Source organism: Natrix helvetica, assembly GCF_964273705.1.
Source record: "Natrix helvetica genome assembly, chromosome: 1".
NCBI lineage: Eukaryota > Metazoa > Chordata > Lepidosauria > Squamata > Natricidae > Natrix > Natrix helvetica.
In genome coordinates, this window is record NC_138548.1 from 54,399,745 (window position 1) to 54,938,468 (window position 538,724).

Genomic DNA, 538,724 nt, shown 5'->3' on the forward strand with positions numbered 1-538,724 from the left:
TTGAAATTTTAGGGCTCCTGGCACCACATTAAGAATCCCTATCTAGTAATGTTGTGATTTGCCTTGCTTTTACCTTAATAAACCTTAATAAAGGAAGGAAGATCAGAGAAATCATAGGCATTTATAGCTAAGGTAGGAAACCTCAAAAATAAACATAGAAGAAAGCTGGCAGAAGCAAATGAGAAAAATGAAAACAATAGTTCACTGAAACACTTTGTAAACAAGTTTATAGAATGGCAGAAACACTTTTAGAGAATGTTTCTGACTTCATTATAAAGTGAGGAATGACACGCAATACGTAACCCCATCAATCAGCAAAGTAGCAGACACACCAATCAATCAGGAAAGCAACAGAGACAAATAAAATATCAATTGAAATGCTCAAACCTTTAGGAAATGAGCCAGTTAAAGTGCTAGCTGCACCATGTTAACAAATATGGAAGAAAATTGTTTGTACTGTATTTGAAAAGATCAGAATATGTACTGGAAAAGACGGATATAAGAGAATTCACAAATTACAACAAGGCTCTGTGACATAAAGACTGGGGAAACATTGGTGACTATGTCAGTATCAGACAGAAATGAACAATTTATTGAACTATTGTAATAATTCCTGACACAAATGATGTTTTGCTTAAAACACACCAAAACATAAATAAAGCCATAAACCAGATGAAAAGGCAGGATTTAGGAAAGTCGGGGGGGATATAAAATTGGAGAAATCATTTCACCATGTAGGTCACATTGGATTGTGGAATACATTAAGACTAATAGATACCTAAATTATTTTTCTGAGCAAACTTTTCAGTGAGCAAGGAACTATCATAAGGCCTAAATTGGGGGAAATAAAGTATTTCAGAATAAAGGAAGAAAGCAAATAAGGATTCATGTGTCTTCCATATCATTTAATATATCCAGCAGATATAAGACTAAAAGGATTGGAAGGAATGACAGCTAGAATCAAAATAAGAGGTAGATTAGACATAATCACTTTATCAGCTGAAAGTAAATACTCTTGTAAGAATTTTACAAACATCATTGATTTATAATCATTATAAAAGTAAAAAGTTTTTTTTAAGAAAAAACCAGAGTCAATGTTAATTATTAAGAAATGTAACATCAACTTTTTCCTTACAGAATTTACAGTTGAATTTGAGGAAATTAAAATAGTAGATAAATTGAAAGCTCATTGGGAAATATAACAGAAATCAATCTTTAAGAGGAAGGCAATGACAAACGTAAAGAGGATCATGAAAATAAGGACATTTCAATGTCAATAAAGATCAAAATGCTTAAAGCAATGGTCATTCCAGTAGTATCCAATAGATACTCAGAAAGGGTGAGAAAATTTAGACAGACACCTTGAAGTTATGGATTTGGTAGATGGTTACTAAGTGTATCGTGAAATGCAATAAGAACCAATCCTTGGATCATATAAAGGCTGATGGCAGGCAGAAACCCATATACTTGGGCATCCGATACAAATAGATAACGAATTAGAAATATACTGTATACTATGCTTAGCAAAGCTAAGGATGGCAGAAAAAGAAGGAAAAGGCAACAGAGAGGTTGAATGATAGGATAAAATAGATTACTATAATATCCTTGGAAGAATTCCAAGATTGTCAACAGAATCAGGAAAAAATGGTGATCATATATTCACCAGGAGTTAAATCCAATTTGATGACACTGACTAAGTAATAACGTACTTCTAATGTTAAATCTGAAAACAATTGCCTGCTTTTTTCTATTGAAAGATGTTCTAAATTTTCAGAATTCTCTAAATTCCTGTTCTATTTTGATCCTATATTTTCCATTGATTGCTTAGGAAATGAATATACTTCTGGGTTTTCCTTACTTTTGTACTGCTTTCTTCTTGCTCAGACAGTGCAGAAAAAAAGCAAAAATATCCACTTTGTCAACACTATTGTCCCCTTGCTGTTTTAATACCCTTCTTGTTGATGCCAGTAGATTGCCGGTAGATTATTGTCTAAGGGCATAAGAGTAAGAAGAGGCAAGGAACAAATGCATCTAAAAATAGTGGGAGATGAGAGAATGAAAGGGTACAAGGAGACAACAAAAAGGCCAATAAATTAGTCATTTTCAACCTCCTGCCAGGTGTGACAGACTACAACACCCATAGTTCAACATATCTAGGGATTAGGTAGAAGACAGTAGCAATAAATCAGTGTCTTTTCCCAGAATATTAATACTGTACTGCAGAACCCATTTTTTCTGTACAAAATGTATTATATATTATGATATGATGGAATGGATTGTCTAAAATATATTTTAGCTTTTGTTTTTATAAATTAATGAGCATATTAATTCCTGCATGCACACACACATGTGGGGGGGAAGAGAGAGATAGAGAGAGAGGGAGGGAGAGAGAGAGAGAGAGAGAGAGAGAACACATCCCTGCCAAATCACCTACAGGTGGTTCCAATGCCTGCTTTTAAACAATCTGAAAATAACATTTCAAAATAAAATCTAACAAATCTAACAGTAAAATAAAATTCCAACTTAAATCCTATAAAATTTAATTCTTAATACTGACCCAGAGCTTAAAGAGAAGATACCAGTTTTGCTTAGAAAAAAAAATGTTGAAGAAATTTTGAAGTATTCCATTATAGAACAGTTTCTGCCCTTAGTGGCAAGCACCTTCCATTCTAAAGGTACTTAGCTCACAGTCTGACTAAATAAACAGGCAATTTTATGAGATCATAAGAACTAAACTAAAATGTTACCTGTTCTCCAAACAAGTTCTAAAACTAGGTAAGAGTTTTACCCAATATGAGGCTTTGGATCATTTGGGATCAATAAATGAACAAGTATAATATTTTGTTGTTAACAGAACACATTTTAGGTAATATTGATGCAGAAATATTCAAAATTTAAAAGGGTTCACAAACCTTTAAGCACTACTGTAGCATTAATCAAATTTGCAATCACCAACAGCTAAATTTTACTAAACAACTGTAACTTTGGGTGATTTGGGAGGAGATTATACATTTCCTATGATTCATTCACTTTGGGCTTGAAGATAGAGTGAATGTAATAAATGTTAAAATTAATTAAAATTATCAATTAGAGGAGGAGGAGGAGGAGGAGGAGGAGGAGGAGGAGGAGGAGGAGGAGGAGGAGGAGGAGGAGGAGGAGGAGGAGGAGGAGGAGGAGGAGGAGGAGGAGGAGGAGGAGGAGGAAGAGGAGGAGGTGGAGGAGAATTATTTATTACGTTTTTCAGGGCTTAATATGTTGGGTCATTCAATGAAAATTCTGGCTGAGAATTCAGGACAAACAAAAAGGAGTACTTCATATAATTTATGGAATACATTGCTACATGTAATGGTTGAGGTCAGGTATTAGATTAGTTTGAACATGGCGCTGACAGAAGAACAGAAGTTGTATTTTGTCTGAACTGTTTATTGTTTGATCCACAAATGCTTTATATATTTCAAGGAACTAAAGTGGAAATCACTACTTTGGACCAACAAAATTTGCCTTATGCTAAACTTTGATGCCAGTTTATTTAACATTCTTGTCTAAACTGATTATTTATAGGGATTTTTTAGTTAGTGCATTGTAAGCATTCTCTTCAAAGCATTTATAATGAGAAGTATGATAAAGATGCCTATGCATGTTACAATTTAAGAATAACATAAAAAGTGTCCTCCGTAACATTTGGCTTTATGAACTTAATTACTCATAATGCTCCAAGCAGGCAAAATAAAAAATAAAAAAGACTTATGACCCTGCAGGGTGGAATAGGAAGTGTAAGCACTTGCTCCCATGATAAAATATAAAAGATTAGATAGAATTATAAAATAGAATGTTCAAATTACTCTTTTTGTAATTCTGAGTTTTCCTAGGGCCACCCTTGATATATGTTAATACTCCAATTCCCTGAAATCCTCTTATAGGGCAGTTTTTTTGCCTAATCAGGCAACAAGGCGGAGAAAGAGAGAGGAAAAAGCAGCTAATTTTAGACTTACACTAAATTTTAATACTATGTGTTTTTTAGATTTTGACTCAACTGAAATCACACATCTCAGAGACGAAAGCAATAATTCAACAGGTCACAATAATTCCAACTAAGAATTACGTGACGTGGCTCTATTAAGCATTCCCATCACCATTATTGATATAAATGTGCTCCAGATATATTAACTTCTAGTATGTCCAGTGAGATAGTTTAGTCCAGAGAATAAAGGAAAGCTGTTGCAGGATCCAGAATCATCCAGCTATCAACTATTCAACTATCAACTATTATCGGATAGTTATGTCTGATCAAAATTGATAGGGAAACCCTACTATGTGGACCTGGAGGCAAGCAAGGGCCACTGACTCATAAGAGTGGAGAAAGCATCAAATCCAATCTTGTGCTCAGTGCGAGAATGAAAATTAAAGACTCTCTGACAGATACTTTTTCACCTTTGCTTCAACACAGCCCAGGAAGGAGATTTCACTACTTCTCTGGATAATTGGTTCCACTATCAAATAGTTAGAAAGTTAGGAACAGTTACAGTTGGGAAGGTTTTTCTAATGTTCAGACAGAATCTGCTTTTCTGTAATTTAAACCACTTATTCCCTGTACTGTACTCTGGAATGATAGTAAATGGGTTGTAACCTTCTTCTATGTGCTAATTTCTCTATAAACATCTAGAAATGCAATGTGCAAAACTGGAAATATAGTAATATTTAATAAAGTATGTTAAATCACGAATACATGAAATCATGCATTGCAGGGAGTATATTTTCTCCTGCCATTATATTAATAGAACTCGGTCATTCAACAAGGCTGAACAGAGGGAGGTTCAGGACAGATTGTGCTTTGCACAGTATATAGTTAATCTGTGGGATTTTCTATCTACAATTTGGTGATGTTTCCAAATTAAACAGTTTTAAGTGAAGATTAGAATTGTTTTTGTAAAACTAATAATGACCATTAGTTATTATTACTAAATTGTATGTCCAGAATGTCATAGTTACTATAGACAACTATTTTTCTTCCATTCCCCTTTGTCAGGTTCCCCAAACAAGAAAAACACACAGTAATTCTTCCATTTAGATTTCTTTACTGTTCCATACCTCTAAACAGAACCTTGGCAAACTAACTGCACTGCTATCTACACCAGAGGTCCTCAAACTATGGCCATTTAGCTACGCCCATCCAGTCACATGACCACTCCCACCCAACCAATCTGGGCCCCCAACAGTCGGAGGAACCGTGAATTGGTCCCCTGATCTACACCATCTATACTCAAAGAGCTACTGGGGCTGTATTGACCCTCTTTCTCTCACACAAACTATCTGAACAGAGCTGTCCCTTAATCCTCTGGAATAGACTCCATCTCTCCTGAAAATTCAAGCCACAGAATCCACCACACCTTGCAAGTTCTGAAAATATAGACTAGAATCACCAGGCAGCCTACCAAAGAGTTCCACATGGTCTTTCTGCCTTTCTCAGAGTTATGAAACAGCAGCCTGAGGCGACCTCTGGTGCTTTGGGTCAGATGCAGATAGAAAAGTGGTGGTGTTTACATTGCTACCTGTGATGAGAAGCCTAACAGATTCCAAGAAAACAGAGGAAGAAATAAGACTGTTGCCAAAGAGATGTCTCAGCTCAAAGGAGGAGAGATACAGTATATGAGAAAAAGAGCAATTTTGTCTTAATTATGCTAATTATAAATTGAGTAGAAGCAGCATTTTCCAGATTCTGTTATACTGCCCTACTAGCAGAGGTGGTATTCAGCAGATTCTGACCAGTTCTGGAGAACCAGTAGCAGAAATTTTGAGTAGTTCGGAGAACCAGTAAATACCACCTCTGACTAGACTCGCCCCCATCTATTCTCTGCCTCCCGAGTCCCAGCTGATCGGGAAGGAATTGAGATTTTACAGTATCCTTCTCCTGCCATGCCCATGCCCACCGAGTCACATCCACCAAGCCATGCCATGCCCACCAAGCCACACCCACAGAACCGGTAGCAAAAAAAAATTGAATCCCACCACTGCCTACTAGCAATAAAAACCCTTTTCAAAAATGCAAGTGGATCTTGTTTCTTGTGAGTCTCACAGGGCTTCATTTTAGTCTTGAAAACCTGTCAAAGCAACTCTCCCACTCAGCTTATACCTGGCATAATTAAGGAAGAGTTTCACTGAGACTCTTTCTGTACACAAGGTGAGAAAAGTTCTGATAAAACTCTCTCTGAGATTTACAATGTGAGGCAGATTAAGGGAATAAAAAGGAAAAGGAGGCATAAATAAGCAAAGGTCGACTGTGTTATTATTTTACAGCTTAGTTACAGTTGGAAAATGCTATTAAGAAATGTTTCAAAAGCTCTCTTAAAAATTACTTTTGATGAAAATTTGAATGGCTTAATTTTTTTAAAAAATGCACTGTCATCAGAAATATGCTAACAAGACTTGCAAGTCATGCTTATTGTTGACATCAGTTGACATAATGTTCTTTGACCAGGAGGAGTTAAGAGAGACAAAATCTAAATAAAATATTCCCTTGAATTTTAACCTTGGAATTCAAAGGCTTGTGCAAATGACATACCTGGAAAGAAATCCCTTGCAAACACGAAGAAATTATTCAAAGACATGGAATAGAAAAAAAGTTAATTTTGATTAGTCTGACTCAAAACCTGAAGTGGACCAAACTTATAGAATCAACCACTTTTTAAATACGTAACTGAAAAATAGAAAATTAGAGATTAATGATCAAAATTACACTTATTTCCATACACTGAGTTAATTTCATATGCAAACAAAACAATTGATAGAGGAATTCTAGTTCAAAAAAATCTTCCTGACATGAAATAAATGTCTAGGAAATATTTCCCTTACGAGAAACGAGCAATGGTTGACTATTTTACTGCTTGTTAGGAATCAACAGACCATTTTAAGGATATGTTCCCTTCTGTCCATTTAGTTCTCCTAGTTTTCCCTACAATATTCCATTCTCCAATTTCCTTCAATGGATTTTCAACATTTAACATACAGAAAACTTTCACTAAATGCTAGATAATAGTTAGAAAAATGGAGCCATATTCTAGACTGAAGTATGGTCTTGCATTCAAAATTTCCCTTGGTCAAGCCCGGTATAGATGATAATCCTTCACGTTTGAAGAAGACACACTGTTGTGCAATTCATCTGTGGGCACGAATGTCTGTTGTGCCAGTCTGGAAGTGCTGATTCTAACACAATGGGAAAACTGCAAGGGTCTATGACAATTCATTATGGCCAACTCGCCACAGGACAATTTCCTGGGGGAGGACTAATATCAAAGAAATGATGGGATAGATAACTAAAGAAAGAATGCAAAAGAAGGGACACAAATAAAATGTGAATGACAAAAATTAAAATATTTATTTATTTTAAATAATTAAATTGAATTGTTAAATTGTCCTATGGCGAGTTGTCCCATGGCAAGTTGTCCCATGGCATGTTGGCCATGGTGAGTTGTCCCATTCCCAACTGGAAGTCCATTGTTGCAGTAATGGAGGGCGTTATTCTTGATCTGCTCATGACGTCTATCAGTTTTTGGCAGCACCTACTTCAAAGCTGGTGGACGCCTCATAATCACAGGGCACATGAAGGGATCAGGTCACACGGGACAGGAAAGGTATCAGCGGGAGACCCTGGAGAACTGGTGAGAGCAAACATAGAAGCAAATAGTCCGACCTTGTGCAAAGCAGCCCCGTAAGCCTTGTATAAGTGATACACTGTTGCATTTTACTCATGAGGACAAAAGGAAAATAAATAATAACTGTGACTGCACATTGTTCTGTTTGGCAAAACAATAAGATCAAGCTGAGCCTGGGGCTGTCCCCGTATACCTTTCGTTTGTACAATGAACAAATAAACAGGAGAGATACTTGGCAATGTACACGATGAACAAAGGATTAATGTTTTGAAGGATTTTATTGAAATTGGCATTATTGTGTAAATAACAGTTTCACATTCCAGCACTTATGAATCAGATATTTTATTCTGGAACTGAGTGAGGAAGGATCCAATGAATGGGCCAATTAAGTGTTAACATATTTTGTTTCACATTTTTGAGAACTAGAAAGATAACTGGTAGTTAATCTGTTAATTAATGTCCCCATGGTTTGTCAAATAAAATGCTGACATTACAATCAGATAGAACTATGCCTAATATTTATATCCAAACAAATAGTGATTAAAATTTGCTCGTGACTTGTACAATTTTGGTATTTGGCATATCACTACTTCTGATCCTATGGAAGATCTCACCAAGAACCTACTGTACATTTTTTTAAAAATATAACAAGAAGCACCCTGTGACATACAGCAAAATAATTAAACATAGATTTCTATGTATACAGTTTTATTTACATTAGTTGGTTGAAAATAATTAATTAAACGGATGTATCCTTATTAATACAGAAAAAGGCCCCTATTCCGTACAATAAAATAATTCTTACTTTCCCATACCACTTTTATAAAAGTTGAGACTTTGCTAATCATTTATGATATTCCATACTTGACATAATACATTAGTGTAAGGCCTGTTATGCAGAGGTTTTTGAGATAATAAGCTCAATGACGATGTTACATTTTATGTCATATTTACTATGTTTTTACATTTATTTATTTTCTCCATAGGAAAAGTGAAATGAATGGACTTATTTGGGCAGGATAGGTAATACTTGGATTCTGTGTTAAGAAATGAGTGAATATTTCCCCTACCAATAAATACATACTGAATATTTGACTTGGAAATGAATTCTTGAAACAATAAGTAACTATTTAATATTACCGTCATTCTCTACATTTCAGACAAAACTCACATTTCTGTGATTATGACAAAAAGAGTATACAAAAATGATCCAAAAGTCAGTTATGAAAAGAGATCTTCAACCCTAGGCTTTCCTTCCCAAAACAAATATGTATTCAATAATAATCCTGGCTATAGTTTCTTATCCATATGATTTCCATTTTGTTTTCACATCTTTCAGGAGAGATGAGAACATATTAACATGGCTATCATGCAGTACAATATTTCAAGAAACCCAAAGGACAGTCTTACTCAACTTGATACCTTCAACATGGTTTGAACTTCAGCTAATATTTGACTATTGGCCAACTGTAGTTATAGTCTAAAACGTAGACTATAAAGTAAAGTAAAACTTCGAGAAGATGATCATAAAGTACTACTAAAACCTCACTGTTCGTTGCAGATTTTAAAGTTGTGTTTCATAATTTAATTATCCTTTCTTTAAAAATGGCTTCTTTTAGTTCTATCTGCCATTTTGTATTTCCTATTTTTACAAAAATGACCCTGCAAAATACAATGACTCTATAGCACCATATACCGTATACATGAAGAAACACCAAAAACACTATAGGAAAAATAAATAAGAAGTGAATGCTACCATTGGGAAAGGCAAGACAAAACCAAGGCCAGCTTTACCAATACTCATTATTCTGCTACTTAGAACAGTGCATCCACTTCAAGAAAGCAATAACCCAGTTTCCCAGCTGGGATATTTTCAGCCATAGAAACAGTTCATACAGGTTGATCTGCCACAAGCTCAAGGCCTCAGAAAGGGATATCTGGGCCTTTCTGAACAGCGAGTTACTGTTGTTCCTTTGATACCTGAGCAAAACACAAAAAGAAATGCATTCACTGCCTTATAAAATAACAATAACAGAGAGAAACAATTTTTAAAATACAAACTATTTTGTAATTTCAGCTGAGTACAATATATGTAGTGTGTACTGATTTGCACAGTGGCTCTTCTCATATGGTAGAGATCTCCAATCTTAGCAACTTTACAACTTGTGGACTTCAACTCCCAGAATTCCTCAGACAGCATAGCTGGGAGTTGAAGTTCACAAGTTGTAAAGTTGCTAAGATTGGAGAACCCTCTCACATAGAACTCGAAGTGTATCTCTTCATCTACCATTGCATTAAGTTTTCCGATTACTCCATGCTTTATAGGAAGAATGAGGGAAATAAAGATATAACAATACAAAGGAGAAGAAGAAAATAAACTATTTAATCGTGTCTAGAAAAACCAATGAGAGGAAGCACAGACTCTTCAGAACTACTTTGAAGGTGGGGATGGAGAGAACAGGTAAGAATGAAAAGGAGAGGAAACAAGACTGAAGATGACAGGTAAAATGGAAATACCTCCACAGAAAGAACCAAACACCCTCAAGCCCCATTTTGTATTCTCCACAAGTGATGAATGGTATGCTATGTCTACAACTCCGTAAGCAATTTTCTCCACTTTAATTGAATTTCCGTACGCTGTTTCAAGACAACAGCAGATAATAAATATCACAAATGGACAAATACTTTGAAAGAGGCATTTCACAACAATATGAAAGATATACAAATTAACCGTTGGAATCAGTGAAGCAGCTGTGCTCTTTTCCAAACTGACACCACTATTTTGTAAGCTGGTCCCAGCTGTTTCCATATGCATGGCATGTCCATTTTGTTTCAATTGGGAAAAAATGGAAGTGAAATAGATACATGTTTGTTTAGATAGATGGGAGTACTGTAGCTTCTTTAATGATTTGGAGAAGTACTTCATAAATGCCTACTCATGTAGCAAAATATCTCTTTGAATGTATTTGCATAAAATGAATAAATGTTTTTTATGACTACTATTGTCTACCGCATGGAAAAATGCACCAAGCTGACTTTTGTAACTTATGCATTTCAAAGTCATTGCAAACAGGAACCACAAAGTCAATTAAGAGTTCAGATTTCTACTTATGGGGGACTGATGGGTAAACAGTTAGAAAAGAAGCACAGAAGATTGTTTTTGTATGTGATGACTGAGATTATTGCATGCACAAAGATGGAAACATTTGGTAATGGAGGAATGGTTGATGAAGCTAATGGAACTTGCTAAAATGGCTAACTTATTTGTTTAGAGAAAAAGACAGTATCTACATTTATCAATGACAGAAAATCCCTTATAGATTTTTTCTATAAAAGGGGGGGAGGGGAATCTTTGCTTATGGGAATGGGGACTTACGTAGCAACAGCTCGTATGCAGCAGCGAGACATATTGAGGAAGGAGCTGGCATTAGCCCGTGTCTGCAAGGCAGATTCAATCCCCCTTAGCAAATCGTTGGTCTTCAGCAGCAGCAGCATCTGACGAGGAACGTTGCTGAGAAGCTTAGTGATCTGAGGTAAGTAAGTAGCAGCATTGGTCCGGATTTCTACATCCTGGAATAATCAGATTAGAAATGTAGGGGAGTCCAGGAAGGAAGAGATTCGCATTCTAAGCACTGCCTATTATGATCAACAGAAGATTTCCAAGGTAGTAGGCAGGGTATTTCCTAGAGAAGCCAAGGTCTTTTCAAACAAAGTGCAAAATCTGAAAACTTCCTGATTACACAAAATATGTTTTGATTTTTGATTTTTAAAAAGATCCTTAAGCGTTTCCCATATGATAGTTTTGAGGGCATTTATTTATTGATTGATTTTAGTGCGCAGCTTATATAGGAGGTCTCTCTTAATTTTATCTGTACAAGGCAATCTCCCGAGGTAAGCTTTCCTCAAAGAGAACAACTGGTCCAATGTCATGTAATGAGCTTCAGGACTGAGTTGAGATTTAGACTCCAATTTCCTTGGTCCAAGCCTGACATCTTAAAGGTAAAGGTTCCCCTCGCACATATGAGCTAGTTGTTTCTGGCTCTAGGGGGCAGTGCTCATTTACGTTTCAAAGCCGAAGAACCAGAACTGTCCAAAGATGTCTCCATGGTCATGTAGCCGGCATGACTAAATGCGGAAGGTGCCCAGAACGCTGTTACCTTCCCACCAAAGGTGGTTCCTATTTTTCTACTTGCATTTTTACATGCTTTCGGACTGCTAGGTAGGCAGAAGCTGGGACAAGTAATGGGAGCTCACTCCGTTATGCGGCCCTAGGGATTCGAACCACCAAATTGCTGACCTTTCTGATTGACAAGCTCAGTATCTTAGCCACTGAGCCACCTCGTCCCAATTGACACTTTAAATACCTACCATATTTTTCGCAGTATAAGACACACCTTTTTCCCTCCTAAAAGAGGGTGAAAATTTGTGTGTGCCTTATACACTGAATGTAGCTCTGCCCACTCACCGGCCCCCACCCTTTGGCCTCTGCCTCCCAGCAATTTACCTTCTTGCAGCAAACAGAGAAAATGGAGCTTGCAGAGGCGGCAATAGGCTATGGCAATCCCTGCAGCCTGAAACAGCTGATCATCGGGAGGCCCGTACTTAAACTGAAAGTGAAACTGCTGGGAGGCAGAGGCAGATTTTTTTTCTTCTAATCAGACTAAACTGAAACAGACTGTTTGCTGTTTGCTGCAAGGAGGTAAGTCAGTAACTATAAATGCCTATAGAATGTTCAAATTATTAGACTTATTTTTTAAAGATTGCTTTATTATTGTTCTAGATAACTTAACAAAAATGAAGACGCTTTTTAAAATAAATGCTTGATTTGAAGAGGCCCCGTGCTATTGTATTTTCTTTTAAATAGCGGAGAATAATGTACAAGTATAGTCTGAAATGTAACACCACAAACAGTGTATACCTTCTATACTGTTTGCTATTTGCTGCAAGGAGGTAAATTACTGGGAGGCAGAGGCAGATTTTTAACACTTGTTTTTCTCCCCAAAAGCTAGGTACGTCTTATACTTCGGAGCATTTTATACTCCGAAAAACATTAAAATATTATTTTAGTCAGCCATCAATACCCTAATCAACAACCAAAAAAAGCCCACATACAACCAGACACCATTTAATACCACACACAGAACAGCCCGAAGCACACACTCTGCTAGAGAGAACTTCCCTGAGGATGAGAACTCCAGCATGAATCTGAAAGATCGAAAGACTAAACTTCTGGTCCCATTGACCGACTCAGATTGATCCTGTAACATTACCCTGGGACACGTATATTCGCTTTCATTCATTAAAATATTATATTAAAACATTTAAAAATATTTTAAAGTATTTATGTACTATATTAAAATATTACATTAAATATATAGCTCAAGATTATATTAGATATTAAATTATTACACTATATATTGTACTTTATTAAGAATATAGCACAAGAGCTGGTTTACACTGGTAACTCAGTGAAAGTCAGAAAATCCCAAGTCCAATTTTGGGAATGGCTGATCCTCAGTTTGAAACTGCTCTTGGCCAATTAGAAGAGAGCAGATTCAGTGCAGTGTAAGCTGCCAGGCTTATTCTATCTGAGATAGCTGTGAATCTTCAGCATGGCCTTTTTGTGTGTAACCTTTTTTTTATCTGTTATCCCAAGAAAATGTACCTCGTTACTTGTGACGGGCAAACGATCAATGCCTTTGTTGACTGATTCCCAGGAACGAGCAGTAAGCATGCAAGCAAATAGGGGGTACAGATCCCCTGCTCCCAGGCGCTGGCTGTATTTTTTTATCTGCTTTATGTCTGCCTTGATCAGGGCTTGCCAAAGTCGGCAGTAATCCAAGCGGAAGCTGTCTGTCAGGACCTTAAGAAAAACAATGGTCCAAAATATTGTTAAACAGTATGTGGACTCGAGAACAGATAGTTCTTGAAAGAATTAAATGGTCTGGGATGCTTGTTTCATACCAACATGGACAGTGGACTTAAATTCTGGAATGTTGGGTGGGCAATGTGTGGCATCTCTTATTTATTTAAAAATGTATTTATTTAAAACATTTATATATATGACAACCTTATATCGAACTCTGGGTAGCTCCCAATCAACAAACCTCTCAGTCAAGAATCTTATATCCTAAATTTGGCTTCGAACTCCAAGTGAAATATTAACACTGCTTTCTTTCCTGGGCAGTCTAGAGCTGTGTTTGCTCAACCTTTAGTGCAGCCCCTCCCTCCAATAGGCTGGTCAGTTACTTTTTGGCTCAGCTGTTCTTGGCATCACTACAATATCTATCTCCTGCAAGTAGAAATGGCACCTCATGGAAATAGCTTGCGGTTTGCTGCCATAATAAAAAAGATTCCTCCCCATGAGTGGTCAAATGTTGCTGCTTAATAACAAAACCGGCCTTCATTATCTCTCCACCTGTTTGACAAGCCAGCTACATACCTGATAGAGTCCATGGTCCAGAAGTATGATGTGTGACTTGCCTGTAGTTGGACACTTCATCACCAAGACATTGCCAGGATGTGGGTCACAATGCACAAAGCCATTCACAAAGATCATTTCACTGTAAATCTTTCCCAGGTTGCGAGAGATCTGAGGAGAGAGAAGGAGATGCAAGGCCCCAAAAAGCAACAATGCCAAGGAGCATAGGATGATAACCTAATTCACAGCAGTACCACCTACTGGAATGGCAGAGAAGTAGCTGGTTAATTCCTTTTTTATACAAGGGAAAATGATATCATCCAACCAACATATGGGTGTACTTAGAGAAAGCATTTACGGTATCTTTCCCTCATCTGGGTAGAACTATAACTATGCTAGCAGAAGTGCAAACATGTTCGTCAAAATTAATCACAAAGAACATTCTTGGTGCCCAGAGTGTAGACAAGCAATATGTGTGGGGGTGAGTGTGTTGCCCAAATATTCCTACCCTGTTTCCCTGAAAATAAGACTTCCCCGGATAATAAACCCAATCGGGCTTTTGAGCACATGGGTTAAAAAAAGCCTCCCTCAAAAATAAGCCCTCCCCGAAAATATTGCAACACAGCAGCAGCCATGAGGTGACCACGCTCGCTGCCTCCTGCACCTCATAAATAATAAGATCTCCCCGAAAATAAGGCCAAGCACTTATTTCAGGGGTAAAAAGAAAATAAGACCCTGTCTTTTTTTCAGAGAAACATGGCATAAATCTCCTTATTTAGTAAGGAGAGAATGCTTGTTTGTGTGTGCACTTAAATAGCTACAAATGAGTGAATTATCAGAGAAAATGAAAAATATAATTGTAAAAAATACCTCATTGAGGAAAGTTGTATGTTGTTTTTGCTCAGATATAATGTTGCATGACCATCCACATACAGTTGTGAATCTGAGTGTGAGCCTATGGGTAAAGTGTTATCTGAAATGAACTGTAAATCGGTACCTGCCAGAGACTGGAAAATAACATTTTCCAGTAAAATATGACTCAAATGTACTTGTCTACATTTACTTCTTCTGAATTCGCCTTCAAGCATGAACAGAATCCAATTGGTTAAAAAAAAAAGGATGCACGTCAAAATATCACAGTTTACTAATGAAAGGATGAATGCTCATTTAATTAGGAAATGACAGATCTAACATTTAATTTTCTGGACCAATTGGCCAATCAGCATGAAGTAAAGGAAGCTGAATTTCACATATACTGAAATGAAAGAAGAAGCTGTGAACTAAGCATAAAGCAATAGAAAAATAAATTGAGTACCTGATTTTTAAAATCTTTTCTACTTCTACTTCACTACAAATATAATATATTTATAAATGCAGTTTAATTAGCAGAGCTTCTACCAAGGAATCTACAGTATGATCAGGATATAATGAGAATTATCTCTGAGCAATCCATCCCACCTACTGCCTCACCCGAAGTTTTGTAAGGAGAAAAAGTGTAACATAGGAATTTGTACCAATGCTAACACATTGACTTCAGAGTATTATTTATTTTATTCTGTATCATTTCAAAATTTATCATATCTTTCCACTGGGCACACAAGGTCGGAAATCACTCATTTTTTACTACAATTATGGCTTATAAAATTGTCATGTACAATCCACAATTAGTAATGACTTTTGTTAAATTTACCATAACTCATCCATTCTAAAGCAATGATCAAAATAGTCAAAATGGGATATGAGGACTTCTACATACATGACTTCAACCTTTCTTCAAACACTGCAATTGTTTTGAGCACATATATAGTTGTTTACTACACCTCCTATATGACTGTGAATCTTTTTAGGTGTTTGTACCTGTTGCCTGTTATAAACATTCCTAAGTTTATAATAATGAAAGATATCTTATCATAATATAATATTATCACTATTTCAGTATTTAAATGAAACAATAAATAAGCTAGTTAAATACATTGAGCCATGGTGGCACAATGGTCAGAATGCAGCATTGCAGGCTAATTCTGCCAATTGCCAGCGGTTTGATTCTCAGCGGCTCAAGGTTGACTCAGCCTTCCATCCTTCCAAGGTCAACCAGATTTTTGGGGGCAACATGCTGATTCTGTAAACTGCTTTGAGAGGCATGTAAAGCACTATGAAGTGGTATAGAAGTCCAAGTGCTATTGCTATAGGGTGTGATATGAACCCAGACCATAAGGCTATTTTGTGGTTCATTGTATAAACACATAAAATTAGATGAAAAACTGAAATATTGTATGACTAAGTATGTTGTGTGAACAAAGCCAATGAAATAAGCTATTAAGTGAATAAGCTGTAAGTCAGTGATGGCGAACCTATGACATGTGTGCAACTTGTCAGGGCACACGAGGCACTGTCCTGTCAGCTGGCCAGCACGCATGTGCGCGCTGGCCAGCTGAGTTCACCCTTTTTTAAAGCCATTATTCGCCCTCCCCAGGCTCCATACCCTTTATAGGAACCTGGGGAGGGCGAAAAGAGCCTCCCTGCCCCCCCCCGGAGGCCCTCCGGAGGCTTCATGAGCTTCCCTGAAGCCTCCGCAGCGCAAAAAACCGGCCCTACGGGCAAACTGGAAGTTCGGGGATGGACTTCCGGTTTGCTGGGAAGTTCTTTTGACTGCTCCGGAGGCTTCAGGGAAGCATCCTGAAGGTCCCTCAAGCCTTCGGAGCGCTCAAAACTACCCTCCGAGCAAACCGGAAGTCACTCTCGGTTTGCTCGGAGGTTCGTTTTGACTGCTCCGGAGGCTTCAGGGAAGCGTCCTGAAGGGCCCTGAAGCCTCCGAAGGGCTTCCGGGGGTCTCAGGTGAGGCTGTTTTCGCCCTCCCCAGGCTCCTGTAAAGCCTCTGGAGCCTGGGGAGGGCAAAAAAAGCATGCAAAAAATGGAGAGTCGCGCCTGTAGTGCGTGCATGCACACTGGGGGGGGTCGCACATTGCATTATTGGTGCGGCACACCCGCACACTACCCCCCTGCGCTCCCCCCACTTATGGCACACGAGCTAAAAAAGGTTCGACATTGCTGCTATAAGTGAATCTTTAAAGTCAGCTAGGATAATATATAAAAATTCTTTCTAGAGAATAATTGCTCAAAAATTATACTAAGTAGTTTGGGATTGCTTTGCATATTGGTTTCTCTTCTCAGGGGCCAAATAGATGACAATACTAATTCATAGGTAACTCCTTGAAAAAGAAAAGTTTAAAAATAGGTAATAGGTCAATTTTAAAATATGTTAATAATATTTCAAAACTCTACAGTGTCCAGATTATTATGGATTTGCATATAGTGCAATCTTTCTGCCCAACTTATCAACACTAAAATTGTCATTAAGGAACTTAAAAGCATGCAGTGCTTTCAGGATGATACCACAGAGATGTACTACAAAATTACTACAATAGCAGTGCATATTGTAATAGTTAAACATCTGTCTGAAGCAGTGCACAAATCTTTTAGGGCATAGAGTATATTGCTTCTGAAGATTACAGGGCAAATCTTTGCAGGGGAAGGATTGTGTTCAGCTTCTTTTAGCCACTACCCATCAATGACTTTTACCATAACGTTTTATATAAGGTTTACACGGTACTACTCCATTCTTTGGCAGAAACCGTATTTTGGGGGGTTTGGGGCAGGGGTGAAATTCAGCAGGTTCTGAAGAACCGGTAGCGGAAATTTTGAGTAGTTTGGAGAACCAGCAAAGACCACATCTGGCTGGCCCCAGATTGGGATGGGAATGGAGATTTTGCAATATCCTTTCCCCAGGAATGAGGAGGGAATGGGGATTTTAGAGTATCCTTCCCCTGCCACGCCCACCAAGCCACGCCCACAGAACTGGTAGTAAAAAAAAATTAATTTCACCACTGGGTTTGGGTTTTTTTCTAAAGGAAATCATGTAAAATATAGATATATGTTCAGTTCTGACCTGGGGGTGTTTATGTTAATATCTCTGGAATCAAATTGATGTTGTAATGATTTAATCTCCCTGCCGACCATGGAACAAGTAGTACAAGATGGGATCCAACATATCTGTTTATTCCTGTCTATTCCAATTTAGAAAACATGCTAACTGTTGGCTCTAATTCAGCCATAATATTTGCCAATTATTTTAAGGGATGGTGACACTAACTTTTATTGATCTTGTTAAAAGTAAAGGTCATGATGTAGCTCATTTCTTAAGGCTTGATATTAACTCCTCAGGCCAAAAGAATAGTGTGGATTTTAAAAACTTAATCAAAGGTTAACTGGATTAGTAAACATGTTGATTTAAAAAAAAATCCACCAGTGCAGGCCCTACTGGTGTGAAATTACCGAAGGCAATGAAGAATGTAGGTGACGGAACATCTCATCTTGCTCCTCATCACAATTGGGCTACACCCAGTATTAATTTTATAGAAAAGTTAGCCAGAAAAAAAAAAAACCTGAGGGTTTACTCTTTAGGGAAGTTACAGTCCAATAGGGTTTGTGAGGAGGGAGTTTGTGCAACATTACATACAGTAAATTTGTTGTGCATTTGCAAAAAAATTTGCCTGAGACCTTAGGATACTTTAGAGCTAATAATTGCCCGCAAATTGGATGGACACTGACAGAGGGAAAAATCCATTTCTAAATTCAAAGCAGCCGAATGTTTGGCGTGGTCAACCCTTTCAGTCAAATGAACTGGAAATATTCTGAAATAGCTAAGTGAAATGTAATATTTCAGATTGCAGGGGATAATAGCATTTATATGTTCTGCTCCAAATAAAATATAAAAAGAAAATTAGGATATCAAGGAGAAAGGCTTTCTGGAAAAATAGCATCTTATTCTTCTGATGAGACACAACATACAGCTAATGGATCTTCCATCTTATTTCTTATTGATACACATAAGATACTTTAATCTGAATCAAAATGGTCTTTTACATTCTTCCCATAAATACGTAAAAAGAACTTTATAGAGCAAACCCAGAAACTAGGCAATCAAGTATTCTGTTACACAGAATGGCCAACCAAAGAATACATGAAGGTAATAGTTTTCCCTCACTATTGCTACCTCGTACCTGGTGTGCCTGAAGACAGAAACAAATACTGTACATAGGGTTTCCTACTATCCTCTAGTAAGTCTATTGGAAACCTGTGGTCACCTGTGAATCTGAGAAAGGTTATCTTTCAATATAATTATATCATTAATATTGCTTAACTCCTTGTCACATGACTGTGCCCTATGTCACCTGCCAAATTTCGTGTCATGGAATGCTGAAAAAGAGATTTATCATTACTAGTTGAGTGGAATAAGCATACTTTAAATGATTTCTGATAATGAAGAATACACTGTATTAATGGGAGTGTCAGATCATTTTTCCTCAATTCCAGGTGTGGCTTTCTAAAGGCCAATGGATAAAAATTCCTCCAAATCTAAAAAGAGGAATCTCACCCAGCTATTTCTGAAAAAAACTATCCAGAGCTACCCTGTGATAAAATGGGGACGGCAAATATATATATGTATGTATATGTCACCGTGAAAGACCGAAATTGGTGAATGTCGACATTCACCGGTGAATGTTGGTGAATGTCGACACATACCAATTTCGGTCTTTCACGGTGACATATATATAACGAGTCAGCGTAACGCTTTACTTTTGCTTTTCAATTCGCGGTCCTGGAAACTACTCGTTCTAACCGCGCAGGATCGCAGGTTTTTAAAAAAAAGAAGTCCGCGAATAGAAGATGCTTAAAAGGAAGCGAGGAGCCGAGGTATTAGGGTAAGGGTATTAGGGTAAGGGTGTCGAGAGGATAAGGGTATTTAGCAAATATTTCGAACATACACCAAGCGACTATGTGAATGTCGACATTCACCAGTGAATGTCGACATTCACCAGATTTCGGACTTTCACAGTAACATGTAACATATACATACATACATACATACATACATACATACATACATACATACGTTTTGGTGTATTCGTGTCTTTTCCCGTGTAAGATTGAGAGTATCTTCCGAATACACCAAAACATGCATACCTGTACCCGTGAAAATCTACGAATACACAGACAGACACACACACACACACACACACATATGTATGTATGTATGTATGTATGTATGTATTTGTGTTACAACCCCTGGTATGACCTAAATATGGGAGGAAGGTCACTACTCCCTCTTTCTGTCCTTCGGCTCATCACAGAAGACCATGCAGGCAGAAAACCATATTTTTATTTTTAATGTTGCCTTTTTATATTTGTGTTGTATTTGTACTGATAAATAAACAAAGGGAGACTAGTATAGATCTATTTCGAGCTAATTAGCTCTCATCAGCTAGCCATACCCTTATTGGGATTTATATATATATATATATATAATAAATAAAATAAAAACTCCATTCATATTTGGAGGGCTGCTGGATTTTAAGAAAGACAGGTAGGCAACCATTTATTAATAGAGAAAACAAACTTGCTTGAAAACATTGCTCTGAAGAATTTATATGCCCAGTTCATAGTCATTACACAAAGCAGGCAAGGGAAAAGAGTATAGTTATAAATGCAGATCACATATGGCTGCGCAAATTCAGTTTACTTTTTTTTACTATTGGTACAATGATTGTTGCTTAGCATGAATAACCCTGAAACCAGAATAAAACATATAAAATTATTTCTAGGATTGTAGAAGCTAACTGATGGCAGCAGAAAATTGTAGGTTCTGGCAACCAAATGGAATTTAACTCATGAGCACTGGAGCTGCCCTAATCAGTAATATTGAATATTTTTCTAAAAGTACAAAACATACACAACAAAATCTAAATGAACAGAGCTACTATCAATGGAGACAGAGATAATGAGGTTATATACAGAACAAGCTAGAATTTTTAGTAATCAGATCAGATAAGCAAGATCCAGAGTGGACTTCTTGCTGCACATATCTTACAACAATAATTTGTTGGCCACATATATGATGGCTGACACAACAAAATTGACAATATATTAAAGTCTGAATTTTTTGCTTTGCTGGCAATGGCAAAGCTTTTGACTGTGGAGATCATGTCAAAGTATGAAATATATTCTGGATAAAGAGCAAACAAAACCCCTTAATTACTTATCTAAGAAATATTTACAATGAACTAGAATTATATTAAGGATATCATTTTGACAAATATTGGTGGTGTCAAACCATGGGCTTACTGTTAATCAATTTACAATTGATGGCAAAGAAGTGAAAATGGTAAATAAGTATGTTTTCCTAAGCTCCAGAATACAGATAGATAAAGGAGGCTAAGGTTGATAAAATCATGAAAATGGAGATGGTTCACTGACAAGATCAAAATAGTTAAAACAATGGTCTGAGAAAGACCAAAGAAAATAACATGAGACGCCTACAACTTATGAATGTGATTGTGAAGTAATGATAGTTATAGTTATAATTATAGAAAGTACCATGTATGCACAATACCAATCAAGCAGAGTTGGGCCACATTCAAATATATCACAAGAATATTCTTGAAAGAGATATGTATTATTACCAGAAACAAGTCAAAATAAAGAGCATAGTTATCATCAAAATTGACTCAATGGCACCCAAATAATCAGCTTAAGTTAAACAATGGATGCTTTTTCTGTAAATGATCAGCAGGAGGAGCCCAATTCAGACAAGGTTCATGATTAAGAGGTTGGGATCCTTAACCTTCGCCTCTTGTTCGTATGTATGTATGTATGTATGTATGTATGTATGTATGTATGTATGTATGTATGTATGTATGTATGTATATTTATTTGTATTTGTGCTGATAAATAAATAAAGGGAGACTAGTATAGATCTATTTCAAGCTATTTAGCTCTCATCAGCTAGCGATACCCTTACTGGGATTCGAACCTGGACTATCTTACATATTAGGCAGATGTATTAGCCAGTACCACAACTGGGAATTTGCTACAGGCAGTATCTCTTCAGAAAATTAAACTTAGAAATCTAGATCTTTTGCACAAACTTCTTCTGTTAACTATAAAACTAGCTGGTAGACCAACAAGTAAACTTGTCTGTTTTATTATGACTCTGTCATTTCCCCCCTTATCATGGTTAAAAACATTACCAATAGTTCCACTCTTTGGAAAAAGGTAAAAACTGTCAAATGTCAAGAAATGGAAACATTTCTGTATTTTACGTTAAGGATCAGCAATTTCTTAGCAACTTAAGCACTTAAAATGTTGACCCAACATTCCCCCAATTTCACCCCAAATCTGGAGAAAAGAAAACCTAGCTACCTTATGATTTTATTACATGAATCATAGATCATCAAAGCAAGTGGCAACAAATAGACAGGCATGGCCCATTTTGAAAAACTAAATATCATTTTATGTATATTACATATAAGGCCATAGACTAGAGTAAGAAAAAGTGTAAGTATATTGGAAGAAGTTAATGGTAAATCATTCCCATATTGATGTCAAGAAAACATGGAGTCCAACTCAATCCAAAGAAAATTTTAACTTTTTGTTCCAACATTGGTTTCTAAAATATTTGACTCCAGACAGTTCCTTTCCTGAAATGTCTCAGTCCCTCATATCCTTGGCCTTCTTTTTCCTTCACTTTCTACATTCAGTCTCTCTACTTTTCTCTTTTTCTTAGTCTTGCAGCTAATTTTCATTCCAGACTGCACTCTTACACAGGACCAAGAAACTGTTCCACAGTCAGATATTTCAATGTTTGCATTTGTCTTTAGAAATCAGAAGCTTTTCTGATTAAATGTTATTACAGTCCAGCACTTGGACGGATCCAAACAGATTAATGTGCTTCTGGGGCAGCTTTAATGATAATCCTGCTACAGATGGCATAAATAAATGTCAGTAACCTGGTTTGAAGGGAGCTTTCACCTCAAGGATCCTTTTCATTTACAAGAGAAAGACTGCTTTTCAAGTATCTGTTGCTTGAAAAAAGCAAAGAGTATACCGCATAACAGAGATCTGTTTACATCTCTCCCAATTAAATGTAACAAAACTTTTCTGAAGAAGAGTAGTATGGTTATAGCAATGGTTGACAGTGACATGTCATGTTTTCTTTGTCTGACTGGATCTGTTCCAGTTATGTTGGACTTAGAATGGTCTAGGACTGCATAGCTCAACACTAGTACACGAGTTCCCAGTTTAATCCTCTGAACACTGAGAATACAAAATTAATCTCAAAGTGGCTGAGGAAAAATTACTGCCAATCACAGCAGATTTTGCTGACTGGATAGAAAGATCAATGCTTTGACTTGATAAAAAAAGCAGCTTCCTGTTTTCTACTAGCAAGACTGTAAAAAATCTCTTAGCATGCATAAAGTTAACCTTTTTAATATTCAGCATTTGTTAATCAATTCTAGAGTATAATCCGCACAATGTGTAATTTTATATTATGTGTTTTATTTATTGTACGCCGCCCCGAGTCCCTTTGTGGAGAGGGAGCGGCTAACAAATTTAATAAATAATAATAAAATAATAATAATAATAATAATTGTACAAGCCACACTGAAGACCTATTACAAAGTAAACTTAAAATACAAATACCGCATATTCTAGTCTAAAGGATTTAAATCAAATGTTAGTTCTAAGAAAAACAACGATGATGTAAACATGCACTAACCATCATTTTTAATAATGGAAGCAATATTTATTATTAATAAAATTGTGCAGCGTTCCGATTCCAAGATGAAAGGACAAAGGTATATGCTGCAAATCCAGAACTTATACAAGGAAGGTATGAAACATCTTATTAAAAGTTCAGAATAGAGGCGGAAATTTGTTGTGATCCAGGTGTCTGACTGCAATTCCAACAATCCCTTAGCACAGAAGAAAGATTCACACCAGTCTTAAATATTAACATATATGTGTTCATACAAAACGGTGTCCTCTGAAATGAAAACTACCATCTCAAAAAAATGGTACAAAGAATCCAATCTGAAAAATTCTTTTTAAATCAGTTCTATCATAGTGTCCTAAAAGCTGCACAGCAATGAACAATCACCACTTATAAGGGATAAAATAAAATAATTAGGCAAGGAAAACACAGAGGTTGTTACTAAATCTGCTCCCTGACACAAGTGGCTTCTGTGTTCCCAAATATTGAGACTCAAAACACAAACACATGCAAGCAATAAAGGCATAGGGAAGCAGTAAAACAGTTATTCTGCATGTCAATTCTCCTTTGTGTTATTGCCAATTAGTGTATTCATGTAGTTTGGGAGTGCTTACTTACCTTTGCAAATAATTCCTTCTAGTGGAAAGAACGAAAAATATACAGATGTAGGTTTTTAATAGATAATGAATGTGTAACTTTGTTTCTCTTCTGAATTTAGGCTGGAATGTATATAAATGAAGTTGAGTGATCTCTGCCACAGCATAAAAAGATGATGGGAAGGGAGCATAGTGGCTTCAGAGACAGACAGATTAAGTACAATTGATTTTATGCTGGAGCACTCTGATAGCTAGTCAGCCAAATGGCATTTTGATGCTCATCAATAGTGCACAGGGGGAAAAGCAGGCAGCACTAATTCAATCAGAATTCACTGACTTGGAGGGCAAGTCTGACAGGCTCAATTTGCCCTATTTTTTGCATATAAAACTAAGCCTCTTCCCTGAAAAATCACATATACTTTAATCCAAAAATAGACAGCATGTGTACCCTATAATCAAGAAATGCATCCAGCTATGAAATATGACTGCATCTGGAACAAAGTGTGACATCTCTTAATTTCTAATTAGGGTAAAGTGCGGGGCATATAGTAGAAATGGTATCTGAACATCAAATTTGTATGTAGAACTATGAGGAGTTGTGCTCTTCGTGTTATAAGCTAAAAACTGAGTCACAGGGACATAGTCCTGCAATAGTTTGTACAACCAATTATACAATTTTCAGTCCCTCTCTTCCTTCAGTTTCTTATTTTTTTTAACCTGCCAGAAAATTTTTTCTGGCTTCTTCCTGAGAATAATTACAGCAATAGTATAGCCAATCAGGAAACAAATATGACAATCTATCTTAATATAGTCAACTGGTTTTGGCAATGTCATAGCATAATTTAAACTTCTTCTATGACTGCTTGTCTCTATCCCATGGACAATTTGCATAAGGACAGTTAAACCACACTATTGCTTTCAATATATATGTGACAATGATTAGAAGTAATAGTTTCTGTGAACGAATACAATTACAGCATTGCACTTAAAAGATTAACTCTGTTGCAGGTTAATCCTTTGAATGTATGTTTTAATTATTTTCAATAATGCAATCTTTAGGTAAGCCTTTGTGTCATTACTCCCCCAAATTTCATTAACTCTTAAGGTGCCAAATTCTGGGAACTTCAACTTTAAAGAGCTCAATTTAATCAAATCTTTTGGATGTCACCATTGTATATATCATAAACAGCACATTTTGGCTCACCTTCACTGGTTGCTGACATAGTCAAAAGGAATATTACCTCACTGACATTGATGCAGTTTCTGTCCATGTAGTCCTTGTCATTCACTTGTCCACCTTCCATGAATTCCATGAAAAGAACACGTCTTGTTGAAAGCTCCCAATAAATTTTTGGAACCTATAATAGAGGACTCTTAAGACTCCGAAGGATATTAAGGGAAGCAAAGGAAGCTAAAACTATACAAGCCATCTTTTTTTTAGCATGAGATGGGATTGAGCAGAAATTAACCTTTCTTCATCCACTGAGGAATAGCTACAGGAAATAGTTAAGAGTTCAGGACTTGAAATATTTCACTAACAGTAATTGTGAAAAAAAACCACCAGTTATAAAATACTGAATATTCCCAGCCAAAGACCATTTCGAAAATATATTGGTAAAGGAAAAACAAAAGCTGGTGTTAAGATTTCAGTAACTTGAATTCCAATTCAGATCTGCCTTGGACAACCTAAGTTCAAGGGTGCAGCATCTGTTCTCCATGTGTAATACCTCACTTCTGCACAAAGCATCCTCGGTACGAAGAATCCAGGACATGAGCTCAAAAACTGGCAAATTTCTTAGTCAAAGAAAGTATTATTGGCCAAGATGGACAGTGACAACTCACTTAAAGGTTGGATTCATATGTCACATTGGGATAACATATAACTGTCTAGTCATAGGCCCACTATATTATAGTTACTTTATAATTTAGTGGTGTAGTAAGATCTGATACAATTGGGTTAATACAGTTCACTTAGCCATAGGAGAGCATCCTTTATGAACACTTCTATCATAATCACTAACATTACTAGTAATTTCTGAGATGGGTGGTTGGAAATGTGAAAAATAAATAAAATATCATATTACATGGAACTATATGTTTGGAAGAGACTATCAAGGGCAACCTCTTGCTCATTGCAAAAATGTAAATTAAAACATTTCTGATAAATGGCTGCCTAGAGAAGGACAGCCTACCTCTTCGTTTACCTGTCAAATTGCTCTTCTAGTTAGAAAGCTTTCCTAACATTCAACTTGAATCTGCTTTTCTGAAACTACATCCTTTATCACATGCCTTGCATTTTGGAAGGAGAGAAAAAATGTTCTTGATTTTCTTCTGAATGTCACTCCTTGAAAAGTGCATCTCCCTGTGTCATTTTTTTCCTCAAGGTTAAACAGGCCTAGTTCTATCACATTCACCAGGCCATGATATTATCACAACCTTATGTTGGTTTATTTACGGCAGCTGTTAATCAGCAGTCATGTCACAGGCATTTGGGGAGTTTAGCTCTTCTATTTGCATCAAAACAGAAGAACTATCTCTCTTTTGCCATCCTTAACATGGTGATCTAAAAAATTAGCCATCATACTTTGCCTTACAGCTCCTTTTATGTGCAGACCAGAGGTGGTATTCAGCCGGTTCTCTCTGGTTTGGGCAAACCAGTAGTGGTGACTGTGGGAGGCTCTGGCCACCCGCCCTTATGTAATGGCCGACTTCTGCATGCGCAGAAGGTGGCACATGCACGCTCACATTTGCGAACCAGTAGGGAAGGTAAGTGAATCCCACTGCTGGTGCAGACACTAGGTAGACATTTTACAATACAATACAATACAATACAATACAATAGTAGAGTTGGAAGGGACCTTGGAGGCCTTCTAGTCCAACCCCCTGCCTAGGCAGGAAACCCTATACCGTTTCAGGCAAATGGCTATCCAACATCTTCTTAAAGACTTCCAGTGTTGGGGCATTCACAACTTCTGGAGGCAAGCTGTTCCACTGTTTAATTGTTCTAACTGTCAGGAAATTTCTCCTCAGTTCTAAGTTGCTTCTCTCCTTGATTAGTTTCCACCCATTGCTTCTTGTTCTACTCTCAGGTGCCTTGGAAAATAGTTTGACTCCCTCTTCTTTGTGGCAACCCCTGAGATATTGGAACACTGCTATCATGTCTCCCCTAGTCCTTCTTTCTATTAAACTAGACATACCCAGTTCCTGCAACTGTTCCTCATATGTTTTTGTCTCCAGTCCCCTAATCATCTTTGTTGCTCTTCCCTGCACTCTTTCTAGAGTCTCCACATCTTTTTTACATCGTGGCGACCAGAACTGAATGCAGTATTCCAAGTGTGGCCTCACCAAGGCATTATAAAGTGGCATCAACACTTCACGTGATCTTGATTCTATCCCTCTGTTGATGCAGCCTAGGACTGCGTTGGCTTTTTTGGCAGCTGCTGCACACTGCTGGCTCATATTTAAATGGTTGTCTACTAGGACTCCAAGATCCCTTTCACAGTTACTACTACTGAGCAAGGTACCACCTATACTGTACCTGTGCATTCCATTTTTGTTGCCTAAATGTAGAACCTTACTCTAGTTCTAGCTTCCAGGCTATTATATTACCATTGGCAGAGAGCAGCAAACAACAACATTTTGCAAATAGGAGGTTTCTTGGGAGACCAATCAGCCCCTCTCTGAAAATACAATGTCTTTTTTAAGTGTTACTGAAACATCTATCAACAATAAAAAAAATCCAACCAATAAAGCAGGCAAAAACATCTCTTCTATCCTACTGACAAACAAAAACCTATTGTCAGAAAGCTGAAAAACTTTCTGTTGAAGTATCTCTTTTAGAATGGGAGAATGAAATACTGTCAAAACGACATTTTCGATTTTAATATATTACTGCTATCATTAGCTCATCATGTGAGCTATCAGAATAAAATGAATTGTAGTAATATTAGCAACATTAGAATTGCTAGAATATGTTTAAATTAGATAGTCAAACAATATTTTTACAGCTTGTTGGTGGAAGTTTTAAATGTTTCCAAATACAAAACATTTTAAAAGGGTTAGGTTGAAACTGTGACTTTGGTATAAATATTTTATGGATCGCAGACTCATAAAGAAAACTTTTTGTTGATAACCTGTATATATGCAATTATCTGAATAACAGTGAGGAATTTGGGTCTTTTATATTTTAGGCATTTTAAATTTCACATGCATACAAAATATAATATGTTATATGGACATTAATACAGAAAATGTGTTCTTTAAAGCACATTGCTTACACATGCCTCTCTGAAATAAATCCTATTGAGAGTTCAGTGGGTTTTACGCAGCCTTAAAGAAATCGGAAATTTAAGGACTGAGAAAGAAGAAAGAACCATATATTTTTCAGTTCAGATGTTGGGTTTTGTGTTGTTAATGATTGGTGATAAAATGTGGCTCCAAAATTCCAGAAATGTTAAATCTGTAAGCTAGAATTTTTCCATTTTAATCTCCAAACTGTTTCACCGAAAATTTCCAGAACCATTACAGCAGGGGCGTCAAACTTGCATCATCACGGTGTCATCACATGACATATCGGGACTTTTTCCTCCTTTCCTAAACCGGGCATGGGTGTGGCCAGCACGTGGCACACCCAGCCCGCAGGCCGCAAGTTTGACAGCCCTGCTCTACAGCAAATCCAATAATGCCACATACATTTAGCACAATGTACGTGGAGCCATGTGGTGCAGTGGTTAGAATGCAGTAGTGCAGGCTAACTCTACCTACTGCCAAGAGTTCGATCCTGACTCAAGGTTGACTCAAGCCATCCATCTTTTCGAGGTCGATAAAATGAAAAGCCAAATTGTCGGGGAAAATATGCCGACATTGTAAACTTCTCAGAGTGTTCTGTAAAGCATTGTATGGAGGTATATAAATCTAAGGGCTATTTCTATTGCTATAATTCAGAGGATATAAAGAAAGGTAAGGACCTTTTTCTTCTAACCTTGCTTAGAATTATCTCTAAATTCCCTTTTCACTTAAAAAAAACCGTACATCCTGATTTCTGATGCTAACAGTTCTTTTTTAAAAATCCTGATGTTACTATACACTAGCCCTTAAATCCACTGATTCAAAAGCCATTGCTTATTTTAATCCTAAATCAACACTTATCCTCATTTCAAAATTGACAACAACAGCCAATGGCTCTTACTAAGCCTTGTAAGTCTCAGGTGCACAGTCTTTGGCAAGCTTAAATTATGCACAGACATTGGGCCCTAATGCCTGTGCATGGAAACAATTTATCTTTGGCTTTACAAGCTTAACTGGGTCCACAGTGAGAAATCTACTTCCCTGCTGTGCCGTAGGGTTCCCCATCCCTCAAGGAAAAAATATATTACACAATACCACAACTCCCTTGCTGTCTTTAGTGTTGATGAAAATGACTTGGAATCGACAAGTTGGACAGGAGAAATCTATTATTAAGCCATTTTTGCAATAATTTGTTATTGTTCCCTGAATCAATACTGCAACGGCTCTTTCACCCAGCAAGGATGTGATTGGTGGTCTCCATGGGGATTTGTTTCACACTCTCCAAGTTGTTACAGCAGCTATGGACATAGGCGCAACATTTGTGATAAACATTCACTTAAAAAGAGCCATCAGCTTTCAGCCCTTTAAAGGCCTCTTTGCTTCAGCATTTGACTTGGAAAAGACTGAGTGGAGCATTCCTAGGCACTGTTCAAGACTGAAAATAGCTGGGTCATATATACAGGTTGAGAAAGATGGGGTAACTCTATCCAGGCTTTTTCAGATGATTACTATCTGGAGCAAATAGTTAGCTATTTTTTTTAATCTGAGTGGTCCTTGGTGCTCTCTAAGCTTGACTGGATTTTTTTGGCAGATGTTTCATTACCACTGCAGACGTTAACCTAGTTTGGATAAAGAAATGCCTGCAAGAAAACAGCCAAGCTCAGAGAGCATCAAGGACCCCTCATTTCAACCCTGAAGTACAAACATTCTTCTCTATTCTTTATCTCTTTGCTGCCAAATAGTGGCAGTCCAGATATATGCAAGTCAGGTATGTGGCCCTAGAGGGGCTCCAACTTGTGTACAATACTAATAGTTCCTGTTCAACCCGATAAGATCAGGTGACTTTGGGTCTGGCTCAGTGCTTTTCAAAGAAATGGACATAGGCAAGTCACACAACATCTTTGTAAACAAACACTTATATTGCCTAATTATGTGAATTTGCAATCCAACTATGTGCCCATGGAACATGGTGGGATACGACCGGTACCCCCCAATACGAGGGTACCAGTGCCTGCTGGGAGCACCAGGTACCATTCCGGTATGGTACTCCGGAGGGCCCACCTACCCTCCTTACGTGCATTTGAGCTGATCGGGCTTCCGCACACGTGCATGGAGCGTACAGTGGCTGCATGATGCTCCGGCGAGCAGCTGGACCATCGTGAAGCGTCACAGGCGGTAAGAACACATGTGCATGCTGCATGCATGCTTGTGGTAGACGCCTGGCCCTGTTGCACCGTACCGGTTGCACCAGGATCCAGAACCCGCCACTGCCATGGAAGTAATGCTCATGGTCATCTGAATGAGTGTTGTAAATATTCAGTACATGCATCTTCGGAAAAAGGACTATTGTGATAGGAAATGTCCATTGCTATCCAAGACATTAGGTTTCTCTCCAGTTGGCTTAAATTACAGGTGGATTGACCGCAGCTGAATGGTAGGAAAACCTGCTTTCCTTGCAGAAGATTTTCAGAGATTTGTGTTTGTTTACAAAGATCTTGTGTGATTTGCCGTTGTCCGTTTCTTTGAAAAGCCCTGAGCCAGGCCCAAAGTCATCTGATCTTATAGGGCTATCTGTAATAGTAAAACACTGTTGTTTACAGGTAGTCCTCAAAGTACAACTACAGTTGAGCCAAAAATTTCTGTTGTTAAATGAGACATCTGTTAAATGAGGCTTGCCCCATTTTAAGGCCTTTCTTTCCACAGTTGTTAAGCGAATCTTTGCAGTTGATATGTTAGTAACCTGGTTAAGTGAATCTGGCTTCCGCATTGACTTTGCTTGTCAGAAGGTTGCAAAAGGTGATCACATGACCTTGGGACACAGCAACGATCATAAATATGAATCAGTTGCCATGCATCTCAATTTTGATCACTTGATCATGAGGAGGCTTCAAAGATCATAACTGTGAAAAATAGTCATGTCACTTTTTTTAGTGCCGTTGTAACTTTGAACAGTTAAATGAACAGCTAAATGAACTGTTATAAGTCGAGGACTACCTGTTCTAATAGTAGTAGTAGTAGTAGTAGTAGTAGTAGTAGTACAGTAGCAATAATATATTACTAATAGAAATAGTATAATGTAGCATAGAAGTACAAGTAATAATATAGCATGTAATATAATAATAGTAGTGAACACAGTATAGTATCAATAGTACTATAGAATAGTAGTAGAACATTGTATAACATCAATAGTAATAAAGTACAAGTAATCCTCAACTTGTGACTGTAATTGAGCCCAGAATTATGTTCATACGTCATGCTGTTCATTAATCAAGTCATGATCAACAAAATTTCATCACATTTTTGTAGTGGTAAAATCAACTGTCTCATCTGAATTTTTCCATTATACTAGAGATATTTCATCTGGCTAGACATTTTGTCCATTACATTCTAAGCCTACTATACGGGGATCCATTAAATCAAAGTTTTACTGTATATATGGGCATCCATACAATCACAAATAGACCATACCTTTAGGAAGTCAAAGCATCTGAGCATGTAGGCTACTTTCTCGGCATTCTTTCCCTCATTAAGGAAATCAAGTTCAAGAGGCAAGTTCTTCTTAGCTTCATCCACCAACCACATAAACTCAAAGTCTGGGAATATTTGCTTCACAACCAAGACGAGGATCTGAAATCATAAATCAATAACCTTGTTGGGTACCATGCCATAGGAAACTAGCACTGGGAGATAACCTACATGCATCAGGAGTGCATCTATATGTTTAAATGCAGAACTGTCTCAGATGCAAAGGAAGGAGAAGGATTCCATTTTTAATGGAAATAAAAGTACACAATCATTTACTCCAGGAACCCCCAACAGTAGCGTGCAAATACACAGTGTCCTGGGAAGCCCCAATAGCACAGGACAAAGCTGCCACATCCCAGAAAACCCTAATGGCATGATACAAAGCCACAGTGTCTCAGGAAGTTCCAGCCATCCCCAGCTCAGTTCCAGGTGCAGTCGCCCTTGCCGTTCTACACTCCAAGGTTCCTGCTATCCTGCACTCCACTGATCCAGCTGACCTTAGCCATATTTTTGCACCCACTACTGACAAGACATGCCTCTTTTGTGAGGCAGCTGCTAACCATCTGAGGCCACCTTCCCTAGGTCTTGTGAGAAAACCACCATGCACAACCTTGGGAAGAAAGCCTCATGTGACCAGCAACTACTTCTTAAGGACAAGGCCGAACATGCTTTGTCAGCAGTAGAAACAAGAAGACACATGAAGACCAGCTAGGGTGACAACGGCTGTGAAGTATGGAGGACCAAAAGGGCATAGATGAGTGGAAATGGTTGGGAGGGAGAGTTAAGCTCCCCTGTGGTCGTAAATGCAGGTACTGTAAGCTGCTAAACATCTGAATTTTCACCATGTGACCACTAGAGTGCTGCAATAGCCATAACTTCAGGAACCAACCATAAGTCCCTTTGTTCAGCACTATAAATTCGAAATGTTGCGGCAGACTGTGGCAGGAAACCTCAGTCAGCCAAACATAGGACGCGAGACCACAAGGTAAAAGAGAAACAGGTTTTTAATGATGCATCAGAGTTCAGAGCGTTTAACACTGCAAAGTCTGAACTGTCCTGGGTAGGCCAGGACAGAACTTTAATACCCCTTCAGACGTTTTGGGGGTTCCATAGGCGTGTTTGTCCAAAGGAAAAAGGAAGGTCAAGGGGAGGTACATTCTAGATTCATCATCATCACAACTTTTACAGTAAAATGTTACAAATATGCTCCTTGACATTTAACAAAAACAGAAGTGAAGTTGTTGACTGCAAGAAAAGAGAAGTTGAAAATACTAACATTATACAGAAAAACAGAAATAATGTGTTAGCCTAGGCGATCTCTACATAAAGGTGATTAAAATGCTAAATGCCACTTCCTTATTTCTTATCTTACAACATCTGTTTTTCTGTGCCCTTCCATAAAGCGTTTCCTGAGCTCTGTGTCACTAAAATGTGTAATTTCCTATGCCAGCTACAGAAGTCCTTTTAATATGCAGACTTAATCCATGTTTTTATCAAGGAGTTTTATCAAGGAGTCTAGGGGCTCCTATACCCTTCAAATGAGGGGGTTATTTACCTGCTGCCTCAAAACAGTCCTGAACAAATAATTACAAGTCAAGGGCTACTTGTAGAGCATAAATGGTTCACGGTACAGTAAAGGATGAAATTGGCACTGAAGATGGAATTATGCAAAGACAGCCACCTGCTCATTAAGCAGGAACTGAAAGTTTAAAATTACAAATTACATATCAGTTCTACCTGAGGAATAACAACCACATTGAGAACTACATGTGGTAAATCTCTGTGACCAGACGCTCCTTGAAACCACACTCGAAGAATGGTTGCTAAAACTACTTTAACTTCAAGCGTCTTTCATGGTTAGGCTATCATTTCACATGACCAATTTCTACACGTGTACAAGGTCATATGATCTTACTGTTCCCATCTTTGGTAAATAGGAAAGGAATGGTTACAGCTGCACTCTTAACATGAATTGGAAGTGATTAATTTAGATCACTGCATCCAACGTTCTGCCTAGTGCAGGGATCCAAATTAAAGCATTTTAGAGAAATGATTGTCTAGCCTTTGAATGAACATATCACACATTTCTGTTCAATTTTTGAGCTGCTCTTGCTGCTAAGAAATGTTTTCTAACATTCAACCATATCTGTCTTCCTATAATTTAAATTATTATTCTGTGTCCTGTACCCTGGGGCAAGAAAGAACATATCTTGTTCTTCTTGTACATGACAGCCTTTCAAGTATTTGAAAAGCGCTATCATATCTCCACTGGGTTGTCTTTTCTCAAGATTAAACACACCTAATTCCTTCACAGGACTTAATTTCTATTCCCCAATCATCCTTGTTACCCTTTCCTGAATCTGCTTCAGTTTCTCTGAAACATTCTTAAAATGTGGACACAGTACTTGAGATGGGATAAAACTGAATATAGAGGAATTCTATTAATTGCAAAATATATTTCTGTTGATGCAGCCTGAAACTGAAATTCTTGTTCTTTGCAGTCAGGCCACCCTGTTGCCTCGTATATGGTTTGCAATCAACTATTTCCAAGGTCTTTTTCACTCTGTTGAAATATCTATTCTAGACTTCCATTGGGGAGCCACCTTTCATCAGCTGAAATGGGGAAATTTGCTACTGCAATCCTTTGACATTTCAGAATTATTATGAGTTAGTGTTTGCTGCAAATATTGTATATACCCGTGATGGCGAACCTATGGCACGCGTGCCCAAAGTGGCAGCACCTGTTCCTCTTCCAGGTTTCTGCAGTGCATGCGCACACAATGATCAGTTGGCCTTTATGCAAGCTGGTCTTGTTTTCCGGCATGAGCATGAATGCCGTCCAGCTGGTAGATGTGTGTACATGTGCGGCAGTAACCAGACTCACTGGATGGGGTGCATATGCATGCCGGAAACCAGAAGTTCATTTTTCGGCGTGTGCATGTCCCTGGGCAGCTCCTCTTCCTGGTTGCAGCTCAGACGAACGTGCACACATGAAGTGCTCCCTTTTCAGCACTCAGTGCCATGCACTCACTCCCCATCACTGGTATATACCATGTTGTTTTCAGGCAGAGAGGCAAACTTGGACCAATGCTCCAGATCGGAATTATAGAATCCTGTCCATTGTCAGCGTTCCAAATATCATGCAGAATTAAATCATTGTCCAAGGCAAAGTAGTCCTTAAAACTCCAATTTAATAAGACAGGCATGTTGGCATTATGCTGTTGAAATTTCAACTCTAAGGTACATCCGGTGAATTCCCCAAGTTAAAAGTTCATCATCTATCCCCACACCCCATAATTCATCACATGGTCCAATCTTCATCTTCCACGCTGGCATGTACACCCCTCTTCTTCCGGCCAGGTGTCGAGGTGCGGAGACAAAAGACGACCTTGAGCTTCTAAAAAATCCATAACAATACATTCCACAATCCTACTCCTTTCTATTCCCCCTCCCAACTACTATACCAATGAAACAGCATAATATATATGTTTTAATTATGTGGCAGGCCAAAGATCCTAAAAGGAACAGAATTACAGGCCTGACATCCATTCATTTTCACTTTTGCTTCTTAAGGTATCCTCAGTGGAAAAAAATGATTGTTTCTGCTTTAATTTTTAGAGTTCAGGTTAGTATAAATTATTTACAGTAGTTAGCAGAGATATTTGTTCTGGATTCCATTTTAAATTGCCACAAAATGTGCCTAACAAACGTCTATTCAAATGTTTTGTGAGCTTTCTCCCTGGAATATGGTTATCTTATATTCTTCTTACAGTCTCTGTTTACTTTCTAGGAAGCATTCATTTAATCAATCTCAAAGGACATTCAGGAGCTCTCAACCTAAAATGGCAGAATTGAAAAGAGACAAACTTACCTTTGGTCAAATTACTTTTTGTTTTTTTATTGAAAAGTTTTAGTAGAATTTACAGACATTTCCCCTTCCCCTTCCCTCCCTCCACCCCAACCCTGCCACCCCTCCAACCCTCCCTTCCCCCAACTTCCCAGAGCAAAATACAGGGTATAAACATTTAACAATCATACACTAACATAAGCTAACTAACTATAACATCTTACCTCCCTCTTATACTTTAACTCCCCTTTTATTAAGCTAAATTTGGATAAGCTAATTGAAGTTCCTTAGTCCAATGTTTATTTGAATATAGTCAATCCATCTTCTCCATTCCAACTTGTGTTTCTCCTCTGAATAGTCTTTCCAATATGCTGAAATTTTAGCCGTCTCTGCTAAATTAACTACTTTTAACGTCCAATCTTGAATAGTAAGCAATTCTTCCTTCTTCCAGCAATCTTGTCGCCATTATCAAATTCAGAATCGAATTAGTCTCTATAATTGTACAGTCTGTAATTATACCTAGCACTGAAGAGTGAACTTTATCCTCTTTTTGAGAATATTTTAAATAATCCACCATATTTTTATCCAAAATGCTTTAGCTTCTTTACAAATCCACCATACATAATAATACATAGCATCAACACAATCACATTTCCAACATTTAAATTATAAATTGGGATACACACAAGCTAACTTTTTAAGATCTAAAGACCGTCTATAAAACATCTTATAAAAACTCTTTATCAAGTTTTAATCTTGCATAATTTTTCATTTCTTACCCAAATCTTTTCCCATATCCCCATCATTATTAGACAAAATTATCAATACCTTTCTACTATTCTTCCATATTTGCATCTTTTTTTTCCTTTTTTAAAAAATCTTGGTATCATTTAAAGAAAAAATAAAAACTAAAAGAAGACTTTCATTTTACTACTATTATCCTTCCCAGCAAAAACTATTGTAAGTTCTCCCATTTATCCATCTCTATCTATATTTTGTGCCATAATGGTCATAACTATACTTATGTAATCTCCCATTTAAAATTGTAATATAGAGTCCTAAGTGGATAACCTTTTTTACTATCTCACATCCTGTTATTTTTCTGATTCTTCTTTTGGATTTATCCTGGGGATGGTGGATATCCAGCCTTTAGTACATTACTGTAAAAATCTTTTGCCTTCCAAACTGAGTTAAGACGATATCTTTCTTCTAAATAATTCACCACCAATCCGGCTGGGGCCTCCCATCTATACTGTATCTGGCGATTTCTAAGTTCATCAACAGGGAATGCATAATCCTTTCTGGATCTCAATATTTTAAAGGAATTTCCTTCAGTACTGCCACCTCTTGTCCTGCTACCTGTAGTTTGCTTTTGTAAGTCGCTTGTAATATTCCATTCCTTGTTTTCCTGGTAACAAAGTAGATTACAATATCTCTTGGTAGTTGCCTCTCTCTGGCAATCCATGAATTAACACGATATTTTTTTTCAATCTGCCAATCATATTCTGCTTTTGGTTCACCAATTAACTGAGCGAAAACTTCTGCAAAGATTTCTTTCAGATTTTCTTGGTTATCTTCTTTCAGGCCTCTTATTCTCAAAGCAAATTCCATCGCTCTGTATTGTATCATTGCCTCTGATTTTTCAATCTCGATTTGAATCTCATCAACTTTATTCTCCAAATTCACATTAGACTGAGCAATTTCTTCCTCCCTGTCATCCAATGATGTTACAAAAGCAACCAAACCCTTAAACGCATCCACTATATCCTCTCTTATTTGTTGATTGCGGGTTTGAATTAAGTCCTTAATTTCAAAAACGAGGCTTGTGCTTTTAAAGCGCCTTGGAGAGTTTCAAATGTCACTGTTTGTGTATCCGCTAAAGATAATAAAGACTGCAATTTAGGTGGCTGGGCCGGGTGACTTCCAGCACTCTTAGAGGCACTTATTTTGATTTGTTTTGAAGGCATTTCCGAATATTCAAATCACACTTTCCAACAACCAAATTACTGAGTCCAAAAAGTCCACTTAATCCCCAAACTTGTTAAATCTTATAGCTCATTAGTAAACCAAAACTGTTTTCTTTAATCTTGAGCTCCTGAGTCTCTTAGCCATGTTAACAAACACTTAACAAATACTTCCCTTTTAAGTTTCGCTTTGATCACATCCTTTGACTTGCAGACGCCATTTTTATTACCCTTTGTTCTCCTCAATCCTCACAGAAGGAAGTGATACTGTGTTGGAGTTAAAGTTTATACTTGAAATTATAATCGCTCCTGTCTTTGCTCTGCCTGCTTCTTATTCAATTGTAGATTAAAACATTGATTGCAGGGGTGGTCGTGGCATTTTGTTTCTGCTGCAGCAGAAGCGTCCGAAGATGCGGAGCCTTGTCGGGCTGCTGGGGGGCTCTCACCCTTCGAGCCCCAGAATTGCTCCTGGGGGTCTATGGGGAGCTCTACCCTTGCCTGACTGCTCTTCTCCCCCTCTTTTCCAGAGGGGAGAGTTTTCAAGCCACTTGACAGCTGATTTACGCTGTTCTAGCAGCTTAAACGCGATCACGAGGCTGGTGTTCCCAAAAGAACGTCCTTCAACGCCTTCGGTGCCACCGGAACGTCGGTCAAATTACTTTTTGGAGATGATTGCATTACATAATAAATACAAACATAGACAGAGAGAAATCTTACAATACTGGGAACCTTTTTTTCCAAACTATCACCCAATAGAAAAAATTCTGGTGTTTTGAATTCAAGAAAGCAACTTAAAGGAGCAAAATTCATATATCACTTTTTCCACAGATTGGTTTATACTGGATGTTTAGTCTGATCTCAAAAATTATCTTAAGTTAACAAGAGTTTCTACATTGAATGAATTTGAAGATGGAGCAAGATAGTTTATGAATCAAACCAAACCAACTAAAAAACAATTCTAATTCTGCCATCTACATTGAATGAATTTGAAGATGGAGCAAGATAGTTTATGAACCAAACCAAAACAACTCAGAGAGGGCCTGCAATGACCAGGGGGGCCTTTTACCAGGTTCACCTGGTACGTCAGTTGCGCCCCTTCCTGGATCAGGATGCTCTGTGCACAGTCACTCATGCCCTCGTCCTTTCTCGCCTGGACTACTGCAACGCTCTCTACATGGGGCTGCCCTTGAAGAACACTCGAAGGCTTCAACTGGTCCAGAATGCGGCCGTGAGGGTTATCATGGGGGTACCTAGGTGCTCCCATGTTACACCCCTTTTAGGCAGCTTGCACTGGTTGCTGGTTGTTTTCTGGGTACGATTCAAGGTACTAATTATGACCTTTAAACTGCTCCATGGCTTAGGCCCAGGGTACCTGCGAGACCATCCACTGCCACCAGTAGCCTCCCACTGTCCAGTGCAATCCCACGGAGTTGGCCTCCTCAGGGTGCCGTCAGCCAATGTTGGCTAGCAACCCCCAGGGGGAGAGCCTTCTCTGTGGGAGCGCCTTCCCTCTGGAATGAGTTGCCCCTGGAGTTTCGCATAATCCCCGACCTCCAGTCCTTCCGACGCGCCCTAAAAAGTTGGCTTTTTCAGCAAGCCGTCCTGGCCTGAACAAAATAAAATAAATACTTGATTTAATTGTTAATTTTAATCCAATTTTTAAAATGTTATTGTTCATACTAATTGGGTTTGTTGGATACTCTATCTAATTTCTTTTTAATTTTTGTAATATGTGTTTTTTAATGTTGTACGCCGCCCTGAGTCCTTTGGGAAAAGGGCAGCATATAAATCCAATAAACATATAAAAACATATTTAAAAAATCTTGTACTTATCCATATTTTTGCACACAGATGTACTGTACATCATATATTTGAGGTACAGGATGTAATAAATATGCAATATTTGATGTACTGGATAGCGTACATGACTAAAGTGGCATCCACAGAAATACCCTTCCTTGCATATGCCCTGTATATACAGCCATGAAATGAATTTTGCCTGGAAATGTCTCAAATCATCTAAGATGTTTATGATATAAATTGTACAGGTCTCTGATTTAAGCAAGATAAAAGAACACATCATTGCTCCACATCAATTTTTTTTTACAATGAATCACTCTGTTGGTTTAATTTAATAGTATGAAAGAGAACAGGCCAATATAAGTTATCCCATCTTTCTATTTTACTTTTCACTGCTGAATCACAACATTGTGAGGTTAAAAATCTCCAGGGCTAGCTTTTTCAATATGGATTAGTTAATTGTTATCAGAGTTTCACTGGGGCAATGTGCCTTTAATTGGAAGTTTCCTCTTGCTTTTACCCTATAATTGTTCACTATGACAGCAGAACCTGCTAAAACAGTCTTTTATTGCTAATTAATTAATCTGCCCCTTTCTGTTTCCTGCACAGTTTTTTTTCCTTATTAATTCTTTCCATGTTTTTTATAAGAACAGCAGCTCTGTTTTATCAGGCTAAAGTCCATTGTAATCAACATTTTTTCCTTGTAATGAGGAACTAGATGGCTCTGAGATGCTTCTAAGCAGGAGATGGAAACATCATCTTTTACCACCACTGTTCCTCCTACAAATGGTATTTGACAATGTACTGCTCCCAAACTACAGGTACTATTGAGTGTGAAAAAAATAATAGCCCTTCATAGACCTGTGTTCCATGAAGTTATCCAATTTCTCTTTTAAAGCGTACAATGAAATCTTAGTCTTTATTGAAAGAAAAGGAGCAAAAAGCAAGAGGAAAACAATGTAGAAAACTGGCTAATTAGTGAGTAAGAAAGTAATAATAACATCTTGCTGAATAAAAAATAGTAACAGAAACTAAGAGAAAGAAGCTACTAATTAATTTTGCGGGGGCCTTTGCAAAACAATCAGAGTAAATGCATCCAGGATCATATTAACTATAACATGGAACTATTGCATGAAATTGCTGGTTTTAAACCCTGATCCTGGAAACTGGAAAAGCAGTACCTCCAGAATGGATGCTTTACTATGGAAACACCCATCTTGGAAAAAGAGAGATGGGATGGGAAATAGATGAGAAGAATGCAGATTTAAAGCACATCTCCTCAAATGTGGTCATATGGTGAAGAAACCACTTTAGTTTGCATTATTGAAATCTAGATAGAGGAACTGGAAGAAACTTAGCTATCCTGTTCACAAACATTCTGATGTATTGACAATGCAGGGCTAAGAAGAACACAATTGTCAAGGTGAATATGTGTACTGTCTACAATCTTGGTCTCTCTCACCAGGATTCCAGTTTGAATATCAAACTGAGGAAAAGAAAGGTCTTTATTCTTAGACTTAACAGTCTCCAGAACTGATTTCTTCAGTCATTGCATAACATATGATATATAACAATGGTGTTAAATAAGTGTCTTGACATAGTCAGATAAATCATCTTTGGTAAGTTGACACAATAGCAATACCACTAAAACCTGTATACCGCTTCATAGTGCTTTACAGCCCTCTCTAAGCGATTTACAGGGTTAGCATATTGCTCCCAACAAACTGGGTCCTCATTTTACCAACCTCAGAAGGATAGATGGCTGAGTCAACCTTGAGCCGGTGAGGATCGAACTCCTGGCTCTGGGCAGAGTTAGTCTGCAATACTGCATCCTAATCGGTGTGTCATCAAGGCACAATAATCAAAACAAAACTTATGACTTGTAAACAAAACTGAACAGGTTCACATACTGAGCCCAATGAAAGAAAACACAAAACAATTTAGTGTGATGCTGCTATTGTGGTAGATATATGTGTTCTGACTGTGTTAAACGTGACCTTCACAACCTTTTCAGCACCAATGCCATAATGTAGAAATAAAAGTCAATAGAAATAGAAGAACATGGGGAGAGTGGGGCTGAAGTCGCTAAGACACGACATACAATCTTGGAGTTCCAGGACTGCTGTCAATATCCCTGCTGCTGGACTGTCCTTTTGGACCTAAACCATCCAATAGAGATGGTGATAGAGAAGGGCACGTCCTGCTGATCTCAGGGACATCGCAAAGTCTCTGATTGAAACAGGAGAAGCTCTTTTTTCTGGCGAAAGAGAAGCAGCCATTGAAGCTGCAGAAGGTTGGGACAGCCCCTGAACGGAAGAAAAGCAGGAAAGAGAGTGTGTCAAAATGGTGAGATAAATTTTACTATTAGAGAAGAGAACACCCAAAAAGACTTAAGAGTAAAATTAAAATTGAAGACAAAAGAGAGCAAACGGCAAATTAAACCTGAATTAAACTTAGTGTGTTATCTTTTTTTAATTTTGCTCTTTTTTATGGATGGAACTTTTACAAGTGCCTCTTACTTTTTAAATTGGATTGGTTTCTTTTTTCCCCTCTTCTTCTATTTTTCCTATTTTTTTCCTATTTGTGGATTATGATTTTCTTTCTTTTCTTTTTACAATGCTCGGCTGGATTGTTTGCTTTTAAATACTTTTTTTTCTTAATTCTGGAATTTAAAGAGAGGGGTAGAGGCAGAGGAAAAAGAAGCAACACTGCCATCTAGAGGCTGGAGGCTTGGAAACATTGCCTTTTTATTTCTTTGAACATCTGACTTATATCTAATACTTCAAAGTTCCTGATTTTGTTTATTGAAAGAGATAGTGGGAAGAGTACGGATTGTTTATGCAGGTGCTCTTCTGGAATACTATCAATAGCTGGACTGGAGTGAAGAGAAAACCTTGACTTGAAAGATTATAGTGAACTTGTTTGAAACTTAACAAAAAGCTTTGGATGTTTTAGTGGCAGTGTTTATAACCTGGAAGAATGCCCCACCACATGAAGAAGAAAAAGAATTACCATTGCAAATGATTATGTTTGAAATTCAAAAAGTAGAAATAAGTACAAAAACATTGAAAAGAGGATGGAGAACATAGAACAAAGAACAGAAAAAATAGAGGGAAGAGTTGAGAATATTTATAAAATGATGATGAAATTTGAGAATAGAGTTCAAAAAATTGAAGAAAAATATGAACAAAGTGATAAGAAAATTGTTGATATTGACAGCAAATCGAGTGTGGTTGGAAACGACAGGAGTAGAATGTTGAAAGGAGAGATTAACGAATTGGAACCCTATCTCAAACCTCAAAACATGGAAGAAGAAAAAAGAAAATTTGGCAGAAACAATGAGAGAAATTTTGGCAGAAACACCAGTGATAACTAAAGGCAAGCAGATGGAAGGAACAGATGGCGGGTTTCAAGTTTTTACAAGATGCGCAAGGAATGACCTCCCCCCGGATATTAGGAATACCTCTGAACTCCGCTCCTTTCGTGTAAAGCTCAAGACCCACCTATTTCAAGTAGCTGGCCTGGCTCAACTTTGATCCCACTATATCGCTCCTGACGGGTTTTTTATTTGGGGTATTTTAATTGTATCTAATTATTTAGGGGTTTTTAAATATTGTGTTTTTAAGTGTTTTTATTCATCAGCTCACCTCCTCCTTGTATATGTATATGTATATGTCTTGGTATACGTTTTTGTTATATATATGTTTGTCTATATATTTATTTCCAATGTTTTATTGTACGCCGCCCCGAGTCCTTCGGGAGAGGGTGCGGCTAAGAAATAAATATTTATTATTATTATTATTAACAACAAGGTGCCAAGAGGAGTCCACATAAGACTTATGTCAGGCCTGTAATTCTGTTCCTTTTAGGATCTTTGGCCTGCCACATAATTAAAACATACATATTATGCTGTTTCATTGGTATAGTAGTTGGGAGGGGGGAATAGAAAGGAGTAGGATTGTGGAATGTATTGTTATGGATTTCTTAGAAGCTCAAGGTCGTCTTTTGTCTCCGCACCTCGACACCTGGCCGGAAGAAGAGGGGTGTACATGCCAGAGTGGAAGATGAAGATTGGACCATGTGATGAATTATGGGGTGTGGGGATAGATGATGAACTTTTAACTTGGGGAATTCACCGGATGTACCTTAGAGTTGAAATTCCACCAGCTTAATGCCAACATGCCTGTCTTATTAAATTGGAGTTTTAAGGACTACTTTGCCTTGGACAATGATTTAATTCTGCATGATATTTGGAACGCTGACATTATTTCAACTCTCCCATAATTTTTTTTTCTTTCATCGGGGTACTGAATCCCAGTTCTGACCCAACCCTGGGCAGGACGAAATTTCAGTGAAGATGGAGGAGGGAAAGAATGCAGCAGAGAAAGCTAAGGATGATGGATCGCTTATTTTTGTCGAGACTATCTATGCACCTTCTAAAGAAATAGTTCAACAGGCAGAGGCGAGGGAAAAGGAACCGAAACCAAGATTTTCCTCACAGACGGAGTTAGACCTGCGAGAGGAAGTTTCGGGATTTATTGCTTCTCAGGAATGCCTGCTGGAAGGAGGGGGCCCCCCCAAGGGAACTCTGACAGACGGCTGGAGCATGGGGAGAAGAGCAAATGAATGGAGATCTCAGTCACTCTCACGCAGCCAGTCTTTGATGGGCCTTCAGGACCAATTCCGACGCCTAAATGTGAGTGAACAAAAACCCCTGGGGCCCCCAGAACCACCCGGGTGGAGGCTAGCAAAGCCCACATTATCCTTCCCCAGCAGAGAAACTGCTGTGCAGTGGAGCGGAGACCTTGGGTCTTTCCACACAGCCATCAGCGAATCAGCACCCTCCCCTCCTGGAGTGAAAAAAAGTTGGGAAGTAAAACTTAACCAGCCGAAAGGGGCCTGGAACATTTTCACCTCCCCCCCTCTGCAAAGCGATGGCTCTGGACCCATCAATCAAGCCAATTCAGGTTGGGCTTTCTTCCCGGGTCATGGATGGGCTCAATGCCAGTGGACGCCTGCCCCTTCCCAACCAATGGTGCCACCCCAAATAGCTGCTCAGAGGCAGAGCCAAAGAATGGGACCACCACAGGGCCCAGCCCCCCCACCAATGCCTCAGCAGGCTTTTGCCCAACCGATGGGTGTGGCCCCACAAAGAAGCTTACCACCCCAAGCAGCAGGCCAACAGGTTGCTCCGGTTCAACCACCAGCACCCCCTCCTCCTCCCACACCCCCAAGGTTCCGTGCAACCTATGATGGCAGCCGAGACAAACTAGCTTACTTTATGAATCGAGTGTTGGCATACGTTGACCAAGTAGGCCCACAATACCTGACGGATCGAGAACTGATCCAAGAAATAGCAGAGGGGATGAATGAAGGAGAGGCAGCACAATGGATAGCGGAACTCCATGAAGAAGCAGCTCCTGAGTTAGATGACATAATGGGGTTCATCCAACTGATGCGGGCCCGATTTTACGATGTGGCCCAACAGGTAGATGCTGAAGACCAGATCCAGGAATTACGACAGGGGGGTCGGCCGGTCAAAGAATTCGTTTGGGAATTCCGGAGAATAGCTGGAAGACTACGTTACTGGCCAGAGAGACTATTGGTCTATACGTTCAAAAAGGCCTTAGATCCCAAACTGAAACAAGCTTGTGCCGTAAGGGGGACCCCAGATCGTATCCAAGAATGGTACACCACTGCAATCATACTGGACCACGAGATTAATACCTATCCAAAGCCTGGTACCAGAACCCCTGAAAAAAAACCGTTAGCCCACCGAACGCAGAAGCAGCAAACTGAAAAGCTCCCGCCAACCCCTCGTTCCTGGGGCCCCAAAATAAAGTGCTACCGTTGTGGTCAGCTTGGCCATCGGGCATCTACATGCTGGGCTCCAGCCCCAGTTCCACAACCACGCCAACCACCTGCCAGCACAGTCAAGAAAACCCCCAGAAAACCCCCAGAAAAAAGTCGTCTGGCACAACAGCCAGCAGGGGCAGAGAGCGGAGCCACTGAAAACGCCCTGGACACTTCAGAGGAGGAAGAGGAAGGAAACCCAGAAGACGACCCAATGGTGAGTGCACCTATCCGGCCCTTCCAAATAAAAGCCAAACTCCAATTACCGAAAACGGGGGTAGAAGGGGAAGTTGGGGTGATTATAGATACCGGCTGCACCCGATGCTTAATCAGCATGTCAATAGTGGAGCAACTAGGTATACGCACCAGACCCCTGAAACAACCCATTCCGTTTGAGCAAGTGGATGGAACCCTAATTGGGGGAGCTCCGGCTACAAAGATCACTGAGTTAGTAAAACTGGTGATAGGCCGCCACTATGAGTTCCTCAGATTCATCGTGGCCCCTGGAATGCAGGAGTCAGTTATCCTAGGGCTTGCATGGTTGGACAAGTGGGAACCTACCATAAAGTGGGAGGATGGCGTTAGAAAGGTGACTATTGGACTTGGCCCGTTACCACCAGTGGAACCAAAAGGCCACCCAGGAACATTGGAACCTAACAGCCCAACCCATCCAGAACCTGCAGCAACCGCAGCAGACACTAAACTTCCGGGAATCCAACGAGTCCCAAAGATCTATTGGGATCTGGCGGAGGTGTTCAGTGAGGAAGACGGAAACTACCTTCCACCTCACCGCGCCACAGATTGTGCCATAGAGTTCAAACCTGGGGTAACCTTACCAAAGCCCAAAATGTACTCTATGACGCCTAAAGAGATGATAGAATTGAGGAAGTACATCGACACCAATTTGAAAAGAGGGTTTATTGAACCAGCAAAATCAAAAGTAGCAGCCCCAGTACTCTTCAGGGAAAAGAAAGATGGGGGGGTTCGCCTCTGTGTGGACTTACGAGCTTTGAATGCGGTATGCGAAAAGAATACCTATCCCCTCCCTCTCATGAAAGATATGTTGAACCACTTGGCTAAGGGCAAGATCTTCACCAAGCTGGATTTGAGAGAGGCGTATTACCGTATACGAATCCGGAAAGGGGATGAGTGGAAGACCGCTTTTAATACTCCCTTAGGCAGCTTCCAATATAAAGTCATGCCTTTCGGACTACAAGGAGCACCCGCAGTATTCATGTAGTACATAAATGAAGTGCTACACGACCACCTGTACCGCGGAGTACTCGTTTATTTAGATGACATCTTGATCTTCTCTGAAACCATGGAAGAACATGTGAAACTGGTACGGCAAGTCCTGAAAAAACTTCTAGCTGCCAAACTTTATGCAAAATTGTCAAAGTGTGAATTCCACAAGACCTCGCTAGATTATCTGGGATATCGTATCTCCAATGAAGGAGTAGAAATGGACCCAGAAAAAGTGAAAGCGGTGTTAGATTGGAAACCTCCAAGCACTCGCAAACAATTACAAAGCTTCCTTGGATTTGCAAACTTTTATAGGCAGTTTATTCCAACCTTTGCTGAAATTGCCCTACCATTGACTGACCTATTAAGAACGGGGCCTTCCCCTACTAAACCAAAAGCAAACCAACCATTAAAATGGACAATCGACTGTCAAAAGGCTTTTGAGAAATTAAAACGGCTCTTTGCCCAAGAACCCATATTGCAACACCCCGATCCAGAGCGACCTTTCATAATCCAAACGGATGCCAGTGATGTCGCGATAGCTGCGGTGCTACTACAAAAGAATAAAGAAGGCCACCTCTTACCATGCGCTTACATCTCCAAGAAACTCACCACTACGGAAAGAAGGTGGCCCATTTGGGAGAAGGAGGCATTCGCGATCAGATGGAGCATGCTCACCTGGAGGCATCTCCTGGAAGGGGGGGATATACCGTTCGAGGTATGGACTGATCATAAAAACCTCGAAACTCTCCTTGCCCATCGAAAGTTATCCCCCAAACAGGTCCGTTGGGCCCAATATTTCCAAAGGTTCAAATTTGAAATTAAACACATCCCCGCAGGGAAGAACTTATTAGCAGATGCACTGTCGAGAAAACCCCAGTTTGACAGTAAGAAGGAAGAAATTTTCCACCCCATCATATCTCCTTCTCACCAAAAGGCAGCTCAAGTCACCAGTCGAAGCCAAGATAAACTGAGAACCGAACTGAAAGCAGCCCTCCAGACAGACCCATGGTTCAACAACAACAAAGACATCCTAACGATTAATGATGGCGTAGCCTGGAAGGGATCCAAACTGTACGTCCCTGCAGAAATGAGATTGCAAGTGCTACAGCGGAGTAATGATGCGAAACTAGGAGGTCATTTCGGATTCCTGAAAACTCTCCACCTCGCTAGACGTCAATTTTGGTGGCCAAAGATGAGGTCGGAGGTGGAAGATTATGTAAAAAGCTGTGCTACTTGTGCAACAATGAAAACCCGTCCGGGAAAGCCCCCTGGACTACTACAACAAGTGGCCAACCCTAGCCGACCATGGGAAGAGATAGCAATGGACTTCATTGTCGAACTTCCAGATAGCAGTGGTAATAAAGTAATCTGGACAGTTATTGATTTGTTTTCCAAGCAAGCACACTTTATCGCTTGTTCAAGCCTACCATCCGCAAAGAAATTAGCGAAAATGTTTGTGAAACACATTTATCGCCTACATGGAGTTCCAAAAAGGATCATTTCAGATTGCGGAGTTCAATTCACCGCCAAGTTCTGGAGAGAATTCCTAAAATCGATCGGGTCCACGCAGGGACTCAGCTCAGCATTTCATCCCAGCACAAATGGGGCAGCAGAGAGGGCCAATGCGATGGTGGAACAGTATATCCGTTGTTATGTGGACTATCAGCAAGACAATTGGTCGGACTTGCTACCTTTCGCTGAAGTAGCATATAATAATACGGTTCACAGCAGTACCGGATTAACTCCTTTCCAGGTTACCAGTGGCATGGAATTCGTTCCCATGCCTGAACTACCTAAGGAACCTCCCTCATCCATGTCCCTGAATGAATGGCTGGAGGCACTAAAGAAGGGATGGGAGAATACCAAAAAGGCGCTAACAGATGCGGCAGAAGCCTACAAGAAGCAAGCTGATAAACATCGTTCCCTACAACCCCCCTTTCGAGTGGGGGACAAAGTTTTTTTGTCTACTAAATACATAAGATTAAAGATGCCTAGTAAGAAATTAGGTCCAAAATTTCTAGGTCCTTTCCCAATAGAAAAGATAATTAACCCAGTTACAGTTCGACTCAGCCTACCCAGACTCTTAGGGAAAATTTACCCGGTATTCCATTGTAGCTTATTGAAGCCGATAAGGGAGTCTAGCACGAGACCATCCACCCAAACTCCACCTCCTCCCGTAGTGGTAGAAGGGGAAACACATTATGAAGTGAAAAAAATATTAGATTCCAGGCTGTATAGAGGTCGTTTACAATATTTAGTGCATTGGAAGGGATACCCTTTGTCAGAAGCTACGTGGGTGAAAAGTTGGGATCTGAAAGCAGATAAATTAGTGAAGCAATTCCATGAGAAATTCCCTGATAAGCCAAAGGGTCCCCCTGGGGGAGGAAGAGGTGGTTAAATTTTGATAGTTAACATTTATGTTATTCTCTTTTCAGGAAATGTTTTTCTCTTGAGGAGAGGCCGCCTGTCAGGCCTGTAATTCTGTTCCTTTTAGGATCTTTGGCCTGCCACATAATTAAAACATACATATTATGCTGTTTCATTGGTATAGTAGTTGGGAGGGGGGAATAGAAAGGAGTAGGATTGTGGAATGTATTGTTATGGATTTCTTAGAAGCTCAAGGTCGTCTTTTGTCTCCGCACCTCGACACCTGGCCGGAAGAAGAGGGGTGTACATGCCAGAGTGGAAGATGAAGATTGGACCATGTGATGAATTATGGGGTGTGGGGATAGATGATGAACTTTTAACTTGGGGAATTCACCGGATGTACCTTAGAGTTGAAATTCCACCAGCTTAATGCCAACATGCCTGTCTTATTAAATTGGAGTTTTAAGGACTACTTTGCCTTGGACAATGATTTAATTCTGCATGATATTTGGAACGCTGACAACTTATCAAGAAAATAATTAGAATACAAATACCACAAATGGCAAGAGATATAGGACTGCATACTACTGGAAGGATACAGAATGAAGAAATGAAATGTTAGAATAAAAACTTAGTTAAATTTAGAGTATTATGTATAAAATAAAGTAATAATAGTTAGAGCTAAATAAATGATTAATAATGATAATAATGCATATATATATACACTAGATTGATAATATGAAATTTTATATAAATTGTAAGTGAGGACTATGGAGAGGATGTTTAAAAGCTTTGTTATAAAAGATAAATAATTCTACATAGAATACAATATAAAGATACTATTGGATGATTTCAGGATGATGTAAATGCCATAATATAAAATTCAGAATACTTTACATAAAAAGGATGTAATAATAGCTATTACTGGGGAAGGATTTTTATTTTGTGTGTGTTTATGTCTGTATGTTTTATGCTTCTCTAAAAATAAAAACTTTTTTATAATAAACAAGAAATAGAAGAACATGGAGAATAGTGAGAGGACCAACAAGTTAGAAGATCAAAGCAAACTGGCATACAGTATTAACATATCAACAAAAGCCAATGGTAGCAGTGATAAATCAGAGGCCATTGTGGAGGGGTTTAAAGGTTTACAGAGTCTCTTAATCTGCTGAATATTGGTTGTCTGGTTATGGTTTAAATAAAATGCTCAGATAAAAGTTATGCAGTCATAAATCTTGAAAATGCAAACCATCTCTATTCTGTATTTCATTACACACATATACTTAGATATAGTATACACTACTTCTCTTTCAGATACCAGTTGAAACATATGCAGTTTATTTTTTGAAACATTTTAAGACGCTAAAGACATCTTCATTGAAATAAAAGAATCATGATAAGAATAACAGAAAGCATAGTTAAGGTGCTCACAGAGAGCTACTGATCTACCTCCATCAGTAGAATATCCTTAGAACTCTGTGCTTGGACCTTAGGATGTTGAACCTTCACGGCAACAGTCCTCCCATCTTGTAGCACAGCCTTGTGGACTTGAGCCAACGATGCTGCCCCCAATGGAACATCTTCAAAACTGGCAAACAATTCATTGATCTGCAAGGAGAAAAGATATATCAGATTTGCTGATGCTTAAGTTGGCCAGTTGTCAGGCGTTCTAAATACCATGCAGAATTAAATCATTGTCCAAGGCAAAGTTATCCTTAAAGTTCCAATGTAATCATACAGGCAAGTTAGCACGTCTATGGAATTTTCACTCTAATGTTCATCCTGGAATTCCACCCAGCTGAAAGTTCATGATCTATCCCCACACCCACAAATCCATCACATGTTCCAATCATTATCTTCCACGCTGGCATCTACACCCCTCTGCTTCCGGTCAGGTGTCGAGGTGCGGAGACAAAAGATGACCTTGGCTTCTATAAAAGAATGTCAACAATACATTCCACAATCCTACTCCTTTCTATTCCCCCCTCCCAACTACTACACTAATGAAACAGCATAGGAAATTAATAAAAAGTGTGGCAGGCCAAAGATCCTAAAAAGAACATAACTACAGGCCTGACGTAGGGGTCTGGATGGGGGACAACAGACACAAGCTCAACCCTCCAAGACTGAGTGGCTGTGGCTACCGGCACCCTGGTTCAGTCAGTTGATTCCATCACTGACCATAGGGGGCGAGCAATTGCCCCCTGTGGAACGGGCGCGCAATTTGGGCGTCCTCCTAGATGCCCGGCTGTCAATGGATGACCATGTGGCAGCCGTGGCAAGGGGGGCGTTCCACCAGGTTCGCCTGGTGCGCCAATTGCGTCCCCTACTGGACCGGGATGCCCTACGCACGGTCACTCATGCACTGGTGACGTCTCGGCTGGACTACTGCAATGCCCTCTACATGGGGCTTCCCTTGGGACGCGCTCGAAGACTGCAGCTAGTCCAGAACGCAGCCGCGCGGGCTATTATGGGGAGTACTAGGTACTCCCACGTAACACCGCTCCTGCGCGAGCTGCACTGGCTGCCTGTGGTCTTTCGGGTGCGTTTCAAGGTGTTAATTACTATCTTTAAAGCGCTCCATGGCTCAGGACCTAGGTACTTGCGGGATCGCATCCTACCACACACTTCCCTGTGACCGATTCGCTCTCACAGGGAAGGACTCCTCCGGGTGCCGTCCACTAAGCAATGCCAACGGGCGGCGCCTAGGAGTAGAGCCTTCTCTGTGATGGGCCCAACCCTCTGGAATGACCTCCCCCCCGATATCAGAACCACCACCGACTTCCGCTCCTTTCGACAAAAACTGAAGACTCACCTGTTCCGTTTAGCAGGCCTGGCCCATTTATAGTTTTATTCTACCTCCTGGCAGATATTTTAATTGGGTATTTTTAGGGTTATTTAAATATTGCTTTTAACTACTTTGCTTCAGATATGTACAGTTTCTTATTGCCTCCTCTTTTGTGTTTGTATTTTCTATGTATTGATGTGTTTTTATCTGACTGTACACCGCCCCGAGTCCCTTTGGGGAGAGGGGGCGCTATAAAAATCTAAATAAAAGTAAAAGTAAAGTAAAGTACTGACACCAGTATTTTAGCCCTTGAAACTCTGCAGTAATCAAGAATAAAATACAACAATATAACATACTATTTTAATATTTAGGGGGGAAAACTATCACTGAGAAAATTGAAGAATTCATGCAGAAAACCTGTCCAAACCATGTAGTTTCTCCATACACTGAACCATAATTAAGAAGCTTGGCTGTTAAGAAACAATAGAGAAATGTATAGAACTGTAAATGAATGTATATAAATATAGAAGCAATATAAGACTGATACCTACAGGCATAATGACACAACAATGTTAATGTGATAATTGTAAGTTGTTATAGATAGAAAAAACAATAAAAATTTGATTAAAAAGAAGCTTGGCTATTTAATTAAATACTTTTTACATTAAACTTTCTCAACAGTAACTGGAAGTAGCTGTACGCTGAAACGTTTTTAGTATGACATACACATTCTAGCAATGGTGAGCTGCACAGCAAAAGTAATATTACAAGCACTTCATCCTTATTTACTCCATGAAAATGAGATTTAACCCGTTAAATTAATTTTACTTTCTACAATACCATTTCTCTGTTGCTCTTTTACTCAGGAAGGTCCACCTTGAGATCAGTCACTTCAGCCATGGAGAATTGAAGTCTTTTCTCACTGTTTTAGAACATTATCGTTTCAGATACCAAATGAACCTTGGCTAGCAAGGATAATCTCTTCCATTAGACAACAACCAACCAGGTTTACTACAAAATGGTCCTTAATCAGCAGGCTGAAAATCATAGTAATAACACTCAGTTTTCTTTGTAATCACACTTTGAGCTGCTAGAATTACTGTTAACACAAATGTCACGTGTTTTTTGCTAGTTAAAATAATGTGCAAACCTCTAAGAGAAAGCTTAAAAAGGAGACAGATTTATAGAGAATGCAACTATCCCAGTGATGAAATTCAAAAAATAAAAATTACTACCAGTTCTGTGGGCGTGGCTTGGTGGGCGTGGCAGGGAAAGGATATTGCAAAATCTCCATTCCCACCACACTATGGGGCCAGCCAAGGGTAATATTTGCCGCTTCTCCGAACTACTCAAAATTTCCGCTACCTGTTCTCCAGAACCTGTTAGAACCTGCTGAATTTCACCTCCTGAACTAGCCACTGTATGCTTCTATGCCTCTGAAAATTGACTAAGTTCTCTGCTTTCTGAAGAAATATAAAAGAGACATTGTTAATTTAAATTTAGAAACATGTAGTGTTTTTTAATGTGGCTAGGATAGATGGTATTGTTTTAATATGTATATTTCTTGTACACTGTCCTGGTAAGACACAGGTGACAAAGCAATTCTAAAAAGGAATAAACAAAATAGATATGACCTGCTTGTGATCTTTCCATGTGTATTTATTTGGTTGTTATAAAAACCAAACACAGGTATGATCCAACAGTGCTGTTCTTACATTAGGAGGGTATTTGTCTTTTCACTAATTGACTGTTCATATATAACCATAAGCCAATATTTTGAAATCATAATTTGTTAAATAAGTGTTAATGGACATAGCAGTTTAACTGGTGGGGCTCATAACCACACTGAGAAAGAACTAAGCAGATCACATGATGGCTTAGTACACATTATGAGACCAGAATATGCCTTATCTGGTTAATGGCTTAACTCACACATTGTGCTAAGTTACTGTGTGGCTGACTTTGAGTAAGTGTACTCTGTGAACCTAACCAATTATGGTTTATTTAGTAATTAAACCAAACATGGTTTAGTTTGATAATTCACCTGACCCTAATTAAGCATAACATTCAACCACTGCATATATTCATAGTTCTGTGTTATCTGCAATTCCATTCAATGAACAATGGAACAGACAGTGAAAAGCTAGATAGATGAAAAGCCAAATATTTGCAGCCCAGACTTGCCAGATCTGGGCTGCAAATATTTGGACAACCATGAAATGGAAGCAAATCTAAACTTTTTCCTGCCGTCTTGCAATTGTCTACATTTTTTGCAGTTCAGTTAGGGGACTCCTAAGAAGAGGATTATCCAGACAAATGCATGTGGGAATTGGACTAATCAGAGAGCATGGAGAGAAAATGCAGGAATTTTCCATTAAAGGTTCAACCTTACAATTGGGATTGGCTTCAAAACTATTTTGAATCCCCTGAGGTTTGGCCAAGCTTGTTTAAAAATCGGGTAGCAGATTTGAAAGAAAGAAAGGTTGTTTTCTTTTCCTCTACTTATCTCATATGCACGCATACATATATGCATATACATAGCCACATTCAAACTCATATAACAGAACCAACAGTCAAGGAGTACATTATATATGCAGAAATTAAAAGAAAACAAATTGAATGCGAGTGCATTTTATAGCCTACTTTTTAGCACAGTAATTAAAGAAGGGAACTGTAGCAAGCCAGCAATTAAATATGAATAAAACACTTTTAAGCAGCCTACATGCAAAGCATCCAACAGAAACCTTTTGTGTTGATGAAAAGGAGGAAAAGAAGCAACCCAGGCCTACATGCAGCTGCTGACAGCAGCTTTCCCTCCCTCCTCCTCCTCCCGGCAAGCACACAGACACACCACTTTTTACTTCGGCCACCCCCTTCTCCATTGCTTCCACAATAAATATTACCAGCAGCTAACTGGCACATTTGCAGCAATTAGATTCCCATGGAGTCTCAGCTGCCTCCAGTAATTCACAGGGAGGGCACCTTTTAATTTTTATTTATTTATTTTAATTTTTCTGCCAGCAAAATCAATTAAATAGAACAACTGCATTTGAAAAGAACTAGTTACATATTTTTTCATAATTACAGTGGATGCATGATTCATCCTTTTGACATCCTTGCTGCAACAAAAATTGTCTTCCTTTTATATATTTCACAAGATATTAAGATTACATTTTTGTTCCCCACTCTATTAAACTCAAGTGAATGTTTAGTCACAGGTCAGATGGCTTGGAGAAATTACTATCACTAAAACAACTATACTTGAATAGAGGTTTATATATCATGCAGAAACATAGCTTGGCATGATAGATACACTAAACCACAAAGTAGTCTACATATTTTAGTCTAACATGGCATCATATTCCACCCACATAGTTAGTGTACACAGTATGGCAGTTCTTCCAAGCCTGGTAGAAATATAGCTCCTAGACCTATAGCAATTACAGTATTTAGAACTAATACAAATCAAATTATGGCTTGGTGAATCCAATCAGTCTCTGAAAATTCTTTTAGGACACCTAAAAGAATATAGTATGTCAGTCAGTCATAAGAAAGGCCATTGCGGAAAGGAAATGCGGTCTTCAAAATCCAATGATCATTACAACTTACTACATGCTAAATGAGATTTATTGCTAAAAGGACTGATTTCACATCCCTCAAACTGCATCTTTAAGCTATGTCACATTCCAACATCCATAGTACATCTGTCTACATGTCACTGCTAAGCCTTATGAGTTTTGGGTCTAAGACTCCATAGCATCACCTTATTATAACTGGCCTTTAGCCACACAACTATTTATCTGCCCCAGTGTAACCTAGGCTATTATATCTGGGGGTCCAAAGATCTACATGACCGCTAGATGGTGGGAAAGAAATGCATTTAAGTCTAAGTCTTTGCTGCTACTTATGGCCATGCAGAAGAGTGCAGCCCAACCATAGAGCCTTATTGTATTGCCAGATTGGTTTTAAGCTGTTGAGATGTGTGGAAACATTTACCTCATTGAATATTGAAATTCAATCTGCACAGCCATATAATTTACATTATAACATTTTTCACTGCTGGGACTGATTTTTAATCAGGCAAATAATATATGTAGAGACAGAAATAATGTTTATAATAATCATGATGAGAGTAGTAATACATATTGGGCTGAAATTTGAATGAGTAAAAAAAACTCTTCGCTTAGGACATGCATATATTTAGACATTTTATGAGGATGAGAAAAGATAGTAAGTCAATGGCACTGATATGCTTTGCCTAAAAAAGATGCAGCTCCAATACCTGTCACCTTTAGTTAAAAAGATCAGGTAGCAGGTGACGGAAAGGAAACTTGGCCAGAAACCAAGCAAGGTCACTGCCAGTGGCAACAGATTGGTCATGAGGCAATTGCTCTAGAGCAGTATTGCTCAACCTTGGCAACTTGAAGATGTCCGGACTTCAACTGGCTGCGGAATTCTGGGAGTTGAAGTCCGGACATCTTCAAGTTGCCAAGGTTGAGCAATACTGCTCTAGAAGGAAAGCTACGTTCGACTCATAGCAAAAACAACAGTCTTGTGGCATATTAAAGTCATAATACAGCAGAACATTTTAAACTGTATTCCACAAAACCCTACATGGAGAAAAATACAGGAATATTTCCCTCAAATACAGGAATGATATTTACAGTGGCAAGGTCAAGACTTGTCAGCTGGCCTTCAGACGCCCCCTCCTCAGATATTTGTGCTCCTGATGACCAACAGTTTTTCAGAGGTGACAGAGGCAGCAAAGTAAAAAGGAAGGACACGATTTTTACCTAATAGAATATTTCCCCCTGGTAGCTCTCTCTGCCTCTTGATCCACAGTTCTTTTTTAGAAATTTAAGGTCCATATCATGACAAAGTTTGAAACTTCTAGTATATAGCATAGGTTTTCGTCTATGTGATGTCTGGTCCACAAAACATGATATTATTAATCGATTTGTTATTTTTTCTGGGGCCAGAAAATTCTTTGCCTTGTCTGACTTGGAGAAAGGAAGCTATATGTCAGTGATGGCAAATCTTTGTGGCACCGAGTGCCCAAACTGGAACGCTTGTGCATGTGCGCACGCCGGGGCGCAGGAAACCCAAAGACCAGCTGGCTGGTGTGTGCATGCTTGTTTTTTGGCCGTTTTTCTGGCTGGAAAAATGGTATAAAAATGGCTTGAAAACAGCCCAAAAACAGCCTAAAAATGGCCTGTTTTTCAGGTTGTTTTCTGGAGCTCCGGCGCGCGAAGATTAAGTGGCAGGGGGGAAAACCCCCCAAAAGAGCAGCTGGAGATGGTGTGCATGCCCACAGAGAGGGCTCTGCATGCCACCTCTGACATGCATGCCATAGGTTCGCCATTATGGCTATATGTTGTTACACCAGCATTCAGAAGGATTCTGAAAAACCCTGTTAAATCAAGTCCATTATACACCACCTTATTGTACCCTGCCCCAACTACTTTTAAAATTAAATAAGATGCTGAATCATTGAAACACAAATCCCATACTTCATTAGCTTTTACTAGACTTAAAAGTCTAAGGTCAATCAAATGTTTAATTCAAAAAAGAGCTACTTTACATTTGGAAAGCAAATACAATTCTTTCTTTCTTACATCAATTTATGCATTCTGTGTTCAGAAATCAAGTGTTGAATTGCTCTAGGAGTTATTAAGACAGCAGAAGATGAAAGATTAGATTTATCATAGCAGATAGTGGATTATGAAGAATAATTCATCAAATGTCAGAACAAACCGTTCACAATTTATAGAGACCAAGTCTATGAAATCTGATTGGACTTCTTCTTGACTAATGAATGCCAAACTTAATTGATGAGACTTAGCTTGGTTGTCAGAGTCCATATTTATTATGTATTCCTCATAATAACTTCTGTGCAATATAGTGCCTTTTACTCCAATCTAAGGCCCAATATCAAACTGTTAATGGAGATGAAGCATGCCCTTATAATGACTGCCAATTATATATTTGGCCTAGTGGATACTTTGCTGTAGTTATTGCAGAGCCTAAGACATACAGCAAAAACAATGGGATGGAAAGGGAAGAGAACTGTTCCCTATTAACTAATGCATTGGTCTCTTCGTATTTATTTTTATACATATCTAGTTAAATTATTTATGAAAATATGATTAGATCACTTCAGCAATCTCTGCTTCTGTCTGAGCACCAGTTGAAGGAAGATCTGCACTGCCATCCCTATCCACAATGCTATGGAACTTGCTTGGATCATTTAAGAATAATTTTGGTAAATTGGTACAGCTTTTGGAAAGGGCCCTTGTGGCGCAATGGCTGGATGCAATACTGCAGGCTAACTTTGCCCATAACTCAATCCTGACCTGCTCAAGGTTGATTTAGCCTGGATTATTTCAACTAAATATTATTTTTAAATACAATGAACACCCCAGAAAATGATTGGCAAGGTTCAATCTTTGTATGCCAATAACTCAGGCCCAAGCCCAGAGACAATGAGATCCAATCGAATTCAATCCTTTTTTTTTTTGCTTACATCTAATAGACAGAATCTTGCCAAACTAAAGCTATAACTTTCAAAGCTACTAGAAATATTAGATATATCCTGAGAGATTCTAGGGTATGGTTCACAGGTGGTATTCAACAAGTTCTGACCAGTTCTGGAGAACTGATAGTGGAAATTTTGAATAGTTTGGAGAACCAGAAGATACCACCTCTGACTGGCCCCACCACATTTATTCTCTGCCTCCCGAGTCCCACCGGATCGTGAGGGAATGGGGATTTTGCAGTATCCTTCCCCTGCCATGCCCACCAAGCCATGCCTACAGAACTGTAGTAAACAAATTTGAATCCCACCACCGGTATGGTTATGCTGAACCTCTCCCCCACACCTCCCACATCTCTTATTCAGCTCAAAACTGCATAGTCAATTAATCTGGGTCTCCTTCTGGGAAAACTCTTAAGTGGGTAAATCCTCCTTTAGTGCAGTAGGTGCACTTTCCATCACAGAAATGCATCAAGTCAGAAGGAATTCTGCCTCCTGTTTGGGGCCTTTTTTATGTTGGTACTATTTGGTTTAATATTCATGTGCAGTGCCAGCTGAAGTATATGCAATAATGACCTTAAGCACACTGCCTGATGGTACCACATTTCACTGATGTTAAGATTTGCATTTTTAGAATGAATTGGAATTCCCCTAAACTTTGGCACCCTAGGTCAGTGCCCACTCAGCCTTAGCCTAAAGCTGGCTGTTTATAGCACTGGAACTTTGAAAAGGAAGAAATTAAAATCAAAGATATATATTTGGGATTTAAGGCTGAAAGATTTGGAATTCCATTCTGAAAATTTGGAATGTATCCAAGAACTTTGTATTTATCATCCACAGGGAGTAACTAAGAAGATTATTTTACTCCTGTTGAAACACTCTAGCATATCTAAATTAAAATTCTGGATGGAAGATATGCTTATCCTACCTATCATGAATTGACTTTCTACCCACACTGGAGGAAAACTGATCAATATAATTTTGTACAGTCAAGGTTTATTCGGATATTTAAGATTTGAGTACTATCATACATTTAATTATTCTAATATATAGCAGTTATGTTTTCCTTTTTTCTCTACATTTTAATTATTTCTGATTTATTATGTTTTGCTTTTTATATGTTTTCTCTTTTTCTGATTGATCTAAAAGCCATACAATTTTCCCAAAAGGAAACAAATGTGGACTTCTCAAAGTTTAGAACCACCCAGGATTTTAAGTAACTTTTTTTTTCTCATAATGTTGCAACACTTTTGACAAGAATTTTAGAAGTAAAGAAAGAAATAGTAAATAACAGACAACTTTCCTTGATTTGTAAAACAATTTTAAGGAGCAAAAATATGGAATTGTCTGAGATTTCTGGCGTTTTGCAAGTGATTCATGAAAAATAAAACTTGAGAATTGCTGGGATAAACAACAGTAGATATAACCTGATTTTAACAGTCAGGAGTCTTATACAGACTCTCCTTATTTTTATGATGAGTGGCAACAGAATTAATTATTCAATAAATTAGACAAATCTTCTACATTTGGGTAAGTTATAAAAAAGAATGTTACTTGGGAAACCATTTCTTTCTTTTAAAGTGTTATCCTCCACTCAACCCAGCTATTAGTATGAGTGTGGTGAATAGTATAATAATGGTCATTTCAACTAATTCTACTTAAAAAAAGAAAAAGAAAGAAATCTGTACAGAGATACTTAAAGGAAAAGCTTTATTATGTCCTAATTTATTCTTGCTTATCATCCACATTCAGACAAATACACAGAACATATTTAATTAAAGTCAAAAGTTTAATGAAAGTAGAACTAGCAATAACATTAATAAACCTGGATTGATCAAGTATTCTAATATATGAATTTCACCACAATAAAAAAGGTGTAACAAAAGTAGATGGCCAGAGACTACAGCAAGATAAGCAACAGTGGAGAAGATTAATGAGACTACAATGGGCAAAATAACAATGCCAAACATTTTGACCACCTCACATACATGTACGATTTAGATTTTCTATTTCTTACTTCTGGATTTGGGAAAATAGTTTTAGAGTTTTCATTTTTTTAAATGCATTTAAGCCAAGTTCAGGATTTATGCAGCAGTTTGTGTGCATATTTTTGCCTCAACATTTTAGGAAATTTCACCACTGCAATTGTCAAAAATCACTGGGGATTGAAAATGGAGATTGTCACATGTTTTCCCATGCTTGATTATGATCTGCATGTAAAAATTCAGCCTAATCCTGGATAAGTAGTTCCCTTCCTAACATGAGTTCAGGACTCTATTTCAATATTCTGATTTGTTTTTCTCTGTTCTTCACTAGCTTATATCTATTTTCTTCTCCTTGCCCTTCCCATGCTACTAACATAAATTACCTTTTGTCAGATTGTTCGCACTTGTGAATGTTCTTCTTAAAATAAAACCAGTTAATTATGTTTCAGTATGTTATTTCTTCATACAGCATATAATTAACCTGTAAAATTAATTGGATTGGTGATGGCTACTAACTTGCATGACTTGAAAGGGAATTGGATAAACTCATGAAAGGTAAATCTTATTTTGAAAGTCAGTGTTATTTTGGGGTTAGGAACATTACACCTCCAAATATCAACTGCAAAGAAAGAGCAGAAAATTCTTCCTTTCAAGTACTCTAGAGACATCTGGTTGATAAATAATTGGGGGGGGGGGGGGGAACCAAACATGCTTTCTAAAAGTTATGGTGAACAGAAAAATAATAAGCAATTTACATGTATTTTATAATACTGATTTGTTCTTTCTTCCCTGTTTTCTATAAAAAATAACATCAAGTCAGCCTAAAACAATAGAATTATCAACAATGTCATGGCTTTAAGAAGGACAAAGATTTTTAAAACTTTAAGGAAGGTAATATGCCAGGGAAATTTATTGAAATTAAAACATATGCAACTGCTTATCTGTGACTGAACAAAAATTGGATCAAGTGTTTTATATTTTATACTTTCAAATTCTGGATATTAAAATCGTAGACGCCTTCTATTCAGTAGCTATCCACTATATTTATTATTTAAACAAACAAATTGTATTTGTTTAAATAATAATACTGTAAATATAGAAAAACACATTCAAATTCAATTGCAATGAAATAATAATGTTATATTTTATTATATTTATTTTAATAAAGTTTTATTTTAAAATGTATATAAATAATTATTCCAAGTCAAGTAGATGATAGATCTATCACATTTGCCTATATTAATTAATCCCGCTTAGCTATCTAACATTAGAGTACATAAACTGTGTTTATTAAACCAATTCCTTTAAAGTTACATTCAGAACTGTTGTTGGAAGCTTGAGAGTTGGGGTATGTGAGGCAGGAATTGGTCCACTACTAAAATTAAAATGCCCTATCCCTGAGGGGGGAGTGTCTCAGCCTTTCTATAAACAGCACATTTTCCCCCCAGTTAACATAATATACACTTAATCACCCACAATTCTTTACAATAATGCAAATTCAGGGCAACTTTTCCTTCTCCAGTGTTACCATTTTAAAGAGACATGAAATTGGTTTTCTTCTCAAACAAAGAAGAGCTGTTCTGTCAGTAATGACTTTTCCTATTAATCGATCAAGGCAGTTATTTTCTCAACTATCAGAAAAACACTAGGCCATGAAGAATAAATCCATTGAAAAAAAACTTTTTTTTAATTCAAAAGTTGCTTTAAATGGCTTGAGATTTATTCAGTGTAACACTTTCTCCGCAAATAAGAGTTTATGTAGTGTTCCAGTTTGGCTTGAAACTCAACATTAAGAAAACCAAGATCATGACATCCGGCCCTGTCAATTCCTGACAAATAGATGGGGAAGTAATGGAGGTAAGTGGCAGATTTTATTTTCCTGGGCTCCAAGATCACCACAGATGGGGACTGCAGCCAAGAAATTAAAAGACGCTTGCTCCTGAGGGGAGGGGGAGAGGAGCTATGGCAAATCTAGGCAGCATACTAAAAAGCAGAGACATCACCCTACCAATAAAAGTGCATATAGTCAAGGTTATGGTTTTTCCAATTGCAATGTACAGCTGTGAAAGTTGGACCATAAGAAAGGCTGAGTGCCAAAGAATTGAGGCCTTTGAACTATGGTGCTGGAGAAGGCTCCTGCGAGTCCCTTGGACTGCAAGGCGATCAAACTGGTCACTCCTAGAAGGCCAGATCCTGAAGACGAAACTTAAATACTCGGCCACCTAATGAAAAGGAAACACTCACTGGAGAAGAGCCTAATGCTGAGAAAGATTGAGGGCAAAAGAAGGGGACGACAGAGAATGAGATGGCCGGATGGAGTCACCGAAGCAGTAGTTGTGAGCTTAAATGGTCTCCAGAGGATGGTAGAAGACAGGAAGGCCTGGAGGAATGTTGTCCATGGGGTCGCGATGGGTCAGATACGACTTCGCAACTAACAACAACAAGTGTTCCAGTTAAAAGACAATCTCGGTTTAAATCCCCATTTAGTATACAGAGGACGCGCTATGGGTGTCATTCTCAGATTTTATTAAACCTCTTTTAGGAGCAACAAATCTGCTGCATTTAATCAAACCAGGAATTCACTTCTATCATGTGGTTGAGGATATTAAAGCAACAGCAACAGCAGATGGAGAACTTCAGGCAAGTAACCCCCTGAGCATATTTCTGATTCCTTTACAATCTAAAAGAAAACTTTGGAGGGCCTGTCAGAATGAAGAATGTGTTTTAAATTCATTTAGAGAAGGGAAGATTTTAAATATATACACGTATTTTGTGCATCTTCTGTGAACATTCTGATCAGAACATTATGTTGTGCCAGTTTATATTAATTCTTGACACCTTGCTCCACCAAATGATCTAGAAAACTCTAGAAAGTCACCTGTATAGACTCCTTCTGTGGACTTTCACTTTGGGAGTGATGGCCGTACCTGGGTTTGATTGAAATTCTAAAGCCAATTCTCAAAAATAACAGGCAGGGATGGACAAAGGAAGACAAAGGGCCCAAATGAAACTACATCTAACTACATCTAAGCTTAATTACGATGTCCCTGAATGTAATTTTTCTCAACTGTTGTCAAAGTCACAATTCATCAATTAATGGAGAGATTCTCTATGTGCATACCTCTGGTATGATCAGCTTACTCCCACCAGGTATTTTCCAAATGCATTAAATTCCAAAGGTGGCAACTTTTTTATAATCAACAACTACAAAATTTTACATAATCAAGGATCCTAGTGTCATGATGAGATAATGGATGGGGCAGAAGTGGAAGCATTTTATATTATTAAGAGAGGTTTTTAATATAAGAATAGAACACAAAATCTATTGGAGGCTTATCTTATCTCAAAAATGCTTTTTTCAAGAGGCAACTGGATAAGAAGAGAAATTGTCCAGTTGTCTCTTGAAAGAGCATCTTTGGGACAACCATTGGTTGACTGAGAATCTCCAGAGGCTTAACTGACTTATATCACTGGATTTTCTGATGAAAAAAGGCAAAAAAGGCATGATTTTGCAATTTACCATTACATTTTTGTGGCACAACGTTTAGGAATCCTGGTAGATGTAAAAAAGGAACTAGGCTACTATCACAGGCTGCCCATTCTAAATACAGCCCAACACATCTGGTAAATGCAAAAAAGGAACTAGGCTACTATCACAGGCTGCCCATTCTAGATACAGCCCAACACATCTGGAAGGCACTACGTTGGGGAAGGTCTTTTTAAGCAGTACTGAAACAGGAGATGAATAAACAGGTTTGGAATAAATTTAGCTTCCTGCGTTGTTATAGTTTAAATGTATACTCAAAACAAATCATCCAACAAATGATAATTATAATTAATGAAATAATAACCCTAAATATATGAAGACATTTTTAATGAATAGAAAATAATTCAAGACAGCATGGAGAAGGGATAAAATGGCACAAAAATCAGCGTTCATTACTTGGGTACAAAAGGCAGAAGGAACTTGAGGTTACGTGCTGGCTGTTCTACATCGAGAAGATATAGAATGCTTCGGATATCCCGTTTTTATTGTTTTGATTATTTTTTAAAGTCACTGCCATTCAGTAAAATCAGTTTATTGCACAATATGAGCAGATTGTTCCTGTTTCACATACTTAAGATTATGCTTGTGCTGCATGGATTTTGCATTTTCAAACTAGATGATGAAGGATTTGCCATGAAAGCAATCAAGAACACACTGTCCAGGGGTGTCAAACTGACGGCCCACAGGTCAGATGCGTCACACACACCCCAGCTCCATGAATGGGGGAAATGCCACAAAACATCATGTGACAGCAACGTGACATGGCGAGTTTGACACATGTGCACTATCCCCCTTCCTCAAATCCATCTGCCTTTGCTTTTTGCATCTCCTCCTTCTTCTTTTTCCCAACTCAGATGCCAGAGGCCTGTTCAATAATGCAGTTCAGCTGATTTTGCAATCTTAAAGCAGTGTCTGCTGGTATGTTAATCATACTTAGAGCCCAGCCTGTAAAATGGGCTTGTTCACTAAACTCTATCAATAGGGAAACAAGCACAGCTGGCCTATTCATAATCAACATAAAAATAGATTTAGCACTTAACATATTAAACATTATCACTTCAACTATTAACATAAATCAGCTACAGTTATGGGCCCAGAGCTGCTGCTACTGCTCTGCAGGGATGTGATCTGCAAGGGAAAGGAAATAATCTCATATTTATGGATGTTACAATAGGTTTATAGGATGGTTAGGGGTATAACAGCTTGTGCACATTTTTCTCCCTTACAGAAAGTCATCAGAAGCTATCTTATATCAAATCAGATTGTCTATTTAATTCAATATTGATTTTCATTTGCTCTTCAAGGTCAGACAAGGCTTATCCAGACCTTCTAGTGATGGTAAGGATTGAACCAATGATCTTCTGTATGCAGCCTTTAAGTTTTCTTACTGTATATTGAAGATATGCCAAGAACAAAAGTTGCTACCAGAACCACTGCTAGCCTCGTTTCCATTCCTATTAAACAACTAAGCATCAAATCAAAACTAGAATTATTCACGGATTCCAGATGGATATATCCAAGTATCCACTAGGACAACATTCTGCCTTTAACCATGACTTCCAAAATTTAAGATACAAAAGCAACAATAAGGTTACAGATATCTGGTCCAAATCATTTGAGAGATTCTGTGTTTGTATACACAGAACAGGATACACAACTAGTACAGAACAATCTAGTTAAGTATGTGATGGCTAAGTATGGACTAATACAGTGATTCAGACTCCATAAGCTGATCAGACATAAGTAAGGATGTCTTGGGTTACAACCTTTCCTCTGCTGTAAATTCAGTCAATGGCTTTATGCAAATCTCTCAATCTCAGTCCTCATTGGTAACAATAATAATCTGACATCTTTTGATGCTAAATGTACTAAATGTACTAATGTACTAAAATGAAGTTATATATAAATGTTAAATATTGTTAGTATGTCTCAGTAGGTGTCAAGATAAGGCAACCTTGTCTGGTCTGCAAATCTATGCAGAGTTGAGTCTTATTTATGCGTGGATGGGAGTATTAGAGTTTATAGACTAGACTTCCGCAGGGAAAGCAAAATGTTGCCTCTCTATATTTGCTCTCATTGAGGCTTCTCGAAAGCATGAAGCAAACTCCTTGCCCCAACAAAAATCCCTTTTATTAATTTACTGTGAATTCTGCTCATTCACATCCAGCAAAGTCTTTCAATGGAGGATTTACAGTCACAGACCTTATCTGGCTAGGAGAGCTGACAGGCTGATATCTGCAAAACTTGGCAAGCAGTCTTGGAGAGTCAGGAACCAATTAAGTGAACTAACTGTCTCCTGCAAACTCTACTCTCCTTTCACTCCTCTGACTCTGATGTCTGACTCTGAAGGAAACTGATAACTAGCATACAGCTCTGGCCCCCTCTCTGTCTCCAACACAGAACCCTCATCAGAGTCTTCCCCAGACTCCAGGACTGGCCCATGTTCCTCCCCAACCTCCTCACTGTCTGAATCTGCTGCCAGCTCCATTGGCCGCTGGCGGGCCATAACAATATTTTAGTAGTTATACTATTAAAACTGACACTACTTTCTTCAAAGACTAGCACTGATGATGTTACCTAATTTGGGTAATGAAACATCTGCAAGAAAACAACCAAACTCAAGGAGCACCAAAGATCCCTCATTTCAGCCCGGAGCTACATACAAATATTCTCCTATATTACTTTCTTCATTCTGATGCCTTCCAGGGATATTTTGGCATCTAAAGATAACATCAAACTGTATTAGGATGTGAGATCTATTTTGATCATACTTCCATCTCACATGGATCAAAAATAACTATTTTAGTAAAAAAAAAAAGTATACAGCCATTAGATAAACCACAGTAGATACTGAGGTCTTCAAGAGATATATATTGATAGCTTTTCTCTAAGCTACTCACCCAGATAACTTCTTATTGGTGCCTTGTAGCTGTGGCCATATCTGAAAGCAAGCCACAGAATTGTTTCTCTATATGTTGGAAGTTCATATTGGAAGTACTTATAAGGCTTTAACTTCAAGGGTTATACCTGTGGTACTAGGTATGTATTGGTTGCTGCATTTACCGAAAACAATTTTAACTCAATGTTCATTGATAGCAATGCCCTCAAATGATCTCTCCTTTTTAAGGTGCAACAGGCTCATCATGCTTAGTGGAAAAAAAATAGGGACATCACTTGAAATCTAGGCGGCAGCAGTGGCAGCACTACTTTTCATTTGACAAATGTAGTCCCATTTGTTATGGCTGACATTAATGCTCTATGCCATCCATCTCCGACTCTTTAAATTACCATTTTATGGCTGAAATCTTTTTCATAATAGATAAAAATCTGCTTTTTATATCTTATGTTATTAAAAAATATGGAGTTTTTCTTTTCATTCATTTTAGTTTTAATATAAATGTAGTTTTTATTGATATGCACTTGAAAAGCTCACTGAGAGAGTAACAAAAAAAGTGAAAACAGTAGCCCTGTCCTACCTGTTTTAAACTTCCATCCTCATCCTCATCATCTTGAGCAGTTAAATTAAATGGCCAGCCACTTCCAGCACAAAGAAAAGATGATCAGTATAAATACACACACACACACTAACACACACTCACACACACACACACACACACAAACACACGTGTGGAATAACAAGATGGATACAGATCTCCAAGTAAGTCAGCCTTCCTAAATATTTCAGTCTACAACTTACCTTATCCTTGTCCATGTTCTTCCTCTATACCCTGAAACTCAGCTGATTTCAAGTGAGAACTCAGAGCATGCATGAGCATCTGTGGTGCTTTCATCAGCATCATAGCTTCAAACCTCAAGCTGTACTCCTTTCAGAGATGTGTGTGACACAATGCATCTACAGAACACATGGGGCTTGCACTGCAACATCAAAGTATCCCTTTCAATATTCTGTGTATGCCCCCAAGGGCATTCTTTTCCTGCAACTTAGCCTTACTCAATATGGGGATCACCAATTACTGCCTGTTGGACTTCACAACCATCATCCCCTGCGCACCACATCAAGATTATTACAGAATATGTTGTTCATATCAGTGGTGGGTTTCAAATTTTTTTAGAACCTCTTCTGTAGGTGTAGCCTGCTTTGTTGCAGTGGCTTGCCGGCCATGTGACTGGGTGGGAGTGGCTTTCTGGCCATGTGACTGGGTGGGCGTGGCCAACTTGTAAAAAGTGGCGAAACTCACTTAACAAAGCTTTTCCTTAGCAACCAAAATGTTGGCATTTGAAGTACGGAAATCTTAAAAGGTGTCAAGTTACAAGACCCTTGCTCCCCAACCTTTTAGAAAAAAAACCCAGGGATGTTCAAACTTGACAGCTTTAAGATTTGTGGACCAACTCCCAGAATTCCTCCTCCAGTCATGTTGGCATTGAAGTGTGCAAGTCTTAAAGCTGTCAAGTTACAAGACCCTTGCACCCCTAACCCTTTAGAAAAAAACCTCAGGGGTGTTCAAACTTGTGGACTTCAACTCCCAGAATACCTCCTCTCACTCTTCATCTTGATGATGTGCGGACGGGTGGGGAGAGGGAACTGGAACTGGTTCTAAACGGCACTGTAGATTTGTGGAACCTCTTCTATAGAAGAGGTTAGAACTGGCAGGAACACACCCCTGGTTCATATCTATAGGAGCGTTTGTGACATCACATGTTTAGCCAGTCAATGCTGTCACGAATGATAGCAAAATTGCAGAACTGCTTTCTATTCTTCCCTCAGAACTCAATAATGCAGAAAAAGAGAGATTGATTGCTTGATCAACTGATTTTCCATATTTTTATCCTTCCACAATCCAGACTTAACAGCAATTAACAGAAATAACAGCAATTTAATACTTTACTTTATACAGGACAGAAAGAGGGAGTAGTGACCTTCCTCCCATATTTAGGCATACCAGGGGTTGTAACGCAAATACATACCTATTTCCCTGGCTCAACTGATAAGGAAGTGAGCCCGTGGCTTAGTGGCTAAAACTCCTGCCTAAGATATATACAGCCCGGGTTCAAATCCCAGTAAGGGTATGGCTAGCTGATGAGAGCTAATTAGCTCGAAATAGATCTATACTAGTCTCCCTTTATTTATTTATCAGTACAAATACAACATATATATATATATATATATATATATATATATATATATATATATATATATATATATATATATATATATATATATATATATATATATATATATATATATATATATATATATATATATATATATATATATATATATATATATATATATATATATGTCACCGTGAAAGACCGAAATTGGTGAATGTTGACATTCACCGGTGAATGGAAAGACCGAAATTGGTGAATGTCGACATTCACCGGTGAATGTCAACACATACCAATTTCGGTCTTTCACGGTGACATATATATAACGAGTCAGCGTAACGCTTTACTTTTGCTTTTCAATTCGCGGTCCTGGAAACTACTCGTTCTAACCGCACAGGATCGCAGGTTTTTAAAAAAAAGAAGTCTGCGAATAGAAGACGCTTAAAAGGAAGCAAGGAGCCGAGGTGTTAAGAGGATAAGGGTATTAGGATAAGGGAATTAGGGTAAGGGTGTCGAGAGGATAAGGGTATAAGGATAAGCAAATATTTCGGACATACACCAAGCGACTATGTGAATGTCGACATTCACCAGATTTCGGACTTTCACACTAATATATATATATATATATATATATATATATATATATATATATATATATATATATATATATATATATAATTTTAAATAACCCACTGGAAATATTGTTTCAAGTCCATTTGGTCTCTTAACTTTCCAAAACCAACATTCTAGTTCTGAATTTGCTGTTACTCAAGAAACATTTTTTTTATTTTTAAATTCACACAAAACTTCTTTCATTAAGCATAGAGGGAAACTCTCCCAGCAGAATAAAACTGAAGGTTGGTTAAGAAAGAAAATGGGCAAACCCAGTGTCTAACTGAAAGAATCTAACCGTAGTTTAGCCAAGATAATTTTAACTCCAGCTCCCAAGTCCTAAAACCTGCTGGAGCTCAATATTTTAGAATTTCTTCACAGTGAACGTCTGTATGAAGCAAACTTGTGGTTAATCCTAGTCTTCTCCTTGTACCAGATAAGAGTTTGGAGAAGCCAATCTATTCACCAGCTCCTCTTTCCACCATGACCATTTTCAGTCCACCATTAATTTCCCAGGAGTGACCATTTTAAGTAGTAAATTGTGCAACAAAATGGAACTGGCCTTATGCTTATGGCTTCTTTGACAAGATCAATTATATCTCCAAATATAATCATGGGTTTTTGGAAAAAGAGATGAATATATTTTGTTTTGGGAAGTTGCCATATGTCCCTAATAGCAGATTGTTTCAACTTGATAAAAAATAATTACTACAGTGCTCCTTAGTTTAGACAGATTCAGAGTATTCCTTAGTTTTAAACTGTAGATGCTACAAACACTTGATCTTCTAAATAGATCTTTAAAACTCCCTTTTTCCTACAGGACAGTATTAACGATACTAATTTAGTGATAAGATAATTGAATTGACTTTCACTGAAGAACAAAGTCTTGATCGAACAAGAAAGATCCATGTGACAGAGGCTTTTACATACCTGATAAGGACACAATAAACATTTATCATAGTCTGTCCCAAACTGACATTCTCTATATGTATTCCACATTAACTCCCATTATCCCCCAACTAGAATATTATACCTATTCATGCTGTACTGAATTGGATAAAGAGAATATTTGATAAGAATGAAGGTTTGCATTCACATCAGAATCAGGAACTGTTTTTATTTTTATGAATAAAAGTTTCAGCCAAGAAGTTGCTCCTTAACATCTACTTCTATATTTGTATAAATGTTTGCTCATTTCAAAAAGCATCCCTAATCTGGCTTTTCTATCTGACCCCACAGAAAGGCTTACTTTGAATGTTGAGATGTATTGGTATACATATGGCTTTATTTATTTTTATCCCTTATTTATTTTTATCCATTAAGGTGCTATTGTCATCATCATCATCATCATGAACCACTTTGGTCTAGTGGTTAAAGCACCAGACATTCAGCCTTTGACATTACTGCATGGAAACACTTCAGCTTTCAGGCGAAATATATATAATAATAATAATAATAATAATAATAATAATAATAATAATAATAATAATAATAATAATAATAATAATAATAATAATAATAATAATAATAAAAAATATTTATTTCTTAGCCGCACCCTCTCCCGGAGGACTCGGGGCGGCGTACAACAAAACATAGGAAATAAATATATAGACAAACATACATATAACAAAAACGTATACCAAGACATATACATATACAAGGAGGAGGTGAGCTGATGAATAAAAAACAATTAAAAACACAATGTTTAAAAACCCCTAAAATAATTGAATACAATTAAAATACCCCAAATAAAAAACCCGTCAGGAGCGATATAGTTGGATCAAAGTTGAGCCAGGCCAGCTACTTGAAATAGGTGGGTCTTGAGCTTTACATGAAAGGAGCGGAGGTCAGAGGTATTCCTAATATCCGGGGGGAGGTCATTCCACAGGGCTGGGCCCGCCACAGAGAAGGCTCTACTCCTAGGCGCCGCCCCCCGGCACTGCCTGGTGGACGGCACCTGGAGGAGACCCTCTCTGTGCAAGCGGATTGGTCGCAGGGATGTATGGGGCAGAATACGATCCCGCAAGGTGTTAAAAACACTGGAAATAATATCAAAACATTAGGAAATATACCCAGTTATTTTCAGGAAACTAAGCTACATCAACAATAGCAAATTTGATACCATGTGCCCAAAAAGGTTTACTTGAAGACTGCTACTACAACAGGTATCAGAATTATATATTTGAAATAGTTTACGATTCAGACGATCCTCCCCCCAAAATTGAAGAGTACTGAAATATTTTATGATCCAGATTATTAAAAAAAACATTATTGATGTGTATTCAATGATCAACAGATAGGAAATACTTTGCATTTCATCTTCCAAACAAAAACTGTCAAGAGAAACACCCAAGTCATCACAGCTTATAACAATTCAAAACCATAATCCATCTCCTTTGTGCCTTGTCTCTTTTTGCTTATTCATTCTTTCTTTTTCCATTTATTCTCTTCTTGATCTTTTATTGTTTTCTTTCCATCTTTTCAAAACTAAATATCTACCTGGCATGGACCCTGAGAGTGAAGGAATGCCAAGAAGAAAATCTATAGCTGAGAAGAGATTCAGACTTCCTCATTGGGAACTAATGAGGCATGGAGGGCTCTTTTTGGTTCTTGAAATGTTGAAAAAGACTGGGGTGACTCACTGGCAGCTGAAAATGTATTCATCCCAGAAGGAAAAGGTCCCTGTTCAGTCAAAGGCCTATGAGCAGAACTAAACAAAACTAAATGCTGCATGCTAATATACCTGCTTTCTTTATGCACATCATAGGTTAAGATGGAAGCCATTTGGTGGGGGAGGGGGCTGAATAATACAAGTTGTTTTTACACAGCATACTCATCTATGATTGACGCATGCGTGGCTATATGGATAAGTCACCTTATCCTATAAGATAACTCTGGCCGGCTTACATAGTCTATGCAAATAACTCAATTTCTTGAACTGCATGACAACTCTGCATAACCAGAAACTAACTACATAGGCTAGGGTTGCCAGCAGGAGGGCTAGAACATAGTTTACTTATTCAAGATGTATATATTATGGGATATAGCTACTGAACGAAGTTTCACTTATATGACAGAGATGCACAGTATGTTTTAATACATGAATTCAGTGCACGCAAATATCTTCTAATTATCACCCAAACTGAATTCCTCCAAATATAGAAAATGCCTCCAAGTTTGGGCACTTACTCTGGTTCTCTTTAGTTATTCCTGCTGCTGGTTTATGTAGACCCTTCCTGTATTAAAGACTTGGGATAGGACCCTCAGTGAAGAGGAAGATAGAGAAAGCAAAAAGTGCTTGAAAGTCATTGTAATTCCCAGTTCCAAAGAGCTAACAATGACACAGCTTTTTTGACACCAAATGGCTTCAGTGTGAAAGGCAGCAACGATTTATGTTGTTATTACAGGGATTTATTTATTTTTCACTTAGGGGTTAATTAAGGAGCGTGCAAATGTAAAGGGCTGACAGTGCTTATCTGGAAATGGTAAAGTGCAGCGAGAAGCAACACAAACTGCCCATGAATAGCTTTCTGCCAACAGCAACTTTTCTGCTGCTTTTAGCTGAAGCTGCTCTTCAAAGGGAAGAAAGCTCAATGGCTCTGTCACAGATAATACATGTTGCCCTACCACTGCTCCTTTCCCCCATATTTTATGAGTCTAGCATTTCATTTGCACTTGCTGTGTTTTCTGATGGGATGCTGAGAAGGTCCTGAAGGAAACAAACCTTCAGTAGGAGTCATTTGGCAAAACTGAGATGAGATTGACCATTGTCTTACCTGAAGGGTCGTTTTCAGGGCGCTGCGAAGGAGAGTTCAAGCAAAGGTTAAATACAGCCAATCTGCCCAGAACTGAATTGAAACTTTAAACCACGCCTCTGGTGCTGATTACCTTCAGATTTTTTCAATGAAGATGTGGAACTGTTGCGCGCTGAAAAGTCCAACAATGAAAACAAACCAACAAGGAACAATCCAACTGGAATCACAAACGTCTGAACTGTCACCAGCGGAACCAGACCCCAGGGTGGGGTGGACTCTCCTTCGCAGCACCCTGAAAATGACCCTTCAGGTAAGACAATGGTCATTTTCCAGGGCGCTGCTCTGGAGAGTCCAAGCAAGGGACATGCCCAAGCTAATTGTCACTAGGGCGGGAAGCAGCAGCATTCAGGGTCTCCCCGCTGGTGTGAATGTCCTGAAGAACTTGCCTCCCGAATGCCCATTCCGCTGACGCAAAGCTGTCCAACTTATAATTCCGGACAAACGGGGACAGATAAGTCCAGGTGGCCGCCTTGCATATTTCCTCAATTGGTGCCTGGGTCGCCCAGGCTGTTGTGGTGGCAGCGCTCCTAGTCGAATGTGCCGTTATGTGGCTAGGCACAGCTTTGGACTGTAGGACATGAGCGAGGGCGATGCAGGCCCTGAGTCACCCACTGATCGTAGAGGAGAACACCTTCCTGCCCTGGGAGGCCGGCTGAAAGGATATGAAGAGCGATTCAGAGCATCGAAAACTCGTCGTGCGCTTGATGTACCTGCAGAGCGTCCTACGCACATCTAGCAAGTGCCAGCGTTTCTCCTTCGGATGTCTAGGGTGCGGACAAAAGTCTGGGAGAACTACCTCCTGTGCGCGGTGGAACCAGGAGTTAATCTTGGGGATGAAAGACGGATCCAGTCTGAGAATTACCCTGTCTTGTCGAATCAAGCATATGTCCTCTCTGACAGACAGGGCAGCCAGCTCCGAAATACGCCGTGCCGAGGCGATGGCAATCAAAAAGGCTGTCTTAAATGTCAAATGTTTAAGACTGGCACTCCTGAGTGGTTCAAACGGAGGACCGATGAGAGCACGCAGAACCACATTGAGGTCCCAAGATGGATATCTGTGAACAACTGGGGGTCTCAGGTTAGTTGCACCCCTGAGAAAACTGCGAATAGTAGGATGCCGGCCGAGCGAGGAATGCACGTTTGGAGCCAGAATGGTGAAAATTGTGGCCACCTGGCGCCGTAGGGTGTTAGGCACCAGGCTCTTGTCCAGACCATCCTGTAGGAAGTCCAGAATGACAGAGATAGAGGCTGAGGATGTGGAAGTCCCACGAGTAGTGCACCAACTTGCAAAGGCCCTCCAGGTAGCGTCGTAGATCCGGGTCGTGGACAGACACCTGGACCCTTGGATGGTGGAGATCACTTTGGCCGAAAGACTGCCTCTGCTCAGGAGATCCCTCTCAAGTGCCAGACAGCTAGTTGCAGCCACTGGGGCTCCAGGTGTTGGCGTGCCCCCTGGCTGAGAGAGATCTCCTGCGGTGGAATCCGCCAAGGTGGTTCAACAGAGAAGCTCACCAGGTCCGCAAACCAGGTTCTCCTGGGCCAGAACAGTGCCACCAGCAGTATCTCTGCTACCTCTGACAGGATCTTTCGGATGACTCTGGGAAGTAGAGGTAATGGTGGGAAGGCATACAGCAGTCCCAGCGGCCAAGGGCAGTGGAAGGCATTGATTCCCTTGGCACGCGGGTCGTGGAACCTCGTGAAGAACCTTGGGAGGTGCGTGTTGGATGCGGTGGCGAACAGGTCCACCTGCGGACAGCCGAACCTCTGGGATAGTTGCTGGAACAGGTGCGGGTGCAGGCATCATTCCAAGTGGTCGACCGTGGCCCTGCTCAGTCAGTCTGCCTGGGTGTTGGTCATGCCCGAAATGTGTTCCGCCTGCAGGGACAGGAGGAGTTTCTCTGCCCACCACCCTAGGACGTCGGCTTCTGACATCAGGGATCTGGAACGAGTGCCACCCTGGTGGTTGATGTGCGCCTTTGACGCAACATTGTCCGTCAGTACCCTTACGTGACGCCCCTGTATACTGGACCGGAAATGAAGGAGGGCCAACCTGACTGCCCTCAGCTCTAGCCAGTTGATGCTGTGAGCGGCCTCGGAAGGGGACCACCTGCCCTGCGCCAGTTGACTGTGGCAATGAGCTCCCCAGCTGTACAGGCTGGTGTCCGTTGTGATGGTGAGATAGACCGGTTCTTTGAAGGGAGAGCCCTTCATCAGGTCAGGGGACAACCACCACCTGAGAGTACCACGTACCTCCAGGGAGACTGGAATTAGCCTTGTCGAACTGCTTTCGTTGGCCCTTTGGAAAGGGAGCAGGAGCCACTGGATTGGGCAGGAATGGAGTCCCTGCATAGGTATCGGCGGTGAGCTTTGCGGATGGGTACGTGGAGGTAGGCCTCCTTGAGGTCTATGGATGTCAATATATCTCCCGGCCTGATGCATCCCAGGATAGACTGGAGGGACTGTATCTTGAACCTCCAATAAGTTACGTGATGGTTTAACCTTTTTAGGTGCAATATTCCCCTCCACCCCTCCGGAATTTTTGGGAACCAGGAACAGGATTGAGTAAAATCCTGTCCCCTCCTGACCCGTCGGATCATTTTCTATGGCCCTGATATCCCTGAGATGCCTGATCTCCTGTTCCATGAGAGCTTGTTTGACTGGGCATGAAGGGACCGGGCATCTGATGAGGTGGCGGGGGAGTAGGGAGAGGAATTCCAAGGTGAGACCCATGCGGATCGTTTGTAGGACCCACTGGTCTGACATGATCTGCTCCCACTTGGTGTGAAATAACTGGAAACGCCCTCCTATGGGAGCTGACCGTTGATGGTCATTTCTATCTTCTGAAGGAATGGGACCCAGACCCTCCCCCCTGAAAGGGGCGTTTGGAGTAGTGTTGTTGGTGACCTCTGTCGCGAAAGGACTGACGGTCCTGGGACCGTTCAGTTTGCTGGGAGTATGCCCGATGGAATGGGGCGGAGCTAGTGGATGGCTCAGTGTTCCAAAAAGGCTGCCTCCTGTAGGAGTTGGGACCCTTCCGATCGGACTTCTTTGTGACCGATGGCACCACTTTCTTTTTGTCCTTATTTTCAACCAGGACTGGGTCCAGGACCTCCCCAAAGAGCTTGTCCCCCTTAAAGGGGGATGTGACAAGCTTCCACTTGGAACGCATATCCAGGTTCCAGTGTCTGAGCCACAAGAGGCGTCTGGTGGTGACATTAGACGCTAGGGCTCGAGAGGCAAACTTGGCAGCGCTCAGGGTGGCATCCACGGTGTACTCTGTGGCTGCCATAATCTTGTTGATATCCTGCCTCAACTTGGTATCCCTGGCCGGGATTTTTGTCAGTAACTGCCTCAATCAAAGCAGGGCTGCCCTGGAAAGGAAAGAAGTTGAGGCGGACGTCTTAATCGCCCATGCTGCCGCCTGGTGAGTTTTGTGGCAGGCATTCTCAGTCCTCTTGTCCTCTGCCTTGAGACCCTCTAGTAAGTCAGGGGGGAGAACAGACGTAGAGGTAAGTGCCGCAACGGGAGGATCAATTGGAGGTAGTTTAAGCAAATCCTCCAGGCTGGCATCTACTGTATACAGCTTCTTATCATTGCTGCTGAGGGTAGCCATGGAGGCTGGTTGAACCCATTGCTTTTGACCCATGTTGAGAAACAGCTTGGGAACTGGAACTATCTCCTGGGCCAACACAGGCTCCTAAAAGAGGTCCCCAGATAGGTTATCTGGGTCAATAGTCGCCTGAGTTGGGGGCGTTGACCCAAGTGGGTCGAAATTTTTGCCTTATCCAGGATGGTCTTAAAATTGGTAAGTTTAAATAGGCCCAAAAACACTGGTTTTTCGGAAGTGCCCTTTTCGTCCTGAAGAACTCAGCTTCCTGCCTAGGGAGTATGTCGTCCTCCTCCTCCCAATCAGAGTCCTCGGTGGCCACCGAGGAATGAGGGGATTTAGGTGGCTGGGTAATGGTTGCCTCTCTGGGAGCTTCCTGGGGCTGTAAATGACGAGTCTTGCATGTGCGCTTACCCCTCTGTTGCATGCCCGCCTCAATGCCCTGGGAGATAGCCCTATTAATGATTTCCTGCATCTCTGCAGAAAGGTTAGGCCCCTGGTCCTCAATGGGATGAGCCCCTGGACCAGGCCTGGGGAGCGGCTGCTGAGGCGCCAAGGGACCCCCAGGAGCTGGCCCCTCCTCCAGGTCAGAAGGACAGGCGAAGAGGTCGGCCTGGCCAGAAATTGAGGGGTCTGGAGACACTGCCATGGCAAAGGAGGTTGTAGGAGAAAATTCCTGGCCCTCCTCCTCACTATCAGAAATAGGGCCTCCCTGAGCTGGAGGAACCTCCCTAGAGGGCTCCTCAGGAGTCACCAATAGGGAGGCTTGGGTCTGTTATTGGGCCTTGGAAAATTGTTTTTCTATAGCCTTCTGGCAGCGTAGGGTGTCCCTATCCGGGTCTGATCCCTGCTTTGGTCCGGGCCTGGAATAGGGCTTGCTGCCTCTGTTGGCCTCCCTGGCAGCTTTGCTGGCCTGCCTTAGGGAGGCCCTGGAAGAGACTGCCATCTGCTCAGGATTCTCAGAAGACTGATCCGCCATGATGATAATTTTGGGCCTAACTGGGACAGGTAGTGACCACCTCCACTCATCACCTCCACAGTAGCCCACCGCAGACCAAGGGTGCTCAGGAGGAGACACAGAAGGTTGCAGGGTCGGATCCAGCCAAGCAGAGGTTTGGCGCGAGCGCTGTCAGCTCCCAGCGCCGGCAGGAGAGGTCAGGAGGCTGCGATCCCTCGCTGCTGCTTCTTCTGAGGAGTTAGGGCCAAGGTCGCTGGCCAGGCCGGGCAAGACTGACTCCGAGCGGCTTCTGCGCTGAGTCAGGCTTCAGGCAGCTGCGGCATGCGGCTGGTAACGAAAACTGGCGGAATTCAAAATGGCGGTAGGAACTCTCTGCCGCCTTTTCGCGCCTTAAAAATAGCCGCCAGCAATAGCAGGGAGCCCTGAGAGGCTGTGTCACACACCGGCTTCAGGAAAGCGCAGACGGCAGCAGCGGGCTCACAGCAGGAAATTCCACCACAGCAGGGGTGCTGCGGCGGCGCTGGCATCATCACTCCGACCCATGCGCCTCCCTCAACAGCTGCCTGTGGCCCCAAGGTGCCTGGTCGAACCCTGGACACCAAGGGAACCGAGGGGGATGAGCAATAGCCAATTTTAAAGAAAGGGGAAAATTTTGTCTCACCAAGCCTGCTCTGTGTAATTCTTTTCCTAACTTCTATGGAGCGTCCAAGCAAACTGCCAGAATTGAAGAGAAACTCGAAGCGCGTCCATTGGGCTAGCTGAATTGAAAAAAACTGAAGATAATCAGCACCAGAGGCGTGGTTTAAAGTTTCAATTCAGTTCTGGGCAGATTGGCTGTATTTAACCCTTGCTTGGACTCTCCAGAGCAGCGCCCTGGAAAAGAGGCTTGTGCAGAAGATGGCAGCCAATTTGATCAGGGTCTAGAACACTTTCTCTGGAAAAAGAGCTAGAAGTTTGAGGAGTTTAAGTTAGAATTGAAATAGGGACATGACTGAGGTATGTAAAATCATGTGTATGCTTAGAATGCATAAATATTGAAAAGTTTTTCTCTCAAATTCTAGGCTGAGATATCATTCAAAATGATTGGAAGTGGGTTTAGAAGAGGCAACAGAAAGAAATTCTTCACACAATATATAATTAATCTGTGGAATTTGTTACCACAAAGTGTAATGATAGCAACTTACTTCACTACTTAAACAGGGATAAGTTTCTGAAGGACAGGCCAATTGAGGACTATTGGGCTGGAAGACCCAATGTTACCTCTTAGTTACAGACAGCATAATACTTTTTGCAAGGAAACAGTGATCGGAGACTGTTGATCACATAAGAAGCAAAAAGTTGGACCATGATAAGTTTGGCCAGAACCAGCAGAGCTATTTCTACAATCTTCTGCTTATAAGTTCTAAGTCAGAGGTACAAAAAAAAATGAAAGAACTTTCCAAAAAGATGAATTTCTCTCTCCAGGAGAACTTTTCCAAACACTGAAAGTCAGGAATCTGAACTGACAGTGACTGAGCAAAATAGGCATGCTTGTCAAATGTCCAAGCCATGACCGTCTCTTAGCTAACAAGTATTTAAAAGAGAGATCACTGCCTTGTTGAAGAGTTTATAAGACAGCAAGGGCTTCACCTGCATTTTCTACTTCCTCTATGAGAAATCTGTCTCTAACTTTATGAGCTGCCAGATATGAAAATCACTTCAGCCAAAGTGTTTTCCCCAATGAGGTGTCTAACATTTTGGAGGCCTGTTCTGTCTGCGCTGTACTAACTTATTTATTTACAACATTTGTAAGGTCTGTCTGATTCCAAAAAGAATCTGTGCAGTTTAGACAATGTCATACACAGAAGTAAAATATAATTAAAAATATAATAAAACATAACTGCCTGGACAACAATAACATTAAAAAAAACATGACTGGGGCTCCACATGCACCTTAACCCCAGCCTGAGAACAGAGCCATGTCTTAAAGGGCTTTTGGGACACTTGGAAAGGGAAGATAACAAGGTGATGATATGATAGGAGTAATAAATGTCAGTGTCTCTGAATCCTGCTTTGTTGCAACTATGCCCCTTTACAAAATAGTTGCTTCTGGGATTTGAACTGCTCTCAGCCAGAATCCTGCTGTAGCAAAATAAAGCTTGGCAGTTCAGTCTTAAAGGGCCACAAGCCATTCTGTGCTAGTTAGGCAGAAGGTCTGCCATGAATAGCCAGGCCAAATCATTTTTTACTACTTTGCAGCCTGCCAGATTGCTTTGCCTACCTTTTGTGTATTTCCCAATGATCCTCCTATGCCTCTATATCTTAGCACTCCTGGGTTTATCTTATTCTGTCTTTATTATTTAAAATAACTCCAGGTGGCAAACGAATCTAGTGCTCCTTCTTCCTCTTTTTTTTTCTCCACAATAAGAGTCCTGTGAGATGAGTTGGGCTGAGAGACAATGATTGACCCAAAGTCACCCAGCCAGCTTTCATGTCTAAGGTGGGACTAGAAATCACAGTGCCTCGGTTTCTAGATCAGCACTTTAACCACTAGACCAGGGATCTCCAAACTTGTTGACTTTAAGGGTGGTGGACTTCAATTCTCAGAATTTCCCAGCCATTCTTAACGTCGCCAAGTTTGGGGACCCCTGCACTAGACTAAGCTGGCTCACTTGTCCCATCATATCTGCATTAAGCACATTTTTCAGCCTATGAACTGTGCTCTCATTCAATTCACCGTGGGACAATTGTTAAAACTGCTGCCAATCAGATCACTTCTTTGGATTCAACTTAAGGACACAATGTGACCCCAAATTGGCATCAGTCTTATCAAGTAATTGGATTCCTGACAGTCTTTCCTTTTTTTTTGTTCTATTTATGCCACTCATCTATTCTACATTCCAGATTCAGCAATTCACTCCTGGATCCTTTTGAACTAACTGGACTTTTACAATAAAGACTTTCATACCACTGCTGCAGTAAATACTGTCGGTCTTGAACAGAAAACTCTTACAGCTAGCCTTAATAAGACATGCCATCCTGACCTCCTGAAATGAATGTTGGGGGAGGGGAACCCCAATAAGTTAATATATACAACATAATGCAGTCAGTTTACCCAGTCGCTGACAATTGTGCAAGCTTTAACAGATTTTCTGTGACAATCACTCACTGAACTCAATACAAAGCAATCAAAACAGACAAGAGAACTAGAAAAAAGAGCCAGCGTTTTAAAAGACACGATAGTTCATTTTGAGCACTGGGGGGAAAAAAACAGAGACAAACACACATACAAAAAAAAAACAATATGGGAGTATTTCTGCAGTGGAAGTATTATTTTGTGTTGAGGAAAATGCTTGTAACCTGCAGGGGGTGAAAAGAAGCAGAAAATGCATAACTCTTATGTATAACTGTGTCTTCTTTAATAGAAAACCACTAAGCAGGCCCCTAAGACTAATCAAACTACATTCTGCTGTCTTGCTTGAATGGCAGCCAACAAAGGCCAATTGCCTGACATACCCCTTTGCCTAGGTCCTCCTGGATCACTTGCTCGATTTCCTGCCTGCTGCTCTGAGGAGCTTGGCTGTGCAAAATCTTGAGGGTGCGGGTGTATTCCTCAGGCAAGAGGTAATCAAGAGCCCCCAGATGCTGTCCTACTTTGATGAAGGTACCTCGGTTGGCACAGCATAAATCTCGGAGACGTTCTGCAGAACGCAGATGCACCTGCAAAGAGAAGAGGGTATTTTTTAAAAAAAAAAAGTCTCAAACTTTGCTTGAAACCTTTTTTCCCAAATTGTATAGTGCATCCTTCCCATATATCCTCTTCCAAGTTGTTGAGATATAATGGTATAATCAGGAAGCTTCCTGAATTGGATCATTAGGATAGAAAGCACATTTCGGACAAAAAAAGCAGGCATCTCTCCCCACTAAAAGAACCCCAGGTCAATGTTCTTCTTTGCAATGTCTGCACTGCACCTGCATTATCTCCAAAAATGAATCAGTAGGTGCTGACACCTACAGCATGTGCAGACTTTAAAATGTTTGATTACTCATGAGTGTTTCCAGGACTCCCTGATGTAGTCCTTAAGGCTATTCAAAAATATGCAGCAAAAAGAAGTGGACGCAAGCCCCACCCCCTCAAAATTTGGTGCTTAACAGCTGTTCAGTTTCTGCTTGGACCCTCTATTTTACATGCCTCTGTGAGCTTTCTTGGTATGGGCATGCCAAAGGGCAAGGTCACCACCAGGAATCTCTCAGAACAAGCTGTAAGCTTTCATCATGAAAAACCCCAACCACCTGTAGTATGATTTAAGGAGGACAAAAAGAACCCATTTTATACATTTTAACTCCTTGAATGGACTGTTTCTCCCTTTCCTCTCACTGAATAGCAGAGGTGCAAAAGGAGAAAGGAAAAAAAGATACCCCCCCCCCAAAAAAATGGAATGGAAAAGGTGCAGATGGAGGTAGAAAAAGGAAGGGATGAAGTCAGAGCAGCTGGGCAGTTTGTCACAGTACAAGGAGTTCAACTCATTACAGGGAAACAGTTTTTATGCAGCTTGGATAATTGTCCTCAACACTGTCTCTAGCAGAGGAGAAGGGAGGGGGGGTGCAATCAGCAGCCAGCCAAAATAGGAGAGGACTATCTATAGCTTTCCAGAGTTAACCTGTATTCTAGGGGAAATGAAAGGCAAGATGGGTGTATTTGAGAAGAAAAGAGGCCATCTTAGCCCCAATTCTTTATATTCTTAATAGCTCATGTTACTAAGCAAAAATATATATTCCTTGTAGCTCTACAAAATATACATGAAGGGGAGGCTGCTCGGAACATGCAGTACTTGCCCTTATACATTTAAACATGCTAATTTGCTTTCTAAAAACGCTGCCTCAAATACATTTTTGATAGCCACTTATTAGGAAATATCAAGGAAATCACAACCCACATCATTGCAAAGACATAGTAAAGTACTACCAGCCAACAGCTCTGTCTAATTAGAGTCAAAGGAATACATGCATACTAATCCTGTAAGTATCCTAGGTTGAACAATAATGGTCAGCAATGTGTTTAGAAGAGGCACATTGATTTCTTAAATGCTGAGACAGAAGGAGAAACCGTAGAACACTTGAGAGATTATTTCAAAAGATGGTGTGTGGAAATGTTTTGGATCCCTGAAGGTCGCTGCATTTGCAAGTGGTGGCTGTAAAAATCAAAATGTGTGCACAATTACAGTGTGCCAATTGTGACCTGCTTCTGATTTCAGCAATGATTATTCACCCCACATCTTGATTACTGCAGTACATTTTTCATGCACTTGGTGCAAACGATGACACCTGGCACGTTCAGAATGCAAGGAATAGGGATCATATGTTGCCTGCTATTGAAAGATCTACATTGGCTGCCATTTGCTTACTGGCCACAGTTTAAAGTGCTTCTGTTGACTTTTGAAGTCCTAAATGGCTTAAAGCCCAATTATCTAAGGAACTGCCTTTACCACTATGAAGCTCCCTAATTCCTCAGATCAGCAGACATCTTTTTGAACACATCTTCTTGAATAGACAGGAGGGTGTCTTCTCTTGTATATCTCCCAGGCTATGGAATATCTCCCCAAGAAAGTAAAGTAACTTGAATTGAGGTTCAACACATGCCAAATAAAATGCACAAAATACAGCGAAAGAGTAGTGAATGGATGTCCTTGTTGAAAATTACCATGAAGATTATTTCAAGGTTGCATGATTTTCCTTGGTATGGCTTACGCTGCTTTCAGAGGGGGGGAATCCTATTGCTCTTCAAAGACTGAACTAACCAGAACAAATTGTATAAAAATAAATGAATGGAACTGTACAATTAAGCCTATTACAACATTGGAAGTATGGAAAAAACAAACATATTAAAGAAGTCAACTGTCAGAAGATATTGAATAAGAAAAAAATCCAAGTATAATAGTTGTTAAAGGCTTGAAGGGATAGCATTATCATCATCATCACCATCAAAACTTCCTTGAAACTGGCCAAAATATAGAATCTTGGTTTGAATGGATGATTTGTCAACTCTTGTATGCAATGAAGAACAAAGCATATTATCATGCAGTGCACGCACTAATATTGCTTAGGGAACATACAGAGGTATCATAGTTAGAGATGAATCATCATGGACCCTACACAGAAATTGAATAGTTATTACATCATTTAAATGATGCTTCCAGGAAAATAGATCAGGTTAACAAAGATTGTTTGTTTGTTTAATATACCACCCATCTCGCTGTTTGTGGTGACATTATATTTGCAGTACAGTAGAAAGCCTGTTATACAATTTAGGTGAAAATAATTAGAACATAGCATTAAAAAACAGAACTCAACTAGGCAGTCCCAAAAAGTTTATTGCAGCAGCTATAAGGATGGGACAAAAGCAGTCCCTGGTCTATTCTGGACCTTGCTACTTGTCCCATGTATCCTAGGTAAAAGCTGTTCTCTGAGTCCAAGGGCTTGGGATTCATCCAATGAACCGGGAGAGTAGCCCTTCACAATTTCCACTCTTCAGAGCTGAGCTCTTATACTACAGACTATAAACCAAACTGATTATTTCAAAATCCTGAAACGGGATTTGTGAGGGTAATCGATTGAAAGAATTTCATTAACTGTTAGTTTTCTCAGTCAAAAGTAAACCACCCAATATTATATGTATTGTGGCAACCCAACTTCACGTTGTAATGTGATTTCTTTTAGCAAAGCATGTCATTTATTTATTTATTCAACTTCTATGCTGCTCATCTCTCCTGAAGATGACTCTAGGCATCTAACAATAATTAAAAACCAATACAAACTTAAAATATTAAAGCCAAAAAATAGTAATATCAAAATAATTTAAAATTGACAAAGATTGGGTGGAAGGGAACAAGATGCACCTGGGAGGAAGATGGGACTTTATTTTGGTCTATTAACCACCTGCAGAATGATGCATCCCCATTGGGACTCCAGGTCAGTTGGCAGAGCCAGGTCTTCAACTCCTTTTGAATGCCAAAAGGGTGGGTGTTGATCTTACCTTGTTCCAAACGGCAGGAATCACAGCAGAAAAGGCTCTTCTCCTGGACCATGGCTGCCTAAATTCCGTGACTGATAGGGTCCTCCATCCATCCGTTCTAAACATTGGAGGGATATCCCCTTTAATGGCCTGTCCTCTGGCTCTCGCAACAACCCATGCCTGTCACCACTTTTATGCATTGTCCCCACCCTCAGTCTCCAGGGGTGATCTTCCTCCTCCCTCCCTGACCTCTCAAGGGAAAGAGCTCTGCCATCCCCCTCCAACCACTCTCCTTCAGACATCCTTGGGAGACAGATGAGGAAGGGAGTCCCCACAGCACCTAAACTCAAGGTCTCAGCACCCACATGGCTCTCACCTCCCCACTCCCCCCACCCCGGACACGCACAGCATCCTCCCTCCTAAACTGGTCCCTCTCACTGGCCCGCTGGAGGACGGCCAACTCATCTAACCCCTCCATTTGACTCTCACTCTGGGTGGAGGACCCCAAGCATCCACCACTGACCCAGTAGCCACTCCCAGGCTCTCAATCAAGGGCTTTCATTCAGTATTTCATTAGCCCAAATTTAGGTTTAAAATATCATGAGAACTTGCAATCATTAGAAAGGGAAACAGTGAACACAAAGGGGTGACAGGCAGGATTGCTTTAGATCAGTGTTTCTCAAACTTGGCGACTTTAAGTCCTGTGGACTTCAACTCCCAGAATCCCCCAGCCAGCATAGCTGGCTGGGGAATTCTGGGAGTTGAAGTCCACAGGACTTAAAGTCGCCAAGTTTGAGAAACACTGCTTTAGATAGTGATCTTAAATAAACATGTGGGGGAGGGGAGGCTTGTTCTCCAAAAGAGATCAGTCTTTTGCAGCAAAAACAACAGTTATAATGGTACTTAAATACCTATTCTTCTCATAGAAAAAAAAGACAGATTCATTTCTTCTGTTCTCACCTCAGGGAATATAATTTTGAATCTTTCCTCTCTTTATACACTGAAACCTCATCATGTTTTCCTCCTGCCTGAAGCTCAGTTTGCTGATCTGAATCCTAAATGGTGGAGGGGAGGTGAATGAGGAATTACTCTCCCCACACAACTTCCTCCGTGCAGGTTGATTCAGTCTGAGAAAATGAAATGCCCAGATTATCTGCACAAACGCATTCCTCTCTATGCCAATCCAGTTGTACCAGCTCCACACTTGGAAGGCCAGCCGGAATACAATTCAGCTGAGCAACAACACTTACAGAAATAATTCTCCCTTTTCTCTCCATCACTATCATCGTAGCCCAAGCCTACAAAGGAGCTACTTCACAGGCTGTAAATATTTACCTATGAAAAATCTATGAATATTTACCTATGAAATTTTAGGCTTGGAAAACTTGGAACTATGCTGCCTGACTTAAGCATAGTACACAAAATTGTCTTCTACAACATACTATCTGCCAACGACTACTTCAGCTTCAACCTCAATAATACCCGAGCAAACAATAGATACAAACTAAAGGTAAACTGTTCCAAACTCAGTTGCAGAAAATACGACTTCAGCAACAAAATGGTCAACGCCTGGAATGTTCTACCTGACTCCATTGTTACATCCTCAAACCCCCACAGCTTCAACCACCAACTGTCTACCGTGGACCTCACCCCATTCCTAAGAGGCCCATAAGGGGGAATGCATAAGTGCACCAGCGTGCCTACCGTCCCTGTCCTAATGTCCCCATTTATTTATACTCATTTCCTTTGTTCATGTCTATGTTTATCTTGTACATTAACTGTGTATTAACTGGTTATTTTAGGGGTATTGTTTTTAACTTATTGTGTGTGTTTTAGGGGTTCAAAATCCTATATTTATATATATTGCTTTGTACAGTTCTTTTAATTCCATTTTTAACCTCCTCCATTCCAACTGTACATATTCAATTTTTATTGTATTTTGATATATTTTGCATGGACTGTACACCGCCCCGAGTCCCTTTTGGGAGAGGGGGCGGTCTAGAAGCATGAATAATAAAATAAATAAATAAATAAATACATGTTTGACAAACCAAATAAAATAAAAAAAATAATAAAATTAAAAATGCTTGGCAAGAAAAATAAGTCCCATTAGATATTTCCCCAGCATTAATGAATACTATACAACTGAGGGTCGGGCTGACAGGAGCAAATCTCAGAAGTTGAGCACACAATAGGCCATGGTCAAAAGTCATAGGCTAGAAGTACAGTATCTACACTTTAAAAAAAATCCAACTCTTTATGCAAATGGATAAAAAGCATTCACTTAGATCAGGAGTAGGCAAGATCAGGCATACCAGATGGTGCTGAATTGCTACTTCTAGCTAATATGGTCAGCGATAAGGGGTTTTAGGAGTTGTACTTCAGCAACATATGGAATGCTGCCAATTGTTTATCCAGACTTAGACAAAATGAATGCCCCTCTTGTCTGTATTGACTCTTAGTTTATTATTCTGCATCTGAGCAGGTCAGATTGAGATAAACTGATTTTAAATTTCGGATGCACCTTAAGAATGTCATACAATACAATACCAGAGTTGGAAGGGACTTTGGAGGTCTTCTAGTCTAATCCCCTGCCTAGGCAGGAAACCTATACCGTTTCAGACAAATGGCTATCCAACATCTTCTTAAAGACTTCCAGTGTTGGGGCATTCACAACTTCTGGAGGCAAGCTGTTCCACTGATTCATTGTTCTAACTGTCAGGAAGTTTCTCCTCAGTTCTAAGTTGCTTCTCTCCTTGATTAGTGTCACGATGTTAAAAAGTTTGCTAGGCCTGAACTGCCTAAACTGACATTCAAGAGTTAAACTAAGAAAGCTTTATTGCGCAGGTCATAAAATAAAATGTTATCTGAAAGTGATTTATTGCGCACGCGTTACACATTCCAAAATTCCTCTCTTCTTTGTTCGGCAGCCAACTTTGGCAAACGTAGCTTTCATTATCAAAATGTAACAATTAGTTATTTTCTGTTTCATTTACTTTTATTATTTTATTATTAAAGTTTGTTTATTAATTAGAATATTTTGAAGACTTTTATTTTTCTCAATATCTCAAAAGATATGCGGAAGGGAATCAGCCACGGTCCATTGATCTCCAACAGGGTGTTTTTCCCCTGACAATTAGTTTCCACCCATTGCTTCTTGTTCTACCCTCAGGTGCCTTGGAGAATAGTTTGACTCCCTCCTCTTTGTGGCAACCCCTGAGATATTGGAACACTGCTATCATGTCTCCCCTAGTCCTTCTTTCTATTAAACTAGACATACCCAGTTCCTGCAACCGTTCTTCATATGTTTTAGTCTCCAGTCCCCTAATCATCTTTGTTGCTCTTCTCTGCACTCTTTCTAGAGTCTCCACATCTTTTCTACATCGTGGTGACCAAAACTGAATGCAGTATTCCAGGTGTGGCCTTACCAAGGCATTATAAAGTGGTATTAATACTTCACGTGGTCTTGATTCTATCCCTCTGTTGATGCAGCCTAGAACGGTGTTGGCTTTTTTGGCAGCTGCTGCACACTGCTGGCTCATATTTAAATGGTTGTCCATTATTTATACCATCTGCTATAAATAATATTTCAATAACCATCCACCTATTAGCAGAAATTGTTTCGTTAGCCATTCATCATATCTAGGCAAAACAAGCCCAAAAATTTAAGTAAGTAAATTTAAGTTTAAAATTTAAGTTCATATATTCAGAATCCTAAGTGTCTAAGGTCAATGTGGCAAATATCTCTTTTTGTATTAGGCTATGCAGTGGCATTTCTTCTGATCTAGCAATTACAAACTAAAGATTCAGTGCCATTAAATGCTGTTACATTAGAATTTGAAGAATTGCTAGAATGAACTTTCGTGCTATAATTCACAAGGGGGGATAATAATGTGGTTCAGATAGATCACCTTTATACATGAGGATAATCCTTGTGCAAATGATTATATCAGATTTCCAACATGAACCCAAAGTGAAAATATCATGACGTTCAGAGAGAGAGAGGGAGGGAGGGAGGGAGGCAGAGAGAGAGAGAGAGAGAGAGAGAGAGAGAGAGAGAGAGAGAGAGAGAGAGAGAGAGAGGGAGGGAGGGAGAGAGGGAGAGAGAGAGAGAGAGAGCTTTGCTCACTTTGGCCTGTACCTTCTTCCATTGAAGCTTAATATATACACAGCTTGTGCCACATGCCATCTTCATTTTGCTCCAAGCTTGGTCATTTGTGCTCTGAGCAATTCTTATTTACCAAATGACCTAGCAATTTTAATCTGCCATTTACTAAAAACATTTTAATTAGCTGACTTGGTTTTGGATAAATAACTAATATAAGTATCTGGGCTGCAAATATTTATTAAGGGAAAGATTTAATATATATAGAAAGAAGCTGGTCTTTAAATACCAGTAAAACACAATAGATTCTTTATAGAAGGCATTTTTTTAAAAAAAAAGTTTTTATTTTTTTATTACCATATTTTTCAGAGTATAAGACGCACCTTTTTACCTCCAAAAAGAGGGTGAAAATATGTGTCTTATACTCCGGTGCGTCTTATACTCTGAAAAATACGGTATATTTAAAAAACAATTTCTTGAGAAATTTTCCAAAGTGGGACTATATTATGGTACCCTTGAGCATTTCCATCATTTCATTCATATATGCAAAATGAGTAATTTTGTGGTCAATGGCTTCCTCGGGCATATGGAGTCCTGGAGCCAATCCAGAAAAAGCCCATCAAATTTGGAATATCTTACTATTTTCGCTTATCATTGTCATTCAATCACTAAAACACTGGACTTGAATTAGAAAATTTCTGATTAAATCCCAGTTGCACAGAAAGAACCCATAACTAAATAAAAAGTATCATACATTTTCTCATCTTTAAATTCATAATGCATATTAAAGCAACCATTTCATTAGTTCAACTAAAAGTTTACAAAATATGTCAGCTTTCAAATTTCCAGAAAACATTTCAACCTGAAATTGCCTTAGTAAAGATTTCTTCTTCCTCCTCCTCCTTCTTGAGCAAAATAGCAAAATATCTCTAAAATTTAACTTGGGATCTCACTCAAAGCACAAATGACCAGACTCAATGTATCATATTCTGGTTATATTATGCACTTCTAGGGAATTGTGTGATGCTAGAACAGGTGGAAGAAAAGAGATGAAGAACACATTCAGAAACAAGATGGATGGACCCAATGAATAGGTGCATGGCTAAAAAGGCCCGAAGGACCAGACTGAGCACAGATCATTCTGGAAAAAGTCTACTGATGAGATTGATAAGAATCAACACCAATTTAATGTTACATAAAAACACTTGATTCCCTTCACGGAGGGCTACTCCAAATAGGCAACAAAAAATGTACAGGGATGTGCCAGTACTTTTACACTTTGTATGTATGGGTCACAACATCTGCATCAGAGATCTATATTAAAGAAATAGAAAGAAAAGATACTACGCGCCATATTTCCAGAATAACCCTATGGTTATTCAAAACTGCAATAATGTTTACAATAAAGCCTAATCACGCCGCTCTTTCATATTATTAAATCAAAAGCATGGGGGATGATATAAAATCAGCATCATCCTCAAATCTGTAAATTTTTGTGACACATACTGTATACATATACTGTACAAAAAAGGAAGAACTTGCATTGCTCATTGTGACAAAAATTTGCATCCTGGTGAATTCGGAGGATTCAGTTCATCTCTCCACCAAAAGGGTGTAAAATTTCAAGAAGCAATTTTCATTAATGGCACCAATTATCCTGAAATTCTGTTATTAATTCTTTTTCAATCTAATTAAAAACCCTTGGTTTTGAAATGTCCTCCAAAGAAAAGAGTAATTCGATAATATTTGTTCAAAATATAAGGATAAAGAAATAACCATTCTTTTTTTTTTTGAACAAAAATTTTATTGGTTTTACAAAATTTTTAGGAAAAACGGTAGTGGAAAAGGGTACAAATTATGGCAGCTACATTGTGCAGAGAATGGCACTCCCCCCGACTCTCATAATTTTCACTTGTTAATACATTACATAAAATACTACTTAACAATTTTTGACAGCATATTTTACCTTATATCTTCCAATATTTTCAATCTATTTTATATCCAACAGAAAAAAATTCCCTGTATCAGCAATTGCAGTGTTTTTCTGGCTCACTTTTGTGATCTAAGTTTTCTCGATGCTGCCTCTTCCTCCCCCCCCCCCCCCAGCAAGGCTCCGGCACCTCCTGTGTCCTGCGTGTCCTGTATAGTGTCAACAGCTTTATCTAGGAGATCATTGTTTTTTTTCCATGAAGGCCTCCGCCTCCATAGTTGTGTTAATTCTAACTAAGAAATAACCATTCTTAAACAGATCTCAAAGAAAGTAAGAGATAAGAGGAGGAAATATTCCTTCTTAGCAAACAAATTATATAATAATGGGGTCTGGTTTAGGTGGCTGTTACCAGAAGGCATGTTGATTTTCTGGGAGGGCAGTAGAATTAGAATTAGAATCAACACAGTTGATCGCGTCCTGCCCCATACATCCCTGCGACCCACTCGCTCACACAGGGAGGGGCTGCTCCGGGTGCCGTCCTCTAGAGAGTGCCAGGGGGCGGTGCCCAGGAGTAGGGCCTTCTCTGTGGTGGGCCCTACCCTTTGGAATGACCTCCCCCCAGACATCCAGACAACAACCGATCTTCGCTCCTTCCGCATGAAGCTGAAGACCTACCTGTTTTGTCAAGCCGGCCTGGCATAAACGTTACAATCTTGCCACCCCAGGTCATTTTATAATGGGAAATTTTGTTTTTAATATTTTTTGGTTTTAAACTTTGTAAGTATGCTTATTTATGGACTTGTTTTTACCTCCTCTGCACGATATATGGTGCTATCTTGATTATTGCTCTGTACGTCGCCCCGAGTCCCTGTGGGGAGAGGGGGCGACTAATAAGTTCAATAAAATAAATAAATAATAAATAATAGTTATGGAAGCGGAGGCTTTCACTAAAAAACATAGTGCTCTCTTAGGTGAAATGGGGGATGTTACACAAGAAACAAGGGAGGGAGGGGCTGAGGCTCTGCCAGTGGACGGGAGGGAGGATGCAGCAATTAGAAGACTCAGATCACAGAAGTGATTTGAAACATTATTGCAATTGTTGTTACAATGTACCTTTATGGAAGTAATACAAAACAAAATGATTGAAACATACTGATGATTTAGTGTTAAACTCAAAACTGCTAATACATATGCAAATGTTGATATATTTTTATTCTTGTTTGTAAAAGTTGTGAGACTTGGGGGGGCTGCTCCCCCCTCGCACGATGTAGCTGTCAAAATGTTCTATAACCTTTTAACCCTTTTTCCCTGTAAAATTTGCAAAATCAATACAATTTGGGGGGGGGGGGAAGTTAGCCATCACTGTAATAGACAATAGTAGTTTACTTTATTAAGACTTCCTGTTCCATAAAGCTGAAGAGAATTCTTTCTCTATCTGACACCTAAAGTGATAGGTATATATTTATAGCCTTGTCCTCAATTGCACCTAGCCCATGTTCTGCCAACATCATTTGCTAGCTGTGTCCTAACAACATTACCTTCATCTCACCCCTGATCCAGAGACGAGACAGACTTAAGTAATTCATAACTGGAGAAATGTTAAAGTAATATTTCCCAACATCATTCAAGGTATATTCACTTTGTAGGGTTTTGTCATCCTTTATCTTGGAGGAAAGTCAGGTGACAGTGATGAGGAATAGCAATAGTAAATGCCATGCCTGTATAGTTTCCTGCCAACTCAAAGTTGAGTGGATAACACTTCTTAGTTGTAAAGAAAGGCCCTATGTTTATAGACGTTCCTCTCCAACCCATGACACTGATGGTTCAACACAGCATTGACACAGACTGGCATTGTTATTCTGTCATTATCCTGAACAAGATACTCTCTATTTACCTGCATTGGGAAAATGAGGTGGGTAAAAATGAGGACTCAGATTGTTGGGGGAAATATGCTGACTCTGTAAAACGCTTAGTGAGGGCTGTAAAGCACTGTGAAGCAGCACGTAAGTCTAAGTGCTATTGCTATTACTATTGCAAGTGAATATTTTGTAAAATCATCATGCCTGGCACGATATACTGGACACTCTGCTGATCATCACCAGAAACAAATTTCTGGTCACCACTGATGACCTTGTTAGTCTCTGGTTTGAAAGGCTGGCTGTGAAAGGCAGGCTTCACAAAAGAATTACCGCATACTTGAGTGCATTTGGTGTTTTTGAATTTATGTAATCCCATCACTACAGCAATTTTTTTGGCCTTACTTACTATGGCAACAGAGAACGTTCCTTTTTTCCCCTTCCCTTTCTTTCCTACTCTTATCATAGCCTTTTAAATATTCTGATCTCCAACAATGCTCCTAAGACTTAGCCAACCTTACAGGTGAATATATGTATCTTGCCTTCAAAACCCATTATCTTTATTGCTGTCCTTGTCCCAGAAAGGCATAAAAGGTTGGAACATTTGACCTCAGCTGCTCACCAAACAGAAATCTGTCCGTCATTATAAAAACTGCCAACTGGTTCAAGCTGGGCTAAAATTAATGGGGCTGAAAGGTTAGAGAGTACAACACTAGATTATTTGCACATTTTTTTCAATTAAGGGCAAACCATGAAAAAATGCCATGAACAAATGAAACAAGGAAGATTTCACCAAAGTGGGATTCCATGATTACATATTAGAAAGGCAGTACCTAATATAGATTGTCAAATTGAGCAAAGAATAACACTGAAAGATGAATAAGTGCATATGACAAGCAACTGCTAAATCAAACTGAACATTTTAGTCAGCTGAATGCTGACTGCAGGATTTGACTCAAGGCAGCTAAAAACAGTAGTAAATGTGATATACTGACCCAACTCAATCGTAGCCAAATAAATAAATACATTTTGAAAAAAGCATTTTTCAACATTTGGGTCAGTATTAAAGGTTGGGGGCGAATGACATTAGCATAGGTCTATATTATAGGCCACCCAACCAAACAGAGGAAGTAGATGAACTTTTTGCTAGTCAGCTAATTAAGGTATGAAGGAAGCACATCACAATAGTAATGGAGGATTTTAACTACCCTGACATCAACTGGGAGACAAATTCTGCACCAAGTGGAAGATCCAACAGTTCCTAACAAACCTAGCAAACAACTTTGTTTCCCAAAAAGTAGAGAAGGGGAATCAGACATATTGGACTTAATTCTCACTAACAGAGAAGAAGTGATAGAAGGTGTTGAAGCTACAGGAACCTTTGGGGCAAGTGATAATGCAATATTGGAATTCAACATTATGCAAGCACATGTACTAGAACAAAGTCAAACTAGAGTCTTGGACTTTAAGAGCTAATTTCAATAAATTTAGAGCTTGGGAAGCTTCCATGGATGAGAATCCTCAAGGGGAAAATAACTCAAAATGCTTGGAAATTTTTGAAAAGTGAGATTATAAACACCCAGCCTTGCACAATACCAAAGAAGAAAAATAACAGCTCTCAAAAGAAATCAACATGACTGCATAAAGAACTCTCTGACAAATTGAAAGACAAAAAAGATAAGTATAAAAAGTGGAAAGAGGGGAACATAACTAAAGCAGAATATCAGCAAATAGCCCGAGCCTATAAAGATGAAGTGAGGAAAGTTAAGGCTCACAATGAGGAAAGGCTTGTGACAAAAGTAAAAAATAACCAAAAAAGCTTCTTCCAACAGGTTAAAAACAAGAAAAAAGTCAAGGAAACAATTGGTCCATTGCTGGGAGAAAGTGGCAAGAGGATGACAAGCAACATGGAGAAAGCAGAACTATTTAACTCATTTTTTGCATCTGTCTTTACACAAAGGGAAAAAACAGTCCAACCTATCAAAAACAGCACCACAAAAAAAATTAGGAACACAAGTTAAAATAGGGGAGGGGGGATGGTAAATGAGCACCTCTCTATCCTAGATGAGTTCAAATCACCAGGACCGGATGGATTAAACCCCAGGGTTCTGAAGGAACTGGCAGATGAGATCTCAGAACCACTGAACTATATCTTTCAGAGATCCTGTAGCACCGGGGAACTGCCAGAGGACTGGAAAAGAGCTGATGTGGTTCCCATCTTCAAAAAAGGGAAAAAATAGATCCAGGAAAGTATAGACCTATCAGCCTGACCTCAATACCAGGGAAGATTCTGGAAAAGATAATCAAGCAACAAATTAGCAAACACCTAGAAGCAAACAAAGTAATAGCCAAAAGCCAACAAGGGTTTGTCAAAAACAGATCATGCCAGACTAATCTTATTGCATTCTTTGACAAAGTGACAAAATTAGTGGACCAGAGGAATGCTGTCGACATAATTTACTTGGACTTCAGCAAGTCATTTGAAAAAGTAGACTACAATCTACTACTAGATAAAGTAGAAAAATGTGGGTTAGACAGCATCACCACCAGATGGAGTCGTAACCGGCTGACCAACTGCACTCAACGTGTAGTCCTCAATGAAACTGCATCTACATGGAGGGAAGTATGCAGTGGAGTACCCTAAGGCTCTGTTTTAGGCCCAGTACTCTTCAACATCTTCATCAATGATTTGGACAAGGGGAAAGATGGGGAACTCATCAAATTTGCAGATGACACCAGACTGGTAGGAATAGCCAACACTCCGGAAGATAGGTTTAAGATATAGTCCTGAAAGACTTGAACATTAGGCACTATCTAACAAAAAAAAAACTCAATGGTGAAAAAGTAAGGTTCTACATTTATATAAGAAAAACAAAATGCACAAGTACAGTATATGTGGTACCTTGCTCAACAGTAGTAAGTGTGAGAGGGATCTTGGAGTCCTAGTTGATAACCATTTAAATATGAGCCAGCAGTGTGCAGCAGTTGCCAAAAAAGCCAACACAGTTTTAGGCTGCATAAATAGAGAGATATAGTTAAGATCATGTGAAGTGTTAATACCACTTTGTAATGCCTTGGTAAGGCCACACTTTGAATACAGTTTTGGTCGCCACGATGTAGAAAGGATGTTGAGACTCTAGAAAGAATGCAGAGAAGAGCAACAAAGATGATTAGGGGACTGGAGGCTAAAACATATGAAGAATGGATGCAGGAACTGGGTATGTCTAGTTTAATGAAAAGAAGGACTAGGGGAGACATGATAGCAGTATTCCAATATCTCAGGGGTTGCCACAAAGAAGAGGGAGTCAAACTATTCTCTAAAGCACCTGAGGGTAGAACAAGAAGGAATTGGTAGAAACTAATCAAGGAGAGAAGCAACTTAGAACTGAGAAATTTCCAGACAGTTAGAACAATTAATCAGTGGAACAATTTGCCTCCAGAAGTTGTGAATGCTCCAACACTGGAAGTTTTTAAGAAGATGTTGGATAACCATTTGTCTGAAGTGGTGTAGAGTTTCCTGCCTAGGCAGAGGTTTTCACTAGAAGACCTCCAAGGGCCCTTCCAACTCTGTTATCCTGTTCTAAAGCAAAAAAAGTATGAAATATGATACTGAGAAGACTCCAAAGAGTGAAAAATGGACACATAGCAAAGCCAGTTTAATAGGAAACAGAATTCTGTCAATGATACAAGCCCTTCAAGGGTTCTTTAGTATTTAGTCTAATAATTCATGTTTGCTCTAGTCCAGGGCTGTCAAACTCGTGGTCCGTGGGCTGGATATGTCACACACTGACCACTCCCACACCTGGCTTGACGAAAGGGGGAAAAAGTCGCAATATGTCACATGAGGATGCCGTGACGATGCAGGTTTGACATCCCTGTTCTAGCGCATAGACCCAACTTCTACAGAAACAGCTGGTTGGAAATTATGCTATTCGTGCAGACCAGTTTTTGTTTCAAGGCATTATTTGATATTGTATCATTCTGTTTCTCAGCATTAAAGTAAATTAATGCTGATGAGCTTGAACATGAGGTCAGTCTGCTCCTCTATCCATCATGTAATTGGGTATTGAAGGGGGAAGTCCCCATTTAGAAATGTACTCAGTTGAGTTTCTGGTGCAGCATCAGTCAACACTTCAGGGCAGGGATAGTAATATAGCCATTATCATTCAGGACACTCTGGAGGCTTCCAGGGTTGCTATTCCAAAGATAAGATAACAGATCTGAAATCCTATTTGTGAACCTGGGCTATAGGGCTCAGATGGAATTGTTGCCTATATATTAATTACACTGTCCTCACCACCTCCCAAACACAGCAATTTAACTACCAGACCTGTTTGACTTTGTCAGCAATCTGGTGGTGGAGTCTCCCAGGCTCATGGACTTCAATCTGCTGTTGATATCATTCAGTGGTTGTCTCAATGTTTTTAGTCCAGTTTTTCCAGTAGTCCTAACTCCCCATAAACAACCACAAGAAGCACGGGGAGTAGCAATTGCCAGGATTCCATAGGATCTGGTTAATGCAATTCAATTTGAATAAAGCAGACCTGGTTACAGTAACTTGGTTCAAACACATTTAACTATATAGATTTGCTAAATAAATATGTAAATACAATAGGGTTAAATTAAGTATACTAGAGTTAGCTGTATATAAAACACCATTGTCCAGGTCACAAAACAATATTATAAATCATATTTAAAAGCCATAGCTAATTGATTAATGTGACAAAGTGAGCCAAAGCCAAATAAAACTAATTACAGCCTCAATGTAATATATAAATCCAGCCAGTGTTTGTGCCCACCAGAACTCTTAGTGTCCCTTGAAATGTTAAGTGCAGCCCTCCAGCACCAAAACCCTCCAATCTTGAAACAGATGAATCTGCTGGGGCCCTAAGATTTGCTTGTGAGCCTGATGTTACAAGCATGAGCTTTTGTAGAGGAATCAAGAAAGGCTTGCAATAGTACAATCAAAGATCTGTTCCTTTCCATATGTTTGTGATATGACACATATGCAAAAAGGGTGGGGCTTTGACTGTGGTATCAAGACTGCCATTTTGTTTCTTTTGATCATATCAGCATGAACAACTGTTATCTGGAGGTCCTTCAAAATCAAACCATGACATGCTTCCACATATCTGTGTTGTGAAGATTAGTCATTGATTGATTGATTGACTTGATTTGGTCTGCTGCCTATTTCATCTAGAAGTAACTTTGATAGTAATATCTAGAAGTCTGCTCTTTAAATAAGTTAAGACCTCCTACGCTCACACCTGATGATTGTCTCATTGATTGCCACACCTGGCTCTTATTTTTTTAAAAATGATAATCCTAGAAGTTCACATACCATCACTCAAATATGTAGCTTGGGATCATTTTCCTCAATAAATAAATAAACTATTTGTCTCTGACTGATTTGTTTATTTGGGTTCTCTTTATCTAGTTTTAGGAGTTTTGTGGATATAGATCATATTTAGGTCATATTAATACAAAATATTGAAAATTCAAGAGAGTTCACAAACTGTCAAGCACTACTGTGTAATTACAGAATCTGTTCATAAACGTGTTTTGTAAAAAGAGGGTGGTATACAAATGCCCTTTTAAAAAAGAACGTAAATAATTTACCTAGAAAAATGTCAGTCCATTTGGATTACTTTAATTCCTATTTGCAGTTTGCCCTTGGCAATAAATTGATATAGATAATATGCATTACATCAGACATATGGGAGAAATTTTATTTGTAGCACATCAACGACTAACACAATGCCTGCCAAAACATGAAGAAAGATGAGAAGAAATAATATCTTCTACCACCTTATTAATTTACCATAACAAGATACTTCTTAATTAATTTGTGCCTAACAGTTTCATATAATAGCAGTAACAACATACTTTAGGATGGCAATTACCTCCAATGTCAAAAAGACGAGGAAAACAAATGTTTAACCATCAACAAAAATATCAACACTTTCCACACTTCCCCTTTTCTATCATGAGTGTCAGAGTTGCACAGGAATTACTGTGCAATTAATTACAGTGCATGTTACGATTGAAACTACATTTTCCATCGAAAGATAAACTAGCCTAGGTAGAAAGATTTGTCTGTCAGTAGATGCGGGAAGGGAAAGAAATTGGTGTAGAGGCGATCAAAACTATGAATTTCTTAATTAGCTACACATATGTTCCACAATTTATAAGCAGTCAGTAATACACTTATATTTGGAACCAATAAAGCTACATGTGTGCCACTATTATTCTACTCCAGGAGTGTCCAAACTTGGGAACTTTAAGACTTGTGGACTTCAACTTCCAGAATTCCCCAGCCAGGGAATTCTGGGAGTTGAAGTCCACAAGTCTTAAAGTTCCCAAGTTTGGACACTCCTGTTCTACTCGAATAAAGCAAAAAAGTTTTTGCTTTAAGAAGAGTGCAATTACTGATCATTTTTAAATCATTTTTATAAATAAATCAAGGCAGCAAATACATTATGCTTCTTCTTCCTCCCACTTTCCCCACAACAACCCTGTAAAGTTGACCCAGATGAGAGAGGAGGGTTAGCCAAAGGTCACCCAGCCAGCTTTCATACCTAAGGCAGGACTAGAACTCATAATCTCCCTGCTTCTAAATTGGTGCCTTAAAAACTAAATCAAAGTGGCTTGAATTAACTAACAATTCTCCTGAAATATTTCCACATGCTTCTATTTGTTCCTGCTGCAATTTAAGTTTATATTTACTGCATACAGTAACAATCCAGCTGTCCAATATGGCCAGCCTGCCCATAACCATAGAAAACACTCTTAGAGGGGCAACTGCTGGAAGAATCGGAAGCCGAGTTCCGGAGTTTGGAGGCCGGAGAAGAGGTTTTATTCAGAGCTCAGCAGCGGCTGAAAGGACAGCTAGCCCAGGGCATGGTGAGGCTGGGAGGCATGCGAGCTAAGGGCAGAGCAGGCGCTCGTGCAATCCCCCTCTCCAACCAGGCAGAGCTCCATGCACTGACCTAGGGTATCCCGAATGTGCCAAGCCGTGGGAGCTGGGGACGGGCAGAGAGCCACATGGCTTGGCGTCTTAGAGATACTCCCTAGGTCAGTGAATGGTGCTCTGTCCAGATGGAGAGGGGGTTTGCCGGGTGGCTGCTAGTGAGCATGGTCACTTCATGGCTGCTTCACTCCTGAGGTTGTACCCGGCTCTTCGGGAGCCCAATCGCAAGGGAGCAGCCGCCCGGCAACTCCCCCCTCCAGCCAGGCAGAACGCCACTCCCCAACCTAGCGGTATCCTGAAGGTGCCAAGCAACGTGAGTGCCTTTCTTCCGCCCCACCCCCTCCGGCTGGGTGCCTTTGGGATGCCACTAGGTTGGTGAATGGTGTTCTGCCTGGTGGGAGGGGGGTTGTCCAGGGAGCTTATTTTCGGAGGGGGCTTATATTTTTGCCCACCTGAAAAATGTGGCAAGGCTTTAATTTCAGGACATGGGGTGTGTGTGTGTGTGTGTGTGTGTGTGTATTCGTAGATTTGAGACAAATCTTACTGACAAAGGAAGCAATACAAAGACACGTTGAAAGCCTCCTTCAAGTTCCTGCAAATTGACACCATCTCCTAGGAAACCCTGGCACAAGATCGATCGACATGGCGCATGCTGATCTACCAAGGCTGCCATATATCTGATGACAGAAGGACAACCATAGCACAAGAGAAGCGAGCACTCCGCAAAGCCAGAGCTGCAAATGCTGTAACAATGGTGCCCACACGTCTGCTCAACATGTGGCAGAACATTTCATGCCCATATAGGCCTTACCAGCCACCTGCGGACACTTTGTGGGCCACCCACAACCTGTCCCGTCGAACACGATGGACGAACATCATCAGTGTGTGTGTGTGTATAAAATGTATATATTTATTTATTATAACCAGCTTTTGCACAGGAGCTCAAAGTAGCACACATGGTATTTCCTCCTCCTATTTCTCCCCACAAGAGTAGCTTTGTGAAGTAAATTGCCTGAGGGGAAACAATTGACCCGACATCGCCTGGTAAACTCCATGGTTAAGGATGAAAAAGAAGGTGGGTCTCCCCACTCCTGGCTGTCTCCTATAATCATAGTCAAAAAAGAAAAAAGGAAATAGATTCTGCTCTTACTTTGCAGATGGAAAACTGCATTTAATGTCTCGCCAGTAATATAATCATGATCGCTAGTCTACTAGATTAGAGCATCCAAGTTAAATACTTAATCATTTTGAGACTATCTACTGTATTATTAAAGCCTTAAAAAGGGAAAATTTTTGGAAAAATAGAAAGGAAGTAATATATTTCGTAATATTTTATTTTCATGAGATATAAAATGATTTTTAAACTACTGATATATTTTTCACTCTTTTCTCCTCTATTTTTTAAAAATACAGTACACAATGTTATAAAATTTACAATATCAGGACATTGCAATATGTATACATACCCAGGTGTGTCAAACTGGCGGCCTGCGGGCCAGATGCTTCATGCACAGGCCATGTCCCCCGCCCAGCTCCGCAAATGGGGAAAATATCATGAAATGTCACATGATGGCAACTTGATGCAGCAAGGTTTGACCCCCATGTACTAGACACACTGCGCAATAGATCTCACAAATCATTCCATCCAATATATCAGAATCCACCGTTCAAAACCACAGATTCTCAAAATCCCAATCTGACTATTAAGCACTCTGGAGATCATCCAGGCACATGTATGCAGGAGACTCTTCCACCAGGATAACCCAATACTGTTGTGGCTGATTTACAAATTAGATCCAAAGATGTGTTTCCCTTGCTGAGCGATTTGCAAGACATGCTACATAGCAGAACTCTAAATTACAAAGAGAAGACATACGTATTGACATATTTTTTTCACAGAAGGAAGAACGCTTCCATCTAAAGCATTTGTATGGGTCGGACACGACTTCACAACTAACAACCGCAACACATCAGGACCTCATAACCTAATGTGACAATGACCTCCAGTGATCTTTATTTCAGCCAACCTCAAACTTGCAATTCAATATGTATATCACAATAATCTACAACAGGGTTTTTAACGTCATAAAATCCTAAAATAAAAACATATAAAACTCATACAAATATAACACATCAACCAATAATAATCACACGATATCGTAGCCTAAAGTATTCATTGTTACTCAATTTCTTCAAAGTTATCAGGGTAAGCACTGGATAGGATCTACTGTGGAAAAAAAAATTCTGGGTGTCAACCTAAAACATCTCTCAGAAAATGTGGAGCTACAAATAATTTTTCCTGGGGAAAATATATGTTAATTACTTGAAGAAGAGACAATTCTGGAGCTATCTACTAGTCAAGCCATATAGGAATTGATAGGCTATAATCAATATTTTGAATTTCATTCAGAAACCTACTGGAAGCCAAGGAGGAATGTGTAACACAGCTTTAGTTCATTAAAACACAGACAAACGTATTTTTGTACCAATTGGAGTTTCTAAGTAATCATCAAAGGCTGCCAGTGTACAGCATGAGAGTTGTCTACTATACTGTATTTTTCCTGTTTCAACAAGCTGCTTAGGGAACACATACAATATTGGTAAGCAGCCATATAAATAGTACATTATAAATAAAGTAAGGTATGTCATGGACATTTATCCCTTTATCTGTTGCCTTGTTTATTTAAGAAAGAAGGGAAAGGTTAGACAAAACTCTAACTTACATATTTTGCTTACTTTGGACTTCTTGGTTTTGTTTTGTTTTTCAAATAAGCTGTTTTAAGCATTTGGAGCCAAAAATTGGTATGCAAATCTTTACAAATAAATATACCAATTGTAACTATATTTTTAAAATGCTTGGGAAGTTGAAGTCTCCATATCTTAAAGTTGCCAAGGCTGAAAAACACTGCATGGCAGAAGACATCAATTTTCATTAAGAATGTTTATATCACAGCACAGCAAAAATTCAAGTTTTCTGGAAATAACATTGATTTCTACTCTAGAATTAGTTTAAGGCAATTTATAATTTAAAATTAAATACAGATTTAATAACTACACAATGCCTAGTGTATTGCATTGTTCCTGTTCTGGCAAACTGTTGTGGGGAACACATATTAGTAAATAACCACATACAAACCTTTATTAATCAATAAATGAAAATATGATTTGAACATTTAATGCTTTCGTGGTTGCTTTGACCACTGAAAAAGCAGGGGAAAGATTGAAGTCCTCTTTTGAAGTTAGTCTTGCAATCGTTATATTACATTATATTACAATTGGAAATGATGATTATATACGACTCCTACTGCCACTTTAGCAAATGTTCCTCAAAATCCAAATTCTAAAATAAGCTTTATGGCTTCTGTCACATGGACTCTTGCCCCAAGCATGTATCCAACTTTTTTTAAAAAAAGGGGGGAGGGAGAGAATGTCACTTCTTCTAGAAAATGAGTGACAGGTGACTATTTTTTTTCCTTCTTTCTCACTCTTGCCTCTTATTGTTGGCTTCTACCATGCTTTTCCCCTTTTCTTCAGAACTATTTATTCAGATTCTTCTTTTTGTATTACCTGCTTTCCATCTCTGCAGACACACACACACACACAAAACACAAGTCCCAACTACCTTCTGTTTTGTTGCCTAGTAACCTGCTTCGTCCCTAACACCACCTTCTAATATATCTGCCTAACCTTTGGGGGTTAGTGGGCAAGTTTGACATTTTCAGAGAGCATTGTAGGCACTCAAAGAAAAACAGCACCACAAAAGAAAAGCCATTCCCATTCAAAAACGACTGTTCCAGAGGGCAATGCCAACACAAAATGTCAATAGCAGAAGGCAAATTGAAGAAGGCAAATCAGATTACTTTCTCTAATTCCTCATGTTAGTGATATTGACTAGTAGCTCACAATCAATCTCTCTCTCTCTCTCTCTCTCTCTCACACACACACACACACACACACACACACACACACCACTGGACTGCATCTACCAATATTTTCATTTATTTTTTTAAGTTTTCTTAACTAAATGTAAAGGCATCTTTGGAATTATAGGAATTGATAATTAAATCTAAAGACAATGGGGGATAAAATTATTTATTTTACAGATAATTCCGGGAAACTCATGCTTCATTCTTGGGCAGCCAATTTTTAAATATTTTGTGTAATGTTTTAATTAAAATCATGTTTAAATTTTACTGAAAATAATAGGTATAGATTTTAAAGTAAAGTGAGTCAGAGGACTTGATGGACACCAAGGAGATCCCTGCAGTCAGATTATCTCTCTCATTGTCATATTGGATCCCTTATGCCTAGATGTTTCATTTTCAGCTTTCTAATAGTGTCTGGGTCATTCAGGCTCATTAAAAAGAGCTGAGGCTTGGTTTGAAATCTAAGAGACATCCTATGACCTCAGAAACATTCTGTGGATCTTTTAAAAAACATTGTCCTGTTTTGATCCCCCTTTATTAATAATCATTGATCTACTTCATCAAGGAGGATCCTGCAAAGTGTTCAAAGAAAGTGAAAAAGACTGTTGCATATGGCAACTCATGATGCAGAAATGAATTTGCATTCCTGCTTTGGAATAATAAACTGTTGTGGCCCAGCAGGAGCCGTTGGAGCTGCCACCAGACTCCGACAGCGAGGGTCCCTATGAGTCGGCTCTGGAGGATGTGGAGGACCCTGGGCAGGGTTCTGACTCCGAGCAGGGATCAGAGAGGCTGGTCGACCACCGACCAGGAGGCGCCTGAGGCATGGAGCAGTGGTGAAAGCCAAAGGAAGGGGGCTCCTGATGTCATACCTTGGAGCAGTGGGGAGGAGTCACGAGACAGTGAGTCAGACATCAGCAGTGAGTTGTTAGATGCTCGTTACCGGCGCGCTAACAGGCTTAAGGAGCAATTGCGCAATTACAGGAGGTAATTGCTCTCAGCTGCTGATAATTAGACTCCTCTCCAGACTATAAAAGGACTGCTTGTGCACACGCCCTTTGCAGAAGTCAACGCAGGAACTATTGTGAAAGTACAGTCTTGTGAGCGTGGCAGGCTGGATAGCTGCTATTGCGTGTCAGTGCCGGAGGGTTCTGAAGGTCGAGTTGTGTTGGATTGCTGCCAAGGATCTGTCTGTCTGTGCAATAAACCTCGTGAAGTATCTTTGGCTCGGAGTGTGTCTGTGATTGCGGGGGAAGAGGGGGGTCAGAACAATAAACCCTATTATCTTTTCACTTAGCACAGAAAAAAATTACCTCAGAATTGCAGGAAGAAATAGTGGGTCAGTGATATAAGTCCTTTCACAGGTTTGTGTAATAAGCACAAATGAGCCAGATTCCAGACCCGCCTTTTTGTATGCAGTCTCCATGCAAAATTTTGTTTGCACATCACTTTGAAAAGGCACACTAATTCTTTAAAAAAACTTTTTCCAAAACAACTCCCCTTCCCCCCCCCAAAAAAAACCCTCATTGACACATGTGCGTCACTGTCTTGTCCACTGCAGCCCTCAGCCCCCTCAAAAAAGTTGGATGCAATTACCAATCATGTAAAAGTTGCTCATCTACCATAGAGGGACTGATGAAACTATAGGATCAATTCTAGCTGGTGCTGTTAAATGTCAGGCTAGGGTATAATAAGACTCCCCCCATCCATGACCTTATTGTGGATGGACCAGCCAACCTAGCAGCCAAAAATGGGTGGGCTCAGAGGGAGTGTCACTTTTTCTGAGGTGTACTCACTTAGCTTTTGGGATTGCTACCAATCCCAAGGCAGGGGAGATTGGCTGGCAGTTGTCATTTGGAAAGCCCTAGTGGCTTTCAAGGGCTCTCTCTCTCTCAGGTAACCAAACACAAAACACTGTAGTTGAAAATAGCTTCTAGAGAGTAATTGGGTTTGTTGTCCCTCTACTGTTCAGTGATTTATCTGTTGGAGCTGCTCAACTGGTGCTGAGCTGGCAGTGATCCACCGAGGTAGATAATTCTGGGAGATTTTAACTTGGCGCATGTGGCACAGAACCTGGGCTTGTCTGTAGCCACTGTGCACATGAGCCAGTTTATTGAGGCCTCAACTCATGGATGTAATCACTTTTCCAATCACAGACAATCAGGATCTATTCAATTTTTTTCTACCCCAGGCAATTAATGGACCTGGATGAGTTTCAAGGAGAGCTTGGTTTTTTTTCTTCTGGATCTGAGAGGCAGTTCAATTGAGACTTTAGTCTCCCCTAAAAATGGAGGCATGATGAGAACTGTGGACAGGAGTCTTCCTATGTGGCCTCTCCCTGTTCATTCAGCCCTTCAAGTTCTCTGGATTTCCAAGGGAAGAATCACTATGTAACAGGGTTCACTATGGTTGACGCACCTGATCTGGCATTTACAAACAAGAATGAGATATAACAAAGATATCTAAAGTGCTGTTAAAGAAAGAACAAATCCAACCAAGGATGTGTAAAAGCTTATATTAGGGATTATATCATGGCCATAAGACTGGCAAAATACAGTTATTTTTCTACTTTTACCAGATCTGCAGAAAAGCCAGTTGACAGCTCTGTTTACAGAAACGTATTCTTATAGACAAAATTGTTCAAATCTGCTCTGGATGTGCAGGTCCTACCAAATACTCCAAGGGCACGGTCTTGTCGTGTTATCCAGGAAATGTTTGATCCTATGACTTCTGAGGAAGTAGGTAAGATTCTCAAAACTATTAATCTGTCCACCTGTTTATTAGACCTATTATGTCCACTGCTCCCAAAAGGTGGCACAAGATTAAATCCACTAATGGCAAAATCATTCATGAAAAAGGGGTTGTGAGCTTCCAAGGGAGAAGTGATGAACTGTAAAAGTAAAGCAGACAACCATGGCAAAAGACCAGAAAACCAATGAATAGACCAGCTCTTCAGAAACTCTCCAGATAAAGAGAGTATAGAAGAGTGAGGTCGAACCTTTTCGGCACCAAGTGCCAAAAAGGGCACACACGCTTGCTCATCTGGGGCGCAACCCAGAAGAGGGACTGCCCAGAGGACATGCATGCCAGAAAATGAACTTCCAGTTTCCGGCATGCGCATGTGCAGTGGCCAGCTGTCTTCGGGTTACTGGCATGCATGTGCACGCAATGATCAGCTTAGCCAGTGCACATGCTCACATTGGAAAACAGTAGACCAGCTCTTCCAGTTTCCGGCACTACCATACCCACAAAGGCCAGCTGATCATCACGAGCGCATGCGCACCAGAAACCCAAAAGAGGAACAGGCGATGCCGTGTGTGCCAGACAACATGGCTCCTTGTGCTACTTCGGGCAAGTCTGCCATAGGTTCACCATCACAGGTATAGGATATCACTCATATGTGCTCTGAACAGCTGTTTCTTGTGAGGAGACCACAGAACAGTAGTCTTCTGCAAGTTTGAGCTCCAATAGACAAGATTAACCATCTTGCTCACAACCACAATGCAGCTTTTTAAAGGACCCTAAGTTACCAAACCTCACTTTTGGAAATTTCCTATTAACTATCTTAAATTTCCTATTAATTATCTTAAAGCTATTAGAGCAAAAACTTTGAAAAGTCACCAATAGAGTTTAACTTCAACTCTGAACAAAAGAAAAGTTAATTACAAGCTTAAAAACATTTAAAAAATGAAATAACAGCAAAATACTAAATAGGTTTTTGATCTAAGAAAATTACAAAATCCAGATAAAATTGAAATATTTGGCTCTAAGATTTTGGATTTAATTCTGGTTGCTCCTCTTGTCATTTCTTTTTTTTAAAAAAAACCTTTTGTTTCTATGCACAGAGGCAAACATTACTATTGATATTATTAATTATGGATAATATTAATTTCTAATTGCATTTTTCAAAAGTATCTTCCAGTATTTCCAATGTTATAATATCAGGATTGCTAGGTAAGGTTTGCATTTTTGCTGATGATACAAAGGTGTGCAATAGAGTTGATATTCCTGGAGGTATTCGTAACATGGAAAACAATTTGGCATTGTTGGAAAATTGGTCAAATATGCAGAGTCTGAAATTCAATGTTTCTAAATGTAACTTGGGAAAAAAGAATCCTCTGGCAGGGTGCAGTATTTGGGGTACAGAATAACAGAAGAAAAAGATTTAGGTGTGCAGGTGATTGCAAAATGAACAAACTGTGGCCAAATAGCTGTCAAGCAGTGGTGGGATTCAAATTTTTTTTACTACCGTTCTGTGGGTGCAGCTCAGCGGGCATGGCATAACGCGGTAGGTGTGGCGGGGGAAAATCTCCATTCCCACCCCACTCCAGGGCAAGGACACTGCAAAATCCCCATTCCCTCCCGATCAGCTGAGACTCGAGAGGCAGAGAATAGATTGGGGCGGGGCCAGTCAGAGGTGGTATTTACCAGTTCTGTGAACTACTCAAAATTTCTGCTACCAATTTCCAGAACTGGTCGGACCCTGCTGAAAACCACTTCTGCTATCAAGGCAAACAAAATTATGGGATGCATCACTAGAGGGATCACCAGCAGGAAAAAGGAGGTCCTGATCACCTTTAGTCAGACCCCATTTGGAATACTGTGCTAAGTTCTGGGGACCTCACTTTAAAAAAAGATATTGATAAAATTGAGCAAGTCCAGAGACAGGCAACAAAAATCGTGCAAGATCTGAGGGACAAAACATATCAAGAGAGATTGAAAGTACTGAATCAGTACAGCATGGAAGATAAAAGAGAAAAGGGTGACATAATTGAAACTTTGAAATATATTAAGTGTATGAATAAGGTTCTAGAAGGCAATATTTTCAATATTAAGTAAACATCTAGAACACAGGGGCATAACCTCAAACTGACAAGAGGGAAGTTCAAAGGTAATGCTAGAAAGTACTGTATTACTTCATAGAAAGAGTAGTGGAAGCTTGGAACCAACTTCCAGCAGAGGTAGTGGGTCAGTCACCACTATGTTTATCTATGTTTCTATGCATTATTCTTTGGTTATTACCATATTTTTTGGAATATAAGACACACCTTTTTCCCTCAAAAAAGAGGCTGAAGATCTGGGTGTGTCTTATACACTGAATACAGCATTTTTTTGCCTCCTGAAACCCCGCCCCATTCACCAAAATAGCCGTGCATAGCCTTTAAGAGGCTTATAGGGTGCTCCTGGGGGCTGGGGGGGCAGAAATGAGCAAAAAATGAGCCGTTTTTTTTCTCAATCCCCCCCCCCAGCTCCCAGGAGCACTCTATAAGCCTCCTAAAGGCTATGCATGCCCTTTTCTTGACAAAAAACGGGCCCGTTTTTGCAAAAAACAGGACATTTTTTGCTAGTTTTGGGGGGCCCTCACCCCCCAGGAGTACTCTACAAGCCCCCTAAAGGCTATTCATGCCCTTTTTTGAAAAAAAACAGGCCCGTTTTTGCACGAAATGGGCCATTTTTTGGAGGTGTGAAGAGTGCAAAAACGTTTTTTAAAATTTGTCTCTTCAAAATCTTGGTGCATCTTATACTCCGGTGCGTCTTATACTCTGAAAAATACGGTAATTCAATTTATGTAATCTCATATTTTACGTTAATTAAAATCTTTAGTGCCCTCTAGTGTCCAATTTTTAAAATTGCGTATCTCTTTTACGTTTTAGAAAAACTTTAACACAAGTCAATTTTCCCACAGGAAGGATTCTTTATAATTAATTCCAAAATCTTATTTCAAATTTATGTGGATCTCTAATCATTTATAACTTTCTATAATCAACATTTTAATTAGCTTTTTGCTGTTCACTTCATTCTTTTAAATTTTAAGTTCTTAACTTGCTGTTAAAATTTTCTTTCATAAAGGATTAAAGACAGACTCATCCAAACATGTTAATCCAAAGATGTCTAATAGCTGAAAAGTGGTTAATAACAATTTCTGAAAGTGATTTTAAAAAGGAAATATGTGAACAGTGTCCTTTTAAAAACACCAATTGCAATTTGAGCAAGATGGCTAATCCTTCATGTCCCATTGCTCAAAACTCACCAGAGATCACTGTCTTAGGGTCTCCTTGCAAGGAGCAATTGTCTGGAGCACTTGTGGGTGATCTGCCATCCTCATTTTGTCCATAGAGGTTCAAAGAAATTGCCTATTCACCATCTCTCTGTTCTTTGCCACATTCATTGGCAAAGAACATCTTCAATCTGCCATTTTTCCACCAAAAGCCAAGGAAACTAAAGATTCTAAGTAAAAATATACAAGCCAGTTTTTAGTGATGGTTAACTAGTACTTACAGAATGACACAAAAGTATCTCAGTGGAAATATTAAAGGAGACATTTGAAGAATGGAGTCAGAAATGAATAGCTACAATATCAACAGTGTCACTAATGATATCTGATTCTATGGATAAAGTCCAAAATATGACAATGAGAGAATGACAGATATGGAGCATATTTTGTCTGATGAGACAGAAAAAATACCAAAAGTAGAACGACAAACAGGAAAAGTGAATCATTTTGAAAAAGATGCTTTACTGGTTATACAAAGGAAACCCACTGGAGTTCTAAAAATTAAAGTGGAAATACAAATAACAAATCAAGAATGACCTAGAAAATGTTTTATAAAAGGGCTTGTTAAAATCCTTGAAGAATCTGAACGGTAGCATAAAGAAGAATTGAAGAGAAATCAAATCCTACAACAATATTTGAATGAACTAAAGATTAAGACTGTTAGAATAAAAGAATGGTATATAAAATTGGTTTATTTGATGAAGGTAAAATAAGATATTTGAAAAATTCTGGCAACCTTTATAAACTTTTTTCTGACCAGAATTGAAAACTTGTTTTGTCAATTTGCTTATAACTAGGGAAGAAATATGGGATGAAGAGATAGCTGTCTGTAACCTTACAGAGGGTGAAAAGTTATTAAATTTGTCTACATTTTGCAATAAAGGTTAGAAGCCATTTCTTTCTATATATTTTCTTTATCATAGTTTTTCTGTTTTTCTTGCACTTTTTATTCTTTATTATTATTCTTTCTTACTTCTTTCAGTTCACATTGTATTAGTTTTTACTATTGTATTAAAAATTCTTAATAAAAAATTATATGAAAAAAGAGAGAAGGGAGTCACCTACCTTAAAAGAGGCAATGGTCTAGCCTTCGTCAAGAAGCCATCATTGAGCCCAACAATTCTGGACAATTTTTGTCCAGTCTCCAAGTTTCCCTTTTCAGTAAGGATGTTGAGAAAGTGATCAGACTATAGTTCCAGAAGACCCTAGAAGAAGTAGATTATCCGTACTCATTTCAATTGTATTTCAAGTTGGAAACAGTATGTGATGGCCTTTGGTGGAGCCCGGCTGGGGCTGGAGTGACTGCTTCTTCTTGATATCTCAGCAAGTTTTGATATCATCAATCTTAGTATCATTTTGGACTGGTAACAGTGTCTAGGAATGGAGGTATAGTATTGCAATAGTTCTCCTTTCTCTGTGGCTGGTTGTTGTTAAGGGGAGGAGGGTTCCAGTTTGGAGCCCTGAGTTTCTAGAGCCCCTTGAGACTCAATGCTTTTCTTGCTCAACATCTATATGAAACCATTGAAATAATCTGTTGTGTGATCAGGTACCATCAGTATACTAATGATACTCATTTGCATACTTACACCTGGTCAACCAAATGATATTGCTGAGAACTTCTCCCAATGCCTGAAGGCTGTTTGATCAGGATGGGAAAATAGAGGCTTAAACTCTGTTCTGTTATTCTATTACTCACCCATGACAAGACAAGTGGATATGTTTTTTTCCACTGACAAAAATGTCAGAAAGTCGCCATTTTTGGTTCTGAATGGGGGGGGATACTTCTCCACTTAGAACTGGTACATAATTTGGAGGTCATTCTGGCAACGGTGGCCAGGAAGAGTTTCAAATTGATGGCCAACTGTACCCTTTGTTGGACCAGAAATCCCTCCTCATGATCATCTCAGGTGTGATTTAATGCAATGCATTCTAGATGGGTCTGCTTAAAGACTGAATGCTGGAAGGCTACTCAAAGCTAGAGCTGGTCCAGAATAAAACAGTACAAGTTGTTATGGCCACATCTTAATATGGCCACGCAACATCTCTTCCACATAAGCAATACAGGTAGTCCTCGACTTACCAACAGTTCTCTTAGTGACTGTTGGAAATTACAATGGCATTGAAAATGACTTTTGACCAATTTCCACACTTATGACTATTGTAGCATCCACAAGGTTACATGATTTACATTTGAATGCTTGACAATTTATGATGGTTGCAGTGTCCCGGGGTCATGTGATCCCCTTTTGCAACCTTCTGATAAGCAAAATCAATAGGGAAATCAGGTTCACTTAACAACTGTATTAATAACTTGACAACTGCAGTGATTCATTTTACAAATGTGGCAAGAAAAGTCGTAAAATGGGGCAAGGCTCAATTGTGGTGGTAAGTTAGGACTATTTCTACTAGTTATCCTTCCTGAGACAATTCAAGGTGCTAGTTATCTCCTATAAACCCCTATAAACTCCATTCATGGCGTAGGCTCTAATTATTTGAAATCTAATTATCTGCTTCTCTCTTATGATTCGTGCCAACCCCATAAAATCTGGCAGAATTTATGCATTTTTGTGTCCCATTCATTAAGTAATGTTGTCTGATGGGACCAAGAAAAAACATTCTGTCATTAACACCTGTCCTTTGGTACATCAACTTCTCCAGAGGAACAAACTGCCCTGACCCTGAAAATATGTTTTGTTTCCCTATTTCTGAGATAGATCAAGCTAGGCCCATCCGGTATGCAAAGTCTATTTTAGATAGGGTAAGACTGCTTTCCCATTCATCCGCATTCCATTATGTTTACTATTATAATACCTTTTGTTTGTGTTAAGGTATTGTGTCTGTTTTTAATATAAATACCAAACAAAGTCAGTGTTGAACTGTGCAGCCTAGATAAATGATGTATACTGAGGACAGCTTACCTACTCAGTGCCTGAATAGCAAGAATAATCCTATTTTGCTTAAAGCAGAATTGCATTTTTGACCAACAATACTGTAGTGTTGGGAATACAGTCTAATAAACCTGCTACATTGTCACAACAGCTGTTAGTGGAGTAAGAATGTTTGAACTTTAATTAAAAATTATCATCAACAACACAGTGACTGGAAAAAACATGTAATCACTGCAAAAACATTTAAGGAGCCTTCACTGACATCTCTTGTAATAGCAGTTTACATTTGCAATTGATTGCATTACCTGGCTAAACTACTAGTACTTCCTCAGATTTAAAATTCTGAGAAACTCTGGTGAAGATAAGAAATAGAGAATAGGGAGGCATTAAGCAATGGCTTTCTGGTTTGAAAAATTGCAGACATTACTTAATGGTCCTTTGATATAGATATAATGCCTGTTATTAGTGTCATCTTCACTCAAAGGTAAAGTCTCCTTTAAGTAGAGTTTCATTCGTGTGTGTGTGTGTGTCAGTGTTGACTCCTGGCAACTACCTGGACAAGTCCTTGCAGTTTTTCCAGAAATGGTTTTTCATTGCCTTCTTTATAGGTCTGAGATTGTTACTTCTCATGATCTCAATATGATACCTCTGTTGATGCAGTCTACGATTATACTGGCTAATTATACTGGCAGCTGTAGCGTACTGTTGACATGCTTAATCTGGGATCCACCAAGACACCCAGGTCGTTCTCATAAATTTCTAGGGTAGTGTCTAAACCACTACCCCTACTGACTTGGTGTTTTATGGAAACAGCCATAAAATTTAGTACAAAGCAGCACGTAGATGGCCCTGGAGAAAATTCATGGAGATCATTGGCAAAATATGATTCCAGACCATTAAAAAAGCATGAGCTAAATTTGGGTGAATAAATATGAGAAAGACATTTAAAATTGCTCTGTCTTCACATGCTTTGATATAAGGGGGAAGAAAGAAGAAATACTCTCAGGCTTTCAATACTGTAATTATTACTTCCATCAATAAAGTTCTAGCATGCCTTGGGGTGCCTGGCCTACCTCTAAGGGTTCAGCAGCAATACTGAAATGATTTGTCAATGCCTTTTTTCCAGGATGTGATTTAACTACTCAGTTTATCTTATAGCCCTGGTATTCCCATCCAAGTATAAACTTAGTCCAACTCTGCTTTGTTTCCCAGCCTATCTTGATTTTAATAAACAGAGAGAGTAACACAGCATTCCCTTACAGCAAACCTTTGAACCTCCCATCTATTATATCTGAATGAGATGAAACAATACTTCAATTGAATTAAAGGGATTAATATGACAAAATATTTTGAAATGGAAGAGAATTTGTTTTGTTTATAATTGACTATAAAAGGGTCAGAATCCTTTAAGCTAATAAATCTATTGGCCTATCTTGGATCCAACAACAAAGGAACAGCCCCACCTGGAGTTGAGAAATGGAAATACATATAAAATCAGGCTAAATAAGGAAAAAGAAGAGGAATGGCATGCAGATTCAAAAATCCTTTTGGAGATCAATATTTTTTGCTTATGAATGTCACATAGCCTAGCTGTCTATTCCAAATTGAATTAAATTTGGAATTTAAAGGTTCTTAATTCTACTAATTTGATGCAAGACAATGACATGTAAGGTGCTAGCTAATACACCAGTTATTTTCCTTACCAGAAGTCATGTTAATGCAAGTCACCAAACAAACCCTTTAAACAACTACAATCACGGGTGTCATGAAATAAATTTGCCTAGTTTGCATAATTCAGAACTTAAAGACCACAAGAGATACAGCCAGAAGGTAAAAATGGATTCCAGAGAGATATAGTGGTAAAACGTCTGGATCAGGGATTGGGGTGAGGGTGGAGGGACAGAACATAGGTTCTAGTCTACCTTTAGACACAGCAGCTCATGGTAGGATTTTGGCACTCTCACTCTCTCTCTCAATCCTACACATCTCACCTGGTGTGATTCCAGGGTAAAATACGAGGGGAGGACATTAAGGCAAGATACACTGTAAATCTAATTTTAAAAAACGCCACTTGATTTTATAAATGGCTATATTCTTCAAGGAAATTATGTATCTCTTCCTTCTGGTTGTGCCTAAGAGATAGTGGTAGCAGAGTCCACAGTTTTAGGAACAGAATGAGGTTTAGTGTCCCCTAATTAGTGATCAAATACAAATCTGATAATGAGGAGAGAGCAGTTCAGCAAGATTAGCTTGGCTCTGGGACACATTTCCAAAACACTGAAAAACAAAACGGAATCATTGCTGCTCCTCATATCACACCAGACCAAATTAATCAGTGATCTTCAATACTTTTAAAAAATGCCTTTCAGGGGCAGATACCATCCAGCCCTCCGAATCAAGAGAAAAAAGGTGATTAAATTCTTTGTTCTTGACAAAGCAGAACTGAAGCCAGCAGTGTTAATAGGAAGAATGATGTTGGTTAGTATTTCTTGAGACTCCATACAAGCAGGATTGTTTCCTTTTTCTTACAGAGAAAAGTAAATAGTCGCCCAATTTGCTGCCCATAAAGAGATGTTAGGAACTGCCTGGCTGTGAGCATTAGCAGCATGAGTAGTTCACATATGAAAGGAAAAATGGAGAGGAACCAGAGATGTTTCCTTGAAGCTTAAGTAGGAGCCTGCCTAGGAGTCCACAGGGAGCCCATTTCCTTCTTAATCTGCTCAGTCTGTAATTGTTTCGTAATGACAATGTCCTTGTTTGGCCCCAGCAGACTCAGGGAAAAGGCTGACACTGACATCTCCCATCTCCTCACAACTATTATGTCTATTCCATTAAGCAGTGCATCTTATTAATTGCTGCACTTTGTCCACATTCACAGCAAAGAATCTTCAGAGGTAAAGCAACAGCTATCTGGGACACCTGTATTTTCTCTTCTAAAGAAGCCTTTAAAATGATGGCTCAGTGATTTTCATATTTCAGAAAGAATTCTGTAAGGAAAATGAAATGCACATAAAGCTTCAATGACAGAAGAGCTAGCTGTAACAAATATGAGGCAGCTACTACACTTTGGTGTCAAATCCTTAAAAATAATATGCCCTGATCACTTCAAATATGGACCACTACAATGTGCTTTATATAGAATTGCCCCAGAAAAATCATTTGGAATCTACAAGTAGTCCAACATGTGGTAGCATGTGAAGTAATGGGCATGCCATAGTATACCTAGGTCACACCATTGTCCATGAGCTGCACTGATTTTCATTTGGCTTCTCTTCCAATTCAAGGTGTTTATTACTATCTGTAAAGCCTTTCAGGGCACCAAGCTTGGTTATCTAAGGGTACACCTGTCTCCAGTAGTTTATGTCTGTACAGTAAGATCTGGCAGAGTGGGTACACTTCAGGTCCCTCAATTAAATAATGTCAGCTATTAAGGCTTTGGAGATGAGTCTTTTCTGCATGGCACCTATCCTTTGGAACAGTCCTCCCCCAGGGATACATACATATGGCTGCTCTACTGGTGATATTCTAGAAGCTGCTGAAAACGTAGCTATTCTTCCAGGAGTTAAGACAGCATGGTGAATGAGTCTTTGTATGACTTTGATGTTGAGATGGAGATGGAGACAGCGACATTCTGGATATATTATATACCTTCTACTTCAATGTTACTGTTCTGATGTTTTAAGATACAATAAATAGAGATGGGTGGATGGATGGATTTGGAGACAGTAAAACACATATATTCCAAAAAACCCTACCTAACCAAGTAGAGAAGATTCCAAAAGGATCAGAACAATACGAAAGAAAAAAATCTGAAAAGCTGATTTTGAAGTCTAACCAAGATTCTAGAACAGGGGTGTCCAAACTTGGGAACTCCCAGCCTGGGGAATTCTGGGAGTTGAAGTCCACAAGTCTTAAAGTTCCCAAGTTTGGACACCCCTGTTCTAGAAGAACAAGTTATAATCCAACCAGGCAGCAACTCCATCTCAATTCTTTGACATCAGAATTCTAGAATAAAAAAAACCACAAAATTCTCCAATTGTTTCAGACAAATTTACTTTCCAAGTCAAGGCAGAGATTAAAAAAAACCTTGATCAGAACAGGTGCCAATCTGATTCATCTTCTCTTTTTATAATGACATTGTTCTTAAAAAAGAGATTATAAATACAGTAGTTGTTCTTCAGTAACTGGGAATGAATGGCAGGCTGATTCTGATTTTGGACACCTATGTACCCATATTGGAATAACAGAAAACATATGTTTTGAAAGGATCTTAGAGGTCTTCTTGTCTAACTTCTGCCCTGAACCCTCAGGCCCTCGTAGACAAATTAACTGTCTGACCATTCAATCAATCAATCAATCAATCAATCAATCAATTTCGATGGCTGCCCATCTCAGACAATGACTTCTTTACTCCATTAATAGACTACCCACAATTTCAAGAGATAATCTATTCCACTGCTTAATAGCTCTCATGGTGAGAAAATTCCTCTTTATTTCAACTTGGGCTCTCCCTCTGTAAATTTCCATTCATTAGTTCTTGTGCTACCTTCAGATACCAGGAAAAATAAATGCATATCCTCTTCCCTGTGAGAGTCCTTTACGTATTGCCCTTGCTTAGCCCTCTCTTTTTAAACCTAAAAGTAAAGGTTCCCCTCACACATATGTGCTAATCGTTCCCAACTCTAGGGGGTGATGCTGATCTCCATTTCAAAGCTGAAGAGCTAATGCTGTCGAAGACGTCTCCATGGTCATGTGGCCAGGATGACTAAATGCTGAAGGTACACGGAACGCTGTTACCTTCCCACCAAAGTATTCCCACCAAAGTCCCTATTTTTCTACTTGCATTTTTTACATGCTTTCGAACTGCTAGGTTGGTAGAAGCTAGGACAAGTAACAGGAGCTCACTCCATTACACGGCACTCCATTACACGGATTTGAATCGCCGAACTGCCAACCTTTCTGATTAACAAGCTCAGCGTCTTAGCCACTGAGCCACTGCATCCCTTTTTAACCTAAACATTTTCAGTTCATTTAATTGATTTTCATTTAGCCGCCAAGCCCCTCACCATCTTCGTTGTTTTTCTTTGCATTCGTTCCAATTCACCCTTCTTGTATTATGGAAATCAAAATTTGACATAGTATTATTCCATATAAAGATTTCCCTGTCCAGTCATGTCCGACTCTAAGGGGTGGTGCTCATCTCTGTTTTTTAACCAAGGGAGCCAGCATTGTCCAAAGACATTTCTGTGGTCATGTGACTATACATTAAGGGTGTCAAACCCAAGGTCCGCGGGCTGCATTCGGACCACAATGTGGACGGATCCAGCCACACGGACTGTTCTCGTCTACCCAATACAAAGAGGAAAGTTGAGGCCAGCATAGCTTTGACCCAGTCTACCCAATGTGATGAGGAAAGATCAGGCCAGCATAGCTTCGGCCCGGTCTACCCAGTGCAAAGAGGAAACATGCCAGCAGTTTGGGTAGTGGCATCAAGCTGGCCACGTCCACCCAGTTGCCACACCCACCCAGTCAGCCACACCCACCCAGTCAGCCATGCCCACTTGCCCCCCCCCCCGGGGTCAACCACAGCCTTTGATACGGTCCTAAATGAAATTGAGTTTGACACCCCTGCTATACATCAAGGAGCACAAAACGCTGTTATCTTCCCAATATTGCATGTACAGTCTGATTAGCACAGCATGTAACAGAATATTATTTTTTCTTGATCTCAACATATCTCTTTTGATTCAGCCTAAGATTGCATTGGCTGTTTACCAACGAAAGCACACTGCTGATATGCTTAATTTCTGGTCCATCAAGATTCCCAGATATTTCTCACAAATGCTACTTTGGAGACAGGCACCTTTCATCTTTTATCTCTACATCTAGTTTTTTTTTCTGCCCTAACACAGAATCTTACATTTAATTGCATAATATTGGATTGGACTAAATATTCAAGTCCATCAAGATTCTTTTGAATTATGAACCTGTCTTCTGAGGTTCAAGGTTCAAAAGAATGTGAGTAGTTTTTCCCAGCTTTGTGCTGTCTGCAAACTGATGAGCCTTCTTTCTACCTCCTCCTCCGATTAAATTTATGAAAATGTTGCAGATCACTGTACCTAAGGCAGAATGCCTACTGCAGACATCTCTCCATGTACGTAAGATCCATGAAGGACGTAGCTTTCAACCAACTGTATGTCCCATTGCTTGCTAACCACCATTTGTGGTGTATTGTCTGGTAGGTGAAAAGTATAATTTTATCCCAACCATTATCACACGAGTTCATTCAAACTATAAAAACCTGTAAGCCAGAAGTGTCAACTCGTGGCCCATGGGCCAGATGTGTATCTCGCTGGCCATGCCGACCCCCATTTTAGCAAAGCGGGGTAAAGTTGCAATATGTCACATGAAGACAATGTGTTGTTGCGAGTTTGACACCAATGCTGTAAGCCAATATGCTGTTTCACCAGCTAAGAGATATATATGAAATATACTGATATGTCCTCAGGATGTGCCAAATTTAATACATCGTCATTCATACTACACATTTACCAGAAAAATGATAAATTTCACAATTTGTAGCTTTTCTCACAAGGAAGAAAATCACAGGAGGTGCTACTGAGAATTTTTAGTTATGTTTTTGGATCCATGTGTGGTAAATATACCAGACCTCAACTTTTATATTATCTTTTTCATTGTTTGATATTTGTACAACCTTGGTTTTAAAAGCCATTATCAATCAGTTAAATAAGACCAGTAATGATGGCAAATACTGTTGCATACCATTATCAAAGACTAGTGGAGTTTGCAATTATTTTAACATTGTGCACTGAATTTTAATCCTGGAAAGTTACGGAAATTCAGGATTGAATCTGTTTGCAACTTCCAGAATCACTGCCCTTGCTAGCTGGAAATTCTGTATATTATGCTGCAATCTTACGGCTACTAGAAAAGGCTAGTTTAGCACTACAGGTGACAACAAAAGCATAAAAAATTGTGTACATCTTGCAGTACAGTAACATACTGAATTAATGAAGGCTTCACCTTGACTAGGTTTTAACGCTGAATCATGACAGCTAGGCTGCCAATTAAAAGGAAGCAAATGGAACAAAGTGGGCTTCCCCCCTTCCCATGCATTAGCTGAAAACTATCAGCCAATGTTTGACAGAGGTTAATGAGGCCATAGAAACATAAGGCCAAGGGTCAAAGTTTTGCAGGGGCTATTGACAACAGCTATCAAGCCACAAAAATGACCACAGTACAAGAACAACCCCAAAATCAGTTCCTAGGTAGACAGAAGATATTAGGGTCACCCTTTCTTCCAGTCAATTTTGATAGGACCAAAGAAGATTCCAGAAAACAATCAATCAGAAAAACAACTTTCAGTCTGAACAAGTTTTGCATTTTGAAACACCTACACTCCTTTCAACAAAGAACTTTCTCTTTTTATCAAGGCTCATGGAATAAGCCAGCTATACTCAACTTCCTGAAGGCAAGAGCTGCCCTCAGCTTTTGAATATAGTGTCAAGTATGGTACCATCCAAAACCGTGATGGCGAACCTATGGCACATGTGCCACAGATGGCACGCAGCGCCCTCTTTGTGAGCATGCAAGCCTTCATCTCAGGTCAGCTCTGCCATGCGTGCACATATACCTCCCACTGGGCAGCTGGTCTTTGGGGCTCTGCTGTGCATGCACAGGGGTGGAGGCATGTGGGGGGGCTGCATATGCATATGTGGGGATGGGGCACATGCAGGAGTCACGCGTGCATGAGTGGGGGCAGGGCACATGAGTGGGCATGTGCCTGCACAGGAGCATGCAGTGGTGCTCATGCACAGGGGGCATGCAGGAGGGGCACGCAGATGCACTGGGGGCATGCATACATTGCATTTGGGGGGTTCAGGCATACCCGTATGCATTTACACCCGCGCGCTTTGGACACTTGGTCTGGAAAAGATTAACCATCACTGCTCTATAAGGTAAGTGGATTCAGGCAGTGAGGTCCAGACAAAAACTAAATCTGATTTTATATAATTAAAATGTAAAACAATTTCAAATTGAATTACTATTAATATGATTACATCCCATAAATGTAATATATTTCCCCCTTTGTTGCATTACTTATAAGCCATCACATAAGCCATTCACACATTGTAGTAAGTCCTATTACAGCAACGTGTACATTACAACTATCTAAGCTGCAAAACACTAGATGGCAACAAAGAGATTCAGAAGATTCTCTTTGCTGCACTCTAGTAATAATAATAATAATAATAATAATAATAATAATAATAATAATAATAATAATAATAATAATAATAATAATAATAATAATAATAATAATAAGTTTGAATTTATTAGCCGCTTCCTTTCCAAGTAGGACTCGGGGCGGCGTACAATGGGGCATATAAAACACAGAAAATATATAAAACACATAGGCGTACATACAGAACATACATACAAATACACGAACACGGACTCGGAGGAGGTAAACAATTTACATCATATAGACGGTTAAAAGACCCGCATTAAAATACCCCAATTGTAAAAACCCAATATAGAATTAAAATTTAACGTTTAAAATACAATTTAAAAACAGTTAGGAGGAATAAGAATAATTACGATTGAGCCAGGCCAGATAATTGAAAGAGGTGGGTCTTCAGCTGTACACGGAAGAAGCGGAGATCGGAAGTAATCCTGATGTCACGGGGGAGGTCATTCCACAGGGCTGGGCCCACCACAGAGAAGGCTCTGCTCCTGGGTGTCGCCCCCCGGCACTGTTTGGCGGACGGCACCCGGAGAAGTCCCTCTCTGTGTGAGCGAATTGGTCGTAGGGATGTGTGGGGCAGGATGCGATCCTGCATATAACTAGGCCCTGTGCCATGAAGCGCTTTAAAGATCATAATCAAAACCTTGAAACGCACTCGGTAGACCACAGGAAGCCAGTGCAGCTCGCGCAGGAGAGGTGTTACAGGGGAGTATCTAGTCCTCCCCATAATCACCCGCGCGGCCGCGTTCTGGACCAACTGTAGTCTCCGAGTGCATCTCAAGGGAAGCCCCATGTAGAGAGCATTGCAGTAATCCAGGCGAGACGTCACTAGCGCATGGGTGACTGTGCGTAGGGCATCCCGGTCCAATAAGGGGCGCAATTGGCGCATCAGGCAGACCTGATGGAACGCCCCCCTTGCCACGGCTGTTACATGGTTATCCATGGACAGCCGGGCATCCAGGAGGACGCCCAAATTGCGCACCTGTTCCATGGGGGCTAGTTGGACGCCCCCGATGGCCAGAGATGGAAGCACCTGGTTGAACCGGGAGGCCGGAAGCCACAGCCACTCCGTCTTGGAAGGGTTGAGTTTTAGTCGGTTGCCATCCATCCAGACCCGTACGGCCTCCAGACACCGGGACATCATTTCGACGGCCTCATTGGGGTGGTTCGGGGTGGAAATGTATAGCTGAGTATCATCAGCATACAGATGATATCCCACCCCAAAACCACGGATGATCTCGCCCAGCGGTTTCATATATGTGTTGAACAGGAGAGGCGAGAGCACCGATCCCTGTGGCACTCCACATGTGAGTGGCCTCCGGGTCGAACTCTGCTCCCCTGTCAACACACGTTGCGTCCGATCAGAGAGGTAGGAGCCAAACCACCGTAAGACGGTGCCCCTGACTCCCAGCCCCTCTAGCCGGTGCAACAGGATACCATGGTCGATGGTATCGAACGCCGCCGAGAGATCTAATAGGACCAGGATAGAGGAACAACCCCTATCTCTGGCCCTCCAGAGATCATCAACCAATGCGACCAAGGCCGTCTCTGTGCTGTGCCCGGGTCGGAAGCCGGACTGGCGCGGGTCTAGATAATCATTTTCCTCCAGGTGACGTGGGAACTGCTGTGCTACCACACTCTCTACAACCTTTGCTAAAAAAGGAAGGTTGGAGACTGGACGATAATTGACTAGGTCCGTTGGGTCCAGGGAAGGCTTCTTGAGCAGGGGCCTCACCACCGCCTCTTTCAAGGCGGCCGGTAGAGACCCCTCACCCAACGAGGCGTTCACCAGGCCCAGGAGCCAGTCGCGCGTAACCTCCCAGGATGCCAGTACAAGCCAGGAGGGACACGGGTCCAATAAACATGTGGTGGGTCGCAGACGTCCACGCAACCTGTCCAAATCCTCGATGGCAACCGAGTCAAACTCCTCCCAAAGCGGTCCCTCAAGACTCGCAACGGGCGTCTCCACTGAACCACTGAAAGGGGTCCATCCCATCCGGATTTGAGCGACTTTGTCCTGTAGATAATTCCCAAACTCCTCTGCTCTGCCCTGTAGTGGGGCTTCCCGTGGTCTCTCAAACAAGAGGGAACGGGTCACCCGAAACAGGGCAGCAGGGCGGTTATCTGCAGACGCAATAAGAGCGGCACAATGTTGACGTTTGGCCGCTCTTAATGCCACAAGGTACGTCTTCAAATATGCTCGTACCTGTGCTCGGTCAAATTCGGAACGGGAGGATCTCCAACGACTCTCTAGGCGTCTCTTGTGGCGTTTCATCACCCTTAGCTCCTCGGTAAACCAAGGTGCCAGGGTGGTTCGTCGCCGCAGGAGAGGCCGCAAAGGCGCCACCCGGTCTAGGGCCCCGGCAGTCGCACTATTCCATGCGTCTACCAGGTCCTCCACTCGGGGGCGGGTCAGGTCCACAGTAGGTGGCCCAAGTTCCGTCTGGAACCTATCCGGTTCCATCAGGCGCTTGGGGCGGAACCATCTAATACCTTCCAGTTCCGCCTCCTCGCGGCGGGGGGTAGCACCAGGGAAGTCCAGCCGGAGAAGTGAGTGATCCGACCATGACAGGGGAATAGTGTCTAGATCCCCTATTCCCAGATCACTCGTCCACTGGCCAGAGACAAAAACAAGGTCCAGGGTGTGGCCTCCCTCGTGAGTAGGGCCCTGAATTAACTGGGTCAGGTCCATGGCTGTCATGGAAGCCATGAACTCCCGAACCCCCTCAGACGCTTCTCCCATCGACGGCAGATTAAAATCCCCCATCACTAAAAGTTTGGGGGTCTCAACCGCCACCGATGAGATCAGCTCAAGGAGTTCGGGCAGGGCCGCTGAAGTATAGCGAGGAGCCAGGTATACTATCAGCAGGCCCAACTGCCTCCCTGGGCCCCATCTCACGACGAGGGACTCACACCCGGATGTCTGCGGCACAGTGAACTCTCTCGGCTCTAAGTCTTCCCGGATAATCACAGCTACCCCACCGCCCCTTCCCTGGGCCCGAGGCTGGTGAAATGCTCGATAACCTGGTGGGCACATTTCCACAAGGGGTAGACCTCCCTCGTGGCCCAACCAGGTCTCGGTTATTCCGGCGAGGTCCGGCTCCCCCTCCAAAATTAGATCGTGGATGAGGGGGGCCTTATTGACAACGGACCTCGCATTGCATAACAGCAGTCTCAGGCCTTGGGTCTGTAGGTCCTGACCACCTAGTATGCAGGGGTTGGTACAAACGACCGGGAATGACCAAAAGCCCCGGTCTCCCAACCGACTACGTGCTCTTAAGTTGTCCTCACACCTGCCCCTCCCCACGACTGTTGGTATTAAGGAGCCCTGAACAGGAATGCTATCTTCCCTCTCCTCCCCCACTCCGCTCCCTCCTCTTTCGACCACACCTAAGTGCCTGGCTCTACCATCCCTCCTAACCGGTTCCCCCCCCCACCCCTAGAACCCCTTACAATTTTTAAAAAAGATTTTATTAAAAAACCCCTCAATGTGCGCTTCCTCCACCTCTCTGGGTTAATAAACCCGTCCTCGAGGTGGGTCCTAGAAAGGGCAGGAGGACATAACTGCGAGAGGGGGGATTCTCGCAATAAAATAAGGTCAGACCTCGCATACATGACAAATAGTAGATAGTAAATACGCCGGGCTACAGAAGGATTCTGGGTGCTGAGATGTTAAATAAGTCTACCCGTAGAAATCATAACGAACGGCAACTAAGATCACAAAATGAGAAAAGAAGGGGAAAGAAATCGGTAGAAGTAGCTAAAAATAAATAGGCCCACCATAGGGGTTAGGCAGTTCTTCAAAGTCCATAAGTTAGGCAGTTCTTCAAAGTCCATAGGGGGGTGAGCAGGTGATTCATAGCGACAGGGGGGGGGGGAATTCAAATAGTTCCCCGTAGTTCTTCCAAGCCCCTGATAGTAAAAATTCTCAGAGACTATACGACGGCAGGTGAACAAGCCCTGATGGGGAGGGGGTGGTGTCAGCGGCTCACCGTGCATCTTTCAAGCGCCAGCGTCGCCACCGCGCCATTTCAGAAGGCCTCTATTATTCATTCCGATGCCCTCCGCAAATCCAACATCCCCGGTGACTCAGATATTTCATAATGGATGTTTCGCGCCCAGCTCCAACCTCCCACGATGTCCACTGGGCTTCTAGAAGGCTCGGGGCACCCGGCGGGTCCAGCGGGTCGGGGGGTTGATGTTTAACGCCCCCCGATGGTCTTCCGGGCCGCCTCTGCCACCAACATCTCCCTCCACCACCTCTCATATGGGACGCCATCGTATCCCCCGTCACTAACCGCTCAGGGCGTCGTTGATCTTGCCTCAGGCTGTCGTAGCTGTCGTGGCTTGTAAAAAATGCCCGCAAACGCCAGCCAGATAGATCGAAGTGTTAGAATCAAAACGACAGCTCCAGCAGCCGACGACGCCTGCAATCCCCCCAGGAGTAAGCCGACGCGCCCAAACGCCAAACGCCAAAACGCCGACCGCCATTTCCCAGCTCACTTCAGGTTTCAAGCTCGATTTACTTTCTTCCGCCTTTCTGTGCCGTCCGGCCACCCTGGGGGACCACTAGGGTCCAGAAATAAGCCAGGGTGGTCATTGAGTAGATTCGTGGTCCTCCAGCTCATCTACGGGCCAGCAGCACCCAGCCCAGGTCAAAAGAGCCCCCGCAAAAACACGGAGCTCAGAGGCTGACCGCCATCCTCCAGGAAGCTCCTCCTCCTTCTCCTAATGATCTGGATATGTGGAAGTCCTGGTTTGGTAGCCCTAGGATGGGTCCTAAGCACCTTGGTGGAAGGGTGAATTTTAACTGCTTGAGTCTGAGATTGCTAAGATTTAGCTTGTCAGTCTTAAGAACTATCAGAGATAAGGGAATTGCCTGGGGAAAAGCCACCAACACATCACTAAATTCATGAATAAGAGACTAGTACTAAATCTCCAGCCTTACCTTTTGTATCGTTTAGCCATTTTCTTCTGTATTACAAACTGGACAAGACTGTGTCATGCAAGTTTCCACAGTATCCTCAGAATCACCCGATATCTACTTACTGCAACTCAGTATTTGGCCTCTCTTTTAATGCCTAAATTATACTAAAGGAGTATATGAATCAATATGAATCTATATTGGCTTCTGCTTATATTATTGTATATTGTCAGAAATTAGTTGTTTTCTAGCCTAGCAAATTGGAATCTTAATACTGGATGGCATTACTGCAAATGTTATTTCACTGCTGTGTCTCGCTTCTATTCTTGGCTTCAAAGCTAGGGACATTCTTGAAAACATAGAAGAAATTGTTACACGGGCCACATAGATAAAGGAACCAAGCTAGTAGAAGAAATTGTTACACGGGAATAGCAGGCCGCATAGATGAAGGAACCAAACTAGGGAGTTTTCCTGGCTCATAAATCCTTAAAGCATTCTGCCCAAAAACAACTTGGCAAAGGGGGGGCAGCCATCCCCTACACAAGGCTATAGGAATGCTCCATAGATAAGGTAGACAGAGACAGGAGCTTGAACAAAAGAACGCTTTAAAGATCACATTGGTAACGAATCTTTGTCTCTGATTGGATAAACTAGCAAATTGGAACAAAGTTTATTGTTTCTTTCTGCCTAAAATGTATATAATACTCTGAGCCACTCTTGCAGGATGTGGCTATTCCTTACATGCATTTGTTTGTATGTTTTGGATATAGTTTTGTCAACCAGCTTTTGCTATGGCCATAAATAAAAGCTGACACTTTTTGCAAGCCTCGTCTCGAGTCTCACTCTTTTTGGCATTTGGGTGGCTCGGAGAAACCTTACAATAGCTCTCAACTTACAACAGTTCATTTAATGACCGTTCAAAGTTACAACAACACTGAAAAAAGGGACTTATGTCCATTTTTCACACTTATGACAACTGCAGCATCCCCATGGTCATGTGATTTATATTCGGATCCTCGACTACTGAGTCACATTTATCACAGTGACAAGCAAAGTCAAGGGAAAAAGAGTGTCATGCCCCCATCAGAGCCTGTACGCGCGGAGGACGATGAGCCAGAGCTGTGGCCTACAGAGAGTGAGGGGGCAGCTTCAGAGGAATGTGGGGAGGAGCAGGACAAGGCAGCCCAGGGCCCCTCTGGCTTGGGACAGCTTGCCAGCAGGGAGGAATGGGGGCAAGAATTTGCTGGCTGACGAACTCTGGGAGTTGAAGGCCACAAGTCTTAAAGTTGCCAAAGTTGGAGACCCCTGATCTAGACCACACCAAGAAGGAAAGATCAGAGAATCATTGGATCTTGTTCCAGAAGAAGATATTCTGCCAGTGTGGGAAATTGCCAGCCAGGTATAATTAAAACACTAATGTCTAAACAGGGAGGAACAAAGTAAACTACACAGAGACAGCAATAAGCTTAAGCTAAGCACATGTCAACTAGAGAAGAGTTAATCTAGAAACACAAGTTTACTAGCACAAGTAATAGTAAATCAGTGTTGCCTCTTATCCCTTTATGACCAAAGAAGAAAAGGAGGATGGATATACACTTGTTTAAATGCGTAATTGAAAACTGCATAATTAGCTTTGCACTCTTGAAATTGAAACTAACAAACTTCCAATTACCTCCTTCCATTTCTTTTCCTGAATTGTTCTGTTTCCTTTGAGAGAACCACACTGCTATATACAGCCCCCAAATGAAACAAGGGCCCCAAGATAAGGCGCTGATTAAGTTCAAATCCTGATTGCACACAGATTACAGTAATAACCTTTGAGTTCCCAATTTCCGTTTTCTATGCTTAGCAGGAACTCTTAGTTTTCAAACCAATAGGGATGCTCAAGCAGGGAATATACAGCATTTGGGAATCTGCTATCAAAAGGCAAGTCAGGAACAATCATACTTTCTGAGTAAGCTTTAATTAGTTTTTCCTACTCTTGGCTTCTTTCCTAAAGCCTCCTTGCTGCTCTCTGGGTATTTTTTCCTGTGAAGTAATCAGAGTCTAAAGAAGCCTGGCTCTCAGTTTTAAATTCTACTTTGAATTCACAACCAAAATGTTGAAAGCAGCATATACACACAGTGAATTTGGAGCTGTTAATATCCCATCCAAAGGAGATGTCCTATGAATTTCATGTACAATAATATCCCTTTATGGTCTAGTTCTTTCTCTCATCCACATCTAACAGCATTGTTTGAAGATCCCTATCTCACCAGTTTAACCAGGGCTCAAACTCTCCCAGCACAAAGATTACCAAATCTCTATTTTGTTTTTATATATTTATTTTGTATAGCCAATCTCACATTTGTGACTTCTTTTTGTAATGCCTCATCCAACTTCTAATGCTGTTTTTTAAATCTGTTGCTGCCTTTCTCTGTCTGTTAGGAATATTAGAAACTGGCATACAATACAGGGATGAAATGCTACCAGTTTGGACCAATTCGCTCGAACCAGTAGTAAAAATGCTAACAGTTCGCCCGAATCGGTGGTAAAAAAAATGCTACTGGTTCAGGCGAACCGGTATTTCCGACGATCAGCTGTGGCACGTGATTTATATTAGCTAGAATCATCAGATTTCTGCTTTCTAGCTAATTTAAATTGTCCGTCAAAGCTGATCGTCAGAATAGAAGGTCCTGTACATGCACGGAGGCGGCGCATGCGCTCACATTGCCCGAACCGGTAGCAAAGGTATGTTGATTTCACCCCTGATACAATACTATACTGTTTAATATTCTAGAAGACTGGTGGTCTTCTAAGCAAGTAGTTTTCTTCTTTTAGAGCATATGTAGGTGTATCAAATGCTGAAAAAATGTCAACATTATAAGTGATTACTTGAGCGATTTCTCTTGGTGCAGAAGAGATAATTGGCACTTTCTTGAATCTGTTGAAAGAACCCCTGTAAGTGTTCCTATAGCCTTTTTCACATATGTTATTTTTGCAAATACATGTACATAATCGAATCAAGAATACACAATACTGACCATGGACATTTCATGATAAAGCCATTCAACACTGAGATCTTTATTATTTATTTACAGGATTTATAGGCTGCCTATATCATTCTATTCCTCTAGGAGGCTCACACTAATCCATGGGTGTCAAACTCACCATCACGTGATGTATTGCAACATTTTCCCCCTTCACAGAGCTGGGATCGGCATGGCCTGGACACATCCGGCTCATGGGCCCCCAGTTTGACACTCCTGCACTAATCTATATGGCATAATTAAAACATATTCTTCCCCACAGATGCCGGACTAAATAGCTCTCATAGTTCACCCCCCATCCTAACCCAATGCTTGGGGGAAGATCTTCACAGCGCTCTGGTGGGCTAAAAGCGTAGGGTGCCTTTGATCTTCAGGACCAGGGCAGCACCAAGAAGGCATGCCTCCTAGGTCTTCTCAGATGGCAACATTTAAGGAATGGCACCCAGAGCACCCACCCTATCTAACCTTGTAGGACAGTCAGACATTCTCAGGGATTCATGACAGGATGAAAGCTCTATTTTAATCCAAGGTTGGCTTTAAATTAGGGATTGGCAATGTCTAATAGCCAAGGGATCACTTATGGAGAGAAAAATGGGAGCTGGGTTATTTTTTACCCCAACTGTTTTTTACTATTTTTCTAATAGATTAACTATCATTGCAAACATAGTTGTTTTCATGGTTTTTCTGCCCCAAATTATGGAAATCTATAACCTGGATCAGACAGGGTTGTAGGGGGCCACAAAAAAGAAAACTGCCTCTTGGGACTCAGATTGCTAATCCATCTTAAATCTTCTGCTTAAATTCAGGCTTAGCTGCATTTTTATTTATCATTCATAAGAACACAAGAGCTCTTCTGGATTAGGTCAATGGTTTCCTTAGCCCCTCATTCTACATCCCACTCGGGTTAGCCCAACACTTCTGGAATATTTAGAAGGATTAATTTACATGAAGACAAAAGCCTACTCTTAAGAGTTTTAACTTCAACATTTAAAAAATACCTTGCCTTTAAATTCAGCTATCACTTTAATGTATGATTGATAAGGATGTGTTAGGTGTTTGGTTCTGAACTGAGAAATGTGCTTTGGATCTTTCATGGATCATTTTGATGTCTTTCTCAGCAGCATCTTAAATCAACTGCATTTTTGTTTGTCTCAAAGAACATGGCTGCTTTCAGATGTTACTGACAAGCTTAGTAAGTACACCCATGCCTGACCTAAAGTATTCTTGCTGCTTCAGATATAATTTTTGCTCTCTTGGGAAAGAGACAATACTAACAGAAAGGCCTGCTTGCCACTTGCCGCTAAATAAATATTTTCATTTCTTCAGATTCGTTAGACTATTAAGGCCTCAGCAGAGGCAGCATCATGGTGACTTTCCTGGTCTCAGTAGAAAAGCAAAGTTCAGCTTGGTGAGTTACTTATATAGAGACTACCAGAAACTACTGTAGGCTAGATAGAGAAGACAAAAAAATCTGAGAACAAATTAATAACAAAACATGTTTGTATTGTTATAAATACAAACCAGGGATAAAATGTTACTGGTTCGGACCAGTTTGCCCAAAATCGGTAGTAAAAAAAAATGTTACCGTTTCGGGCGAACCTGTAGCTCTGACGATCAACTGTGTGACAATCAGCGGTGTGCACGCGCATGAAGTGTGCATTTGGCATGCAAAGGGTGCATGCACGCGCGAAGCAAACCGGTAGCAGACTTCAGAGCATTTCTCTCCTGGTACAAACCCTATAAGTCAGGGGTGTCCAAACTTGGGAACTTTAAGACTTGTGGACTTCAATTCCCAGAATTCCCCAGCCAGCCATGCTGGCTGGGGAATTCTGGGAGTTGAAGTCCACAAGTCTTAAAGTTCCCAAGTTTGGACACCCCTGCTATAAGTAGACTGCATGGAAGGCTCCATGAAATCATCTGGCGTTGAGTTGACCTGAATGAATTAAAAGAGCTGAGGTTTGACCTGAAAAAATTATAAACATAATTTATGGTTGGCCTTTTTTTTTTTTTTAAGCTGGCTTCAAGAATTTAATGCATTTTAATTTTTATATTATTATGATTATTTTGGATTGCAGCTTTCCATTTTATTTTTATGATTGTTCAGATTTAATATCCTCTGGGCAAACATTTTCATTTCCATTACAAATTGGAGTAAAAAGTTTCAGAATCCAGTTCTTTTGCCATTTGACTCTAATGAAATTTTAGCAGTATTATATAGATTCTTGTTTTATTCAAGGATACTTGAATTCAAGATAAATATGGTGATTATTTAGTTAGAAATAATGTTTTATAATATGATATGATAGCAGTGTTCCAATATTTCAGGTGTTGCCCACAAAGAAGGCAGGACAAGAAGCAATTGATGGAAACTAATCAATGAAATAAGCAACCTAGAACTAAGGAGAAATTTCCTGACAGTTAGAACAATTAATCAGTGGAACAACTTGCCTCCAGAGGTTGTGACTGCTTCAACACTGGAAATTTTTAAGAAGAGATTGGACAACCATTTATCTGAAATGGTATAGTATTTCCTGCCTGAGCAGGGAGTTGGACTAGAAGACCTCCAAGGTCCCTTCCAACTCAGTAATTTTATTCTTAATAACATTTTTTTAAAAATAGATATTATTTATATTTATATGGAACAACATAAGCACTGGTGTGAAATTGTTTTAAATACTATGAAAAAATGTATTGCACTTAAAATGTACTTAATTTAGCAACAACAAAATTCACACTTAGTAAACATCTCAGATAATATTTTAAAAAGCTTGGTTGTGTTCTTTTCATTGATAAGACCACTATTCATTAGTTGGAACATCATTCATATTGCCTGTTTTTCTGATGTCTTGGAGTAAAAACTCTAGAATCCTTGACATGATTTTTAATAGCCATTGTGCTTACCAAGCATGTACAGAATGTAGCATATGGAATTTATCTACAATCTAAGTCTATAAATATATCATATATGCAGAAGCAGGTAGCCAAGAGTATTTTAAAACATTGGGAGAACAAAGCTATTATAAACTTGAAGAAATATATTGCATATTTTTGTAAATATCTGAAATGGCTTTTTTTCATAAGGCACGAAAGATTTTTTTCCTAGCAATTTAGTCAAATTTGCTTGATCTGTTTTGCCTAGAGTTATGGGTTTTTTTGTTTTGATTTGTTTAATGTAATTTTTGTATATTATGTATGTTATAATTATGTCAGTTCAGATCATATAAAACAGTAAAAACTGAAATCTAATAAATAAGTTTATATTTTTGTCATTTGTTTTATTTTAATTATTTAAATATTCAGATTTTGGTATATTTGTTGGATTTTATAGAATGCATTGTGTTTTAATTGAAAGGCAATATGTTTAGAAAAAGATAATGAAGAAAACATACTTCGATTTATTACTTTTGGAAAATTTTATATTATAGGTTTTGTCAATCAAGACAATTAAGGAATGCCTATTTGATAAATTCTGATCACTATTAATGATAAATCCAGAGCAAATGAATTAGGCTTGACAGGTTCACTAGAAAAATGTTGTACAACTTGGCATCATTTCAACTTCTGCAAGAGCAGAAGCAAATCTGACTGAGAAATGTCAGTCAGAACAAATACTGAGAATATCTACCCTGATACCATGGCAGATGTTATTTTTAATTGGGCTATTCAGTACTATCCAAAAAGCTACAACAGCTGCTGTTGTTAGTTTGCTGTGTTATTTTTCATTTCTTTAGATACATTAATCATCTAGGCAACTTTTTTTTTACCACCACACCCCCTTTAGGCATATTAATTTGTTCCAACCTTCAACCATTGTTCTCTACTGATCTTTAGCCAATGATATCACGATTATTACTACTAACCCCATCAATAAGTTTTATAATTGCCATAGTTACCATATATGCCATCCGGGCTATCAAAAGTTTCATGAAAGATGGATGTTAAATTGAAATTAGATTGCTAAATTAGAGATTCCATTGATTACTTAAGAATGCCTTGTATTAGTCTCTGTCCCTCCACTATTGACTCTTTACCTGTGATTTGACATATTCATACTCTTCTGTCCCACGTGGAAAATTTCGAAGAGAAGTGAGGTAGTCAAAAGTAATCACTGCTGTCTAGAAAACAACCCAGACACAAAATCATAAACCACACTCTGTTTCCTAGTGTAAAAAGCATTTTGACACTTTTGATTATATATGTAGAAATATAGCCCTTCAGTTAGACCTTTCTACCTTAGAATCATGACAGAACAAAACTAAACTTTGTTGTCCAAACCCTTGAATTTTTCTTCTACCCATCTTTTAGAACTGCATCATAATTCATAATATTGGTGTCATATATGTTCTCACAGTGACTAAATCTTACTTGTTAGTATCGATATGTATCATACATCAGAGCAATGCACTGAGAAAGAGAGAAGAGTCCATAGGATGCAATATCTGGAGCAAATGTCTTTTCTATAGTACTTTTTCTTTTCATTAGACTATCTCACCAACATGATATCCTTCAAATGTGTCAATCTCCATGTCTATCTTTGGGAAGCCTAACACACTTGGAAAATACCAGGCCAAGAAAGGGGATTTAAAAATCAGTAGAGTTATGTAATTAAGAATGTTTTGCAATATGCTTTTATGACAAAGATTTTGGACCTTTAACAATGTCATGACAAGCAGAATCCCCAAACACTGTGCTTTCTCTGCCATGGAAAAAGAGTGATGTAAAAAAAAATGAGCCTGCATTTAAAAGCAAAGACTATTAAGAGAAAAAAAAGAGTAGTATTGTAATCCTAAATTTAAAATAGAATAGAATAGAATAGAATAGAATTCTTTATTGGCCAAGTATGGTTGGACACACAAGGAATTTGTCTTTGGTGCATATGCTCTCAGTGTACATAAAAAGACAAGATACATTCGTCAAGAATCATAAGGTACAGCACTTAATGATAGTCATAGGATATAAATAAGCAATCAGGAAACAATCAATATCAATATAAATGGTAAGGATACAAGCAACTAAGTTACAGTCATGCAGTCATAAGTGGGAGGAGATGAGTAATAGGAAGGTTGGGACTAATAGTAATAGTAATTACTATAGTAATTATTTAGAGGTTGGGCGGGGAGGGCAAACAATGATTTTGTATTTTTTACCAGAGGCCAGCATTGAAAATATGCTTTTCAATGACTGACATCAACTGTGAATCAGAAAAATCCACGTTAAATATATAATGTTAGCAAATATACTCTCAGAAATCAATTTCTCTTTTTAAATGATTCATCATTTTTAACCCTAAATGTTTTGTATTAAGTATGAAACTTACTGTGGCAACAGCTCTGCCTATTCGAACAACTCCAAAATCATTGGGATCCAGATGTTTGTTGCTGTGCATGTATAAACCAGTAGTGGCCCCTACTCCAGTGACAAGTGACACTAGTTTTAAAGCTCTTCTGGCCATGATGGCAAACTGCATGGAAATAAAAATAGGGGAAACATGAACCTGCAGCATAGACGCCACATATGGCAAAAAGGCAAATAGGCCTCGTGTTTCATTAATTAGATCTATGCACTTCCTTTATTTGTCCAAGTAGATTAAAACAACCATAGGCATACTATATAAAGGTACTTTCTCAGGATGACAGGCATTAAGCTCACCAGAAATGTAAACAGGCTTCTTCTAAATAACAGAAATGCAGAGGCAGAGGTATTAGGTGGGGGGGGGGGGGAAAGAACTATATTTTCAAGTACAAATTTTCAAACTCAAATAAATAACATAGATGGCCGCACAATCTTCCAACTGAGTCTTTCTACTCAGCTAAGGGAAGAGATTTCTATATCAGATATTGTTATTTAATTGAAATGACTAATATTTTATGCCTGATTTGTTCTTAGGTTTTCTGTTTGAAAGATTTTTTTTTTCCAGCCGCAATGTAGACACTTCTCTTATTCTCACTTTTTTCCTATATTTCCTTTTGTTGTCATTTTTTAAAAGAATTTGTGCCTTGAAAACTCCATCTGGTATTCTACTTATTCTCACCTGAAGTCAAATGGGCCCATTTGTATTATTGAGGTTCCTAAATTACTGCAATACTTAGCCCAGGATGGTAGCATCAGTGGGGAACCTGAGCTATTGAAAGACACCTGTGAGGGAGGGGGTTGCAATAAAGTGAGAGTTATTAAACTATAAGGTAAAAGGAATCATTAGAATAAATTGCTTTAGCAATTTTCTACGTGGCATTGGTAGAGCTCTAGCATGTCAGAGCTTAGGAAAAGCTTAAAACCTTGTCAGCCTCAGAATATGTTTCCAATATTCAGATGCTAAGCCTGAGAAGAGCCTTGATTTCATGGGAATGACAAGTTAGTTAAGTTTAGCAGACTAGTAGTGTAAGCACAACCTTTTTGAGGTCATTTATAAACAGTTTCTACTTATTTGGATGAGTGTTTGTGATTTCTCTATGTCCAGCTTTTAGTGTTATATTCAAAGTAATGTAGTATTAGGCAGTGAAATGACAACTCTGAAAAAAGCAGGTGTTTTCAAAATTCAATTCAACTGTAGTAAAAATATTTAAGTCACTGTTCTGATTATCCAGGCTATTTACTATTTAAATTGCTCATTAGCAATTCAAGAACAACTTTGCAAAGATATACTGATAGTTTAAATCTTTATTCTCTCTCTCCAAGTTTCCTAAAATTAAAAATAGTTCTTTACAGACATTCAGTAATCTCTTGGGAATAGTCAACCTTAATTAGTAAAATTTGCAAATATTGAAAATGTGTTTTCTACACTGACATTTTAACAAGTACCCATCAAACTAATCCCAATGAAAAGCTTATATAGTGGCAGAAAATACTAAAAAGAAAACTTTGTAGTTAACATAGCCAAAGGAAAATGTCTATGGAGATTCTCAGCCATCCAGGTCATGGTTGTCCCAAAGGTGCTTTTTCAAGAGGCAACTGGACTTTCTGGTCTTCCTTTGAAGACATTTCACTTCTCATCCAAGAAGCTTCTTCAGCTCTGGCTGGATGGTGGGGAATGGAAGGCATTCCACAAATTTCTTCCATTCCCACCATCCAGTCAGAGCTGAAGAAGCTTCTTGGATTCTCTCTTTATGGGGAAAATACATACACATACTGCAATCTAAGAGTGCCTTTCCCCATTTCAAGCTTCTCCCCACTGCTGGGTGCTATCCACTCATCCCCAAGTCAGCAGAAAACTATGACATTTACTGTTCCTACTATTGACAACTAACCCTATATTGCCTTTATTTTGAGTCACTGCTGTCTCCCCTCCAAGATTTTAGGTTACTTGCGGATTCCCTTAGTCTGTTATTAAAGGGGGTTGGGGGAGAAACACTACTTTAACATTGATACAGCTAAGAACCTAAGTCTATTTTACTCTTAGGCAGGGGACAAGAGGAAGATATCATAAGAACCCAACTCAAAAACCCCTATGTTGGTGGAACATTTTGCGGTATGGTTACGTGCAAATGGCAAAAAGCTGTTAATTCCCAGACAAAATGTATCTATTCAATAAGTCATCTGCAAATCTTCAAATTTCACTTTTTTATGTGTATGCTTATTAAGAACGTACATAGAACCCCGTTACTAAGTGTAAGGAAATTGCATTATGACAAAGGTAGACAAAATTATAACTACTTTTGATAGAATTTAATATTTAATATTGTATCTGATAAATATAAAAAAATCTATGTATCTTACCAGAAAAATATCTGTTCAACTCTGCCTCTAAAAATACCAAAGAATATGAACACTGAAACATTCTGAAAACGGCTAGTCTACAAGCTTTTCTTGCAATGACAACTATCAATAACTGTCTATTCAAAAGTAAGCAACTGAATTTGGCATGACTGTGCTCCATGATAAAAGGTAGAAGAATTGGGGGGAAGGGAAATATGCTCCACTGATTTTCACGCAGTTGATTCCTAACTAGATACGTAATACAGGATTGTTTATTCATATTTATTTTTTGATTTGATTTGATTTGTGCACTGCCCATCTGAGGTGACTCTGGGCAGCTTTAAACATTACAATGATAAAGCAATAACTGATAAGTTACAGTTAAAAGTACATTCTTGATAATATTGCTGTACTATTAGGTTGTAAATTTTTAAAGTTTAATATCACTACATTCCTAACTCAACATTCTCACACACACATCACATGGTTACTTTTCCACAGCATTTAATGAGCTGGTCTCAGCATATACAGCAAAACCACTTTTCTTTAAAGTGAATCATAATGATCATGGAGTAGACTTTCTTCTAAGCATGGTAGAATCTTCAAAAGGAATCTTTATGTTCAGCTCCCTGAATCATATTTAGTATATTCTAATGTAATTGATATTCTCTTTTCCTCTTTCATATGTAGCTTTTGAGCACAGCACACAAGAAATATTGTATTGAGGGTACCTTGTCCATTAAGGTTTATCATAATAAATGTTCATATTAAAACTGTTAAAATATCCTGGATCATATTAGTCCTCATTACACGTGAGAACCCTTTTAACCGCCTTATGAAGTAAGAATCGGAAGCAGATCGACTGATAAAATCTGTAATAGAAAATATTCAGGTGGATTTTATTTGGGACGGAGCGCAGTGAAATTAAATTACAGAGGTCAATAAATTACTGAGTTTTATAGAAACGAGAAATGACCGATTGGCGTTAATGAATAAAGAATTGCCTGTATTTTGAGAACTAAGGGCAGATTACACCGATCGGGGCGGTGGGGGGGGGAATCAACTCTGTGATAGATTATTGAAGCAGTAGATTCCATGCATTGCTCCAACGAACAAAATTCCACATTGCAGGCAGAAAGAGCGGAAGCGAAATCTCCGAATAACATTAATAACTGGGAGGGAAAACTGGCGTAAGGAGTGAGTCTATTCTAATTCATTAGAATCCTCTGTTCTTATGCAACCTTCTAAATTCTACAATGTTTTGATATCCGCAAGAATCATTTCAAAGGCGCTCGCTCCTCCTCCTCCTCCTCTTCCCCCCTTATCCGTCCCTTCGGCCACCTCCAGTAAAAGTCAGACCGACCCCTCCACTCCGCCTCCCGCACTTACCGGCTTCCTGGGCACAATTTACCAGGACAATTTTAATTGGCGGAAAATAAAGGTGCTTCCTTACTTCTCTTCCCACGTGGTACGGACTTTTCTTTGTAGAGGATGCTGGGACTTGTTTTGTGGGGGGGAATGTGGGGGGGGACCCAATTGCTTCTACATATAGGAAGCACGCGTCCAGAAGAATTAGGACAGTGGCGTTTTTCGGTGACTTTGTTCACGAAAACGAAACCAAAACGTCATCAATATTAGTGTCTACAGAGTAGCCTTAAATCTTTAGGAACATAACTAGCAGAGCTTATTCTGTGATTCTTGTGTGCTGCACCCTAATGTGAAGCTTGTTTAGATAATAAGTCAAACTATTTTGAAGATCTTTAGGGTGTGTGGGTGTGTACATACGTTGAACTGAAAATCCTTATATTCCTTACCCAACTAGCATTAAGACATCTCGTGAAACGAGAAATTAATGTCCTATCAATTATATTTATCTAGGCATCCCATCTGCAACATTAAAGAGTAAATGAAAATCCGTGTGTGGCTTAGGAATTAAAGTTGAAAACACATTAATTTGAAGATAATGGACACAAATCATTGACCAGTAATGATAGCTTTATCACAGATGTTTAGTCTTATTAAATTATTGAAACACCACATTTAAGGCAAGTGGTAGCACCGGCCAACTCTGGGAAACGGTTTTACCTTGTTAGTTGGATGGGAGGCTATCAGAAAATATCAAGATTGTAGGCTAGAATGGAAGATGAAAAAACATGGTCCAAAAAGACAATGACATCACACTAAATCACCAAGCTGAACTCAAATGCATTTTGACTTCATTACATACAACATTATCATTTCTGGTCTTTATTCACAACATTCAGAAGGAATCTAGATATCTTCTGACTAGCAAGTTTCCTCCCCCAACGGTTTCCATTGTTGTTTTTATCACAGCGAAAATACAGAAAAAGACAATAGTTGTGTAATGTTAATGCTAATAATCGCAACTGCCCTGAAGTAACCTAGTTAAATTACCATTGCATGTGAAAGGTTTATTGGAAGAAATACCATCTTTCCTGATATTCCTTATGCTATTCTGAGCTTCTGATATATGAAAAGTCCCAACAATTTTCAAAGTTCTTCCTTCTATATAACCATGAATCATAAAAGTTGCTGTAGCAGAAGTTGACTGGACCCTTTCTAATGCCATCCCAACCATGTTGTTGGAGTTTCAAGGGGAAACTAGAAATGGAACCTAATCTGAAATGCACATTTTAAGAGCCTGTGGCAATATATATTTCAAAACTTTAACTCAGATCTCCTTGCGCTTATACTAAATTTCTTTTCCTTCCTCCATAAATGGCAACACCTCCACCACTTCTGTCCCCATATAGTTGTTGGAAGAAATGTCCTTCTGGGTTCGGCTCCAAGTGGGGAAAAAGACACTGGAGACATGGAGGCTGCTTGGAAAGATGGTTTTAATGGTGGACAGGACCACATGGCCTGAGCCCTGAACAGCAAAGGTGATCACATGCTTCAATGTTGGTGGAGAAGAGAAGAGAAGGGAAGAGAAGGGTTTGCAGGGATTTTTATAATCTGTTCTGCCCCACCTCTCTGTTTCCTGTTCCTGTGTAAGAAGTGTATTCTGATTGGTTGCCAGACTCCCATGGGCCCGTGCAAGGGCAACCCTCTAGGCTGTTTTGAATTCAGGTTTGATTGAGTTCAGATGCCATGTGGTCAGTTGAGTAAAGGCTTATTATGCTGCCTTAATCCCATCACAGCTGAAGAGGAGAACTCTTTATTATGTAAAGTGGACTAGCTTGGCCTTCTTAATGGCCCATTGATAAAGTGGGGATGGGCTGGAAGCTGTAGGAATTTACTCTGTGTTTAAAATGTGTTTCTCCCTTTTTCACATCCAGGAAAATATAATATTCTGCCTTATCAATATTTCCTAGGATATTTCATTTTTCTGGGAGAGGGCTGGGTGATAACTTCCTACAATCCCTCCTTTTTTTTTTCAAAAAAATGTGAGTGGAACGCACATGTTTTTGACAAAAGATAAAATTGGTCAGATCAAGGAAACTTAATTTTTCTGATGGAAAAGCATTGAAAGAGACAGCAGAAGGATCCCTTCAGTGGCTCCCAGAGAGCTTTCAACCATGAAGGTCTTAGCAACCAGGGCACAATTTCTGGAAAGAAATTTACAATATCCAATTTACCATGCCAATTATTTTCAGGTGTTTGATATCACTTTCTGTGAGCTTCCAGACTACAAGCAAGCAGAAGTCCCAAAAAAAACCTTCACAGCCATTGAAGGATTCTTCCTTTTAAAAAAGTACAGGCTGCCCATTTCCAAGGGATTTCTTTAACTTGCCCTGGCTCCTATTTTAGTGAGGCCAAATTGAGTTTAGCTAGTGTGCAATCCAGACTATTTAGTATTTTTTTTAAAAGTTACACACAATGAGCCCAGGGACTCCTATCAGAGACCACCAGTGCAACATATCCTGCTTTACTGGGCAGTGTGGTTTTTTTTTCTTCATCACCGTGTGAGAGCTTGGGGTTTTTGGAGATCCTCTCTGCTAGCTCTTCAAGTGGGGATTGCCTGAGGGGAACTTCCCTTCCCCCATGGGATTAAAAGGGAGATATCACTGTTTAGGCTTTTGTGCAAGGGCAAAATCAACCTAGGAAAAGCTTTGTGGAGTTGGGTCAAGGAGATAGTTTCTGAATGGAGCCTCTCTCTCTCCCTCTCTCTCTTTGTGTGTGTGTGTGTGTGTGTGTGTGTAGCTGCTTCTACAATACAGAAAATACAGACATTTTGGACAAAATTTTCCCTCCCACCAGCCAGAAATCTAAGGTGTTCAGAACTTGCTGTGCTAGCCATTCTCAAATACAATTCTTACATGAGTACATTAAACTGATTACAATATAAATGAGGCAAGGAAGAAAGCATAATAAATTTGTGTGAATGAAACAGAGAAAGAAAACCGTATCAAATTCCACCCTCCCCATAATCTTTTCAGCTGTCTTCTGGGAATTGAAAAGAGTCTTTTGGTCTTTACTTCTTCATCTCCTTCAGGGTTCTTTCATGTCTGCTAGGGTGGCATGCTTGGTTTGGTGGTAAGGCTGGTAAGAGTGGTCAGTCAGTCTTGGTAGTCTGTCCCAGGTTTGGCTAAGTTTTTTTCCCTCATGTCAGGTTTTATCAGGAGGCAATCACCAGCAGCAAATTGGAGAGTTATGGTTTGAGCTAGCAGTCCTTTGTTTCTGAGGTTAAAAAAAAAAGAGGAGAGGCCAAGAATACAGTTCTTTACAGACATATCTTTAGTCTCATGTTGTGGAATCTCACCCATTCTGTCCAAGTGTGGAAATCCAAACATTATTTCAGGAGGCAGACGATGTAAATTTCATGGAACATGACATTCCCACTGCCTGTATGATTGAAACACTTTTTGCAGTAAGATGAGTAAATTTCCAAGAGGGACAACAACTTGTGTTGCAAACAAACAAACAAACAAAATGTCATAGGGTAGAGCACCTTGACTCATAAGCGTTTAAAAATGCACTCAGGTGTAAAAGAGGGAGGTAAGAAGAACAGCTTTTAAAAAAAATGCAATTTAAAAAAAAAAAGGTACTTTGAGTCAACACTCCAAAATATCAAATTCCATTCAGATGGAAGCAAATTCTCATTAAGTATGTTAAAACATTTACAAATGTAAGCAAAATATCTCAAAATCATTTCTTTTTATAGGTTTAATTAAGCATTTTAAACCTCAAAAATTTCCAGAAGAAAAAAAAAATCAAAATTGTATTCAGAGCAAAGAAATGTAACTGCATAATTATTATATGCAGATAAAAGATCACAATAGTGAAAGGTAAGCAGGAGCAGATCACCCATTTACTCCAAATTTCTCAGAAGAGAGGGGGGGGGAAAAGTGGTTAAAGTGAGGAGAAAAATTTCAGCCTTTAATGACCCAAAAGGAAGGAGGGAAAGAAGGAGGGGGGGAATGCCCAGAGGCATTCACAGGTATCACTGGGGCGTTTCATACACACACTCATGGTAAAAATGAGCAGACACTCATTCTCCCCGCCTTTCCTACTTCCCTCCAAAGAATGACCCAGAAGCAAGATTGGGGGGGGGGGGATTCACACAGGCAATCACGTGGTTCTCTGGATCCCTTCACTTATCACTCCCTGGGGCATGAGGGACACATACTCACATTCATATTGCAATCAGACCTTCGTGCTTGCTCATGCCAAACAATCATAGGTATTTCAAGAAGCTTTTTTTTTACAAGCCACCAAGCTTCATTTTCTTTTATTAGAGGATCTCACCCTCCCTTCAGGTTTGGAAATGATAACACACATGCATACACACACATACCATTAAACAACCTTGTAACTGACTGCTTCTTTATATGAAAGGGAATCAAACTACATTCATACCAACTTTACCATCAACATACTCACATTTGCACTGCAATCATTAATTTCACATACAAAAATCCCATTTCATTCTTTCTTCATGCAAGGCAGTTATTACAATTATTTCAGGGAGCTGTACATAAGCCAATGAGCTCCATTTTCTATTATTAAAGGATCTCAACTTCCCTCCAGGTCTGGAAATGATCACGCACTAGATTGTTAATGCCTGTCTCTGCCCTGGGGTGTTCGTTTCTAATTTGGACCTGCCAGCGGACGCTGGCTAATTTTTAAAGATCCAAATTCTATCTTGATATCCCAGCACGCGCTGGCATTTTAAAATATCAAGATGTATGGAGACTTTCATTAACACATCATTTGCATCTGGGTGGGGCCCTTGATTCATCTGATGGTGGCCAGAAAATCAGCAAATTTGTTGACAAAATCTAAATCAAAACTGCCTTCTGGAGGCCAGGTTTTTACTTTAGGACTAATAGAGTAGGTTGGTCGGAAAAATGTGCAGAGGGTTTTTACTCAGGTTGAAGGCAAACCTTTAGTAGGAATTTCCTTCATTTCATACATGCACACACAAGGCAACACTCTCCTCCTCCCCCCAAAAGGGAAAAAAAAATCTATACTCACCTGAAGAGTACAATCTTCTAGGGCTGAAAGACATGAGAACAAGGTTCCCTCCCCCACAGAAAAGGCATTGTTGGAGGATTAGAGGTAAGGGAGGGGCGTGGGGGGGGGTAGATAGCTTGCAGGCAGAGTTTGAAAAAAATAAAACCATTAGTTACTAAGCAGCTAAACAGATAAACATTATGGGGATATCACAGATGAGAAATGGAGTCTGGATTCACATGCTTCAGGAAAGAAATGGACAGGTAAAATCATTTAGACACACAATAAATGCAAGGATGAAACTTTTCTTGCAAACATTTCCTGGGTTGTTACTTTAAGGTATAGGCAAGGAAGGAAGGAAAAAAAAATATTTTTACTCTGTTTCTGCTGGCCAGAACAGACACAAAATAAAGACCCCTCCCAGTTTCAGTTAGTTTTCTAGGCCCAACAAACTGAGCAAAGGCAATTTCTGCCAGTTTACTCCTTTCTTTCTTTGAACACTTTAAAATTCTTGTCTTTTGGATTGGAGACATCTTAGTTACAATTACCTTGAGGGTGCACAAAGACTTAGACATACACACACACAGACAAAGAGGGAAAAACAAAATCATTCCCACCATGAATTTCAGTTAAATTGGGGAAGGCACAAATCTTAAGAAACAAAAACCACATGGTTATATAGAAGACAGAGAAAGAGACAGACAAGAGGGAAAAAAAAGAAACCCCACCATTTTCTTTTAAGTACCTTTTCAGCCAAATTAGTTTTTCCTGTATCATCTTTCAGCAAAGCCCATTTTCTACAATCTGCTCTTTTTTTCTTCATTCCAGCCAGGACGGGCATTTGCTTTTCGTCCCAGGCCCCCAACAACTCCCCTAGGGGGGTTTCCGTGGCTACCCTCGAGCTACCGCTTCCCATGATCCCGTTTAGATGTGGGTTCACTTCGTCCTAGCCGGGTTTACCACTTCGTATTTCCCCGCTTTACTTTCGCGTCCTTAGAGGACCTTTCGCGCCCTTTTGAAGGGACTTTCTCTGTTTGCCCTTCGGAGGGTCTTATTGGTGCCCTTCGGAGGGACTTTTCTGGGGGTGCCCTTCGGAGGGACTTTTGACACGTTCCTCACCGCGGGAACCTTCTCTCGATTCGCGCCCTTTCACGCAGGGACTTTTCTTACAGTTTCAAGTCTTGGGGAAAGAGACCCGGAGGACCAGCCGCACAGTGACCCAGGAGGGGTGCTGTCGGAGCGGGTATGCGTACCTCCCTTTTTCTCACTAACTTTCTTATGGGCTTTAGCTTTTTTCTCTCACAGGACAAAAACAGCAGCAACAACAAAAAATAAAAAATCCATTCACTTTTCCATCCATTTTCACACACACTAGTCACACACAGGCAGGCATACACACATTTCCCATGCTTTAAAATTAAATTTTAGAGAATTAAAATTTAGAGGTACTCACCTTCTTTCCAGGCAGCCTTTGAGCTCAAACTCAAAACCCCTTTAAAGCCTAGATCCAAATGGCTAAGGCCAAGATAAAGTCCACCCACAGACTCAATGGGGTCTGTGCCGGCATGGGAGGCTTACCTGGGCCATATCCATTTGTTAGGCTAGCTTGGAGTCCCATCTGGGGTGCCAATTGTTGGAAGAAATGTCCTTCTGGGTTCGGCTCCAAGTGGGGAAAAAGACACTGGAGACATGGAGGCTGCTTGGAAAGATGGTTTTAATGGTGGACAGGACCACATGGCCTGAGCCCTGAACAGCAAAGGTGATCACATGCTTCAATGTTGGTGGAGAAGAGAAGAGAAGGGTTTGCAGGGATTTTTATAATCTGTTCTGCCCCACCTCTCTGTTTCCTGTTCCTGTGTAAGAAGTGTATTCTGATTGGTTGCCAGACTCCCATGGGCCCGTGCAAGGGCAACCCTCTAGGCTGTTTTGAATTCAGGTTTGATTGAGTTCAGATGCCATGTGGTCAGTTGAGTAAAGGCTTATTATGCTGCCTTAATCCCATCACAGCTGAAGAGGAGAACTCTTTATTATGTAAAGTGGACTAGCTTGGCCTTCTTAATGGCCCATTGATAAAGTGGGGATGGGCTGGAAGCTGTAGGAATTTACTCTGTGTTTAAAATGTGTTTCTCCCTTTTTCACATCCAGGAAAATATAATATTCTGCCTTATCAATATTTCCTAGGATATTTCATTTTTCTGGGAGAGGGCTGGGTGATAACTTCCTACATAGTTTATCAAGATTCTCAATAAACTGGAACATTTCCTGTACATCACCACTATTGCTGTCAATAATCAAAGATAAATATGCTCATTAGAAACAATGGAAGTGTTGATGACAAGGGAAAATGCTTGCAGGTGTGAGAGATGAAGCTTCCTGTACAGCTGGTGCCTAACTGAGGCTTCCCTATCATGAGAACAAAGAACAGTGGCAAACATCACTGATTTCTAAAGCAGCCCTAGAATAATGATGAAGATGATAAAAAAGAAACTGAAAAGTTTACGGGCGAAAGAATCAGAAAAAATAGAATCTGATGGAGCAGTAAAATTGTAAAGAAAGGCACACCAGATCTAGGGCAGCAATAATTCTGCTTTGCATTTTCCATTTTTCTGACTGAAAAGGACATTTCAGGGACAGTCTTTTATTTTAAAAAAATGCAAGGAACCCTTTTATGCAAATATAGACACAGTTATAGACAAATGAAGTAAAGATTTACAGTACTAGAGAAAATATAAAGAAACACATGACATGAATATACTGTAGAATTGTATAAAACAAGATTGCAAATCAATGATACATGCAGTATAAAGGCTTAATCGGTGAACTACAGCTGGATATTCTGGGAAATTAAGTTAAATAAGCCTTAGGAAGTATTAGCAACAAAACTGCAGGAGTTAATAAAAAGGCAGCAGAACTATTTAAAATCTTACAAGATAATGCAGTTGAAGTGCTTCTTGCCATTTGTAAGCAGATACAGTATGTAAAATATAGCAGTGACCAAGCAACTGGAAAATATCAATTTATATTCCAATACCCAAAAAGAATAATTCCAAAAATCCTTTTGAAGGATTGCACTTATTTCAAATGCCAGTAAGATAATGTTTAAGATCTTGCAATCCAAACTTCAAAAGTACATGCAACCGAAACTGCCAGATACTGTACACAATTTGAATACAGAAGAAGCAAGGGCACCCATAATCATATGGTGAACTTCCAGCCGAACATGGAAAAGGCAATTCAAAAATCTAATTTTGCATTATTGATTATAGAAGAATTGAGAAGTATTTCATATAGATATCTATATATCTACTGTATATTTATATCTACAGTATATCTATCTATATCCATCCATCCATCCATCCATCCTATTCCTTCCCCTGTGCTTTTTGCAACAATTACTCTTGTCCCTTTCACCTCCAGTTTGAACCACTGCATACTCAAAAGTTAAAGGACTGGAAGCACTGGATGTGTGGGGAGCAGTTTATTTACTCGGAAGGAAGATCTGTCCAGTGTGTTCATCCAGATTAGGGATAATACTATGTGTAATCCAGAAAGGCTAGCTCAAAATAATGTTTCTAATTATATGCTCATCCTTAGGAAACCACCATCCTCCAGAATCTGAACGGTGTCAGGCCTGTAATTATATTCTTTTTTGGATCTTTGGCCTGCCACACTTTCTTATAATTTTCTATGCTGTTTCATTAGTGTAGTAGTTGGGAGGGGGGAATAGAAAGGAGTAGGATTGTAGAATGGATTGTTGACATTCTTTTGTAGAAGCCAAGGTCATCTTTTGTCTCCGCATCTCGACACCTGGCCGGAAGAAGATGGGTGTACGTGCCAGCGTGGAAGATGATGATTGGAACATGTGATGGATTTGTGGGTGTGGGGAGAGATCATGAACTTTCAACTGGTTGAACTTAGAGAATGTACTTCCAGAGTTGAAATTTCCATAGCCGTGCTAACATGCCTGCGGAATAAATTGCACCTTAAAGGATGTTTAGCCTTGGACAATGATTTATTTCTGCATGGTATTTAGAACCCTAACATTATTTCAACTCTCTACTTTAAAATAATTCACTAGCTCCCTCCCCCTATCAAGGGGGAAGGGCTGGTGATGGAAGATCTGGTGATGGGGTCTCGGCATTCCCAATGCTGACCGGGACAGCGTAAATATCAGCGAAGAATAAATGAGAAGCTTTTGGTGATAAGAAGCTGAGTGCGGAACTTCAAAGGCAATGGAATGCTGCTTCCAGTTTAATTGCATCAAGAGGAATGCAGGAGGAGACACGACAAGACGAAGGAAGGTCGCAGAATACTTCTTCAGGAAAATTGTGAGTGCATGCTCCCCCTCCTTCCCCCCAGCTTGGAAACAAGGCTTGGGGAAAAAAAAAACCTAGAACAGAGGTTTGGGCTCCTTCCAGACGGCAATAAATGAAATGGCTTGTCACCCTGCAATTAGCTGGGAGAAAGATTCCCTTTCAAAATGGGAATTTCAAAGGAGGCAGGAAGAAGGAATTTTTCCAGCATCTGTCACTTGCAAGCCACCACAAATGGGGCTGCAACCAGTAAATGAAGCAAATTGGGCAGTAAATTGGGCTTTCCTCCCAGGACTTGGATGGAAGAGATGCTACTTACCAACTCCTTTGCCATCAGCATGGGGAAATGCTCCAAGCCAGCAGAGGGCACCTACTTGGCCCATAACTCATCCAAGCCAGCAAAGGGCACCTACTTGGCCCATAACTCCTCCAAGCCAGCAGGAGGGTCCTTGGCACGTAAAACCCCCTAGCCAGCCATCATTGGTTGAGCTGCAACCTGTGAAGCAGGCAACCCCGGGATGGGTCTTAACCCCAGGTCATGGATGGGAGGGATGCCAGTGGGCACCTGCCCTCCCTCAGCAGATGGCACCATGGCAGAAAGCTGGACAGTGGCCAACCGAGGGATTGACCTCCCCACCGGTTCCAGTCTCCCCTGCAAGGCCCCAAAAGGTTCTTACCAGACCTTCCTACAGAGAAGAAATCTCCATGGAAGAAGGTATTATCAAAGGGAGGCCTGCGGGATGGATGGCGGGAAAATGTGCGCCTGCAAGGCCCCAAGTGGTTCTTACCCCACCTTCCTACAGAGTAGCAATCACCAACATGGAAGAAGGGATTACCAAAGCCAGGCCTGCAAGATGGGAAGCGGGACAAGGTGCATCTGCAATGCCCCAAAAGGTTCTTACTCCACCTTCCTACAGAGAAGCAATCTCCACCATGGAAGAAGGGTTTTCCAAGGGGGCAGCTGCAAGTTGGAGAGCAAGGCAGTGTGATGAACCGGTTCCTAAGTTTAGAGATGTAACTAGGTTCCATTCCTCGTGGGGGCCAATTAAATGCCACCACTGGTCACAGAGCATCAGAGTGCTTGGCTCCAGCCCCAATGCCACAAACGTGCGCACCAACCACCACGGCGGTAAAGAGAGGGTCCCAGATGCCACCACAGAAGAGTCATCTGGGCCAACAGCCTCTGGAAGAGGATCCCCAACTTAAGGTGAGGAAGTGTCCTACCAAGGGAGAGGCCTCGGAAGAGGAAAAGGGCAGACATTCTCTGGAGGAGGATCCCCAACTTAAGGTGACAAAGGGTCCAACTAAAGGGGAGGCCTCGGAGGGGGAAAAGCCTAAACGACCTCTGGAAGAGGATCCCCAACTTATGGTGACGAAGAGTCCTACCAAGGGGGAGGCCTCGGAGGAGGGAATTGCCGAAGAACAAATGTGTGTACCAGTCGCCATGGTGGTAAAGAGAGGGCCCCAGATGCCAGCACAGAAAAGTCATCTGGGCAAACGACCTCTGGAAGAGGATCCCCAGCTTAAGGTGACAAAGAGTCCTACCAAGGGGGAGGCCTCGGAGGAGGGAATTGCCGAAGAACAAACGTGTGTACCAATTGCCACGGTGGTTAAGAGAGGGCCCCAGATGGCCGCACAGAAAAGTCATCTGGGCCAACAGCCTCTGGAAGAGGATCTCCAACTTAAAGTGACGAAGTGTCCTACCAAAGGGGAGGCCTCGGAGGGGGAAATGCCCAACCGACCTCTGGAAGAGGACCCCCAACTTCAGGTGACGAAGAGTCCTACCAAGGGGGAGGCCTCGGAGGAGGAACAAGGCCAGCCGTGGATGATTGAATCCAAGAGCCCAGAACCTACAGCACCTGCAGCAGAGAGCCCTAAACGGCCATGGGAAGAGGTCGCAATGGACTTCATCCAGACAGCAGTGGGCATAAAGTAATTTGGACTGTTATTGATTTGTTTTCTAAGCAGGCACACTTCATTGCTTGCTCAGGATTGCCATCCGCAAACGAATTAGCGAAAATGTTTGTGAAACACATTTATCGCCTGCACGGAGTACCCAAGAGGATCATTTCAGACCGCGGAGTCCAGTTCACAACCAAGTTCTGGAGAGAGGTCCTGAGATCCATTGGGTCCACACAAGAATTGAGCTCAGAGGTTCATCCCAGCATGAACGGCGCAGCAGAGGGAGCCAATGCGGTGGTGGAACAATACATCCGGTGTTTTGTGGACTATCAGCGAGACAACTGGTCGGACTTGCTACCCTTCGCCGAAGTGGCGTACAACGATGCGGTCCACAGCAGCAGAGGATTAGCGGGTTTCCAGATTACCAGTGGCATGGAAGTTGTTGCCATGCCTGAGTTGCCTAGAGAACCTCCTTCTTTCATGTCTTTGAGTGAATGGATGGACATGCTAAAGAAAGGATGGGAGAATACGAAGAAGGCTCTAGCAGTTGCGGCAGAAGCCTACCAGAAGCAAGATGATCAACATCGCTCGCTCCAAAACCCCTACCGTGTGGGGGACAATGTTTTTTTATCTACCAAATACATAAGATTAGAAATGCTTAGCAAGGAACTGGGTCCAAAATTTCTAGGTCCATTCCCAATAGTGAAGATAGTTAACTCAGTTACAGTTCAACTCAGTCTACCCAGAAGTCTAGGGCAAATTGACCTAGAGTTTCATTGTAGCTTGTTGAAACCAGTAATTGGGTCTAACAGAAGAGCATCCACCCAGGCTCAATCTCCTCCTTTAGTGATGGAAGGGGAAACACAATCTGAGGTGGAAAAAATTGTAGATTTCAGGCTGAATAGGGGTTGCTTACAGTACTTAGTGCATTGGAAGGGTTACCCTTGGTCTGAAGCTAATTGGGTAAACAGTGGGAACCTGAAAGTGGAGAAGTTAGTAAAGCAATTCAATGGGAAGTTTCCCAAGAAGTCAAGGGGTTCCCCTGGGTGGAGAAGAGGTGGTTAATTTTGTTATATTAACTTTTATGTTATTCTCTTTGCAGGAAACGTTTTTCTTTTGAGGAGAGGCCGCCTGTCAGGCCTGTAATTATATTCTTTTTTGGATCTTTGGCCTGCCACACTTTCTTATAATTTTCTATGCTGTTTCATTAGTGTAGTAGTTGGGAGGGGGGAATAGAAAGGAGTAGGATTGTAGAATGGATTGTTGACATTCTTTTGTAGAAGCCAAGGTCATCTTTTGTCTCCGCATCTCGACACCTGGCCAGAAGAAGATGGGTGTACGTGCCAGCGTGGAAGATGATGATTGGAACATGTGATGGATTTGTGGGTGTGGGGAGAGATCATGAACTTTCAACTGGTTGAACTTAGAGAATGTACTTCCAGAGTTGAAATTTCGATAGCCGTGCTAACATGCCTGCGGAATAAATTGCACCTTAAAGGATGTTTTGCCTTGGACAATGATTTATTTCTGCATGGTATTTAGAACCCTAACAAACGGTATCTTCCCTAGAGCTTTTAGGACGACAGTCAAAATGAAATTATTCTAGAGGGCACATATCTGCATGATTTCTTGAAAGAGTCATTATGGGAGGGTTTTATAATTTAATGGGTGTATGGATTATTTTATACAAGTAGTCCTTGATTTACGTCAACAATTAAGCCAAAAATTCTGTTATTAAGTGAATTTGGGCCCATTTTACAACTTTCCTTGCCACAGTTGTTAAGTGAATCACTGCAGTTGATAAGTTGGTAACATGGTTGTAAGTGAATCTGGCTTCCCCATTAATTTTGCTTGTCAAAAGGTTGCAAAAATTGATCATATGATCTTGAGAAATAGCTACGATCGTAAGTATGAAACAGTTGCCAAGTATCTGAATTTTGATTATATGATTATGGGGATGTTACAAAGGTTGTAAGTGTGAAAAATAGTCATAAGTCACTTTTTTCAGGGTTGTGTAACTTTGAACGGTCACTAAATGAATTGTTGTAAGTGGAGGACTACCTGTATAGTGGTTTGTTTTATTTTTATGGAGATTTACATGAATCTCCATAAAATAGAAACCACAATATAAATAGAATATCGTACAAACTACAACATAAACAGAAATACATAATAATACAATTTGTTTTAAACTCTTAAAACACTATCAATAGTAGTACATTTCATTTGTTAATTATGCCAAATGTTGTAACATACGTCAATATGCATCGCTCTTCAACCTAAAGTATATTCAACATATTGCTCAAAGCACCTATTAAGTCTTAGGCAGGCTCATTTCAGAAGGCCAAGTCTGTATTGCACATAAAGCCAGCTGGTTATTCAGATAGTACTCAAGTCACAATGACAACCAGGACTGGAATTTCCATTGCTAAAAGATGTAGGAGTAAAGAGTGACATCACATGACTGCATCATTTAGCAATGGCAATCCCAGCAGTCCTAATTACTATCGTAGCTCCAGGGCCATGTCCATTGTTAGGTGGGGACTTCATGTGACTGCAATGTGGAAAGAGGCAGGAGTTCCAAAGCAAGCAGGTCAGCGAGCGAGAGCTCCAGATAGGAATTTGTATTTATTAGTTTGTCAAACATGTACAAGATAGCAGGTATAAATATAAACATGGACATGAATGAAAGAAATGAATACAAATAAATGGGGACAGTAGGACAGGGATGGTAGGCACGCTGGTGTACTTATGCACACCCCTTTTACGGACCTCTTAGGAATGGCGTAGACAGTTTAAGGTTGAAGTTCTGAGGGTTTGAGGATGTAACAACGGAGTCAGGTAGAGTATTCCAGGCGTTGACCACTCTGTTGCTGAAGTCGTATTTTCTGCAATTGAGTTTGAAGCGGTTTACCTTGAGTTTGTATCGATTGTTTGCCTGTATATTATTTCATTGTAGCAGACAATTTTGTGTACTGTGCTTAGATCATACCACAGGCGGCACAGTTCCAGATTGTCCAAGCCCAAAATTTCAAGCCTGGTGGCATAGAGAATTCTAGTGTGAGTAGAGGAGTGGTGTTCTTCTCATGAAGTACCTCTGGACACACTCAATCATATTAATGTCCGATATACAGTGTGGATCCCAGGCAGATATGTGGTACAGGAGGCACCAAAGAGTGTGGATGGGTGCAGGCAGGTACTACATTGGAAGTGGAAGGGCAAGTGCCACAGGGTGACTTTACAGAGCGCAGAACTGTAAAAAAAACAGTGGGAGCGACATCCGAAAGGAACTTGCGACTTTCTGCCAACTTCCCCATTTGCTTGTGGGAAGCCAGAATGGAAGGTTGAAAATGCAGGCAAAAAGTATTTCTTGCAGATATTCCAATGCGCTATTGTTGTTACTTTGTCATACCATAGTTTGTAGCAGTGGTGAAATTCAAATTTTTTTACTACCGGTTCTGTGGGCGTGGCTTGGTAGGTGTGGCTTGGTGGGCGTGGTAGGGAAAGGATACTGCAAAATCCCTATTCCCTCCCCAATCGCGGGAGAAGGATATTGCAAAATCTCCATTCCCACCCCACTCTGGGGCCAGCTATACGTGGTATTTGCCGGTTCACCAAACTACTCAAAATTTCTGCTACCAGTTCTCCAGAACCTGTCAGAACCTGTTGAATTTCACCCCTGGTTTGTAGTCAGTCTGTGCAATCTTCTTGCAGCAACTAAGTGGCCCACTGTTTTTTCAGCTTCTTTGCAGAGATGATATTTCCTGTTTTTTGCTGGCTTCTCAATTTTGGCTTTGATGCAGTTGTCCTTAAAGCTTGATCTTGTGAAGCCAGAATTAGCCCCATCTCTTTTCCTGCTCTTAGACAGTGGCAAGTGTTGTTATCTGTTTTGCATGCTATTTTTTTAATTATTGGCCATGTAATATTTTTCCTTGCCATGTCTCTTATATTCTTCCTTTGGTCTTTCTCGTAAGCTAGTTTGGTATCTCCAGTACTCATTAAGCCTTCATGATATACTAACTTAAGTGCATCTTTTCCACCAGCCTTCAGATATTCTTACAATGCCCTTTTCTTCTTCAACTGTCTGGTATCTGTCTGGTATATTTGAAACATTCTGTGCCCATCTATTTTCCTTGGTAAGTAGAGTCTATCAATGTCACTGTATGGATGAAGAGCATGATTCATTGACAAATTTATCTGGTCTTCCTATCCAGGACTTTTAGTTTTGCTTGAGTCCAGTTCACTGTTTTAGTTGCCTAGTTAATGACTGGAATTGCCTAGGCCCTAGGTTAATTGCCTTGATAATATTGCCTCCATGGAATTTGGATTTTCAGATCTTCATACTTGAGATGTATTCACTTCTAAACCTCTTGACTTCAATGTTCTTGATATCAGCTTGAAGGATGTTCAGGTATTTGTTGTCATTGTCTTCACCCAGAGTCTCAATGTTATTTCCTAGGGCATATTGTTCCTCCAGTTTTCTCTATTTTTCCTCTGATGATGGTGAGGATAGCACATTTATCCAGCCCAAACTCTATTCCAATATAGATACTGTCATGAGAATAAATAGATAAAATCATGTGTCCTACCATGAATTCCAGGAAATACGGTGACATATACGTATAAAAATGATGTGTGAACTTGGTCTGTGGTTAATATATAGTTCAATGTTACATGAACCTAGAAAATTGTACTGAATAAACAAATCATACTGTAGTTAAGTATGGATAAGCATATCATATGACAGAGCCTTCAGCCTAAACCTTAGCTCTTAAGTACTAATCTTCTCTAAGTCTATTGACGCTGCAATTTCATACATATTTAGACTGAAAGTAAGACCTTGGAAATTTAGAGAGGTCTACTGTACTTCCAAATAATCTTATAAAAAATTGAGTAACATAAATCATGTAGAGCAAAACAGGGAGATCACAGGTATATGAGATTATTTTTAATTTGGAAGAAAGGCAAAAGGTTTTAACAGGATTCACATATCACAATACAGAACAGTAAATAAAAATGATTCATTTTGACTTTGCATATTGTACAATCTCAATCTTGTGTCATAATTAAACAATTAACAGTTCAAAATCTTTATTGAACTATTTCAAATAATTCAAGGAGCTGTACTTTCAGCTTGTCTCCAGTTAAGAATATCTCACTTGGCTTGTCCATCACGTTAAACTACAGTAAACAGTTGTGAGTATGTTGTGAGAACTCAATAAACAACTCCAATGATGGTTCAGTACTTTATACAAACCCCAGGCATTTTCCTGGTTAAGCAAATCACCCCTCAGTTAACCATGGGTTAGGTAAAATATTGTGGATACATATTTTAACTAATCCTGTACTTTAGGCTTATCTATTTTTTCACTTTGAAATGATATCAACTTATACTGGTGATATCAAGGAATTTTTTTTCATTCCATACATTGTTAAATTTTTGTAAAAAAGTTTTTGTAAAGCAATTGAATACCTTATTTGGCCAAGTGTGATTAGACACAAAAATGTTGTTGAATGAGAGCCAGTTTGGGGTGCTGGTTAAAATACTGGCCTAGAAACCAGGAGACTGTGAGTTCTAGAGCTGGCTTGGGCATGATTGCTGACTGGGTGTCTTTGGTCAGTCACTCTTTCCCATCCCAAATCATCTCATAAGACTGTTGTGGGGAAAATAGGAGGAGGGAGGAATATTAGCCATGTTTCCTATTAATGAATTATAAATTATAAAAATTAGAAAACCTATTAATGAATTATATCAAATTTTCTTCCTAGAGTAATTTTGTAACATGCAGCTATTTTCCACTTTTAAATTTTGGAGATACATTACATTTGAAAGTAATTTCCAGCTCCCGCCCCCCCCCCCCTTTTTTTTTTTAAATGGGCATAGCTGTGAAAGAGAATCTGTATTCAGAAAAATCACATTCTTAATGAAGTCCTCAATTCCTTTACAGGTAGTCCTGAACTTGCAACAGTTCACTTAGTGACTGTTCAAAGTTACAATGGCACTGAAAAAAAATAACGTATGATCATTTTTCACACTTAGGACTGCTGCAGCATCCCCATGGTCACATGATTTACATTCGGACAATTGATAATTGACTCACATTTATGACGGTTGCATTATCCCGGGGTCATGTGATCCCCTTTTGCAATCTTCTGACAAAGTCAATGGGGAAACCAAATTCACTTAGCAACAGTGTTACTAGTTTAACAGCTGCAGTGGTTAAAACGAAGCAGGAACAGTCAAAAAATGGGGCAACACTCACTTCACAAATTTCGCACTTAGCAACATAAATTTTGGGCTCAATTGTGTTCGTAGGTTGAGGACTACCTGTTCTCATACACACACACACACCCTCCCGGCAGTGTTGTAGTCTGTAAAAACAGGGGTCCCCAAACTTGGCAACTTTAAGACTTGTGGACTTCAACTCCCAGAATTCTCCAGCCAGCTATGGCTGGGAATTGAAGTCCACATGTAAGTCTTAAAGTTGCCAAGTTTGAAGACCTCTGCTGTGAAGCGTCCGCAAAGAGGGAGTGACGTGTTTCAGTTGAGCTTAACTAAACCCGTAAAAACTACAATTCCCAGAATGCCATTGCACACCTCACTTCCTTCGCGGGGGTATCATTCAACACCAGCAACACAGGATTCGCAGAAGAGCGAGGAGAGCAACAAAATGGCGCTGACCAGGTGGGTAGGGGGGGTGGAGAAGCGGGACTTTATTACGACGTAGGGACAGGTTGTTGACTTGTTCCCGGATTTCGTGGTGTGTTTTTTTCCTTTTCAAGAATATGCTGTAAGCCTAGATATATGCACATCGTGGTATGTGGATGCATTACCGGAAGATTAGCGTTAGGGAGGTCTGGGGTGATCCGGGCATTTTCCTTTAGCGCTTATTTCACTGGCCGTTTAGGCCGGTCTGTTTTCCCCGCCGTCTTCTCCCCTCCCCCCTCCCGCCCCCACTTAGTGCCCTTAATAAGAATAGTAAAATCCTTTCAGAAATGGAAGTTTTGTGTTTCATCGTATGGTATAAAGGTTGGCCGACTATCCAGAAAAAGAAGGAGCAGCTGGGTGGTCATCCCTTTTTTGCTCCTCCCTCTGCCCAATGGATCACAGTGTCACGAAAACTTCAAAGCTCAGATTCTAAAATTGTTTTCAGCAGACAAGGATCGTATTGGAGGTTGCTGATCATTATGGCTTCCCTATGCTCAAATCGTTCATTCCAGGTGGGATTGGACGCCGCTGGTGGGGATATTAAGCAAGAATAGGCGTTTTTTTTTAACCAGCTAGCCCCAAACGAAGCATTTTTCAATATTAACTTTACATCTTCAGTTTTAATTTATCAGTAGTGTCTAAAGCACTCCTTGTACATCTCCTTGTAAAGCTCTAAATCTGAAGTAGTTACTATTTGGAATAACTGAAATGGAACTTGCCGGCTTCAGAGTTCTTTAAACACTCTAAAAACAAAACAATTCAGAACTGAAAATGCCTAAAGAGCAAATGAATCTTTCTTCAAATAGATGCAGTTGCCAAAATATTTGAACAATATTACGCACTTTGGATATTTCACGGTGAAAGAAAAAATCATTTAAAAAAATATTTTGTTGGAATAAAAGTCACATGTTACAACGAAAAAGCAATATTACATTCTTCTTCTGTTTGCTTAGTTTTTTACCAGCACCAACCCAGTTGTCTCAGGACCAACTGGAATTGGAGGAGAGAGCAAGATCTCAAAGAGTGAGACAAACTGCATTGGTGTCATCACGAAGGGAACCACCTCCTTATGGTTATCGGAAAGGATGGATACCACGAATGTTGGAGGTAAATAATAGTTTGCATTCATTTAGCTACCATTATGAGCCATGTGTTGCAGTGGTTAGAGTGCAGTACTGCAGGGTACTTCTGCTGACTGCCTGCTAACTACAATTTGGCATTCAAATCTCCCTCCGGGGAGAGGGGGCAGTCTAGAAATCTAATAAAATGAAATGAATGAAATGAAATCTCACCAGGCTCAAGGTTGACTCAGCCTTCCATCCTTCTGAGGTTGGTAAAATGAGAACCCAGATTGTTGGGGGCAATAGGCTGACTCTGCAAACTGCTTATAAAGGGCTGTAAAGCACTGTAAAGCGATATATAAGTGTAAGTTATATTGCTACCAAGAATGATTTTACTCTTGAAAGAAAAGTCTGGACTTCTGAATGCAATATGTAGATTTTAATTAAAATGCTTTTTTCTCCTAAAGTCAGCTTAGATGTTCCAAGTTCTGAATCCTTGAATTTGTTGTCTAGGTGCTTTTTGCCCAATTTTAGTTGTTTAGTTGTTCCCAGAGTTAGCTGGTGCGACCACTTGCCTTAAATGTGGCGTTTCAACTTTTTGCAATCTGAAATGTTTTACTATGTTTTTTATGCTTTTTATTGTGAACCATAAAAGCATAATAAGCAATAACACAAGTAAAGATACCAAATTAATGCCTACTGTTGCTGAGTCTGGAAATAACCATTCGAGATTGAACTATCTTTCTTAAGGACAGAAATTGACTTTTTTGTATGGAAGTACTTAAAATCCCTTGAGAGGTTAGAGTGCAGAGGCTTTGCTTTTCCACTGCATCCTCCTGAAGATAATCTTTGAGCCAAGTGATGAAGTGCTTTGTAGGTCCTTTCTTGTAGTAGAAGTAGACAACTGTCCAGCCAATCTAGTAAGCCGAAGTTAGTGTCTTACCACCATCTGGAATCCACCCTTAACCATGGCAAAGAATCCTCTGTCGTGTTCTCTTACTTTATGGTGGACCACCCACCATGATTTTTATTTCTGGCCAATCCACAGCATAAAATGTACCACTCAAAAGGGACAATAATCTGAGCAAATCTTCTAAAGCTCCCTAGGGATATATGTTTGATCACCTGAGTAATAAAGTACAGGTAGTCTTTCACTTATAACCACAATTATGCCCAGAATCTGTTGTTGAACGAAGTGATCATTAAATGAGATGCCTTATGACTACTTCGCTTAGTGACCGCAACCCAGTTCTTCCCGTTGCAGGCCTAGTTACCTGCGGGATCGCATCCTCCCACATACATCCCTGCGGCCAATCCGCTCTCACAGGGAGGGCCTTCTCCTGGTGCCGTCCACGAGGCAATGCCAACGGGCGACACCGAGGAGTAGGGCCTTCTCTGTGATGGGCCCAACCCTCTGGAATGACCTCCCCCCCGACATTAGAACCACTACTGACCTCCGCTCCTTCCGACAGAAACTGAAGACACACCTGTTCCGACTGGCTGGTTTGGCATAATTTTAACGTCTACCTCCGGGCATACACATTCTTACTGGTTTTTAGAGGGATAGTGTTTTAAATTTAACCTGATATTTTAAACTTTTGTATTGATTTATTTATTAGCTGTACAGTTTGGCATATTTTATCCTCCTCTTATACATGTATTTATATAGTTATTTCTATGTTTTAATCTGTTGTATTTTAATACGGACTGTACACCGCCCCGAGTCCCTTTCGGGAGAGGGGGCGGTATATAAACGCTAATAATAAATAAATAAATTAATTAATTAATTAAGTGGATCACCGGGAAGTGGACCCAAGCCTCCTAGACATGGTGGGGCAGAGAAAGGGCCTAGGCCTCTAACACACCCAGGAGGCCTGGACCCTCTTCTTACCCTAATGGGGAAAACAGCCACAAGAACGTTGCTGTTTCCTAGCATTTTCACCAGATTTAAGATCTTCCGGTGCCCAAAGGACTTTCCCTCCCCTCTGTGCAAGAAGGGAGGAATGGACCTCAAATCTGGTGAAAACCACTAGGAAGCATCAGGGTTCTGAGCCTTTCAGAAAGCTGGTGTTCACTAGCATTTTCCCTTCTCCAGGACAGAAAATAATAGCAAACGTCTAAGGTAGTGTTTTTCCTCTCTTTTGAACCTTTCTGTGGGGAGGGAAAATGCTAGCAAATATATGCTATAATACTTACACGTATGAAATCTATATTTGTGGCTAAGCTCAACGTTATAGATGATTAATAAGTGTGTTCAGAATTACAGCATAGGACCTATGGTGATGGTGAACCTAGGACGCGAGTGCCGAAAGTGGCACATGAAGCTATGTCGCCCTGCATGCGCGGCCTTGTCTGTTTGCCTTTTGGGTTTCTGGCGCACGTGCGTGACGAATACCTGTCCTTCACATGTGCGGCAATGTCAAAAACCAAAGTGTGCATGTGCACCGGCCAGCTGATTGTCAGCTGTGCATGCACACCAGAACCCGGAAGTTCTGCTTCTCCAGAGCATGATCCCTTTGTGTGTCTGGCAGTGCCAAAAAGTGGCCTGTGCATGGACACTGGCTGGCTGATCGTCAGGCGCACATGCACGCGAGAACCCTGAAGTTGGCTTTTCTAGAGCGTGGCCCTGAGAAGCATGCATGTGAAGTTTCCACACAACCTACTTGATGGACAAGTGGGGTCCTACAGTCTGGTGGGAAGGGGGGTACCAAAAAGGTTCGCTATTACATAGGATGTAACTGGCTAAACAACAACTACACAATTTCAAGCTAAACATACGGATTTTGGAGGAAAACATTTTCTACATATCAATGGAAAATCAGTTTTGAAACAAAACAACTTTCAGAAACATTTTATGTTGGATGAGAATGATGCAGAGAAAGCAAAAGAAGTATTGACTGTTCCAAAACATGTGATTTTAATTTCTATTATTTTTTTAAAATAAACCTTCAACTCTTAATTACACTATTTTCTGCTCTTGTCCACAATCTAATCACACTCATTTTTATTTCTGTGTAGGATTTTGGAGATGGAGGTGCTTTCCCAGAAATCCATGTTGCCCAATATCCTCTGGATATGGGCAGAAAAAAGAAAATATCCAATGCGTTAGCTGTACAGGTGGATGCCGAAGGAAAAATCAAATACGATGCTATAGCTCGGCAGGGACAATCAAAAGACAAGGTAATAGGACTCTCAAATGTTATGTTTAAAGTATAATTGCTTCAGTTTACTAAAATGTTTTTTATGAATTATGGAGAAGGTGCTCAGAAGAAAAAATGGAAAAGTTTTTTTAAGGTGTTGAAAGATTTGGAAAGAAATTCAGATCTTTCTCTTTTTTTCTCTGAAGATATTTTTATTTTATTTTTCCTAGAAATGAAATCATGAAAAAATGAATAATGAAATATGCCCTAATGTTTTATTTTTAAACAATACAGAAAACTATTATGAAACAAATCAATATATGTTTGGAAGTATACTAATTCAGAAAGCAACTATATTTAATTTTTAGAACTTCTACATTTCTTCTCACATGTCTGACACTGCAGTATATTTAGGAAAATGGAATTATATTTTGAATAATATTTTTCTGAATTGTACTAATTGTACTGTCTAATTGTAAAATAATATAGCAACTCCTGGGTTTTGCGATTATCAGCTACAAATAGAAAAGAGGAGTAAATTTATTTCTGCAAGCAAGTGGCAATATATTTGTCCATATACAGAGTGGGCAAAGGTCATATTTCTCTTTCTATACCTAATTACAATTACTGCTTATTACCTACATTGTTTTATTGGTCTGTCTATTTCTGTGTTATCTCTTTAGGACTATGGGTAGAAGAGACTTCTGGCTATGATTGTTAGAGTCTGTGCTGTTCGCTCTATTGATTGTTATTAATGAATGTTGACTACCTCAACTATGAATTTTGTTATATTTTATATGGTTTTTATACTGTTTTTGAATTATTATATTTTTGGTGTTTTCGTGCTTTTTTAATTGTGAATCATTTAGAATCATATATTGAGATGGGTGATTTAAGATTTGAAATATAAATAATCAATTTAGAAATACTTTCCCTGCCAGCACTTTCCCTGTCTGTATCATACCATCATACAATGACAGCAACAAGAAAAATAGTTGTGTTTTAAGTCGTATCGATATAGCATTTCAATGTAGATTTTAAAGCAAAATAAATATTGCAGTGTCAAGGGCTAATTCAGCAATATCTTGGGTTTGCTTGTTAGTTTTTTCCATAAAGAAAAAGTATATTTTTGTGCTTGAAGACTACATCATATTTGCAGATAGTTCAGTGTTGCGTGGGATGGCTTCTTTTATCCCAGCTAAATGGATATTGCAAGGCTTTTAATATTTATGATTTTAGCAGGGTTTGATCATGAACATAAAACAATTTGAGAAACTTTGATAAATCAGGGTGACTTATAGTAGTATACAATTGCACTTATGATATATGAAATAGATTTTATTACCTAGAAGTAGAGTGTGATTATCTTCTACATATAAATACTGCTACTGTCATTTCCCCCAATGAATGCAAACTGTTTTGCCAGTACTAAGAAAGAAAAAACGTACCACAAGCTCATAGTTTATGCATGTGGACAGTGAACATTTTGTGTTTTTCCTGCTTATCTTGGGGCTCTGAAGCTGGAAGAAAAAGGTAGTCACTATACAGGGATAAAAAGTCCTCAACTTAAAACCACAATTGGGCCTGGAATTTCAGTTGCTAAGAGAAGCAATTGTAAGATGTCACACGACATCACTTCGTACCTGACACTCCCAGCTGCTAGTGTTAAGCAAGAATCACAGGGTGTTAAGCGGAGGAAGGCGCCACGTAAGGACATGGGGATGCCTCCAGCTTGATGGAGGCCCTAGGAGGTTGCACACGAGTTGGGTGTGTTGTAAGGTGGCACAAGTGCAGAGAGATTGGGAAGGAAGCAGTAGCTGTCCCTGGAAGCTTCAGCTGCCGCAGCCTGGCCCAATGGTACAATAAAAACACATCTCGTTCTGGGAAGCATCCAATTCTAGGGAAGCCTCCATAGTGGCCGGGGGTGTGGAGGGAAGCAGCCAACCAGCAGGAAGCAGGTTGTAAAGCAACAATTCCCCCAGGAAGCATCAAATGCTTGGAAAGCCTCAACAGCGCATGGAAAAGGTGCCATGTCAGGGAATTCCTATCCCAATTGTCATAAGTCAAGGACTACCTCTGAACTGTAGCTTATTCTTAGGTTCAGTACAAGGTTATACAGTGTTGTCATAGCACAGGGAATTTATTTAGGTGTTTTGAAGCATTTTTCACAGATAGGCTACTGGCTAAACTGATTATTCACTGCCAAAGTTTATCACACTAAAGTCCATTTATTAATCTTATCTTAAAGAGTGGTCTTATCTTGGTTGTTCTATTTAGAACTTCCTTTTTTAATGTTGGAAGAACATCTTTGCATTTTATTTCCTAGGATTGATTTATTTATTTTGGCCTTGGAAGTAGATTTATTTATGCATTGAGATTCTTGTGAGTTTTATGGGCAATTAAAAAAATAGAGAAATAATTGCTCTTTCATTTGGCCTTGTGAAATCTATGATTGATTCTATGGGTGCTCATTTTAGGGATTGTTAATTTTGGAAATTCTTGGATGAGAATTAGTAAATGTCTCCTATGCTAAATTATTATTAGGGCTACAAGTCTCTTTTATTGCAGACAAATGAATGAAGATTTAAAACAATCTCTAATGATCAATATATACCTATAAAATTGTAGTTGTGATAGAGCCAATAGAAGAGAATATATATAGCTCAGGGTTGAACTGAGTTCTTGGTGCTCTTTATACCTGGTGGTTGCTTGTAGACATTTCATTACCCAACTAAGCATGAGTATAAGTGATATAAAGGTAACATGAGTGCAAATTGTGATACATAAAACAGTCTAATGTCATCGCATGGGCAAAGTATATTTTATTTTTTTAAATATTATACAAACAAAAATAAAAACAATACGTGATGATATAAAAAGTTTATATTGATGATCAAATAAAACTTGTTTAAACAGAAAAAAATGTAGAAAGGCTTGAGCAACTCATAGAGGGAAAGGTTCAGATTGAAACTTTTAAAATAACCTGTGGGAAATAACTGGTGCGCAGATCAGGCAGCATAGTGGCATCAGTGGAGCTAGCAGTATATGTGAGGCTTGGAGACATTGTGTCTTTTATAATGAAAGTGGCTGCAAAAATCTATGTGGAGTAGCACTCCTTCCCATAGGCACTGGATTGGTTGTTTTTCAAAAACTTCAGTGGGCTGCACAAGACGGCATAAGACATAGTCTGCAGGCTACATGTGCAAAATTGATCTAGACCAGGGGTGTCAAGCTCAAGGCCCGCAGGCCAGATCAGATCCGTGGGGTGCATAGATCTGATCTGTGGGGCCAACCTGGAAACAGTGAAGTACCGGCCCATGGTGCTTCTGCTAGCGAAATGGGGCTTAGAAAGTCCCATGTGGCCCTCCTAAGCTCCGTTTTCATTTGTGACGACCTCCTGCAGCCCTTGCCAGCGAAAACAGAGCTTGTGTGTGTGTGTGTGTGTGTGCGCGCGCTCCATTTTTGGCAGAGGGCTGCAGGAGGCCGTCGCAACTGAAAACAGACATTGTGTTGGTCATTGCCATCCTTGACACCTTGGACACGCCTCTCCAGCCCCCTGAGGTCAAACACAACCCTGATGTGGCCCACAGTGAAATCGAGTTTGACACCCCTGATCTAGACCAAAAAGAAACAGTGCTCCAATCCAAGAATATGCCATCTTATTACAATCATAAAAGCTTTGGAAAGTGATTTAGATTACCTTTTTCTCTCATTGAATTGTGTTCAATTCTTAAAAACTGCTGGAACAAATCCCTGCTCTTTTCTTTAAGCAAATTGCTGTAATTCTGCATCGTAAAATGTAGATAAACAAGATAACCGTAGTTCCAAAGGGAAAAGATTCCTAGATGTTTGATTACCAGAAACCAGAATTCAGGAAACTATTATGTGTATTTCTCCTATCTAAAGCTAAGAGGTACTATATGATAGTTTTAAATCTTATCTTGATTGTGTTAGATATTATGGAGATTGTTCAATGCTGGAAAAATAGTCCCGTTTTCTTAAAAAAACTGCAGAGCCTTTTTTTTGTCTACAGTGTTGTTTAGTGATCTTTTTCATGTTTCAGGTCATTTACAGCAAATACACAGACCTCGTTCCCAAAGAGGTTATGAATGTGGATGACCCTGAGCTTCAAAGACCAGATGAGGAAGCTGTCAAAGAGGTATAGCTAGTGGTGATGCATGTAACTTATGGTAAAAAAAGGTAAAGATTTCCCTTGCCCAGTTGGGTCCAACTCTAAGGAGCAGTGCTCATCTCTGTTTCTTAGCCGAGGGAGGCATGCACATTTCCCCCCCGTGTTTAATATATTATATATATTTGCAGCTTACAGAAAAGACACGAGTTGCACTGGAAAAGTCTGTCTCTCAAAAAATCGCAGCAGCAATGCCGGTCCGAGCAGCTGATAAACTAGCTCCAGCTCAGTATATTCGGTATAAAATATTTTTGTATTGTTTACTTTTTGTATATATCTATAATATATGCCTTCTTCACATGATTATATGAAGGCAGGAGCAGTTACGCAAAAAATTTAAAAAGAGTTGTTTAATGAATCATGATACATCATAATATAGTGTACTTGGCTATAGACTTGTGGTGTTGATCTTTGTGTTCATTTCTGGTAATGAATTTCTTCTTGAAATATGTAAGTCTCGTGGTCTATAAAAGTAAATACCGTATTTTTGGAGTATAAGACGCACCTCCCCCCCTCCAAAAAAAGAGGGTGAAAATCTGGGTGCGTCTTGTATACTGAATACAGCATTTTTGGCCCCCGAAACCTTGCTCCCTTTGCAAAAATGGCCTGCATAGCCTTTAGGAGGCTTCCAGACTGCTCCTGTTGGCTGGGGAGGGCACAAATGAGCAAAAAAAGGCCCATTTTTAGCTCATTGTGCCCTCCCCCATCCCCCGGGAGCACTCTACAAGCCTCCTAAAGGCTACGCATGTCGTTTTGGGGGGGGGGGGCAAAAATTGGGCCCGTTTTCACAAAAAACAGGCCGTTTTTTGCTGGTTTTTGCCCAGCCCCCAGGATCACTCTACAAGCCTCTTAAAGGCTATTCATGCCCTTTTGTTGACAGAAAACGGGCCTGTTTTGTGCAAAAAATGGGCCTGTTTTTGTGGAAAAACAGGCCGTTTTTAGGAGGCCTGCAGAGTGCAAAAACATTTTTTTTAATTTGCCTCTTCAAAATATTGGTGCGTCTTATACTCCGTGCATCTTATACTCTGAAAAATACGGTAAGCACAATAATGTCTATGAAGCAATAGGAGATTTAACTGGAAATTTTATTAAGTATATAATCAATAAAATGGGATAAAATGTGGAATATCAAGCTTTGTCTCTGTGGTAAGATCGGCAGCCAATAAGAATAGAATTCAATTCAGTTCAATTCTTTATTGGTCAAGTGTGATTGAACACGCAAGGAATTTGTCTTTGGTGCATATGCTCTCAGTGTACATAAAAAATACATTCATCAAGAATCATAAGATACAACACAGTGATAGTCATAGGTTACTAATAAGGAATCAAATCACACTAGGAAACAAATAAAACAATATAAATCGTAAAGATACAACCATAAGATGGTTATAGTCATAAGTGGGAAGAGATAGGTAATAGGAAGGATGAGAAGAAGAATAGTAATACAGTCTTAATAAATAATTTGACAGTGCTGTAGGGATTAGTTGTTTAGCAGTGATGGCATTCGGGGGGAAAGCTACTTGTGTCTTGTTATTTTGGTGTGAGGTACACTATAGCGTCATTTTGACGGTAGAAGTGGAAACAATTTATGTCCAGGATGTAATATGTGTACAGTCTAAAAGTTTAGCAATGTTGGAAAGTTGATTTTATTTATATATTAAATTTATTTGCCACCCATCTCGTAACAAAACAGGTAAACGTAATGAAAGTTTGTATTAACAAGTCTTTTTTCTCACTTTGTCAGTTACACACCATCACAGCAGGGAGTGGCATTCAATTCTGGTGCAAAACAGAGAGTTATTAGAATGGTGGAGATGCAAAAGGATCCCATGGAGCCTCCAAGATTCAAGTGGGTTTCAGAAATATTTCTTATTCAGAAATATAAGAGTTTTTTTTTATAGGTCCTAATGATGCTATGATTTTCACATATTAGGATTAATAAGAAAATTCCTCGTGGGCCGCCATCTCCCCCTGCTCCAGTAATGCATTCTCCCAGTAGAAAGGTAATGCTTTTACAGCTGGTTTCTTCCTCCAAGTTGTCTTTGTTTTCATGTTTATATTATTATTGTTTTTGTTGTTAATGTCCCACAAACCTGGATAATTATAAATAATTCTAGTACACATCCACACTTCCCTAATGCAACCCACACTTTCTGTCCCACTCTAACCTCAGCCTCTCCCAGTGCTTGGGTGAAGAGTCAAATCTTAAACCAAATCTTAAAAGAAAGAGGACCTCCTGGATTTTGGAGGGAGGATGTTCCGTAGAGTGGGCCTGCAGTAGAAAAGACACACTTCCAAGGACCCATTAGAAGGCAAAACTTAAGAGAAAGGATCTGAAAAATATCCACTCTATCCACTGTGGTGGGAAGGAAGATGCTTATCATGGGATCTCATGCATGATTATTCTTGCCATACATATATAAAATAATACTGCAGAGTTGGACAATCAGCAGAAAAAGTAAATAGTTCTGTAAATACTTCAGCATAGTGAACACTGTACATTCCTATCAACTGCTCAGATGGTGAAGTACGCACTTTGCAGAAAGACAGCATATTCTTTGAGCGGATACTTGCTGAAGTTGCTTTCAAAACAATATTAGGGAAAACCATCAATGGTAAGGATGCATGGAAATTCTCAGTTTACAACTCAAAACCTGACCTAAGCGCTTGGTGCTTCTAAGAAAGAATGTGATTGGTTTAAAAAAATTCACACTTGTACTTCAGATTATTGAAAAGTTCTTTTATTCACTTTCCAAAAGATCTTCAAAACCAGTTTGTTGTCAATTGGCATTTGTTATTTATTATTCTGCCATAGTATTGAGAAATTCCTTTTCCATTGATAATAATTAATAAAAAACCTTTCTTTTTTCTATGTAGATGACTGTAAAGGAGCAGCAAGAATGGAAAATTCCACCTTGTATTTCAAACTGGAAAAATGCAAAGGTAATTAATTGGTTACAATCACATAGCCTAAAGATACCATCCTAAGAATCTCACTGAAAAATGAACAATTTGGATTACTTTGAAATATCTAGAACTGAGTAAATAATCTACTTTTTAAAAAGTAGTTTGTTTTTCCCCATTAGTCTCATATTATAATAACAATTTGGGTAGGACAGGGCAACAATGGCAGTTGCCAATCACTGGAAGTAGTTCCACCAATGGAGGCTTCTTTAGTGTAATAAAACATCATAGCACAATAGCGGAAGTATTTTAAGTGTCTCCATAATAAAGTTCAAAGTAAGTATTTATTAAGCAGCATGTAGCTAATTTTCCTGCTATATCCTACTGCAATTAAAATCATGGATCAACTTTTGCATTACAGATACTTTTTATGGTCATTAAATGCCTTTTCTCTTTTTATTGCAGGGTTACACCATTCCGTTAGACAAACGCCTGGCTGCAGATGGTAGAGGATTGCAGACTGTACACATTAATGAAAACTTTGCTAAATTGGCAGAAGCTCTTTACATTGCTGATAGAAAGGTCATTGTTTATTTATATGCCACCCATCTCTGCAATAAGATAGCTTCCCAATATTCTATCTGGCCAAATTCTGGGATGTATCTGCATTTTTATACTACAATCCAAAGTGTAAAGTAAACATTGCTATCATAATTGCTTAAATTCTGAATTTTGTACAGGCTCGTGAGGCTGTAGAAATGCGAGCCCAGGTAGAACGCAAAATGGCACAGAAGGAAAAAGAGAAACATGAGGAGAAACTTCGGGAAATGGCCCAGAAGGCCAGGGAACGAAGAGCTGGAATCAAAACTCACATGGAGAAAGGTACCACTTTTCAACTGCTTCATTTCATAATATTTCAAATATTTTTTCTTAAACCAGTTGTTGAACAGTTAATTTTGTTGGGAAGATTGCAATGAATCAGCAGGAATGGTCTGCTTTATCCTATCTCCACCTCTTCATGTATGCTGCTTTTCAAGTACAGGACTGCCACCTGGTTGCATGTATGTTCATGTAAAATGAATTAAAGAATCTGTAGTCCTAGAGCCAGATGCAACCAATCAATTCTATTTTGCCCCCTCACATTCCCTCTATACTCAGTTGCTAAATTTCCTTCCCTTTTGAAGTTGGAAATAAAGCTTTAGTGTAAGCCCTGAAAGCAAGTATGTTTTAATTCCCAAAATAATTCTATAACTCCCATAAGCTTTGTAGACATCAGTTTCCCCAAAAATATTAAGTGCGTCCCTTTGTCCCCAAAAAGTTGCCCATCCATGAAATAGAGGTCATTCCATAATTTAGTAATCTTTATTCCTAAATATTAACCTTCGGTGATTTCTTTAATTGCATAAATAACTTTTAATGGATTTCAGTCACACTGAACATTATTGGGGAAGAAATATTTGACCACTTTTCAATTAATTTTGGATCACCTTGTATCTCAAATTTATCTATAGAGGATGGAGAAGTTAGGGAGCGTGATGAAATCAGGCATGACAGGCGAAAAGAAAGGCAGCATGACCGGAATCTTTCCAGAGCAGCCCCTGACAAAAGGTAAAATTGTTCAACTAATATATAGCTGACACCTTTCCTTCTACAACAAGAAAAAATAATTGCAATATATAAAGATAAAAAGCAATAGTTCATAACTGTTCTCTCAGATTGTACTTCTTTGCCAGCATGTGCACTTTATGTAGCGCAATAATCTATTCAGAAATGTTGAGACAATAGTATTACCGGTGGTTCTTAAAATGATATAGAAAAACCAAGAGTCTGTGTAGCATTGAATTATTACTTTTATTACATTATTGCAAAAGAAGGACATTGGTAAGCACCTGACACTATCGTAAGACATAAATTTTAAAATAAAAAACTTGATATACCACCTCCGAAGTCACCTTGATGTTTTATCCAAAGAGCAGAACTGAAGTTCATTCTGAACATAAACATTGGATGCAACCTATACATTTTCGTTCATTTTCATTCTTTATATTTACCAGGCAAATTTTAATTTAATTTTTTAATCTATACAAGATTGACTTTTTAAAGCTGATTTTTAAATCAGTTTTCCTATTTGCAGTTTACCCATTTCCTAATTAATGGAAGAAAAAAGTATACATGCTGATTGGCATCTAAATATACCTGGGGAACAAACATAATGTATAACCTCTAGTAATACACCTCAGAACTTTTGCAGAAGATATAAGCAATAAAAGACAATTATATGGCCAAAGTAATTTTGTCATGAAACTTCTATATATCATAATTCAGCATGACTGCTAAAAATCAAATATATTATAGATTGTAGTTTGTTTATTTATAATTGCAGCATGGCAAATACGTATATTCTAGATTGTAGCTAGTACTTTGTGCAGTAAGACTAGCAAGAATACTTGAATTGGTTCTTTTTTTCCTATGTATTTCCTGACTGTTTTCTCCAGATAGATTTGAAATCCGGGAAAGATAGAAAGGAAGAACAAAATGAAATGCCATAGCTCTAGTCTAATCACTTTGCAATATAGCCCTTTGCCCATTCAGAAGGAAGATAAGTTAGGCTAATTGCTAATAATTGATAATAAGTGGCTGCGTTAATAATTGACATTATGTAACCTAGAAATGCAATATTGTTAAATTCAGGTCAAAACTACAGAGAAATGAGAACAGAGATATTAGTGAAGTCATTGCATTGGGCGTTCCTAATCCTCGGACATCCAACGAAATTCAGTATGATCAGAGACTGTTCAACCAAAATAAGGTAAGGAATTCCATGAGTACATAGAACATAAAATTGCAACTTCTCTATCTGATAAAGAATATGAACATTTTTTTAATGGGCCATCGGTATACTGAGTAGCTTATTTGCTATTGAGCCTGTTCTTTCTGGTTAGTATATGCAGAATTAGATAGTATATGGCTATACAAATGAACATTTCCAGTGTTGATAATTATACTTTTACAGGTAGTCCTCAATTTATGATCAAAATTGGAATGCAAAAGTTTTGTACACACAATGCCTTGGGATGGCTCCATTCTAGAACATGATTAAAAGGCAATATAGGTAGTATTAACTAACTGGAACTGGTAACTTCACCACTATGTGAAGTGGCCACTAAAAAAGAAATCGTGACCACTTGGAAAGAGACAAGATTAGTCAAACTATCTGTAAAGATTAGTTTACACCTTCAGCTTTTGTTTGTCTAACCCAGCGATGGCGAACCTTTTTTGGCTCGTGTGCCATAAGTGGGGGGAGCGCAGGGGGATAGTGTGCAGGCATGCCCCACCCATAATGCAATGTGCGAACCCCCCAGTGCGCATGCGCACACAACAGGCACAACCCATTTTTTGCATGCTTTTTTTGCCCTCTCCAGGCTCCAGAGGCTTTATAGGAGCCTGGGGAGGGCGAAAACAGCCTCCCCCGCCGCCCTGAAGCCTCCAGAGCAGTCAAAACGAACCTCCAAGCAAACTGGAAGTGACTTCTGGTTTGCTCGGAGGGTCGTTTTGAGCGCTCCGAAGGCTTGAGGGACCTTCAGGACGCTTCCCTGAAGCCTCGGGAGCAGTCAAAACGACCCTCCGAGCAAACCGGAAGTCCGTTCCCAAACTTCCAGTTTGCCTGTAGGGCCGTTTTTTTGCGCTCCGGAGGCTTCAGGGAAGCTCATGAAGCCTCCGGAGGGCCTCCGGGGGGGGGGCTCTTTTCGCCCTCCCCAGGCTCCTATAAAGCCTCTGGAGCCTGGGGAGGGCGAAAAATGGCTTTTAAAAAGGGTGAAGTCAGCTGGCCAGCGCACACATGCGTGCTGGCCAGCTGACAGGGCAGCGCCTCGCGTGCCCTGACAAATGGCTCCGCATGTCACCTGTGGCACGTGTCATAGGTTTGCCATCACTGGTCTAATCTATTAGGCTCCAGAAACAAAGAAAGGTGATTCTTTGAAACAGATTTATTTCTTGTTCCTCACCTAAGGACAGAATCTTGTCAAAGTAAAGTATGCTATTGCCCTCTCCCCCTCAATAACACAATATACTCTGGAATTACTAGGGAGGAACCATCTTCACCCTTTTTCTTTCCAACTATCTAGACTGAGTTGTCTCTTGTTCATCCGGAATGCACCTTGTCCCTTCTAGGAATCCAGACATCATCACATAACCATTCCCACATGCCCTGGAATGCTGGAGAACCACAGACTCTACGCTATGGGTTTTGGCTTTCTTGAGCCTCAGCGAGTGAAGAGGAATTGTCTTGGACAGCATATAAAATACATAATATAGTTAATGTATATAAATCACATTAAAATTTATGATCTTGTGAGGCCACATTAATAGCTGTCCAGGGCTGTGTGTTGCTCATGAGTTGGACGTGCCTGCTCTATGCAGATTATTCTTGTCAAATCCTTTGGTCTCCAATCTTCCTGGTGGTGGTGAAGACAGCAGGTGATTCATGTAGGAAATTTCTCCTTTGCTCAAGCTTTCTTCCCCCCCCCTCCCCCTCAAAACGGAAAATGGAGAGGGACTTCAAGAGAATCCCTTTTCCGTTTGCTCTTCTACACATCAAAAGTAGGAAGGGGTTAACATGTTAGAAGATGGCTGTGAAGCGGGATGCTGCGATTTTTGTAAATATACACCAGTTGACATTGTGATCATGTAACCAAGGGGACGCTGAGTTACAACCTTGAGGACTTATTGTGTTTTTCATGCTGTCATAACTTCAACAGTTGCTGAGCAAGTGGTGAATAAGCAAGGACTACCTGTACATGTTAATGACATCTAGTTAGCTGTCACGTCTGATCATTATTTGTGGTTTCTAAGCCTTGAAATAGTTTTGGTTAACTTCCCCAGTTTACATTTATGTACTTGAACAGAGCTATTATGCCCTTCTCTGAACTTTTTATCATTTATTCATATCTTTCTGGAAATGGACTCAATGCTCAATAAAAAGACTTCCCCAGATCCACATTAGCAATTGTAACTGTCTTGCTGTGGATTCATATTCAGTTGTTGTAAATGTCTATACCCAAGCTCTTCTCAAATGTAGTGCTCCCAAGCCATAAATTATATGGCTTATATAATAATAACCTTATATCTTACACCCATTTTTCTCCTAAGCACCTTGCTTTTCTTATGTTAAAACATTTGGTTCCCCTTGGCTGCCCTTCATTCAACCTGTCCAGATTAGATTGTAATCTCAAACTTTTACCCTGGGCACTGGAATCATATGGGTTACTGCTCTCCAACAATGTAAATTCCTTACTGCTGGCTTCCTAAGTGCAATATGCCAGCCATTTGAGATTCCCTTTTCTATAGGACTATCCAAATATCAAGAGTTGACAATGAAAATGTCGCATGGAACCTTGCCAAAAACTTCACTGAAATTAAACTTTTTCCCTTCATCCACTTCTCACATTGTTTGTACATTCTGCCTTTTTTTCATAGTCACTTTAAGAGGCAAAAGTGATTGAAACAGTGAAAACAGGCTTGTCATGTGTGTATCTCTAAAGATTTGTGAATGCCCCAACACTGGAAGTCTTTAAGATGTTGGATAGCCATTTGCCTGAAACGGTATAGGGTTTCCTGCCTAGGCAGGGGGTTGGACTAGAAGGCCTCCAAGGTCCCTTCCAACTCTACTATTGTATTGTATTGTATTGTATTTCATAGTTCTTCCAGTTTGCCTTTTAATAACACAAGTTTATCCAGCTGGTAGGTCAATATAATTGTTGGTTTTTGAGATGGCTCACTTCTGGAATTCGTTTCTTATCCTAACTGAATTTTTCCTATACTTGACAGGGCATGGACAGTGGCTTTGCAGGAGGAGAAGATGAAATTTATAATGTCTACGATCAGCCCTGGAGAAGTGGTAAAGACATGGCCCAAAATATATACAGACCAAGTAAAAATGTGGATAAGGACATGTATGGTGATGATTTGGAAACAAGAATAAAAACTACTAACAGGTAGGGAAATTAATGTGAACCTCAGTGATTGGATTTTTAAAAGAAATATATTACATTTACTGCTTTCTTGCCTCTTGCAGGTTTGTTCCTGATAAGGAATTTTCTGGTTCAGACCGTAGACAAAGAGGAAGAGAAGGACCAGTTCAATTTGAGGAAGATCCTTTTGGTCTAGACAAATTCTTGGAGGAGGCAAAACAGCACGGGGGCTCTAAAAGGCCTTCTGATAGCAACCGCCCTAAAGAACATGATCATGAAGGCAAAAAGAGAAGGAAAGAGTAAAAAAACTGATTTCTCTCTGGCTGCTGAGACTGAATTTAGAGCTTTAACTAGCTCTTTGCTGAAAATAATGAGTACCATGAGTGTTCAGAGGCAACATTTCCCTATGGAATAGAGAAGAAAAAGCAGATTGCTGAATAACATAGGTTCTGTATTTTGGTTTCTAAGTATATTCATCCTTTGTTTCAACAGAGAAGGAGTGATGTATTCTTTATTTTAAAAAGTTATTCCAGGTATATTCTCTTGTATATAATTTTCTCTATTTCTGCTATGTATTGTACTTGAAAAAGGTAAGAGTATTGATTGATTTGCTCTGATGTAACTATCCAGTTCCATTTAACCTGAAAGGAGCAGTTGCACTCAATTAATTAAGATGAATATATACATACTGAAGTTTATTTTTATTTCTTTACATAGCAATTAAATAAAGGCTCCTTCCTTTTAATTGGTATTAGCAAGTATTTCATCTGACCGTTTTTTCTTGACGTTTAACTTCCAGCTGAAAGATAAGACAAAAAAACAGCTCAACTTAATACCCATTTTCAATTACTTTAAACAAAATAAATATCTGGGCTATATATTATTTCCATTGTTAAACAATATAGTCTGCATTATCTATGCAGATTACTACTGAATATTTTGGGGGGATTGATACACATTGAACTTAAGCTACCCCTATTGCAGTGTACTTTTAATTAGAGAGGCACATGATAAGGAACATGTATCTTGTCCCATGTGCAGAAGAAACACCACAGCTGAATTTATAAAACCTATTCTGGATAGACTATCCAAACTCTTGGAGCTTCTTTGTTGTACATTTTTGCCAAGACAAATTTTGGGTTGTCTTCCAGGACAAATAAAGGAAGACTGCTACATTCGGTTCCTCTTTTCCTTTTATCACACCTACATGTTCTTTCCTTTGATTATTGAAGCACCAGCCTCTTCCTCTGCTTTGGTTGCTGCCATAAACATGAATTCAACCATAATAATGTATATACTCCAGCCAGTTTGCCAGTTCTTTCTACCAATTGTCCCAATGCTTCCCTTTGCTGTTGCCTTGTATCGTTGATGGGTTTTCCTTTTCCTTGCTGTCTCCCATCTCAGAATGTACATTTTGATTCTAGCATGTACAGCCCACGCACAAAATGCTTTGCATAGCCTGCTTTTAACTGTTACTTAATTGTAGAAACTGGGCTTTTAAAATTTGTATAAATAACAGAATAATGAAGCTTTCTTTGAAATAGACAGAGGCACTCGATGTGTCTTAATAGAACTGAAATTACCTGTGACCCTTCAAAAAAATGGTCTTTCAACAAAGCATTATTGCGACTTTCTTCTGTAGCAAATCCAACCCAGGCAAAACCTTTATGGAACCCTGTTTCTGCATTCTGAACATAAAGAGAATATATTAGTTCATCACATAACTGAATAAATTTCCTCTTTTACATTTGGAAACACTATTCATGTTTAGTTACTTCTTAGAGTTTGTTTCAAACTGCTGGACACAAAAATTATTTTATCTGTTAGGTAAATTAGAAACCATTTTCCAATAGGCAAAACTAATTTGATAGAAACTGTCTTATGGGATAATAGTTTTAAAGAGAATGGTATTTTATTTTTTCTTGTATTTATTGGATACAGAATACTAAAGTACAGTGTATGCATTTTCTGAAAGCAACCCCCAATTCAATTCTGCATACTTTTAAATAGTTGTGTGTATGATCACACTATGTTAATAATAAAAGAATTTAAAACATTAGTTAGGCAATGAGATGTATTTTATTGTTTACTCAAATTTATATATGCTGGTGTATGTGCTGCTCCATTTCTAGAGATTCTACATAGCTTACAGTAATATCATAATGTTAATCTTTCTTTTTAATGTTAAACATGCAAGATTTGCAGCAAAATACCTGAAAGTACATACCAAGTCCTATCAATGGTAAGATTCTGTATAAAATATTTTTACGCATTTCTAATTCCAGAATACCTTAGTTACAATAACAACAAAAGCATTTCCAGTAAATATAAGATAACCCATTAAAACATTAGGACTGTATTCTTGAGAGTGAACAGTTTTTTATTGGCTGGAAAGAGAGGGAAAGTTATCTTTGAATTATTCTAAATACCACCATGGAAGAAGAAGAAAAAAAAATTATAAGGTAAGTTTGTCCTGAATCCCATACCTTACATTTATATTTAAAACCTGAAAAGAGAGAACTGAAATAATCCATGGCAAGAGATAATCACTATTGCTGCCTTGATTAAAAAAATAACTTTTTTCTTCCCAAATAAAAAATGTTTACTAGGAAAATAGGGACGTTAATAATTTAGCCTCACTAATTTGTTGCCCTACAAGTATACTGAACTAAAAAGATAAAGGTAAATGTTGTCCCTGGCCAGTTGTGTCTGACTCTAGGGTGTAGTGCTCATCTTAGCTGAGGTAGCCAGCATTGTCCGAGGACATTTCTGTGGCCAAGGCTCACGGAACACTGAAATGGTACCTATTTCTCTACTTGCATTAGTGTCCTCAATTTGGTGCCTCACAGGTATGTTAAAACTATAGTCGTGATAATCCCTTCAGTGGCTAAAAAATAAAGCCTAAAAGAAACTATGCAGGCTCAGTATTATGGAAAGTACAGCAAGATGAAAAGTTTGTGAATCCTTATCAAAGCGTTCAGTATTATGACCTACAATGTTGTCAGTGCTTGAATAAGAATTATTCAGATAGGAAATTCTGGTTAAATGAACAGCACAAGTGCTGCAGCATGTTCACTGAACAAACAGCAAATATTTTCAGATTGTTGGAAAATTTAACTAGAATAATCAGCTCTTTTAAGAAGTCAGATGAAATTGAAATATACAGTGATGTGAGCTTGAAGGATCCTCTCCATAAAACTAATTGGTTGTTACTATCAACCTTTGCTATTAATTAACATGTTTATGGTAGTGACTAATATGTCATCAAAAGATCTCTACAAACCTCTACTTATGAAGGTGGAAAGGGCTACAGATCTGTTTCTGGCTTGCACCATTACACACATTGTATGAAAAACCAATAGCATTCTCAAGCTTTCCATTTTGTCAGCTACCCAAAATCGCTCTTAACAATAAGACATGCAACACTCTATAGAAAATAGCAAACATTTACATGGTAATGGCAAAAGTATTAAGGCCACTTTTTAATTTTCTAATATTTTCATGTGTTACCACAAAGAAAACATTGAATAAGAGGCACATGAGATAATACGAAGGAAACCATTCCTTTCCTAAAACATCGGCAATGGTCCAGTAGGCTATTAAAACATTATAAAGACAAGTGAAATTAAGGTGGAATGTGTGGCCTCAGATGCAGACAGTTTGCAATTGCTAACATATCCAAATATATAAATGAGCTGAAAAAGTTCTGTAAAAAAAAGAATGGTCAAAATATCTCCAAACTACTGAGCAGCACTGTTCAATAAATATCTATGAATGTGGGTTTCATGTATTCAATAAACACGATATGTTACACTGCTTGATGATCTCATTCCACAGATGAAGTATGCCCCACATTGCAGATCACAGTACTGCAAGATTAAAGAGAGTTTTAAAGAATTCCCAAACTTTTATTAATTTACATTAAAATAACCTAGAGCAGTTTTTTAAAAACTTTTTTCTTTCAGGATCCATTCCAATTTTTTAAAATTATGGCGGAATCCAAAAAAGCTTTTGTTTGTATGGATATTTATTTACATTAATAAAAAATAAAGTTTATCCACTCACGGCCATTACCACTTCTCACAGGAGTTTGATAGGATTTTAATACTGGATTATTTTTCAACATAAGTTTGCAAACAGTTTTGATTTCAGGAAACTCAGAGGCACTTTAAGAAAAACTGCCCTAAAAGACAACATTAAGAGAAAACTGCCAGAAAACTTTTATAAATATCATGCCCATCTATTTATCTGTTTATTTATTTACCGACAATACCATTGGTCAAATACAATTTGAATATTTTTACATTGGATAAATCATTTAATGACCATGATACTTACAAATGGCAGGATGCATTTCTTCACAGGTCCAAATTGAGTAAAATATTCTCGCAGTTCAGCTTTAAAAAAAAAGACAGGAGATATCATTTAGTGTATTACATTTCAGACAATCAGGAGCAAACTCATTTCTAATAGCCATTTTCTCAATTGATGGGTGATCTATTGTGGGCTCAGAAAATGATCTCCTGAGGAGCAGGGCTAGTCACCCTAAATTTCTCACAATCCCTTGGGATGATAATATATTACATGCAGTTGACTGGAAATGGGTGACTAAACTACTTGATGCTACTCAGAATGTTTTACTTCAAATTTCAAAAGTTCTACAATACAGCAAACAGGAATAGTAGACCGTAGAAACCATTTGCACTTCAGTTTGAGATGCAGACAACAGACTCATGCCCAACAGACTGCCTATCTTCAACAGTAGAGAGACGGGGCAAAAAACACCCTGCAGCCAAGAAGGCTCCACACCCATTTGCACTACTCAGGTGACCCCGAGGACACAGATAAACCTCCAAGTGGCCTCAAAGACACTCTAAAAATGCAAATGACCAGCAGTCTGCAAGGAATATAAATCCTTCCATTCCCCATCATCCAGAGCTGAAGAGCTTCTTGGAAGAGAAGTGAAATGTCTTTAAAGAAAAAACAAGACCAGTTGCCTCCTGAAAAAGCACCTTGGGACAATCATGACCTGGATGCCTGAAAATCTCTAAAGCCGTGATGGTGAACCAATGGCACATGTGCCAGAGGTGGCACACCGAGCCCTCTATGGGCACACACACCATCGCCAGCTGTTGTTCTGGTTTCTGGCCAGCTGATCTTTGCGCGTACCAGAGCCCCAGAAACCCAAAGAACAGCTGGCCAGAGTGCATGCGTGTGCTGGAAACCAGAAGACCAGATGGCTGACGTGCACATGCGCACCGGCCAGCTGGTCTTCGAGTTTCCAGTGCACATGAAGACCAGCTGGGAAGCATGTATATGTGTGCTGGAAACCAGAAGACCAGGTGCACCGGCCATCTGGTCTTCGAGTTTCCGGGACTCCAGTATGCACGAAGATCAGCATGCACGTACCGGTTTGGGCATTCAGTGCCAAAAAGGTTTGGCATCACTGTTCTACAGAATATAGCAAACAGTTTTTCGGGAAACCACATTCTCCAATTGCTCAAAACGTATGCCCAAACTAGCATTCACAAAATTATACATTTGATTAATTTTTAAATTGTCTAGAACAGTAATAACTCTCTGGTCAATGTTATAAAAGGGTTACTTTTTTTAAAGCAAGCATAATCAACACAGTACAAGAAAAATACAGATTCAAATTCACGATGAAACCATTGACTGAGACAACACAATTTATTCATAATAAATGAAAATAACCCAATCTTCTGGGTTCATACAAGATAGTGAACTATTACTATGCACAGTTGTCTACAATTAACATTCTAGATCTATCTAGGTTCCAATCTTTATATAATATCCATTTATTCCAGAATTAGTGTACATTAAATCCAAACATGGTTGACTGGTCTACATTACTTCTCTTCTACATTCAATCTGTACAGGAAACTATATAATATTGTAGTTTGACAACAACTCTTTTGTTGCTACTATAACAACAGAATAACAGAAGAGGTGGAAGGAATCTTGGAGGTCTTCCAGTCCAGCTCCCTCAAGCAAGAGACCCTATACCAGTGATGGTGAACCTATGGCACGCGAGGCGCTGCCCTGTCAGCTGGCCAGCACGCATATGCGCGCTGGCCAACTGAGTTCACCCTTTTTTAAAGCCATTTTTCATCCTCCTCAGGCTCCAGAGCCTTTATAGGAGCCGGGTGGGGGGAGCCTCCCACGCCACCCCCCCCCCGAGGCTTCATGAGTTTCCCTGAAGCCTCCGGAGCACAAAAAACCGCCCCTACGGGCAAACCGGGAGTTCGGGAACTGACTTCCGGTTTGCTCAGAGGGTCATTTTGACTGCTCCAGAGGCTTCAGGGAAGTGTCCTGAAGGTCCCTGAAGCCTTCGGAGCACTCAAAACGACCCTCCGAGCAAACCGGAAGTCACTTCGTTTGCTCGGAGGTTGGTTTTGACTGCTCTGGAGGCTTCAGGGAAGCCTCCTGAAGGTCCCTGAAGCCTCCAGAGGGCTTCCGGGGGACGGAGGAAGGCTGTTTTTGCCCTCCCCAGGCTCCTATAAAGCCTCTGGAGCCTGGGGAGGGCAAAAAAATGCAAAAAATGGGGGGTCACTCCTATAGTGCGCGCATGCGCACTGGGGGGTCGCGCACTGCATTATGGGTGTGGCACACCCGCACACTACCCCCTGCGTTTCCCCCACTTATGGTACGCGAGCCAAAAAAGATTCGCCATCGCTGCCCTATACCATTTCTGACAAGTGGCTGCTCAGTCTCTTCTTGAAAACCTACAGTGATGAAGCACCCACAACCTCTGGAGGCAAGTTGTTCCACTGGTTAATCATTGCTAACCATCCGGAAATTTCTCTTTAATTCTAAGTTGCTGCTCTCCTTGATTAGTTTCCACCCATTGTTGCTATTATTTATTTATTATTTATTTATTTATTTATTTATTTATTTATTTATTATTTATTTATTTATTTATTTCTGATTTAATCTTCAATTCGATTCACAGTGTGGGATAGTTAACACTTAACAGTTCAAGTCCTAACCAATGACCTAAGAGCTGTTAAGGTAATGTCTGAATATATAGGCAGTTCCGAGTAAGTGGTTGTTAATAGTAATAAATAAATAAACATATTATAATAAATAGAGCCGAGGTGGTGCAGTGGTTAGACTGCAGTACTGCAGGCTACTTCAGCTGACTGGTAGCTGCTGTTTGAATTCCACTAGGCTCAAGGTTGACTCAGCCTTCCATCCTTTCGAGGTGGGTAAAATGACCCAGATTGTTGGGGGAAATATGCTGACCCTAAACCGCGTAGAGAGGGCTGTAAAAAGCACTATGAAGCAGTATATAAGTCTAAGTGCTATTGCTAAATAAATATAATAACAATATTTCCGCTACCTAGCCCCGGTATACAAATGCCCACACTGAAAATTTTCACGCGGGCTCATCCATATATATGGATGACATCTAGTTGGCACCTCGATAAGAATACAAGTGATCGCAGTCAAAACCCGGGACATCTCCTCAGAGTCAGACCAAGAGGAATTGGCAAAGACGACGTCGGCTGGGATTTTTTGTGGGGGGGGGGGGAATCCGTTTCGGCCTCTTTACAGGAATTAAACTGGAATCCTGTGCTCAGTAAGAGAGCCGTCTCGGGGATCTACCCCTTAACCAATTTCGTTGTATACATAATATACAATGACAATAAAGGCTATAGTACACTACCCTTTGGCGGGACAAAGGCTTCAGCCCCTCAAACCGCAAGCGAGGGAAAATCCTCACTAACCCGTTAACCATCATCAGAAAATGCATCTTCTTCCCACTCACTTTCCTCCACGTTCCAGGGTATTCGCCTAACGAAGACCTCGAAGGCGCGCCGAGAAATACCCCTCGCTGCCATCTTAAACAATGAGGGACGACGACTTGCCCGGCCGAGGCGGTCTCCAGCCAATGGGAGCGAGGGAGGGAGGGAGGGTGGCTTCTGCTGCTTCGGCGGAGCGCGTGCCAGGCCACGCCTTGTGCGAAGATGGCGGCGGCCACGCGGGAAGAAGATGCCTTCCGTCGCCTCTTTCGTTTCTATCGGCGGTGGGAGGGGTCGGATCCTAGCGGGGTGATTGACTTCTCGAAGCCAGCGGGCCAGCAGGTAAGAGCGAAGGGAGACCTCCACGCCTTCGCCCTGCCAGGCGGATCCTGCCAGTCTCTCCTGCCAGGAAAGTTTTCCTTTTGAGAGGCCCCTCCCCTTTTCCGCTGAACGCGCTGCACGTTTTTCCGCATTCGGCGCTTTAAGTCCCCGGCGTGTCTATCTGGCGCGAAGGCTTCACAGTTAACAATCTGGGGAAGGTCTCCATTTGACAGTGAAACATCATAGCGGGAAAAGACTTGCTTGGCCAATTCTGACTAGCCAATAGCTTCTGTTCAGTTTCTAAAGGTCTCTCCCCGCCCCGCCCCCCCGGTGCAGCATTAAGCAAAGTATTGCCCGTATTTGAACCTGCTAAATCGCCAGCCATTATTTAGTAGTTAACAGTGGCAGCCTTGAGGATAAAAATCATGTTATAGTTAACAAACGATATTTAAAAGTATCCCGTTAGGAGAACCTTTGCCTCTTATGTCACTGGTTCAAAACTCGGCATAATTTCTTTTTAAGTAGTATGGCGCAACGGTTAAAGCGAGTAGGAAGACCAGATTTTAATTCGATCCTCAACTACAGAAATTTGGGGCCAGTTGCCGCCAGTCAGTCCAACCTATCTCATTGTTCTGTGAAACTCCTAAGTTTCAAGTGAAATTTTGAAATCGAAGTAAACAAGTGAAAATCCACTTGAGTAATATTGGATGAAACAACATGATCACCTTGTGTTCAAGAATTGGTGGGATTTTAGCCGCCTGCTGGACAGTATAAATCCTGATTATTACCCTGATCAAACAGAACCAAGTCTTTGTTTTAATACACTCTCTATAGATAATTTTATCCGTGTGCCCTTTTTTTTTTACTCTGTAGAGAGATTACTGCGTTGTAAACATTGGCTTTTATACTATACTTGTCCAGTGGTGGGATTCAAGTAATTTAATAATCGGTTCTCTGCCCTAATGATTTCTTACAACAACCACTTCACTAAACTGCACAGAAAGTTAACCAGTTCTCCCGAAGTGGTGCAAACTGGCTGAATCCCACCACTGACTTAATGTCCATAGAAGATGTGTTTTCAATATGTCCAATAATGTCCATAGAGGATATGTTTCCTTTTATGATCTTTTGATTTCTAATGAAAATGATGAAATATCAGTAACCAATTCTTTAAAAATAGGTATGGAGCATAACATAGAAACTACCGTACCATATGAGAATTTTTTTTTTATTAAATTTCCCAGCGAGTTAATTGAGTAACATATACAGATTCTTATTCTTTTTTAAAAAAAACAAGTTTTGGATTATCAGAAATAATCCTGCATATTTCTTTTTCTATCCTGATCTCATTATCTTCTCAAGATAGATAGAATTTATCTGCTGAAGAGGAAATGATTCACGTACCTGATATTTGCAGTCTGATAAGGATTAAGTCCTATCTACAATAACAAAAGATCCCTTTTGATTTAACTAACAATAACATCTTTAAAATAACTACTAAGTATTGTTCTCTGACTTGCATCAGTTCTTGGACAGGTGAATTAGTCCTCAGTTAATAAAGTAATGAATGCAGTACAGATCACCCAAGAGACTTTCTGAAATAGAAAGTAAGATGTTTGGGTTATAGCAGGGCTGTCAAACTCTCGGCTCATGGGCCGGATGCGTCACATACTGGCTATGCCCCACCTGGTTTAGCGAAGGGGGGGGAGTTATGTCACGTGACGCTTCCATGACGACATGAGTTTGACACCCCTGGGTTATAGGATTACCTACTTATTCTCTAGCATAATTTGTAATTTAAGTTAAAATCATGTACCTGCATGAGTTGGATGTTTATCCATTATCCTATTCAGTGTGGAATTCTGGCCTGTCACAGGATATAAATTGTGGCTTATTGGCTCTAGCATTTCCAGAGTTAATAATTATTGCGAATATCAATTATTTGCAGGAAGAAAAGCATGCTATTTGTCAGAACATTGTGATTTCAGGTTGAATTATCATGTCTACTAAACCAGGAATAAAATGTAATAAACTTCCTCATATTTCCTAATAGATAAGTACTATTGATTGTCTTGTACTTGTCAATTTTCATATCATGAAAGTCAATGTTGTGTGTGTGTGTGTTAATCATCATTACTGGGACATTTGAGTAATCATGTATTACTGGGACATTTGAGATATTTTAAATAAATAAAGTCTTTGAATCACTGTTGACTCCTGATGACTGACTACACAAGTTCCTGCAGTCTTCCTGGCAAGATTTTGCAAGTGGTTTGCCATTGCCTTTTTTCTAAGGCTGATATAGTGCCTGGCAATTGTCACCCAGCAGGGATTAGAACTCACAATGTCCCAGTTTCTAGCCTGGTGCTTTAACTACTATGCCAAACTGGATTTTTTTGATACATTTTAAGCACATACAAATAATAGGTTAATTTTGTAATTGTGAAATCAGGTAGAAATAGACACCAGAAAGATTCTAGGTATGCTACCTAATCTTTGTAAGTTATAATAGAATTTGACAGGCTGTCAAATTTTTCATTTTACATCAAACAGAATCAAGGCAGGTTGTTTTGAGTTTCTCATGCTTTCCATTCTTCCAGACTGAGTTGTCATTTCACTTCACTTAAAAGTTGTACTTCATCAACATTATTGCTACATCCCTTTACCCCTCTGAGGAATGGATAGAGTTGGTAGCATTTACAACTTCTGGTTAGCTATCTTTTCAATAAGAATCTATGGATATCTTTCTGGCTATTTGATATTCAAGGATTTTTTAAAAAAACTAGGTGGTCACCTATCCTCTGAAGTTAACCTCAGTAAGTGATCAAGATGCCTACAGAGCAGGATTACATCCAGTTACCCAATGGAAAGCTTATGGTCTGCATAATTATCCAGGTGAGCATATTTTGGATATCTCAGCATACATATAATCTAAATTAAGTCAGTAGAACAACTGATAATGTATGCAACATTTTTGGAAGAGACATGCTATAATAGTTTTGTTTCTGTTTTTTTCAGTATTCATAATTTAAGTGTTCGAGCAGGCCACATCTACATTTTTTTTCTTTTTTACCCATTTTTATTTTTATCTAGGATTCATATATATTAATAATCCCTTTCTTCCGGGCTCTCAGTGCCATTGGGTGAAGCAATGTCTAAAGAAATATATCCAGAAACCTAATGTGTGCAATTTGGATATGCACATGTCTTCTGAAGAAATTGCGGATATCTGGGGAAAGAGTAAATTTCAGCTTCGGTAAGTCATGTCTCTGGGTTATCTCATAACAAATTTGGTCAAACAACACAAAAGCCATTATGCTGTAGATCAGGGGTGTCACTGACAGCCCCCCAGCCAGATACATTACGTGCAGGCCGCACCCACCCCGGCTCCACAAAGGCAAAAAATGTTGTGATACATCACGTGATGCGATTGAGTTTGACACCATTCTGTAGGTCCTTGGTTACTTTCTTGTAAACTGCAGCTATTTTTAATCCCTATGAGTCAGTTGCTAAAAGCCAATATCATCTGCATTCAATTCTCTTTTGCTGAGGATTGAAAGAAGCTCAATTGGTGTCTTCAAGCTTTTGTCAATTGAAAAGTTCTTAATAACTAAAAAGCAGTTAATGAGCAATTTATGAAAGTGATTAGAAAAGGAAGCTTGCAAACCCAACGATCTTAAAGGTCCCTAGCATGGTCTGCGGAAGAAGGCTATTATTCCCTTGTCTCAAAGCTATAAATCCCCACTGTCTTTCAGTCTCAACACAAGAAGCAAATGTCTGGAGCATTTGGGGGCACTTTCAAGTCCTTTCCTTGTCCGGAGATGAATTATCAAGGAGCCAATCTGTTCACTGGCTCTTCATTCTGTACGTTTGTTGGCTCCACTTTCAACAGAGCTGTCTTTAGTTTTCCTTCTCCAGAAGACATAAACTGCATATTTTGGTGTTACCAAGTTCTATGGACCTATCAAATCTTATGGAAGAGAAGCTTTTTAAAGAAGCCCATTTTGCAGGATATGGAATAGAGAAGGCCTATCTATCTATCTATCTATCTATCTATCTATCTATCTATCTATCTATCTATCTATCTATCTGACATTTACATGTCCCTGCTTAGTGATCACAATTTGGATTGGCAACAGCCTTGCTAAGCAGAAAATTGTGGGACAATAACAGGCTTACAACCCATTATTTCCTATTCAGTTGTTAAGCAAATTATCATGATTGTTGAATGAGACATCATATGACAATGACTTACAATTTCTACTTCTCCATGAACTCTGCTAATTGTAAACCTGCTGTGCAGCACACAAATGGTGGTCAGGTGATTGCAGGATGCTGCAACAGTTGTAAATTGAAGATTGGTCACAAAGCTTTTACCCCATTGTAACTTAGAATGGCCATTAAATGAGGATTTAATAAGCAAGCACTATCTGTATGACTGCCCATCTGAAGGCACAAATACACCCACTGTTCTTTCTTCCTCCTATTTTTATATTGAACTTCTTTTAAATATTTTTAATATTGAAAAATTGCACCTGGAAGTATATGGGGAGCCAGTGTAGCTCATAATTTAGAGATTTTGTACGAGCATAATAAGAAACACCCTTAATTGCCTGAGCCACTGCATTCTGAACCAAGTTTCCTGATAGTGTTCAAGGGCAGCCTCATGTACAGTGTATTCCAAAATCCAATTGGGAGGCAACTAAATCATGAATAATCATGAGTAGATGCTTCTGATCCAGCAACAGGCAGAATTATAGAAGGCAAAATTTGTTCCCCAGCAAATCTCTGGCATTCAGAGGGCAAATTCCACCACGAATTTCATGCCCCACACTCATTAATCACCAATAGTCCTGGATAAATCATTAGTTCCAGTCAACAAGGGTGGTAAGACCAGTCTAGTCCTGGACTCATGCTTTACATTCTCTCATTTTTAAAATCTACATGAATTCACTGGAAGAGGTTATCCACTGGATCAGAGAGCATCAACATCAGTAAGCTGATATACTCATTTCTGTATCTCTGCCCCATCCATCCACGTGAAATTGTCAAGATTCTGCCTGAATCTCTGGAGACTGTTAAGAGTTTAGGATGGGAAGAACACGATTCAGCTGAATCCTATCCACAATAATCTGTATGTCATTGTTCCTAAACTATCTTTTCTTCCACCTCTGAATATTTTTGTGTGTGCATTGGATTTCTAAAAATGCAGCATAGATCACATATCATTCTTCAGAGAACTACAGGTAGCCCTTGACTTACACCAGTTTGTTTAGTGATCGTTCAAAGTTACATCACTGAAAAAATGACTTTACTTTTTTCACACTTCGACGATTGCAGCATCTCCATGCATACCTGATCAAAATTCAGACATTTGGCAACTAACTCATATTTATGATGATTGCAGTGTCGTAGGGTCATTTAAATCACCTTCTGACAAGCAAAGACAATGGGGAAGCCAGATTCACTTAACAACCATGTTGCTAACTTAACAATTGTAGTGGTTTACTTAACAACTTAATAGCAAGAAAGGTCATACAATGGGGCAAAATTTGTTTAACAAATATTTCACTTAGCAACAGAAATTTTGGGCTCAATTGTGGTCATAAGTTGAGGACTACCTGTATGAAAGTTAATTTTTTTTTGACTAACTTTATTTAGAACCATATCAGGGATCTCATTTTATTTTATTTATTTTTATGTCATCCATCTCTCCTATAAGGCAACTTTTCAATGTCAAACTTTTGCAGAGCTTTTTATAACTAAAACTGCTTGTGATTATGTTGTTCTTTATCTTTTTAGAAACAAAAGTGCCAGTAAATCACAGCCAAAAAGCTTATTGGAAAAGTTGCGCTGGGTAACTCTAGGTTACCACTATAACTGGAATACAAAGGTATGCAAGAAGGCAATAGAACCTCCTAAATGATGTGATAGCAAATATTTGTTTTTAGTTTTTCTATGAATGGCACCAAGGACAACAATCAGACACCGGGGTTTTAAACCCAAAATATTCTAATCAGAATGTAAACCTGAACTAAAAGCAGCATGCTTATCAACCAGCTACAGGCAAGGTTAATTCAATGAGCTTTTTATTTCTTCATAAAAAACTGACCTGTTACCAACCTTCTAAGTACAAGATTCTGGGTCTTGCTAATGTAAAGAGGGAGTGATCTTATGGCATGTTACAAATACTGCTAATTATATATATATGTCTTAAGTGCCCTTCCTGGAGGAGCTTCCTGGAGCAATGGCAGTTTGCCCGTGAGCTCCGTATGTTTGCGGGGCTCGCTTGAGAGAGCAGGGATGCTACCGGTCCCCTGTGTCATCTTTGAGGACCGGGTCCAGTGAGTGACCACCCTGGCTTTTCATCGCGACCCAAATGGGTCTCCAGGGTGGTCTGGTGTCCAAGAAAATTGGAAAGAACGCGAGAGGGAGAGAGCTGGAGAGGAAAATGGAAAGAACGCAAGAGGGAGAGAGCTGGAGAGAGCTGGAGAACGGCAGCGTGAGTCAGCGCCGGCCGGCTGCTGTCAGCTGCTGTGGGAGACGCTGGGCGTGAGACAGCTGAGCGAAGTCAGCCGGTGTGTTTGCTGACGTTGGGAGCGTGCGGAGGCGGCTGGGCGAGGTCGGGGCATGCAGGCTGTTGTCGGCGCTGGCGGGGTCTCGGAGAGGCTGGGAGCCTGGAGCTAGGAGCCCTGGAGGCCGGCCGAAGCGCCGGAGGCCGGCGGGGGCGTTGGCCTCTGGCGGCGTTGGAGGCCGGCGGAAAATGGCCCCTGGAGCTGCGGCGGCGGCCCGAGACGCCGAGCACACAGGAAAGGGCGAATGGTGGCTGTTGGCCTGTGGTGAGAGCGGAGAAGAGCGGAGGAAGAGTGGAAGAGAGTGGAGGAGCGATGGCAGAGGCGTCTCAGCGCTGGAGGCCTGGTAGGAGGAGGGTTGCTCTCAGCGCTGGAGACCAGACAGGAATCAAGGGGCTTGTTGGTGGCTAACAGGAGACTTTCAATGCCAGGGCTGCCAGAGTTCTGGCAGGAGAACCATCTGTCTCCTGCTGGCCGCCTACCTTGTTTTTGACCATCTGCCCCCTGCTGACCACCACTAACCACTAACCATCTGCCCCCTGCCTACCACGCTCTGAATCTGACCGAACACAGGTAAGAGCCTATTTACGGACCTACCTTGTGGCATTAAGAGTGGCCAAGCGTCGATACTGTGCCGCTCTTATTGCGTCCGCAGACAACCGCCCTGCCGCCCTGTTCCGGGTGACCCGCTCCCTCCTTTCACAGAGGCCGCGAGAAGCCCCCTTGCAGGGTAGAGCAGAGGAATTTGGGGAATATCTGTGGGACAAAATTGCTCAGATCCGCAGCGAGTGGGTCCCCTGCAGTGGTCTAGGAGGGACGCCAGAGGCGAGTCTTGAGGGACCATCTTGGGAGGAGTTTGACTCTGTTACTGCCGAAGATATGGACAGGTTGCGTGGTCGACTGCGAGCCACCACATGTTTACTGGACCCGTGTCCCTCCTGGCTTGTACTGGCATCCTGGGAGGTCACACGAGGCTGGCTCCAGGAGTTAGTCAACGCCTCCTTGAGAGAGGGGTTCTTGCCAGCTGTCTTAAAAGAGGCGGTGGTGAGGCCCCTACTCAAGAAGCCTTCCCTGGATCCAGCTATATTAGCTAACTACCGTCCTGTCTCCAACCTTTGCTTTTTGGCAAAGGTTGTAGAGAGTGTGGTGGCACAACAGTTCCCACGCCACTTGGATGAAATTGATTACCTAGACCCGCGCCAGTCCGGTTTCCGGCCCGGCCACAGCACGGAGACGGCTTTGGTCGTGTTGGTGGATGATCTCTGGAGGGCCAGAGATGGGGGTTGCTCCTCCATCCTGGTCCTATTAGATCTCTCGGCTGCTTTTGATACCATCGACCATCTAGAGGGGTTGGGGGTGAGGGGTACCATTTTGCGGTGGTTCTCCTACCTCTCTGGCCGAGCGCAATGTGTGCTGACGGGGGGGGGGGCAGAGGTCTACCCTGAGGCCGCTCACTTGTGGGGTGCCGCAGGGGTCGGTCCTCCCGCCTCTCCTGTTCAACACATATATGAAGCCGCTGGGTGAGATCATTCGTGGTTTTGGGGTTGAGTACCATCTGTACGCTGACGATACTCAGCTGTACATATCTACCCCGAACCACCCCAACGAGGCCGTCGAAATGATGTCCCGGTGCCTGGAGGCCGTACGGGTCTGGATGGGCAGTAACAGACTCAAACTCAACCCCTCCAAGACGGAGTGGCTGTGGTTACCGGCGCCCCGGTTCAACCAGTGGGTTCCATCACTGGCCATCGGGGGCGAACAGCTGGCCCGCGTGGAGCGGGCGCACAATTTGGGCGTCCTCCTGGATGCCCGGCTGTCAATGGATGACAATCTGATGGCCGTGGCAAGGGGGGCATTCCACCAGGTTCGCTTGGTGCGCCAATTGCGCCCCCTATTGGACCGGGGCACCCTGCACACAGTCACCCATGCACTGGTGACGTCCCGACTGGACTATTGCAATGCTCTCTACATGGGGCTTCCCTTGAGATGCACCCGAAGGCTGCAGTTGGTCCAGAACGCGGCCGCGCGGGCAATTATGGGAGGTACCAGATACTCCCATGTAACACCTCTCCTGTGCGGGCTGCACTGGCTACCTGTGGCGTTTCAGGTGCGTTTCAAGGTGTTGACTATCATCTTTTAAGCGCTCCATGGCACAGGACCTAGCTACCTGCGGGATTGCATCCTGCCCCATACATCCCTGCGCCCGATTCGCTCTCACAGGGAGGGACTCCTCCGGGTGCCGTCCACTAGGCAGTGCCAGCGGGCGACGCCCAGGAGTAGGGCCTTCTCTGTGATGGGCCCGACCCTCTGGAATGACCTCCCCCCCGACATTAGAATAACGACCGATCTCCGCTCCTTCCATAAGAAACTTAAGACCCACCTGTTTAACTTAGCTGGCCTGGCCTAACTGTAGTTTTTGTGTCCCTCTAGCCTGTATTTTAAATTTAAAATTTTTGGGGATAGATTTTTTAGGTTGTTTTAAATTTTAACTATACTGTACAGCCTATCATTTAATTTGTTTTAATGGGTATTTATAATTATCTAAGTTTGTATATTGTTTTATTGTGGTCTGTACACCGCCCCGAGTCCCTTTGGGGAGAGGGGGCAGTCTATAAATTTAATAAAATTAAATTAAATTAAATTTAAGCATTGTTGGCAAAAACATTATATAAAGTATACAGTATTTCAATGATGCTTTGAAGTTGCTTTAAGTCACTGTTGAGAAAATTAGTTAAGTTACGCTGCAAAATTGCTATTTCAGATAAAAACATTTAACTAACCTTGTGAACTACCACAAAAGTTGCTTCAGATAATAGCGCTTCATATGTTAGAGAGTTGTTATACTTGAGTTTGCAATAAAGAAATCTGATTATTTTCCTTCTATAATTTTGGCATGCTGGATTTTAACTCAGATAGTAAACTAAGGTTCACATTAGATTATTAAAAAGTAGTAACCTAAACTTCAATCTAAATTACTTTAAAACATTTCTTATATACTGGCTTTGTTATTTAAAAATTCTATTTGCAACTTCTTTGCTCTTTCTTCTAGAAATATTCAGCGGATAACTATACCCCTTTCCCATCTGATCTGGCTTTCCTGTCAAAGCAAGTGGCTAAAGCTTGTGGATTTCCCAGCTTCCAAGCAGAAGCAGGGATCCTGAACTATTATCACTTTGGTTCATCTTTAGGAATTCATGTGGATGAATCTGAACTGGACCTTTCTCCACCTCTTTTATCATTCAGGTAAGCAGTACAAATATTTTTAAATGTGTGTATGTATGTATGTATGTATGTATGTATGTATGTATGTATATGTATATTTCACATGTTCTTGTGATAGGTGCATACCTATATTTCTGGAGATATACCAATGATGGTTTAAACCAGGAGTTTGGGGCCAAAGGATAGCTATAATATGTGAAAACCAAAATAGTAGCATTTTATTTATTTCATTTTATCTTGATCTTTTCTCAATGGCACATCTCACATAATTTTATGACATACCTTGATGAACTCTACCACTCAGCCTATTTATTTACCTATAAGACTCCCAAGTTCTTTGAACTGGTGGACACATTTGAAATTTTGAGGGGTTATTAATTAATTTGTGGAACAGCTTGCCTTCAGAAGTTGTGGTGCTCCATCACTGCAGGGTTTTAAGAAGAGATTGGACAGCCAATTTTCTGGAATGGTAAGGGTGTTGGACTAGAAGACCTCTAAAGTCCCTCCAACTCTGTTATTCTGTAATTCGTACCATCCAACACTTATGTTAAGATCACTTGGTAGACCTTGCTCATGAACCCATCTATAGGTCTGCTGGCAATGTAAGCACTAAGAATGGCCACTTACAAAACACTGTCCAAGAGAAGAATGACTCGGGGAGGCGGGGCCAGCGTCGCGATGATATGGTTGTGTTGTCTCAATGCTCTGAGACCACAGCCAATACTTTTGTCACTGGGGTGTGTGTGAGTGTCCAATAGACCTAAACTGTCCTGAAGAGACGGTGAACAGGAAGAATATATCTTGCTGATTTTGGGGATATCGCAAAATCCCTGAAAGAAGCAAAAGAAGTTCTTCAAGCCGGCGACAAAAAATCCAGCCAAGGCTGACGAAGTCGGGGCGGCTCCAAAACGGAGGATATGGAAAGAGAAAGTGTTTCCAGCTGGTGAGGAATTTTTATTGTTTTAAAAAAGAGTCTGCCTATAAAAACTTAAAAATTAATTTAAATTGAAGAATAGAAGATTTAACCGGCGAAATTAAATTTGGAATGGTTTTGGACAGTGGTTATCTCTTTTTTTAAAATGCTTTTTACATGGATGGAATTTCTACAAGCTTTTTAAAATGGATGGGTCAAGTCTTCTTCTTCTACCTTTTCTTTGTGACTCTCCGTGATCTATAGAACAAAGTTTTCTCCTCTCATTGTTGTGGATACTTTTCTATTTCATTAGAAAAACTCATTAAAGATCGGATTACTTTTTTCAATTTGAAATATAAAATAGTTACAAAAATAAACTTTTTAACAGGGCTGCACTGCTCGAAGGCTGGGAGGTTTTCTTGAACGGAGTTTGTGTATTCAGGCGGAACTTTCTTTGTTTAGACTTGGCTGCGGAGTGATGGGAAGGGGGGCCTTGTTGACCTTCCAAGCAAGAGCAGTTGTGCATGATAATATGGCATCTCAGGAGAATGTAGAAGCTTCAAACTTGCAAGGAATATTTGCAGAATTGCAAAAATTATTAAATACAGAGGAGAGAATGGAAAGAAAACTGGATTACTTGGAACAAAAAATAGAGGATGTTTATCAAATACAAAATGAGGTGATTGAAACTAAAAAAACCGAAGTGCAAGATGAATATAAAGAGATTAAACCGGTTGACATTTATGGCAATTAGTCTATTTTTGAAAAAAGAAAGAATGGAATATCGAAAGAGGAATTAAATGGAGAGGAGATTTATTACAAAGGGCAAGATATAGAAGAAGAAGAGAAAATTAAAGACTTGACTATGGAATCTTATCACCAAAAATATTGATAACACTGCTGACAATCAAAGACAAGCTGAACAAGGAAACAGAAAGTGCATCAAGAGTACATGAGAGATTTTACAAGCAAGGAGTTGCTAAGAGAAATCCATACAGATCTGATTAAGAAAATGTTTAGCAGATTAGTTCCACAAATGGGAGAAGATATGAGAGTGTTTTGTTATTGGAAAGATACAGGTTGATAGATGGAAGAGTATAATTCAAAACTAGCTAAACTTAATGAAATTTAGTGATAATAGGTATAGTTAAATAAAAAATTGATAATGATAATAATGTATACAATGTGTAGCGTTATGATAAGCAATAACTGAATATGAATATTGAATGATAACCATGAAGGGAAGGCTAGAAATCCTTTTGGATTATATATAAAGGTTAATAATAATAATAACAATAAAAAAGAATTAAATTAGACACAGTTAAGTTTTGATTATTAGGGGCAAAATGTTATGATATAGGATATAGTCAAATAAAGAAAGGATAATGATAATAATTCATATATATGTGTATGGGTATAATACAAGGAAACTGGATACAAATTGTAAATAGTGATTTTGAAAGGAGGATTAGAATTTTTTGTTATTAAATATTATGGATGTTTAGCTAGAATAGGACATAAGGATTTAATGTTAATGGAGGATTTTAGAAATAAGTAAATGAAATGCCAGGATGTGGTTATGTACACATAAATTTTGGTATATTTCATGATGAAGGACGTTTAAACAATTATAGTCAAATAAAAGTGGAGGTATGATGATGGTAATATGTATAAACACCTGAGATAAAATATTAGAGTTAATATGAACTAAACTTGATGACGGTGGAAGAGATGCACGAAAGCTTTTTGTAACCAACCGATACGCTTTCTACAGTATGTAAAGAAGGAGGTTCTTTGTGTTTGTTTTGAAAATTAAAAATAAAATAAAAATTGTGGCAAAAAAAAAGAGAGGAATAACTCCAGGATCCCACTCTGTCGAGATAGCTTAAGTAGTTTGCACATCTGAAATTTTACAAGGTAAAAACCAGTGTTTGGCTAAACTTTAATAATTAATTTAATGAAATAAACTGTAATTAATTGTTCAGCTAAATCAACATTTTCATTATTTTTCTTTAATAAATCATTTCAGTGAATTATGCTCCTCCTTTGTGCTAGTTTATTTAGAATATAATAATAATATTTATCTGTTAAATCTGTTAGATTTAAAGTTTTGTTGGCCTTTCCAAAAACTATACTGTACAGGTTTGTTTAAGGGCTGATACAGGTACACAAGTTTCAAGAGGTATTGTTTTGTAATCTCCTAAGTAAATTAATACTTCGTAAAAACAAGACCCAATTTGATATAAGTCTGATGGTTTCAATGTTCTGAATTATAATGAAGCTTTTGAATAGCCTACTAAAAGAAGAATGTCCTTATGAAAAGTATACAGTTATCCCATATTTGTGTGTAGCTATAGTTTTACTAGCTCATCTTTCTTTTTCCCGTATTAACTTTCTAGTTTTGGACAGTCATCCATATTTCTGCTGGGAGGATTGAAACGAGATGAAACCCCTGCGGCCCTGTTTACACATAGCGGCGACATTATGATAATGTCTGGTTTCAGCCGCCTACTGTATCACGCAGTTCCCAAGATCCTTCCCAATCTAGAAGGAAAGCCTTTGCCTTCTTCCTTAGAGCTACCGCTCTCTGCTGACTTTCCTGCAGACTCTGTGATTGAGCTCTGCTCCGATGACGATTGGAAAACGTGTTCCACATATTTGGAAGCATCCCGTATTAATATGACTGTGAGACAGGTACTAGCTGAAGGTCAGAGCTTCTTGACTGAAACTAGGACAGAGAGCAAACAAAATGCCTTCTCCACAGACTATCATGAAAAATATACAGAAACCATAACACACAAGCCTATTATCAACAAATGAACCCATCTTTTTTTCATCATGACTTCAGAGGCATAAAAAGCCAACACAGCAGAAGAAATGGGATATGCCATTGAAAGAAAATTGATTAACTGTGAAAATAAGTGTGTATATGAACTTCACAGCCAAAGTGTGTGGCTCAGGTGAGAAAATCCAGTGCTGTTTCTGTTGCGTTAAAATCATATAGCAAGTCTATGTATTTTGATCTAAGTTATTTTGATGCTTTGCAGAAATCAACACTTTTCTTTCTTGTTATTTGCTTTGAGATATCAGAGAGGAGGTTTCAGTTAAAAAGCAGATTTGGGTAATCCATAATGTGCCAGATGGTCAGCTTAGCTCTGAACTTCTCTGGCACAATTAGTTGTCCCCACACTTTTTTGTGTGTTTGGAACCCTTCTGGGCCTCACTAGCACTCCCCTTTACACAAAGGCCAATTTATCTTTGCACATCGTATCACTAGACAAGATTTTCTTCCAACAGCCTTGCAAAGACTGATCTGCTTTTTGCAATGAATGTATGTCTCCCTGCCAATCCTCACCACAGGGAAATCCATCTCCCTTTGTCTGTGATGTTTGTGGTTGTTTCTCAGCTGCTTTCTTTGGGCCTAACTGTCCCATAGTGTCTGGATTTTTTTTGTGCCCCCCCCCCCCCGCCCGAACACTCTGCAAGCCTCCTAAGGTCTATTCATGCCCTTTTTTGGAAAAAACAAAGGTGCATCTTATACTCCAGTGCGTCTTAGACTACGAAAAATACGGTATATCCCTGCCATGACCAATGAGACTTCTTGTCTTGATGTTTAATCAGAGCAGGTCAGCTAAAGGCCAGGTCTGCTCATCATACCTTGGGACAGCACACCTGCCCATCCTTCAGGGTCAAAATGTACCTTTATCCCCCTTATACTCTGATAGCTAGCTCAAACCAATAGAGAACTAAGCAAGGTGAGTCAGTAAAGCCCATATGTCACCAATCACCTAGAAATTTAATAATAATTAAATCTCTTGAGGCACTTTGCTCACCTCATATGATCAAAGTGCACATCGACTTCCCTGAATACTAATTTTTGAATGTTGGTTTTCCTGGAGCCATGGCTGTGCTGACTGGAGAAATGCTGTAAGATTTTCAATATTTATAATCTATTAAGTGATATCAAGGATTCATTTTGTGAGCAGGATGGGCTCTTTCATTTTAAAAAGCTTCCATTCTTGGAGCAAAATAATTAGAAATTATCTGGTGATTTTTCTTTTCAAAATGTCCTTTTCTTCTCCTTGTCTATGAATACTAAAACAGCCCTGTTCCATCAGCATCAGGCCGTTTAGCTGCATGCATAATGCAATCTTCGCAGCCTGCTTCCTTTAGGAGGAGATTGAAGAGAATGGCTTTACAAATGGGAACAATGAAGTTGTAGAAGCAGCACCCAATAAGAAAATTAATCAGTGACTATCTCTGTTGCCCAAAAGGTAAATATATTGAAACAAATAAGGACAACAGTCTTTTGTGCCCATCTATTTTAGTATCCTGGCTTCCTTATCTAGCTTTTAATGCAGTTTTAATTGCCAGAGTGAATGCTCTATCCCAGAGGTATTTTGTTATACTTCTCCCATGAATAAGCTTAATCTATTTTAAATTAAAGATCTCTATCTAACTTGAAGAACAGTTTCCATCATCACTTCCTTCTTTATCCTCACCTTAGTTATTTTCCTGTATTGCTTAAACTCTTGTGCAAAACTCACACTCTTTTCTCCGTTCTCTATTTAACTATGCTATGCTGTTCAGCTGTTCTTTGCAGAAAAGGGGGCATCTGCTCATCTTTTCTGGATTACAATATAAACAATCTGTGCCCAGCATTTTTCCAGTATTCAGCCATAATATGGATTTGATTTTGTCTTTTGTATCTCTGTAACTTGCAGAGTTACTGATTCCCAAATAATTTTCCCAGTAATTATTGATATTGTTTCCAAGTGTCAGCTTCTTAGTTGTTTAGACAGGGGAAATTATTCCAGACAAAGTTTGAACCATATTTCTATTTTCTTGGTTATAATTATTATAATTGTTGAGTATTCTCAATAACAGCCACAGTGGCACAGTGGTCAAAATACAGCATTGCAAGCTAATTTTGCTGACTGCCAGGAGTTCGATCCAGACTGGCTCAGGGTTGATTCAGCCTTCCATCCTTCTGAAGTTGGTAAAATGATGACCTAGATTGTTGGGGGCAATACACTGACTCCGTAAACTGCTTAGAGAGGGCTGGAAAGCACTATGAAGGGGTCTATAAGTCAAAATGCTATTGCTATTGCTATTCTATTGTTCATCTGTATGATGGGGATTACTATAGTAAGCACTTTACTGTGATCAATCTAGTCTGTGTAATAGCAGTTTTTCCATATAATCCAGGTTTTGGGGGTGGGGTGGGATTGTCCTTGTGGCACGTAATAAGGATGTCGATCCCACTATCGAATCCCCATTCATTGTTGCACCCTCTTTTATTGCATATTGACCACATTGTGTAAATTGTATCAAGGCTTTTGCCTGATGTTTGAACAGAAATTTATTGCCTTTTATACTAATTATATTCTTAGGCTTACCATTAGATTTTTGGGTGTTCCACAATATTTTCAGTATTCCATAGAAATACTATGGAAGATGAAGTTAGCAATGCTAATTACATTTTTATCAGTGCCAATGCCTTATTTTAATCTGTTCTAATTGCTTGAGCATTTGGCCATCCCATACCTTTCCTTCTCTTTGATAAAATGTATTTTACCTTTGATAAAATGTATTTTACATCACCAGATAAAATGTATTTTACATCACCAGATTGTTTTTATCTCTTGAAAAGAAGATGGTACAGCCTGAAAACTGCAGATATGCTCCTCTGCTGGCAGCCAGGCCTGTCCACCTGGTCCCTTCTTAGAATATGTGAACAACATGTTTGTCTCTTTTAGAAAGAGATTGTTGTTAGGTGCCCCATGTCAAGTTGATGGGAGGCTTGCCTTATAAATGATATTTTGCTGTTTCCAATGCAATCCTTCCATCCCATGGGTGTTCCTGGTATAACAACCAAGAGCATTATAGCTAATGGAAGCATTCAAATCTGAAAACTGCTCTTTCCAACAGAAGTTGCTAAGAAGTATCCATGATTAAAATCTACCCAAAAAACTATAAATCTAATCTTGTTAACATAACCTGAATGGATTATTAAAGGTAACTAGATGGAATGGTATATTAAAGTTGAGAAAAAACGCAATCCTAGATAAAAAGTAGGCCTCAAAGCAGAGCAGCAACATATTGGGAACAGCTGCTACTCTTGCTACTCCCAGTGGCTTAAAGGTAATTTTAATTTAGCATCCATTCATTCAGTGACCTTTCAAAATTATAATATTTTGGCCAATGCAATACACCTGCAATCACATGAACAAAATTCAGGCCCATCTGCATTTACGAGCACCTTTTTGTGCCCATCTACCCTGTCAGCTGCCTCTGCTGCCTGACCTTCCTCACCCACCAACATGCATGCCATTACTATACAAGCTGGGGCTTTTTTTCATATTGTCTTCTTTTGCACTGGTAATAAACAAAGCATCTGTTTGCACCCCACACTTAGTTTGTGCATTAGCCAGACCCTCCATTCTCACGTCAGTCAAGGCCTTTGTATGTGTTGGCTAGGACCTCCATTGATGGTGTTCTGCAGCTGAACCAAAAGTGGCATAAAAGAATAGCCTTGCAGGTACAGTAGTGACATAATGTGGCAGATATAGCAACAAGCAAGGCTGGGCAGTTGGGACATCCAGCAGCAGCAGGTAGTGAGGCAGCCAAAAGGGCAAAGATGGTGTGTGGGGAGGGGGGAGATAGATGGATGAATGGTTGAAGTGAAGGCAATACCTTACTGGTTTCCAAGAATGGCTTGGATCTGGGTGCGTCCTTGCCAAATGGCCGCATAGGATTCACTCAACAACGAACTGGGATTGCTGCAACTGCCATCACTAAGCAAGGTAATGATGTTTCACTTAATGACCACATTGCCTAGTGAAGGAATTTCCAGTTCCAATTAATCTCATTAAATGAGAATTGTCTTTACTTGCTTACAGTATTGGAAAAGAAAAGGCTGAGATTAGGTTAGGGAATGAAAACCCTTCAGACTGTGTAGCACTCGATGGTCAAATGGAATTAATTGAATTTAATGATCCCTAAATGGTTCTCGTGCTCTTTGAGGCATTCTTGACACAGAGAGAAAAGAAATGAAATGACTTTGTGCAATCCATCATCTCTTCCTCATTCAAGAGATACAAAAGCTACAGTCACACCAATATAAGCAGAAATGGTTTAATTATCCATTGGTGCAAGGAAGGATTTGAACATAATTCTTTGTGACAGAAGCTGCTCCTGGGTCAAAATACAGCCATATGAAGCCCTTAAATCAGTCACAAATATTGGGGCATTTTTTATGTTGGTCATGCATGATGTATGCAGTACTGATTTTAAAAAACTCTATGCCTTAGCTTAATCATTATTAGTATAAAGTTTCAGAAAACACATGTGAAAACCAGCTGTACATTTGAAAGTGAAGATACTGGTCAATAGTTTCTGCCTTTTAGGATTGACATCAACAATACCAGAGGTGGTATTCAGCAGGTTCTGACCAGTTCTGGAGAATCGGTAGCGGAAATTTTTAGTAGTTTGGCGAACCGGTAAATACCACTTCTGACTGGCCCCACCCCCTTCTATTCTCCTGAGTCCCAGCTGATCGGGAAGAAATGGGGATTTTGCAGTAATCTTCCCCTGACGTGGGGAGGGAATGGAGATTTTACAGTATCTTTCCCCTGCCACGCCCACCAAGCCCGCAGAACCAATAATGAAAAATGTTGAAGCCCACCACTGAACAATACCATACAGCGTACAGTGTACCCCAAAGACAGCTACATGGTAGAGTAGACTTGAAAGTCTTGGAAAAGATACGGCAGACGTCATGATGTGTACAATCAGGATCACAGTGTCTTCCCTGTGAAACTTTAGAAGCAACAGTTGGTGTCTGAAGAGGCAAGATAGAAAGAATATTGCCACATTTGAACCCGGGTGTTGGAGCACATTCCTGAGAAAGAGTGTTGGTCCTTACCTGAACGCTTCTTTTCGGTGGTAAAGGTGGGAGGGGCTACAACCGGGTTTGATACAGCCTGATTGGTCCAAAGACTGAGGGATTTTTCTTTAAGTATCCTCCTTTCCCTCCTGGCTCCCAGTTCCCGAGGTTGCATGGAAAAGCTGATATTCATATGTAAGGAAATAACCGTGGAAAAACAACACACAGAACAGAACAGCAACAGCTATAAACAGCAATTAACGACCACCCCGACCCCTCTATATTTTGGGCGGGAAAGTAGCCCCTCCCACCTTTACCACCGAAAAGAAGCGTTCAGGTAAGGACCAACGCTCTTTTTCCGGTGGTTTCGGTGGGAGGGGCTACAACCGGGACATACCCAAGCTACGTCCCAGGGTGGGTAGAACTCAACGGGGGAGGGGGGGGTCGCCACTTGTTGGAGCACCCTACGGCCGAAGGCCGCATCCCCCGAGGCGAAATGATCAAGGCGATAGTGCCTGACAGAGAGGGTGAGGCCCAGGTGGCCGCCCTACAAATATCTTCCAGTGGAGCTCTAGTCGCCCAAGCGGCAGTGGTGGCCGCGCTCCTAGTAGAGTGGGCCGTTATACCCTGGGGGGGAGTCAGGTGAGATGCCTGATATGCTTCCGAAATTGCCTGTCGGACCCACCTGCCGATGGTGGCAGAGGACACCCTAGCCCCCAGGGATCCTGGTAGGAAGGACAAAAATAAGGCTTCCGACCGTCTAAAGGAGGAGGTGCGCCTGAGATAAATGCACAGAGCCCTCCTGACATCCAAACGATGCCAACTGACCTCCCTCTCGTGTACAGGAGCCGGACAAAAATTAGGCAATATGATCTCTTGAGATCGATGGAAAACGGAATTGACTTTTGGCAGGAAAACCGGGTCCAGTCTGAGGACGACCCTATCTTGGTGGAACTGACACAAGTCCTCCTTGGATGACAAGGCGCCCAGTTCGGAGATGCGCCTGGCCGAAGTGACGGCCACTAGAAAAACTACTTTCAAGGTAAGGAATCTGAGATGTACTGTCCTCAGGGGCTCGAAGGGGGCCCCAGTCATTGCCCTAAGGACTAGCACCAAGTCCCAAGTGGGGAACCTATGTACCGGGGGGGACATAGATTAGCAGCGCCCTTGAGGAACCTCTTTACCAATGCTGACTGAGTCAGAGAACCAGTCCCCACCCCCGAAAGAATGGAAGACAGGGCCGCTGTCTGCCTCTTTAACGTATTGTGGGACAGCCCGCGATCTAGCCCGTGTTGTAGGAATTCCAGGACCTCTGCGACCGAGGCCGAGGTCGGGTCAATGCTAAACCTCCCACACCAGGAAGCAAAGGCCGACCACGTAGAGTTGTAAATACGTGTGGTCGAGGGGCGTCTAGAAGCTTCGATGGTAGATATTACTTTGGCTGAAAGGTTAGCGCCCCTTAGGAGGCTCCGCTCAATAGCCAAGCGGTCAGCTGGAGCCACTGGGGCTCCAGATGGCACAGGACCCCTTGGAATAAGGTTACCTCCCCCTGGGGAATCCTCCAATAGGGGGCTACGGACAGTTGGACAAGGTCCGCAAACCATGGGCGTCTTGGCCAAAACGGGGCTATCAGAATGACTAGGGCCCTCTCCAAAACAATTTTCCTCAGGGTGCCCTGAATCAAGGGAATGGGAGGAAAGGCATAAAGGAGGCCGGGAGGCCACGGGCACCGCAGAGCGTCCGTGTTCTCCGCATATCGAGCTGGGAAGAAGCGGGGGAGCTGAGCGTTGCTCGGACTGGCAAAGAGGTCCACCAGAGGGGTCCCGAATCGGAGGCAGATCTTGTGAAATATGGCCGGGTCGAGTTGCCACTCGCCGTGATCCACGGTCGCTCGACTCAGCCAGTCCGCCTGGTGGTTTGCAATGCCCGAGATGTGTTCCGAGACGATCGAGGCCAGATTCTTCTCTGCCCACCTGCCCAGCTTTCGAGCCTCCAGCCATAGACTTCTGGAATGTGTCCCCCCTTGACGGTTTATGTGCGCTTTCGCTGCCACATTGTCCGTCAAGAGGAGGACGTGACGGTTGTGGATGGAGTCCCGGAAATGAAGGAGGGCTAGGCGGGCCGCGTTGAGTTCCAGCAAATTGATGTTGTGGCGCAGGTCGGACTTGGACCAACGTCCCTGCGCCAGGCTGGACTCCATCACCGCCCCCCAGCCGAACAGGCTCGCGTCTGTTGTTATGGTAACTCTGTCCGGTTCCCAGAACTCGGCCCCGCGATTCAAGGTTGGGTTCAACCACCACTTCAGAGACCACCGAAGATCCGGCGGAATCCGAATGGGCCACGGAGAATTGCTGAGCAATTGCCTCTGGAATGGGATTAGAGTCCACTGCAGTGTTCTGGAATGAAGGCGTGCCCACGGGACGATTCCGATGCAGGATACCATCTTGCCTAACAGTTTTGCCAAGGTCAAGATGGAAACGGACCGTCTTGAGTGAACGAGGCGGGCGAGTTTCTGAAGGCTTGATAGCCGGTCTGGAGAGAGTCGAACCAGACCCGCCCTTGAGTCTATTACTGTGCCTAAGTGAAGGATAGTCGTTGAAGGAGACAGGTGGCTCTTGGGAAAGTTGATGGAAAAGCCTAGGGCTTGCAGGGACTGAATGGTGATCTGTACATCCCTCGCTGCTTGAGCCCGGGACTGGGCGAGGACGAGAACGTCGTCGAGGTAGCAATGGAGTCTCACCGGTCTCGAGCGAAGGTGAGCCGCCATTGCCGCCAGGACCTTCGTGAAGGTGCGGGGAGCTGATGCTAAGCTGAAGGGGAGCCCTGTACTGAAAGTGCTGCCCCCCGTGTGAGAATCGGAGAAACTTTCGATGGGACGGCCGAATTGGAATATGTAAGTACGCTTCGGTTAAGTCTATGGATGCCATGAAATCTCCTCGTCTGATTCCGAGGAGGATCGACTTGAGCGAAGGCATCTTGAAGCGCCGGTATACTAGGTAAGAGTTGAGGCGCTTCAAGTCTAAGATCGCTCTCCATCCCCCAGAGCTCTTCGGGACCACGAATAGATTGGAGTACACTCCTTGACCCCGCTCCCCCCGAGGAACCGGTTCGACAGCCCGAATTTCGACCAGGTGTTGAATTGCGAGAAGCGTCAGGCGCCGTCTCTCCGGGTCCCTGGGGGGGAAAGGTCCTGAAGAGCATCGGGGGAGGGACCAGGAACTCCAGCCGGAGTCCTTCCCTGACCGTCGTCCTGACCCAGGCATCGGAAGTGATTCGATCCCACTGGTCCGCGAAGGATGCCAGGCGGCCGCCTATGAGCAGACTCGGATTTGAGTCATTTGCCCCTGCGGAAGGGACGGCCACCCCCTCCGCAAAAGGGCCGTTTGGATTGATTCTGAAACCTGTTCCTATCCTGATAATAAGGACGTTGGTACTGCCTATCATACCTATAGGGAGTGAATCTGTGTTGACGGTAATCCTGATCTGAAGCCCTATAGGAGGATGACCTACGAAAGGCTGAAGGGCGGTTATCTGTCTTTTTTGTGTTGGAAGGAAGGACCTTTTTCTTGTCCTTGTTCTCGACAAGGATGGGATCCAGAGAGGATCCGAAAAGGTTAGGACCTGAGAATGGTGCCCCCGCCAGACTCCATTTGGACTTATTGTCCATTTGCCTATTTCGGAGCCACAAAAGTCTCCGCGTAGTCACAGAGGTGGCTAGGGCTCTGGACGAGAATTTAATGGAGTCGAGGGTGGCGTCCGCCGAGAACTGAGCGGCTGAAATAATCTTGGCGATGTCCTGATAAAGGCGCTCATCTTCCAGAGGAATGCAGTCTTGTAGCTGCCGAAGCCACATGACTGATGTGCGATTAAAATAAGAAGCGCTGCAGCTGCCTTAATAGCCCATGCCGAAGCATTAAAGTTTTTGCGTAGGGCAAGTTCCACTCGCTTATCCTCCGGTTTCAATTTATCGGCCACATCACCCGTGACTACGGAGGAGGCGTTGGCTAACAAGGCCACTGGGGCATCTACTGTGGGCAGCTGAAGAGCCTGTGTGAAGGCCTTCTCCATATTGTAGTAGCTTTTGTCGCTACTGCTGGGGTTAGGTAGAGAAGAAGGCTTAGCCCACTGATCTTGAACTACCTCCAGAAAAAGGGGAGGGGCTGGCACCTCTTCCTTCTCAGTGTTGGGATTAATAAACATGGCCAGATTGGGGTCCTTACGCTGGTAAACCGGAGGGGGGCCCGTGCCAATCTGCGTGGTCTTTTTGGCTTTGCGCAGCATAGGTTTAAATGGTAGAGGTGGAAAAAGACCGGGAAAGCCTGGTCTCTCTGGAGTGTCCTCCTCATCCTCAGAGAATCCCAGAGTAACATGAGCAGGTTCCCCCAAAAAGGAACCCTCGCTGACCACAGAAGGGGAAGCCGCCCTAGACCTCTCCAGACTTCTATCAGCAATCTGAGGTCTGCTAGTGGCAGCAGCCACAGGGTGAGGCCTACCCTAGGGAGGATCCCTGTGAGCTAGGCCCGAGGAAATACCCTTATAAATTGCAGTAGAAATGAGCCTTTTAATATTGGGAGGCAAGTTCTCTAATTCCTCTAGATCCTCCTCTGAAGGACCACGGGAGGGATCCTGTGGTGCCAATTGAGCTGGTGGCAAATAGTCTCCAGATCCCCCTTCTCTTGGATCCTCCATTCTTGACCTGTGACTTCTGGGGAAAATGGATGGAGAGGGGGAGGTCACTTCCCTCCTGGGCCTGGCTGGGGAGACTGAAGGGGATGAAGGACTGTAGCCCCTGGTAGGAGAATCTGAGGCCTGAGACCGTGCCCCAATAGGAGACCTAGATCTGTTGGGGGAGTCATGCCTAGATGCCTGTGCTCGCCTTTCGGCCCTGGCCACCTGTTTTTCCAGGGCCCTTTGTCTCCGAGACTCGTCCCTGGCAGTTGCTCTGGAAGGGCGTTGCTCAGCAGAAGGCTTGGGGCCTGCTGTTCTGGGCCTAAGCCTGCCCTGGGTCTCCTCCACCCTTTCGCTGGTCTGTGTATCTGAAATAGTGGAGGCCATGCCTCACTCACGTGTCCTGTAGAGCTGTGTGTCAGGTCAAAAAACCTCATTGCAGCCGCTCACGAGGCTCAGCGTGCCTCTCCCTTGTCGTTGTAGGCCTGCTCGGTCAGTTTCTGTGCGCGGGAATGAGGCCGCCGCCCACGAAGTCGCACCAAAATGGCCACCGCGCCTCGTGGGTGAAGAGAATTAAGCTTCCCGGCTCAATGGAATGGCTCTGAGGGGATTAGCCTCGCTACGAGCCTAAATGCTGCCCGGGAAGTTCTTCAGCTGGCTCGCCGGCTGCGAGCAGCACTTAAATCAATCAGGAAGCCGCGCGGCAGCTCTTTGAAGCCGCGGCAAGCCGCGCGGCAGCTCTTTGAGGTCGCGGCAAGCTGATCGGCTTGATAAGAGCCTCCGCAAAGCTCCAAGCCGCCACAGGGATCCAGGGAGCGCGAAAAAAACCTATCGGAGGCTTTTCTGCACTATGGGGCTGAAGCCTCAAGGCAAAAAGCCTCGCTCTTTTTCGGTGCCGCGAGAACGGCGCTCCTGAAGAGCCCCCGCCCTCAGGAATTTCCTGAGAGTGCGATTGAACCTCTTAGCTTTAAGGCAGAGGTTCAAGATATAATTTTTAGAATCTCCAATTAATATTTTTACTAAAATAGTCAACCTCACAGGAGCCAAACTAGCTTGGACCAAAGACTGAGGGAACTGGGAGCCAGGAGGGAAAGGAGGATACTTAAAGAAAAATCCCTCAGTCTTTGGACCAATCAGGCTGTATCAAACCCGGTTGTAGCCCCTCCCACCGAAACCACCGGAAAATACCATGGATCACCAAAAAAAAACATTGGACCGTCAAACAAATCAGCTCAAAATTCTAACTTGAGGCACAGGTATCCAGACTTAAATTATCTTGCTTTGGATACATTATGATCTTGTGTTGGGAAAGGTGGAAGGAAAAAGAAAAGTATGATCAGCAGCAAAGTGTATGAACTCGGTCACAGTGACGAGCGCACTATTGCAGGACTGAAGCACCAGGAGAAAATCTAGATATGGGATGGATCACTAAGGTTCAACACCGACTTGATAGAAGTATAATCAATAGGTCTTGGAGATGGGAGGGGCGGGGGAAGAAATAGTTAAAATATCCTGTTTAGTCATAAATCTAGTCCAAGGTCAAACACACAGTGCTTCTATTCAATAGTCCAGGATTATAATCAATATCCAGGTGAGACAATAGAAGGCATGTGACTCAACTTCACATTTCATATATCAGCAAACAAAGTTTGCAATAAATATTCTGTGCTGCTTACGCAATTGTTCAAACAAATCTGGGTTGCTTTTTAAAGTCCTTTCTACCTTACTGTAGCTGGCTCTTAACTCTGGTCTTTCCTCAGATTAAGTCCATTGCGTGTGATTGTTTTAACGTACTATGTCTATGGAGATTCTCAGTCATCCAGGTACACATTGTCCCAAAGCAAAAGCAATAGTACTTAGACTTCTATACCGCTTCAGTGCTTTACAGCCCTCTCTAAGCGGTTTACAGAGTCAGCATACTGACCCCAACAATCTGGGTTCTCATTTTACCCACCTCAGAAGGATGGAAGGAGTCAGCCTTGAGCCTGGTGAAATTCAAACCGCCAAATTGCAGGCAGCCGGCAGGCAGCAGCAGAAGCCTGCAGTATTGCATTCTAACCACTGTGACACCTTGGCTCTATAAAAGGTGCTTTTTGAAGAGGCAATTGGACTTTTTGGTTTTGCAGATGTTTCCCTTCTCATCCAACTTCTTCAGCTCTGACTGGATGGTGGGGAATGGAAGGATTTATACTCCTTGTAGACAGCTGGTCTTTTGCATTCTTTTAGTTAAGGTCACCTGGAGGTTTAGGTCTATGTCATCAGGGTCACCTGAGTGGTGAAAATGGGTGTAGAGCCTTCTTGAAACTGTTGAAAGGACTATGTGGTGGATTGGAGATAGATGATGCTGTATCCCTCCACCTCTGTTGAGATATTTTAATGTACAAGCACTCCTCCAGAATTCTGCCTTCCATTGTTCTCTCGTTAAATACTGACCTATTTGTGTCCTGAGAGAAGGAGGCTCAGAGTTTACTAAACTTTGGATAGTCATGGGCAGAAGAATCGGTAGCTGTCCCTTTGCTGAATTCTGGCACAACTTCTTGAATTATTTCCCTCAACGGAGGAAATGCATGTGAGAGAGCATACTGCCATGAAAATAGGCCAATACCTGTGCTGCTTTTAGCCTCTCTCTCTGAGGCCTCTTCCCAGCCAACACAGCAACCTTGGCTATAAAAGCTATGCTGAAGACTAGTTAGTGTGGGGATTGTGTGTGTGTGTGTTTATATGTGGAAGCAAAGCACCTGAATGAGATAATGTTGTCTAACAGTGTTCACAAGGAGTAGTGGTAAGACTCACAAGTAGTGGTAGTTGGAAAAGCAGTAATAGGAATAATAGCAATGGGAAGAATGAAGTAGTATCTTGTGTGTGCATGTTTCTGTATGTGTGTTGTTTAAGAACTTTTTTTAAGTGGTGGGTTTCCATTTTTTTTACTACCGGTTTGCTGATGCTTGCGAGAGCTCCTGGGGGCTGGGGAGAGCAGAAATGAGCAAAAAATGGGCTGTTTTTTGTCGTCTCAACCCCCCCCCCCCCAGCAGCACTCTATAAGCCTCCATAAGGCTATGCATGTAATTTGTTTGACAAAAAATGGGCCGTTTTCGTGAAAAACAGGCCGTTTTTTGCTCGTTTTTGCCCCCCCAGCAGCACTCTGCAAGCCCCCCCCCTCGCAAGGCTATTCATGCCTTTTAAAAAAACAGGCCATTTTCACGAAAAATGGCAGCTTTGGGGAGGTTTGCAGAGTGCAAAAACTCCCCTGCCCTTTTGGAAAGCTCTTTAACTGATTGATGAGAATTACATTGATCAAGTGCTGTGCTAGCAGAAACAAAGTCTTAGGTGCTACAGATTGTCAGCGATTTCTTTCTCCACCACATGGATAAATACACCTAGAAACATCTACCTACCTACTCTCTCCCTCCCTACCTACTGTATTTCTCTCTCTCTCTCTCTCTCTCTCTCTCTCTCTCTCTCTCTCTCTCTTTCTCTCCCCCCTCTCTCCCTCTCTCTACCTATTTACCTACTCTCTCTCTATCTATCTACTGTATTTCTCTCTATATATATATTTCTCTCTATCCCTCTACCAACCTACCTACTCTCTCCCCCCCCTAATGTATTTCTCTCTATCTCTATTTCTCTGTCTCTATCCCTCTACCTACCTACCTACACACACACTCTCTCTTCCCCTACTGTATTTCTCTTTCTCTCCCTCTCTATCCCTCTATCTACCTACCTACTTTTTTTTTAATTTACCTCTACAAAACCTTGGTGCATCTTATACTCCAAAAAGTACGGTAAATAAATAAGACTAGATGAAAGAAGCAAAGAGTAAGTGGCAGAGAAAGTAATTTTAGAATAGTTTCCAGAGATACTCCTTAACAAAGTGAGTATGCAAGAACACAACCCAGAAACGGATCAAAGTAGTAGTAGAATTGGCTTTGGACTACATGCCAGGAAAAGATCAGAAAGAAAGAGAAGAATAAGGTTTCGTCCATATACAAAGGAACAGATTGAACAAATACTAGATGCCCAGGGATATTGAAAGGAGATATTGGAACAAGCCTATGAAAATCCATGATCTAGACATATTGGTACATACAGAATTTTGGATAGATTTTATTAGCCAGAAATTTGTAAAGATATGGCCCATTATTGTAGTTCCATTCCTGTATATCAATTGGTAAAAGGGAAATATGATAGAGCTACTACATAGAGTGCCTTTAATCCTATTCTTTTTTTCTAAAATAGCCATGGAGATTGTGGCCCCTTTGCCACCATTGAGTAAAAGCAATGTGTGTATCCTCATGGTCTGCAATTTTGCAACCTGATAACTGAAGCAGTTTCATTAAGGAATGTGATGGCCAATGAAAATAGCTGAGGAACTGGTCGAAATCTTCACTAGGGTATTCATACCAAATGAGATCCTTGTGCATCAAGGAGCCAATTTCCAATTGTCACTGAATAAAAAAGGGGCGAGTAACCCCAGATTGCCTCCAAATTTGAGGAACAAGTTGCAGCAATTTTATACTTAAGAATTATCAGGTAAATATTGTCAGGAGCCTACTAACTTCATATTTCTTAAGTTGTCTCAGAATCTCTTTCCCGGTTATCTCAGTTTGTTTAAGTTCTTTCAACTCCTGTCCTAAAAATAATTACAGGCAATGAAGAATATTTTTAAACTTCACATTACCAAGCTAGATACTTTTGTTAGTACTTGACACTAGAGAATAGTATTGTTGACTGTAAAGTGTGGCATTATCCTGCCTTCATTAGAGTTGTGTTTGTTTGTTGTTAATCTACTCAGTTTATTTGGTTTTATTACCTCAGGATTTCTGAGGTCTGCTTATCCAGCTGGTTCTGTACATAAAACAAGGTAGTATTTCTTTTTTAAAATGCTACCTTGGCAGTTCTGCACCTGGACCTGCTGCTTAGTAGTCAAATGTTGACTTCTAGATTGTATTTCTAGGTTATTGTTACCACAGCTAGGGTCTCTCTACTAACATCACCCCAGCCACCTTGCTGACCCAGAAGACAGATGACTGGCCAGTACCAGCAGGGTTCCCAAAGACATGTATTGGAACTCATGGCCTATGAGACTTGTACACCAAGTGATGATAGACTAGTTCGCCAGGTTGAAATTCAGGTCGCAAAGCCACTGGAGTCATATCATGATCAGCAGACTTTTGCCAAGAAGCTCTACACCAGACCAATCACTGATTTGCCTTCTGGGGTTATGGGTGATCCATCACTGGAAGTTTGTAAGAAAAGACTGGACAACCATTTGTCAGGGATGGGATAAGGACTTCTGCCTTGGACAGGGGTTAGACTAGAAGATCTCCAAGGTCCCTTTCAGGCCTATGATTCTACTATTCAATGACCATGTCACTCGCATGCACCTTAACATGGAACATGCTGTTTTTACATCTTTTTTTCTGCTGTCCTTATGACATTGCCTTTTAGCAAATTAACAAATAAATAGTTTTATTTATGATCAAAGACCAACTGCTAGTTGCACACTACATAGTAGAAACCTTTATCACTAATAAAATGAAGAATAAGCTTAGCAATCTTCTAGGCCCAATCAGAAATAGCTCTTATTTGTTATCTGCAAACAACAGATGATTAAAAATAGCCCCAAATATATAAATGGTTTAATGTGAGGTTTCACTGGTGCTTGGGGTCCTTACCATCTGCAAGGACCGGGGGGAGGCTTGCTTCTCCGGGGACCCTCGCGAGGGTGCGTGCGTAGCACGGGGGCACCTGACTCAAAAACAACTCGACACCATGAAGTCCTCGAGGTGGGGTGCACACAGATTGCTCCGTCCGACCCCTTTTATTAGGAAGCTTACACAAAGAAGTAACATTCTATTGGTCAAAGAGCCAAGCATAAGCATAGATAACTACTGCCACATATACAGAAACATGATACTGCACATAGCTTGTTCATGGTCACCTGATTTACAGGAAATCTTGTAAATATTCAGGAATAGAAACTTATGGAAAAACGAAACTTATCTTGTACTTGGGCCTAGCTTCAATCCAGGCCAGTGATCGCTACAGTTTAATGCATTTTACATGCTTTCCTCTTTATATACCATAAGCAAGGGTTCAGAAGCTCCTCCTTAGAATTACTTGAGTTGTGCACAAGATGGCTTCATAGACTGAAACGGATGAAATGTTAAGTTTGTCAAAACCTGGAAGAAATAATTGATGTAAACATTGAAAAGGAGAAAGAGAGATCTTACTTAATCCTTTAGGATAAAAATTGAGATGTACAATATGCAACACCTGATTTTCACTGCGGTATTTTCATATAACCATGAAGCAATAATGGATGGTCCATAGAAGAACTTGCACATTTTAGCCAGAGCAAATCTTTAGGAATTGAGTGAAAGGCTGCATTAAAAACAGTGTGAAGCAATTAGCTAGATGCTGGAAAATAATGTGCTGATTTAGTGTTTACTGTTTCATGTGAAACTTAGTTTTCTCACCAATCAAAGTATTATCATACTTGTTTATATCCCGCCTTCATTATTTTTATAAACAACTCAAGATGGCAAAAATAATACTACTACTTCCTATTTTTCCCACAACCACCATTTGAGGTGGGTTGGGCTAAGTTGAGAATGTGACTGGTCCAAAGTTCCACAGTCACCTTTCATGACTAAGGTTTGAAATTAATGAAATTAAAGATCTGTGTTAGGCAATCAACTAATTTCAATACAGATGTCTAATATGCAAATTAATAATTATACTTAGGGAATTATTTGAGCAATATTTTGCACAAGCATTCTGTCAGCTACTTATAAACTGCCACAGCAATTAACTATGATCTGTCAGTGACATGAGTAATAAAATGTTGACATTGAATACAGGAGCCCAACAATCAGAAATTACCTTTAATCATTCAGTCAGAACCAAGCCTCACAATTAGGTGATTGATTTTCAGTTGCAAAATAACTGGTTATCTCAGGATAATCTACTTCATCTAGTTTATAAAATGGAACAGAGAAAATAACAAAACAAAAAAAGAGAGAGAGAAAAAATGCAGTAACAAATACATAGTTATTTCACAGACATATTTGTGTGAAATATCTAAGTTTCAATCAAAGATGACCATATTGGTATTCAATGATACATAATCTATGCCTATAAGCAATTCATACTTTGCAATTAACAAGTCCTCAATCCAGAAAGTAATTAGGCCATGTAATTGTCTTTCCAAAGTTGAAGATCCAGTCCAATCTGAAATATAGACAAATTCCTTGTGTGTCCAATCACACTTGGCCAATAAAGAATTCTATTCCACATTCTGGATTTGATTTAGGAGATATCAAATCACATATATCATCACAAAGTAAAATATAAAACTCTTCAGTTCTGATGGCTGAAACAAGTAACTCTTTGAAAGAAATGGGTTATAATATTGGTGTGCATGCTGTGGGAAATCCCCTTCCCCTGAGAAATGAAATATTTGGGGAAATATTAAAAAAGACAGAATATTATATTTCCCAAAAGGAGAAATGGAGAAACATGTTCTTAAAGGCAGAAAGCAGCCCCCTCTTTCTTAATAGCTCACAGCAGATGCTAGCCCTTAAGGAGATAAAGAGCTTATTGAAAGAGGAAGCCAACTAGATGGCTCTATTCATAAGGAAAGCAAATACTGCAGGCAGAAATCCATTTAAGTTAGGATATTTCGAAACTCCTTGCAGCAAAATGTGACAGCTAACAAAAGCAGAATGGTAGGATTAGCACAGTAGTCCCTCACCGAAGATCCAGTAGAGGACAAAAGCCATTAACCCAACACCCTTTCAGAGCACAAACTTCTTCATTGCACAATCACGGGTGTGGGTGGGTGTACTTCAGGACCTGTATAAAAGAGCAGCATTTCAAAACCTGTATAAAAATCCTGGCACTTATTTACCTAATTGTTCATCTGACCCAGAACTGCATTCTATCTTTTGTGTGTGATTCTACTTCAGCAATAAATCCAGATTTTATCATTTTGCGAAAGGGCTATACATACACCAGATTTATTTTGCTATTTTCCACAACTGCCAATTGCTCTTTTTTCGTTCTCAGCAAGACCTTATATTTCCATTTAAAAAATACATGCAAGGGACAATTATCTATTTAATCCAATGTACGTTTGAGTGTTTTGGTCTTGGCATCAACATATTTTCAGCCAAACGGAAGTTTAGAATTAAGCTAAGTTCTGTGGTTTTATCAGAACTTAGCCCACAAATAAACTTCTGGCTCTTAACTGATCCTTTTCATCTGCTTCTCAGCTCAGGAGACAGGTTGAGCAGGACCGGTGCTGTTCAAACAGAATATCCCTCCCCATATTCTAACTTTATCGAAGCTTCAAGGAATCTGTTTAAGAACTGATTGCTGGCTGGAGAATTCTTCAATTCTGAGTTGAAGTCCTCAAGTTTTAAAGTTGCCAAGTTTGGGGACCTCTGATCTATTATTTTAGAGCATTGTCTCAAACTTGGCGACTTTAAGACGGGGGAACTCCAACTCCCAGGATTCCCTATCCTTAAGTCGCCAAGTTTGAGAAATACTATCTTGGGGGGGAATGAGAAGCGGAGAGTAACGGGGGGAAAGTTCGCGGCAATTTTTCGTGGACGGCAAATTTCGTTCAGGCTACAGTTTCCGCCATTCGAGGCCCCCAATGCGCGGTTTTCGCTTCCTCTCGTAGAGGGAACCAGTCTACATTCTTCACACGACAAACCACGCCCTCGGGGGCTCCGCGCCGAACGATTGGATCAGTTATTCCCACCTCCCCGCCCCTAAATACATTTTTCCTCTCGTGATTGGTCTCGCCGAGACTTGGGGCTTCGTCCTCCGCTTCCGCGTCTGGGCTCCTGCTTGCCGCTCGGCAGCGAATGAAGTCGCTCTCCTCCTCCTCTTCTTCCTCCTCCGCGAGCGTCTTCTCCTCACACGGGCGAGGCCAGCCCGGCTTCGGGCCAAGGGCGCGCCGTCCCCGCCTCAGAGTGACGCTCCGGCCTGTGATTGGCGAAAGCCTCCGGCTGGGTTTCCGGTGCGATAAAGCAGCCCTGGGACAGGCGGTGGTTGGTTTCTAGGTGGCTGCTTGTCCGAGCCGGCAAGATGAAGCGCAACGGCGAGAAAATAGACGGGCAACCTCGTGCCAACGGCTGCAGCCTCCCAGCCAACGGTTGCGGTCGGAAAAATGGTTACGTCCGAGGCTTCGCCGGGCCCGAGTCCCACGGCCAGGTAAGGCGGTGGTCGGAGCATCTGTACGGAGCCAGGATGCCTCTCCGTGGGTGGCGGAGGCCTGGTTGCCTCTCGCTCCCAGTCAAGAGGCCTCGGGCCGTGCCGGGCAGTGCCTTGCTGGAATCCCTCGCTGTCAGTCACGCGGCGGGAGCGAGGAAAGGCTGGCCTTGAGCGGTCAGCTTCCTCGGTGACTGTTTTCTGCCCTCGTTTCCTGGTGCGTTGAGGCGGCTTGGCGTCTCCTCGCTTCGACCCTTTTTCAGAAGAAAAAGTTTCCCTTCCCGGTCCCCCCCCCTTTTTTTTTTACTTGGCTGTATGTGTACTCGGCACGTTGAATCGTACAGTAACCCCACACACAGGCTGCCATGGGTTGTGCTTCTGGGTACAAATGTTGCCTTTTGTAAGGCTAACTATGGCAGTGTAGGTCGTTCTGTCTCTCTTGAGTTTCTACTTCTCTTTTTTAGGGGAAACATTCTGCCTTTTTAATATTTCATTTCTCTAGGAGAGGGTTGGATTTTAACTTCCAATAATGAGTATGCTGGGAATGGAAGTGTAAGATGTTCCATCTAGCAAAAGGTTGTGTATCTCTGGTGTGGAACTAGAACTCCTGCTAAAATATGCACTTGTATTTTATTGTGTAAGCGATGCCTTGATTTATCTTCGGCATGTCACTTTCTCCCATAATTCCGTGAACATTTTGTAACTTGTACAAATGGACAGCATTCTTCTGTGTGCACTTATTAATGCAGCAGTAGCTTGTATTATGTTGTAGTGAGGCTTATTTGAGATTATTAGATAGCTTTAAATTACGTTTTTGCAAGATAACTTCAGGTGCTTAATGTCTTTTAATAGTAGAGTACAATGACTTTGGCTGCTGAAGGTCCCTTTCAGGAGTTTTCAGATATGTTTAAATCTGAATGTGACAAAGGACTCTTTTAAAGACATCTGCCGCAGAAAAAAATCTGCTAAATTTGAGCTTTAGTTTTAATCATAGCTGTTCTGTAGATGATTCCTAATTTTTCATACACTAATTGTAGTTACAAAAAAGTGAGAGACTTACTTAGGTAACATAGTTCAAAACAGTAAGCACTTAAATTTTTTTTTGTCAGTTAACATGTTAGTTCATAGTTTTAGCTCCTGCATTTATTAAAGGGTGAGTGTCATTCTATCCTGCTATTCTTTTCCTCATTATTTCATTTAGTCTGTCCAAACGTTAAAGCTCAAAAATGAAGTTTGCACAAAATCTAAGATTGTAAATTTAAATGCTAATAAAAATCATACCTGGAAATGAAAACAAACAATATTCTCCTCCTCTCTATTTTAATTGGAAATGCCTACTAACAAAATTAGCAAAAATTATTGTCCCCATTCAAATGGAACTTCTTATTCAGACTATTTCATAAAGCTTCCTAGATTTCCACAGAGTTGAAACTGGCCACCCCTGCAAAAAATAATACATTTAAAAGTTTCAGCCTGGTTGGGCTTTTTTTCCCTTCTTTTTCACCACAGTCTCCTTGGCAAGTCACAATCGTAGTGATTGAGGATAGAAAGTTTTAGAAAATTTGCAGATAATGCAACAAATATCATCTTAGAGACCAATATCAATATACAGCATTGCCTCCCAGTAAGTTTCCAGGTGCAATTCAAGGTGCTGGTTACCACTTATAAAGAGTTTCATAGTATGGGGCCAGGATCATATTTCTTCAATTTTTTCTCCTCCGCTCACTATATCTGAGTCTGGGGGCATATTCCAGCTCCCATTTATTAAACAGTGCTGTCTGGCAGACTCAGGAAGTGGGCCTTTTTGTTGTAGTGCCTGCCTTGTGGAATATAGCACCATTCCAATAGCACTTACACTTATATACAGTTCCATGGTGCTTTATGGCGCTCTCTGAGCAGTTTATTAATGTCAGCAAACTGCCCCCAACAATCTGGGTCCTCATTTTACAAACTCAGAAGGAACGAAGGCTGAGTCAACCCTTGAGCCTGGGCAAGATCGAGCTCCTGGCATTGGGCAGAGTTAGCCTGTAATACAGCACTCTAACCTCACCCCTCATTAGATTTCTTTGGCCTCAATTAAGTTGGCATTTTGTAAATCCTTGATGACCTGGATGGTCCCCAATATAGGGGGGGCATAGCTTAGAAAAGCTTATTGTTGTGGTTTTCTTTGGCATGACATGATTTATAGAGCCACCTAATCATGATTGGAAGATGAATGGTTATATAAATTGATAAGTAATGAATACAAAAATTGATTTAATTTCAGCAGAATATAGCTATAATTAAAAAATGAGGAAATAGATTGAAGAAACTCCTTTGGAAGTTGGTAGATTTTCTTCTGTGGACGTATTTAAACATAAGATGGGTGGTCATCTATTTGGGAATTCCTGCATTGGAAAAGAAGTTAAACAAACCGCCCCGAGTCCCTTTCGAGAGAGGGGGCGGTATATAAACGCTAATAATAAATAAATAAATGCTCTCCAAGGTCCCTTCCAACATTTTTCTTCTATTTGTGGCAAACAGAACTGTAATGGGTGTTCAGAAAAATAATCATAATAAACATTATAAATACTATAACTCCACTTCTCTACCTATTGCATTTTTATTTTTGTACAGAACATTGTACATTGTACAGAAAATGAAGATCATCAAAATTGGAAGATATTTATTTCCACAGTCTTATTAATCATCTAATCTTCATGATGCAGGCCAAATTACAACACTTATCCAATCAAATGATTGATTATAGACAGCATCAACTCTTAGTACCATAGATAGAACTTCTCCAGGATAATTTATCCTCAGCTTGGCTTTTTAGATCTTCTAATGGTGCAGACATGGTTGCAGTATCAGGTCTATCCACCTTGTTGCTGTTCATCATCTTGTCTTTTATTCTTTTATTATTTCCCCAAATGGCTATTAACCTACTGACCTAGTATTTGTCGTCCATTCCATTTGACTACTGCCCAAATTAACTGATAATAAAATTTCACTCTGGCTGTTTTGCAGTTCTTATGAGAATTAAGCAATAGTACATTGAAAGCTACCAAATCTAACATGCAAAATCCAGTTAGGGGATAGCATAGTTACCAAAAATTATTCTGCCATCTGATGATCATCCAAATTTTACAACCCAGAGCTGGTAGTTTGCTCTAATCCCAATGTTATTTACCCACATATTCTTAATTGGTCTTGGAAGCTATTTAAACTATGAATTTCATGGATCACCTTAATTTGACCACTTGTCTGCCTTTCAAAGCTATATATTAACAAACCATTAAATAGACAATATCATCCCAGATGACTGCTCCCTGTTCAATTGACTTCTATAATTGCATATTTTTAGTTGTGCGGTTATGTTAGTCCCCAGGAGCCAGTGGCACTCAGTTTAAATCTTACAATAATGATAAGTCTATAATCCAAAATGCTAAGATCCATGATAGATAAAAATTTAATCATCCTGAGAGAAATCATTTCAAAAGCAAGCTCTTTGAGATTACATTATTTGCAATACTTAAAGAAAATATATGGCAGTGATGGCAAACCTTTTTTGGCTCACGTGCCAAAAGCAGGGGGAGCACAGGGGGGTCGTGTGCGGGCGTGCCACACATGCGCACGCTTTCCCCCTCTGTGCGTATGCTCGTGTGACCAGCGCTTTCCCCTCTCTTTTGGCGTGCTTTTTTCACCCTCTCCAGGCTCCAGAAGCTTTCTAGGAGCCTGGGGAGGGCGAAAACAGCCTCCCCTGAAGACCCTCCAGAGCTTCCCTGAAGCCTCCGGAGCACGAAAAACCAGCCCTATGGGCAAACCAAAAGTTTGGGAATGGACTTCCGGTTTGCTCGTAGAGCTGTTTTTCACCCTCCGGAGTCTTCAGGAGGTTTCCCAGAAGGCTCCGGAGGGCAAAAAACCGCTGTATGGCCAAACCAGAAGTCACTTCTGGTTTGGCCGTAGTGTTGTTTTTTGCCTTCAGGAGGCTTCCCTGAAGCCTCCGGAGGACGAAAAACAGCCTTTCGGCCAAACTGTAGGTCACTTTCTGTTTGCTCGTAGGGCCATTTTTTGCCCTCTGGAGCCTCCAGGGAAGCCTCTTGAAGGCTCCGGAGGGCGAAAAACAGCCTCAAATGAAGGCCAAAGTCAGCTGGCGCGCTAGAGCTGACAGGGCAACACTTCACGTGCCCTAACAAATGGCTCCACGGGCCACCTGTGACACGTGTGCAGTAGGTTCACCATCACAAATATAGGGGAAGCAATTTGCAGCAAAAATGCTGTAAACACCTAAAAAGATAAAAAAATATGCACATCCATCTATCAGATAACCCAATTAATTACGAAATTCTATTATGAAAAGAAAATAAAGTGGCACAACCCCCAATAATTTACATATTGAATTAATATAAATCATCTATATCACACATATATTCCAATGAGAGAATATCCAAGAATCCATAAACATTGTCTGGTGTGGTAAAATATTCTAAAATTTGTGCTTAATATCATCTTTGATTAGCAGAAAAATAGCCTTAAAAACTGGTACATTATAAACATTTCTTGAATCCAGGCCTGATATGTGATTTTTGAGAGTCTCGATATATTCTTTTAGATGTTCCCTATGTCTTTTAAAACCTCAGTTTGTCAAAAATGGTCAATTCCACAATTTTGGAATATAACTCAAAATTAATATAAAAATATTTACCCATAAATCTGTTTTATATTAGTGCAAGTTGTGGAGAGAGTGGCCCACAGAACCACCAAAATGAATAATATCATTACCATTATCATTATTTTATTTCTAATACAAATAATATATCTATATCTCTTTTCTCAAGCATTCTTTGGGATATCCAATACAAATTAGACTTGAGATTTATTAGCATTTGCAAAAAAAAAAAAAACACTTGCATCCAGTGGTATTCCACCTATTTATTGTACTCATCAGTAAATATATTTTCAGGTTTCTGGTATAAAATAGAATTTTTCTGAAAAGTGAAATATTCAAAGCACTCAGCATCATATACATTGTATGTCCCAAATACTTGCAATTGCTCTCAAATTTAAAAAAAATGGAAAAGCCATTTGTTGATCCAAATGACTGCCAAGATCCTAATAGCAGTAAATAATACTCTTATAATAGAGCCCATAACAATTAATATTCAATAAAATTCTCATTCCACATAAAAGTAGGTGGAAATTGCCCAGTGACTTTTTAAAGTCAAATAAATAAAACTTTCTTCATCGAAAAATAATTTCAGCTTAGTTAATGAAAGTCTTGATGGTCTATTCTTCCTGTAGAACATTCCTCAGTATACTGTTTATCTGAACAAAACAATCTATTTGGAAATAACTTGGGAATACTTCTTAAAATTTAAATCAATTAAGAGTAACATTTTAATAACATTAATTTAGAAACATTACTCTTACCCCACTAATTAAATGGAATTGCAATTAATATTCATATAATTCATGGATGTTAGCAGTTACCATATTAATTTCATATATTTTAAATTGTCTTTTAATATATATAACACCCTAAATTTTAATATATTCTGCATAAATTACAGCCGGGAGGCAAACTCTGCATCAAGTGTGAGATTGAACAAATTTTGGGGGAGAATGACCATGTCATAATAGATTTCAATATAATGCAGACGCAAGCAGTAGAGTATAATCAAACCAGTGTCTTAGACTTTAAAAGAGTTGATTTTAACAAACTCAGAGCTTGCAAAGGAACCCATAGATCAGCGGTGGCGAACCTTTTTTGGCTCGCGTGCCACAAGGGGGGGAGCGCAGCGGGGTCGTGTGCGGGCGTGCCGCACCCATAATGCAACGCGTGACCCCCAGTGCGCATGCGCTCACAACGCGCGACTCCCCCCATTTTTAAATGCTTTTTTCGCCCTCCCCAGGCTCCAGAGGCTTTATAGGAGCCTGGGGAGGGCGAAAAGAGCCTCCCCCGCCCCTCTGGAGGTCCTCCGGAGGCTTCAGGGACCGTCCAGAGGCTTCCCTGAAGCCTTCGGAGCCCTTAAAACAACCCTCCGAGCAACCCGGAAGTCACTTCCGGTCTGCTCGGAGGGTGGTTTTAAGCGCTCCGAAGGCGTCAGGGAAGCCTCCGGACGGTCCCTGAAGCCTTCGGAACGCTTAAAACGACCCTCCGAGCAACCCGGAAGTCACTTCAGGGAAGCCTCCGGACGGTCCCTGAAGCCTCCGGGGGGGGGGAGGGTGGAGGAGGCTCTTTTCACCCTCCCCAGGCTCCTATAGAGCCTCTGGAGCCTGGGGAAGGCGAAAAATAGCTTTTAAAAAGGTGAACTCAGCTGACAGGGCAGCGTCTTGCGTGCCCTGACAAATGGCTCCGTGTACCACTTGTGCCACACGTGCCATAGGTTTGCCATCACTGCCATAGGTGAAAAGCTTAAAGGAGAAATCAACTTAAGAAACCTGGGAAACTCTGAAAATATTATAAGAGCCCAGTCCAGCTCAATACCATTGAAAAAGAAAAACAAGAAATCCCAGAGGAAACCAGCATGGTTGCATAAAGAACTCATTGACAAACTAAAAGAGAAAAGGGATAAGTAGGCAGAGTACCAACAAATAGCTCAAACGTGCAAAGATGAAGTCAGGAAAGCCAAGGCTCAGAATGAAGTAACACTTGCAACAAATGTCAAAAATAATAAAGTCTCTTTCAGCTCATAAAAAACAAGAAATTAATTCATTCTTTGCACCTGTCTTCACACAAAAATAAAATACAACCCAACTTACCAAAAACAAAGCCATGGAAGATATGTTAGAGGAAGATATGTTAAATTAAAATAAGCAAGAAAAAGATTGGAGAATACCTGTTGACTCTAGACAAATTCAAATCACTGGCTCCTAACGGATTACACCCCAGAGTTCTGAAGAAACTGGTAGTGTGATCTTGAAACCATTGCACCATGTGTTCTGAAGTTTTTGGAGCACGGGGGAACCACCTGAGGACTGGAAAAGAACTGATGTAATTCCCATATTTAAAAAATGGGAGGGAGGGCAGGACAGACTCAGACACTATAGACCATCAATACTTGGGAAGATCCTGGAAAAGATAATCAAACAACAAATCTGTGGACACCTAAAAGCAAGCAAAGTTATAACCAGAAGCCAATATAGATTTGTCAAAAACAGATAATTTCATTCTTTGACAAACTAGACCACAAGCTAATTCTTGGTAAGCTAAAATGTAGGATAGACAGCAACACAACCAGATGGAATTATCATGCTGATAAACCATACTCAATGTATAGCCCTTAACAAAACTACCGTATTTTTTGGAGTATAAGACACACCAGAGTGTAAGATGCACCCAGGTTTTGAAGAGGCAATTTTTTTAAAAAAGTAGGTAGGTAGCTAGAGGGAGAGAAAGAGAGAGAAATACAGTAGGTAGGTAGGGAGAGAGAGAGAGTAGGTAGGTAGGTAGATAAAGGGCTAGAGAGAGAGAAATAGAGAGAAATACAGTAGGTAGGTGGGTGGGGGAGAGAGTAGGTAGGTGGGTGGGGGAGAGAGTAGGTAGAGGGATAGAGAGAGAAAAGTAGAGACAGAGAAATATAGTAGATGGGGAGAGGAGGGTAGGTAGATATATAAGTAGATAGAAGGGGAGAGAGAAATATAGTTTCTTCTCATTTCTGCCCTCCCCAGCCCCCAGGAGCTGTCTGAAAGCCTCCATAAGGCTATGCACTGCCATTTTGGTGAAGGGGACGGGGTTTCAGGAGGCAAAAAATGCTGTATTCAGTGTATACGACGCACCCAGTTTTTCAGCCTCTTTTTAGAGGAAAAAAGGTGCGTCTTATACTCCGAAAAAATATGGTACATCCACATAGAGGGAAATAAGCAGTAGAGTACTGCAAGGTTCCGTTTTAGGCCCAGTACCCTTCAAATATCTTTATAAATGATCTAGACAAGGGAATAGAAGGGGAACTCATCAAATTTGCAGATAATACTAATTGTCAGGAATAGCCAATACCCTAGAACAGTGGTCGGCAAGCCGCGGCTCGCGAGCCACATGCGGCTCTTTACACATTTTAATGCGGCTCTTCTGTGTGCCGGGTGCCCGCTCCCCTCCCTCCCACTGTTCCCTCTAAGATGCGCGGCTGCGCGCCCACGCAGGTGGCAAGAAAACACCGCGCAGCAGTTTCCAACTGCCGCGCAGTGCTTTCTGCTGTCACAGGCGCCGGAGGCTGGGGAGGTCCTTTGCAGACGGCTAGAACTGACCGCCCGCAAAGGACCTCCCTGGACTTGTTTTGGTGAGCGCGGGGCAACTGACGCCAAGAAAGCAAGCCCGGGGAGGAGGTCCTTTGTGGGTGGCCAATCCTAGCTGCTTGCGCCCGGCGCTGCAGCTAAAGTAAAGCCCCTGCCGCTACCGGAATATCTGCTGCCGCCTCCTCCTCCTCTAACAGCACCCAACGCTGCGGCAGAGGTGAAGCCGCCAAAGCTCCCGCCGGCGCCCCCGCCTATGGCAGCGGCGCCTCCCCCTCCGTTCGGAGCACCTGAGTTGGGCCCCGCGTTACCCTGCCTCCTCCTCCTCTGCTGTGCTTTTGAGGAGCCATGAGGCCGCGGGAGCCAGTAGGAAGGCGGGGGGGGCAGGAGCAGGGAAAAAAGGCCTCATGGCTTCTCAAAAGCATGGCGGCGGCAGAGAAGGCAGCAGGGGTAACGCGGTGCTCCGAGTGGAGGGGGGCGCCAGCGGGAGCTTTGGCGGCTTCACTCCAAATGTGGTGGTGCTGTTGGAGGAGGAGGAGGAGGCAGCTGTTGTTCTGGTGGCGGCAGGGGCTCGGCGACATCTTCAGCAGCAGCCCTGCCCCCTGTGAAAAAAGCCGAAGATGGATCCACGCAGATGACGTCGCCGCAGCATGACTGGAGGAGGAATTCTGGGAGTTGAAGTCCACAAGTCTTCAAGCTGTCAGGTTTGAAGACCCTGGGTTTTTTCTTTTTTCTAAAGGGTTAGAGGTGCAAGGGTCTTGCAACTTGACAGCTTTAAGACTTGCGTGCTTCAATGCCAGAGTTCCTGAGCCAACATGACTGGAGGAGGAATTCTGGGAGTTGAACTCCACAAGTCTTCAAGCTGTCAGGTTTGAAGACCCTGGGTTTTTTTTTTCTAAAGGGTTAGGGGTGCAAGGGTCTTGCAACTTGACAGCTTTAAGACTTGCATGCTTCAAATGCCAGAGTTTATTGAAACTAAAAACAGTGTACCATCCTATGTATTTTCGGTTTTAAAAATGTGGCTCTCAAAATAAATTTCAATCGTGGTTTTGGCGAGATTTGGCTGAGTTGAAAAAAATTTCTGTTCAAGACAGCTGTTAAGTGAGTTTTACCCCATTTTATTTTTTTGCCACAATTCAGTGAATTAGTTGTTACGTTAGTAACAGTTGTTAAGCAGGGTGGATAAAAATCAATTTCTTATATTTAAATCAGATTGTTTTTTATTTTATTTCAAATTTATTTTAATAAAATGCTTTTGTAGTAAAAATCTAAAGATAGTTTTCTATTTAAGATACATAAATAATTTAGTTGATTCAGCATGAAATGGAGCTTAGTTATGAGGCTGTATATTCTGCAACATCGGGACTGTCAGTAAGTCAACAGCAGGTCAGAGGAGTAGCAGAGGTGTCAGTTGCTCTCTAAAAATTATGATTTAAATCGAGTTGATTTAAATCAAGCCTTTTTACTAGTGATTTAAATCATGATTTAAATTGTGATTTAAATTGACTTGATTTACATCAAATCCGCCCTATTGTTAAATGAATCTGGCTTCCCCACTGCTTCTCAGAAGATCACCAAAATTGATCACCTAACCCCGGGTATTGCAACCATCAAAATTACATGCCGGATGTCAAAGTGTTTGAATTTTGATTACGTGACTATGCTGCAACAGTTGTATGTGTGAAAACAGTCACTTTTTTCAGTGCCATTGCAACTTCAAACTTGGGTTACTAATCTGCTAGGAAGAGTAATGTGCTGTTTTTTTCTTGTTTTCCTTATTATTGATTGATTGAGGTGTTTCTAGGTGTTCCTTTTTTTATTATGACAAAAGTATCATCTGTGTACCGAATCCCTACTTTTAGTTATAGTTGTGGAATGCTATAGTTTCTAGATACTGCATCACAGTTTCTGCTATGACAAACAAATCAGAGGAACACCCATGGAATCACCACTCTCAGTACTCAGACCAGATTGTATCATCATTCAAAACAGGCAATAAAAAAGTTAAGAACTGAAATAAAAAGGTGAAAATACATTATGTACAGTAATCAACACCCAGATGAGTAAATCAAACAAGCAATCAAGCAGAAAACAATACTCCAATCAAAGAACTTTCAAGGAGAAAACATACCCCCACCAACATTAGCAAGGCAAACTAATCCCAAATTCATTGGACAATGAAATATCTGCAAACAACCATACTTCTAGAGCACCAAAAATTCTACAGTTGAAGCCTAAGCTACTGTATATATTTTCTATAATTGCAGGTGTCCAAAGTAGACTATAAAAATATTTAAGGAGCAGTTGGTGGCTGGGGAAAAAAGTCTGGGAATGAAAGAGAAGATGGCTACTAGACTGCTTTTTATTGCAATGATTTTCTTCATCATTTTTTGTTTTGCCTTATTCAAAAAAATTGAAAACATATTTTCATTCTCTCATATAAAGTTCATGTATTTTTCTTGGTTTTGCCTTCTTGCTTTCTTCTTGTTTTTTTCTTGTTTCACTCTAAAATGATAAATCCCTACCGGGAAAGATTAATTATATACAGAAATAATCTCTGCACAAAGAGAGATATTTCATATCTAACAAAATACGTACAACAACAATTATCCATGTTGGCACTAAGAGATATGAAGACTAAACTCAACTGTGTTGAAGAAAAGAACTTTGAATTTGTCAACAAATCAGAGAAGGGATTGGCTTGCAAATTAAGAAAAGAAAAAGGGGTGATCTTGAAGCTATTATTACTACTTCAGTCATGTTGGAATCTTGAAGCTGCAAGTGGGAGATACAATTTTATTGAATAATAATGCAATAAACTGTACATCAATATTACTACTCTAATTTGTATAAAAGGCAGGGCATTTTCCTGAAAAAGTAGAATGTTACTTTGAAAAGTAAAATTTACCATGACTTGCAGATATACAAAGACAGATTATGAATTATCCTGGAGTGTGACAATAATGAAAATTATTGTCAAAGATCAAATCAGAAAAGGCACCAAGTCTATGTGGACTCGCAGGAATTATTATTGATGTTTTGAAAATGATACTGGCTAAATTTAATACCAATTTGAAAAAAAACTTGTAGATTTTCTGCACAAAATAGAAAAAAATTAAATTATAACAGATTTGAATATTAGTGACATATGTAGATTATAAAGATGGGGGTTACATTATAATTTTAGTGCAAGAACTCAAATTTTATTTTTATTTGCTCTAAAAGAAGTTGGAAGCCATTCATTTTTTATGTACTTTTGTGTATTTTTTATTTTACTGCACCTTTGTCTGCTCTTTCTTTCTAGATTCTGACTTCTTTTTTCCCTCCATATTATTTTTCTGATAGTTTTTTTATTTTTTTAAAAGCTTAAGTTATATTTAAAAAAGAAGTATCTTTGCAATCACCCAGGGAACAAAATGGTTAATATCTTAATATCTATAGCTTGTGCAAGATTTAAAATTTTTATCCAGTTTTAAAATCAATGTTATGCAAGCTGTATAAAAAGATAAAAGCAATTTACCAGATTTTCTACAAATCTCAAATAATGTTCGGCTAATACATTTATAAAAGATTTTTAACATTCAGGAAAGCCCCCAGTTAATAAAACATACTCTTCTAGGGATCCGAACCTGTATAAAACGTTGATGATCAGAAAGATTTATATAGGAGAAAAAGCAATCCTTTGTGGTCCCATGCTGTTTATACTAGTACTTTGATCTCCGAAACTATAGGTCTTATATCCTGCACAAAGTAGTCATAACTTGGTGGTTGACTATGGCTGTTAAAATATAATGATTTTCTTGGTAATCACAGTTTTGCATTAGTATCAAAGTCCCTTTCTTTCCACTTCCTGAACTTAATGCTACATAAAGAGCTTTACAACTCTTATCTAACCTGGCAGTCTCTCAATGTTGTCCAGCAGTATAATGGAAATCCTGTTATTGCTTTTAACCGTGATCTGCTCAAGGTGTTGATGCTGCTGGTTTAGTTTTTAATATGGTACTTGATGTTCACTATTCACATCAGTGAATAGACATTGGAAAGCCAGAATTCTGACAAAACAATTTGGTTTTTCAAACTGGTCATTCTTCAGTCTCAGAAGCATAAAACATCATCATCATTCCCAAAATTAACAAAATATCAACTCATGGGGCTTGCTTATGTTTAAAATCCTGCTGGATTAATGTTTCAGAGAATCATTGTTATGGATTGAAAACCAAGTAGAGAATTAAATATATGATTTTTTTAAGGAGTTGTTTATTTATTTTTCCTTTTACAATATAAGGTAGTTGCATTAATATAATTCCAAGAAAAAATTAATTAAAAGTAATAACTAAATATATTAAAGATTTATATTGGAATTGGAATCCCTAAAACTATGGAGATTTCCTTTTTAGTTTTTGGGAAAGTATGAAAATAAATAAGATGTAGTTTAGGAAAACTAACTGATAGTTCTGACAACTCTGCAAATTTCTCTAACTCTTTAATATGGCTGGCTGAACAAAAAGCATTTGAGAGAATCAAAATCATACTATCTGTAAATAGAGTTAAAAGAATCCTCTTATCTGCCACTTTCATTCCAAAAACCTGATTATTAGATTAAAATGTTATTGCCAACACTTCTATGGCTAAAGTGAATAGTAAAGATGATAAAAAGTAGCCTTGTTTGGTACCTTGGGATATTAGTTGGTTCATAAATACGTTCAAATCATCTTATGAAAAGCAGCCGCAAATTTGAATTAAATTAATATTTGTTTTAAAATTAATTTACAGAGTTAAAATGTGATTATTAGCTAATGAGATATTAGGTTCTGAGGTATAATAAGCAAAACATAATACTAACTGTATTTGTCTCTAGGTAGAATAAGAGCTCAAAGGAAATTGATTACTCCCATATTTTTCTTATATTTTATTTCCTCCAGATTCATCATATTACACATAATGGAGGTTTATATAAGAGATCTTTCAATGAAACTTTTGAAGAAACACCAATGCTGGTTGCTGTGCTGACTTATGTAGGTTATGGTGTGCTCACCCTTTTTGGATATCTTCGAGACTTTCTACGGCAATGGAAAATTGAGAAATGCCATAATGCAACTGAAAGAGATGAACAGAAGGTAATGTTTTGACTTAGAGGCAAAGTAGCAGTTAATATGATTTCAGTGAAATGGACATAAGTATTAAAATAGGCAATCATTGTTTACCAAGTATAATTTTCAATCTGCACTAGTCAGCATTAAAACATGGACCGAAGCATGCTTAATTAACTGTAGTTTAACATTTACATTTATTAGTTAAATCGTGGTTTGTGATGCTTCAGGCTCGTCCTCTTATCCTCTGAAAGTATTTTAAATCATACAGTACTGCCTAATAGCATGTGAATTACAGTATATTCTTGTTGTTGGCTATCAGCTAAGATGAGGTGAAGAATCTACTTGCCTTTCGGGCAGGTCTTGGCAGAAGTGAACATAATACATTCTTGGGTAATTCATTCAAAGAGAGAAAGAGATTTGCTTTTTATTGCTTCTCTCATATACACTTGTTTTTTCATGTTTCTTAAAAAATAAAGTGCCTTATCATTGTGATGTAAAAAACAAAATAAAATATTGGAATTATTTATCATAAAACTCCTCCCTACAAATTTGACCATAATGGTAAAAGTTATATTTCTTTGCTTCTCTATTGAAAATATATATATAATGCTGGCTAAAAAAACATATCCAGCAACCTAATACCAGTAGTATAAAACATCTTTCCGTCCATCATTGTATAAGAAGTATTTTAGGCATAATTCATGTGGAAAGAGCCAAAATGTTCTATTATGATGTTCCAGTACAGGGAGTTCTAGCCAAGGAGACCTTTACATCCTTGACAAGCAACATTTTTTTCTGAAATTATTAGCAGATTATCAGTTTTAGCCCAATACATGGTAATAGTAAGACAAGCCAAAAAAAATACATTAATGTTCCAGTTCTTGAGCTGTATTTTCAATCACAAAGTAGCTACAACTAATTATTCCCAGAGATGTTGGATAAAACAATATTTTAGCTTCATTCTAAGAATAAAACTAACTAGTTTCTGATTTTTAAAGCATGTTTTAAATATGGGATATTTGAACTCATTATTCCAATGGTCACATTGTTATCATCTACTACCTTTAGGGTTAGGGTTAGGGTTAGAAATGTATAAATTTGTCGTCTTGTTGCTTGATTAATAATGCATATTGAGCATGTTATGTTAGCTGGAATTTATAGCAGAGTATATTGCTTAAACATTACCAAACTGTACTAACTGTGTGGTGTGATTCAAATTTTTTTAATACTGGTTCTGAGGGCGTGTTTTGGTGGGGGTGGTGCGGTTTGGTGGGGGTGGCAGGGGAGGGATACTGTAAAATCTCCATTACCTCCCCACTCCAGGGGAAGGTTACTGCAAAACCCTCATTCCCTCCCGATCATGTCGGCAGTTCGGTGGTTCAAATCCCTGACACTGCATAACGGAATGACCTCCCGTTACTTGTTCCAGCTTTTGCCAACCTAGACGTTCGAAAGCATGTAAAAAATAGGAACCACCTTTGGTGGGAAGGTAACAACATTCTGTGTGCCTTTGATATTTAGTCATGCCGGCCACATGACCACAAAGACGTGTTCGGACAGTGCTGGCTCTTCGTGAGTGTGGTTGCTTCATGGCTGCTGTGCTGTGCTGCTGCGACAGTGCAACACAGCCGTTCGCCCCTGAGGCTGTGCCCGGCTCTTTGGAAGTCCGCCTGCAAGAGAGCAGCCACGCGGCAACCCACCCCCGCTTCAGCTGGGCACAGTGCCGCTCACCTACCTATGGTATCCCGAAGGCGCCAAGCAACATGATCACCTTTGCCCCTCCCCCCAGTTCCCACGGCTTGGCACCTTCGGGATACTGCTAGGTTGGTGAGTGGTGCTCTGCCTGGCCATAGGTGGGGGGTTGTGCAGGGGGCTTATTTGTGGGGGAGGGCTTATATTTTTGCCCACCAGAAAAATATGGCAAGGCCTTAGTTTCAGGACAGGTCGTATTTTTGGGGAAACACAGTAGGAAAAGCTCAGGAGGAACTTCAGCCAACATAACATACATGCACACTTCAACCCAAGAATACACTAAGGCAGAAGCTTGTCCACCCCAAGGATAAAACATTCAGACACAAACTGAGCAACGTGGTATATGTAGTACAGTGCAGTGAACCATATGCAGATCTGTACATTGGGGAAATAAAGCAACCACTTCATAAACACATGGCACAACATAACAGTACAAACCCATCAGGACAAGATTCAACAGTCCATCTGCATTTAGAACACAAAGGCCACTCTTTTGAAAACAGCAAAGTCCACATTTTGAACAGAAAGAACCACTGGTTTGCCATCTATGTCAAAATTGAACATCCCTCTCTCAACAGAGGGGAGGGATAGGACATCTAGTATCTTCAGTCTCCAACACAGTCCTTTCAATAGTTCCAAGAAGGCTCTACATCCATTTGCACCATTCAGGTGATCCTGAATGGTGCAATACAGATAAACCTCCAAGTTTAAGGACCCCTCTAAAAAATGCAAATGACCAGCTGTTTGCAAGGAGTATAAATCCTTCCATTTCCCACCATCCAGTCAGAGTAGAAGAAGCTCTTGGATGAGAAGCTAAAGGTCTTCAAAGAAAAACCAGAAAGTTCAGTTGCGTCTTGAAAAAAGTACTTATGGGCCAATGAAATATACTTTATTGTGTGTATCTCAAATGCTTTGGTTCACCATTTAGGTAGGAATTTTCCCAGAAAAGCACAGCATATTTTGCAGGATTGGAAGGGCAAGAGCTGGATCAGTCTGCCACGTTCAGCCTATCTCATATGTTTTACATTTCTATCCATGATCTTCTTTCGCTTTGGGGGTATTTAGTTGAAACTGGATTACAGAGAAGGATTAGAGAGTTGACCAGGAACAAGTCTTAGTACCTTGCAACTCTGAAGGGCAAGTTACCAACTTCTCTTGTTTGACTCTGCAACAGCAAGTGACAGATAGTAGTAGAATGTCTGGGATACATTTGGATATATTAGCAATGTTGATGTTTGGTGTTAGCTTTATTTTGTGTCTGTTTCACACTGAGAATGAATTGCTTCATTTGTATGACAAAATGTATAGCATAACAAAAAAAAAAACCCAATTTTTAAATGAAGCCAATCTGTATTACCTGTTTTGTTTATGTTTTAAACATCATTAACTATAGAATTGTTTCTGAATTAGTATTACTTTAAACATCAACAAAAGGATTTACAAATAACACTTAAAATGCCACATTTCAATTAATAGAGCATTTAGGAGAAGAGTCGTCTCAGAGAGCTGCCTAGCCACTTGAGAGTTAGCCATCTTAAAGGAATTTATGGGTGACAATTTGGAAAAAAGAGCTTAACTATCCTTCTAAATCTCCATATCTACCTTTTTCATCCTAAGGGAAATGGTTCTGTTAAAATTGTATGACTATGAAGTAATCATTAGGGGCCTCTATGTGGTGCCTCACCTGTACAACCTCCAGAACACCCTTCTTTTCCAGTAGAGTGGAGGGAGGGGTCACAGCAGGGTTAACACAGCCTGATTGGTCCATTTGACTGAGAGAAAACTTCTTAACCTTCGCCTTCTCCCGTTGGTTCCCAGTTTCCTCTCAGTCAAGGTCCAAGACACAGGTTTGGTTCCTAGTAGTAGAGTTTTAGTGGGTTTTATTAGTCAGTGTTAGTGTTGTTGGCACCTTGAATTTGGAGTTTTTTATTTAAAAAATTTTTTCTAATGGTCCGCCTTGCAGGGCTGTTGTTCGACTGTCCTCAGGAGGCTGAGATAGTCAGTGGGGGGGGCGCTTCCTCCCCCTCTCTTAAGGGATCGCTCCGGACTGGTGCCTGGGGTCTCGGGTGTGCCGGGCGATCCTACGTGCTTTAATTTGTCTTCTTAAAACTTTCCGGTGAGGCTCGCAGCGCGCTGGGGCTTTTCGGCGCGAAAGCGGCTTTTCGGCTTCTAATTTGAACCGCTAGCTTCCCGGGCCGGTTACAGCCCACGGCAGCAGCGCGGAATCGTTTTTCTTGGTGTTGGAAGGCTCCTAGGGGCTTAGGAGCTCAGCGGTGATTTAGAGAGCGTTTTGGGAAAGGCGAGCTTACAGCTGCAGGCATTGGCAATTAAGGGCGAGGGAGCGGCCATTTTTAGGCGCGCTTTTGAAAGCACCGCCCAAAAGAAGCCGGCGGCCATTTTGAGTCACGTGTTTGGGGCTTGCAACACGGAGAGGCTGTGAAAAACGTGGCTGTGCTGTTTGCAACTTTACCGGAGGCCCGGAGCAGGCGATTCTCACCAGCTGAAGGGCAATTCCTACCAAAAACCTCGTTTTGGAGCACGTGAGTGGGGATGGCAGATAGAACTGAGTCCCAGCAGGCCGCGCCAGCTCAGGCAGGCGAAGATCAGGTTGAGCCCACTCCCCCAGTTAGGCCTCGGGTTTCTAGGCCTTCAGCTGAGGACAGGCCTTCGAGAGCTCTGCAAAGGGATGAGCTCAGGCGATCCAGGGCCATTGAGAAGGTCATTGAAAGGGCTGAGAAGAGACAGGCCAGGGATCCTAGGCCCAGATCCAGATCCCCACACGTGGCGGCTTCATGCCCTCCCCCACCGGTGGCTAGGGGGTTCAGCCCTTCCTCTTCCTCTTCCTCTGCTTCCCCATGCAGATCTGATAGGAGTCAGGAGCGGGGGGCGCCTCGCTCTCCTTCTGCTTTCCCGGGGATTAGGGAAGAAGATAGGGGGGATCCATTGGAAGGTATCTCTGCAGGTCCAGTTAGGGGTAGGAGATCCAGCAGGGCCTATGTGGCACCAGACTATGATTCAGAAGGAGATGAGGAGGATCTCGAAAACCTCCCTGAGAATCTCAAAAGGCTTATTTCTGCAGCCATTTCTAGGGGCATTTCCCAAAGGGACAGACCTTACCACCACAGTCGAGTTACTCCCTTTAGTAGGTCCAGATCTAGGGCTTCTTCGCCTTCCCTCATGAGTGAGGTCTCCTCTAGGGGGGAGGCACGGAGGGACGATTGGGGGTTCTCTGAGGAGGAGGATGCGGCTCCTGAGCCGCCTCGCTCTTCCAATCTTTTCCTCCAGGCCATGTTCAAACCATTGCTTAAGAAGGCTAGGAGGACCACCAAGGTGGGCACGGGGGACCCCACGGTCCCACCGCCCACGGATCCGGACATGGTCATGTTGTCAGCGACGGCCACCAATAAGGAGGAGATTCCTGCCCCTCCTCTTTTCTTAGAGGTAGCTACTAGCCAATGGGCCCGTCCTTCTAACTTTTCCCCACCTGGCAGCAACGACCGTCGCGCCTACAACATGGAAAAGTCTTTTGTGCAAGCTATTCAGCTTCCAGTTATAGATCAGCCCATAGCAGCTTTAGTCTCCTCCTCTCCAGTAGTTTCGGGGGACGCGGCTGACAAACTTAAGGCAGAGGACAAGAGGGCGGAGCTCACTTTACGTAAAAATTTTAAAGCCTCAGCATGGGCGGTGCGGGCAGCGGCTGCTGCCTCGTACTTTAACCGTACTACGGTCATGTGGCTCCGCCGGCTCCAGGAGCGCATTCCGATCCAGGAGGAGCGCGCACACCAGGATTTGGCTAAAATAATGGCAGCGTGTCAGTATTCGGCTGATGCGACCCTAGACGCAGTTAGATTTGGTTCAAGTGCTTTGGCCACCTCTGTGGCCTCTCGTAGACTTTTGTGGCTCAGGAACTGGCAGATGGACTATAAAGCCAAGTGGGACCTAGTAGCTGCCCCTTTTGAGGGTCCAAATTTGTTCGGGGCTTCCTTAGACCCGATTTTGGTGGAAAACAAAGATAAAAAGAAAGTTATGCCTACATCCACCAAGAAGGCGGAGTCCCGTAGTCATCCCTATCGCAGGCCCCAGTTCAAGTCTTATGACAGGGATCAGGACCAGCGATACCAATCATACAGGCAGGACAGGTCATTTCATAGACAGAGTTTTCAGGACCGTTCTAGATATCAGCCGCAGTCCAAGCGGCCCTTTCGTGGGGGGGGCGGCCGCCCCTTCCGCAGAGGGAAATGACTCGAACCCGAGTCATCCCATCGGAGGCCGCCTGGCACTGTATGCGGACGAGTGGGATCGGATCACGTCAGACGGTTGGGTCAGGGCGACCGTTCGCCACGGCCTAAGGTTAGAATTCCTCTCCAAACCCCCAAGTTTTTTCAAAGTTTTTCCCCCGGCTCGGGACCCGAAGCGGCGTCGTCTCATGGACCTCGCGGTCGCCCATCTTCTAGAAATCAGGGCAGTGGAGGTCGTTCCGGAGCCGGAGAGGGGTCTGGGCTACTACTCCCATCTGTTCGTAGTTCCAAAATCCTCGGGGGGTTGGAGGGCAATCCTCAACCTGAAACGCCTAAACCGCTACCTAGTATACAGGCGGTTCAAGATGGCGTCCCTGAAATCCATTCTGCAGGGCATTCGGAAGGGGGATTACATGGCTTCAGTAGATTTGACGGAGGCCTACCTCCACGTCCCCATCCTTCAGTCTCACCGGTGTTATCTCAGGTTCTCTCACCGGGGCAGGCATTACCAGTACCGGGCTCTCCCGTTTGGTCTGGCCTCAGCTCCGCGGACGTTCACCAAGGTCCTGGCAGCACTGGCGGCTTATCTGCGTTCCATTCCGGTGAGACTTCAGTGCTACTTGGACGACGTCCTCGTTCAGGCAGGGTCCCTCCCCAGGGCCAAGTCGGATCTTCGGCTGACGATCCGTTGGCTTCAGGCGTTGGGGTTTTCAGTGAACTTTCCCAAGAGCCACCTGTCCCCATCCAGGCAGATTCTACACCTAGGGACAGTGATAGACTCCGAGTCAGGGAGGGTCCGCCTGTCTCCAGAGCGCTTGTCCAGCCTTCGCCAGCTGGTCTCCTCTGTACAAAAAAGACGGTCTGTTTCCATCCTGACCTTGTCTCAACTTCTGGGGAAGATGGTCTCTTGCATAGGGATAGTGCCCTGGGCCCGGCTCCACCTGCGACCTCTCCAGTGGGCCTTGATCCCGGTCCAGAGAAGGATGATGAGCAACTCCTTGCGTCCAGTTCCTCTACCGGTGGAGGTGAGACTCTCGTTTCGGTGGTGGTTGTCCCCAGCGCTGCAACAGGGGGCTTGTTTTTGGGAGCCCGAGAGAGTCACAGTGACGACGGATGCCAGCCTCTTCGGCTGGGGGGCCGTGATGGACTCCGACATGACCCAGGGACGTTGGTCTGCCTCGGATCTCCGCCACAACATCAATTGGCTGGAGCTAAAAGCCGCGCGGCTTGCCCTAAGGACTTTTCGTCATCACCTGCGGGGGCGCCATGTCCTCCTGCTTACGGACAATGTGGCGACGAAGGCCCATGTCAATCGCCAGGGGGGCACCCACTCACGTTCTCTCTGGCGAGAGGCGCAGTCGTTGGGCTTGTGGGCGGAGAGACACTTGGCCTCCATAGTGGCGGAGCACATCTCAGGAGTGTCCAATCTTCAGGCGGATTGGCTGAGTCGCACAACCCTAGACGATGGCGAGTGGCAACTGGGCCCGGAGTTGTTTCGGAAGATATGCAGCAGGTTCGGCACACCTCGGGTGGATCGGTTCGCCTCCCCCGACAACGCTCAGCTGCCCCGGTTCTTTACCCGGTTCCAGTCCCCGTCGGCGGAAGGAGCGGATGCTCTCAGGAGCCGATGGCCCCCGGGTCTCCTTTATGCCTTTCCTCCCCTTCCCCTCGTTCCCCGTACGATAGGGAAGATAGTCACAGAGAGGGCTCTCGTTATTCTGTTAGCACCATACTGGCCGAGGAGACCCTGGTTCGCGGACCTGGTCCAGCTGTCGGTAACAGACCCCTGGAGGATTCCCCCGGGGGAGGTCGTTCTGAGTCAGGGGGCTTTACATCACCCAGGGCCTCAGTGGCTCCATCTGACCGCCTGGCTCTTGAACGGAGGATCCTGAGGGGGCAGAGACTTTCGTCAGGAGTCATAGCCACCTTAGAGGCGTATAGGAGGCCGTCCACGGTTAGAATTTACAATGCCACATGGAAAGCGTTTGCGAAGTGGTGCATCCCTTTGGGGTTGGATCCTTCTAGGGCTACCGTCCCAAACGTGTTGGAGTTCCTCCAGAAGGGGTTGGAGGATGGCTTGTCGCATAATACGCTCCGGCGTCAAGTGGCGGCTTTGGCCACCATTCTGGGGGGGGAGGGTTCCCCCGTCCTTTCCCGGTCTCCACTGATTAAGCGTTTTCTGAAGGGGGCGGCTAACATCCGCCCGCCTCCGGTTCATAGGTTTCCAACCTGGGATCTGACCCTGGTTCTCCAGGCTCTGACGAGCTCCCCGTTCGAACCACTTAGGACGGTACACATGCGTCTGCTTACCCTTAAGGTGGTGTTTTTAGTGGCCATTACATCGGCCAGGCGCATTTCAGAGTTGGGGGCCCTTTCTTCACGCAGTGACCTGTGTGTAATACACCAGGACAGGGTGGTCCTTCGCTTGGATCCTTCGTTCATTCCGAAGGTGAATTCACAGTTTCACAGGGCCCAGGAGGTCGTGCTCCCGAATTTTTGTCCCAATCCCTCGAGAGAGCGGGAGTTGGTGTGGCATAAGCTGGACGTTCGCCGGGCTGTTCGCATTTACCTAAAGCGAACTGAGGGCATTAGGAGGACGGAAGCGTTATTTGTTTCCTTTCGTCCGGGCTCGTTAGGATGTAAGGTGTCTTCTTCCACCATCGGACGATGGATTAGGTTGGCCATAGTTGAGGCTTACGGGGCTTCTGGGAAGACTCCCCCATCGGGGATCACTGCGCACTCCACCCGCAGTGCGGCTACTTCGGCGGCTTGGGCCACCAGGGCACCTTTCGAGGATATTTGTAGGGCGGCGGCCTGGGCTTCCCCCACACCTTTTATTAGGCACTATCGTTTGGATACTTATGCCTCGGCTGAGGCATCCTTTGGCCGGAGGGTCCTTCAGAGGGTGGTGGCCGATTCTTCACCTGGGACCCAGTCGGCCCGCCCGGGGACGTAGCGTGGGTATGTCCCTGCTGTGACCCCTCCCTCCACTCTACTGGAAAAAGAACGTTGGTCTTACCTGAACGTTTTTTTCTGGAGTAGTGGAGGGAGGGGTCACATTTCCCGCCCTAGTTAGTTAGTTAGACAGGGTCCGGGAGGTGTAGAATCGGGAGGCCCCGGGGGGGCTTGTTCTTGTTTGTGTTTGAATTGCAGTTGCTGGCCGTGACATCGCGGAAACTGGGAACCAACGGGAGAAGGCGAAGGTTAAGAAGTTTTCTCTCAGTCAAATGGACCAATCAGGCTGTGTTAACCCTGCTGTGACCCCTCCCTCCACTACTCCAGAAAAAAACGTTCAGGTAAGACCAACGTTCTTTTTCATGGATTAGAGAAGCACAATTTGATTAGGATGAAAAAAAAGGACATGCATATTTTAGTATTGGACACTCATGCCAAATTGGAATACATAGAAATGACTTTAGCTTGGTGAATTTCAGGCAAATATATGGTGGTCCTTAGAAACCCAGTGAACTTTTAGGATGACAGTTTGCCATCCCATTGATGGCAAATTGTCATCAACAGACAATACCCATTGCCTACTAATCTTGATTTAAAAAATCTTAAACTCAAACCCATGATTGAGGGAGAGAAGATCCCAGAAAAAAATGAATGCCAAATACTGAGAAAAAAAATGAGATGTGTGTCTATGTCTAGTGGAGGCTAAAACATAGATACAAAAAAGAAAAGGCCAGTGTACATAACCCAAGGAATACATTGTCTGCATAATGCACAAAAAATGGGGAGCAAAAAGAAAATACTACAAGTCTTAACACAGGAATGATAATATTTCATTAACATTACTGAAACGGGATGAAAAAATAGATTAATTAAGAAGAATAGTCCAAACAAAAGAAGTGTTATTAAATGTGGAAAAAATGCACACATGTTGAGATCCAAGAATCTGAACATTCAAGAGCATTTGATTAAGCATATAAAGCATGTTTTTTACATTTGAACTTAAATTTGTTATACAAGTTAAAATGACCAAATGTGAAATGTGTTGCTTAAATTGGCTTTCAGTACTAGGAGTGTCAAGTAGTATTTTAAATGCTGTGTGTGCATTTTAACCAGGCCTCACAAATGTGGTGTGCTGCTGAAGATAACCTAGCAGATGAAGTATATCATCAAGTTGTATTTTCCAAGTAATAAAATTTTGATAAAATCAATGCTGGAATGTCTAATTATATTTCAATATAAAGTGCAAGCCAAAAATGTAGAAATGAGTTGGATAGGTCAGCTCTTACTTATTTAGCTAACTGTTATAAAAAGCCTATAAATAATTAATACTTGTATCTTCTCAAAATAAGAATCTCGTATTCCCTGGGGTTTGACTAGCACAAATTCCACTGTTGAATGAAAATCTGATAAATAAATCATCTATGGCTTCCAGATAATTTGCAAAGTTGATTTACCATTTATATTAATGCACTTCTCATGTTTTTAGGACTTTGTTCCTCTGTACCAAGATTTTGAAAACTTCTACACAAGGAATCTTTACATGCGCATCAGAGATAGCTGGAACAGACCGATCTGCAGTGTTCCAGGAGCAAAAATGGATATGTTGGAACGAGTTACTCATGATTACAATTGGACATTCAAGTGAGTAAAGTTTCCAAAAGTTTGTAAATAGCTCATCTTTAGAAGACTTGAACAGTTGAACAATATGTTTTAGAGGTAGGCTATATCATATCCTCAGTTCAACTTTAGAATTGTTGCTGAATTTGGTGATATAATTTGCCCTTTCTTATGTTTCCTAGGGCCTCCTAGGAAGAGACCCTAGGAACAAAAGTCGTACTTCATGGGCAGCATATTTCATAGACTCTAAACAAGAATCATACCTCATGGTGCAGTACATTTCCTTTCTAAGCTTCCTTCAGATGGGAGGAGGGATCCTTTGCGGGTGCTTTTCAGTTTTTGATAAATACAGAGTCATGCTTGGTCACCCATTCTATGAGTGGAAACCAACATTTTAAATGGGCTTGAAAGCCTCATTTTATGTTTTGTAGTTATGTATTAATGAATTTTCCTGACAAGTAGTAAACAGAAAAAAGAAAAGAAAGAAATCAAGGAAAAAGCAAAAAAATAAAGTAAGAAAAAGAGGTTAAGAAAAATGGAAAATAAAAAGATATAAACTAACTATCAATATTCTTCACAGCAATTATAAATACAAATATTTTAACCTCCCTAAAGTTATATCCATATTACTTTTCCTTTTATAATTTATCCTAATTGTAAAAAACATTTTCCCCATTTTAATGCAAAAAGTCCATAAGTGCTTCAAGTCAGCAATAAAGGTCGATAATGTTTTTCCTCCAATCAAAGAAATTAATTTCTCGATTAGAGCAAAATCTGTTAACTTCATCAACCATTCTTCCATAGTGTGCGGTGCCAGACTTTTCCATCTTGGTGCATACAATAATCTGTTGTGATGATATATTAAAATAATCTTCCCTGGGTTTTCTAACTGCTTCTCTGTTAATCCTGAAAGAAAAACTTCTGGCTTCAATATAATATTTATCTTTAAAATCCTTTGTATCAAAGTTTGTATTTTGATTTTTTTTAGCTTTATGACATGTCCACCAAGCATGATAATGAGAGTAATCTGAAACTTGAGCAAATACACCAGTTTTCTAATATATCTTCTACCCTTGCAATTATTTATTTGTGCTATACAATCTTTGGTAGGACAAATACAACAGGAATTAATACTTTGTTTTTTAATAATTGAAAGATCTCCTATTTCTATTTGGAGTTGAAAATGATTTCTAGGTGGAATGGCATATCATATTTTTTTCAGATTGCCCTATGTTTAAATAAGAGGTATAACAAATAAAAAGTTCTAGATGTGGTAAGTAAGAGGACTGGCACTTGGGATCAGGAATAATTGTTTTATGATTTGATGTTACAGCTAACATGCTTTTACACTGCTTTAATATGCTTGTATATTAATATATGTTTAGCATTATCCTTATAACAGCATACACTGACTTTCAGTTGCACTTCCTTTAACTTAATGGGGGATATCCTGCATGAGGAAGTGACAAATAAATGATAAACCAAAATCCTTGTGAACAGGAACATTTTGAAATTAATACAAAGATATACCAAGCTATTTTAAAATTGCTGATTGATCTGATTTAATTCTTAAGAGAGCTTTCATTTTTCAAAGTGCACACTGGCATTGTACTCATTTTATTTGCTTAAAACCAATTATATTAGAAATGTTTAAAAAGCTATAATTGAAGATGATTAATCAAATTGTGAAAAAGATCAGAATTGTCTTTGCTATTTTAGCCTGGCCTTCGGTACGTTTTGGACAAAAGATACTGAATATTTTAATTAGTTAGCTTTTATTAGTAATGCCAATTGCTTTCTTTCCACATCATATTATGGTATAAATGTTAAGCTCTTTGTTTTAAAAAATAGTTTTTAGCATAGCATGGAGTCACTGCTTTCAGTAAATTGCTAGAGAACTAAAAACTTGGTGCATTATGTCTCCAACTCCTTGATTTCTAAATGCATTATCTAAATTGTAGCCATTACTGATATTTAATATACTTGATACTATTGGTGCTCTCTATATAAATGTTTTGTGTTTTAATTAAAATGTAGGTATACAGGAAAGATAATAAAAGATGTAATTAACATGGGATCCTACAACTATCTTGGATTTGCAGAAAACAATGGTGTTTGCAAAGATGCAGTGACTAAGGTTCTCTCACAATATGGATGTGGGGTTTGCAGTACTAGGCAAGAGATGGGTAAGTTCTGAGCTTCTTCACCCAGACTCCACAAAATGTATTGTTGCATGTGCTTTCTTAATTCTTAATTAGAATTCTAATAATTCCAATATTTTTTTATTCTCACCATAAAAGAAAACCTTTTGGATATACGGTGGTATTTTACCTTACTTTATTTATATTTACAGGAAACCTGGATAAACATGAGGAACTAGAAAGTTTAATAGCCAGATTTCTTGGTGTGGAATCAGTTTTGGCATATGGGATGGGATTTGCCACAAACTCGATGAATATTCCTGCTTTGGTTGGCAAGGTATGGCTCCAGGAGAAGGGACTGACCTGATCCTGTCTTTGTACGTCTTTGTCTCAATAAGTTGTTTAGAGCCTTATAGATCACAATAATTTGGATCACAATATCTAGATATAAATCACAATAACTGAATAAATATTTAAATATGTGTTTGATAAAAGAGAAGAATGAAAATTCCAGTATTTAATGCAAGTGTATTTAACAAATACAATTTGTTAACAAATATAGTTTCTTAGAGGAAAAAACAAATTACTATAGGAGAACTTATGCCACTATGATTTTAAAGAAGCAGTTTTTCAATATTTCAGACTGCATTGAGTCATGAAGGTATTACTGAGGTCAGAGAAAAAAATGAGATGGTCATTAAATCAAAATCTATTAAATGAAAAAGAATTTCAGCAATATATGCAAAAAGAATTGAACTTTTTTTTTTAAGAGAATAAGAAGGAAGACACATCCTTACAGAATGTGTGGGATACAGCAAGGCATATACTAGAGGACTAGTAATGACTTATCTAGGAAAAAAAAACAAACAAAACAGACAAATCCAAAAGAAGATAGAGGAGGAACACAGGAGACTCGAAATAGAACTACAAAGAAACCCACAAAATGCTAAAATTAAAAATTTGATGGAGCTAGAAAAACACAAATTGAATTTAATGGAAAACAAAGAAATGGCAAATAAAGTAAAAGCCGCAAAACAAAATTTCTTTGAAAACGCAAATAAACCAGGACGATGGTTGGCGTACAAGATGAAAAAAGAGAATGAAAAAAGATTCATAAATCAATTATCAGATCAAGAAGGGAATATTTGTTATCAAAAGGAGGAAAAGGAAAAAATAGTAGAAAAATATTATGAGGAATTATACCAGCAAGACACAGCGGCAGAGGAAAAGATAAAACAGTATTTAGAGAAGGCGGAAACACCTAAGATTTCACAAAAATTTTAAAAGGCACTAACAGAATAACAATGATGGAAGTAATAGAAGCAATAAAAAGACAAAAAAAAGGGGGGGAAACACCAGGTCCAGATGGATGACCAGCGGAATACTACAAAACAGTACAAGATGAACAAAGCAACATCGTGCTAGAAGTATTCAATGAGCTGTTATTGAAAGCAAAATACCGAATTCTTGGTCGGAGGCTTACATAACTCTTATCCCAAAAAGAAGAAACAGACTTGCAACAAATAAAGAACTATAGACCAATTTCTTTATTAAACGTGGATTATAAAATCTTTGCATCAATAATTGCGGAAAGACTTAAAAGACTGTTAAGTGAATTTATATACTCAGATCAAAATGGTTTTTTACCCAAGAGACAAATTAAATATAATATGTGAATTATATTGAATGCATTAGAATTCTATGAAGCACATCCCAGGAAAAAAATGGCATTGTTATTTTTGGATTTACAGAAAGCTTTTGATAATGTAAATTGGCAACTTTGGATAATGCAACTGCAAATGATGGATTTTGGGGAGAGATTCATAAATATGGTTAAAACTATCTATAATGAACAACAGGCTAAAGTGATAGTAAATGGAGATATGACAGAAAAAGTGCTGATTAGAAAAGGGACTAAGCAAGGGTGTCCGCTATCTCCACTATTATTTATATTGACACTAGAAATTTTGAACAGGAAGATAAGGCAAGATAAAGATGTAAAAGGAATGAAAGTTTAAAAAGAATATAAATTGCATGCGTTTGTAGGTGACTTGGTATTCATTATTGAAGATCCAATAGAAACAGGTCCAAAACTACTAGAACAAATAGAAGTGTAGGGAGGAATGGCAGGATTGAAAATTAATAAAGATAAAACAAAAATTTTAGTGGAAAAACAACAGAAAAGTGAAATAATAGAGAAATTAGATATTCAAATAGTAAAAAGAGTGAAATATTTGGGAATTCAGTTGACTTCAAGATGCGTAACTATTAAGGAAGATAATTACTATAAATTAAGAAATCAAATTAAAATGGAAATAGAGAAATGGAAAAACTTACAGCTATTACTAATGGGAAGAATAGCGGTAATTAAGATGAATATATTACCAAGAATATTATTTTTATTCCAAACAATACCGATAAAACTGGAAAAAAGGTACTTCGAAAAACTAAATAAAATAATAGGAAAATATATTTGGCAAGAAAAGAAGGCGAGAATTAATATAAGACTGTTACAAGATTCAAGGACTAGAGATGGATTTGGTGTATCGAATTGGGAATTATACTATCAAGCAGCAGCTCTTAACATGGATAAAAGAATGGATATTAAGAAATACAAGATTATTATCCTTGGAGGGACATGATATGCAACTGGGTTGGCTCCCATTTTTGTGGCATGGGAAAAATAGAATACATGGTTATTTTCAGAGACACTGTAAGAAATGGTTTATACGCAGTATGGGGAAAAGTAAAAGAAAAGCACTATATGGAAGTATAGTGCTTTTCAACGGTGGCTTTTCAATGTGGCTTTCAATGGTGGAAGCTTTGACACATCCGAATATTAGTAGCACGAAAAAGGTTATTAGGTACAAAGATATACTAACAGCACAGGGAGAACTAAAACAGAAGAAAGAATTAGAAGAACAAGGGATTGATATAGGATGGTTTAAACAAATGTAAATGCAAATAAGATATGAGAAAGATGTTAGAGTCGTTTTAATATGGAAGATTCAGAATTAATTAGGATACTCATGGAAACGGGTGAAAAAATTATTTAAAAATTGTATAGTTATTTACTTAGAATAAATTTAGAAGAAGAGGTTAAAGAAATTTAGAAGAAGAGGTTAAAGAAACAATGATAAGATGGGCAAAACATCTTGGTTATACAATAGAACTTGAAAAATGGCAACTGTGGGAAAGGAACTATAAATTGACAATGGCGACAGCATACAAAGAGAATTTATATAACATGTTTTATAGATAGCACATGACACCTGAAAGATTAGCAAAAATGTTTAAGGATAAATCAGCTAAATGTTGGAAATGTGACCAATTGCCAGGTAAATATTATCATACGTGGTGGATGTGTAGGGACGCAAAAAGTTATTGGGTTAAAATACAAACATGGTTAGAGAAAATGATACATCAGCCCATAGAGTTTAATCCAGAGGTATTCTTATTGGGTATTCTACCAGAGAAATATAATAAAGAAGATTCATATTTGATTGTACAAATAATAACAGCAGCTAGAATTGTATTTGCACAAAATTGGAAAGCAGAAAAAATCCCATCGGAAGGGGAGGTAATAAAGAAGATATTAGACTGTGCAGAAATGAACAGGTTGACATTGAGAATAAAGGACAAAGAGGAATCAGTGTATTACAGAACATGGGGGCAATTTTATGAGTGGCTTGAAAAAAGATATAAATAGAAAGAAAAGGAACAAAACATGAAAAAAATATCTCAGATGACACATATTAAATTAGGGGGAGGGGAAATAAGAAAATATGAAAACGTAAATATACAGGCGGAAAAATGATATGAATTTACAAATGTTAAATTGCAATTATAAAAATACATATTTAAGAATGAATTTGAAAGGAAAAATAAAAAACTTTCTACAAGAAAAAAAGATATTAGTGAGTTTTAATTAAAGATATTATTCATTGATTTAATTTTTAAATAACGATTGTTACCTAGTGTCTGCTGGTAGTCACATAAACATTCTGTCATAGAAAATATCTGAATAAAATTTCATTCTAAATAAAAGTCCAGAATGTGTTCAATCTTGCTTATTAGTTTTGTGGTTCTCCCATTATAGCTTTCAAATATAATCAATATTATTTAATATTTCAAGTTGGTGAGAAGTTATGATAGCACAAAAGACAACAGATCATTCATATAAAAAATTCAGTAGCATTATGGAGACATTATGCCAATATTTACATTCCAAAACCATAACACCAGTGCTGATTTTTAACAATTAATACATCACAGGTTCTTCTTAACTTGGCATATTCTTTGTCTTTCAAGTAACATTAAATAAATTGAGAAATTTATAAAAGATGGATTATTCATTGATTTTGAAAAATTCCCTTTCATGAAAACATTCTGTCAGCAAAGCTATAAGGTTAAGTGACCTAATTACTGCACTATTTTGCCTTCTTATTATCATAAATTGTAAATCAAGACAACTTTTTTCTTTGTTTTTTATAATGTTGCTTACTTACTTTTGCATAAATATATTCAGTCCTGTGAAAATGAACTAAATTAAAAAAACACCAGGGAATAATAATTGCATATATTAACTGCAATTTTGAGTATCTGTGGTTAATAAACATAGATCTGGTTAGCTATGCAAAGGTTTTTCATGTTTTTGCAATTTGGGGCATATGGTTTTTTTCTGGAGAAGGATTTTTAGAGTATTGGGGGAGGTTGTACGTGTGTGTTTTACATGCATACTCAATAGAGTAGTTGGCAGTTGTGCAGGCATAAAATATTTTTCCAAGGTATCCACAATTTCATGTGTGGAGTTGTTAAGCTGGAAAGAAATCCTGTGAGTAACAAGGGCCATTTATATTCTCTTGGTGGTAATATGTGGATTTGCTTACATCCGAGAAGAAACTTTATTATTGCTTCTAAGCTTTAGGATTCAGATTAGATGGGAAAAGATTCTGACTGACCACCCAGCTTTATATGTATCTTTCTGAACTATTTCTTTCGCATTGTCTTATGTTCAGGGTTGTCTAATATTGAGTGATGAGTTGAATCATGCATCATTGGTCCTAGGAGCAAGACTGTCAGGAGCAACAATTCGGATCTTTAAACACAATAGTGAGTATTTAGGAGGAGATTGGGTTTTTATTCAAATATATGTTTTGCCAATATATATGGTCACTCTTAAAAAATTGGAAGGATTGTTTTATTTATTTTACAGTATTTATAACTTCTCCAATCCTAATAGAATCTGAACTGTATATTGCAAAATGGAAACTTGCAATTAAAACAATGTAAATAATTAAAATAAGAAGAACAAAAACCTATACATCTTAGCTATCCATAAAACTAAAATAATTTGATTTCATTTCATTTTAATTTTGGGGATGGATTGCATACTGAAAAAGAACTTCCTTGGCTTCTTTACAAAATGCTAGTGGACACAGTGCCATCTTAGTTTTTATGGTGGATACACCATAAAATGCTACTGAGAAAGCTTACCGCCTGCTGTCTGTCTCATGTGTCTTACAAAGAGTGGAGGTCTGCAGCAAGCCTCTCGGATGTCCAGACCAGATACCATAATCACCATAATTTGATATATTGCAACGTTATATCATAATACTTTTTATGGGAATGACTAGCATCATAACTATTGGGCCAAGAAATGTATTGGTAACTGATGCAGTAATTTCAAAATAGGTCTTAACCTAAGAGGGTCAATAACTACTGGGTATCATCCAAAGGCAGTATGTTTACAACCACAGTCAATAGTTCTTGATGTTTCCACAAGCATTCTTCAAAGATTAGCTCTAAATACATTACAAACCAATAATACATTGTACATCATTTTCTTATCTCCTGTTCACAGTTAAACCTCTTATAAAATACCTAACCCAGACATTATCTGTCAGGTGTAAAGCCGCGCTAGGAAAAAGCAAAGAATCAGGCTTGGTTTCTTCCAGTTTTGTTTCTTCTTTATTGTGTCTCTCCCAACTCAGTTTTGATAAATAAAAAGTAAGTTTATGATCAGAAGTGCCATTTATTATATAGAAAATTTACATTGTAATTTATTAAATTACATCATTATGAGTAGAATACAGATAGAAGAAAATTCAATAACACAGGTCTGCAAAAAAAAAAAAATTCGAGAGCTGTTTTGGTTATTCCACGTAATCTTTATGTTTTTTGGTGCGCTAAATCCAAAAATGACCTCCATTTTGCATTAGGACATCATGTTTCCTGACAATTTAGGTAACTATGTTAAATAAGGTAATATCTCAAAATAAATGGAAATAAACTTATAAAATTAAAGTTTTATTACAAAATTTTCATGAAAATCCTTTTTTGAACCGAAATGAGCTCACCTACACACACTAAACTCGATTCTTCTTGTGAGGCTCCTCTTGGTGCATTTACGCTTGTGAGTAGCATCTGGAATGTCTCTCTGAAGCATCCAACAGTAGTCTGTCATCATTGTAATGCTCCATTTTCCCTAGTATCTCCTTTCCATTTCTTTAATGTCTTGGTGGAATCGTTCATCTTGTTCCTCACTCACAGCTCCCAAATTTTCAGGAAAGTAGTCAAGGTGGGACTGGAGGAAATGCACTTTCAAACTCATCAGGCAACCTAAAGCTTGAAATGCTTTCAGCATTCTTCTGACGATCTTTGTGTAGTGAGGATCTTTGTTATTGCCTAAAAATTTCTGTACGACTTCTTTAAATGCAATGCACCCTTCTTTTTGAGGATCCGTCATGGTATTGACAAACTCTTGATCAACTATAAGCCGTCTAATGTCTGGTCCGACGAACACACCTTCCTTCAATTTTGCCTCCGACAGGCATGGAAACTTGGTGACCAAGTATTTGAAGCATTCTCCATCTTTTGGAAGTGATTTTACGAATTGCTTCATCAATCCCAATTTTATGTGGAGAGGTGGTAGAAGAACTTTATGGGAAGGTACCAAAGTTTCTCGGAGGACAATTTTTTCACCAACTGTTAGCACTCTCGGCTGCCAACTCTTCTTGGTCCAGTGATTTTGTTGGTCTCGACTGTCCCAGAGACACAGAAAACAAGGGTATTTGGTATACCCAGCTTGTTGCCCGAGCAGCATGCACAAGACCTTCAAGTCCCCACACACTTGCCAACCATGGTCTTCATATTTAAGTTTACAAAATTCATGGAAATTAGATGAAAATAATCAAACAGCTTTTTAGTCGCAGACCTGTGTAATAATGGAATATCATAGCATGTAAGTGTCCAAATAATGCATTGTGAAATAAAAAACAAAGCCCATGAGCACATTAAATTATAAAAGCAAATATTTTAAATAATCAATCTTCACACTAGAAATATAGCAATTTGAACCATTCTCAAACTATAGTAAGTCACATTTTGAAGTTATGTGCCACCTTTTACTTCCCCTTTGGCAATCCATCCATGCTGTCTAAAACATACATTCAACCTGTCGTAACTGCCCTTGAATTTTACCTAACTCAATTTCTTCCATTACTTTCTACTTCACCATTCTAAAGTCATATCTAACAGTCATATTGCTGTTCTGTAGCTTTCCTGGTCTCTTGCCCTGGACAATCAGTATTGCTGTGCAGAGTAAATCAATACTGAGACATTATGATACTATCTATCATCCCTATGTTTATGTTGAGTTTCATTTCCCATGTTACTATGACTCACCTTGTACAGACACTTTTTGAACTTTTCACAGTACATTTCATTTTTACCATCTGAATACTTAATGTTGACATAGAGATCTCATTGTTTACCTTTAATTCTAGTTAATTTATAAAGTGATTCAAGAAGTCATGGTATCGTTATACAATTCTTCTGCCTAATCCCATTTTTGGCTAATCAGAAATATATTTAGCTTTCTCAGTGTATTAATGAATTCACCTCACATTAGTTGCTTTTAATGTTTTTATCTCTTGCATCAGTTTAAACATTGCTCTACTGTCAACATATCTGATTCAGTTTCTTCATAACACAAAATGGTGAAATGTTTAATTTCATTTGGATATATATATATAAATATAAATATAGATACGATTTTATTTTCACCTGTCATTGTTCCTTTAATCCATATAAGAGAATACTATTTTCTGACTTACCAGTTGATCTAAACCAGCAGTTCCAACCTTTATGGTTTGGCACTGGGTGGAGAAAGGGGAACCGGCCCCTGCAAGCAGTGGGCCACCACACGTGCATGTCTGTGCTGGTCTGCTGCTCACGGAAGTCAACTTGCGCACACGTGTGCTGAATTGCCACTGGTGCAAGTTGAGTTGCGCATGTGTGTACTGAAACGCCACTCGCTCAAGTTGAGATGTGTGTGTGCTTGCCAGCCTGCTGCTTGCACATGTCAAGTTGGTCATGTGTGTACCAGCCCGCTGCTCAAACAAGTTGAGCTGTGCATCTCTTGTGCAGCCTGGTTCTAAACAGGCTGCGGCTCAGTGGTGAGCCACAGTCTGGGTGTTGGGGACCCCTGATCTGTACATACTGCAATTGTGCTTTTTATGTCTGCTTCTGCTTTTAGTCCTTTTCTGAAATAGATGTGTAACTGTGCTCTTTGTGTATAGATATGCAAAGCCTGGAGAAGCTACTGAAAGATGCCATTGTATATGGGCAACCTCGCACACACAGGCCATGGAAAAAAATTCTCATCATTGTTGAAGGCATATACAGGTAGTCTACAACAAAATTTCATTGATGTTGACCATATTCACTTTTTATTTCTATTTTAAGTCAAAATGTAACCAAAGACAAAATACAGGATTTTCACTACTTGATGTTGACAGTTCTCTTTAATGTAGCAGTAATAAGTGTGCATGCCCCAAGTAGTACTAATGCCAGTAAATCTACTTTTATTTTTAAGCTCTGCAGCAATAGAGTGTGTTTTATGTGCAGACACATGGGCATTTTGGGGAGTCCTGGTGAAATGAATGAGTGCTTCAGTATTTTCAACAGAAGCTGGTTCTAAAGCTTTACTACAAACCTAATCATATATTTTCCACAAGCTCAAAAATACGCTGGTTTTATTGGATTTAAAATGTTAAGTAACTATTTATAAAATGACGGTATTAAAAGTGATTTGTAAAGCAGCTGACATTCTGATTCTTAAATATCTGTTACATGAAAGGGATTACTAAGTTCCCTGTCTACCTATACACCTAATGTATATGGTTGCAAAACAGCCTCCCAACTTTTGGAAATAGGTAGCCCTACTCAAAACTTGATCCCTGAATTATGGTCACTGCCTTTCCCAGTTGAGGCCTATGACTCCATGCCTGATTGCTAGGTGTAAGACCTTCTGCCATTTTTTCATATAGAAGCAGAAAGGTATGTTATATATAAGTGTGTCTACTGCAATGATTATTAGAAAATATTAAATGAACCATTTTTAAAGATGATTTTGGCATTATTAGGAGATTTTCAATTTAATTTGTGCTTTTTCTAACAGCATGGAGGGATCAATAGTCCGACTGCCTGAAGTAATTGCGCTTAAGAAAAAATACAAATCTTACCTCTACATGGATGAAGCTCATAGTATAGGAGCCCTGGGTCCCAATGGCCGGGGTGTAGTTGAGTATTTTGGACTTAACCCTGAGGATGTGGATATTATGATGGGGACATTCTCTAAGAGCTTTGGAGCTGCTGGAGGATACGTTGGAGGCAAGAAGGTAAAAAATAGTTATTGAGAATTTGGATAACTGTAAAAGGGCAGACTTCTGAAATATTTGCAATTTACTAATTTCAGAATGTCGAAGCTGGGCATTAGAATTTCAGGTAAAAAGACTTGTTTTTTAAAACCTGTGCACACGTTTTTTGAAAGTCACAAGAAAGAACCAGATAAGTGTATTTTGTACTGTGCTGTTTTTCTTTGAACTCTTTTCACAGAGTATTCCTATGAAAAATGCATAGCCCAACAAGTATTTATTTAATGCCAACATTTAAAAATTTTAAAGCTACAAGATTAGTGAAGGTACTCTGTTCTAGGTGCTAGGTATCTTGTTCCAAGAATGAAATTTAAATATAGTAAAATATAGCGGTTTAAAGCTTATTTGATTTTTTTGCTTTAATAAAAGTGTCTCCTGTTATATGTATCATGATAGTAGTATTACCTACTCATTTTTAATACCATAATACAGCATAATGAAATAAAGCCCTAGTACAATTTTCACATTTCAATAAAAACAATGATTTATATTTAAATATTTAAACTAGTTCTGTAAACTTTGTGTTTCTCCTGTCCTCATTTCACAATTGGCTTGTCATATTTTCAATTTTAAGTGCTTTGGTTAACCTTTTTTATGGTTAACCAAAGACCATGGCAAGTCAGCTCAGCAGCCCATTCATATCTATTCTTTTATATTTTTTATATTTAAAAAATCTTCAATTGTTACAGTATAGTCTGTTTTCAACAGAATTGTCTGAAATTTTTAGAACTTATATTCAGCTAAATTTGCTTTGAACAAAATCCTGTTGAAAGCACCACATAACAAATTTAAGATACTTCAATATGCTTAATTTATACTAATGCAATATAGGGTAGTAGAAACTATAATAGAATTAAGCAAAGGTCTTGATGATGGCATTCTTTGGATGGAGACCTGTCATGATTAATCATGGAAAATGCAGAAATTGATCTATATACTAAGAACTCAAGTTCAAAAATTTTGGAAATATTCCTTGTGTTTTTTCTTCCTTTTGAATATATCTTGAAAATTGTTGAGATAACTTTGTACGGTACTAGGGTAGTCGCCAGGAAGAAATTAATTTTGAATTATCCCGCACCTTTTTTTAGCATAAAGTTTTAAAGTAATGAATACTGCATATGCAAAAATGCTTTAAATCAAATATATAATAATCTATTTTGCTATAATTAAAAATTAATAGTATCTTGCAATTTTCAAAGTATTAATCCAATTCTTATATAGAATTCATTTCTAAAACCATTTGGCTAACTGCAATGATGGATGTATTTTCAGAATCTTAGTTAATATCATCAACTAAGTGAATTCTCTTTTCACACCCTAGTTCTTTTCAGTTCTGGGATACTATTTCAATAAACCAGTTCTAATTTACCTATTATGGAGAATATATCTTCTAATAGTTTTCTATATTTGCTTTATCAGGAGCTGATTGATTACCTTCGTGTCTACTCACACAGTACAGTGTATGCCACATCATTTTCCCCTCCAGTTCTTCAACAAATAATTGCATCAATGAAGTGTATTATGGGCGAAGATGGCACAACACTTGGTGAGAGTCAGTCATTGCAGTAGTTTTTGTGTGTGTGTGTTTTGGGTTGTTGGTTTTTTTTTTTTTTGTTTTTTTTTTTTTTTTTGTATCTGTACATAAGGAAATATATTTTCTAGCTTTGGCTAGAATAAGGGAACCATTTTTTCCAGGAGCATAAAAAAAGGAATTGGTCTATATAAAATATTTGAAAGAGGCACTTCACAAAGAATAATAACATAAACTGCTCAGGAGGCTGTTCCCTGTTGCTTTTGCATCTATCTCTGTGCACAGCAACTTCATTTTCCTGGCTGTTCAGCAGTAATATTATCCTGTGAGCAGCTAAGATGCAACTTGCAAAGCAGTCTTATGAGTCTTGCAAAGGAAGCAGCTATTTTAATGCTTCCAAGAGTGGTGTTTCATTTGCACTAATATGCTTAGCAAAAGCACCTTTCGAATGCTTTGCTAAGCCCTAGAAATAATTCATTAAACATAATGAATCCACCTAACAATTGTACTATAGAAATCGATAAACTATGTAGATCTTTCGGAACACACACAAAAGTATCTTTTGACATTGTTATGGCAACCATTACATTTTTAAGGCTTATATACCAGTATCAGAAGCTAATCCCAGTTGTCTCCACATGCTCTGTGAACAGGATACACCTGTGTGAAAACACAATTAGAGACAGTTTCTGAAGCCACCATGTATGAAAAAGACATAGCTGCTTTAACAATAAAAAAGAGGCATTTAATATACACCATTATGAATTTCAAAGCTCTATTTGCAAAGATGTTGCACAACCTTAGTAATCAGTTTGATTGCCTTGGTATTAATGTAATGTGATACTGAACATTCAAGTCTTTTTAAAATGGATTCTGTGCTGAGATTAGAGATGGATTTAAGTAAACTAATGCACTTTTTATTGAAAATTTGCTAATAGAAACTGAAGTACCTTTGCCAGCTTTCACATGATTTGAGTAGTTCTTCCTACCCAGCTATATTCAGGATGTTAAAAATACTTGATTCATATTAATAGGATTATATGGGATGATGTGTAAAGCATTGGACTTAACACAAGAGGCCTCTAAACTCACAATTTAATTAAAGCTACCCAAAGTTTTCTATTGGCCACTAGATGGCACTATTTATGGAAATTGTTAAAACTGTTAAAAATTGTTAATCTTTTATAGACAAGTGTTTCGGAAAAAGATAAATTTGTCCTTTTTATTTCATATAGCTATAACTTGACATCATTGCCAGGTGAAGACATGGTATTTCTTTTTTTATCAAGAGGAAAACTTGATAAAACTTGATAAAACTTGAAATAAGATAAATTGGTTTAAGTGGCATATAAGTATCTTCTTAAATATTTCTGTCACTCTGTAAATGTTCATGATTGAATAGCCATGCTCAAATTTACATGAAAAATATCTTATGCACTATGAGCTAGTGATGATTTGTCAATAAACTAAATGGAAGAAATAGACAGTCTTCATTGACACTATAGTGGTGTGCTTCTTTGTATATAAGAAAATTCAATTTGAGTTTTTCAGATTGCCTCTAAAATGTATCTGGAAAGTTGCCATTGATATCTTACCAGAACCTTTAAAACTGCAGCCCCCAAAATGTGGTGAGGTAGTTTGCACCAGATGGTTTTTTAAATAGTAGTTGTGGCATTTTATCAAATAATAATATGGTGCTCTTAAATTTACTTGGTCAATAATATTATTTATTTATTTTTTATTTACATAGCTGTCCATCTCAAGTACATGACTGGATAGCTCATGAAGTTAAAAATAATATATATATTTATATTTATATTTATATATTTAATATATATATTAAAATAAAACATAGCAGCTTATCATAAATAAACCTCCAACATAAACAAAATGGGCTCTATTCCATACCTGGATTCCAAGGTTCAGATATAAAACCAGGTCTTCAAAGCATTTTGAAAAAAGCCAGCTGGGTGGATATGCTCAGAGGCTACAGGTATTACCCAAAGAAATAGTTGTTAAATAAATCCATCTTCCTCCATTGGCTTTGATTGTCGGAAACTGGCTGAAAAGGTTGCAAATGGTGATCACATGACCCTGGGATGCAGCAACTATTGTAAAATGCATGCTGGTTGCCAAACACCAAAATATTGATTACATGATTCTGGAGATAATGCAACAATTGTTAAGTATAACTGTAAGGACCAGTTGTAAGTCACTTTTTTTCAGTGCCACTGTACCTTTCAACAGTTGCTAAATGAATGGTTGTAAGTCGAGGACTATCTGTTTGCTGCACAGAGTCATCTCTCTCAGAATAATCGAATTGCTGAGATTTTGTAGCACTTATAGTATGTATGAAGCAGAATGAGATATAAAATATGTTAGAATGTGTGTATTGAGATGTGTGTATAAAGTTGATTACACTATTTTCAAATTGGACTTTCACATTGCATCCTGCTACACATTGGTTTTGTAACCCTTTTCACACAGTGAATCTCCATATACAGTATGATTAAGTAGGTTAGGGAGGCTTCCTATTATGGGAATAGATAATCAGTTTGTCTGATCAGAGTTTTGATCAGATCTGTCTGATAGAATTTTTACATTCTTCATGAGGAGAGATTGTGGGTTGGCTTCTTGACCATTTTCTTCATAAACTAAATGAGCAGTTGGTAGCTTTTTAATCTTGATATCCCATCGCTTATTTTCAATGCTGTAGCATATTGCTAAATATTTGTAATTATTCCAAAAAAGATCCTTGGCCAAACAGGATTTTGTTAATGGAAGACATATGGAGAGAACACACATGCTTCAGAAAATGGCATTTCCAGCATAGGACAAGAGGCTAATGAAGAGTGAATAGTTGTAATTAGGTGGCAGCACATGCATTTTGGAAAGGGGACAGTGGCTTCCTTTCTTTATTTCTTATTGTTTGTTTCAAGAAATCTTTCAATTCCCATTAGTGTTTCTGTCTAGCACTCATGATAATCCCCAGGGATTTGTCTCAAATAATGTATGTAATTTAAGAATACAATTTCTGACAGTTTTGTATCTTAATTTCACAACTGAACATGAATTGATTTATATACAGGTGCTACGCTCTTAAAATCTGTTGCCACATATTTTAAAATTAGCATATTAGATATTGTAACTTGTATGTCCCTATTTTCAGAATTTATAAATGCAAACAACCCCCACCCAACCTGTGTTTTCTAGCATTTAACTTAAACTAAAATACACATATTTAGACCACCATAGTAAGGCTCTTTTAAGACAAATTAATTATTTATATGAATGTTCAAATGAACCAAAAAGAACTGAAATATGGAAAAAATGTGGTTTGTTTAGAGAAGAGATGTTAATTAAAATCTTGAGTGCTGCAGAAGATTAATCATGTTTATAAAGATGGAAAACAATTTAGAGGAAAAAGCATGGGACACATTTTCTGCATAATTTCTGATAGGGATCTGAAAAAGAAAAAAAATATTGGTCCAAAGGTATTCTGTAAAAATTTTTAAATCACTGGATTTATTTTCTTTTGCCCAATTCATGAACTGAATAATTACTAAATGAATTTAAATGGCATTTAATATTTGCAAAAATTAAATAATGGCAAAAAGCAGTCCATCGTTCAGCTAGGTTTGCCTATCTATAATTGATTAAACTACAAGTAATCTGAAAGAATGTAAATATGATGTGTGGTCATTGCTGCACATTAATCTGCTTGAAGGAATGATCTTTTATTATATAAATTTATAGACCAGATTCATGGCTATGGCTTGCTAACCATAGGTTGTAAAATGAACGTTGGATTTGCTAGGTTCATCTATCACCTAAGCTATGAATCATTGCTTATCAACCACAATGGTTCGATTCACACAGTATACTAAATATTTTAGCTTTGTACATTGTGTTATCCTAGCCAACATCACTCAAAGAACTTGAAAGAGTGGGGGAGGAAAAAGCATTCCATTTCATTTGGAAATACAAAAGGACAGAATAGTTCATGATGTAAATTCCCATATGTAGAGTAGGAATTTGTAAACTACCAAGAGGAGATTAGTAGTAAATTTTCTAAGAAGCAGATGTGAGCATGAATTATAAATCTGCTTCATTTTGAGTCAGCCAGTTGATCCATTTAGATTTCTAGTGCTTTCCATTGACTGGTGGCAATTAATAGATAGGTGGCAGTCTTTTGTGATGAAACTGTGTGATCCAGTTTTCACTGAGGGTTCAGTAAACATATCACTTGTTTATGAATCATGTTTTCTACTTCTGAATCATAGCCCTCCCTTGCTTTCTTTTCCCAACCTAATCCATGTTTCATCATAAGCAAATCGATCTGTTACACCATTTAAATCATGGTGGTGGGTGGCAGGGACTGCATAGCAATGGAAGAATTGATGGCTTCTCATTTGCCTTGCCCAAATATTTCTATATTGTTGATCTAGTCCTTCTGCTCTAGTTCACTTTTTTTAGACGCACTTTTAATTAATGGCGGTTGAACTCTACAGCAAATTAAAAGGACAGTCTTCAACATCAGTTTTATTTGAAAAAAGTTTATGGGCCCAACATTGGTCCTTCAGTATCTAAAGCAAATAAAATTGCTGTAGGTAGGCATTCAGTGTTTTAAATTGTATCCATTTGCTCAGAAAAAGGACAGACATAAGCTGGAGAAAAAATTATGAGCAATGTTCTTATGTCCAATAGGTGGACGTTTCATGATTTACCATGCCCATTTTAAGAGCAGACTCCCTCACCCCAGACTGTTTTGTAAGAATATCGACAAGGCTAGCAAGACTCAAATTGGCTGATTAGTCCTCAGTGTGAAGTCTTTTGAATTATTTCATGGTATAGTTTCTCTCTTAAATAGACTGGATCCAATTAAAATGCGACAAAAATGCTAAGGTTAAATTCAATAATTTTTCAATCAAAAGTCTAGAAACTTGCTAAGTTATAAAATATGTGGATTCTTCTGGAATAATGAATCCAAAAGGTTGTTTAGTTGATAAAGCAAAATTGTGTATACAATTTAATATAATTTATTCCTCATATGGAAATTAAGTTATTTTTCCTCTTCATTATTTATAAATTATGTTTAAAAAGCTAAGAATGTTTGGTTGTACCATAGGTATTTCTCTTTTGAATTTCCTTCAATAACACAATTGTTAATATAGTGTTGAATTATCACCTTGGGAACCCAGAGACTAGTCAAAACTAATTTGAACAGAGCAAACTTTTGTTGTTGTTGTTGCTGACCTCAAGAATCCCAAGCTGTGCCAAAGAGCTGTTGGGAAAACAAATACTTTGTAGGTCATAAAGAGTTTCCGGCTTCTCCTCAGGGGACTGACAACTTTAAAATATCACTTAATGGGGATGTGGTTCTGGCAGGGGGTCTTTTAAATCTAACAGCCTGCTCCTTCCCTTGCAGTTCCTTGAGGCATAAAAGTGGATTTTGGAAAGTTCTCTTCATTTGGTCCAGGTGAAATGTTTTAGTCCTTACAGAGGAATGTTCAGAGATGCTGAGCTTATAGGTCTTATCATTTCAATATTTAGCAGGGTTTCAAATGTATTGGTAGTACTGAAACAATCTGAAAATGTTAAAATATTAAAAACATTCTGTTTGTATAATATTCTAATTTGAGTGGTTAAAGCTGTGTTAATAAAATGCAAGTGTAATGTAGGACTGTGTACAAAATCATTGTGCTGAGTAAAGAAAATGACATTGCAGAGAAAGAGTTTAATTTTTTAAAGCTTACCACTTAGTTCAAGAAACCTGAATTCAAGAGTAGTATATGTTTATTGCAACATTATTAAATTGTAGGTTACTAACCAATCCCTTATTTCATCTTGGGAATACATTCCATTATCAAAGAATGCAAATTATTCCCATTGGCACCATTATCCTAGCCAGACTTTCACTTCTTGTATTCTTGACTTTTTTCCAACGACTCATTATTTTGTAAAAAGAAATGAGGAAAATTTTATATGTGCCCCCAGTTCCTTCTGCCAAGCATTATATACGGTAGTTCCTATAAATGTCTTCAGGGCTGTGTATGGTTGTATCATTGGTTCCCACAAGGTTTATGACAGCTACTCTTCATCTAGGGATCTGGAAACATTCTTTGGTAAAGAGATTCTGCAATAACTCTTCCTGACAGACTTGGACATATACCTTCATTTCTCCCTTCTGTCTGTTTGGTTTTTATCCAAGAATACAGATGAAGAGAGGCCTGCTGCTGCTGTTACGTTTCCATATTTTTTGGATTGCAATTTCTAGCTTGAGCATTTTTTAAAAATAAATAACCCTACTATTGGGGAAAAATGCTAGTAAGAAGCACAAAAATTGTAGAGAGTACAGGGGATGGCATTGGAGGACAATGGTTTGAAAGCCCATTACCAAGACCACAATTATACAAATGTGGTTTAGGATAATTCCAAGAAACTGATTTCTTATTTCTTTTTACTGAGCTATAATATAGAGCTGACACATATACATGTTCATAGAAATGGCTCCTAATATCTCCTTATTACTCTTTCAGTCTATGTATATACAGCATAGAAACTCTCTGTGTAATATCATAGCAGGCTGAAAGGGAGAGAGGAGATAATATTATTACTTATTTTGCTTAGTTTTTATTTTGTTCTTTTGAAAAAAAGGGGGAATTAAGTCAGGGATCACAAACTCATGGCTTTCAGGTCACATGTCACTCACTCATTTTCTACATCGTTGTGAATCACTACATTCCCATAATCATCTAATTCAGACTTCAGTTACCCTACTGTTTGGTGTTTACATTATACTTTGAAGATGTTAATCTTGAAAAATAGCTGTACTATAATCTGAGGGTCTCTAAATGCAATGAATTTAACTATTTTCCCAGTATTTAGACTTAATTGTCAGCTTTCAGCCCATAATAATTTAACATTTGAACATAACCTTGTAATTGAAATCCATTCAGAAATGTCCTTCATTCTATACAGGGGTGGGTTCCTGCTAGTTCTAATCTCTTCTATAGAAGCGGTTCCACAAATCTACAGTGCCGTTTACAATCAGTTCCAGGTCCCTCGCCCCGCTGGTCCGCACCACGCTTGCCCTGCCCACCGCTCACCGATTGGCTGACTCAACAATCGCCCCACCCACCTCTAAGAGTCCTATCTAAACCTTAAAGTCTTAAAGCTGTCAAGTTTGAAAACCCCTGGGTTTTTTTTTCTAAAGGGTTAGGGGTGCAAGGGTCTTGTAACTTTATAGCTTTAAGACTTCAATGCCAGAGTTCCTGAGCCAACATGACTGGAGGAGGAATTCTTGAAATTGAAGTCCACAAGTCTTAAAGCTGTCAAGTTTGAACACCCCTGGGTTTTTTTTTTCTAAAGGGTTAGGGGTGCAAGGGTCTTGTAACGTGACAACTTTAAGACTTGCATGCTTCAAATGCCAGAGTTTCTGAGCCAACATTTTGGTTGTTAAGCAAGAGCGTTGTTAAGTGAGTTTCACATTTTACAAGTTGGCAACGCCCACCCACTCACATGACTTCCAAGCCACTCCCACTCAGTCACATGGCTGGCAAGCCACTCCCACCCTGTCACATAGCCGGCAAGCCACTCCCACAAAGTAGGACACACCTACAGAAGAGGTTCTAAAAAAATTTGTAACCCACCACTGATTCTATACTAAAGGAGATCAGGTTTGACCTTTCAAGATTGTCATCTGTCTCCTTTTATTCATTTTTTATGAGAGCTGCTCCAAATTCGTCTTACTGCTTAGTTTCTAATATTCTGATCCTACATTGAATCTGCTCCAAAGTTTTCTAAATATATTGGACATACAGATAGTTCTTGACTTACAAAGGCAATTGGGATCAGAATTGCTGTCACTAAGTGACATGGTCATAAAACACAACAACAGTCCTAGTTACTGTTGTTAAGTGAAGACCACGTATATTAGTAAGCAGGGACCTCACCTGACTGTGACTTTTGACTTTCTGGTGGTTTTCTCACTTACTTTGCTTGTAATAAGCAGGCAAGGAATGTCAGAAATCCTGATCATGTGACTATTTTAGATTCTGTTATTTTACCTTATATCAATACTGTAGTATTTTAATATTTCTTGTGTTTGTTTTCTTTTCATTTGAATGTAGTCTTAATTAAGCTCCTATATAATTGTCAGGCACCCCTTAGCATTTACACACATGATGAATAAGTTGCATAGGCACTCCATAAGCAAAATATTTATTTTAACAATTCTCTAGTTACACCATCTACCGCTGTTTTTGAGTGAGGAAACATAACACAAAATCTAAAGAGCTGAAAGACCTATTGCAGAAGCTCACATCAATTCAACAAGCTTGAATGATAATCTCTGCAACCAGTGGTTTACAGAGAAACTGATGCAAGGCAAGAACAATGAAAAATTATTAAACTAAATGGTTGTGGGATGCACATAACAGCATTGTTGGAGACAATGGGCAAATAGAAGAGCAGGTTTTGAAAAGAGACAGATAAATTGGTAGATCTACTGGCTCCAGGATTATGGAGTCCCAGCTTCTGAAAATCAGGTAGTTGGAAGTCAAATACAATGGAAGAAAAAATTCAGTTTGGGAGAGGAGGGAGGGAGCTAGCTGAAAAACAGGCTGTGGCAAAACAGAGAAAAAAGGAATAAAAGAAACCTTGGAAACTCCCCCCCCCCTTTTTTTTTTTATTGGCAGAAGGACTAATTGCAAGCAAAAGCTGGAAAAAAGATGTGAAGCTTGGCATAGAGAGTCTAGGAACATCAGCTGACACTTCTCCCTAACATAGAGCAGAGGAGCCTGAACTGTCCTCTATTCAGAGGATGCTTCAGATGGGAGATGATTAGTTGGTGGGTGAGCCAAGAGGAGAAACAGACTAGATTCAGATGGGCCAGAGAAAAGGAAGGATCCTGGAAGAAAGCAATAGAAGAAATTTACTCTGCCTTTAGAACATGAAGTTTTAGTGTTTCTTAAAGTTCCTATTATTCTGTTGTTGTAACATTCATTTATTTGTGGACTGTTTTTAATGATACATATAAAAGCTATAAAAAGTTCAAAAGTAGAAAGGATATTCTTTTTCTTTGTTATTGGATATTGGGGAGAGAAAGAAATCTTCCCAGGTCTCACTGAATTGGACCAGTATTATATTAAGCAACAGTAAAATAAACTTACATTGAGAGTTCTCCCTGCTGATGTAAACTTGGCAGCTGTTAATGAGAAGACTTTCAGCAGGAACTAAAAAGATCTGACTTGGTAAATCTGTTGGGGAATCAGCTCGGAGTATTGCTTTCTGTTGCTAAGATTACAATTACACATCTGAGAAAATTTCCCTATATAATCTACATATGCGTTATTCAGTAATTCAAGAAATTTGGATGAATAGATACAAGATAAATCTCACAGACGAGTGATGGATTTATCCAGATAGCACTTATGATCTGCATGCAGTAGAAGACAGTAAATGTGGGCATAATAGTGCAATCATAAATCAGACTGATTTGTTTTTTATACGTTCCATAATTGCCAAAATTGTTTTGCAGTTTCTTTTTATATATGTAGAAAAATCAATAATATATTAAGATTATATTCTTTCTTTGTATTTTATGGTTAGAAATCTCTAAAAATTAAAATACGTTCTCCATCTTAAGGTTCAAATTTGAATTTCTGAATATAAATGAAAGTGGGATATATTCTTCATAATATTGATGTTGAAGGATTTTGCTTCTATCTTTTTGTATTATGCCGATATGAATCTGAGAGTATCTAGTCTTTGAATTCTAAGCTAGTATTTAAATATCTGCCTTCCAAAAGGGAAGTTATAATCCTCCCTTTTAAAAGGAGGATATTTTGGTGAAGGAATTAATGGAGCAGTCTGAGATTTTCCATTTAGAATAAAATTAAATGATACCGTACCATGATGCAAATAAGAGCCAATTTTGTGTAATTGTTAAGGCCCTAGACCAGTGGTCGGCAAGCCGCAGCTCGCGAGCCACAAGCGGCTCTTTACACATTTTAATGCGGCTCTTCTGTGTGCCGGATTATTATCCTCCCTAATCATTGTGGGTTGAAAAGAAAAAAGGGAAAGGGGCGCTTGTTTTGAAGCGCCCGCTCCCCTCCCTCCTCTCGGGCACTTCAAAACAAGCGCCCCTTTCCCTTTTTTCTTTTCGACCCACAATGATTAGGGCGGATCCTGAAGTCGGGCGGGGACGAGAAGCGAGGAGGCAGAAAAAGAAACGGAGGCTAAGGAGCTTCCCCCCGGCCCCCTCCCAGCAAAAATCTAACCGGGGAGCCGGGCAGTAGCAAATTAGCCAATCATGCGAGGAAAGCGAGGTCTGACCAGGTGGGCAGCGAAACTCCAGGGCTCTCTGTTCTAATTCCCCGTGAAAACTGTTGTCTCTGAAGCGTTTGCTCTACTGTTTGAACCTTTAAGCGTCCCTTTCCCTTTTTTCTTTTCAACCCACAATGATTAGGGAGGATCCTGAAGTCGGGCGGGGACGAGAAGCGAGGAGGCAGAAAAAGAAACCGCCCGACTTCAGGATCCTCCCTAATCATTGTGGGTTGAAACTGCTCCCCAGTTAGATTTTTGCTGGGGGGGGGAAGCTCCTTGGCCTCCGTCTCTTTTTCTCCCTCCTCACTTCTTGGGGCTCCACCAATGGGGGAGCAAGGCCCAGCACCAGGCTTTGGGCTAACACAGGGGTCTGCAAGGTTGGCTGTTTTAAGACTGGTGGACTTCAATTCTCAGAATTCTGGGAATTGAAGTCCACCAGTCTTAAGAGCCAATTTTGCAGATCCCTGGGCTAATATGATTGATGCCCTTGGTGGACTTCAATTCTCAGAATTCTGGGAGTTGAAGTCCACAAGTCTTCAAGCTGTCAGGTTTGAAGACCCCTGGGGTTTTTTTTTCTAAAGGGTTAGGGGTGCAAGGATCTTGTAACTTGACAGCTTTAAGACTTGCGTGCTTCAAATGCCAGAGTTTATTGAAATTAAAAACAGTGTACCATCCTATGTATTTTCGGTTTTAAAAATGTGGCTCTCAAAATAAATTTCAATCGTGGTTTTGGCGAGATTTGGCTCAGTTGAAAAAAAAGGTTGCCCACCACTGCCCTAGACTAAAAGCCAGGAAACCTAGTTCTAGTCCTGCCTTAGGCACATCGCCAGCATGAGCCAGAACTTGGACTAGTCAGCCTCTCTTAGTCAGAAGAAGAAGGCAGGAATTTTTGTTAAATTATTCAAATTCACATTAATATAATAGCATGGTTTTGCAAAAATGTGAAAAAAACTGAATTCATTATTTTTTTTCAGGCAAGATGCGCATACAACAGTTGGCGGAGAACACCAGATACTTCCGAAGACAACTTAAGAAAATGGGATTTATAATATATGGAAATGAAGATTCTCCTGTTGTACCTCTGATGCTCTATATGCCAGCAAAAATTGGGTAACATTTGGAAATAGTTCCTAGTATATATCCTGAAATGTAGTCATTTTTAGAGAGAACATGTGGCACCAGATTAAAAACTACTAATGTTAGAGACTAATCCTATTTTTAATAGACGGTGTTCAAGGTCAACAGGCTTAGATTTCTTTTTTGCTGCACTGTAGAACTGCAGAGTATTAAGTAATTCCTCTACTTGTGCTTGTACTGAGTAATACTGTCATCAGCTAGAGAGGAATGTAGTAGAATTCTTAATAAATTAATACTCAAGCTGAATTTGCTGTGTTATAACAGAGACCTTCAAGTTTAAGTTACAAGTAGCCTGCTGAAAGATAGCCCCCGCCACGTAGAATCTTTCAACTCAGAACTTAATACAGTGGATTTTGTTTTGAAGAAGGCCGCCTTAAGATTGAACAAAAGATGTCTTTGTGTACATATATTAAGTCAAAGCAGTTGACAATAACCTCTCAGGCATTCCTCACCACCGACCACCCCCATTGTGCTAAATAGCACCAAACTTGTTTGTGTTGTGGTTTCATTACTTCTGCCTTGGTCCCTTTGCAGGGCATTTGGACGAGAGATGTTGAAACGGCACGTAGGTGTCGTTGTAGTGGGCTTTCCTGCTACACCAATCATTGAATCCAGAGCAAGAATTTGTTTGTCTGCATCTCATAACAGAGAGCTACTAGACACTGTAAGTACCTATGTTTGTGTCTGTTTTGTCCTTCTCTAAAATCAGTATGTTCCATTTTGTTTAAATATAACGAGCTATAGAAATTAGACACCAAAGAAAGATTTTGTAATACTTCCTTTTGCAAAGATTAATTAAGTTCAATGTAATAGTTAATAAAACACAGCCAAATGTTTTCTTTCCAATTATTTAAAAGATTTTGACCTAAATAGTCAATAGCACACACCTACATATATTGCATTATATTTAAAAACAAAAGTCATATTATACATTTGCTGGCTAATAGAATTAGTCTGGAAAAAAATAGGGCGAGCATTTGTATATGTGCAAGTGTGTGTATGTTTACAGAATAAGAAAAAATTATGTATAAACATAACAAATGTACTTTGAAGTATCTGCATTTCCAATTAAGCAGCAGCTCCTAATGTCACAGCATTTTGATACCATTAGAGTATTTTGAAATTACTATTTGAATTTGTAGAGATTGACTAAAAGGTACATTATCTTTCTCAGCAAGTTATTCTGTTAACTGCAACATTGGTTTGCAACAGCCCAGTCTTAGAAAATTGTTAAGTATGTTAATACAGGTAGTCCTTGACTTACAATAATTTATTCAGTGACTTATGACCGTTTTTCACACATATGATGATTACAACATCCCATGGGCACATGATCAGAATTCAAATGCTTGGCCACTGGTTCGTATTTATGATGGTTACAGTGTCCTGGGATCATGTAATCAGCTTTTGCATCTTTCTGACAAGCATAGTCAATGGGGAATCCAGATTCACTTAACAACCGTGTTACTAACTTTAAAAATGCAATAATTAGTTTAACAACTATGCTAAAATTTGTACAATGAGGCAAAACTCATGTAACAAATGTTTCATCTTAAATTTTGGGCTGAATAGTGGTTGTAACGTGAGGACTACCTGTATTTGGATAAATCCTTAAGACATTAATAGTACATTTTGATACAAGTAAACCTGCCTTATTTTATCTTCCTCCTCTCTTTACTCATTTGGTGAAGCATTTCTTTTAGCCCATGTTATGTCTTTCCTGCAATATGTCCATAGTTTGTCTGTATTCTAAATATTTATATTGTTTTAAAGAACTATTTGCATTAAAAAAATTTAAGTAAATGTACTGCTCCCAGTATTTAAGTACCCTTTCATATGTAAAGGACTAATAATGTTCTATGGCATATGCCTGTGATGGTGAACCTATAGCATGCATGCCACAGGTGGCATACGGAGCCCTCTCTTTGGGCACGCAAGGCGTTGCCCCAGCTCAGCTCCACCGCGCATGCGCGCATGCCTCCTGTTGGCCAGCTGATTTTCAAGTCTCTGCCATGCATGTGCGGGGCCGCACACACACACACCACTACGTTTTTGGCTCCAAGAGGCTGCAGGGAGACCTGCTAGGGCCAAAACAGGGTATGAGGGGGTCACGCGCGCATGCGCAGGGGCACGCAGGGGTGTGTGAATATTGCTCTTTTCTTCCTCCTCCTTTGTTGTTAAGAATATTCTACTTTCTTTAATGAGCTTACATTTGTAATGCCTTCTTATGAAATCATCCCATATGATAAAGAATGGTTCCCTGTTACAGTGTATAAGTAGGTGATATAAATATATCTTCTTTGCCTCAATCAATCATTTTTATTTAGTCATAGACAAAATAAATAAATAAATAAAATGAAAGCAAATTTTAAAAATCACAATTAAGGTAAAAAGAAAAAAACATAGAATTCTAAAATATTTAAGAAAAATTGGAGGAGACACTACAACATACTGTACGAACTATAGAGCAGTAGTTAGAGGTGGTCAATGAAGAGAGATCAGATTGATCAGATAGTAACAATTTGAGACAGAATGAGTCAAGACAACCAGGATGTTTTGTGAAAAGTGGAGATAATAATTCCTGGTGACCACCTGCGTAGGGGAAATAATGTAAAATAACATGTTCCATTCTTTTATTTATTCTGCATCCACACAGTTTCTGTTCAGACAGCGCCTTTTGATATAACTTTGCCTGAAAATACTTTGGCCCTGAACCAGAGCAAAGATTTTCTATATATAAAATATATTCCCGTGGGCTCTTAATTTCCTTTCAGGAATGAAAAATATACCTTCCTAAAATCATGGTTCACTGGTACCTTTTCCTTTGTAGTCTCCACAAGTCACCTGCTCTCTTTGTTTTAAATTAATAAAATTCCAAATCTAAGTTCAAGAATAACAGTCTTTCAAGAAAAAAAAAACAATCACAAATTATTTCCGTATGATATTTTTTCCGGAGCTTTTGCCTAAAATAAAATAAAATAAAATAATAAAATAAAATAGCGCTAATATATATTTGGCCATGTTTACTTTTATACCTCTTTTCTTCTTGCCCTCTTTCTGTTCCATGAAGGTTATTTAACTTGGGGCAATGAGCAGGGAAAGAAAAAGCTCCCAAATATTTCACCACTTTGAGGTTTCAGGATAAGTGGCATTCAGTTGTTCATTTTAGGTTCTTGACTATTGAATCCAAGTGGTTGTGAATGGATAAGATCTATTGAATTGTTGAGCTTGGCAGAGCTTTTCCCAGATGCTGCTTCATAAATTGGAGCAAATGTGAAAAGAGAAAGGTGAGAGGGATTATAACTTCAAGGCTCCCACCCTCCCTCCCTCTCTCTCTCTTTCCACCCTCCCTGCCTACAGGATTGTTTTATCATTGGAGGAAGAAATGCTTTGTACACCACCTTGAGCTCTTGGAGGAAAGGCAGGATATAAAACTAATACATCTGTCTAAATAAAAACAAGAAAAAACAATTTATAGTGTAAATGAAAAACAATTAAGAATATTTTCTATAATCGTGCAAGAACTAGGTGTTTGGAGTGAATATTTTATTTATCTATTTGGTTTACATACTGCTCCAATTGTTACTAACTCTGAATGCCACATATTCCTACTCAGCAAAGGATCACAAAGCTGTAGCAAACATTAAAATTCAGCATATATTTTTAAAAATGAGCAGGGACTCAAATACTCAACTTCCAAATTGGATTCAGATTTTTGGGGATCAACATTTGCCTGCTGTCTTATTTATTTCTGCTAGTCTTGAATGGATGTCTTCCTAAGCATATCAGATTATTATCTTTAGAGATCTCATTGGATACCACACTTCAAAACTTGGTTTAAGATCTTGAACTCTGCTTTCTTAAAATTAAAGCTGAGATTTTCAGGTGTCTACATTTGGTGGTATGCTTATTCAAATGCAGGATTTATTGCATTTCAGTAGATACTGCAATTAAACAGTTTCATGAAATAAATGCAAATAACAATCTGTGTTAGATTGTTGTACAGGACTCTATAAACTGCTTAGAGAAAAGCACTGTAAAGCAATATATACCATATTTTTCAGTGTATAAGATGCACTCCCTCACCCTCCAAAAGTGGAGGGTGCTGCCACTGCTGATCCCCGCCATCTGGAACAGGAACGAGAACGTGCGGAGTCTGAAAATGGGGGATGTGGAGGTGGCCATGGGCTGCGATGGTAGCGATCCCCGCAGCCTGGAACAGCAGTAGGCGGTATTCCGGGAGGCAGATCCAACCACCAATCAGCTACTCATTTTAAATCAGGCTATGCTGAAAAACTGACCAGGGTGTTTGCTGCAAGAAGGCAAATTGCTGGGAGGCAGAGGCAGATTTTTTTTTCTTGTTTTCCTCCCCAAAATCTTGGCGTGTCTTATAATCCACAGCATCTTAAATAGTCTGAAAAATACAATAATCTAAATGCTGTTGCTATAATTCCATTGGCTGTGCATCTGAGGTTACAAAATAAGAAACTTTTTCCTGGTTATTTGCCATTCTTAATGAAACAAAAGGGAGCATTGGAAAGAACTAAAACAGCAAAACATTTGTCCTACTTCATAACACTACCTAGCTCTTTAAATCCTAGCTGTAGCATTTTTGTACTCCAAACAGTAATCTTAATGTATATGTTTTTTATTTTTCCAGACTTTAAAGAAAATCGATGAAGTTGGAAACCTCTTACTATTGAAATATTCTCGTCATCGAGTGGTACCTCTCCTTGACCGGCCTTTTGATGAGACAACATATGAAGAGACAGATGATTGAACTCTTTTGATGTCTTCTTTGAATTGAGTATGCTCCTTAGAACTTTATATGGCTCAAAGACCACAGTTCTTGAATGCAACACTTAATGACTGCTCGGCATACACAGAATGACTTTTTACTCACCAAACTGAAGTGGCCACAAGAGCTGTTAAATTATGTGTGGTAAAATGGCAAAACAAATCTGGATTTTATTCCCATTGCTTCAAGATCCAGCTATAGGTGGGTGCCTGCCCTGAATTTTTCAAATGCTGCCTTCTTATTTATGTTGCAGTAAGATCCCTTTGGCTTCTGTTGGCACATCTGCATTACTCATCATTCTGCCATAGAGGCTTTGTTGGTACCGTGTTAGTAAATGCTGCAGGATTTCTTTTACTTTCTCTTTACAAATGTCTGCCCTTCCTCAAAATATGACTGGTCAAATGACTCAGTTAAGGTTTTTGAGGAGATTGTTGACAGCTAATTAACATACGTTGAATAGAAAGAATAAACCTCAGTATTTCCCTTCCCCATTATTTCATGCTGTTGGGAGAGTGCCTCTTTATTAGTAAAATGATGATTGACAAGTTTAAGGAATATTATGTTCATCAGTGCACAAAAGAAGTCTTCCAGACCATGGGCCATTTTGGGTTTTCAGGCTGAGTATTAAGCTTTCTGCATTTGGGTAAGTAGCATAATAATGCTTGAGAGCAGGAGAGATTTTTATGTGAGCATTCTCTTTTTCTTGAATGGAATTACTCATGCATAACTACTTGTTCATATTTTCTTCATGGAGAGTATTACAAAATTATATTCTTGTGAATTCAGTTGATGTGTTCCATCAAGGAGTTTGTATTTTCCCCAATATGGTAAATATTTGATTATCACATCCTACAGAGTGAAGCCATAATAGTTACCATGTAAATCTAACATAGCAAACTATCTTGGGCAAGCTTCATCATAGAATAAGCATTGAAGTTTGAGTTCTGACAGATTATATTAGAATTTTCAGTATGAAGCATTTTCTATATAAAGTTCTGAATTTCAAATGCTGATATGATGATTTTAGATTGACTGTTTAGATCTCTCATTATGAAGATGACTGAAGAATCTGAACTAAAAATTAAGAGCCAATTTTTCTCTATGAGCTTCACTATGAGCTTCACTCTATGATCTGATGGAAAAATAATTTATGTATATACCTATTTGTGGCAGCTGACAAAATGATGTTTTCTCAATAAAAGTGTGTACAAAGCAGTTGGCGTATGTCAAAAAGTGACATCATTACTAAAATCTCAAAGTACATAAGTGCGTTGAAAAATGCAAATCTCTCTGTTGTCCATTTGCCAAATGCACCTTTTTGGGCCAGTATTTCACTGAACTGTGTATTAAAATTGTCTGCATTTTATGTGTAACTGTAGAAATGTTGGGAAATAAACTGAGCAAAAAAGGAAAAAAAAACCAACAATGTATGGAGCCAGAGGCTTATTAGCTAATGGTGGCTCATATTTTGGTAGTCATTAAGCAGTTGCACTATAAGTTACAATTTGAAAATCTTACATTGCACTGTGCTCCTACTCTTCTCTGTTGGTAATAATGTATATATAGCCTAGATTTTTAAAATAAATGTTAAAACATTTTAAATGAACTTTTTAATTAACTTCTTAATTTCTTCCAGAAATACAACTTTTTTACACTGTGAGGAAGTCATACAAATTTGGGTGCCAGGTGGGAAGGGAGGAAAAAGAGAAGCAGATTTTACATTGACTTTTAAGAAAATAACAATGCATGTTAAGCTAAGAAACTGCTTGACAAAATCTGTGTTCTGCTTAATAAAGTTCACAAAAAGGTGTCTGAACATTTTATTTCTTTTTAAAAAGTTGGTAAAGCCATAATAGTGACTGACATTTTTACATGCCAGGCAATCATAGAATCAGAATGCTCATAGATGTTGAGCTGAAATTAAGTGAAACCTATGACATTGAACACTTTTTCTAACTTTATTGTAAGGTTATAGTAACAGAATTTTGGAAGTCTGAAAGTAGACCATTTCACAAAGCAGCAAGAGTTAAGGCATTGAACTTTTGAAGTTTGGAAAGTAGTTCAGACAGATACCTCGAGTCACTAGACTAGAATGAGATTTACAGCAAAATGAAACTTGAATGATTCTTTTATTATAGCCAATTTCAATAAAGATAGCTGTGGAGTTGATTTCATGTTCTGGTCTGCCTAGTAGAACTGTCATCTAGGAACAGTCCATCTTTGACTCTGGATGCAACATGCTTCCTTAGGTGAAGCAGGCTATCATTGACTCTTGACTCCCACTTGACCAGCAAGTACAGCCTTTGAGTAATTACATTTTCTTTCCAGTTGCAGCTATTCCTGGGTCAAAAAATGTTGGTCATGATCATTCATGGCTATGTCACTCTGCAGGTAGACTATTGCCATTTGTTCTATATGCTCTGCTCTGGAAGATTCATCTGGCTCAGCATTCATTGGCCAAGGAAACATTAAGATTTCAATTCAATTTTCAAATTTTCTTGCAGTACAAGCAGAGCACAAAACAAGTATTTCAGTAGTGGAATGAAAATGAAATGGGATGAGAGTCGGAAAAGGAGAATGAACGTGAAACTACTTCTAAGCCTTTCATCGCTTCCCCTCCCACCAGTGGTGGGTTCCTCCCGGATCGCACCGGATCGCGCGCGCTCCCTTTCAGCGCTCCACCTGGCTTGCGCGCTCCCTTTCAGCGCTCCACCTGGCTTGCGCGCTCCCTTTCAGCGCTCCACCTGGCTTGCGCGCTCCCTTTCAGCGCTCCACCTGGCTCTCGCGCTCCCTTCCGGCGCTGAAACCGGAAGTACAGTTTTGCCCGGCCCTGGCGAAGCAACGACGCCTGTCTGCGCTCCACCAGCTCGGCTGGGAACGGAGATGTTTCCTCAGCGGAGCGGAGCGCCTGAAAAGACTTTTCAGGCGCTCCGCTCCGCTGAGGAAACATCTCCGTTCCCAGCCGAGCTGGTGGAGCGCAGGCAGGCGTCGTTGCTTCGCCAGGGGCGGGGCAAGACTGTACTTCCGGTTTCAGCGCCGGAAGGGAGCGCGAGAGCCAGGTGGAGCGCTGAAAGGGAGCGCGCAAGCCAGGTGGAGCGCTGAAAGGGAGCGCGCGCGATCCGGTGCGATCCAGCAGGAACCCACCACTGCCTCCCACCTATATAAAATTGTTGACATGAAAGTCAACAGTTTTACATACTTGTGCCCCACATCCTCAGCCCAACAATCTTGCTGAGAACAATTCCATACAACATCCATTTCTTTAGTCAAAGTTTGGAGGTATCTTTTTGGGACAGATGTTCTATGTGAGACATTCCTGAGAGTAGGAATCTGACTTGAGTAATGATTAATGAAGTAGCTATAAGAATGTATTTATAGACTATAGAAATAATGCTTACAGTAGTTAACTATTTAGTACTAGAAGAATCAAAAGATGTGCTTTGTGTTTCTATGCCTAGGGAAAAAGGCAGAGGAAGTGACCTCAAATTATCAATTTCACACATGAAAAAGCTTTACATTTTACACATCAACTTACAATCAGTAAGGTGCCAAAGAGTTGGGGCCATGGGGTTTGGAGTTCAACAGTGTTGCTGAGTAACAGCTATCCAAATATAATGATTTTTTAAGGGAAAAGGTTAAGAATCAGATCTTGAAATTTGAATATGGATTTGATACATGTGATCTGCCTGAAATCAACTTGATATATCGGTCAGCACTAAATGCACTATCACAATAATGGATCTAATTGCTTTGGATGCCACCAAGTCAAATGTGAATATGAGAATTGTTTCTTTACCTTTTGCTTGATTTTAACAGGTTATCCACTTTTGTGCTGTGTTGTACATTTGGATCTCAAAGGGGTCAGTTACATGATCACTATGTCTCATTGTAAGCGTAGTACAGATGTGACCTATCAGACTATTATGTGCAATTGTGATTTCATTTAGATTTTTTTTTATCATTTATAACATTTCAGATCTATGCTTTTGCACCCTGGCAGCATCAACTAATATTGTATTTTTATTTGTGATAAGTGGCTTCATGTGCTAACTTGTGATTATATAGCGGTTTAGCGGAGGTCATATAAAAACACAAATCAAGACAATCGTTTGGAAACCTCAGATCCACGTTTTGGACCAAGGTGGACCCCAAAGCTGTTGTAAATCGAATCTGTTGTAGCAATAAAATGTCTCCGAAGTTGTTGCCAGGTGAGTTGGGCACACCGGATTTTTCCCTCTCTCTTATTTTCTTTATTGGGAAGAGGGGGTGTCGCGCGGGTGCACGTATTCCTTCCCGTGGCACGCGCTCACGCTCGGGGCTGCGAGCAAAGATCCTCCTGCGGGCAAACGTCACCGAAGGCTCCGGTGGAGGGAAGTCAAACCACTGGAGGGAGAGCAAGAGCTGCAGACGAAGCTCGGTTTCTGGGGGAGCGCGCGAGGAGACGGGGACCGCTCTGCGAAATCCGAAGACACCCCGAAAGTGCCCGACTGAGGAAGCCGCGGGGGCGCCAGGGAAGGAAAGGCGAGACAAGAACTAGCGAAAGGACCGCTGTGGGGTGGGGGCTAAGCCTGCTCCGAGGCGGCGGCGCCGGGGTTGGGAAAGAACCGAGGCGGCGGCGCTGGGCAGACAAACAAGGCTGACTTGGGGAGGGGGAGCGAAAGTGCCTCGCGCCACAGGAGCTGCAGCCTTGGAGCCGCCGGCGAGGGAAGCGAAACGGCCGGAGAGTTTGCAGGACAAAGAGTGGCCAAGAGTCTTCGAGGCGGTAGGGGGGGGCGAGCCTCAAGAAGGGCGGCGAGGTGCACCCTGCAAAATGCGAAGGAAATGGGACGCCTCCGGCCAAGGAGCGGCCGGGAACTCGCTGCAGCTGCGGCAGGCACAGCAGCCGAGGTAATCGGAGGCCGGGAGATGCGGCGGCTGTGGGCAGCGCGGCGTCTGGCCGGGTTCCAGAGGTGGGCAACGTGTGGATCTGCGGCGGAGACACGTGGGTTTCTTCTGAAGACGATCCGGGCTTCGGGATGAGGAGGAGGAGACGGCAGCGGCGTTTCTGAGGCGATCCAAGGAGCGGCCGGCCGGAGGGACTCTTCCCCACCTCCCGAGCAGAAGCAGCATTTCCCCCGCCTCGTCTCGGGGAAAACTGGGCGGCTTCGGGAGCATCTGAGCGCCTCTTCTTGAGATTAGTTGGGCGTCACGGCACAGCCACGTGCGGGGGGACAGCCGGAGCGGCGGCGGAAGAAATCGGACTTTCTCGCCGCGGGACACACCGGAGGGGAGCCGCTTCCTCCTCCTCCTCTTCTTCCTGCACCTTTTCCAGCCTCGGCTCTACTCGCGCCAGCGTCTTCCCGCAGCACCGGCGCCTGTCGGGGCGCCAGCTCAAAGCTGGGCAATAAAACCCAGAGTGCTCAGAGAAAAGGGCGCGGAGCTGAGAGACGGAGGAAACGCGAGCCGGGGTGAAGGCCGCGGGGGGCGTGGGGAGGAGGGGGCGAAGACTTTCCCTCGCCCAATTTTGTCTCCGTCTCCCTCTTTCATCTGATACCCTTTACTCCGACCCCTTGCAAAGAGGAGCGGAAAGGCGGCGAGAAGACCGGGCTGCCTCGTTCCCCTTCTTCGGAAAGGTTTAAAGACCGGCGAGGGTCAACTAAGCGCTTGACGCGGCCGGTTTTCCTGCTCGCCTGCCTCGCGGTGTGCGGGTGGGTGGGAGGGGAGCCTTTGCAAGGAGGGCCGCTGCGCTGGAGTAGGAGGAAGAGATGTCTAAAGCCCGAGGCAGAGCTGTGCTTATTCTGAGCCTCCTGCTTCTGACAACTTCCCTTGCTGCTGTCCAAGGGCTGCCCTTGAAGAAACAGCACAGTCCCCATCCGAAAGAAACGGACTATACCTTGGTGGAGGTGAGTGAAAGCCCATTTTCAGGCAAGCCTAACTGACAGGCTTCCTGGCCATCCCGCAGCTTTGCCTTACCTGAGATCCTTTCTGAAAGTTCAGAAGAACATATATAACCTTAGCAAAAGGTGAACCCAAGGCTCTTAGGTCCAGCTGCTGTTAACTGCTGGACCAAATTCCCGGCAGCGTCATCTCTGCCCTGAAGGTTCTTTTTTAAAGGTTTATTTTCTCTTCAGTTTTGTGGCCAGAGATGAAAGCAGGCTATTCTCTTTGCAGGAGCCCCTCTGTCTCCTGCTGCTTATTCCTGACCTACAAGGTGTCATTCTCTCCCTTTATGATGCCTGTCCTTGTCTTGGCAGGAGATAATTGACCTGTCACAGACAGTGGGTAAATGGTGGCTCCAGGTGGGGACTGGGGGGGGGCGGAGTGAGCAGCAGAAGCAGCTGCTGCTGCACCTTCCCTACAGACCCGGAAGGAGGCTGCTATATTTGCTTGCTTGCTTGCATGTGTGGAATGCATGCCCACCACTGGCCGCAGCAGGGGGTGGTCTCTGACTTGTGGGTGGATGTGCTTTTTTTTTTTTTACTCTTTCATTTCTTTAGCCATTTAGCCCTCTTGTCTCCTTGCTTTGTCCCTTTCTGAGGCTGGAGTTGCAGCACAACATGGGCACTGAACCATTGCTCATTCTGAAAGGGGCTTATTGTGCACAAGCGCATGCATTACCATTTTGGAGCCCTTCTTCCTTTTGAGATGTGCCAGATTATTTTAGTCAGAATTATTTGGGGAAGGGAGGAAGGGGTAATTGCTGAAGATCAGAGGGGCAAAAAGAAAAAAATTTGAAACTGGAGGTATCAGCTGAGAAGGAAAAGAAGTTGGAGAAAAGGAAGGAAAGCCTCCTTTTGCTGGAGAAATGTCTTTTTCCTCAGAAAAAAAAATCAAAATAGTATGTATTTATTTCCACTTCAAATTGCAAGAATGCCAACAAGCCTAATCAATCCAGGATTGAAAACCAGCCCCATTACTGCTATAATTATTATTATTTTTCTGTTTCCTATTCTTTGTGCTCCCCAAAGCCAGGTCCCTCATTCTGAACAGTAGCGTGGTTTTGAACAGTTAGAGCATTTAAATTTGGTACATGAATGAGAAATTAAATCTATTGCCTCCCCCCAGCCATCCAGTAAGAACTAGAAATAATGTGGTTCTGTATGTTTCTGTTTGGAATTATTGTGATCTCACAGTAATCAGAACTGAATGTTGCATGCTTACATCTCAGTACCAAAGCACTCTGGATTTTGTTCAGCAAACCTTAAACCAATTATTGCTACTTTGTTCAGATGTTCACCTCTCTCTTGTCACAAATGCAAGAGCTTGCATTTGATTGTTTACTATTTTTTTCCTTTACTATCAAGGAGATAACCCAATTGCTAATGTTGCATTCAGTAAGTGAATATTGAATATGGCAAACTCACTTTAAAGAAAATATATTGCCAGAAGGGAAATATTATGCTTATGCCTGGCATTGATTGGAGATTTGTTACTCTTCTTTGGGTCACCTTAATAATGACTGACTCATCATTAACACAATAATATAAATAAAAGAACTGGCTTCAGAGCTTTTAATTAGCCTAATTTTCTGCAGAAGTTCCTGTGTACAACTTGCTGTTCTAAGCAGACTCCCAATTAGTGGGGAAGAATTTGGACAGAGCAGATTTTGAGATGTTCCTAAAACAGCAGAGAATGCTCAGGGTCACTTTTAAATCATCAGATACATGTTTTGCTGTAGTGTTCTTTCTAAGAGCAGGCCCTAAGTGTCTTTAACTTATATTTTCTCTTTCCATAGAACTGCAGCTGCAATTACCAGCTGTTTCCTAAATCTAGATTTGACTTAGCCCCCCCCTCCCCCCATTTTTTTCTCCTAGAATGGATACAGCCAGAGAATCCCCCACTAGTTTCCAATGCTGAAATGTTTCTTGCTGCCAAAAGCCAGTTAGGTGAGCACTGTTTGTTCTGCAGCTGCTGTTTGTGTTTGATACAAATCTTTTGGCTGGCTTTCTGTCCAGCAGCTGCTCCCAGGTGGGGAAGCTTGCATTCTTCAGCTGCCAGGCTGCACCAGTACAGGAAATTAGGAAAGCATGCTAACCTTTGAAGTCAGCAAAGGACTTTTTCATCTGGATGTACTGAGGCAAATGGATTGCCATGGATGAAGTGGTTTCCTCATGTTGTCCACCTGGAAGATCTCCCTTTACAAGGATATTGCCATTCACTCTGAGTATCCCAAAAAGCAATATATTCACTGCCTTCAAGAAATGGAGAACTGTTAAGATATCCCTGAAAATATTGAAATCAAGAACTGAGGAAAAGGAAGGGATTTCCCTTAAACCATGAACTGGAATAAGGCATTTGTGATGCTTGTTTTTATATCAAGCCTCATTTATTTTATTCTACAGAGAAAATAAATAAAGCTTTTGTGATATTCCTGGGTTTCTCTGTAAGAGAACACCAGTATGTGAACTAAAAATGCTTTAAGCCTATATTTAAAAAAGAGCCATGTTCAGGGACATTTGTAAACTCCATCCATTCCATGCTCACAGCCAGACAGAAGTCCCACTTGCTAAGAATTAATTATTCATTACAGATCTGCCTTTCTTTAATTTTGTTGTAGATTTTATTTTATTGTGAATTTGTTTGTGTAAACTTCTAACCCTAACCTTTTTGGAATAAGAACTAAGAAAAAGTTGCACCTAGACATAAATTGAGCTAATATAAAGTATTTAGACTTGCGTGAGATAAAGGCATTTATTATTAATTGAAAAGACAATGGTTGTAACATACAAGACCCATTATTTCATTGGTCAGAAGCTTTTCCTGAAGCCTATCTCAACCAGATGCTAAGTCAAGATTTTGAACTGCAGCTCTACATATTAGTCAACCAATAGGTGAACATCTGTCTGTCTGCCTACTATCTATCTATCTATCTATCTATCTATCTATCTATCTATCTATCTATCTATCTATCTATCTATCGCTTATCTCATGGTACGAAATGCTGAATATGATGGCAACAATAATCCAATATCTTTAAAGGCATCAGATTGTACTTTATAATAAACTGAAAAACCTTCATAATTCAATATACCAAGAGCTTAATTTGCACCAAGTAGTAGTAACAATATGCCAATTTACTTCATATGCTGACTGTGAGTATAGAATAAAATATATTTTTGCCTGTTGTTTGGATTGCAATACCCTCATAAAATGTCTGAAGAATGAATTCAGTTTGTTGTAAGAGGCCCAGCTTGTTTTCAATAGTATTGTGTTTTCCTCTGTATGCATTAGAATGCTGAGTGCGGTGTGCCTACAAGGAGTAAGATTGTAGCATATTAAAAACCCCAAACTCACGGCTTCATCTGTATTCTTCAGTAAACTTTTGTGCACCAAATGTTTGAAAATTTTAAACCAATATTTTAATATTACAGCATATTAAATTATTTTTACTAGTCCAGTTTTATTATGAGGGTATTGCTTACAACTCTCTGATCAATCTCTTAGAACTTAGAAAACAACATAGCATCAGTTAGTAATGAAATTATGTAAACTTTGCAGTGTCTTAACACTGTAAAATGTGCTAAATCCAACAACTGAAATGGTATAGGGTTTCCTGCCTGAGCAGGAGGTTGGGCTAGAAGACCTTCAAGGTCTTTTCCAACTGTTATTCTGTTAACTGTTCTGGTAAGTTTTATACCAGAACGAAATGAAAAGCCCATTAAATCCACAGACAAATTGTCTTGAATTCTTCTATTATGGTTGCTAAATATTTTTCCCCCAGTTTAATGTGTGTGTGTAATTCAGCCTACCATCTACAAGCCAGTTGCATCCACTTTTGCTACTATTAACTTGAAGTATTAGTTTTTATATTTCTGAAAATGGTACCTGGATCTTGTCTTCTTCTCTCAAAAATTCTTAGATGTGCGTATTTGTAGTGCTTTTGTTCCAGACTGAAGGTATTTTAGTCATGGGCAAAAAATTATATGCATGCATGGCTTCACAGTATTTTTAGTGAAAATTCAGATATCTTAGTTAATCAATATACACACACACACACACACACACACACACACACACACACACACACACACACACACACACACACACATACATATATATATATATATATATATATATATATATATATATATATATATATATATATTTCAATTTGTCTTGTATGCATGCCTGTTTCATCTTACATTTGGTGGTTTTTATAATTTCAAAGATTGAAACCCTGAAGCTATTGGCGTGGGGGGGGGGAGCTTTGCCAGCCTTTAAAAAACATCTGATATTTTTATTTAAAGTAAGGGTAGGAAATCAGTATAGCATCATGCTAGAGGTCCCAGAATTTTAAAAAACCCTTTTTCAGTAGGGAAGCTTCCTTATTATTAGGCTTGTCAAACATCCGGCAAATACTCCTTTGGGTCCTCTATCTAGCAAGTCTAGCCTTAAAATTAAATATTGTCCAGCTTTTTATCTTGGCTCTTGGCTCTTTGGGGGGAGATTGTCCTTCAAACTTTCACATATTGTGACTTGTACATTGCCTACTTTTTTCTTTCTCTAGTCTGTCAACAGACTTGACAGCTTAGATTTACATTATTTAATTTATCTCCTGATTCCATCAATCAGCTTCTATCCAACCCCTTCAAATCTACAATTGCTACAGTCTGTAGATCACATGAGTCTGTAGTGGAATTTGAAAAGTACTGATTCATTGTTAATGTTATTGATAGCATAAAATAAAGAAAAAACAATGTTTCTGATGCTGGAAAATATAATTTCATATACATGTTGGTCTAAATATTTTTTTGCAGTTAGTATATATTCACCCCACACACACACACACACATTTCTCCCCCTTTCTAATTATTCATGTCCTTCTCTGCTTGTTCACATATCTGGTAACCCTGCTTGCTTCAAACATTGAGATGTCTTATATAGAGGCCAGAGGGGGTTATTATTCCATTAATTAGGTCAGTGTCATTCTTCAAGCAAGTCAAAGTCTATCTGAGCTGCTTGTGGACTTTGCAAGTTTTGTTTCCAACTGATATATTACGCTTCCTCTTCTGCCATCTCCTATTGATTTAGTAGATATAACTGCAGGTTGAAGAGCCCCCCCATCCCCCAAAAAACACTCCTGCCTTCCTGCCTGTCTCTGAATATAGATAAACAAGCCACATTTCAGTCTATTTCCTTCTTTCCAAAGAAAGGTCAAAGAGCATAATACAGCCAGGAAGGAAGCAGGTGGTAAAAGCAGCTTTCCTGGTCAAAACAATTAAAAGTAGCATTGAAGCCTTTTGATGGCTAGCCAGAAAGCCTGTTCTCAGTGGTTGGTCACAGCAGTTTTAATCCAGTTAAAGGTGAGAAAGGAACAGTGCCAACTTGGTGGAGACTCACTGTGTTTCTGATCTGGGGCCAGAGGGAGCTATTATATATAAGGTTACTGTGGTTTCAACTGTGTATATAATCTCTTGTATGACCATTCACAATGATCTCTATTATCAAGGTTTTTCAAATTGTGTGCTGTGGAATATGAGGGTTCTGTGAATAACTCCCCATGCTAGGTTTGCTCAAACACAGCCAATTTCTTTTCACTGGAGATTTGCCTCTTGATCAGGGTTCCAGGGCCCTGGTCTATCTCCCTCCCTCCTTCCTTCCTTCCTTCCTTCCTTCCTTCCTTCCTTCCTTCCTTCCTCCCTCCCTCCCTCCCTCCCTCCCGAAAAAAAGGTTGTACTCTGTAGCAAGATTTAAAAATGGACTAGAGTAAAAGAAGGCAGAGTCTCAACTTATCTGGAGGGTACCTCTACTCACTGGTGATGTCAAAAATCATTCAGACAGAACTTAAGTTGTGTTTTTATAGCTTTTTAATTTACTCCCAATCCCTCAGGAATGAATTAATTTATATATGCAGGTTTATTTTAAAATTTCCACATTAGAGTCTCATTTAGCAATAGCCTGTCTATTATAATATTCTCTTGTATTTTGAACAAGTTCCCTAACTAATTTAAACTTGGTAAAGTTTCTCAATCGTGCAACTTCTAGAGGAAGTAATTTTGACATTTGTGGTTCAGACCATAGCAAATCCGGGGGATATAGGCTAATCAACCCAAACATATCAAAAGAAATCAATAGCTTCTAGAAGTATTTCCACCCTCTTGCCAATTAAACTGCATGGAGATGTCCATGTAGTCATCAGGATTTGGATTTGGCTCAAGGAAGCCCTTTATCAATTTCAATAACCCAGCATCCTGTTGTTGGATAGAGCTTTCCTCTTGAAAACTCAAGTTTGAATTTGATTATCCTTCTGGATTAAATCCTAAATTAGGCTAACCAGATTTCAGTAATGTCCATACAAAGTCCAAGCTAATATACCAATTACAACCATTCCTAGGAATGCTGGCTCAGACTAAGTTTAACACATGTGCATTTTATATGTGCATTTTATGTGCATTTTATTTGGACTTTCTTGTACCTACATGGTAGAATGGGAAGAAGACAATCTTTATTAAGTACTTTCATTCTATGAGAAATTTATTCAGATGCTTTCAGTCAAGTGTCAAGCTCTCATTTTGTTTTTCTTTATACACATTTTAATGTAAATTGTGAAAAGGATTCATTGAATTTTACGATAACCAAAGGCCACATTCATTCATTTATGCTTGCTTTCAAGTTAACATACTATCAATATCTGAGGTCTCTTAGGAAAATGAAATAAAAATGAGAAGATATTAGAAATAATTTATTTCCACAATTGAAGACACCAGCAAAAAGGATAGATTTCCCCAAATCAGAAGGGAAAGAACTGAAATAATGCAAAGAAGTCTCAGCTGAGCTTTTGAGAAGAGCCCAAGAGCTGAAGTAGAATGCAGTAAAGATATACCTGGGCTGAGCTGAGATTATTTTCTTTTCCTGATTTTGAAGGGAAAGTTGAAGTCTTACTTTGCACATTTTAAACTTATTTAAGTTAATTTAGTGCTTACACAAAACTTTTCATGCATTTCCTGTCCCTGTAATTAAAGTCAGAGGAGAGGGGCCACAAAAAAAGAAATTTGGGGTCTGCAGTGTACCCATTCCTGAGTTAAGAGAAGGGGCTTTTTTGTTGATACTTCCTAATAAGTAATCTCTTTTCTAGAGAACTTTGCACCAGATGAGACACAGACCTTGATCACTGTTGCTTGTCAAGGAGAGAAATGATAAGAGTCCAACCACCCAAATAAATAGAACCAAACAGTTGGAACCTTTTCTTTGATTTTGGTATATGAGATTTAGTGTACCCTGTCGTAAGAACTTGGTCTCAGGGCTGACAGAAATAAAAATAGTATTATTAGGTCTTCCAATTTCACTAAACTTAAAAGGAGCTGGGTGGAGCACTGATTTTGTTGGAGCAGTGGACCTGAAAGAAATAATAGTTTGTCTCTTCTTTATTTGCTGTTTTAGTGATCAAAACCTGTGCTTTTCTCCTGTTCTTTGTGAGTCTTATCTGGTAATGAGACCAAAAAAAATCCCATTGTCCCTCCTTGAAGCTCTTCTTAAGCCTTGATTAGCAGGGTATGAAAATCTCTGCCAAATTGAGCAATCGCACTTCCTTTAGTCTTATAGCTAAAGTTTCCTTTGGGGATCAGAAATATTACCACAAGCCCTTTTGCCAGGGCTGGTCCCACTCCTTAATAAAAACAGCAGAGACCAGCAATCTTCCTGCTGTTTTCTTTCATTTTTCACTGTGGGAGAGGAAGACAGGCTCCGGGGCTTTGATGTGCAACCCTTGTAAATCCATCGATGATGATGCCTTATATGTGCGCTCATGTGAGTCCCAACCAGCTCCAGCTCCTTTGAAGTGCTCCAGTGATCAAGATGAAAGTAGTGAGGGGGAAGAGTCTTTCAAAAGCCATCAAGCCCTAATTGCAGGTAATAGAGCCTCTTGGTATCCCATATGGAGGAAGGGGAAGCATCCCCTGTTTCTCTAATCCTGCAGCTAAATTTTGGGCTCCTGCAGTGAAAGGAAGTAGCATACCGAGAACAAGACTTGGGGAACTCAAGCTGAATGTTGGGAAATAGCTCCTTACAGTGAGTCATGGTGGGCCTGCAGAAGTAGTCTTTCAAAGAAAGGTTGGGACAGACTTCCACATTGTGGCAATGGTGCTTCAGGAGTTGTAGTCCAACACATGGGGAAGACACCAGAGTTTGGAAGACTGGTTCCATAATATCATTGGTAAAAATCCCTATAGTGCACGTTAGGTTGTAAATCATTCCCAGATGACGTACTTAGGAGTGTTTATATTAATTAATTTTCCAACCCATAGCCAACACCCATATTTTTTTTCATTTGTAATCGTAGAACTGGGTAAAAAATATTCCAGTGAGCTGAATTCCATCTTGTATTAATGCTGCAGAATATAAAGTATACAAAGTAGTGCATTAGCTGTTTGAAACCGTGTAACCAGGAACTCAGAATTAACTTGCTTTCATTGCCCTGATTTCTTCGCCATTCTGAAACTTTTAAACATTTTGTATTATTTTAATGAGGACCACCGGCAACTAGGAAACTGACAGTTAGTTAGGATGTGATTGCTATTTATGATTATAATTCTTTTATTTTTTTTTCAGCAAGTAACTAGTGAATCAATTTACTTGCTTAGATTTTCTGCAAAAACATGCTCTTAATTCAAGGGTGTCAAACTCAAGGCTGGACCCAGCCCATGTGGTGCTTAAATCAGGCCTGCGGGGCCGACCTGGAAATATCAAAGGACCAGCCCGTGGTGCCCCTGCCAACCAAAATGGGCTGAAGAAGGGCTGCCCGCAGCCCCTGCACGACCCATTTTCAGCCTCCACAGCCTTCTGCAGCACTCTGCCAGCCAAAAACGGGTCATACGGGGCCTTCACAGAGCCCGTTTTTGGCCAGCAGAGGCTGGGGAGTACTGTGGAAAGAAAGAAGGAAAAGGTGCACCTTGGGCCTGTGTCAAACGCTCCCCGTGACCATGTCGTTGTTCCCCCCCCCCCCGGCCCTCCAAGGTCAAACATAACCCTGATGTGGCCCTCAGTGAAATCAAGTTTGATACCCCTGTCCTAATTTCATCATGGTCTGACTATGCAATTGACGGCATTATAGGACAAGGTTTTTACAACAGTAAAGACTATAGAATATAGTTTCTCTTGTCTTATATACACGTTTGCAAGGAAAGGGCTTGAGCATCAAAGGAGTTGTAGTCTAACATGGCTGCTGGGATAAGTGGAAGCTGGATCTTCATTAGGCAGTAAGACTACAACTAACTTTCATTTCAGATTGCCACATCACCTGATGTCCCTTCAGTCAAAGAAGAAATGCCACAGTCACACAGGATGCAGAACTTGAGGCTGAATGGACAGGTGATACCAGATCAACACAAACACCATTGGCCATTTCAACAGGCTTCAAGGAACCAGTTGGCATCGCTCCAACCTGGGGAAATACTCCCAGAAGAGAAAACACCTTTTGTGCTGGACTTACAAAGCCTCACAGGCTTAGCCAATGTGGATCTGAATGCCCAGAATCCAAATATACAGGTAGGCCCATGACTTGCTTAAGCTATTCTTGCTAGTCTAGACACAGACAAATCCAAAGTGGAAGAACCATTTACATCTCTCTCTCTCTTCCCCTCTCCCTCCCTCTTTTCCACAGGCTTGATTTTTTTTTCTTGCCATTAAGTCTATTGAGGTGAGAGAACCTGAGAACTGTTAACTGCCCTAAAATAATCCAGTGGTTTTCATGGGAGATACCAAAGTTGTTTCTAATATACCCCCCCAAAAAAGAATGACTGGGAAATATATAATTTTATTTTTTTAATTTTTTTTCAGATCAAATTTTTAATATGGTCTTTAAGAAAGTTGAGAATATTTCAATAAAGAAATACTAACAATAGCACTTAGACCTATATGTTGCTTCACAGTGCTTTACAGCCCTCTCTAAGTGATTTACAGAGTCAGCATATTGCCCCCCAACAATCTGGGTCCTCATTTCTTCTATCTCGGAAGGATGGAAGGCTGAGTCAACCTTGACCCAATGAGGCTCAAACTGTTGAACTTCTGGCAGAAAGCAGAATTAGCCTGCAATACTGCATTCTAACCACTACGCCATGATGGTAATGTTAACATTAAATTGAAAACTATGAGATATTAATTGCATGAATGTTGGAGCCATACATAGAATAGTGTAGTATTACATAGGGCCAGTCGCTGTCTCACATTAGGCTAGGGTGACAAGCTGATTGGCTGGTCAATTGCTGCTGCTATCAATGCATCAATGCTTGGTTGATCCAAAAAGTGGAAGCAGACCTTGTAGTTGTGGGAAAAATGCTAGAAGACGAAGATTCCTTCTAAGCCCTATGAAGAATTCATGGGCAGACCACTTGCAAAAATTATTGCCAAGAAAACCACCTTGACTTGTCCATGTCACCGCCAGGTGTCAAGACTGACTAAAGGGCACAAATTATTTTATTTTCTGTGTAACATATGGAGGTTGAATATTGTACCAGTTATCTATATAAATAAAAATGTAATGTTTGTTTGTTCAAAATCTCAAATCTCCGAAAGTTCTTTACCCATTGCTTGGAAATTTTGACACAACGTTGTATTCAACTATGTGCATGTTTCTATATATGTATATTATATAGATGTCACACTTCTGACAGGTAAAAACATGCTTTTTGTAAAAACATGCTTTTTTGAAAATCAGCGCCATCTGCTGGACGTAAAAGCAACACACGCTAAACCATAGCGTTCATTTCTTGAGTACAGTATATTCGGAACAGTTTGGCCTCTCTTCAGCTTCGTCCCGATGGTCCCTTTATATGTGTGGCTGGGCTGCGGGGAGGGGGAGGGAAAAAAACCCTTTCCCCTTTCCGCCCCTCCTCCGACGAGCTTCGCCATTTCCACCAAGGAGAGCCAAAGCCTTTCGGCCTCCCCCTCCCCTCTCTCTCCTCCCCTCCCACCAGCCCTTTGCTATCTGCGGCGGGGCAGCGCCTGCCCCATCCTTCGGCCATCTCCTCCCACCCTTAAGTTGGCCTCCCCCTGTCCAGCCCAGTGGAGCTCCAGAGGAGGTGGAGGCGGAGTGTCTTCTCAGCCCAGCCGGTTGCGTGCACTCTCCACCCCCCTCACAGGGAGCCAGCTATGGCTTCGCCAAGGCGGCTCCGATGGGGTAGCAGCAGTGTCAGCCTGAGGCGCAGCGGGGCTGGGGCGGCCGCTGGGTGCCCCGTGAGGCGGCGACTGCAGTGGCAACGTCATCTCTGGATGGGGCTGCAGCCAGCAGGGGCTGCCTCACGTCGTCGTCGCCAGGGGCGGCTCCTTCCTCCTCCTCCTCCTCCTCCTCCTCCTCATCAGGGGACGCCAGCCACCTCCTCTCACCACCACCGCTGAAGCAAGCCAGGTCGGGGGGGCGGCCGCCTCCTTCTCCTCCCCTCCTCAGCTCGGCCAGGCCGGGGCCTGTGGGAGCATCCTCCGTGGCGGCTCTAGCAGGGGCCACCGTGGCTCACTTCCATGCGGGGGCCGCCTCTGCCAGGGGACTTACGCTTTCTCTTTTCTTTCTTTTCCATTTAACCAGACTGGGCCACAGCAACGCGTGGCCGGATACAGCTAGTAGAATGTAAGAACTATCATGATCCTATTTTTAATTTAAAAATGTTCTGTGTCTGCCCCCTTTTTTACTACCCTATGACTCTGAAAAATCTACTCTAAAATCATTTATTATCTGACATTGCACTTATGAGCATTATAACTTTGAAATTGTTGTAGTTCAGTTGCTAAGTTGTGTCCGAGTCTTCACAACCCCATGGACTACAGCACACCAGGCTCCCTATCCTCTACTGTCTTCCTGAGTTTGCCCAAATTCATTTTGTGGAGTAGGCAAAACTTAGTGATGCTTACTGATTAAATATGTTTAGTTCAAACTCATTCTAAAATGGTGATAAATATGCTTATCATTATTAAATATTGATGGCTGAGAACAGTTTTAAGTATTCGGGCTCTGCAAGGTTCTTGAAAGGAAGGCCTCAATGCGTGGGAGCATATTCAAAGCAACCTCTGTCAAATACTTAAAGCAATTATTTCTCTTTCTTTTAAGAGCTCAAGACAAAATGCTTTATATACAGTCCTGCATATTCCAAAGGAACTCTTTCAAATAAATTATTCAATTTCGTTACTTACATTATTTAATGTCTTTTGAAGAACTGTGTTGGATCACATCTAAAGCTTATGTAGCTCATCATGCTATTTTCAAGGCAGTTAGCCAGATGCCTATCTTTATGCTGCCTGCCTGTAATACTGAGGATAATTCATAGTTATTGTGATTTCTAACTTTGGATAGCTTTGTTTCCCATGAATATGCTTGTCCCTCCCTTTAAAGGTGCAATGGTTGTGTCTACCCTTCATAACAAGATATGTTGTTAACTATGCAGTTTGCAGATATCTGTCTTCTCTGAATATTTCACTGTGGAGCTTTATTGAATGGCTCAAGATTCAAAAGCTATGAAAGAAAGTGAGAAAGAAACTTTAGCACATTCACATAATCCAAAATTTATATCCCTCAAATAAAGGTAAGGCAAAGGTTTCCCCTGTCCAGTCATGCCTGACTTTAAGGGGTGGTACTCATCTCCAGTTCTTAGCCGAGGGAGCCAGCATTATCAAAAGACATTTCCATGGTCATGTGGCCAGCATGACTATATGCCAAGGTGCACTGGAGTGGTACCTATTTATCTATTTGCATTTGCTTGCTTTCAAACTGCTAGATGGGCAGGAGCTGGGGCAAGGATGAGAGCTCACTCTGTCTTGTGGTGCTCAGGTCTCGGACCCAGGCTATTAGCTTTCCAGATGACAAGCTCAGCTTCTTTAACCACTAAGTCATCTCGCACCCCCATCCCTCAAATAGTTATGCTTAAATAGAAATAGAAAATATGCAAATAGAGTTTGAAAATTAATTTAGTTGGAAAGAAAATAACTGAGTTTGAAGAGTAGTTGGAGAAAGCAGAGAGAAAGAGCTACAACGACATTTTTTGGGGGGACAAGAAAAGTAAGATGTGAAAGACTATAGATAGTTGAAGGTAAAATGTGCTGCTTACCTTCTGATTTAGTGCTGATGCTTCCAAAACAGTCTGATTCAATGCCTTGACTTCCAGGTGACCATTGAGGTGGTGAATGATCCTCAAGCAGAGATGGAGATGGACTTGCTGAAGGAGACTAGCAATGACTGGTCCCTGTCTTCCTCTGACTGGTTATCTCATAAGGACCTCTTTTGGCCTCTTTTCTGGGAATACACAGATCCCATAGAGGATGGTGATGACAATTTGAACACAAAGAGCAGGGATGAAGAAGAAGAGGAGGAGGAAGAGGAAGATTATACATCAGAGTATGACGAAGAAGAAATAGTACTGAGTGGAGTGGGGGGAAATTGGCATCAGAGGTGGCCTAATCGAAAGAATTGGATCTTAAAAGAGAAATACAACTATGGTGAGTCTACCTTTTTTGCTCTTAATAAATCTGATCTGCTGATCTCCTTCCATTAAGGGACAAAGAACAATAGCTAGTGAACAGTTCATTTTATATGATCTCACTGTGTATAGAATGAGCTTGTTAAATCTGAGCATTTTTCATTCATTACTGGCATGAAATTTATACTTGCCTTTATATTGTATAATACGAACAGCTTTTCCCAATCAGATATTTATATGTTGGGATTGCTACTGCCAGAATTCCAATCAGCATAGTCAATGACTGGGAGTTCTGGAAATTGCAGTCCAAGCACATCTAGAAGGCATAGTTTGTATTGGACTGCAAGTTGAGAATTTTGAGGCAGAGTTTGATCAATGGTTGGGACTTCTGGGAGCTGAACTCCCCCTTTTGTTCCTCAGTAAAAAAAAAATCTAGTAAAATGTAGCATCATTTGCAAATGAGAGCATGATCTCACATTAAGAACACTGAGGAAAAACTAAACCTTCATGAGAGAAGTATAGCTCACATTGACTTCTATGTATCCTGTAGAAGAATTCTAACTTTGTTCTTCACTAGACTTTGTTGAATCTTCATGAGTTTTGTTTTATTTGGTTGTTATTATTGTTGTTGTTGCTGGCTTCAGATTATGAAGATGAAGAGGACTGGAGTCCTTGGTCTTCCTGCAGTGTAACCTGCAGCAATGGCCATCAGAAGAGAACCCGGTCTTGTGGTTATGCATGCACAGCCACAGAATCAAGAACTTGTGAGCTGCAGTACTGTCCTGGTATGTTCCAATTTTCTGGGCTGCAATATTTCCATAGGCTCTGCTTTAACATTTCAGAGTTAGTCATTCATTCATTCATATCAGTCTATGGGCATGCTCTATTGCTATCTCATCTGGACCATGTGGAAATTCTTTGAGTTTTTAGAAATTGTCTTTTCAGACATCCTATGAGAACTAATGTGGAATCTGAGAAGGAGGAAAATGCTTTGGGCTGTGATTCCTCTCCCATTCTTTGCCCTTGAATGTTGAGAAGCCCCTCTTCCTCCATTTCCTTGATACAATATAATGAAGACATTTTTGGAACTGGATTGTCTCTTGCAGTGAAATAAGATTTGATGACAGTCTTGAAAAATCAGTGGATCCATTATTAATTGCAACCATTTCCACTATACCTTTACTCAGTGTTTGATACACCAGCTATATTGAGGCCATCAGTTAAACGTCTATTGTGAAGTTCAAAAGAAAGCTTTTAGCCCTTTCCATATGTAGGAGGAGATTGTGGTCTTGGAAATGATAAGAAAACTGGTGGAGGAACATGTTCAGTTTCTATTCCAGTAGACCTTTTACATAAAGCAGGTTGTATCTCACAATGTACACTCTGACTTGTTTGCTTCTGTGCTTTTCTCAAGGAGAAGTTGGGGAATTGTCTTCTACCACTGAAGAGACACCATCTGAAGCTGAAAATGCCACAGAGATTCTAAATGCAGGCCAGTAAAGTCCTTGCCCTTAAGACAATAATGTTACAATTGTTATTAGGGAGCAACAAGAAACTGCGTTGTACTGTGGATCTGTCACATTCATACTTCCGAGAACAATATGTGAACAAAAATATTGGTAGCCTTTGACATTCAAATTTTGCTATCCCATTTTTATGCTGGAACAACTAGGTATTAAGATATACAACGTTTTGTGGAGATCTTTATTAATTCTGCAAATGGATGCAGAAATGGCAAGAAATACAATTAAGAGTGGAAAATAAGAAAATGAAGGAAATTGAAGTTGGTTTGGTTTGGTTTGGTTTATTTGGATTTATATGCCGCCCTTCTCCAAAAGGACTCAGGGTGGCGTACAACATTAAAAAGCACACATCTCAAAAGTTAAAAAAAGATTAAATCCATTTCCAAAAAAAAAAAACCACCGAATTTTAAAAAAACAATACATTTAAAATAAGTTAAAATTAAAATTAACAGGCCAGGCCGGCTTGCTGGAAAAGCCAACTTTTTAGGGCGCGTCGGAAGGACCGGAGGTCAGGGATTATGCGGAGCTCCGGGGGCAGCTCATTCCAGAGGGAAGGCGCTCCCACAGAGAAGGCTCTCCCCCTGGGGGTCACCAGCCGACACTGCCTGGCCGACGGCACCCTGAGGAGACCAACTCTGTGGGATCATACTGGACGGTGGGAGGCTACTGGTGGCAGTAGGTGGTCTCGCAGGTACCCTGGGCCTAAGCCATGGAGCGCTTTAAAGGTCATAATACCTTGAATCGCACCCGGAAAACAACCGGCAACCAGTGCAGGCCGCCTAAAAGGGGTGTAACATGGGAGCACCTAGGTACCCCCCTGACAACCCGCGCGGCCACATTCTGGACCAGCTGAAGCCTCCGGGTGCTCTTCAAGGGCAGCCCCATGTAGAGAGCATTGCAGTAGTCCAGGCGAGAAAGGACGAGGGCATGAGTGACTGTGCACAGAGCATCCTGATCCAGGAAGGGGCGCAACTGACGTACCAGGCGTACCTAGTAAAAGGCCCCCCTGGTCACGGCCGTCAGGTGTTCTTCTAAACTAAGCCGCGTATCCAGGAGGGCTCCCAGATTGTGAGCCTTCTCTGAGGGGGCTAAAATTTCTCCCCCTATCGTCCAAGATGGAACAAGATGTACAAATCGGGATGACGGAAACCACAGCCACTCAGTCTTGGAGGGATAGAGCTTGAGCTTGAAGTTAACAAATTCCTCCACTCTTAATTGCTACTCCAAATAATTATTTCACACCCTATGGTGTGTGGGAAGTATCTGCTATTGCTACTATTTTCTGTAGACACAGAAAAAATTTTTTTTTAGTAAGTAAAGATTTCAAAATAAACTCAAGGATCTCTGTTTTACTTCCTGCTACCCACTTCTGAATTCAAGAAGCTTTGCTATTTGTCCTCCAAAGTTTTAGCAAATGTTTCTTACATTCATGCTGTAGTTTTAATAAACACCTGGGCCAACATGCTTAAAATCACCCTTCCCCAATGTAGCATCTTTTCATATTTGCTGGATTACAAAATCCATAATTTCTAATCCATATGAGCTCCCTCACAGGAGGCAACATATTTATCAACTTACTGGGCGGTCATTCTGATGGGAAAGGCTAAGCTGAACCATGGAGGTTGTAGTAAAAAGTTTTTGCTTTCTTAGAATTTGGACACAATTCATAAGATATCATCTCCTAATGACTTATGCTGATTTGATTCTCCCTTCCTTTCCCAGATGTGGATAGTTGTGAGAAATGGCTTAATTGCAAGAGTGATTTCCTCAACAAATACCTAAGCAAAGTGCTTTCAGACCTGCCCAACTGTCCCTGCTCTTACCCTTTAGAAGCTGTTTATAATGCTGTAAACTTGCAAGATGAGCAGAAAGGCAAGAACTTCCGATGGCAGGATGCCAGTGGGCCAAAGGAGCGATTGGACATCTACAAACCCACAGCCCATTTCTGCTTGCGTTCCATGCTGTCCCTGGACAGCACCACTCTAGGTGCCCAACACTGTTGCTATGATGAGAACACCAAGCTCATTACCCGAGGCAAAGGAGCAGGAGCGCCCAACCTCATAAGCACAGAGTTCTCTCCTGAGTTACACTACAAGGTGGACACGCTGCCTTGGATCCTCTGCAAAGGGGACTGGAGTCGATACCATGCTGTGCGGCCTCCCAATAATGGGCAGCTGTGTGCTGTCAACCCTCCAGAGGATGAATACCTTTCTCAACTACAGGAGGCCAGAGAATATTGATATAGCAACCAAAAGGAGGCTGAGGAGATCAAGAGACACCTTTCTGTCTCCCGGGCTCAACAGCATAACATGTATTGTTTCTTCAACCTTGCCCCAATACTTATGTCAAAGGTCTCTGCAACTTCAGAATTATATGTTATTTTTTTATCACCTTTTAACAAGGTAAGTTTATACGGCAGCTTAAGCAATCTCCTCAAAGGTTCCAGCCCTGACTTCTCTATCACAACCTCTGCTTTCTTTTCTGTCTTTTCTCAACACTCAGAAGTTATCCCAAACTGACTGGCTTTCAGGGGTGTTTTGGAAGCCTAGCAATTTGTCTGGAGGGATTTGGGGAAAGAGAAGAGCCCGTGGTTTTAAGAGGGTATCTTGATTAATTTGCTGTTTTGTTTGCCATGTCTTACAATGCAGGTTGTGAATTCCTTTTGCATAAATCTGATGGTGAATGACATTCCAGAAATAAATTAATATCCCCAAATTATGAATTTAGGTAAAAAGGAAATTTTGTCAGAGTCTTCGTAGAGAGAAAGAGTGTTGATGTACTCTTACATAATTTTGGCACAGTCCTAGAAAAGAAAACAGAATATGCCATCTTAGTATGTTACATTCCATACATTTAAGGAAAGACTGGAAGATGAGGTGGAGATGTTAGAAGATTAGGAATGCAAGTTCCATGACGGATATGAAACATACTCTTACTAAGTGGAGATGAGGCTAACCTGCATCCAAGGCTCATGGAACAAACCAAATCCAGTTTCTATCTAGCCGAATAGACAACATTTTGGATTGTGTAATCCTCACTCTCCCCAGCCCTCCTCCGAATTATGTTACAGGTGTATGTGAAAGAATCCAGCTGCCTGAGAAAGTACATATAACATTACTCCAGCTTTCCCTACCAAACGTGTATCTCTCCATATTTTCTGTCTATTGGGACAAAAGCTGGAAACTCTGAGTAATGTATTCTTAACTTTTCTACAAGACATTAGATTAGGAAAGTCTTTTCTACACCATGTTCTTGAACACCTCTCAGGGTGATGGAAGGGAAGACTGTACTTCAAGACCAACATGTTCCTGCTGGCACAGTTTTGTGGTTGTGCTGGGCAGATGGTCCTTGGCAAAATCTGTATCTATGCTTACGCATTTTGTACTGAATCCTGTCAGCTACTAATCCAGCCAAATCTCTTTACTGCTGCTGCTAACAGCATATGATAACACTACCTCAGCAGAAGTCACCATTCTGCATACAGAGTCCTGACCCAATTTCTCCTGGAAGTGCCTGATATCCCATAAGCCATTGCACCAAGAGAGGTTTCTGGTCTCTTACAGCTGCAACTGAAAGGGCCACACAGTCATAAAACCCGGCAACTGGATAGGAAGAGAACTCCTAAAATATGTTGGTAATCCAACTGAAGGTCAGCTGATCACCAGCTTCCAAAAACCTCCTCCATGTCCCCTGGAAGGCCTGTCTGTGGAGACTTGGGCTGCAATGCTAGGGAAAACACTACTTTCATGCCAGAATACCTTAAGATGGCTTCAGTTGCCTCAGCAGAAGGCTAATAATGAGATGTTTACGTTGTGAAATTATGTTCAGTAACGGTTAACAAATCATTTTCATGCCACTGCAAGTAGGGCATACTGCTGAGGTCCTCCTAACATAAACAATCTTTTCCTCAATTTAAGACAGATAGAAATGAGGTATAAAGGAAAGGGAGAGAAAAAGAAGCAAAGGAAAAATGACAATACTCCAAAGCTGCATTCGTTCCAAAATAACCGCTACCTGTTCTGGCTCCTGTTCCTGCTGCCACCCTCTGGGCTGGCAATGCTTCTCTCTACCACACTCCCATAGCATCTGCTCTGCCGATCCTTGCCCAGCGTTCTGATGTTCCCACAGTCTGTGCAGAAAATAAGCTGCCAGAGAAAAGGCATCCGCGAAATCTAACTACCAGGTCAGCCCAACCAAAATAGCCGATGAGAAGAAAAATATACTTGTGCAAAGAAGGAAACCAGGCTTTTTTTTGAGGGGGGGAGCGAGAAATGAAACAGAAAAAGACTTAGATTCCCTAGCCGCAATAAAAGCCCCAAGAGTATTAAAACAATCCAGAAAGTGAAAGGAACACGTACAAGTAACTCAAGGTACATTCCTGTCATGAACACACAGCTGTGTTTGTCTGACTCATGACCTATCTCCATCACCTAAGCCAGATGGGATACCAGAACATATAAACTGTACTGTTGGGCACATTGCTTATTTGTATTGGGGAACAAACGTGTCTCTTAAGAACTTTAGGGTAAGAATCTCTGCTGGGTTTTTCTCCTTATTTGGAAAAATTGTTGGTTGTAAATGCTAAAAAGTGAAGTGACTGTAAGCAGGCTTCACCTGTCTGTGTATATCTTTAGCCTTTGCAGCAGGGGTGAAATGCTACTGGTTTCACCTGAACCGGTGGTAAAAAAAAAGCTACCAGTTCAGGTGAACTGGTATTTCCAATGATGCACGATTTATATTAGCTAGAAAGGAGGATTTCCTGCTTTCTGGCTAATCTAAATCGCGTGGCACAGCAGATTCCCCCTTGCTGTTTGCTTACCTTTGCAGGTGCCCTCTATAGCAGGCTCCGCCCACCCACCCGGACGTCATCACGTCCATTTTTTATGCTCTGCACATGCGCGTAAGATCCTGCGCATACATGGAGGTGGCGTGAGTGCACGCATGCTTACTCATACTGCTACCGAACTGGTAGCAAAGGTAAATTGATTTCACCTGATTTGCAGCCAACCAATCCTAGGGAGGCAGGTTCAGTGACAACTGAATGTGATAGTAAGTTTTATAATGGAGAACTTGGATCTCCCAGCCATTCTATAGCTTGACTCAATTTCCTACAGGATTAAGTAGGGAGGTGTCTATAGCTATCCCATTTTAAATTAGGTTGGGATGCTTGCATAACAGGGCTAAGCAAGGAAAGGCACCTTAACTTAACGGGGGTATTTTGGATTACAACTGTCCTCCCATACTGTAATGGGTTTTGGTGTTTATAGTTCATGGTGACTCTGCTCCTGTTCCAGTTAAGATTGTTTGCAGAGACAGTTTCTAGTTTAGGGCTCCTTTTTTGGTAGAAATGGGTGGGATAAGCAATATTAATTACATGCAGTATCTGTTGGTTTCTGAGCTTGTGAGGAGAAAAACATTTCCAAATGATATTCTGTTTTTTGTTTAATTTCAGTGGGATTTTGTCTTTCACAAAGGCAAGATGAGGAAAGTTAACATTTGGAATATTTGATAACCATTAAGATGTCGCTGGAAGTTTAACATCTAAGTTGTTCATATTTTGGATCTTTCTTTAATTAAAAGAAACCCAATATTTTGTATGAATAAATTATTAAAATCAAACACCTACAGTAATCACTTAACATAATTTATTATGCAAATATATCAGACCACAAAGCCCTCTTTACTATGACTTTTTCTCTCCTAAATTGTGATTTTTACTATATATTTGCTAGAAATGCTTTAAAAAAACAATTCAGATTTAGTACCAATTAGCAAGTTTCATTCTGGAATATCACCCTTGCACAGCAGATGTTCACATTATATGCATTTGCTCTCTGCATCTATCATGCCAACTCCTTGGATTGTTGCTGTTTTTCCTCCCCTGAGGTCACTGTTTGTTAAATGTTGCTTTATTGTTGCACTGTTGCTGTCACTGTTGTTTGCTTTCATTATTATTATTGCAGAAACTGGATAGAACTTTTGGAAAAACCTTAAAGACTTAGCCGGTACTGATGAAACCATCTGCTTGTTGTTGGAATGGGATGGTAGCCATATGACCTCTAGTGTACAAATAAGGAACTGTGGAATTGTTGGGTGAACAATCGAACCCAAATCTTGATTGAGACAGGGAAGCATTGCTTATTATCGTAGCTACTTAATTATTATTGGGTATTTATCCCCAATTAGAAAATTTAAAATATTTTTGGAACACTTGCTGCATCAAAATTTGCAATTGTTGTGGCAAAGGTGTAGCATCAGGCCCATTGAGAAAACAAGCCCCCTGTTCTATTTGTTGTTCTATTTGTTCTAGATAGGTTTGTTACTGCGTGTAAACCTGCATCTCTCAAAAGGAGCAATACAAGTAGATTTACTTAGTGCCCACATGTCATGAAATACATAACTTGCAGTATCTCGTTTGCAAATAAAACTCAATTAAAAATTAAAACCAAATAATTCCTTGGGACAATATAAACATATCAACCTGGTTCATCAAAAGAAATATCAATATTTCAAATTGTCAAGAAGATGACCAACTGCTGTTATTCCAGTGCTGTAGTGGAGGATGTGTTAATGCCATCCCACAAAACCCTGCAAATTCATGGTCATTTTTTTTTTTTTTTTTTTGCTACCACCAAGTAGTTAGTGGACCATAGGTAGTCGGTCTCCTTTTGCTCTTTTCATGACTCCGGTCAAATAACAAGTCTTTTGCTCCCACAACAGAATATTTGGCTTCGTGGTCAGTGATATTTTAGTTTGAATATTCATCTGCAAGTTTCAGAAGTTGTCAGCAGTTGGTTCCATAGGTTTCTGCTTGTCATTTCCCATTATGTTCCATCCCCCCACCCCCACCCCGGGATTCTGCTGGATTAATTACTGAAGTCATTACTCCTTCAATCCTCACTGAAACTTGCTAACTGTTTTACTTTGTTTCATTCTAGGGTCTTCTGGGTTTTCTTCATCTTTTCTTTTTTTTTGATTTCACTGTTTTCTTCTCCAACATATAAAATACTAATACAGTAACAAGAGCATCATAGGACACAATGTGTTTAAAATACTGCAATAGATTATGCTGCTATTTTTTGGGGGAACTTGATATGCAAGAAGAGAAATCTGAGAACATATAGAAGTCTAAGCTGAAGCTCAAAGCATCCAAATTCAAAATATATATCAAGGCGATCATTCTTGATCCACAGCTCCACACATCCTTTTGTTGTCTTAGTGTTGAAATGGTAAGGATCACCTAGCTGCTGCATTTTCTATCACTTATTGCTTTTTTTCTTGTTGACAATGACCTTATGTTTGTCACATCAAAATTAGACCAGCTTGTAAAGAAAGAGATCATTGTAATTTGTCTGAATGAGAAAAAAAGCCTGAGGAAGGGTCCGGAAACTATTTAAATAACTTGCTTGGCGTACTTTTCCAAAGGAGGTATTAATGATTTATCACCTAAAATACAAATAGTGGTTGCTAAGCAACTGATTATACAACATACCCATGTCTATACCCAGATGTGATGGTTGTCTTACAATCCTTTTTGTGGATGTTACTCTTATTGCCTTTTAGATCATAACTATCTGCTACTCTGGCTCATACCCTTTTGGGTGGCATTCCCTTTGGACAGGCATAGTTAGAAGGTTCCTCTGCATTGGCAAAAGATGGGATACACTATATATTAACTAATTCTGAGCTGTTGCAATTGCTTATGTATGAGTCTCAGTCCTTTGTGAATCTCAGATTCAGGCAGTAACTCATGGCTTGCTGGGTCACATTCAAGGCTATGACTTGATACATCTTGACTGTTTATCCCACTTTCAAAAACCAACTTTGGCAAAGCTGCTGTATTGCCATGCAGAAGGTGGCTGTTAATGCTGCCTCTGTTAACCATTTAAAGTTTTGCATAACTACTGTTATTCTGATATGATAGTGAAAATGACACCTCAACAATTTCTGGATGAAACCTGAAGATGGTATAAGTCAGTGATGGCGAACCTATGGCACACCATTTTTTAAAGCAATTTTTCGCCCTCCCTGGGCTCCAGAGGCTTTATAGGAGCCTGGGGAGGGTGAAAACATCCTTCCCCGTCCCCCCGGAAGCCCTCTTATACTATAAGCGATTAAGTGAGAAAATGGCCCAAACTGTCTTATTTAACACTTTTGAGATAGATCAGGGATGTCAAACTTAAGGCTCAGGGGCCAGATCCCGCCCGTGCTTAGATCTGGCCCTTGGTGCTGCCCTGGAAACAGTGAAGGACCGGCCCACAGTGCTTCTGCCAGTGAAAATAGGGCTGCTTGTGGTCCTCCCGAGCACCGTATTCACTGACAGGGTTGCAGGAGGCTATCGCAGCTGAAAACAGAGCTTGGGAGCCCGGTTTTGCTGGCAGAGCATTCAGGCCACTACAGGCACCCCTGATACGAGTGATGTTGATCTGGCCATGCCCACCCTGGGTACACACCTCGCCCCCCCCCTCCCCAAGGTCAAATACAACCCTGATGCGGCCCTCAATGAAATCAAGTGCGATACCCCTGAGATAGATAGATATAATGTGCAGAAATGCAAATAAACTGCTACAGGTTTGATTTTTTTTAATAGTTGAGCATTCATGAATAAATCATCCAAAAGCAGATTCCAAAGGCAAATGGAATTTCTCTTTATTTTCACATATCCCGAAAATCTGGTGCTGAGTCTCCCACAACAATATAAAATAGTGTGTGTGTGTGTGTGTGTGCACAGAAATAAGAGAAACAAATGGCAAAAGCTTCTGGTGTGAACTTGTGTGAGGTTAAAGTACTCTCACTGTGGTTAGCATAGTCAGGTTTCAGAAAGTAGTTTGCTACATTTAAGCAGCAGCCACTGTAGAATAGAAGACTAGTGTACCACGGAATCTAGATGCTCAATCCAATTCAGTCCGCATGGTAATGGTGGAGGAAGATGATAGGATTTGGGAAAGCTGCCTGTCAGATTTCAGCCAGAACTGACCTTTTTTCTTTCCTTTCAAAAAAGACATATCATGGGATCAGCCCTGGTGGTGCAGTGGTTAGAATGTACATTGCAGGCAAACTGCCTGCAGCCTGGAATTCTATCCTGATAGGCTCAGGGTTGACTCAGCCTTTCCTCTCCACAAATGCTGCATAAAAAGGAGCAAGTAGATAATTTATGTGGTTGTTCCTTCATCTACTGCTCTAGTCTTCCTCCACAACTTCTTTCCATAATATATAGGGCCTTTCCCCATTGCTGGGTTAGTGCCCTCTGCCATCTCTGAGGCAGCAGAAATATAATAGCATAATAGGACTGATCTCCATCCTTCCTTGATTGCCCCTGTTGAGTCAAAATAATTGGTTGATTCCTTTGCTGCCTCCTGCATGACTCAGCCTGCAGAAAGACATCCCCTAATATAGAAAAACAGAGTTGGAAGGGACCTTGGAGATCTAAGCAACCCCCTGTTCGGGCAGAAGAACCTATACCATTCTGGACAAATGCCGGTCCAATCTCTTCTTTCAAACCTCTAGTGGTGGACCACCCACAACTTCTGGGGGCAAGTAATTATAGTACTGCAACAGGAAACATGGGCAGGGGAGAGGGTAGACTGGCTAGAGGATTCCATCCGTCATCTGTGGACTTCTTCCCTTCCTCCTTTCACTTTATTTTCTTGTACCATGAGCTGAATAGAAAACATTAAAAACTTAAGATTCACAAGCGGCACGTTCCCTTAGGAATTATTTCCTTTTCAAACTTTCTTTCTATAGGCAACACATGCTTGCCTGCAGATTCTTCCATCCTCTAGTAAGCTCCGTAGGGCAGGGAAGAAATGGTTATATGTACAATCTTAATTTAGGCTGTTTCCCAAGATGTTTCACTATTATCCTGTTTCATGCTCTTTGAATACCTGGGATTTTTTTCTTAAATTCTACTCACTGTTGTATCCAACTCTCTAGGGAAATAGGAATAGAATAGCAGTAGGCAAGGCTAGCTAGAGAGGCAGTAGGGAGGCATGCCCCTGGCAACCAGGAATGAGCGATAAGTGACACTAATCTTTGCTACTTGTTACCTGAATTCACACAATAGGTGCCACAAAGAAAGATTTGACCCATCTTGCAGTGGTCCCTGGATGCCTAAGAAGGGCCACCATTGCTTCACCTAATTCATGCACAAAAAACAAAAAACAAAAATGACAGGGCATCTGCAATTAGGTATATTGCAGTTAATGCTGATGATTAGGTGTTAGCCTACATTTAAACTACAGACTCCACTACGCGCTGATGGCTGTCAGGTTTCTGGAGTATTAAAAAGGAATTTGATGAATCTAAAGAGTTTTAGGCTACCAGTAGAGTTTATTGAGCTGTTTACTACATCTAGACAGAATACTTTTGACTCGAACAAACATAATTCTTCATACATTTTAATGGTTTTTCTTAACTTACTTTTTTCTTGGTCAGAACTTTGTCCCTAGTTTTATTTTTTCCAAGGAAGCTATGTCCATCCTTTAAATGAATAAGCCCATTTGCTTACTAAAACTCAGTATCCCATCATGACATAAAGATCCATTACCAATAATGCTTGTCTGTGAGGCACAGGGTAGTCTGGAGCCCAGGTCCAATGAGGAAATTCACAACTTGTCAACAAAGGTGGGAATCTGTGAATCACAACTGCCTGGAAGGAGTTGGGGCTGTCTATTTCTAGTAGTGTATCCAATGTTGCTGGTATCAAAAGCACCTTACACTCTGGGGAAGCTTTACAATTTCATTTGGTCAAGAAAATGATACGGGATGAATTTTATTTTTATACCAGGTAATTAAGATTCTCTGCATTTCTATTTAAGCAATTTTTAAAGTATTGTTATGTATATTGTTCCTTCATAATTTTATTGGTTATTTCAATATACTTTTGAATAAAGGTTTAATAGCATTTATGAGAAAATCTTTATCTGACTATGGATAAAAGCACTTTATTTCAAATTGCATGTGTTTGTGATCAACATTATTTGGTTTTATGTTACTCGGTCATTCAGTTGATTTTGAAAGAGAATACACAACCAATTTCATTGTATACATGATGTACAATGACAATAAAGGCTATACTACATTGCCAAATGATTATTAAGGATCCAGAATGTGCTACTGTTTGCTTTCCTGTCTGCATTTTAATTTTAATGAGTGAATCTCAAAGTAAAGGGACACCCTAGTGTTTCCTTTCAAAAATTAAAGCTTAGATAGAAATCAGTCCTTTTTTTCTGAACTTTTCTGGCGAGCAAGTGCTTTAGATATAGTCCGTCAATGGCAGGATGAGAAATCAGTAGTCCTCAAGATCCTTCTGAATTACAATCATCCACAATCTCTTCCTGGATTAAAACCTCCATGTGAGTTGATGGGAGTCATAATCCAAAAACTTTAGAACGGCGTCTTATTCTAATTCTCTACCCCAGTTCAGTAGAATGAAAATTATGGGTCAGTCTGTTCCCAGATTTTCTCTTGTATTATATTTATTGTTTGTAATACTTAATATCTTAAGGAATGGAGATATTCAGGATGCTGAATGGGACTTTGATCTCAGAGGATATATGTATGAAATGCCAAAAGGGAAGCAAGATTTCAGGTTCTTCTGTTACAAATAAACTCTATTGTTACACTCGGTATGCTTCTGCCTCATTATTCTGCACTTGAAAATGAAGAACGTTAATCAGTTTTAGACTGGAAACTGAAAATTCTCTAGCATAACCATGGACAATCAGAAATGGCACTTTTTAAATACTTTGGGGAGGGAGATTAAAGACTGCTGGAACTATGACACGGGTGAAACGTTCATTTCTTTTAAAGGGATGTTGGTGGGCTTAAGGGTGCCCAAGAATGATACATACAGTCTAAGGTTTTCCACCCCAGTTCTATCATGTATAGCAGGTCTGTCAAACTTGCTGCCCTCGGGCCAGATGCGTCATGCGCTGACCACGCCTGGTTTAGTGAAGGGGGAAAAGGTCCCGATATGTCACATGATGCCATGACAATGCAATTGACACGCCTGATTTATAGAGATCACGATGCTGTTATTATCAACTACTATTCCCAGTCAGTCTACTGTTCTGTAGTTGTGTTGGACAACAGCGAGCCTCTGAATTCTATCTTTATAATATCCATCAAAGATGGACACATATGGTCCCTTTTCTTAGCACATTTTATGGTTATGATATCCCAAGAAGCCAATAAAAGAAATATAGATGTCTCTGTGTATGTATGGAGTACTGCCAATGGCTATTACTAGCTGGAAACAGTTTGTATTACCAAAGTCTTTTATTTTGCTACAGAAATACAGCTGATCTTTTGCTGCAGGCTTGTGTGAAAGCCACACTCCTCACCAGTTGGTCTTTAAACAGGTTAAACTCACAGCTGGACTGCAGCCGTGCACAGGGACAAGCATTTGAAGCTGAGCCAAGCTTAGTCTGTCAATGAGGGTCGGTCAGCCCCACAGGGCGCCTTCAACTAAGAATGCAAAGCACTCCGATTGGGACCAAGTAAAGAGTGTGAGCCAGCATCTAAATGTAGCCAGCATCAGATTTCAAAGTTCCCTGTAAGACTACAAAGCAAGATCCAGCTGCTTAAGAGAGGGTGTGTATTCAAACAAGGTGCTATTGAAAAGTTTGATGACAGGCCCAAAAAGAAAGCCAAACCTCGTCTATAAACCAGGCGTTTCTCAAGAGAGCATGGGTTTTCAGTTGATTTACTGCCTGTTATGTAGCTGAAAGCCTTTGCAGAAAGGCTGTAACGGGATTTTTTGCAGGCTGTTTCTTGGTTAAAAGCTCCACATCTTATTGCTGTCTCCCATCTCCTCCTGTTCTTGCCCTTCTTGTGTCATTGGTACAAAAAATAAATCCAAAAGAAATGATTAGTCAATGGAACACCCAAACCATATTGTGGTATCTATGTCAAGAAATGCAGTATTGCCACCTGTATTTCTACCTCAGGAATTTGATACAGCTCAATCATGTACACAAGTGAAGTTTGAGATCAGAGAGATTGTGAATGAATAAGATTAAAAAGACAAATTGATAGTAAAAAAATTTAGTCAATACAGAAAAGGCAATGACAGGGTTTACACATTGCCATGGGGGGGAAAAGCCATAATTACAGCCTTGCATAAAGACTATGGTTACTTTGGGGTGCGTGTTAGAGCTGCTGTTAACTTTGTTGTGGGTTAAAGAAAACGTGTTGATTCACCACCTCCGATTTTGCTGGCAAACGGCTCAATGGCAGCTGCCTCCAAACATCTTTGTGGATGGAAGAGACCTTCAGGTTCTGTTTTCTTTCCTCCTGCTCACTCATCTTTAGAAAATCAGAATGAAAGACGGCACTGCTGTATTCAGAACAGAATGTATTTCCTGAGTTTGGAATCTGTTTTCTAAGGCAGATCACCCCATCCCAACCTGTGCCTTTACCTCAGAAATTTGAGTAAAAGAAAACCCAACAGATTTCTGGCCTTTTCAAGAACCTAATATCGAGCACTATATTCCTTCCGGAAGCTCCAAATTTGCCAAACAACAGGGGGGATTAATAGAATTATCAGGGCAATAAATGCTGCCCCACCTTTGTCAGATGGGGAACCACTGCCACCCTTCCCCAATTACTTCCTGGAGAGAGGCTTTCTTTGTAGTTTTTGCATTCTGTAGCTACAAATACAGCAGACCACGGCATTTGTTTTCTGATCCCACAGGGTGCCTCATTGGCTATACAGAAATAAAGTGGCTTAAAATATTCTCAAGTGACATGATGGGTTTCTAGGACCCTTTATTTACCAAGTGCTTACAGCAGGGGTGTCCAAACTTGGGAACTTTAAGACTTGTGGACTTCAACTGTTGAAGTCCACAAGTCTTAAAGTTCCCAAGTTTGGACACCCCTGGCTTACAGGCTGTTAGCTTTTCTATCTTTTTCCAAGATCGGCTTTTGTCTCCAAATTCAGCAAAATCTCTGTAGGGACAAACATATAACACAGGCTTCTCAAAACTCTGAGCAGCAACTCCTCCCCAGACGTTGCAAAACATTTTTAAACCTAATCAAGCAATGCAGGAAGCAAAGCTTACACGGAGTATTGTCTGCACTTCTATTATGTTTGGGCAAGCACACAGTGGACTCATAGAATTAAGGCAAGGAGTTGCCCTAAGTGAGTTTAGAGATGACTAAACCCACCTAATTATGTCTTCTGTCAAAATAATTCACCAATCCCAGCAACATTGGGGTGAGTCAGATTATAGAAGTACTGGTATATGGACTAGCAAGCATCAATATTCTTTGTCTTTTTTTCAATATCTAACAACAGAAAATGAAAAAGATTTTGTTGGAGGGGATGAGGAAAACTGATGATGATTAATTGTACAATAAAACCAAAAGTATAATGAAAATTTCATCTATTTTAATTGGTGGGCTATTCCTTGCCTAAACCTGACTGCAAGTTCTTTAACTTGTACAAATTCTTTCATCACTTACTTTAGTAGGTGATAAGGGTGAAGTTGATTAGAGAACCTCTTGTCATCCTGTATTAATACTTTAAACATATGTGCATTTATGAACAAGTCTTGCTCATTTTAAGCAAGTATTAGAGAGGGCACATTTCTCCTTGGCTTTACATAGTATCCCTCACAAATCATCCCCAACTCCAGATAATTCATTCTTGTTTTGGGTGTATGTTATAAAGTTAAATTCTTTTTTTCCAACAAAAAAATTCTCAGCAACTACCAATCTTGGAGCATATACGTTACTTTGAAGTGTAAAAGCCCCCATTCCAAAGCTTGGAACAATAATTAGACCAGTATAATATAAATCTTAATACACTCTGGAAAAATTATTTTGTCTGTTGTCAAACATACTTCAGGTTTAGACATTGCAGCCTCAGTAGTAAGACTTTAACATATGAATCCACTGCAATAATTATGTATATCTCACAAAGCCATATGTGACATTATTCATATGCATTGGATTTACGTCTGGGAAGTGTTGTCAACTGGCAGCAGAAGTGCAGATGAGGTGTCTACCTAATGGCTGCAAATTAATTTTCCAGATAGTGATTTGGAACTTCTAAAACCCTGCACTCTCCGTTTTTAGACCAGATTTGTTCTTCCAAAATGTAAGAACATAAGCAAAACTAGACCCACTGCAGCTGTTTCAAGAAGCTGACAGCATTAAACACACGTTAATAGAAACTCAAGCTCTAGTATATTAGGCCTTGCTGCCATCATGTGGTCGTCTGAAAACTTAAAACTGAGGCCCACTGCTGTTTTCTATCAGGACTAACACTTTATAAAAATCAAACAATCATTTTCAAAATCAAAACATAAAGATTAATAGAGAAATAATGAGGCACTTTGGAGTAAGAGGACACGTTGCATGAAAATTCAAAAGCAACAACTTACTTTTAAATGATGCATACTTTCCTTATCAGTGTTTGGCTATGTTAGATTATAAAAATCATGTATAAATTTCTTCTTAAATTTAGGATCAAACATGCCTCCCAAGTAAACAAATTAGATTAAAAGAAAAGCCAAGTTTGCATTTTCTTGGGATATATCTATCAGAGTTCAAGAAAAGACCAAATAGCAACATTACTGTTTCCCTTTTTCCTTTCTAATCTCTCACTCAAAAAAACATAAGGAAGCAATCAACTTTTAAACACAAATTCTGTATGTACAACTACTACTAGCCCGACCTACAAACAAGAACTCAATTTTCCCGAAGGAACTTCAGATGTATAGGTGTAATTAATGTGCTATGATCTGTTTATTAGTCTCACTGTAATGTTGAAAAATTAATTAAAAAATTCAGAACAAAGAAAGTGAAATTTGCTTTTGGAAATCTCTTCTTAGAGTACAATTGCATTCTCAAAGCTAATGATTTAAGGTACCAAACTTTACAACTGAATGCTGGTTTTAGGCAGATGTGCTCTCTTCTGATTTATATAGTCTTTGTTCTGGATTCCAACATACTTGAAATGCTATTACGCACATTGTACACCTTCATTCTACAGTACTGATTTTTGAAAGTGCTACATGGAATATTTTGGGGGGGAAGTGCTGTTTTCCATTACAAAGATCCACTCTCAGAGAATAGGCCGATTGAAAGATAATGTGGCTATGAGAGCAGATCAACTGCTAGGCATGAAATTTCAGCAACAGAGTTTAGAATACTTTTGCCGTTAACTGCTCTGCTAGTAGTAGAGCAGCAATTTTTGAAAAGTAAAAATAAAAAGTTGTCCTTACATAATGATGTGTCTTAAATGCCTATGTTCCCATTAGCTAAATTCCCACAAGTTTCAGATACCTTTTGAATTAAGATCGTTTCTATCCATGAAGAGTCGGAACTCTTCTGGCCTTTGCTTAAAAGCTCTATTGATTTCTTTACTCAGATAAGAGAGCTGGTACCTCTTCTTTAAGTTATGTTTATTTAGCAATACAAGGTATATGTACATTTATGAGAATCCACTTTTGAAACCCATGAAATAGGAGACCTGCACAGGCAGGGAAGGGTCGGAATTGGTGCTGCTCAGTGGCCTTCGGGGCCATCCTGCTTGTCACAATAGTGAAACAGAGGATAAGAAAGAACAGACAAGTAGTGAATCAGTTCACAGGGCAGAATCTTTGGACAGAGACTCCGCGGTCACCAGCATTAAAACAATCGGGCTCCATAGCCGAACGTCTGTTTAATACCCTCAAAATAATAACGTTGCCAGCCCTCTTTTGTTCTCTCTTCTTCACTGGCCGGGATGCCCTTCCCTTCTAGGCAGACTTCTGTTTCATCACCCTTGTCGATGAAGGTCAATATGATAGTTGCAAAGTGTCCTATGAGAGCCAAATAAATTCCACAATCAGTCAGGTAGCATCAGTGGGAAATACATGAAAACTAGCCAAACACTGATTTGGTGACACATTTGTAGATCTCCAGAAAAATTCTTTAAGGAATGGAACAGGGCATTTATCTAAGCCAAGCCCCTTGAGGCTGGCAGGGTTATTTTTCCTATCGGCATTCAGAATAACTTTATCTGCATCCCACCATCTCCACTTAGACATCTTTTGCTTTGATATTTGAAGCCAAATAACTTACCCTCTGGCCAGGACTTAAATCTCCATTTCATAGCAATCTGCTTTGCAGAAACCTAAAAAAGAAATATTTATTTACCAACGAAATATTCCTGTGGATATCCCAAAGAGGAGAGACTTCGTCGGAAAGCCTGTGTTACCTAGGTAAAAGTCAAATATCTGGTCTGCTATAAAGTGTCTCTGAGGTGTTGAATTGCTGGACACACACAATGCTAAAGAAGAGCATTTCCCTTAGAAAAGGAAAAGCATCACTCTCAGATTGCTCAGCAAAGTAAAGCTGCACTTGAGTTGAAACCTCTTGCTTTGCACTGCTTAATAAAAGCACACGATGCTTTGTCTCTACCGAAATCAAGGACTTCTAAATCTTGCTGCAACCCACTGAATTTACCTGACAATGACTTCTCCCTTACCCGATATGGAAAAACAAACACACTTTTCCCATTTTGTTCATGTTCCCAAATGTTCTCAGGATTTTGAAGCCTGAGATAAAACTATCATGGTTTATTTTCCCAAAGGCACAGCTGGGTTCTAATGTAAACATGGCTTCTATGCTCAAAATAAGCTGCTCTTTAATTGCTACCTTCTTCCATAAACTGTATTTCTTCTTCCCTGATTTGCCAATGCCTGCAGAGCCTCACTGCTCTAGTCAAGAAATAAGGCCAAGCCACGGTTTGCAACAAGCCTTTTGCTTTTATAATTGTTGTAGCCTGCCAGCGAACAGCGGAGCTGGCAGCAGATTCAGACAGTGAGGAGGTTGGGGAGGAACATGGGCCAGTCCTGGAGTCTGGGGAAGGCTCTGATGAGGGCTCTGTGTCGGAGGCAGAGAGGGGGCTAGAGCCGTATGCCAGATGAACAGCTGGAGCCTGTTCCCAGAGTGCACATGCACAGAGTTGCCAGATTATGGGAAGAGCTAAAGAACAGGGGTCGACTTGGGAGTAAGACCAGATGATGAATGGCCCCTGCCAGGGGAAATAAAAGAGGAGCGAAAGGGGAGTAGAGTTTGCAGGAGACAGTTAGTTCGCTTAATTGGTTCCTGACTCTCCGAGACTGCTTGCCTCCAAGCCAGATAAGATCTGTGACTGTAAATCCTCCCTTGAAAGACTTTGCTGGATGTGAATGAGCAGAATTCACAGTAAATTAATAAAAGGGTTTTTTGTCGGGACAAGGAGTTTCCTTCGTGCTCTTGGGAAGCCTCAGTCAGAACAATAATAAAGTTCACAGCAGGAGGTAGGTGGGTAAGGTTAGGTGGCCAATAAAGAGCCCCAAGAGCTGGGGTGGCTCCAGAGAATCCCCTTCCCGGCTATAGTAGCATTAGGGAATAAAAATTTTAAGCAAGTGACAGCTACATGATTCTAAGGGTGGGCAGATAGTTTGACCCTGAGAAAACCCTGAAAAGACTAAGCAGAAGGACGGCTGCATCAGAATGTCTCTGAGCCATAAATTTTCATTTAATCCTTTCGGAGAAGCCAGAACTGGCAATTAACTTCTTTGCGGCTCTTCATTCAAGCCAGAAAGAAAGCCATCTGGCCAAACATTTTCTCTGTTTCTTCCTAATGTTCTCTTATTAGCTTCTACCACCTTCCCTTTCCCCATTTTATTTTTGCCTGTATTCATTTTCTTACTCTCTCAATGGAGCCTGACCTCTTCAGTTTTTCTCAGGCTTGTTCCTTTCAACTCAGCATAATGTCCCTTTCCACATGCTCCCTTTTTCATTGGGGATCCTGCATCTTCTTGTATAACTCCATAGAGCAGCAACCAAAATGAAGGTCCAGCACTGCCCAGAAAGGTACTTCTCTTCACTTCCTCTCAACTTGAAATCTCTCTACCCTTTTCCTTCCAAGAAGAACACTTCTCTCTTTGCTTTCTATTCCAAGATAAGTGTGCCCTTTAATGGGTTCAAGTACTATTTCTTTAGCATTGAATTGTTTGTGAATATACTGTTTCATCTTTTAAAGTTGCCACTTTTTTGCTTTAACAAGATTTTTTTCTTCTCTTTTGCTATGACCAGGTTTCATGTGACATCCTTCTATTTTTATTTTTACTCCACTCTGTGCAGTATATGCCCCATTAATCTCTTCTCAAAATTACTTGCTTTCCTTATGTTTCTGAATTCACCTCTCATTTTCTTAGTAGAGTGAATGGAAGTCAATTTCCTATCTCTCACAAATATGAATGTATTAAATTTCTCAAGAGATTGTAAAATATTGTTGATTCTCCTTCCCACTTTCTCCACCTTGTTTCCAGCTTATCTTGCAGTCTTTTTGTAGGCAATATTTGCAATTATGATATGCTAATTATTTAACAAGGGACACAATGGCTCAGCGATTAAAAGCACTGAGCTTGTCAGCTAGAGAGCTGACAGGCCTGGATTCAAGATTCAAGTTCTGCGCAAATGTGACCTCCCGTCATTTTGCCCAGCTCTTGCCCATCTAGCAGTTCGAAAGCATGCAAATGCAAGTAGATTAATAGGTACCACTTTGGTGGGAGGGTATCAGCATCCCATTCTGGCCACATGACGCAGAAAATGTTTTTGGATAAGGCTGGCTCTCTCAGCCAAGAAACAGAGATGAGCACCATGCCCTAGAGTTAGACACAACTGGACAGGAAATCTTTACCGTTACCTAATCAATTGAATATACGTACAGTAGCCTTCATTCATACAATTTACAGACATGGTGAGATCATGTGGGCAGGGAAATAAGTGTCCAAAGAAAAGACACTGCCCATCTTCCAAATGGCATACAAAGGACTCTTTACTACTAGTGAACTTACTAGTTCAATGAACTCGCCAGTGACGCTCCCATTTAACAGTTGGAATTTTCCTCCTTTATCAGCCTCCACAACAGCAGATGAATGAGTAAAAGCTTGCACCATCTACAAAAACAAAATCCAATCTATTATTAGATTTTCTAGCTTCCAGGGGAAAGATTCATCTACTGCAGGGGTGTCCAAACTTGGGAACTTTAAGACTTGTGGACTTCAACTCCCAGAATTCCCCAGCCAGCCATGCTGGCTGGGGAATTCTGGGAGTTGAAGTCCACAAGTCTTAAAGTTCCCAAGTTTGGACACCCCTGATCTACTGACTCCACTGACTCTTTTAAAGATTAGAGCAGTTTCATGGATGAAGAAATAGTAGCTGCTCTCATTTCTCATGGTATTTTCAAATCAGGGAAAGGATGCTTGAAATCAGAATCATTTAATTTTGAGACAATATGATGCTAACTCTTTTCCTTGGAATATTCTGAAGGCATTTCTGCTCTAACAAGTTGATTACTGCTCTCTGACTGTAACAGTTAAGTAGGATACCCAAGAAGGGGAAGGACATTGATGGCAAACCATACTAAAAAGCCTATATATTGGGCAAGAAATGGCACAAAACATCTGCAGAAAGTTCAGAATTAACCTACCTCTTGGGTAATGAATACTCTGTAGAGATCCTCTGGGGATGTCAGGAAAATATCCTTCAACTTTATCTTGCAGGTAGGAATCTTAACTCCAACTGATTTAGATGCAGAACTGTTGCCAGCAACTTGTTCATTAATCTAAAACAGTATCACACATCACATAATTAAAATGCCTCTTAGTTGCTTCTGAGCTATAGCCATCCCAAAGCTTCTCCAGATAAAAATAATTGTTGCATTACTTGCAACTAATCTTGCTTCTGGCTGAAACCCACCACTCCCTGATAGCAAGCTGATATGATAGCATACAAAGCAGCCCACCTTTTGCATTGGCTACATAATTTGAATAATTCATGTCACAGAATATACAGTGTGTGTGTGTATGTGTGTGATGAGAGAGAGAGAGAGAGAGAGAGAGAGAGAGAGAGAGAGAGAGAGAGAGAGAGAGGGAGAGAGAATGCAATCTATAAACTCAGGATAACTTTATACTACACTATTTAATATGTAATGTAAAAAAATCCTCTGTCTTTTGGGTGCCATCTAAGAAAAGAACCCTTTAAAACAATTTTGCTTAGACTTTCTAAACACCTATGATTTCAAACGGGGTACTCTAAAGCTTACCTTGTGCTTATCTGCTTTATGCACAGGATGATTCTGTGACTCTGACTGTTCACCATTTACTGTAGGTAGAATCATGCCTTGGGTAAATTCTGAAAAATATTAAGAACAGGTGTTCAGAAAACTACTATAAAAGGTAAAGGTTCCCCTCACACACATGTGCTAGTCGTTCCTGACTCTAGGAGGTGGTGCTCATCTCCGTTTCAAAACCAAAGAGCAGCACTGTCCGCAGACGTCTCCGTGGTCATGTGGCCAGCATGACTAAACGCTGAAGGCGCACAGAACGGTGTTACTTTCCCAAAGGTGGTCCCTATTTTTCTATTTGCATTTTTATGTGCTTTCGAACTGCTAGGTTGGCAGAAGCTGGGAGCTCACTCCATTACGTGGCACTAGGGATTCGAACCGCCAAACTATACAAGAACTTAAAAAGAAATACACACAAACCTGATCTCCAGAAAGCCAATTTAGGAATATTTGTAGAGTCATTGGACCTATTACACTGTGTCTAATTGGAATAGGCAACCTTTTGTATCCAGAGATCACAGTTTCCATTATTTATTTTTTCAGTTTCTGAAAGCTATAAGGCAGTGATGGCGAACCTTTTTTGGCTCGCGTGCCGTAAGTGGGGGGAACCCAGAGGGATTGTGCAGGGCGTGCCACACCCATAATGCAATGCGTGACACACACACCCCAGCGCGCATGCCAGGCACTCCCCCCATTTTTTACATGCTCTTTTCGCCCTCCCCAGGCTTCAGAGGCTTTATAGGAGCCTGGCAAGGGCGAAAACAGCCTCCCCCGCGCCCCGCGGAGGCTTCAGGAGCTCCCCTGAAGCCTCCGGTGGGCAAAAAACGACCCTACGGGCAAACTGGAAGTTCAGGAACAGACTTCCGGGTTGCTTGTAGGGACGATTTTAACCCTCCAGAGCATTCAGGAGCCCTCAGGCTATAAAGCCTCTGGAGCCTGGGGAGGGCAAAAAATGGCTTTAAAAAAGGCTGATCTCAGCTAGCCAGCGTGCCCATGCCTCGCGTGGCCTGACAAATGGCCCCATGTGCCACCTGTGGCACACGTGCCATAGGTTCGCCATCCCGGCTATAGGGGATGCTCTATGAACATAACCTCAAATTCTCTTATGATTTCATATAAAAACCATGTTCCTATAGCCATTCTTCTTTTCCTTTTAAAAGCTAACTGTTCAGCATAAAGCCCCTTTTGTCCCTTCGGGGTCCATCTGTACCTGTTTTAAGAGTGCTGATGTAAGTTTCCATAGCGTGGCTGATCTGCTTTGCACCTTCTTGCTTCATCAAGTATAGCAGGTTTGTATCTGGTTCATCTTTTGCAAGACTAACACTGATCTGAGATTAGCAGAAAAAAAGATATATTGTCTCAACAGAACATATCTGCTTTTATCATATATATTGCTTCGTAAAATCAGGAAATATCAAAATAGTTTATGCCTTTGTATATCAGAAGCAATAAGGTTGTGTAAAATATTCCATACATGAACCACCCTGTGCAAATGATTGCTCCTTTAGGAGGCCTGGGCCCAAACAGGGATAAACTATTCTGGGAGTTGCTATGGGGACAAAGGCGGCGATCCATAGCTTAGCCTACCCTGCCCTGTACAACCAGCCTGGAATCCCTCCATATGTTGTTTGAGATGAAACCTACAACAAAGCTAAACATTCCAAGTTTTTATTTCTGACGAATTGTGGGCCAATCCAAAACAGTCTGATAAAACTTCCAGAATGCTGAGCTTGGAAAAAACTATATTTCATATTTTTAGCACACTTCTTTTATGACAGAGAGAAGTGGGGGGGGGGGGGGCAGAGATGGAAGAAGGGATGAGGAGAATGAGGGAGGGAGGGAGAGAAAGAGGGAGAGAGAATATCAAGCAGAGAAATAAAGGGGAACCAGAATCCTTCAAAAACAACAGTAATGAGATCTGCAATTCCTTTCCCAATGAAATAGCTCTGAGAACTATCAAGTTTACCTCAATGTCATCAATATCATTTTCATCTGAAAGATTGGGAATCTCCACATGACCTTGATATATTACACCTGTTTTTGAAGTACCTATAAAACAGAAATGTTTTAAATTAAAACCTTGCTTCAATGTCATTTTCCAACAAATTTTGACACTTTTGGCATTCTGGAAATTGAAATATAAATGCTTCGATCCCATTTGTATTTCTTTGAAAACAGTTCAGAGAACTAGTAGATATCATCTACTATTCAACATTTGTCTTCTATAAAAATAAAATAGTAACTCACCTTTCCAAGACAATTTAATGTTCCATTCATAGAAGAAAATCAGTTTTCCTTTGCGATTGTTGATAGAGGCTTCCCCATCTAATTTGCTCACTTCTGTCACTTCACAAGTCCCCTCTGCATTCTCTACTCTAATAGCCAGAAAAAGTGTTTTCAACTTCTCTGATGACCAGTTACAGGCATCTCGTTCAGTCCTAAGAGGGGAAAAAATGAAAAAGTGCAATAGCACACACTTTGCATTTATGCTCATATATAATAAAACCCTTCAAGTAGGATTTGCTTAAACATGCGGTACTGAGTATTTTGCACTAAATTGTACCAAGAGTTTGTAATTTGTTCATGTCTGCAAATTTTGCTGTTGGTTCACTTACATTAGCTTTGTTTCTCAACTTAATGCTAGGGCAGGAAAAAATAGAAAAAACAGCTAACAATCTCAATGGTTCTACTCATTTTCCTTGGGACTGAATTGGCAATTAGGTTCAAAAGGTACAGGGCTCCTTACTATTTCCTGTGCTATAACTTTATTTAATATGATTGTCTCACTCTTTTCTCTTTTGAGGTATCCCACAGCCTAATAACTACAATTACCTTATTACCATATTTTTTGGAATATAAGACGCCCCGGAGTATAAGACACCCCAGAGTATAAGACACACCAAGGTTTTGAAGAGGAAAATTTTAAAAAAGGTTTTTGCACTCTGCAAACTTCCCCAAAACGGCCCGTTTTTTGTGAAAATGGGCCCGTTTTTCGTCAAATAAAGGGTATGGATAGCCTTTAGGAAGCTTACAGAGTGCTCCTGGGGGCTGGGTAAAATTGAGCAAAAAACGGACCGTTTTTCGCTCATTTCTGCCCTTCCCAGCCCCCAGGAGCTCTCTGAAAGCTTTCTAAAGGCTATGCACAGCCATTTTGGTGAAGGGGGTGGGGTTTTGGGAGACACAAAATGCTGTATTCAGTGTATACGACGCACCCAGATTTTCAGCCTCTTTTTTGAGGGAAAAAGCTGCATCTTATGCTCCAAAAAATACAGTCTATACTAATAGTGCTCATGTTTCTAGTTATCCAAAGATGGACTATAGTCTGCATTTAATGTGCTAAGCCAACAGGACTGAAGATCCCAGGGGCAAGAAGCAAGCAGCATCTACAGCCATGCTTGCATGGAAACTACCTTGTTTTGATAACTATTGCTGTCTCTAAATAGTGTAACATAATAGTCGCTTTACATTACAAAAAGCATTTTTACCCAAGTAATCTAATGCATGTCAACCCTTAAAAAATATTGCTCATTTTGTTTTTTGCCAATAGAGGATTATCTGAAGCTGCCAAATTATTCAAAATTCATTTTTCACTATATGTTGGAAGTGCTGCAAGTCACAATAAGGGTTTTCCAAAAATTCTGTCTCATAGAACATTATGCTCAAAGATGTGGCTCTGTTCTATTAGTAGGAACATTAAATAAACTGCAGAAACCTCTTCTGAAGTTTGTTTATTGCATGTTGTGAACCAGAAAACCAATTCCATCTTCTCCAAACAAGAAGGAACTGAAAGACAAGGAAGATGATAGCTTTTGGATCTTGCTTGCTAACATGGGAAAAAGCCAGAACTCTTGGTTCCAATGTTAAAATAGGTACACTTTTTCACGATTTAGCCTTTCCACTAAGTAAGAAGAGCTAAATGACCCAAATTTGCATAGTCATTATTTTAATTACAATGAGGTCAGCAGGTAAGCATAAAGTTTCACTTTGGTTGAGCTTAACTCTTAGTGACTCATGGACACCTCCAATGTTGTTTCCTTGGCAACAGTGAGGAGTTTGCCAATGACTTTTTCTAGGGTTCAGTCTATACATATGAGATTTCCTTATGTCCTACCTTTCAGATATAAATATGGCCTAGCTTTTTCCAAGATTAGTCAGGTTTTGTTTGGTGCGTCTACCTCTCCTTAAAAAAGATTAAAATCTGAACTTCTGACATGAAAATCAATGTGCAAGGCCAACTGATCGTGAATAACTATTCTACATCTATAGAATTTGCAAACATTTTTATTTTCGGCAATAAAAGAATATCCTTCCTAAACCAGATCAAAATTAATCCAAGATTCGTATAATTCAATATTCTGTCTCCAAAAGTGGCTCTTGACAAAACTTACACAGTATGATGATAACAGTTGTTCTCTTTGTTACTGGAACCTGGCACATAGACTATAATTGTACAAAGAGGTGCTGCGTAGTTATGGAGATTGTCCAATCAACAATGGATTAATCTGCAATAAAATTAATTTGATTTGTATAATCCAGCAATTTCTGGTCACAGAATATTGTACTAGATGAATATAATCTAGGAAGGAAATTCTTTTCTTACCGAAAAATCCATAAACATCTTAAGGTAGACGTTTATGATAAAATACAATGTGTCTATCCCCTAATGAACTGGTCTTCTGCTTTTACCATAAGCAGAATTCTTCATTTTCTACATTTTGTAATTAATTTCATATTAATATGTCAAATATGTTTTCCTTGTTCTCAAACTGCTCCCTAAATAACAATTAAAATCATAAACTATAGAGAGGATGGTTTTTCTCCATCCATTTAATACCACCTTTCTGGCTAGTAAGTGAGCAAGTCTGTCAAAATACAGGTTGTCCTTGACTCATGAACTCAATTGAGCCCAAATTTCTGTTGCTAAGCGAAACATTTGTTAAGTGAGTTTTGCCCATTTTACGACCTTTCTTGCCACACTAGTTAAGTAAATCACTGCACTTGTTAAATTAGTAACACAGTTGTTGAGTGAATCTGGCTTCCCCACTGACTTTGTCAGAACGTCACAAAAGTGGATCACACGATCATGGGGATGCTGTAACAGTCATAAGCGTGAAAATTGGTCATGTCACTTTTTTCAGTGCTGTTGTAATTTCGAGCGGTCACTCTACCAACGGTTGGAAGTCAAGGACTACCTGTAATAGCCTAAATGATTTTGAAAGGTCAGGCATAACAAAATACCGTATGACATGAAAATAAAACCCAGACAAGGCATGCTGCATACATTTTCAGAACCTAAAACTATTAAAACCTCTGCCACAACTTATCTTTGGCATTGCTGATTTTTCACGCTGTAGGCGAGTCCCGGAGACAGGAAAAATGGACCTAATGAACACCTGCATCTGTATGCCCAATACAGATGCCAACACAGACATATACTATACATACACACAGCTAGTCCCGCTCTCAATTGATATAGCAGCTTGTTACCCTGTTTCCCCGAAAATAAGACCTCCCTGGATAATAAGCCCAATTGAGATTTTGAGCACATGCACTAAAATAAGCCCTCCCCCTAAAATAAGCTCTCCCCAAAAATATTGCAACACAGCAGCAGCCGTGAGGTGACCACGCTCAGTCTCTTGCACCTCAAAAATAATAAGACCCCCTCAAAAATAAGGCTAAGGGCTTATTTTGGGGGTCAAAAGAAAATGAGACCCTGTGTTATTTTGGGGGAAACATGGTATATCTGAAAACAGGACTTCTTTCTATGTCAGGAAAAACCTACCAGCTTGTGCAGGTAAATGCTATTGAAAGAACTTTGCATATTTCTAAGAAACTAGCCTATTTCTGTCTATGGAGATTCTCAGGCATCCAGGTCATGGCTGTCCCTAAAGATGCTTTTTTTCTGGAGGCCAACTGGACTTTTCTTGCTTTTTTTTTTCTTTGAAGACGTTTCACTTCTCATCCTGGAAGCTTCTTCAGCTCTGACTGGATGGTGGGGAAATGGAAGGATTTATATTCCTTGCAGACAGCTGCTCATTTGCATCCTTTTTAGGGAGACCTTGAGGCACTTAACCCCACCATCCAGTCAGAGCTGAAGAAGCTTCTTGAATGAGACGCGAAACGTCTTCAAAGAAAGAAAAAAAGGCAGGAAAAGTCCCGTTGGTCTCCTGAGGGGGGAAAAAAAGCACCTTTGGGGCTCAGCTTATTTCTGGTTTTGGAGAAGAGAAATGCTGTAATTCACAGCAGCAGAAGAACCAAAGGTAGCCCGGCCAGGTGGGCTTTCCCTCCTTCCTGCCTTCCCTCCGCCCGGACTTCTCGCTTTTTTTGGTTAACTGTCAAGCTCATGCAAATCGCGCCCGTCCTTGGGAAGACGTCCCCGCGGATCCCGGCCAAGGTTCCTGCGGAGAAAAACGCCAGGCAGAGAGACAGAGAGAGGAAGCCCGGGCGAAGGAACGTGGGGAGCTCAAGGCGGCGACGGCGGCAGCTGCAGCAGCAGCAGCAGCGCCCGAGACTGAAAGCAGCCGCCTCTTTCGGGCTGCCCCGCAGCGTCCTCCTCTCCCCCTCTCTCTCACCCACCAGTGCCAGTTATTGACGTTGGTTGCATCGGCGCGCTGTTCCACGATCCAGCGCGGGTCCCCTTCTCCCCACTTGGCCATCGGCGCCCCGAAGAAGCAGCTCCCGCCACCGCCGCGTCCGCTCCCGTCCAAGCCGAGCGCTGCCGTCCTCCTCCTCGCCTTTCTGGAAGCTACTAGAAGCGCCGGCACCGCGCCGCCTCCCGACTTCCGTCACCGGCCGAGCTTCCTTCCGTCCCTCCTCCTCTCCGCTCCTCTCCTCGCCATAGACGTGCCATAGAAACGGAGGGGGCGTGGGGGAGAGAGCGGCCGCCGCCGTAGAATGGAGCGAAGCGCTGGAGGGGCGGGGCGAAAGTGGCTGCGGAGGGTGGGTGGTTTTTTGTTTAATGCGCCGGGGAAGTACACGCGGTGCCGCTCTTGCCATTTTCCCCCTCCCCCCCTCCGTTTGGTTGGGGCTTCTCCGTGGTGCAAAAGCTCCTCTCCATTGAACCGACAGGTCGCGCGGGAACCATTTCTCCCAGTCTTTTCGGGCTGCTAAGCTGAGTCGGGTGGCAGCACCTGGTCGACCTGAGCTGGGCGGGAGGGGGGGAGGGAAGCTAAGCTGAAAGTCTGACGAGCCTTCCCCCATAGCAGCTGCCAAAGGAAGGATGGAGGATAGCGTAGGGAGCCTCTTGAAAGGCAGCCTGTGAGTGAGATACGGGGAGTCCACAACTTACGACCACAATTGAGCCCAAAATTTATGTTGCTAAGTGAGAAAGGTGTTAATTTCTCACTCAGCAACATATTCTCAAGCGTTTGAGTTTTGCCCCATTTTACGGCTTTTCTTCCCACGTTTGATAAGCGAATCAGTGCAGTCCTTAAATTTGTAATGCGGCTGTTAAGTGAATCTGGCTTCCCCATTGACTTTGCTCGTCAGAAGGTCTCAAAAGGGGATATGTGGTCTCCGGAATAGTACAACAGTCATAAATGTGAGTCAGTTGCCATGCAATCTGAATGCAAATCATGTCACCATGGGGATGCTGCAACGGTCATAAGTGTGAAAAATGGTCCTAAGTCACTTTTCCCCGTGCTGTTGTAATTTTGAATGGTCATTGAGTGAACTGTTGTAAGGTGAAGACTACCTGTATTAGAAAGAGAATATGATTTTCTAATACCAGTTCTGTTCCAAGACCTAAAAACACAACTATATAGACAATTGCACATGTATTATTCTTTGGCTAATAGGAATTTAAAGGTGACACATATTATAGCAAAGTCCTCCTTTTTAATGTTGTAGGAAGTTAAACCCATCCCTCTCCTAGAAAATTGAAATAGCCTGGGAAATATTAAAAAGGCAGAATATTATATTTCCCGGGATGTGAAAAGGGAGAAACATGTTTTTAAAGACAAAGTAGCTCCCTGCAGCTTCCTGCCCCCCCACCTTTGTCAATGAGCCATTAAAGCCTGATCTAGTCTACTCCTAACAAAGGTAGGATTAACCTTCTACAGAAACTCACCACTAGGCACCTGGGAAAATTACATCAGCCAGCAAGGCAACCAAATTTGGATTCAAACCACAGCCTATGAAGTTGCCCTTGCATGGCCCCATGGGAGTCTGACAGCCAATCAGAATACAAGGTCAAGGTCAAAAGCGAGAGAAGGCATAAAACCAGGAACTTTCAGCATCTTAGCCTCTTTTCTCTTCTTCACCCAACATCTTGAAGCATGTGATCACCTTTTCTGTTCAGGACACAAGCCATGTGGTCCTGTCCACCATTAAACCATCTTTCCAAGCAGCCTCCATGTTTCCAGTGTCTTTTCCCCCACTTGGAACTGAACCCAGAAGGACATTTCTTCCAACAGTATATAAGGCTTTCCTAAATATGATATCTCCAATGGGACCATCCTAAAGTATACGATTTTTGAAGTTCTACTATGTATATTATTTTTGTGGCTATATTTCACATATGGGTTTTGACTCAAGCGAATTAAAGCAATGTACATTCATTCATTCATAATTCCAAAGTTAATTTTATTTACTCAAAATCCTTTATGCACATCTCTTCATTATTTTCCATAGGTTTCTCCTTGCTGTATCTCCGCAGTCTCAGCTATGCATGGTTCCGCCAATCAGGAGTGTCTTTGATCGCTTACGCTTCTTGGCTCTTCAGCTAGTTGACTCCAGCACCGCGCAGCGGAAGAATATTGACTCCTCTGTATTTCCGTAGTCATGAAAGCGAAGTAAAGCAGGAAGCGAAAAAGGAAGTATGGCTTCATGGATCTTATATTTCAACTTGTAATTCGATTTTTAAGACATTTCATCCCGGGAAACCAAGACATGAGGACGTGCTGGGATTTGTAGTTTCCTTAAGCAGCAACAACAACCTCTTGATATATCAAAGGCGAAGCCACAGCTTGGGAAACATCACTCCCGTGATGCTCTTCGGAGGCAGCCTGCTCTCCCTGGCTACGGCGGTATCCGAGAGCCGGGGACCCAACCGAGTCGTTCGGCCGGGGAAAGGGCGGATACGCTATTGAACATGGACCGCCGCCCCGCATGATCGGAGATTTGGCCGGTTCGCTCCTTCTCGTTTCTCGTGGTCTGGCCGCTTTTCCGAGGGTACCTGGGTCCGCTTGTTTCTTTTGGGGGCGTCATTGCTTCCTAGGTTGGGGTGGGGTGGGGGGCGAACCGCTTCCTCCCATCAGTTTAGGGTCGAGAAGGTAAAAGCTGGATTCCGGGCGGGGGAGTAGCTGCTCCACGGATCATCCCGTGTAATTCGCCTAGATGGAAGACACACACATACCCCCATTTAAACTTGGGACAAGCAGAGGAGAAGTGGGGAAACGGCCGGCAAATGCAATTTTGTCCCCCTCCTCCCCCGTGTTGTTAAAATATTATTACAAATATAATTGCAGTTGAGGATGAAGATGAAAGGAAACGTGGGCCTTCCCTCCAAGATCCTAATAAGGAGAAGGTGAATGGATTAAACGTCAGGAATAAATCCAGTACAAATTTATTTGCAGCTGTGTTTTGGCGATGCCACAGAATATTAGTGCTCCTTAGTCACCGAAGCAATAGGTCTGAGCTTAAATTGACTTATTTATTTGTTTATTTCCTCAAACATGTATTGGACAACAGATATAAGTATAAGGTGACCAACTTTTTTACAATGAAAAGGAGGACAAAACATGTTCTATTGTCCAAAAGTATAAACATGATTTTAGATACATGAAATGGATACGAATAAAAAGAAACGTTAGGACAGGGACAGTAGGCACATTGGTAGAGGACAGAAAGGCCTGGAGGAATTTTGTCCATGTGGTCGCGATGTGTCGGACACAACTTCACAAGTAACAATATTTAGAGTGAAATATTCCCTAGATGTGCCTTTTGTGTCCAATTCATCACAGATGCAGACAAGTGTACAGGTATGAAATCTATCATTGTTGAACTGCTGCAAAAGGTATAGAATAGATGTAAAGTATCTGAGAATAGCATGTAAGTCAATTTTCCATGTGAGGGCAATTGGCCCCAAATTAGTGACTAAATCTCTAATAAAACAACCCCTTTAAAATTGGAGTGCTAATTTGTTCTACAGTTACTTATTTCCTTACTTAACAGATGGTATTCAGAAAATGTATTCGTTAGTAATAACTGCTATGCTACAAATCCATTGAATCTTTAAAAATAATGAGGGAAACTTGTGGAACCAATTTAATAGCCATGTCCACTTCAGTTGATCTATGTTTCATTGAATCTTTATTAAAAAGGGAATATTAAAGTATTTTGAGAAATATAAATTTGATAGTTTTGAATTTGGCTTTTATCTTGATACAAGAGCTGGCATCCTGTGGGGAGACACTATGGGGATACCTTTAGCAACTGGTATTTCATGTATGGAAATAGAAGTTCTGTAAATGTGTTGTTCAGGATGTATTGACAAGTGATGTCAGTAGAATAGGATTAGAACAACATCAGTAGAAGGATATTCTGTCACTTTTTTGGGGGGGATCTGCCTCTTAGTATGTTATTCATAGTTACTAGTTAGATTGATACTTTTGTTTTGATGGTTATACACTATAGTTTTGAGAATATTCAGCATACAAATCTTTCTCTGAAAATTTGGCTATAATAAAATAATTAAAAAATGCTGTTCTCTAGATATCTACATTGCAATTGCAATCAAAATGATAATTTTTATTTTGCAGATGAGCAAGATGAAGGTTGATGAAGAAGAATATTGGAACAGTTCCAAATGTAAGGCTTTTACTTTTGATGATGAAGATGATGAATTGCTTCAGGTATAGTTTTTATCACGAAAAAATGGTGAAAAGAGTACATTTGCATGCCCTTGCCTGAATTTCTGGAGAAAATAGAAATCTGCATGCAGAATTAGTGTTTTGTATCTTATATTTGCTTTAAAGAAATTAGGGACAACTTTACAGATTTTGTTATAAATTGGAAGCAGAGCTGTTAATCACATTTGTTTGGATGTGTGTAATTTATGCGATACATGATGCAGAACTGATTTTTTTTCCCTTAAAAAGTAATTTTATTTCTGATGATTTCAGAGAATGAGAGAGAGAGAGAGAGAGAGATGAAAAAGAATATATGCATGAAAATGCATTTGTTTTCCTGTAGTTTTAAATTTCTATTCCATATGAAAGGATTTGTCTGTGAATATGTACACTACACCCACAATTTACTGTATCTCATTTGAGAGACTTTGGATGCAACAGACAAATCCATTTGCCATTTGTACAAGTCTAACAGATGCATTTCTCTCCTATAAGTTCACTGGAATGTTTGCAGATGAGACTGTAGGAATGAATGAATCTTTAAAAAGATGTGATGCACACAGAATACATTCTAATTTGGTGTCTTAACAGAATGACAAAAGTTAGTGCTTCCTGGTGTGTATGATTGAGGAAGTACTCAAGCTATTGAAGTGAAAATTTGTAGAGTTTATTTTAATACACATTATATAGGAAAGAATCTGGTTTATGCATGATATCAACTCTTTAAAGGTGTTGGCTGGGAAGAGCACTGAGCCCATGAAATATCTTCAAATAGTTCTAGTCTATCTCAGGAGATAGTGCTTGATGCTGCTTCAATAAGGAGGCATCTTTAAAATATGGTCTCTTATAAACAAACGTTGCTAAGACTTTCCCCTTCAGAAAAGTGAGGATTGTGTGTTGGAAATCTAGTTATAGTGCCTAAACATATTGTTCTTACTGCCAATAATGGAGGAGGATCTTGGGTGAGAATCCTATAACAAGGCCACCAACTTAGAAATTTATCAACCCGGCAGCAAAGTATAGTACTGCTCCAGTTCTACCAGTCCTAAACCTAAATTAGTAAGGCTATGCAAGTTTTCAAAATGATTCAGAAGAAGTGCTTCAGAATGCATTAGCTGCAGGACCACTTTAAAGCAGTTCTGATGTAAGGAAAAGAAAGGACTGGTTATTCTATAGAAGGGAAACATCTTGGTCTTTATTCAACTTAATCATGGGAAATGATGAAAAAAATGCTCAGGTTTCTCAGGTTTAATAAGAATTTGTAATACAGTGCATTTTTTAAGAAATTTAGGAGCAGCTGATATAACAGAACTAATATTTATTTTGTTGAGAAGAACAGTTGTAGCCCAAGCCAATAGGAACTGCATATCTAAGAAAATCTGGGGTTTGCATTAAGGGATACACTATCTTACAGTGGTGCCACAGGATAGAAAATACAGCAGTCCCACTAAATACTCCAACTCTAATCACAGCACAGAGTATATTAACCTAGATTTCATCCTAACATTGTTTTTATTCCTAGTTGAAGGAATCCAAGAGAACAGTCAATAGCCTTCCAGATATTAATGATGATGATGATGACGACCTTGAGAGGTTCAACTGGACTGGGGAACGTGTGGGCAGTAAGTGCAATAGTGTTTCCCCAGTTTGTTTTGGGGATTTTTTTTTTTTTGAAAGCATAAGTCTATGTACCTTGGTTGATGTCGCAGCTATCAATCAGAATTGCACCCTAAATGTATTTTGGAGAAGTTCCATGTTTAAAATTGAATGCTGACAAAGTCTAAAGGCTTCATTCATTCATTTTCCTCTGCCCAAAAACTAATAAAGACAAGCAATTGAAAGTATACAATAGTCTCAATTGAAATTCACTGTATTATAAACTAAAGAACTGCAATATCTGATAATGCTATATCGATGTCTGTAAGTCCTTAAAAATACCTTAAATTGGAATTGCCAGATTTGAAATTGATTGATAAAAAAATTGTATTTGAGTTTATTGAACTCCCAAATAATATAGTGGATATCAGCTTTTTTCAGTTTGAGGTGTAACTATATTGAGCGTTAATTGATTCATATGAGCTGGTCTTGAGAATTACTGGAATCTTTTTTGGAATAACATTTTAACATTCATAAGTAGTTAATAAACCCATAAATGTCAATGATGTTAATATCATACTATGTCATATCCCAAAATTTTGCAATCTGGATTGTAAAAAGGATCATTGTAAAAATAATTATTTATAAATTATTACCGTAAATAAATTTATATAGCTATCCAGCTCACACATAGGTAAGCTTACAAAATTCAACAAATACACCATATAATAAAACCTCTTTTTAAAAAAACCTCACCCTATCCTCTGTGGTAGCAACAACACAATCAAATCAGCCACTTGATCGGCTCTGTCTCCATTTGTGGTCTCCATGCCCGCTGATAAAACCATGTTTTGAAATATTAACCTCCAAACAACCTAAACAAAGAGAAAAAAAAAGAAGAAATAGAAAAAAATAAAAAGTCCAAATGCCAAATATCTAAAATTATATTTTTAACATGTTGAAATCACTGGCTTATAAAACTACATTATCAAGCAGAAAAGAATTAAAAATATCTAAAAACGTTAGTGTTTACTTACAATGTTACTGTTGTAAATTATCATTACACCTATACTAAGCATACTGTTTAATTTCCTGTTTAGTTGAAAATTTGTCATTTCCAAAATAGATAAATTAATAGTGTTTTTCTTTGCTAAATGATACCCTTTTCACAGATCTTTCTTTCTCCCTCCCTCCGCCCCTCCCCCCTCTCTTTATAGGCATTTCATGGTCAATCAAAGAAACTGCCTCCAGCAGCAATAGCAGCAGTACCTCTGAAGGAGGGGATCCGAATCAGCAAAAGGGCTCTTCTTATGCAGCTATACCCAAGCAATCTTCTTCATACTCACTGAGCAACTTTTTTAAAGGTAGAGTATTGATTACGGGGATGTGTGTTCAACAGAGCTAACCTCAGAAGCATCAGAATTGCATGTTTCAGATTGCCTGATCAAAAGATTTCTTCATCTTTGGCTCTTCACCAACTTGTGATTGGCAGAATATTAGAGCAGTTGTTTGTCAATTTTGGTACCAAGCCTGTGCAAGAGTTTGTTTGTTTTGCACCCTACCCGCTTATTACCTAATATCTTAGTGTGCAAAAGGTCACTATTTTTATGCTTTTAAAAATACTTTCTATGTTTTTATGTGAAATACAATGTTTTCCTTCTCTATATTTCCAGTTGAATTAACAGTTTTGGCAACAGGATAAATACAGCATAGGCAAAGATTGGTCCTTGAGAAAAGGAAAAAAAATCTGCCCAGTTTTCAGCAGTTGTTTAACATTGTTAAATGAGGTGTTCATTATACATCTTAATGCATGCTGTTTGGCTTTTTTAAAACAGCTGTTGGCCGAATAGGCTTCTAGTTAGATGAAATAATGACTTTCATATTTGTGCTTTACTTCTAGGAAGAAATAAGCATGGGAGTTTTCAGTCACTTTCAGATGGTAAGAAGACTGAATTTGGTCTTAAGCTTGTTAAAAGGAAGATTGCTTCTCATATACCATTGGAAAAATTAGTTGCATCATTTCTATATGACAAACTATGAAGATTGCATAGGAATATTTGTGTGTGTGTGTGTATACATACACATACATACATACACATATACATATCTTATTCTCCTGTGCACTGCTTGGAGAGTCCAAGCATGGGTTAACACAGCCTATCTGCCCTAGGACTGAGTAGATATTTCTTTGGTCATGCCTCCTTTGCCTCATTGAGGTCAGTTTAAAAACTCAGCCTACCCGTTAGGACTAGTTTTGGGGAGCTCTTCAGTCCTTGATAGATAGACTGGAAATCTCCAAGCAATTCACAGTAGATTTAGTATTTTTTATTTTTCTTAGTGTGGTTATTTAGTTAGTATACGGTTAGTATTTAATTGAAATCCAGTTACCTAGAAGGGTTGCTGAGGTGACAGTTGGCAATTCGACCAGCTGCTGGTCGCACGCAGCAGTCGGAAGAACAGAGACCACTTGTCCGGTGACTGCCACTGGGTGCGAGAACATCAGGAAGGTTTTCTGTGCGTTCCCGGCCGTTTGAGAGTGTCAGGAGCATCCAGAGAGCCCTGGTGCCGCGACGGTGTTTCTGAGCCTCCGAGGAGCATGGCGACCATTTTGGAATCAACGCCTTCGGCCACTTTTTAACGACTGCTATCAAGGCAGGGATGGACATTGAAGCCGTCCTCTCGGCAACGCAAGACAGCGGTGGCCATTTTTAAGACTAAAATCATCCATCTTCCTTATGTTTGCTTAAGGACACTAATTGAGAAAGGAGAGGTCCCCTCTCTCCAAGGGGATCAGTCTCAATCCCTAGATGATAGGGACTCACAAATGGGATCTCCCCCAGTCTCCTTGGGATACCTGGATTCTCCCAGTTCGTCCATAAGATAGGAGTTGGAGCCCTTTCAGTGTCTCCTGCCTGAAGAGGTCTCCTCAGCCTCTGTTAGACATAAACGTCCCCTGCCTTCCTCCAGGTCCCGGCCTGCAGAAGATAAAGGCCCGCTCTATCAGCTGAAATGAGGGAGGTTATATCTCAGGCCATCTCCCTGGGTGTTGTGGAGGCAATTCGACAAAAAGAGTCCAGAGGTGGCAAAGGCCCTAGGGCCGGTCACCACCTCATTGAGAACAGGGAGCGCAACCCTGACTCTACCTCTGTTACGATGGAGGTATCGGCTTGGGAGGAGGAGGTTGCAGACTAGTTTGAATTATCAGAGGATGAGGATGTGCCTCCTGATAAGCCCGCCTTCACGGGCCTCTTCAAACAGTTGCTATTTAAAGCTATTCTACATAAGGCCAGGGCTTCTACAGAGCTAGGGCCAGCTAAACCTAAGGACAAGGCTGTTCCTTCTGCTTCCCAAGACCCCAAAGAGGGTCTTTTTAAGGAGACCGCTCCGGACGCGGAACTTATTCCGGTCCCTGACTTGTTCATGGATGTTGTGCAGCGCCAATGGGCGCAGTCAGGAACATTGGCCAACCCCAGTGTGGCGGGAGGGGGGGGGCGGGACGACCAAAATTTATATTCCCTGGAGGCTAAAATGGAGGACATCCTGAAGTTGCCAGAGGTTGATGTCCCAGTGGTCTCCTTGACTTCCAATTCTGCCCTGCCTGCAGAGCTCATAGATGGCCTCAAGGCAGAGGACAAGAGGGCGGAAAAAGCATGCCATAAGACGCACCAGGCGGCCCCCTGGACCATTAAGACCTCAACTTCCGCTTCCTTCTTCACTAGGGCATCCTTACTATGGCTACGCCAGTTGAGATCTAAACCTCCCTCAGAAGGGTCTCGTTGGCGTCATGATCTTAACAAGTTCATGGAGCAGTGGCGTACTCCACGGATGCCTCATTGAACGCGGCGAAGTTCGCCTCCCGAGCCTTAGCCTCCAATGTAACCTCACCCCGCCTGCTATGTCTCCGCCACTGGCAGGCAGACATGAAGGCAAAATGAAAGCTGGCTTCAGCTCCGTTCAAAGGGGGGCATCTCTTTGGAGATTCCTTGGAAAAATTTTTGATAGAGACTAAAGATAAGCAAAAGATCCTTTCCCCCACTCACAAAAAGAATGAGAAGAAAGGATCTGGATCCTTCAGGCAACAATCCTTTTGGGCCCAGGGCAAAGGTCAGGCATCCACCTCATTCTCAGAGGGCCTACACTCAACCTAGCGATAGGAACCAAGACAGGAGCTCTTTTGACTCCCGGGGTAGACATCAGCAACAGGGCTCCTTTCGGAAGCCTTTTCGTGGCGGTTCCAACAACCGCCAGTTTAGAGGCAGCAAATGACCACCAGAGCGACCCTCCCATAGGACGCCAGCTGCAACTCTATGCAGACCGATGGGAGGAGATCACCATGGACACGTGGATCCTCAACACCATCAGGAGGGGTCTGGTCCTAGATTTGGTGACGTTTCCCCCATGAACGTTTCTTCGTTGTTCCATGCCCAAAAACCCCATCAAAAGGTTCCTCATGCAAGCAGAAATCAGTCATCTTCTGCAAATAAACGCTATAGAGCCAGTCCCACCGGACTAGGAGGGGAAGGGATTTTATTCCATTTTCTTCCTGGTTCCCAAGAACTCTTCCTTTTTCTGTTCTTCCTTTTTCAGCTCTTACAGACACAGGATTTAAAAACTATGCTCCGGAATTACGCAGACCAAAAGGAGATTATAAGGTTAGTATATTTATTGGAATCTGAAGGAAGGAGGGAGTTAAAGAGTTTAGAATCAGATGACAGAACCTTATCCTAAATATAAAAGCTCACATCATCTCTTTTTGCCCAAGGACACTTAAACAACTGAGCACACTTTTTGTTCTTATGCATACACTATGCATATAATTGGGCTATACGTCTAGGCAAGGACATTGGAAGCTTACAAAACAGCATTTATAGCATGGTTTGCTAACAGTATTTCCCCAGGCAAATATATTCCTTTAGCAGCAAGTTCTATGTTTTAAAAGAGATTAAAAGAGTTTTTTTTTTCTTAATGTCTGAAAAGAGAAGAGATGAGATCATAGAAACCTTTAGTTGTCATCTGGCTCAAACTATTCCTTGATGCAGGATCAGCTAAAATCAGTGGTTATACAATCTCTGTTTGAAGTCCTCCTGAGACGGCCTATTCAACTGGTTGACAGCTCTCATCTGATATCTACCCTATCCCCTTCGTAGAGTGGTTCTATGGTTCTAGTTCTGTCATCTAAAACAAAATAGAACAAGTTCATATCCTCCTTTATTTGCTGAAGTTGTTATCAAATATCTCCCGTGGCTTCACTTTTGCAGGCAAGACATGCCCTAGCTCTTTCAGTGATTAAACTAGTGACAAATTAAAAAGATGGGTTCCAACCCAGATTTCCTATCTTGCCATTAAGTTGTATTCCTAAATTACTTTTTCAAGTTTCCAAACCCCCTGAGAGTTGCTTGGTAGGATGCCTGAAATGTTTTTTTGGTCTCTCTCCCCTTATATCTTAGTCACAAATCATAACCGGATCGTTCAAAACCCGTAAGGCATTATCAGTGGTTTTCGTTTTCTTTTTATTTTCAGGATTACAATTCTGATTGGAGCCCCAACGATACAGTAAGACGGCTGCAGAGAGGCAAGGTAGGAAGTGAAAACAGGATGAACTTTCAGAAAGTTCATCTTATACTTCCAAAAATTTAGAAACTACAGTTAATTCTCGATCTACAGCCATTCATTCAGCAACCATTCAGAATTACAATGGGACTCTAAACGGATGGTAGTTATGACGGGGGTTCCCAGAGTTCTGCCTGTACCAGCATCCTGCAGTCATATAATTGTGATCTAAATGCTTGGCATTTGGCTTATAGCCACTTGCAGAATGCCAACAATAACATGATAGTGATTTGCAAACTTTTCCGCTGGCATCTCCAGAAAGTCAATGGGGAAACAGGCAGGGAACATTGCAAATTGTTGTTGCTATATCTCACCATTTGTGCACCTTGCCACACCACCTCTGCCTCCTGTGCACCTCCTTGTATCCTCACGTACCTCCCCAACCTTCACTATGTCTCCCTTGCACATCCTTTCCAATCCTTGCCCCCTTGTGCACCTTGGCACATCCTCTCTGAGCCTTGGTGATCCTGCCTCGCAGTACTGTGCACTCTGTCCAATACTCACTATGCCTTTCCTACACCATCATGCATTCCCACAAGCTTCCCAAGCTTTGCTGTGCCTTCCTTGCATCTCCACCCACCCGCTCATGCCCTCCCCCACCTTGCGGGCAGTGATTTATTTGCCTGCTGACCTGCTTGCAAGCCATCAGTTCCTGCTTGCTTCTCCAATGACTTGGTTGTGGAAAGTCAGCAGAAAGTTGCCTTATCAGCTATGGAATTCAATTAACAACAGCAACCAGGACGGTAGGGGATTGTTGTCATTGTTGTCGCTTAGCAATGGAAGTTTTAGTCCCATTTGCCATTGTAACTTGAGAACAACCTGTATAAAAGAATATTTTTATTCCTACTAACCTATTAATTTTCTTTCTTTCTTTTTTTTCTATCTATCTATCTATCTATCTATCTATCTATCTATCTATCTATCAACTATCTGGGTTTCTCACATTATTTTTGCATAGTCATATGGCAATATGGTTATTAGTAGTTTTCTTTTTGGCTGGAAAGACATCTTTGACATCTATGAAAAAGAAAATAAATTCCTCTGCATGAAGACCAATGGGAATTTTTGCTAGGTCTAAGAAGTTAGTTCTTATGCCACAATCTATTTCACATTATAACTATATATTATGTTCTGCCAACTTTGGAGCAAAACAAAAATCCATCAATTTGTTTTTAATTCTTGAGAACTCTGCATTGATGGCTAGAGGAAAAGAAGCTATGTTTAGTAGACATAGAGATTATCCACAATTAATTGCTTTAGAGCAGCTAATCATATATATATATATGACATATTTGCATAGCTTTAACACCTCTGAAGTACCTTAGATGTTCTTAGGGAGCTGTTTAAAGTAAGATCCTCAAAGTGGAAGGTGCTGCCCATCTTTTCCTTTGCCATGGAGATTAGGAAATAAATGAAATTACTTGAGGAGGGATTATCAGGCAGACATAAGTGGAATCTCCAATTCTTATGGCTCCTCAGAGTTATGACTGGGGTTTTGCCTGAACACTTGACCTGTGTATTTGGACTAGAATGACTTCAAGATTTTCTTGAAAATACTAGAAAGAGGATTCCTACTACAGTGGGTAGCCCCTTGATGATGTAAACCCAGAGGCATAGTACTAAATGACAAAGTGTTTTTCCTCAGTGGCTGGGGTTTTCTGGGGCTTGTAATTAGGCTAAATCTGTCTCCCTGAAAACAGTCACTTCCACTGGTTGTCTCTGGAATTGCTCACACAATCAGCTAGCCAGACGTAGTTATAGATCTTTCCAATATGGTTTTTGTTTATGACTCTCACTCTTTTCTAGGTGTGTTCCTTGGAAAGGTTCCATTCCTTGCAGGACAAATTACTGCTGCTGGATGAAGCTGTTGCGTTGCATGATGGGAATGTTATTACAGCTGTAAGTCCTGCTCCAATGTATAGCAGTGTGGGATGGGAACAGCAGTTCACTTTAACCCATTTAATTTCTATTTCTGTATATGAGGATGTGGTTACATACATGCATACATACATACATACATACATACATACATACATCATACATACATACATACATACATACATACATAATTGTTCCCCTAAATTGCTGGGATCTTCTGGATGAGGCAATTGACCTTTTTGTTTTTGTTTTGTTGCTACAAAATATTTTGGAATGCAAGGCATTGGTTCAGCTACTTTAGCCGCCAGGAAATAAAGAATGAATTCAATCTTATGAGACTCCTTAAATATTTTTAAATTTGTAAAATGTCCAAAAATCCAAATGATCATGCAGCAAGCAGGAGCCCCCAATGGTTTAAGTAGTGAGCACTTTTGGCATTTAGGAAGGATGTTAGCCACACTTTTACAAAATAGTTGCCAATGGACATTTGGCCAGCTATAAACAGGCAGTAAATCTATAAAGATCTGGTTTATCAGTTGTACAAATAAAGGCAAGATGTCAATCAATTAACTGTAGATGAATGAATGGTATAATGGACTCTAGTTCTGTCTGTTTTCCTGCAGATTCTCATTTTTCTGAAAAGAACCTTAAGGAAAGGTATGTAATATCCAGGATTCCCAAATAGATTTATAAGTGTATCTGTATAAAGTATGTATAGCCTACTTCATCTCATGCAAGACAAGCCGACAGATCCACTGTGTTTTTCAAGACAGTCATTTTAGGCAGTATAAATTGATTTTATAATCTCATGAATTAAATTGAAATGTCTTTATATATTGTGAGGAAAATGTTGCTGCAGAGAGTGGTTATAATTGGATCTGCTGAGCACAGAAGCCAGTTCCAATTCATCAGCATAGATAAGTTTTTTTTTCCAAATGTAGGAACCTTAAGATGTGTGGATATCAAATCCCAGAATCCTCCAGCCTATATGGTGGCTGAAGAATTCTGGGAGCTGAAGTCCAACATCTTAAATTTGCCAAGTTTGAAAAACACTGCCATAAATACTATCATGCTTCATATTACATTCTATAAAGAGAATCTTTTTGGCAGCAAATTCAAAGTTTACTGTTTTTGTAATCATATGTTGGCTAGCTGAAATGTGTCAGATTTTCTTTCTTGTTAGAACTTGTGCAGTGCATAAATTACCTTTTCCATCACATATAAAATAAGGCTATCCTTTCTCAGCTTATCAGCTATTGAAATAATGCTTGATCTGTTTGGACAACACGGGGAATTAATTTAGCCTTGAAATAGCAGACTGAACCACAGTTTTGTTTTGAGCTAAAATTAATTTTTAATTCTAGCATTGAATCCCATGCTAACCCTCTTTCTTTTGACTCATTAACTGTTACATTGCAGCATGACATTAATGACGATAGTAGTGGTCAGATTATATATCTTTATATATATTAGCAGTAAGCCACAAATACAACAACAAAGCTGGAATTTCTAAGTTAGAGACTCCCTTATAAGCCAACATTCTGTTGCCTCTGTCCCGTTAATTAGCGAAAGGCAGGGCACTGACCTGCAGTATACTGGCATAGCTAAGGTGATCCTTTCATTTCTTCTGGTTAGTTGACCATATAGTAAGCTGACTGGTCCCAACCTTGGGCTCTCCAGAAGTATAGGACTACCCTTCCCATCCTCCCTTTCCAGTATGGCCAAGAGATGTGAAATACTTAAGCAAAAGAAAGAGTGAGGGGATTACTCAGGCCTGATCTTGTTAGACAAGCACTTCTTCTCTTTACAACTAGAGATCCTGTTCAGAGAGCTGGAGATGCGGCAAGTTGCTTTGCGCCATTTAATACATTTTCTCAAGGAGGCTGGAGACCAAAAACTTCTCCTAGACCTGTTGAGGTAAAAGCCCTTGTGAGCATACAGCCAAAACTGATATCCGAGCAGGAAGTTGAACAGGTCTGATATATGGTGTGGGTTTTTTTTTCCCTTTCTAGATTCCTGGGCAGGACTGAGGAAGTTGCAGTGAGTATCCCATGTTGCCTAGACTCTTTTTTTTTTAGTGGGAGGAAACAATAATATGCTGAGAAATTGAAGGCAAGCCTCACGGTACTTACTCTCAGTTAGGAAAAATAGAAATTATATTCCTAACTCCTCTGGAAGGAATACATTTGAATAGATGGGGCCAGGGCTACCAAGCCTTGATTGAATATTTAATCTGCTCTCCTCCTGAGCCTGTTTTGTCTTGTTGCCACCATCTCCAGCTGACCCAATACCGTGAACATTTGACTATCTCGGATGCTGAGAAAAGAAAGGAGTTTCTGAAAAGTTGCATTGGGTAAGTGAAAGTTATGGCAAAATAAAAGGCAAATAAGCCTTAGAGCAGGGGTGTCAAATTCACGTCGTCACGTAACGTATTGGGACTTCCCCCCCCCTTCACTAAACCAGGCGGGGCCAGCACATGACTTATCTGGCCCATGGGCCGCAAGTGACACCCCTGCCTTAGAGGTAAGTAATTGCAGCATTAATGGGAAGGAAGCCTTATTGTTTTCCACAAAGTAAAACAATAGAAAGCTATAAGGAAGAGGCTTTCCTTTGGGGAGAAGAAATAAGAAATAAGGAAATGAATGTCATCGATATACCACTAAAATACTTTTTCATGACTTTTAACTGTGTGAAATGGTGCATCACAGAGCAACAGTTTTTGAACCAAAGTATCTCAAATGGGTTAGCTTACAGAATGTGTCCAAAATCTGGTAGTTATGACTTCCAGGGGATTGAAATTTGGGGGAGTTGTGGCTGTTTCAGTCTTCCTGGTTGCTGCTGGGCTGCTGCTGGGGTCATGTGATCTTCATTTTTCATTTCTGTGACAATTTCCCAGCCTGTCTTGCAATCCCTCACTCCCTCTCCCACCTAACAGCAGCCATTAACCTGCCTGCTGAAAAAAGGAAGGGGGGGGGGGAAGGGAGAAGGAGAGAAGATTTCAGATGCTCCCAGCCAACTTCCCACAAGGAAATTCTAAGGGGAAGCTGGTAGGAAATTGGAACATGCTCCTGTTCCCTCTGCTGTTTTGCCCCTTGATCATTCTGTTTCTCTATTTAGGTAAGGAAATGTCTCTGAAACAAGATGGGGTATGAGTTGTCTAGTAGTTTCAGAGTTATGTACTGTGTAGAGAAATGGTCTAGCTGACTATTTTGGCAAGTAGAATGTGTTGTACGCCTTTGACTTGGACCCACATAGCTCTTTTTGTATTCAGTGAATAGCTTGTAAAGTTCATTGGGCCAGAATTATTCTTTGTTAACGGAACTTGCGGGGTACCCAGTTGGAGAAGACTGCCTCACTGCACCTGCTTTTGAATAAATATGATTGTGTTTTATACAAAGGAAGAATGCAAAAGTGAACTCCTACCACTTCTCCAATCTAGGTTGCCCTTTTCACCAGAGGATGCTGCTCATGTTCAGGATCATTATACACTCTTGGAGAGACAGATTATCATTGAGGTAAGGTCCTACGCTGTCACTGGGTACATGGCAGACTTCTTGGCTTTCACCAACTTGTTGTAACACCAAGTTTTTCATGTGGACTAAAAAAGAAAAGTAGCCAGGTCCAAAATATTAAATCCTCCCCACCTCCCCTTTTAGATCAGAGTGTTAAGGAGAAAAACAGGTACCATAAACCTTGTAGACATAGAACAAAAGAAAGACTTTGTCCTAGGGCTGGAAAATTTGCCCATGCCTGCCATAATAAAGCCACCATGGCAGATGCTGGGTGACTGTTTCAGAAATCCTTAGAGAAGGCACATCTTTTCTTAGGCTTCCATGATTATTGCCATGCAATCTTAGAAAAATAAAGGACGTTTCTGAGATACAGATATTACTAATGTAATCTTTATCCTATTCCTCCTTTGTGAAATTCAGTAGGGCTTGGAATAAGTGAAGCTAACAGGTAATGACTAAGACAAATTCATGGAGACCACAATTTTATCCAAACTTTCTTAGGAGAGAACACTTCTGAACATAGGTTTATAGCTCTGGGTAAATATGGCAAGGACTGCAACCCTCTTGTTGGGATTTGATCCTGATTGTCTTTGAAACTTTTTTTAAAAATGTTTTGATGTAACATTAAATGTCTTTATCCCTATGGAACTCTTTTTGTTCTGATTTTTTGTTCTGATTTTTTCCAGGCAAATGACAAACATTTAGAGTCATCTGGGCAGACGGAAATCTTTCGAAAATACCCTAGAAAAGCATCCATTCTAAACATGCCATTAGTCACCACGCTTTTCTATTCCTGCTTCTACCATTACACAGAAACTGAGGTTAGAACTACGGTAGCAATGGGGATCCCTATGTTAATCAGTGAAGCTGGTGTCTTTTCAGAATAAAGGAGAAGCCATATATCACCGTATGCAAGTGGGCATCAGAAGTATTGTATATTAGACAATGGACTTTTCAAATACTGCAGAGTTTTTAAAAATCCTGAACATAAAAATACTGTTATCCTCAATTCAGCTACTTTTGATAGATTTCCTTGGATGTTAAACCTTGGAGTATTTTAAGCCTAATATGTAATATACAGTATGTTTAAAATAGTTTATATATAAAATGGTTTTATTCATGTTTGGGGAGAACATTCTAAAATGTTGTGTAAATTGTACATATATTGCTTATTACCAACGTTTTCTTTTTGGTTAATTTTTTTAAAATAAAAATAGCAATCTCTCTCTTTCCAGGGAACATTCAGTAGTCCAGCAAACTTGAAGAAAACTTTCAAGGTAAGGAAACTGGTAGTTTGCAAGCATACATACCTTCTAGAAGAGACCAATGATCCTAGAAATGTATGCAGAGGATATGTATTATGGAACGAAGGCATTCAAGGGATTGTGCTGCTAAAACCATGAAGTGTGACAAGGCTTAGTTAAAGTAGCTTAATTGGCCAATGTTCATTGCACTGATTTTAGGAGACTGAATTCATAGCCATAATATAAGAAAGAAGCTTAAGTCTGTCCTCTTGCCCCATACCTTTTCTTTAGTGGACTGCACAGGGTATCTGTGAGTTTGGGATTATGTTCAACTTGGCCTGATGTTGGGTGAAATTTTCTTTGCAGTATAGTTCAGGGATACAGATTGTGCTTACAGACAGCTGCATTACCCCCTTTCTGCCATTCTTATTGAATGGCTAGTATTGACTGACATGTGGTATGTTTGAATTGGGAGGCAAGGTAACTGCTTGCATCGTCTATTGTTTTTTATTATTTTTGTTATTATTACGATCTTCACATGGTGCACTGTTAATAGGGAATTTTTTGAAAACAATAAAAATAATTATGGAAAACCATCCATGTAGTGTGTTGTTGGATAAGGAATAAGGAAATCCTTGCTAAATCAGACCCAGGCCCATGCAATTGAGCTTCATTACAAGCATTTCAGCAACCAATGGATTTAATTGTCTTTATTTTCAATTTCAGTTTCCTCCAAGAGGTTAGGGCAGCATACAAATTACTTCCTCCTCTAGTTCTTCCTCGCAACAACTTAGGAATGGTGGGCTGATAGAGAACGATTAGCCTCAAATCATTAAGTCAGCTTCTATAACTAAGAATGGATATGAGCCTAGGTTTTCTGACACCTAATCCATCACTTTAAACATTACTTCACACTAGATCACAGTCTAGCTCTCTCAAGCCATTTCTAAGATTTCCATTTATTTACCTTACAGATTCCAGACAAACAGTACGTGCTAACAGCTCTGGCTGCTCGTGCCAAACTCCGAGCTTGGCATGATGTGGATGCTTTGCTCACAACAAAGGTGAGACCCTACCGATTTTCATTGAATCATGTATGCCTGATTCATGCTGCTTGGCAGAATGATTCATTATGCCAGTGATGTGCTTATTTCTCTGCCCTTATACAATGCTTAATGTACTAGTTAATTTATAGGAAAATACTTGTTCCAATTATTCTCTTTGAATTTTATAACGTATCCTACAGGTAAGTTATATCAAAAAGGGACAGCAGCTTTGGCCAATGCATCTTCCTTTTTAGGACATATGCAAAAAAAAAAAAAAAAGGAGATGATATCCAAGAATAGCTATTGCCTCTCCTAAGTGATGTTTAGCAATGCATCCTCAGGCAGTCACAAGGTCTGGTGCTATTTTCTTTTCTTTTTTTTTCAATTTGTGATTTCAGAATTGGTTGGGCTATACCAAAAAAAAAGCTCCTATTGGTTTCCATCGCGTGGTGGAGATATTGCAGCGGAACAACGCCCCGGTGCAGGTATGTGAGCAAGCTGTCCAGTAGTTCTGTTTCTGATACAGTCCATTGGTCAACAGGACGTTGCCTCCATTGTGAAAATTCTTCATGTGCCCATTTCCCAAATACTTTTGTACACTGTTCATGAAAACTAGAAGAAATATTTTTCTAGTTGGGGTAGGCACTGTTTGTTTTCATACGCCTTGGATTATAGAGTGGACCAAGTACCTTTTGGAAAGTGGTTGGTGAAGAAATATAATTTGGAATAAAATAAACTTACTTCAGGGTGAAACTGCTGTGGAATTAAGTGAGGGGAGATAAGCAAAAGATCATGAATATCCTGCTGATATTTCCTTGTCTTGTTCGTGCAGGTCCTGCAGGAGTACGTGCGTTTAATAGAAGATTTTGAGACTAAGCTGAGTCTCGCTATGAAATACAAGTGCCACGATGTTGTTATAGATGTATGTTTTGCATATTTTCTGTGGGAAATTGTGGAACAGACAGACAGAGTTGATTCTTTTAGTGAAAAATTCTTAAATTATTCTTGAAATACTTAAAGGAACTATCATTGGCAGTATACTGTAGTTTGTATTTCAGAGCTGCTGCCTGCCTCAATCTCTTTATAGTATTATTATTAAATTTGCTTCCAGGATTGGTATGTTTAAAGAGATCCCAGAACAGCTGTTTGCACCTCTGAGTGCACCTTTTTTCATATCACTATCATCATATTATGTTTGACCCTACCAGACAAGATGTGGCTTTTATTGCGAGTTTGAGCTAGTAATCAATGAATCAATCAACACTAGGTGATATTCAAAGTAGCCTTCCCAACATTATGAGTTTATTTCTTTCTACTTTCTTTTCATTTTTTTAATGCTGTGTTAATCACTTCTCACAACTTAAAAACTAAATTTTCCACATCAGCAGAAGATTGCCAGCATCTTGATATATATTGATTCAGTAAAATATAATAAATGTATAAAATCAACACATTCCAGAACATATTATTTAGGCAGTACTATGCATGCCAGATTGATTTCTTTTAAGTATAAAGCAAAAGGTAAATTCATGTCATGTTGGTAGCTAGTCATTCAAGAAGGTTCTTTGGCGTTCCTTCTAAGTCAAGGAAATCTTCTGTAGAAGATTAGGAAAATTCTTTGCTGACCTTGTTTTAGTTTTCCTGCCTTTGAAAAATGCTTGCCCCCTTTTTTAGCCATAATCACAGCCAATTTGATAGATGTGCTAGATTGTAAATTCATTGACTTCTAAAAGCCAGCATCAGATGTCTAAATGTTGCCCATTTCCATTATCATTTTAGCCTAAAAGCAGAAATGAAATATTGGCTTGAAAAGTATCAGCTAAAGTTAACCTTCTATTGTTAATCTTTCACTGCAGTTATCACACGTTAACTTAAATGAATAGAAAAGTGAATGTGTAAACTCAGTGAACTAGGTAATAGAATGCACTGACCACTTCTGCATCCAAAAATGTTAAGGAAAGTGCCAAATGTCTATAGAGATTCTCAGTCATCCAGGTCATGGTTGTCCCAAAGGTGCTTTTTTTTAAAAAAAAAATCCCAATCTTTGTTGTAGTAACCATTAAATCCGTATCAGCCTATGGAAGAAGCAGCAAGATTTCCAAATAACTAGTGGGAAGGAATGGGTGATGACTGTTTAGATTACTGTGATTTTGAGGATGTTGATAAAAGAAAATTTTGAATTTTTTTTTTGTTTAATTGGCTTCTCTTTTGGATATTTGCCAGACATACAAAGACTTGAAGGACCGTCAGCAACTGATGGCATACAGATGCAAAGTTGAACGGGGTTCTCCAGCAGAGGAGAAGATCGACACTATCCTCAGTAACCCAGTAAGAAAGAACACATTAGGTTACATGTATTTGCTAAAGCAGGGAAAAGGAGAATAAAACCCCACCTACCATATTTTTCAGAGTATAAGACGCACCAAGGTTTTGAAGAGGCAATTTTTTTTAAAAAAGTAGGTAGGTAGATAGAGGGATAGAGAGGGAGAGAAAGAGAGAGAAATACAATAGGGAGGGAGAGAGAGAGTAGTTAAGTAGGTAGGTAGATAAAGGGAAAGAGAGAGATAGCAAAAGAGAGATAGATAGAGAGATAGAGAAATACAGTAGGTAGGGGGAGAGAAAGAGTGTAGGTAAGTAGGTACTGTGTTTCCCCGAAAATAAGACAGGGGCTTATTTTATTTTGACCCACGAAATATGGCCTTGGGTTTATTATCGGGGGTGGGTGGGGTGGGGGTCTTATTTGCGCCAGCCGAGCGAGTGGCCGGCACTGCTCTGATGTGTCCTGTTACCGCCCTGCGTCGGGCTGGGCTTTCTTTGCGAGGGGGACAATCTGGGGAGTGAGAGAGTTAGGAAGCCAGGGCTGGCGTGGGGCCGTTTCTCCAGTGAAGCGTGTGATTCATCCCCAGGGGTGAGCGTTTTGCCTCCTCTCTGCCCCGGCTTGGAAGCTGCAGAGGAAGCCTGCCATGCCCGGCGAGGGGGGGAGAAGAGACGACAAGAGAAGGCAGGTCTCGCTCCACACCTCTCACTTCTCCTCCACCCCACCTGCCACCCCTCTCGCTAAAGAGATGGTGGGGAAGGGAAGCAGCCTGGATTCTGTTAGCATTGGGGCGGGGTGGGAGGAGTTGGGCTGCGACATACGCGTCCTACCCAAGACTTGCAGCTCCGTCGTGTTTCTCGCTGTTTTGTCCAGGGAAGCACCCTGTAAAAAAAAATCTTGCGAGTTCAACTTCCCTGGACAAAACAGCAAGGAACACGACGGAGCTGCAAGTCTCGGGCAGGATGCATGTCTCGCAGCCCAACTCCTCCCACCCCGCCCCAATGCTAACAGAATCTTTTTAGCGAGACGGGTGGCAGGTGGGGTGGGGGGAGAAGCGAGAGGTGTGGAGCGAGATGTGCTCCTCTTGCTGTCACTTCTCCCTCCCCTCCCCGGGCATAGCAGGCTTCCTCTGCAGCTTCCAAGCCAGGGCAGAGAGATGACGAAGGGTGAAACGTTCACCCCTGGGGATGAATCAGATACTTCACTGGAGAAACGGACACACGCCAGCCCAGGCTTCCTAAATCTCTTGCTCCCCAGATTGTCCGCCTTGCAAAGAAAGCCCAACCAGATGCAAACGCCGCCTCCAGCCACCTCTTCATCCTGGTGAAACTACGTTTTGAAAGGATGATCTGCGGGGGGGGGGGGGGGGGATTTCCTGCACATTGGCAGTGGCGTCTCCTCACAGGGCTTCTCCCGATGTCCCAGGGGCGAAGCAACATCCCGTAAAGGAAGGCATGGAAATCCATACAACTGGGGATGTCAGAAGAAGCCTTGTGAGAAGACGCTGCTGCCAACGTGCAGGAAATCTCCTCCCCCTTCCCCTTCAGATAGTTTTGTGGGCTGGCCGGAGAAGTCTTCAATGAAATTCGCTCTGTCTGTGCCTCTGCAGGCAGCAGTATCTCCTCGCAGGTCTCATTCTTCCTTCTCTTTGGCCGATTCTCATATATTTTCAAGCAAAACACTGCCAAGAGAGGGAAGTATCTCTTCTCCCTTCCTTGCCAAACTTTGAGTGTAGGCGTAATGTTTTACAAAGCTCCTTAATCCGCGGCTGTTGGCTCCCTCGCTTTGTGTTTTTTATACACATACCGACATACCCACCCTTCCTGGGAATGCCGTTTCCCACTCCCAAGATTCCGTTTCCAAGGAAAGAAGAGCGCTGGGGCCGCACTGGACTTTCCCCCCTGCCCTGACTCCTGTCAGCCTCAACTTTGCTCCTGAAACCCTGCGGGCCACTTCTCTGCTTGAGCTCAGCCGAAGGGGGGGTTGAGGGCAAGGGCGAGATGAAGCTGATTGCTTCCCCTTTGCCTCCTCTCCCAAAAGCAGTCTTGGGCGGAGCCACTTTTGCAGCAGGAGACTCAAGCCGTCCTTCCGAAGGGTACTATAGCAGCAGCTATCCACAATTTTTTTACCCTTATTTTGTCCCAATCCACGTGGCTCACTGGGCCACGTGGGTCGGGACGAAATAATGATTAAAAAAATTGTGGATAGCTGCTGCTACAGTACCCTTCAGAAGGCCGGGGCGAGGCGCGTGGGGTGGATCACTTGGCCTCCTGCTGCTTTTGTGGCCGTAATCGATGGCAAAGGCAGCCGCACTTGCCGGAAGCCACGGCCTGAGCAGCACCCGCAAATCAGCTGTTTTTTTAATGGAAGCCGGATCAGCTCAACTGATCCGATTAAGGAGCCGAGAAGCGCTGAGGTGACTAGGGAAGGGAAGGGCTTCCTCCTGTACTTGCCATGGCACCCTTTCACTTGGGCTTATTTTCAGGGGAGAGCGTATATTTACACCCACCTCAAAAACCAGGCAAAAACCAGGCCTGGGCTTATTAGCAGGACATGTCATATTTTCGGGGAAACACGGTAGATAGGTAGGTAAGTAGGTAGGTAGATAAGTAGGTAGAGGGATAGAGAGAGAAATAGAAAGATAGAGAAATATAGTAGATAGGGAGAGAAAGAGAGAGAGAGAGAGGGAGGGAGTAGCTAGGTTGGTAGGTAGAGGGAGAGAGAGAGAGAAATATAGTAGATAGGTAGAGAGAGAGAGAATAGGTAGGTTGGTAGGTAGAGGGGGAGAAAGAGAGAAATACAGTAGGTAGGTAGGGATGTAGGTAGATAGAGGGGGAGAAAGAGAGAAATACAGTAGGTAGGTAGGGAGAAGGATAGAGAGAAATAGAGAGAGAAATACAGTAGATTGGTAGGGAGAGAGAGAGAGTAGGTAGGTTGGTAGGTAGAGGGAAAGAGAGAAATATATATAGAGAGAAATACAGTAGGTAGTGGGAGAGAGAGAGTAGGGAGGTAGGTAGATGTTTCCAAGTGTATATCTATGTGCTGGAGAAGGAAATCGCTGGAGCACCTAAGACTTTGTTTCTGCTGGCATAGCACTTGATCAATGTAATTCTCATCAATCAGTTAAAGAGCTTTCTAAAAGGAAAAAAAAACCCTTTTTGCACTCTGCAAACCTCCCCAAAACAGCCCGTTTTTCACAAAAATGGGCCTGTTTTTTTTTCTTCAAATAAAAGGCATAAATAGCCTTGGGGGAGCTTGTAGAGTGCTCCTGGGGGGTGGGGGAGGCAAAAACTAGAAAAACGCCCCATCTTTCGTGAAAACGGGCCCGTTTTTTGTCAAAAAAATTGCATGCATAATCTTATGGAGGCTTATAGAGTGTTGCTGGGGGCTGGGGGGGCAAAAAATGGCCCATTTGTTGCTAATTTCTGCCCTCCCCAGCCCCCAGGAACTCTCTGAAAGCTTCCATAAGGGTATGCACGGCCATTCTGGTGAAGGGGCGGGGCTTTGGGAGGCAAAAAATGCTGTATTCAGTGTATACGACACACTCTTTTTTGAGAAAAAAATGTGCATCTTATACTCCGAAAAATACGGTACTTCTAGAGAGCAACATGTCCAGAGTGTCTGTGCTTCAATGGGTCTGCTGGCTAAGCAAAATCACACTAGCTTCTGTGCTTCAAAGGAAGCTGTTGTGCCAGTGGTTTAAAACCCAGGCAGCTCTGCTTTCAGCCAATCAAGCTAAAGCACCTGCAAACATGGAGGATAGGAGAAGGACCTTGTTCAAGATCAGATGGATTGGCTAGTTGAAACCATTTGAGATTTTCATAATAGAGATTTCTCATGGTGCTTTATATGGGTGGCAAAACAAGGATCATCCCAAAATTCTTGTAATGAACTTTTGTTGTTCATATGGTCTGTAGCTTCTGACTCTTCATGTCGCTGCTCCTACTTGTGATGTCATGTCTTCTGCCAACCTCTTTTTCCCCTGCTTTCAATTTTTAAAGGCATTGGGGGTTTGCTCTTGCATTATATGTCCAAAATATGTAAGTTTTCTTTATGCTTCTTATGATATGTCTGTTTTTAAATCATCTTGAATGATTTATTTGTTTCAACTTCTATAGCCACCCATCACAGTAAATGACTCAGGGCGGTTTACAGTTCAGAACATATATTACAATTAAAAATTAAAAAAAAACATTTTAAAGCAATAAAAACAGTAAAAACAGTAAAAAACAAAAACTTTATTCCCCTTCAAGTCCAAATTTTCAAATATATTCTGCAGCATAACAGTTTACTTCACTCAACCTTTCTGCTTGTCTAGCTATCACAGCCATAGGATACATTTTGAAAAACCTTGATCTTGATAATAGGTTCTTGAATTTAACTATTAATGTAGAAGAAAGCTGTTATAATTCCAAATTAATATGGTTAGGACTTTAGCTTTAGGTCCATTCAGGCTGAGTTAAGGATCTCCTTTTAATCTTACAACTGTTACAGTACTATTAAACTATTAAATTAGTTCAGGTCACTTTTTTGTTTACAAATAAAAGTATATCTAATTGTACTTGAAACTAATGTATCTTAACATTATTTACTTATCCCTTCTGTTTAAACATAAAAGTAAAAGTGTTGGAGTTGGGTGTAGGAATAGAGGAAAGGTTACGTAAAAACATGCGCAGCACACTGCCATGATCTCAGTGGCTGGTTACCTCTGAACCTATGACTTCACCTAATTAACAACAACAGGCAGTACCAGGAACTATTGAGTTATGTGAAGCCTCTGCCCTGGATGGGATGTTCTTAGAGATTGACAAGGAGAATGTACCAATTATAATGCTGTTGCTATATGCTCATTGCTTTGCTTGTAAAAACTGTATAAAAAGAATAAACCCTCCAAAGTGGGGGAGGCAATTTGGAATGAACCCTGCAATGTCGGATCGCTGAATTCATCAGTTGGGTAGCTCATACATTCAAATGAATAAATAGTGAATTATGTTTTTGTAGGTACAGTTGGATAAAGTTGCAATCGTCTTTTTATATAGTTCTTCAAAAAATGTGCAAGTTTCTCACGGGCTGCTATGTTTTAGAAAAACTATTGTGTGCCAAATGGGCCCTATGACCTGATTTATGTATCACACTGAACCATAATCAATTAAGTTTACCTAACATGCTAAGCTGAAAGCAAAGAAAACACATTAGCTATTTGTCATGTGTCACCCAGATACTGAGTGGCATTCTGTAATGCAAAGATAAACATGCTTTAGATTTGCAAGACTTATTTTGCTTTTTACTAGACTCCCATCAACCTGGCACAAACAACATGCAGCAAAATTAAACACTTTCAATCTCAGAATCTGTTCCAAATACCAAGTGGAGCAAATTAAGTATTTTCAGTTATTTCATTCAAAGGTCCATTACTGAATAGTGCCACACATACCTCAGTTGGCAATATAATGTAGGTCCTGTGTCTCCTTCAATACAACAGCAGAGTTGGAAGGGACATTGGAGGTCTTCTAATCCAACCCTCTGCCTAGGCAGGAAACCCTATACCGTTTCAGACAAATGGCTATCCAACATCTTCTTAAAGACTTCCAGTGTTGGGGCATTCACAACCTCTGGAGGCAAGTTGTTCCACTGATTAATTGTTCTTACTTGTTCAGCCCCTCTTCCTGCAGTTGAGAGATACTAGGAAATGAAAACATTTTGTTGCTGTATCTCTGGACCCCTTTGTTTTGTTGCATGTTTTCTTTGCCACTGTTGGTATCATTAGGTGATGCAATTTCGTATCCATATCCTGATATTTACTCCCATTCTTATTATTGGTGTCAGTTGAGATCACAGAGAATTTTGAAGCCTTATAAATTATCAAAGTGAATGGGAAGATCAATTGCTAGCCTTTTCAGAAGTCTTGCTATTATCCTTTGTCTTATTTTTCCCTCTGTTTATTTTACCACAAGTAGGAAGTGACATCCACCTGATTTTGGATTTTAGCATATAGAAAAATATCCTCAAAAGACCTATCAGCAGCTTAAATACTTACCTTGGGGAAATGGATCTGATTAAATAATTTCTGAGTCCTTTTTTGTGGAAATGATTGTTTATTCCCTTTACTTTATCCAGCTGGTGAGAATGAAAAAAGCTGGTATTTTTTCTCCTTTTTAAATATGTTCTTGGCTTTAAATCAATATTGCTGTGTTTAGGCCATGTCAGTGGATCACTTAGTTTCAGTAACATTTTTTGTTTTGACTATAAATAAAATCTTATTTTATCTATTTTTTAATAAGTTGCTTATAGGTTCCTCTGTTTCTATTGGCTTTGATGACTAGAGATTTACTAATTATTTTATCAGCCCAGAGATGTGATTATGTTTGATATTGACCACATCCAATTCTGCTTTTCTTTCAGCAGATCCGGTGGAAGAACTGAGAGATACTCCATTCTTTTGGAAGCACTTCATTTTGACCCAGTGAGGTCAAAGAGAAAGATTGCCAAGCCAGTTCTGCACTGATTTCAATCCACTGTCAACTTGCCTGTTGCTTCAAGATGCTGCCTCTGTGAAGCCTTTGCTGAAAGAGACTTCTGTGGCACTGAGTTGGCCAAAAGAGACATTTAACCAATGAAGCACAAATCTGAACAGTTGAATTCCACAGTATAAACATATGAGGAAGACAACATGGGAAGCATATTTGAGTCAAGAACCTAATGCTTCCACTTCCTGTTCACTGTCTAGTCATCTGAAATGATCAGGACAGCTTTCCATAGGAAAAAAATATGTATAATAAATATGCTTTCCCCTCATTTGAATCTAAGGGGCAAGACTTAGTTTGTAGTGATATGAAAACTCTGGCCTCCACATTATTCTAGCCTCCATTACTAATTAACTAGGATAATTATTTGGGAAGTGCTGCATAAGATTATTAAGAATAAACCTACATACATCCCCCACATTAAAAGTTGGAGTGTGTAACTGCATGGCCCTTCAGCCAGTGAGAATGTGAGTTCAGTTCTACATGGAAACTACCAATCTTCTTGTAGGGTGTACTGAACTAATCTAATTATATTTTCTCTCAAATTCCAATGAAAATAATTGGCCCTTGCTAGTTATGCTTCAATGTTTGTTAGCAAAGCTACATCCTCTTTCTAGGCTTCATGTTCTCTTTCATTTTCCATGTTGTAAATAAAGCTTTACCTCCCTTATATTTGGTTTCTCTGGTTGTTTGGCTGTAAAGATGAGTAAGAAAGAAATAACTAGTGTTTTCCAAAAATGAAATATTTAGAAACTGAAACTACTCATATATTGTCTCAATCAAGGATTGGATCCTCTGACATTTAAATACATTTGACAATCTCACCATCAGGAGTGAATTAAGTTATAATTGGCTGGATCCACACAATACATTAAGCTATAGATTGTGTTTTTAGGCAAAGAATGTTCTGAAAATACTTTGGGGCAGATTTATAGGTAGTAATGAACTATGGTTCTCAGTTAATATAACCAACATATTGAAAAAGTAACAAGTAGGAAAATGCTGGGTTAAACCAAACCAACATTTGTTACCGTTTTTTAAAACAATTTATAGTGCAGTGTTAATACACTGTATTTGAAAGGAAGGACCGCAACTGCATAGTAACCTCAAAAGAGGAGAAAACTCTTGCTTTGATCCTGTTGGGAAGCTGAAAATTATTTGCTGTCTCCTTTAAGGGCTGCAACTATGAAAAAACTATGAAAAAAAAAACAGTTCTAAAAACAGGTTCGTAACCAAGCATTTGCCATGGTGACAGCCTTATGTTTGGAGTATGACCTTAGTTGCAGACCAGAACGGTAATTGGTGGGAAGGAGCCAGAAACCTAAACAAATTTGGTGCAATGCAACTGGTGGTTTCCGTACCTGGTAACTCAGGTTTTCTTTTCCATTTGTCTACGTGCTGACAAAAGTGGTTTTTTGTTGGGGAAAGTTTTGTCCTGACATTCAAATAAACTTGCCCTCTGATAAGGAACTGGAGGTTATGCCGTTTAACAGTTTTTATTTTGAACCAATCACAAACTGTCAGAGCTAGAACACTGGTTCCATTTGGTGCTTCACTCTCAGAAGCTATATATTGTAAGTATAAAACAAGGACTATCAGAATTATTCCTTTTGTAGTCTGCACTTCATTTTAATGTTTCTTTTTAGGAGGAGTGGATTAGAGTACCTTGTAAGCTAAATAAGTTGCCTTTGAGAGGTAGGCTGGTAATTGAGGCTCCCATCTGTTTATCCTGCTGCATAGATTACTTGTGTTTCTAATTTTATATCTGGAGGACACCTAGATTGTGCTTTCCTGGATTAGGGAAAGTGTCCCTGTGCTCTCCATTCACCATATACTCTGTTGTTTCTTCCTCTTGTGCCATATCCGCCATCGGACGTTGGCGATCATGTTGGCAATCCTATTTTTGTCAACAGCCGCATCAAAAAGTGCTGCTGAGTTTTGTCCAAGCCAGTCCCTTAGGTTTTGAAGCCATGACCTCTTCTGCCTGGACCTTATTTGCCTTCATTTTTTTCCCTGGAGGATTAAGTGAAGGACGCTGTATTTTCTGGGTGTCACATCACATGTCCAAAATAGTCTAACTTTCACTTTTTAATGGCTTTGATGATTTCCCTTTATTTACTCAGGCAACTTATCACCACCTCATTTGTGATTTTCTCAACCCAGCTTATATGCAACAGCAACCTGTATATCCACATTTCAAATGCTTCTAATTTCTTCAAGTGGTTCTCTGTCAGAGACCAACTCTCCACTCCGTAGAGCAGGATAGAAAAGATGTAACATCTGAGAAGCCTGATTTTCAGACTTAGGCTTATCTCGTGACTGCAGAAGACCTTTTTCATTTTGAAGAATGCTGTTTGAGCTTTTTCTATCCTTGTCTTTACTTCACTGATCATGTCCCAGCTTTCATGTAAATTAAAACCAAGATACGTGATCCTTTCAACTTTTTCTAGTGGGATTCCTTCCAAATTGATCAGTAGTAAATTAACGAGTTGTTTGCTGACGACCATGATCTTGGTTTTTGAGCTTCAAGCCATATTTTTCAGATATTTCTGAGACTCTGAAGGTCTTCATGCTTACTGGCAAGAAGAACTGTATCATCAGCATATCCTAAATTGTTGATCTGAACAGAGTTTACTTTTGAGGCCAGCATTAATAATTTTCCAGTGCTTAATTGAAAATTGACTCAGAGTATATATTAAACAACAGTACAGACAGAATACAGCCCTGTCTAACCCCTCTTCATATTTCTGCATCATCTGAGTATTTTTGGCCTAGTCTCACATTTGCTACCTGATGCCAATATAGATTCTTTATGATTAGGATGTCTTTATCATCTAGTCCCACTTGTTTCAGGATTTGTAATAGTTTGCTGTGTCTTATTTTATTCTCTGTTGTCTACATAGCTGCAAATAACATGAATACAATAGGCTGCTTATTTTGGCAACAACCGTTTACTGCCTTGTTTATATCTTCCTGGTTCTAAAATACATTTATGTAAAATGTCGGCTTATATTTTACACACTAGTTTAATTTTAAGCGCATCTATTCATGTATTTAATACTCAGCCACCCATCATATGCATCATGTCTCTGGGTGGCTTACAAACCATAAGCCACTCTGCTCACTGTCACACATTGTCATTCCCAATAACAATATTTCCCACACATCAACAGTCAACTTTATTGGGTTCTAGCCCCACTGCACACAAATGCTTGCAGGAAGAGACAGCTCTTCAAGATTTTTGAAGGCCAAAAGGGCAGAGACCTGATGGTCTTTAAGGGCAGCTCCATGTAGACTATATTGCAAGGCCTCCCAGTCCAGGAATGTGTGTAGTTTGCACAGAGGGTAAATCTGTGCAAAGGTCCCCCAGTCATGGCTGATACCTTGAACAGGAGCCACAAGTCCAGGAGAATCCCCCAAACGTAAACCAGGCCTGCCCAGAGGAGCACAACCCCAGCAAGAACCAGAGATGATGTCTCATCAAATCTAGAAGAATCAAAGATCTAGAATCACTCTATCTCGGTAGGGTTGAGGTGGAATCAGTTTCTCACCATCCAAATGTTTATAGCTTCCATGTACTGATCCAGCATTAAGAGAGTGTTGCATGGTCAGCCAGGGATAGATGCTTACTAATAATACCATGTCCTGTGCCATCAGATGACTTCTCCCAGCAATCTCATGCAGATGTGAGAGAAGGGGTGAAAGATTTGAGCCCTGAAGCACCCCATGTTATAGGGGCCTAGGGTTTAAATAATGATAAATAATGGAAGACCCAAGTCAGTTATCTTTTGAGGTCTCTGTAGAGCTCTATGCCAATTCCTAGTTCTGAAGATGAGGCGGCTAGTGGTGAAACAGTGTTACCCGGGGTTAGATGGTCTCATTTACTAGTGTGCTTTGTGTTTTGTGTCTTTGACCTTCTACCCTTTCCCTTGTCTCTCTCATCTTCTCCGTTCTAGAAAGGATATATGTATGTACAGCCTTCCTGTTCACCTCGCATAGTGGGCAAGACTATCCCACCAATTTCCAACCAAATATCAGTGCCCTTTGTTGATGCTTATCAGATACGTCCTTCTCATTAATAATATCAAGTTTCAATTAAAAGGTATGTTAAGTCTTATATTTTTCATACTTTAAATAATATCTATTTTATGAAGTATTTATTAAAGATATTGATATGGTTGCCCAACATTCTCTATTGTTATAGTACTATTAAAGTGATAGTTATAAAATTATTTTCATGTAACAAATGTTTAGGGGGTCGATAGATAATCTAAAACTTCAGGGAAGGCTCAAGTTTGGAGACTTTCCTAGAGAATTGTTTATTAATAAGTGTTCATCATAAAATAGATTAGAAACAAAAACTGTCATTACCCCTTCCAATTACTAGGTGCTGTACATGTTTTACAGCATGTGCCATAACTGAACTGTCTCTTGCTTTAATAACACACTAATGCAATGGATGGCCACCATCAGTTGGTCAACAAGAGTAATTTGTATTATGATTTCAGTTGCTCTCACAGACAATTGAAATGGCCACTATTATGGCAAACCTAAAGACTTTCCAGCCAGATTATGGGATTGGGACAAATGAGCCACTGTTTCATCTGAGGTCTTGTGCCAAAGGATTGATGGTGAATGCTTGTGCCCATGCACTTTTCTTCTGCAAATTACTCAATGCCACCAAGTAAGGCAAAAAAAATATCTTTCTCTCTCTCCTTCTCTGTTTCTTTCTCCCATTGTGCCTACTCCTTCAATAAGAACTGACACAATCCCTTCTGGTCTCATCTATTAAATTAACATTTCATAAACTTAAAAAAATGTTTTAGGACCTCTTCCCACTTAAAAAAAATATGGAGAAACCCAAAAGGATTTTTGTTTTTATGGGTTATACCTATTAACATTTACCGTATTAAAAATTAAAATTAAAAATCAACATAGGCTGAAAATAATTATGATTTTGCAGGTACCTGAGAGGGTCATGGGAGACCTTCCCCCAAGGGGCCTAAGACCACACTGTATTAAATAATGCCATCTTAGAGGATCCAGGAGGCAAGCTTTCTCTGTCACTGCCCTCTGGAACACTATTCTCCCTAATGTCCCTTCAGCCCCAACCGCAATGTCCTTCAAGAGAACGTTATAGACCTAGCTTTTTCCATTGACTCTTCTTCAGGACATTCCATGAATCATGGAGATTGTCTGTTATGGATGTTTTCCTCTGACAAATCTACGGAAGACTCTCATTTGCAGTTATTTTATTTGTTTATATTGTTGGCTTTTAATCTTCTGTCTCAAGCAAATGAGTGGTCAAAGAAATTGAAATTATAAGTAAATATAAATTATACTTTTAGAGTAAAACAACATGATTGGACAATGATAGATATCTTAGGAGTTACTACTAGACCTCTGAAGAATTTATAGCAATATTAACAAAGATCTTGAATTTTCAAATGTAAATAATAGCAATGTTTAGGAATTCTAAAATGTTGTTTTGGGGGATTGAAAAGGATGCTCTAGTTGTGAAAAATTCTCAAGGGGCATACTCCCCAACTTCCATAAATTAGATCAGAAACAAAAGTGAAAATAAAATTACAATATCATTTAACCCCATGGGAACAATAACCTTGAATCAAAAGCCTTTCCTTTACTAGAAGAAACAAGTTCACAGCATTCCAGCTACTGATGAAACAATCCTGTTTTAATAACATTTATAAAAACCAAGAAGGAAGGCATCCTGCAGGGTATGCTACTCCATAGAGCAATGTTTCTTAACCTTGGCATCTTTTAAGATGGGTGGATTCCAACTCCCAGAATTCTCCAGCCAATTTGCTGACTAGAGAATTCTGGGAGTTGAAGTCCATCCATCTTAAAGCTGCCAAGATGGAAAAAGACTGCCATAGAGAGTGTAGGGCACTGAGAAGACTTGATGCTGTGGTCCCTGTGGTTAGCATTATCTATGTGAAGGAACCATGAGCCCAGGAGGATCCCGAGTCACAAAAAGCAGCAGTCTTCCCTTTCCCATTATAAAATTGTATAGTTCTTTTGCTCTAAACTGGGACTGCTGTTTGCTGAAAATAACTATCAGCCTAGGCTTATATGTGATAGAATAGCATAGAGCCAAGTAAGACTACATAGTAGGACAATTTTTCAATCTTATCTTTTCAAGGTTAAAATATCAAAGTTACATCCATCTGCTCTTATATGTTTTTCTCATTCTTTAACTTCTCTTCCTGATTGTCACCGAGCATATTGTCATTAGCCTGCATCATTCTTAATGAATTGGATTCTAGTAGTCAGGGTGACCTTAACCAAAGCAGACTAGAACAAAACCGCTGTGTTTCAGCAAATGCACTTCTAGTGATCCAGCTTAAAGTGGCTTTTTCATGAACATATCAGACTGCTGACTCAAATTCAGCCTATCATCCCAAGATATTTTCTACACAGTTGCCCATTCATGTTCTAAGAAATAGATAGCAAATATTTTACATTTTGAATTTTATGTATGTATATGTAATAATAACTGTTTCGGGGTTTCCCTCAGACAGAAAGAAGAGAATTGTGGGGATGTACCCGCTGGTTCCCAGGCTCCTGAGGATAATCAAAGACTGAACATTGGGATTATTGGTGGAGGCCATCTTGGGAAACAACTAGCCCGAGCATTGCTACATTTGGGTGCCATTTCAGGAAAGAACATCCAGATCTCCACAAGACGGCCAGAAACTCTATGTAAGAATCAGGTGTATGAAACACAGACAAGAAGCTTCATCACACACAAAGCTCAAAAGTCCTTTCTATATAGTAGTAGAATTCATGTTCTAATAATACATTGCATGTCCTTTGTATATTTTCCTTCACAACTACTCATCCTTAGTCTCGACTTATATTTCATTATAGCAACTTATTGATTCCTTTTCTTACTATCAACTTTTGACTTTGAACAGTTGCCAAGCATAATTGTGAAAAGAATTCATAAAAAGTTACCCATAACAGTTAAAAACATGAGATGGTGTGCTTTGTTAAATTAAATATTATAGTTACAGTAAGATTTTTTGCTGCCAAATCATAGGAAACAAATACAAAAAGTCTCAGGGTTTGTTTAAAAGGAATACTGTTTGGTTGCATCCAAATGGCACCTTTGTCTTGGGGAAAAGTTTATCCTCCAGGTTATCCTAAGCAGGGAAATGAGTGTTTGCTAAAGACTGGCCCAGTTAGCTGCCACTTTCCCATTGAAAAATCCAATTTGTAAAAACAGAGGTGCTTTCTTTTATCATCATTACCCTAGGAATTCTTGGGACTCAGAAGGAAAATGAAATCTATAAAATCAAAGTAAAATATAATTTATTAATAACTGATGCAGTACAGGTAGTCCTCAACTTACAACCTTTTGTTTAGCATCCGTTTTAAGTGACTTACAACCAGTATTCACACTTACAACCATCACAGCATCCCCATGGTCATGTGATCAAAATTCAGGTGCTTGGCAATTAGCATCTATTTACCATGGTTGGAGCATCTCAAGGTCACATGATCACCATTCAACAACCTTCCCAGGGAGCTTCCAACAAGCAAAATCAATGAGGGAAGCCAAGCCAGATTTGCTTAACAAACACATGATTCACTGAATTAAGTGATTCACTAACAACCAGAGGCAAGACTCACTTAGCAACCATCTGCTTTAACAATGGACGTTCTGGTCCCAATTGTGGTCATAAGTCAAGGACTACCTGTAGAAGGAACTAAATGTTATCCCTCCCTCCAAACCATATATCCCCACTTCTATTATTTTCATATTTTCATCTGGTGTGGTTTTAGTTTATATTGTAGAAGTCCCAGAATGACAATCTTTGTTATTTTTATACACATTTATATACAATCTTTATCTTTATGGAGATATAGAACATACACATCGCACCAGTGATGCTATTGTACTCTCTATGTTCTTTGATTTCAGTTCCCATAATCCCTGATCACTAGCCATTGTAGCCAAGACTGATAGGATGACATAGATACTATATGTATCTTTGTTGCGATCATTAATCAGCATAAAGAAAAAAATATAGACTATAAAATCAATAATTATAACATAAAAATAATGTGTGTCTACAAATTGTTAAGGATAATAACTATAAACTAAAAAGAGTGAGAGACAAAAAGTATAGGTCTGTGTTCTGACCCCCCTTCTCGTATACCAAAGCACTCCGAAACAAGGTCTCTGCAAGATGTTTTATTTACATACAGTTTAAACCTTGGCAGCAATCCAGCCTGCCGAGGTCCAGATAACATCTTGGCAGCAATCCAGCCTGCCGCAGTCCAGATAACACCTTGGCAGCAATCCACCCTGCCAAGGTACGACACAGATTTGAGAGCGTATCCAACTCTAATGATAAGTTGATTCCTGCAAAACAACTTTCGGAAAGTCCCTCCTTAAATAGCCTTGAGAGGAGCCTGATTACGATCACCTGAGTCCAATCATCTCTTGTAAATGCGTAGCTGTTCTCTACGTCTATCAGCTCTCCATTGCCAGGCGTCCAGAAACCACTCCCTTATCTCCTCCCCACTGCTCCAAGGCATGACGTCAGGAGCACACTCCCTTTGGCTTTCACCACTGCTCCATGCCTCAGGCGCCTCCTAGTGGCCAACCAGCCTCTCTGATCCCTGCTCAGAGTCGGAACCCTGTCCAGGATCCTCCACATCCTCCAGAGCCGACTCATAGGAACCCTCACTGTCGGAGTCTGGTGGCAGCTCCAACGGCTCCTGCTGGAGCACAACAGGTCTGCTATAAAAGGGGTCTCCAACCCCCGGTCCATGGACCAGCACTGATCCGCAGCATGGCAGAAACCAGGCCGCGCAAATAAGCAAACCCACATCCATGGGATGTAAGCAGCACAAGAAACCACGTCCCCTCCAGTTCACAGAAAAACATCTCTCCATGGTACCGGTCCCTGGTGCCCGAAAGGTTGGGGGTTACTGTGCTATAAGATCAAATCTGTATTGTCTAAAAAAGCTAAAAGAAGAAGATGCAACAATAATATTGTAACAAATTAACACGCTTATTTTTCTGGAGATTTAGAAGGAAACTAAAGATTGTAGCCTCTTTAATTAAGGGAGCAGAAATTAAATATTTTTTTCATTATCTTTTTTTAGTAGAATTCCACAAGCTGGGAGTTGCATGTGTCTATAACAACAAGCAGCTGGTAGGCTGGGCAGATGTTGCTTTTCTCTGCTGTCTTCCATGTCATATTCCACATATATGTTCCGAAATTCAAGGTTCTCTCAAAAACTCTTGTATTATATACAGCCTGGTCACAGCAATCCCTTTGACTAGGTATTGTGCATTATTATATCACTTATTATTGTTGTTGTTATTGTTATTGTTATTGTTGTTATTATTATTATTATTATTATTATTATTATTATTATTATTATTATTATTATATCTATATAATATTGTATCTTATTTGAATTGGAAATATCATGCTCCCTCCCCGGATGTTTATTCCTAGAACAGCTCAATATATGAGCCTCTATATACATTATATGAACATGACATGAGTGCAGTCACCAGAAATTGAATTTGGCTGTACATATCTTAGGTCTTATATATGAAGAATAAGAATGGCATTGTAGTAGACACTTTAGTCAAATTGTGAAAGCCAGGCTTGAGTATTAAGGCTACTGCCATTTCTAGCTAATAGCCATATATTTTGTGATTGTATTTTCAAAGGTATAAGCATATATCTTTTTTATTGTGTTCATGTACAGTAGAACAAGATATCAATATATACCAGTACATAACATGCTCGTTCTGTGTATGTACAGTGCGTAAGCAATAATTAGCTGAACAAAGTACCTGAGAATTGGCATGGCTCAATGGCTAAGATGCTAAGCTTGTCAATCAGAAAGGTCGGCAGTTCAGTGGTTCGAATCCCTAGCACCGTGTAACAGAGTGAGCTCCCGTTACTTGTCCCAGCTTCTGCCAACCTAGCAGTTCGAAAGCATGTAAAAATGCAAGTAAAAAAATAGGGACCACCTTTGGTGGGAAGATAACAGTGTTCTGTGCGCTTTCAGCATTTAGTCATACCGGCCACATGACCACGGAGATGTCTTTGGACAGTGCAGGCTCTTCAGCTTTGAAACAGAGATGAGTACCGCCCCCTAGAGTTAGGAATGACTAGCACAAATGTATAAGGGGAACCTTTACCTTTTACCTTATAGATACATACTTTTTGCAGACTTACTTTTTGATGCTTAATCCAATGGCATAATTTAAGATCTTTCTTACTTTCAGGTTGAAGCAACTTATTTGCTCCTCTTCAATCTTGAGGCCACAGTACAAGTGCTCTGAGAACAGCTCTTTTTGTATGTGGGAGGCTAACAGGACAGTTCTGGAAGCCCTCAAAGATACAGCAGTTATCCAGGCGACATGTCCTTGCAATTCCAAGAGTAGGTGGACTATTGCAAGCCTTGTGAAAAATGGAACTTTTCCCCTTGTTCTTTTCCGGCTTATAGAACTATCTGTGTTCTGTCCGAAAATTAGTATCAGTGACAACGATGCAATATGCTATCAGCCCCTGTGATGCCTGACCTATCCATGTAGCAGAATGAGATGGTAAAGATGGCTATAGAAAGAAAAGTCAATTGAGAAATATTCAAAGCAGGAGCAGTGCAAACATCTCCCTTTATTAGCTTGCATTTTACAGTTTAAGCTTTAAACAATGTTCTCCAACTTGGTGTTTTCCATTGGCCATTATGACTCAGAGTGATGGAAGGGTAACAGGTAAGAAGAAGGCTATTAAAGAGGAAACAAAATGAAAAACAATATTTCCTTATTTTTCAGGTGAAATAGCTGTCAACATGAAGTGGCTGGCAGCTGTATTTTATACAGCTTTAAATAGCTATACCCAACAACGTTTATCCTATACAAGGGCTCTGGGATTGCTCAATCAAGTATGTTTTTGTGAAGACAATGCCACCCCCTCATCTCCATTTCTAGTTTGTGAACATTTTACCAACCCAGCCTTTGCTTCCTCCTTGGCTGCTGCTGAGTAAGTAAAATCCAGTAGAAAATTGTTTTGTTTAATCTTGTTTTATCCAACATTTTAAAAATTGATAATGCATCATTTGTGGATTTGATGATTAATTAGTGGCTTAGTTTTTTAAAAGAAATGAGTAACACTCCTAAAAAGTACCAAAGTGCAGGAATCTCTGTCCAAACGAGCTCAAATCTCCAGTAAGACATCAGATTCCAAAGGTATAAGAGAATGGGGATATACACGCTGGCTCCTTCCTTCCTGTACCTCAGCTTGAGATCTATCGGTGCATAATACCTAATCTCTTGGATATATACAATTTGAGTCCTTGTACAATTCAGCCGGCATTTTTCATAATTTGTCCCATGTCCTGTTTCAGATGGGGCTGCTTCTAAAGTCATGTGGAGGCTACTGAAAACACAATTTGCATTTGTAGCAATTTTGTCATAAATTGAAGGCATTTCTCTTATGAGTAATCCTGAAGGTAAAAATGATTTTATGTACATGTTGTGAGGTAAATATGTTCAGGCCATCACAGAGGCACTGTATACAGGTAGTCCTTGATTTACAACTGGTTGCTTAGCAATTGTTCGAAGTTACAACCTACCTGGTAAAAGACAGTCACAAGCCATTTTGAAGTTCCGATGGTTACTCCCCCACCTATGGCCACATAATTGCACTTTGGGCATTTTGGTGGCCATTATGGCAATCTTGGGCTTATGCCAGGTCATCACTGGCCTGACCTACAAGGCTGGCCATCCACTACATCTGGTCTTTGTCTTGGAGAAAATAGAATATGATCTAGTTCTGGGGAAATGTTTCTTGCAGTCTTTTTGTCAGGGGCAGCTCACTTTCTTGTGAGAATAGGATTAACTGAAGCTACTTACATCTGCAGAGAAGAAGGGTCAATTAAGATGCTCTTCTATCCAAAGTACCTGATAGGTCTCAAGGGTTTTGAATAGTGATTGGGGATTTTCCCATCTTCCCATTGTGTACAGTGCCTTGTTAATCTCTGGAATACAGAGGCAACCATGACAGGATCATCCCCTGAATAATAACAAACAAATAACAACTAAACGAATACAATCCTAAATAATAACAAACAAATAACAACTAAAAAAATATAACAAAACAACTAATGGATATCTTAAAAATAAAAAAGTGATGGCCCAATCTAGTTAAAATAAAGTTCTGTCTTTAACATCTTTCTGAATGCCATCAGAAAAGGGACCAACTCAGAGTTCCCAAACTTTTTTAGTTCCTGGTACCTTTACTGGTTTTTTCAGTGACCCTAGACCAGAACTCTGAACTAACAGCTAATATTTTACAGAGTGACAGATACAAAGTACTGCTGTGCTTTCCTTGAAAATTTAGAAGCCCCCAGGGCAGCACATGCATATTTTGGGAACTGTGGAGTTGGTGTTACCTCCACATGAAGGTTTTTCAGGGAACTAAGTACCTTGGCTTCAGTTCCCTTTCCTCCCCAAAATAGGGTACTGGGAGTACAGTTCTGTCTAGATGACCTATTTGGAGTAAGTGATAAATTACATACATACAAAAAGAAACTGTGATAGATGCCTGAAGAACCTTTAGAGACTGACGCTTAATCATTAAATATACTCCCATTTCCATTCCTCTGCAGTGATAAAACAGTTATCGTATAACTTCAGGACCTATACATAATAGACTTTTCTCTTCTAGTTCCTTCCCCTGGTTTGATATAACAACTGTACAGCTAAAAGACTCACCTCTTAGCCAGCTTCTTGAAACAAATACATCTCTTCAAGAAATCATTGCTTCATGTTACTTTAACATGCTAACAGCATTGGCCATGAAAAGTAAAGATTTGACGACATCTATGACAAAAAAGATACCTCTATCCGCAGTGCTGCTGAAACCTACTAAATCGTTGGTTTTTCAAATTGATGAAATTTCCGCAAAGAAAACAGAAGAGACATCTAGTACTGATTCTGAAGACTTATAAATTATCCAAGCTGTTAGAAGTGTGTGTGTGTGGGGGATTTCTCTCAGTTTTAGCATTAAAAGAACTTTGGGAGTACTGTCTATAATGGTGTCATAGGAATTCAAATGGTAAATATTAATGAAAACCAATTGAAAATTAAATTTTGCAGTGAAAAATTAGGCATAAATGCAAAATCAAAGGAATTTTTTTTTCAAAGTTCACATGATTTAGAGAGTACGTCTCCCTTTCTATCATACATGTCAATGTTGCATTCACATGAATACAGTATACAGTAGTATGTTTCACTGTCATTTTGTGCACAAATTCCACCATGTCATACCCTGTCATATATAGCTTTTTAATTGAAGCTTGTGTTTTATTGTATCTTTTAGATCTGAAATCGTTACCCCCGTGGCATTCATAAGTCTACTTTTCAGATATAAATTATGTTCTAAATACTGTATTTATAAGTTTGGTTGTTTGATTTTTCATGTTGCTTCACCTTTGCATTTATTTAAAACTTAAGAACATTAACAAATATAATTGGCTTAACTAAATATAATGATCATTTGTTCCAGTTTAGAATAAGATTAGACCTGCAGTGAAATTAATGGATGTACTTCTAAAGAAATGAAAGTTTTAAATCACATTGCTTATAAATTAGCAAATTTCAGTGGTAAAATTTCTTAATTTTATATGGCACTGGAACATTTTAAGAAGCACTGCCTGACTTTAGTGTTTTTGTAAGGGATGCTGTCAAATGTTCCTAAATATTTAAAGCAACTCATTAATGTATGGCAGCTGTCTTGAAGCCCCATATATTCTTATAAGAGTCCTCACAGGACAAATGATAAGACTTCATCATAAATGCCAGTAAGAACAATCCTCTGAATTCACATATAACTTTATTTTGCATTACTTATGTGCAAAGATTTCTGTTTTGCATCCATCAGTAAGCACTTTCTCCATGATACCAAGTTTAGGATTAGGATACTGGTTAAACAGTATCCATATACAATTTTGTTCCCTGTGAAAACTGAAATAGAAATGCAGAAATATTTACAATATAATATCTGAAATATGTGAACAATAAACATTTTCTATTATTTTGAGAACAATGAACTTGTCTGTTGTAGTTCTTCATCTGGTGGAATTGACTCAACTTCATAAGGTGGAGTTGAAGGCTGCAGTTCTCCATATGGTGAGGTTGGAGGCGTTGGTTCATAATCTTGTAACCTTGCTTCTTGAACAAACTGAGGATAGCTAAGAGCATCACTGCGCTTTCCAGTTCGAGACTTTTGTTCTAAGAACAACCCCATGTTATCTCGAGGCGGGAGAGTGATACTTCTTTCAAAACGGGGCTCCTCAATTTGCAGCAATTCTCGTACATGCTTTGAAATTTCCTGCAAAGAAAAAAAGAGGGGGGGAAATCTAGAAAACAATTGCTATGTTCATTTTTCTAAACCTACGCAATTGTCATTTTAGTACCCGGTAGGAAGTGGCTGGCATATAATGTACAGTAATCCAGTGCAGTATACACTATCATATAAATGCACCACTGTTATGTGTAGTTTTGGTTCTTAATCTTTTATATACCGAAAGGTTTAAAATGGGTTTTGCCACAATAAAGAAACATGGTCACACAAATCCATTTCATTCTTAACATTTACAAGTTAAACATCTACAGAGAAAGTCAGTACAAAACCACAAAATTAATAAAAAGTAAAATCATCAATAGTCAACAGCATCATGGTAACATCCTATCTGTATGAACAAAAAGTATAATTAATAAATTCTGCCATATAGGATCCTTTTAGTTTAAATTAACTTTATGGGGTTTTTTTCTGTTCAATCACATGCAATTCTCAGAGACTCCCTTGGCAAATTCCTACAGCTTTTTTGGCAAGATTTTTCAGAAATGCTTTGTCATTGTCTCCTTCCTAGGGCTGAGGGAAAGGTAGTAGTCTGAGGTCACCCAGCTCGCTTTGTGCCTAGGTAAGGGAGTAGAATCCATGGTCTCCTGGTTTTTAGTCTGAAGCCTTAAACACTGCACTAAACTGGCTCTCCCATAGTATTTATTTATTGATTAGATTTTTACTTCACCTTTTACTTTATAGGTGATTCAGAGCAGTGAACATGAATAATATCTTCCTTCTGTTTTCCCCTATAACAACAATAACAATCCTGTGAGAAAGGCTGAGCTGAGAAACGGTGACTGGCCCAAAGTCATCCACCTTGCTTTCATGTCCAAAGTAGAATTGAACACAGAGTTTCCTGGTTTGTAGGCTACTATCTTAATCACTATACCATACTTATGTACTATTATAAGAAGCTGGCATACAGCTCTGGCATTACACAATATATTTTGTCCCTGGTAATATCCTTCACCACCAATCCAAATATATATGTGCTCTCACCTTCATATGATCAAAGTCAGAAATCCCAATCTGTGGCAGATTTGAACAATTTACATATATGAGTTTGCGTCCTGAGATAAAATTTGTGGTAAAACACTCCTATTTAAAATAAAATAAGAAATATTATTATTAATATTAGCTTCAAATGTTCCATTCTTCCAATAAACTAGCTAGCAGCACCTACAAAAATATGAAAACATGATTCATGAATATCCAAAAGACAAATTTTTGGGATATTTACATTTTTAAAATGCCACTGAACTCACTGTTATACTGCAGTAGATTAATAGACCAAATCATGTAGCAATGGATGGCACTCTTCAGTGATTTAGTAGTTCCAATTTCCCCTTATTGGTTATCTTCTGTTTCTTTTTTTCTTTTGCAATACAACACTGTAGACCATTACAACACTCAAGTCAGTTCTGCAAACCTTAAGCGTTTCCCTCTTTATATATCATATAGAAAGAATCCCATAACCGAAATCCTTTGTGAATAATTATTTCGCCATCAAGGTAGTCTTTCTAGGGATATGACCATGATGTGAAACTAAATTCTACATCTTCCTAAATTCATATATCACGGCATTCCTTAAAATGAGTCTGTTTAACAAAACCAAATAAACCATGTTATAATCAGTGCATTAGTGCATGTTAGTGCATATTTTATAATATAGAATAGAATAAGAGAGTTGGAAGGGACCTTGGAGATCTTCTAGTCCAACCCCCTGCTTAGGCAGGAAACCCTAAACCACTTCAGACAAATGGTTATCCAATCTCTTCTTTAAAACTTCCAGTGTTGGAGCATTTACAACTTCTGGAGGAAAGTTGTTCCACTGATTACCGATAATTGTTCTGTCAGGAAATTTCTCCTTAGTTCTAGGTTGCTTCTCTCCTTGATTAGTTTCCACCAGTGACGTGCGGTGAGGTTTATGGCTGGTGAGGCTGGTGACATCATCAGGAAGGCGGGGAATGGGACCACGTGTGCAGGAGGCTGAGGCAGCCTCAGCCTCCTGCACACGTGGTCCCATTCCCCCCCCCTTCCTGAGTCAACATGAAGGGGACCGCCTCAGCCTCCTGCACACGTGGTCCCATTCCCTGCCTTCCTGAGTCAACATGAAGGGAACCGTGGAGCGTGAGCCGGCGGAGCAGTCCCCTTCATGTTGACTCAGGAAGGCAGGGAATTGGACCACGTGTGCCTTTCCCCTTTTTTTTTCTTTTCATGATGAGAGCGATGAGGCTCTGCCTCCCCTGACCGCACGTCCCTGGTTTCCACCCATTGCTTCTTGTCCTACCCTCAGGTGCCTTGGAAAATAGTTTGACTCCCTCTTCTTTGTGGCAGACCCTGAGATATTGGAACACTGCTATCATGTCACCCCTAGTACTTCTTTTCATAAGACTAGACATATCCAGTTCCAACAACCATTCTTTATATGTTTTATCTTTGAGTCCCCTAATCATCTTTGTTGCTCTTTAGTTTTGAAAGCCTGGAGTCATTGTAAGTTGGGCGACCATAAAATGTTTTAAATAAATTAAATTAGTGCATTAGTGCATATTTGGGTAAGCCCATAGTCATCATGAATGAATTGGACAGCCACATACATTTTCTAAACAAACAAACAAACAATCAAGTGACTGAATAAACCTACATCTCATTTGTCCTTTGTATCTTTTGTCTCTCATCTCATTCAATGAAAAAAAGTGACATTTATGTTATGTTATTTATGAAAAAAAATACTTAAGTTTATCACTTCAGAATCAGGGACGTGCGGTCAGGGGAGGCAGGGGAGGCAGAGCCTCACCTCTCTTCATGAAATAATAGTATATAATATTATATACTATGCTGGTTTTGTTGTATTCAGGTCTTTTCCCGTGTAAGGGGAAAAGACCCGAATACAACAAAACCAGCATACCTACACCCGTGAAAATCTACGAAAACAAATATTATATACTATATATATATAATATTATAATATTATATACATCCGTCTGGGTGCGCCCGGGAGCTGCGGAGGGTGGAGGCAGAAATGTTGTTGGCGCTGCCGGATGACGAAGGCACGAAAGCGACAGCGCCGACAACATTTCTGCCTCCACCCTCCGCAGCTCCCGGGCGCGGCTGGACGGATGTAGCCACAGCGACGCCGAGGCGGTCTGGGTGGACGAAAGAGTGAGCGAGACAGCCTGATCCTCGGTCGCTCGCCCACCGGACTGCCTCGGCGCCATTCTGGCTACCTCCGTCCGGGCGCTCCCGGGAGCTGCGGAGGGCGGAGGCAGAAATGTTGTCGGCGCTCCCAGATGACAAAGGCACAAAAGCGACTGGGGAACGACGAGAACCTTCCTGCCTCTGCTGGATTTCGCGCGCTCCTCGCGACTGCAATATGCAGTCGCGAGGAGCGCGCAAAGTCCAGCAGAGGCAGGAAGGTTCTCGTCGTTCCCCAGTCGCTTTCGAGGACTGCGGAGCGCGAGCCGGCGGAGCATGCTCAGGAAGGCGGGGAATGGGATCACGTGTGCTGGAGGCTGAGGCAGCCTGAGCCTCCAGCACACGTGGTCCCATTCCCCGCCTTCCTGATGACGTCACCAGCCTCACCAGCCATAAACCTCACCGCACGTCACTGCTTCAGATCAATGTACAAAATCTGTAAGAATCCAAATAGTCACAAGGATAGCAACCAGGAGGCACAGGTGGTCCTCAACTTACAACAGTTCATTTAGTGATAGTTCATGACAGTACAATGACACTGAAAAAAGTGACTTATGACCATTTTTCACACTTATGACTGTAGCATCCCCATGGACACGTGTTTTATATTGACAACTGTCTCACATTTATAACAGTTCCAGTGTCCCAGAGTAATGTGATCCCTTTCTGAGGTCTTCTGATAAGCAAAGTCAATGGGAAAACCTAATTCACTTAACCACGTTACTAATTTAACAACTGCAGTTGTTCACTTAACAAATGAGGTAAGGAAAGTTGTAAAATGGGGAAAAACTTGCTTAACAAATTTCTCATTTAACAATATAAATTTTGAACTCAATTGTGGTCGTAAATTGAGGATTATCTGGATTATAGCTTTTGTTGCTGATGATCTGGATTTTTGTCACTCAGCCTTAGCTGCACTGTCACTGGGAAGCGGAATGTATTAAAACATGACACAAATTCCACCCTTTGTTTTATAACACAACACCAGGGCAAAGGGGGGAAGCTTGCATTGGGATAGCTTTATTGTATTACTGCTGCATTGTGGAACTGAGTAATGTAGGTTATTTTTGAAAATCAGCAAATCCTTGCCTCAAATAATGCTATTTTTCTTATGGATGCACACATTATGCTGAGCAGTATATTGTTTAACTGTAATAAATCACCAGTGGTAGGATTCATACATATGAATCCACAATCTATGTATATACAGTATACTATGTTTATACAGACCATAAACTATGTATCTAATCTGGATTCATCAAACATGCTAAAGTGGATCAAACACTGCTTAAATCCAGTTTGAATCCAGTCACTGCAAAGCAACATTTTATTTATTTATCTATTTATTAATTTAGTTTGTCAAACATGTACGAGATAACAGGTATAAATATAAACATGAACATGAACACAGGAAATGGGTCAGTGGTGGAATTCAATTTTTTTTACTACTGGTTCTGTGGGCATGGCTTGACTTGGTGGGCATGGCTTGACTTGGTGGGCATGGCTTGGTGGGAGTGGCAGGGAAAGGATACTGTAAAATCTCCATTCCCTCTCCATCAGCTGGGACTTGGGGGCAGAGGAGGGGTGGGTTCCTGCCAGTTCTAACCTCTTCTATAGAAGAGGTTCCACAAATCTACAGTGCCATTTAGAACCGGTTCCAGCTCCCTCCCCCCCCCGCCCATCCACACATCATCAAGATGAAGAGCGAGAGGAGGAATTCTGGGAGTTGAAGTCCACAAGTCTGAAAGCTGTCAAGTTTGAACACCCCTGGGGTTTTTTTTTCTTTCTAAAAGGTTAGGGGCGCAAGGGTCTTGTAACTTGACAGCTTTAAGACTTGCATGCTTCAAATGCCAGAGTTTCTGAGCCAACATTTTGGTTGCTAAGCAAGAGCGTAGTTAAGTGAGTTTCATCACATTTTACAAGCTGGCCATACCCACTCAGTCACATGGCTGGCAAGCCACTCCCACCCGGTCACATGGCCACAAGCCACTCCCACCTGGTCACATGGCCAGCAAGCCACTCCCGCAAAGATGGCCACACCTACAGAAGAGGTTCTAAAAATTTTGAAACCCACCACTGAGGCAGAGAATAGATGGGGGCATGGCCAGTCAGAGATGGTATTTACCAGTTCTCCAACCTACTCAAAATTTCCACTACCGGTTCTCCAGAACTGGTCAGAACCTGCTGAATTCCACCTCTGAAATGGGTATGAATAAATTGGGACAGTAAGACAGGGACGGTAGGCACGCTGGTGCGCTTATGCACGCCCCATTACAGACCTCTTAGGAAAAGGGTGAGGTCCACGTTAAACAGTTTAAGGTTAAAGTTATTGGGGGGAGGTTTGATTTACGACTGTGTGTGTGTGTGTATGTGTGTGTGTGTGTGTGTCTGTCCCCTAAATAAGCCAGTTTGGGACCTACTGGGGGGGGGGACTATGGCTTAATATGAGCTGTGAACTAGAATATCCTCCCCTTCTGCTTGCAAGGAAAGCCGGCCTTAACTTGTACTGAGGGAAGCCCAAATCGCCGATCCATTCAGCCACCTCCTCGGGCGTCCAGGATAAATATAAAGGACCAACGATGGTGGGAGCTTTGACTTCGGCTTCGAGCAGCAATTCGGCTTCGAGCAGAACATCGGATCCAGCCGACGGCCGGCTGCCTTCTTTGAGCGAAGACGGAGACTTAAGGAGAGAAGAACGGCGGCGGCGGGGTGGCGACTCGCCCTCTTCCTCCTCCTCTTCTTCATCGTCTTCCCATTCATTTTCTTCCTCCTCCTCTTCCTCCTTCTTCTCGTTTTCATCGTCCGCGCCATACATCCGCAAAGTCGAGCTACTGTCCATCGCTCCGACGACCGCAGGGGGAGCAATGGAGGAGGAGGGGAAACTCTCCCGGTGCCATGGCAACGCGTCCTTCCTGGAGAGCGGTCTCCATGGCGACCTGCTCTTCCGGGAAGGGCCGCCGTTTTCCCTTTCCTCGTTTCGCTCTCTGTCATCGGGAAACGCTCCGTCGCAGCCTGACGAAGACCGCTCTCGTTCGCGGCCGGATTTAGGCGGGAACTCCGTAGGGTGGGAGGCCTGAGGAGTGGCCGCTGTCAGAGGAAGCAGGGCGCTCGGCTTTTCCCGGCTGTTTCCGGATTGGTTCGCCTCTCCCCGCTTTGACTTCGGGGGCTTCTTTGTCTCGCTTTCCGATGTCGGGCGAAGCGGCCGCTCCCGAGGATACCCGGTTGAAAGCCTCCGCGCTCGGAGGCCGGGAAAGCGGAGGCAGCGGGGACCGTTGCTGCCCTAGCGGGGCCGAAGATCAGGAGAAGCGTGTGGCGGCTTCGCTGCTCCCACCTCCACCAGGTACTTTCGGGACGGCTGTTAGAAAGGAGTGGAGGGGGAAACCGCTGTGACTGTCGGGCCTTGAGCTCCCCCGTTGAGGATCCCGCAGGCGGAAGGTCAGGGTGGGCTCGAAAGACGCGAGTTGTTTGAGGAAGGGGTTTCTTCGCCACTCAGTTTCGTCCTTGCGACCCTGCAAGGCAGGAATTCAACAGGTCACACCTTCCCGGCAGCAGGGCCACGTGAAATGCAGCCAACCGTCCTCGGTTTCCCATGTTTGGCTGACCCCTTGCCTTCTCTGAGGGAAAGTAAATGTGGCCTTAGGGACTGAGATCCCTAAGGGGGGGTGGGGAGGGAGAGGGGAAAGGGGAAAGGGGGAGGGAGGGAGAGAAAAAAGGGGAGTGGGAGGGAGGGAGAGAGAGAATTGCCCTTTCCTCCTTTTCCCTGCCCACCCAGTTTGAATGTGCCCCTTTCATGCAATGTTTAGCAGCACATTGTAATAGGCCACGGACGTAAATAACCCTTATTAGAATAATGCCTTTAGTTAGGATGGAGCAGGTGTTTCCCTGGAAACTTCGTCACCTGGAGAATCTTTTACTTCCAGGCCCGCATAATTGTCATCCTGCTCTGTGTTAATCTCTACAGAGAAGCTGTATGCATGTGGGAGAGTTGATTTATTAGAGATGCTTCTTGTATTTGATTGATGAAATATAAGAGCACCATTGAAGTATCCTTGGACATGTTGTGTCTATATTTTAATGGAAGGATTGGTGCTTCTTCTGTATTCTTGCATTTTGGTAGCCTAATGTTGAACCAAAGATAAATTTGCATTGTAATGATAAGGTCAATGTCAGAAAATAGGAGTCAGCAAAGAGCAAAACCATACCCACCAATGAACACATTTGGGGGAGAATATCATCATGTACCATGTTGTATTTATTAGCCGAATAATAATATGACTGACATTTTTCTTATATTGTAACATTGATAATTTTGTTTGTGGGAGAATTCTCCCTTGTGCATTTTTTATGTTTTCCCCTAACATTACTAACTGTTTTATAATTAGGCTAATGTAGCTTGGCGCAACTGTTGCATCATGTAATAGAGATAAAACTATTAGTTATTTGCTTTCTTGTTTTATATACCAGAAGCTATTGCTTTTTTCCCTATGTAGTCACAATATGACAGTTAAGTACTGTTTTCACTAATTTGAGGATTGAAGAAACATGAAATTAGTGTCTGGCCTGAGGTTTTATATGTGATTTTCCAAAGCAGTAGTCTCTAAACCTTTTTGACAGTGCAACAGTGGTGGGTTCCTACCGGCGTTACTACTGGTTCGCTGAGCGCACTTCGCTTACTAATACATAGCAGTTTCTGTCTTTCATGGCATTAAAATCAGCTTCAAGAGATTATTGCTCTACTACCATGAACAAATTAGGCAGATATAGGAAGCCATTGTATTAGCTTTTCATTTAAGGATATGAAAAGGATAACCAATTTGTGGATAATTTCTAATCATTTAAATTATTTTAGTGCAGATTGTAACATTATTTAAAATAATGTTATTGCTTTTAAAATAAGATAAAAAAGAAGATACACAAAAATACATACATACTTTTTAAAAATGCACAACAAATGCATAATAATGATGAAAAATTACAACAAAAAATAAAGGATAATTTGCTGTTACAATAAACAGATTACATAATTATTTAATATAAACACTAGGCATGTATGTGTGTCCATTTCTAATACACTTATAGAACTGTTATGTTTTACCTACTTTATTTTGCATAAATGAGTCTCATATTTCATTATATTTGTTCATGCAAAGATTTTATCTATAGGCCATTTGCTCCTAAGTAGCAAGTGCAATCAAATCTTCCATCCAATGAGTAAATGGAGTAAATATTTCCAGTCCTGCCATATCAGTCTTTTAACTGTAACAAGGGCACGAAGAATCCATTTACACTGTCCTGTTGTTAAATTCCATGTACTAGGTATATAATTCAACAGTATATTATCTTCTGAGAATTGTACCTTTTGATGCATGCATATATATATTACACACACACACATACACAGAGTTTAGTATACAGCCTATATACACACATACACACACACATATATATATATACTTTGAACCTCATTTGAGGTGCTGTATAAATGTTGATGTTCTTATGAGAATATCCAATATTTATGGTGCTAGCTTAGTTTTGTCAAACCTCTATCTATATACAAAAGATATTGCAAAATGAAAATATTAGAAATGAATAGAGTGTTGAATAGTAATAAATCTAATCTTATTAATCTTGCAAAAGTTTTAGATTTTGAAATATGTCTCAGAATACCCAAGCAGGAGACAAGTTGACTAAGAATTATAGAAGCTGCAGTCTCTGTACATTTGGAGAACATGTTGATGTAGGGTATTTTTGCATGATATGTTTTCTCGTTGCCGAACCATAGTTTGTACAAAGCCCAATTTGGGGGATTTGGAAGACATATTAAACCATGAGTTGGCATTTTGAGTAGGTTCAAGTGTGGATCAATGGCTCCTATCTGGAAAGAAAATTATTGACATGGATAGTGTTTGCCCTACAAATTGAGTGCCATAATCAAACACTCTAACTCCCCCGGAAATGTATTAATGCCCAGTTTGACTTTTTTCCATGCAGATAAATCCTATCCCTCCCTCCTCTTTGACAGAGGGAGACAAAAGTTATCTATACAGTAGTTGGACCAATACACTAGAATAGATTATATATTTCTGGGGAAAATGTTCCCTAACTTTGCATAAAAATAAATAAGCAAGATAATTAATCAGCATAATAAGCATGTTGTTGAAGGATCATATGATGGAATGTATGCATAGATGAGGCCCTAGGGATCAGAGGATATAGGACCCAGGTGTGGATGTAATGGACATGAGAGTGAGGAATATGAATTCTGATAAAAAAATTCTCTTGTCTTCATTTTTTTGCCTTGACAACTAAAGCTTTGCTTCTTCCTGCCTCTCACTGCAGAGGGAGGTGGGGAAGGAGGTTGCTGCCTCACACAAAAGTTTTAAATTGCTTTTACTTTTCTCTGCAAAAGGAGGGGGGTCGTGGGGGAACTGCCTCAGATAAAACTATTTGTTCTTTTATTCTGCTCTGCAATAGGAAGGGGTGGAGGTGGAGGCTGCACATTAACAGCAAGACAGAAGTTAGCACCTTAAAACCACTAGCCAGGATATTAGGAGCAAAAATAGCTCGCTTATAAGAAAAGCCCCCAAACCCACATAACTGACACACTTTGCAAGATACCCGTGACCTGGGATAAAAAACAGGTGACATGACATTTAGATATTTAACATAACAAGCGTAAGGGTTTAGGGGGGTGGTGAAATCCAAATAACCAATCAATATTATCTGTTATGCATGCATTATTAGGGGAAGGGCAAAGGGTTGAATGTGACCGTCTCTTGACTATAAAAACTGCTGTTAGATTCCAATCTTGGCCCTTGGTTAGCTTTTCAAACCAGTGTCCTTATATCTTGGTACCAAAATAAAACTATAATTCTGTATCACACCTTATCTGCTCTGGTGACTTATCTGCTTCGATACCAAGCAAGAGCCCAGTTTTGGGGACAACAATGTCACATTTTCCCTTTTTATTTTCTGACAAAATAACTCAATATATTTGTGCATGTAGCTATTCAGTCCTGCTAAAATACTTTTAGTTTTTAATACCAACAACTTTTTCAACATGCAAATTATATTAAACTGAATGCTATATTACAAAACTTCCAATGAAATAATTTCTGGGCAAATCTTTGAATTTTGATGTTCATAAGAATTAAACCACAGTGTCTCAAGAGGGTGAACTCCAGACCTAATCCAGCATTAACAACTCTACTCAGGCGGTTGATAACTGGGTTTATTAACCTGGACTAAGGCACACAAATGAGTTCCAAAAAGCAATAAGCACAAGACAGATGCAATCCAGAAGTAAAGTCAGCACTGGCAGCATCCACAGTTGTGTAGGCGAGCCACACCCTCTGTCAGGGCAGACGTTGCCTAGAAGTCTCAGATGGGCCATTCGGATCTATATATTTGGATATATATATATTATATTATAAGCTGCATCAAAAAGTAAAATTCTCAGAAGATAATATACTCTTGAATTATATGCTTGAAGTATTTTGAGCAGGACTATCCAATTCTGTAACAGCTTTGTTCCCTATGCCATCCGTCTGGTAAACTTCATTTTTCTCACCATGTACATGTATATATCTGAATGAAACTGTTGTTTCTCTGTGTCATATAATATACGTATGTGGGTATATGCATAATTTTGTATTTATTTTGTAATGTTTATGTAGTGTATTTTGGAGGTGGTGACCCTTGGAGAGCTGTATACAATGAAATTCATTTAACGATTAGTATACATTCAAAGTGACAATACAGTTATTGTTATATTCTATTCTATTAATCTATTCATATATCAATATCTCGTGCACCAATTATTTCATTCATTCCTTTGTATGAGACACAATTAAACCAGCCATTTCTAAAAGAACTGCATTTTCACATTTTATCTAAAGAGTTTTAGAGGAAGGCAAAATATTAAATAATGGTTTGAAGTGGAACTTTTCATTCATATTGATTTGCATGGGCTCAAGATTTGCTCACAGAATGTATGGGCTCTGAAAAAAAGGGATCAGTATCTTACAAGGGGATACTAACCTCCTATTCTAGGAAAAAATGAATCTAACAATGTTCCACAATCCAAAATTAATCTAATTTAGCCCATTGGGCTTATATTAATAATCGAAACTAAAATCAACTTTACTTCATTTCCTGATTAAGTTCACTCAAATATCTTAGAAGTTTTCCCAGTCATCCAAAGAGCTGAAATGAAATACATGACTATGAAAAAAAATACAAGCAATGTGTCAAAACCCGGGTTTCTCTCAGGGTTTGCCTTACCCGGAGGAGGGGGGAAATAACTCCTGGTATTTGGGAGTTTGTGAAGCCAATGGCTGCAGTGGCATGCCGGATAACCGCTGTTGGAGCATCAATCAGTTGCGTAGTGGGGAAGCGTGGTAGCATGAGGCAACAGGAATCCCTGACAATCACCTGTGACGAGGCGAAGGCGTAGGCCCAATGATCAATTGTGAGGCCTTGCGAAGCAGCTGGGTGGGGATCCAAGCAGCCGATCCGAGACACAGATGTCTTCTGGACGAGGCCTGTGCCAACAGAGGGCGTGGCTTACTGACATAACATGCTGGGAGACGGATGCTCCCAGTGCTGACTTGACTTCTGGATTGCTTGTTTGTGCTTATTGCTTTTTGGAACTCATTTGTGTGCCTGAGTCCAGCTTAATAAACCCAGTTATCAACCACACAAGTGGAGTTGTTAATGCTGGATTAGGTCTGGAGCTTGGACCTCTTGAGAAGAAGTCAGTGTGTCCCTCACGTGTTAACCAACTGGTACCAGGCGGCTATTGAGCTCGACGCTGATCGGCATACATTAAATGAAATTTCGTTGCATACAGCTCTCAAAGGTCACCACCTCCAAAATACACTAGAAAAACGAATGTTGCAAGTTTACCAGACAGATGGCATAGGGAACAAAGCTGTTACAGAATTGGGTAGTCCTGCTAGAAATACTTTGAAACCTTCTCCTAGAGGGGAGCAACAGAAACCGCCCGTAAAGTGGGTGGGTGGGGTCTTAGATATGGGCTTTCTAAGCAAGAAAATATAATAACCTGAACCAAATTATTGCTACCAACGTGCTTAGGTTATATGCATTTGTTTTGTGACTATATAGTCAACCCCAAGTCCACCCAAGCTGTACATCAGCTGGAAAGATGACACCCAAAGATGAGCTGCTTAGAAAATTCCTGAGGCAGCAGCAGACATGGGAGGAAGATGAAGTAGAGGACGACAGATGAGATGTACCATCAACAGATAGCTGAGGTAGCAGATATTAGGAAATCCTTCCAGTGGAAAGACACTAAGAGACAGCACTGAGGTATTGATCATTGCAGCATAACAGTCACTAAACACTAAATTCATAGACACAGGGGTCTACCACATTAGTCAGGACCTGAGAGCAGACTATGAAGAGAGACAGTCCAACACGTAGTTGCAGGGTGTAAAATGCAAGCAGGAGAAGCATACACTGAATGGCATAACCAGGTATTGTGTACAGGAACTTCTGAATAGTGTATGGACTAGACTTTCAGGGATTATCTTGTGGGACTTCCAGATCCAGACAAACAGGCAGGTACTGGCTAATCAATCAGACATCATGGTGGTAGATAAGAACCAGAAGACAACAGTAGTGGTAAATATAGCAGTGCCAAGTGACCACAACATCAAGAAAAGGGGTATAACAAGCTGGAGAGGTACCAGGTCCTGAAGGAGGAACTAGGAAATATGTGGAAAATAAAGAATGGTCCTGTTGGTGGTAGGAGCAGTCAGGATTATTACTTCTAAGCTGGGATGGTGGCCCCAAGACATTGCAGGAACAATATCAGAACTCTGTCCAGAAGAGATCAGTCCTAGGAACAGTTACAATATTGTGCAGCACCCTCAAACTCCCAGACTTCTGGTGGAGGATGTGAAATTAAGAAGACACATACCACCTATAAGGGAAAAAGGGGATTTTTAAAAAAATATCTGGATTTCATTTAGAAGAACATCATGATTCCAATTGTTAATTGTAGGCCTGTTGGTTATTTTCACTTAGAGGCTTTCAGTTCTGTCATCTTAAGTAAGCAAATATATAGTATTTCTAAGATAATTTATCATTTATAGATACTGTACCATTCCAGACCAAATCACAATATTCTGCTAGAATGATGAAATTGTCATAAAATGCTAATGATAAACTATAAGACATGGTTCTTATAGGTCTTAAATCTTATATCACAAATACAAACATATTGTTAACTAATCCCAGTAATGTAATATAGTCGATCCATCCTTTTTGATGCCTTTTGTAGGTTAATCTTTGTGAATCTGATTATAAACATAATTGTCTAGCATTGTTTAGGACTAAATTCCTGGGGCCAGGTATACTGTTTGGAATAGAAACCTCTTCCATTCATGAATGTTATATTAAGAGTAAATATATTGGCTTGTCTCATATTTCTTTTGGAAATAGCAACCCTACCCAAAAGCAGTAGATAGCATGACTCTGCTGGCTGATACAGCATTAACTATTACAATTATCTTTGTTCTCTTCTAGAAAATGAAGATTCCACTCAAAAATCAGTCCAAGAAGCTACTGTTTCAGAAAAGGATCTATTGCCATGCAGGTAAGATAATACCTGTGAGTCTCTTGATATAAATAATTTGGGTTGATTTTTGTTTTTATTTTTACTTGCTAACATGCCGCTGGATAGAATCCAAAGGACTATTCCGTACTCCCAAGACAAGTCATCTTCTCCCACTGGCTATGATGAGTAGCAATACCTTTGGAATGCTCACTAGAGAGGGTCTTCATGTATATTTCCTGTTAACCGGTATTGATAATTAAGGCATATGGATAAGAAATAGCAATGTTTTTACCTTTAAATTTGTTTGGTGTTTTATTTATGATCCAAACCTTAACTGTATGCTTGATATTAGTGTTAGCTGTAAGGGGGAATTAAATATATAAAAATGAAAACAATCACAGCAAAAATGTTTGTGAACATTTTATTTGTTAGCTGTATTTATTGTTAGATTTATATTCCATCTTTCCTCCAGGAGTTCAAGGCAGCCATCATAGCATTCCTGCCTCCAATTTCATCCCCACAACAAGCACCCTGTGAGGTAGGTGAGCTGAGAGAGTAATTGCCCAAATTCATCCAGGAAGCTTTCATGACAGAAGGTAGACTTGGTCATAGGTCTCCTCTGTCTTAGTTCAGCATCTTAACCACTACTCATTAACTCATTACACATGATTAGTTCCAATAAAATCTATTAAAATCTAATAATCTTACTAAAACAACCAGTAGAATTAGCATTAATATGTTCCTAGGACTAAGAACAGTTTTATAGTATTCTTGTAAAATTAATACTACGCAAAACAACGTGATAGATCCTAAAATAGTTCTTTAAAAATAGGGATGTGATTCTGCAGAAAATCATGGAATATAGAGAGGGATAATAGTGATGAAGCTTTAATCAGTTCCTGATTTCAGACATAATATGATACATGCATAAAATCATATAGAGATAAAGGAGCAACAGGTTACCACTGAAATGTTTTGTAGGGAATACTAAACACGTAAGGACTAGGTAATAGTCTCCTTAGTTTTACTTTATATTAAACAATAATTATTTATCGAGTGTATATGCCACCTGACTCCCAGCAATTCTGGGATATGAATAAAGTATTTAAACATTTAAAAACAAAGAACAATCTAAAAATTAGGAATAGCAAAAAAAGAATAAAGGAATATTAGTCATCCTTTCCTTTTATATGTATAGTTTTTTAAAAAAAAAAATATGAACATTCCATTTTTTCTTAAACTGTGTCATCTGGGTACAAATATCTCTATGCAATAACCATCATAATTTACAATATCATTTACATTAATCCTTTCCAATTAACAAGTAAATAGGTTTTTAACCATGTTAAAATGTCAAACAAGTAGTAACCATGTAACCTTACACAGAAGACTTCATTCTAATATTTTCATGGTATTCTTTCTTTTCAATTACTTTTGTTTATTTTTCTCAATGCTGCCAAATATAGAGAACATTGCATGTCCATATCATTCAAAGAAAAGTATGCCATTTAATAAAATAAATTCATTTTGTACTAGTTCCACAGTTGGAAATATAGTATTTAAGATGAAAATAAATAATATTGTAGGCCAATTTGGTTAATAGAAAATAACATACAGATTTGGTTGAGTTTAACTCTCATTGTTTATTTTGCTATCTTACCTTGCGACTGGAATTTGATTCCTTCTTTCACCATTCGGTTATGGCGGCCTCAGAAATGGTGCATTAAGGCATTTAAAGCACTTCAGGCATCATAAAATGTTGCCCTTCTAACCATGCAGTCACATGACCACATTTCAGATGCTTGGCAACCAGCTCACATTAATAACAGGTTGCCAAGTCCGTCTGTCTGTCCATCCGTCCGAGTTATATAATTGCCATCTGCAACCTTCTCTGCTGGTTTCCCCAGTCAATGGCAAAGCCAGTAGGGAAAATTGCAAAGGACAGAGAGAGGAGTTGAAATATTTGAGACACAGCTGATGTTTTTCTCTCAAATGTTGCTGTAGCCCACTTCAGGTTTCCTCCATGCACAGAGGGGAAATCTTTTGGTGGGCTGCAAACTGGAGTTGAAATCCTGAAGATTTCCCATGAAGGATTTTCCCTCTGTAATGGAGGGCTGCTGAAGTTGTGAAGGATGCAACTATGTTTGAGAGCAAAAGGGGTGCCTGCTGGGTACTGACATTTCAGCTCCGTGTGGAGTTGAAATCCTTCAGCAGGCAGCTGTTTTGTTCAGCCTGCTTAACAACTGGGAATCGCTTAATAACCCCAATTGGAAGTGCTGGGACTGCGGTTGTTAAGTGAAGCAGTCACATGAGTGTCTTGCTTAATGACCACTCAACGACTGAGATTCCAGTCCCAATTATGGTTGTAAGTCGAGGACAAATATGTAATATAAATACTTCCTTCTGAGGCAGTCACTGTATTTTTTCTATTTGTGAGTGCATTATGTATCTATGCATAGAAACTTTACAGCAACGGCACCTGTACTTTTTGGGCTATAGTAGAATTATTTTGAATTTTTGAGAAAATAATGCATGCACTTTCACAAACGGGACCCCTGCTGGTTATGAACCGCCCATTTATAAGATGGATGCATTGGACAATGGCCAGCTGCACAAACATTAATTTACCAAGAAACCATTTGGTGGAAGAGGTCCATCTACTTAGCCCACTCTCCAGAATATTACTTTCTACGCTTCACTTAGGGTAATCATTTTTTTCCTAGAAAGAAGAATTTTCTTCCTGGCAAGTTATTATGCTGTATCCCCCAGGGTCTACCCTAGGTGGATATATATCTACACTAGGGAATTCATATGGAGAAGAGAACTGCCACTTATTCCTATGGTTTTATCCTTTTGTTCGTCTCTTATGTATATAAAACACCTGCTCTCATAAACAACAGTACATTTTGACTCCTCCCCTTTACAGTAACAGTCAATGCATCACATATTTTGTATGCACAGCTTCAGTCTCCTTCATTTCCATTTGAAAACAATCTTCATAGCAGACATGAGAAAATCCTTGCCTGCTGCTTTAGAGAGCTTCTCTCTTGTTAAATCAGAATAGATGATACTTAATTAGATAGTGATACGGCAATGTATCAGACACTTTAAATATTTGCATTAAGCCCTAAGCCCACATGCAATGATCAACCTGTGGAATATTTGGCAGGGAGAAGAAGTTCTTGCTATAACTAATTGAACTATTTTCTATAAAATATATTTTCATATAGTGTATATTTTCTTTCTTTACAATGTTTTAAAACCGATTTTTATAGGTAAGTTGTTCGAACTAAGCAGTCAAATTGTTGTGCCTTGTTTGTATGGATACATTATTTATGATAGCTAATTGTTTCTTAGTGCTGGATGTAGTTCAAATCCAGTGTTTATGAAAAGGTTCAGCAATGACTCATCCTGGAGAAAATCTACCTATGTGGTCACTTAAGAATTAACACTAACTTGATGGCACATAACATTCTTTCAGCTACCTAAAGGAACACAACACAGCATTTCTCATTTGAATTTTGGCTTAGCTGAGAATCATCTGGATATAAAATGTAAGCCAGAGGAATCCTATTTGACTCCAAGGCACCTTACAAGTCTCTATTTTTCCAGTTGATTGGCGTTTTACCTACCTGTTATACCAGGTTCTTAAAACATCCTGCATTCTTGTGCTATCTTTCTCTGAGAGGCTGCAGAATGGATCATCTGTAAATTCAGATACTACAAAGGATCCTGCAGGTGCTAACGGGAGTCCAGAGGAACAAGATGTAGTTGGAGAGGAGGAGATCCTAACTGATCAACTTCAGCACCAAAAGGAGGTAGGTGGTTTGACTCTCTGCCTATTTCTATTTGCCAAACCATCATTACAATCCTTTGTTTCCAAACATGTTTATTGATGTTTTTCATTATAGCGGCTGTCTGCTTTGAAATGTTTGTCTTGAGATAATAAACTCATATGTAGTACAGATGATAAGATGACTGAATTGTATTTTTTTTTCTGGGATGCAATATATTTTAATTGATTACATTTCTGGGTTGCCTAGATTTGAAGAAAGGTGGAGTAGGGAAAAATCTTCAAAAATATTATGTTGAAATGTCTTCTGAAGTTTTTTTCCCAGTTAGGACGACATAGTTGCAAATAGATAGTTGAAGGATTCAGATAAAAATATGTAGAGAAAAAACTATTTTTGTTAAAAATTAAGGTACCTTAACACCACTGTATTTTATGTATATTATATACATTTGTCTGTATAGGAAGCTATACTGGAAGTGACAAAATTCTCTGCACCACAAGGACCAGGTGATATAATCATGATACAGTCTGAATATACAGGTGCAGTAGACATCCTGTCTGCAGAGCTAGAAACTACAGATCTTCTAAGCGAACAGAAGAAAGGTAAGATTATGCTTTCACTACTATGTCTATATAGAGATTAGTAACTAGCGTTCTATTGAAGAAATTTACAAGTTTTGAGCTGTTTTGTGGTAGAATATACTAAGAATTATAGTCAGTTTTGAAATGTTCATATTTAAGAAAGCAGCAACAAAGATTTTGATTCTTTGCTATTTAATTTAGTTTTTAGTTTTTCCATTTTTTGTGTTGTATATAATTTCTACCCTTGATTGGATTATTTTTTTTATTTAGCTGTTATATTATTTCAAATGTTGCTGTTAACACTATACTTATTTGGTGAGGGTGAACTATGTGGGTTTATTTATTTTAGACTTGCCTTCAGGGAGATGTGTGGTGTACATCTTTAATGATAAATAAATAAAGAAGTAAATTTTGTTTCAACGTAGTTTTTTGTCACTCAGCCTTTACTCTTTTTTGTACATTGCATTTTTTCTTGTGTTTAACATTTTCAATCTGTAATTGCCAAGAGTTGTTGGAGGTTGGGCAGTATCTAGATGTAATAAATAATTATTGCTATTATAAAAGAGTATTATGGCAGAAAAAGACATCCACAGAAATCTGAAATTAAGCAGGACCAAAATAGTTGAGCTTGCTGTTACATTACTTAATTTTAATGCTTGGAATAAAATGATAGTGATCTCATAGTGAATGGTCGATGGATTTTTTAAATTTTAAGTATGGCAAATTAATATAGCCCACATTGTAGTGATTGTTTATTACACCTTTATCATCCAATTTGTCCTTAGAAACTTTGCTGTGCCAAGATGTCTAATTATCATTATACAGTGTATGGCAATATGGGCGAGTCACTGAAAGAATAGACTTAGCCAGTTAAAAAGATTCTTAGAAGAAAAACAGTCAGCTGAGAGAGGGATTAAAAAACCAAATTCCTTCTTTTGAAGAAAAAAAAAAAAGGAAAATCTTGTAATTAGAATATCCAGTCTTGTTAAAAATTCTATCAGCATTTACGGTATGTTTTAAAAACTAAGAAAGTCCTCCTTTTTTCCAGTTCGGCCACCTCCATTGATTCCTCCCACTACTTGGACAAATTCTAAGATAAGGGAGTTTAAAATGAAGATGGCAAAGGAGAAGAATGCCCGAATGCTAGTGAAGCGGGGTGAGGTATTAACAGTCCGGGTGCCCACCCATCCTGATGGGAAGCGCGTCTGCTGGGAATTTGCTACAGAAGATTATGACATTGGGTTTGGAGTCTATTTTGACTGGACTCCTATTACTAGTACTGCCATTACTGTTCAGGTCAGTGAATCAAGTGATGAAGAAGACGAAGAAGAAGAATTTGAAGGTATGTCATGTCTTCAATAATGATGTATACATTTAAAAAATAAATAAATATGTAAAACCTTTATGTCCCAAATAGTATCTTAAGCAAACATAACCTCTTTAATTTGAGTTAAAGAACTCAACCTCTTAACTGCTTTGAGTTCACTTGAACTGTGACATTAGTCTTCAAACTATTCCACAAGCTATTGATTATTGAGCAGGAAATTTTAAAATACCCTGATGATAAAATATGTGTTTATTTATTCATAAATATGTCCATTCATTTATGGACATAGTTGTGGTTCCAAAACACTGGCAACTCTGAGTAGCTTGAGTGTCAACCTCTGCAAATAAAGTTAAAGTGTACATAGCATCAGAGTTTGGGCCATTCAGACTTTAAGGAGGGTGCTGTTCTAAGGAAGCAGGTTAATGACAAAAAGGCCTACGCCTGGATTTTTGGTTAAGGTGTAATGCGCGTATGTTTGTCATTGTTGCCCTCTTTTTACTTTTTTCATTGTTATATAGCTTTATTGTTACTTTGGTTTTTTTAATTTTGTGAATTGCCTAGACTCGCTGGGAATTGGGCAGTGTCCAAATTTAAATAATAATACGATTCCTTATGACTCTACTGATGACATTCCTCAGTCATAGGATCTATAAGCACCTTCACAGTCCTCTGAAATTAATAAACATTATACACCTTCCCATAAAACTAGCAAGAGTTCTTTCCCCCGCAACTCAGGGAAGAATTCTATAAATGTAGGGTCACTGCAGAAATTGTCTCACTTTTTTTTGCTTCTATTGCAGTATAATATAGAAAATCTCTCACCTGCTAGAAGTTGGAATGTAAACATGGGAATAAATCAATGTGCATGGAACGTGAAGATCAGGCTGTTCGTTATTGCTTCCTCTCTTACACTGATGAGCATCACTCTTATTATTATAAAATAAAATGGGCCACTTAGAAGGCTCATTTGATGAAATGACAAAGGGAGGAAAATCATTCCCATTTTATTTTTTAATCAATCATGCAAATGTGCAAAATAATGCATATAATTAATGAGGCATATAATTAATAATACATATAAATAATGACAATATTTAGAGATTCAATAAGTCTTTTATATTCTTTAATTATAAAGCAGTTTAGGAATTAGGTTGTCGCTTGTTTTTTTAAAAAATGGCATGACTGGAACTTTCTCAGGTTCCAGTATAAGTATGAAAGGTCTTATCTCCAGATGATTTGAAACCTGTGATGATGTTCTCTGTGTGTAAGCTTCTTTAGTTAGATCCACAATCCTGAATCTTTATGGCCGCCTCCTATTGGTTTTTATAGATGATGTATATGTTGTGCATTTCCCTTCTCAGGTCCTATTCCTGTTGGCGATGTGGAAAAAGGAGCCAAAAGCTATTTGCGAAACCGTTATGGGGAGATCATGCCAGTTTACCGAAGGGACAGCCACCAAGAAGTGCAAATAGGCAGCCATGATTATCCAGGGGAGGGCATCTACTTGCTCAAATTTGACAATTCTTATTCTCTCCTACGCAACAAGATTCTTTTTTTTCATGTTTATTATACCACCTAAAAAAGTAAATAGTTTTGTTGCCAAGACTAATGTGTATATCTTGCGATGGCCAAATTTTGTTTATATACCCTTCCTATTTGTCATATTGTCCAAAATGGAGGAAATGGTCATTAGCAATTCCACTTTGTCGTATGCAGATACAAAGCTGAGATTATAATAACAGCAAGCAAGTCACAGGACATAAGATGTCTGTTTTTCTTTTGATTGCACTTACATGAACTGAAGTTAAAACATGCCTTTTCTTTGGAAGTATATATATTATCTCCTTCTACTCTACTGGCTACAAATACTGACTGGAATCAGCTGCCAAAACAACCATAGAACTCTGCCAGAACCACATTGTTACTGTGATGTCGTACACTGCCATATGCTTTGTAGTGGAGATCTTGTAGAATGGTATGCATGTTGCCTACTCAGGCCACTGGCAGGCTGTCTTGTCTCATCTTCCTCCCATAAATGGTCATCTGCTCAGTTGTTTGTATATAGTTTAAAGCTTGGCTGGATGGAATCCAAACTGCATCATTCTCTTTCAATAAGAGAACAGCATAACTTTAAAAGAAAAAAGCATACCCTCCCAGTTCTGCTTTTGATGAATTATTTGGGAAGCAGACATCAACAAAGGCTTCTCCAGTTCCAGAATTCATAGTTTTGGGGGCACAATATGCTGTTCAAATGTTGTTATTGACAACATTTTGCAACATTAAAGTATAGTAAAAGTTGGTGAAATTCCAAATGTTTCTTTCAAACATTATGTTCGTGAAGCATAATTTAAAACCAAACCAAGCCACAAAATGTTTATTTCAGAGGGCAGAAAATGTCTATTTCATTTATCTAGATACTAAATGGAAGCAATTTATCTATATTTACCATAGTGCTTCTAGATTCCTAGGAGCAAACATTTCCAGGAGAAAGAAGACTTTACACATTTTAAATGTATTACACAAGCACCTAATGGTTACTATACCAATAGCCAGATAGACACAAGATACCAATGACACAAAGCAATCTCGAACTATATTACAATGGGCAGGCACAAAGTAGTCCTTTGGTCTCTTGCAAGTATTTACTTTCAGCAATGATTTTATAATTGATATGGAAGAGTGGTGTCCACAAAAGCCCCCCTCCCAATAAAATATTGAGTCTTTAAACAATCAGCAAGTATTTCTTTTCTTTTACACCAGGGGTGTCAAGCCTGTGTCATCATATGATGTATCGGGACTTTTTCCCCCTTCGCTAAACCAGGCGGGGGCGTCACCAGCACGTGATGCATCCGCCCCGAGGGCTGTGAGTTTGACAGCCCTGGTTTACACCATTGTTGTTTATTCATATTTCAAAATCACTGCCAATGTTTAATGTAGCATAAGCATAATATAGCAGAGCTATCTATTGCAGTTACCAGTTGGCAATCATATTATCTTTCATAGCTCAGGTTTTATAGAATGTATATGTACAGCTCATGTTGTCTCTATAGCAGAAAACATATAAATATACTTAAGATTTCAGGAGCAGATTTGAGCAGGCCTTTTTAAAGCTGCTATTTCTTGTGATGTTTGTCCAGTATGCTTAACTCTGCATGATTAAACCAAATATTTATTGTAAGTAGTAGATCTTGGGCAATGTTCCTAAGAGGTGTTTTTGTTAAAGTTTAGTGCTTTTCTATTTCTGCCATATTTTTAGTGAGAAACATACATAGAGGAAATAAAATTGACTCCTATCTCAGGCTTTTTTTTAAAAAATTGGGAAATAAACTCAATGTTTTCAGATTTGAAATGGGAAATGGATAAATATGAACTACTAACTTTAAAGAGGAAATCAAATATGGCTACTCCTTCCCATTTTAATTATTTAAGATGAGATTGGAGAAACAATTACAGCATTTAAAGTACAATAAATGCAAGGAACATTTGGTGGAAGAAGGAAAACTATAGTACAAATGGATTTTCTGATTCAGAATTGCTGATTTTTGAAAACAGTCTTGAAGGACCCCCCATAAGAGGAATCACTAAATTGTTTGTTGTAAAACATGAGCAACATTTAATGTTCTCTCCCTTCCCCCCTTTGTAAATTCATGTTATTGTTCAAATCATTTTCAATTAAAGCTTATCTCTAGATCTCCCACACTGTAGAAAAAATGAAGCTCACTATGTTTGTCCTCTTTTTCAACCCAAAGAGTTTGCTTTGTTTAAAATTCAGAAAATGAAACAGATTTGTTTGCTTTGGCTAATGTTTTCTTGAAGAAATACAAACAAAGAAAAGATATATATATATGTATTAAATGTGCAAATTTGTGTTGACTTTAATTACAGAGCTCTATTTTTAACTCTTGAGTAACAAGAGCAAAGCAACTGCATTTGTTCTTAAGTCCCACAGCATCGTCTAAAGGTTTAATGTGGATTGCTGTTGAAATTACAGTATCATTTCTACCTGCAAAGGGAGAAAATAGAGGAATGGATTTTTAGAAAAGAGAAAAAGATTGAAATGTGGAGCAAGTTAAAACTGTAGTAGATATTAGCTGAGCAAAAGCCTTCGTGCCTTCCTTTCCATTCTATGTTTAAAGACAGTGGCTTTCAGATTTGTTCTTACTGACCTGTAATCAGTTTAAAATTGACTGCCCTTCATATGTATACTTTGCTCATTTGACTAAGAAAATTAATTTGTGAAATAATGATGAAACGCTGTTTAAATAGAAGGATTAAAGTTCCAGATAGAGCACATTTTAGAGTTTATACTCTTTTGATGAATCAGGTATAGTGTGTAATATTCCTTCTCCATGTATGAGTTGTATATACCCACATATGCACATGAGCTTTACAGTATCTGTACCTTTTATCCAAAGACTGACTAATCTCAGGCCAAGTCAAAGTATTTCTGTGGTTTGTTTCTCTTTCTACTGTGAAACATTATAAACTGTATGTGCTGCTTGGATTGCAGACCTAAAATTCTATAACCACATGCTAATGAAATATGTGGAAAATGCTTAGTGAGCAGTTATCCTTGCCGGAAATTGATTCTAGAAAATTTTCATCATTATTACATGCATTGTTGTAGATGAAAATAGAAATATTTCACGAGATAAATTAGCTATTATTTTAGGTTGAGAGGTTAAAGTGTAATAGAAATGTACTAAAATAAAATAATTGTATGATTGTCCCATAACGTATGGGAAATAACAGACGTTAGCCATGTTCATAAGGTAGCATAAAGTAGCACAAATAAATAATAGTATATGCAGTATAAGACAACTTAAAATGGAGAACAGGATCTAGTTGGTCCCAATACATAAATTAAGCATTTTTAATTCATTTTACTTCCACTTAAGTCACACTTTAATCATATTAATGTACTCAGCCCATGTATTGGTTTTAATTAGATATAATTTGGTGTATTTCCTCTTTAACTACTGACAAGCAAGCTAAACTGAGACATTGAAACTAATCTTGGATGGGATTGGAGATAAGATATTATTGATACTGCTTTGTTTGTCTCATTTAAACTAAGATAATTGCCAAAATCCTGGTTCACGAATAACTCTGATATGAAATGATTGCTACAGCCCCAAGTGCACTTAAATCCAATTAAAATTTGGGCCTGTTTCTAAGCAGACCTCCTGTACAGCATTTTCCTGTAAGCCTTGCACTATGAGGACCTTTATTTTCAAGACATATTCCTCTTATCGTCTTCGTAAATCCAATAGAATTCTATAGATACAGAGCATGAAAACCATCTTGAGGCACTTTGCGAACAGTTCAAAGTAGAGAGTTCATTGACTTTAAATAAGCATTTTGTTTTATCCCTTAATCTTCATAACATAAGACCAAAATTAATGCAATCTGAATCTTAAATTGATTACTGAGAAATCAGGGAGACATTGTCTGATCTTAAAACATTTTATAACTGCTCTTGATTTGCTTGTAGGGTTGGGATAACCTTTCTAGTAATAACTGTACTGCACATGGGCTATTTTTTTAGAGGGCACACAAAGGCTGAGTAAGCAAAATCAAGAGTAGATTTTTGGAATTGGTGGATCAAAAGCATTTACAGTATAGTGAATAGTATTAATACAGTGAAATTGTTTATATTGATTTAAAAGAGTCAGTGAGAATTATTTGAATGTGGAATATGTCCTTTTAAAATGGTTTAGTCTCAAAATAATAAGTATAGAAATGCATAGATGCAATCCTAAATTTGGGAGCAGGTCTCTCAGTCTCTATAAGATTTATTTCTAAGTAATTATGGTTAAAAGTGAGCTCTGTAAAGATGTCGGAATGGTATGCCAGAAAGTAGTTACATTGTAATTTAATACCAATATATTAGCAAGGCCTTCTGCTAGTACTTGGGTATTTCTGATAGTTTGGCATCAAAGGAAAATATTTTAATATGTAGACTTCAATAACATTTTGATTAATTCAATTAATAAACATATAACTCATTACTTTCTAGCACTTGCTTTTTGATGGGCTTAGTGGAACTAACCTTATACTTAGCAGGTCTAAGCTTTATCAAATGTACAATATTGTCCCTGAGAACAAGAATAAAGGATTATTCTGTGCACTTTTATCAGTAACATGAAATCTTTGAAATAAAGCAAATAGACTGGTTTGTAGTTTAAATGATTCGCCTGTAATGAAAATATACCCTTCAGATGAAATTCAATTCTATTTTGTACCATATATATATTTTATTATGTAGTGAAGTTATTTATATAATTTTCTTAACAATTTGCTTTACAGTCTCTTACTCTCCCAAATATTTTTTTTTAAATGGAGAAGGCATTTTACAAGTGATGGCATTGGGTTGATTATTCTAGTACAGGTCAAACGAAGTCTGTCTAGTTGTATTGCTGTTTCTTTCAGAATTTGATTGATATTTGTTACATTGTTTAGAACTATGGTTTTTGACTGTAAGTTATTTCATTAAAGATTTTCATCATTCTGCAAAGTCTTTTGTTTTTCTCCTATTTAAATGATTGGTTGTGGATTATATTCAGCACTAAAGTTTTTGAAACCTTATACAAGTGTTATATATCAGCTAAAAGGCTGCCTCTTTTGTACTGGTAGATATATCAGCAGTGTTTAGAATATATTACAAGTACACTTGAAAAATAGGCAACAGATAGCTCTCCCTTCAGCAGTGGTTAGTAGAACAACATAATAGCAGAGTTGGAAGGGATCTTAGAGGTCTTCTAGTCCAACCCCCCTGCTCAAGCAGGAAACCTTATATCACTTCAGACAAATGGTTGTCCAATTTCTTCTTTAAAATCTCCACTGTTGGAGCACCCACAACTTCTAGAGGCAAGTTGCTTCACTGATTAATACTTCTAACTCTCAGGAAATTTCTCCTTAGTTCTTGATTGCATCTCTCCTTAATTAGTTTCCATCCATTTCTTCTTGTCCTGCCTTCAGATGCTTTGGAGAATAGGTAGTTTTCCAGTAGAGTGGAGGGAGGTGTCACTGAAGGGTTAACACAGCCTGATTGGTCCATTTGACTGAGAGAAAACTTCTTAGCCTTCGGCTTCTCCCGTTGGCTCCCAGTTTCCTCTCAGTCAAGAAGGTCCAAAGACTTATTATTTGGTTCCCAGTGTGATTGTGAGTAATAAATTTGAGCTTTATTTGGTTAATTGGATATTACAAAATTAAAAAGAAATCAATACAAGAATTGGAGCTGTGCCCAACAGGACACCTTATCGCTGTCCTAGGAAGGCAGGGAGAGCTGCGTGGAGCGCCCGCTTCCTCATTCCTCTTCCTCCCTGCCGGGCTTTCCCTTTCCCCGGCTGATTCCTGGGGCCTCGGGCGTGCCGGGTCACTCACAGCTCTCCGCTTCTCCCCCAACGACTCGTTTGATCAAGCCGCAGCGCCGGCGGCCTTTTGCCGTGCGTGAAGACCGGCAAACTCCTTAACTCGGCCGCGCCGCCTCTCCCGGGTCGGCGGTGCTCTTGGCGGCGGCGCGAGCTCAAGACCGGAGCGCCAGCGGCTCTTGCCGGGCGTGAAGACCGGCGGAAGATCGCTCTCGAGTAGCGATCGCCCTTTCTGGGTCGGCAAGCCGTCGGAACGGCTGGGGAGACAAGCGGCGGCACGCGCGCCATTTTAGCGGCCGCCTGAAGAGAAAGCAGATACTAATTTCAGCCGGCGGCCATTTTGAACACGTGGCCGGGCCCAAACTCACCGGGCCTTACTGAACAGCCACCGGCACAGAGAAGCCCAAGCTGAGCGTTTCCCACCAGCGCGGGGCTTAGAGGCTACAGCAATTCAAGATCAGTTTCAACTCTTCTTCTCATCTGAGCACGTGAGTGGGGCGATGGCAGCGCGATCCGAGGTCACTCAAACCGCGACTACCCAGGCTCAAGAAGACAAGTCAGGCCCCACGGCCCCAGCCAGGCCTCGAGTTTCTAGGCCTTCTGCAGAGGATCGGCCCTCTAGAGCTCTACAAAGGGACGAGCTTAATAATAATAATAATAATAATAATAATAATAATAATAATAATAATAATAATAATAATAATAATAATAATAATAATAATAATAATTTTATTTGTTAGCCGCAACCTTCTCCTGAAGGACTCGGGGCGGCGTACAATCAAAACAAATAAAATACAGATAAAGACAAACATACATACATAAGAACAAAGACATATACATGTGCATGGAGGAGGTAGACTACTGAGTGAGCACAATTAAAAAACACAATTTAAAATCCCATTGAATAAAATTACCGAATTAAAAAACCCGTCAGGAGTGTTAAGAAATTATGGTTGAGCCAGGCCAGCTATTTGGAATAGGTGGGTCTTGAGCTTTACACGGAAGGAGCGGAGGTCAGTGGTGGTCCTAATATCTGGAGGGAGGTCATTCCACAGGGCTGGGCCCGCCACAGAGAAGGCTCTGCTCCTAGGCGCCGCCCCTAGGCATTCCAGAGCAATTGAAAAAGCCATTGAGAGGGCGGAGAAGAAAAAGGCCAGGGATCCCAGGCCTAGATCTAGATCCCCCAGACCTGAGGCCTCTTGTCCTTCCCCTTCTGTCAACAGGGGGTTCAGCCCTTCTTCCCCCTCTACCTCTTCCTCTAGATCTGATAGGAGTGTGGGGCGGGGGGTTTCACCTCCACCACCAACTTCCCCTGGGACAAGGGAATTGGATAGGAATGACCCATTAGAGGGCCCCTCTGCTGGCCCTTCCAAGGGTAGGAGGCCTCGCAGGGACTCGTTCTCACGTGACTATGACTCTGAGTATAATGAGGAAGATCTAGAACACCTTCCTGAAAATCTAAAGCGTTTAATTTCTACAGCCATTTCCAGGGGAATAGCTCAAAGAGATAGGCCCTCCCGTCATAATAGGATTACCCCGTTCAGCAGATCCAGATCTAGGGCCTCCTCACCTTCACTCATGAGTGAGGTCTCCTCTAGGGAGGAAGCATGTCGCCAGGACGATTGGGGATTTTCTGAGGAAGAGGATGCGGCCACTGAACAGCCCACCTCCTCCAACCTATTCATCCAGGCCATGTTTAAACCCCTACTCAAAAAGGCCAGGAGAACCACCAAGGTGGGCACGGGGGACCCCAGGGTGCCCCCACCCAGAGATCCGGATATGGTGATGTTCTCAAACACGGCCACCAATAAAGAGGAGATCCCTGCTCCCCCTCTGTTCTTGGAGGTGGCCACCAGTCAGTGGGCTCGACCATCAAATTTTTCCCCTCCGGGCAGCAATGATGGGCAGGCGTATAACATGGAGAAGGCCTTTCTACAGGCCCTCCAACTACCGGCCATAGATCAACCTATAGCTGCCCTGGTCTCATCTTCCCCGGTGGTCTCGGGGGATGCGGCAGATAAGCTTAAACCGGAAGATAAGAGGGCGGAGCTCACCTTGCGGAAAAATTACAAGGCTTCCGCATGGGCAATGCGGGCGGTGGCCGCCGCCTCGTATTTTAATCGCACGACAGTGATGTGGCTCTGCCAACTCCAGGATCGTATCCCGATCCAGGATGATCGCATCCACCAGGATTTGACTAAAATTATGGCGGCGTGTCAGTATTCGGCCGATGCGACCCTGGATGCCATGCGATTCGGCTCCAGCGCCTTAGCTACCTCTGTGGCCTCACGCCGGCTCCTTTGGCTTAGAAATTGGCAGATCGATAATAAAGCCAAAGGGGATTTAATAGCCGCTCCTTTTACGGGTCCCAATCTGTTTGGGTCTGCTCTAGACCCGATTTTGGTGGAGAATAAAGACAAGAAAAAGGTGATGCCTACCTCCACCAAGAAGTCCGAAGCACGCAGTCACCCGTATCGCAGGCCTTCCTTTAGGAGTTATGACAGGGACCAGGAGCCCCGTTTTCAGCAGTATAGGCAGGACAGGCAGTACAACAGGCAGAACTTTCAGGAACGTTCCAGGTACCAGCCCCAATCCAAGCAGCCCTTTCGCGGGGGGCGGGGGGCGGCCGCCCCTTCCGCAGAGGGAAATGACTCAAATCCGAGTCATCCCATAGGCGGCCGCCTGGCGCTGTACGTGGACAAGTGGGATCAGATCACATCAGACGGGTGGGTCCGGGCGACCATTCGCCACGGCCTAAGGCTAGAGTTCCTCTCCTATCCCCCGAGACGCTTCAAGGTGTTTTCCCCGGCCCGGGATCCGGAACGCCGTCGTCTCATGGACCTCGCCGTCTCCCATCTTCTGGAAATCAGAGCGATGGAGGTCGTTCCGGAACCGGAGAGGGGACGGGGCTACTATTCAAATCTCTTCGTAGTCCCGAAGACCTCGGGGGGTTGGAGAGCAATCCTCGACCTGAAGCGCCTGAATCAGTACCTAGTCTACAGGCGCTTCAAGATGGCCTCCCTGAAGTCAATCTTGCAGGGTATTCGGAAGGGGGATTACATGGCCTCGGTAGATTTGACGGAGGCCTACCTTCACATCCCCATTCTCCGGACTCACCGACGCTTTCTGCGGTTTTCCCACAAGGGCCGACACTATCAGTACCGGGCCCTTCCATTCGGCCTGGCCTCGGCCCCTCGGACGTTCACCAAGGTCCTGGCGGCACTGGCGGCTTACCTGAGATCCATTCCGGTGAGGCTCCAGTGCTACTTGGACGACGTCCTGGTCCAGGCAGTGTCCCTTCCCAGAGCCAGGGCAGACCTCCAGCTGATGATCCAATGGCTCCAGACACTAGGTTTCTCAGTGAATTTCCCCAAGAGCCACCTGTCCCCCTCCAGGCAGATCCTGCATCTAGGGACAGTAATCGATTCCGAGTCAGGGAGGGTTCGCCTATCCCCAGACCGGCTGACCACTTTGAGACAGTTGATCACATCCATCAGGACAAAAAGGTCCGTTTCCATCCTGACCTTATCTCAACTCCTGGGGAAGATGGTGTCCTGTATAGAGATAGTTCCCTGGGCTCGTCTACACCTGCGTCCCCTTCAGTGGGCCTTGATTCCAGCCCAGAAAAGGATGATGAGCAACTCTCTGCGGCCGATTCACTTAACGCCAGAGGTGAGACTCTCGCTCAGGTGGTGGATGTCCCCGGCACTGCGACAAGGGGCTTCAATTTGGGAGCCGGAGAGAGTAACAGTCACGACGGACGCGAGCTTATTCGGCTGGGGGGCCGTGATGGGGTCCGACATGGCCCAAGGACGCTGGACTGCCTCAGATCTCAGCCACAATATCAATTGGCTGGAGCTCAAGGCTGCGAGACTGGCCCTCCGGACCTTTCACCGTCATCTGCAGGGGCGACACGTCCTCCTGCTCACGGACAATGTAGCGACGAAAGCTCATGTCAACTGTCAAGGAGGGACTCACTCCCATGCCCTGTGGCGGGAGGCGCAGACATTGGGTCTGTGGACAGAGAGACACTTGGCCTCGATTACGGCGGAGCATATATCGGGGGAGTCCAACCACCAGGCGGACTGGTTGAGTCGGGCGACTCTGGACAATGGCGAGTGGCAGCTGTCCCCAGAGTTGTTTCGGAAGATCTGCCTCAGATTCGGCACCCCCCTTGTGGACCTGTTCGCCTCTCCCGGCAACGCACAATGAGATTTTTCGCCCGATTCCAGACTCCAGCGGCAGAAGGAGCGGATGCCCTCAGAACCCGGTGGCCTCCGGGTCTTCTTTATGCCTTTCCCCCCCTTCCCCTCATTCCCAGAACCATACGGAAGGTAGTCACAGAGAGGGCCTCTGTCATTCTATTAGCCCCATACTGGCCGAGGAGACCATGGTTCGCAGACCTGGTCCAGCTCTCGGTCGCGGATCCCTGGAGGATTCCACCAGAGGAGGTCGTCCTTTGTCAAGGGGTCTTACTTCACCCAGAGCCGCAGTGGCTTCATCTGACCGCGTGGCTCTTGAACAGGGATTGCTAAAGGGGAGGAAGTTGTCATCAGGGGTCATAGCTACCTTAGCGGCATCTAGAAGGCCGTCCACGATCAGAATCTATAACGCCACCTGGGCGGCCTTTGCGAAGTGGTGCAGTCCAAGAGGGTTGGATCCCGCTAGGGCCACGGTTCCGGACGTATTAGAGTTCCTCCAGAAGGGGCTGGAGGACGGGTTATCCCATAATACGCTCCGGCGACAGGTAGCGGCCCTATCCACCATCTTAGGGGGGGAGGGATCCTCTACCCTCTCCCACTCCCCATTGATAAAGCGGTTTCTCAAAGGGGTGGCTAACATCCGTCCGCCCCCAGTTCATAGGTTCCCTACCTGGGATCTTACCCTCATCCTGAAAGCACTGACGGGCTCCCCATTTGAGCCGCTTAGGACAGTGCACATGCGTCTCCTCTCGCTTAAGGTAGTGTTCTTAGTGGCCATTACGTCGGCCAGACGTATTTCCGAGTTGGGGGCCCTTTCAGTTCGCAGCGACCTTTGTATGATTCACCAGGACAGGGTGGTTCTGCGTTTGGATCCTTCGTTCATCCCGAAGGTTAACTCTCTGTTTCATAGGGCCCAGGAGATTGTCCTACCAAATTTTTGTCCCAATCCAACACGGGAGAGAGAACAGGCGTGGCATCGGTTGGATGTGCGCAGGGCCCTCCGTATTTATCTGAAACGGACGGAGGGCATTCGTAGGACCGAGGCGTTATTTGTTTCGTTTCATCCGGGTTCGCTAGGCAAAAAGGTTTCGTCTTCGACTATTGGGAGGTGGATCAGGTTGGCCATAGTTGAGGCTTACGGAGCCTCGGGGAAACCTCCCCCCTCGGGGATTACAGCTCACTCCACTCGTAGTGCAGCCTCCTCCGCGGCCTGGGCCACAAGGGCGCCCTTCGAGGACATATGCCGAGCGGCCACCTGGGCCTCTCCTACCCCTTTCATAAGACACTACCGCCTGGATACTTACGCCTCGGCTGAGGCGTCCTTTGGGCGGAGGGTTCTCCAGAGGGTGGCGGCCGATCCTCCCCCTGGGACCCAGTCTCCCCTCCCTGGGACGTAGCGTGGGTATGTCCCTTCAGTGACACCTCCCTCCACTCTACTGGAAAAAGAACGTTGGTCTTACCTGAACGTTTTTTTCTGTCGAGTGGAGGGAGGGGTCACTTTCCCGCCCTAGTTAGATAGACAGGGTCCGGGAGGGGTAGGATCGGGTGGCCCTGGGCGGCTTTCCCTTGTCTTTTTACACCATGCAGACGCAGACCGTGACATCGCGGAAACTGGGAGCCAACGGGAGAAGCCGAAGGCTAAGAAGTTTTCTCTCAGTCAAATGGACCAATCAGGCTGTGTTAACCCTTCAGTGACCCCTCCACTCGACAGAAAAAAAGTTCAGGTAAGACCAACGTTCTACCCCTCTACTTTATGGCAGCCCCTTAGATAATGTCACATCTAGTCCTTCATTTCATTAAACTGGACATATCCAATTCCTGCAACTGTTCTTCGTATGTTTTAGCCGCCAATCCCCTAATCACCTTTGTGGTTTTTCTCTGCACTTTCTCTAGAGTATCATCTTTTTAATATCGTGATCAAAACTGAATGCAGTATTCCAAGTGTGGTCTTACCAAGGCATTAGAGAGTGGTCTTTTAACACCCTTTTGTTAATGCAGCCTAAGACTGCATTGGCTTTTTTGGCAACTGCAACACACTGCTGGCTCATATTTAAGTGATTGTTCACTAGGACTCTCAAGATCCCTCTCACAATTACTACTATTGAATCTATTCTATACCTGTGCATTTGGTTTTTCTTGCCTAAATGTAGAACCTCAGCATTAGATTTCATTTTGTTAGATAGGGCCCAGTTTCAACTCTGTTGAGATCCTTCTGTATCTTGAGCCTATCTTGTGGAGGGTTGGTTATTCCTGCCAGTTTGATGTCAAAAAATCTGATGAGTTCCCCTTCTATCCCTTTGCCAAAATCATTGACGAAGATATTGAATTGTACTGGGCCTAAGACAGAGTCTTCGGGTACTACACTGCATACTTCATGTAAAATGCAGTTCCATTAAACATACTGAGTGCGGTTGGTCAGTCAGTTATGAATCCATCTGGTGCTGTTGTTGCCTAACCCACATTTTTCTATCTTATCAAGTAGTAGGTTGATAAGATAAAGTACTACTTTATCAAATGCCTTACTGAAGTCCCCGTAAATTACATTTACAGCATTTGGCTGGTCCACCAATTTTGTCACTTTGTTAAAGAATGCAATAAGATATGTCTGATTGTTACATTAGTAAACATCAAATTCGCCAAATTACTGTATGCCACACCCTCTAGGCCAAGGCTGTCAAACTTGTGGCCCAAGGCCGGATGCGTCACGTGGTGGCCACACCCATGCCCAGTTTAGCAAAAGGGGAAAAAAATTGATGCATCACGTGACAACGCTGTGACAATATGAGTTTGACACCCCTGCTCCAGGCCATCTACTATCAGATTTCACTCCAGGAATAGGGATATACCTATCTTGACTTTCCAGGCACTCAGTACTGTATCCTGAAATGTGTTTTCAGAAAAATCAGCCTAGTGCAGAGCACAAAAATTAAGCCCTACATGTGTCGGTTTAAAGATTTAAATGTTGCTATCTTTTTAAAGTCAGTATTATATAGCAATCCTGTCAAGAATCTCATCTTGCCAGCTTCAGTCTTCCCTACACTTTCTTGCAGGACATTATTTATTATTTATTGTATTTATTTAGGAGATGTATACTGCTGCCTATTTGCACATGGCGACTCAAGGTAACTTACAAGAATATAAAAGCATATGAAAAACAGTGACATTAATAAAAGAATCATATAATAAATTAATGAAGTAAAATAATAAACTCTCCCCCCCACCCCAGCAACAACATATCATACGAGCTCTGTGTTCCTTAGGTCCACAGGCAAAACCAGTTCTTCAGGGCCTTCCAGAAGAGAGTGGGGGCCATTGTAATATCTGGGGGAATGATGTTCCAGAGAGAGGAGCCACCATGGAGAAGGCCCTTCTTCTGGGTCCCACCAAGTCAGTGGTGGGTTGCAGGAGATACGCCTCAGTGCCCGGAGCACCGGGTGCTGTTCCGGTACGGTGCTCCGGAGGGCCCACCCGTCCGAGCTCCTTACCTGTATTTGAGTTCTTCAGTGCTTCCGTGCACGCGCATGAAGTATACAGCACCTGTGTGACACTCCGCCGAGCAACGAGCATCGCAGAGGCATCGCAAGAGGTAAGGATGCGTGCGTGTGATGCGCAAGTTCATATGATGGACGCCAGGCCCCATTGCAACGTACCGGTTGCAACAGGATGGGGAACGCACCACTGTATCAACTGTAGCTCCCCAAGGGATGGGACCCACAACATTCCTTGCCTCCCTGCTCTGGTGGGTCGGGTAGATGTGACCAGCAAGAGACTGTTCTTCAGATAACCTGGTCCCAAGCCATGAAGGGCTTTAAAGATGACAACCAGCACTTTGAATTGCACCCGGAAGCAAATTTGCAACCAATGCAGCTCCTGCAGGAGCGGTGATACATGCGGACACTGAGGTCTGCAGACATTATTACCCCTTCCTTATCTAGCCTTTTTATTGCAGTTAATTATACTTCCAACCATTAATCATCTTCAATTTTTAAAGGAAGCTCATGCAGCCCATTTAAATTGCAAAGTATTCTTGGGAATAAAGATAGTACTGGAAGTGGTATTTCCAACATGCAGGTTAATTTTTAAATATATCACGGGCCTCGACAGGTACAAAAGGGAAGATTGGTCTCCCCAAATGTAACTTTTCAAGAATCAACTATTATTGGCTAGGATGGATCAATGGATTTAGATTTTTGTCATTCAAAGCAAGCATTTATATAGAACTTTTTAAAAGCAGTTAGCAAAAACTTGAAATGGCATTCTACCTTATTTTAATGTATATTAAAATTACATTTGTAAGGCTTGGCCACATACAAAAACAGCCATTTCTCATCAATATTATTTTTTGATGATGTTATAGTTTTACATCTCTAAATTCTTCAGAGATAGTTGGATGAAAATAGTCTTTAAATTATAAATATGGAGGCCATCAATCCAATAATCTTTCTATATTGCTTTGTAATAGTTAGATCAGAAAGTGTGTGGTTTTACTTAATTATTTATCTAATTCAGCTAATTTATATAGCTGCCCAGCTCAATAAAAGTGACTCCAGGCATGTGCAACAAAATTAGAAACAATTGATAAATATGTAAAAGTGCTATCCTTATAAAAACATTAAAAATATAAAAATCAAAGTAAGAAAATAATAGACAAAAGCATGCTTTGTCTATAACCACTTTATTTCACCCATCCCGGTGTGGTTAATCATTTTATAATCTTGCAGAGGTTAGAGGGCTGAGCAGGATATCCTGTGTGGTAGTGATAATGAAGCTGAGATAGTGAACATGCAAAGTTTCAATATCTTGCATAAGATTTTCCATTCTTACGACTAGCAGAATAATTTATTTAATGAAGAATATGTTTAGAACCATAGTAACAATCACATTAGTAAACCCAACATTATTATATAAATGATGTAAATTGTTACCGTACTATATTCTCAATGCTATTCTGATGTATCAATAATCCAAATACTATTTCTCTATTTCCTTTGTTATTTTTGCTGCACACTATACTATCTATATAAAACACTAGTTCCTGTAACCTTTAATTGGGCGAAATGGTGCATCACAGGGAAACCATTTTTGAACCATCATATCTCATTTAATGTAGAGAATATGTCTGGGAGTGAAAGGAGTCAGGATGGCATCTCCCAGGGGGAAGAAAAGAAAGACAGCACAGTGCTCACCTAGCAGTAAGGAAGGTGGAGCTGGAGTGCGGGGGTAGCAGAGAATCGATGAATACTGTCGGCTTATTCCATCAACTGTGGGTCGTGCATTCTCCCCCCTTCCCCGGCCGGACAGCTGTGAGGTTTTGGCACTGTTTGGGGATTTTTCCCCGGAGTGGGATCGGCAGGCACAGGCCGAGGAGAGTCAGTTGGAGGGCCTGTTAGGAGGCTCGCAAATCCCTCCGCATACTTGGAAGACAAATGACTCAGCAACTTTAAGTGAGTCAGCTCCGTGCCGGGATAAGGGATTGGAATTGGAGCTTCACAACTACAGTGGACCAGTTTTAGGGCGATAGTACAAAGGAGTTTATCAGCTGACACAGCATGCTCACTTCTCAGACAGTCTTGGTCATTTTTGACCAGTTTGAAGAGGTGCGTTTAAAGTTGGACTCCGTGATCAATCTTATTGCGGCAGAACAGGCGGAAAAGCCGCAGGTAATATCGACTGGTTGCCAGACAGAAAGAACTGGTCAGATATCATTAATGAATCAACCGAGGGAAGGAGTAAGCAGTATTTTGACTGTAATTGTGGAAGAAAAAAAGATGGTGAGCTGGTGAGGACCGAAATCCCACAGTATAGGAGTGTGTGTGTGGGGGGGGGGGTGAATAGGCGACTGTTGAAGGAGCAGATTGTATTGAACATATATAATTCTGAGATAAATGAGGGGTAGATGGACTTCAAAAAGACGGATAGCGACTTCTTTGTCGCAACTTACGCAGAGTGATAAGGGGGCAATAGATTTGGCAGCATATGAATATCTTCCACAATGCGATAATTATTCCAGAATCCTTCTTATGTTCAAACAACAGCTCTTCCCAAGCCTGCTCATGTGAATGAGAGGATTCTTGGCTTTCTTCCAAATTTTACCAACTTGAGTTTTTTCTAGTAGTGAAGTCATCCCGCGGATCCAGAGAGCCCCCAGGGAGAACATTGCAGCGCATGGAAAAGCTGACTCGAAAAGTAAACCAAATAGGGAAAGCAAGTCAGCTGAAATTGGGAGGAGACCTAGCATTACAAAGGAAATGTTGGTTGAGGTCTTGGATCCAACTAATGTGAAACGTCCTTCAATTGGCTTAATGCAAGATGAGACATTTGACTCTGCTTGCTTAGAAACGTTTTCTCTACTTTCAATATCGGAGCAGCAAGAAGTCTTAAAAAAACTCAAAAGAGACGAGAAAGCTGCTGAAGCAGACCATTTCCTCTGCTGCTCCTTTGGGGTCGTTTGTTCTGTCCCCTTCAAGGCATGGTGCAATTCCAGAGAGTCAGCAGCTTAAAAGCCCAGGAATCCTGCCGCCCACGTTTATACAGCACACAGTGCCAGAGACAGCTGACCTAACAGTGCAAAGTGCTGTGGGACGAGCACCGGAATTAGAATGTACCCAGGAAGGAATTTCCCAGTCGTCCTTAGTGGCGAAAATGATATCAATGAACGACGTAATAGTGGTGCCGCAAGAAAAATCATTTATCATGGAGGCAGAGATTAATAGAGTTTACAGATCTGCAAGCCAGAGAACAACAGGCAGAGAAATGACGCCTAAACAGTCTTTTATGGAGTTCAGACTATTAAATGGGTGTGTGAGCGCAAATGGGGAAGGATGGGTAGAAGAAATTACTCAAGAAGCCTGACTAGGAAATAGCGTACAATCACCTTCTTCAAGAATACATTTCCTCTCATGGAATGTGGCAGGATGGAAAAGAAGTTGGTGTATGGATGACTGTATTAAATTTCTAAACTGGTATCAGGTAATCGCCTTGAAGGAGACTTGGGTTAGTGGTGATGAGGCCCCTATTGAGCTCCCTGGATTTAATATTTGGCAGCTACCAGCAAAGAGGGTAGCTATAAAGGGAAGAGCCTCAGGAGGGCTGTGCATTTTGGTAAAAGCCGAATTAGGATGGAAGGGAAGCGAGATATGTTCGGACTCTGGCCCTTTATTTTTTCAAGCAATCCATTTGGCATATGGAGGGAGCTTAATAGTATTTATAAATATGTATGTTAACCCAGCAATGGGCGACCTGTGGGAGGCACTGGAGGTAAAGATATTAGATATACAGAAGAAAATTATAAAAACACCTCTAATTTTGGCAGGAGATTTCAATGCCTGTGTTGGCCCCTTGTTGGAGCCTTTTGTTGAAAACGGTACAATTCCAGATGGTTATTTACACAACCAACAATCATGGGACTCCCAAGATAGGAAAAAGAATAAAGATGGGGGGAAATTTCTAACAATGGTATACAATTGTAACCTTCAAATTGTAGGCCAGTACTCAGAGGTTAGAAGGTACCTCATAACCTTTTTTGGTCCCAAGGCATGTAGCTCTGTCGATTACTTTTGTGTTTCTCACAGCTTAGTCTCAGGGGCTACTTCAGTCTCGACATTACCAAGGCCTGAAAGTGATCATCTTCCAATTGAGATGTCCCTGGGATTTCCTTCTGATTTAAGGAAAAGGAATCAAATAATATAACAAATAGGTCACAACTTGGAAATAGCCCAGGAGAGAAAGTTAATATGGAAGAGGGTTGACGGGAAAGTAGTGACAGAATTTTTGAATTCACCATGTATGGAAACCCTAGCGCTTATATGCTCAAATAGTACAGGTGAACAAGAGCTTTTAGTATATTTTGCGGAAATATGCCATAAATTGAAATATTTTTTTCATGACTACTAAGCCAAAGGGCCAGTCTGATTATAATCACTCAACATGGTTTGATAATGAATGCAAAAATAGGAGAAAACAGCTTAGGAAATCACTTAGGAAATACTTAAATAGCCCAAACATGGAATTACAGAAGGAGTATATCACCATGAGGCAGAAATATAAGCAGCCTCTTATACTGATAATTTATGGGCTGTCTTAGAACAGGCAGCAAAGCTGGCCTCACCTACACTCTTCTGGTTGGGGGTCTCAAAAATTATTAAAGATAGAAAATCAACAAGTGACCCAAATATTACTGCAGTAAGTTGGGAGAGGCATCTGGCCACTCCAGCAGTAGCGGAGAAGTTCTGATGACGTGATGTCTTCTCTTAGCCTGGAACAGAGATATGAAGCCTTACCCCAGTGGGCAGAAGTGTCAAACATGGAGGTGGCGTTTAATCTCTTGCCTGAAGTCAAACAAAGCTCCAGGACAGGATGCGCTCCCGGCATCGTTATTTAAAGAAAACACAACCTGGTGGATGCCTGTCCTGGTGGGTCTCTTTACTTTTATTAATAGAACAGGGAAAATTCCTGCTAGTTGGCACACATCAATAATTATTCCACTACATAAAAAGGCTCTAGAGATAACCCAGATAATTTCCAGTTAATTAGTTTAATCGATATTTCTGCAAAAATTTATGCTAAGTATTTACTGAATAAATTAGAAGACTGGATAAAGAGAGATAACATTCTAGCAGAAGAACAGACCGGCTTCAGGAGCAGAAGATCTACTATGGACAATTGTTTTGTATTGGACCATCTAATAAAAAAGTTTTAAGTTTTGGAAAAAACCACTGTATGTGGCTTTTATAGACCTAGAGGCTGCCTTCGATACAATTAATAGACAAATATTATGGAATACATTAGAGGCCATGGGAATAGAAATAAATTGCTATATTTAATTAGATTGTTAGACATGGAAACCCAGGTTAGAGTTCGAGTGAACAGGACAGGATTGATAACAAATGCAATCCCAATAAACAAGGGCGTAAGACAAGGTTGCATTTTAGCTCCAACACTTTTCAATTTATACTTAACCAACTTGCCAAAATGTTTGGAAGACGTATCACTCCATGGGCCTAGTATAGGAACAAGACAAGTAAATTGCTTGTTATATGCTGATGATATAATTTTGATGTTGGCCTCACAGGTGGGGCTACGAAGGTCACTCGGGAGGTTGGCAACATATTGCATAAAGAATCACTTGATATTTAACGTAGAGAAATCAAAGGTAATGATATTTAGCAGGCAACAAAAGATGAGGAGATGGATTTTAAATGGCAGAAGAATAGAACAAGTTCAGTCATTCACCTACTTAGAGATAGTATTCCAGACAAATGGTAAATGGAATGAACATGTAAAAGCCGGAGCTCAGAAGGCTCTGGCTCTGATGGCCCAATTAAATAAACTTATCTTAGAGAAAACTCCATCTTCATTAACCCCAGTGTTAAAGGTCTTTCAGGCGAAAATTGAACCAATACTTACCTATGGGGCAGAAATATGGGGGTTAGTTAAGTTGCCTGGGTTGGAAATCACTCAAAATATATTCTTGAGGAGAATCTTGGCTGTGTCCCCTGGAACCCCAGCATGCGTAGTGAGGGCAGAATTGGGAGTACATGCGATTGGCACAAGGGCCATGTTGAAGACTGTTTATTACTGGTTAAGAATAATTGAGATGGAGGAAGGGAGGTTAGTAAAGACAGCGCTAATGGAGCAGATTAGCTCAAGTAATAAAAATAATTGGTTAACAAGAATTTTGAAGCAGATATCAAGCTTTGGTATTTCTCTAAACTGGCAGCAGTACGATCTTAGGCAGATCAGATCTTTGATTGCACAGAGATTTATGGACATAAGTGCACAATCAGTCATTGCACAAGTGACAGCAGCAAAAGTTTGCCCCTGGCTATCAGTAAATAAACAACATGCTTTGGAGCAGGTATAAGGGGATCCCTGCAAGTGAAAGAGTCTGTTTATGTGGGACGGGGAAAGTCGAAACAATATCCCAGGTAATTTTTGATTTCCCCCTGTACTCAGATTTGAGGGAACACCAGTTGGGTAGGATCTTTTATACCAGCACTCCTAAGTCCAAAGAGCGCTTTTTGCAACATTGTTTGTAAGGTACTAATTTGCAGTTGGTGAAATGGATTGCCAAATTTACTGTAAAGTTGATGGAAACAAGGACAAAGTTGGTGCAGCAGAATGCGGTAGATTGTAGGAAAGACCACTTGATGGGGTAAACTTAGGGGTGACATTGTAATATAATTTTAAGCATATTTAATCTGTAATCTAAATTATTGCACTCTATTCTGTTTATATTTTAAATTGTATTTTATTCCATTTATATTTTAAATTGTGGTTTATTTCAATCTCATTTTAAACTGTAGTTTTTGTCTCTGGAACCTAGTGCTTTGATATGGCCCAAGGGCTAATCAATAAAGATTGGTTGATTGAATATGTCTGGAATTTGGGGTCTGTGACTCATGTGGAATTGAAATTTGGCAAATTTTATAAAACATGACATTAAAAATATCGTAAAAGAGTTTATGACATCGCACAAAACATCATAAAACATTTATTAAGCTAAAGGTTGACTGTGCTGTACAGTTCAACTTGGGTATTTTCAAGGCACATACATCTTTGAATGTGTCCGAGCTTTTCCAGTGAAGGCAGTACATTAGAACAATGGTCCCCAACCTTTTGGGCACCAGGGACCCAGTGGTGGGTTGCAATTTATTTTACTACCGGTTTGCTCATGCGCGCGCACTCACACGACACCTCTGCGCATGAGCAGAAGCATCCAGGTGGGTGGGCAGAGACTCCAGCTGCACAGATCCGGGGCAAACCAGCAGCAACTCACCTCTGCAGGGACCGATTCCATGGAGAGATTTTTTTCCATGGACTGGAAGGGGCATGGTTTTGCATACTGCCTGCATCCCACGGTTGGAGCTTCACTCGTTTGTGCGGCCTGATTGCTGGCATGCTGCGGACCAGTGCCAGTCCATAGAACGGGGTGGGGGGGACCTCTGCATTAGAATTTTTATTGAAGGCATTGAAGAATCTGGTAAGGAAATATATCTGAAAGAGTCATGGGTTGTCTCTTTGTTTTTAATAATGCCAAACATTTATATCTGCTTCTGACATAAATAACTCATAAGTGTTTAAGTAATAATTGCTGATAGGTAATAAAAAGGTTTGTATAAATGTTTCTTATATAAATGTATAAATGTTTCTTGTAAGACTCCTTTTTGCAAATGTTTGTGAGAACCTAGGAAATGTTGAGGATATGTGGATGGCTTAATATGCATTTATTACAATAATTATAAATAAATGAGTACATAACGTAACAGAGACATTGTATTACAGTGATTGATGGCCTAAAAGTATTGTATTTCCAAGCTGGCTCTAAGCACTTTCCAAGAACCTTCCTTGCTTTCAAGTAACACTACTGGATACAATACTCAAATAGAAACTAATTGTGCATATTCTTTCCACCTGCATAATGCAACAGCTCTGGATTTCAGCTCAAAAGCTGTGGCTACAGTAATCCTGCTGCAGAGTGGACTAAGTGACCTTGAGATGGAGCTGTCCTTCCCAAAAGTGTTTCCAGTGCCACACTACTAAACACCTTCAGTGCAGTATTGTTTTCTTCTTTGCAGCCCTTTGGAGCTTGGGCCTAGTGGAATTCTATTTTTATTTTTGTTTCAGCTGAGTAGGACTGAATATTGGGAAAACATTTTAGACTCAAAAGCATATCATGGACCACTTTTTCAGCTATTAAACAATCCTAAATGATGCAATTGCTCTTTTCAGCTTAACCTTTTGGAGGAATATCTTATAACCCATTGCCCTCATTTGGCTTAAAAAAAATACTTTTAAGGTAAAAAAAAAAAGAAGCTGAGAAGCTGACATGGTTCCAGACCGTGTTAACTCTGAGAATGCCTTTAGGTCCAATAGCCATTCTTGGAATTGGTAGGAAGTGTGTCCATCTGGCTAGACACACACAAATCCCCAAATAAGATCTGAGGAGCTACAGAGGATTGTCCAAGATTTCTTCTAAGTCAGCCACACAACAAGATTCATCCTCTAACCTTGGTAGTTTGAAGATGGATGGACTTCCAGGATTCCAGTATTTGTCCTTGTCATATTATTGCCACCTGTTTCACTAGAAGCAATAACTGAGAATAGAATAGAATTCTTTATTGGCCAAGTGTGATTAGAACTTAGAAGCTCTGAGTGTACATACAAACATAGTAATAGATCATTACCATAGTCATTGTAAAAATACATTCATCATAAAATGCTAGATACAACACTTAGTGATAGCCACGGGTACTAAATAAGCAAGCAGCAAAAATCATACTAGGATACTAAGTAAACAGTATGAATAGTATGATTCAAGCAACAAAGTGAGGTCTCTCAAGCCATGCGCTGGGCCATTTAATGCGTGGCGTTTGCCTCGTTACTACATAAGCCAGCACAGCCTCTTTAAGCCAAAGAACCAGTGCCGCCTGTGTTGCACCTGCAGTTAATAAAGATGTCAGGAAATTTACCCAGGAACGCCTGAGCCAACAAACGCTCGGCAGCCTTCCTTAACAGCCTTGAACCGAATCGGCTCGCTGCCGTTTTCCCCAAATCTAGGAGCCCCCGCCCGCTTCCACTCCCCCCCCCTTTCCCCCGTCCAGACCTGAACCTCAGGCCATGTTTTCTGCTACCTCCAATTTCCTGGCTTTAGATGGGTGGAAAACTCCTCTCCGTCGCTGGAGCTGGGCTGCGGGGGGCTTGTGGCATCGAGAAGTTTCCTCGGCCCCCCCGTCTCAACGCGCTGAGTTCGCCCCTGTGAACAGCAAAGTCGACTTCTACGTTGTGTGGTCTCTCCGCGAGCCGCCCCGGCAGCTGAGTAGGTGAGGCCTCCGGGTGGCGTGCGTTGCCCCGCGCCGAGGAGATGAATTGGGAAGGCAACGTTAGGCTGCTGCTATAACACTCAAAGCAGGCCAACCGAGTTGCCTTTCCATCGTTGGCCATTTATTTACGTTGAGCGCTCCCCATGTTTTTAAAGCAATCCTGATAACTATGCTTTTGTTACTCTCTGGATACCAAATGAAGTTGGAGTCCCATGTCAACTTCAGTTTTGGTTGCCACGATATAAAAAAAAGGAGGTCGAGACTCTAGAAAGAGTGCAGAGAAAAGCCACAAAGATGATTAGGGGACTGGAGGCTAAAACATACCAAGAATGGTTGCAGGAATTGGGTATGTCTAGTTTAATGAAATGAAGGACTAGAAGTAACATGATAACAGTGTTCCAATATCTAAGGGGCTGCCACAAGGAAGAGGGGTCAACCTATTCTCTAAAGCACTGAAGATAGGACAAGAAACAATGGATGGAAACTAATCAAGGAGACAATCAACCAATTTCTTGGCAATTAAAACATTTAATCAGTGGAACAACTTGCCTTCAGAAGTTGTGGGTGCTCCAACACTGGAGGTTTTTAAGAAGAGATTGAACAACCACTTATCTGAAATGATATAGGATTCCTGCTTGAGCAGGGGGTTGGACTAGAAGATCTCCAAGGTCCCTTTCAACTCTATTATTCTGAAATTATGTAATAGTGGGCTTCATTTGCATCGGTGTGGCGCATGAATGGTTTAACTGAATAATTTATGGTTAATCTGAAAAACCTCTGATGAGTTCAGCAGGCCCCCCTGATTTTAAAATGTTGCTTCAAAGATGAAAGTAAGCATGGTAATACTTATTTAGCTGCACACATTCTACTGTATATTAACTTAATTTTACTTCCCTAGTTATCCTGCAACCTTGTTTGTAATACTTAATGAATTTATTTACAAAAGCCCACTACTATTACTATCATTATTATTTTATAAAAGCAATGTTTTTGTAAGGGGAGAGTTGCCTCCTTTTTGGTGCTATTCAGAGGTGAAATTGAATATCTGAATATCTGGAAGATATTAGATGTTCATAGAAGCCAGAAAAGCATTAGAGACTTTTCTATTAAAACTTGCCTTCCAACTTCAGGATCAGCAGTTCAATTTACTCAATTTGACTGCTTGTTTCAACTTTTTCTCAAATTTGGGAATGGGGAAAACAAGGGATTCTTAGAACAGAATCAATAGAAAAATTGACTTTGTTATATTAGCTTCCTAGATATTATCAAATGTTTTTGTTGACCTACTTAATTAAAAAATAAGCTTCGTTTACGTCTTACCACTTCATTCTTCAGTTTGTCCAGCTATGTCCTCTTCCAAAGTAATTTTTATATTCTATCCCCTAAGCAATTGTCATCGGAAATGCTACCAGGCTCGCTTGCCGCTTCCATTACCAAAACAGTTTGTGATCTTCGGGTTGGGTGACTGGAGCCACTATTCTCAGAAAACCAGCATTACTGTGGATGTATTAATAAGTCCAGATATTAAGCCACAAAGAATTGGCAAGCTGGGTTCTGAAACCAGGTAAATTCCGGTTGGGTTCCTTCCACTTGGGTCCCAGGCCTCAGCTTGGGCCTGAAATAGCATTGGTCACACTTTGGGGTGACCTCTGATGGGAACAGGATGGGGTCAGCACATCCATCTTTGCATTACCAAAGCATGTTCTCTTGCTAACCTTCAATATCATTCAACCATGGTATCTTTCTGGATTAGTGCTAGGGATTGGGAGTAGGTGGCACTGTCTTGCGCTGCCCCTCTTCCTTCCTCTCTGGCAGATTCCAATCGTGGACTGGGAGGGAGGGGTCGTGCTCCTATTGTGTGGGATTCTGCAAGTTCAGTAGCCTCTTTATTCTTATTTAACATCTACATGAAGCTGCCGGCTCAGGTGTCATCAGTATGCTGACGATAACCAGCTGTATATCTCCACCATGGTGAAATAAGCAATGCTGCTGAAAGTGTCTGTTGGGGATTTGGATGGGGAACAACAGACATCAGCTCAACCCTAGCAAAACTGAGTGGCTTTAGGTTTTGGAGCCTGCTGCATCTGAGAATTTAGTGTCTTTGGTGCACTACCCCAGATGGATCCTGTTCCTTCTGGATTCATAACTTCCGTTCAAGGACCAGTTGGAAGTCATGGCTACTATCAGTTTTGCACAAGTTTGTGTTGTGTACCGATTGCACTTGTTCTTTGATCGGAAAGACTCTACTCTCAATCAGTCATTCCCTGGTCACCACTTGAACAAACTACTCTAGGGTTTCTACATAGAGCTGCCCTTGAAGTGCCTCCAGAAGCTTTAACTGCTGCAAAACACAGCCGCATAGGCTACTGTGTGCTCCTAGATCTGAACATTTTATACCTCTACTCTGCAAGTTGCATTGACTGCCAGTCTGCTTCTGGGTTTAATTCAATGTTATGGTTTTGATCTTTAAAGCCATACATGGCATGGGGCCAGGTTATTTGGCCTCTCCCTGGTTATATCTACCTGTCCCATCTGTTCTGAGGGTTCTGTTTGTCTTTGGTTTCTATGATTTTAATTTTGTGCACTGTCCAAAGTCACATGTATGAGATAGTGGTTTATGGATTAAGTAGATAAATAAATCTTAGATCCATGTTTCTGTGTTTGCTTGAGCAGATGTTTGGTTTGGGAAGGTGCCTGGAGAGTTGATATTCTCATGGCTTCATTTAAGCAGGCAGAGAATGGCAATCCTATTAAACTTCTGCTGACTGTTAAGGAAGAGGTAAATAGACTTTATGTTTTGATGTCTTGTTTATTTGTTGTCTAGTGACACTTGATCCTTGTAAATTTATTCAAAACATTTACCATGTTTGTAAAAAAAGTAAAAATGTCTTCCAGTTACATCATTTTCATCAGTGCTATCCCATTTTCTGCTACCCTAAAAGCTTTGTTATGTGAAAGCTAGTAGATCTACTCTTTAAACCTCTTCTGATCCTGATAGTTCATTTCTTGAATCCTAATTATATTACTATTGCTAAAGTGTGACTGTGCGGTAATCAAAATAGGTATTTCCTGGAATCAACCTATGATGGCAATCATCCAGGAGTGAAAGTACCAAGATAGAATGTCACTGACAGCAAGATTGAAGCACCACACCATAGTCAGTAGTATTAAAAGCCTTTAGAAAGTTCTGGCAAAGGTCACAGCATAACCAAAATGATTTTAGTGCTCAAACTCTTGTCCACGAAACCCCAAATAGGCCTATGTTAAGATTCATTCAAAATGATCATCTTGAGAATTCTCAACGTTAAAGTTGAGACTACTTCCATTAATTTAGGAAGACAGTCTAGTGGTTAAGGCCAGGAGTTTTAGTCCTGCCTTAGCCATGAAACGTGGCTTGGTGACTTTGAGCCAGTCACTTTCTCTCAGCCCAACTCACCTCACAGGTTTTTTTTTGAGGAAAATAGAACCAGGAAGGAATATTAGATATGTTTACTGCCTTGAGGTATTTGTAAACATAATATAGGCTGGGTAAAATAATCTTTAAAAAGATAAAACATGGAGTTGATTGATAATACATAACCCCCAAAGACATTTAAAACTGGTTCTCAGATGAAGAAGCTGAGAGAGAGAGAGAGAGAGATGTCTTATAGGTGCCTGTTTTCTCCAATCCTTGGGGCCCATTTTAATGCTTAGCTAGATATAATTTAGAGATAATACTTAGCTGGAAGCACAACCATGCCACTATGTCCGTCTTTCTCAACCCTGGTAACTTTCAGCATTTTGGGAGTTCAAGTCCATGAATCTTAAAGTTGATAAACACTACCTTATGCAAATCAGAAATATAATGTAGGCTAAGCTTCTTCATCCATTAATGATCCAAGTCATTAGTTCTTTATTAAGAACTGATCTTGTGTCCATAGCAATACAAACTGATAAGATGACACCAACTGCAGTACCTTAAGGTTGAAGAACAAACCCAATAAGGTCTAATTCTTTTATTCAACCCACGTCTCTTATTTTTAGCAACACTTCTCCTTTGTACATCACATTTTGGGAAAGTTGTAGCTGGTATTCTCATGTTTGCACCTCCTTTTTACCTGCTCCATTGCACCTCCATTTAATATTTCAGGAACAAAAAACCAATCAGTCACCTGTTCTTCCTGAAGGCACGCTCCAAAGATTGGAGGAACACTGTATGATAGGTTTTATATATCAGATCCTACTTCTCTCGATTTGCACCATATTAAATACATACATTTGAGATGAAGTAAGAGTGGAGAATTAAAGTAGAGTGGCTGTATCGAAAACAAACCACCTGGTCTGGTTATGGAGAAGCTTCTCTTTCAACAGTTAAAAATATTCTCTGTCTCTGCGAGTTGGATTGGTGGATGTGTTCCCATATCAAGATGGCTCCAAGCTTAAAGCACCACTTCTTAACATATGTTGATCCGTATTCTTTGCTGCCTTCAGTTTCCTTTCTATAAAAAAAGACACTTTTAAGCCACACTTGATTTATAGCGTGGTATAGGTGCGGTAATGCACTTTTCATGGCAGGAAATGTTACTTACTTTTTGATTTCCTACTTTAGAGCTTCGGTAGTCCACAGAGGTCTAACCTCTATATAGTTTCCTGGCCCAGATAAGGTTGAGGAAGTGCTGCCATCTATCAATAAATAAATGGTAAACTTTTCGTTGTAGCTGAAATGGAGCTCCCTGAGGTTTGTGTTAGAGAAAGGCTGCCTCAGCTCCAAGACACTTATTTTACCTTTCCTATGGAACAAATCTCAATATTGTGACTTCTGGTTTTCTGCCGATCAACTTTTAGTGTGGCCAAACAGCATCCAGTTGGCTATAGAATTCTGGGTGATATTATATCAGAATATGATGGTGAGAGAAGGGTGTTGGCTTTTTAGTGCTCTCACTTATAAACATTTCTTGGCATATAAAATGGAACTTGGTAATGCTTTTCCAGTGTGCCTGTTCTCATAATTAAGATGCTTGTTTTTAAATGTAGAAAATTTCAGAGAGTAATATCCTTGCATTGGCAGTCTGAAAACGTACTTTACAGAATTCCGTTATTCTGGCCTCTATAATACATACAGTGGTTTCACATTATGGAAGGTTGTTCAAAGTCTGCGGTTCTTGGAGCCCAGAGTAATTTTAGAAAATTAATGTCACAAGATGCTTCACTCTATGTGTGCCTGCCAAATCAGACAAAAGATTCAACATGCTCCCGCCCAGAATGGCTCATTGGGTCTTTCTGGAATCTTCAGAAATCTAAGTTTATGTAGCATTTTTAAAAATAAGGCCATTTAGAGGGCTTGGATAGTCTATAATGTAAATTCTACCTTCTTTTCTGATGAGCAGGATAGAAATCAGAGTTCAGCAATGTGCCATAAGGAACCTGTGCTTGAAAAGAGCTACTCTCCACCAATGGAAAAGCTACTGATGCTACCTGCCCCTACAGAGCTACAGGCTAAGAAGAGAACTTGTCTATCTAACCTTACTCAATTAAATAAAACCAGAAGGACTCTATTTGAAGTCTCGGCAACCCATAGACAAGATGAATCTGAAGGTAAAAGGTCTTCAGTTACCTTTTTGCAAAGCTAAATAGCCGTATTGCCATAGCATTCCATTGTCCAATTTTGACTCAAAGTAATACCTTGTGAAGGTAGGTTTGGCTGGACAACAGTGATCCACCTTAGATTGCTCAGTCATTTTTCATGGCTGAAATTGCATTACTATGTTTTCAAACACTGGGTATCACCATGGAAGGATTTATTTGTGCACCATTCTAGTTCATGATACAGGGAGAGTGATGGTTCATGTGTTTAGTATAAATATTTAATATTTTAGTACCCTGCATCAAAAACTATGAATATAAAGCTATTACATTTACCGTATTTATTCGAGTATAACGCGCAAAATTTTATACCCAAAAAAGAAGTCAAAGTTTGGGTGCGCATTATAAACGAGGGCTGGGCTGGGGTGGCAGTGGCGAATTGTAAATTGTAAATTTCTGGACTGCAGCCTCGATCCCGGTATGCTAAATTATCCTAAACGTGCATTCTAAAACACATAAATCTAAAGTCTCGTAATACTGGCATAAGAGACAGTTTGGTCCAGGTCATTATTTTTTGATTTTGGCAACTTTAAGATGTATGGACTTCATCTCCCAAAACTGCCAGTTAGCAAGGAGAATTCTGGAGTTTAAAGTCCATACATCTTAAAGTTCTCAAAGTTGCGAAATGCAAGTGTTAAAGTGCTGGGCAAGAAGCAAGGAGAACAAAATTCTAGTCCTGCCAGGACCAGTCATTTAGTCTCAGTCCACATGAAGGAGGAAAGCAGTGTAAATTATTTCTGAAAATGATGCCTAGAAAACTGCATGGATTTATCCATACAGTCTCTAGGCATCAGGTCTGACTGGGAGTTCATGTGGGTTGAACCCGGCCATACTCAACTTCAGGAAAACAGAGATTTAGTATTACCATAGTATTAAGATGCTTTTTAACTGAAATTTATTTCTGTGCATTTTCTGCAGATTTGGAGGTTAAAGAGTTGCAAGGTAAAGATGCTTTAAAAAAAATCTTTTTATTTAACTTTGCTTGGTGTGTCTAGATCAGCAATTTTTAGTTGTGTTTAATATCCATCTTGTGTGAGTTATATATGGAATTGTAATTAATATTACATATTTGTGGATGAGAAAGGTTTTCTGTTTGTCCTTTTCATCAAGTTTTCGGTCCTTTCTTCAGGAGGAAGAATAGTATAAAAATAGTTAAAACATTAAACTGCTGATTGCTTTACCCCTCAGGAGCAGCAAAGATGCAACACACAAGGACAGTCTTTTAAATCAATAATTTAAATTTGCGCTCATTTATTACAGAACCTTCAGAAAGAATCCTAAAAGAATTAGAAGGCGTTTTTCTGGGACACTGAGGACTAGAAGTAGAAAGACAGTAGATATACTTAGGAAATTGTTTTTCATTTTTAAGAATGTTAAATTTTAATATATAATTAAATAACATAACAATATAATTAAACAGTTATAATAATATAGGGACGTAGTGGCTCAGTGGCTAAGACGCTGAGCTTGTCGATCAGAAAGGTCAGCAGTTGGGCGGTTCGAATCCCTAGCGCCATGTAAAGGAGTGAGCTCTCGTTACTTGTTCCAGCTTCTGCCAACCTAGCAGTTTGAAAGCATGTAAAAATGCAAGTAGAAAAATAGGGAGCAACTTTGGTGGGAAGGTTACAGCGTTCCGTGTACCTTCCGCATTTAGTCATGCCAGTCAAATTACCACAGGAACGACTAGCTCATATGTGCGAGGGGAACTTTCGCCTTTACTTTAATAATAAAAATACAATAACACAAAATATTAACAATGTATCTCTGATAAAATCTAAAAATGAAACTTGCATTGATAGCACCAGGATGAATCCCGGAAAGCTCTCAGGGAAAGCCAGGTCTTTTCAACTTTTTGAAAGACTGTAAGAATTGGGATCACCAAGCTTGTGTGTCAGGAAATAGGAAGGGAGCTTCTACTCCTTCCCCTCATGTCACATCTCCTGATAAGTAGAGTCCCTGGGCAGACATTTTCTGACTGACTGGATCAGGCCAGCAGATTTGATCAGGAAAAAGTCATCCCTTTATGGAAGAACAATAATTTGATACTGATATTTCAGTAAGGATGAGTAAAGAATAGCCATTTCATACAATTAGGGTAGCATGCAAGTCTCTTTCATGCACTAAGCTTATAGGAATAGGTTGTCCTGAATTATTCTTCCACAATGAAATGGTTTCTGTGGTTTGGTTGTGTTGACTGACTCTACTTCTACTTGTTGTTTAGCGTGTCCAAGTGCTCGATGGTATCATGCTATGTGCTTGTCTGACAGAGACACAGCAGTTTTGATTGGTGGTGAAGGACCAAATCAACAATTCTGCAAAGATGTTCTCTGGAAACTGGAGATTGGTGAGATACTTCTGTGCTTCTAATAATGATATGCCTTGTTGGCAAGTCATGGGAAGAAAACTTTCTAAATCTTCTCAATTGAAGGGGTCATTAGCTATCTTACAATTTGAGCTTAAAGTTACTGGAATCAACTTCCATTGAATAGCATTGAAGGAAAGGAAAGGTGGCTCTGAATTTCACAAATACAAGACTATGGGTCTTCTCTGTTTACTGTATATCTTCTAATTCACAGATAATGACTTTTGGTTCCCTATGGATTTCCCAACACAAAATTCCATACCACAGTGTTCCCGAGGTCACAGTGCCACTTATGACCCAGATACCAAGCGCATCTACATATTTGGGGGCATAAAAGAGGGGAGACGCTACAACAGCATCTATGTTTTGGATACAACATCTTGGAAATGGCTTCATGTTTTTGTGAGTAGAAACCAAACATTGGGCACTATAGAAGTGTAGTTTCATCTTGCTTTTTATGTGCCTGTTTTTTGTTCTTGCAATCTTCTTACTCTTTTTTTGTAAGAAATAAGAGTTCAGATACAATGGCAAAAAGTGGAATAATTGATCGAGGAGACAGAAAAGGGAAGTAAATAGAGCAGGTGAAATTTTTCTGATAGATTATAATTAGAATCATCCTCCTCCTCCTCCTCCTCTTCTTTCATATCCATCATTGGATGTTGGCGATCCTTTTTTATCAACAGCCGCATGAAAAAGTGCTGCTGAGTTTTGTCCAAACCAGCCCCTTAGATTTAGAAACTGGAGGGAGAGCACCCACTGCTGCTAATGTTGTCAGATTGGCTGCTGACTTGGGTTGTGATGAGATTTTTCTTTCTTCTCAGGCTAAAGGGAAAGTGCCCACTCTGGCTTTTCACACTGCAACTGTCTATCGCAAGGAATTATTTGTCTTTGGAGGAGCTTTCCCTAAAATGTTGTCCTTGGAGATGGGCGCCTGCAGTAATGCGCTTTTTATTTTCAACCCTGACTATGAGATTTGGTACCAACCTATTGTGGAGGGGGAAAAGCCTCTGCCAAGGCTTGGGTGAGGCATCTTGTCTTGAACTCAGAGGACTCTGAAATAGGCAAGATTTATTTCCTTAGTTTTTTCCTCCACTAAAAAGTGAAGCAGGAATATTTTTTCATGCACTTGTATTTTAGCTACCGTTTCCCTGAAAATAAGACCTCCTAGGATAATAAATCCAATTGGGCTTTTGAGCGCATGCGCTAAAATAAGCCCTCCCCTGAAAATAAGACCTCCCTGAAAATATTGCAACACAGCAGCAGCCACGAGGTGACCATGTTCGCCGCCTCCTGCACCTCAAAAATAATAAGACCTTTCCCAAAATAAGGCCAAGCAGGGGATCAAAAAAATAAAATAAGACCCTGTTTTATTTTTGGGGAAACACAATAGAAGTGAGTGTTTCTTTTTTATATATATTGTTGTATTATATTCCTTCCATAAGTTCAAAATCATGTGGAGAGTGCCTTGGATAAACCTACCATTTGCGTTTCTCTACAGAACTCATTTTAAATAATTATAAACACTTATGTACTTATTCTGATTTATTTTTTGTATCCATTGTTTTTCCCCCTATCCCACTTATTGTTGCTTAGTACTGCAAAGTTGTTATATCTCTTAGAAATGGCAGAAGGATTTCAAGTAAGATCCATTTGTCATGAATGGCAAGATACTTTCATTCATAATGGAAAGTTTGTGATTTATCTGATCCCCTTCTCTCCTCCTTTACTAATACAACAAACGCCATTGTGGACTCTTGAATATGCTAGTTAATGTCGTTCCCAGTATCGGATTATCTTTCTGATAGGTTGTGTCCTTGATTTTTATTTTAAAGAAACATTCAAGAATCAACATGAATGGAATATAAAATGTTGGCTAGTTGATGCATTTCTCCTGTCAGGGTGTCAAATAATAATGTATGAACAAGATTTCTACCTAAGTATGTTTGATTTGTATGTTCTCTGCCCTTATCTCAAAGTCATTCAGCTACTTTGTTGAAGAACAAATTAGTCATATTCGGAGGCCAGAGAACTTCTACATACCTGAATGACACACACATCCTTGATCTAGGTAAGAAGGGCACAGTGCTTGCCTTCTAAAATGTCACCTGTATTTCGATAGGGTCAAGAACCCACCTTTATAGGTAGCTCAATTTGATGAAAACAAAAGATTAGCCTGAAATGGAAGCTGCCAACACATTAAAAAACCTCACAGAATAGTAAATGGAAGTGCCAAGAGTGCTTTTTCAAGAGGCAGCTGGACTTGGTTTTTTTTCTTTAAAGACATTTTGCTTCTCATCCAAGAAACTTATAACCAAGAAGTGGATGCAGAGCTGAAGAAGCTTCTTGGATGAGAAGTGAAATGTCTTCAAAGAAAAATCAGAAAGTCCAGTTGCCTCTTGAAAAAAACAAGGGTCTCCAAAGACAGTAAATGGGAGCAATTTCACTTCAGGGGAGAAAGGCAGTAAAAACGATCTGACAAGTAGCACTTGTAGGACTGTAGGTCTTGTAACAGGATTAATGCTTAGGATAATGAAATAAAACTGCATCCTTGCACTATAATTCCTTTAAAGAGAAGAAGCTGCTTAATTTTATGGCAACAAACACAGCAAAAAGGTATGGCAATGCTTAATTGCACTTTTTGTGGAACAGAATAATTTGGTTGTATTATACATGATGGATCGATGCATTCTGTGCCCATTTCACTTTTTGTGATTGCTACTACAGTCGAGTCTAAACTATGCAAATATGAACTTTAGCTCGGTCTTTTTGAGGTGCTACAAAACTGTGAGAGAGACTTTTTTGTGTGGGTCCAAAACATCATCTAATTATTTTAATCTCATACTTCTAGGTTTTATGGAGTATAAAGCAGTTCCCTCTCTCTCTGGACAGCCTTCTGCTCGCAGGTCTGCTCTTGGGGTTACTGTATATGTACTCACTTGCATTAATAGGGCCGTGCTAGCAAATAAGTTTGAAACGGTTATATTTTTAAAATCAAAATTTATATGGCCGCCCATCTTGGCATCTCTAGGTTTAGATAAAGGAATGAATTTTAAACTCTTACTCTTTGGAAGTTTGTCAATTTGTAAGGAAACTCAATCCTGAAGCATTTTTTAATGAAACTTTGCTGGTGCTGATCCTTCTATACATGCTGGTAAAAGATGCTGATATAAATATGGCTAGAATGAAATTTAAATAAAGTCTTAAACCTCTATATAATTGGAGAACCTCACTAGACCCAGGCCATCTCCCTTGGGGGGGGGCATTTCCCTGGTTAGGAAATACGAAATATAAATAAATAAAATAATGTGTTTTGATGGGTGATCTCAAATTGTGAGCATTTATTTAATGACCATTAGAATGTAGAGTGGAGCTGGGGGGAGGGGGAATCACAAATCACAAGTAGTTACGATGGTTGTGGCATCCCTGGGGTCATGTGATCAAAATTTGGGTGGTCAGCAAAGGGCATGCATTTATGACAATTGCAGCATTGTGTGCGTGTGTGTGTGTGTGTGACATAATTGCCACTTGCTACCTTCCCAGGGCACTCCCAGCAAGCAAAGTCAATGGAGGAAGCTAGAGTCACTTAACCACATGATTCTGTTAATGACTGCTGCAAAAATAGTTGTAAAGTCAGGTGCAACTCACTTAATGACTGCCTCATTCAGCAATAGTTTCTTCCTGGTTATGAGTGCAAGTCAAGTCAATTACTCCAGGCTGATAGGATTTTTCATATAAAAGGATCGAGTTTCAGAGGATCTGGGGATAAGCATATAGTACTTTTGGAAAAAATAAAGGACTGGGCAAATACCTGACTAGAAAAGATCATAACTCCTAGGCATGGAATGTAAATCTGATACATGAATACAGGTAGTCCTTGACTTACAACAGTTCATTTAGTGAACGTTGAAGGTTACAACGGCACAGAAAAAAGTGACTTATGACCATTTTTCACACGACTTGCAACATGCCCACGGTCACTTGATCAAAATTCAGTCACTTGGCAATTGACTCATATTTATGACGGTTACAGTATCCTGGGAACACGTGATCCTCTTTTGTGACCACCTGACAAGCAAAGTCAATGGGAAAGCCAGATTCGCTTAACAACCATTTTACTAATTTAATGACAGCAGGGATTCACTTAACAACTGGGGCAAGAAAGCTCGCAAAATGGGGCAAAACTGACTTAACAAATGTCTCACTTAGCAACAGGAGTTCTGGGCTCAATTATGGTCGTAAGTCAAGGACTGCCTATACCAGGGGTGTCCAAACTTGGGAACTTTTAAGACTTGTGGACTTCAACTCCCAGAATTCCCCAGCCAGCATGGCTGGCTGGGGAATTCTGGGAGTTGAAGTCCACAAGTCTTAAAGTTCCCAAGTTTGGACACCCCTGGCCTATACCTTTGTGTTCAAGGCTTATCAATGCTAATCAGAAGTGGATAATTTTCAGATGATCTATTTGGCTTCTAGTTTCCATGCTGCTATCCAAATCTCTGATCAAAAAATGTTGGTAAGTGGTGGCTGTAATGCCAAAGCTGCTTTTCGGGATGCCTTTATCTTCCATTTAGGTAAGTTATAAAATTCTACCGTAAAACTGCCTCTTAGCTCTAAAAACATGTGCCAGGGCTCATCCTTTTCCTTCCATTGCAGATACCTTGACCTGGAGTGGAATTAAGCATAGTGATCTTTGTGCTGTGCCCCGGGCAGGCCACACACTGCTCAATTTAACTTGGGCTAACATGACAAACACAGATGAGCAGAAACAGAGCAACAAAAACCTGTGCACAGTGCTTGTCTTTGGAGGTTCAGACCATGCCGGCAAGTTCTACAACACTACAAACAAATTCCAGCTTGATTTTCAGAGCTAAATGAGTGCCTGCTAAGAGCCCACCGGAACTCTTTTCACTCCATGGCAAGATCAAGACACAGAAGAACAGAAACAACTGGACATCAGAATAATAAAAATGAATTGATAAGGATGTTAAAAAGGACAGGGCTGTTGAGGCTGTATCGGAAATTGCTTTAAGGTTTGATTTCTTAGATCAATGTTTCTCCAACTTGACAACTTTTAAGATACGTGGACTGAGAGCTGAACTTCTGGGAGTTGAAGTTCACACATATTAAGGTTACCAAGTCTGAGAAGCACCATCTTAGATCTTACTCTAGATTTAAAGTGTGCCACAAAGATGTCAGCCCGTGCCTTTATTTTTAACCTGGATAGGTGTGAGGCAGGTGGACAGCTTCTCACTTTGCTGTCATTATCTCAGCCATTTCTGTTTTTAACCCCTACAACTTTACCTGTGATGGCATAATAGAAAACTGAGCAGTTAATGTTTCAGCTGAATTCAGTAGCTGGCATCTTCATTTTTAGCTTGTCAACGGTTGAGATGGTGAAGAAGAAGAAGAGAGCACCATCAAAATAGGTATTTTGGAGATGGCTCAGTGCTTCCATGGAAAGACTGATCAATGATATTTTAATTAAGAGCCGAGGTGGCACAGTGGTTAGAGTGCAGTACTTGCAGGCTACTTCAGCTGACTGCTAGCTGCAGTTTGGCAGTTCAAATCTCACCAGGCTCAAGGTTGACTCAGCCTTCCATCCTTCCAAGGTAGGTAAAATGAGTACCCAGATTATTGGGGGGCAATATGATGACTTTGTAAACCACTTAGGGCTGTAAAAGTACTATGAAGTGGTATATAAATGTTATTGCTAATATTGCTCTGAAATATGTTGGTTTGGATTCCCTAATGTCATTTCATTCATTTCATTTATTGGATTTGTCAACCGCTCCCTCTCCCCAATGTGTTTTTATACATATGGTTTGCTCCTGTTTTCTTCTTCCCCAAACCCATTTTATCTTTTCCCTTCATGCCTCAGATGAAAGTTGTTTACATTTTGCCAAATCTAATAAAGCAAGCATAAGAATTTGAACTTGAACATATAGATCTTGGCCACTGATACGAAGACAAACATCATCATGTTCAAAACAATCCTTTTGAAGCTTCTATACGCCTTTTGCAGATCATAGGATTTTGTTTGAGGTGCACAGCTCTAAACTGTTTAGAAATCTGTGTACTTTCTTCTGGGAAATCTACAACCTCTGTGAGGATCAGAAAAGTTCTAACTCCTGCCAATTTATTGCTTGAACGTCTCTTGTTATTACCATACTTAATATACTAAAGGAAGAAGTTAGAAATTCCCTAACTTTCAATATTTCTGAAATGCTGGTTAATGATGGACACTGTAAGGCATGATGGACACTGTAAGGCAAGACCAGGCAACTTATGGCTCTATAGCAACTCCAACTGCATCACCAATTTTTTTCCAAAAAGTAGTGATAGAGTTTGCTGCTGCTTAGATAACACCCAAGCTGTTGTAATGTTCTTAAAACAGTTCTTGATGACACTAAAAAGGACATATGCATTGAACAACATGCTATTAGACTAAAAGCTGGCAAACTTTTGACATGTGACTGTTCTGTTTCAGGCCCATTTACAATTTTCTTGCCGATATCCAGACTGCTGCCTTTTCATGTTCTTTAACTTTGTATACGGTCTAATTATAGATGAATTACCTTTGCTATTTACACAAAGCAACACTGCCTTTTTTGACCTTCACAAGAAACACCCACAAGCTCTTTATCTTTTGGGCTGCATCACGACTGCATTATAATTGTCACACATGATCAAAAGTTTATTTTACTCCAGCTATATACTCTACACCTACAGTGCCTTTTCTTCTTCTTTTTTAGTCTTAGATTTGTCAGACTTTTCCAGATGAAACCCTCCAGGTTTTTCCCAGAAAATCTTTTTAAAAAAAAGGAAATTCTCATTTAATTTGGGATTAATTTCTCCACAGTAAAACCAGCAGTTGAAGAACTTTAGGATCTTAGTTCTGGCGGTGTATCTGGCTGCCGGGAAGGATGGCTGCTTTGAAATGCTTCTAATTTTAGGAGAGCTTTGTTGATTCTGCTTATAGTGGGGTATGGAGTCATATCCACTTTAAATCTGCTAAGAGAAATTAAGCATTAGGCAAATCTCTGTTACTGTAATACCAAGTCATTGTATTTTAGATAACATTTAAATCAATAGGATGCAAAACAAAGATCTGTTACAATCTGTTCACAAGAACATATTTTGCATTAAGTAGTAATTGGCGAAGAAGAAAAGTGAAGAAATCAATGAAGGGAGACAGACAACATATATACAATTTGTATACCTGAATTCTCTATTATATGAACAATTTGTATAATTGAATTCTCTATTATATGAACACAAGAACAGGAATGGATGTTTCCAAAATACTGCAAAAAAAAGAACAGATGGGTATTCCTGTCGCACTTCCTAAGGCAGGGGTGTTGAACTGGCAGTCTGTGGGCTGGATGAGTTATGTGCAGGCCACACCCACTCCTACTCCGTGAAGGGAAAAAACGTCGTGAAACATCACATGACAGCAACATGACACCATGAGTTTGACACCCATATCATAAAGGGTAACGATCTGTCTCTTAAATCTTCTGAGAATTAGAGGAGCAAAGGCAAAAAGGAGCTCCCCCTTCAATACACTCAGTTTATCTTTTTCCAGATTTCTGTAATGGAAGACCTTTCTCCTTTGCAATAAACCTGACTTAACACAACTTGTTAGAATCTAGCCTTCTTCCTTGTAACTGTGGCTTAACATTCTGAATTTAGAAGATTTGGACAATAGAACGTGTTTTGTCCTCCTTTTCATTGTAAAAAAGTTGGTCACCTTAAGAATTCAGGCAGTGAAAAAAAGACAAGGGCAGAACTGGAGGAGAAGCTGAAGAAGTTGTGGACAGAGGTGGGGTAAAAAGAAGATCAATATCATGGGATTGCCAATAAAAATGGTAAAGTCCAGGTAAAAGAAAGCAGGGGTCTTTGCTTTAAAAAAATGGATATTTTGGTAGAAAGAGGAATACTCGTGGATAGGGTATAGAATAGACTTTCTTTTTCTGTGCACTGTGAGGAGAAATGTAATGTTCTTGTTTTCTATCAATTTGGAAAATTAGGTTTTAGATCAGTTTTGAATCAAACCTCTGGTAATTAATTGGAAGGTATTTTTATAGCTTTTGTTATATGTATCACTTGTTTAAACAAGGTAGGGGTGTGTGCGTGCGTGCAAATACTGAAACAAGTATTGTAATATCACACACTGTATGAAATAAGAGAAGCAAAGAGTACAATGCTCATTTAGTCATTTTGACAAAGACATTAGATCAGGGGTGTCCAAACTTGGGAACTTTAAGACTTGTGGACTTCAACTCCCAGAATTCCCCAGCCAGCCATGCTGGCTGGGGAATTCTGGGAATTGAAGTCCACAAGTCTTAAAGTTCTCAAGTTTGGACACCCCTGCATTAGATTCTGCAGATGCTGATCTGAACCCTGTCTTTTTATAGAGAACTTTCTACTGTGGTCTGCCTAGAGCATTTGTTTTGCATTTTTTCCCTAAATGTTCTATTTCGTTGCTAAACCTGATCCAAGCAATTCTGTAATTCCTTTCTACAGCACTGAGGTATATTTTACCTTTAAAAAAAGCCTTGATTTTGGTTACCTCCTGAAGGCAGGAAGGAACAAACCTCTAGTTATACAAAGGTGTTTTTTCCCCCAAAAGGCAACTGGACTTTCATGGATTTTTTCCCTTTTCAAAATGTTTTGCTTCTCATCCAAGACTCTTCAGTTCCAACTAACTGTTGGGGAATGGAAGGATTTATATTCTTCGTAGGCATTCGATTGTTAGACTCTAGCACCTCTAGTTACATACTTACGTACTGCATGGCAATAAGGTTATTGTTGAAATTACTTCTATTTTTTTCTTTACTTTTTAATTATCAGAAAGGGCAATGTGTGGAGAATAAGGAAGATGATCTTGATGGAAATATGCAGGAACTGTCACCTAAACAGAGATGCTGAAACATTTTTTTAAAGTCCAGAAGAGGACAACCTTCAGAAGTGGCTCAGGCAAACTCCTCCTAATTTAATAGAGCATATAAGGAGGAGGAGAAGTGGGATAGGACAATCAAATCCTGTTATTATTGCCAATCTTAATAAACCTAAGTTTAACATCCACGCAGAGTTGATTTTCTGGTCTGGTTTATCTAATGGGGCCGAGGGGAAAGACGTGAAACATTCCTTGGAAATTAGATGGTGGCAACAGGAATCGCTAAGCTGCTACCCCAAATCAGGAATTGAGATCAGGGCAGGAAGACTCAGAAGACTTCTGGAAGTGAAATGTTGATATTCCCCAGTCTTCTATTCTATGGGCGCTGCCATTCAACTGAATGCTAAGTAGTATTCTACAGTCTCTATACAGTCAGATGCCTCATTGGATTATAGTTTAAGCCTTCAGTGATACAAAAGTTATCTGACTACTGATTAGGCAGTCAGATAGGCCCTTTGGAGCTTGTGGAACTTCATTTTCCTTACCTCTCAGCATTGTATACTTGGGGGACCAAGCAAAGGTCTGCCATGGTCACCTAAAAGAGAAAAGCACAGATAAATACCAATTCAAGATTTGGAGCTAAAGTCTTGTTATAAGACATCAATCCAGAGAAAATAGTATAACTTTTGTGATGTAGAAGTTTTTTTTTAATGGTGATTTTTGATAGTTTTGCCTTAGGACTGGGAATCTGGCTTTGGATACGTTTTTCTATACCTTTTTCCAATATCTTACATTAAGTAGTGATCCTAGTCCTCCACTTACAGCTGGTAGCTTAGAGAGTTACAATGGGGGTACTCCCTGGGGGGGTACTTGTGACCTGGTTCTGAAGGATGCCTCCCCTGTAGTCAGGTAACCATACTTTGGGTGATTGGCAACCAGCCGCATTTACAGCCGATTGCAGCGTCCCACAGTCACGTGGTCTTATGACATTTTTGCTGAAAACCGGCATTTACTTTTGTTTTTTGGTAAAAATGGTCCGTTGATTGTTAAATGACCATGGCATTTGCTTAGCACCCATCACAACTTACGTTGGTGACCTGTTTTATGATTGTCACAACTTAAGATCATTATGATCATACTACCGGTGTATGCCATTTGCTTATGGATTTTTTGTTGGAACTATTCATTGCTGCCAGCATACAGGTGAATTATGTCTTCCTTTCTTAGATGAATGAATTTTGGAATATTCCCCAAAGCACTGATTAATGAAACATTACTAGTTATAGGTTTCTGAGCCTCCTTTATGATCAGAAGCCTATGACCTCAGCTTGTGATACCTTATCCCCAACACAGTAGCAGCCAGCTGTTTCTTTCAGGATCTGTTCCAAAGCTGTAGGAAGAGAAAACAAGAACCATGGTGGGAAATCAGGAATGATGTTGAACTGAAACAGACTTTATTTACAATATTCTGAGTACAAGCAGTATAAAAGAATGAAATAGTTCTTACATATTTTGTTTAATTTGTTGTAGCATGTAAAAGTAGGACTTGTAGAAGTAGAAACATTTACTTGGGTGGGAAAAACATACTGCCAACTTATTCAAGATAAAAATGTAACGGAATTATCTTTTTGATTAGAGTCGCAACCAACAATGTCTGTCTAATTCAGCATCCTACACTTTTTCACCTCTTTTCCCAGCCAGTGTTACTGAGCAGCTTCTAATGTCAACCCTGGAGCCATCTTTGAGTGTCTTCAGGGTTGCCACAGCAAGGCTGAATAGAGCTGTGGGAAAGGGAGTGGGGAGTAGAGATAGCTGGGAGAATATGTAGCCAAAATAACGTTCTTTCTTCTGGGAACCAAGGACCCTCTCACCAGCACCTGGAGGGGCGTGGATGGGAGACATCTGTAAAATGTAAAAAAGATGTGGAGACTCTAGAAAGAGTGCAGAGAAGAGCAACAAAGATGATTAGGGGACTGGAGACTAAAATATATGAAGAACGATTGCAGGAACTGGGTATGTTTAGCTTAAGAGAAAGAAGGACTAGGGGAGACATGATAGCAGTGTTCCAATATCTCAGGGGCTGCCACAAAGAAGAGGGAGTCAAACTATTCTCCAAGGCACCTGAGGGTAGAACAAGAAGCAATGGGTGGAAACTAATCAAGGAGAGAAGCAACTTAGAACTGAGGAGAAACTTCCTGACAGTTAGAACAATTAATCAGTGGAACACCTTGCCTCCAGAAGTTGTGAATGCCCCAACACTGGAAGTCTTTAAGAAGATGTTGGATAGCTATTTGTCTGAAATGGTATAGGGTTTCCTGCTTAGGCAGGGGGTTGGACTAGAAGACCTCCAAGGCCCCTTCCAACTCTACTATTGTATTGTATTGTATTATTGTATCTGGGATGGGAAGAGAGACCTGATTGGGACATTGTTGGTTGTGTGTGATGAGGGGAAGAACTTTGGATTTTGAACTGGGTGGGGAAAACCCGGGGAAATTCAGAGGCCGGTTTTCAACAGCTGTGCCAATATGACATGCCTAATAAATCTATACTTTGAGAAACCCTGCCTTAGTGTTTTGATTTCATATGGGCTGTTACTTGGAACCCTGACATCTAATACTGGAGACATCCAATACACTTTACAAGTAAGAGCTCCTGGTACCTTCCATGAATTTGTCCTGCGTTTCAAACCTACCGAAGTTAGTGGTCTTCAGTACATTATGTGGTGGTAAGAAGCATAATTTCATTATAGGCTTATAAAGAAGTATTTGCTTTTGTCAACCTTAACAAGTCCAATTCATTAGAGAAATGCTGATTTGAGCAGAGAAAAACTATTCTAGGGACCTGATAACTATTTTTTTCCCTTCATATATAAAATGGTTTGGCACTGAAAAATATTTAAACTCCTCCCCCCTCCCGCCCATGCTTTATTTGTTTTATTTATATTACTTTCCATTTCCATCAAGCAGTGTGCGATCTGGGTACAGTTATCTGAACAGTCATAATCCACATATTTGTTACTACTGTATTTTTAGGAGTATAAAACACACCTTTTTCCTTCAAAAAGGAGGGTGAAAATCTGGATGTGTCTTACACACTGAATACAGCATTTTTGGCCTCCCAAAACCCCTCCCCCTTCACCAAAATGGTCGTGCATAGCCTTTAGGAGGTTTCCAGAAGAAATGAGCAAAAAATGGGCTGTTTTTTGTTCATTCCCCCCCCCCCCCCAGCTCCCAGGAGCACTCTATAAGCCTCCTAAAGGCTGTGCATGTCCTTTTTTGGACATAAAATGGGCCTGTTTTCATGAAAAACGGGCTGTATTTTGCTAGTTTTTGCCCACCCCCCAGATCCCAGGAGCATTCTATAAGCCTCCTAAAAGCTATGCATGACCTTTTTTTTGATGAAAAACGGGCCCATTTTTGGGAAGTCTGCAGGGTGCAAAACCTTTTTTTAAAAAATTTGCTTCTTCAAAATCTTGGTGCATCTTATACTTGGGTGCGTCTTATACTTCGAAAAATATGGTATATTCGTCCCAATAATGTTAATACTATAGCTATATATTAATATAACTGCAATGATACATAACATCTTAATCATCAAATTCTCTCCACATTAACATTTCCTCTTTTTATATCTCTTCCTTTGTAACTTCTGTTTCTATTGTCTAACCATTGATAAAATACATCCCATGTCAAAAAATATTCGGTTTCTTATTTATCCTTAATAATAAGGATTAGTCTGCCCATTTCTGTGCATTCTAGTATTTTCTTATTTACATTCTCATCTGACGGAATTTCATCATTTTTCCATTGTTGTGCAAATATAATTCTGGCTGCAGTTAGTATATGTAAAACCAGATATATAGTCTTTTATCATATTTTTCTAGCAGGATGCCCAACAAAAATATCTCTGGTTTCTATATTCTGCTTTATCATTTTTTCCAACCAAGTGTGTATTTTTGTCCAATATTTTTTAGCTTTTGGACAAGTCCACCACATATGATAGTATGAACCCAATGGTTGATTACACTGCCAAAAATATTTAAACTTTTTAACATTAAGGTTTTTTTTCTCACTTGTATTCGTTCAACCAGCAATAAGACTTTTATAGTATTCACCATGAGTTTCGCAAACCATAATTCATACTTGGATTTGATAGTGCATTTTAAAGGTTGACTATAAAGGTAAACTATAAAATATTATGTGAAAAATTTCCTGGAGATCTGTTCTCACTGGATGGTTTCTCTAGGAAAAGGGAATATTCTATTTAAAATTCCCAGAAACCCCCTGAAGCATTGCATTAGGTTAGTTATTCTGCAGGGTCTCCCAGTATAAGACAGGCAAAAGGAAAGGCTTCTTCAGGAAAAAAAAAGCCTTTGTCACATTTGGAAATGACTTAAATCTTGGTGAACATTTCATACTGAAACATACCTTTGAAGCCTTGAGAAATGACGCGTTGTGCCCAATCTAGTTTTTTCTCTCCCATCTGCTGCAGGATATCTAGGTTCTGAAAAACATAAGGAGTGTCTCAAATATACTACCTATATATAGATTTAGGATATAGTTTGTCACTGAACAATAGTCAGATCTTACTCTGAATAAATCTAACTTGCAGCATCAAAAGGATAGCAAATATTGTTAAGCAAGCAGTAATCCATACTTCAATCTATATTACAAATGGAGAACCGATGACCTTCTAGATGTTGTTAAATTCCAACCCTAACCAACACGCCTAATCACCAGGGACAATACATAAAAAGCCCCTTGTTTTCTCAACTGTGCTTTGTAACAGTGGGAATTATTCTGCAGGAACAAATGAAACCGAGTGGAATAAACCTGTCCAACAATCGATTTTCTGTGACATTATTTATTGTTCTCCTTATGGCCAGCCTTTTTGAAAAAGATATTTTTGACATGGATGATATTAAAACAGAACAAAAATAAGGATATCAATCGATGTTGAAGGTCAGAAAGGTTACTAACTCTTGCAAAAATCAAGATGTACATTATGTAACCATTTCTTTATCTCTCCATCCAGTATGAACATAAGTGATTTATTTATTTATTTGTATCTCACCTGTATTATTTTTACAAGTAACTCCAGGCAGCAAACATATCAGACACACCTTTCTTCTCCTGTTTTCATCACAACAATCTTGTGAGGTGAGTTGACTGGTCCAAAGTCACCCAGGTGGCTTTCATGGTTATGGCAGGACTTGCACTCATGGCTTCCTGCTTTCTAGCCGGGTGCCCTAACCACTAGACAGCTACAGGCTAGCTTGTTGTGATTCAAAATGAGTCGCAAATAAAATTTAAAAATAAATAAGTGCTTGTTGTATAAATCAGACCCTGGATTTCCCTTTGCAGCAATTACCACAAGGAAAGAAGGACTGTTGCCTTCACTTGAGAGAAAGTGACTAACACGTACAAGAATAACACTCTCCCAAATGTCTTTCGCTACATCAGGGGTGTCAAACTGGATTTCTTTGAGGTCCTGATCTGCATTGTAGTTCCCCTCCGCAGGCTGGTGGCTGGGGGGTGGTGGAGGGGGGAGACAGAGCTCTAGGAGGCCATCCAGGCCAAAATTGGGGTGCGGCACAGTCATGCACAGCCCCCCCCCCATGCCCCGTTTTGGCTGCCAGAGGCACTGTGGCCCGGTCCTTTGCTATTTCTAGGCTGGCCCCGTGGGCCAGATTTAAGCACCCTGCAGGTTGGATCTGGCCCACGGACCCTGCTCTACATTATTTCTGGTTATGGCTACGGTCCTGCAGGAATAGGTAAGGCAACAGCCAGGTCATACTTTCCTTCAACAACGGAATCACCTTCTGGGCAACAGGACTCATCTTGTGGCCACATGTTTAACAGTGCTTGCCAATGAGATTCTATTTACCAATTATGTCATAATTTAAATCATAATTTTCTGTTTGTAAACTATGTGAAAATTCAAATGTTTGGAGCCAGCAGGCATACATGCTTTGGAAATCAAATCCCAAGTGTCCTTTCTTCCGTACAAAATAGAGCTCCTAAAGATATTTCCATGTCTTGTGTGCTCAATTAGCACTGCACACCAGGCACAACAGACCCAGCATTTTCTGGGACAACATTCTCTATATCAGCGATGGCGAACCTTTTTTGGCTCGTGTGCCATAAGTGGGGGGAGCGCAGGGGGGTTGTGTGCGGGCGTGCCGCACCCATAATGAAATGCACGACCCCCAGTGCGCATGCGCGCACTACAGGCGCCCCCCTCCCATTTTACATGCTTTTTTCGCCCTCCCCAGGCTCCAGAGGCTTTATAGGAGCCTGGGAAGTCACTTCCGGTTTGCTCGTAGGATCGTTTTGAGCGCTCCGAAGGCTTCAGGGACTGTCCGGAGGCTTCTCTGATGCCTCCGGAGGGCTTCCGGGGGGGCGGGGGAGGCTGTTTTCACTCTCCCCAGGCTCCTATAAAGCCTCTGGAGCCTGGGGAGGGCGAAAAATGGCTTTAAAAAAGGGTGAACTCAGCTGGCCAGCGCGCATGCGCGCTGGCCAGCTGACAGGATAGCGCCCTGACAAATGGCTCCGCGTGCCACCTGTGGCACGCTGCCATAGGTTCGCCATCACTGCTCTATATCAATGTCAGAAATGTACTGGTAGTTGAAATCCATAGTGTTAGAAAGGAAGGCAGCCAAGGCAAGAAGATACTTACCTGCAGTGGTTGAATTCCAGAAGCAATATGATTTGAGATCATCCGAACCACAGCTCTCTTCTTTGGATCCTGCGGAAGGAGCCTTGGGAGTGGTTGGCTGTCCTCCAGATACTCAATGATGGCTAGCTGAAATAGACAGAGATTCATCCATCCATCCATCCATCCATCCATCCATCCATCCATCCATCCATCCATTCCTAAGGCTGCTCAACTGCCAATGGTAATGGGCAGTTTGAAGAGAATTAAAAGTATTTGTTTATTCGCAGGGCCTATAGTCCACTCTATGCTGCCAGAGCAGCGCAGCAATCATAGCAGCTCAATTTGCCCACTGTCCCAGCCATAGCCTGTGAGTAAAGCAGGATTTGTAAGGCTCTCTAAACGACCCTGCGGAAAATGCTATTGCAAAGGGCAGATGTGGAAAGAAAAAAAATATAGATCTGTAAAATGACACTGGGCGAACCTGGAGAATGGCAGTCCTACAAATATTTTGTCCCTGTGCCATGAAGGGCCTCTCCGTAGGTTCTGCGTAAGTAGTGCTGCTCACATAATGGAGGAATTGCTTGTATACATTGAAATGATCTATAACTGCTTCATTCTGGATCAGCTACAATTTCTGAGTCTTCTTCAAGAGCAGCCCCTTAAAAAATATTCTTCATCATTAGGCAGCAATGATTCTAGGGAGCTGATTAAAGAAAAAAGCCTGAGGAATTCCCATCCGGAATTGCAGTCCAAAATATCTGATTAAGGCAAGTGCCTTCAGCCTGTCTTAGGCCAGTGTCTGTATATTAGGGATTCTCATAGCTATGTTGTGGCCTTCCTACTAATCTATTAGTCAACCGTAGAAAACTTTAAATGATCCTTCCCAAAAGAAGACTTCAAGGTAAGTGGGATAGGAGAACCACAAGCAAAAATCTTGGGTAATGTCCATCATGTCCAGTTAAAAGCAGTCTCTTTTCTCTTTCCCTATAACTGTGTGTACACAATATGCTAATGAAATCCCCGTTGCAAGAAACACCAAGCCTAGGACTGCAAAGAGCAACCTGCCCCTCCCAGCTCTGTGGAGCCCAAGTAAGTAAAATGACAAAACCAAATGTATTATTTGAAAAGCAGCAGAATTGGAAGAAAATGAGCTTAGCTGTACACTGGGGACACTAACATGAGAGCATACAAGAGCTTGTGGGTCAAAGGAATAAAACCCACAAAATGCCATATATTTCCAACAATGTCCTGTTACAGAGTATGCAAGCAAAAGAAATTATTAGGTAAATATTTGTGTGTTGTTATCAAAACAACACACGCACACAATGGGAATGATAAAACAACAATAAGTACATATCAATTTGCTTAGTCTCTCTAGGATACTTAGAACATTTTTCATGTACTTTTGGGTGGAGGAACATCACTCTCCACCCATGTCACTGTCCTCCAATAATACCAGTGTGGACTTTGTTGACAGTCAGACTACAGATGCATTGTTTTGCAACATCTCATAATGCGCTGAACACAAGAAGCATTAGATAAAGATAATTAGGGATTTCCTCTGCGTTCCCTCTTTATCTTATATTCTGTCTTCTCTCTGTTTGCCAAACTTCTAACCTCAAGGTCTTCCTCTTTTCCTTTCACTCCTAGGCATGTATCAAAGGGTGATCTCTTCTCTTGGATCTCCTTCTAAGAGGATGTAGCCTGTTGGATACCAGTTTTTTCTGGCCACCTCATTTCCTGTATTTTCTGTAAATGAGGCTTTTTTTCTGTTAGAATTACAAAACCTGTTCCAGTAATCTTTGAACAGATCGGATCTTGTATTCCATGAATTCAAAAAGCTTCCTCCAACATAAACCACTTAAATGCCTAGGGTTAAAGAAAACGAAACTCTTCAGTATAAGGGTTGTCTTTCTTTCTAACTTAGTTCTTTAGACTTTATTGTTTAATTAATTAGCATGGCCTTCTCACTACCCACAGGAAAAGGAAGCATGACATCTTCACCCTTAAAGGTGAAGATTTTCATTCTAAAACGCAAGTTCCATTTCTGGAAACCATCCACATAGAATCTTGTGATTTGTCATTCAATTTGGCATTACATTCACAGATTTTCTGGATAAATATTTAAACTGAACAGCGGGGACAGAGAATTAATTGATACAGAACATTTCTGTCCCCAGCAATCTAAAATTCATAGAGTTATCAGTGCATGTAACATAGATGTTTGTGCGGGTAAGATTATCAGTCCTGCTATCAAGCAAAACCAAGCATTTAATAGTGAGTGCCATTCCATGTGCACGAATCATACAAGTGGCAAGAAAATAGGGGCAGTCAAGCATAACACAGGTTATGTAGACAGTAAACACAGGGTCAATCAAAATGGACTCAAATGTCTATACACCAATGCACAGAGTATGAGGAATAAACAGGGCAAATTAGAAATTCAAGTAAATGAGGGCAGATAAAAAATTGTTGCCATTACAGAAACTTGGTGGGATGAAACTCACAAATGGAACATACAACTAGAAGGATTTAAATTATTTAAAAGAAATAGACCAAATAAAAGAGGAAGTGGAGTTGCACTATATATAAGAAATAACTACATCTCTACAGAAATAGAGCGTAACAATGATGAGAACTATCTTGAAGGCATTTGGGTCAATATTAAAGGTGGGGGAGGGGTCTATACTACAGGCCACCCAACCAAGCAGAGGAAGTAGATGAACTTTTTGCTAGTCAGCTAACTAAGGTATGTAGGAAGCACACCACAATAGTAATGGGGGATTTTAACTACCCTGACATCAACTGGGAAACAAACTCTGCACCAAGTGGAAGATCCAATAGGTTCCTAACAAACCTAGCAGACAATTTTGTTTCCCAAAAAGTAGAGAAGGGAACAAGGGGATCAGCCGTATTGGACTTAATTCTCACTAACAGAGAGGAAATGATAGAAGGTGTTGAAGCCACAGGAACCCTAGGAGCAAGTGACCATGCAATATTGGAATTCAACATTATGCAAACATAACTAGTAGAACAAAGTCAAACTAGAGTCTTGGACTTTAAGAGAGCTAATTTCAATAAACTTAGAGCTTAGGAAGGATTCCATGAATGAGAATCCTCAAGGGGAAAACAACTCAAGAAGCTTGGGAAATTTTGAAAAATGAGATTACAAAAGCTCAGTCTAGCACAATACCAATGAAGAAGAAAAATAATAGCTCCCAAAAGAAGCCAGCATGGCTGCATAAAGAACTCTCTGACAAATTGAAAGACAAATACGAAAGTATAAAAAGTGGAAAGAGGGGGTCATAACTAAAGCAGAATATTAGCAAATAGCCCGAACCTGTATAGATGAAGTGAGGAAATCTAAGGCTCACAATGAAGAAAGGCTTGCCACAAAAGTAAAAAATAACAAAAAGAGCTTCTTCCAACATGTTAAAAACAAGAAAAAAGTTAAGGAAACAATTGGTCCATTGCTGGGAGAAAGTGGCAAGAAGGTGACAAGCAACAGGGAGAAAGCAGAACTATTTAACTCATTTTTTGTATCTGTCTTTACACAAAGGGATAAAATAGTCCAACCTATCAAAACAGCACCACAAGAATCAGATTAGGAACACAAGTTGAAATAGGGAAGAAAATGGTAAGTGAGCACCTGTCTACCCTAGACGAGTTCATATCACCAGAACCGGATGGATTACACCCCAGAGTTTTGAAGGAACTGGCAGACGAGATCTCAGAACCACTAAACTACATCTTTCAGAGATCCTGGAGCACCGGAAAACTGCCAGAGGACTGGAAAAGAGCTGATGTGGTTCCCATCTTCAAAAAAGAAAAAAAAATAAATCCAGGAAACTACAGACCTATCAGCCTGACCTCAATACCAGAAAAGATTCTGGAAAAGGTAATCAAGCAACGAATTAGCGAACAACTAGAAGTAAACAAAGTAATAGCCAAAAGACTAACCTATTTGCATTCTTTGACAAAGTGACAAAATTAGTGGACCAGAGGAATGCCATCGATATAGTTTACTTGGACTACAGTAAGGCATTTGATAAGGTAGACCATCACCTACTACTAGATAAAAAAGAAGAATGTGGGTTAGACAGCATGACCATCAGATGGATTTGTAACTGGCTGACCAACTGCACTCAACGTGTAGTCTTCAATGGAACTGCATCTACATGGAGGGAAGTATGCAGTGGAGTACCCCAAGGCTCTGTTTTAGGCCCAGTACTTTTTAACATCTTCATTAATGATTTGGATGAGGGAATAAATGGGGAACTCATCAAATTTGCAGATGACACCCAGATAGCAGGAATAGCCAACACTCCAGAAGATAGGCTTAAGATGCAGAAGGATCTTGACAAACTTGAACATTGGGCACTCTCTAATAAAATGAAATTCAATGGTGAAAAGAGTAAGGTTCTACATTTAGACAAGAACAACAAAATGCACAGGTACAGTATAGGTGGTACCTTGCTCAACAGTTGTAACTATGAGAGGGATCTTGGAGTCCTAGTGGACAACCATTTAAATATGAGCCAGCAGTGTGCAGCAGCTGTCAAAAAAGCCAACACAGTTCTAGGCTACATAAACAGAGGGATAGAATCAAGATCACGTGAAGTGTTAATACCACTTTATAATGTCTTGGTAAGGCCAATACGTGGAATACTGCATTCAGTTTTGGTTGCCACGATGTAGAAAAGATGTGGAGACTCTAGAAAGAGTGCAGAGAAGAGCAACAAAGATGATTAGGGGACTGGAGACTAAAACATATGAAGAATGGTTGCAGGAACTGGGTATGTCTAGTTTAACATGATAGCAGTGTTCCAATATCTCAGGGGTTCCCACAAAGAAGAGGGAGTCAAATTATTCTCCAAGGCACCTGTATTGTATTGTATTGTATTGTATTGTATTGTATTGTATTGTATTGTATTGTATTGTATTGTATTGTATTGTATTGATTGTATTGTATTGTATTGTACTGTACTGTACTGTATTGTATTGTCTCATGCTGGAAGCCATTGTAAATTGGATAAAATTTGCAAGGAGGATTAGCATGGGCTTTATTCACGTGGCTAAGATGACCTTCCTTGTAAAAAAAAAGCAGCAGTGTTGCATGGAGTGCAAAGTCCTTCGTGTAGCCAACAGAACCAAGTAAATAATTAACAGAATTTGCTTACTTACAGATTGGGAGAGAGTGATGCCATCGATTTTGATGGCAGGGACTTGCTGCATTGGATTCACTGCTTGAAAGTCTGATGTCATCTGGAGAAACAAGATAATTCTTCAGGCCCTTGGATTCTTCAAATTAAGCCAAACAGATTCAAGGAAGTTCTTCCAAAAATGAGAGTTCAGGGGAGCACTGGGTATAGATTTGTCACTCCGCTCACTAAGATAAATGTCTCTCCTTTCAGAATCACACTTACACACAATATCTTCCATACACTGATTTACACTGATACATATTCTGCTGCATTCCACAGGGAGAGATAAAGGCAAGATCAATTCCTGATGAATTCATGAACCTTCCATGTAATTTCCTTGCTAACAGCACTGAAGTGGTTTGTGCTACTTTCTCTGAGATATTTTTACAACTTCAGCTTCAACCATAGTGCTATACTCTCAAACACTCTTTTTGAAATACAACGCTCACATACTGTACACAGATAAAAATTCACATACTAGTTAATGGCTACATTTCTAATTTTGAGTGCTATGGATTTTATTTTATTTTTCTTATAATGAAGGCTTTTACCTATTGGCCAATAGCAATTACATTGGGCATTACAAATAATAATTTTTATCTCAAAAAGTAAACCGATGAGGATCAGGGACTAGAAGACAAGAAATGCCTTCTGAACTCCAAATGCCAAATCACATACTTGCCTTTGAAATCCAGAACAAAATACCAATTTCACAGAAGTTAAGCTGTAATCCTCATGGGAATACGTATACAATACAAACTGCAAATAAGCTATCATTCCACATACAATGTGTGTACAAGTTGTATTCCCACTAGTACTAAGTTTTGAACAGAATATCAGAAACCACATTCCAATAATCAAATAGGCAGATCCAGGAGGGGTCAATTTGTGAGAATAGTTTTAGGATGATAAGGAATATGTAATTTAAGTACCCACAGAATTTTAGACGCCCCATTTTATTTTTTAAGTTTTGTGAACTATGCCGGAAGGACTTAAAAGTGTTGATTTACCTACTAGGGAGGCACAAAACAAATGCAAGTGGACCATCTTTTTCACACCTTTATCTTATGCTTGCACACAGACATACAAATCCAGGCAATGTTCTTTTCACCTTCTGATCCCTTTGACATGGTTTTCAGCATGTAATGCAAAGAAGGCCCTGTGCCATCAACATGAAACAGTCAACCAAGAATGGAGTGTCACTGATTTATATTCCTGGCTCAGTTAAAGAACTGAATTATTGAAAAGCACCACAGGGGAACATTTAGCTTGCACTATTAATTATAATGAGCAAAAATCAGGCTTCTGGTTAAGATAAGAGGAAGAATGGTGCTGGATTAGAACAAACTCCATCTTGTATCTTCTTTCCCACAGTGAAAGGTCAGATGCTTCAGAAAAGTCCATGAATAGGACACGAGAATAATTAAACAAACTGCTTCAAAGCACACGGGGAAGGGTCATTTTAATCCTCTTTAAAGAACTTGAGATTTTACAGGAGACAGTAAGTTCTTAAACAACAAACTGCCATGGTTAAAATGAGTGCTGTTCTCAGTGAACTGCCTGCAGGAAGAACTTGTCCATGTGAAACAGGATATTGAAATCCAACCTCATTTTCTTTTGTACTGTAGAATGTGTAATGATATTTTAGAACCCTGGAAGTCTCTTTTATAGTCAATATACCAAGACATTGAGATCTATTTTATCTTCAATTGCCTAAAGAAAATCAAAAGGCCTTTTTTCAGCTAAAACATTTTATTAAATTAATATTTTATTAAAATCTGTAGCAGTAAAGGTGTTACCATGTTTCTGATTTTTTGTTATCGCAGACCTGTGATGGTGAACCTATGGCACGCATGCCAGAGGTGGCACATGAAGACATATTTGCTGGCACGCCAGCCATCAATGTGTGCGCCGGCCAGCTGATTTGCATCCTTCTGGAGGGCAGGGGAAAGCCATTTTTGCCCTCCCCAGGCTTCAGAAAAGCCTTTGGAGGTTGGGGAGGATAAAAACCAGGCCCAATGGGCCAACCGGAAGTTTGTTCCCAAACTTCCGGTTGACCGCTTTTCGCCCTCCCCAGCCTCTGTTCCTGAAGCCCGGCGAGGGCAAAAAACTTTTTTGTTTTACAGTAATTTTATAACTTTATAATGCACTAAGTTACAGGTGTTTTTTTATATTCCATATTCTTTGATTACTCTAATTACCATAGCTTTAACTTCACTTTTATATTATTACATTTACATAGTTTTCATATTAATTGTATCTTGTTTTTACTGTTTTTATAATATTTTATCTGATCACCTTTTACAGCTAAGGCTGTCCTTATGGTATTTGTTCCAGATTTTGTTATATATTGTTTTTGCTTTGGTCAATGAACATCATAATAGAAATTTCCTTACCTGCTGCCCTCCATCCTTTATAAGATTTATGGGTGCTTGTTCATAGGCAATTCCCTTCAGAGCCAAAGCTACCAAGAGAAAATGTAATACAATTACTTACTGTAATGCAGAATTGTTTAGATTTTTAAACTTTTGTGAAATGTTCTAAATTGTAACCAGACAAAATCAGTAAAATATTTCAATAATTCTTAATAAATTTATAGCAATGAAAACCATTTGTTTCTGGGTAAAATGGATGGTACAATCCATTGTTTCTGATTCATTCTTAGCAGCTTGCCAAACTGATGAGCTAATCTGCACCCTATGCTAAGCACAATTTAATTACAAATATTCAATGAACAGCCAGGCAAGGTTTCGGTTTTTTTTTGGATCACCCATGTTTTACAAAATTATAATGGCTGCACTTATAGTCTTATACACCATACTGTAGTGGTCTGATGAAAGACCTTAGGAGTCTGGGCAAAGAGAAACTGCCAAGGGAACAGTAAGATAAGAGATAGCACAGCCCATTGTTGGATAGTGAGTGGAGAAGAGACTCAGAAGGGACTCGCCCTGGTCTCTATACTTTCAGACTTGCAAAGTTCTGTTAATATAGCTTTACAACAGAGCAGAATTAGCTGATCTGATCATGTTTCCTGACTGATCTACCTTGTAAGGCTGGCACGTACTAGGAGAGAAATTGCTCTGTGGTTCAGTAAGTGAGCAGAATGTTTTCCCTATTTACCCAGTAAGTACAGAATGTGACTTAGGGGGTGAGAGGGAGAGCGCTTGGGGGGTGAGAGGGAGAGCGGAGCCCGCCTGGGACTTCCTCAGGGGGAGGAATCCCTGGTGCTCCGCATTACATCCCAGGAGGGCACCCTCTCCTCCTTCGCCCGCTCTTGGCCGACACCATCCCCCCCGCCGTCCAGCGGGCCAGCTCTGGAGCACGGATGCGGCGGCGGCGTTGCCTTGTAGCCCCCCGTGCCGCTTCCTCAGCCGCCCTGGCGCTCATCTTATTCTAGCTATTCCATTTATTCTTATAGCAGAATACAGATGGGTTACACTCTGTTCTGTTGGCCTCTTTTCCCCTCTTTTCCCCATTGCCATCTCACTCCAGGGACTGAAATAAATGAAGCCTGTGAATTAAAATGGCTACACCATCAAAGGCTGGGTGGGTAGGGCGGGTTGATGTCTAGAGAGTGTCCTGAAAAAAAAATAAGCATCTGGTTACCTTTTATACCCCCCCCCTTTTTTTTTTTTACACACTGGACTTCAGCGATTAGCCATCAGAGAACCATCAGAAAAAAAACCAACCACTGCCCACAGCTTATTTTTCAGAGTTACCAGCATCACCATTGGCTCAAAGGTACAAATATATATATATTGGTTGAGTTTAAACTGGCTATATGGAGTAGCAATCCTACAATTGCTTATTTTTTCCTCAATACACTGACCAAGTATGTTATAAATCCTGTCTGCCAAGGTGCTACATTTGATAAGATCCCTCAGATGGGTCTTATTCTGCCATGGCACTCGCTTATGAAACATTATTTTAGGTGAGGGTGAAATCCTTCGCTGTTAATTTTTTTGAAAGTTCCTCCAAACCAGACCTGGGGCCAATAAAGGACTGCTGAGTTGCTAAGTTGGCACCACTGCATTTAATATTTGCTACCCTGACTTTGCTTTTTAATCATAATTTTTCATTCTCTAAATTTGGTTACTTTTTATAGCTTCATTTTACAGTGTCATTTTTTTTGGGTGAGACAGTCAGTTATATAAATATGATTAAAGAATAAAGTAATACATTCCAGTGACTAAAACCTGGGGACCTATTGCAGGCATGCTACAAGTTGCTGCTGTCTCATGGACATGTGACCTCTTTCTGTAGGGGAAAGTTATTGTTTTAGTGCAGAATATGCTAAATATTACATAAATGCCCCAATGTTTGCTTCCTGTTTAATGTTGAACCATTTGCTGAGCATTCTATTTCTTTTTACACAATTTCCGTCACGTATCAGTCAACAGCCACTTGAACAATTAGGAAATGGACCCTTGATACAAGCTCTACTAGACCTTGAGGAAGGCCAGCAGAGTCAGGGTCATCCTAATCTCCGGAAGGAGAATGTTTCATAGGGTGGGTGAGGAAAGGCCCAGGTTAAGACCTAGTGTCATGGATTCGCCACTGGACCCCACTCCAGATATGAGATGGAGGAGAGTGAGTTTGAGTCTGCAGAAAAAGAGTGAAGCTGAGTGTTGGTCAGGATCATGACTCAGCAAATCAGATGGGTCAATAGAGACAGACTGAGGGAAATGAGCTGGAGCAAGTTGGCCAGGACACTCCAGGCAAGGACCAGGAGCAGCTGCTGCCCATTAGCAATGAGGAGGAGTGGAGTTCACAGCTCCTTCTGATCCAAGGTCACGTAGAGAAGAGAGGAGACAAACACAATGCCAGTCAGGAGGCAACCTTGCCTTTAATGAAGAGTTGCACTGGCATTGCCTACTTAACCCTGCCTGAGGACTTAAGTGTTGATGGAACAATATGCCCAGTTCTGTGTCTTGTGTGGTCATGCCATGTATCCAGGCTTTCCTGGACTTTGTGTGTGCCCATTGAACTCAGTTACTCTTGCTGCACTGATTTTGGAATGTGGACTTACGCAACACGGGTGCTTTCCAAAGACCGGCCTGAGGGGATTGAATAAACACCTTTAGAACTCTTGCTGTGGGGCAGAATACCTGTATATGCTTGCTTTGATAATATTTTTTGCAACTTTTTCTAAGCATACACACTTATCTGCTATCTTTTAATTTTTGCAGCAATTATTCTCTTATATTCTCTGCCCATCTTTCATTTCATTATTCTATTGAACATTCCCATTTGTGTATTTACATAAATCCATGGCACATGGTAAAACATTCCCCCCTCCCCCACTGGGTTCCAAGCATCTTCTACATTGTCTTGTCTTACATCTGCTTTCCATTTAGTTTCATGACAAAGAATAATCTGTTTTTCATACAAAACTATGTGGTATGTCTGTAAATTGTTCTCTTCCGGAAGTAGTTCTTTCAGTCATTTCTTCCACTTTTTTACACTATTTAACTTTCCTTCCATTAAAACCCACTCTTGTCAATACTATGAAATGTTCTCACGTCCAGAAGCTCTTATCGTTTTTGTTTCCTTTGCTAATTCTCTTTCATTGTAAAGTAGCAAATCAATAAAACGTTTAGGTTTATTCCTTTGCCATGTAAACCCAAATTACTTATTCCAAAATAAAATTAACTAAATAAAAACATGTCATTGCTTTTTTCATATATCCTGTAATATTAATATTTTAATATTAATATTAAAATATTGTGTGGTCATGCCATGTATCCATGTATACTTTTTAAAAAAAATGTTCAATTTGTTCATCTAAGCCCTACTAGCTAGCTAAAACCATTCTTGTTTATTATATTTCAGTTGTTACAACTTTTAAGCTTACTATTTACTAGTATGCCTTTAACGTGAGGATATAAGGAGGAAAATGTAGCATCTGCATTGTGTTATATATTTATGCTAAAACTGTAATTTTAATTAATTTCCTTTTTTAAAAAAAGGACTACCCAAAGAGAGAACGATAAACCACCCACAAACCCTTTGGAAAGATTCTACTTCAACATCACTAGATGCATGGAGATTGCATATATATTAAACAAAGGAGTAAACATCACAAAACTTTCTTCTGCTTGATGAACCTATCACATAGTTAAACATATTTACATATTGTGTGCATATGGGATACTGCATTCTCCATTGCTTACACATGCTGAGAAAATGTGGAATACACAACACTTTGCATTTGGCTTGCATGCCATTCCTAACTGTTAACAGACTTTTCCAGTTGTTTTGGACAACAGCACCAAAGTCCTTTGCTATTAGCCATTCTGGTCAGAACTAAAGTTGAAAGTTGAAGAGTGAAACATCTAATAGGTAATGAATTAGGTTCTTAATTTCTGTCCCAAGATAAAGAAGAGACTTCTTCCAATCCACCTAAAATAGTAATTTGCTTGCTGCCACTCTGTATTTGCTCTGCTCAATCGCTTGAGTAATTGTTAAATACAGTTAAGCAATTTAGCTGCATTTCAGTAACTAAAAATCTCTACCAGATTTTAACATTATCAAAATATTAACAATATTCCTATAAACAGAATTCAACCATTATTCTTACCGATTCGCACTCTCCAGGAGCAGGAACTTCTGAAATAAGTGTAAAGAACTGGCTGTAGGAAAAAGAAAAAAGTTGACAGCTACAATTGAAAGCTCATTCATTTCAAGCTTCAAATTGCATATAATATAAAAATCTTTTTGAAGGTTAAGCTGTAGAGACTAACAGGCCTAAGTAGCAAAAATCCAAAGTAGCACTGACTTTTAAGCAAAGAGATCAGTAAACCAATGGCAAGCTCAAAACTGTAATACTGTAAGATGGAATTGCAACTTTCATGCTGACTATGTGAAGTTGAATTACCGGTCACTAACAAAGGGCAGTTGAAATACTACATTTTTGAAGAATCTTCCATCATTGTTATTTGTTTCATGAAATTTTGAAAGAAGATCATACACAGAGAAGATTGTTGAGAGGGTTGCAGCTACTGCTTTAAAAAGGAGAAGGCTCTGAAGCCAAAGGACGAAGATTAGAGCAGCTACTGCTCTAAAACAGAGAACTATGAAAGTGTGTTTAAAAAAAAAAACATTTCATGAATGCAATGACAGCTTGTGAGCTGTATAAAAAAAATTCCCACTTTATTCTCACCTTTTTGGAAGTCTCCATGCTAAGTACAGAGTCCAAATAGAGTACAGTATTCCTCAGAATGAAAGCTAGCTGAGATAGTCTTGGCTGGGGCGGGGAACAGGAGCTTCACTTACAGCCAATCACAGCTGTCTGAATGCAGAGGAGCAAAAAAATTACAACAGCTCGTTCCTCCACAGATTTTAATCTAACATATTGGGGGGGGGGGGGGGGAAACACAAGCAACAACGCCATATTCTGCTCAACAGAAATGCATTTTTGTTTTACAGAATTGGCTAACCCTTCCCGCATTCCTAAGTTATCTGCATTTTCTTCAATTGCATAATTCAATTCTTACAGGATTCAAAGCATTCTGAAAAGCCAGGAAATAGAAAAACAGAAGGCATAAGGAAATAATTGATGGAGCAGAATAGTATCTATTTGCTCCATTTTTTTTCTGCACTGATCTCCAGAAGCAGAACTTGAGGGGCTGTAGCCCCTTTCTCTTACTATTTCCAAGCCCTTCTTACTGAGATGCATCAGGACCTGCACATGATGCAGCATAAAGACACTTTTTAAAAGGAAAATAGAAAGAAGCTTAAGTTACTGCTGTGATTGAATTTCCTATATAGGTAGTCCTTGACTTACGACCACAACTGAGCCCAAAGTTTTTGTTGCTAAGTGAAACATTTGTTAAGTGAATTTTGCTCCATTTTACAATCTTTTGTGCTGCAGTTGTTAAGTGAATAACAAATAAGCAGGGGATTGTGGTCCAAAATGAAGAACTTACTTCGGAAAGGCAAAAGTGTGAATCAGGTATCACACATCAGTCGCACAAGAGCATGGTATCCAAAAAGAGAAGTCACCTTCTGGTTGGTGATTCAATCATAAGGGACATACATTTAGGAAAGGATATAGCTTTTGAGGAGCCATGAGCCGCGGGAGCCAGTAGGAAGGTGGCGGAGGGCAGCAGGGGAAAAAAAAGCCTCATCGCTTCTCAAAAGCAATGTGAGGAGCCGCTGCCACCGCCACCACCGCCTAAGCTCTCTAGGGAGCCCAGCCGAGCGGGAGCTCTGAAAGCGAAACCTCTCTCCTTTCCAGCCATCACGATCTCTGCAGCCCCCTCTTTGCCTGCCCCATTTTCAGATGACCCAGTGGCTACATTCGGCTTACAGGACGCACTCAGATTTTTACCCTCTTTTTTGGAGTAAAAAAGTGCGTCTTATAAGGCGAAAAATACGGTAATGGTGAAAAAAGTAAGGTTCTACATTTAGGCAAGGAAAATAAAATGCAGATGTTCAGTATAGGTGGTACCTTGCTCAACAGTAGTAACTGTGAGAGGGATCTTGGAGTCCTAGTGGACAACCATTTAAATATGAGGCAGCAGTGTGCAGCAGCTGCCAAAAAAGCCAACACAGTTCTAGGCTGCATAAACAGAGGGATAGAATCAAGATCACGTGAAGTGTTAATACCACTTTATAATGCCTTAGTAAGGCCACACTTGGAATACTGCATTCAGTTTTGGTCGCCACAATGTAAAAAAGATGTGGAGACTCTAGAAAGAGTGCAGAGAAGAGCAACAAAGATGATTAGGGGACTGGAGACTAAAATATATGAAGGATGGTTGTAGGAACTGAGTATGTCTAGTATAATAGAAAGAAGGACTCGAGGAGACATGATAGCAGTGTCCCAATATCTCAGGGGTTGCCACAAAGAAGAGGGAGTCAAACTATTCTCCAAGGCACCTGAGGGTAGAACAAGAAGCAATGGGTGGAAACTGATCAAGGGGAGAAGCAACTTAGAACTGTGGAGAAACTTCCTGATAGTTAAAATAATTAATCAGTGGAACAGCTTGCCTCCAGAAGTTGTGAATGCCCCAACACTGGAAGTCTTTAAGAAGCCATTTGTCTGAAATGGTATCGGGTTTCCTGCCTAGGCAGGGGGTTGGACTAGAAGACCTCCAAGGTCCCTTCCAACTCTGCTGTTGTATTGCATTGTACTGAATCACTACAATTGTTAAAGTAGCAATACCATTGTTAAGCAAGTTGGCTTCCCCATTGACTTTACTCGTAAGGTCACAAAAAGGGATCACATGATTCTGGGATACAGTTGTGATCCCTTTTTGCAACCTTCTTACAATATGAGCCAGTTGCCAAGCATCTGAATGTTGATCACATGACCACAGGATTGCTGCAATGGTTGTAAGTGTGAAAATCAGTCACAAGTCACTTTCTTCAATGCTTTTATAACTTTGAACAGTCGTTAAATGAACTGTTGTAAATTGAGGACTACCTGTATGCTGTTGACTTTATGATATTCTTACTGGAAAATATAGCTTGTGGTTATGCGTGTTTAGAAATCAAAATGATTTGCTAGCCACAATGTTGAAGCATTTATATTACTTGTTTATTAGCGAAAAAACCATTTGACTTGAGAAAGGATCTCTTGCCAGTGACTCTAATAGGAAACTGATAAAAAGGATACTAGAAGCCCTAGTACGAATCATAGTTACTTTTTCTCAGCCAAAGAGAAACAAAAATAGATCAAGATCCTTGAAGGCGATTTTCAGTCACATCTGCATTCCGTTTATTTACAAATTTCTACATCTAAATCTTGTCTTAAAACCGTGGGACGGACGATGGCTCAGAATTGTGGGGAATCTTCATCATTTGGCTTCAAAGCCTGCTCCTTCAAATAACCACTTCATTAAAAATCATGTTTCCTACAATGTGCATTGACACCTCTTGATCCAAATATTTTACATTAGTTGTTACTCTGCAATCATCACAGACTAGTAGCAATTAACCTAATAAAACTCCAAGAAACTCCATAAAAAAACCAGAAAAAAAGAATATAACCAGCAGTATTGGGCAAAATCAGAGTGATGCAAGCAACATTGCAATACAAGTCCTACTCCTTTTCTACATTGTGACACTGAACGCATGCTTCAAGGATTTTTTTTGCCATTTTAATGAAAGCAGTCAGAGCCAACAGATTTCATTCAATGTAATCGCCCTTTGATTCATTACGTGCCATCAATCCGCTATAGGCTTCTAATGACCACATAAATTTTTCTCCATGATAATCCATAAGGTAGAATAAACATGTATTTATCACACACACACACATTAACTAGTTGTAGATTCAAACAAGGTTATGTGCCTTGGTTTTTTTTTTTTAATGGGTATACATTTAATTTTATAAATTTAAATTATGATGCATTGCTTTTTGTTTTCATATTTATTCATTTCAGTCAACACAATACATAACTTGATTCATATAGACCAGGGGTGTCCAAACTTGGCAACTTTAAGACTTGTGGACTTCAACACCCAGAATTCCCCAGCCAGCTGCTGGCTGGGGAATTCTGGGAGTTGAAGTCCACAAGTCTTAAAGTTGCCAAGTTTGGACACCCCTGTTGTAAGTACTCTTCAGGCTCCAAGTTTGAGATTCCTGATTTAGAGAGCATGATTAGTAGCCATTTTCCATCCCATTCTTGAAGGCCATCGCACGTAGTAAAAAAATAATTAATGCCCACATGTTTTAGTCATCTGAATGACTTATGGAAATATCAGTAGAACGACTGACAATGACCTTTTCACACTTGACTGACCTGCTGCTGCCTTGCTCCCACTCCTTCAGGATACAGGTGCCAGTGGGAGTGAAGGTATCCTCCTGCCATGCAAAGGTTCTTCAGTGTTATCACAGAGCCATATGCTACATCTAAAAAAAACCCCCCAAGGGTTGCATTTACAACCATAGATTACTGCTTTTTCCCCTTCCATTCAATTGTGTCTCATTCTCAGAGACCGCCTGAACAAGTTTTGAATAAGTTACTGCTTATTCAACAAGCCATAATTGTAGGTTAGTGAATCAGGTTGATGAGTCTCATGAAGTTGTCAAACAGCATTACATTTACATGAAAGATGCTCAAACGGGGCTGAATTATCTAGACAGATTGATCTGTTTTATATCTATTTAGCAGTTTTCTGAACAAGGAACACTAGGAAGGAGGTAGTGGTAAACCACTTCAGAAAAAACGTGCCAAAAAACTTGTTCAGGCGGTCTCTGAGAACGAGACACAATTGAATGGAAGGGGAAAAAGCAGTAATCTATGGTTGTAAATGCAACCCTTGGTTTTTTTTTTAGATGTAGCATATGGCTCTGTGATAACACTGAAGAACCTTCGCATGGCAGGAGGATACCTTCACTCCCACTGGCACCTGTATCCTGAAGGAGTGGGAGCAAGGCAGCAGCAGGTCAGTCAAGTGTGAAAAGGTCATTTTCCATCGTTCTACTGATATTTCCATAAGTCATTCCGATGAGTAAAACATGTGGGCATTAGTTATTTTTTTACTACGTGCGATGGCCTTCAAGACTGAGATGGAAAATGGCTACTAGTCATGCTCTCTAAATCAGGAATCTCAAACTTGGAGCCTGAAGAGTACTTACAACAGGGGTGTCCAAACTTGGGAACTTTAAGACTTGTGGACTTCAACTCCCAGAATTCCCCAGCCAGCTGCTGGCTGGGGAATTCTGGGAGTTGAAGTCCACAAGTCTTAAAGTTCCCAAGTTTGGACACCCCTGATATAGACCTATCACTACTTGTATGTTATTAGCACATTCACAAGCATGTACAGGTAGCATGTACATAAGTCCTCGACTTATGACCACAACTGATTCCAAAATTTATGCTGCTAAGTGAAACATCTGTTAAGTGAGTTTTGCCCCATTTTATGACTTTTCCTGCCATTGCTGTTAAGTGATTCATTGCAATTGTTAAGTTTGTAACAGGGCTGTTAAGTGAATCTGGCTTCCCCATTGACTGCTTGCCAGGCCGCAAAAGGAGATCACATGACCCCAGGACACTGCAACTGTCATAAATATGAAGCAGTTGTCAAGCATCTGAATTTTGATCTGAAAATGGGGATGCTGCAACAGTCTAAGTATGAAAAATGATCATAAGTTGCTTTTTTCAGTGCCGTTGTAACTTTGAATGGTCACTAAATCAACTATTGTAAATCAAGAACTACCTGCATTTCAATCTTCACTTGTTGGCCTAGCATTTCCATCACTAATGTATGATCCATTTTGTTTCCTACTGTATGAAATACTGTACACTGTTGGAACCTAACTAACTAGGCATATTCACATGATACATCAATGGCCAAATGTGGTTTCCATGATGTTGGATGATTCATCTTCTTAGTTCCATGGCTGCAAACATCCATCTATGCTTCATATGCTAGCAGGAAAGCTATGTAAACCTGATGCAATGATTATTTTTGCTTGGAATAAAGTTGAGAGGGAATCTTCTGGTAAGTTTTCCCTCAGGTTTATTTTAATCATAAACAATCTTTACACCAAGTTTAAGTGAGATGTCATTGGAAAAGAGTGGAAGGTTTGCAGCTAGGATATTTAGCCCGAGTCCTCAGGAGTTCTTGCAGCCAAGCTGAGATTGGTAGTGATGGTCATGTCACATTCACCGAACACACAATGTTGCATATTTTATACTTGTGTGTTTGAAGTACGTGAAATGTATGTGAAAACTGCCACAAAGCAAATATGTCACTTCATACTGCTAACCTCCTTCCTTCTCCCAGAAATGTAGAAACTCTCAACAGTAGCTTTCCTACACTGGAAAAGGCAAATGATTTTAACAAAATGCATAATAACATGTCCATTTAATATGCCTTAATTACCTATTAGTGACCAGCACTCCAGTTCATTTTGATGTTCAGTCAGGGTGTTAAAATAATTCCAGTAAACTGTTTTTGAAGGAGTAGGCACTAATGAAATTAAAATCCCATTATCTATAATGGTTACTAGAGGTTGAGATTAGTTGAATAAAATGTCATTGACCCCACTTATATTTTAACCGGAATACCCCAACAGCCCCAATCTTCCTGCCTGGCTCCCCAACTTTCCCTTTATCTCTTCCCCAGACTCACAACTTGCCATTATATCATCCTCAGCCTATAAATAAGGGCTCTGAAAGTGCTGTTTAATTATAGTATTTCTCCTCTCATTTTGATAATGTCAAATGACAGCTTCTGAAGCCAAAACTTTGGAATTAAAGTCACCAACTCTAGTGGCTATGACTAGAAGTACTCTATACTAAGAGTGGGCTGAAAGGAACATACACAGGCCTTCCTACGTGTCACTGATCAGCTTCCATCTCAGTCTTTGCCATTTCCATTAGCACTTTACTTTGGCTACAGAAGAGGAAGGGAATAGGTAGCAAGATAGGCCTTATATGTACATATTTTAAGTCTGCTAACCTTCTACCCCACATTTTTGATACCACTTTTTCTCCAAAGTCGCTTAGAGACAAAGAAAGCAGAGAGCCCTCCTCTCCCATTTCACTTGAGAAAGTCAAGTGTTTTTCCCTACTCTGATTTACCTGCACTTTAAAATGTACTGTTATTTTGGACACAGCAGTCCTCTTTTTCTGGGCTTTGCTCTTATTTGCCAGTTTGGGGACATTTTTCAGGTATACTCACTTTCTTCCCTCTCCAAAGAAATTAGGTCACCCAGCAGCTGGTCAGTTCCAGTTCTCTGCTTCACAGAAGAGAGAGCCAGCTTGGTGTATTGATTAAGGTACTAACTAGTCCTTCCTTAGGCAGCAAACCAGCTGGGTCACCTTGACCCAACACCCCCCTCTCAGCCCTAGGAAGCAGGCAAGGCAAACAACTTCAGAAATCTTATGAGGGAAAACTGCAAGGATCTGTCCACCCAGTCACAACTGACTCAATAGCATACAAAGAGTTGCTACAGAATTACAGGTAGTCTCAATTTACGACCACAACTGAACCCAAATTTTATGTTGAAGTGAGTTTTGTCCCATTTTATGACTTTTCTTGCCCCATTTGTTAAGTGAATCACTGCAGTTGTTAAATTAGTAACACAGCTGTTATGCAAATCTGGTTTCCCATTGATTTTGCTTGTCAGAAGGTCGCAAAAGGAGATCATGTGACTCTTGGAAACTGCAACCGTCATGTCTCAGTTGTCAAGCATACAAATGTAAATCACATGACTATGGGGATGCTACAACAGTCATAAGTATGACAAATGGTCATGCCACTTTTTTTCAGTGCTGTTGTAATTTCGAATGGCCACTAAAAGAATTGTTTTAAGTCAAGGACTACCTGTATCTAATTGCACAACCATAACAGGATCTGCTTGATTTTCTAGTTATGTCAACCCTAATAACTTTCTCTTTTCTTTTTTCTTTTTCTTCTTATGCCCAAATTGTCTTTAGGAGGTGAGGCAGTTGAGTGTCCTGAAAAACACTGGTCTAATTTGTGTTTCATTGATCTACTCACAGAGGCTTTCTCTGGTGCTGTAGATATAATAGAGGAGGAGGGCAGGGAAGCCACAGAAAAAAATAATCTTTCTATATAGTAGCACGCTCATAAACCAAGAATCCAGGACAGAGCAAAGGCAATAATGAAGGATAGGAATGTCAATAGGTAAGATGGATAATACGATTTGGGCCAACTCAAGTAGAGGGTAGCTTCTACAGTGGAGAAGAACTGGATTCTAGGAATTCTAGGAATTGCATTTCCTAGAAGTTTATTTATGGACCCAACCTCTACCTCTGGCTTCAGATTTCAAATCCTCATTCAACTGCATGCAAAGATTGGCTGCAGTCCTAAAAGACTTCAGAATCTGCATTAACCTCGTCTGAACGGTTTAACTATTATTTTAAATATCTAAGTTAACTATTAACCATTAAACTCTTCAACGTAAACTCTTTTAAGTTGGATAATCAAACTGGAGTCGGGTTGTTAAAAAGATGTATTCAGGAAGACAGAAACCAACTACATCGTGATATTTTATCCGCGAAGCTGCCAGGGGAAGGCAGGCAGTAGTAACAAATACCTTTGCTAAAGCGGCACACATTTCGCACTCTCCGCATTGACACGTATCTCCTTCGGAGGAGGGAGCCAGGCTCCTTCAACAATGGGCGTGGCCTCGGTCGCCTCACGTTCCGCGTTGTAATATTAGTATTAGCTAGCAACGGACCCAATGAATTACGCCATTTCGGCGAATTGTTGGGATTATGGGAGTTGTAGTTTCATCTCTTCCCCAGTTTTTCTCTGTAATTTTGAAGAGCAACATGAATACCGTAATATGCCAGGACCTTTTTAATAGCTTTATTTATCTGTTCAATTTCTAAGGCCACCCGTCTTAGTCAATGACTCATATGCTTTGGATAGAAGCATTATGTATTTTAGTATAGTATAGCTTAAATTAATGAATATATTATTCAGAAAGTAAATATGTTACCTATTGGGAGTGAATACAACTTTGTTCATTAGGTTCACTGTAATTGGAGTGCTTTTATTTTTCTTGATCCTTTCCAGTATTATTTTTATTACTGTCCTTTTTCACTATTAAGAAATGCACTTGATTTCATAACACAGAATAAAGCTTGAGAGTCTTATAGAAGAAACTGGCCGATTGCTTTGGTTCTTGGGATTGAGATGGGCAAAGGCTCCTACTCCATAGATATTTCAAGCAATAGCTATATCCTTGTGAAATTGTAATCATGTTATTAGATTTCTTTCATATGAGGAAGCTTAAGGACACAAAAAATAATGGTGAAATACAAATTTAAAAGTTGCTTCTATCAAATTTACCCGAAATCTTCTCTTCCATTTGCACGCGCGCGCACACACACACACACACACACACAGACAAACTTTAACTACTTGGTAGCAGGCAATATCATGGTTAGGCAAGGGACAAAGAACTGGCAGTAGACTCAAAAGAAACAGTTAAATGATTTGAAGGAGTTTGCAAGCACTTTCTCAGGCTAAAATTTTATTTATTCAGATTGCTAGCATATTTGAAAAGGTGCTTCCAGAATCCTGATCTTGGCCTACATTTAACTAGGGTTAAACTAATATTTACTAAACCACCACCACTACCACCACTACTACTACTACATCCTAAAGGTAAAGGTAAAGGGTCCCCTCACACATATGTGCTAGTCATTCCCGACTCTAGGGGATGGTGCTCACCACCGTTTCAAAGCCGAAGAGCCAGCACTGTCCGAAGACGTCTCTGTGGTCATCTGTCCGGCATGACTAAATGCCGAAGGCGCACGGAATGTTCTTACCTTCTCACCAAAGGTGGTCCCTATTTCTCTACATGCACTTTTACATGCTTTCGAACTGCTAGGTTGGCAGAAGCTGGGACACGTAACAGGAGATCACTCTGTTACGTGCCGCTAGGGATTCAAACCGCTGAACTGCTGACCTTTCTGATCAACAAGCTGAGAGTCTTAGCCACTGAGCCACCGCGTCCCAGACTACTACCTCCTGCAATGATTTAAAGGACAAAAGTAAAAAAAAAGAATTGGCTAAGCATCCAGGAATATTCAAGTAAGTGGCCTGAAAAAATTCCAATTAAACTAGGCTGCCAGATATGTTTGCTGTATGTTGAAACTATGAAGACACTATACTCTAATACTGAAAAACATTGTACATTGTGTATTTTGGATATTGACTCTAAGTTTCAAGTTACACCTATTTCAATCAGCTGGCCTGGCACTTTCTTAGTTTTACCTCCCGGGGATTTATTCATTTTAATTGGGTTTGGGGTTTTAATAAGCTTTTAATGTACTATATTTATTATTCTATATACAGTCTTACAACCTCCTTCACCTACGTATTTAATTATTTAACTGTTTTATGTATGTATTTTATAACGCATTTTAATGACTGTACACCGCCCCGAGTCCCTTTCGGGAGAGGGGGCGGTCTATAAATATGAATAATAAATAAATAAAATAAATTTAGGTGATACTTAATTCAATTGAGTTCTTACCCAAATGACAGCACATAAAATCTTGGCAGGGCTTTTCACATCTTCCTGATTATATAAAGTGAGCACATTACTTTTATAAGGGGATTTTTAATAATGAAAATCTCATCAAACTGAATTGTGATTAAAAGCAAGCTTAGGTCAAGCCATTTCACTGAATACAAAGTGTCAAGGAAGATCTAAATTACAGTTCCTCGTCTAATGGACATACAAAAAAGGTTAGTGCCTTATTTTTTTGCACTTGGGAGTGCTCAGAGATGTAGCAGCCAGAAAAAGATGTCACTGGCCCACTTTGAGGACAAGCAAATGATAAGTAAAAGAAGGTTTTGAGGTTTTGTTCAGTTCAACAAAATTAAGGCACTAGAGTATGATCCTAATAGTATAAAGGAGCCAGCTCATTGATGCTGATGGGAATGAGTTCTGAGGCATAACTTCATAGGAGTTCATAACCATATTTCAAGAACTACATTTCCCACAATGCCGTAAAAAGTCAGGTTTTTTTTTTTGTTTCCCTCACGTGGATGCAAATATACGACCCTTTTGCCCAACATGCCTCTCGAAGTGAACTCTACTTCCCGTGATGCGTTGCGCCGGATTACGGGAGCCGACAGGAGGCGCCTCCCATCAGGGCGCGAATGCCACAAGCCACGAACAAGAATTACCCGGCCGTGCTGGGCCTCCGGCAGCGAAAAACACTCAGACTGGCGAGTGCTCCTGTCTTGGCTCCCTCCGCCCGCGCGAGTCCAAGGCGGTTCTGGAGCCCCCTCGCCTTCGTCACTTTCCTAAGCTTTGCTACGCGCTTCTACCGGCTGCGGGAGCCGCCGCACATCTGGTATTGGGTTGCGGGATGCCATGGCGACGAGGGCGGGACTTTGCTTTAGAGGCGGGACTTGTCGGTGGAAGAGATTCTGCATTAGAGCTCACTTCAGATAGGAGAGTGGTTGTTTCCAGGTGACTCCTGCAGTCACTTGTTGATTAACCTGCCTTGGGGTCGTTTGCCCTGAAAGGCAGAATATAAGCAAAAGACACATTTTGGTCTCTTCTGTCCTCATGCGCATACATCATCTCTTGCATTTCTGTCCTCCAAACAACCTTATGAGTTGAGTTGGGTTAGGTTGGACTGGAGTAATTAGTCCAAAGGTAGCTTTATTTGAGTGAAGGTGCAAGTTAGGCTTTTGGTTTAATCTGGCTGTAAGCCCCAATACGTGGCGTAATCTAGAGGATAGAACAGCCAACCTAGAACAGATGAAATACAAGTATCTGATCTGGTTAAGTAAAATTCAAATATATCACGGTTCAGAACAGCATTTTTGACACAAAAGAAATGACCAAGATCCTTGCACTTCTGTTTATCTGTCAATATTGCACATTTTTAAGACACATTGTTGCACTCTTGAAAACATCACAAAAGAAAATATGAAAGTACAGAGACATTGAACTGAATTGTTTCAGTAAACAAACATTTGTAGCAGTGGTCAAGCATTGGTTCTGGAGTAAAAGAAGTGCTAATATGTTAAAAATGATAAATATCTGTGCAAGTCCATTCTAGGGCATTTTTTTTTTATTGAGGATATCTTGTGTGGAGAATTTTGAGGTATGACATTTAAACCTATGCAGCAGTGATCCTGTTTCTTGCTGTCATTAAATGGTATGCTGATTATTGTAATATATTATGGCTTGCTAATATATTATAATAAACAGTCCTGCAATTTAGTCCATCTCTGGTTGTTAGTTACTGCAAGTTGTTGTTGTTATTATTATTATTATTATTATTATTATTATTATTATTATTATTATTATTATTATTATTATTATTTCTTGGATTTCTAGACCGCCCCCTCTCCCAAAAAGGGACATAAGGCCTAGTAATACATGGTATTGTCTCTTGCCCCAAGGTATCTGCCTGGTTAATTCAATCCTGCAGAGTTTTTCATAGTTCCTTTAATTATACACAGTGTCATTCCAGGACTTCAGAAGCATGCCTTCTCTGTAGCAGCACCTGTCCCCTGGAATGAGATTCTCTTTTAGATCTGGGCAGCCCTTGCCCTGCAGGTATTTTGAAGGGCTTTTTAAGGCGTTTGGCAAGGGAGAATAATGCCTTTGCTTGGTTCCTGTCCATTTTGTTAGTCAAAATGATGCTTGCAACCTTGTAATGTTTACGAACTTTATGTAAGTATTATAATGAAGTAAACAAAAGTAAATAAGAGTGATCTAATCATACACAGTTATTCATATCAAAGCCTGTGCCTTAACATGAACTTAAGTTTGTCTAATTATAAATAGGATCCAATGACTGGGACATAATTTCTTGATTTATTTCTAGCAGGATGAATTGCAGAGTGCGCTTTTCCAAAATAGACACTATATTTTTACTGCACACTTTGATTCGTTTTCAGCTTTCATGCATATCCTGGCTATAAGACATGCTTGTGAAAGCTATGACCACAATTCTCTGTTTTTAATTTTTGTGGGCGTGTCAGCCTCCTAAAAACAAGTTTGTAGATTTTAGAGATGCTTAATTATGCACCCTCTTTTGAAGGAAATGAAGATATGGGGTAAAAGTCAATGTAATGGAGTTGCATATTTTAAAATTAAAGAACCATATACATTAATATGATCAAAGAGAATTCTTTACCTAGCCTTAGTAGAAACTAATTTGGAAAAATCAGCTGCTTTTTTCATGAACTACATGCAGAACTATTAAGAATTCATCATTCTAACAAATTAGAAGTAAACAAGAACAAAATATATGAATAAGTATGAAGTTTAAACCCTGATAATGACCTTACATTACTTTTGTCTTTTTATAGCTGGGATGAAACACATTTTGGAAAGATGGGGAGTTATTATATTAACCGGACATTTTTCTTTGATGTCCATCCACCTTTGGGGAAGGTAAAAAGCTACCATAATATTTAACCTTTTTGAGATTTAGTTAATACTTTTGAAGATTCTTGGTGGAACATCGTTACTTCCTGTAAGCATTATAAACATTTCAGTGGATATTCTTTAAAATTACAGTAATTGTTTTAGTTTTAGAATTTGGATCTTGCTATCTGGTTGCTCTTTCATTCTTAGCTTGAACATGAGAAACAATCTGATTCGTTTTAGTGTTACTTGGTAAACTATTATTTAAAAATACTCAACTTTAAATTTTTTAATGCAGTTCCAGTCTAATGGAAGCGTGCTTTTAAATTGCAATTTATAATGTGACAAAAGGAGAAGTGCGGTGGCCTAGAGATGGAGCTCTCACCTCACAATCAGGAGGCTGTAAGTTCGATCCTAGGTAGAGGCAGATATTTCTTTCTCCGGGCACAATGAGAATATATCTGCTGAACAAAACTCTGCATTGGTGACAGGAAGGGCATCTGGCCAGTAAACAATCTGCTCCATTCAGTTTCCCAGACTGCACCCTATAAAGAGATTATGGGGTCATTAAAAGAAGATGAATGTGACAAAAGGAGGAAAGTATTCAGTAACTGACTAGAGAGTAATCATACAAAATTCTGAATTTTAAAAGTAAATATGAATCTAATTTTAAATTTTTGACCTACCTTCACCCATTATATTTTGAAGTTCAATTTCCAGACTTGAAAATGTATGCATTTTTAAAACATTTTATTTCATAATTAGAATTTCCAGAATTTTTTCATGCATAAAATTTTATAATATAGGAAGTTTGAGATATCACTATTGCTGACATTAACTATTTTCTGAGGGCCAGTATTTATAGTGTATCATTACTCTTTAACATAGTTAAGCACAAGGTTCATTTTTAAAAGTAATGAGCTGTAGGCAATACTTTATATTTACTTATCAAATGACATTTGCTTTGATCTGATAAACTTTTGAATTGTCTTCTGCTTTGCTGATATTGTTCCTTTTCATTCCTAGATGTTAATAGGACTTGCTGGCTATCTGAGTGGCTACGATGGGACTTTTCCTTTCCAGAAGCCTGGGGACAAATATGAACATCATAACTATATAGGAATGAGAGCAGTAAGGTTATAAATCTATACTTGGAGAATAGTGGCAGTTTTTTCTTTTTAGTTCTAATAGAGCCAGAATTTATTATGCCTGAGACTCCTGTCTTGGAAAACCTCTTAATTCAGGGGTGAAACAGTTTTTTTTCTACCAGTTCTTTTTTCTACCTGTTCTAGAAGACTGGTATGGTCAGGAGTGGGCTTCAAAAATTTCAGCAATGGGTTCTCTGCCTGGTTGCTGGGTGGGTGTGGGCATGGCCTAGTCGACCTCCTGCACCACGGTGGGGAGGGAGGGGTTTTCACCTTCCCCAGGCTCTGGAGGCTTTCCTCGAGCCTCTGGGAGAGTGAAAACTGCCTCATCCGGGCTCTGGAGGCCAGAAACGGGCTCGTTTCTGGACCTCTGGTACTTCTGGGAGGCCTGTTTTCGCTCCCTAAGCCACTTCGCGGGCCCTGCACTTACCTCACATTCAAAATGGGCTGTGGGGGGGGGGTACTGGGAGGGGAGGGGCAGGATGGGAGGGGCCAGCCAGGGGTGGGATTTGGAGATTCTTCGAACCAGCCATATCGTTAGCTACGGGTTCTTCCGAACCCGGGCGAACCCATAACAGCCCATCCCTGAGTATGATGGTACCATCTATCATTGGGAGTGTCTTGAATTACTGATGAGGAAAGGAAATGTTAGATCCACTTTAGATTTTAAGAAGATATTTTGAAATAGCTTGTAATATAAGCCTCGTTTTTAAAAGAAATATTTCTTAAATAGTTTTCTATATGTTAAAATGAAATATTTTAATGAAACTTTTAAAATGTATAGGAATAAATAAGGGAGGTGAAATCTTTATTTTATTACTGCTGCTTTTTAGAGGGAAAGTTACTTCAATTTTTTTTAGCAAATTCTTAATTTGGGATGCCCGTATCTTGTTAATATGGATTAAATCTACGTATGGTGGAACTTTCTTTATCTCAGGCATGCCATTCTTTACTCGTGACTTTTAAGTAGTAACAATAGAGCTGATTGTTATATAAGCAGTTTGACTATTTTGGGACATACATATTAATGATGTTAGAGTGGAGTGAATAGATTTAAGGAATAGATTCAGTATTTGAAGAACTGTTCATGTACAAGATAAAGGAAATGAAGAAGAAATTGAAGAATTGTAACCAAGGTGTGTAGTATATAGCAGAACAAATTCCAGACATTGATTTTTTTTAAAAACAGATACTCTATTCACAATTAATTGGACAGTGTCAGTCAGTCACTAGATAGAGCCCTCGTGGCACAGTGATTATAATGCAGTATTGCAGGTTAACTCTGCTCACAGCCAGAAAGTTAAACCTCACAGGCTCAAGGTTAAGGTCCATCCTTCTGAGATCGGTAAAATGAGGACCCAGATTATTGGAGGCAATATGCTGACATTATAAACTGCTCAGAAAGTGCTGCAAAGCACTGTAGTGTGTTATATGTCTTAGTGCTATTGCTATAACAATGTTTTCTCACTCTATGAAATTAGGAAGCTATTACATTAGCAGAGTTTAAAGAGAATATCAATGAAGAGAGATGGGGGTGGAGGAGAACAGAACAAAAATTGGAATTTCAGTAGCTGAATTCCTGGGAAATAACAGGCTAACTGTACAGGTAGTCCATGACTTACAACCATTCACTTAGTGAGTGTTCAAAGTTACAATAGCACTGAAAAAGTGACTCACAACCATTCCTTGCACTTACGATCGTCACAGCATCTTCATGGTCACATGATCAAAATGTGGGTGTTTGGCAACCAGCATGTGTTTACCATCGTTGCTGTATCCCGAGGTCATGTGATTGCCATTTGGGGGGCCTTTCCAACCAGGTTCCCACAAACAAAGTCAGTGGGGGAAGCCGGATAATCTTAATGACCTTGTGAAGAATGCTTCTCTTCTCTTTTATTCAGTTCTGTGCCTTCCTTGGTTCATGCCTGATCCCCTTCTGCTACCTCACAGTGCTGGAGCTGTCCAGATCATTGCCTGCAGCAGTAATCACTGCTACCATCCTGATTTTTGGTAAGCAGCTGTTTTGTATGGCTTGGCCTGTGTTTGGTCTTCTCTGTTGTGACAGATTCAGTGAGATAATTGGCCAAGTCTGTATGCATCTTGTTCATACTTTATCTTATGCCAAACTTTGTAACCTGTTTACTGATAACAGACCATTATTATGAGGGATTCTCTATAGTGGCACTTCAGTTGTGGAAAAATTTGTGTAGAGATGTTTTGCCTCACAACTATATTATGGATTTTGCAGAAAATCTGATAGATATTTATCCATATGATTAAACTTTAATTTGTGGTTTAAGAAATCAGTGTTGTGTTTTATATCTAGTCTAACATGCATATTCCCATGCAGGCCTGGGAACTACAAACACAGAATCAATCAAGTGGCTGATTTGTTAGTGTTGTAGTTGTCATGGGTGGTGGGGTGAGGGTTTTTCCCCCAATGGGTGTTTATTATATGGTGGATTTTTTAAAAAAATATTGTAAGCCCCCTCAGAATCACCTATGTGTAAATTGGGCAGCTTTATAAATTTGTTTAATAAATAATACATATTTCCCCTCAAAGAAAGCCAGGTTTTTCACAAAACAATTCACCATTGAAAGAACATGTTTATTTTAGATTCACTGAGGTGCAGTCATCTTTTTCTGTCTTCTCTTTGTGTATGCAAGCGTGTGTGAAAGAGTAAGTTGGTGAGCATCTTAGGCTCAGAATATCTTTCTAAGTACAGTAATATCTCTGAAAATGAAAATGTTGGGATGACAATTTACTTTTAGATTCAGTATGATTATGTTCGACTAAGCATTGATAAATAATTTGAATGACAAAGCTAGTATATGTTTCTCTCATTTTTTTCAGACACTGGCTTCATTACAATCTCACAGTACATTCTTCTTGACCCCATTTTGATGTTCTTCCTCATGGGAGCTGTACTCAGTATGGTTAAATATAATTGCTATTCAGATAGGTAAGATGGCTGCGATTGATCATCTTACGAATTAGACATGCGCCCCTTATCTCTCTTACAGAGCATTCATATTTATTTATGTTGTAAGTTTTAACCTGGCATCATGACCCCAAAGAGCTCTGTGGAATACTTACAGTATAAAGTATAAAACTTGAAAGAGGCGGTGGTGAGGCCCCAACTTAAGAGTCCTTTCCTGGACCCAGTAGAGTTAGCCAATTATCGTCCTGTCTCCAACCTTCCCTTTTTAGCGAAGGTTGTTGAGAGTGTGGTGGCGCAACAGTTCCCTCGACACCTGGAGGAAATTACTTATCTAGACCCGCGCCAGTCCGGTTTTCGACCCGGCCACAGCACTGAGACGGCTTTGGTCGCGTTGGTGGATGATCTCTGGAGGGCGAAGGATGGGGGTTGTTCCTCCATCCTAGTCCTGTTAGATCTCTCAGCGGCTTTCGATACCATCGACCATGGTATCCTACTGCGTCGGCTGGAGGGGATGGGGGTGAGGGGCACCGTTTTGCGGTGGTTCTCCTCCTTCCTCTCCGGTCGGACGCAATGAGTGTTGGCGGGGGAGCAGAGGTCGACCCTGAGGCCGCTCACGTGCGGAGTGCCACAGGGGTCAGTCCTCTCACCTCTCCTGTTCAACACATACATGAAACCGCTGGGCGAGATCATTCGAGGATTCAGGGTTGAGTGCCATCTGTATGCAGATGACACTCAGCTATATATCTCTACCCCGAACCACCCCGACGAAGCCGTCGAGGTGATGTCCCGGTGTCTGGAAGCCGTGCGGGTCTGGATGGGTGACAACAGACTCAAGCTCAACCCTTCCAAGACGGAGTGGCTGTGGTTACCGGCGCCCCGCTTTAGCCAGTATGTTCCATCTCTGGCCATCAGAGGGGAACAACTGTCCCCGGTGGATAGGGCACGCAATTTGGGCGTCCTCCTAGATTCCCGGCTGTCGCTAGATGATCATGTGACAGCCGTGGCTAGGGCGGCGTTCCACCAGGTTCGCCTGGTGCGCCAATTGCGCCCCCTACTAGAGCGGGACGCTCTTCGCACAGTCACTCATGCCCTGGTGACTTCCCGTCTTGATTACTGCAATGCTCTCTACATGGGGCTCTCCTTGAGATGCACCCGAAGGCTCCAGCTGGTTCAGAATGCAGCCGCGCGGGTTATTATGGGGAGTACTAGGTACTCCCATGTAACACCTTTCCTGCGCGAGCTGCACTGGCTGCCTGTGGCTTTTTGGGTGCGTTTCAAGGTGCTGATTGTCATCTTTAAAGCGCTCCATGGCTCGGGACCTAGTTACCTGCGGGATCGCATTCTACCCCACACATCCCAATCCGCTCTCACAGAGAGGGACTCCTCCGGGTACCTTCCGCTAAGCAGTGCGGGCGGGCGGTGCCTAGGAATAGGGCCTTCTCTGTGATGGGCCCAACCCTCTGGAACGACCTCCCCCCCGATATTAGAACCACCTCGGACCTCCGCTCCTTCCGCAAGAAACTCAAGACCCACCTGTTTCGACTAGCCGGCCTGGCCTAATTGTAATTGTAATTGTACTTACAGGTAACACTCACTACTGACCTTCCTGGATGGCTTTTTAAATTTTAAATTTTGGGGTTTTAAATTGGTTTTAGAATTGTTTTTAATTATTTAATTAGTTTGGGTTGTATATACAGACGGTATGTTTGCGCTGTTTTGTCTGATGTTTTATGTTATGTTTTGTTGTTTTATACACGAACGGTCTGTACACCGCCCCGAGTCCCTACGGGGAGAGGGGGCGGTCTATAAATTTAATAAACCTAAACCTAAACCTAAAGCAACTATCATACCAAAATTCATCAAGAAAAATCAAGAGTTTGATAGGGGGCTACAGTAGCTCACGTGGTAAGACACTGGGCCTGCGTACTGCAGAGACCGGCGGCTCGATTCCCGTGAGCGAATAAGCCAAGTAGGGACAAGAAAGGAGCCTCCCCCAATTGCTTACCGGCATTCAGACATTGTGCGGATAAAGATATCAGCGCCCAAAAAAATTCCTTTCACAGAGGCAGCCATCCATCTCGGTAATCCCTGGCTAACGTGCCAGATGCTTAAAAACAAAAAGTTCGATAACATTATATATTATATGGTTAAAATGTAACAAAGAAGGGAAACAAATGAGAAAATAGAATATGCAATAGATTACATTCAAATTGTAAGCATTTGGTGACTCATAATACAACTGCTGAAACTAGCAGCTCATAGGATTGGAAAATAATTTTTTATTTCAAAAGGAAATATTGCTTTAATGCAAGTTATTGGTGTTGCTGTCTTTCCATTTGCTGCTATGCCACTATTGTTTTATAAAAACACTTAATCAAAGTGGCCATATGATACTGATAAGGTTGTGAAAGTTGAGGGCAGTCTGTGCTTCCTGTTGTGGTAGACCAGGGCTGTCAAACTCACAGCTCATGGGCCGGATGTGTCATGTGCTGGCCACACCCACACTCAGTTTAGTGAAGGGGAAAAAAGTCGTGATACACCACTTGATGACGCCATGATGACATGAGTTTGACACTCCTGTGGTAGACTCTATGGTTCTAAACAAATTGTAGAAGCTTTTAATAGGACCCTGCCTTACTTTCCCCTGTCAAGTAAAGTGAAAAGGATAGCTAGTAAGAAGAGGATGTTCATGGTGATACAGAGTGATCTATTAAATTTATTGCATCCCTGATTTTTCTATTTATTGGATATTAGAGCTAGCTAGAGATATCACAGCTTTTTAGCCCTGTTTATAATCATTATGTTTTATGAATTGAATTACTGTACATTTCTCATCTACTTTCATTCTCTCTAAAAATGTATTACCAAAGTACATTATCATATTATGTCTTTTATTATTTGCATTTATCACCCAATGCTGTCAACAATGCAACGACACTGAGTAATACTTATGTACTTTATAGTATATATGTAATAAATAAAACCATGAAAGTTGTTAAGAGAGTTTATCTGACAATTTTACCTACTTTGGCAACCTCAAGTTGTTGGGTGTGTGTGATTTTTTTAAAAAATTATTTTACTATTGCAGATGAGTAAGTCTTAGGGATGCTTGTTTGGAAAAAAGACTGTGATAAAAAGATAAAGAGGTTTAGAAAATATATGGAATAAAATGTCCTGCATTAAAAGTATAAACAGTGAAATGATTTTTAAGAGTATCTCAGAAAAAAATGAGTACATTTTGTTTTGATAAGTTCTCTGTCCATAGATGAAGTTTTCTACGTTAATTAGGTTTGTGTTCCTCCTTTTCTTCAGGAATACAAAATGGCAACCAGTAGTTTCTCCTTGTCTGTTTTTTCACAACAGCCCTGTGAGAGTAACAGTGGCTCACAGATACCATGAGCTTATGTGGTAAAGTGGGTACTTGAATCTGAGCCGCCTTCTTCCTGTGTACTGAGATATTATTTTTTAGTTGTAGCTATGTTTTGTGTGTATACATAGAAAAGACTCTGATTCTTTAGCAAGCATATTCCTGGTTACTTTCTTTGGCAACCTGTAGAACCTCTGGTCACGAACGTTTCTGACCATGATCAAATCGGGTTCCAACCAAAAAATTTACAAAATTTTTGAATCTGGTCAAGAACACACTCGGGTGGGGATCAAACATGGCCGTAGCCAATTTCCCCTTCTGCGCCATTTTTTTGTAAGCGCCAAATTTCCTGTGTTTCGGGTTGTGGTCAAAATTATGAAATGAATTATGGTCATGGCCAGAGGTTCTACTGTAGTAAGATGTTGCTTAAATAATCTCTCTAGATCAGATTTTGAATGGATATTTTTAGTATGGTTACTTTATTATGGTCGTGGACAGAATTACAAACAAAAGTACATGAAATATAAAACAAAACAAAACATTACAATTGGTGATGGGTTTATCAGTGGATAATCAAAGTCTGCCTAATTTTACAGGTAGTACAAAAATAATTAGCCATGTTGAACAAGAGTTAATCATGTTGATCTGATAACAGTATTTGATCAGCTTGCTTTATATATAATTATTGAGAAATTTTAATTTCCCCCAAGAAAAGATCACTATTTTACCCAAAATGGTGCCCTCTGTGTTTATTGGAACTGCAATTCCTACATTTTCCAGAGGAAAATACCTGGTTGGAGAAGGCTGATGTAGAATAGGCTTCTTGAATATGTACTTTTATAGTACTGTAATTTTGGTCCAACACATAAGATTCATGGGCTTATTTTTGCTACAAGGTTTTGAGAACTGTAGTCAAAATACCTGGGTGGACCAGGGTTAGGAAAGAACAATTTTGGAACCTGGTTCTATCTTTATGAGTTATTGATACCACCGTCCTTTTCTCTAGATTAAATGTAACTCTTACTATATCTCAGTGTGCCACTATCAGTCTGTTTTCAGCATTATTTTCTTTCAATTATAAATAGAATATATTTTGATAAAATTGTTGAACAAAACATTTTTTTCCAAAAATATGAAAAATTTTAAATTCTATATTTTACAGGTCTTTTACTGCTCCCTGGTGGTTCTGGCTGTGTTTGACTGGGGTGAACCTCGCTGGTGCAATGGGGGTGAAATTTGTTGGCCTTTTTGTTGTCCTTCTGGTTGGCGTGAATACTATCTGTGAACTTTGGGAGTTATTGGGAGACCTTAGTCTGTCACTGGTGAGCATGTAAAATTCATTAGTTTTTTAAACATTTGTATGAAAAAAGATAGTATTCTTAACAACAGATCACAAAATTGTAATGTATCAATTAGGTTACTGAATTCAGATTAAAACAACCTCAAACTCATATCTATACAGTTGGCTGAACTGTATAAACTTTCCCCTTGCATTACATTTCCACTTGAAATATTGTTGTAGCTCATTCCAAGACAATATTGCTCATTATATATATATATGTATTGTGTCACAACCCATGGTATGCCCAAATATGGAGGGAGCATACTGCTTCCCTTTTTCTGTCTTTCGGCTCACCCTAGGAGCCATCCAGGCAGAAAGCCATTTTTTAATGTTGCTTTTGTTACATTTGTGTTGCATTTGTGCTGATAAATAAATAAAGGGAGACTAGTATAGATCTATTTCAAGCTATTTAACTCTCATCAGCTAGCCATACCCTTACTGGGAATTGAACCTGGGCTGTATTACATATTAGGCAGTTGTATTAGCCAGTAAACCACAGGTTTTCCAGTAGAGTGGAGGGAGGGGTCACTGAAGGGTTATTACAGCCTGATTGGTCCATTTGACTGAGAGAAAACTTCTTAGCCTTCGGCTTCTCCCGTTGGCTCCCAGTTTCCTCTCAGTCAACAAGGTCCAAAAGACTCAAATTTGGTTCCCAGTGATTGTGAGTACTAAATTTAAAAAATTAATTGGTTCAATTGGACACTTTAAATCAAACAAATTACTTCGTAAAATAGAGCTGGCCCAATAGGACAAGCTATCGCAGTCCTAAATAGGCAGGGAAAGCAGCGCGGAGCAAAGCTCTTCCCACCTTACTCCCTGCGGGCTCTTTTCCCCCCGACTGATTCCTGGTGACTCGGGCGTGCCGGGGGACTTGCAGCTCATTTATCCTCCCCCGAGACGATTTCCTTGCCCTTGAAGCCGCAGCGCCGGCGGCCCCTTGCCGCGCGTGAAGACCGGCAGCCATTAAACGAGACCGCGCCGTCTCTACCGAGTCGGCGGTGCCCTCGGCGGCGGCGCGTGAACGAGACCGGAGCGCCAGCGGCTCTTGCCGGGCGTGAAGACCGGCGGAAGTAGCAAAAGGGCCGAGATTACTTGCCTTTTTAAACGGCGAGCCCTACAAGGTGCGGGGGAGGCAAGCGGCAGGCTCGGGCGCCATTTTAAACGGCCGCTCGAGAAGAAGACCAGCAAGCCTCAGCGGCGGCCATTTTGAACACGTGTTGGGCCTAGCCCTTCCACCCTCTACCGAGCCTCCGCCATTATTCAAAGCTCAAGTTGAGAGTTTCTCCCAGCAAGAGGCTTCTAGCTGCGACTGCTTCTTCTTCTATAATCATCAGAGCACGTGAGTGGGGCGATGGCAGCGAGATCTGAGGCAGCTCAAACCGCAACTCCCCAGGCCCAGGAAGATAAGTCAGGCCCCACTGCCCCAGCCAGGCCTCGTGTTTCTAGGCCTTCTGCGGAGGATCGCCCCTCCAGAGCCCTACAAAGGGATGAGCTTAGGCGTTCCAGGGCAATCGAGAAAGCGATTGAGAGGGCAGAAAAGAAGAAGGTCAGGGATCCCAGACCTAGATCTAGATCTCCCAGACCTGAGGCTCATAGTCATTCCCCTTCTGTCAACAGGGGGTTCAGCCCTTCCTCTCCCTCTTCCTCTTCATCCAGATCCGTTAGGAGTGAAGAACGGGGGGCTTCTCCCCCTCCCCCAACTTCCCCTGGGACAGGGGGCTTGGATAGAAATGATCCTTTAGAGGGCCCCTCTGCAGGCCCCTCCCGTGGTAGGAGATCCCACAGGGATTCAATTCCTCATGACTATGATTCTGATTATGACGAGGAGGATCTAGAACACCTCCCTGAAAATCTAAAAAGATTAATTTCTGCAGCCATTTCCAGGGGAATAGCTCAAAGAGACAGACCTTCCCGGCATAATAGGATTACTCCGTTCAGCAGGGCCAGGTCTAGGAATTCTTCCCCCTCCCTCATGAGCGAGGTCTCTTCTAGGGGGGAGGCCGGTCGTCAAGACGACTGGGGTTTCTCTGAGGAAGAGGATGCGGCCACTGATCAGCCCACCTCTTCTAACTTATTCATTCAGGCCATGTTTAAACCCCTACTGAAGAAGGCTAGGAGAACCACCAAGGTGGGCACAGGGGACCCCACAGTGCCCCCGCCCAGGGATCCAGACATGGTGATGTTCTCAAACACGGCCACCAACAAGGAGGAGATCCCTGCTCCTCCTCTGTTCTTGGAGGTGGCCACCAGTCAGTGGGCCCGACCTTCGAATTTTTCCCCTCCTGGCAGCAATGATAGGCGGGCTTATAATATGGAGAAGGCCTTTTTACAGGCAATTCAACTTCCGGCTATAGACCAACCCATAGCTGCCCTGGTCTCATCCTCCCCGGTGGTCTCCGGGGATGCTGCGGACAAACTTAAGCCGGAGGATAAGAGGGCGGAGCTTACCCTGCGGAAAAATTATAAGGCTTCAGCTTGGGCAATGCGGGCGGCGGCTGCCGCCTCGTATTTTAATCGCACAACAGTGATGTGGCTCCGCCAACTCCAGGATCGTATCCCGATCCAGGATGATCGAATCCATCAGGACCTGACCAAAATTATGGCGGCCTGCCAGTATTCAGCCGACGCGACCTTGGATGCCATGCGTTTTGGCTCCAGCGCCTTGGCCACCTCTGTGGCCTCACGCCGGCTCCTTTGGCTTAGAAATTGGCAGATCGATAATAAAGCCAAATGGGATTTGATAGCTGCCCCCTTCACGGGTCCAAATTTGTTTGGGTCTGCCCTAGACCCAATTCTAGTGGAGAATAAGGACAAGAAAAAAGTAATGCCTACCTCCACTAAGAAATCCGAGACACGCAGTCACCCATATCGCAGGCCTCCTTTCAGAAACTATGACAGGGACCAGGAGTCCCGTTTCCAACAGTACAGGCAGGATAGGCCATTCAATAGACAAGGCTTCCAAGACCGCTCCAGATACCAGTCTCAGTCCAAGCGGCCCTTTCGCGGGGGGGGCGGCCGCCCCTTCCGCAGAGGGAAATGACTCAAATCCGAGTCATCCCATAGGCGGCCGCCTGGCATTATATGCGGACAAGTGGGACCAGATTACAACAGACGGTTGGGTCCGGGCGACCATTCGCCACGGCCTAAGGTTAGAGTTCCTCTCCTATCCCCCGAGGCGCTTCAAAGTTTTCTCCCCATCCCGGGATCCGGAACGCCGTCATCTCATGGACCTCGCCGTTTCACACCTTCTGGAAATCAGAGCGGTGGAGGTCGTTCCGGAAACGGAAAGGGGGCGGGGCTACTATTCAAATCTATTTGTAGTCCCGAAGGCCTCGGGGGGTTGGAGGGCTATTCTCGACCTGAAGCGCCTGAATCAGTATCTAGTTTACAGGCGCTTCAAGATGGCCTCTCTAAAATCTATCTTGCAGGGCATTCGAAAGGGGGATTACATGGCCTCGGTAGACCTGACGGAGGCCTACCTACACATCCCCATCCTTCGGTCTCACCGTCAATTTCTGAGATTTTCCCACAAAGGCAGTCACTATCAGTACCGGGCCCTGCCATTCGGCCTGGCCTCGGCCCCTCGGACGTTCACCAAAGTCCTGGCGGCACTGGCCGCTTACCTGAGATCCATCCCAGTCAGGCTCCAGTGTTACCTGGACGACGTCTTAGTGCAAGCAGGGTCTCTTCCCAGGGCCAGGGCAGACCTCCAGCTGACCATCCAATGGCTCCAGACACTAGGCTTCTCAGTGAATTTCCCCAAGAGCCATCTATCCCCATCCAGACAGATTCTGCACCTAGGGACAGTGATAGATTCCCAGTCGGGGTGGGTCCGCCTGTCCCCAGACCGCTTAGACAGTCTGACGCAGTTGATCAGGTCAATCAGGACAAAAAGGTCCGTTTCCACCCTGACATTATCACGACTCCTGGGGAAGATGGTATCCTGCATAGGGATAGTTCCCTGGGCCCGCCTGCATCTGCGTCCCCTTCAGTGGGCCTTAATACCAGCCCAAAGGAGAATGTTGAGCAACTCTCTACGACCGCTTCGCTTAACGTCGGAAGTGAGACGTTCGCTCAAGTGGTGGATGTCCCCAGCATTGCGACAGGGGGCCTCTATTTGGGAGCCGGAGAGAGTACAAGTCACGACGGACGCGAGCCTTTACGGCTGGGGGGCCGTGATGGGGTCCGACATGGCCCAGGGACGTTGGACTGCCTCGGACCTCAGACACAATATAAATTGGCTCGAACTCAAGGCCGCGAGACTGGCCCTCCGGACTTTCAACCGCCAGCTACAGGGGCGACATGTCCTACTACTTACGGACAATGTAGCGACGAAAGCTCATGTAAACCGGCAAGGCGGGACTCATTCCCGAGCCCTCTGGCGGGAGGCACAGACATTAGGCCTATGGGCGGAGAGACACTTGGCCTCCATTGCGGCAGAACATATTGCGGGGACGTCCAATCACCAGGCAGACTGGTTGAGCCGGGCGACTCTGGACAACGGCGAGTGGCAGCTAGATCCAGAGTTGTTTCGAAAGATCTGCCTCAGGTTCGGCAACCCCCTTGTGGACCTGTTTGCCTCCCCCAGCAACACGCAGCTGCCCAGATTTTTCACCAGATTCAAGACCCCAGCTGCAGAAGGAGCGGATGCTCTCAGGACCCGGTGGCCTCCGGGTCTCCTCTACGCCTTCCCTCCCCTTCCCCTCATTCCCAGAACCATTCGGAAGGTAGTCACAGAGAGGGCTTCCGTCATTCTGTTAGCCCCATATTGGCCGAGGAGACCATGGTTTGCGGACCTGGTCCAGCTCTCGGTCGTAGATCCCTGGAGAATTCCACCGGAAGAGGTAGTCTTGTATCAGGGGGTCTTAGTTCACCCAGAGCCGCAGTGGCTGCATCTGACCGCGTGGCTCTTGAGAGGGGATTGCTGAAACGGAGGAAGCTGTCATCGGGGGTCATAGCCACCTTAGAGGCAGCTAGGAAACCGTCCACAGTGAGGATCTATAACGCCACCTGGTCGGCCTTCGCGAAGTGGTGTAGCCCCAGGGGGGTGGATCCAGCCAGGGCCACGGTTCCAGACGTTCTAGAATTTCTTCAAAAAGGATTAGAGGATGGGTTGTCCCATAATACCCTCAGGCGACAGGTAGCGGCCCTATCCACTATATTGGGAGGGGAGGGTCCCTCTACCCTCTCTCGCTCTCCGTTGGTGAAGAGGTTCCTTAAAGGGGCGGCCAATATCCGTCCGCCTCCGGTCCATAGGTTCCCTACATGGGACCTTACCATCGTCCTGAAGGCACTGACGGGGTCTCCCTTTGAACCGCTCAGGTCGGTCCACATGCGCCTCCTATCACTGAAGGTAGTATTTTTAGTGGCCATTACATCGGCCAGGCGTATCTCTGAGCTGGGGGCCCTTTCTGTTAGAAGCGACCTTTGCATGATTCACCAGGACAGGGTGGTATTGCGTTTAGATCCTTCGTTCATACCGAAGGTCAATACTCTGTTTCATAGGGCCCAGGAAATTGTCCTACCAAATTTTTGCCCCAATCCAACAAGGGAGAGAGAACAGGCGTGGCATCGGTTGGATGTACGCAGGGCCCTCCGTATTTATCTGAAACGGACGGAGGGCATTCGTAAGACCGAGGCGTTGTTTGTCTCGTTTCACCCAGGTTCCCTAGGCAATAAGGTCTCGTCTTCAACTATTGGGAGGTGGATCAGGTTGGCCATCGTTGAGGCCTATGGAGCCTCAGGCAAATCTCCCCCGTCGGGGATTACGGCTCACTCTACTCGTAGTGCGGCCTCCTCAGCGGCCTGGGCCACAAGGGCGCCCTTCGAGGACATCTGTCGCGCGGCCACCTGGGCCTCCCCTACTCCTTTCATAAGACACTATCGCCTGGACGCTTATGCCTCGGCTGAGGCATCCTTTGGGCGGAGGGTTCTCCAGCGGGTGGTGGCCGATCCTCCCCCTGAGACCCAGTCTCCCCTCCCTGGGACGTAGCGTGGGTATGTCCCTTCAGTGACCCCTCCCTCCACTCTACTGGAAAAAGAACGTTGGTCTTACCTGAACGTTTTTTTCGGGAGAGTGGAGGGAGGGGTCACTCTCCCACCCTAGTTAGATAGACAGGGTCTGGGAGGGGTAGGATCGGGTGGCCCGGGGCGGCTTTCCCTTGTCTTCTTACATCATGCAGACGCTGACCTGACATCGCGGAAACTGGGAGCCAACGGGAGAAGCCGAAGGCTAAGAAGTTTTCTCTCAGTCAAATGGACCAATCAGGCTGTAATAACCCTTCAGTGACCCCTCCCTCCACTCTCCCGAAAAAAACGTTCAGGTAAGACCAACGTTCTCTCTCCTCCTTTATCAGCTAAGCCAGGGAAATAGATATGTATTGTGTCACAACCCCTGGTATGCCCAAATATGGGAGGGAGCATACTGCTTCCCCTTTTCTGTCTTTCAGCTCACCCTAGGAGCCATCCAAGGTAGAAAGCCATTTTTATGTTGCCTTTGTTACATTTGTGTTGCCTTTGTGCTGATAAATAAATAAAGGGAGACCAGTAGAGATCTATTTCAAGCTATTAAATTCAATTCCCAGTAAGGGTATGGCTAGCTGATGAGAATATATGTGTGTGTGTGTGTGTGTGTGTGTGTGTGTGTAGTTCATGCATGTTTATTTGAAAATATGTACTATAATATTGAAGAATTGGACGAAGTTTTAGCCAGCATATGTAGTAGTTTACTCTTTTTCCCCTATATGTCATATAGATGAATGGCTAAACAGAAGCGAATACTGTATGTCACAGTATTTGGAGTTTTTAAGAAGTTGAAAATAAGTAATTTCAGAAGCCTGTCTTGAACTTGATTGGAATTATCTGTTTTGTTCAGAATTGTTTTCAATTAGATATGTAAGCAAACAATGCTAGAAATAATTTTGCCTGTGAGAGCTATTCTTCTACATGTACATAAGATAAAAGCCCCAAAGTACAATCTTTTATATCTTTATTTAGAAATAGTGCAAATCTGTACTCAGGAATAAGATATATTGAATAAAAATGGAAAATTGAGCCGCCAATTCATTCTTCCATCAGAAAATCTTATTTTGGGAACAATTGAAGTTTGAATGAGTAACAAATTTTGGATTAGTTAATGCATTTATTTTTTAGATAGATGCCATGTGATTTTGTTTTGGTACATTCAGTTCATATGTACAGTTTCAAAAGCTTTTTTGTTTATTTTCAGTGAAATTGTTTTTGAAATGACATGACTTTTCTCTTGCCATATTGATGTACTCATGGCATGATTTACTATGGGAAGATAATACATCAGATGAAGCTTTTTTAAAAAAAATTGAGTATGCTTTGTTCCAGTCTAATTTTAAGTTTGTAAACGTGCAAATTTGCGGCTTTGTTGCTTCAACACTGGAAATATATAGAGACAACTTGTTTTGATTAAAAAAAATATTGCCTAAAAGTTGATGCATCTGTCTTATTATTATTATTTTTTAAATTTCAGGTAACACTGGGAAAGCACTTCTTGGCTCGTGCACTTTGCCTCATTGTACTGCCTCTTGTCCTCTACACAGCTCTTTTTGCAGTGCATTTTGCAGTGTTAAACAGAAGGTATCTCATCTCATTCTGTCAGAGAGGAAATACACAGTTGAGAACCTGTACACTGTAATTGCTGCAATGTTTATTTGGACCTATACCAAGCCTTTCTTAAAGACATTTAATTGACTTCAGTGTAGTGTTTACATTTATTAATTGCAGCACCAGGCCAAAGCTAAGCAGGCTTAGAAACCTCAAGGATGCAGAGTAGTCTGAAAAGTAAAAACAACAACAACATACACACATCCAAGATAAAGGGAATAGTGAACTACTTATGTATTGCTGCTAAGAAAACCTCATGAACTGTTGAGCTTGATTTCAGTGAGTTTTCATTTATTTTTAAACTGGCTAAACATGATTTTTAGTGAATAGTGAAGCCAACCAGGCTCTGAGATTACTGTCGATTATGGTTGGAGACAATAACTGATGTGATAATTCACAATTTTGACTATTGCTTTACCTCTGGAAATGACAGGTTGCAAAGATCTCTAAAGTCTAATCCATGGCTTGATCTGATTGTATGTCTAAACTAAATGATAGTTCTAATGGTTCAGGACATTAGATCCTTGCAGACATCTAAAAAAAGTGGAAAGCATTTTTTCTTTTGCTGTTACATTGGCTCCTTATTTAATCATAGTGTATACTGAAAGCCCAAGTACTTTTTTTTTTCTCAGTGGACCTGGTGATGGTTTTTTCAGCTCTGGATTTCAATCCCGGCTCATTGGAAATAATCTTCATAATGTTTCTGTTCCAGAATGTGAGTATCTGGGTTATTGAAGGGACAAATGCTCTAGAAAACATTGTAACTCTACATTCTAGTAAACACAATTTTCCTACACTTAGAAGCATTTTAGATCGTTCAGAGCAAAGCCAATTAATACTTTTTAAGAAAAAAGGTTTTTAAAAGGCAATTTTTGCTGGGTATTGTTTGAAATACCTTGATGTGCTGCCCCAAAATTATTTCTAAAAAAATAATCTTTGTTATGTTTGATTTGGGGACACGGAATGTACAATTAAGCACAAGTGTGATAGAGGCATATAGAATGCTTTTGTTAATGTTTTGTATAAAATTATGTACTTCATAATTTTGAAGTGGGAGGGCAATATATTGATAAGGGAGGGCAATATATTGATAAGTTGAATTTCACACATCTGTGTTAGATTAAACATATTGAGGACCCAGATTGTTGGGGGCAATATGCTGACTCTGCAAACTGGTTAGAGTAGGCTGTGAAGCACTGTGAAGTGGTATATAAGTCTTAAGTGCTATTGCTATTTCTGAGCAATAAAGCCATATGTTATTATATAGCAGATTGAGTCCAAAACAACTCAGTGTACAAATGTCTATGACTCTGAGTAAGTAGCAATAAACTACCGGTACTAGCCTCCCAAGTTGTATAGCAGTGTGGTTGTACATATTGTACAACTGTTTGACTTAATTATGACATGTTTAATAATTTATAATAGTCTAGGTTACACATAAAATGCTAAATTTTAAACTATATAAGCTTAAGCTAGATGAATTACATTATATAAAGTGCATGTCTTTGAAAAAGCAGCCAGTTACTGCTTATTCAACAAGCCATAATTGTAGGTTAGTGAATCAGGTTGATGAGTCTCATGAAGTTATCAAACAGCATTACATTTACATGAAAGATGCTCAAACGGGGTTGAATTATCTAGACAAATTGATCTGTTTTATATCTATTTAGCAGTTTTCTGAACAAGGAACACTAGGAAGGAGGTAGTGGTAAACCACTTCAGAAAAAACGTGCCAAAAAACTTGTTCAGGCGGTCTCTGAGAATGAGACACAATTGAATGGAAGGGGAAAAAGCAGTAATCTATGGTTGTAAATGCAACCCTTGGTTTTTTTTTTAGATGTAGCATATGGCTCTGTGATAACACTGAAGAACCTTCGCATGGCAGGAGGATACCTTCACTCCCACTGGCACCTGTATCCTGAAGGAGTGGGAGCAAGGCAGCAGCAGGTCAGTCAAGTGTGAAAAGGTCATTGTCAGTCGTTCTACTGATATTTCCATAAGTCATTCAGATGACTAAAACATGTGGGCATTAATTATTTTTTTACTACGTGCGATGGCCTTCAAGACTGGGATGGAAAATGGCTACTAGTCATGCTCTCTAAATCAGGAATCTCAAACTTGGAGCCTGAAGAGTACTTACAACAGGGGTGTCCAAACTTGGCAACTTTAAGACTTGTGGACTTCAACTCCCAGAATTCCCCAGCCAGCTCTGCTTGTTTGGAAGTCCACAAGTCTTAAAGTTGCCAAGTTTGGACACCCCTGACTTACAACCTTCCAAATCCTTTTCTCCACTCCATATTGGTACCTTATTGGTACCTGTATTTGTACTTTATTACCAAACTAAAATGTATTACTTTGTCAAGACCAATTGACAAATTATTAAATATTAGTTTTCTAATAAAACATAATATCAAAGTTTTAGTCATCTAAAAATGTTACTGGCTAAGTCACCAGTGTGAAATAGCTTTGATTGCAATTCTTTTTTACAGTACAAAAAATTATTTAATAAATATTTAATGGCATACTATAATATTCATTTTTCACTTCTTATAGACCAAATCTATGTATTTAATCTGTAAATATGTATGTAAAGACTTCAGTGTTTCATCACTCAGGTTCATGAACTAATCTTCATGAGACTGTTTTGATGATTTGCGCTTAAGATCCTTGGTAGCTTAAGATCCTTACTACCATCAAAATCAACATAAATTTGAATGACATTATGAAATAATAGTGGGATAAATCTGTTTTCTTCATTTTTGTTTTATGTAATCCTGTATGTAAGGTATTGTATTTGTTAGTAATGAGTACAGAATTGTAGCTTCGTTAACATAACTTAAGAAATTAAATCTAATAACTCTTATGTATCCCTAGGTCACTGCATATTTACACAAAGACATGAATAACTTATGGATTATAAGGAAACATAACTTGAATAGAGGTAAATTGAAAATCACCCAAATGGATCATATTATTCATTTTACTTTTCTTCAATGAAAATATGTCTTTTCTCAGGATTATGTACAGTCATACTTGTAACAATGGTGTTTCCCAGGATATATTAAATATATGCTATATTTAAATCTTGGCTTTCTTTCAAAGAAAAGCATAGTTGTAGAATGGAATGTGCTTGTATCACTTGAGAGGGTATCTATTTTGGACATCTCATTTGGGGGACATTAGTAAAAGGAAGAATAGCAGAAGGACAGCTGGGACAGGAAAAAGGTCTTTTCAGATAAAGTTAATGTACATGTAATAAATACATATGTTTTTGCTTTGGAAAAATAGGTTTGAATTAAAATATGAGAGGCTTTCAATTAACTTCAAATATACAACAGTTGAAATAGAGTGTTTTTCCTATATTTTAGATAGTATTGCCAGAAAAAGGGATAAGACATTTCATTGAAGTAGATCTTGATTAAATTTTGGGATAAACGTTTTCTCTGAAAATCTGTCAGACTGTGGAGCAAACTACTTTTGGAAGTATAAGATGATGATTGCTGATCTTACATTACTAAGGAAGATTTTTTTAAAAAAATCTTTGGGACAGCAAATCCAATTCTCTGTTTGAAGACTATTGTTCACTTTTTTATGAGTTGGAAAATATGCACTAGTTTTGCTAGATTTTACGGTAAGAGCTCACAGATTCCACCAATCTCTTTCTTTTCTTTTCTTTGTTTTAAATAATTCAATAATGGCAAGAGGGGAACACATAGAAGTGCACACTTTACTCTGCCGGGCAAACATTTTGATACAAAAAGCATGAATGGAATATGGGATCCAATAAAAGCTTACCAAAGAAAACTTCTCATTTCATTTTGGTGATATGTAACAAACAGCTTAAAATTTTGCATGTATTATATGTTGTCTGCCTTATTTTTAAGGCTGTTTCTTTTACATTGCAATTTTACTGTTGCTCATAGTACCTTGGTAAGGCCACACTTGGAATACTGCATTCAGTTCTGGTCGCCACGATGTAAAAAAGATGTGGAGACTCTAGAAAGAGTGCAGAGAAGAGCAACAAAGATGATTAGGGGACTGGAGACTAAAACATATGAAGAACGGTTGCAGGAACTAGGTATTAATTTAGATATCAGCAAGGAATGGGCACATATAAATGAGGATTAAATGTCTTGCAGATAGTGGGTACCTGCTATAATAAAAGAAAGAAATAATTAACTGATTTGGATTAGGGTAAAAAAAGTGGTTATTTCACAACTTGCAACTTAACTTGTCTAAGCAGCTTCTCTTCCAGTTATTAAATGAAAAGTGCAGATTAGTCACAGGGCAATGAAATAAATACATTTTCAATTTTTCTACAGTTGCATGAAATCACAGAGCTAGGAAGTTTGCTTCCCCTTTTTATATTATTTTGGTAATATATTTAGGTATCAGTGTTCTAATGTCTTTGTCCGTTCTCCTCAAATTCATGTTGAGACCCCTTCTATTCATCAGATTATTCAGACTCTTCCTTCCCTGTGGAGTTTGTGAAACATGGAGATATTATCCGTCTGGAACACAAAGAGTAAGTTGCACAGGAATTTGGAAAAAAAAAGTAGAAGATTTTCTAGATTTACCTGAATTAACTATTCTAACTGAAAGTGAACATAGAAGTTTTGATCTGCCAGCCAAGACTAAAGTAAATTTTTGAAGTTGATGTTGGTTTGTTATTATTTCTTTTCTTTGTGCTTCAGGTGTATTCTGGGATTTTCCTATTTGTAAAGTTACACAGTTGAACTTTAAATGTTTAGGATCAGCAAAAGAGATTCTTTGGTTAATTTTATATTAGAGCAAAAACAGCTAGCCAACATGGCTGGATATTTTGAAATTGTTTCCATGGAAATGAATGAGCACCCTATAGAAATTATATTTGTATATTGATGGATAAATAGATATTTAACAAAATATTATTATATTGCTCTCGTTTTGTTTAACACTTTTCATCTTTCGGATTATCCTAAAAATCAGATCAAAGAGCTTAACTTTATTTTAACTTTAGGACATCAAGAAATCTACACAGCCATCAACATGAGGCCCCCTTGACAAGGAAACATCTTCAGGTCACTGGATATGGCATTGTAAGTGAATGAAGAGGATTCTACTTTCCTTTTGTAATAAACATTTCGCTAAAGCCAAGGGTCGCATTTTTCTGTTGTGGCTTCCTTGCTTTTAAATTATTCAGAATCTGTGATACTTCATAGAAGAACAAAGACGTCACAAAGGATTTTATAGTTAATAATATGCTGCTTTAAAAACTATATAGAACTCTTAAAAGAAAATATGGAGGAAAACGGATTTAATAAATTGAAGCACTGAAATACAACTATGGAATTTATGTGTGACTTTATATACTGTTTTCTTGGACCTCAAATCATTTAGCTTTTCTAAATAGTTTTATTAATTTTTTTCAATTTACTATGTGATCTGTAATGGCACTCTATAGTGAGTGCCAGGAAATTCCACTTCAAGAGGCTCAGGCATTAAAAGGTAATTGGGGGATGCAATCAGAACCCCAAAAATACATAACTGCTAAAGCCAAGGAGCTAGTCAGAATGCTGAGTTTCCCCTTTCTGTGAGGTTAAAAAAAAGGGAAATGCTGAATAAGCGAAGCATTTTTTTCTTTCTTCTTTTCAACCTATTGTAAATATTTTTGTAGTGGGGATAAAAGATATGATCTATGAATGTCAATTTTAGCTATTTAGAGAAAAAGATTTTTTAATGTCTCTTCCCTGCCCCCATCCTGTAATATATATGATTCCTAGAATGGATCTGGAGACTCCAATGATTTCTGGCGAATTGAAGTTGTAGGAAGAAAGGATGGGAAACGTATCAAAGTCCTGCGAAGTAAAATACGATTGATTCATCTAGCAACAACCTGTATCTTGGGTTCGACGGGAAAGACACTACCCAAATGGTAACTGTTCAAATGTCTAGGCTTATTTTTTCTTAAAACTTTGCTTTACAGTTATTTTGAGAGACCATTTTTCATTACTCTTCTAATTATGTTTTCTAATTTTTAATTTAAATTAAACAACAGCTAATTTATAACCATATCTATTTTAGAGACATACTCATCCTTTAGCCTGAATAGCTTTGTTATCTTGTATTAATATACTTGTAATATGTTGTGGCTTCAAAAAGTAAAGAGCTCATATCTGCTATTACATTATAAGAAATCTCCATTGCTGAAACTTATCTAGAAATAAGTCTCACTGAACATAGCTGACTTTCACGTAATGCTTATACTGTGAACTACTTTTCTTTCCATTTGAATTTATTCTTTCTGATCATGAGCACCCAGAACTTATCCCCAATATTCCAGATGTAACCTTTACAGTATCTTATACAATAATAATACCATGTGTGTCCTATTATACAAAATTATACAAAATGTCACCATGTGGCTTGTTCAACAATTAAAATAAATAATTCCCTTAAATCATCATTTACCTTATTTCCTAGTAAAAATAGATCTCTACAAAAAGATGTGTTGAAAAGAGTCAAGAAATATGGCTGCAAATTGGGGTGAATTGATTAAAACTATTTGTCTTTCACAGGGGCTGGGAACAAGTGGAAGTCACTTGCACTCCATATCAGAAGGAGACTCCAAATACACTTTGGAATATTGAAGAGCACATTAATTCCAGATGTATGTGATTGTAACGTATCATTAATATATATATATGTTGTATTTGTACTGATAAATAAATAAAGGGAGACTAGTATAGATGTATTTCGAGCTAATTAGCTCTCATCAGCTAGCCATACCCTTACTGGGATTTGAACCTGGGCTGTATTATATCTTAGGCAGGAGTCTTAGCCACTAAGCCACAGGCTCGCCTCATTATTAGGCATACCAGGGGTTGTAACACACATACATACATACATACATACATACATACATACATACATACCCCCATTAATTACTTATAGCTCCGAGGGTCCTTTCCTAATATCCACATATTGTGTTTATATATATACCGTGTTTCCTGAAAATAAGACCAGGTCTTATATTAATTTTTGCTCCAAAAGATGCATTAGGGTGTAAGTACTAAATGCGTTTGTCTGGTTGATGACCTTCACTGGGATTTATTTTTGGGGTAGGGCTTATATTATGAGCATCCTGAAAAATCATGCTAGGGCTTATTTTTTGTTTGGATCTTATTTTGGGGAAACACGGTAGACGTGTTTACCAGGGTAATATAAAAAAAAAGCTGTCTTAAATTATTTGGCATGCCTACTCTAGGGTACCCCTTTCCTCATTTCAGATACTTAGAAAAATGAAAAGTGGAACATCCTATGATTCAATTTTAATGTTCCAGGATATTACTAGAATGAGGACTTGAGGGAAATTTGACCAGTCAAGATTTGGCTGCATATTTCGTTTGTCTTTGCTATTTCAATAATGCTGGCCCACTGAATTTAACTGAGTGCTGAGAGAATGATTGTGCAGATTTAATGTATAAAATTCATCTTAAACTCTCTTCTTTTCTGCAGTGCCCAATATCAGTTTGGATGTTTTGAAACCTTCCTTTCCAGAAATACTACTGGAATCTCACATCGTTATGATCCGAGTAGGTAGATTGTTTCGGACTTATTATTTAACATTCCAATGTAACAAACAAAACAAAACAGTTTGGGCCAAAATAGCAGAAGATTCAATCCAATAAGTCTGTCTCTCTAATCAGCAGTTTTCAAGGCACGTTCAGTGATCTGGGAAGGCTGAAGATTAATATATCTTAGATTGTAGCATATACCTCAAAATATACTGTAGATACTTAAACAAAGATAAATTATCTTATATGGTTTATTAATAATATTTTAGCAAGTGGAAATGTTTTTAAAAACTAATCTGAATTAGCTGGAAACTTAGTATTTTAGTCTTCAGTCTTTTATATACCTCCTTAGACTGGTCCATAAAAGCCAAATTATCTTTTTATCCATACTTCTGCCAGCCTGATTTGGACTGAGAATCAAGTTGCTCTGAATTTTTTCTAAATAGTGTTTTCTAATTGCTAAATGTTAGTCAGAACTGTTACTAGTAACCAATTCGGTATGAATCCATTTTCATGGTAAGCATTATTGGTGTGGCAGTTAAGGCAGTTATTTATACAGTATTCCAAAATCTATCCACATTAGAGGATTAGTATAGTTTTTGGATGATAGTTACATTTCTGTGCATTGGAGCTACATTTTTGCTTTTTTATATTTCTGATTCGTCAGTAAGCAGAAGAAGGATATTATCTGCCTAAGATAATTTTCTGTTTACTTTTCATTTCAGTTTGCATGAGCAGCAGGGAGTGGGGAATGTATCACCCCAAGATTACATTGGGCTTCTTACTACTTATATGATATAAGGGCTTAGTGTTATTAATCAACACTCTAATTCACTTTAGGGGAAATAATTATTTTTGTAAAAGTAAAGATACTTTAGCGGTGTGAAAGCAAAGTTAATGAATTTCTATTTTAGGGATAATTGTTAAGAATAAAGGACAATAACAAAAAGACATTTCCCATAGTTTTCACTATGGAGCATCTTCTCAAGCATTCCTGGTTGAAATGTGATATCAGAGTCTCAAGGTGGGCTGGGTTAGGCTATCTCCACCAGAAGGCAAAATAGGATATTTAGTAAGAAAGAGCAGTAAAAGATTGAATATGTGTTGTGTATGCACGTATGTCTGTATAAACTTTCCAGAGGTGGCCAATGCACCCTTATATGAAATGAGTTAGATGGACAGTGCATTGTTAAATATGGGAGGTATAATGACAGACAGACAGACAGACAAAAGGTAAATGGACAGTTACAACGGTTTTGCAATATAACTGATAACTCTGCCTTTCATTTCATCGGAAGGGAAATAGTGGCCTTAAACCAAAGGAGAATGAAGTCACATCAAAACCTTGGCATTGGCCAATCAATTACCAGGTATGTGATCAGCATAAATGTTGAAGAGCTGTGTCTTCATCTTGTTTTAAAAGAATAGCATGAAAAATTGCTGTTAGTTCTTTTTGCATATTTCCAGGATGCATGTTTAAATGACATCTGTACACCCAAATCTCATTTTCTTTCTTCAGAAGTTCTTGCTGCTTAATACAAATCTATATTTAGAGGCTGTTATCTAGATAGATGCTTCTGGAATGCTAGTTAGCAAAGACCTATGAAGTTCATGCAAAACTGTTCTTGAAAAATATTTAACTGCATTTAAACCCAAACTTTAATTGAAAGTTTGAATTGTTGTATAAATATAAAATACATGTAGGGCTTGGCTTACAACTGATTATTTAACGACCATTTGAAGTTACAACAAATCTCTCCAGAGCTATTTACAATCTGTTTTTGGAGTTACAAGCCCTCACCTGAAGGTCAGTCATATGGTCGTACTTTGGATGCTTGGCAACTGCCTCACTTTTATGGCACTTTGCACTGTCACACAATCATGTGACCACGATTTGTGACATTTTTTCCAGTTGCTAGCATTTATTTCTGGTTTCTGGCAAAACAACAACAACAACAACACTTATTAGGGAAAGTGGATATTCTTAATGAACACAATGTTTGCTTAATGACTGCAGCATGCAGAAAAATGGTCATAACTTCAAATCCATTCAGGTGACTTACAATTGAAATGATTTATGCACATAATTCTGGCCTTAATTATAATGACAGAATAAGTCAAGAACTACCTTTACTTTTTTCTCTTATAATGGAAGGGGAAATCAGTTAATTAAAAAAAATTAGGCCTAAAAGTTAAATACTTTGATCACTTCTGATTCAGCCATGAATTTCTCCATAGGGTCTGCGTTTTTCTGGTGTCAATGAAACAGACTATAGGGTTTATTTGCTGGGAAACCCGGTAAGTAAAATTTTGGTTCCTTATCTTGAGATTGGATGAGTCATCTTTGTCTTGAGCCACCTGGAATGTTTATGCCATTTGAGTGGTTTTCTTTATAATCTTCCCCCCCCCCCCCCTAATTGTAATCTTTATCTTTTGCTTCTTTATTATTTATGTTGCAAAAGCCAGTTTGGTGTAGTGACTAAGGCACCAGCCTTAAGCCAAAGTCAGTTGCATGAACTTCGGCCAGTCAGTCTCACTCAGCTCTAGGAAAGCGGCAATGGCAAACCATTCTGGAAAGTCTTGCTAAGAAAATTGCAAGGTCTTGAAAGGCAGTCCCCGAGAATAGGACACAATTGAACAGAAGAAAAAAATTGCACTTAATAGGCTTAATTACAATGTTTTGTTTTTGAAGGTGATTTGGTGGGTGAGTCTAATTGCTATTGGATTATATCTTACGATGATAATTTTTATATCTGTGGCTGTGAAGCGAGGAGTTCAACTAACAGCTGAACACAAAGGTAAGATCAGTTTTCTTCTTGTTATTATAAATTCTTGCTTTGAATTTTAAAACAACAAATGCTATGTAACCAGTGCTATATTACATTTCCTTCAGAGGGAGATTATTGGAAAAGGGCGAAAAGAGGGATTATCACTGATGCTGAGATCCAGAAACGCATATACAAAAAACTAAAACTGAAAAGTTTGAGAGTTATTAAGAATTATTCACTGTTCCTTGTTCCATTAATTATGCACTTATGTTCCTTAATAATTGGATACAGTGATGTCACTAACACTACACTGTTCATAGAAATTCATGTTCAGATGGCTTTAACTAGAGCGTTCCAGCTTTCTAAGTACATAACAATAGCCTTTACCTGTGTACTTTCTCTTAATTGGATTAAGCTTCAACATATAAGATTCTATGATTTTTCGCCTTATGAGTTTGGAGTTATGGGAACACAAAATATATGTGTGTGGCACAAAACTGGATAAGACTTATCCAGATGCAGATAATCCTCAGTTTATAACAGTAATGGACTCTACCTGTTTTTATTTTATTTTATTATTTTATTGTTTTATTTTATTATTTTATTTTTTATTATTATTTCTTATATCCCCTCTTTATTATTTTTACAAATAAATCAAGGCATCCAGCAAACCTTCCTCCTCTTATTTCCCCCCTCCCCCCAACAACAGACCTCTGAGGTTGGTTGGGCTGAGAGGAAGAGAGTGACCCAAGGTCACCTGGCCGACTTTCTGATCTAAGGTGGGACTTGAGCACATGATCTCCAGCCTTCTAGTCTGGTGCCTTAAGCACTAAAACAAAATGGTCATAAATTGTGATAGCTGTTGTAAAGTAGATTATCGTGTAACCGACCCAAATTTATGGTCTTCTTTGTGATGATTCTTTAGTGAATTACCCTGGTCATCAAGTGAATATGTGGTTGTTAAACTAATGCCACAGTCATTAAGCAAATCTGCTTAATTATCACTACAGGGCAGTTTTACCGAAAACTTGATGTAAATGCTGCTTTTGGGGGCAAAAAACATCCCAAATCATGACTACAGGACAGTACAAACAGCCGTAAATGAGGGCCGGTTGCCAAGTGCACAAAATGCAATCATGTGATTGTGGGAGGGAGCTGTTTGTTGGGCCTTTGGAACCTGGTCATACAAGTGGCCGTAAGTCGAGAACTATTTGTAATCATGAAAGTTTATGTGGTTTTTGCTTGGAATCACATCAGCTTTCAAAATGCTCTTTCGTATACTTATTCATAATGGTTGTTCCAGTGGCTTTCTTTACCTAGCATGGTACTGTAATGTTTACTATCATGCATAAAAAAAATAGATCTGATTATTAATAGTATAGTTTGTTTTGGTTTTTTTGAAAGCTTTCCACAAAGAATTGAATTTGAATTTGAATTTATTAGATTTGTTAGCCGCACCCTCTCCACGAAGGGACTCGGGGCGGCGTACAATAAATAAAAACACATATTATACAACTAAAACATTTCACGGAGGAGGTGTCAAAATCGCATAGTACAATACATAAGAATAGTCATAATAGAATTAAAAATTAAAATACCCCAATATAAAATTACAAATTTAAAAGATTGCCAGGAGGATAAAGATGGAACTATAGTTGAGCCAGGCCGGGTAGTTGAAAAAGGTGGGTCTTGAGTTTTGAACGGAAGGAGCGGAGGTCGGTAATAATCCTAATGTCGGAGGGGAGGTCATTCCAGAAGCAAGGTTCAGCAATAATTCTGTCCAATCAACCCTTAATGTGGTAAATATGAGTGTTTAGTACTTACACATTTCCTAGAATTAGATCTCTTTATGATGTTTCAAACAATCCAATGCTTGTCCTGTATAAACTTTGAGATTAAATGGCAGTGAAAACATACTTAAGTATATGCATATATTACAGAGCTTGCTCGAGTTTTGCGGCATGGTGGGGGAAGGATTATCCTGGGATGGTTTCTCCATTATTTTCCTTTCTTCCTGATGGGCAGAGTGCTCTATTTCCATCATTACTTCCCTGCCATGCTTTTCTCCATCATGTTGACAGGTAAGATTTATAAATCTTTACATATCAGAAATTAAAAATGGTAATCAGATTACAGAGAGTCTTGAAAAGCATGATTGTAAGAGATTACACACTGTTTACCTTAACATGTTGCATGTATTCAAAAGGTTCTCAGGAAACAATTTTTTTATCAGTATTGAAACCACTGTAATCTAGAATTGAATTAAGGAGATTAGGATACAAAATACCAGCTGTTGTTCAATAGCCCTGTGCAATCTATTGCTCTATTCTCATCATTTTGTATTGATAATGTAGATGTTAGAATGGTCATTAGAATGATCATGGTTTCAAATAGGAATTTGGTAAAGATTCTAAAACAATTTGCCCTCAAATGTGTTGCAGAAATACTTGATTTTTACAATGGTTTCAAGGTGTATTGGTTAAGAATATTGTTAAAAGTTCAGCTTTAAATATTCTTATTCATGGTCTCAGGATATAAAATACTACAGCACTTCTTTTTAAAAACTTTTTACATCTTGTCAATCATTTGCCCCCAAATGCCCTGCCTGAGGCCTGCATGTTCTTTTCCACAGATTTTTCTTTCCCCATATAAATCTTCCAGAAGTTTCTACCAAATTGTGATTTCTAATGAGATGGGGAAAACCGATTAAATCCATGAATGGTTGTCATATAAATTGTATTAATTTAATTGCAAATCAAATTTAATTTGTTGTTTTTCCTCTCAGGGATTACGTGGGATGTATTCCTGAAATTCTGCGTTTGGTTTTTTTCAAGCAGCCTCCAAGCTGGGAAGATTTATAACTATGGAATAGCAGTGTTGGTTGTGCTCAGTGTGTACAGGTGAGAATCAGTTCTTGAGCTGCTCAACATATATTTAATTAATTATATTTAATTAATTGCCCAAATCTAACCACATGTCACCTCCCAGCAAATGTAACCAACCAGGAAGGACATTTATTTTATTTATTTATAACGTTTACTGGCTGCCCATCTTACGTCAGGGTAACTCTGGACAGTTTACAATCATAGAAGATAAAAATAGTATAAATTAAAAACAAAAATAAATTAATACATAAGCAAAGCCAATTAAAGATGGGGAGGAGGGGAGCAGGATGGGGAAGTGGGGATTTGTTGTTAATTGATCAACCACCTCCACTGTGATGTTCTCCATTGGTGCCCCAAGCTAACTGGCAGAGCCAGATCCTTAGTTCTTATGGAAGTTCAGAAGGCTTGGAGCCAATCTTACTTGGTGGGGGGGGGGCATGTTTCAGAGGACAGGTGCAATGACAGAGGGGGCCCTTCTGGACCTCACCAGGCCAATGGGGTCCATGAGCATGCCGGCTCTGCCAGCACAGGTGGGCCAGGCCAATCCCAATGGCTGTAAAACACAGATGATTTAATTCATGGCTCATTTTAAAGGACCTTGTTCATTTCATTAGAGCAACAGATTCAAACTCTTCCCAGATGACTGGGCAAGACTATACCTCATGCAGCAGCTCATAGGATCTGTGCAATCAGAGTCCAACTCCGAGTGAATCTGAGTAACTTTGTGAGGTAGACACCTAGAACAAAACTTACAGCAGCCTATAAACATTCTCCTGGTGGGAATCTGGGGGACTGGGTTATCTTAAAAGGGCCACCAGCCATCTCTCTGCAGATATAATAAGAGTGGAGAAAAGCTACCTTTGCTGCCTTAAATGTCACAAGATAATTCTCAAGGAAAACTCTTACTTTTGATTGGGCTCACTCTTCATTTTCTTCCAACAGCACTTTAAGGCATCTCTTATGCCATTTCATCATCTGAGTTCCTCTGGAAACCAAGGGACCCTACATGATCCATGTGCCTAGAGAGTCTACAGAGATGCAATTAGATCTAAGGCCATGGCTACACGCTTGTTCCAAGCAGGGAACAATTCCAAGCTCCCACTGGAACAGAATAGTGTCCTTTAGACTGTTTAAATGGATCCCATCTTCCCGTAGAGCAGTGGGTCTCAACCTTCCTAATGCCGTGACCCTTTAATACAGTTCCTCATAAAATAATATTATTTTACGTTTTCCGTATTTTTTCGAAAATATGTGTTTTCCAATGGTCTTAGGTGACCCCTTTGAAAGGGTTGTTCGACCCCCAAAGGGGTCCCAACCCACAGGTTGAGAACCACTGCCATAGAGGGTGCAACACCACAGAACTCCAAGCCAATAAAGAGTCATCAGTCTATGACAGGAGATTGATGGTAATATTCCCCAAATCCAGATCATATTACCACTACCATGAGATGTTCCCTAAATATTGTAATGTGAACAGCTTTTCTTTCACAATTGCCATTTTCTCTCTTAACTCAGAATTCAGTGAACAATACAATTGAATGAACTGTCATATGTTATAAATGTTATGTACTGTTAGTTAGGTCAATCTAGGAGATGCTGAGATACCTTCTGCTTTTATGTGTTTTGGGTAATTTAATTTATTATTTATATATGTGTGTGTGTGTATATTTTCCACAGCTTTTACCTCTTCCATCCTCTGTCTTATGGGATGACAGGACCTCTGGCTTCTGATCCCAGCAGCTCAATGGCAGGCCTTAAATGGCTGGAAACATGGGAGTTTTAGATCCAGCTCTTTTTTTTTAAAGGAAGGAATAAAATAGAAGAATAGATGTGGTCCAACATTTCTATCCATTTGATGATGGCTATGAAGAATCTTCTCTTAAACATTTCTGAGTGGAGACAGTAAACTATTGAAGGAGGAGGCAACAGCGTGGGAGAACTTCTGACAGAAAGGTCCATTGCTCCAGTCATTTGAGCCAGCTGCTACTTTAAAGTTTGAACCATCCAAGCAATACTTAAACACTCATGCTGTCTTATCAAGACAATCTACAGCAATGTCATAATTGTGTGATTTTGAGGATGCATGTGTTTCAAAAAGATGTAGAGTATGCAATCTATCTGCTCAAGTATGACATGGCAACAGGGAATATCAACTGTGTTTTTTAAAAATGGTCTTTTGCAAATGGGATAATTCAGAACCAATAATTTATGATGTTTTAAAAGGGAAGTTGTCTCTCTGTGTGTACACATCTATACCCTCAAGAGTCCTCTCTTTCTTGCTTTGATCTTAAATAATTGGACTTAAATGCTTCAGTTGGTTGAAGCATTAGAGGTTTCTGTATATTCTTTTTCTAAGACAAAACGCAACAAGTTATTTCTATTTTTGCATAATACTTCTGTCTCTCAGCACTAGCTACTAGTTGCAGTTAAGGAAATCTTACAACTACCTAGCAGACTCATAGAATTATTAAATTATAAAATTTCCTGTCATGACACCACTATTCTGAGGATTTTTTAGAGAGGTGATGTTAACTTTTTGGTCTCAAGCTCTAAATTCCTCTGATATGCCTTTTGAGCAAGGCTGCAAAACTGAAGACATTACATGCTGACATTGATCCAATTTATCCCATCACCTGAGAGAAAGCTGGTGTGAATGAATGTAGGTTGTGCAAATAAGTGGTAATACTGGGTTATTCTTTGTTAAAGACATAATTATTTTGAGAAGTCTTCCTATACTAAGCCATCTGAAGAAAGATTTTGTAGTTTCAGGGCAACTTTATAATAGAACTAAACTCTTCGGCTGGACAGGAAGAATTTTTGTGATTGCATGTGAAAGTAACTCTGAAAAACAATTTGACTGAAAAACATTTCACTCTCAGTTATTGTGCAATGCACCAGGATTTTTTTTTAGAATGAATTTGGTTTCAGCTCTAGTTACATTGATCACCCATGTCCAGATTACTGAGATATTCCAGTAATTCATTTTAGCATGTGTATGAAACTTTGAAGCCTCCCAAATTCTATTTTCCACGTCACCCTTCATTTATTGGCTATCTTGGTTGGCACAGAGACTGCTAATATCCCCATGATGTACTAGCCGACACCCTCCAAATATAATGGAATTACAACTGGGATTACACAAACACAGCCAATCCCTATGATATTTGGGATCCATGGGTCAACTGAGAAAGCAAGTTGAGAAAGGCTACTCTAGATAATAATAAAAAGTCACAGGTTTATTTTATGTGTCCTATTGAGCATTGTAGGAAATCATTGTAACAGTTGGTATATTTCCTATGGCAGGAATCCATCTATCATTTGGTGATGAGAGTCCTCATAAAATGGTTCTGAACTATTCATGTTATATGATATGTGTGCTGTATAACATGAATAGAATGATTAGAATGTACTTGGCTTTTAAAGGAGGGCAACCTTTTTATTAATTAAAATTATATTGTGCAAAATAGCATTATAACAAGGCTGATGGACCCTTTTCTTCTGGATTCTGCAGTACTCCGGCGGACAATTGTTCAGTGTAGCCTTGCCTGATGTTCTGATCATTCAGCACATACGTGCGGTGGCTAAAAGGCAGCATTGCGTAGAACATTTTTTTTGAACATGTATTCAGTAGTTCCTTTTGAATTTGATGCAATAAGACTAGTTTACCATTGTGCAAAGAGAGATATCTGATCTGGCATTAATCTGCTGTCCTTCACAGCATAATGTCATTAACTTCAATATTGCAGGCTAGCACTGGGTGGCCTCTTGCCTGTATGAGGATAGTCCCCCTTAGCTCTTCTACCAATGCACTGCAAGTACTCGGTTTCTGTGGGTAAGAGTAATTCTAAGTGAATGTGCCTTAGTTCAGTATGTTGTACTTGCGATGCATTAATACATGCTTACGTCTCAACTGGAGTGTGCCTTTCCACACATCTGTTATTGGCTTTCTTGTACTTTGAAATCCTACCTTATCAATTTTTTTCTTTTACGGCATATAATTAACTAACGTCATTTATTCCTTGTTTTGAAGCCTTTTTCTTTTTAGGAAAAGAAATATTGTACTAAATATTGTACTAAAAGAAGTATGCAGATCAAAGAATGAGTTGGCTGCAAAATCTCATTTGAAGTAGGGTAGGCCATTGTGATTTTGCAAAATATTTCTATTATTTCATAGTGTTCAGTTTCACTGCTCTTCCAATGTTTGTATCATTCACTTTCCTATTAGTTACTAAAACCATATGGCTCCTACAATTGTCTTTCTTTTTCCCCTTTGTGGTCTTGATGGAACACAGAGCACTTTACCATGATTGAAGGCATGACTAAATAAAACTTTTTGTTTTGAGTCCTTGAATTGCATAATCCTTATTTTTCCATGCTAGGATGGGACTTGCAGTGATGACACCACACATGGGATATGGAAGGAGAAGTCAGCAATGCTGTACATACTCATTGGGGGTCACTATGGCAGTGCAGTAGCCTCTCTTGATAGCAAATTTTTAAAAAGCTTTTTATTCCTTGGGTTATTGTTGAAGAAATTCATGTCTGAAAAAGTCACATGATTGGTAGGAGCCCTTATGCCTTTCTTTATTCAATCTGTATTAAAGTAATGTCAACGCTGAGGTTACAAAACAGTGAATAAGCCTTTGATTTCTCCAGAATTTTTCATCTATTTAAAAGGTACACAGGAAGGAAAGAAGGCATAGTCTTAACATGGGGTGTGGGAGGAGGTTGTGCCCATTCAAATGAAGCTCTTCCACTAAATGGTTTTAAGATTTGCAGTCGGACTGTCTCTGGCTTCTATAAGAAATAAACAATTTAAGAAAAAAATACTAGCTATTATTTCACACACACTCTGCCCTTTGGTAAAACTTAGTCTCCTACATTATGATTTTCCTTACTGATGCTGCTAATACTGAAGTTGTTAGTGTGCTTGGTTGTAATTTGCATATGAATACTGACTGTACGTTTAAGTTTATACATGTCATTGCTCTTTAAGTGTACATAGTACTAATATAACAAAAATGCCTTTGAATTGGCACTGTTTTTTTAAAAAAGGTTTAATCGAGAAAAAGATTACCTTGTAATTTTTTTAATAAATAAGTTTTTTTTTCTCAAACAGCTTGTTGATTTCTGAATGTCTTTTTTACTCGAATGAAGATGAAGATTAGTTAATACTGAGGAATATTAACATTGGACATGGAATCACTATATTTTCTGGGGCATTCTTTATTTTGTTTTGTTTTGTTTTGTTTTGTTTTGTTACAATACAATACAATACAATACAATACAATACAATACAATACAATAGTAGAGTTGGAAGGGACCTTGGAGGTCTTCTAGTCCAACCCCCTGCCTACGCAGGAAACCCTATACCGTTTCAGACAAATGGCTATCCAACATCATCTTAAAGACTTCCAGTGTTGGGGCATTCACAACTTCTGGAGGCAAGCTGTTCCACTGATTAATTGTTCTAACTGTCAGGAAATTTCTCCTCAGTTCTAAGTTGCTTCTCTCCTTGATTAGTTTCCACCCATTGCTTCTTGTTCTACCCTCAGGTGCCTTGGAGAATAGTTTGACTCCCTCTTCTTTGTGGCAACCCCTGAGATATTGGAACAATGCTATCATGTCTCCCATAGTCCTTCTTTCTCTTAAGCTAAACATACCCAGTTCCTGCAACCGTTCTTCATATGTTTTAGTCTCCAGTCCCCTAGTCATCTTTGTTGCTCTTCTCTGCACTCTTTCTAGAGTCTCCACATCTTTTCTACATTGTGGCAACCAAAACTGAATGCAGTATTCCAAGTGTGGCCTTACCAAGGCATTATAAAGTGGTATTAACACTTCACGTGATCTTGATTCTTGTTGTTTGTGAATATCACCACCTTGTCACCAGTTTATTCTGATTCAAGAGAAAATAAGCATATGCATACATGTGATATAAGTTTGCACCACTACTAGATTTCTTGTTTTCACTCTTTGAAGTTTAATCTGTGTATGGGGTCCCAACTGCACAGCGGCAGATAGGACAGCACTCCAGAGGGTCAACATCATTGCCCAGAGGGTCATTGGTTGCCCTCTCCCCTCTTTGAAAGAGCTTTATAGCTCCTGCTGCCTTAAGAAAGTTCAAAACATTCTCAAAGATCCATCTCATCCTGGGCACTGGTTTTTTTTTTTTGAACTATTACCACCTGGCAGACGGTATGGGATAATAAAAACAGACAAAGAGGCTGAAAAACAGCTTCTATGCCAGGGCAATAACCATATTGGATTCTATGGTATAGTGCAGGGGTGTCCAAACTTGGGAACTTTAAGACTTGTGGACTTCAACTCCCAGAATTCTCCAGCCAGCTATGCTGGCTGGGGAATTCTGGGAGTTGAAGTCCACAAGTCTTAAAGTTCCCAAGTTTGGACACCCCTGGTATAGTGCAATATTGGGTTTTCAATTTCAATTGTATAGAATGTAAAGGATGTATGTTTGTGTTTTTACAATTGTAATGTACACTGAAGACTGCATTTAATTATGTTGTACCATGTGAAATAAGAATAAAGTATACTAAACTAAACTAAACTAAACTAAAAAACTAATATTGAGGGGACAGCACTTATATTTGGGGGCTCCACATGGCCCCCATTTCAGTATTAAGCTTCCAAGTTGCCATTGAGGTGCATATCTTAAACCAATCAGTTATGTTGCTTATATTACAGAAAGCAGTTACATGCAGAGTAGGAGCTTTTTCATGGAACAAGAACTTCAACACAAGAATAACTGATGTAATTAAGTAATGTGTGCTCATTATTTATCTAATATCCAGCTGAGGGACTCGGCTGGAAACAGTGGGTGAATGTTTTATAAAGGTGGGTGATAAAAAGGTTTAATGCAATGCAGAATCGTGTTGAGAACTACTTTGCAAATTCAAAAGTCAGTGATGTGATTAATTTTTTTATTACATTGCAGGTTATCTAGTTTTACTCACCAACCCCTTATCCATTTAGCCAGTGGTAGTACCATAATTCAGAAAAATATTTGCTTTTTCTTCCATATCCCATTGCTTCAGTGAAGTTAGAAGGAGAGGAAATATATTTAAATGATCAATAAAAAAAGCTGAGGGAATTTAAGAAATAGTGGTAAGTTAGAACATAGAATTAAACAAGGGACATTCTAATCTTCTAGTCAACCCCACTGCTCAAAACAGGAGAACTTATACCGGTGATGGTGATCCTATGGCATTCGTGCCACCTGTGGCACGCGGAGCCATATTAGTCGGCACGGCAGCCCTCAGTTCCAGTGAGCATATGTGCACTGGCCAGCTGTTTTTTTTACCTTAAGGAGGGCTGGGGGAAAGCCATTTTTGCCCTCCCCGGGCTCCTAGAAAGCCTCTGGAGGCAGGGAGGGTGAAAAACAGACCTACTGGACCCACTGGAAGTTGGAAAACGGGCTGTTTCTGGGCTCCGAGGTGGCAGAGGGGGCTGTTTTTGCCCTCCCCAGGCTCCAAGAAAGCCATGCATGGGGCAGCAGGAGGAGGTGTCACGTGTGTATGTGCAGGGGGTATGGCCCAGGGGGGCATTAAATTATGGGTGTGGGCATGCGAGCGCGTGCGATAGCACGCACACACACACGCTTTTGGCACCCGAGGTGGAAAAGGTTCACCATCAGTGCCTTACACCATTCGAGACAACTTTTATACCATTCCAGACAAATGGTTGTCCAATGTCTTCTTGAAAAGCTCTAATGATGGAGCGCCAACAATTTCTGGATTCAAACACTGATTAATTGTTCTCATCAGGAAATTTCTTCCTAGTTCCAGATTGGATCTGTAATGTCCTTTTACCCATTACTTTTCATAGGATGTTGTTACATTTTGCTTTACTTGCAAAATAAACTTACGAGATAATGGACACATGGCTTAATGAAAAATCAGTATCTTTAATAATATACTTTTTACGTGCAGTGGAACGGACTGTTGATTTTCTTGGCATAGTGGAAAACATCCCCCTTCCTGCTCAGTGTATATAATACCTGATATGAGGGCCCACCCAACAGATTTAAACATTTAAATAATTTCTGTTTTTAATGGTAATGATTTTTCAAAATGTATGTAATAGAAACAGTAACACAAATATTAATGCAACCAAACATGCAGATGCAAAAGACTTTTGCACTCTTAAGACAAAATTGAAGGAATATAATTTTAAGGCAAATGCCTAATTTGTTTGATCCTCCCCCCCAAAAGGAAAGTTAGACCCTTGCATTCTGCACCCCTTCTTCCATTTCTCCGCTTTTTAAAGAGATTTCTTAGCGCGAGGTAGTGTATGAACAAGGTTGTGATTGCAGGTTCCATTAGGTACCATACAGCTTGCATGAGTGAAATTATTAGTAGCCTGATATGTCAATCAGTTGCTTTTAGTGCCAGAAAGGAAATAATCTGATCCCCACCCCAAGCTACACAAGCACAAAAGGGATCAGCTCAGGGCAGTATCCTATATAATGAACAATGCAGCAGGAAAAACAATCTCTAGATTATATAACTTTCTTTTAAAATATAAAATGGAGGAAGAGACGGTAAAGGAGACAATGATTAGCTGGGGAAGAACTTTTGGCCACAATATAGAGTTAGAAAAATGGGATAAACTGTGGGAAAGAAATTATAAATTTACGAAGGCAGCAGCTTACAAAGAAAATCTTTATAAAATGTTTTATAGATGGCATTTGCCTCCAGCAAGATTTGCCAAAATGTACCCAAATTTATCCCCTAATTGTTGGAGATGCAATCACAAGCCTGGAACATTCTATCACATGTGGTGGACATGCCCCAACACAAGGAAGTACTGGTGCAAAATTCAAAAGTGGTTAGAAGAAATCACTGAGCGAAAAATAGAACTCAAACCAGAAGCATTCTTACTAGGACTACTGGATCAAAAAATGGACAAACAATCTCAATACATAACCATACATATACTCACAGCAGCCAGGATTGCCTTCGCACAAAATTGGGAAAAAACTAATACACCCTCAGACAAAACTACAATCAGGAAAATATTTGAGTGTGCAGAAATGGACAAAATGACAATAGAACTAAAAGAAAGAGAAGAATCGGACTTTTATAATGTTTGGAATAAAATATACAAGTGGTTAGAAATTAAAAACCAAAACAGGAAATAGAGAATACAAATAGATGGAGATTCCAATAATGAATATTACTATAAGGGTTTATACTATGCTTGTTACATCATAGGACAAGGCTATAGTAATAGGAAGGCAATGCAGAAGAGAGAATTATAAAAGCTAGGCAGGAAAGCCGATATTGAAAGCTGTAAAATTACTCTATATTGTTATGTATGTTCCGTGTTTTGTTTTGTTGTGTCTTTTTTTTCCTTGTGTCTTTTTTACTGTTTTTAAATATTAAAATATTCAATAAAGATTATTTTTTTAAAAAAAGAACAATGCAGCAAAAAACAAAATGCTTTTGCATCTATCCATTTTCTAATTTTCTTGGGCACTCAGACAACGACATATATTTCTCTGTGCTCAAATACAGACAGTGCTTAACTTACAGTATGACCGCTAAATGACCACTCAAAGTTATGATGATGTTAAAAAAAAGAATTATGACTCATCCTCACATAATCAGTGCAACATTCCCACATCTATATGCTTGGCAACCAGCCTATATTTACAAAAGTTGCTGCATCTTCAGATCACATCATTGCCATTTTTGTGATCTTATTGCGGGCCTTCCAATAAGCAAAATCAATGGGAAAAGCCAGAGTCACTTAACAGTTACATAATTCACTTAACAACCAGAACAAACAGGTGATAAAAAGTATGACTCACTTAATGACCACACTGTTTATCAATGGAAGTTCTTGTTCCAACTGTGGTCATATGTTGAGGACTATCTCAACTTGCTGCAAAAATATTGCTATTTTACCCATATATATTTCAAAAACAAAGTAAAACTTGCAGAAAGTCTTTGTTCTTTCCTGAATTGTGGAATCTCTTGCAGCTCCCACTAGCATCTGATTAACAACTTGCAGGTTGAAGGAAGTTTACTGTTTCATTGATTCTGTATACAGAGTCAGTTGCCATAGCTGCTGTTGTCTAAGATTCTGGCACTGAAGAACAGATTAGCACTTTTTGACATGCTTACCTGAATGTGTTGACTTTAATTCCACCACACTTACGTAATAATGCTTGTATTCCATTTAAACAACTGGACAAGCAGGAAATATAAATATAAACATAAACTAAGAAGGGGCAATATAAAAAGCAAGGTTTCAAGAGGATCCCTAGAACAAGTTAACACTGAGCCTTCATATATTATAAATGGGAAGCCATCAATCAATCAATCAAACTTTTATTTATAAACCGCACCCTTTCCTAAGCAGGACTCGGGGCGGTGTACAGTCATTATTAAAAACCATATACATATCAAAATAGAATACATATACATAAAACATAGACATAGACGGAGGAGGTAAAAAAATCTACTGTACCATATTTAATTAAAATACAAATAAGATTAAAATTCCCTTAAAAATTCCACAATAAGATGTTTTCCAGGAGGTGAAAGATGGAGCTATTAATCGGCTAAGCCAGCTAATTGGAACAGGTGGGTCTTAAGCTTCTGTCGGAAGGAGCGGAGGTCGTTAATAGTTCTAATATCGGGGGGGGGGGGTGAGGTCATTCCAGAGGGTTGGGCCCATCACAGAGAAGGCTCTACTCCTAGGCGCCACCCGTTGGCACTGCTTGGCGGATGGCACCTGGAGGAGTCCCTCCCTGTGAGAGCGAATAGGTCGTAGAGATGTGTGAGGTGAGATGTGATCCCGCAGGTAACTAGGTCCCATGCCATGAAGCGCTTTAAAGGTAGTAACCAACACCTTGAAACGCACCCGAAAAACCACAGGCAGCCAGTGCAGCTCGCGCAGGAGTGGTGTTATATGGGAGTATCTTGTTCCTCCCATGATGGCCCGCGCGGCCGCATTCTGAACTAGCTGTAGTCTTTGGGTGCATCTCAAGGGGAGCCCCATGTAGAGAGCATTGCAGTAGTCCAGGTGGGACATCACCAGCGCATGAGTGACTGCGTAAGGCGTCCCGATCCAATAGGGGGTGCAATTGGCGCACCAGGCGAACCTGGTGGAACGCCCCCCTTGCCACGGCTGTCACATGGTCATCCATCGACAGCCGGGCATCAAGGAGGACGCCCAAACTGCGCGCCCGTTCCACGGGGGCAGTTGTTCGCCCCCTATGGCCAGCGATGGCATCCACTGGTTGAACCGGGGTGCCGGTAGCCACAGCCACTCAGTCTTGGAGGGGTTGAGTTTAAGTCTGTTGTCCCCCATCCAGACCCGGACGGCTTCCAAACACCGGGACATCATTTTGCCATCCCATAACACAGGTAGTATCATGGAAAAGACCTGCCTTTATGTTGACCCAAAGAGATGATCCATAAACTCTGGTATTCTCTTCAAGATTATTAAGGCCTGGGAGGTTTATAATGAAGCCCTCTCCTTTTTCAAGCAATGTCTTGTTTTTAATACAAAAATTAAGATGAGCGAATAAAGAGATCTGAACAAACAGCCTCCAGCAAAATGAATGGGAGGAAAAAACAAAATGATGAAATTATTTAGAATGAAATGACAATCGAAGGGATGTGGAAAGGAGTAGTTTTAAGATGTGAATGATAGTGGTATGTCAAAAATTTGTTATTACCGGTTCTGTGGGTGTGGCTTGGTGGGTATGGCTTGGTGGGCATGGCAGGGGAAGGATACTGTAAAATCTCCATACCCTCCCGATCAGCTGGGACTTGGGAGCCAGAGAATAGATGGGGGAAGAGCCAGTCAGAGGTGATATTTACCGGTTCTCAGAACTACTCAAAATTTCTACTACCGGTTCTCCAGGACTGGTCAGGATCTGCTGAATACCACCTCTGGGTATGTCAAAGAGTGCAATTCAAACAAGTATTATAAAATGCTGTGGGAATGTTGAAAAATGGTGAGACTGCAAGTACAGATAGTATAACTGGAGAAATGTTAAAATTTCGGTGCAGTTTCTTTATAGGGTGGCTGTGTGAATTAATACATTTGTGAAGATTTCATAATTGCTTGATGCTTGGAAGAATGCTCTTATTACTGCCCTATGCAAAGGAAAGGAGGACAAGAGCAATTATTAATTTGGAAAGAATTTCTGAGAAAATATTTGGCAAATACAGAATACAAGATACGACAATGAAAAGAATTTACTGAACATTTACTGAGTTATAGAAAGAATATAACACGAATAGACTTGAAATGAGGAATATAAAATTTAAAAAAATATGCCAATTTCACAATAAGAGTTGAAAGTTTATTTTAATGTGATAAGAACAATATATGATGGAAGTAAAGCATTCTAACAATAAATTGGATGCTTCAACACTGGGCAGCCAGCAAGTCAAGAATGTTCGATGTCTCCTTTTGATTGTAAAATGTATTTATGGATAAACCTATAAGGGATATTTGGGATGGTTGGTTGGGTATTTGAACGTATTTGTACTTTTCTTTGCAAATTGTTTGATGTTGTTGACTGAGCGCTCAAAAGATTTGTAGCCAATGATGAATCTTATGATGGAATGAGAAATATGAATTAAAATTAATACAACATATAAAAAATAAAACAGTGTTCCTAAGTCATCTTCCTATCTCCCTGCTTGGGCAAATGCCTATTCAAAGCCCTGTTATTTTGGAATGAACACTTCCCAAATCATCTGGTTTATGCCCTGTGGAAATATTGAAAAATTCTTTGGTATTTTTGTGCAGAAATTATTTCAAAAATACTTCTGTCAGTGGAAGTAAGCTCAAGTCTATGTTAGTTTTTCAGGAAAAAGAAACATACACACACAAACTTTCTCTTCATGTGTTTGCATATATTATCATTTATTAATTCATGAATCATATTTATTAGCCAATCAACTTAGAAAGATTCTAATGTTGTTAAAAACAACATTCAACCCAGTAGAAGCCAAAAGAAATGGAAAACAATGACAGATAAAACATAGTCACATTGGTAAGATCTCTCTCCCATCCTCACATTCCTGGAGACCCAGAGACATTCCAGGTTCAGCATAAATATTTCTCTTCCAATCCAGATTTTGACAGCTGTCAGTTATTGAGACGTGGCTTTAACAGCATTACTTGGTCAGTTCAGGATTGATATAAATAATTGAGCATTATCAGCTGAAAATAGATAATCTTAAGGCTGCTGGTTGGCTGTCTGAAAATACAATAAAAGTGGAAACGTACCCACCTTTTGCCCCTTTTATCATCATAATGTAATAATTAATGTAAGTTCTGACAAGTGTGGCGTTCAGTTTGAGGCATCATTTCTTATCCTCCAGTGGCACTAACATATTTCTTACGTCATTTCATCCCTGAAAGCTCTTCAGAAAACCACGGGGCCTCCCATGATTGATGAATTGCCACACAAGGGCAGATTAGAGTCCCCAGAAATAAATGTCTCAGAGGCTCCACCTACCAACCAGCAGCAGAATCAAGGAAGTCGGTTAGGGAGGTCACTGAGCATCAGGGAAACTATTATACCAACAAGAAACTCAGCTGATCGCTAGAGCCCAACTTCCACCAGTTTTACATTTGATTCTTTGGTGCAATGCTTGTAAAAGTCATGAGGACTTTCCTGATGACCACAGCTACCCCACCCCATTTCCCTGGCTTCCCAAATGTAGCCATTCAAAACTTAGGTGAGTAGAGTTCTGAAAGGAAACACCATCTCTGGTCCTACCCAGGACTCCATCATACATAGCAGAGTGGCCACCTTTTCCAGAATAAGATCATGGGTGAGGGCAGGAGGGCAGCCGTGGTGGTGCAATGGTTAGAGTGCAGTACTGCAGGCTACTTCAGCTGATCACCGGCTGCCAGCAGTTTGGCACATCGAATCTCACCAGGCTCAAGGTTGACTCAGACTTCCATGCTTCCAAGATGGGTAAAATGAGGGCCCAGATTGTTGGGGACAATATGCTGACTCTGTAAACCACTTAGAAGGGCTGTTAAAGCACTATGATGTGGTATATAAGTCTAAGTGCTATTGTTATTGCTATTACTATACAAACTGATTTGGCAGTTAATAATAGTGGTTTCTAAAGATCAGGACCACTGAAGATCTGAGATTTTGGTCTCAGGGCTAAACATTGGGGGTGAAAGATAGATTGCTTTTTCATCCTCTCTGCTTTGCCTGAAAATAGATTGCCTCCAGATTCCCACTATATCTCGCCCTGCGTGTTATAAGCAAGATCTTATTGCTGCCGTCTCATCGCCAGCAATCCCTCTTCCAGGAAATAGGAACCATCAAATAACTGACTAGATCAATTTCCCAACAATATTACAATATGATGAGATACAATATGATATGATACCATGATATGATAAATGATATTTAGCTTCTGCTGCACATTTGAAAAAGTCAGTCCATTGTTGGATCATTATTGCTCTGGGTGCTTTATCTGAACTGTAAAAATTCAGATGTCCAGTAGGAGATGACAGAAACCTGCACAACCTTTTGCTTCCATTTTTGCGACCATCCAGAAATTTGCAGCCCAGATTCCGTAGTCCTACTGTTGCTATTGAGATCTGCCTGGCCATTTAAGCTTAGCTTGTGTCTAGAGTTAGTTTTAGTTGGTAAATCATTTACCAAATGAATGATTAATTGCTCCAATTCAGAACTGGGGCAAATTGAAAGAGCCAAATGTTGTCTGTTCCTTAAGTTCCTGAAATGAAAACTATTTTAAAGTTAACAGCGGTTATATAATTTAAAAAAAGCTCTTTATCATTTATCTTTAGACAGAAATTGTGAAGTTGCACCAGATGCCAACATAATTTATTGCTTTTTTCTGAGACTGGATGCTAACAACAAATGTACTTTTAGTTGTTAAATCTATATATAAAAGCAAAATACCACTACGCATCATCATGAAATCTCCAGAACCGTAAAACCTACAAACTTGAAATTTGGCACGTATGTTCCTCTTGGCTCCTAGGTGCTTGCTAAGAAAGGATTTTTCAAAATGACCATCAGATCATTTCTTATACAGTAATTAACACTCACTGATGCAAAAGAGTTCTACTCCCCCTCCCCACCTGAAAAGAACTCTGTTCCAACTGCCAGTTGCCTCACATTCTGTTACCTCAGTTCAAACTGGCATTCCACTTCTTCACTCAGAGGCATCCTGGAGCTCCTTACAGCACTAAACATTGGTACCAGAAGTGGTATTCAGCAGGTTCTGACCCGTTCTGGAAAACTGGTAGCAGAAATTTTGAGTAGTTCAGAGAACCGGTAAATACCACATCTGACTGGCCCCATCCCCATCTATTATCTGCTTCCCAAGTCCCAGTTGATTGAGAGGAAGTGGGGATTTTTCAGTAACCTTCCCCTGGAGTGGGGTGGGAATGGAGATTTTACAGTATCCTTCCCCTGCCATGCCCACCAAGCCATACCATGCCCACCAAGCCACGCCTACTGAACCGGTAGTAAAAAAATTTGAATCCCACCCCTGGTCAGTACCTCACCAAAATGTCTATGCCTTTCACCTGTGGAACTGCTTCTGGACCCAAGGCGGTGGGAGAGATATTCTCTTATGTGTTTCAATCACTGTCCACCACTGAGCCAATTTCTACGGCATAGCCTGATCACATATTTCATTGTGAAGCATGGGTATTTAGCTAGTAATCTCTAAGGCTCTTTGCAAAGGACAAGTGACAGTGCGACTTCCAAAGATTTAATTTTTGTAATAGCTTACATGCAAAGATAAAAAGAGAAAAGCAATGTGAAAAGAATTCTGAACTTTTCTTGTTCATTGGAGGGCTGATTCAAATCGCAGAGGCTGGTAATTGGCTGGTAATCTTGAATAAAAACAGACCCATTGATATGGTAATATTCATTCTTGACCTCATCATTTGCAAGCAGACATGATAATTACAAGGATTTAATTTCCAACAGTGAATAGGATTCTGATTCTGATCCAGATCGCGAAGTAAATTGCATAGATATTGAACTCAACTAGAAAGAGACTTTATTTTACCTTTCCTGATTAATTGTTCTAATGTTGCACTGAAATGGAGAGCATTTCAACATATGAATTCCTCATAATCACATTTAATACTTAAAACATTAATACAGTCTCTGAGATAATTCCTGAAACTCTGTATCTGTTAAAAATGTATGCTAATGCTTCATTTGAACATGAACATGAATATGTTTTCATTAAGATCACTGAACTTTCATCCTGATTAGACCAATGAATGCTTTTTAAAAATCAATTCTCTTTTACTCTTGTCATTGTAGCTTCTTTAATCATGACAAAATTTGGAGTAGAAACTGTCTAGGTAAACAGGTAAACAATAGTATGTTTCAAAGTCTTATTCTGGATCTGTTGACTTTGTTGATTCTTGGGACTGAGAAGATTCTTAGAAGTTGTCAAACTTTATTGGTTAATTGGTCCTTCAGGAACATTAGTTTGATTTCTTATGGAATCTGTAAATTTATCCTGGTATTTTCCAGATGGGCAAGTTTAAAGTCACAAGAACTTTCTGATTTTCATCCACTAAGAAGCAAACAGATAGCATACTAAAACGCAGAGATATCATCCTGCCAACAAAAGTGAGCATAGTCAAGGCTATGGTTTTCCCAGTTGCAATGTATGGCTGTGAAAGTAGCACATAAGGAAGGCTGAGCGCCAAAGAATTGAGGACTTTGAACTATGGTGCTGGAGAAGACTCCTGCAAATCAAACTGATCAGTCCTAGAGGAGATCAACCCTGACTGCTCTTTAGAAGGCCAGATCCTAAAGATGAAACTCAAATACTCTGGCCACCTAATGAGAAGGAAGGACTCACTGGAGAAGAGCCTAATGCTGGGAAAGATTGAGGACAAAAGAAGAAGGGGACGATAGAGAAGGAGGTGGCTGGATGGAGTCACTGAAGCAGTCGGTGTGAGCTTAAATGGACTCTGGGGGATGGTAGAGGGCAGGAAGGCCTGGAGGAATGTTGTCCATGGGATCAAGATGGGTCAGATGTGACTTCGCAACTAACAATAACAACAAAGAAGCAAACATTTTAAAATGAAAAGATTTATACCAATTCTTATCTAAAGTTATAACAGATACTATGGAAAGCCAAACTATTTGCTGGAACACACACAACTTTTTAAAATAATATTTATAATTGTATTTATTTCAAACTTTCCAGCCTGATTTTTGTCTGCTAGTTTCCTTTTGTTAAAACTGCACCAGTAGTGCCTGAAGCAATATAACATTTTAAAGTATCAGCTTTCACTTAATGATAGAAACTGAGGGCTCTGAATAGATGTAATGCAGTTTAAAAGCCATTATTAAATACTTGCTTTTCCCTGTTCAATGCTTTAAATTAAAAGAGTGGCATTGTTCCCATTTATGTTTCTAGGAGGTTGGAATCTGCACAATGTTTGCAGTAACATTTTTATTTAGTTAATTATTGATTTATTTATATTTTGCCAACTTTTTAGAGCTCTGAATAAAAAATGCAAATTGGAATTTATATATACCAAAACACTATATGACAGTATATCTATACTCAGACCTTTGATTAAAAGCCTTACTAAAAAGAGATAAAGGGAGGAGGAGGAGAATGAAGTAATGAAGTATTTTTTCAATGGATTGTTTATGGGAAGTCTCTCCACAATCTGGATTGTTTATGGGAAGTCTCTCCACAATCTGGATTGTTTATGGGAAGTCTCTCCACAATCTGGATTGTTTATGGGAAGTCTCTCCACAATCTGGATTGTGAACTCCCCTTTCCAATTCCCTGTTTCTAGGCTTACCAAACTCTTTTCAATTCAAAAAGCAGCTGCACATTGGTATAGGAAGGACTTCACAGCTCTGTCTTGAAGGATGAACAACAGTTTGTCCTCTATCCCAGCCCAGATATCTTTGGAATGCATTCCTTGTTATGCTACTTAGTGCTGCATATAGTCTCTGAAATGGGAAAGGTTATAAAATTTTGCTACAATTACCTGGAAGTAAGAGAATTCTACAACCCACTTATTTTTAAATAGATGGAAACTAATCAATACAATACAATAGAATAGTAGAGTTGGAAGGGACCTTGGAGGTCTTCTAGTCCAACCCCCTGCCTAGGCAGGAAACCCTATACCGTTTCAGACAAATAGCTATCCAACATCTTCTTAAAGACTTCCAGTGTTGGGGCATTCACAACTTCGGGAGGCAAGCTGTTCCACTGATTAATTGTTCTAACTGTCAGGAAATTTCTCCTCAGTTCTAAGTTGCTTCTCTCCTTGATTAGTTTTCACCTATTGCTTCTTGTTCTACCCTCAGGTGCCTTGGAGAATAGTTTGACTCCCTCTTCTTTGTGGCAACCCCTGAGATATTGGAACACTTCTATCATGTCTCCCCTAGTCCTTCTTTCTCTTAAGCTGAACATACCCAGTTCCTGCAACCGTAATCAAAGAGAGAAGCAATTTAGAACTAAGGAGAAATTTCCTGACAGTTAGAACAATTAATCAGTGGAACAGCTTGCCTCCAGAAGTTGTGAATGCTCCAACACTGGAAGTTTTTAAGAAGATGTTGGATAACCGTTTGTCTGAAATGGTATAGGGTTTCCTACCTAAGCAGGGGGTTGGACTAAAAAACCTCCAAGGTCCCTTCCAACTTTTCTCTTCTCTTCTAAATGAATCTAGGATTGCATTATTATTATCCAATTAATCTGAAAGAGCTTCAGGGTGCTGAAGGTTTCTCTTAAATCACAGCCTAATTTCTTTTTTAAAAAAAACAAAGCAAGAAATGGCATGTCCCAATTGTGTGCCACTACTTCCTCAGAAATGGCAGCTTCTATAGTTCTTGAACCAAACTGTTATCTAGATAGCACTGCTATAAATTCAGAGGCACGCTTTGCTAATTGGTGTGACGTATATATCATTCCTCATTTAAGCCTAGTTTCCCACTCCCTCCCCACATTTCTACATTCCACATTTTCCACATAGAAAGACTATTAAAACATAGTCTTTCCTTGCAGGAAGGTTTTTGAGCACCCTGATGATTTTGAATGCCCTTGCTTGCACTTTTAATGGCTCTTATATCCTTTTTGAACTGCAGCAAGCAGAACAATATACAGAATTGCAGATACAGATATTTTCTAGATCCTTTCCTTTTTCCCCTTCCAAAATGTCTGCCCAAGATCAAAGATTCATGGATGGGCTGAATTCAAACATTGCATCAACCATAATGGGCAAGCTATTCTGTTTTGTAAATAATGGATTGTGACCAGTAATGGTATTCTACTTTCTTCACTACCTGTTTGTTAGCGGAAGCACATGTATATCCGGGCATGCGTAGAACCATCTGCACATGTGCAGAAAATCCTTGATGATGTCAGGGTGGGTGGGTGGAGCCTAGTGCCACTGCCACTACTGGTTCACCCGAACTGGTGCGAACCAACAGCATACCACCACTGATTGTGCATATTTACAAACTCAGCCAATCTATAGTTTGCTCAATACCATGATTTGTTAGCCAAGATTTTAAAGTTTCTGTTTGAATTCATGTACATTATTCACATTTTCTGTGAGCTCTAGAGAAGAGGAAAAGAAAGCCCCAAAACATGTGGCAACTTATAATTTAAATTGCAACTTAGCATTTAAGAAAAAATATTCAGCATTAAAGGTTAACCCAGAGTCATAAGCTGAGGATCACTGCCATAGGTAATTATGAGCCAGCAATGTATATTTTAGTTGATGGTAGTTGATCAAAAAGATCTAATTTCATGACCACAACTGCCATTACTGTTTGGTGATCCCTACCACAAATCTTTCCACAACATCACAGGGAATGAAGAATTCTACTATTGTGTAACTACTATAAAACTCATATTCTTTCAGCTCTATGATCCGTAGGTGAGTACTGGTTTACTAGGTAACTTATTCAACTCCTTGTAATTTAGAGCTTCAAACTCTGGAATGGCTTAACTGCAATAAGAATATTTAGAAACCTGATGTAATAGTTGTGGGTCTTACTGTTAACAGCAGAAGCTACCTTAAGTACTAGGAAGATAGTACTTCAAATCATTTTAGTATGACGTTTACTGACAATTATCCAGAATGTTTACTAGATGATTTACTTTTGTTATTCTTCAAATAAACAGATGTCTGGGTGAATGTGATGAATTCTAGTCTTTTGGCACCCCCCCCCCCTTTGCCATTTAGTTAATCCTTTCCACTGCTCCCAAATATCAACTTTCAGCCATATTTCCTTGTTCCCATCAATCCATCCTTCCACTAACTTTAACATCCCATATACAAACTATTAACTTTTCTCACCACTCTACAGCTGACCTTAAACCAAATCAGTGGCCATGTTATTTTTCATTAATGGAATAAACTGATTGACAATGTCATGCAATACAAGAAAACAACTTAGAATTGTTAACCAGATGAATTTATTAAATATTGCAGTCATATCTAAAAAAATCAAGAAACACTTTCAGATCAGACACCAAATGTTTGTTTCTCTTCATTCTCACACCTACAAAAAAATGACCTTGCAAAGGTAATTCTAATTAATATTAGAAAATCAAGAAATAAAGGGACATAATTAATAGTGTCTTAAACAGACAGCACTATATTTATAATCCATTAAATATTTGTACTCATGATCACTCAACTTTCTTGATCATCTTTCAATAGTTCATTGATTGACTGTAGCAAGATGAGACCTGAATCTGATGCCTTCTCACCCTCTGATAACTATGCTTGATTTCACAAGTCCACAAGTATCCACAGCATTAACATTCTGGTAATCCCGGGTTTGAGCGCCGAGCCAATTTATTCATTTTAAATAATGAATTTCACAGCTTCTGCATGTTCCTCAAGAGATTCAGAGCAGCGAGGCAGAACGGTAGCTATGGAAAAAGATTCGGTTCTTAACATTCACAACCATGGGAGAAATGTAGCATAGTAATCTAAATCCAAAATCTAATGCTGCAAGTTACAAAAACAGCATCCTGAAACAGAAGGATTAAAAGCTTTAGGCTAGGTCAGTGATGGTGAAGTTTGGCCACTCGGTTCCAAGTGCTCAAACTGTGCGTGTGCAATGCCCAAACTGAAATGTGTGTGAGCGTGTGAGCATGCACATGCACGGACATGTGCACGCACATGCGTGGATATGCGCAAACGTGCACATGCATGGACATGCGTGCATGTGCAGCAGAGTCCTGAAGACCAGCTGGCCGGTGGGAGGTGGGGCATCCCAACACCGGCAGTGTGGCAAAATCTTTTTCATTTGTGAGCTTCTGTTTTGTTGTTTGCAGGGAAACAGAAGCTCACAAAAGAAACGCCACGGAGATCTGACCTGGGGATCTGACCTGGCGATCTGACCGCGTGCCAGCAAATATGCCTCCACCTGCCACCTGCGGCATGCATGCCATAGGTTCGCCATCACGGGTATAGGATCTCCTGTTTGAGTAGGGGGCTGGACTAGCAGGCATCCAAAGTGCTTTCCAGCTCTATTTTAGATTCTGATTCCGACAATAATATAATGAAGCATTTTGGACAAGACTTTGCTGAAATCTATATACTCTGTGTCAGCATTCCTCTGATATACTAAATTGATAACTGCATCAAATAAATTGCCAAGGTTAGCTTGACACAATTTGATGGGCACAAACTTATGTTGGCTCCTGGGTTCATTGTAGCCTGCCTATCCATGATCTCACAAACATGTTCTGTAATAACCACAGATGCTGCCTAATGCAGGTATCAACCACCCCCCTTTTCCCCTTCTTTGAAGATGTATGGGGGAATGAGACTGGAACAAAATCGTTAATGGTCTCAGTTGATTTTTTTTCTTCTCTCTCTAATTGGCAGCTCTATGTGAAATGTTACACAAATACTGAATAGTTTCTTTCATAATTAAGATACCTGGAAGCAGGCATGTCTGGCTTTTGGGGAAATATATATAAAGAACAGATTCTTAAGCAAAGGAAGAGGGTGCTGTAGCTTATTGGGCTTTGTTGATATAAACTGGATGTTTATGGTCATTATTCGAGGGGGAATAAACAACTGAAGACCAGAAAGAAGCAGCATCTGAGAGAAATCTATGGAGTAGATTGGCTGGTGGAAAAGTCTGCTGCATTTTAAAATGTATTCACTTTAATTAGCTAAATTCTCTCTTACCCGCTTCCTGAACATTCATTTAGAGGACAAGGTTACCAGAGACTTGTTACTGTAATTGGATAGGTAACAAGAGAACTCCAAAGCTAAAGTTTCAACAAATCGAAAACATTAGAAGGAGTGGACAACACTGAATTAATTTTACCCAATACTTAGAAAGGCAGGCTAGATACTGGGATAACTGGTTTCCAATTTTTGTTTTGTTGCTAAGCATCTCCCTCTAGGTCATATTTTTCTCCTGCAAGAGTGACATAGCTTAAAAAAAAATTTTTTTTAAGCAATAACAAATTGTAGTCCTAACTACACATAAAAGCTCATTTGAGTTGCTTTGTATCATGCACTCATGTTAACAAGCAACTTGAGACCAAATAATATATTCCATGCATTCTGCTGTGTTCCTGACACTATTCAAAATTTCAGGGAAATTTTACAAAGTTCTCTTTGATAGAAAGAACACTGAAGAACTTCACAATACTTTAGAATGTGTATTAATTTATAAACGCATAGATTGAAAGGAGGAGGAGGTATATAGGCAGGCGATGCTGGCCCAAAGCATGGCAATAGGAAGGGCATAAAATACTCTGCTGGCTCCATTCAGTTGTCTAGACTCCACCCTGCAAGGTATTATGGGGTCATTAAATGAAGATGATGATGCTAGCCCGAAGCAGCAATGTTTTTTCCAACTCCCCAGTTTCCTCAAATTAGTAAGCAGGGTGTGCCCATTAGAAATCACAACCAGTTTCCCTAGAACTGTCCTACTCTGTCTATTCCAGAACTGCCTCTAATAAAATTTAACATGCATAAATTGGTCTTTTTATGACACTTTTATCTATAAGGCATCCTAATCCTTTTCTCCATCTAGACTTCACATTTAGTATAAGAGAAGAATTTGTTGGCAGTGCTCTGTTTTAGGCAGTCTATAGTAAATAAGCTATATAAATCATAGTTGGCTCAAATAGAAATATAAGAAATCAAATCAAATTAATAACAGTCATATAATACAGCAAAGTGAGTAATACTAATTAATCTCAGGTTCAGGATTTAGCACAAAATCAATCCCAATTTTGAATTTAAAAAATCCTCAATGTAACTGTTGCTGTGAAAATATTTTAATTTCTTAGTAGGCTGCTCAGAATCTATAAAATAAACACAAGATTGTGATCAGGACCTAGTTACTTGCGGGATCGTATCCTGCCCCATACATCCCTGCGACCAATTCGCTCGCACAGAGAGGGACTTCTCCAGGTGCCGTCTACCAGACAGTGTCGGGGGGCGACGCCTAGGAGCAGAGCCTTCTCTGTGACGGGCCCAGCCCTGTGGAATGACTTCCCCCCTGATATCAGGACTACCTCTGACCTCCGCTCCTTCCGCGCAAAGCTCAAGACCCACCTCTTCCAAGTAGCTGGCCTGGCTCAACCATAGTTTTACCATATCGCTCCTGACGGGTTTTTTAATTGTGTATTTTGTATCTTAATTGAGGGGATTTTAAATAGAAATTTTAATTCTATTTTATTCATCTGTTTACCTCCTCCATGCATATGTATATGTATATGTACTGTTTATATTTGTATATTTTATGTGTTTTTATTGTACGCCGCCCCGAGTCCTTCTGGAGAGGGTGCGGCTAACAAATGAAATTTGATTTGATTTGATTTGATTTGATCCAGATTAAAGGACTATATTTGGAACAATTCTAGAGAATTAGGCTATATAAACATATTTCCTTATTAAAATATTTTACAAAGTTCTGCTCTGTGTCAAATAGACATTGGGAAAAATTAGCATTATTTACATATGGCATTAAGGTTATGACAAGTTTGATTTTATCTAAATAACACATATTTCATACATGTGGATATTTAGTTCACAAAATGGCTTTTATATGTAGAAAAACCAAGAGGAAAAAACAAAACAAATTCAAAAAAATTAAAGCATTAACTTCTAGAGAAGTTAATTTAGAGAAAGAATTGCCCTTAATTTCCTGAAACATGGCTGTTCAAAATGGGTATAGTATATCAGTTGCTTGAGAGCACCTGAAATCTAACACCTTGGACTGGGTTGAATTTCTTGAGAGTTTTCTGATACTGTGATAAAAGGCTGTTGAATTATATTGGACCTGGCCCACTAAAGCTTTCATTCACTAACTGCATATTTAACTTTTGGACTTAAAAAATCAGAATCTGGAATTATTTTTATTTTTAAAAGTCATAATTGCAAGTTTACATATTTTCAAGATTTTGAATTAGAAATTGTATTTAAATAGGGTCAATGCTCAAATATTGTGATAATAGATCTAACTTAGAGTTCCATGTCAGATCTCTGTTATGTACTGAAATAATTATGCAATCCTGTAGTGAGACATAGCATTTTCAACAGCATTGTTGCTGTTATAATATACTCCATGCTTTGCAAAGATGCTTATGCAAGCAGCCTGGCTCTTTGTCCAGGCTCAGAAGCTAAGCCACTTATGTCATGTCTACCACTTACTATTAATGCTTGTTAGTACTGGCTAAAAGACCTGTCTGGTATATCAGGGATATAGGCTGGATTCAGAGGTCAAAAAACATCTCAGAGGAAGACAATGGTAAATCTCTTATGTACAGTTGCTAAGAAAATTGCAAGAAGGTATCTGTGAAATTCACTGGGATTTAGGCTTAGCACAAAGGAAACTTTTTGTATCAACACCATGTTCTATATTATTGTGTCAATTTTAGTTAAAATACATACATATATACATAAATGTGGATTGCATTATTCCCTATTGGGGTAAGGAACTTTATGGAAGGAGAGTAAAAAAATAGAAAGTCTCAAAATGTAATGCCATAAAACAGAAAAAGAAAACATAATTAATCCAGTTTACATCAACAATTCAGCATCTCCCTCTCCATACCTTCTATTCTTGCAAATCATTCTTACTCTGATCATGTCCACACCTTCTTTCATCATGCGCCTTTGATAGTTTTGTTATATTTATATGCCACCTGAATCCCAGTGATTCTAGGATGTTTACAAACTGCTAAATCATTAAAAACAAGAAAGGAACGACAGCAGCAAGAAAGATGACAAAATGACGAAACCAAAGGGAAACAAAGAATACAACCTAAAGGGGCTCCACTTTCTGGGTAAGGCTGGGTAAGGACCCAGGTCTTTGGGAGGGCCGGGGTCATTTGCATGTGTGGAGGAATTTTATTCCAGGTGGAGGGCATTGCTGGAGAAAGCGGGTTTCTGGGAGCTAGAGAGATGTCATTGTTTAGTTTATTTTAGTTTATTGTCATTGTACCTTGTACAACGAAATTAAATGCAATCTTCAGTGTACAATGACAGTTCAGGTTGTGGTTGTTAAGGAATCATGTGTAGTCATTAAGCACAACATCAGGTGGTGGCTGGTTTCCTCATTGACTTGACTTATTGGAAGCTGGCAGTGAAGATCCCAAGTGGTGATGATGTGACTGTGGGAAACTGTGACCATTGTAACTGTGTGTCGGTTGCCAAGTGCCCCAGTCCTGATCCTGTGACTGTGGGGACACTGCAACAGCCACAATTTCAAGGACCAGCCATAAGTCTTCTTGTTGAGCACTGTTGTAGCTTTGAATGATTGCTGAACAAGAAGTCACTAAGTGAGGATTACCTGTATAGTCAAAAGCTCTTCCCTGTCTTTCATGGTTGACAAAGCATAATGATACCCCTGACGACAACAATCGGACCAACCACTTGGTGGGCTCCCTAGTCATAAAAGGAATATAAAGCATATAACCCCGCTGTATCAAATTGATCAGGCAGATACTGTGGGAGACAGCTAGTCCCCCAATTACCTTTATGGGTAACAGCCAGGACTTTGAAGTGTACCCAGAAGCAAAATGTCAACCAGTGCTTGTGTAGCAGAAGTGTTATAGGGGCATTCTGAGGCATGCCCATCACCGCCTATGCCAGTTAAAGCATTTGGATGGCCTTCAAGGGCAGTCCTGATAGAGCACTTTGCAGTAGTCAAGCCATGAGCCGATTACTTCTCTTTCTTTTTGAGGATCTCCTTCATTCAGATTAATTGTCTTCCTCTCATTTTCACAGAGGCATAACACACACACACACACACACACACACACACACACACACAACATATGAAGAGCCAGCTCATCCTTGGGCATCACATACATGCAAACTTTCTGCTGTTGCAAAGGTGGGGCCAGGTGATGCTTGTCAGCCACTTCTGGCTGGCCAGCTGCCTTCTAACTGTAGAGTACTTAAAGAGCTCTTGCAGGCTCTCCTTTCTGACAGTTCGGCAAAGAGCACCTAGGCAAAGAGACGGAAGGAAAGTTAGATAAATGGAGAATGCAGCCTGCTGCTCCCTTTTCTTTATTTGCCCTGAGGAGTGGACCCAGGAAGAAAGTGCTACCTCTTTACTTGCCCTCTCCTCTCTCTTCCTTTGGGGGCTGGGATGAAAGCACAGATGAATGAGAAAATTTAGGGGCTGCTCCTTTACTGTCCTCCCAGAGAAAACACCAAAGGAGGAGCGCTTTCTCTGGGCGGCACCAACAGCAAGGGGTGGCAAAGCAGGGCAGGGGTCCCCCCCCTTCCCTGGGGCCAAGGAAGGAAAGCAAGTGGGCTGATGGAATAAGCTCCTGCCTTCCCTAGGATGCTGCACTCCTCGGCCTTGGAATAAAGATGTGACTTCAGGATGAGGAGATTGGAGAATCCCCATTTTTTTCTTTTCCAACCCTAGCAGGAGATAAGTCAGAGATGTCTGGTTGCAATTTCTGTCTGGCTACTACTCCTTAGCCCAATTCCTCCCGTTTGCTTCAAAGTCATTAGAGTAGAGCTGGAAGGGGCCTTTGGAGGTCATCTAGTCCAATTCCCTGCTCAAGTAAGAGATCCTATACCATTTCAAAAAAAAAGTGGCTCCCCCCCCCCTTAAAAACTTCCAGTGATGAAGCACCCACAACTCCTGAAGGCAAAGCTGTTCCACTGGCTAATTGTCCTCCCTGTTAGGAAGTTTCTTCTCAATTCCAGGTTGCTTCTCTCCTTGATTAGTTTCCATCCATTGTTTCTTGTCCTGCCCTCTGGTACTTCGGAAAATAAATCGACCCCTCTCCTCTTTGTGGCAGCCTCTCAAATGCTGGGTAAATAAAATAAAGAAAAAGTAGTCAAAAGACCTCCCCTAATTCGGGACGAGTGCAACATCAGGGGCAGAGAGACACACAGAGTGGGCGTATCTTGGGGGCTATTGTTTTCGACAGGGACTGAAAGAGGGCACTGTGCCTTTAAGAGCGCCCGTGGCCAGGTTGTTGCCACCGGAGGCTGGGAAGGTGCTGCCGTCGGGGAGAGGCGCTCGCGTCCTTGTGCCCGTTCGGGCGAGACGGGGGGCAGGGCAGGGCCGCGTTCCCGATCGGAGATCAGGAAGAGCCAGGCGAGGAGGCGCGGGATCTGGGATCCTCTCCCCGTGGTGGCTCCGAGAAGCAACATGGCGTTTCCCCGGAGCGCTCGGGCTCCTTCTCTGGGCAGGGTTGGAGCCTCTCCTCCTCCTCCTCCTCCCAACGGAGGGGCGCCCTAAAAAAAAGGAGCCAAGCCGTTCCAGAGATGTGAAGGGAAGCTCCGGGCGAGAAAGCGGCTTTCAAAGCTCCGTCGAGTCCCGCGAGTGGATTTGTTTATTATTTGCTCGGGGATCCGGATCCGGGCCACCTGTTCCTCCGGGGGCAGCCCGAGCCTTTGAGCGGCGAGCGGAGCTTTCTCCCGAAACGGCGCTGCTGCTCCCCTTTGGCAGTTCGCTCGGGGAGAAAAATGGAGCGCGACGGACTTTCCAGCGCGGATCAGAAGCTGATCCGGGAGAGCTGGCAGAAAGTGAGCAACAGCCCCCTGGAGCACGGCGTCGTCCTCTTCACCAGGTAGGGCAAGATAGGTCGCCAGACCGGAGGGCGCAGGTGAGAACTCTTGAACGAGAGAGGGGGGGGGGCGTGGGGGTTGTGGTCAAGTTTGAGGCTGGGCGTTTTAAGCATCGGAAGTAGCCCATCATCCTCAGCGAACTTAATTCAAAGCTCCCTCCGCCAGGAATGTACCCTCGTGGATTGACCAGCCGCTGACTTGGGGTTAAAGCCTTGGTTTCCTTCCCATTTCCCTTCTTTAACCTAACCGCTCCCTCCCCCGCCTCTAAATGCCTTTTCAGGGCATCTGCTCCCTGCTCAGTGCCCTCCAGATGTGCTGGATTACAGCTCCTCTCATCATCAGTTCTAATAAATTGCTGCAGTTGTATATGCTGGCTGGAGAGGATGAGAATCCAGAGGTGGTGCTCTGAATAAAGACTATTTGGGAGCACCACATGGGGCTTTGGTTGCTGGACAAAGGTTTTTCTAAGGTTCTTCTCCTCTCTTGCTAGCTGGGAGTGGGGTCCCTTTTCTGCTTTCCCATTTCTTGATTCTTAAGTGTCTCTAGTCCTCATTCAAATAACTCTTTATTGCTCTCTATGGGAAGCTAGTAAAACAAAATAAAAAGTCTGGGGAGAAAACCAGAAACTGTTCTTCACATCTCCCATGCATTTGTGAGTTTGCTCCATCAGTTGATTTTAGAGCAGGATGCACAGTGGAGGGAACTCTGCCTGGCTAAATTCATATAAATGACAGCAGAATCTTCAAAAGCTAAGAGAAAAGAGGTAGCTGATTTTAACCAACTTAGAGCTTTAAGATAGAAGAGATTCCATTTCCATGCTGTGTTCTTAAGCGGAGGAACCTACAAGCACAAAATGCAGGGACTCACCAATTTGGCCCAGTGGTAAATTTATGGAGGATGTGAGGCTCCAGGACTATGTCCAGCAAGAGAGATGGATTAAGTTTCAATTGCGGTGTCTGGAAACTTTTGTCAGAAAAGGGAGATTGCATAAAAGACATAAAAGATGGCTTCTGAACTTTGCTGGAATCTGTGATGAAAATGGAACCCTTCACCAGATGGGCCTTTGGGGTCATCCAGCCAAACTTTTTAAAAATATCTTGCTATGTCGATTGAAGAGATTCTAATACTATAGTCCTACATCCTTTGTAAAGAATAGTACTTTTGTTTTGATTAAGTGTAATAACTAACAGCATTTTAAGCCCTCCTTTATCCTTGAGTAAATAGCCTTACTAGAGACCTAAAAAGTAATGGAGCTCAGATATTTATCAGAAAACGGGTTGGTCTCTGACAAGAAGATTCAGGGATTAAATTTGCCCTCTGCCATGGAAGCTAATTCTGTGACTTTGAGCCAGTTGCTGCCCAGCCTACCTCACAGGATTGTTGTTGCGGTGGTGAAATAATGGAGGATAGAGTGATAGTTGTACCACTTTTGTTCCTAGAGGAAAGGCAGGAAACAAGTGAATTGTGCAAAACATCAGTTTTAGATTTTCTTCTTTTGGGTGGACCAAATATAATACGTTAAAAAAAAACATGGGTTTTGTTTATAAAAACCCATGTGTACCTGTATACGTGTGTATAAAAGATTGCAGAATATTTCTATTGATTATTTAATGGATACTTACTAGCATAGATATCCTTGGAATGTTCCCTAAAAAGAATACAAGCTTCAGAATACAACATTCCCTACCACTGAAAAAATGTGAAACTCACACCTACTACAAGGTTATCATGTCCAAAACAGTTCCTTTAATAAGCAGGCAGAAGAGAAAGAACTGCTGAAATATGAAATCCATGCTGTAGGCGAAGAAGCAGTTCTGTAACTGTGTGATGGTTTGCACTGGAGACTAAATTTGAGTTGTTACACTCCTGAGGCATTGCTCAATGTCAAATCCTAAGAAAGTGGGGGGGGGGGGGGGTTAGCATGTAAAAATGCAACATATTAATGAACAAGCCAGGAAGTCTTTCTGTAATTCACTGTTCTTCCTGAAACTCTAATTGCATTTTGCAATTCTAGGAGGGACTCTGTTGCCAGAACAAAACTATCTATAATCAAAAAAAAAAAAAAACTTAATCACAAGTAATAGGATTCTTCTGGACTCTGGAAACTACTTCTGAAAACAATTTCCTGGCCTTGCTCATAGAAATGCATTCAGATTTGCAATATACCTTTTTAGATGGCTGTCACATGATTGTCATGTACAGAATTGTTATAAACAATTTAAGCCTTTCTGTGTTTTTTGAATACTAGGGGTGGGGAATCTAATGGTAATTGTTCGAACAGCAGTACAACCTGTTTTGATAGTATTAGAATCTTAGAAGTGTTTACTGAATCTCATTATCATAAGAAAAATGTATGTGAAAAAAGGATTTAAAATTTTATGATTTATAGGGTTAGGTACTTAATTTTTGATAGGAAATCTGCTTTGGCTTAGTAGGTTCTACAGAAGAACTGGTAGTGTCTGGCTTGATTTTAGGTAATTATAATTGTATCATTGTATCTCTCAATTGTATAATAATTCACTGTACTGGAGTTTTATTGTCAGTTTTCCTTAGGACATATAAATTGTATGATATGAGACATTAGTTCAGTTTTATTATTTTGTTATGAATTTGCTAATTTACTATGGAAAATATTAGAAAAATAAAATAAGTATTTATTTAGCTAAATGGTCTTTCAAACCTAGAGAAATAGCATAGAATAAAAATAGCAAAGTCTCAAAGAAACTTTTAATTAAATGTTTGTTTATATTTTTATTATATCAAGGAAGTAATTTGTAATAAATTAATCTCTCTGGAAAAAATTGAGTGCCTTTTTAGATAGAGATATTGGATAGAAATGTTTTTATGTTTTGTGTCATTGCTCAATCTTTAAGTGATATGATCTTTAAATGATAAGGGCTTTTTGTGCTTTTGTGTGACTTCTGTTTTTTAATCCTTTTGTTTCCTTTCTTTTCACATTTATTATTGCTGTTACATTTGTTTTTATTTTTTTAAGGAAAAATATATCAGGAAATAACCAAAAGAACTGCATCAAAAGGCGATCAATATAAAAAGAAATCAATTATTCCCAAGGCATGAGAGGGAGAGTTGTTGTTTCAATATTTTGTCTACCTACCTACCTACCTACCTACCTACCTACCTACCTACCTACCTACCTATCATCTATCTATCTATCTATCTATCTATCTATCTATCTATCTATCTATCTATCTATCTATCTATCTATCTATCTATCTATCTATCTATCTATCTCACGCCAGAACTTGATTTCTTATAATGTAAAAATGGGTAAAATATGTGCACATTTCATGTAAATTGTACTGTAGATGAATTATGAAGTATCTAAAAAAATGAAATTAGCCTACTTACTAGTGATATAAAAGCTGATGGAAATTATTTTAAATTATAAATTATTTAAACACACAATCAATTTAAACTACACTACGAATATATTGTAAAGCTTGAAATATTCAAAATCATTAAGCTACTCCAATTATTAGTGCTGTAAGAGTTGATGGAGACAGCTATGAAAAATACAAGTGAATTCTTTCATATCTGAACATGATAAAGCTGTTAAAAAGTTTCTTTTAAAGGGCAAAACTGGAGTTGCATTGATACACATTCTATAGAAAGTACAGTATACAGTTGATCTTATAGTTCTTAAAGCTTTAACTTGCAAATATTAAGTGACTCATATAATCCGGTGATTATAAAGTTATACATTTGGGAGACTGAAAACCAATCTTTGCATTCCAAGGTAGTTATTTTCTAATTTTAAAAAATCCTTACAAAAAACTCAATCTGGAAAAGAAATCCAAATTAAACCAATTTCTATTATCTCCTGGTACCTTGATCTCTGAAGCAGCTTAGCAGACTTTCTTCTATATCATGATTTATTATGTTTCACATTTCTACCATCTGAACGGTTATAATTCGGTTTTGTTCACCAGCACTGTAAGGAAATTCTTTAAAGGGTGAAATTTGCCTGCTTCATAGCCAACGTTTTTAACTGCCAATGCATCTGGGTTAATGGACATATATTTTTCAACTTAATGTTTCAAATGTGCATCAAATGCATGTAATCAGCCCACACATCCTGGAAACCACAGGCAATAACCATGAATATCAAAATACCGGTATATAGCACATTTTCATATGGATTTCATATTGGTGGAAGCATTTTTCTAGCAAGGCAATTATATATAAGTAAGTGAGTTTTCCAGTTTGTAATCTCAAAGAATGAGGGCTGATTTTTGCTAGAAACGTCTGTTGTCTTAAATATTGATAAAAGTATATGTCTTTTTATGTAATTTATGGAAAAAAAGTGAAAGACAAAAACATTTTATAAGAAGCATACAGAAATCTAGGATTAATATAAATTGACCGGGGTCATATAGAAAAGCCATTTCATTTCTCTCAGATGCTCCAGGGTTTAGTTTAAGTTAGGCTTTAAAAGAGGATCTTGTTTTCAATTTCCCAGACTATTTATGGAGTCTACCGTGTTTCCATGAGGGCTTATTTTCGGAGGAGGGCTTATTTTAGTGAATGCGCTCAAAAGTGTAATTGGGCTTATTATCCAGGGAGGTCTTATTTTCGGGGAAACGGGGTATAAAATATCAAAATGCTCTTGATCATATTCAGAATGTCTCTTTTGTAGCACTAAATATTACAACTAACTCATCGAAAGCTTAGGTGTTAAGGCATATGGGACAGAGAAAGGGAATTTTAAACAGTATTTAATGTTTTAAGTTTGCAGTGGTAATTGGTGCATTCTTTCTTTATCTGGTGGCATAAGTTTTTTGTGGCAGCTTTTAAAGCATGTACTTTTGAGTAAACATCCATAAAAAACCAAAACTTTATAGAAATTCAACATCAACCGCCATCAAGAGAAATATGCATGGAATAAGTTTCTGTAGCCTCTCTTTTGCATTTTGGATTTTTCTTCCTACCTAGTATGGCTTCTGTAATTCAAGGGAGCAATCCCAAGCCCCTCCACATTTGCATAGTACTGCAAAGCATATTGGAGATGTTTCTAATTGTTTGTGACATGTCAATCACCCGAACTGATGCCAGGCCTGAGCCTTGGGGGCAAGCACAATTAATTCCAGAATCAGTTCTCCAGCAGAGGAAATGGTGCATACAAGAGAGCAGCCGAGCAACGCCTGTCACATTTTGTAACCTGAAGGCTAAGAAGTAGAAAACAGGAAGAAGCAAGTGGGATGTGACCTCTGGAAATTTAAAACAGTTGAGGTTGATTTCAACATTCAGTAAGATTATTTTAAATGAGCAGAGGTGGTTTACTGGCTTTGATTTAATCTATTGTCCTTTAATAAAGGCGTTAACCCATCGTTCAATGTGGTAAAATCAAAAAGGGATTGTGTGGGGGTGGTCTAAGGATATTGCATCAAGAGGGGTAAATAAGTCTCAAAACATAAACCAAGTTAAAGGCAAATAAGTATAGAGAGATACGTGTTAGCTTCTAAGATCTACATTTCATTTATATATCAAAATGACCTGAACTGACACTGAATGCGCGCACACACACACACACACACACACACATACACACAGGATCTTGGAAGTTTTCAGGCCTTCCAGATGCAGTAAAGACAACTCCAGCTTCCATGATTAGTAGTAATAGATACTGAAATACTGAAAGTAAGATTGCAATATGATCCATAGGAACAAACTTTCTTGCAGTGGGGCTCGTGGTTTGTAACAGCATGGTGTGTTCTGTAGCCCTGGGCCCAAATTTTTAGTTTTGGTAGCATCAAAGATATTAGGGAGCCAACTGAATGCTTTAAGCCTCTTAAAAACCCCAAAACAGGAAAGATCAGACCAATTTGGGGTGACAAATAATTTTGAAGGGATAAAGTGGGAGCTTTAAAATTTAAAACACCTTTAAAGTACCAAAATTCTCTGCAAAGACTGCTCCCAGTCCCTGTGTGAGTCCAGTGGGGACCACAGAAGAGGACTATGAGTTATCCGTTGGCCACCTGATTTAACAGAATAACAGAGTTGAAAGGGACTTTCAGAGAAAGGGACTTTGGAGATCTTCTAGTCCAACCCCCTTTTCAAACAGGAGACCCCATACCATTTTAGACAAGTGGTTGTCCAATCTCATCTTAAAAACCTCCAAACATGAAGCACCCACAATTTCTGAAGGCCAGAACATAGATCAAAGAGGCCATTTATGTTAAAATTGAAGGACTGTCTGTCAATAGAAGGGGAGGGATATGACACCAGCTATTTGCTATCTACAACACAGTCCTTTCAGCAGGCCCAAAAAGGTTCCACATCCTTTTGCACTCTGATTCATGTGACTCTGAGGATACACATAATCCCCCCCCCCCAAGTGGCCTCAATGACTCTCAGAGAGCTAACACTGACCCTCAGAGCAGAGTGTTAATGACCAGATGACTGTAAATAATATAAATCCTTCCATTCCTCACCATTCAGTCAGAACTTCTTGGATGATAAGTGAAACATTTTCAAGGGGGAAAAAAATCAAGAAGTCCAGTTGCCTTTTGGGAAAGCACCTTTTGGATATTTTCTTGCTTATTTTGATTTGCATTCCTAATCTGCAATTTTATGCTATTTTTTTGATAGGTTGGACTATTTTTTTCCTCTTTGTGTGTAAAAGATGCAAAAAAAAAAAGAGTTAATATGTTCTACTTTCATCCTGCTACTCATCAACTTCTTGCCATTTTTGCTTATTAATGATTTCCAGTTTAACACATTAATAACTTGAGGAGAGAAGGACATATAGTGGTTAAGGCACCAGTTTCAAATAGTGGTTAAGGCACCAGGCTTAACTAGTTTCATATATTGATTAAGGCACCAGGCTAAAAACTGGGAGACTGTAAATTCTAATCTTGCCTTAGACATAAAGCCAACTGGGTGACCTTGGTCTACTCCTTCCCTCTCAGCCCTAGAAAGGAGGCAATGGCACTTCCGAAATCTTTCCAAGACAACTGCAGGGACTGTTCCAGGCAGTCACAAAGAGTCAACACTGACTCTTAATAGCAATAGCACTTAGCCTTATATACCGATTTACAGTGTTTTACAGCCCTCTCTAAGCAGTTTACAGAGTCAGCCTATTGCCCCCAACAACTTGGTTCCTCATTTTACCCACCTCGGAAGGATGGAAGGATGGGTCAATCTTGAACCAGGTGAGATTTGAACTGCCAAATTGCAGTCAGCTGGCAGTCAGCAGAAGTGGCCTGGAGTACTGCACTCTAACCACTGTGCCATGGTGGTTTAAGATGAATAGAATAAAACTGCCAGAAAAACTATTGAGGTGGGCTGAGGTAATGGATTGAAGACAGTTCCATAGGTAAATACCTTGTAGGGCTTTAAAAGCCGTAACCAACACCTTGAATTGGACCCAGAAGTAAACTGGTATCTAATGCAGTTTATCATCAAAGGTGTTAATTTCTTTGTGCCAGTTTATTTGACTATGTGCCTATAATAACTATGTACTGATCTTGTAGTTTCTTATGCACCCTCAATAACTAGGAGGGATGCCTGCAATGTCAACAGGAAGAATGTTCTTGGGAGATTAGTTCATTTATCTATTTAGAGGCTGAATAAATAGAGGAGACAGGATTAGAAGGCCACTGTGGATGACATTCATGCATAAAATCCAACCTGACAATAAAAAGCTAATGAGAATCTGAGGCTATTTCACAGAATGAAAAAGGAAACATTATCCTCCACACATTTTGAAGATGTTCCTTAAAGTGCTCTTTTGGCTACTGCTGCAGATATGGGGTATTTCAGGATCATTTTGAAAGTAGGGATGCAGTTTGATAAGGCAGAAGAAGGAGGAGGAGGAAGAGGAGGGGTTTTTCATCCAATGTCATTAAAAGATTTCTACCTGCATTTGGGGACTTTTTCATGTTCATCTCCCCAGGACAGAGGCTCCTTGCATCATCCCCAGGGCCTATCCTAGGGTATAGGCCTCAACATCGACTTTGTAGTATGCAGATGAGATATGCAAAGGAATAAAATGGTTGAGGAAGTAGAAGTTATGGGGATTTGGGGGAGAGAGTGACCAGGACATACTTGAATTCACTATAATGCAACCACAGGTAACTGAACAAAGTCAGACGTGTTTAATAGAGCTGACTTCAATAAGCTAAGAGAGAGGCTAGGAACGATTCCATGGATAGATATCCTAAATGGAAAAACAGTTCCAGACGCTTGGGAAACCTTAAAAATGAGATAATGAAGGCCCAAGCAAAAACAATACCATGGAGTAAAAACAATACCATGGAGTAAAGACAGCATGGTTGCATAAAGAGGGACAAATTGAGGGATGAAAACGTCAAATATAAAAAATGGAAAGAGGGACACATAACTAACATGGAATACCAAGAAGTAGCCCAAATCCACAAGAAGGGAGTCAGGAAAACCAAGGCCCAGAATCAACTAAAAGTAGCAACCAATGCCAAAAATTATAATAAAAAGTTTCCTTCAGTATATAAGGAACAAGAAGAAAGTCAAGGAAAAGATAGGCCCACTAATGGGAATGGATGGCAAGAAGGTGACAGGCAAGAGGGAGAAAACAGATCCCATATCAATATGAGATAGACACTATCACCACTAAATGGATTCACAAACTGTCTAACTGAACTTAGTGGGTAATCTTCAGTGGTGCTACATTTAAACAGAGGGAAGTATGCAGTGAAGTACCTCAAGGTTCTGTCTTGGGCCCAGTACTCTTCAACATCTTCCCAAATGGGGATAGAAGGGGAACTCATCAAATTTGCAGGCAACACCAAATTGGGGAAATAGTTGCTATTTTGGAAGATACATTCAAGATCCAAAAAGATCTTGACAGACTTGAGCATTGGGCTATCCAACAAGATGGAGTTCAGTGCTGAGAAAATTAAGATCTTGCACTTAGGCAGGAAAAAAATCCAATGCACAGGTATAAAATCAGTAGTTGAACAGTAGTAACTGTGAGAGGGATCTAGGTGTATTAGTGGACCACAGTTTAAATATAAGCCAGCAGTGTGCTGTAGCTGCCCAAAACCCAATGCATTTCTATAACCACACAGGAATAGTGTCAAGACAACGAGAAATGATAGTATGGCTTTACACCATGATGGTGAGACCATACTTGAAATACCGGTACTTCATTTACTTCTGGTCACCACAAAAAAAGATGTTGAGACCCTATAAAGTGTGTAGAGAAAAACAACACAGATGATAAAGGGTTTGAGGCTAAATCATCTAATGAACAGTTGAGGGGCATACGTATGTCTAGCCTATTGAAGAGAAGCATCGGAGGAACATGATAACTGGCATCCAATATTTGAGAGACTGTCACAAAGAAGAAGCGATTGATTTATTTTTTAGATCTCCAAAGGACAGGACAAGACACAAAGAGATATTGTCAAAGCGGGATATAAGGAGAAATGTTCTGAAGTGAGAACAATTAATGGAATAGCTTGCCTCCTGGATTGTGGATGCACCATGACTGGAGGTTTTCAAAAATAGACTGGACAACCATTTGGCTGGGATGGTATAAGACTTTTTCCTTGAGCAGAAGGTTGGACTAGAAGTCTCTTATAACCCTATGATTCAATGAAATGGAAGAATTCATTTCCACTTGGGGAGAGGCAGAATTAAATAGAGCTCTCTGAATGAATGACAAAATGAACATAGCATGGATGATATTAATACTTGTGATAATAAGAATCTTTTAAGGAAGGAAGTTTCAGTGGCTTTCAGTAAAATAAATCCAGGGAACAAAATTGTGTTTGAACATTTTTGGGTGGAAGGAGACTTAGTGTTAGCTATCTTCCAGTATTTTCGCTAAATGTTATAACTTCCAGGGATTTTTGCCTCTAGATCTTTATCACTTGATGATATGATATGATCTCTACATATGAAATATACTTTATATTTAACATCCTTTTCCTGATATGTATGTAACATTACAAATTAAGTCTTGATCTGGTAACAAGAGAGGTGTGCTACAATTAGGAATTTATTGCCTTCAGTTTTCTAATATACTGCATATTGTTTACATATATTGTTTTTTGCTTTGTTGTAAACTCGCTTCTCTGTGCAACTATATAAATATTACTGAATCAATAAATAGCAACAGGAGGCAGGACAAGAATAGGAAAGAATGCAAGTGGTGCACTGTCTTCTTCAAGTTTAGGTTGACATGAGGCAGGAGGAAGGAATTCACTTAAAATCATTCTGCCTCAGCATAAAGGAAATGTATTGCCCAAAAATCTAGCCCAGCTTGACATACTTTCAGGGAATGAAGACTGTTATGATGTCACAGATTAAAGTTATACTGAAAGTTGAGGAGGAAGCTTTACCTTCTTTTGAGTTGGTTTGCTTCCCTGAACAAACTAGTGGGTCAGGAACAGAGATGAGTGGTGAGCCCCTGTTCTTATTTCCTTTTGAGGTTGAATTTCTGGTTTTCTTGTCTTTTGTGAGTGAGTTTTTTCCCAGAAGAAGTCCATTGTTGAGCCGAATTGAGCAATTGCTGAGTTGAGTTCAAACAGTGGGGACTGATGTCTTACCATCTTATTTGCATGGAAACCAAATAATTAACAGGTGGATGTCCTTCCTTATGTTTTAGGCTTTTTGATTTGGATCCAGACCTCTTGCCCCTTTTCAAGTACAATTGCAAGAAGTTCTCTACTCCTCAAGAGTGCCTCTCATCACCTGAGTTCCTGGAACACATTAGAAAGGTGAGGGTTTATTAAATAAATTATCCCAACTAGTAAAGTTTATGTTACCAGGTATACAGCTAGTATAAAGGAGGATCGGATAAATGTAATGGTTATTTATAGTGGATCAGAATAAATTCGTAACTCCAAACTGTAGAACCCAGGAGCATAAAATCTGTTTATTCTTGTCATCCATTTAGCTTCTTATTTTCTAAAAAAAAGATGAGGATTTTAAGCATGCGACATTGTGACCAATAAGTATTTCAATATAATTCTTTTTTATCATGCCCATGGTGGCTTTATGAAGACCTTTCACCTAACCCTTTGTAAACTATAACAACCTATTGAAGTTATGTTTAAATAATTTATATGGCTGCCCATATTACAGCATTAAACCCAAAGTTTAGGACCTGTGATGTTCAAGATAAACAATGTGCAGTATCCCATTCATAAAACGACATCTACAGCAGAGCTTGCCTAACTTTGTAACCTACGTCTGTGGCAAGAATTATGAAAGTCTAACAGGATTAAAGGTAAAGGTAAAGATTCCCCTCGTTCATAGTATGTGCTAGTCGTTCCTGACTCTAGGGGCCGGTACTCATCTCCGTTTCAAAGCCGAAGAGCCAGCGCTGTCCGAAGATGTCTCTGTGTTCATATGGCCGGCATGGCTAAACGTCAAAGGTGCACGGAACGCTGTTACCTTCCCACCAAAGTTGGTCCATATTTTTTCTAATTTCATTTTTACATGCTTTCGAACTGCTAGGTTGACAGAAGCTAGGACAAGTAACGGGAGCTCACTCTGTTACGCGGTGCTAGGGATTCAGACTGCCGACCTTTCAGATCAACAAGCTCAGCGTCTTAGTCACTGAGCCACCCTATTAACAAGATTAGGGCCGCTCACATGTTCAGGGGATGCTGTGCCACGAGGTAGGTCTGCCGGACAGAATACACAACTCCTGGGTTAAACAAGATGACATTGTTTTTGGAAGAGAGCCAGAGGATGTCCACCTTGCTAGAACAGTCAGGTGAGCAGAAACTATGGGGAAAAGGCAAATAACCCTACGGGCCCTATGCCATATGCATGGCTTTATAGATAAGTTGCATCCGAAAGTCTGGTGGGAGTTAGGACAACTCATGGAGCAGCGATGTAACATGGAGGCATTACTTGGTTGGCTTAGGGTGGAGATATGCAACTGGGTATCACCAGCATACTGATAATACCATACTTTGTGATGACAGATGACCTTGCCTAGTGGCTTCATGTAGATATTAAAGAGGAATGGCACGAAGGTGCAGTTTAGAGGCAACCCACAAACAGGAGCTTCAGGCTCAATTTTTCCTGCTCCAACACAAACTGGAATTGGCCTTGAAGAAAGGAAGAGAATTATTGTTACACAGTGCCTCCTACTCCCATTTCCTTGAGCCAGAAGGATATCATGATGGAAGATCAGCTTCCATGCACTCTCCTCTTTCCCTCCCATTTCTCAGAGTGTTAGGCACTTGGAGCCTTTCCTCTGGGCCTGACTGCATAAGTGGGCAGATTCTACCTAGAGAAGATGGTCCTGAAGGGAATTGTTATCATTGCAGCCATTTTGGCCTTTTCCTTTTGAAACTGCCTACAAAGTGCTCCGAAAAAGGTTATTTCCTCATGGATGCATAGGGAAAAAAACCCTTCTCTTTTTTGTTTAGTTTTTGTTTTGAGAAAGAAAAAACACTCAAGAAAAATGGCAAAAAGGTAAAATTATAGCATTTCTATGAGATAACTTATGGCTATCTGTGCCAAGTGAATCAGAATTGCTTGTGTAATAACTGGAATATGCGTGGATAACTTAAATATGAGCCAACAGTGTGCTGCAACTGCCAAAAAAGCCAACGCAATCCTAGGTTGCATTAACAGAGGGATAGAATCAAGATTCTGTGAAGGGTTAATACCACTTTATAATGCCTTGGCCAGACCACACTTAGAGTATTGCATCCAGTTTGGTCGCAGTAATATAAGAAAGATGTGGAGACTCTAGAAAGAGTGCAGAGAAGAGCAACAATGATGATTAGGGGACTGGAGGCTGAAACATATAAAGAACGGCTGCAGAAATTGGGTATAGTTTAATGAAACAAAAGACATGTTCTAATTTCTAAGGGGCTGCCACAAAGAAGAGGGGGGTATCTATCTATTCTCCAAAACACCTGGAGGTAGGGCAAGAAGCAATAGATGGAAACTAATCAAGGAGAGAAACCTAGAAAATTTCCTGACAGAATAATTAATCAGTGGAATGGCTTGCCTTCAGAAGTTGTGGGTACTTCAACATTGGAAGTTTATAAGATGAGATTGGATGCCCATTTGTGTAAAGTGATATTGGACTATAAATAAAGGATTATAATACAATAGCAGAGTTGGAAGGGACCTTGGAGGTCTTCTAGTCCAACCCCCTGCCTACGCAGGAAACCCTATACCGTTTCAGACAAATGGCTATCCAACATCTTCTTAAAGACTTCCAGTGCTGGGGCATTCACAACTTCTGGAGGCAAGCTGTTCCATTGATTAATTGTTCTAACTGTCAGGAAATTTCTCCTCACTTCTAAGTTGCTTCTCTCCTTGATTAGTTTCTACCCATTTCTTCTTGTTCTACCCTCAGGTGCCTTGGAGAATAGTTTGACTCCCTCTTCTTTGTGGCAACCTCTGAGATATTGGAACACTGCTATCATGTCTCCCCTAGTCCTTCTTTCTCTTAAGCTAAACATACCAAGTTCCTGCAACCGTTCTTCATATGTTTTAGTCTCCAGTCCCCTAGTCATCTTTGTTGCTCTTCTCTGCACTCTTTCTAGAGTCTCCACATCTTTTCTACATCGTGGTGACCAAAACTGAATGCAGTATTCCAAGTGTGGCCTTACTAAGGCATTATAAAGTGGTATTAACACTTCACGTGATCTTGATTCTATCCCTCTGTTTATGCAGCCTAGAACTGTGTTGGCTTTTTTGGCAGCTGCTGCACACTGCTGGCTCATATTTAAATGGTTGTCCATTAGGACTCCAAGATCCCTCTCACAGTTACTACTGTTGAGCAAGGTACCACCTATACTGTACCTGTTGGGCTATAAGACCTCCGAGCTCTATTATTCTATTATTTTTCTGTTATTCTGGCATTCTGTTAAGATACCATCAGTGTAGTTTGAACATATACAGACAGAGGGAAATTGGGGTATTTGTATGTTCTATTAACAGCCTAGGTTAGTGATCTGTATGCAATTTCAATTATTTTTCCAATATAAAAACATCTTCTACACCTGCAGTTAGACTTGGTAATAATCTCTTGGCTAAGCCACCATATTGCATGTTATCTGGAACTCCTAGTTTGTGAACCCTGAAGAGGTGGATAAGAAGAGATGTTTAGATTGTCTTCTGTCACATATACTTTGGACTGCTGCTCCTTCTGGCTATTGTGAGGAATGGCCAGAGAAGGGACCATCTATTGTTCTGCTGTATTTTGGTCATTAAATTCTTGATTTGAATTTTTTAAAAAATCAAACCCTAGATGTTAAAAAAAAATTTTTTTTAAACGTCATGTAACCCACCACAACTTGTGAAATGGTGATGGGATATAAATTCAACAAATAGTATAATAAATAAATAATTCAAGGAGGAAGGAAACATCAGTAGGAAGGTACAGATTTCCTTCAAATATGCTTTATGTCCCTGTGGTGGTGGTTCTTGCACTATGGTGAATAGGAAGCAGAAACCTTTGCTTGTAATGTTTGCAGAAGGATTTTTAGAAAAGGACACAGTCATCCAAAATAGAATTCCAGATTTCTGGTTTTTTATTGTAGTATCTTTTCTCCTTGGTAGGTAATGCTGGTAATTGATGCAGCTGTAACTCATTTGGAGAATTTGCACTGCCTGGAGGACTACCTCGCTAATCTTGGCAGGAAACACCAAGCAGTTGGGGTGAAGGTTGAGTCCTTTGAGGTAAGCACTTACAGCAGGTAGGCTGTGCCTTGTTTTTTGCCACAGTAAACTCGCCCCAGCAGACAATTCCACGCGGGATAACTCAACGCAATAAATATTATTGGCAAAAATGGAAATAATGTCAAAGAAATAGTGGTAGGTAACATTTATTCTGTTGAGTTATCCTGCATGAAATTTTCCGTGGTGAGTTGTCCCATGGCATGTTGACCAAGGCGAGATGGTCTGGTGAGTTGGCTGTGGTCAACTCATTGTCTCATTCCACATTACAGACAGTCCTCACTCAGTTAACATTCACCGAGCAAGTGTTTGAAGTTATGGCAGCACTGGACAAATAGTAGTTACAACCAATTCTCAAAGTTATGGCCCATTGCAACATCCATGGATTTATGTTAAGATTATTGGCAGCCTATCTGCATTTATGGCTGCAACATGCACTTCAATTCCTCCTACCCACCTATTTTCCCCCATCATTGTCCTTTTGGCTATCCTGCATGCCGCCATCTACTCCTGTCATCCTCAGATGACCTTTGTCCCCTCTTCAACTGCTCCTAATGAGGTGTGGCTGGTTGAGGCTCTCAAGGATAAGGAGCTGCCTCAGCCAAGTGGGAGGAAGAAGGCCATGCAGATCAGCTAGGAGCAGTGAAGGCTGGCAGGGGTAGATGCAGTGCTGGGTGGCCAAATGGCCAGAGATGGGGAGGAGATAGGAAGATGGGGGGAGTTGATGTGGAGGCAAGTGTGCAGAGGAGAAGCATGAGATTCTTGCCTAAGGAGAGTGCAGTTCTTGCCTAATGATCACAAGTGGGATTATCAGAACTGCTGTTGCTAAGAGGGATGGTAATTTGCATACAGTTCTATTCTGTTCTGTTCTATTCTATTCTTTATAAAATTCATATATCACTCATCTCACTTTTGAGTGACTCTGATGGCTTACAACTTCATAAAACAAGAATATAAAACAATTAGAACATGAAAACATTTAAAACAACAAAAAAACTAGCTAAGAAAGGAATCAATATATAAACAGGGTGTAGGCGGGATCTTCTATTCATAAGTTGCAGCTAACAGATAAAATCTGGGAATGTGTCTTTTATTTCGTATTTGGAGACAAATAGTGGATTTGCTTTTCAATGATTCTTATGTTTGCAGTTTTAGTTTAGTAAATATATCTCTATTTAGAGGCTAAAAGTTCTCAGGTTGTGCAGGGCAGTGAGATAACCGCCCCAATGCAGTTCCCTCCGTTCAAAACACAATCGCTGATGCATTTGGCAACAAAACACAGTTTATTTGTATGAGTATAGTCAGCAAAGTTGTATTTTATATTTATAGATTGGGCATTACTTTTCAGTGATGGATAGCAGCAAGAAAAGTCGTTGCAGGTGGAGGGGAGCTGACATTCCTTTTTAAGTACCATGTTTCTGTGGTAGACCATCGTTTCTTTCCAATATTAATAAATTATCCTTGTCTTGAGATGTCTGCTGTCCGAACACTAACTCTGTAATCTTCTTTATGATTTGCAGGCTGTAGGAGACTCCTTGCTGTATATGCTGGAGAAATGCCATGGTCCTGCCTTCAAGATGAACGTGCGAGAAGCCTGGATAAAGCTCTATAGCACTGTGGTCAAAGCAATGAGCTGCGGCTGGAAGGTTCCCAAAAAGGTGGAATAATCTCTGATGAAGATGCTTGGAGCACTTTGCTGTTTTGTGTCAGAAACAGCTATGACGAAAGAGCATGATCACCTTTCCAGCTTGATGCATTTCAGAGTAATCTCGACCGCTTTCTTTCTGTCTGTTGCTTCCTTTTGCATTCCCAGTCTCTGTGTGTGACAGTGTGGCCTAGACTTCAGTGTCGCAGGCCCATGTGTAGTGGTGTGTGAAACATTTCAGTCCACAGTATTTTTAAGTATCGAATTCTCCTCACCACAAGTGTGAAATAGGCTGCTTTGAGTAATTTGGAACTGATTCGAGCTCCAAACAGTTCTTTGGACCTTAAAATATTTTCAGAATTCTCAAAACAACCAGATTTGTATTTAAAAAAAAAACCCCAGTAAGAACAGATTAACATTCAAATTGGGAAATTTTATGAAGATGAAATGATTCAAAACGAAATTTTGCATAACTCTAGTCTGTTTGCAGGCGACAAAAGGGAAGAAACCTGGAGTTGCAATTATATGTTGACTGTAGTGGCATTCTTGCCTTTAAGCTCTTTTTTAATTAATCATTTTTTTAAACGAGAATGGACAAATAGAAAAAAAAGGATACAATGTTATAGTAACCGTAAAAGAACAGAGATACAAGCATTGTACAGTTAGTGCTTAGTATAGCATTGGTAAAAGGTTAGCCATCAAAACCAAAATACATTGTCATTTTTAATAAAAAAGCAAAGGACTTTGAAGATCTTTTTAAATCTCCGAGGTGAATGCATGATTTTCAAAAGCTCTTTATTTTCTGTTTATAAAAACCAACTGCCAAGAATTTTTTTTTAGCATACAAAGGCATTTGGGCTAGCCAGGGTTTGTTTGTTTGTTTTCAGTAAGGAAAGCTTGGTATTCTTTCTGTAAATTGTGGGGATTTCTTTGGGATTATATAAGCAGTATAGTCCCCCCCTCCCCTCAAAAAGTGGGTTAATTCACTATACAATAGGGCTGGAAAAAATGTTGGGCTTTTCAGATGCCTAGCCGCCTGGGAAAGCAAAGGGAAATCATCAAAGCCATTAAAAAGCGAAAGTTAGAATATTTTGGACATGTGATGCGACACCCAGAAAAATACAGCATCCTTCAATTAATCCTCCAGGAAAAGATTGAAGGCAAACCAGGTCCAGGCAGAAGAAATCATCATGGCTTCAAAACCTAAGGGACTGGTTTGGACAAAATTCAGCAGCACTTTTTCATGTGGCTGTTGACAAAAATAGGATTGCTAACATGATCGCCAACGTCCGATGGTGGATATGGCACAACAAGAAGAAGTCTCAAGTTACAATTTAAAAACCAATAATTATGCAGTAGCTAACAGTTCCTTCAAAATCTTGAAGTGGAATTATAACTGAGGCAGGGAAAAGCTTAGGAGAATGTTCAGGCTTTGTCCTGATTTCTAGCTGAAGAGATCCATTCCATAGCATCATTTTTTGTCAATTGTTAGGTTCTCATATTTTCTCTTCTTCCCAAGGCACTGTTTTACAACTCTATGGGTGCCCATGGAAGGAAAGAGAAGACAAGAATGATCAACAGCCAGGTAGATGGATTCAGTTACAGTAGCAATGGAAGACCAGAAGGATCAGAATAGGGACAGACCATCATGGAGAAAATCAATCTACGCGGTGTTAAGAGTTGACGGTGTCTTGAAGGCACACGGTCAAGCATGGGTACTTGATAAGACAACTTATCTTTCTGAGTTTTAATTAAAACTACCTTTCTAGTTCTTGATCTAGTACCTGCTTTGAAAGTAAGTAACAATTCCTTAATTTTTGGAGTAGACAGGGATCATTTAAAATAGTGCAGTATTCTTCCTTTTTTCCCTGCTTTTTCTCCAGAGGTAAATTGACTCATAGAAAACAAATCCACGGAGGTCAACTCTGCGTTCACTGTTTAAAGAGGCAATGTGCCTTTCTTCACAGTAGGGGAAGAGCATTACATGAGAATTGGATGATAAATTGGCTTGAGATCCTTTTACCAAGCTATTGAGCTAAGCCAGTGGTGGGATTCAAATTTTTTACTACTGCTTCTGTAGGCATGGCTTGGTAGGCGTGGCTTGTGGGCATGGCAGGGGAAAGATACTGTAAAATCTCCATTCTCTCCCGACTCCAGGGGAAGGTTACTGCAAACTCCCCATTCCCTCCCGATCTGCTGCGACTCAGGAGGTAGAGAATGGATGGGGGAGGGACCAGTCAGAGGTGGTATTTACCGGTTCTCCGAAATACTCAAAATTTCCGCTACCGGTTCTCCAGAACTGGTCAGAACCTGCTGGATACCACCTCTGAGCTAAGCATATAAACTTGGAAATATAGTTCTACAGGGTATTATTCCACAAACATCATTGGAATCATTCCAGGATTAAGAAAGACCTGCTTCTGTTTTGCAGATCATGAAAAGTTAACTCTTATGAAACCTTCTTGCCAAATAAATTAATTAGGATTTGAGTTGCCCAAAGTCTTTTGGTTCCTTTTGCTGGGAAGCACTGATGCAACCATTGTTTTGGAAAGTATTAATAGAAATTTTTTCAGTTAATGTAGAATTATATCTTGAGATATTACTTAATATTTGAAACTATATAGTTTGGATGATAACACATGGCTAATTTTCTAAATAAAATGGAAACAGTTGTTTGCCTATTATCATGCTTTTATCTTCATGCCTGAAATTTTGCCTATAAAAATCAGTTTACAGTCCAACCTTGGCATTTATTGAGTTATTGCAGCATTATTGTAAGAGATATATATTCTTTTGTGTAACACACACATGCACACACATACATTTCCCTCCAAACAGGCCAGGACAATTACTTTGAAGGATGTCAGAAATTATCAGAGGATGCCATGTATTCTAGAATGTAATGATGGTGTCAGAATCTTCATTGGAGTTTATTTCATCTGGGAAGTGGTGATAATATTTCTTCCGAAGGAATGTAGAATAACATTCATAATATGTGTGAGAACATGGTTGCATAATCCTGGAATGACAGGAAATGATATGTTATTTATTGGTTTGTTCGTCCTCTTATTATTTTGTCAGCTTGTGATTCTGAGGTCCACAGATGCTCAGCAGCTGACATGTGTGGAATACACTTGTCTATGAAATTAACTGTATTTGAAAGCCCATTTGCTGCTTTAGCTGGTCTGTGCATTTCATTTCTGTGATTGAAGGATTCATTTCCTGATGTGCCATCCTATTTCTCCTCTATCCTAACTCTTCTTTTCTAATTATTTCCCCATAACTGCCTATTCATCTCATCATCTTGAATGAGCAATCCCAGTGAACAAAGTTTCCTTTTATCTCCCTTATTTCAAGACATTCCAATGGGGGATTCCTGGAATATTGAATCACATTTTATTTGACAGTAAGGGGAAACTGCAGGCACCAGCGGGAATTATCAGATAAACTCTTTGGGGAGGAAAAATAGAATAATGAAGGAAAGTAACATAAAAGAGGAACATGCATCATATGTTTCCTGACTGATCAGATTTTAGATTGATATAATAAAATATCTGTCTAGGACTGGTTCTTCAAATGGCTTCTCTCTTAATACAGATGTTGATGTTATTTTTGGATTGAAGCCTTAAGTAGCAGATTTCTGATGGCTATGTCAGTGTGTCCTTCTAAAGCAGGGGTGTCAAACTCAATTTCATTGAGGGCCGCATCAGGGTTGTGTTTGACCTGGGGGTGAGAGTGGGGTTGGGCAGGGCGGGCAGGGCCAGCTTCACGTCACTCACGTCAGGGATGCCTGTGGCCCGAGTGCTCTGCCAGCGAAAACGGGCTCCTGAGCTCCACTTTCAGATGGGACTGCGTCCTACAGTCCTCTGCCAGCAAAAACAGAACTCAGGGGGGTGCATGTGGCCCTTGTGAGCTCTGGTTTTGGCCAGGACGGCCTCCTATAGCCATCTGCCAGCAAAAATGGAGTCCCCTCGAGCTCTGTTTTTACTGGCAGACGGTTGCAGGGGGCCGTCCCAGCCAAAAACGGAGCTCTCCTGTGGACCAAACTTTATCTGTTTATAGTTTGGCCCAGTGTGCCAAATCTAAGCCAGATCTAGCCTCTGAGCCTGCTCTAAAGGTAATAGAATTATAGATTTTCAGCATTGGACTCATGTAACATATTTAGCACATCTACAGATCCAGTCTGATGGGATATAAAAACCCCCAAACAGTCCCTTGGTTTGCATGTTAACTACTCTGTTTCCTTTCTCTTCTCTAATAGTTTTCTTGTGCTCTGCTCTATTTTTTGTTACCCTCAATCCATCATCATTATCCAGTAAACAGAGATATATCTGAGTATGACTGCAGATAGCTGTGGAATATGGCTGGCCAGCAATAGTACAAAATATGATCAGATTCTCTGTTGGCCATCGCAAAGTCTTACATTTTCCTTTTCCCAGCTGTGCAGAAATATAGTCTTGTTTTAAAAAAAAGAGTTCCCCCTGAATCTTCACACAGTTCCACAGGGCTTGATTATTTCTTATGCCTATTTAATTAGTATCCCATCATATTAGATAATTGAAAACAAGTGGTTCATAATTATGATTGAATTTTATTTCCTTGAAGAAACAGGAGAAGAGAGGGACACATCTGGATCTGGAATGAACTGCTTCCAATTGCAGTGGCAGTTCCAATTATGGGCTGCAAATGTCACCCGAAATGTCAGAACTATTTTATGCCTCTCCTAGTTCTTGACTGCTTTTTTTTTGGGGGGGGGGGGGTTGTGTGCATGCAAGGACACATCTGTATACCATATTTTGTTAAATTCTCTAAAGAGATAAAAATCAATATTTGGGGAATGTCAGTCCCCCACTGACTATTGTAGCTGTATATTTAATCCACTAGGACAGGGCTCCCCAATCCTCAGTCCATGGCCCTTAACCAGGATGCGGCGTGCCAGAAACCGGGTTGTGTGCAAAGAAGCAAATCCCCACCCGTGGGATGCAGGCAGCACACAAAACCACGTCCCCTCTAGTCCGTGGAAAAACTTTCTCCACAGGATCAGACCCTGGCACCAAAAGGTTGGGGGTCACCGCACTAGGAATTTAGCACTGTGTCATCAGCACTTTACAAAAATGTTGTTTACTTTGTTCCTTCAATATGCCTGCTTTTCCCAAGTATATCTTGGAATGAAGTCCAAGTATATCTTCTCTCAGCCCATACAGGATGCTGCCATTCTTTCTTCCTTGATTGCTATCACAGAAGAGAAGGAAATCATGACCCCATATGGTAACTGGATTATTCTGTCTTCTGTTTTGGGATGATACAAAATCAACATGTATCTGGCTGGTTGTATCTATTCAGACTGCTATAATTTTTTGCAGGGAAAGGCCATTTGTGCCCTTGAGTTCTATAACTTGCTTAGTGAAGGAATTCAAATTCTAGCAATACTGGCTTTTCATCCACTGGTTGACAGTATCCCGTAAAGACAGCCTACCCACTTTTTAAGGATAATTGGTTCTGTTGCTCTTACTGTTAGCAAGCTTTTTTCTTACCTTCAGGAGACTGCTTTCCTTTAACATTGTTCTATATCTTGCACTCTAGAACAATAGAAAATAGGTCTTCAACATCCGTTGCATGGCAACCTTTCAGATATGTAAAGAGTACACCATACTCTTCCTCCTTAGTCTCTAAACTGGATATTCTTTATTCCTTCAACCTTTGTTTGTAGAGCTTGATTTCTAGTCTCCCAATCTTGCTTGCTACACTTCTGAGAGCCTTACAATTTGTCTGAATCCTCCCTAGAGTGTGGTGCTTAGAAAATGACAAAATATTTAAACTGGATTCTGATCAATTGAAAAAAAATTACATTTCTCTCTATTAAAAATTGCACGTTGTTATTTACATGTGATTTCTCTTACTGAAGTATCAAGATTGTTTTGAATTTTGTCTTCTAGAATATTAATTATTCCATCCAATTTATGTAATCTGAAATTATATACTTATAATTTAAAAAGTATTCCTCCAGTTTTTCAGGTACTCTATTCAAAATGCAATTATTGTCATTCCACTAAATGCTAAAGACAGTCCCTAGTAATATCACCATTCTATTTGCAAAATACATATTCACCCACTGAACTATTACCTTTCTCCCAGAGTGCCACAGGTTTTGCAGTTCGGGCAAAGATGGAAGAAATGAAATAACAGTTGAAGAAAAATTGCATCTATTTTTCTTCAGTTCCACCTCCGGAAGGGATACTTATTGGGCAGTGCCATATGTCTTATATTGCTGTATTCATCTCCATTTTGAATAAGTGGTATGGAAATTGATAGATGAAAGCTGAGGAGTATAAACCTTTTAAAACATTTCATGTATTTCCAGTTTGCAGGCTAGTCCTTAACACTAAGGAAAACAGTTTTTTTTAAATTCTCCCTAGGTTCAACTTTGATGTCAAACGTTTGTGCTACTATTGATTGCTTCACACTTCCTCTGGGATGTGCTGTGTGTGAATGTAAGATGGACCTGGATTTGGTGAGGATTCAAAAGCTCTTAATCTGCTTTATGAAACCCACATTTTAGGCCAATGCTTCCCTAAAACAAAAGCAAGAGGAGCTACTAGAATCCTTCCACAGAGTTTGTCCGATCTAGATCTTTTCTGTGGTCTTATTGCAACAATTTTGGCAAGAGCAAGCTGGCTTTCTGGGAACTCTGATTTCCATAGAAACAGGAGGAGGAATTTGCCAAGGCAGATGGTTGCCGGCAACAGCAGCAGCAGGTAGTCCTTCCTCATTGCCTGAGAGTCATGGGGATTGGACTTCTAGGTGAGAGTAAGCTAATAGTACAGAACAGATGATTGCATATTATTATTTAAATTAGAGCAGTATTAGCCTGATCTGATGGCAAGGGATTTGAGAATATAGGGCAGGGACTTTTAGTGTCCCTGTAAATGAAAGGCACTTGCCTATATTGTGTTCTTTCCCTTTTGTCTATAATTGATTTGTGTGTGGATACTGTGCCAAATGGATGCTGGATCTGACCTCAGAAGATGCTGTTAATGTTCTTTACTGCTTACTTACCTCAAGAGTTTATACAAACCATGTTCATTATGTAACAACTTTGTTATGTGAAATTGCCACTACGTACCAATTTTAATAAAAGCTATACTCAGCGGTGGAGTTAAGGTTTGTGGAGTAATTGCATTTATTGTTTGATTAATCGTGACCTTGTGTCAACCATCCAACTCAGTCATCTAGCAAAGAAAGACTCCTGGCCATTTGTTTTGCCAAATGTATACTTTAAGGTAAAGGTTCCCCTTGCACATATGTGCTAGTCGTTCTTGACTCTAGGGGGCGGTGCTCATGTCCGTTTCTAAGAGCCAGCGCTCTCCGAAGACGTCTCCATGGTCATGGGGCCGGCATGACTAAATGCCAAGGGTGCACAGAACGCTGTTACCTTCCCATCAAAGATGATCCCTATTTTCCACTTGTATTTTTACATGCTTTTGAACTGCTGGGTTGGCAGAAGCTGGGACAAGTAATGGGAGCTTACTCTGTTACACAGCACTAGGGATTCTAACCTCCAAACTGCTGACCTTTCTGATTGACAAGCTCAGAGTCTTAGCTACTGAGCCACCACATCCCTAGAGTATACTTTACTTTTTTTTTAAAAGATTTTTTTTTATTAGTTTTACAGAATTTTAAGGAAAAAGGGTAATGGGTAAGGTTACAAATTTTGACAGCTACATTATGCAGGAAATGGTACTCCCCCCGTTCTCATAACTTTCACTGTTAATACATTAGATAATTACTACTTAGCAATATTTTGACAGCATATCTTTACCTTATATCTTCCAATAATTTCAATCTATTTTATAGCAAACAGAAAATATTCCCTGTATCAGCAATTGCATTATTTTTCTAACTCACTTTTGTGATCTAAGTTTTCTCAATGTTGCCTCTCCCCCTCCTCCCCCACCAGCAAGGCTCCGGCACCTCCCGTGTCTTGTGTGTCTCGTGTAGTGTCATCAACTTTATCTAGGAGAGCTTTGTTTTTTTCCATGAAGGCCTCCGCCTCCGTGGTTGTATTAATTCTAACCCTAGAGCAGTGATGGCAAACCTTTTTTGGCTCGCGTGCCACAAGTGGGGGGAGCGCAGGGGGGTCGAGTGCGGGCGTGCCATACCCATAATGCAACGCGTGACCCCCCCAGTGTGTATGCGCGCACAACGCGCAAACCCCCCCCATTTTTACATTTTTTTTGCCCTCCCCAGGCTCCAGGGGCTTTATAGGAGCCTGGGGAGGGCGAAAAGAGCTTCCCCCGACCCCCCGGAGGCCCTCCGGAGGCTTCAGGGACTGTCCGGAGGCTTCCCTGAAGCCTTCAGAGCGCTTAAAACCACCCTCCGAGCAAACAGGAAGTAACTTCCGGGTTGCTCGGGTCGTTTTAAGCGCTCCGAAGGCATCAGGGAAGCCTCGGACGGTCCCTGAAGCCTTCGGAACGCTTAAAACGACCCTCCGAGCAACCCGGAAGTGACTTCCTGTTTGCTCGGAGGGTGGTTTTAAGCGTTCCGAAGGCTTCAGGGACGGTCCCTGAAGCCTCCGGGGGGCGGGGGAGGCTCTTTTCGCCCTCCCCAGGCTCCTATAAAGCCTCTGGAGCCTGGGGAAGGCGAAAAATAGCTTTTAAAAAGGTGAACTCAGCTGGCCAGCGCGCGCATGCGCACTGGCCAGCTGACAGGGCAGCGCCTCGCGTGCCCTGACAAATGGCTCCGCGTGCCACTTGTGGCACCCGTGCCATAGGTTCGCCATCACGGCCCTAGAGTATACTTTACTGAAGCTTAAATGGTTACAGAAGTAGGGAAAGCTGAATCTGAGGTTTTCCCCTGCAAGCAACACAGAGGAGAGTTCCCTCCCGCCCATTATCTGCAAATATCCAATCAGATGCTTATATATTGTTCAGGAAACAGGTGCTTGGTTCCCAGCTCTGCATTTCATTACTTGGCCTTGGCTAGCTGGAGCTTCTCACATGGCTAAGCTGGGCTTCCATCCCCCCCTTTCTTTATATTCTAATCTTTCCTTCTCTCCTCCCTCCCACCATGCTAATGTCAGGCTGATATCAGTCAGGCTTTATCCAAGGCCTTTGCTGCAAAGGTAAGAACTTCTAAACGGGAATATGCTTTTGCAGGCACATCTCCGAGTTACCATCTGAAGTAGAGAACTCCTTGAATTGTGCCTGAGCTTCTCCCAGGCATTATGTGTAGTTGATGAGATAGTGGAAATCTTCAGTTTGATGCATTAATTATGCTTGTTTTCACGAGACCACAAGGATTTGTTGTCTGATTTTTCCCATTTGTTTTGGTAGAATGATTATACCGCAGACCTGTGAATAGCCCACCTCATTTTTGTACAGCTTTTTGTTTCTTTCTTTAGAGACCTCCCTTCTAGTGTAATTGGATTCTGATTGTTCCTTTGTTAGCTAATTGGGTGTTATAATCACATTATTATTAGGTTAGCATAATTTAAATTTCACAAGGTTTAGAGAGCCTAAGGAGTCTTAAAATCAAAACAAAATAGATTAATGATGTTGCTACCTCCATCCCTTCTCCAGCTGAGCTGACTTCTAGGTGTCAGGCCTGCAGCCATCTTTTCTTTTGGATCTTTGGCCTGCCACACTTTCTATTATTGTGCTATGCATTTAATATTGTGGGGAAATGGGAGGGGGGTTTGTAAGGAGTTACATACTATGTAGCCATAACAAAATTCTTTCTAGAAAGCCAAGGTCATCCTTTGTCTCGGCACCTGACCAGAATTGGATGGGTGGAACTGCCAGAATGGCAGTGGAAGATTGGTGGGTTTTTGGACAAGACCTTGAACTTTCAGCTAGGTGGGGGAAACTGGGAACCTTTCAGATTCGGGTTTTCCCAGTTGTGCCAGCATGGCTCTCTTAATAAATTGGAACTTTGAGCAGTACTTTGCTTTGGACTCGGATTTACTTTTGGATGCTATTTGGAACCCTGACACTAGGATGCATTTGAGTGAACCCAGGATCTCCAGCTCTTGGCTTTTCAAAGGAAGTAAGTTAAATTGCCCACTTTTGTTGGAAGTATGACAGAATACCTTTTCCAATAGAGAATGTCTCGGCTCTTATTGGAGTCAAGCAAGTTTATAATTTATATACAGTATGTGTTTACCCAAGGTTCCATATTGCTTTGGAAACTCAAGTAAGAGATTTCGATCAGTAGATATTTGACCTCATAAAAGTTAATGGGGGAGGCAATATATTCTCATTGCTTATTTCAATTGTGTAGTGGTGTTAGAATAGCAAAACGGTCTAGGAAAGAATACTGCATGGGAGAATTGGGGACCGTTATGTCAAGTATGTAACCCCTTGTAGCTCTTCCTTGTAAATTGCATTCTAAGGTTACATATCTGTCTTTCCAAGCACACTTTGGCTAAAGGCAGAATTGTATAAGATTGCTAGGGTGGGGTTACAGCTGCATGCAAGAATAGAAAGATACTGCAAGTGTTATTCTACCGCTTCCTCCCTTTGTACAATTTCTCTCTGCAATCTTCCTCCTACCTCTGCTTTCTGAGAAACACAGAACTTCCTAATTCTTAATCCTTTGTCTTATTTAGCAGAACCATTTCAGGAAATTTCAGACTCTCTTGGCAGCCCTGAAGTTTTAATAAAGCTGTTCATTATAGAAGTATTTCTAGCTTGATTCATTAATTGAATTAAGAAAAATGGTTGTATAAAGGCTTTCTCCTCTTTAGCATGCATATGAGAAAGAGAGATTGCTCTCTTTACAATGAAGTTTAAGTGGGAAAGGATGGAGCTGAAGTGATGCCATCAAAGTTGGTGCTAGAAATTTACTAAGAAATCAATAAAGGGGAGGTGTTTATGATTAGATACCATAGGTTCACAATAGGCTGAAAGATACTACTCAATTTTTTATATGATGGTTATCATACCTGACCCAATTTTGACCTATTCTACCCATCTGATTTTGCTGCAGCTTGGCACTCTACATGGTGCCTATCAAATCATACACAGGAAGGTTAATAGAAAGTGAGAAAGAAAGGAAGTTATTCTATTTTACCATCAACAAGTCCTGGGGCATAATAATGATGGGCCTATTAAAGGCCCCAGCATAAGGAAGATTAACGTATACTGACAGTTGTATGCGCTTCAGCTTTCCACTAAGGCAATCTGGAGTTCTGTAGCGATAATATCTGGAATCACAGTATTAGTGGTTCCTGAAACACTTAATTTGATGGTCTTCCTTGTAAATTTCTCTGCACACACTTGATATAAGAGATTTTCTGCATGGGTTGTAACTTGGAGGGCTTGAAAGCAGGTTGAACTAGTGTCTTCTGCTTCTTTGAGGGTTAGTCCAATACACTTGAGAGTCCCCAAAGGAGACTGAAAATGGGGGCAGTTTTTAGTCCCGGTCTTTATGACTAGTACAGTGAGCCCTACAAATGCAGAACATTGGTAAAATTCAGCAAGCCAATAAGAGATATGAACACTGCATACATAAGGATTGAGATTCAGACTTGGGGGTTGATGGATACTCTACAAAATACATAACACCTGTATTTTCTTTATTGTAGCTGTTCCCCAGAGTTATATTCCAAATATGAATGGGCTGAATTCCCAGCTAGTGTGTCACAATGCCAAGTCAAGAAAGGGTGATTTTAATGTACTTGTGCCCAAGCTATGTGCCCAAGGTCATATAGGTAAAATTCAAGTAACACATCGTACAGTAAGCCTGCCAATCCCTTGCAAATAAGATTTCTTAGTTTATAAGAAGCAATCTTCTTCCTTTCAGGCCGACAGAAATTATGGTATTATGCCTACCATATTTAAATGGGGAAAAGGGCAGAAAAGGCAGAATTAAATCTTCCTTCTTTAAATCCTCAGTTCTCCTCAGGTACAATTCCCCCTCTCTAAATGTAGCATAACTATTTGTAAGTGAAAATACACTTGCCATACAATGTAGCCTTTGCCAATTTAACATAACACCCAATGGTTTTTTTTTAAAAAATGAGGTTTGTATCAAGTTGCATGTGTAGAGTAGGGACAACTAATGTGTGCCTTTGGATGGTGCTGAATTCCACTTTCCAAAGAGTCTAGACAGCATGACCAATTTGGAAAAATAATAACCATTATAGACCAATAGCCTGTGGAGTGTCAAAAGTTACAGGCAATTCTGAAGTGTAGGATTGTACCATAATGGAATCAATCATTGGAGATTCTCAACAGCAATTCTCAATGCTTTCAAAAGTATTCTTGTTTAAGAGTATTTTAGGTGAAAATTTAATTTATAAGATTTATGTTTATGATGCTTTTTCTCTCTCTCTGCCCTAAACCAGCCTTGGTTTATGCAAATCAAGCTTTCTTTTGAATTCTTGAATTGATCCAGCCTAAGCAGAGCAGCTAGACATAGTGTAGATCCATGATCCAAAAACTATGCCTTCTATTTGTCACTGTATAGTTCCTGTTTCCTTAAAAGTAAAGAAAGCCATGAATTATGAAATTCTTCCAAACACAATAATGTTAAATGATACTGGAAAATCTGCTCCATTGCATTGATATTTACTGAGATAAAGAATATCCTTGGTGAAGCTCAGGAAAAAGGAATATTTTGGTTTGTGGTGAATTGCTGTTCTATACACAAACCAGCCACCTTTTAGTCCAGCGTTACCACATTACATTTTTCTGCTAATGTTTTACACATGTGGAGGCAGAAGGAGCATTGCATGGCAGATTCTATGTCCTTGTTCTGATTTTTTCTTTCTTTCTGAACTTCTACTGAGCTCACCAGTCTCTTTTTCTCAGTTGCAATATTTCTTCAGAGTTTGAATTCTGCTATCTCAGAAATGGCTGAAGAACATAAAAAAAGTCCAGGTGGCTTGTCCATTGGAGAGAAGTGGACTTGTCTGCTTATTCCAACTGGAGATGTCACCCTGACCTGAGGACGGCTTTCTATTAAACTTGGAAGAGAAATCCACATTTAGTCAAATTTCTGTTTTCTGTCTTTTTGTTTCATTTACTATTGTAGAACAGGAAAACATTTATCAGGGAAAACCTGTTCAGCAGAGCAGTTTAGTACTATGCAGTGTGTTTTCTCCATTTATAACATCCATTAAGTTAGGAACATTTCACTTGCTTATTACTTATAGGATTGATAATTATTCAAAAGCATAAGAATCCTGTGGAAAAAAAGAGGGTGGTGATTTTCTGCAAATCACCTATGAACTCCCCCTCTTACTTGCTCTTTAATAGCGTTACTCATCTCTTAGACATTTGCAGACTGCTCCACTGTAGGTCTTACAACACAGTTTTCAAGAGAAAAGTGCACAATGTATTTGACTAGCAGGTGCTGTGAGAAACAGTTGCCCAATGCAGTTTGAAGAACCTGTGTGTCTCCAGCTTCCGGTGTCCCTCACCTTCGATGATACTTTCTGGCTACATCTCTGCTGGAGGAAAGGTACACAAATTCCTGACCACGATCTAGCTGGTTAATGTTTGAATGCAGTTTAACTAGAAGACAACTTGTATTATAGCGGTGGCTTTGAAACAAAACTGAATCATTCCCATGCACGTGTCTAAACAGAAAGCAATTCTGAAAAGCATATGTGTTATTTGGTTGTCTTGAAACTTTCCAAATCTAGGCATGTGACATCATGCCAGCTGGCGACTGGCAACCTCAAACATGCTGGTGCAAAAAAGGACAACGTGTTAATTAAGGACAGAGATTTCACCTCTGCCTGCCATTTCACTCCAGTGTCTACTATCAACTTAATGTCATCCTAGATGTGATTAGGAAACAGTTATGTGTTTAAATCTGGTTCTTCTTCAATTGTACAAA

General features: G+C 40.1%; 16 protein-coding genes and 2 long non-coding RNA genes across 34 annotated transcripts in view; 10 read left to right on the forward strand and 8 right to left on the reverse strand.

Annotated features, from left to right (window-relative positions):
* Positions 1-7,435: 7,435 nt before the first annotated feature.
* Positions 7,436-138,179, reverse strand: ADCK1 (aarF domain containing kinase 1). Of its 3 annotated transcripts, none has more exons than XM_081966844.1 (11): positions 138,103-138,179; positions 134,339-134,482; positions 133,053-133,136; positions 81,574-81,777; positions 50,614-50,772; positions 32,032-32,190; positions 25,518-25,634; positions 14,092-14,241; positions 13,315-13,512; positions 11,026-11,219; positions 7,436-9,629 (listed from the first exon to the last, which is right to left on the reverse strand). In XM_081966844.1, the coding sequence occupies exons 2-11, from the start codon at positions 134,471-134,473 to the stop codon at positions 9,461-9,463; spliced, it is 1,569 nt and encodes a 522-aa protein (XP_081822970.1). In that variant the 5' UTR covers positions 134,474-134,482; positions 138,103-138,179; the 3' UTR covers positions 7,436-9,460. The 3 variants fall into 3 exon arrangements, with proteins under 3 accessions (XP_081822970.1, XP_081822971.1, XP_081822972.1); XM_081966845.1 differs by lacking the exon at positions 138,103-138,179 and adding an exon at positions 135,053-135,157; XM_081966846.1 differs by lacking the exon at positions 81,574-81,777.
* Positions 138,180-141,281: 3,102 nt separating this feature from the next.
* Positions 141,282-143,262, reverse strand: LOC309384202. Its single transcript, XR_014173978.1, has 3 exons — positions 143,152-143,262; positions 141,437-141,519; positions 141,282-141,354 (listed from the first exon to the last, which is right to left on the reverse strand). It is a non-coding gene; the product is annotated as an uncharacterized lncRNA (long non-coding RNA).
* A 12,615-nt stretch (positions 143,263-155,877) lies between these two features.
* On the forward strand, positions 155,878-174,068 carry SNW1 (SNW domain containing 1). Its single transcript, XM_081966832.1, has 14 exons — positions 155,878-156,030; positions 157,008-157,161; positions 160,134-160,295; positions 164,319-164,414; positions 164,576-164,682; positions 166,189-166,293; positions 166,378-166,447; positions 167,322-167,387; positions 167,814-167,930; positions 168,089-168,230; positions 168,860-168,956; positions 170,040-170,157; positions 173,175-173,341; positions 173,422-174,068. The coding sequence occupies exons 1-14, from the start codon at positions 155,930-155,932 to the stop codon at positions 173,618-173,620; spliced, it is 1,701 nt and encodes a 566-aa protein (XP_081822958.1). The 5' UTR covers positions 155,878-155,929; the 3' UTR covers positions 173,621-174,068.
* Positions 173,986-181,322, reverse strand: SLIRP (SRA stem-loop interacting RNA binding protein). The gene is made up of 4 exons (XM_081966904.1): positions 181,110-181,322; positions 177,656-177,714; positions 174,901-175,005; positions 173,986-174,116 (listed from the first exon to the last, which is right to left on the reverse strand). The coding sequence occupies exons 1-4, from the start codon at positions 181,180-181,182 to the stop codon at positions 174,081-174,083; spliced, it is 273 nt and encodes a 90-aa protein (XP_081823030.1). The 5' UTR covers positions 181,183-181,322; the 3' UTR covers positions 173,986-174,080.
* ALKBH1 (alkB homolog 1, histone H2A dioxygenase) lies at positions 181,289-197,699 on the forward strand. 3 transcript variants are annotated; one of them, XR_014176483.1, is made up of 7 exons: positions 181,295-181,425; positions 184,191-184,299; positions 184,498-184,660; positions 187,207-187,297; positions 191,026-191,219; positions 194,511-195,071; positions 196,216-197,699. XR_014176483.1 is itself a non-coding variant. In XM_081966881.1 (6 exons), exons 2-6 carry the CDS (start codon positions 184,234-184,236, stop codon positions 194,929-194,931), a joined length of 894 nt encoding a protein of 297 aa, XP_081823007.1. In that variant the 5' UTR covers positions 181,289-181,425; positions 184,191-184,233; the 3' UTR covers positions 194,932-196,170. The 3 variants fall into 3 exon arrangements, 2 of the variants coding, with proteins under 2 accessions (XP_081823007.1, XP_081823006.1); XM_081966881.1 differs by lacking the exon at positions 196,216-197,699 and having other exon boundaries at positions 181,289-181,425; positions 184,539-184,660; positions 194,511-196,170; XM_081966880.1 differs by lacking the exon at positions 196,216-197,699 and having other exon boundaries at positions 194,511-196,168.
* Positions 197,700-213,468: 15,769 nt separating this feature from the next.
* Positions 213,469-269,218, forward strand: SPTLC2 (serine palmitoyltransferase long chain base subunit 2). Its single transcript, XM_081934524.1, has 12 exons — positions 213,469-213,892; positions 227,023-227,217; positions 237,625-237,779; positions 239,793-239,941; positions 240,109-240,233; positions 244,915-245,008; positions 248,479-248,584; positions 249,360-249,579; positions 251,035-251,161; positions 262,450-262,585; positions 263,147-263,276; positions 267,273-269,218. The coding sequence occupies exons 1-12, from the start codon at positions 213,767-213,769 to the stop codon at positions 267,390-267,392; spliced, it is 1,683 nt and encodes a 560-aa protein (XP_081790650.1). The 5' UTR covers positions 213,469-213,766; the 3' UTR covers positions 267,393-269,218.
* Positions 269,219-271,798: 2,580 nt separating this feature from the next.
* On the forward strand, positions 271,799-299,932 carry ISM2 (isthmin 2). The gene is made up of 6 exons (XM_081936317.1): positions 271,799-273,292; positions 282,612-282,872; positions 286,475-286,805; positions 287,431-287,571; positions 288,201-288,278; positions 290,032-299,932. Exons 1-6 carry the CDS (start codon positions 273,155-273,157, stop codon positions 290,547-290,549), a joined length of 1,467 nt encoding a protein of 488 aa, XP_081792443.1. The 5' UTR covers positions 271,799-273,154; the 3' UTR covers positions 290,550-299,932.
* Positions 299,933-304,704: 4,772 nt separating this feature from the next.
* Positions 304,705-316,238, reverse strand: AHSA1 (activator of HSP90 ATPase activity 1). The gene is made up of 9 exons (XM_081934531.1): positions 315,998-316,238; positions 311,669-311,859; positions 311,388-311,470; positions 310,632-310,749; positions 309,401-309,489; positions 308,786-308,920; positions 308,151-308,252; positions 305,383-305,434; positions 304,705-305,120 (listed from the first exon to the last, which is right to left on the reverse strand). The coding sequence occupies exons 1-9, from the start codon at positions 316,075-316,077 to the stop codon at positions 304,948-304,950; spliced, it is 1,023 nt and encodes a 340-aa protein (XP_081790657.1). The 5' UTR covers positions 316,078-316,238; the 3' UTR covers positions 304,705-304,947.
* Positions 316,239-317,979: 1,741 nt separating this feature from the next.
* Positions 317,980-323,274, reverse strand: LOC309382737. The gene is made up of 3 exons (XR_014173708.1): positions 323,137-323,274; positions 322,624-322,742; positions 317,980-318,753 (listed from the first exon to the last, which is right to left on the reverse strand). It is a non-coding gene; the product is annotated as an uncharacterized lncRNA (long non-coding RNA).
* Positions 318,115-344,668, forward strand: VIPAS39 (VPS33B interacting protein, apical-basolateral polarity regulator, spe-39 homolog). Of its 5 annotated transcripts, XM_081934527.1 has the most exons (21): positions 318,460-318,592; positions 318,889-319,051; positions 320,182-320,274; positions 321,794-321,893; positions 323,085-323,231; positions 323,768-323,806; positions 326,455-326,519; positions 327,388-327,444; positions 329,284-329,376; positions 329,979-330,012; positions 331,170-331,272; positions 331,368-331,395; positions 331,635-331,708; positions 332,795-332,870; positions 333,554-333,688; positions 334,103-334,144; positions 335,086-335,175; positions 335,556-335,642; positions 335,990-336,079; positions 337,381-337,485; positions 343,877-344,668. In XM_081934527.1, the coding sequence occupies exons 3-21, from the start codon at positions 320,182-320,184 to the stop codon at positions 343,895-343,897; spliced, it is 1,479 nt and encodes a 492-aa protein (XP_081790653.1). In that variant the 5' UTR covers positions 318,460-318,592; positions 318,889-319,051; the 3' UTR covers positions 343,898-344,668. The 5 variants fall into 5 exon arrangements, with proteins under 5 accessions (XP_081790655.1, XP_081790654.1, XP_081790651.1 ...); XM_081934529.1 differs by lacking the exons at positions 318,460-318,592; positions 318,889-319,051 and adding an exon at positions 318,115-318,237; XM_081934528.1 differs by lacking the exon at positions 318,889-319,051 and having other exon boundaries at positions 318,412-318,548.
* Positions 344,669-345,256: 588 nt separating this feature from the next.
* NOXRED1 (NADP dependent oxidoreductase domain containing 1) lies at positions 345,257-357,387 on the forward strand. Its single transcript, XM_081934530.1, has 8 exons — positions 345,257-345,572; positions 347,955-348,100; positions 348,507-348,682; positions 350,537-350,721; positions 353,140-353,320; positions 354,284-354,438; positions 354,833-355,040; positions 356,727-357,387. The coding sequence occupies exons 3-8, from the start codon at positions 348,528-348,530 to the stop codon at positions 357,007-357,009; spliced, it is 1,167 nt and encodes a 388-aa protein (XP_081790656.1). The 5' UTR covers positions 345,257-345,572; positions 347,955-348,100; positions 348,507-348,527; the 3' UTR covers positions 357,010-357,387.
* A 164-nt stretch (positions 357,388-357,551) lies between these two features.
* SAMD15 (sterile alpha motif domain containing 15) lies at positions 357,552-364,238 on the reverse strand. Its single transcript, XM_081939827.1, has 3 exons — positions 364,103-364,238; positions 359,406-359,504; positions 357,552-358,391 (listed from the first exon to the last, which is right to left on the reverse strand). The coding sequence occupies exons 1-3, from the start codon at positions 364,133-364,135 to the stop codon at positions 358,092-358,094; spliced, it is 432 nt and encodes a 143-aa protein (XP_081795953.1). The 5' UTR covers positions 364,136-364,238; the 3' UTR covers positions 357,552-358,091.
* Positions 364,239-364,785: 547 nt separating this feature from the next.
* On the forward strand, positions 364,786-384,543 carry TMED8 (transmembrane p24 trafficking protein family member 8). Of its 3 annotated transcripts, XM_081939826.1 has the most exons (7): positions 364,872-364,941; positions 372,153-372,222; positions 372,656-372,721; positions 375,870-376,001; positions 376,438-376,579; positions 377,607-377,900; positions 379,247-384,543. In XM_081939826.1, the coding sequence occupies exons 2-7, from the start codon at positions 372,217-372,219 to the stop codon at positions 379,462-379,464; spliced, it is 858 nt and encodes a 285-aa protein (XP_081795952.1). In that variant the 5' UTR covers positions 364,872-364,941; positions 372,153-372,216; the 3' UTR covers positions 379,465-384,543. The 3 variants fall into 3 exon arrangements, with proteins under 3 accessions (XP_081795950.1, XP_081795951.1, XP_081795952.1); XM_081939824.1 differs by lacking the exon at positions 372,656-372,721 and having other exon boundaries at positions 364,786-364,941; positions 375,872-376,001; XM_081939825.1 differs by lacking the exon at positions 372,656-372,721 and having other exon boundaries at positions 364,792-364,941; positions 375,796-376,001.
* Positions 384,544-401,903: 17,360 nt separating this feature from the next.
* Positions 401,904-416,027, forward strand: LOC309383143 (uncharacterized protein). Of its 2 annotated transcripts, none has more exons than XM_081935338.1 (12): positions 401,904-402,281; positions 403,669-403,845; positions 404,955-405,060; positions 407,645-407,855; positions 408,822-408,845; positions 410,125-410,247; positions 410,480-410,667; positions 411,087-411,286; positions 412,242-412,333; positions 413,114-413,168; positions 414,736-414,833; positions 414,916-416,027. In XM_081935338.1, the coding sequence occupies exons 1-12, from the start codon at positions 402,079-402,081 to the stop codon at positions 415,131-415,133; spliced, it is 1,695 nt and encodes a 564-aa protein (XP_081791464.1). In that variant the 5' UTR covers positions 401,904-402,078; the 3' UTR covers positions 415,134-416,027. The 2 variants fall into 2 exon arrangements, with proteins under 2 accessions (XP_081791464.1, XP_081791465.1); XM_081935339.1 differs by having other exon boundaries at positions 401,906-402,281; positions 407,648-407,855.
* A 908-nt stretch (positions 416,028-416,935) lies between these two features.
* GSTZ1 (glutathione S-transferase zeta 1) lies at positions 416,936-446,148 on the reverse strand. 3 transcript variants are annotated; one of them, XM_081938024.1, is made up of 10 exons: positions 446,045-446,088; positions 438,185-438,313; positions 437,603-437,654; positions 433,419-433,486; positions 431,003-431,083; positions 425,840-425,965; positions 423,589-423,664; positions 420,499-420,551; positions 419,707-419,756; positions 416,936-417,273 (listed from the first exon to the last, which is right to left on the reverse strand). In XM_081938024.1, the coding sequence occupies exons 2-10, from the start codon at positions 438,200-438,202 to the stop codon at positions 417,144-417,146; spliced, it is 654 nt and encodes a 217-aa protein (XP_081794150.1). In that variant the 5' UTR covers positions 438,203-438,313; positions 446,045-446,088; the 3' UTR covers positions 416,936-417,143. The 3 variants fall into 3 exon arrangements, with proteins under 3 accessions (XP_081794150.1, XP_081794149.1, XP_081794148.1); XM_081938023.1 differs by lacking the exon at positions 438,185-438,313 and having other exon boundaries at positions 416,936-417,270; positions 446,045-446,148; XM_081938022.1 differs by lacking the exon at positions 438,185-438,313 and having other exon boundaries at positions 446,045-446,148.
* Positions 446,149-446,634: 486 nt separating this feature from the next.
* POMT2 (protein O-mannosyltransferase 2) lies at positions 446,635-483,104 on the forward strand. Of its 4 annotated transcripts, none has more exons than XM_081938019.1 (21): positions 446,635-446,708; positions 450,805-450,889; positions 451,889-451,993; positions 453,909-454,017; positions 454,862-454,970; positions 459,479-459,638; positions 467,160-467,266; positions 467,926-468,008; positions 469,131-469,240; positions 470,168-470,234; positions 471,749-471,818; positions 472,293-472,371; positions 473,056-473,207; positions 473,851-473,942; positions 474,791-474,867; positions 476,148-476,219; positions 477,088-477,147; positions 477,542-477,647; positions 479,558-479,698; positions 480,403-480,517; positions 482,180-483,104. In XM_081938019.1, the coding sequence occupies exons 1-21, from the start codon at positions 446,650-446,652 to the stop codon at positions 482,283-482,285; spliced, it is 2,064 nt and encodes a 687-aa protein (XP_081794145.1). In that variant the 5' UTR covers positions 446,635-446,649; the 3' UTR covers positions 482,286-483,104. The 4 variants fall into 4 exon arrangements, with proteins under 4 accessions (XP_081794145.1, XP_081794144.1, XP_081794147.1 ...); XM_081938018.1 differs by lacking the exon at positions 446,635-446,708 and adding an exon at positions 448,553-448,826; XM_081938021.1 differs by lacking the exon at positions 446,635-446,708 and adding an exon at positions 448,993-449,134.
* Positions 483,105-508,000: 24,896 nt separating this feature from the next.
* On the forward strand, positions 508,001-526,515 carry NGB (neuroglobin). The gene is made up of 4 exons (XM_081934780.1): positions 508,001-508,578; positions 519,186-519,297; positions 523,118-523,237; positions 524,755-526,515. Exons 1-4 carry the CDS (start codon positions 508,475-508,477, stop codon positions 524,899-524,901), a joined length of 483 nt encoding a protein of 160 aa, XP_081790906.1. The 5' UTR covers positions 508,001-508,474; the 3' UTR covers positions 524,902-526,515.
* Positions 526,516-537,875: 11,360 nt separating this feature from the next.
* TMEM63C (transmembrane protein 63C) overlaps positions 537,876-538,724 on the reverse strand; it is an 88,524-nt gene continuing 87,675 nt past the window's right edge. Inside the window, 1 exon segment of the mRNA XM_081941885.1 lies at positions 537,876-538,724. This exon segment is cut by the window's right edge and continues 1,309 nt beyond it. The gene's annotated coding sequence lies outside the window, so the exon portion shown is untranslated.

Bases quoted from the DNA above. Each gene is read 5' to 3' on its own strand.
- GSTZ1 (XM_081938022.1), bottom strand. From the start codon at position 446,065: ATGTGTGCCGCTTTAGCAAAG. The intron at 433,487-437,602 runs GTAAGAATAATG...TTCTCTTGGTAG, and splicing joins CTCCTGGAGAGTGCGAATCG to CTTTGGCTCTGAAGGGAATT. The intron at 419,757-420,498 runs GTATCACAAGCT...TTTCTCTTTTAG, and splicing joins GCTACTGTGTTGGGGATAAG to GTGACCATGGCAGACCTTTG.
- SLIRP (XM_081966904.1), bottom strand. From the start codon at position 181,182: ATGGCAGCGAGGGGTATTTCTCGGCGCGCCTTCGAGGTCTTCGTTAGG. The intron at 177,715-181,109 runs GTGAGTGGGAAG...TTTTTTTTAAAG, and splicing joins ACCCTGGAACGTGGAGGAAA to CTGAACTGCGAGAATATTTT. The intron at 174,117-174,900 runs GTAATTTCAGTT...CTTATCTTTCAG, and splicing joins ATTTTTTTGAAGGGTCACAG to CTGGAAGTTAAACGTCAAGA.
- SAMD15 (XM_081939827.1), bottom strand. From the start codon at position 364,135: ATGGATCGGCGATTTGGGCTTCCCTCAGTACAA. The intron at 359,505-364,102 runs GTTAAGGCCGGC...TATTTTAAATAG, and splicing joins TTGGGCTTCCCTCAGTACAA to GAGTGTTTTACCACAAATTT. The intron at 358,392-359,405 runs GTGAGAGCACAT...TTTTCTTTGCAG, and splicing joins CTGACTTTGATCATATGAAG to GAAATTTCAAAGCATGTACG.
- LOC309383143 (XM_081935338.1), top strand. From the start codon at position 402,079: ATGTTTTCTGCTACCTCCAATTTCCTGGCTTTAGATGGGTGGAAAACT. The intron at 407,856-408,821 runs GTAAAAGGTCTT...CATTTTCTGCAG, and splicing joins TAGACAAGATGAATCTGAAG to ATTTGGAGGTTAAAGAGTTG. The intron at 414,834-414,915 runs GTAAGTTATAAA...CTTCCATTGCAG, and splicing joins TGCCTTTATCTTCCATTTAG to ATACCTTGACCTGGAGTGGA.
- NOXRED1 (XM_081934530.1), top strand. From the start codon at position 348,528: ATGGCCACTATTATGGCAAACCTAAAGACTTTCCAGCCAGATTATGGG. The intron at 348,683-350,536 runs GTAAGGCAAAAA...GGTTTCCCTCAG, and splicing joins AAATTACTCAATGCCACCAA to ACAGAAAGAAGAGAATTGTG. The intron at 353,321-354,283 runs GTATTGTGCATT...TCTTACTTTCAG, and splicing joins ACAGCAATCCCTTTGACTAG to GTTGAAGCAACTTATTTGCT.
- ADCK1 (XM_081966844.1), bottom strand. From the start codon at position 134,473: ATGGCCAGAAGAGCTTTAAAACTAGTGTCACTTGTCACTGGAGTAGGG. The intron at 81,778-133,052 runs GTAAAGAGTCAA...TTCTCTTTGCAG, and splicing joins ATGAATATGTCAAATCACAG to GTGCATCTGCGTTCTGCAGA. The intron at 13,513-14,091 runs GTATGTAGCTGG...GTTTTTCTTAAG, and splicing joins TGGACCATGGACTCTATCAG to GTCCTGACAGACAGCTTCCG.
- ALKBH1 (XM_081966880.1), top strand. From the start codon at position 181,309: ATGGCGGCGGCCACGCGGGAAGAAGATGCCTTCCGTCGCCTCTTTCGT. The intron at 181,426-184,190 runs GTAAGAGCGAAG...TAAAAAAACTAG, and splicing joins CGAAGCCAGCGGGCCAGCAG to GTGGTCACCTATCCTCTGAA. The intron at 184,300-184,497 runs GTGAGCATATTT...ATTTTTATCTAG, and splicing joins TGGTCTGCATAATTATCCAG to GATTCATATATATTAATAAT.
- AHSA1 (XM_081934531.1), bottom strand. From the start codon at position 316,077: ATGGCCAAGTGGGGAGAAGGGGACCCGCGCTGGATCGTGGAACAGCGC. The intron at 311,471-311,668 runs GTGAGTTACTAT...TCTGTTTTATAG, and splicing joins CATTAAATTGTCTTGGAAAG to GTACTTCAAAAACAGGTGTA. The intron at 305,435-308,150 runs GTAAGTTCACTA...TTTCTTTTTTAG, and splicing joins CTGGCGAGTTCATTGAACTA to GTTTCTGCAAAGCAGATTGC.
- VIPAS39 (XM_081934525.1), top strand. From the start codon at position 318,530: ATGATCGGAGATTTGGCCGGTTCGCTCCTTCTCGTTTCTCGTGGTCTG. The intron at 331,396-331,634 runs GTGAGTATCCCA...CACCATCTCCAG, and splicing joins GCAGGACTGAGGAAGTTGCA to CTGACCCAATACCGTGAACA. The intron at 336,080-337,380 runs GTATGTTTTGCA...GATATTTGCCAG, and splicing joins GCCACGATGTTGTTATAGAT to ACATACAAAGACTTGAAGGA.
- TMED8 (XM_081939824.1), top strand. From the start codon at position 364,788: ATGTCGGGCGAAGCGGCCGCTCCCGAGGATACCCGGTTGAAAGCCTCC. The intron at 372,223-375,871 runs GTAAGATAATAC...TTTCTCTGAGAG, and splicing joins AAGGATCTATTGCCATGCAG to GCTGCAGAATGGATCATCTG. The intron at 376,580-377,606 runs GTAAGATTATGC...CCTTTTTTCCAG, and splicing joins TCTAAGCGAACAGAAGAAAG to TTCGGCCACCTCCATTGATT.
- POMT2 (XM_081938018.1), top strand. From the start codon at position 448,630: ATGCCACAAGCCACGAACAAGAATTACCCGGCCGTGCTGGGCCTCCGG. The intron at 448,827-450,804 runs GTATTGGGTTGC...GTCTTTTTATAG, and splicing joins CGGGAGCCGCCGCACATCTG to CTGGGATGAAACACATTTTG. The intron at 479,699-480,402 runs GTAAGATTTATA...TTTTCCTCTCAG, and splicing joins TTTCTCCATCATGTTGACAG to GGATTACGTGGGATGTATTC.
- ISM2 (XM_081936317.1), top strand. From the start codon at position 273,155: ATGTCTAAAGCCCGAGGCAGAGCTGTGCTTATTCTGAGCCTCCTGCTT. The intron at 273,293-282,611 runs GTGAGTGAAAGC...CTTTCATTTCAG, and splicing joins CGGACTATACCTTGGTGGAG to ATTGCCACATCACCTGATGT. The intron at 287,572-288,200 runs GTATGTTCCAAT...GCTTTTCTCAAG, and splicing joins TGAGCTGCAGTACTGTCCTG to GAGAAGTTGGGGAATTGTCT.
- SNW1 (XM_081966832.1), top strand. From the start codon at position 155,930: ATGCCATTGCACACCTCACTTCCTTCGCGGGGGTATCATTCAACACCA. The intron at 160,296-164,318 runs GTAATAGGACTC...TTCATGTTTCAG, and splicing joins AGGGACAATCAAAAGACAAG to GTCATTTACAGCAAATACAC. The intron at 166,294-166,377 runs GTGGGTTTCAGA...TTCACATATTAG, and splicing joins ATGGAGCCTCCAAGATTCAA to GATTAATAAGAAAATTCCTC.
- NGB (XM_081934780.1), top strand. From the start codon at position 508,475: ATGGAGCGCGACGGACTTTCCAGCGCGGATCAGAAGCTGATCCGGGAG. The intron at 519,298-523,117 runs GTGAGGGTTTAT...TCTCCTTGGTAG, and splicing joins TCCTGGAACACATTAGAAAG to GTAATGCTGGTAATTGATGC. The intron at 523,238-524,754 runs GTAAGCACTTAC...TATGATTTGCAG, and splicing joins TGAAGGTTGAGTCCTTTGAG to GCTGTAGGAGACTCCTTGCT.
- SPTLC2 (XM_081934524.1), top strand. From the start codon at position 213,767: ATGAAGCGCAACGGCGAGAAAATAGACGGGCAACCTCGTGCCAACGGC. The intron at 239,942-240,108 runs GTAAGTTCTGAG...TTATATTTACAG, and splicing joins CAGTACTAGGCAAGAGATGG to GAAACCTGGATAAACATGAG. The intron at 251,162-262,449 runs GTGAGAGTCAGT...ATTTTTTTTCAG, and splicing joins CGAAGATGGCACAACACTTG to GCAAGATGCGCATACAACAG.